The sequence below is a fragment of the Oncorhynchus kisutch genome, linkage group LG6 (genome assembly GCF_002021735.2).
Source record: "Oncorhynchus kisutch isolate 150728-3 linkage group LG6, Okis_V2, whole genome shotgun sequence".
Classification (NCBI taxonomy): domain Eukaryota; kingdom Metazoa; phylum Chordata; class Actinopteri; order Salmoniformes; family Salmonidae; genus Oncorhynchus; species Oncorhynchus kisutch.
In genome coordinates this window covers 33672576-34249291 of record NC_034179.2, presented here as the reverse complement: position 1 = coordinate 34249291, position 576716 = coordinate 33672576, and the positions used below count along the sequence as shown (strand labels likewise).

Sequence of the window (576716 nt, the reverse complement as noted above, 5' to 3'; positions counted from 1 at the left end):
CACCTCCATATATTATATATATGCAAAAGATATATATATATATTCTACTGCCATTGACTTTATATTTGTCTTTTTATATTTTATTATTTCTTACTGTTGTTTGCATTGTAGAGAAGGAACCTGCAAAGTAAGCATTTTGTTGGACTATGTATTCCATGTGTATCCCGTACATACGACTAATAACAAAACGTTCAACTTGAAACACAGTCCCTTTGATCTAGGACCACAGGTTTCACAGAGATAGGGCACTGAGTAGAAGTAAGGTGGGGTTTTGTGTGTGTGTGTGTTGAATAAATGCTCCCAGTCATGAGTCATCATCACAGGAATGGTGATGCTATATGTGAAACATCACATCATATAATTCTCACACCACCTCAACCCAAGGTGACTGTGAACATTTATGTGGGTTATTCCACATATTTGGTAACACCCTATGGGCGTCCCCTGTTGGCACTTACGATCACTGCAAGACTCAGAGGTCCAAATGGGGTGAAACACTAAGAAGGATTGCTTTGTTTTCACTGCCATCTACTGCCAGTAACGGGTATTTGCACACAAACAGTTAGTCTGGTTACAGGTTAGATCACAAAAGACACTAAGATCACAATTAACCAAGTGAGAATACACAAAAGCCTGTGAACGTTTTTTCATAGTGTAATCATACCTGTTGTGGCCAAAAAATATACCAGGCAGTCCATGGGCCAGATTTTTATATATTTATTAATTCCATTATTTTAGATTTGTGTGTAATGTTGTGAATTGTTAGATACTACTGCACTGTTGTTGCAAGGAACACAAGCATTTCTCTACACCCGCAAAAACATATGCTACATATGTGTATGTGACCAATAACATTTGATCGGATTTTGACTGACTACAATATCATCATCATAGCTCATTTCTGAGCCATATTACACAAACATCACTTTGAAACTACTAAAGGATAACATACGATCAAATATGACATGTTTAAACGAGCGAAATGATTTAAGGAAAAAGTATGGGGCATCATGGACATTGGGCTACTATTAAAGCTACTCAGCTACTATCTCATTTCAGCAGTGCGCGTGCTCAACACTGGGCTTTGTTTTTTAAATTGCGTGTGGCCGGTAGCTAGCGGTACTGCTTCTCGCATGGGTTCTATTTACTGTAGCCGGTTATGTCGGTGAGGTGTATTTCCACGAGGCAGTGGAGAAGTTGATACTTTATTTCGGACTGAGTGAGAGAGAGGGACCAAGCAAACGCAATGGCGGGGGTATTCGACATTGATTTGGATCAGGCGGACGAAAATGTGTCTGATGATGAACTCGGGGATGGGGTAAGTAGCCAGCTACTGTACAATAATTAGCTAGCCACCCAGCAAAACATTACTAGCTAGCTAGTTTCCTTAGGCTTCCGACCTTGGCACGAACCAGTTAGCTACTATCGTTAGCTACTAGTGAAGAAGGGAGGCGCAAACTAACTTGTCTGCAGTAAAGAATCTGATGTTAGTCAAGCTTAAGACTGTCTTTGTCAATAACTTCAACATATCAGCTGGTTAGCTAGTTGTGCGTGGCAAGTCCAAAATAACCCACGCTTACATCCGCTAATATATAACTAGTTAACTTAGCGATTAACGTTAGTAAGTAAGTAAGAAAGAAGGTAGCTAGCTAATTAATATTATAGTAACTAACTATTATTAGGTAGCTGAACCAAGGGCGGACTTAACGTTGGTGGCAAGCTAAACTAACCAGCTCTATAGGCCTAGCCATCTGTCTTCTCAATAAACGATCCATTCTTAGTTGGATTGTCAAAACATAGCTAACGATAACGGATATAACGTTACGCATTGACAGATTACTATAGCTATGAAACCACTTGACCTCTGATGATCAGATTTCGGCATCGTTGGATGTGGACAAGTGAAACAAGTTGTTCTAGCTACTCTTTCGTACATCTTTAATTTTAGAATCGTTTGCTTTTTTTCAGCAGTCTCACAAGACTGTGTGTGAAACAGTCAAAAAAAGTCCCGTCTGAATAATCACTGGAACAGGTATATTTTTGAAGTTGTTTACTGATGGAGAAGGATCAATCCTGTTGTTAAATTGTTCTCTCTTTTTTTCTTTTTTTATGCCAGACCCAAATGAGCGAATGCACGGAGCAATGCAGCGGTTTCGAATTGTGGGTATTTACAACATAGGTTCAGCCTGTATATTTTAGCACTAGCTAATGTGGCACACTCACCACAACATCTTTGACAACAGGGTGCTTCTTTGACATGCAATTCTATGTGTTTTATTGTTTGGGCACAGGTGTCAATCTAACTGCCCCAAAGGGATTAATAGTTTGTGTAATACATTTTTTGTTAACTACAGAAAGACCTTTGACCACTTTTATGATGTTGTATGCTTGATGAACAGATAAAGGACCATGAGTGATTTTAGTCGATAGATTGCTTGTGCAGGCAGGACTGTTTTCCCCTACTGCAGATTCCAGCTTTAATCTAACCTTCCGGTTTTGTCATTTGGGTAGATTCAACTGGCTGAAATTTGACATAAAATGAATTATGTTTCAATGGTTGTCTTTTAAATGTATTTTAAAGTAACATGGACGACTGTGAAAAGTTTGAAATCTCTGAAGACAGCGTCAACAAAGGAACGGAGCAGATTCGTCCGGAATGCTTTGAGTTACTCCGGGTTTTAGGAAAAGGAGGCTATGGAAAGGTGAGCTATCCCTCTTCACCCTATGACTTGTTCAAGTATTCATTCACGTCTTCTCCTTAGAATAGAGAGCATAAATTCATGGTTTGACTTTCCCCCTATCACATTCAGGTTTTTCAAGTTCGTAAGGTGTCGGGTGCCACTTCGGGAAAGATTTTCGCCATGAAGGTCTTGAAGAAGGTGGGCTGTTTGGATTCTCATGACGTTGAGATACTTATCTTCTGTTCTCTCGTTTGCCCCTAAGGAACTGCACACTTAAGGTCTGTGTTGTTTATTCTTTTAAGATTTATTCTCTTAAGGATTGACATGACGATGAGCCCAGATTGGACACTGACCCAAGTTGTTACAGTAGTGTACTGAATACACAGGTGAATTAATTTAGCCATGCAGTCGGAAAAGAGGCCGCCTAACCTAACCCATAACAAAAAAACTAAAATGACTTTCCATTAAACCTCAGGTCTGTTTGTTCTCCACAGTTTCTTTCCATCTGCTCTGCATCCTTTCTGAAATTGATGACTGCCCGTCTGGTTTGCATCTTGGCCCCAGAATCCACCAATTTTTCCCAGAAGCCTTAGAGGTTTCGGTAATAATGGTTCTGTTTATAGTTTTTTTATAAGCCAGTATTTACTGTTGCTACCATGCAGGAGCTAAGAGCTCTTAACCAGCCAACCAGCAGCTATCATCACTGCCAAATAAAACACCAGGGTCCCCTCTTTCCCTCACATCTTGGAAGCTCATATGGCTTTTACATACATGATTTACCCCAGTGTTTGAACGAAAAGACTCAGACTTTTCTGTTTCCATGGGCCATGGCTCTGGCGGACCTGCTCTCACTTGTGGTCAAAGTAAAGCCCCTGGTACTTTTCAGCCTGCATTTACATAACAATTGGCTAACTGAACTTTAACACCTTCTCACAAAGCAACTGTTTTGATTATGCATAGTTTGTTGATTCTGCTTTTCACAAGTCCTCAGTGTCAGCCCTAGCTATGGAAACACAATTTCCCTAGTATAACATAAGGGTGTATATATGCTAGTGTAACACTGTTTAAAAGCAGCAGACTTGCCCCAGCACTGGTGTTTAGCATGGTGAACTTAACCGGCCATGTCAGAACCCAGCACTGTGTGCATGTTGTAAGTGGCTCTGTAGCACGGCAGGCAGCAGAGCCTCACGCTCATGACCGACTGCTCTGCTCTCATACTGTGGCTTCTGGCTTTGCCACTGGGCTCAGGCTTTATCCAACTGAAACAGATCTAGTATTGTTCGCGACAGCTGAAATAGTTTGAATGTTTTGGATTTCTTTGAGCAAAAGATTTGCACGTGTTCTGGACCTGAGGGCAACAATAACGGCATTATGACATGGCTCAGAGCAGAGGCGTTCCTTTACTTTCTTTCACTGGGCTGGGGAAAAGGGGAGCGCAGAGAAATAATCATCGAAACCAGATGGCAAATTAACATTTCCTTTAGGTTTTTGTTATGTTGTCAGACCGTCGCAAACCTGTTGTCCGTTACCTACCATAGTGTGTCCTGCTTGACAAAGAATGTACTCTATTTTTCTATAATTTTTAATTTGGAGTGAATAACTTGTTACCATACTATTACCAGGTTATTTCCCCTTTATTATCTGCTGTAAATGTAAAGTGCTACCATTGTTATAATGCTGACAGTGCTTGACAATCCACGACCTTGTTTGATGCCTCCAGGCGATGATAGTGCGTAACGCTAAGGACACGGCACACACCAAGGCAGAGAGGAACATCCTGGAGGAGGTGAAGCACCCATTCATAGTGGACCTCATCTATGCCTTCCAGACAGGGGGCAAGCTGTACCTCATCCTGGAGTACCTTTCTGGTGAGTGGCTGGGGCACGGTCACACACCTTTTTATTTATTTATATATATATCTATACACACACACGCCCACACACACGCATGCATACATACACCCTTGCAACTACACCTTCCAGACAGGTGGCAAGCTGTACTCTACCTCATTCTGGAATACCACTCGGGTGAGTGGCTGGGGCACTGTGTGGGCGCACACACATCATACAGACACACAAACCACACAACACAGCGTAACATACACACTATGGCCTAAGTTAAAAATAAAGCTGCAATATGTAACTTTTTGGGTGACCTGACCAAATTCACATAGAAATGTCAGTTATAGAGCTGTCATTTGCATCGAAAGCAAATCTAAGAAGCTGTAGATATGTTCTATGTGCACTATATCTATACTTCCTGTTCTTAAGTTTAGTTTTTTGTCTTTTACTTTCAGTTTTGTACACCAGCTTCAAACAGCTGAAAATGGTTATGGAAAATATCACAACAGTTTAGATGGTACAATGATTTTCTACAATATACTTGCTTGTTTTTCACATTAACTGAAATTAAGCGAACTACTAGAATTTTAGCAACCATGAGCAATTTCTGCATAGTGCATATTTAAATGCTGTATTTGTGATTTGCAGGTGGGGAGCTGTTTATGCAATTGGAGAGAGAGGGGATCCTTGTGGAAGACAAAGCATGGTAAGTGATCTGTCATGCTGGAGATATCTATCTATCTGTCTGAAATGTGTAGAATAGATATGAGTGTCTGGAACCTGTAGTCCTCACTCAAATGTTGTGTCAACAGATGTGAGATTTGATTACATAGCATAAGGTCAGTAGGGGTGTGTTTTGGATCTATTTTTAGAAGCAGACAAATGTTAGGATGTTGGAAGCACAACACTTAGGTTTAGAATGTAGAGGGCAATGAAAGGCGAATCTGAAAGGATACATTTTTCCAAAATGCTATTGATGCTTTACGGATAGATTTCTTTCGTCATACTTCCTGTAACTGTATAGATGTCTGTTTTCTGTTCTGCAGCTTCTATCTGGCAGAGATTTCAATGGCTCTGGGACACCTGCATCAGAAAGGCATCATCTACAGAGACCTGAAGCCAGAAAACATAATGCTAAACGACAACGGTCACATCAAGCTCACAGACTTTGGACTGTGTAAAGAATCAATCCACGACGGCACGGTTACTCACACTTTCTGTGGCACCATAGAATACATGTAAGTCACGGTCCTAATCATTAAAACAATGAAAAGTTCATATCAGCCTCCTAGTCTGTTGTAAACTTCTTTATCCACTACTGTACATACTCTTGGTAGGAGAAATTAGTGAGTTTGGTTGCACATTGTATTAGAGGTCGACCGATTAATCGGAATGGCCGATTTCAAGTTTTCATAACAATCGGTAATCGGCATTTTTGGACACTGATGGCCGATTACATTGCACTCAACGAGGAGACTGCGTGGCAGGCTGACTACCTGTTATGCGAGTGCAACAAGGAGCCAAGGTAAGGTGCTAGCTAGCATTAAACTTATCTTATAAAAAAAAAAACTTAATATAATCACTAGTTAACTACACATGGTTGATGATATTACTAGTTTATCTAGCTTGTCCTGCGTTGCATATAATCGATGCGGTGCCTGTTAATTTTGAATTGAATCACAGCCTACTTCGCCAAATGGGTGATTTAACAAACACATTTGCGAAAAAAGCAATGTCGTTGCACCAATGTGTACCTAACCATAAACATCAACGCCTTTCTTAAAATCAATACACAAGTATATATTTTTAAACCTGCATATTTAGTTAATATTGCCTGCTAACATGAATTTCTTTTAACTAGGGAAATTGTGTCACTTCTCTTGCGTTCTGTGCAACAGAGTTAGGGTTTATGCAGCAGTTTGGGCCGCCTGGCAGTTGTGAACTGTGAAGACCATTTCTTCCTAACAAAGACAGCCAACTTTGCCAAACGGGGGTTGATTTAACAAAAGCGCATTTGCGGGGGGAAAAAGCACAATCTTTGCACGAATGTACCTAACCATAAACATCAATGCCTTTCTTAAAATCAATACACAGAAGTATATATTTTTAAACCTGTATATTTAGTTAAAAGAAATTCATGTTAGCAGGCAATATTAAACTAGGGAAATTGTGTCACTTCTCTTGCGTTCATTGCATGCAGTCAGGGTATATTCAACAGTTTGGGCCGCCTGGCTTGTTGCAAACTAATTTGTCAGAATTTTACATAATTATGACATACCATTTGAAGGTTGTGCAATGTAACAGCAATATTTAGACTTATGGATGCCACCCGTTAGATAAAATACGGAACGGTTCTGTATTTCACTGAAAAAATAAACGTTTTGTTTTCGAAATGATAGTTTCCGTATTTGACCATATTAATGACCTAAGGCTCGTATTTCTGTGTGTTATTATAATTAAGTCTATGATTTGATAGCGCAGTCTGACTTAGCGGTGGTAGGCAGCAGCAGGCTCGTAAGCATTCATTCAAACAGCACTTTCCTGCGTTTGCCAGCAGCTCTTCACAATGCTTCAAGCGTTGTGCTGTTTATGACTTCAAGCCTATCAACTCCTGAGATTAGGCTGGCAATACTAAAGTACCTATTAGAACATCCAATAGTCAAAGGTATATGAAATACAAATGGTATAGAGAGAAATACTCCTGTAATAACTACATCCTAAAACTTCTTACCTGGGAATATTGGAGACTCATGTTAAAAGGAACCACCAGCTTTCATATGTTCTGAGCAAGGAACTTAAACGTTAGCTTTTTACATGGCACATATTGCACTTTTACTTTCTTCTCCAACACTTTGTTTTTGCATTATTTAAACCAAATTGAACATGTTTCATTATTCATTTGAGACTAAATTGATTTTATTGATGTATTATATTAAGTTAAAATAAGTGTTCATTGTTCATTCAGTATTGTTGTAATTGTCATTATTACAAATAGAAATAGAAATCGGCCAATTTTAATCGGTATCCGATATTTTTTTTTGGTCCTCCAATAATTTGTATCGGTGTTGAAAAATCATAATCGGTCGACCTCTACATTGTATAGGGTTTGGTTGCACAATGGATAGGCCTACCCATTCCTCTCCCCTCTGTCACTCCAGGGCCCCAGAGATCCTGATGAGGAGTGGACACAACCGGGCTGTAGACTGGTGGAGCCTGGGAGCTCTCATGTATGACATGCTGACAGGAGCAGTGAGTACAACTCCTCCAAGAAATACACATAATATAGCCTGCATACAAGACTGCATCATCTTTTTACATTTTGATATTTAACCGCGCGGACATTATGGCTATTGTTGTGGAACATACTTTTTTTGTTACTCAACAGCCACCATTCACTGGTGAAAACAGGAAGAAGACCATTGACAAAATCTTAAAGTGTAAATTGAACTTGCCACCTTACCTCACACAAGAAGCCAGGGACCTTCTCAAAAAGGTAAGCGTTTCACTGTGTTAGATGTTAAACTCTTCCAGTTTTAATAAATTCATTTTTGGGTGGCATTTCATCTTCTGATTGTCAAATGTAACACAAGTCGGGTCAAATGAAAACAAAGGAGCAGACTAACATAACTCTCTGTTCCAGCTGCTAAAACGCAACGCCTCGTTACGGCTGGGGGCGGGCCCAGGAGACGCCTCAGAAATTCAGGTGATACAGTCAAAACATGGCACCTGTTGCAGGATTATTACAATGTTGGTGAAGAGGGACACCCTCTAATGTAGCTTTTTTCTCGTCTCCAGTCCCACCCATTCTTCAGGCATATTAAATGGGACGAACTTCTCGCTCGCAAAGTGGAGCCTCCATTCAAGCCTGTTCTGGTGAGCCATCATTCCTTATTCATAGAATTTTCATTGTGAAGAAGAACACCTGTGCTTCCCAAGTCCTCCATGACCCACAGAGACTGGAGGTCAACAGGTTTCCTCCTTTCCTTCCATTGTAGCAATCAGCTGATGACGTGAGCCAGTTTGACTCCAAGTTCACCAGCCAGACTCCTGTTGACAGCCCTGATGACTCCACGCTCAGTGAAAGTGCCAATCAAGTCTTCCTGGTAGGCTGCTTACTGTGCTCAGTCCATTTGGTTTCGTGTTTGTGGGCATGTGTGTTTTACTGTGTGCATGGCTGCACGCACACGTCTAGGCATAAGCTAGAGTGGTTATTTTTTTATTTTTTGGCAAAAAAATATTGTTCTTACGAGAAATGGGTAATGCATCTGTTTTTTATTTTGTACTGGAAACCGTTGACTGTCTGGCCACATTGCATGATGTAGTTTAATGAGTGTCATTGCTCATCTCCTCTGTTCTGTGTTGTAATGGACCTTGATGAGCCTGAAAATAATCTTCCATGTGACCTCCTTCCCACAGGGCTTTACGTATGTAGCCCCTTCTGTGCTTGAAAACGTCAAGGAGAAATTCCCCTTTGAGCAAAAAGTCCGCTCACCAAGAAGGTTTCTGGGAAGCCCAAGAACACCAGTGAGGTAAGTGCTTTTTGTTTTGTCTCATGTTCCTTTAGGTTTGTGTAGAACTTGCATTTTTACATGAAGTTGTCCTGCCCAGCAGTTGTTGAATCCAGTATCATTCTGGTACTCACTTCTACTGGGATTTATCCTCTCTGTTAAAATGTCACTATTCTAATGGTCTACCTTGCCCCTGTCGGTACTCAAATGTCCTGTTCCCTCAGCCCAGTGAAGTTTGCTGGGGGGGACTGCTGGCCCCGGGCCCCCACCCAAGCTAGAGTCTCATCCCTGCTGTCCCCTGGGGGCTCTGGGTCTGGAGACCAGCCCATGGAGGTTGGTGTGGAGCAGATGGATGTGAGCTCTAAAGCTACTGAGGTGTCTGCCCCCCTGCCCATCAAAAAGCCCTCTGGCAACACCACCACAGGCGGCCCCTTCAAGAAGCAGGCCTACCCCCTGATGTCCAAACATCCCGAGCACCTCCGGATGAATCTATGACGCTCGGCTCCATCTAGAACTCCTCTTTTCTAATTCCTCCTCCCCCTTTTTTTCTTTTCTTTTTTCTTTTAAAAGCCTTAAAGAAATGACTGACGGAGCGCCGACCATCGGCACCAATCACCAGCTCCTCCAGATGCACCTTCCATCTCTGCCTCCCTCTCCTATCTTTCCCTTTTTGAGCAGCTTGGGAGCCACATGGGGCTTTCTACCCTAGCAGATATAAACAAACTATAGCAGTCTCCTGTTAGGGAGACGAGGGAGAGAACTCCCTCCCACCAATTAGAACTTTAGTCAGACAACGAAAGGTCTTGACTACTTCCTAATGCCCAGTAGGGTGTAGCTGCAGCAAGAGACGAGAGAAGTGCTGCTGCCTGATACTTGTGTGCTCCACTGGGATAGCTTCTCATATGATATACTGGTGCTTTGTACTTTGGGTGAGTGGGGACAGACAGTGTTACTCATGCAGCAATGATTTTCCTCACCAGGAGTGAGACGTTATTGATTTCTGAAGCCGTGTAATAGACTTTAAGGCTGAAAGGGTGGAGAGGATTTCCCCTTTAAATGCCTCTGCTTCCTTTTTACAGGATACGGTATAGATGGAGAAAATTACAATGAACACATGAACTCATGCTATAGTATATTAGGCTACATTGTTCCATAAAAAAAAAAGATGGAATCCACAAAGACTTTTTTTTCTGCTTTGTCACATCCTGTCAGGATAAATCCTGTGTTCAGTAGGTAGAACCAGTATTGAAACTGAATTAAACAGGAAGGTGCAATCTGAACTCGTCCAATGAGAACAGATTTCCGTGAGCCTTACTGAACATGACCCTAGTGTGGTGTCATTGATGGAGGAGGTGCAGCTAGAAGCAGACAGAAAAACACGGTGTATGCTATTTCAGCTGAATGCAACACCTCCTGCACCATCTGTCTTCTGACTGGATCTCTCGTTTGAGACAAAACCTTTCTGTCTGTCTCTGCATGTAGTACATCGGATGTAAACTGACTCAAAATGCCTTTTCGAGTGTCACTTACTCAGATGACCCATATGAGTTCACGGTTAAGATGCATGCAGGTTTATTATAATATTATGGACCTATTATTTTTGTGAATCCAGGAAATGTGTTATTGTCAGATATAAACCGAGGGCTCGTCTTTTGAATTGAAAGAAGGAAAGCACCAAGGCCAAATTCTCATCACTGCCTTTTGTGTTTAGCTTATCGCCAGGTTACGTTTGTCTAATGCACCTGCCTAGGTGCTTCACAGATTCTTCCCTCAGTCTTTTGAACCCTTGGTGATATCAGTAGGGCTGTACCGCTATGCTGGTTCCATTTGAACTAGTGATTGTTTGAAATGTGTGGTGACTTGAAGGTGTTGTATGTATGTGGTCTTTAACTGCGCCTCTGGAGAAAAGCCATTTGATCCTCTTCCCCAAACATGAAACTTAGTAAAATGAATAATAATCCCAACTATAAGGTTCCATCTAGCTGAAGGCAGTGTTCACACAACCAGGAGAATGGTCATACTTAACCAAATGGATCTGTTATTTGAAAAATGAAAATGTTAACATTTTACTTTTTTAAAGTCACTCAATAAGCAAACAGTTGTACTATTCTGTTCAATTTTGAACCAGGCAGTTTATTTGGGTTGATCTCTAGAAGTGCGCCACTCAGTGCTTGAGTGCTGCATCTCAGTGCTTGAGGCGTCACTACAGACACCCTGGTTCGAATCCAGGCTGTATCACAACCGGCCATGATTGGGAGTCCCACAGGGCGTCCCACAATTGGCCCAGCATCATCCGGGTTTGGCTGGTGTAGTCCGTCATTGTAAATAACAATTTGTTCTTACCTGACTTGCCTAGTTAAAGGTAAAAAAAAAAAAATGTTGGGACCTACTCTATGACTGAGTGGCGTGTCCCCCTCTACAAACCTACATCCTGTTCAAAACAATTGGATGGGTAAAAAAAAAAAACTTCTGGGTGAATGTGTATCCTGACAGAGGATTTCCTATTCCAAGACTGCTGAGGTTTATTAAAATAGACATTATTATCATCAACCCTTTATCTTCAGGTTCCATTGGAGAGGATGTCTGGTCTGCTTCAGAGCAACTTCCATATTGACCATGGCTTAGCTTTGAATACATTTTTAACAATCAACAACTTCTATGGTGAATTATTTTTTTCCCTTACTGCATCAGTTCCACTATGCAAAAAATGTATTTATTGCATAGTCAATTGTATGTTTGGCGCGCATGGATCTTTTGTAAATGATGACTTTATTTTGTTCCTTTTATTTATTTGTAGATATGTGCATATGGTTATCATATGAATATCTCTCTTGAGAAACCTCAAATGCAGCAGTTAATTCTTTATTCCAAACTACAATGTCCTAAATGTTTTAGTATATTTATTGTACTACAATAGAGTTATATTGTGCTATGGACATGTTCAGAAAGTAACTTTTTGATAACTTTTACCTGGTTCTTTTCATTCTGATTTTGAACTTTAAGATGCCTGTCGAGTGTTGGAAATATGGGCTGTGTGTGTGTGTGTGTGTGTGAGAGAGAGATTTTAAAATAATTGCAATTCTGTATATATTTGCAGATGTGTATGGAATGCTATTGAGACAGGAAGATAATTGGACCATGTGTTTCTTTCTAGTAGTGTAGTCTCTAAATGATGCTCCTCTAACCTGGTAAATACTAAAATGATCATAATGATCTGAGTGGGATTCATCTCAAGTGGTTTGTAGCTTGAGGGCCTTTGAAAAGTATACAAATGGGAACATACCTTGATTAATCAACTCATTAGAAGACTGCTGCAAACATTTAATCTGAGTCAATATTTCATCCCTGTATTTATTCCATTTGTAATATCATGTAAAGTGGATGGATGAGAACAAAATAAAAGGTGTTGCTGATTTGAAGCCTGTGAGAGTGATTAGTGCAACCTGGAATGATTATGCAAAGTTACTGGTCAACTCTCATAACGGTTGCCAGGAATGTCCAGAAGACAATGACTTGAGGTAACAGTAACCACGTTTCCATCCAGTTTTTATGCAGGTAAAAGAAAGTCATGCCACATAAAAAAAACAGGACAGCTGTGAATCAAACACGTAGTTTGTTACAGTTGGACAAAATGCCACAAAAAACGAAAATTCTAAATATTTTTGTGTCTGTAAAATTAATTATGCGCAACTGATATAATAACCATACGGTGTATGGTCCTCCCACGATGACTCGGGAAACCATGCAGTTTATTAGGCAATTAAACAAATGATTAATTTCACAGGATGGTGAAAGTGATCGGCGATCTTGATGATCTTTTTCCATAAATATCGAGGGTAGTATTCTGGTGACATGATCGATTATTTAATGTGTTATTCCTGCTGTGGTGGCTGGCTAAAATATAAAATATATTTGTACTCCTTTTTCATGTTATCCAATTGGTAGTTAGTCTTGTCTCATCGCTGCAACTCCCGTACGGACTCCGGAGAGGTGAAGGTCGAGAGCCTTGCGTCATCCGAAACACAACCCAACCAAGCTGCACTGCATCTTGACACAATGCCCACTTAACCCGGATGCCAGCCGCACCGATGTGTCGGAGGAAACACCATGCACTTGGCGACCGTGCTACCGTGCAATGCGCCCGGCCCGCCACAGGTGCCGCTAGTGCGCCATGGGACATGCCGGCCAAACCCTCCACTAACCCGGACGACGCTGGGCCAATTGTGCGCCGCCCCATGGGTCTCCTGGTTGTGGCCGGCTGCGACAGAGGCTGAACCCAGAATCTCAAATGGCACAGCCTTAGACCACTGCGCCACTCGGGAGGCGGCTAAAATAATATTTGATTGTTTACTTTGTACTGACTAGGGGCTCAATTCAATCTGTATTTCTGAAGCGTTACAGATTGCTCGCTAGAAATGTAAACGGTAATTTCCGATTTAGCGGATATGCAGCATTTACAATCTCCATTAATGCGCTGCAGAGGTCTATATCGTCCAGTAAAAATATTTGGTGCTGCAGCCCCTTCAGCACCGCTACTCCCCACGGCTATGGCTTAGAGACATGTACTTGTCAGTATGTCCATAACCTTTGATAGAGCCCTTGGTTGCCCTGACCCAAGTTACTGGGCGCGTTCGACATTGCAGCCAACTTTAGAGGTGAGTTGAGACTGACTGCAAATCACTGACTACGAATCATCTTGCATCCTAAATAACTAGTCAATATTATTTGTAGAACAGTCTGTCACAATTTACCCATCATACATCACAGTATTGATGCTCTCAAACAGCCATTGACTGCAGTGCCTCTGAGAGCTTAGAAAACATGATTGTGTTTGAGAACATCCAAACTTAGCTGACACTCACTGGTCTCCTTCACCTGTATAGATATGGACTCGCCCAACTATATGCCTCCAGTCCACTTATATGACAGTCCAAATGGGACAATAGTTAATACTAAGAACAGCCAATGGATGGTAGGAAGAGGATAGATTTATGCTTTTCTGTGTGTCCCTAAGACCTCTGCACTCTTCATTCTAAAGACAAATAGGATTGTAAATAACTGAAAAACAAAGTTGGTTCATAACAAGCTTAAACAGGTTAATGTATTATTATATAATTCGTGTAAATGCTCAGGGCCAATTATTAGTAGGCTATAATAAAAATAATAAAAAAGCATTTTATATTTTATTTAATTTGTTGATGGAAAGACTTTATGGATGAAAAACATGAAATGGTTTCACTACATAATGAAATATGGTAGTAAAATAGATACATCCTTTTAAAAACCAGAGTGGAAGAATGCAACTGCATCATCACTTTAGAAAAATAATTTATGGATCAAACCAATCTCACAACAATCAGTTGTGTTGCATATTTGTCATCTGGAAAACAAATCTTAAAAAGCAGAGATATCAGACTTAATCTGAAAATAAGAAGCCCCCCAAATGAATAACTTTTAAATATCATCAACCTTTGTGTTTGTAATTGCTTCCCAAGGAGGAGAGTACATTTAGTTCTTTAACCACCTCGGTCTATCCGGACTGCCTCTCAGACACAGAATGGAATCCCTTTGCAACATGTTGGAACCTTTGCAACTCAAAGAGAGAAGTGTTTGAAAGACTGGGTATCTACCAAACACAAAACATAACACGTGTGATCCACATTTGTTCTAACTTTGAAGGGAGTGACATAATACATCTGATTAAAATACTACTATAATTTAAATATCCCTCACCCCACCCCTATTTACCGGTAGAAGGAACCTCCAGGTATTCCCTGACTAGCCTGGTGCCAGATCTGTTTGTGTTGTCTTGCCGCCCTCTATGGTCATTGGCGTGACATTGACAAAGGAAGGAGCTGGCAAAAAAGCACAAACTGATTTGGGATCAGGCTATTCCCTGACAACTCTGTCTAATAAAGACAGAGGCTGTCTGTTCTGTTCTTCTAGGCTGGCCGTCAAAACAAAACATGATTAAATCAGATCATGATAACAAAAGATACATGTTTGAAAATAAAATCAACTAAAAACAGCAAAAGGGGCCATGCAGAGAGAGAACCAACTTCAGTCAGTCAGTTATTTGTGTAGAAAAGTGATGGTCGGAGAGGGAGTTGCAGTAACATGCCACGGTGCTGAATGCATCCCAATCACAAATTTTATGTGACCTTACTGACGTTGGCAAGTAGTGGGCACAGCCCTTAATGAATGGAGGAACAATATGGTCATCAGCTTAACAAGCCAATGAGGAGTGGAGTATTGCGGTCAATGCAACTGTCATTCACACATCGCAAACAGTGTCCGTAAGTCATAGGCTCTCCACTTTCCTTCATCATCTCTTTCGGTCAGTAGATCTGGAGGTAAGGTGTGGTGGCCCCGTCCCTCCACTTGTGGACCTTGTCTGTGATGGCCGTGCGACAGAGTGGACACGTCTTCTCCCGGTTAAACCACAGAGCAATGCACTCGTCACAGAAAATATGCTGTTATTGAGAGAGAGAAAATAAACAAGCATCCTCAATCAAACCATGCTACAATAAAGCACATACAGGCAGTTCTGTATGTGTGTGTAGCCTCAGATACCAGGTTCCTAGTGCCTGGTAACTGGTTAAAGAGTAAAAAGGTACAAGTTCAAAAAAGTCTGCAATGTTTATTCTGCAGTAATGTGGTGGTGTATCTTACCTGACACAGGAGGGCTCGAGGGTTCCTGTATTCTGCCTGACAGATAGGACAGATGTCCCCAGCCTCACTGCACTGGCTCCTGGTGGCTGCTGCCCCCGTGTGCTGAGGAGGAACAACAACACATGTTACCATCCCACACAGTCAACAAACAACACAGATCCAAACTACTTACAAGGGTCCACATTATACTGACCTGATCTATACATGAACAAGCTTTGTTCAAGACAAGTAGTCACTTGTCAGGCAACCCACATACCACCACTAAGAACATTTTTGACATGTTGATCTATTTAAAGTACTGTACCTCGCCACTGAGAAATAGCCTCACAGTTTTCTGGAAAGACCCCCACTGTCCATACAATCCTAAAAGCTGAATTGAAAAAGTAAGAGTTTAGTACATTTAAACAAAAGGTGTAAATAACAAATAATTTCCTCTACTAAATGAGCCATTTTGAAGCATCCATATTTGATCCATGATATGTGGTACAGTTGTAGGTCAGCCACCTTGAGTATGAAGTAGACCAGAGCCAGCAGGACTCCCAGGGTGAGGCCAGTGTTGCCATCCACCTCCTGGTAGGTGATCAGGTAGCGTAACCAGAGGGGGATGGGGGCCACAGACTGGTACACCTGGCCCACCTCTTCAATCAGCATGTACCACCGCCCCTGGGGACAGCGAGTCATGAGTGAATCAATGCTTTCCCGCTGTTGATCCCCTCCAAAATGGTGAAAGATCACACCAAAAATCAGGCTTTTTGTATTTGAACAATACGATTGGCTGTTCATTCAACCACGCTCCTCACGAGTCACAACTTCTCGAGCACTGGAGCAGTACATAAATTGGCGCGTTCACACAGCACACGCAAGCTGTCCAGAGTAAAAAGAAGCGCTCATCAATCCACTCACTGAGCTTATTCATTTAAGGAAAATTGATTCACAAAAGTGAACATACTAACAATAGACTGGCTAGTGGCTACTGTTGATAGTCTGCAAAAGGACAATTTAAAAAATAAAAACCTAGCATTCTTGATTTATATATACACTAGATGAGGCTCTGTTTTGATGCCACCTCACCTCCATCGTAGCACTCCCCCACCATTTAAAAAAATATTATGGATGCTTAGCAGGGTATAGCTGGGTTTCGGTTATGAGAAATGTACAGGACCCATAGGCCTATGCATTGGGTGGGCAACATGATTAGGGCGTCCACCCACGGTGCTCAGAATGACAGAAACCACATTTACATTATGGTAATTCATCTTAACAGAACATGCAAGTCCAGGATGCAATGACGTGTCTTTAACACGAAATTTGAAGAAGTTCAAATAACTGTCCACATTACTTTTCTTCAGCCAACAATAAAGAAGAGTAAAGAACAGCAAAGTCACTAGTAGATTACTGTCTGAAAAACAAACTTTTAAGTGGCATTGACCCAACAATGATAAAGAGTGAATATGCACAGTGTGCACTCACTAGAGATATGACCGATGCTCTCCTCTGGTGCCAATAAGATAGACTATAGGCCGACTGTTGTTCGCTCAATTGCCAATTTTGATAACTAAAAGACAGATTAGTCTTTTCATTGTTTTCTCTTTACAGCAATAGCAATTTACTTTCCAAACTATGTTTTTCCACAATTGAATTTTGAAATATTGCGATATGCCTGGCTGGGCCTCTTTTCACAGACAGTCGCAACTCTATGTGGTATTTGCAGTGTGTGCAGCCTTTCCCTCCGACTGTAGGCAATGTGATTTAAAATAATCATTTTGTTTTTTTAAGGCTAGGGGAAGCTTATGATCCTCTCTGGCCAAATAATGATTTGGTAGCCTTTTTTGAATGATTTGTATTTATTTCTGTATTGACAGGAGTAAGCTAATTAGGCTATATAATTTTGGCAATTTAATTAAATTTACTGATGGAAAGCATAGCTTCCCCTAGCTTTTATGGGCACGCCGCCTATGAGCCTATGTCAATCTACTATCCCCCATAGTAGAAAAGTTGACCTATTCTATTAGTCAGCTTGTCAAAAAATAAATAGCCCAAACAGACTCTTGTACAGTTGTGCGACGATAGATCCAAAATTCATACAACCAGTAGGCCTAGGCTATATACATTTTTTTTAAAGCAATGAGTCTGATGTAACAGATCAGAACCTTTAGCTTAAAATGTTGATATGTTGATAAACAATTGTGCACCGCCCTATGGGACTACCCAATCACAGCCGGATGTGATTCAGCCTGGATTCGAACCAGGGACAGTAGTGACAGCCCTTGCACTGAGATGCCGTGCCTTAGACCGCTGCGCCACTCAGGAGCCCAAACCATGATGGGTCAAATGTATTTACATCAACTGGTATTTCCGTCAATGAATAGGCTAAAAAACTTTATGGGATTAGGATTTTTGTTGCAATTGACTAGTGCCAATTATATTTTGACATGTATTTCGTTTTTAAATTGTCCAAATGCTGACTATTACCAGTTTACGGAAATCCTGAGCTATATACAGTCGTATGAAAAAGATTGGGCACCCCTGACAATTTCCATTATTTCCATTTATAAATAATTGGGTGTTTGGATCAGCAATTTCATTTTGATACATCAAATAACTGATGGACACAGTAATATTTTAGTAGTGAAATTAGGTTTATTGGATTAACAGAAAATGTGCAATATGCATCAAAACAAAATTAGACAGGTGCATACATTTGGGCACCCCAATAGAAAAATCACATCAATATTTAGTAGAGCCTCCTTTTGCTAAAAAAGAAAAACAGCCTCTAGATGCTTCCCATAGCCTCTAATGAGTGTCTGGATTCTGGATGAAGGTATTTTGGACCATTCCTCCTTACAAAACTTCTCCAGTTCAGTTAGGTTTGATGGTTGCCGAGCATGGACAGCCCGCTTCAAATCATCCCACAGATTCTCAATGATATTCAGGTCTGGGGACTGGGATGGCCATTCCAGAACATTGTACTTGTTCCTCTGCATAAATGTCCGGGTAAATTTTGAGCAGTGTTTTGGGTCGTTGTCTTGTTGAAATGTCCAGCCCCGGCGTAACTTCAACTTTGTGACTGATTCGTCAACATTATTCCCAAGAATCTGCTGATATTGAGAGGAATCCATGCGACTCTCAACTTTAACAAGATTCCCAGTACCGGCACTGGCCACACAGCCCCACAGCATGATGGAACCCCCACCAAATTTTACTGTGGGTAGCAAGTGTTTTTCTTGGAACGCTGTGTTCTTTTGCCACCATGCATAACGTCCCTTGTTATGACCAGATAACTCAATCTTTGTTTCATCAGTCCACAGCACCTTATTCCAAAATTAAGCTGGCTTGTCCAAATGTGCGCTTGCATACCTCAAGCGACTCGGTTTGTGGCGTGTGTGCAGAAAAGGCTTCTTCCGCATCACTCTCCCATACAGCTTCTCCTTGTGCAAAGTGCGCTGAACTGTTAAACGATGCACAGTGACACCATCTGCAGCAAGATGATGTTGTAGGTCTTTGGAGGTGGTCTGTGGACTGTTTTTGACCGTTCTCACCAACCTTCGCCTTTTGCCTCTCCGATATTTTACTTGGCCTGCCACTTCTGGCCTTAACAAGAACTGTGCCTGTGGTCTTCCATTTCCTCACTATGTTCCTCACAGTGGACACTGACAGCTTAAATCTCTGCGATAGCTTTTTGTAGCCTTCCTCTAAACCATAATGTTGAACAATCTTTGTTTTCAGGTCATTTGAGAGTTGTTTTGAGGCCCCCATGTTGCCACTCTTCAGAGGAGAGTCAAAGAGAACAACTTGCAATTGGCCACCTTAAATACATTTTCTCATGATTGGATGCACTTGTCTATGAAGTTCAAGGCTTAATGAGCTCATCAAACCAATTGTGTGTTCCAATTAATCAGTGCTAAGTAGTTACAGGTATTCAAATCAACAGAATGACAAGGGTGCCCATATTTTTGCATAGCCTTTTTTTCACATCTCATTTAATTTTATACAACTTAATATTGCTACACTAAAAATCTTTGTCTGGACAATACCCCAGTACTCAGCTTTTATTAGAAAATGAATGGCATGCCACTGTGATCATTTTCTGTGACGACAGAGTAAATTATTATGCAGCCTCAGAGGGGTGCCCAAACTTTTTCATACGACTGTAAATTCATGTATTATTTTCTACATTCATTTTTGCCACATTTATTTTATTACAGATACCTTAATGCATACTTTTTTATGTGATTATATTGAATAGTTTTCCTTAAAGCATAATTTTTTTGAGATGGCTAATGTTACTATCCCCACTACAACAACAACAAATACAAATAAGGAATTTTCTACTTGAAATATTTAATTGAAATAATGTAGAATTTGTGAATGAAGAATTTGTCTTGTACACTGCTCAAAAAAATAAAGGGAACACTTAAACAACACAATGTAACTCAAAGTCAATCACACTTCTGTGAAATCAAACTGTCCACTTAGGAAGCAACACTGATTGACAATACATTTCACATGCTGTTGTGCAAATGGAATAGACAACAGGTGGAAATTATAGGCAATTAGCAAGACACCCCCAATAAAGGAGTGGTTCTGCAGGTGGTGACCACAGACCACTTCTCAGTTCCTATGCTTCCTGGCTGATGTTTTGGTAACTTTTCAATGCTGGCGGTGCTTTCACTCTAGTGGTAGCATGACACGGAGTCTACAACCCACACAAGTGGCTCAGGTAGTGCAGCTCATCCAGGATGGCACATCAATGCGAGCTGTGGCAAGAAGGTTTGCTGTGTCTGTCAGCGTAGTGTCCAGAGCATGGAGGCGCTACCAGGAGACAGGCCAGTACATCATGAGACGTGGAGGAGGCCGTAGGAGGGCAACAACCCAGCAGCAGGACCGCTACCTCCGCCTTTGTGCAAGGAGGAGTAGGAGGAGCACTGCCAGAGCCCTGCAAAATGACCTCCAGCAGGCCACAAATGTGCATGTGCCTGCTCAAACGGTCAGAAACAGACTCCATGAGGGTGGTATGAGGGCCCGACGTCGACAGGTGGGGGTTGTGCTTACAGCCCAACATCGTGCAGGACGTTTGGCATTTGCCAGCGAACACCAAGATTGGCAAATTCGCCACTGGTGCCCTGTGCTCTTCACAGATGAAAGCAGGTTCACACTGAGCACATGTGACAGACGTGGCGTCTGGAGACGCCGTGGAGAACGTTCTGCTGCCTGCAACATCCTCCAGCATGACCGGTTTGGCAGTGGGTCAGTCATGGTGTGGGGTGGCATTTCTTTGGGGGGCCGCACAGCCCTCCATGTGCCCGCCAGAGGTAGCCTGACTGCCATTAGGTACCGAGATGAGATCCTCAGACCCCTTGTGAGACCATATGCTGGTGCGGTTGGCCCTGGGTTCCTCCTAATGCAAGACAATGCTAGACCTCATGTGGCTGGAGTGTGTCATCAGTTCCTGCAAGAGGAAGGCATTGATGCTATGGACTGGCCCGCCCGTTCCCCAGACCTGAATCCAATTGAGCATATCTGGGACATCATGTCTCGCTCCATCCACCAACGCCACGTTGCACCACAGACTGTCCAGGAGTTGGCGGATGAACAGGTGAATCGCAAACTGAGTGGAAATCATCCTCAATTACAGGGACACAATTCTGAATGTGGCAAATGTAACTTTCACAACCATCTTCCTGAAATTGAGAGCTGTAAAGGTTTACATAAAAGGAATTGACAAATGATGATATTGTAATGGGACCTTTGCATAAAACATCGTTAATTTTGAGTGCAGTTATAGATTTTCTCCTGTAGTTTCTCTTTTCAAGTGCAAAAAAGTAACTAGTGTTTTTTCCCCCCTCTTCAATCCATTTTGCTCTTGACCTTACAAAGGTGCCCTTTGCCAGATCCGTGTAAGTCTGTTCTAATTCTAGTTGTAAAGACCTGAACACAGACTCCTCTTCTTCAGATAGATTATCTTTCTTTAGAAAACGGTCAAGAACCTCCATCAGGAGCTAGCCAGCTAACTAGTCTTTGTTAGCCACGGCTACCAGTCTTCACCTTTAGCTCGGACACCAGCCAGCTTTAGCTCGGACAATACCTGCCAGTCTGCACAGCGCGATATCAAGCCAGAGCATATCGGACTGCTTCTCTCTACCACATCACCAGATTCCTGCCGCTCTGGATCATTACACCGGATCATCGCAGCTAGCTAGCTACAACCGAGTGGCTACTGTTAGCTAACACCTCTGGCCCAAAGCAAGCACCAGTTAGCCTTGAGCTAGCCTCGAACTAGGCCTATATACCAGCTAATTCTAGGGCTACAATACCTCTTTGCCAACTGTTTTGTGTATGTCCATTACATGAAATCCAAATAAAAATCGATTTAAATTACAGGTTGTAATGCAACAAAATAGGAAAAACGCCAAGGGGGATGAATACTTTTGCAAGGCACTGTAGATGAGTTGGGTGACAACGTCACGAAAATGATGTGCGCACTTCCATTGGGCATAAATCAGTCTGTTGTGATTCTGTATGGCCAGATTGCTAGCAAGAATGACACTGCCACATGGGGAATCATACCCAGCTAGCGCAGTGGATCTGGGCCGATTCCTTCTGAGAGTCAGGGCACTCGGCTGAGAGTCAGACTTGGCCGACGTCATGTGGGCCGAGTCTAGGCCGCCTTAGGCCGTATTACTTATGGCTAGGATGCGGGGATTGAGCTCAGGACTATTCCGGTGAGAGTAATCTGGCCCAAATGTATTACTTGGGGCTCGGGCCAATTGGGGCTACTCTCTGGCAGATAATTATATAAAAGGAGCCCGTGTAATCAACATTAAATTATTTATTTTTCCATTGTTTCTGTGATCAAAAATTACAATTTAAATTGAAATTAAATAGTAATTTAGTATTTTGATACTCTGTGCAAGGCAACTGATAAGCATTAAAAACTTTGAGGATGGAGCCTCCCGAGTGGCGCAGCAGTCTAAGACACTGCATCGCAGTGCAAACTGCTTCAGATGTTGGTTCAACACACGTGTCGGCCGTGACCGGGAGACCCATGAGGCGATGCTCAATTGGCCCAGCGTCGGCCGAGTTAGTGGAGGATTTGGTCCTTGACCCATCGCGCTGTATTTATAAAAATTTGCATCAAGCCAATTCTGGGGGGGATCGGCTAAATTCCGGTAGACGGAAACGACCCGATGTACTTGGGCCAATTCTGGGCAGTCATTCATTTTGATTCCGGACAGAGTCCGACACCGGGCCGATTCAATCAGTTCTGGCCCCCGGAAGAGGGCCGCTTCTGGGCCGATTCCTCATTGCTAGCTGGGTAAGTGGCTTATTTCAGCATGATTTCCTGTCAATGCAAATATGTCTAAAAATGTTGCTAACTAGCTAACCAACAACTGTAATGATGTATTTGAAACAACAAGTGGTCATTGTGCAAATGTATTTGTTTTCAATAAACATTGGCGATGAAATATAGCTTACATGTTAACAATCTAAACTGTTTTGCCACATGGTTGCACACATTTCGATTTTGTTTCCAAAGCGAGAGAACACAGGTATTGTGGTTAGTGAAGGGTAAGACAGTTGAATGTTAATCATGTTTAAGATTGAGTGAACTGCTAATATCATTAAGGAACAGAAATGATCCCCTCAATTCAGGTAAACATTATTTGCCTGTTGTTCATATTGTGTGTCCGCGTACAGTATATTGCTTCTGTGTGTGTGTTCAGAATACTCCATATTGCTACGGCACTGATACTATGCCATCTCTGTAATAACATAGCAGATCTAGGAAAGCAGTACTTTAGACAGCAAGGAAGAGAGGGGAGTAGACAGGACAGAGCAAGAACACATGAGAACATAGAGAGACGGGAGGCCCACACAAGACAAACAAGGCACATTCCTCTCAAGTAAGAGGAAGTAGTCCTTGCTAAACATTACCTCTCAAAAGAAGAAAGATGTCACTTCTGACATGTCCTGTGTGTATAAATTGTTAGACCTTGATATGTTCCCATCACTGAAGGCAATCATACAGGCCGCGCTGACAATCCCAGTTAACAGCTATGAGAGATCTTTCAGTGCATGAAGACGTCTACATACCTGGTTTAGGAGGCCAGTGACCCAAAATAGAATGCATCATGACAATTGACAAAGATATACAGTGGGGCAAAAAAAGTATTTAGTAAGCCACCAATTGTGCAAGTTCTCCCACTTAAAAAGATGAGAGAGGCCTGTAATTTTCATCATAGGTACACTTTTGAAAAATCCTGAAGAAAAAAAATCCTGAAAAATCACATTGTAGGATTTTTTATGAATTTATTTACTCCCTCCAAAGATTTTCTATGGGGTTGAGATCTGGAGACTGGCTAGGCCACTCCAGGACCTTGAAATGCTTCTTACAAAGCCACTCCTTCGTTGCCCGGACGGTGTGTTTGGGATCATTGTCATGCTGAAAGACCCAGCCACGTTTCATCTTCAATGCCCTTGCTGATGGAAGGAGGTTTTCACTCAAAATCTCGCGATACATGGCCCCATTAATTCTTTCCTTTAGACAGATCAGTCGTCCTGGTCCCTTTGCATAAAAACAGCCCCAAAGCATGATGTTTACACCACCATGCTTCACAGTAGGTATGGTGTTCTTTGGATGCAACTCAGCATTCTTTGTCCTCCAAACACGACGAGTTGAGTTTTTACCAAAAAGTTATATTTTGGTTTCATCTGACCATATGACATTCTCCCAATCTTCTTCTGCATCATCCAAATGCTCTCTAGCAAACTTCAGACGGGCCTGGACATGTACTGGCTTAAGCAGGGGGACACGTCTGGCACTGCAGGATTTGAGTCCCTGGCGGCGTAGTGTGTTATTGATGGTAGGCTTTGTTACTTTGGTCCCAGCTCTCTGCAGGTCATTCACTAGGTCCCCCCGTGTGGTTCTGGGATTTATGCTCACCGTTCTTGTGATCATTTTGAGGGTGAGATCTTGCGTGGAGCCCCAGATCGAGGGAGATTATCAGTGGTCTTGTATGTCTTCCATTTCCTAATAATTGCTCCCACAGTTGATTTCTTCAAACCAAGCTGCTTACCCATTGCAGATTCAGTCTTCCCAGCCTGGTGCAGGTCTACAATTTTGTTTCTGGTGTCCTTTGACAGATCTTTGGTCTTGGCCATAGTGGAGTTTGGAGTGTGACTGTTTGAGGTTGTGGACAGGTGTCTTTTATACTGATAACAAGTTCAAACAGGTGCCATTAATACAGGTAATGAGTGGAGGACAGGGGAGCCTCTTAAAGAAGAAGTTACAGGTCTGTGAGAGCCAGAAAACTTGCTTGTTTGTAGGTGACCAAATACATATTTTCCACCATAATTTGCAAATCAATTCATAAAAAATCCTACAATGTGATTTTCTGGATTTTTTTTCTCATTTTGTCTGTCATAGTTGAAGTGTACCTATGACGAAAATTACAGGCCTCTCTCATATTTTTAAGTGGGAGAACTTGCACAATTGGTGGCTGACTAAATACTTTTTTGCCCCACTGTACATACTAACACGCTTGGGAAATGTCTAATCTTTATGGATGGACTAACATCCTAGTACAGTGTAATATAACTTCAAACATTGTGAATATTTAGTTGGAGAAAGGATTGCATTCTGGTATGTAAATGTGTGTAAAATTATTACTACAGGGGTGTTGCAGGGGGTCTATTTGTTTTTTGTAGGTATAAATATTGTCCTGTAGCTAATTGACCTTGAATCTGTGATTTATTACCACAAATATGATAAAATCATGATTTAAGTGTATTTGGTGCCTGCGTTATTATTTTGGAACTGCACAGTGCGCACAGCATGACTAGCTCACATTAGTTAGCAGTAATGTGACCAACATCAACATGAGGCTTTTTTGTTATTGCCAATCAAATATTGGACATGGTTTAACTATTTTTCTTCATGGAAAATTACGATATAGTCATGCACTTGTATTTTGTACTTGCTAATAGATTTAAAAAATATATTATTGACACCATATTCCATTGAATTAATATTAAGAAGTGTTAATTATTTGCATCACAAAGAGCATGGAAGAAAGCAGCGAGATATGCAACATAGCGTTATGTTTCTGCAAAATGTTCACTGCTAGCGTGCGGGGCACTTCATTTCGGTCACACAGGATTCAGCCCCAGGTCTTCAGGACTGAGCCCCGGATGTTCTGAATGTCTAGTGACGTCACTGATATGGTCTAATTTCCTTGAAAGTCTACTAAAGTGAGACTTTGTCCTTGTGTGTTTCTTGGCCATTTACACTAACTAGGTTGTTTTTCAATGTTTGAGTTTGCCTCAACTGCTAGCGAAGACACATCGATCTGCACACTGTCACTGATGGTTTGCTTGAATTCCCTCATAGCCACAGTAACCTCCCGCCCTTAAAGGGAGAGCACAGGACATTTTTATCTGTGATATTTTGGTCAAACAATTTTTTTTGCAATTTACTACATCACTACAAAGCATGTCCATCTGTTTTTTTTCTTGTTTTTTTGTAATTTATTGCAGAAATTTTTTTGGGCAAGTAAAAAAATAAATACTGTATGAGTGGCTAGATTGGCCAAACCCTCCACTAACTCGGACGACGCTAGATTTTTTAAAATCTACCTGCCACAGTGGCTGGTGGACTAAACGTTGGTTTTAGGCCCTGATTTTAACTGCACCATGTCCAGGACACTAGAAATTCTGTTCAGGCCAGTACCTTTTTAGCCAACGAGCCCGACTGGGCCTTATCAAACACCTGGAGAGGGAGAGAGAGCATCCTTCCTTGCTTACCTGGGCTCTGAATGTCACCAGGTTAGATGGTAGCAGTAGGATAAGGCACTTGAACCCCATGAAGAAGAACTTGAGCATAAAGTTGGTGACACCCACCGCCCATAGGACCTCCCAGAAACCCAGGGGTTCAACAGCTGGGCTCAGGAAAATTAGGCTGAGAAAGAGACAGGGAAAGATGAATGAGAGGATGTGGATTATGTATTATGCTCCCAGTCCTGATGTTTTTAATGTTTGTCAGTTTTGTGTATTAATCATACCACGCTGTGAAGCCAAAGGCAAATTTCCACATATTGTGTATAATTATTTTGATTCTATTCTGGTCTGCTGTGAGCATGTGAAGTAAGGGGAAACTTACCAATAGTAAAGTGACTCAGCGAGAAATGTGTAGTAAAGCAGAAGTGTGGAGGACGCCAGGAAGAGGAGCAGCCATACGCACTCTATTTTTGACCGACGATCCTGAGGAGAAATACACTGAAGACGATCAGATTCAGACTGAGGAATGAGTATAAATTAAAGCAATGGATGTATAAATTGAGAATATACAGAACCAGTCAAAAGTTTGGACACACCTACTCATTCAAGGGTTTTTCTTTATTTGTACTATTTTCTACATTGTAGAATAATAGTGAAGACATCAAAACAATTTAATAACATATATGGAATCACATTGTAACCAAAGCAAGTGTTAAACAAATCAAAATATATTTTATATTTGAGCTTCTTCAAAGTAGCCACCCTTTACCTTGATGACAGCTTTGCACACTCTTGGCATTCTCTCAACCAGCTTCATGAGGTAGTCACCTGGAATGAATTTCAATTAACAGGTGTGCCTTGTTAAAAGTTAATTTGTGGAATTTCTTTCCTTCTGAATGTGTTGATGCCAAACAGTTGTGTTGTGCCAAGGTAGGGTTGGTATACAGAAGATATTGTTTCTTTAAGACATGAAAGTCAGTCAATCAGAAACATTTCAAGAACTTTGAAAGTTTCTTCAAGTACAGTCGCAAAAACCATCAAGCGCTATGATGAAACTGGCTCTCATGAGGACCGCCACAGGAAAGGAAGACCCAGAGTTACCTCTGCTGCAGAGGATAAGTTCACTTAACAGCCTCAGAAATTGCAGCCCAAATAAATGCTTCACAGAGTTCAAGTAACAGACACATCTCAACATCAACTGTTCAGAGGAGACTGTGTGAATCAGGCCTTCATGGTCGTATTGCTGCAAAGAAACCACTACTAAAGCACACAAATAAGAAGAAGAGACTTGTTTGGCCAAGAAACACGAGCAATGGACATTAGACCAGTGGAAATCTGTCCTTTGGTCTGATGAATCAAAATGTTAGATTTTTTGGTTCCAACCGCCGTGTCTTTGTGAGGCGCAGAGTAGGTGAACGGATGATCTCCGCATGTGTGGTTCCCACCATGAAGCATGGAGGAGGTGGTGTGATGGTGCTTTGCTGGTGACACTGTCGTGATTTATTTAGAATTCAAGACACACTTAACCAGCATGGCTACCACAGCATTATGCAGCGATACGTCATCCCATCTGGTTTGAGCTTAGTGGGACTATTATTTGTTTTTCAACAAACACCTCCAGGTTGTCTAAGGGCTATTTGACCAAGAAGGAGTGATGGAGTGCTGCATCAGATGACCTGTCCTCCACAATCAACTCAATTGAAATAGTTCAGGATGAGTTGGACCGCAGAGTGAAGGAAAATCAGCAAACAAGCACTCAGCATATGTGGGAACTTCCTTATTTTTAACCTTTATTTATCTAGGCAAGTCAGTTAAGAACAAATTCTTCTTTTCAATGGTGGCCTAGGAACAGGGAAAGAACGACTGATTTTTACCTTGTCAGCTCGGGGATTTGATCTTGTTACTAGTCCAACCCTCTAACCACTAGGCTACCTGCCGTCCTTCAAGACTGTTGGAAAAGCATTCCTCATGAAGCTGGTTGAGAGAATGCCAAGACTAGGCAAAGGGTGGCTACTTTGAAGAACCTCAAATATAAAATATATTTTGATTTGTTTAACACTTTTTGGGTTACTACATTATTCCAAATGTGTTATTTCATAGTTTTGACGTCTTAACTATTATTCTACAACGTAGAAAATAGTAAAAACAAAGAAAAACCCTTGAATGTGTAGGTGTGTCCAAACCTTTGACTGGTACTATATATTTTCTTCCATTAGTGACTTACCTGAAGAAAGACTTGGGTTTGAATGTTCTTATTCGCATAAAGAAAAGTTGTAAACAAGCCAACTCCAACAGCTAGACCTGCAACAAAGTCATGGAAGAGATGTCAGATAACCTTACTAGATAAATAGAAAATTGTTCCTGACTGTAAATGTTATAATTACCTGAAACTTACCTAGGGCATGCTGGATGACTAGTTTAGCACCGAGGATGATTATGAAAGGAAGACTCTTCTGAACCCAGCGGAAGAGGTAGCGCAGTTCTGAGAACGAGGTGCTGGGCTCCCCTGACTCCAGATCAGCATCAGCTGGGTCTGTCTCACTGGGCTCACTGTGAGAGTGCTGGTGTCCCCCACCATGTGAATGGGAGTGGGAACTGGTTCTGGAACTGGCTCTGGACCTACGGGATGATGCCCCTCCTCCTCCTCCACTGGGCTCCCCGGGCCCACTGGAGAGAATAGGTACCCGGACTTCATCACTGGCCTCTGGGATGACAGAGCCCCCGGTAGCCCCTGCTGGTGTCCTGGTCAGTAGCTCTGGCTGTATAGTCAGGGACAAGCCATTTCCTGCCTGATGGGCACCTACCTCGCTGGAGTTAGGTTGCATCACAGTTGGTGATTCCCTCGATTTCAACGTTCTTCTGGAATCACTCCTTCAACAAATAAATTGTTTGAGGTAAAGAGGAGAGACAGAGGATATAGCCTAGTTATAACGTGCAGGTGCTAGCTAACAATCTTGCTAAGTTAGCTAGGCCTAGGAGAGAGTGGGGTAAGTTGAGACAACATTGTTTTTAGGAAACAATAGACTAAATTAATAATTTAACCAAATATTTAGGAAGATATCATCATTTCATGGAGTCTGAAGGAAGTAACCACATGGAAAAAGTGGTAAGCAAGTGAGGTCCAAAAAACGGATTTTCACCAAGGCAAATTAACATATTGTGTTAGTAGTTTCATGATGCTTGTATCTAAACCAAAGTACAGAATTGTAAGATTGTTCTATAAACCTTTTTGAGTCTCTATAAGCTTCCATATGAGGTCATAAACCTAGCACGAAAGTGCATCATTGTAGCTGTGTGGGCTAAGATAGTCAAATGTTTGTCTTGGGGTATTCTTGTCTTGGTGTTTTCTTCCCGGGTGTAATGCAAGACATTATTGCTGGGATATCAGGTAACAACAAGGCCTGACCTATGTTAAAAGTGTTTAAAAAGGTACAAAGTGTTTGTTAGGTGTTAAGCCTGTGTTAAAAGGTGCTTAGAATTATTAAAAGACAAATAAGCGATTCTGATGAATTGTGTTTGGGGTACGTTTTTTGGACAAGATATGTTCTCAAAACTGTAATGTTTACATTAATTCTGATTATTTCCAGGGATACACAACATCCTGAAATATATGTAGGTATCGTTGTTAGAAATAATACTACAGTATATTCCCCGTGATGGAGTGATGCTGAATGTAAAAACAAAAATCGCTAAACATAACCCACTCTCCCCTACTAGCTAGACAGCTGCTTGTGGCAGATAGATCTGCACTATCATCTCGAATTTATGTGCTTTCCCGGTAATACACTGGTGTCCCCAGTGCACCAGGTCGTACATAAAGCATCCTCCATTCAGGCTACAAAGCATACTTAATTAACTAGATTGAACTAGATTAACTAGATCTTAATTAACTAGATTTAATGGCAAGCCGATCCCAAAAAATGCAAAAATATCTGTCTAAAAACACAATTTTCCACCAGCACTTTCGGATGTTCGGACAATGTAGGTTGCACACCGCGTTCAACCGACTATTGCGCAGATCTACCGGCCACATACTACTAGGTTACTCCCCTACTAGCTAGCTACAGGTTGTTATTGACAGCTTAATAACGTTAAACCATTGTAACGCAGTCTAGCTAATGTTACTTGGGCTGGCTAAATTACAGTCAAAGATTCAGGGCTGTGTTATCACCAGTAACGTTATATCAATACCCACTTTTCTACCAGTCTAACAACTGTTTTCTCTTTTGTTTACATAAGTAGTGACAATTAGCTAACGTTTGGTAGCATTTAGCTAGCGAAACATAACTTTGTGACAAGCTGTCTGATCAACATTACAATTGACACTGACAGCTCTTTGGCAAATAGAGGCTGTTGACACTGATGAGATTAATGGCAGTTACTATAGCTAACTGTATATTGTTCGTTAGACTTCAAGTGACAAATATTCTCTATCAGCTAGCTAGGCTAACGGTATGTCATTTCATTAGCAATGCAAGCAAAAAGGCTTTAAGTACCTGTCATACTGAGTCCGGAGTTTCATGATAAGCCACCGTTCTCCATCTAATACGCAAAATTAACCAAAAATGTAAATAAAATAAACGATCTAAAAACAAGCTAAGCCATAAGCCTATCGTTTGGAAGACATCTTGAATACGACAGGCGGCAGCATCAGCGTCGCGAACTGACGTAAAATTGGTCAAAGACGAAAGAGAACACCAGAGAACCAACTCAGCGAAGCAGTCAGTGAATGGGAAATACACAAATATATCGTTTTTATATTTACTTCTAATGTGATGTAGGCTAAGCAACACACATTTATCCCATAAATCAATCCCCTTCAATTAATTTTTGTTTCGTGAAGCTCTACGCCAGAAGAACAGGTAGGCTATAGTCACAGGCTCAGTGGCAGATATGTTTTCTTCCCCTTTGGTTAAGTTTAGGGCTGAGGTGAAGTAATCTGATCCTAGATAAGCAACCAACTTGAGCGTCCCCAGCTGCAGTAGGCTAGTCGACAACAGACATCACATTAGCTTAGTGTATTTCTGAGTGACATGTTGTATTGCGGGCATATTTCCCCCGTGGCAATGTCTGTCAACTGGTGATGTTACAATGAATATGATAAGTGCTTAGTTGAGTCATATTCAGAGCCCCCTATGTAGTTATTGTTCTGTTGATGCTTGTTTAATTGGTTGGTGGTTGGCTTTCTAATGGAAGTTTTACAGTATTATAATCTGTCCTATGATCTTGACTAAAGCTCTCAAATGTACAGGAAGGAAAGAATTTTAAAAAATACATTGAGGTGCTGTGTGACTTGAATTATACATATTTAGCGGTGTTTTGAAGTGCTATGATAGCATGTTAGGATTTGCAATAGCTGTGCAGGGTTCAACATTTCACCCTGGGCTGGGATGCTATGAACATTGATGTCCTTCCATGTTAAGTTAACATGCAAGAAACAAAGAGCATTGATGTCTCTGTATGCAGTGTATTGTTATTTCCTGATCATGCATGTATGTTTTCTCTATGCTTCTGCAGTGGGCAGTAGATCAAACCCCTTCAACAGTGTTCATTTAAAAGAGGAAACAAGCCCATCTCATCTGAACCTGAACAGGCTGTTAATATTCCTCTATTACCTGGGTCTATAGCCTCGGTCCCCAGGTGCTGCTGGGCCCCATGCCAGCCATCTGTTCCAGCAGGCACGGGGCCCGGCTGTGCGGGGCTCATCTGCAGCTAAGGCCAGTGGCAGGTGATCTCCCATTGTGTAATGGATGAGGCCTTCCCGCTGGAAGAAAGGGCAGCTGCCAGAGTGATACTCAGATTTATTTAGAGATGTTCATTCCCACACATTCTCCAGAGACTTGAATGATTTAACACACACCAAACAATGTGAGCTCATGTAGAAAACCAAAAGATTTAAAGGATTTTATCACATCATTAATGTATGATCATACATATGATCTGCATATTCTATTCTGTACCTAGGCTAGCCATACACATACTGTATAGATACTGTATGACACCTCTATAAGTGGAAAAAATTGTCCTGACATGTTGTCCATCTATAAAGTCCTAAAGTATACCTCTTTCTCAATAAGCATCCTCCACAGAAGAATCTCTACAAATACTGTCTGTGATTGATGATATCTTCCTCTGTAATCCCTCTCTGACTTATTTCTCTGAGAGGTTGTATTCTTTATTCTAGGTCTCCGGGGATGCCTCTACAGTGAAGCACAGGCTAATATGAGCTGCAGCGCAAGCCTAGCTAGCTGTACCCAGTCATCATCCTGAAAGGAGGTTAATGTGGTGTGGCTGTGAGCTACTTCCAGTTCCCCTGCCTCTCATCCGCCTGCCTGCCTACTCACTGCCATGTAATTGTGTTATTACGTCGTAGGATTGTCAGAGGACTCCTGGGCCCCAGTGAAGATGTCTGAGCACGGAGCAGCAGTGCCTGTGGAAGTTAACTTGACATATAAATTGCTATCTGACTACCGGGAGATAGATAAATGCATCTCGCCAGAGAACAGATGCAGGGAGCAGTGACCTGACATCGCTTTTGACAGACTCTATGTCGTCTCTTTCGCTTCTCCCCTCATTTTTTTTCTCTCACTCACTTGCTGTCTCTCTGTTCACTTTGTCAGCTGCTGTTTCTTCCTTTGATATCTTTACTACAAGAGTTTCCACTGACGGAAGAGTCTGAACCATGTTTGCCATGGGCTTACTGGGCTTTGTAGGAGTAGAGACAGGTTGGGGACAGTTGGTTATGCATTGTGGTGAATTGACTCATGTTGTTGAAGTAACAAGTCAGGTCACAAACGTCATCATGAATATTTAGGTCAAATGCATATTGAATTAGCCTGGTCTCTTTGTGCTGTTTTGCCAACACATATGATGGGACTAAGCTAATGATGTATAACTTTCCCAGATGCTTAGCAATGACCTCGCAGTAAGAAAAGGAACCATCAGCTTACAGTTACATTGCATTCAGAAAGTATTCAGACCCCTTGACTTTTTCCACATTTTGTTACATTACAGCCTTAATTCTAAAATGTATTAAATATTTTTTCCCCTCACCAATCTACACACAATACCCCATAATGTCAAAGCAAAAACAGGTTTTTAGACATTTATGCAAATGTATATAAAAAAACGGAAATATCACATTTACATAAGTATTCAGACCTTCTACTCAATACTTTGATGAAGCACCTTTGTCAGTGATTACAGCCTCGAGCTGATCGTGGACTACAGGAAAAGGCGGGCCGAACAGGCCTCCATTAACATCAATGGGGCTGTAGTATAGCGGGTCGAGAGTTTCAAGTTCCTTGGTGTCCACATCACCAACAAACTATCATGGTCCAAACACACCAATACAGTTGTGAAGAGGGCACAACAAACCTTTTCCCCCTCAGAAGAGTGAAAATATTTGGCATGGGTCCCCAGATCGTCAAAGATTTCTACAGCTGCACCATCGAGAGCATCCTGACCGGCTGTATCACCGCCTGGTATGGCAACTGCTCGGCATCTGACCGTAAGACACTACAGAGGGTAGTGCGTAAGGCCCAGTACATCACTGGCCAAGCTTCCTGCAATCCAAGACCTATAAAATAGGTGGTGTCAGAGGAAAGCCCATAAAATTGTCAGAGACTCCAGTCAACCAAGTCATAGACTGTTTTCTCTGCTACCTACCGGAGCACCAAGTCTAGGACCAAAAGGCTCCTCAACAGCTTCTAACCCCAAGCCATAAGACAATTAATTAATTAAATGGCCACCGGACTATTAAATTGACCCACCCCCTCCTTTTGTTTTGTACACTGCTGCTACTCACTGTTTACCATCTATGCATAGTCACGTCACCCCAACCTACATGTACAAATTACCTCAACTAACCTGTACCCCCGCACACTGACTCGGTATTGGTACCCCCTGTATATAGCCTCGTTATTGTTATGTTATTGTGTTACTTTTTATTATTTTAAATTCTTTACTTTAGTTTATTTGGTAAATATTTTCTTAACTCTTCTTGAACTGCACTGTTGGTTAAGGGCTTGTAAGTAAGCATTTCACGGTAAGGTCTACACTTGTTGTATTCTGCGCATGTGACAAATAAAGTTTGATTTGATTTGAGTCTTCTTGGGTATGACTACAAGCTTGGCACACCTGTGTTTGGTGAGTTTCTCCCATTCTTCCCTGCAGATCCTCTCAAGCTCTGTCAGGTTGGATGGGGGAGTGTTGCTGCACAGCTATTTTCAGGTCTCTCCAGAGATGTTCGATCGGGTTCAACTCTGGGCCCTGGCATCTCAAGGATGATAAATGAAAACAGGATGCGCCTGAGCTTAATTTTGAGTCTCATAGCAAAGGCTCTGAAAACTTATGTAAATAAGTTTTAGTTTTTTTCTTTAAAAAAAACAAATATGTTTTCGCCTTGTCATTATGGGATATTGTGTGTAGATTGCTGAGGATTTTTATTCTTTAATACTTTTTAGAATAAGGCTGTGACATAACAAAATGTGGAAAAAGTCAAGGGGTCTGAATACTTTCCGAAGGCACTATGTTTTTCAAGATGATGTAGTTCAACCTCTGTATGTTGTTATTAAGGAAACGTGGTGATGATGTTATTGATTCTATCTTCATACAGTAATTCAGCTGATCACACGCCACAGTACATGTCTAGTCATTGTGCTCTGTTTATTGCAGCAAAACAGAGCAGATTCTGCGCCTCCATGCTCCAGCTCTTACAGTGACAATTAAAATCCAGCTATGTTTGTGCAGCTGAGGTGTCACGACTTCCGGGGTAAAAAAACATATGGTTTTCTCAAACACCTAAAGAGATTGTCAGCAGTTGTGTACTTAAAAAAAAGAAGGATACATTTAAGGAGGAGCTGGGTTGGAGAGGCCTACGCTGCCACCCATTGTAGTAACAGCAGAGGTATAGATATAATAGATAGGGGGGTAGATATAATTTAGGCTATATTCAATCATATCCAGACAGGAACTGTTATTTTAGCAGGTGACCTAAATCATACATTTGATAAGATTAACAGGCACATTTGGGGGGCCTCCAAAGAAGCTGAAGAATGTAATCTCTATAAATAATTTACAGGACACCTGGATATTACTATTCCCAAATATAAAATACTATTCATTTTTTTCTAAAAGTAAGAAAAATGTGGAAAAAGAATTGACATATGTGCTTTTCAAGAATTGACATTTTTATTTTAAAAAATGCACACAACAATTTACCGGATTCAAAAATGAATGATATAGTGATATCGGATTTAGTCTCCAGTATCATGCTTAATTACACCAATAGAAAATACATTTAGCGACACAATTTGGAGAATGGTCAGAGCGCAACTTCTGGATCTGAATTTTAAAAAAATATATATATCAACTTTACCATTACAAATGTAGACATAGAGGACAGAGAAAAGCCAAACCCCTATATAATTTGGGATGCCTTTAAGGCGTACATTAGGGGGAAAAGCCCATAAAAACCCCCTATATAATTTGGGATGCCTTTAAGGCGTACATTAGGGGGAAAAGCCCATAAAAAAATATTTAAAAGGTAAAGAATAAAATAAAATAAGCAGGAAGAGAGCCAACAACTGCAGGTTGAACTCAAGTAAAGCATACTATTTATGTCAAGGGTGTGCGTACTGGTAACGGAGTCAGGTGCAGGAGAAAAGAGTCGTGAACAGGCGCACACTTTATTGAGGCGGAATATACGAACACCAGTCTGGCGCGTCAAACATGACACCTAACACAAAGACATGAGGGGGAACAGAGGAATAAATACATGCATTGTGATTGGGAAATGCAAACCAAGTGTGCAAAACAAACGGATCAATGAAAAATGGAGCGGAGATGGCTCGAAAGCCGGTGACGTCGACCCCCGAACGCCGCCCGAACAAGGAGAGGAACCGACTTATGCGGAAGTTGTGACAACTTAATGTCAAATAAACCTGGTAAATATCCAGCAGCTCTCACAAAACAAATACATGCTAAACCAGTTATAATTTTAAAATATAAAGAAAATAAGCGGTAATTAGAAACAATGCAATTAATGACAATTGTAAACATTTCCATGCCAGTATATATACATCAGAATTAACAAAAGTGGGACGGATCCTAAAGTCTTCTTAGACTCAACAACTTTGAAGCAACTGTCAGCAGACAAAAAAAGAATATTTAAAAACAGAGATCACCCATGAAGAAATATTAGATACTGTTAAAACATTTGCACAGAGAAAGGCACCAGGAATGGATGGCTTTCCCATAGAATTCTATTAAACATTTTGGGACAAAGTCACCCCCTATTGACACAAATGACAACACAGGTCACTTAATTCAGTACTTCCTAATTCCATGTATCAAACAGTTATATCAATTACTTTAAAAACCTGTAGAGTCCCCTGCTGATTATAGACCCATACGTTTAACAAATTGTGACAATAATAAAGCTCATAAGGAATATAATGGCAAAAGTCTTACCAGACTTGATCCATATCTAGCAAACAGGGTTAATTAAAAATAGACAATTGCAAACAAATACAAGAACATGTTTCATTTTAATACAATATGCAAAACAAGATATAGATTTAGCAATAATGGCTGGTGATGCCGAAAATTACTTTCTTATAAAAATATTTGGAAGCTTTCAACTTTCCAGCTGAAATAATACATTTAATAAAAATATTGTATAAATGTCCGAAAGCAAAACATATACACAAATAATACATGATCTGATGACATTTCTTTAGAAAGGGGCACAAGACAGGGATGTGACTTCTCCCCCCTCCTGTTTGCACTGGCAATTGAACCACTTGCAGAAAGAATTAGACAGGACCCAAACGTAACAGGTATCAGTATTAGTAAACATGAATATGAACTACATTTATTTGCAGATGATCTCCTGATCTACCTGACCAATGTCACTTTTATACAACAGGTTACCAATATATTCAAATACTGATTTACATATTTTCATTAAAACCATTATTTTTATGAATGTATTCATACTATAGACACTCGATGGGTAGAACAATACTCTTCTCATCAATTATCTTTAAAAAACAGTCCATCCTCCAGTAACAAGTGTGCTGAGAGTCAGGAAGCAAGTTCAGGGAGTGAGTGTTTTAATAAATAAACGGAACATAACACGAACAACACACAGACTTGACACAGAAACAGAAACAATAATGCCTGGGGAAGGATCTAAAGGGAGTGACAAACTGAGCAAAAAAAGAAACGTCCCTTTTTCAGGACCCCGTCTTTCAAAGATGATTCATAAAAATCCAAATAACTTCACAGATCTTCACTGTAAAGGGTTTAAACACTGGTTCCCATGCTTGAACCATAAACAATTAATGAACATGCACCTGTTGAATGGTCATTAAGACAAACAGCTTACAGACGGTAGGTCATTTAAGGTCACGGTTATCAAATCAAATTTATTTATATAGCCCTTCGTACATCAGCTGATATCTCAAAGTGCTGTACAGAAACCCAGCCTAAAACCCCAAACAGCAAGCAATGCAGGTGTAGAAGCACGGTGGCTAGGAAAAACTCCCTAGAAAGGCCAAAACCTAGGAAGAAACCTAGAGAGGAACCAGGCTATGTGGGGTGGCCAGTCCTCTTCTGGCTGTGCCGGGTGGAGATTATAACAGAACATGGCCAAGATGTTCAAATGTTCATAAATGACCAGCATGGTCGTATAATAATAAGGCAGAACAGTTGAAACTGGAGCAGCAGCACAGTCAGATGGACTGGGGACAGCAAGGAGTCATCATGTCAGGTAGTCCTGGGGCATGGTCCTAGGGCTCAGGTCCTCCGAGAGAGAGAAAAAAAAAGAAGAGAGAATTAGAGAGAGCATATGTGGGGTGGCCAGTCCTCTTCTGGCTGTGCCGGGTGGAGATTAAAACAGAACATGGCCAAGATGTTCAAATGTTCATAAATGATCAGCATGTTCGAATAATAAGAAGGCAGAACAGTTGAAACTGGAGCAGCAGCACAGCCAGCTGGACTGGGGACAGCAAGGAGTCATCATGTCAGGTAATCCTGGGGCATGGTCCTAGGGCTCAGGTCCTCCGAGAGAGAGAAGGAGAGAATTAGAGAACGCACACTTAGATTCACATAGGACACCGAATAGGACAGGAGAAGTACTCCAGATATAACAAACTGACCCTAGCCCCCCGACACATAAACTACTGCAGCATAAATACTGGAGGCTGAGACAGGAGGGGTCAGGAGACACTGTGGACCCATCCGAGGACACCCCCGGACAGGGCCAAACAGGAAGGATATAACCCCACCCACTTTGCCAAAGCACAGCCCCCACACCACTAGAGGGATATCTTCAACCACCAACTTACCATCCTGAGACAGGGCCGAGTATAGCCCACAAAGATCTCCGCCATGGCACAACCCAAGGGGGGGCGCCAACCCAGACAGGATGACCACATCAGTGAATCAACCCACTCAGGTGACGCACCCCTTCCAGGGACGGCATGGGAGGGCCCCAGTAAGCCAGTGACTCAGCCCCTGTAATAGGGTTAGAGGCAGAGAATCCCAGTGGAAAGAGGGGAACCGGCCAGGCAGAGACAGCAAGGGCGGTTCGTTGCTCCAGAGCCTTTCCGTTCACCTTCCCACTCCTGGGCCAGACTACACTCAATCATATGACCCACTGAAGAGATGAGTCTTCAGTAAAGACTTAAAGGTTGAGACCGAGTTTGCGTCTCTGACATGGGTAGGCAGACCGTTCCATAAAAATGGAGCTCTATAGGAGAAAGCCCTGCCTCCAGCTGTTTGCTTAGAAATTCTAGGGACAATTAGGAGGCCTGCGTCTTGTGACCGTAGCGTACGTGTAGGTATGTACGGCAGGACCAAATCAGAGAGATAGGTAGGAGCAAGCCCATGTAATGCTTTGTAGGTTAGCAGTAAAACCTTGAAATCAGCCCTTGCTTTGACAGGAAGCCAGTGTAGAGAGGCTAGCACTGGAGTAATATGATAATTTTTTGGGGTTCTAGTCAGGATTCTAGCAGCCGTATTTAGCACCAACTGAAGTTTATTTAGTGCTTTATCCGGGTAGCCGGAAAGTAGAGCATTGCAGTAGTCTAACCTAGAAGTGACAAAAGCATGGATACATTTTTCTGCATCATTTTTGGACAGAAAGTTTCAGATTTTTGCAATGTTACGTAGATGGAAAAAAGCTGTCCTTGAAATGGTCTTGATATGTTCTTCAAAAGAGAGATCAGGGTCCAGAGTAATGCCGAGGTCCTTCACAGTTTTATTTGAGACGACTGTACAACCATTAAGATTAATTGTCAGATTCAACAGAAGATCTCTTTGTTTCTTGGGACCTAGAACAAGCATCTCTGTTTTGTCCGAGTTTAAAAGTAGAAAGTTTGCAGCCATCCACTTCCTTATGTCTGAAACACATGCTTCTAGCAAGGGCAATTTTGGGGCTTCACCATGTTTCATTGAAATGTACAGCTGTGTGTCATCCGCATAGCAGTGAAAGTTAACATTATGTTTTCGAATGACATCCCCAAGAGGTAAAATATATAGTGAAAACAATAGTGGTCCTAAAACGGAACCTTGAGGAACACCGAAATTTACAGTTGATTTGTCAGAGGACAAACCATTCACAGAGACAAACTGATATCTTTCCGACAGATAAGATCTAAACCAGGCCAGAACCTGTCCGTGTAGACCAATTTGGGTTTCCAATCTCTCCAAAAGAATGTGGTGATCGATGGTATCAAAAGCAGCACTTAGTTATGAAAACTTAGGCCACTAAAGAGGCCTTTCTGCTGACTCTGTAAAACACCAAAAGAAAGATGCCCAGGGTCCCTGCTCATCTGCGTGAACGTGCCTTAGGCATGCTGCAAGGAGGCATGAGGACTGCAGATGTGGCCAGGGCAATCATTTTGGTTGGTGTCCTGCGGCTGGAGCCATGCGTCGGGGAGGGGGTACTGTCACAACTGAGACAAACAGAACAAGTTCCACAGACATGTGACTAAAAGAAATGGAATAATGTGTCCCTGAAAAAAAGGGGGGGGGGTCAAAATCAAAAGTAACAGTCAGTATCTGGTGGGGCCACCAGCTGCATCAAGTACTGCAGTGCATCTCCTCCTTGTGTACTGCACCAGATTTGCCAGTTCTTGCTGTGAGATGTTACCCACTCGTCCACCAAGACACCCTCAGCAGGAAACCTGTCAATCTGGCTGATACGTGGGAGCATGGTGACCTAGAGCATCGGAGAGAGAGCACACGTGACGGTACCCCCTCCCCGGCGCGTTCGGCTCCTGCCGCAGGACGCCAACCAAAGGGACAATCCCGGGGATCAGGTGCGGACCGGTCACCCCTGCTGATGCGCAGGAACCTGACAGACTGGCTGAGGCAGGGGAGCCTGGCGATCCGGCTGAAGCATGAGCCTGGCGAGCCGGTGGAAGAAGGGGAGCCTGGCGATCCGGCGAAGGCGTGAAAGCCCGACTAGCCGGCTGAGGCAGGGGAGCCTGGCGATCTGGCTGAGGCATGAGAGCCTGACGAGTCGGCGGAGGTAGGGAAGCCTGACAATCTGGCTGAGGCATGAGAGCCTGTAGCGACTCCCAGACACAACATCATTCTCACTGACACACACACAAAAAAAACTCCCTGATGCTTCCCTTAGGTGAGGCGTCATTCTGTAACGATGTGCGCTGAGAGTCAGGAAGCAAGTTCAGGGACTGAGTGTTTTAATAAATAAACGTAACATAATCAAACCACGAACAATGCACGGACTTGAAACAGATACAATGACGCCTGGGGAAGGAACCAAAAGGAGTGACATATATAGGGAAGGTAATCAGGGAAGTGATGGAGTCCTGGTGAGTCTGACGACAAGCAGGTGAGAGTAATGATGGTGACAGCTGTGCGCCATAACGAGCTGCCTGGTGACCTAGAGGCCGGAGAGGGAGCACACGTGACACCTCCGTTGTTTACACAATGGAAAGGTCAAATTCTTTATTATCAAAACATTTAAAGAGCGTGGGCGACGGAGAGAAACAAAATCATGCAGTTTGAGGCATGTGGCAGAAAGTGATAAGGACGCTGGAGATCGGGGTGGGGGCTAGTGGTTAAAAAAAAGAAAAATCCTGGGAGGTTTTATTAGAATGGAAATTATAGGTTATTTCAAGGTTTTTGAATAACTTCCTTAAAACTTTCACTGTCTGTTTCACGCCTCTAGGCATTCTTTGGACACACAATAACATTAGTTATTGACTAGTTGAAGTCCAGGGGTAAATAAAGGAGAGGGGTCAGGGGTTGGAGCTTAGCACAAGGACAGAAAAATTATCAAATCATGTATTTTACGGCGCACACACACACACTCTCACTCTCTTTCTCTCTTATAGATGTGTAGGTCTTGATTTACTTCAGTGGCCTTTGTTTTTGTAGCAACTGGATCCCCTTGCCTGTTATGGCTTGATCCATGTACTGTTTCTGCTGTAGATGACCTCCTCTACTAATTCAGTGCCTCTCTCTCTCTCTCTCTCTCTCTATCTCTCTATCTCTCACTCCTCTCCTAACCTGATTCATGGCCTTGTGTCCCCAAAGGAGTCTGTTGGGGTGTGTGTGTGCCGGGCCAGGTCTGTGCTGAAGTCCCCCTCCATCCTACAACACATGGCTTTGCTTGGCCTGCTCTCCACGCACTTAAAAAAGGTGCTATCTATACTGAACAAAAATATGAACATGTAAAGTGTTGGTCCCATGTTCATGAGCTGAAATAAAAGATCCCAGAAATGTTCCATATGCACAAAAAGCTTATTTGTCTCCAATGTTGTTCACAATTTTGCTAACATCCCTGTTAGTGAGCATTTCTCCTTTGCCAAGATAATCCATCCACCTGACAGGTGTGGCATATGACAAAGCTGATTAAACAGCATGATCATTACACAGGTTCACACTTTACTTGGGACAATAAAAGGCCACACAACACAATGCCACAGATGTCTCAAGTTTTGAGGGAGCGTGCAATTGTAATGTTGACTGCAGGAATGTCCACCAGCCACCTCCATCGTCATTTTAGATAATTTGGTAGTACGTCCAACCAGCCTCCACATCTGGCATCTTCACCTGCGGGAACGTCTGAGACCAGCCACCTGGACAGCTGCTGAAACTGAGGAGTATATCTATCTGTAATAAAGCCCTTTTGTGGGGTAAAACTAATTCTGATTGGCTGGGCCTGGGCCTGGCTCCCAGGTCCACCCATGGCTGCTCCCCTGCCCAGTCATGTGAAATCCATAGAATTTATTTAAATTGTCTGATTTCTTTATGTGAACTGTGATCAGTAAAATCGTTGAAATTGTTGCATGTTGCGTTTATAATTTTGTTCAGTATAGAACCTAAAATGGTTCTTCGGCTGTCCCCTTTGTGGACAGCTTAAGTTTCTAGCACCGAACAGTGCAGTAATTCCTAACAAAACAATACACGCAAATCCCAAAAATATTAAGAAAATTGAAATATTAGAATGAGCAATTTAAATATTAGAATGAACTGACTTTCCCACAGCAATAACTCCCAGTTTATAAGCTATTTCACAGTTGGTTCTTGATTTACACTACCATCATTACCTAGACTAAAGAACATGAAACCAGTGGAATCAGAACGTTTTAATTGATTAATTAGGTGTAGAGTAGACACCACGTCCAAGAGAGGGCGCCATATGTAAAGAGATTGGAGCATGGAAACGAATTAACAGAGGCATATGAAGGAAGTAGGTCTTCCCCTCAGTAACATATTGTACACACCTTTATTCAACTGTCAAGGAATATTGAATTGTCACCTGGCTCTCAGACACCCATTTGGTTTGTGTGACTAGCGAGGGGCACAGTGTCTAAATGGGTACAGTTCGTGTGGCAGTCAGTCCAGAAGCCATGCACTGTTGCAGTTGAGTGATGTACATTTGGATGGTGTGCTACAGTTGTAGTGGTAGATCCTTGTGGTAGTGTGGCCACCAAGGTGAACAGAACCGTTCCACTGTGATCTCTGCCTACACACGGCTTCTTACTCAACTCAAAGCCTAGCTTTCCTCTTCTCCTGGTTGACTCGCCACCCACTCTCTCAACAGTCACCTTCCTCTCTAATCTCCCCTATACTCTTAGAAAAAAAGGTGCTATCTAGATCCTAAAAGGGTTCTTTGGCTGTCCCCGTATGAGAACTCTTTGAATAACCCTTTTTGGGTTATATGTAGAACCCTTTCCACAGAAGGTTGTACATGAAACCCAAAAGGGTTCTACCTGGAACCAAAAATTCTTCTTCTATGGGGACAGCTGAATAACCCTTTTTTCTGAAAGTGTAATGGATAAGCTGCTGCTACCTCCCAGCCGCTGTGGAGTGAGTGTGTATGTGTGTGTGTGTATGTCTGTGTTTGTGTGTGTAAGTGCTTTCAGGTGTAGGTCTGTGTGTCAGTGTGTGTACGTGTGCGTGTGTGTTTATGAGCTTACCAGCCACGGTCCATGCTCTCTTATTGTCACTGTGATCAATGTGTGTGCAATGGTATCTGGGACATCACATTTAGTGGGCTGGGTGGCAGTAAGGACATAGGTAGCTTCCACTCCTCCCCATCACTTCTTACTGTTGTGATGTGATGACGGTGTTGTTGCTCTACACACAGTAGTGGAGACTGGGGACAATTGTAACACAACTGACCCGTGTTTTATTTGGCCCTGATGTCCCCTACAAATACTAAGCAGTATCCTCTTGAATATTCAATGTCCATTATTAATTAACTTTGATTTGCATTCTTTGTTATTTTTCTCTTCAGTGGTGCAATGTCAATGTGTGTATTGGAACAGCGTAGTCAAAGTGCCTCCCATCCCTCTGCAGTCATTAAGCATGAAAGACACTGTAAACAACGAGGCTTTCGAAAAAACCTTAAGATGTGTTCCAATATCCACACTAGAATGCATTGGATATTGGAACACACCCTAAGGTGGTATTGCTCTCCAGTTGATATTGCTATTCAGTTTGCCACTCACTAAATTATGTACTGTTAATGGTGTATATCCCAGCAGAGGTTCTCCTAACTCACCTGCTTTCTTGTGCTCCTCCTCTCCCAGAAGCTCCTCTTTCCAACAGCCTGGGCCTATATTCAAAAACCATCTCAGTGTGCTGATCAAAGATCAGGTCCCTACTGTCTATATAATTCTTATTACTTATGATTTAACACGCCTATTCTGAGAGTCTTTGTGAATACAGGACCTGGGCTCTGTGATAACACACATGCAAACCGCATGCACACCTCAGCCCCACATTCCGGAACAACCAGCACTTCCCTTAATCTGCCTCAGATTCAGAGATGGAGCAACAATTGGCTTGGCGGACGGGAGGTGGGCGAGAGCTGTTGGGGCAAGACCAGAGGAAAGGAGAGCTCCCACTGACAACAGTGTGATGTATTTGTAAAACGCAGGGCATGTTGGTATTGGATTGATTCTCTACTCCAAGCTCTCCTACCAGCACTGTAAGGAAACACTGACAGAGAAGCTGATTTCTGACTGAGAATCTGAGATGTTGGATTTCCCCAATGTCTTGTGTAGACGTTCCCGCCACAGTTGTTTTTCCCATTATGTCTTGTGTGTGTGACATAATTCACCTTGTAAGAGCGTTTGATGGGTTGTGTTCCCTCTGTGTACAGATCTGTCCGAGCTAGCACATTTGGTTCCAAGTAAATGTTCTGAGAACGGAGGTTAACATTTTACCTCTTCTGAGAACGTTTATTTTTAGGTTGCAAGGAGAGTCTGAGAACATTTTACTATGGTTCCCTGTAAGTTTTCCTGGAATGTATTATTAGGGGAATTTCACCGTACGGGAATCTGGGCTTGTTTTCATAATGTCCGAGGCATTTCTAGGTCAGTGAGATGTGTTTCACACATAATTACCCAGGAGAAAGGCAGGTCTGGGCTTCACGCTAAATGATACACCCTATGACGGCTTCCGGTGTATTGATCGTGCTCTGGGCATGTCCATCCCCCAAGTCAGGCTTTTTTGAAAGGGAGGAGGACATTAACAACACAATCCTTTGGGCAAACCTGAAAGAACTGACCAGACCACACTATGTTCAAGTGATTCCTCTCATCAATACAAATTCAACGATGGAGCATTTTTTGTTTACAATGTGTTCAACCGGAATATAGTGAAGACGATTCTAAACAAACAGGGATTTAGCTAGAAGCTCAGCTACAGCTAATGCCAGGACCAAGAGGGCAAATGACAAATATGGTGGGGCAGATGACAAATATGGTGGCTAGCTAAGTAAATTGTTTTTCCTGCAAGCCACCTATCTAGCTAACTTTCGTTTGTCTACAGAAACCCATATTGTGTATTGCTGGCTAACACACTGTGTTACAGTGGCGGGAAATCTAGTTATTTTCTAGGTAGGTAGCCAGCTAGCTAAATTAGCTAAACAACTACCTACGACTAAAAATAGAAGAGGTTTTACAATCAGAGCTCTATTGTATCTTGATTATAGAACATCTTCTCTTTTTAGTTGTAAATATGACTACTAAACAGCAAGCTATAATGTTACAACCAGCCACCTAAAGCTATGTTTACCTGCAAATGTTAGCACATGACTGGAACTGGAGTTGGCTAGCTAGTTAGCTTGGGACCTGCTAACTTGTTACTATGCGCCAGGCCTCCCGTTTATAACTTTCTAGAAAACGTGTAACATCAGCAACTGTAAATAATTTTACTAGCTATGTAACATAATTGACAAGTGTTGAATGCATGTTCAACTAGTCTACCCTAATGTGGTGGCACAGTTCAACTGTCATTCAAACTGTGCGATGGAGTATAGTTTATTATCTTTTTTTGTCTTACAGAAACTTCCCGATTCTACCAGTGAAATGAAAATGCACTCATTCTAGCTTGTGGTTTGGATAATGTTGATGTTAATGACAAACACTTAATGTTGTATACTGTAGTAATGACTATATGCTGTGGCAGAGACAAGGTGAAATTCCCCTTTAAAGTTTTGAAAACAGAAATTATAGGTTATTTTTAGGTAATTAAACATATTTCAGTAAGACCTTTAATAAACAATGATAGCGATGCATGGAATTAGTCCACCAGGATGGAGCCAGCATGCAAAGCTAGCTCTATTCATTTGTCTATTTAAACAGACCCCATTTCAAAGGAAACAAGCTCTCACTAAGATCAGGTGTGGCAAATTATTGGGAGCGGCCAACATACCTGAACATACTTAACAAAATAAAGGATAGAGAGAGTTTTGTTGATCCTGAAAACGGAATGTATATGTTTTTTATGGAATGTTTCTTAACGTTCTGATAATGGAATGTATGTTTTTAAATAACATTCTTAGAACGTTCTCCGAATGTTACTAACGTTTACTTGTGTTTTTTTAAGGAACATTTACTTAAAGTTCTAAGAGCAATTTGAGAGCATTACTTTAAATAGAACCATGAAAAAATGTGTAGGAAACATTATGATGAGAACAGAGGTTACTTTGAGGTTTTTGAATAACCTACTGAACTTTTTTCCCCCGCTCCAAGCACACATGGAAATTAACTTACTTTAGACATGAATTATGTAAACACAATTCTTTATTGTGACATGGCATCAGTGAGATTTGAACCTATAATCTGCTGTTTTTCAGTAATGGAATTAGTCCACTGCGCCACCAGGAGGTGGCTAGCATGCCATGTTTTTTACAAAGCTGTCTATCCAAACAGACCCCATTTCAAAAGGAACCAAGCACTCAGTAAGATCAGGTGTGGCCAATGAATGGGAGCGGCCAACACATCTGAACATACTTAACAAGATAAAGGATAGAGAGAGTTTTGTTCATCCTGAAAACAGAATGTATATGTTTTTAAATAACATTCGTAGAACGTTGTCTGAACATTATTAAAGTTTCCTTAACGTTCTTGGAACAATCTCAGAACATGACTTTAAATAGAACCATGAGGAAACCTGCAGGAAACGTTATGCTGAAGTACTGAAATTCCCAAAGAACAATGACGTTCTCGGACGTTCTCGGAACAATGTCAGAACATTACTTTGAATAGAACCACGAGGAAACCTGTAGGAAACGTTATGCTGAAGTACTGTAATTCCCACAATAGAACGTTGTTTCTTAACATTCTCAGAACCATTTGAGAACATGACTTTAAATAGAACCGTGAGGAAACATTATGCTGAAGTACTGAACTATACTGAACAAAAATATAAACACAACATGTAAAGTGTTGGTCCCATGTTTCATGAGCTGAAGTAAAAGTAGCAGATTTCTCAAAAATGTTTTGCACAAATTTGTTTACATCCCTGTTAGTGAGCATACAGTATATCCTTTGCAAAGATGATTCATCCACCTGACAGGTGTGGCATATCAAGAAGCTGATTAAACAGCATGGTCATTACACAGGTGCACCTTGTGCTGGGGACAATAAAAGACCACACAACACAATGCCACAGATGTCTCAAGTTGAGGGAGCGTGCAATTGGCATGCTGACTGCAGAAATATACACCAGAGCTGTTGCTAGAGAATTGAATGTGAATTTCTCGACCATAAGCCGCCTCCGACGTCATTTTAGAGATTTTGGCAGTACGTCCAACTGACCTTACAACCACGTGTAACCACGCCGGCCCAGGACCTCCACATCCGGTTTCTTCATCTGCGGGATCCTCTGAGACCAGCCACCTGGACAACTGATGAAAGGGTCTGTAATGAAGCCCTCTTGTGGGGAAGAACTCATTCTGATTGGCTGGGCCTGGCTCCCCAGTGAGGGAGCCTGGCTCCCAAGTGGGTGGGCCTGTGTCCTCCCAGACTCACCCATGGCTGCACCCTTGTCCAGTCATGTGAAATCCATGAATTTGGGCCTAATTTATTTATTTACATTGGCTGATTTCCTTCCATGGACTGTAACTCAGTAAAATCTTCAAAATTGTTGATATTTTTCTTCAGTAATATATATATATTTCAGAACATTCCCAATGTCAAACCAGTTGGAGAACTTTCCTAGAACATTACCAAAATGTTAATTAAATGTAACCATATTTGAACTTTTAGGAAACATTCTGTTGAAGAAATGAAATACAAAGAAATGGCGCCGACAGAGAGGGATGCCTCGCTTCTCGCTCTTCGGAAACTTTGCAGTATTTAAAAAAAATGTATTATTTCTTACATTGTTAGCCCAGAATTATTTTGTGTTATTACATACGGCCGGGAAGAACTATTGCATATCAGAGCGGCGGTAACTCACCAGCACTACCAGCATTACGACCAGAAATACAACTTTCCCAAAGCGCATACTTTGTTCACACCCACCAGGGCAATTTATCTAATTTGAGAAGCTGACCCAAAACAATGTTGGCGAAGAAGAGGTACTCGGAGTGGTCTTCTAGTCCGACTTAGGAGGCACGCACACTACCCACCGTTTCCAAGTATATTACTAATACATGTTCAGTCTCTGGATAATAAAGTTGACAAGCTCAGGGTGAGGGCTTCTTTCCAGTGAGACATCATGGATTGTAACATACTCTGTTTCACGGAAACATGGCTCGGTCGGGATATACTGTCTGAGTCGGTCCAGCCAATTGGGTTCTCAGTTCATCGAACTGACAGGATTAAATATTTGTCAGGGAAGAAGCAGGGCGGGGGTGTATGTTTCATGATTAATGACTCATGGTGTAGTTGTGATAACAGAAATTCAAGTCCTTTTGTTCACCCGACCTAGAATACCTCACAGTCAAATGCTGACCATATCTCCCAAGATAATTTTCTTTGGTTATAGTCACAACCGTGTATATCCCCCCTTAAGGTGACCGTTCCTCAGGTGCATGTTCATTGTTTATGGTGCATGGGAAACAAGCATGGGAAACGGCGGCCATCAAAGAAATTTACTGGACTTTATACAAACTGGAAATCACATATCCTGAGACTGCGTTTATTGTAGCTGGGGATTTTTAAAAAGCACATTTGAGGAAAGGCTGCCATAGTTCTATCAACATATCGACTGTAGTACTCGCGCTACTAAAAACACTCGACCCCTGTTACTCCAATTTCCGGGATGCATACAAGGCACTCCCCCACCCGCCTTTTGGCAAATCTGACCATAACTCCATTTTGCTCCCCCCTTCCCATAAGCAGAAACTCAAACAGGAAGTACCCGTGCTAAAGACTATCCAACGCTTGTCTGACCAATCGGAATCAACGCTTCAAGATTGTTTTGATCTGTTCCGGGTAGCTTCAGAGAATAACATTGACGTATATACTGACACAGTGACTGAGTTTATCAAGATGTGTATAGGAGATATTGTACCCATTTTGACTATTAAATCCTACCCTAACCAGAAACCGTGGATAGATGGTAGCAAAACTGAAAGCACAAAACTGAAAGCGCGAACCCTCCCATTTAACCATGGCAAGGTGACTGGGAATATGGCAGAATACAAGCAGTGTAGTTATTCACTCCGCAAGGCAACCAAACAGGCAAAACATCAATATAGAGACAAAGTGGAGTCGCAATTCAACGGCTCAGGCACGAGACGTATGTGGCAGGGTCTACAGACAATCACGGACTACAAAAGGAAAACCAGCCACGTTGTGGACACTGACATCTTTCTTCCGGATAAGCTAAACACCTTCTTCACCCGCTTTGAGGATAACACAGTGTGCCCAACACGGCCCTCTACCAAGGACTGTAGGCTCGCCTTCTTCGTGTCTGATGTGAGTAAGACATTTAAGCGTGTTAACCCTCGCAAGGCTGCCAGCCCAGACGGCATCCCTAGCCGCGTCCTCAGAGCATGCGCAGATCAGCTGGCTGGAGTGTATACGGACATATTCAATCTCTCCCTATCCCAGTCTGCTGTCCCCACATGCTGTCTCCATATAAAGATGACCACCACTGTTCCTGTACCCAAGAAAGCAAAGTTAATTGGACTAAATGACAATTGCCGTAGCACTCACTTCTGTCATCATGAAATACTTTGAGAGAGTAGTCAAGGATCACATCACCTCTACCTTACCTGACACCCTAGACCCACTTCAATTTGCTTACCGCCCCAATAGATCCACAGACGATGCAATCGCCGTCACACTGCACACTGCCCTATCCCATCTGGACAAGAGGAATACCAATGTAAGAATGCTGTTCATTGACTATAGCTCAGCATTGAACATCATAGTAGCCTCCAAGCTCCTCATCAAGCTCGAGGCCCTGGGTGTCACGTTCGTTATAAGGATCAGACCAAGCAACAGCGTGGTATGCATACATTCTTATTATTTACTGTGGACCGTCGTTGAAGGTTCCGGACTTGAAACTGTCGCCGGAAGCTCTGGACTGGAAACTGTCGCCGGAAGCTCTGGACTGTGGAGGCGCACTGGAGGCCTGATGTGTGGGACCGGTACTGGTGGTACCGGGCTGAAGTCATGCACCTCAGGGTGAGTGCGGGGAGGAGGCACAGGACGCAGTGGACTGTGGAGGCGCACTGGAGGTCTGATGCGTGGTGCCGGCACAGGTGGCACCGGGCTGATGACACGCACCTCAGGGCTAGTGCGGAGAGGAGGCACAGGACGCACTGGGCTGTGCAGACGCACCGGAGACACAGTGTGCAGTGCCGGCGCAGGATATCCTGGTCCAAGGAGGTGTACTGGAGACCAGGAGCGCTGAGCCGGCACCATCCTACCTGGCTGGATGCCCATTCTAGCCTGGCCAATGCGAGGAGCTGGAATAGAGTGGACCAGGCTATGAATGCGAACTGGGGACACCGTGCGCATCACTGAGTAACACGGTGTCTGACCTGTCACACGCTCCCCACGGTAAGCACGAGGGTTGGCTCAGGTCTCCAACCTGACTCAGCCAATCTCCCCATGTGCCCCCCCCCCCCCAAGCCTCTCGTGCTTGCCTCGTTTGTATAACTCCTCGTAATGTCGCCGTTCCGCTTTCGCTGCCTCGATTTCTTCCTTCGGACTGTAAATATGCCCTATCCCATCTGGACAAGAGGAATACCTATGTACCTACAAAACCCTAGACATACAAAAACCATAGACAATACAAAAACTAGTGTACCCACCCTAGTCACACCCTGACCTAACCCAAATATAAAGAAAACAGAGATATCTCAGTTCAGGGCGTGACACTGGGTCTGAAACCCGCCCTGTGAAACTGGGTCCTTGACTTCCTGATGGGCCATCCCCAGGTTGTGAAGGTAGGAAACAACACCTCCACTTCGCTGATCCTCAACACTGGTAGTACTCTTAATTACCAACAATTAAGAGACAGCCTACAGGGAGGAGGTGAGGGCTCTGTGAGTGTGGTGCCAGGTGCTTTCTCAATGTCAACAAAATATTATTGTGGACTTCAGGAAACAGCAGAGGGAGCACCCCCCTATCCACATTGATGGGACCACAGTGGAGAAGGTGAATCTCTTCAAGTTTCTGGGTGTACACATCACTGACAAACTGAAATAGTCCACCCACACTGACAGTGGGGTGAAGAAGGCGCAACAGCGCCTCTTCAACCTCAGGAGGCTGAAGAAAGTTGGCTTGGCACCAAAAACCCTCACAAACTTTTACAGATGCACAATTGACAGCCTCCTATCGGGCTGTATCACCACTTGTATCACCATGGCAACTGCATTTCCCACAACCGCAGGGCTCTCCAGAGGGTGGTGCGGTCTGCCCAACGCATCACCGGGTGCAAATTACCTGCCCTCCAGGACACCTACAGCACCCGATGTCACAGGAAGGTCAAAAAGATCATCAAGGACTATTACCACCCTATCATCCAGAAGCCGAAGTCAGTATAGGTGCATCAACCCTGGGGCCGAGAGACTGAAAAACAGCTTCTATCTCAAGGCCATCAGACTGTTAAATATCCATCACTGTTACACACGTCTCTATGAAGAGGGAACGCAACACCCTGCTGCAACTCAACTCCCCGTGAAGAGAAAGAGGTATGGACCGTAGGTGTGAGAGAGGACGACAAAAGGCAGATTTTACCGTTACTAGGATTTTTATTCCATAACACGGTAATATGGGGAAAAAGGGGCTGGACGGAACCAAAGCAAAGAAAGTAAATATCAAAGCCCCACCACCTATCTAACTTAGCACCAATTGGTGCGCTAACCAAAATACAGGCGGTCGTCCGCCCAGGTCTTACCTAGTGTGCCTAGACAGTGAATATACTATGGGTATATGTATGCCCGCGTGCCTCTTGCCTAAGCACTCCCTAGGTGCCTTCCCCTTCCCCCTGGGAACAAATGAAACAGGAGAACAAACCATTTCTCAAACAACCTAAGAAACAAAGGACATCAAATAAGCTATATCTGAGCAACAAACTCACACAGAACAATACCAACTGCTACCAACAACTAACATAGTAAATTACCCACAGCCATCAGCCTCCTCTCTCAGAAAATGCATTCTGCAATGATCACAATCAATCTCTCTCCAATGACCTCCCAGCAAAATGATCTCTCTTCTGAACAGAACACTGGCTTTTATATAGCTTCAGAAGGAATGGGAATTGGACACAGCTGCTTCTTGATGAGGGGGCGGGGTCAGCTCTCCAATTAATCGTGGAGTCGACCAATCAGCTGCTGGGAGATTTCAGGAAGCCATCTCCTGAAACACACTCAATTACACAAACTACAACACAGAAACTGGGGAACGTAACAATCACTAGCACCTAGAGTCTGCTGCCTATATACATAGACTTGAAATCACTGGCCGCTTTAATAAACGGAGCACTAGTCACTTTAATAATGTTTACATATCTTGTATTACTTGTCTCATATGTATATACTGTATTCCATACTATTCTTCTGTATCTTAGTCTATGCCGCTTTGACATTGCTAGTCCATATATTTATATATTCTTAATTACGTTCCTTTACTTAGATTTGTGTGTATTGGGTATATGTTGTGAAATTGTTAGATATTACTTGTTAGATATTACTGCACTGTCGGAGCTAGAAACACAAGCATTTCACTACACCCACAATAACATCTGCTAAACACGTGTATGTGACCAATACATTTTTGGGGGATTTGATTTGAAAAGTGATGAGAATGTTCCAAAGCCAATCAACTATCCTGCACCATTCCCAGAAAGTTATGGGAAAGTTGTATTGCAAAATAAGCATCACCATATCTCAACATATGGTTCTCAGAACGTTATGTGCTAGCTGGGGTGTTAGTTGTGGGGCAGATTCTGTGAATGCAGATTATGTCTCTCATGGTGAGTTATTGACTGCTTGATTGATAGAGTCTTGTCAATAGTAATGGCTCTAGTGTGGTTTTTGCACTGACGTGGCCCACACACAGATAGCAGACTGAAGTAGTCTGGACTGGACTGTAGGAAGTTGCCTGCGGTCTTCTCTTTTCTCTCTTGCTACTGGTCCCTCACCTCAATTGATTACTTTAATTTGGCCTGTAATGGGCGGGTATCCTCCTATCTGTGATTAGTGTGTGTGTGTGTGTGTGTGAGAGGGAGAAATTGTGTGTTTGTGTGTGTGTGTTTGCGTGATGCGCTGTGTTTAATTACTGCAGCAGATGAGTGCTGTGTGGCCCAGCGAGGCCCAGAGGAGTGGGAGGACCACAGCTCAAACAGGCTGAGCAGCGATGCCTGCTGCCGTACAGATACACACTACACCCCTATCCGGTGACTGTGTTGCTGCACCGCCAGGGGAGAAGAGAGACAGGTCAAGACAGGGAGGTGTGATGACAGACTGCTTATCCATATACCTCTCCCTCTGATTATCCACGTCTCATAATTACGCTTTTAAAGCTGATGAAAGGAAGTGAGGTGTGGTATGTAGGAGTGTATTTGCCTCTGTTATTCTGAAACCCATGTACAGTATATGTTATGTTAAAGTAACATCCACTGCTAACTATGATGTAATCTCTCTGTTGGTATGGATTTACAGCGGTGTGAAGGGAGTATATGATGCCTGTTAGTGCTACACCCGTAGAAAAGAAGACCAAAAGAGGAGACTGTTCATGTCCTAATACAAACACTAGCGAGTGTAAATCACCTAAACAGATCTTCACCCCTCTCTCACCCCTTCTCTCTCTCCCTCTGTCTCTCTCACTCCCTTTTCCTCTCTCTCTCTTTCTCTCTCTCTGTTTTTGTTTAATGAAAACATGTTTACTCAACAGACTTTGGCGTCTTCCCTCTCTGGGCAGGAGTACCAATTCCCCAGGGCCCTGGAGTGCACAGACACGACGCACATCGAAACACACACACACTGTGATGGATTAGACTGGATGCAGATGATATAAACAGGCTTTTCAGCTTCTCTCCCCAAGCCCCCAGGGGATATATCCTCCTCCGCCTGGATTTGAATCAGCTCTGATAACATTATCATAGTACATACTGATGTGCCAAAATACAGTGCCAATATACTTGTTTTATTACATATGAACTGAAAGTATGCAATTTGTTGTGTTTGATTAATGCCTTGCTGAATTAAAAAGATACTTGTGGAGATGGATTGTGGAAATTTTGATAAGCTGTTTTGAAGACAACTTCAACTCAAGTCCCATGTGAGTACCAAACATTTTCCCAACTGAGTTGCATACTAATACCCAAGAGAGTCCCATGATGCTCATGTGCAATAGCTGTGCCAAACAGATTGCGCACCGGATACCATGACAACCGCATTCACAGTATCATTTGTTTACAAAGCAGTAACTCTTATCTGAAGTAACCACAACAACTGTTTTAATTATCAAACACTATTTTATGAATGTTAATTTGAAGTTTAGTACACACTTCCTAATGATGTTTCTTTGACCACACGGTCGTGTGTGTGTGCGTGTGTGTGTGTGTGTGTGTGTGTGTGTGTGTGTGTGTGTGTGCCACCAGTCGAATGAATACCAGTTGTTTTCCTCTCTCACTAAGTAGATAATCTCACATTGATTAACAAAGCTCATTACAATTTCCAATGCAGCACAAGCTGCTGAGCTGTGCTCTATAGCGCTATAGGATCTAGCAACCTGCCATGTTGAGGAAAAAACGTTATTTTAACTGCCTCAGTTTTTTTCTGTTCCTCTATTTAGACAGTCACTCTCCATAATCCTTTACTTATGAACATCTGCTATGTTCTTCATAGTGGAAGCACACGCGCGTTACGAACAGAGTTATGTTACATCCTACAGATATCTTATGTCGAATAATTGGAGTGAAATGTATGATGGCAAAAGGATGATGTAGACTTTGCCATGTCCAATAGCTGTATCAAACAGACTGCGCACCAGGTACCACGACAACCTCATTCACAGTATAATGTGTTTACAAAGCAGAAACTCTTATCTGAAGTAACCACTATTTTCATGAAATAACAACCTTTTATGAATGTAAATTTTAATTTGTACAGGAGGCTTATGAGCCTCACTAATAACAATAAAATCACTATTGAACAGTCTGCTCTGTCACCTGCACTGTCGTTGCAACAGACATGGAGAAACTAGCAAACACACTGTAAATATAAATCAGCCACTATATCCCACCAATATATCCCATCAATTATTATGTTATAATATTGTTATAAGATTACTGTATGAAATGTATAACATATTCTATATTTATTCTCCTGAGCTGTAGACTGAGCGAGATGTCCCTACAAGATAACAGACGTTTGTTATTTCTCCAGCCCCCTTCTGCTCCCGCTCCTAGACACACACAGAGAATGCTCTCCCCTGGAAAACATTTACTAGTTGTAAGGTTCTGCTTTTCTTTTCTTAGTCAACCTTGTGTTCTTTTTCTTTGTGACTTTGAACGTAGCCATGTTTCTTTGTGTTCTGGAACGTAGCCCTGTCTTTCATTTTTGTTCATTGATTTCACCTGTGTTTGTTTCTCACCTGGTCTCATCAGCTCCCTATTTAGTTCAGTTCTTTCTGTTTGTATGGTTGTGAAGTATTGTTTGTTTTTGACTGACTACCTGTGTTTGACCATTGCCTGCCTGTGACCGCGATTCCTGCCTTCTGCGAAGGCTTAATAAACATCTGCCGTGCTCTGGGCGTGAATCTACACCTTTTTCTCCCTGAGTATTCATTACACTAGTAGCAAGACTGTGAACCTACACTACATTCCTGTAGGAATTAAATTGCCTACCCTCTCAATCTTCAGTGATGGAACTTATTACTCTGTAATAAATTAATTACTTTATCATACTTTGAATGTTTAATTTCTGGGAAACTACCTATGGTTATGTGGCCACACGGCATTGGAGTTTTGCTATGGTATAGTACAATTTTGTATTCCTTTTATGTCTACAAGAAACCAGTACCATACAAAATGGCGCTGGAGAGAATGGCTGACGTTTTGCCTGCTCCTAACAAACTGCGTTTTAACTTTTACTTATTTTGTACATCTCTTATGATCGAAAATAACTTCTGGACATCAAAACAGAGATTACTCACCATGAACTGGTAGAAGCTTTTTCCTTTAACTAGTCCGACATGAAGGATATACTGCTTTCCCGGGAACAGGCCCAAATCCCCGTCATTTGCGTGAAGAGAAGACGGAGAAAATGCGGGCAAGGGTCATGCTGCCTTCTGAGAATTAATTGGCGAGCAATTAAACTCCCACTGTCATTCATTTTATTGGCCAACGTGCAATCATTGGAAAATAAAATCGATGACCTACAAGAAAGATTAAACTACCAACGGGACATTAAAAACTGTAATATCTTATATTTCACCGAGTCGGGGCTTAACGATGACATGCACAACATACAGCAGGTGGGTTTTACACTGTATCGGCAGGATAGAACAGCAGCCTCTGGTAAGACAAGAAGTGGCGATCTATGTATATTTGTAAACAACAGCTGGTGCATGATATCAAAGGAAGTCTCAAGGTTTTGCTCGCCTGACTTAGAGTATCTCATGATAAGCTGTAGAGCACACTATCTACCTGGAGAGTTTTCATCTGAATTTTCGTAGCTGTCTACATACCACCACAGACTGATGCTGGCACTAAAACCACACTCAATGAGCTGTATTCCGCCATAAGCAAACAGGAAAATGCTCATCCAGAGGCGGCGCTCCCAGTGGCCGGGGACTTTGATGCAGGGAAACAAATCTGTTTTACAAAATTTCCACCAGAATGTTAAATGTGCAACCAGAGGGAAAAATACCTCTAGAGCACCTTTACTCCACACACAGAGAATAGCTCTGTCCGTGGAGTAAGACAAAGCTCTCCCTCGTCCTCCATTTGGCAAATCGGACTATCATTCTATCCTCCTGATTCCTGCTTACGAGCAAAAATGAAAGCAGGAAGCACCAGATGCTAAGCTACAGGACTGTTTTGCTAGCACAGACTGGAATATGTTCCGGGATTCAACCAATGGCATTGAGGAGTACACCACATCAGTGACTGGCTTCATCAATAAGTGCATCGATGACGTCGTCCCAACAGTGACTGTACATACATACCCCAACCAGAAGCCATGTATTACAGGCAACATCCGCACTGAGCTAAAGGCTAGAGCTGCCGCTTTCAAGGAGTGGGACTCTAACCTGGAAGCTTATAAGAAATCCTGCTATGTCCTTCGACGAACCATCAAACAGGAAAAGTGTCAATACAGGACTAAGAAAAATCATACTACACCGGCTATGGTGCTCGTCGGATGTGGCAGGGCTGGAAAACTATTACAGACTACAAAGGAAAGCACAGCCGAGAGCTGCCCAGTGACGCAAGCCTACCAGATGAGATAAATTACTTCTATGCTCGCTTCGAGGCAAGTAACACTGAAACATGCATGAGAGCATCAGCTGTTCCAGATGACTGTGTGATCACGCTCTCCGCAGCCAATGTGAGTAAGACCTTTAAACACATCAACATTCACAAGGCCGCAGAGCCAGACTGATTATCAGGACGTGTACCCCGAGGATGCGCTGACCAACTAGCAAGTGTCTTTACTGACATTTTCAACCTCTCCCTGTCTGAGTCTGTAATACCAACATGTTTCAAGCAGACCACCATAGTCCCTGTGCCCATGAATACTAAGGTAACCTGTCTAAATGACTACCGACCCAGAGCACTCACGTCTGTGGCCATGAGGTGATTTGAAAGGCTGGTCATTGCTCACATCAACACCATTATCCCAGAAACCCTAGACCCACTCCAATTCACATACCGCCATAACAGATCCACAGATGATTCAATCTCTATTGCACTCCACACTGCACTTTCCCACCTGGACAAAAGGAACACCTATGTGGGAATGCTATTCATTGTCTACAGCTCAGCTTTCAACACCATAGTGCCCTCAAAGCTCATCACTAAGCGAAGGACCCTGGGACTTAACATCTCCCACTGCAACTGGATCCTGGACTTCCTGACCTGCCACACCCAGGTGGTAAGGGTAGGTAACAACACATCCGCCAAGCTGATCCTAAACACAGGGGCCCCTCAGTGGTGCGTGCTCAGTCTCCTCCTGTACTCCCTGTTCACTCATGACTGCATGGACAGTCACGACTCCAACACCATCATTAAGTTTGCCAATGACACAACGGTGGTAGGCCTGATCACCGACAACGACGAGACAGCCAATAGGGAGGAGGTCAGAGACATGACCATGTGGTGCCAGGACAACAACCTCTCCCTCAACATGATCAAGAAAAAGGAGATGATTGTGGACTACAGGAAAAGGAGGACCGAGCATGCCCCCATTCTCATCGTTGGGGCTGTAGTGAAGCAGGTTGAGAGCTTCAAGTTCCTTGGCGTCCACATCACCAACAAACTAACATGGTCCAAACACACCAAGACAGTCGTGAAGAGGGCACGGCAAAACCTATTCCCCCTCAGGAGACTGAAAAGATTTTGCATGTGTCCTCAGATCCTCAAAAGGTTCTACAGCTGCACCATCGAGAGCATCCTAACTGGTTGCATCACTGCCTGGTATGGCAACTGATCGGCCTCCGACCGCAAGGCACTGCTGAGGGTACTGCGTACGGCCCAGTACTTCACTGGGGCCAAGTTTACTGCCATCCAGGACCTCTATACCAGGCAGTGTCAGAGGGAGGCCTTAAAAATTGTCAAAGACTCCAGCCACCCTAGTCATAGACTGTTCTGTCTGCTAACGCATAGCAAGTGGTACCGTAGCGCCAAGTCTAGGTCCAAGAGGCTTCTAAATAGCTTCTTCCCCAAGCAATAAGACTACTGAACATCTAATCAAATGGCTACCCAGACTATTTGCATTGCCCCCTTCTTTTACACTGCTGCTACTCTCTGTTATTATCTATGCATTGTCACTTTAATAACTCTACCTTCATGTGCACATTGACTCTGTACCGGTACCCCTGTATATAGCCTCGCTATTGTTATTTTGCTGCTGCTCTTTAATCATTTATTACTTTTATTTCTTATTCTTATTTTTTTCTGTATTTTTAAAAAACTGCATTGTTGGTTAGGACTTTTAAGTAAGTATTTCACTGTGAGGTGAACCCGTTATTCCAACGTAATGCAGTCTGCTGCTGCTGAGATGCATTTGTCAGTAGGAAATCAATAGCCAGTGAGTGTGTGTGTATGTGTGTTTCAGATTGCATGGGCTATGTAGATGCTGCACAGTGTGTATGTGTGATTGACTGCCTCCACTGAGCTGTGAGTGCGATCTGGCAGACTGAGCTCCCAAGGCCTGCCCCTCCAGCTGTGGGCTTTAACCTTTTACTCCTCTATCTGGGCTGGACAGGGTGGTCCGCACACATCCACACACTTGTACACTCCCACACGCGCACACACATACACACACACCAACAGTGGGCTCAAAACACAGCATGTACACATCTTAAGCCCCTAATTAAGGCATTCACTTGGATACAATGTCGTTTGCTAACGCCCTCTCAATCTTCAGTGATGGAATGTGTTGTGGTAGCTAGCTACAGTAAAGGGATTCTGGTCTCACACGTCTGACAACCCCCTGGGCTGGAGGAGACTAGCAAAGGAGACTGTGATGGAGCCTTAGACTACAGACTGGAGCACTTTTATAAACCCCAGCACATTCACATTGACGTGAACACTGAAATCTTGATTGATGTAATATGCAAATAAATAGATGTGTGACATTAGGTTAAAGATTATTTTGATTCTGTATGAGTGGTTTTGACAATTCTAGTCAGGGACTTTTCCACTCTCTCCCTCCTACCACCCTCCTTTCTCTCTGCTACCTGCTCATGCTGCTCAAATGGGCGTGTGAAATGTGAAATATGTAGGCATATATTATAGGCATATATGTTATTAGCTTATATATTACAGAATAATAACACAGTAGCACAAAGAACATGTCTTCCTTTGTTAGCGTAAAGACTCCTAATGCTAAACAATGAGGCTCTCTGTCTGGTTCTGAAGTGAATGTGAAGGGATGTAATAGCTGTGTGAGAGCAGGGCTAAGTGAGAGGAAGGAGAGAGAGAGAGAGAGAGAGAGAGAGAGAGAGAGAGAGAGAGAGAGAGAGAGAGCGAGAGCGAGAGACGCACTGAAAGAGTGGAGGTGCGGGGTCCATCTACAGCAGCCACAGTACATGGATCAAGCCATAACAGGCAAGGGGATCCAATTGCTGCAAAATCACAGGCCACTGAAGTAAGTCAAGACCTACACATCTCTAAGAGAGAAAGAGAGTGTGTGTGTGTGTGTGGGCTGCAATGGTATAGCGCCTCCCTCCCTCTCTCTCTAGATATTTTGTATTTCATTAGCAGGCCTGCTGTGAGCTCTGCTCTTTTGGCTTGTCTCCTCAAATATCAGCGTGACTCCACCAGGGACCATTTCTAATGATTTTCATGGATGGCAGCATATCCAAATATACTTCACGTCCAGTCCCATTGAAATGTATGGAAGCTGCACCACAATAGTGCTCTCTCTGGTGGTTTTTAATATAATCAATGATTGTGTGTGTCAGTGTGTGTGTGTGTGTGTGTGTGTGTGTGTGTGTGTGTGTGTGTGTGTGTGTGTGTGTGTGCATGCAAGCGTGTGTGCGTGCGTGCGTGTGCGTGTGTGTGTGTGTGTGCGTGTGTGTGTGTGTGTGTGTGTGTGTGTGTGTGTGTGTGTGCGTGTGTCCGCGTTTGTGTGTGAATCAGAAGCCCTTAAGTCTGGAAATGGATTGGTCCAGGAGCTGATACTTGAGACTGGGCTGGTGAGGCAGGCAGGCAGGTGCGGAGGATAATCTTATTTAAAGCATGTCAAGGATTGTGCATCATTTCCTCATTACCCCCATCCTCCTGTCATTTTAAAGGCATATTTCACTTTACAAGGGGAGGGAGTGTGTGTTCGTGCGTGTGTGTGTCTGTCTCTGTGTAGTAAGTAAAAATAAAAGTAAAAATGATTGCACACTCTCTCCTCTCTTTCTTTCTTTCTCTCACTCCTCGGTCTCTCTCCCCTCCCCTTCCTCTCTTTCTCTCTGGACAGGTACAGCTGTCACAGTGTCACTTTTCCCATCTATAATTGAGGAGTGCACAAAGCCCTGAAACTGTGTCATCCACTTCCAGTGGCTCCTGTTGAATAATAAGGCAGAACCAATGGGGAGTGTAGGATAGGGGGGGGATCTGCACATGCAGCTGCCTGTCCCGTGTCACTGGGTTGAGTAATCAGTCCCAGGTCCCCACCCCCACCCCAGGACTCATATTCCCCTGGTCCTGTTGCTCCAGATATGTTATGTATGGTCAGACCTGGCCTCAGTGGTCAGCTGTGTTGTGACTCGTGTGTCTGTCTGGGGGTCATATGGTTGGAGTGTCTGGATGGAACATAAAAGAAGTCAGGCAGTTGGGAAAGTAACCAAAAGGTCCCTGGTTTGAATCCCCGAGCCAACTACTGTAGGTGTAACAGTTCTCTTGTGGTGAAGGAGAGTCGGACCAAAATGCGGCGTGTAGATTGCGATCCATGTTTAATAAACAAACGTAAAACACGAATCAATACAAACACTACAAAACAAAGAACGCAATGAACGTGACGAAAACCGAAACAGCCTATACTTGTGTAAACTAACACAGAGACAGGAACAAGGACACTAAGGACAATCACCCACAAAACACTCAAAGAATATGGCTGCCTAAATATGGTTCCCAATCAGAGACAACGATAAACACCTGCCTCTGATTGAGAACCCCTTCAGACAGCCATAGACTTAACTAGAACACCCCACTAAGCTACAATCCCAATACATACACACCACATACAAAAACCCATGCCACACCCTGGCCTGACCAAATAAATGAAGATAAACACAAAATACTTTGACCAGGGTGTGACAGAACCCCCCCCTAAGGTGCGGACTCCCGAACGCACCTCAAAACAATAGGGAGGGTCCAGGTGGGCGTCTGTCCATGTTGGCGGCTCCGGTGCGGGACGTGGACCCTACTCAATCAATGTCTTAGTCCCCTCTCCTCGCGTCCTTGGATAGTCCACCCTCGCCGCCGACCATGGCCTAGTAGTCCTCACCCAGAACCCCACTGGACTGAGGAGCAGATCGGGACTGAGGGGCAGCTCGGGACTGAGGCAGCTCGGGACTGAGGGGAAGCTCGGGACTGAGGGGAAGCTCGGGACTGAGAGGAAGCTCAGGACTGAGAGGAAGCTCAGGAGTGAGAGGAAGCTCAGGAGTGAGAGGAAGCTCAGGAGTGAGAGGAAACTCAGGAGTGAGAGGAAACTCAGGAGTGAGAGGAAACTCAGGAGTGAGAGGAAGCTCAGGCAGGTTGATGGATCTACCAGATCCTGGCTGGCTGGTGGTTTCGGCAGATCCTGGCTGACTGGCAGATCCTGGCTGACTGGCGGATCCTGGCTGACTGGTGGATCCTGGCTGACTGGCGGATCTGGCAGATCCTGGCGGATCCTGGCCGACTGGCAGATCTTGGCCGACTGGCAGTTCTGGCAGATCCCAGCTGACTGGCGGATCTGGAAGAGTCTGGCTGACTGGCGGATCTGGAAGAGTCTGGCTGACTGGCAGATCTGGAAGAGTCTGGCTGACTGGCAGATCTGGAAGAGTCTGGCTGACTGGCAGATCTGGAAGAGTCTGGCTGACTGGCGGATCCTGGCAGACTGACGGATCTGGCTGCTCCATGCTGACTGGCGGCTCTGGCTGCTCCACGCTGACTGGCGGCTCTGGCTGCTCCATATAGACTGACAGCTCTGGCGGCTTCTTACAGACTGCCAGCTCTGGCAGCTCTGTACAGACTGGCAGCTCCTTGCAGACTGGCAGCTCCTTACAGACTGGCAGCTCCTTACAGACTGACAGCTCCTTGCAGACTGGCAGCTCCTTGCAGACTGGCAGCTCCTTGCAGACTGGCAGCTCCTTGCAGACTGGCAGCTCCTTGCAGACTGACAGCTCTGGCTTCTTCATGCAGACTGACAGCTCTGGCTGCTCCATGCAGGCTGGCAGCTCTGGCTGCTTCATGCAGACTGACAGCTCTGGCTGCTCCATGCAGGCTGGCAGCTCTGGCTGCTCCATGCAGGCTGGCAGCTCTGGCTGCGCTGAACAGGCAGGAGACTCCAGCAGCGCTGTAGAGGAGGAAGGCTCTGGCCGCGCTGAACAGGCAGGAGACTCCGGCAGCGCAGGAGAGGAGAAAGGCTCCGGCAGCGCTGAACAGGCGGGAGACTCCGGTTGCGCTGGAGATGAGGAAAGCTCTGACAGCGCTAGATAGGCGGGAGACTCCGGCAGCGCTGGAGAGGCGAGGCGCACTGTAGGCCTGATGCGTGGTGCTGGCACTGGTGGTACTGGACCGAGAACACGCACAGGAAGCCTGGTGCGGGGAGCTGCTACCGGAGGGCTGGGGTGTAGAGGTGGTACTGGATAGACCGGACCGTGCAGGCGCACTGGAGCACTGAGCCTGCCCAACCTTACCTGGTTGAATGCTCTCGGTCGCGGAGCTGGAATATACCGCACGGGGCTATGCACCCGCACTGGGGACACCGTGCGCACCACTGCATAACACGGTGCCTGCCCGGTCTCTCTAGCCCCCCGGTAAGCACAGGGAGTTTGCACAGGTCTCCTACCTGGCGTAGCCATACTCCCTGTGAGCCCCCCTCCAATAATTTTTTGGGGCTGACTCTCAGGCTTCCATCCGCGTCGCCGTGCTGCCTCCTCATACCTGCGTCTCTCAGCTTTCTCCGCCTCCAGTTCTTCTTTGGGGCGGCGATATTCTCCCGGCTGAGCCCAGGGTCCTTCACCATCCAGTTCGTCCTCCCATGTCCATTCCTTCTCTTGCTGCACCTTGGGGCGGCTACACTCCCCTGGTTTAGCCCAGGGTCCTCTCCCGTCGAGGATTTCCTCCCAAGTCCAGAAATTCTTGTCACGCTGCACCTGCTGCTGCTGTTGCCTGTTACCACGCCACTTGGTCCTGTTGTGGTGGGTGATTCTGTAACGGTTCTCTTGTGGTGAAGGAGAGTCGGACCAAAATGCGGCGTGTAGATTGCAATCCATGTTTAATAAACAAACGTAAAACACGAATCAATACAAACACTACAAAACAAAGAACGTAATGAACGTAACGAAAACCGAAACAGCCTATACTTGTGTAAACTAACACAGAGACAGGAACAAGGACACTAAGGACAATCACCCACAAAACACTCAAAGAATATGGCTGCCTAAATATGGTTCCCAATCAGAGACAACGATAAACACCTGCCTCTGATTGAGAACCACTTCAGACAGCCATAGACTTAACTAGAACACCCCACTAAGCTACAATCCCAATACATACACACCACATACAAAAACCCATGCCACACCCTGGCCTGACCAAATAAATGAAGATAAACACAAAATACTTCGACCAGGGCGTGACAGTAGGTGAAAAATCTGGTGATATTCCCTTGAGCGAGGCACTTAACCTTAATTTCTCCTGTAAGTCGCTCTTGATAAGAGCGTCTGCTAAATGACTCAAATGTAAAAATGTAAATTGAACAGCAGAACTCATCTGGGCCTACTGTTACACTGCGGTTATGGGGTGGTGCTTGATGGTGAAGTTGAATTGGGTCAAGTTGATATTGAAATGAACAAAGCTTTGACTCAACCATTCTTAATACCACTGGCAAAATTGTTATTATAATATCTGACATTTACTTTAATTATATTATATGGTTATATTACCTACTGCTATTAACTCTTTGGTGCTCTCATTTGCTAAAAGTACATTGTTTGATTATTAAAATCTACTTGCCTTTATTCAAACCAACTGTTAATTTGTGAACTAGGCCTCCTGAGTTGCGCAGTGGTGTAAGGAACTGCATCGCAGTGCTAGTTGTGCCACTAGAGATCCTGATTCAAGTCCAGGCTCTGTCTCAGTGCTAGTTGTGCCACTAGAGATCCTGATTCAAGTCCAGGCTCTGTCTCAGTGCTAGTTGTGCCACTAGAGATCCTGATTCAAGTCCAGGCTCTGTCTCAGTGCTAGTTGTGCCACTAGAGATCCTGATTCAAGTCCAGGCTCTGTCTCAGTGCTAGTTGTGCCACTAGAGATCCTGATTCAAGTCCAGGCTCTGTCTCAGTGCTAGTTGTGCCACTAGAGATCCTGATTCAAGTCCAGGCTCTGTCTCAGTGCTAGTTGTGCCACTAGAGATCCTGATTCAAGTCCAGGCTCTGTCTCAGTGCTAGTTGTGCCACTACAGATCCTGATTCAAGTCCAGGCTCTGTCTCAGTGCTAGTTGTGCCACTACAGATCCTGATTCAAGTCCAGGCTCTGTCTCAGTGCTAGTTGTGCCACTAGAGATCCTGATTCAAGTCCAGGCTCTGTCTCAGTGCTAGTTGTGCCACTAGAGATCCTGATTCAAGTCCAGGCTCTGTCTCAGTGCTAGTTGTGCCACTACAGATCCTGATTCAAGTCCAGGCTCTGTCTCAGTGCTAGTTGTGCCACTACAGATCCTGATTCAACTCCAGGCTCTGTCGAATCCGGCCGCGACCGGGAGACCCATTGGCCCAGCGTCGTCTGGGTTAGGAGAGGGTTTGGCCGGCAGGGATGTTCTTGTCCCATCTCGCACTAGCGACTCCTGTGGCGGGCCGGGTGCAATGCACGCTGACACGGTCGCCAGGTGTATAGTGTTTCCTCCGACACATTAGTGTGGCTGGCTTCCGGGTTAAGCGGGCGCTGTGTCAAGAAGCAGTGCAGCTTGGCTGGGTTGTGTTTCGGAGGACGTATGGTTCTTGACTCTCGCTTCTCCCAAGTCCGTACAGTAATTGCAGCGATGGGACAAGACTGTAACTACCAATTGGATTGGGGAGAAAAATATAGCGAACTAACGCTACTAGCTCTAAGATTAATTAACCACTGTGAGGTACATTATCAGGTGGATATATTCTCACCCTCTTACCCTTACCCACTCTCTCTATCTCTGTCTTTCTCTCTGTCTCTAATCCCCCTTTCTCTCTCTTTCCCTCCCTCGCTCTCTCTCTCACTTTCTCTCCTCTTTTCCCCCATTCTCTCCTTTCCCCCTCTCTCCCCTCTCTTTATCTCTCCCCTCTTTCTCACTCTCGACCTTTCTCTGCCTTATGTTTTCTATTCCCCTCCCTCTCTCCTCCTCTCTTTTCTGATGGCAGGCACTTGGCTCCACCTCAGTGTCAGGAATCAAAGCAGGCGGAGAAGTCCCAGGGAGCTGTGTGGTGGCATGTGTGTGACTGTGTGTGTGTCTGCATGTGGTGTGCGGGGAGACTGAGCCATCCATCCCCCTCCCCTGTCTTTGCATAATTAACCAACACCCTAGATAGAGGAGCCCTGATAATAATACCAGTCAACCCAGGTAATTATCACACATTAATTTGTGCCTTTAGAAAGTCTTTAAAAGACAAGTCACAGTGCAAAGACAGGAAAGACTAAGCAGACTAAAGTGCCTTTACTTGAAATACAATATTGAACCACATCAGTAGAGTAGAAAATGCTTATGAAAAACCTTTGGGTGTTACCGACAATTTTCTATATGATAAAAAAAACACAGAATGTTCAGTCCTTACACATGAAGGTATGGTGTTTTCAAAGCACAGTAATCGGAGAGATGTAATTACTATGTAGTAGCTCAGCCAGGTCGTTCAAGATTGACTTCGAAATTGGACTTCGATCAATGTCCTGAGGCCAGAAGTAGGCTTGGGTTTTGCCAGGGCATTATGTCCGGGGGTGGTGGATGGACTTAATCCCATGTTCAGAAGGTTGCTTGTTTGATCCCAGTCATGAACACTAGTTTTATTATTTTGGGTTTTAGCCCTATCCCAAACTTCAAAATGTTATGTGTGAAGGAAAGTTTTATGTTTGTTTGATGGTTTAAGCAATAACCAAAATAACCATAAAATGTAACAATAATTATCGCACAGAAAAATGGTATGTTTGTTCTTTTCTAATAATCAATTTGACTGGGTTCATGCAAGTGACTGATTGATCGGGCCTTGGAGGAATCCTCACTATCAGTGTAAGCAATTTGGCAGTACGCCCAGAACATTGGTGTCTCAGTTTCAAGGTCTCAGCTTGGAGATAAGAAGCCTTGTGAGGTATTGGCCGGTCACATGCATGAACCAAACGTTAATGATGAATACATTATGAATAATGAATAAGCTAAATCATGCAAATATAACTTGTCTGTGTAGCAGTATATAAGAGAACTAACGGGACTGCCCCGGCGGAGCTCCTCGACCGACCTGTACTTTGGTCCATTAAGTTTGTTGGAACCTCTCCAGGTTGCTGATAATAAAGAATGATTCATTTAATATTGACTTCAGGTGTCTCTGGTGGTAATTTCCAGGACAGATGTTTGGAGAATGTGGATGAACGTATAATTCTGCAGTGAGATTGTAAAAGCTTGTTGAGTACTTTGTGAGAAATCTCCACTTCACATGCGTTTGGCCAGGACATCCAAGCTCTTGGCTGGGAGTGGATTTCCTCCATAACATGTGATGTCATGGTACCCTGAACAGGGGTCCTGGTGGAAATATAATACATCCAATGCAAGAAGGACCCAGTGGTGGAGAGTTATCAGTGTGAAATGGGGGAAGGAGAGGAGGAGAGGAGGAAGGGAGGAGAGGGATCTCATGTTAAGATATATCTAGCTCTCCTCTCTGTCATAACTCATGGAACCATAAAGCGGTGTCACACACCAGGATTCAAAGGAGAGCGTGGCATAGGGTGTTTTACGACCATGACTAGAACTCACCGGAAGACAGCCCACTGTTCCTCAATGTCACTTTAATGGCGTGTTGGACACTGTTTTTTGAAGTACTTTTTGTTGTTGTTGGTGTGTGTTTTGAATGTGTTTTTCTTATCTCAACCTAGCAAAACTGCCATAATCTGGTTTGTGTTGAGGTCCTTCCAATCTGTTTTTCTTCATTCACGGTGACATGGGAAGTTGAGATACTGTCTGTAGGTGAAAAAAGGTCAATATGGTTTCTTCGACAGCAGAGATGACTGAATGTCTGTATCCATAACATCCACATTACAAGTGTTGGGGAAGAAGTTAAGCTACACTAAAAAAATCATATATTTTACTTTAAAATATATAGTTAACTTAACTACAGTTACATTGAAAAAGCAGTTTACTACATCCACTAGGCCTACAAATGCTCCCCAGCACTGCACATTACTGACATAACTGAGGTTATCCAACCATGTGACTGCTTTTAGAGTCAGTAGTTATTCATTGTGTCCCTGTGTTTTTAATTTTATGCGTTGTAAGTAGTCTTTTTTTGAAGGTTCTGCTTTGAGTGTCACTTGTCACTTAATCAAGTTGGTATTTTATAAGATAATACGTTCCCAATGACTTTAAATAAAGATACAAATAAAATTATACATGTCAATGTATGCTTTACAGTACCTTCTATATGTGAATCCGTATTTCTTATTGTGTAAACCTGAATGTGGAATAATAACAATAAGGCAGGCTCTATGTTAATGTATTCAGTATCTGTTTGCCTGGCGGTGGGGAAGAAAGAATTGTTTCCCTGTGTGTGTGTGTGTGTGTGTGTGTGTGTGTGTGTGTGTGTGTGTGTGTGTGTGTGTGTGTGTGTGTGTGTGTGTGTGTGTGTGTGTGTGTGTGTGTGTGTATGTGTGTGTGTGTGTGTGTGTGTGTGTGTACGCATGCATGTGTGTTTCCCTGCCACTCAGTTGGCACACCACACCGCTCCATATGAAAGCAGACAGCTTCTCTCTACCAACCAACACTATTCATAGCTGTGACTGGGAGTGCCCCAAGCAGAGCTTTCTTTGTGAGTGTGTGTGTGTGTGTCTGTGTGTGTCTGTGTGTGTGTGTGTGTGTCTGTCTCTGTGTGTGTGTGTGTGTGTGTGTGTGTGTGTGTGTGTGTGTGTGTGTGTGTGTGTGTGTGTGTGTGTGTGTGTGTGTGTGTGTGTGTGTGTGTGTGTGTGTGTGTGTGTGTGTGTGTGTGTGTGTGTGTGTGTGTGTGTGTGTGTGTGTGTGTGTGTGTGGTGATTTGGTAGAAGAATCTTAAAGGCCCATCAAAGCCAACCATATCGGATAACATGAGTGAGTCTGTTCTCAGTGAAGCCTGGGTTTTTATTATTATAGTGTGATTCCAAGAAACAGATTGTGTGGTGTGTTCCATGCTGACGAGAGAACAATTATTACTCATTACATAAGTAAATGTTTTTCACCCTTACTGTGTTTTGCTTAGGGTAAAACGTATTTCACATTCCTTATGCTGGCAGGATATTTCAAATTGCATTTAGAGGATAGTGATTCTATGCCATAGGTAATAGATGTAACCCCTCTCATTGGATGGCAGCACCTTCTCTCCATTGGGGTGTGTGACCGTGATGTGGAGGGATGTGTGTGTGTGTGTGTGTGTGTGTGTGTGTGTGTGTGTGTGTGTGTGTGTGTGTGTGTGTGTGTGTGTGTGTGTGTGTGTGTGTGTGTGTGTGTGTGTGTGTGTGTGTGTGTGTGCGCATGTGAGCTTGTTTGTGAGACGTGATTGACGTCAGCAGAGTTCCAGGGGCATATGAGTCTCTCTGACTGCACAGGATGGGGGGCACTTTTTGCATCACGGCATGTGCAGTAGAAACCGAATCATATATAGTAATAGTGTTTCTCTTATTATTTTTCTATATCTTATTAAAATGACATCTGTAAAATGACTGTACTGTGTTATGAGAGCATCGGTGGTTGTGTGATAATTCATAATTCACAATGTATGAAAGAAACGGCTGTAGAACGCTCCCAAAAACATCACACCATTACCTGTAACCCATATTACAGGCACAGTTTGTCCCATGAGCTCAGATAGGGCTGTTTTTCCAGCATCTCTGTCAGGCTAATTCTGAATTATTTCCCTCTCTCTGTATTCCTGAGTTGCCTGACAGGCATCTGTGTGTCTTTGGCCGCATCTCACTGAGCTGTCTAGGGAACCAGGGAGAATGCGATCTTTGCTGTGTGTACAGTATGTGTGTATGTGTGTGCGTCTGCATGCACGCCCGTGCGTCCCCGTGTGTGGTCATGTATGTCCGCCCATGCGGGTGCGAGTGTGTGTGTCTGTCTGTGGGCGTGCGTGCCTCAGTGTGTGTGTGTGTGTACAGTGAAAACCACCAGTCCTGGCTTCCTCCCCAGCCCAGTGCTCTGAGCGGCACTCATCAGACATCCTGTGTGTTTCTGGTGAGTAATCAGGTAATTGATCATAGAGACAGGTAATTATTTCTGTGCCAAACTCCCTGGCAAACCAACACCCCAGCTTAGAAGTATCCATCTGACTCCATTCTCCAACACAGTGGAGTAGGAAACCGTGAGTAACAGAGGCCAGGGAGAAGTAAAGATGGGATCTGAAGGGAATGGGATGTATGGCCAAAATAAAGCACTAAAGCCCTTAATTCTATAAGCTAAAGATTTGAGGCATTCAGCATCTGTGTATATAAGGTGTGTGTGTGTGTGTGTGTGTGTGTGTGTGTGTGTGTGTGTGTGTGTGTGTGTGTGTGTGTGTGTGTGTGTGTGTGTGTGTGTGTGTGTGTGTGTGTGTGTGTGTGTGTGTGACCACATCACCAGATTTACAATGGACAAAACTAAATGGGAAAACAATACAATTGACAAGCATTCAAAATCTTCAGGTCATTTGTGAGCTTTGCATTTCCTGTTTCAGTCATAATCAACCCCTGTCAGTGCAGGTGTCAATAAAGGTGAGTTACTCACATTCTAGTCTGAATATACAACTGCAATTGTATGGTATAGTGAAATATGCAATTGCTTTCAATAGTTTCCTGCTTAATACAATTGATGACTGAGTCTTTGAAATCTGTGTCCTCTACATATTTCCTCCAAGCTATACTGTATGTTCCTGGTCCACATGGTATGAAAGGTGAGCTGATTGCAGGCTATAGCTGTGACAGAGAGCTTGCAGGAGGGCTTTTTCTTCCCCCTGGCCCAGTCTGACTACATCACAAGCCTTGCCTCTCAGCCTCTCAGTCTCCCAGTTTCATTGGTGTCATTTGGGTTTGTTCTGGGTTAGTGAGTAAACCAATCTTCTTATATATACCCCCCTGTCTGTACTCTGCCTTGATTTATGAACAACCAATAACCAGAGCAGAGCTTTGGGGCCATTTGTAACCTGTCATTAAGATGTACTGGTACTGGTGGTGCAGCCTGGTCTCAATGCATTTTGTAGTATTCTGTAGGTAAATCAGAGATACTCAATTTAGTATGATATGTTATGTTTGGTATGGTTACTTGAGGCAAACACAAAAGTAGGGTGGTTGGTCTGGGTGAATGGGTGGGCATATAACATATAACTCTGTAAAATGTACGCTGAGAATCGGAAGCAAGTACAGGGAGTGAATTTAATAAATTACATGGAACTAAACAAGAAACACAAGTAGCGTACAGACATGAAACATAGAAACAGAGTCAATAATGCCTGGGGAAAGAACCAAAGGGAGAGACAGATATAGGGGAGGTAATCAGGAAGGTGAGGGAGTCCAGGTGAGTCTCATGAGGCACAGGTGAGCGTAACGATGGTGGCAGGAGAGTGTAATAATGAATAAACTGGCAACGTTGAGTGCTGGAGAGGAGGAGTGGGGGTAGACGTGACAAATGCGAAAGTCTAGCAACCCAAAGGTTTCGAATTTGAATCTCATCACGGACAACTTTAGTATTTTAGCTAATTAGCAACTTTTCAACTATTTACTACTTTTTAGCTACTTTGGAACTACTTAGCAGGTTAGCTAACCCTAACCCTAACCCTAACCTTAACCCTTTGACCTAACTCCTAAACTTAACCCTAACCCTTAACCCCTAGCCTAGCTAACGTTAGCCACCTAGCTAGACTTTGTAACATATCATACGTTTTGCAAATTCATAACATATCATACCATTTACAAATTCGTAACATATTGTACGTTTTACAAATTCGTAACATATAATACGAAATTAGTGATGGACATCCACAAATGAATACGTAACATACAAAACGTAACAAATTGAGTGTCTCGCATTTACATAAAGAATAATACGAAATGCTCTGAGACCAGGTTGGGTGGTGAGGGGTTTTATTTTTGCAGACACATTGTTTATAACAGTCCAAAGTAAATTCAGTCAGTGTTCCCTCCAAGTGTATTGTGGAGGAGAGGAGACATCTATCCTCTTATGCTGTGAATAGATCAGACAAGGGGAAAGGGTTATGATATTGTTTGTTGTACAGTTTGTCTGTATTAATAGCGCCGTACGGCCATCTGCACTAGAAGATCTTGTTCCCCTCACCACTATCATTCTTTGTCATTTTTCATCTTCAAGACTGAGAATTTGCTTCCCTCCTCTTTTCCTTACGCTTCCCTATCCCTCAGAATACCCTCTATCCCTCCTTCCCCCTCCATGCAGTGAAGTGGCTGCGCTGCAGTCCTGTGGGCAGATATTATTCCTACTAGAGACAGCCACTTAACTTGACTACCGGATAGAGCATAGAGATAGCAGTGTGCTAAATGGAAATGTTAACTCTAGCGTGAAACCGATGCCATGGGAGAGTAATCAGTTGTTGAAAAGTAAATAAATAAACAAAAGCTGCAGTGCAAATCTAATTTAGCCTGGACCTGGATGGACGTATGCTTCTTCTGCATTTCAAAGGGAGGGAAAATAATCCTGAACGTTGCTAGGGCCTGAACTGTAAAACACAAAAGAACACAGAAAGTGTTTCCTTTGTCTCTGTAGAGAGGGAGGGAGGGAGGGAGGGAGGGAGGGAGGGAGGGAGGGAGGGAGGGAGGGAGGGAGGGAGGGAGGGAGGGAGGGAGGGGGGGAGAGTGAGTGGGTGGTTGAGAGGTATCATCCCAGCAGAGGTGAGAGGGGGAGATAGGAAGTGAAGGGTTGGGGGGTGGAAAGTTAAAAGCAATGAGTCTGTACGACCAAGAAATTGTAGACATCACCATTAATTATGAATTTCTTCAATAGAAATCCCTCTAAATACACTCCCGGAACTGGCACTAAATTGGTTTCCTTTGAGCTATGGGGAGAGAGAGAGAGAGAGAGAGAGAGAGAGAGAGAGAGAGAGAGAGAGAGAGAGAGAGAATATAGATGACAAGAAGTAAGAGGAAAGCGAGAGGAGAAGAGGGAAGTCAGAGAGAAAAAGCTAAGCAGACAAACCTGGAAACATAGCCCTAATCACGAGAGGATGTTAAATATTCAGTGACAGACTAGAGGAATGTCTGAAAAATAACTGCAGGCATTGTTAACATATGCTATTTCAGTTCCGTTATTCATGTCAGGAGAGTGCATATAATAGTAGAGAATTAATTTGACACCATAAATCAAATAATTGGTCTAGATTTGACAGCTGTAATGAAATAATAGCATATCTAAAGCTGGCTAATGTTTCAGTATAATTATATAGCAACTTATACGCACTGTGCTATTTATGACCTTGTACGTTTGAGTTGTAATACATGTAAGTATAAGTATAGGTTATTTTAAGATTGAATACTGTCACTTTAGGTTCATTATGATCTCTGGATATATCATGCTAGAAGCTAATGACATATGGTTAAGAACCATGTTTGTAGGACCAGAATGAAAACATGCCTTTTAGAAATACGAGGAGTACCTTTCTCATACCTGAGAAACCCTCTGGGCCATCTCTGAATCTTAGTGTCAAAATACCCTTGACTTGATGCATTTAGGAAATTGCTTCTACCAATTACTGATAAGCATGCACCCATTAAGAAACAGACTGTAAAAACTACTAAATCCCTGTGGATTGATGAGGAATTTAATAATTGTATGGTTGAGAGGGACGAAGCAAAAGGAATAGCAAATAAGTCTGGCTGCACAGCCGATTGGCAAACATACTGTAAATTGAGAAATCATGTGACTAAACTTAACAAAAAGAAGAAACTGTTCTACCAATATAAGGATATAGTAAAGGATATAAAGGATGATAGTAAAAGGCTTTGGAACACATTAAATGACATTTTGGGCAAAAAGGCAAACTCAGTGACATACTTCATTGAATCAGATGGCTCATTCATCACAAAACCCTCTGATATTACCAACTACTTCAATCACTTTTTAATTGGCAAGATCAGCTAACTTAGGCATGACATGCCTTCAACATACTCTTCATATCCAGGCATAACTCTATCAAATGTAATTATAAATCCCTTTTTACATCAGCAAATGTCACAAACTGCGATACAGAAATCCAGCCTAAAACCCCAACAGCAAGCAATGCAGATGTAGAAGCACGGTGGCTAGGAAAAACTCCATAGAGAGGCAGGAACCTGGGAGGAAACCTAGAGAGGAACCAGGGTCTAAGGGGTGGCCAGTCCTCTTCTGGCTGTGGTGGGTGGAGATTATAACAGTACATGGCCAAGATGTTCAAACATTCATAGATGACCACCAGTTTCAAATAATAATAATCACAGTGGTTGTAGAGGGTGCAACAGTTGGCTAGCCGAGCATTCAGAGTTAGAGACAGCAGGTGCGGTAGAGAAAGAGAGTCAAAAACAGCAGGTCCGGGACAAGGTAGCACGCCCGGTGAACAGGTCAGGGTTCCATAGCCGAAGGCAGAACAGTTGAAACTGGAGCAGCAGCACGACCCGGTGGACTGGGACAGCAAGAAGTCATCAGGCCAGGTAGTCCTGAGGCATGGTCTCAGGGCTCAAGTTCTCCGGGAGGGGAGGGAGAGATAGAGAATTAGGGGGAGCATACTTAAATTCACACAGGACACTGGATAAGACAGGAGAAATACTCCAGATATAACAGACTGATCCTAGCCCCCGACACATAAACTATTGCATCTTAAATACTGGAGGCTGAGAAAGGAGGGGTCAGGAGACACTATGGCCCCGTCCGACGATACCCCCGAACAAGGCCGACCAGGCAGGATATAATCCCACCCCCTGCCAAAGCACACCCCCTCACCACCATCTTCAAACCACCAATTTACTACCCAGAGACAAGGCTGAGTATAGCCCATTAAGATCTCTCCCACGGCACGAACCCTGACCAAATTATGAAAGAAAAGCATTGTAACTTTGAATGTAGAAGAGGTGAAAAAAGTATTGTTGTCTATCAATAATAACAAACCAGCTGGTACTGACAACTTGGATAGAAAACGACTGAGGATGATAGCGGACTATATTTATTTATTTATTTTTTATTTTACCTTTATTTAACCAGGTAGGCAAGTTGAGAACAAGTTCTCATTTACAATTGCGACCTGGCCAAGATAAAGCAAAGCAGTACGACAGATAAAACGACACAGAGTTACACATGGAGTAAAAACAAACATACAGTCAATAATGCAGTATAAACAAGTCTATATACAATGTGAGGTGAGAAGGGAGGTAAAGGCAAAAAAGGCCATGATGGCAAAGTAAATACAATATAGCAAGTAAAATACTGGAATGGTAGTTTTGCAATGGAAGAATGTGCAAAGTAGAAATAAAAAATAATGGGGTGCAAAGGAGCAAAATAAATAAATAAATTAAAATTAAATACAGTTGGGAAAGAGGTAGTTGTTTGGGCTAAATTATAGGTGGGCTATGTACAGGTGCAGTAATCTGTGAGCTGCTCTGACAGTTGGTGCTTAAAGCTAGTGAGGGAGATAAGTGTTTCCAGTTTCAGAGATTTTTGTAGTTCGTTCCAGTCATTGGCAGCAGAGAACTGGAAGGAGAGGCGGCCAAAGAAAGAATTGGTTTTGGGGGTGACTAGAGAGATATACCTGCTGGAGCGTGTGCTACAGGTGGGAGATGCTATGGTGACCAGCGAGCTGAGATAAGGGGGGACTTTACCTAGCAGGGTCTTGTAGATGACATGGAGCCAGTGGGTTTGGCGACGAGTATGAAGCGAGGGCCAGCCAACGAGAGCGTACAGGTCGCAATGGTGGGTAGTATATGGGGCTTTGGTGATAAAACGGATTGCACTGTGATAGACTGCATCCAATTTGTTGAGTAGGGTATTGGAGGCTATTTTGTAAATGACATCGCCAAAGTCGAGGATTGGTAGGATGGTCAGTTTTACAAGGGTATGTTTGGCAGCATGAGTGAAGGATGCTTTGTTGCGAAATAGGAAGCCAATTCTAGATTTAACTTTGGATTGGAGATGTTTGATATGGGTCTGGAAGGAGAGTTTACAGTCTAACCAGACACCTAAGTATTTGTAGTTGTCCACGTATTCTAAGTCAGAGCCGTCCAGAGTAGTGATGTTGGACAGGCGGGTAGGTGCAGGTAGCGATCGGTTGAAGAGCATGCATTTAGTTTTACTTGTATTTAAGAGCAATTGGAGGCCACGGAAGGAGAGTTGTATGGCATTGAAGCTTGCCTGGAGGGTTGTTAACACAGTGTCCAAAGAAGGGCCGGAAGTATACAGAATGGTGTCGTCTGCGTAGAGGTGGATCAGGGACTCACCAGCAGCAAGAGCGACCTCATTGATGTATACAGAGAAGAGAGTCGGTCCAAGAATTGAACCCTGTGGCACCCCCATAGAGACTGCCAGAGGTCCGGACAGCAGACCCTCCGATTTGACACACTGAACTCTATCAGAGAAGTAGTTGGTGAACCAGGCGAGGCAATCATTTGAGAAACCAAGGCTGTCGAGTCTGCCGATGAGGATATGGTGATTGACAGAGTCGAAAGCCTTGGCCAGATCAATGAATACGGCTGCACAGTAATGTTTCTTATCGATGGCGGTTAAGATATCGTTTAAGACCTTGAGCGTGGCTGAGGTGCACCCATGACCAGCTCTGAAACCGGATTGCATAGCAGAGAAGGTATGGTGAGATTCGAAATGGTCGGTAATCTGTTTGTTGACTTGGCTTTCGAAGACCTTAGAAAGGCACGGTAGGATAGATATAGGTCTGTAGCAGTTTGGGTCAAGAGTGTCCCCCCCTTTGAAGAGGGGGATGACCGCAGCTGCTTTCCAATCTTTGGGAATCTCAGACGACACGAAAGAGAGGTTGAACAGGCTAGTAATAGGGGTGGCAACAATTTCGGCAGATAATTTTAGGAAGAAAGGGTCCAGATTGTCTAGCCCGGCTGATTTGTAGGGGTCCAGATTTTGCAGCTCTTTCAGAACATCAGCTGAATAGATTTGGGAGAAGGAGAAATGGGGAAGGCTTGGGCGAGTTGCTGTTGGGGGTGCAGTGCTGTTGTCCGGGGTAGGAGTAGCCAGGTGGAAAGCATGGCCAGCCGTACAAAAATGCTTATTGAAATTCTCAATTATGGTGGATTTATCAGTGGTGACAGTGTTTCCTATCTTCAGTGCAGTGGGCAGCTGGGAGGAGGTGTTCTTATTCTCCATGGACTTTACAGTGTCCCAGAACTTTTTTGAGTTAGTGTTGCAGGAAGCAAATTTCTGCTTGAAAAAGCTAGCCTTGGCTTTTCTAACTGCCTGTGTATAATGATTTCTAGCTTCCCTGAACAGCTGCATATCACGGGGGCTGTTCGATGCTAATGCAGAACGCCATAGGATGTTTTTGTGTTGGTTAAGGGCAGTCAGGTCTGGGGAGAACCAAGGGCTATATCTGTTCCTGGTTCTAAATTTCTTAAATGGGGCATGTTTATTTAAGATGGTTAGGAAGGCATTTTTAAAAAATATCCAGGCATCCTCTACTGACGGGATGAGATCAATATCCTTCCAGGATACCCCGGCCAGGTCGATTAGAAAGGCCTGCTCGCAGAAGTGTTTCAGGGAGCGTTTTACAGTGATGAGTGGAGGTCGTTTGACCGCTGACCCATTACGGATGCAGGCAATGAGGCAGTGATCGCTGAGATCTTGGTTGAAGACAGCAGAGGTGTATTTAGAGGGGAAGTTGGTTAGGATGATATCTATGAGGGTGCCCGTGTTTAAGGTTTTGGGGAGGTACCTGGTAGGTTCATTGATTATTTGTGTGAGATTGAGGGCATCAAGTTTAGATTGTAGGATGGCTGGGGTGTTAAGCATGTTCCAGTTTAGGTCGCCTAGCAGCACGAACTCTGAAGATAGATGGGGGGCAATCAGTTCACATATGGTGTCCAGAGCACAGCTGGGGGCAGAGGGTGGTCTATAGCAGGCGGCAACGGTGAGAGACTTGTTTTTAGAGAGGTGGATTTTTAAAAGTAGAAGTTCGAATTGTTTGGGTACAGACCTGGATAGTAGGACAGAACTCTGCAGGCTATCTTTGCAGTAGATTGCAACACCGCCCCCTTTGGCAGTTCTATCTTGTCTGAAAATGTTGTAGTTTGGAATTAAAATGTCTGAGTTTTTGGTGGTCTTCCTAAGCCAGGATTCAGACACAGCTAGAACATCCGGGTTGGCAGAGTGTGCTAAAGCAGTGAATAGAACAAACTTAGGGAGGAGGCTTCTAATGTTAACATGCATGAAACCAAGGCTATTACGGTTACAGAAGTCGTCAAAAGAGAGCGCCTGGGGAATAGGAGTGGAGCTAGGCACTGCAGGGCCTGGATTCACCTCTACATCGCCAGAGGAACATAGGAGGAGTAGAATAAGGGTACGGCTAAAAGCTATGAGAATTGGTCGTCTAGAACGTCTGGAACATAGAGTAAAAGGAGGTTTCTGGGGGCGATAAAATAGCATCAAGGTATAATGTACAGACAAATGTATGGTAGGATGTGAATACAGTGGAGGTAAACCTAGGTATTGAGTGATGAAGAGAGAGATATTGTCTCTAGAAACATCGTTGAAACCAGGAGATGTCATTGCATGTGTGGGTGGTGGAACTAATAGGTTGGATAAGGTATAGTGAGCAGGACTATAGGCTCTACAGTGAAATAAGCCAATAAACACTAACCAGAACAGAAATGGACAAGACATATTGACATTAAGGAGAGGCATGCTTAGTCGAGTGATCAAAAGGGTCCGGTGAGTGGAGAGGTTGGTTGGTGATTTAGACAGCTAGCCAGGGCATCGGTAGCAAGCTAGCATAGGATGGAGGTCTGTTGTTAGCCACCTCCTGCGCTCCGTCAGTAGATTAGTGGGGTTCCGTGTGGTAGAGGGGATCAATCCAAATCACACAACAACAACAAAAATAAAAACAATAGATATAGTTATAGAGGCCCAAGAAAAAAACATAATAATAATAATAAAAAATAAAAAAAATTGTCCGATTGTCTATTCAGATAGCAGCCGGTAAGACAGCTAACGGTTAGCAGGCCGCAGATGGGCGTTCAGGTAACGTCGCGACGGAGGAGCCAGCCGAATAACCCCTTCGGGTAGATAACGTCGGCAGTCCAGTTGTGAAGGCCCGGTGGGGCTCCGCGAAGGCAGCAAAACGGGTCCGGATAGGCGACTGCAGCCCAGGTGCGATTGATGGAACTCAGGAGTGATTGACGGAGCTTGCTAGCTCCGGAACAATTGATGTTTGCTCCGGAATCGACGAAGGCCGATAGTCACACGGATAGCAGCTAGCTAGCTGTGATATTGCCACTCCTATGTGCCATCTCTTCAATCTAAGCCTACAAGTGTGTGCCCTCAGGCCTGGAGAGAAGCAAAGTCATTCTGCTACCCAAAAATAGTAAAGCACCCTTTACTGGTTCCAACAGCTGGTCAATCAGCCTGCAACCGATACTTAGTAAACTTTTAGAAAAAAAATGGTGTTTGGCCCCCAAAAAATTCAGATTCAGATTCAGAAAAATGTAATGTCCTCAAAAAGACAATTGATCTTGCAGCAGTCATAAAACATGTAACATCAAAAAATGTAAAATAAATAGCAAAGGATATTTACAAACAAATAGGCAGGGTAAGTGTAATTTCATAAATGAAATTAGTCCAACATGTGTTAAGTTGCAGAATGAATTTAGGGGGGAGTGGATGGGAAGAGTCAACCTCTATTTTATTCGCCTTATGAAGGGCTCTACTCAGGTAGAGAGATGACAGTTCTCGCTGTTGCTGCCCCCATGATTTTTCCACAAGTCCTGACTATCTTGCCTAACCTATTTTTCTGTGCAACATTGATATTTTGTAATTATGTACACTGAGAGTCAGGAAGCAAGTTCAGGGGAGTGAATACATTTCATTAATAAATTAACAAAACAAGAAACACAACAGCGCACCGACATGAAACAGGAACAATGACGACTGGGGAAGAAACCAAAAGGAGTGACATAGGTGTGCTCCTTAAAGAGCAGCCTGGTGACCTAGAGCCCGGAGAGGGAGCACACGTGACAATATTCCCAAACCAGCAGGTCAAGCAGTTTGACAGAATGCTCTCAATGAATGCTTTATTAAAGAGAACCATGAGGGTTAGATCAACATTTAAAAAGTACAGTTTCCATAGGAAATACAGTCTCTGTTGGCCTTTCTTAAAATAGCATCAGTACACTGATCCCAGGACAGCTTGTTGCCAATTTTAATTTGATTTATTTAACCTTTATTTAACTATGCATATCAGTTAAGAACAAATTCTTATTTACAATGACGGCCTACCAAAAGGCAAAAGGCCTCCTGATAGGACGGGGGCCTGGGATAAAAAATCTAAAATAAATACAATATAAATATAGGACAAAACACAATGACTAGCCTAAGGTATTTGTACTACTCCACTATTTCAATGGGCTCACCTTTTATCAGTGATGGTGTGTGCAGGGTAGTGTTCCTTTGAAAGTCAATCATCATGTCCTTTGTTTTTTATGTATTTAATATTAGATGGGATGACTCACACTAGACAGTAAAATCATTCAGAGCTGGTCCATGCGCCATCTCATCCCCTTCGAGAAGACTGACCAAATAAAATATAATAAAATAAAATGAAATTGTATTTGTGACATGCGCCCGAATACAACAGGTGTAGACCTTACAGTGAAATGCTTACTTACAAGCCCTTAACCAACAATGCAATTTTAAGAAAATACCTAAAAAAACATATGAAACAAGAATAACAAATGATTAAAGAGCAGCGGTAAATAACAATAGCGGGGCTATATACAGGGAGTACCGGCACACAGTCAATGTGCGGGAGCATCGGTGTCGAGGTAATTAAGGTAATATGTACTTGTAGGTAGAGTTATTAAAGTGACTATGCATATGTCAGCGTCGTGTGTATAGGTGGCAGGGAAGTCAGGCGCAGGAGAGTCAAAAATGGAGTGTAAATGGAGTCTTTTAATAAATGTCCACGGTACATGCTCCATAACACTAAAAGTACAGACATGAACAAACATGGGTACGAGGACCCGTCACGCACCAACACAACAATAAACAACACTGATAATAAAACAATCTCTGACAAAGACATGAGGGGAAACAGAGGGTTAAATACACAACAGGTAATGAATGGGATTGAAAACAGGTGTGTGGGAAGACAAGACAAAACCAATGGAAAATGAAAAATGGATCAACGATGGCTAGAAGACCGGTGACTTCGAACGCCGAGCACCGCCTGAACAAGGAGGGTCAACGACTTCGTTAGAAGTCGTGACAGTATAGATAATAACAGAGAGTAGCAATAACAGAGAGTAGCAGCAGCGTTCCGGGGGGGGGGGGGGGCAATGCAAATAATCTGGGTAGCCATTTGATTAGCTGTTCAGGAGTCTTATGACTTGGGGGTAGAAGCTATTTAGGAGCCTCTTGGACCAAGACTTGGCGCTCCGGTACCGCTTGCCATTCAGTAACAGAGAGAACAGTCTATGACTAGTCTATGAGAACAGTCTATGACTTTCTCTGACACTGCCTGGTATAGAGGTCTTGGATGGCAGGAAGCTTGGCCGAGCAGTTAACATACCAGGCAGCGATGCAACCCGTCAGGATGTTATCGATGGTGCAGCTGTAAAACCTTTTGAGGATCTGAGGACCCATGCCAAATCTTTTCAGTCTCCTGAGGGGGAATAGGTTTTGTCGTGCCCGCTTCACGACTGTCTTGGTGTGCTTGGCCCATGTTAATTTGTTGGTGATGTGAACGCTAAGGAACTTGAAGCTCCTGACTTGCTCCACTACACCCCTGTCGATGAGAATGGGGGAGTGCTCGGTCCTCCTTTTCCTGTAGTCCACGATCAGCTCCTTTGTCTTGCTCACATTGACGGAGAGGTTGTTGTGACCTCTTCGCTATAGGCTGTCTCATCGTTGTCGGGGATCAGGCCTACCATTGTTGTGTCATAAGCAAACTTAATGATGGTGTTGGAGTCGTGTTTGGCCACGCAATCGTGAGTGAACGGGGAGTACAGGAGGTGACTAAGTACACACCCCTGAGGGGCGCCAGTGTTGAGGATCAGCGTGGCAGACATTTTGTTGCCTACCCTAACCACCTGAGGAAGGTGTTTAGTCCCAGGGTACTTAGCTTAGTGATGAGCTTTGTGGGCACTATGGTGTTAAACGCTATGCTGTTGTCAATGAACAGCATTCTCACATAGGTGTTCCTTTTGTCCAGTGATTGAGATTGGGTCATCTGTGGATCTGTTGGGGTGGTATGCGAATTGGAGTGGGTCTAGGGTATCCATGAGGATGCTGTTGATGTGAGCCATGACCAGCCTTTCAAAGCACTTCTTGGCTACCCACATGAGTGCTACGGGGCAGTAATAATTTAGGCAGGTTACCTTCGCTTTCTTGGGCACAGGGATGGTGGCCTGTTTGAAACATGTAGGTGTTACAGACTCGGTCAGGGAGAGGTTGAAAATGTCAGTGAAGACGCTTGCCAGTTGGTCCGTGCATGCTTTGAGTACACATCCTGGTAATCCATCTGGCCCTGCGGGTTTGTGAATGTTGACCTGTTTAAAGGTCTTGCTCACATCGGCTACCGAGAGCGTTATCACACTGTTGTCCAGAACAGCTGGTGCTCTTGTGCGTGCATCAGTGTTGCTTGCCTTGAAGCGAGCATAAAAGGCATTTAGCTCATCTGGTAGGCTCGCACCCCTGGGCAGCTCACATCTGTTTCCCTTTGTAGTCTGTAATAGTTTTCAAGCCCTGCCATGTCCGATGAGCGTCATAGCCAGTGTAGTAGGATTCAATCTTAATCCTGTGTTGACGCTTTGCTTGTTTGAGTGTTCGTCTCAGGGCATAGCGGGATTTCTTATAAGCGTCCAGATTTCTTGTAAGCTTCCGGGTTAGAGTCCCACCTTGAAAGTGGCAGCTCTACCCTTTAGCTCAGTGCGAATATTGCCTGTAATCCATGGCTTCTGGTTGGGGTATGTACGTACAGTCACTGTGGGGACGACGTCTTCAATGCACTTATTGATAAAGCCAGTGACTGATGTGGTGTATTCCTCAATGTCATCGGAAGAATCACGGAACATGTTCCAGTCTGTGATAGCAAAACAGACCAGTAGTTTAGCATCCGCGTCATCTGAACACTATCGTATTGAGCGAGTCACTGGTAATTCCTGCTTTAGTTTTTGCTTGTAAGCTTGAATCAGGAGGATAGAATTATGGTCAGATTTGTCAAATGGAGTGCGGGGGAGAGCTGTGTATGCATCTCTGTGTGGGGAGTAAAGGTGGTCTAGAGTTTTATTTCCTCTGGTTGCACATGTGACATGCTGGTAGAAATTAGTTAGGTAAAACGTATTTAAGTTTGCCTGCATTAAAGTCCCTGGCCACTAAGAGCTCCACTTCTGGATGAGCATTTTATTGTTTGCTTATGGACTTATAGAGTTGGTTGTGTCACACCCTGACCATAGTTTGCTTTGTATGTTTCTATGTTTTGTTTGGTCAGGGTGTGATCTGAGTGGGCATTCTATGTTGGATGTCTAGTTTGTCTGTTACTGTGTTTGGGCCTGATATGGTTCTCAATTAGAGGCAGGTGTTAGTTTTTTTTTTTTTTCACCTTTATTTAACCAGGTAGGCTAGTTGAGAACAAGTTCTCATTTGCAACTGCGACCTGGCCAAGATAAAGCATAGCAGTGTGAGCAGACAACAAAGAGTTACACATGGAGTAAACAATTAACAAGTCAATAACACAGTAGAAACCAAAGGGGGAGTCTATATACAATGTGTGCAAAAGGCATGAGGAGGTAGGCAAATAATTACAATTTTGCAGATTAACACTGGAGTGATGAATGATCAGATGGTCATGTACAGGTAGAGATATTGGTGTGCAAAAGAGCAGAAAAGTAAATAAATAAAAACAGTATGGGGATGAGGTAGGTGAGAAAGGGTGGGCTATTTACCAATAGACTATGTACAGCTGCAGCGATCGGTTAGCCGCTCAGATAGCTGATGTTTGAAGTTGGTGAGGGAGATAAAAGTCTCCAACTTCAGCGATTTTTGCAATTCGTTCCAGTCACAGGCAGCAGAGTACTGGAACGAAAGGCGGCCAAATGAGGTGTTGGCTTTAGGGATGATCAGTGAGATACACCTGCTGGAGCGCGTGCTACGGATGGGTGTTGCCATCGTGACCAGTGAGCTGAGATAAGGCGGAGCTTTACCTAGCATGGACTTGTAGATGACCTGGAGCCAGTGGGTCTGGCGACGAATATGTAGCGGGGGCCAGCCGACTAGAGCATACAAGTCGCAGTGGTGGGTGGTATAAGGTGCTTTAGTGACGAAACGGATGGCACTGTGATAGACTGCATCCAGTTTGCTGAGTAGAGTGTTGGAAGCCATTTTGTAGATGACATCGCCGAAGTCGAGGATCGGTAGGATAGTCAGTTTTACTAGGGTAAGCTTGGCGGCGTGAGTGAAGGAGGCTTTGTTGCGGAATAGAAAGCCGACTCTTGATTTGATTTTCGATTGGAGATGTTTGATATGAGTCTGGAAGGAGAGTTTGCAGTCTAGCCAGACACCTAGGTACTTATAGACGTCCACATATTCTAGGTCGGAACCATCCAGGGTGGTGATGCTAGTCGGGCATGCGGGTGCAGGCAGCGACCGGTTGAAAAGCATGCATTTGGTTTTACTAGCGTTTAAGAGCAGTTGGAGGCCACGGAAGGAGTGTTGTATGGCATTGAAGCTTGTTTGGAGGTTAGATAGCACAGTGTCCAAAGACGGGCCGAAGGTATATAGAATGGTGTCGTCTGCGTAGAGGTGGATCAGGGAATCGCCCGCAGCAAGAGCAACATCATTGATATACACAGAGAAAAGAGTCGGCCCGAGAATTGAACCCTGTGGCACCCCCATAGAGACTGCCAGAGGACCAGACAGCATGCCCTCCGATTTGACGCACTGAACTCTGTCTGCAAAGTAATTGGTGAACCAGGCAAGGCAGTCATCCGAAAAACCGAGGCTCCTGAGTCTGCCGATAAGAATATGGTGATTGACAGAGTCGAAAGCCTTGGCAAGGTCGATGAAGACGGCTGCACAGTACTGTCTTTTATCGATGGCGGTTATGATATCGTTGAGTACCTTGAGTGTGGCTGAGGTGCACCCATGACCGGCTCGGAAACCAGATTGCACAGCGGAGAAGGTGCGGTGGGATTCGAGATGGTCAGTGACCTGTTTGTTGACTTGGTCATTGGGAACCATATTTAGGTAGCCTGTTTTGTGTTGGGTTTTGTGGGTGATTATCTATGTTGATTGCTTGTGTCAGCACAGTTCTCATTAGCTTCACGGTCGTTATTTCGTTTATTGTTTTTTTTATAGTGTGTTTCAGTGTTCAGTGTTTTCTTTATTAAATTTCATCATGAACACATACCACGCCGCATTTTGGTCCTCCGATCCTTCTCGCCTCTCCTCTTCAGATGAAGAGGAGGACGCCCGTGACAGGTTGAGTGCGGTCTTAGTGCCAGCATCAGTCTGTGGTGGTAAATAGACAGCTATGAATAATATAGATGAGAACTCTCTTGGTAGATAGTGTGGTCTACAGCTTATCATAAGGTACTCTACCTCAGGTGAGCAAAACTTCGAGACTTCTTTAATATTAGACATTGCGCACCAGCTGTTATTGACAAATAGATACACACCCCCACCCCTCATCTTACCAGACGTATCTTCTCTGTTCTGCCGGTGCATGAAAAATCCTGCCAGCTCTATATTATCTGTGTCATTTTTCAGCCACGACTCGATGAAACAGTTGTTTTATGAATTCTCCAAGCAAGAAACAAGACACTCAATGACAGTGACACATTTGGTTCAACAGTAATGTGAGCTCCATAGTGTGACAGGCCAGGCTGGGCTGTGAAGGGTTAACTCTGGGCCACAGACTTCTCTTTACTGTGCAGATAGAGTTTCCTGGGTCTCGGCAGGAATCCACCCTGAGTGAATACAGTCAGTGGACCTCACATACAAGCTTCCCGACTGGGAGAGAGATGGTAGAAAAACATGGAAATCGCATTCACAAGCTCTCTGGGACCTGTTCTCTTGTTCCTCTCTCCCTTTACTTCCCTTAGTAGACTCTGGATGGAGGCCCCTGTGTCAAGGAATGGTAGTCAGGCCTGGGCTGGTGCCTGGTGGGTACTGTTCTGTGTGTGTGTGTGTGTGTGTGTGTGTGTGTGTGTGTGTGTGTGTGTGTGTGTGTGTGTGTGTGTGTGTGTGTGTGTGTGTGTGTGTGTGTGTGTGTGTGTGTGTGTGTGTGTGTGTGTGTGTGTGTGTGTGTGTGGGTACTGTTGTGTGTGTGTGTGCGTGTGGTATAGTGTGTGTTGTCGTGAGTGGCAAATAGTAGTGGGCAGTTGTAAAGGCCATAGTATGACAGAGGGGCAGGATTCCAGCCAGCCTCCCTGTGGGCTATTCCTCTGAGGCCATTGGCTGTCTGGACAGAGTGACTCATCATCAGCACCACAGAGAGATGAATCAGATGGAAAGAGAAAGAGCAGAGTGAACTGAGAGAGAGGAGAAGAGAGGAGAGGACAGAAGATGATAGGAGAGGTAGCCTACCTCATAATACTGTACCTCCCAATGTTGCTCAGATTGGAGTGTAGCATTTGGATGGGGGAGGGAGAAGTGTCTTCAACCATAAACCATTCAACCATAAACCATTCAACCATAACGTAATCCAGAGCAGCACACTCCACCACTCCATACTGTAAACACAAGCGCAGATGCAAACCATACATAATTCATAAGCTTTGAGCAAGTGTGTAAATTGCTTTGCAAGAGTGCATGCTGAGACCGTTTATGGCGTATTATACAATCGTTGGGTCTAATCCTGGATGCTGATTGGTTTAAACCACATTCCAGCCAGTGTCTATGCCACAAGTTACCACCGGCTAAAACAATGATGTTGAAATGCCTATTGGCTCTGTTTCATCTCACTGCACAATCCGCTGTCTTATCAGCCCAGCCAGGCAATTTATAAACTTGATCTCCACAAAAAGAAAATCTAGACATTATCTCCCATTTCTTTTAGACTAACATTTGAATTTCAACAGCGGACATTTGAATAAACCTTGCTGTCTGTCTCTCCAACATTTGCAACAGTGTTTCAATATTGAAATTTGATCCCCAGCTGTCCCATAGTAATGAACGTGTCGGGTGTCGGGATGAGACAGACAGGCAGCGTTTCTCAGCCAGTCGAAATCATGAATCAGCTGGCATCATTTTTATGGATATATACAAATAGAAACAGGTAAAACGAAAAGAAGTGCAGCTAGTTTGCTGTCTTTCCAGCTTCAGTTTGAAGTGATTGTGTTTGCTGTGTTGTTGGCTAGCTCCTCTGAACAACAGTGTCCTGACGAGAGAGCACATTTTCTATGCCAGGGGAAATCAGGCATCATTTTCTCATTGTTATGGATGTATCCAAATAAATGTCTCTAGAAAACAGCTTCAACAAATGCAAATGCAGCTACTTTGCTGCTATTCTGGCTGCACTGTTTGCCGTGACTGTAAATTAGCCGTAGTTGGCTAGCTAGCATGCAAGGGATAAGATCGTTGCCTGCCAGTATGGAAATGGAACATTTAGAACGAACAACTTGGTTGCGTCCATAGATACAGAACAAAAAGACTGAACGACTGGGTCGCGTCTCTGGCAACCCGAACCATTAGAAGGAACGACTAGGCGGTTTGGGTAGCAACCCTAGATTTGTGTCGGTACTGTATCTTGTGGAAGGATGAAATAGTATGAACAAATTCATCAAAATAAAAAACATTGGTGAAAATATATCAATAATTATTTGAATATGTTGGTAACCTGTTGTATAGAATTGATAATGCTCTTGAAGCCGGTGTTTGAAGGATATATTGGCTAGACTTGATCTCGGGCCTAACAACGCCTGTACCAATATATCCTCCAAACACAGGCTTCGAGGGCATAATCACTTCATTGCACCATGTCTAATGCCCTCATACAGATGTTCACACATTCTCACGTTTATCCTCTCCTGGATGCTGATGGAGAAGACTGCTACCTCAGCAGATCAGGGCCTGTATCAGCCATACATGCTCTCCTGATGAAAGTATGGCATATGGAATGCACATATTGTTGATGTCCCCATTTAATAGCAGATGTCTTAGTAATCAGTATAATTTCATATAAGTCTACTTTAACCATCTGATATTAAAACAATTGACTCTTCTGCCAAGGATGCAATAAAAGCTATTTTCAATTCAGTGTCTGTATATCTGTAAATAATTAAAGGAACCATCATGAGATTCAGCTATATACACACACCTCTGCCAAAAGCCTTTGTAAACATTTTGATCAATAACTAATATGGTCACGTTCACCTAGCCTTTTCCCCAGAAATATTGAGCTTGATATTATAACAAGTTGATGGATATATCATTGATAGTGTGTTTTCTGTCTGTTTCTCTACAGCTGTATTGAGGCCCTTAGAGGCTGAAGTTAGTAACTATGTTCTGTGTTGGTGTTCCAGGAACTTCCAGGGCCTCCCAGTACCGGGCCAGGTGTGTGCCCCATGGGGATGTCTCTGTCTGGGGGGCTGGGTGAGTCATGTTGCCTGCTTGGCTGACTTCTGGGTCTTATTCATTAGGCACCAAATGGAAGAGAGACTGGAAGAGGGATGGACTTTCTTGAACTTGTCCAATAAAAAAATACAATGTTTTCGTATTCCGTTGCAAAACCTTTTGCTACTTTGTGCCCTAATGAATACCATCCTGGACTCACCTTCTCTTAACATTCATACTGGTTCACTTTCTATTAAACATCCATCCATCAAACCAATATTTAATCTTGACTATAATCTTCTGTTTGTCTGAAATATGGAATTGGATACAGATCAATCATACCATACCACACCAAGTTTAAGCCATTTCTGCAAGTGTTGCATTTCTTCTACCTTGTGTATGATCTTCTAATGTAATGAGCTTCCATGCAGGAACCTCAAGGGTATAGAATGCAATTCACACCCAGCCTGGAGGTCTAAAGGAATTGTATGAGCCCTGCTGCCTGGGGAAATGACTGCCTATTAATCAGCTAAGAAGACACATCTGGAACACATTGGTGCTCTGGTGACTTGGTGCTTACCCTCCCAGAGAGAGGACAGCTTCCAATTAAGCAATTAAGAGATTTGGTATTTGGTATTTTACTAGGATCCCCATTACTCTTTTTGGGGTCCACACAAAACATGAAACATAATACAGAATGACATAATATAGAACATCAATAGAGAAGAACAGCTCAAGGACAGAACTACATACATGTTTTACATGAAGCCTGTGAAGGGAAACATGGCTGTTGAATGAGGGTCCTTTAGGTCTAATGCATGGAGTGCTAGTGGAGCAGCCCTCCAGGCATCATCATGAGACATGGTAATGATAATAATAATAGAGTTCATTTGCATAGCTCTTTTCATTACAGCAAGAATTTCATAGAGGCGCTAGGCCGGGGATGGGCAACTTTGATGGGGGTGGGGGCCACAAAAAATCTGAACTCATCATGAGTAGTCCCCCCACAGAGAGAACATTTTTCAATGTTAAAGTTAATTTTGTGCAAAGTTACACCTTTTTTAAAGCTAGTTGGCTGAAATTCTACACATGCAAATGTTTAATTTTTGGTGTTCATTTTGTGCAATTCTACACATTTTGCCATAGTTTGGAGAGAAATATTTGCAGTTTTTAATATGATATCTGAGTGAGACTGACTAACAAAAAAAGTGGGGGGCCCCCAGGCTCTAATGCAATCTTGATTACTACAAGTTTAGATAACTGGTCGCTAGACTTACTTACCAATAACAAAAATATTTGCTGACATGAGCTAATTGAGTGACTATCAGTGACTGACATAACAAGAGAAAAACACTTGATGCACAACCACATTTCTAAAGTGCACCTTGTGTATTTACTATTCTACCTCGCAAAAGTAAGTTGAGACTCCGACTGAGTTCCCCTTCGAGGGCCTTCAAAGGGGCTAGTTTCCCATCCCTGCTCTAGGATATACACCACCACCCTGTCTTTCCTACCTAACCTTGGATTTAATCCTGGCTGGGGCAGGGCTCTCTCCCACCCCCCTGGCTCTGGTCTAATTGCTGCCTAAATCAGATGCAGGGGAAACTGTAGTGTGTGCAAACCTGACTGTTTCTCAGTGGTGGTTGTCCTTTGTTGTTGCATTGGCCACATTGGCTAATGCTCCAGATGTCAGGATTTAGAACCCTTCTGGTTGTAGATCTGTGGTTGGGGGTTATTACATTCTCTCTACTAGCTGTTGCATGTTCCCCTTGTATGATCGCCAGCTCACAAATAAATGATAATAGTTACAAATAATTAAAACATTTGTGTAAATGTAGAGGAATTTCACACTGAAAAAAACAAGCTGTTGATTGTTGATTTCATGTGGGTTTTTTTTGTGTTTCGTGATTTATTCAAATAAAATGCAGTGTGGGAGGTCATCTAGTATAAACTATTCCAAAGTTTCACCATTGAGAAAATGACAAAGCACTGTCACAGAGAAACGTCAGACATGTTGTAGCTCACTCCTTCACACAGCTCAGGTTCTTCTGACTGTCTGACAGTGGTCTAGTTAATGTTTTTCGCTGACTTCTGTGTTTGACGGCCTAATTTAAACAATGATCTCATTCTTGCCTGGTAGGTTTCAGGAAAAGAGTGTGCTCCCTTTCCAGTTGCAGCAGCAGACAGGGAGCCAGGGAGGTGGGGGAGCTCATTTCATTAGCTTACAATTCATATTGAATTTATTAATCCCATGCTGTTTTCTGAAGGCTGGAGGCTGATTAAAGAGAGAGAAAAAAAATCCTTGATATAGACACCTTTCCTCCATCTGCTCACAACGTGTGTGTGAGAGAGAGGGAGAAAGAGAAAGAGAGAAGGAAGAGTGGGGGGGGGGAGGTGGAGAGGGAGCAAGGGTGCCTTACAACGAGGGTCTCTGAAGACTGCAGCAGATATAAGTGTGTCAGATCATTTACCAGTGGGGATACGTGACATCTTTTCTCTGGGCGGCAGCCCTGCAGAAAGGCTCTTGTATAGTCAGCAGCACAACAAAGGGATGGCCACAGATTTATTTGTGTCTCTAGAATGTTCCTGCACAGGCACTGTGTGAACCACCGCCCATACAAGTGGCCCCATTGCTTCAACTGCATTGGGAGTAGGGTGTAGGGTGCTGCCGTAACACAGAGCTGACTAGAGGTACACATGCACGCACACACAGAGGCTTCAGAGTTGTAAAACAAGTGATGCCGCCAAACCACTTTATTCTCTCAAACTACAAAGACCCTGGCAGCCGTGGTTTTGACTCAGATGAAAGAGCAGAGCACTGCTCTCTCTGCCCAACTGCCTAAGTGACACAATCTGACACAGTTCAAAACAGGCCCTTTAGCCAATAGCTGGTGTCTGTGCCACACAGGCCCTTTACAAAGCAGCATTGTTGTGTTGGGCATGAAGGGGTGGAATAGTGAGTCTGGCCCTGTACAGCTCCACAATGTGTCTATCACATGTCCCCCTGCAAGGAAGACAGCCAGACCTGCAATTACTCCCAGAAAGGCTAGCCATATTAGGTCTCTCTCCAGAATGATGGTTTTCTTTGGGTTCCCTTGTTGACCTGAGCAGTGGAGGCTCCTCAGAGGAGGAAGGGGAGAACCATCGTCCTCAGTGAATTTAATACAAATAAAAAATTAAAAAACATAAAAAAAGTTATCTCTTTTAGATAAAACTATACTAAATATAATCACGTCACCAAATAATTGATTAAACGACACTGATCACCACAAAACCTGAGCCACTATCAGGACATTAGGCTGATTGGGTGGAAAGGCTGTGTTTGACCCCTCAATCAGCAACGTGCCTTTGAAACAGCAGGGGATCTGCTTTCCCACCACTCTACAGCACTCTCAGAACACAGTTGTATACAGGACACAAATCCTATTTTGGATTATTGTCTTTTTATTATCTTAATTCAGCTACTGACATAATGTGAATTGGTTCAAGAAGAGCCCCATATAGTGTTGACTTAATTCACCACATTACCACAGGTATATTTGCTGGCTACATTAGAGGCTATAAAATGTGCATATGGTTTTAGTATGCGTATAATTATGGCGGGTCTATTCATCTGTGAATTAACAAACCATGTGCATACCAGGCCATTGAAGAATATAATAAACCTACATTCTCTGAAAATGGATCCCTCAAGGGCTGACTTGAAAACCATTCAAGAAGGGAAAAAACAAATTAATACTTGAGTCCTGTGAGCTTTCATTTTTCAGATCAGCCCTCTGTGCCGTTTCAAACAGTATTTCTTAAATACAAGCAGCAAAGGCTTGACAGTCACCAGGGCTTTTACATTTTTAATAACTTTGCAGTCAGGTCCAAGTATCATTGTGGGCAAATAGATGGGATAATTGTTTGTTCTTATTGATATCACAAGCTCTTCACAATCCATCATACTATATTGGGTTTGTGAGCTATGTGTGCTTAGGCAAATGCTGAATGAGGTGCGTGTGTGTGCTAGGTGTGTGTGTGTGTGTGTGTGTGTGTGTGTGTGTGTGTGTGTGTGTGTGTGTGTGTGTGTGTGTGTGTGTGTGTGTGTGTGTGTGTGTGTGTGTGTGTGTGTGTGTGTGTGTGTGTGTGTGTGTGTGTGTGTGTGAGTGGGGGTTGGGACTAGAGGTGTGCTAATTTATTTGAACATGGTGTTGACCCTCTTGATTACTAAAGCCATTCGTCCAGTGCAGAACTTAAGACAGGGCTATTACCACTTAGCCTCTGTAAACAAGAGCTGTGCTGTTGAACTATAGACCTTCCATTCCTTCCCTGCCTGGCCTTCAATTCTAACTATGTGCCCACACACGCATTCACACAACACAGCAAAACACACACATACACACACACGCACACATGCTGATGCCTTGGCTCTCAGAACAGCTGTGTACGTCTGAGGAGAGAGTGAACACTTTCCTGGGTGGCCAATTTGATTGATTTACAGAAATATTTGTACATTTGTCACTTGACTCTTCATTAACGGCAATGTTCATCCTGTCTTGGGTTAAGATCACTCTGTTGACTAAAGAGTCTGGATTGTTTTTCTGCTGGTTGCACACACATGTTCAGAAAACAACCTGGTCAACAAACAAAAATCTGGAATCTGGCTCCAATTCCAAATCAGTTCCAATGACATAGAATTTCCCTGTAATTCACATTCCATGACTTATCCTTGCCTATAAATCCAGATTTGAATACATGTAGTTTTCAAATCAATATCAATTTGATAATAATTCACAATTGATTTCCAGCTGTTTTGATCACAATGAACGTCGAATAATCCCATTATTATAACACTCTCAAGCTATTCAGGCTATTTACAGACCTCCAGATATCTGGCATTCCATTCACTCTACACTGTTTAGCTCACACACAGTCACTCATTTGGTGATCATTGCTACAATATCCTGTTCCTCTTGTTGCTGTTCTCCTGTCTTGTTTAACCACATGCTTTCATTAAATGCAGATCATGGCCTCATGACAGGCAAAACCTCATATGTATTTTTCACTTTCTTTCCACAGGATTTAGTCGAAGTACAGCAAGACCTGCTAACACATGCTGCACACAGTTTATTTTGGTGCACAGACAGGCAGGGACTGTAGACCTTGTCAGTCAGATGTCCGTAGAGATTTAACAAGATAAGAACAATACAAAATATCAGCAGATATAATAACAATCTGGTTAGTTTCCCATTAGTTACAATGTTATGTCAAATGTTTTACTCTTAACAATCCCACAGAAACTTTATCATTACCCAATTGTTTTTCATATCTCGTGGGAGTGATGATAAAGAGAGAGGAACAGGGAGAGAGAGATTATCAGTCCTGTCTGGTGGGAGATAGACATAAAAATGGGCAGGGGCATCATGTACCGAATATTGTAGAGGGTGCAGGAAGTATGTGAAATAGCTTCTTCCTGCAATCTAGAGCCATAATCATTATGTCTAATTCTATGTAAAAAATTGTTTTATATTTTTCTGCATAGATTATCTAAGCATACCTCTTTACCTGTTCAATTGTCATTTAAATGAATGATGAACATTGATTCTTTCATAACTTTTATGGCTAAGGAGTGTAGTACAACTGTCACACTGGCCCAACAATGTATGGAAGCCTGCAGATGTGTCCCTTTCATAGCACACAGTAAATTGGCCAGTGTTGACTAGTGTTAACCATGTCATAATATATCATAACACCTGACATAACCTGTTATAATATGGTCATAATACTGTCATGACACATATATTTTGACCTGTTGTGACACATATCACATTATGTTATGGCTGGTTATGACACCTACATAAGAGTGTCAACACAAGGCAAAACATTCAATTACACCATAGTCTACTTGTCAACAGTATGTTTTTGGAAATGTACCATCATTGTAATTGTGCACAAATTGATGTCAGACATGCACCTACCCCAATGCTCTGTTTCAATGACTGGGATGAATGCAGGAGCAGATTTCAGGAGAAGGACAAGACACCCTCTTTTTGACTGATGACTGACATAAAGGGCATGTATGTGATAGACCTATCTGGCTTATATAATTATGATGGTCATAATGTTTCCTGCCAGTGTCATAAAGTGTATTTTCTTAGTCCAAGTAAAGTGACACAGGATGGTCATAATGCTTCTTGAAAGTGTGCCATGAAGTGTATTTTCTAGAAATTATGTAAAGGATTCATTACATGTAAAGGATTCACTACAACAACAACAAAGTAAATAGAAAAACGTCAATAGCACACCCAAAGTAAGTTACAAAGTAAATAGCACACCCAACTACCTCATCCCCATATTGTTATTTATCTTCTTGCTTTTTTGCACCCCAGTGTCTCTACTTGCACATCATCATCTGCACATCTATCATTCCAGTGTTAAAGCTAAATTGTAATTATTTCGCCTCTATGGCCTATTTATTGCCTTACCTCCTTAATCTTCTACATTTGCACACACTGTACATAGATTTTTCTGTTGTGTTATTGACTGTACGTTTGTTTATGTGTTTTTGTCGCACTGCTTTGCTTTATCTTGGCCAGGTCGCAGTTGTAAATGAGAACTTGTTCTCATCTGGCCTACCTGGTTAAATAAAGGTGTTCTCATCTGGCCTACCTGGTTAAATAAAGGTGTTCTCATCTGGCCTACCTGGTTAAATAAAGGTGTTCTCATCTGGCCTACCTGGTTAAATAAAGGTGTTCTCATCTGGCCTACCTGGTTAAATAAAGGTGTTCTCATCTGGCCTACCTGGTTAAATAAAGGTGAAATAAAGGACTTAAGAAACAACATTTCAAATGAAAGAAAACTTCTTGGTAGGGGGGGCAGGGATGTGTATGTGTCATAACCTGCCATAAAATAATGCAATATGTGTCACAGCAGGTGTAAATTGGGCTAAATACTTTGCATAGATTTGGCTTCTTGGAATTCCATGCATTAATCACAATCAATCATCTGAAAAGTATTAACCGAACACATTTTCATACAAATAAAAGAGAAATGCTCAGTATCAATTGTATAAACATTTTTTTTCTAAAATAACAAGTGCAGTCACCTTTTGGGTTTAAATTATTGAGTCAAACAGCTACTTAATCATGACCGAATATATTCAATAATCTTGAACGCTTGACAGCACATTTGTTAATATAATTTGTTCTCAGAGTGGCGCAACAATAATTTGTCACAGTTCATGGCACTTGTGGCCTGGGCAACTCGTGAATTGTATTAGCGTCGCGCGTGCTTTATGTTACTACAGCATGACAATGGTGTTATAATAGTGTTACATTGTATCCCCGCCTACACTGACACATTCGATTAGGTGAAAGTTTTTAGGGCTTTGCTGTGATTGCAAGGCCACACACCGTATGATGTAAATGTTGATGCAAGGAATGGATACATTTCTTTGTGTATGCACTAGGTGGTGCACTGTGAAAGTCGGTCAATTTAAAGGTTTGATCATTAGTAACAGAATCTGGTTGCTCAGTAGCGCCTCTTGCTCTCGCCTAGCGGCAATACCCATCTGTTACAGTGTTATTACAGCCCTCATGACCACAATGAGCCAATAGGCTTTTGGAGGCAGAGTTCTCCCTGTGGCCGCCATTAAAGAAAGGAATCCATGAATTCAAATGGAACCAGAAGGATCAGAGACCGAAATAATGGTTAAAATTACCGTAGAGATAGGCATATGCCAATTTCCGATTGGATTTTAAGGATGTTATTCGTTTTTAGATTGATTTTGATGGTGATGGAGGAGTAGAGTAACGTTTTTAGCTAAAACCGTTTTAAGCTAAGGGGGAGGGGGATAGTTGCTTCTTTGCTCTCCTTTTCTTTTTGTTTTAAGAGCATTTTCGCTCCATTTAAATGTTTTATTTCATTTGTATTCGAGAGGTCGATAGAGAGGTTGTGAAGGCGATATTTTGACAGCTTTTATTTTAGGGCGGACAATAGCATTCGAAGGGTTGTTGAATAACATTCTCCAGCCAATTGTTTTAAAAAATAATTATCGTTTATTACCTTATTATACATCTTGCAAAATACATTTGAAAATCTTGTCTTTATTTTCCCGGGAACTGAAATGATGGAATGTTCGATCTCGCTGTGAAAGGATGAGTTCTTGTTTTGTACCAAACGGGGCCAGCTTGGAGGATTGCCACTCCAATCTATTCTGTCTGGTAAGAGATTTAAAACTAAAGGAAAAGCAGCCATTTTTAACTAGCTGAAGAGAGCGAGCTAACGTTAGTAGCCACAGCAATGGAAAAGCAGGCAGGGCCTGTCGAGCACTGCAATTCAAACATCATTCACTAAGGCAATGTTTATTTGCATACTTTGAAGTTGTGCAAGATTAAAGAATAATAGTGTTATCTGTCACTTGCAGCTGCATGCATGCTGTTTGCCATCACACATTTTCAGTTTGATCATATTCAATGCATTCCACCCCTGAGAGTTTTAGGCAAAAAAAAAGTGCAACTAATGTAACGTGTGGTGATGATAAACATCCTAGCTAACTAGCTATCTAACGGAACGTTGAATACCATGCATGATTACATTTTTGTCTAGTTGTTTACTTGGTTAAATTAACGTTCTATATCGTTATGCTTTTTATCACATGCGTTGTGTAGCTTATTTATGTGACCTTAAAATAAACCCAAGCAGTTGGCTAGCCTGCTAACTACCTTACAATGTTGTTCATTTGCACAAATAGCAAACTAGCTAAACGGCAGAAACATTTGGCGTTCGACCATGGAAAGTATATGCTCGTGAACGTTGGCTTCTAATTTCAACTTCCATGTTCTACCGTGTTGTTGTCAGTGGGCCAGTGTAGTTGTGAAGATACATTGATTGCTACATTGTTTCTTTTAAGTAGCCAATGAAGAGTTTAGCTACTGATAAATTGTAGCATATTTGCGGGCTTATACTTTTCCTTTAAAATTGTCACGTTTGCTTTCCAATCATTTGTTGTTTACATTCTTGGCTCGTGCTCACCTTAAAGAGCTGAAATATTAAGAAACAACAATGTACTCTTGGATATTGTTAGTGCATCTCTTTAGAATGTAGTACTTACTTCCCGTCTGGCAAGTTTTCAAGTTGAAAACATTTTTCATGACAAATGAATGCCATTCACTGTTTTGTTTTATATCTGTGTATTTATTTGTATGTCTTAGTTCTCATAGTGCTGATTGATACTGTTGCTAGTCAGTCGTAAAACAATTGAATTATATAGCTATCATAAATACACAACCAAAAGTACATAATAGACTCAAGGAAAAAGCTCAGACGTTCCCTCTTGTCCCTTGCACCCCTACTACTTGCTAGACCAATCTAAGAACTTCTCAGTAGTGCACCAACTATATGTTTCCAGCAATGCATTGCATTCTTTCTGTACAGTATGTACTGTATGACAGATGTGAACAATTCCCCTTCATGAAGGTTCAATAGATAAATATTGATGTACTTGAATCGTCCTTTTCCGAAGCATTTGACAGTAAAGCTGAATGAACAGGACAGGCTAGTAGTGAATGACTGGTTGCTGTATTGCAATAGTAGGGAGACATTTTACTGCAGACTGAGATGAGCATGACACCTGTGTTGCTGTTCACGGTCCTGTATGACTCACACTCTGAACAGGCATTGTGGTTTTAGGCTGAAAGAATGCAGTGAACACAGCTTGGCACTTTTCCCATAACTAATAGTTCTCAGGAGTCTTATTGCAATGTTTATTTAAAATGTATTATTCTCGTTAGTTTTTTTAAGTTGAGCAGCTTTCTGGGTGTTGAAGTTTGTTTGTAGATTAATTGGTATGTGTTATAACACATTATTTTCATAAATCAATAGTCAGGTCACAATGGCCCTGCTAGACTATGTCTCTTGTCAGGATAAGTTAACAAACACTGCGGCAGTGACAAATGCCGTGCTGATGAAAAGGCTGGACGAGAGGAGAGAGTAGACCGAGTGGATTTGCATTTCTCCAGAGTTTTCCAAGATGCAAACAGACTAGTTTCATGTTTTGCAGTGGGAGGGTGAGACCGTGACAGAGAGAGATGCTAGTAGTGGTGGTGGGGTGTCTATCTGTCTGCTCTGGGATGGTTTGAGCAACTTCACCTGTTGCTTGTCTCTGATTCAGAAAATTCAGAAACTTTAATGTCCTCGAGGACATACATTTAGCAGCAGTCAAAGTACGTACAGACAAGATCACATTAAAATGTAAAACACAACAACAGAAAAAAGCAACAGATGTGTACTTGCTAGGATATGTATTGTGATTATCATGATTCTATATATATTGTGATTTGATGCTCCAAACATCTTCCTCACTATATGTCTGCTGCAGAGAGACGAGAGAGCATGAGAAACACCTTTTGATCAGTCAGGGATATATATACAAAAGTTCTGAAAACATGTTGGCTCACTTTACAAAGAAGATGGAGAACAAGCTTTATGATGAAAAATAGTATTTTGGAGTCAAATATTGATATAATATTGTCCAAAAATAAAATTGTGATACGTAACTATCGATTTCTTCCCCCATCACTAATATATATAGAATATTTACAAAAAGTTGGCAGGGTAGTGCAAAGGTTTGCATCTCAAAATCTTTAGTGCTTAAAGTGCATGTAAGTTAAAAATCTTCTTCATTTGAACTATTGAAAATCGAATAATGAAGTAAGCTTTATGCAGTATCTTTTTGAGTGCAAACTCATTACACCTTTTTGCTCATTTGAGCTAATGCACTTGGAAGGGGGAATCTGAAGTCGCTGGGAGGGAGAATGGCAGGAAGGGAAAGCAAGGGAAGGGAAGGCAGCTGTTGGCACTTAGTGTGTTCCACAATGGGACCTGGAGCTCTAAGCTGTGAGAGGGAAGGTGAGCGAAGCTGAGCATCTGACAAAAGGAGGGGTCGTAACCCGCAAATCCCAGACAGATTTTACATCAACTTTCTGAGTCCGTCAAATGGCTTTGCCCTCAGATTCCCTTATAGCCGCTATGGGAGTTTGGCCTGAAGGCCTCGGCATCTGAAAAAGGAACCTTAACTCGACCCCGGTTCTTGCACTTTTGGTGGGAGGACATTTTGCATACACAGTTGCCTACATACCTGAGCATTATACTAACAGCTAGTCGTGTCAGTTTGAAGGAAGCACACAGGTTTCTCTGACACATTCAGACTGTAACTCAGATGTAGATTTTAAAAAGATAGATAGATTGATTGACCGCAGAAGGCACACAGACTTTTGCTGGCGCAATCTGCCTCTGGAAGATTGCCAGATACTGTTAGCAGAGAATAGCCTAGTTTATGGATTGAAAGCTTGGACTTGATCTTTGACAGAGAGAGCGGTCATTCCACGGCTTTGAAAAGCCTAACATTGACAGAAAAATACATGAAAACAATTCAGAGCTATCATCAAAAGAATGGATTGTGCGATGAAAATGCATTTCTGAAGAAGAATAAGTAAGATGGGCATATATGCAGGCTTACAGTCCCAGCGCCACCCATTTCAGAAACAGTCCGTTTCTATAATTGCAGACGATCTGGTTTCACACAGTTTTTCCCCTCCCTTTTCTTTCCTTGCAGCACAGATGTTTCTCTGCAAGACGCAGGTGTCAGGTAGTTCCTCACACCACTATGTCTGCCACCATGAGAGAGAGAGGGTTTGGTGGATGAAGTTTCTGAAACAGAAACTGCAGCAACAGTAGTAGTATACTGGTGAAAGGAATAAGCTAGTAGTACAGTAGTGCATACTTGATGAACCGGTAGTCTATAGGCCTATATGATAAATGAATATGGGCTTGTGAATGGTGTCTTGACTGGAACAGCGTTTGAATGCCCTTGAGCAAAATTCCTGATTTGAGACATTTCCTATGATGTTGCTTGATGAATTGGTAATGAGTGAAGAAGCTGATAGTTGGTGTGCCTGCCAATCACAATAAATCCTAGCAATGAAAAACATGTAGGGACACGTGGGAAAGGGTAGTGTTGAGGAAAGTCTTTTTTTTGTAGTCATATCTTGTAAATTTGATAGATTGTGTCACTAAACTCAACAGCCTATGAGCTTTCAATATTTGGAATAAAATCTATATTTTTGTAGTTACAGTTGCTCATCATATTCTAGTCAGATCATTGTAGCATTTTGATATCTGTAGCATTCTGACTGGCCATTGTGGCCAGCGTATAGCCTTCCTGGCTGCCATGTTATAATGGATAACTAACTTGTTGTTGTGATCCAGCTTGGATCCAGTTGACACCACAGAGCGCTCTGTTTTGACAACACCACCCCCCACCACTAATCTCCCAGTTTATACCCGGCTAGGCAGGCTAGGCTTAATCATTCGCTCACGTTCGTAGTGTTTAATTTGATTTAAATTTACCCGCCAATTTAATTGTAATTGTTTATTTCTAACAAAGTCAAAGTGACAGTTTGTCAACTTGTATATCACCTGGCAGCAGAAAATGGCCCGCCTCAAGAATCTGTACTAGGCCCAGTTCACGCAAATCAGTTGTCTGCCATGCTGCAAGGATAGATAGGCGCTCCATCAAGAGAAGGACTGTAAGGCAATATTGCAACATAGTTTGTGATGGTAGTGTTGGTCTTTGCGGCGTTTCAGTGTATGACATGGGCACTGAGTGTAAGCCTAAAACACTGGAAGGCATGATGTATTCGGGGGTGGGTGGTGTGTGTGGGAGACAGTGTAGGACATGGACACAGGAAGCGCTGCCTGGTTGTACGTCAAATAAATACTCAAATAAAATAACATTTTATTGGTCACATACACATGGTTAGCAGATGTTAATGTGAGTATAGTAAAATGCTTGTGCTTCTAGTTCCGACAATGCAGTAATATCTAACAAGTAATCTAACAAATTCACAACGACTACCTTATACACACAAATGTAAAGGGATGAATAAGAATATGTACATATAAATATATGGATGAGTAATGGCCGAACGGCATAGGCAAGATGCAGTAGATGGTATAGAATACAGTATATACATATGAGGTGAGTAATGTAGGATATGTAAACATTATTAAAGTGGGATTATTTAAAGTGACTAGTGATACCATTATTAAGTCAATTTATTAAAGTGGCCAGAGGTTTGAGTCTGTATGTTGGCAGCAGCCTCTATGCTAGTGATTTTATTTTATTTTTTATTTCACCTTTATTTAACCAGGTAGGCTAGTTGAGAACAAGTTCTCATTTACAACTGCGACCTGGCCAAGATAAAGCATAGCAGTGTGAACAGACAACACAGAGTTACACATGGAGTAAACAATTAACAAGTCAGTAACACAGTAGAAAAAAAAGAGTCTATATACATTGTGTGCAAAAGGCATGAGGAGGAGGTAGGCGAATAATTACAATTTTGCAGATTAACACTGGAGTGATAAATGATCAGATGGTCATGTACAGATAGAGATATTGGTGTGCAGAAAAGTAAATAAATATAAACAGTATGGGGATGAGGTAGGTAAATTTGGGTGGGCTATTTACCGATAGACTATGTACAGCTGCAGCGATCGGTTAGCTGCTCAGATAGCAGATGTTTGAAGTTGGTGAGGGAGATAAAAGTCTCCAACTTCAGCGATTTTTGCAATTTGTTCCAGTCACAGGCAGCAGAGAACTGGAACGAAAGGCGGCCAAATGAGGTGTTGGCTTTAGGGATGATCAGTGAGATACACCTGCTGGAGCACGTGCTACGGCTGGGTGTTGCCATCGTGACCAGTGAACTGAGATAAGGCGGAGCTTTACCTAGCATGGACTTGTAGATGACCTGGATGACCTGGAGCCAGTGGGTCTGGCGACGAATATGTAGCGAGGGCCAGCCGACTAGAGCATACAGGTCGCAGTGGTGGGTGGTATAAAGTGCTTTAGTAACAAAACGGATGGCACTGTGATAAACTGCATCCAGTTTGCTGAGTAGAGTGTTGGAAGCTATTTTGTAGATGACTGTTTAACATTCTGATGGCCTTGAGATAGAAGCTGTTTTTCAGTCTCTTGGTCCCAGCTTTGATGCACCTGTACTAGAGGTCGTCCGATTAATCGGAAGGGCCAATTAATTAGGGCCGATTTCAAGTTTCCATAACAATCAGAAATCGGTATTTTTGGGCGCCGATTTGCCAATTTTTAAAATATATATTTTTTATACCTTTATTTAACTAGGTAAGTAAGTTAAGAACACATTCTTATTTTTAATGACGGCCAAGGAACGGTGGGTTAACTGCCTCGTTCAGGGGCAGAACGACAGATTTTCACCTTGTCAGCTCGGGGGATCCAATCTTTTAAACATTACAGTTAATTTAGTCCATCGCAATAACGACCTGCCTCTCTCTCGTTGCACTCCACAAGGAGACTGCCTGTTACGCGAATGCAGTAAGCCAAGGTAAGTTGCTAGCTAGCATTAAACTTATCTTATAAAAAACAATCAATCATAATCACTAGTTAACTACATATGGTTGATGATATTACTAGATATTATCTACCGTGTCCTGCGTTGCACATAATCTGACTGAGCATACAAGCATACAAGTATCTAAGTATCTGACTGAGCGGTGGTAGGCAGTAGGCGCGTAAACATTCATTCAAACAGCACTTTCGTGCTTTTTGCCAGCAGCTCTTCGTTGTGCATCAAGCATTGCGCTGTTTATGACTTCAAGCCTATCAACTCCCGAGATGAGGCTGGTGTAACCGAAGTGAAATGGCTAGCTAGTTAGCGCGCGCTAATAGCGTTTCAAACGTCACTCGCTCTGAGCCATCTAGTAGTTGTTCCCCTTGCTCTGCATGGGTAACGCTTTTTCCATGGTGGCTGTTGTCGTTGTGTTGCTGGTTCGAGCCCAGGGAGGAGCGAGGAGAGGGACGGAAGCTATACTGTTACACAGGCAATACTAAAGAACAATACTAAGAACATCCAATAGTCAAAGGTTAATGAAATACAAATGGTATAGAGAGAAATAGTCCTATAATTCCTATAATAACTACAACCTAAAACTTCTTACCTGGGACTATTGAAGACTCATGTTAAAAGGAACTTTCATATGTTCTCATGTTCTGAACAAGGAACTGAAACGTTAGCTTTCTTACATAGCACATATTGCACTTTTACTTTCTTCTCCAACACTTTGTTTTTGCATTATTATATATATTTTTTAAATGTACCCCTTTTTCTCCCCAATTTCATGGTATCAAATTGTTTTTAGTAGCTACTATCTTGTCTCATCGCTACAACTCCCGTACGGGCTCGGGAGAGACGAAAGTTGAAAGTCATATGTCCTCCGATACACAACCCAACCAAGCCGCACTGCTTCTTAACACAGCGCGCATCCAACCCGGAAGCCAGCCGCACCAATGTGTTGGAGGAAACACCGTGCACCTGGCAACCTGGGTTAGTGTGCACTGCGCCCGGCCCGCCACAGGAGTCGCTGGTGCGCGATGAGACAAGGACATCCCTACCGGCCAAGCCCTCCCTAACCCGGACGACACTAGGCCAATTGTGCGTCGCCCCACGGACCTCCCGGTCGCGGCCGGTTACGACAGAGCCTGGGCGCACAGCTGGCGCTGCAGTACAGCGCCCTTAACCACTGCGCCACCCGGGAGGCCTGTTTTTGTATTATTTAAACCAAATTGAACATGTTTCATTATTTACTTGAGGCTAAATTGATTTGATTGATCTATTATATTAAGTTAAAATAAGTGTTCGTTCAGTATTGTTGTAATTGTCATTATTATCAGTATCGGTATCGGCGTTGAAAAATTATAATCGGTCGACCTCTAACCTGTAATGACCTTGCATTCTGGATGATAGCGGGGTGAACAGGCAGTGGCTCGGGTGGTTGTTGTCTTTCTTTTTGGCCTTCCTGTGACATCAGGTGCTGTAGGTGTCCTAGAGGGCAGGTAGTTTGCCCTGTACGTTGTGCAGACCGCACTACCCTTGCAGTTGTGGACGGAACAGTTACCGTACCACGCGGTGATACAGCCCGACAGGACGCTCTCGGTTGTGCATCTGTAAAAGTTTGTGAGTGTTTTAGGTGACAAGACACATTTTTTCAGCCTCCTGAGGTTTAAGAGGTGCTGTTGCGCCTTCTTCACTAGGCTGTCTGTTTGTCCGTGATGTGTATCCCGAGAAACTTCAAATGTTCCTTTCCACTACTGTCCCGTCGATGTGGATGGGGTGCTCCCTCTGCTGTTTCCTTAAGTCCACGATTATCTCCTTTGTTTTGTTGACGTTGAGTGAGAGGTTATTTTCCTGACACCACACTCCGGGGGCCCTCACCTCCTCCCTGTAAGCCGTCGCATCGTTGTTGGTAATAAAGCCTACCACTGTAGTGTCGTCTGCAAACTTGATGATTGAGTTGGAGGCGTGCATGGCCACTCAGTCATGGGTGAACATGGAGTACAGGATAGGGCTGAGAACGCACCATTGTGGGGCCCCAGTGTTGAGGATCAGCTGGGTGGTGATGTTGTTTCCTACCTTCACCACCTTGGGGCGACCCGTCAGAAAGTCCAGGACCCAGTTTCAGAGGGTGGGGTCGAGACCTAGGATCTCGAGCTTAATGACGAGTTTGGAGGGTACTATGGTGTTAAATGCTGTACGTAGGGCCTGCTTTCTGGTGAGCCTCAGCCACCCGCCAAGGGTAGGTAGGCAGCTGTAGCAGTGGAGCGTAATGTTCCTGGTTAAACACTTCATAACCCTGTAGTACTCTGTGCTGCTGCTAGTGATTTACAACCAATGAATTTCTCTGAGTTGTGTTCCCTCTCTCTATAAAAGCCGGACAATGTTGGCTTATATAGAGCACACTCCCCAAAGCACTCATCATTAAAAAGGATTAAGGTGGTCAGAGCCCATTTACAAGCATTAGGGAGGTTTTGTTCTGAGAGCATTGAACATGTTGTTCATGTTGTTCATGTTGAGAATGAAAAGCACCTGAAGCTAAAGTGCACACAATTGGAACAAAAACAAGCCAAGGCTTTTTTTGCTGCTTCTCTTTTTAGCCACGATTCTTTCTGTTTATATTGAAGCCTTTCTTCTTGTTACATCTATCTATCTATCTATCTATCTATCTATCTATCTATCTATCTATCTATCTATCTATCTATCTATCTATCTATCTATCTATCTATCTATCTATCTATCTATCTATCTATCTATCTATCTATCTATCTATCTATCTATCTATCTATCTATCTATCTATCTATCTATCTGTCTGTCTGTCTGTCTGTCTGTCTGTCTGTCTGTCTGTCTGTCTGTCTGTCTGTCTGTCTGTCTGTCTGTCTGTCTGTCTGTCTGTCTGTCTATCTATCTCAATCCAACACTACATCTTCCTTTATCTCTCGCCTTCCGCTATCTCTCCTCTCTCTCCTCCCTCCATATTGTTATCTTCTTCCTCGATCTCTCTCCTCCCTCTGCCTCTATCTCTGTCTCTTTCTCCTCACTCTCTCTCTGTTTTCCCATCTCCCTTTCCTGTATCTCTCTTTGTTTTTCTAATTCTGTGGCTGCCTGCCTATGTGTCTCCTTGTTGTAAGTGTTCCTCCTGATGAGGCGGAGGCTCCATAAAGGAGAATGAATGCTTCTGCTTGTTTAACGTTGACTGTAACACTAGAGATCCGGGCCTCTTTGGACCTGCCTTCAGGCCAATAACATTCTAACAGTCTAATAAATACACTGAGTATACCAAACATTAGGAACACCTTCCTAATATTGCATTACATCCCCCTCTTTTGCCCTTAGAACAGCCTCAATGGACCATTCTTGATACATAAGGAAACTGTTGAGCTTGAAAAAGTCGGCAGTGTTGCAGTTCTGGACACAAGCCGGTGTGCCTGGCACCTACTACCATACCCCATTCAAAGGCACTTAAATCTTTTGTCTTGCCCATTCAACCTCTGAATGGCACAAATCCATGTTTCAATTGTCTCAATCTACACTGATTGAAGTGTATTTAACAAGTGACATCAATAAGGGATCATAGCTCTCTGTTGCCGATTGTTCACTGGTGGAGCGCATTGAATAGTGGTTGTTCTTGGAAAAAGGGATATTTTGAAATAGAGCTCATCTCTTCAATTTTGATATTGATATTTGGCAATGTTAAGTATTTTGGAAACCTCCGAATCTTCACTTTCTGATACTATACAGAAGCATCTTACCTGCATGTAACAATGTAGGAGGATTTTTTAAAAAGTCACTTTTTGTCACCCCACTGAAAAAATGACATTTCCTCTAAAAACTGCTTATAACACATTCTGTTCGTGATCTCGAAATTCTAACAATATACAGTACGTGTGTTAAATATATGGAGAGGGCCATTTCAAAATGATCCCTATGGCCTTTCTAGTGTTAAAATGTTTACCCACGGGTACCTGGCTCCTGTGGCAGTGGCTGACTCTCTCCCTCCCCCTCCCAGGCTGATCTGACTGGGATCAAATGGAAGCGGTACGTGTGGCAGGGCCCCACCTCTGCGCCCATCCTCTTCCCCGTGACCGAGGAGGACCCCATCCTGTGCAGCTTCAGCCGCTGCCTCAAGGCGGACATACTGAGCGTGTGGCGGCGGAGCCAGAGGCCTGGACGTAGAGAGATCTGGCTGTTCTGGTGGGGGGACGACCCTAACTTCGCAGAGCTGATCCATCACGAACTTACAGGTGAGACAGAATAGAGAGAGTGGGCGCATGTATACACACAGACACACACTCACGCTAACCTGGATAGAATACCTGCCATGGTCCAATAACTTGAAACAGCAGTACTAAGCCTGTGTGATGGCTTTGGTTTATAATTTAAAACAATGTAATTAGATGTATTTCTTCTTCTTAGTCACAGATGTAATTGCAGGATATAGTGATATTCTTATGCTCTGAGCTCCAACAGTGCAGGTCAAAAAGAGAAGTGAATGAAACAATAATACAAATAATAATAATAATATATGTTTACAACTGTAACAATTATAAATGTCCATTGGGGGGGGGGGAAGGATAAAATATTCCGTGGGGGGAGTCGCAGGGGGGAAGTGACAGGTGAATAAACAATAATACAAATAAGACTGAAGAATACAGTCCAAGCAACGGCCCAATCAGACCATGTTTAAGATTGCCGTTGCAGCTCACAAGAGATAAATGAGGGACTCATGTTTCTTTCAATGAACCTTTTTATGCATTCATCGAAGGTTACAGAGCTGGTTAAATGGGTGATTATTATAAAAGATCATGAAAAGGAGCTTCTTGAGTGCTGCAGACCTCAGAGCAATACCTAAGCCAGTGGTGATAATGATGATAGTTAAAGTGCTGGTTGTATAATGTCAAATATTACAAGGTTCAGGGCAGGGGTTGATTGTCAGGCTGACTGACGCTGTGAACTCTGGGGAGATCAATTCACTGTGAGAGCTTAGAAGGTGATAGTGTTAACCAGATAGCTCCCTTAGTTTCTCCCTCATCCCCTAAATGACAAGCAGCCAGTCTGGCAGAGAACAGCCTTCACCTGCAGGTCAACTCCCACTGTTTGGAGCAAACACTCGCTACAACCACCGTAGTTATTTTTTTCTGTGTGTGTGTGTGCACGCACTGTAAGCCTTATCATGGCATCTAAGCGCCTTCCGCCCTCCAGCACACGATAAAGCAGCGCCCTGCACTTTGTGTCGCCGAGGCAATATCAGAAAGCTTATCGCATCTTCCCATTTAAAAAGGAGGATAGAAAAGGGGGTGGGTGGGTGAATCCCTCTTCTCATGACTTCTGTGAAATGTTTTATATGCAGGAGCAACGATGCAGAAACGAGCCTAACACATCATGGAGGTCTGGCCCAGTGCTCTCTCTCTTTTCCCTCCTCCCTCCATCCTCTCACATTTCTTTCTTTCTACAGCAACAGTGGTTGATGGACAGAGACCATCTTTATTCATGCTCTTTGGCTGGGAGATTGAACTCCTAAGTCTGAGCCATGACACACACACCTGCACACAGACACACAGCCGGCCCGTGGCCCTCCTTCATTATGACAGGTTGTGCTTGAAGTGGGCTGGAAGTGGAAGCTAAATGGCGTGATGGCAGCCAATCCAGCCCTGGTGGGCTTCGGTAATAACCTGCAGGGCTGGAGCATTAAATGGACTGTGTGTGTGGACGGCAGTGGGATGGAGCCTCTCCTTGGTGTGCTGGCAGTGAAAGTGTGAAGCAACACAGAAGATGGTCACAACGTGTGTGTTTTAGTGGCGGTGATCAGCTGCTTAACACCATGCCCTTTTTCCTCCGTGCAAGTGGCTGATGGGTTTGCCCTTTTCCTCAGTCAAACCGTCCAAGTCAAATTGGGGTAATCCCTGGAAATGTGAAGCACTTTTTTGTTTGTCATTTTTTAACCCCCCTTATTGCATTGTTGGTGGTAAACATGAAAATCAGTTATATTCTTTCATGTCGGCAGCAGAAATGGTGGCGGCTCATTTTCTCCTTCCGCGCTCATTAGATTAACGGCCTGAGAAAGTCTTTTAATTTTGAGCAAGTGCCATTTCTGTGTAAACAAAACAGTGGGCCAGTAATCCCTTTGAGAGAGGGGGGGGCAGACTGTTAGCTAGGCCCTGCACTATTCTCCCCATGTTGGAGGGGGACAAGTTACTCTGTCAGCCTGTTCTTTATCAGGACATTTGAGAAAAACAATTCTAATCTTCCTGTGGCCATGCACAAAACATTATTCCAAGCAAGCGAACGGACGCGATTGCAAAATTAAACTGCTTGCATAGGGTTTTATCCTTATGCAAATAACCTCCTCCCCCTGGCTGCCCTGGAAGCCGGTGGTGGAGTCGCTCTCCTATCCAGGGGCATCCTCCACAGATAAATGCCAGCAAGGTTTTTCCCGCCCTCAAAGAACGACTGATCCTTTTTTGCATAGAAATTAGGACCAGAGGTCTGTCTGTCTGAGAGGGTAATTGTTTGGTGGTGAATTTCTCCCTGGTTCCTGGGCCTGCTACTCATGTGCCTCCTTTCCCCCCCTCCATCTCGCCCTTCATCCCTCCTGCTCTGCCAGGCCCCAGTGGGCCTGCCTCCTATGGCAGTCACTCCCTCTCTCTGTCACTTTGTCTTTTTCTCCCCTGGGCATTACCAGCCCTCCCTACCTGTTCCCTCCCTCTGCTCCAGCCTCCACTCAGCTGCAGGTGACTCCAAGGCTACAGGCTGCAGGCTCCACTTTGCAATCATGGCTCCCAGCCAGTCAGTTCCCCGTCTTTCTGATGAAATTGAAAAAGTTTCTCAAGCAGATGAAGCCCGGAAACAAAAGTAAAAATTTTTTTAAAAAAACGTCTGGTTTAGTATCAGTATGATTCAAACTTTTTAAGTGTTTACTCTTGTGGCTATTATGAAACCATACACACTATCAGCCCCTCTATATTGCAGTTGGACTGCGGGCCTCTTTACGCTACACTAGTTTGATGACGTATACTAGTTCCAGGACACACATTTTTTGCATTGTATAAAGACCTAGATTTAAATCTCTCTTTCGCAAACCACCTCTGTAGGTAGTGTGTGAGACACATCTTATGGTACAGTGTAAAGACAATGGCTCTCTGACACCCCACGTCCCTGCAAGTACCTTCATTACCTTAATACCAGAAAACAGCATGTTGTTCTGTTAGCCAAATTGAAAACTAAAGGCTTTTAAAATGTCCACACAATTGTGAACCGTTGCAATAATCAAGTGTACAATGTGGTTTAGATGAGAAGCTCCTGTATAGTTTGAATCGCTATCCTCCTTTTGTTTGTCTGTAATATGGTATTTACGGAATGCTAGTAGCTGTACACACACAAAGCAGGAATGTGGCTTTGGTCACACCACATCCAAGGCTAATGTAAGGATATTGTAAACAGAAAAGATGCCAATCCAATGTTGAAGAGAGATAGATCTTACAACACATTTTACTCATGTAAAATAGCCTAATAAGAGATTGCTGTGTGGAGGTTTAAAGGGAAAGAAAGAGAGTTGTCTGTTGTGCAGAGAAGGATCTCTTATCAGCCCAGTCATCTCCATTGTGCTCCCTGGGGCGCCAAAACTGAGCAGCACACGCATTCATTTATTACTGCATGTTGGGTCAGTTCTCTAGAGAGGAGGGAGGGAAGAGGAGTACACTTGTCTTTCAATGATCCCTCTGCTGTTTAACGGATGGACAACTATGTTGTTTTGGATGTTTGTACTGAGGGGAAGGAGATGTGCTTAATTTAGCCTCTCTGAAGGGTTTTATTTTAGTATGGATGTGTGTGGCGCTAACAATCAGCTGGCATAGCTCTGCTCTTGTTAGTTTTTGTTGGCTCTGCCAAATACTTTGGACATTTCCAGGCCTGCCCATTCTTTACTATTCAGAACAGCTCTGATGTGCACCTCTCAGGGCAGCTCCAAAGGGCATATTTCAGTACACTGGAGGAGCAGTGTCTGCAGGTCAGGTCTTTGTTTCTCTTCCTTGCCCTGACACCTGTGAAGATGGCTGCCCCTCAGATTGAATGAGGCATCTGGTGAAAATCCATTCATCTCCCAGATCTGTGGGAAAGAGAAAAATATTGAATGCAAATATTGTTGTTTCTGTAACCCCCTTTGTTCCAATGTGGATGTCGATTAAGGCAGCCCTACGCACTTCTCTGATTCAGAGGGGTTGGGTTAAATGCGGAAGACACATTTCAGTTGAATACATTCAGTTCTAAAACTGACTAGGTATCCCTTTTCCTTTCCTACCGACTCCAAAAATATCTCAAGGAGCAGATCTTGATTGTGCCAGTTGTTCAAGGACGTGTGATTAAAACACAATTTATATGCCGCGGACCTAGTTTACTGTGTGTTCTTTTTACTGTCTTTTTCTGATGATGAAAAATGGCAATATTCACCGGTGAAGTGTTTTGATTTGAGTTTGGGGTCACTTAGAAATGTCCTTGTTTTTGAAAGAAAAACCTTTTTCTTGGTCCATTAAAATAAAATAAAATTGATACAGAAATACGTTCTTTGTTTGTTGAAAGAGAGTCGGACCGAAATGCAGCGTGGTGGTTACTCATGTCTTTAATGAAGAAAAAAGTGACGATACATGAAATAACTAATAAATACAAAAACAACAAACGGAACATGAAACCTATACAGCCTATCTGGTGAACACTACACAGAGACAGGAACAATCACCCACGAAATACAAAGCGAAACTCAGGCTACCTAAATACGGTTCCCAATCAGAGGCAACAAGAATCACCTGACTCCAGATTGAGAACCGCCTCAGGCAGCCAAGCCTAACTAGACACACCCCTAATCATAGCAATCCCAAATCCTATAAAACCCCAATACGAAACACAACACATAAACCCATGTCACACCCTGGCCTGACCAAATATATAACGAAAACACAAAATACTGTGACCAAGGCGTGACAGAACCCCCCCCAAGGTGCGGACTCCCGGACGCACCTCAAAACCATAGGGAGGGTCCGGGTGGGCGTCTGTCCATGGTGGCGGCTCCGGCTCGGGACGTGGACCCCACTCCATAAATGTCATAGTTCCTCCCCTTCGCGTCCTGGGATAATCCACCCTCGCCGCAGACCATGGCCTAATAGTCCTCACCCAGAACCCCACAGAACTGAGGAGCAGCTCGTGACTGAGGGGAATCTCGGGACTGAGGGACAGCTCGGGACTGAGGGGCAGCTCGGGACTGAGGGGCAGCTCGGGACTGAGGGGCAGCTCGGGACTGAGGCAGCTCGGGACTGAGGGGCAGCCCGGAACTGAGGGGAAGCCCAGTACTGAGAGGAAGCCCAGTACTGAGAGGAAGCCCAGTACTGAGAGGAAGCTCAGGTAGGTAGTAGGCTCCGGTAGATCCTGGCTGGCTGGCTGATCTGGAAGATTCAGGTTGACTAGCAGATCTGGAAGATTCTGGTTGACTAGCAGATCTGGAAGATTCTGGTTGACTAGCAGATCTGGAAGATTCTGGTTGACTAGCAGATCTGGAAGAATCTGGTTGACTGGCAGATCTAGAAGATCATGGCTGACTGGCGGATCTAGCTGCTCTATGCAGACTGACAGCTCTGACTGCTCCATGCAGGCTGACAGCTCCTTGCAGACTGGCAGCTCTTTGCAGACTGGCAGCTCTGACTGCTCCATGCAGGCTGACAGCTCCTTGCAGACTGGCAGCTCTTTGCAGACTGGCAGCTCTGGCTGCTTCATGCAGACTGACAGCTCTGACTGCTCCATGCAGGCTGACAGCACCCTGCAGACTGGCAGCTCCTTGCAGACTGACAGCTCCTTGCAGACTGACAGCTCCCTGCAGACTGGCAGCTCCTTGCAGACTGACAGCTCTGACTGCTCCATGCAGGCTGACAGCTCCTTGCAGACTGACAGCTCTGGCTGCTTCATGCAGACTGACAGCTCTGACTGCTCCATGCAGGCTGACAGCACCCTGCAGACTGGCAGCTCCTTGCAGACTGACAGCTCCCTGCAGACTGACAGCTCTTTGCAGACTGACAGCTCTGGCTGCTTCATGCATACTGACAGCTCCCTGCAGACTGGCAGCTCCTTGCAGACTGACAGCTCTGACCGCTTCATGCAGACTGACAGCTCCTTGCAGGCTGACAGCTCTTTGCAGACTGACAGCTCTGGCTGCTTCATGCATACTGACAGCTCCCTGCAGACTGGCAACTCAGGCTGCTTCGAACAGGCAGGAGGGAAGGAAGGCTCTGATAGCGCTGAACAGACAGGAGACTCCGGTAGCGCAGGAGAGGAGAAAGGCACCGACAGCGCAGGAGAGGCGAGGCGCACTGTAGGCCTGATGCGTGGTGCGGGCACTGGTGATACTGGAGCGAGGACACGCACAGGAAGCCTGGTGTGGGGAGCTGCTACCGGAGGACTGGTGTGTGGAGGTGGCTCTGGATAGACCGGACCGTGCAGGCGCACTGGAGCTCTTGAGCACCGAGCCTGCCCAAGCTTACCTGGCTCGATGCCCACTCTAGCCCGGCCAATACGAAGGGCTGGTATGAACCGTACCGGGCTATGCACCCGCACTGGAGACACCGTGCGCTCACTAGCATAACACGGTGCCCGCCCGGTCTCTTTAGCCCCCCGGTAAGCACAGGGAGTTTGCGCAGGTCTCCTACCATGGCATAGCCATACTCCCTGTAAGCCCCCCCCCCCAATACATTTTTGGGGCCGACTCTCAGGCTTCCATCCGCGTCGCCGTGCTGCCTCTTCATACCAGCGCCTCCCCGCTTTAGCCGCCTCTAGTTCTTCCTTGGGACGGCGATATTCTCCAGGCTGAGCCCAGGGTCCTTTTCCGTCCAGTTCCTCCTCCCATGTCCAATTCTCCAAGTGATGCAGCCTCTCCCACTGCAACTGCTCTTCACGATTAGCAAGGAGAGTTGGCTCAGGTCTGACACCTGACTCATCCACTCTCCCTCTGAGCCCCCCCCCCCAATACATTTTTGGGGCTGCTTTTCGGGTTTCCTTGCCAACCGTGTTCCCTCGTATCGTCGGCTCTTTTCTCCGGCTGCCTCTGCTCTCCTCAGTGCCTCCACCTGTTCCCATGGGAGGCGATCTCTTCCAGCCGGTATCTCCTCCCAAGTGTAACAACCTTTGCCATCCAATACGTCTTCCCATGTCCATTCCTCCTTTCGCTTTTCCTGCCTGTTACCACGCCGCTCGGTCCGTGTGTGGTGGGTGATTCTGTAACGGCGTTCTTTGTTTGTTGAAAGAGAGTCGGACCGAAATGCAGCGTGGTGGTTACTCATGTCTTTAATGAAGAAAAAAGTGACGATACATGAAATAACTAATAAATACAAAAACAACAAACGGAACATGAAACCTATACAGCCTATCTGGTGAACACAACACAGGGACAGGAACAATCACCCACGAAATACAAAGCGAAACTCAGGCTACCTAAATACGGTTCCCAATCAGAGGCAACGAGAATCACCTGACTCCAGATTGAGAACCGCCTCAGGCAGCCAAGCCTAACTAGACACACCCCTAATCATAGCAATCCCAAATCCTATAAAACCCCAATACGAAACACAACACATAAACCCCTGTCACACCCTGGCCTGACCAAATATATAACGAAAACACAAAATACTATGACCAAGGCGTGACACCCGTTTGTTCATCACGCTTGGCTGAGAAATCGACCGGAAAATGCTGTCACTACAACGCCAAACTTTTTTCCAAATTAGCTCCATAATATCGATAGAAACATGGCAAACGTTGTTTAGAATCAATCCTCAAGGTGTTTTTAACATATCTATTCGATAATATATCCGTCGAGACAATTGGTTTCTCATAAGAAGCGATTGGATAAATGGCTACCTCAGTATTTTACGCAAGATTTTCTGCGGGAGACATCATGTGACCACTTGCTAAATGTGGTCCCTTACGGCTATTCTTCAACAGAAATGCATAAAAAGACGTCACAATGCTGTAGACACCTTGGGGAATATGTAGAAAACGTAAGCTCATTCGTAGCTCATTCACAGCCATATAAGGAGTCATTTGCATGAAGCGGTTTAAAACAATGCGGCACTTCCTGATTGGATTTTTATCTGGGTTTCGCCTGTAACATCAATTCTGTTGCACTCACAGACAATATCTTTGCCGTTTTGGAAACGTCAGAGTGTTTTCTATCCAAAGCTGTCAATTATATGCATAGTCGAGCATCTTTTCGTGACAAAATATCTTGTTTAAAACGGGAACGTTTTTTATCCAAAAATGAAAATACTGCCCCCTAGTCGTAAAGGTTAACCTTTCTAGCTCGACAACATTCCACTGAAAAGGCAGCGCACGAAATTCAAAATATATATTTTTTAAATATGTAACTTTCACACATTAAAAGGAACAACAAGCGTTCATATGTTCTCATGTTCTGAGCAAGGAACTTAAACGGTAGCTTTTTTTACATGGCACATATTGCACTTTTACTTTCTTCTCCAACACTTTGTTTTTGCATTATTTAAACCAAATTGAACATGTTTCATTATTTATTTGAGGCTAAATAGATTTTATCGATGTATTATATTAAGTTAAAATAAGTGTTCATTCAGTATTGTTGTAATTGTCATTATTACACATAAATTAAAAAAATCGGCAGATTAATCGGTATCGGCTTTTTTTGGTCCTACAATAATCAGTATTGTTATCGCCGTTGAAAAATCATAATCGGTCGACCTCTAAAACAGACGCCTCACAAGTCCTCAACTCCTCAAAGCGACTCTGGGATGCTGGCCTTCTAGGCAGAGTTCCTCTGTCCAGTGTCTGTGTTCTTTTGCCCATCTTAATCTTTTATTTTTATTGGCCAGTCTGAGATATGGCTTTTTTTCAACTCTTCCTAGAAGGCCAGCATCCCGGAGTCGCCTCTTCACTGTTGACGTTGAGGCTGGTGTTTTGCGGGTACTATATTTTAGCTTCAAGACAAAAACACAGAGGTACTGCTAGCTAAAGCTAACAACATGTCTTCATCAAGTAATGTTAGCCTATCAAAAATGAATGATTACCCCTCTAATATAAATATAAAATTACAGTAGGCCTACCTTACAAACAGTACAACAACCAATGCTTCATTTTTATCAATATCATGCAAATCATTAGGCTACCTGTGGTAAAAGCAAATTGAGACAGAAAACGTGGATATAATTCACCGTGGAGTTGAGATGTTGAGTTGTTTTATATAAAAGCCCATTCCCGCCATGCAAAAATAAAATGCATATAGATCATACATATAAGTTATGTTTCTTCATTTGTAGCATTGTGTGGCAATCCGCCCAGCAGGGCCGCCGACAAGCGTATGGCGAGCTGGCATTTGCCTAAGTACACAATTTAGAATGTAACGGGCTCTTACTGAAATTTCAGGTCAAACAATTTCATCTCTTTTAAAAAGATTGCTCTGCTTTTACCATTTATACTGTAGGAGTGTTGAGCTTGACGAGACAGTTCTGTTTACACCGACGTGCTCGGAGGGAGGCAACTGTCGGGCGGGTATCGTGCGCGACACAACAGCATTTCCCTTTGCTGTCATGAATGTGAAAACGGTCTAAGACTTCACTTGACAAGTGCAACTGCCTTAATAGTGTCAGTTTTCCTCCTTCTGGATATAACTGATAAACATGACATGATTAAGTGAGATGGCGCAGTTCAGGCTTATCTCAACACCTATCCAAAAGGCTTTGTATTATCTGGCTACACCTGAGGAAAAACATGAATGTTTGCCCACCCAGATGTCCTGCATACAATTTGAACACAACCAAGCTGTAACCCCTCTCAATTACGCTGAGCTTGCTTGAGGTTGTTTTGGAACAAGGTTTGTTGTGGTTGCAGCAGCACTGTAGCGGCAAGGCTGTTGATGTGGATCTAAGATAATTGGTGAGCAATATTCCCTATTAATCCAGGCTAAAGATTCTGAGTACTTCGGTTTGACCCTGTTCTCTGTGTCAGCCGCGAAAAGCTTCTGAGATAAGTAAATGGATAAATCTACTCGACTGGCTTGTAGTTGACTTTTTAGAGAGTCAGGGGGGTTGATGCCTTTTGTGCTTTGGGATCCATTTTCCAGGGCTAATCTTCTGAATGTGACCCCCTCCCCTTCCCTCCCTGTTCTCTGATGGCTGGCTGGGGGGCTGTGGGCCTGGTGCAGTGCATCACAGATGAGGCTGGGGACTGGGAGGAACGCGGCCACATGGCTCTACAGTACGACCATTTTATTTGCATATGCGCCAAAATAATTTGCTGTGCAACCTGGAATTTTAATTTAGGAGCACTAGTGCGCCTAGAAAAATGTAGGATTCTAGCTTTTAATATCTGAAATATAATTTATTGTGCACCTAAATGTCTTTGTTCTCCAACATTTTTCAACTTAAATAAAGCTCCGGCTCTGGATGCCTGGGTGCTAGGCGGGCGGGTGCGCTCTCTCCCCTTACTCTGCTCTTGAAATGTTCATTCATTAGTAATAGAGACTTTGTGGAGCAAGCATCACCACTACAGGTCCATCTCTCTTGGCTGCTTGTGGATGGATGGGAAGAGTGGGAAGGAGAGAAGGAGGGGGGGAAGAGAGACAGAGAAAGAGGGAGGAAAAGCTCCTCTACCTAGCCTGGATGGAAAAATCCCCTGGAGCCCTGTGGATCACAAGACATTAATCTTGGTGTTTAATGAGCTACCGACTGCAACTTTAATTACCAGAGCATAGACACCTGTGACTGGAGGGACTGACCACCTCCAAAACCATGCCCTCTTACATTCACCTCTTAGCACAAACAAACACGACTGGAATGGGCCCACAAACACCTGTGTGTTGTGTGTTTGCAGTTAGTGCATTCATCTTAAGATAGCTAAGTGGGACAAACATATCACAGGCATAGAAAGTAAATTTTTTCAGTAGAGTCTAAGCTAGAAGGGGGTGTTTGATGTTTCAGAGTTTCAGATGTTTTTGGAAGATGGGCAGGGACTCTGCTGTCTTAGCTTCAAGGGGAAGAGCTTGGACTGGGCTGAGCGGGAGCTGCCCTCCCGTAGGGGTGTCAGGACAGAGAAGAGCTTGGACTGGGCTGAGCGGGAGCTGCCCTCCCGTAGGGGTGTCAGGACAGAGAAGAGCTTGGACTGGGCTGAGCGGGAGCTGCCCTCCCGTAGGGGTGTCAGGACAGAGAAGAGCTTGGACTGGGCTGAGCGGGAGCTGCCCTCCCGTAGGGGTGTCAGGACAGAGAAGAGCTTGGACTGGGCTGAACGGGAGCTGCCCTCCCGTAGGGGTGTCAGGACAGAGAAGAGCTTGGACTGGGCTGAGCGGGAGCTGCCCTCCCGTAGGGGTGTCAGGACAGAGAAGAGCTTGGACTGGGCTGAGCGGGAGCTGCCCTCCCGTAGGGGTGTCAGGACAGAGAAGAGCTTGGACTGGGCTGAGCGGGAGCTGCCCTCCCGTAGGGGTGTCAGGACAGAGAAGAGCTTGGACTGGGCTGAGCAGGAGCTGCCCTCCCATAGGGGTGTCAGGACAGAGAAGAGCTTGGACTGGGCCAAGAGACCTGAGGTGGCAGATGGCGTGCTCGGGTGGGGGTGTAGGGTTAGCCTGAAGGTAGGGAGGGGCAGTTCCTCTTGCTGTTCTGTAGGTAAGCACCATGGTCTTGTAGTGGATGAGAACTTTGACTGGAAGCCAGTGGAGTGTGCAGAGGAGCGGGGCATCATGAGAGAACATGGGAAGGTTGAAAACCAGGCGGGCTTCAGCGTTCTGGATAAGTTGCAGGGGTTTGATGGCACAAGCGGGGGGCCCAGCCAACAGCAAGTTGCAGTAGTCCAGACGGGAGAAGACAAGGGCCTGGATTAAGATCTTGCCTCTTCCTGGTTGAGGTAGGGTCGTACTCTACGGATGTTGTAGAGCATGAACCTGCAGGAGCGGGTCACTGCTTTGATGTTTGGAGAGAATGATAGGGTGTTGTCCAGGGTCACTCTAAGGTTCTTTGCACTCTGGGAGGGCGACACTCTGGAGTTGTTAACCGTGATGGAGAGGTCTTTGAGCGGGCAGGCCTTCCCTGGGAGAAAGAGCAGTTCCGTTGAAGTTAAGCTTGAGGTGGTGGGTCGACATCCAAGTTGAGATATCTGCCAGGCACGCAGAGATGCGTGTCGCCACCTGTGTGTCAGAAGGGGGGAAGGAGAAAAGTAGTTGAGTGTCATCCGCATAGCAATTATAGGAGAGACCATGTGAGGATATGACGGAGCTGAGTGACTTGGTGTATAGAGAGAAGAGGAGAGGACACCTGGTAGGAGTGGCCTGCCAGGTAGGATGCAATCCAAGAGTGTGCAGAGCCTGAGACACCCAGACCTGAGAGGGTGGAGAGGAGAATCGGATGGTTCACAGCGTCAAAGGCAGCGGATAGATCTAGGAGGATGAGAACAGAGGAGAGAAAGAGTCAGCTTTGGCAATGTGGAGAGCCTCCATGACATAGAGAAGAGCAGTTTCAGTTGAGTGACCCATCTTGAAGCCTGACTGGTTGTCGTCAAGAAGATCATCTGAGAGAGCTAATGAGAGAGTTGATCAGAGACAGCACACAAAACAAGTGTTTTGGAAAGAGAAGAAAAAAGGGATACAGGTCTATAGTTTTTGACATCAGATGAGTTGAGTGTTGATTTCTTGAGGAGGGGAGCAACTTGGGTCAGAGGGGACACAGCCAGTGGTCAAGGATGAGGTGATGAGGAATGGGAGAAGGTCTCCAGAGAGGTCTGGAGAAGGGAGGAGGGGCTGGGGTCGAGCGGGTAGGTTGTCAGGGCAGCCAGACCTCACTAGTCACATGATGTCATCTGGAGAGCGAGGAGAGAATGAGGTCAAGGCATAGGGTAGTTCTATTTAACTAGGCAAGTCAGTTAATAAATTCTTATTTACAATGATACAGCCTGGATTCGAACCAGGGTATCTGTTGTGACGCCTCTAGGAGGAAGGAGCAGGTGGAAAATAGTTTCCTTGGGTTAGAGGCAGAAGCTTGAAATGTAGAGTGGTAGAAAGGGGCTTTAGCAGCGGACACAGATGAAGAGAATGTAAAGAGGGGTCAGTGAAAGGATGATAGGTCCTCCGGAATGTTTGTTTTCCTACATTTTTGCTCAGCTGCCCGTATCCCTGTTCAGTATATTTGTATCTTGTGTCACCAGGCTCTTGGCGAGATCTCATACACTGGTGTCAGGGGAGGTGTGTGCTGGTTATCGGTAGGGCTGTGACACTACCAGTAACTCTTTGGTCCTTTAAACATCTGCTGTATGTAAAATATTGTGTGCTATAGCTTGGAAAATAAATACTTGCGACTCTGGATGACAACATAATGATGTTTGTTTCCAACATTAAGGCTGTTTTCCTAAAGAAGTTAAAGCCGCTTCGTGTTTTGTTTCCTTGCAACGATACTAACGAGTATGATGATACTGGTATCGTTCTGGCCCTAGTGGTCGGTGCAGTGTGAGTGGAGTGTGTGATTTGGGAGCTTCTTCTGAGAAGTCTCTGCTGTGTAGTGTGGTCCTGTCTATGCCTGTGAAAGATTACTTCCTGCTAGGTCAGCTCATCTGGGCCCCCTATGCCAAACGGGGGAGAGGGAGGGAGACATAAACCTGAACCTGAGCCAGGCTACTGTGTGTCTTTCTCTCTCTCTCTCTCTCTCTCTCTTTCTCTCTCTGGTCTCTCTCTCCCTCTCTTTCTCTCTCTTTGGAGAGAAATTTCACACATTGAAAGCAATGTTGTTTTGTTTGGCTGAAAATGCTTATTTTAATTTGACAGTCTGTTTTTCAAATGGGAAGATAAGTGGAAGAGGCACTTTCCACATTGAGTGGAATGTTATAAGGGATGGTTATAAGGGATGGTTATAAGGGATGTTATAAGGGAAGGTTATAAGGGATGGTTATAAGGGATGTTATAAGGGATGGTTATAAGGGATGTTATAAGGCATGGTTATAAGGGATGGTTATAAGGGATGGTTATACGGGATGTTATAAGGGATGGTTATAAGGGATGTTATAAGAGATGTTATAAGGGATGTTATAAGGGATGGTTATAAGGGATGTTATAAGGGATGTTATAAGGGATGGTTATACGGGATGGTTATAAGGGATGGTTATAAGGGATGGTTATAAGGGATGTTATAAGGGATGGTTATAAGGGATGTTATAAGGGATGGCCATTCAACATGTAAGTTACTTGTTGCAGAGAAAAAGGAGACAGGCCATCTTTTGTCCCTCTTTTGTCAGGGAAGAATGCTTTCTAATCTGTTGCTGTAAGGACTGTGGGAACTGTGTGTAAAAGTACCACTCTCCTTCCACATCAGTCAGTGGAAACAGGTTGCCCCCTCCCTGGCTCTTATTGTGTCGGCTACTTGCCTGCCTGCCGGGTATAGTCTTGAGACAATTCAAACGTTTCCTCTCTGTGATAGCTTACTAGCTGCAGCTCTCTCTTTCTGCCCTACGCCACTGCTACACCCTTCAGTCACTCCTTCTCCCCCCCCCCCCCCCCCCCGCTGAAGATGGACTGGCTGTCATTCACTCTCCTCTCATGGCCACACCCACTTCCCACGTTGTTGTTAAAGTTAAAGTTTTAGTGTTGTTTCTATGTGTTTTTGTTGGTTACATTTTTTGACTTATATTAATAGTAGGTTTGATCTGTGCACCTCTTTGTTTGTGTGTGTGTGTGTCTCTGACTGTCCCCAGAAAGAGTATTGCTCCTGTTCTCTTGGCTGTGGTGGACTATGAGAGACATAAGGTCGTTAGGAACGCTTGATGCAAACCAGATGCCTGTTTGCTTCTCTTCAGCGCTAGAGGAAAATACTAGAGGGGGGGGGGGATGAGGCAGATGTGATCCTGACAGAGTAAAGCAGATGTGATATCTGTTTATGTAAATTAAGGTTTAGACGTTTCCCGTCATTTACGCAGGGGCTGTTTTCTCTTCTGTAAAAAAAACTGGATGGAGAAAAGGAATGCAAATTGGCCACAGAAGAAATGGCAACTTAGCTTTCGGTTCTTCATCAGCCTCTTGCTGTTTTATTGATATATATTTCCCCCTCTCTTTACCTACTCCTACACACTCTAACCCCATATGTGTTATTAGTAACAGTGAGTGGGGATCTGTCTATATTCAGTCAGGCCAGCATGGCTTTGCAATGGGATGATTCCCATGTTTTCTTCTATAATCTGCTGGTGTTGTTGTCAAGAACCAGCTGGCCAGGTTGGCTAGCTGTTAAATTGTTGTCATGACATTGTGACCTTTGGACTGCCATGTCAGAGGAGGGTCGGTCGGCCGAGGCCTCAATGTTAAATCCTTCTTAACAAACAGACATAAAGAACAAGGGTTCCTGTCAGCCTACTGCACAGAATACCAGGGCAGAGTTCAGCATGGAACAACGTTGTGGAACCTACATATAAGAATATATCTCTCTGACATGTAGAATCAGGAATCACGTCCGCTTTATTCTTGCAACGTTTGTCTTGTGAACGTAGCCCTGTCAGCACAGCCCTGGCTGTGTACAACGTTGGCTTATTTCACAGCCATCTCCTCATTTGAGCTTGAAATAGTATATGGAGGGATGCCTGAGTTCCTCCTCCTACTGTTTCTGTTGTTTCCTCTACAGTGTTTCAACGATAAGACATGTCAGTGTCTAAACACACACTTTTTTTCTGGAAACCCACTCTTCTCAGCGCACAGCTTAGGTTTTTTCTGGAAACCCACTCTTCTCAGCGCACAGCTTAGTTTTTTTCTGGAAACCCACTCTTCTCAGCGCACAGCTTAGGTTTTTTCTGGAAACCCACTCTTCTCAGCGCACAGCTTAGGTTTTTTCTGGAAACCCACTCTTCTCAGCGCACAGCTTAGGTTTTTTCTGGAAACCCACTCTTCTCAGCGCACAGCTTAGGTTTTTTCTGGAAACCCACTCTTCTCAGCGCACAGCTTAGGTTTTTTCTGGAAACCCACTCTTCTCAGCGCACAGCTTAGGTTTTTTCTGGAAACCCACTCTTCTCAGCGCACAGCTTAGGTTTTTTCTGGAAACCCACTCTTCTCAGCGCACAGCTTAGGTTTTTTCTGGAAACCCACTCTTCTCAGCGCACAGCTTAGGTTTTTTCTGGAAACCCACTCTTCTCAGCGCACAGCTTAGGTTTTTTCTGGAAACCCACTCTTCTCAGCGCACAGCTTAGGTTTTTTCTGGAAACCCACTCTTCTCAGCGCACAGCTTAGGTTTTTTCTGGAAACCCACTCTTCTCAGCGCACAGCTTAGGTTTTTTCTGGAAACCCACTCTTCTCAGCGCACAGCTTAGGTTTTTTCTGGAAACCCACTCTTCTCAGCGCACAGCTTAGGTTTTTTCTGGAAACCCACTCTTCTCAGCGCACAGCTTAGGTTTTTTCTGGAAACCCACTCTTCTCAGCGCACAGCTTAGGTTTTTTCTGGAAACCCACTCTTCTCAGCGCACAGCTTAGGTTTTTTCTGGCTGAATCTGAGATAGGTTTAGAAGCTGGCTCACAGTGTCCAGAGGGGCTAAGGAAAGGCATCTGAAAGAGGGGTAAAGGGGAGGTGAGGAATGGGGGAAGCTTTGTAGTAGATGGGAGGAGGGATACTAGTGATATGAAGAACAAGGTCAAGCTCTCTCCAGGGTGGACGGACAGCTTTTGTCTTTTAGCATTGGGCAACCAAGTTAAAATGGCAGGCCTTTTTAGGGTTTTCTGGCGGCTGTTTACAAGTGCACCTGTGAAATGTAGCTGGCCCTCTACTTAAAGCCCTGAAAAATATATGAGCTCAGATCCTCTTAAACAAGCTGTTCAGCACTCACTGCTCTGCTTTGCCAAGGGCAAAAGGGTTTATTATACTGTTGCTATGGGGGGGGGCAAAGAAATCACAGTTTAAATTCCTCTTTCAGAGGCAGAGAGACGCAATCATCAATGTATATTTATGTCTGTGTAGACTTTCTCCTCACCTAACTAAACTAATCTGTCTCCACAATGTAGGCATAACACATTTTCATTTACCTGAAGTTTATAGCTGCACAGTTGGTAGCTAGCTCAGAACTGAGTCTCGTCACAATAAGGAACAACATCTTGTCAAATAACATACAGGGGATCATGTCTCGTGGTCATGTGTGGTGTTTATTTCTCTGTGCTGCACGGTGCTGCACACAGGGACAGAGGTTTGCTGGAGACATGTTTGAAAGGAGCTTAAGTGCTCTAAGATGTCTAAGATGTCTCACAGTGGCTGTTAGTGAGATTAGCAGAGCATCCAGGCCACAGCCGCTCATGATCCAGAAACAAACCCCACTATCAAAGTCGGGTAGTAAAGACACCGCTAGCCTGCTCTGTTTGTGTGATGTTGCCAAATCCTATGGTCACTGTCAAGACAACACAAACATGTCCGGGACCAGGATAGGGAAACTGTGCTATCTTGTGTGGTATTCTATGCAGCATCAAGCAGGTGCCCTTGTTCTCTAAGTCATCACGTGTCAATGATCATAGGAGTTGAACAGACAGAGGAAACCAATCAGAGACTAGGCTAAGACAGTGCACCTGGAGCTTCTATCTATCTATCTATCTATCTATCTATCTATCTATCTATCTATCTATCTATCTATCTATCTATCTATCTATCTATCTATCTATCTATCTATCTATCTATCTATCTATCTATCTATCTATCTATCTATCTATCTATCTATCTATCTATCTATCTATCTATCTATCTATCTATCTATCTATCTATCTATCTACCTACCTACCTACCTACCTACCTACCTACCTACCTACCTACCTACCTACCTACCTACCTACCTACCTACCTATCTATCTATCTATCTATCTATCTATCTATCTATCTATCTATCTATCTATCTATCTATCTATCTATCTATCTATCTATCTATCTATCTATCTATCTATCTATCTGTCTGTCTGTCTGTCTGTCTGTCTGTCTGTCTGTCTGTCTGTCTGTCTGTCTGTCTGTCTGTCTGTCTGTCTGTCTGTCTGTCTGTCTGTCTGTCTGTCTGTCTGTCTGTCTGTCTGTCTGTCTGTCTGTCTGTCTGTCTGTCTGTCTGTCTGTCTGTCTGTCTGTCTGTCTGTCTGTCTGTCTGTCTGTCTGTCTGTCTGTCTGTCTGTCTGTCTGTCTGTCTGTCTGTCTGTCTGTCTGTCTGTCTGTCTGTCTGTCTGTCTGTCTGTCTGTCTGTCTAATCTATCTATCTATAGACACACCTACTCATTCCAGGGTTTTTCTTTATTTGTAATATTTTCTACATTGTAGAGTAATAGTGAAGACATCAAAACTATGAAATGACACATGGAATCATGTAGTAACCAAAAAGTGTTAAACTAATCAAAATATATTTTATATTTGAGATTCTTCAAAGTAGCCACCCTTTGCTTTGATGAAATCTTTGCACACGCTTGACATTCTCTCAACCAGCTTCATGAGGTAGTCACCTGGAATGCATTTCAATTAACAGGTGTGCCTTGTTAAAAGTTAATTTGTAGAATTTCTTTCCTTCTTAATGCGTTTGAGCCAATCAGTTGTGTTGTGACAAGGTAGGGTTGGTATACAGAAGATATCCCTATTTGGTAAAAGACCAAGTCCATATTATGGGAAGAACAGCTCAAATAAGCAATGAGAAATGACAGTCCATCATTACTTTAAGACATGAAGGTCAGCCAATCTGGAACATTTCAAGGACTTTGAAAGTTTCTTCAAGTGCAGTGGCAAAAACCATCAAGCGCTATGATGAAACTGGCTCTCATGAGGACCGCCACAGGAAAGGAAGACCCAGAGTTACCTCTGCTGCAGAGGAAAAGTTCATTAGAGTTAACTGCACCTCAGATTGCAGCCCAAATATATGATTCACAGAGTTCAAGTAACTGACTCATCTCAACATCAACTGTTCAGAGGAGACTGCGTGAATCATGATCGAATTGCTGCGAAGACACCAATAAGAAGAAGAGACTTGCTTGGGCCAAGAAACACGAGCAACAGACATTACACTTATGGAAATCTGTCCTTTGGTCTGATGAGTCCAAATCTCCAGGCTGTGTAAGGGCTATTTAACCAAGAAGGATAGTGATGGAGTGCTGCATCAGATGACCTTGCCTCCACAATCACCCGACCTCAACCCAATTGAGATGGTTTGGGAGGAGTTAGACCGCAGAGTGAAGAAAAAGGAGCCAACAAGTGCTCAGCATATGCATTCCTCGTGAAGCTGGTTGAGAGAATGCCAAGAGTGTGCAAAGCTGACATCAAGGCAAAGAGTGGCTACTTTGAAGAATCTCCAATATAACATAGATTTTGATTTGTTTAATGCTTTTTTGGTTATTACATGATTCCATATGTGTTATTTCATAGTTTTGATGTTTTCACTATTATTCAACATTGTAGAAAATAGTAAAAATAAAGAAAAACCCTTGAATGAGTAGCTGTGTCCAAACTTTTGACTGGTACTGTATCTAGCCAGCCTGCAGCAGCGCTTTCACTGGACCCGTCTAACTGGGTACAGACACACTTCAGGCATGAATGGAAACTTGTGGTGAAATGTAGCTGCTCTGTCGGTTTTCTGTGTGCTGCAGAGAATGACTTGCTTTGTGTAAAAAAACATTGTCATGAAGAAAAACAAAAAATCACACCGAATACAAACATACACATACAGTTGAAGTCGGAGGTTTGCGTACACCTTAGCCAAATACATTTAAACTCAGATTTTCACAATTCCTGACATTTAATCCAAGTAAAAAGTCTTAGGTCAGTTAGGATCACCATTTTATTTTAAGAATGTGAAATGTCAGAATTATAGTAGAGATAATAATTTATTTCAGCTTTTATTTCTTTCATCACATTCCCAGTGGGTCAGCAGTTTACGTACACTCAATTAGTATTTGGTAGCATTGCCTTTAAATTGTTTAACTTGGGTCAAACGTTTCGGGTAGCCTTCCACAAGCTTCCCACAATAAATTGGGTGAATTTTGGCCCATTCCTCCTGACAGAGCTGGTGTAACTGAGTCAGGTTTGTAGGCCTCCTTGCTCGCACACCCCTTTTCAGTTCTGCCCACAAATAGTATAGTATAGAGGTAAGGGCTTTGTGATGGCCACTCCAATATATTGACTTTGTTGTCCTTAAGCCATTTTGCCACAACTTTGGAAGTATGCTTGAGGTCATTGTCCATTAAGAAGACCCATTTGAACCAAGCTTTAAGTGTCTTGAGATGTTGCTTCAATATATCCACATAATTTTCCTACCTCATGATGCCATCTATTTTGTGAAGTTCCCCAGTCCCTCCTGCAGCAAAGCAACCCCACAACATGATGCTGCCACCCCCGCTCTTCACTGTTGGGATGGTGTTCTTCGGCTTGCAAGCCTCACCCTTTTTCCTTCAAACATAACGATGGTCATTATGGCCAAACAGTTCTGTTTTTGTTTCATCAGACCAAAAAGTACGATCTTTGTCCCCATGTTCAGTTGCAAACCGTAGTCTGGCTTTTTTATGGTGGTTTTGGAGCAGTGGCATCTTCCTTGCTGAGCGGCCTTTCAGGTTATGTCGATATAGGACTCGTCTTACTGTGGATATAGATACTTTTGTACCTGTTTCCTCCAGCATCTTCACAAGGTCCTTTGCTGTTGTTCTGAGATTGATTTGCACTTTTTGCACCAAAGTACGTTCATCTCTAGGAGACAGAACACGTCTCCTTCCTGAACGGTATGATAGCTGCGTGGTCCCATGGTGTTTATACTTGTATACTATTGTTTGTACAGTTGAAAGTGGTACCTTGGCATTTGGAAATTGCTCCCAAGGATGAACCAGACTTGTAGAGGTCTACAATTTTTTTCCTAGGTCTTGGCTGATTTCTTTTCATTTTCACATGATGTCAAGCAAAGATGCACAGAGTTTGAAGGTTGGCCTTGAAATACATCCACAGGTACACCTCCAATTGACTCAAATGATGTCATTCAGCCAATCAGAAGCTTCTAATGCCATGACGTCATTTTCTGGCATTTTCCAAGCTGTTTAAAGCCACAGTCAACTTAATGTATGGGGCGGCAGCGTAGCCTAGTGGTTAGAGCGTTGGACTAGTAACCGGAAGGTTGTGAGTTCAAACCCCCGAGCTGACAAGGTACAAATCTGTCGTTCTGCCACTGAACAGGCAGTTAACCCACTGTTCCCAGGCCGTCATTGACAATAAGAATGTGTTCTTAACTGACTTGCCTGGTTAAATAAAGGTTAAAAAAAAGTTTACTTCTGACCCACTGGAATTGTGATACAGTGAATTGTATTTGAAATAATCTGTCTGTAAACAATTGTTGGAAAAATGTATTGTGTCATGCAGTGGTTAGAGTGTTGGACTAGTAACCAGAAGGTTGCAAGTTCAAACCCCTGAGCTGACAAGGTACAAATCTGTCGTTCTTCCCCTGAACAGGCAGTTAACCCACTGTTCCTAGGCTGTCATTGAAAATAAGAACTTGCCAAAACTGTAGTTTTTAACAGGAAATTTGTGGAGAGGTTCAAAAGTGAGTTTGTAAACTTCTGACTTCAACTGTATGTGCAAAAACAGCATTATTGTTTGCCACATGGGCTGAAACTGCACCATTTTGTTTCTCTCCGTAGCTCACACACTTTCAATATTTAAAGTGAAATCATTCGATTTTCCATTGGGTTGATGATGGGGCTTGATAATTGATTGTTTTTTTCAAGATGAGTGATGAGAAGAGAATCGTCAAATCCCTCGGGTATCTCACTCCACCCCCATCTGCCATGTGTTGAAATATGCAGACAGGTGGATTCAAAGTACATTTACATTGTAATACTTCTGACAGCCATCTTTCTAGCTCTGCCCACAACTTCCGGACTTGATAGCATTCCCAGAATACATGGATTATTGAGTCTTTTTTGTTTTACACTAAAGACATGACTCTGCCGTTGTGCTGTTGAATTTGTGCATTTTGTCTCTTGTTTCATACTTTAGTTTGTACTGGATTAAGTGTACATTTTCGTTAATTGTAATTTCGTTAGTTATTCCCCAACTATCCCTACATCTTGTGTCTCTAACCCTGTCTCTCTCTCTCTCTCTCTCTCTCTCTCTCTCTCTCTCTCTCTCTCTCTCCGTCTATCTAACTGAGGATATACAGAATTGCATTGTGTTTTCTTTGCGTGAAAATACTTTCCCGGTTATAGTTTGTCTTTTCTCCCTGCATGCTTACGGTCAATATATGATTTTCAGATGTCAGTAAAATATATGACTGACTAGTTTGTTTCAAATCTATATTTTGAGATGCCAGGTACAATATGCTGCCCACTTGAAATAGTAGGCTTGTGATTTAGTATTATATAATATAATTATATAATAATTGTATTTTCAGTGCAGTGTACATAGTGTAACTGCAAGACATAGCTCACATCAACTTCCCTCCCTTTGCCTGTCTGGTCTTTTGATCCCCTTCACCTCTGCTAGGCATCTACTTTACACTTCTGTCTGCTGTTTTGGCACAGTCAGGATTCAGGAACTGTCTCATGTGTTGTTAGTGTAACATTAGCATTTCTTGTAAACCACTAAGTCTTGCCCGACTGAGTAAAACTGAGAAGATGGAGAGAAACGTTTGTGTGCATTAGGCCAATAAGTGAATTAATCATACATTAAAGCCAATACAGGCGGGTTAAATTATTCAAATTCTTGGTAGTTTGTTCAACAGAAAAGTGAAACAGAGGAAATTGTAGCCAGCGTAGCTATATAAATTGTTTTATGCAGCTGAGCTGATTCGCAAATTTGTTTAAAAAAAATTACTAACCCTGTCTTTCTCCATCTGTCTATCTAGCTGAGGAGGACGGTGTGTGGGAGAGCGGCCTGTCCTATGAGTGCAGGACGCTCCTGTTCAAAGCCATCCACAACCTGCTGGAGCGCTGTCTCATGAACCGCAGCTTCGTGCGCATCGGCAAGTGGTTCGTCAAGCCCTACGAGAAGGATGAGAAGCCCATTAATAAGAGGTAAGATGCTCCTACTCACTCCTCCAGTTCTCTCCTTCTTCCTTCCCCTCTCCCCAGTGTCGACAGTCCTCCAGTTCTCTCCTTCTTCCTTCCCCTCTCCCAGTGTCGACAGTCCTTCAGTTCTCTCCTTCTTCCTTCCCCTCTCCCCAGTGTCGACAGTCCTCCAGTTCTCTCCTTCTTCCTTCCCCTCTCCCCAGTGTCGACAGTCCTCCAGTTCTCTCCTTCTTCCTTCCCCTCTCCCAGTGTCGACAGTCCTTCAGTTCTCTCCTTCTTCCTTCCCCTCTCCCCAGTGTCGACAGTCCTCCAGTTCTCTCCTTCTTCCTTCCCCTCTCCCCAGTGTCGACAGTCCTTCAGTTCTCTCCTTCTTCCTTCCCCTCTCCCAGTGTCGACAGTCCTCCAGTTCTCTCCTTCTTCCTTCCCCTCTCCCAGTGTCGACAGTCCTCCAGTTCTCTCCTTCTTCCTTCCCCTCTCCCAGTGTCGACAGTCCTCCAGTTCTCTCCTTCTTCCTTCCCCTCTACCACTGAAGGATAGAATAAAGATCGATTGAATACATCTATTAATAGTTCAAGAACGTCTGATTTGTGCTTCATTTACACTTGGGTGCTGTGCTCTTTTAATCAATCAGATAAGTACCCCTCTCTTATTACTCCCTTTCCAGGTAGATTTAGTCCTGAGCCCAATGCCCACTCTGTCCCCATAGAGAAGTGTGTTTTCTGCATTGGTTAAATAAAGTTGTGAAGGTTTTGAATTGGAGAGCAGGGCTACAGACCCGTTCTTTCTATCCTGTTGGCTGTACTTCCTGGAAGTGTGTTGCCGAGCCGCAGCAGTGACTGAGCCGTCCCCTCTATCTGGTGGGGAGGATTTGTCTCTGTCAGTGTCTGGCCTCTGATAAGCGAAGGAGGCACACAGCTGCTGAGGAGTAAACAACCGAGGTGGTGACACTTGGTGCTCCTCGCTACCCTAGTCAAAATATCTTGTAGGATTAGTGATTTTTTCAATAGAATCCTATAGGATTCTCACAATCCTATAGGATTTTGTAACACCTCTATCAGAATCCTATTGGACTACTTTTTTCCTATTGGAAATAAAAAGTGATCCTATAGGATTCTTGTAGTCCTATAGGATATTGTGTCACCTGTATCACCTATTGGAATCCTATTAGACTACTTGGATAAATAATGCCACTTGAATAATGTTTACATATCTTACATTACCCATATCATATGTATATACTATATTTTATACCATCTATTGCACCTTGCCTATGCTGCTCGGCCATCGCTCATCCATATAGTTACATGTGAATATTCTCATTCACCCCTTTAGATTTGTGTGTATTAGGTAGTTGTTGTGTAATTGTTAGATTACTTGTTATATTACTGCATTGTCAGAACTAGAAGCACAAGCATTTAGCTATAATCGCATTAACATCTGCTAACCATGTGTATGTGACATTTTTTTTAAAATTTAATTTGACTACTCTAGCTAAGAAACTACTGCCACATTTTGCCTGTCAGCTGACTAGCTAGCTAATTTGTAGCCATTTTGTATCTCATTTTTTAGTCAATGTATTGTTATAGGAGATGAGAAATGTTTATCTTGTTTGTTTTTGCTAAATATACTGTATGTGCCTTATTGTAGGCAAGTCAAAACATTTTATTTTCTTTTCTGGTTGATCATCAAAATAAATCAAGCACATCATGTTTTTGGACTCATTCAGCAGGTCTTACCCAATTAAGTAGAATACGAATGGAAATGAATGTGGAAAATTCAATTTATATCTAAAACATAAGTAGAAAATGATGCTGTTACTGCTTCCCGTTGACAATACATTTTGATAAACACCCCAATGTCAAAACACAGTTTTGAAGTTTCCAAATCAATAAACAGTTTGTGATATATTGAAAACATAAACATAAAATGTACTACCTACACATACATGTGCTAAACTAGTAATCATATTACTTGTATTTGTTTTAAACAAGCACCTTATGAACTGCATATGCACCAAAAACCCTGTTGTTTTGACAAATAGCAATTAATCACTCATATTGGGCTCCCGAGTGGCGCAGCGGTCTAATGCACTGCATATCACTGCTAGAGGCGTCACTACAGACCCTGGTTAAATTCCAGGCTGTATCACAACTGGCCGTGATTGGGAGCCCCATAGGGCGGTGCACAATTGGCCCAGCGTCGTCTGGGTTAGGGTTTGACCAGGGGTAGGCCGTCATTGTAAATAAGAATTTGTTCTCAACTGGACTAGCCTAGTTAAATAAATAATTCAATAAATAAATATTGGTAAGGGGGGAAGTCAGGTTGTAGGCACAGCTGAAACTAACACAACTCAAAACCACATGGAAACTGGAAATATCTGCTGAAGACAAGCTACATTTTGGAATGATTCATTTTGATTTGGAGGTCGCCGAAATAGAAACCCTTTTTTGTCAATCACTCATATTGATATCACGTTGAAATCTATAGAATGAGAGGGGGAGCCGGGTTACAAGTCCTGTTCAAACTGACCTTACTGAAAAAAAACACATAATCTTGGAATAATATGTACAGTACCAGTCAAAAGTTTGCAAACACCTACTAAGGGTTTTTCTTTATTTTTTTTACTATTTTCAACATTGTAGAATAATAGTGAAGACATCGACACAATGAAATAACACACATGGAATCATGTAGTTATCAAAAAAGTGTTAAACAAATGTAAATATTTAATATTTGAGATTCTTCAAAGTAGCCACCCTTTGCCTTGATGACAGCTTTGCACACTCTTGGCGTTCTCTCAACCAGCTTCCCCTGGAATGATTTTCCAACACTCTTGAAGGAGTTCACACAACACATATGCTCAGCACTTGTTGGCTGCTTTTTCCTTCACTCTGCGGTCCATCTCATCGCAAACCATCTCAATTGGATTGAAGTCGGGTGATTGTGGAAGCCAGGTCATCTGATGCAGCACTCCATCACTCTGCTTCTTGGTCAAATAGCCCTTACACAGCCTGGAGGTGTGGTGGGTCATTGTCCTGTTGGAAAAACAAATGATAGTCCCACAAATCAAAACAAAATCTCTAATTTGGACTCATCAGACCAAAGGACAGATTTCCACCAGTCTAAAGTTCATTGCTCGTGTTTCTTGGCCCCAGCAAGTCTCTTCTTCTTATTGGTGTGTCCTTTAGTAGTGGTATCTTTGCAGGAATTTGACCATGAAGGCCTAATTCACGCAGTCTCCTCTGGACAGTTGATGTTGAGATGTGTCTGTTACTTGAACTCTGTGAAGCATTTATTTGGGCTGCAGTCTGAGATTCAGTTAACTCTAATTAACTTATCCTCTGCAGCAGAGGTAACTCTGGGTCTTCCTTTCCTGTGGCGGTCCTCATGAGAGCCAGTTTCATCATAGCGCTTGATGGTTATTGCCACTGCACTTGAAGAAACTTTCAAAGTCCTTAAAATTTTCCAGATTGACTGACCTTTGTATCTCAAAGTAATGATGGACTGTTGTTTCTCTTTGCTTATTTGAGCTGTTCTTCCCATAATATGGACTTGGTCTTTTACCAAATAGGGATATCTTCTGTATACCAACCCTACCTTGTCACAACACAACTGATTGGCTCAAACGCATTAAGAAGGAAAGAAGGAAAGAAATTCCACAAATTAACTTTTAACAAGGCACACCTGTTAATTGAAAGTGGTTGAGAGAATGTCAAGCGTGTGCAAAGATTTCATCAAGGCAAAGGGTGGCTACTTTGAAGAATCTCAAATATTGAATATATTGTCATTTGTTTTTAACATTTGTTTTGGTTACTACATGATTCCATGTGTAATTTCATAGTTTTGATGTCTTCACTATTATTCTACAGTGTTGAAAATAGTAAAATGAAGAAAAATCCTTGAATAAGTTGGTGTGTCCAAACTTTTGACTGGTACTCTATATCACTGGTTAGAGGACAACTTGTAGAATAATGTTGGATTGTTGCATTTTGTTTCAAGTGGGTTGCCGACGCAGAAAGTTAAACACAACACTACTTTGTTAATCACTCATGTCGGTCTCAATTTGAAATCAATAGAGCGGTGGCCAATGTTTGTGTAGCTCTGTTTTAACTAACACTATTCAAAGGCCACAGTGAAATTGAAAATAATTCATGCATCACTGAGAATTTGCTGAAGACAGTCATCTGAATTCTACAATGTTGGATGGAGGTTTTTTGAGGCTGTTGAAACAGGGAGGAAAACAAATCAGTTGCTTTGTTGTTTAATTTCAACAAATCAAGACCAGCTATAGGATATCAACATTGACAAGTGTTGGCTGTTATTTGAGCGAATTTTATACAGAAAGGACTCCGAATTTTCCCTGCCATTTGAGTTTGAAAATGATAGAGTTCTGAAGTCCTAAAACCGCCGATGCGTATGACAAATCCATTAATATTGATCGGTTTAAAGCATTCGATTGTGTCTACAGACCCCAAACCAATCCAGATATAGCATGCATCGGTCAGAAAATGGACTAAAAATACCTGATAGTTTATGACAACTGATGCTTCCTCTCCGTCTGTCCCGAACTGCATGTAACTGTGTTGACAGTCAATGATCTGCAAGTCATTTTGCATGCGGAGCCAACCCCAGGCAATATCAGTAGCCTAGTGAAACTGCGCACTGTACCCAGCATCGATATTCAGGTAGGCGGCCTGAATATCGCTTATGTATTTCTGAGTTGAAGCGTGTGCAGCCTAATGAGAGAAATGGCAGTCAGTGTGTTGTGGTGAGCAGCCCAGAGCAGGGATTGAAAGGCAAATGAGGAATGATTGATAAGAGACCCTAACTAACTAGCTAGGGGAGACAGGAGCTCTGTTCCGGCTCAACGTGGTGTCACAGTGCAGTCATCCCATGGCATTGTGTGTTTTTGTTTTTGTACTAGCTAAATGTCTCACATGTTGTTGCCAGAAACCCCAGGACAGCAGTCGGGTGACAGGCAGGCAGCATTGTGAAAGCTGAGAGCTACTGGCTAGCTGGCTGGTTAGGGCCACAGGATGGTGGTGGTTGGTTCTATGGTTAGTTGTTTCACCCATTCAGTGCTACTGTGGTAACATCCATAGTTTATTATCTGGTGGTTGGTTCTATGGTTAGTTGTTTCACCCATTCAGTGCTACTGTGGTAACATCCATAGTTTATTATTTGGTGGTTGGTTCTATGGTTAGTTGTTTCACCCATTCAGTGCTACTGTGGTAACATCCATAGTTTATTATCTGGTGGTTGGTTCTATGGTTAGTTGTTTCACCCATTCAGTGCTACTGTGGTAACATCCATAGTTTATTATCTGGTGGTTGGTTCTATGGTTAGTTGTTTCACCCATTCAGTGCTGCTGTGGTAACATCCATAGTTTATTATCTGGTGGTTGGTTCTATGGTTAGTTGTTTCACCCATTCAGTGCTGCTGTGGTAACATCCATAGTTTATTATCTGGTGGTTGGTTCTATGGTTAGTTGTTTCACCCATTCAGTGCTGCTGTGGTAACATCCATAGTTTATTATCTGGTGGTTGGTTCTATGGTTAGTTGTTTCACCCATTCAGTGCTGCTGTGGTAACATCCATAGTTTATTATCTGGTGGTTGGTTCTATGGTTAGTTGTTTCACCCATTCAGTGCTACTGTGGTAACATCCATAGTTTATTATCTGGTGGTTGGTTCTATGGTTAGTTGTTTCACCCATTCAGTGCTGCTGTGGTAACATCCATAGTTTATTATCTGGTGGTTGGTTCTATGGTTAGTTGTTTCACCCATTCAGTGCTGCTGTGGTAACATCCATAGTTTATTATCTGGTGGTTGGTTCTATGGTTAGTTGTTTCACCCATTCAGTGCTGCTGTGGTAACATCCATAGTTTATTATCTGATGGTTGTTTTGCTTTTCATTTGATGGCTGTTGATGATCACATCAGAGGTTCCATCCCAGACAGTCTTTTTAAAGCCCCTGAAATATCCCCTCTTTCTTACCAAAAAGCACAAAGTTTTAATTGCTTGTACACAATGGCTTAATTTCATATAACTAATAATCATACTAATACCCTTAGTCTAGTGTGGTGGCCACACGGCAGCCCTGCTCTCTCTCTATTTCTGCAGGCTGAGAAGACCCAGGCCCCAGTCGAGGAAAAGGAACAATGAGGTTTCCTCAGTCAGCCCTGGAATTCACAGCCAGCCAAGCCAAGCCCTCTCTCTCTCCAGTCTCCACTCCCTGTGCTACACAGAGACAGAGACAGGGACAGGGTATAAATAGATCTACAGCTACCAAGAAAGAAACCAGCCATGTTCTCCTTAGGATGTTGTTGTTGTTCTTCACTCAGGACTTTGTTCCTCTTCCGGCCAGGCCGCCGCGGAGGCCGGGGTTGTATTCATTAGACACCAAACGGAATAAACAGAACTGGAACAGGGAGGGACTACCTTGACTTGTCCAATAAGAATCGCTTGTTTTCGCTTTCCGTTTGAAAATGATTCAATAGCAGGTTAGTGTTTTTTTGTCATGAATCTTGTTCTGGAGGCAGCTCTGCAGAGAGGTCACTAGCTGCCACAGCCACAGTCATGAAATCAGATTTGAACCTTAACCTTAACCACACTGCTAACCATAATGCCATCGCTGCAACTCCCCAACAGGCTTGGGTGAGGCGAAGGTCGAGTCATGCATCCTCCGAAACATCACCCACCAAACCACCCTTCTTAACACCCGCCCGCTTAATCCAGAAGCCAGCTGCACCAATGTGTCGGAGGAAACACCGCTCAACTGACGACTGCTGTCAGCCTGCAGGTGCCCGGCCCGCCACAAGGAGTCGCTAGAGCACAATGAGTCAAGTAAAGCCCCCCCCCCCGACCAAACCATCCCCTATCCCGGACGACACTGGGCCAATTGTGTGCCGCCCTATGGGACTCCCGGTCATGGCCGGTTATGACACAGCCTGGGATCGAACCCCTGCGATGCAGTGCCTTAGACCGCTGAGCCACTCGGGAGGCCCAGCGCATGGTGTTTTAATGATGTGCCCGGTCAGAACAGCTCGTCTATCTGGGGGATAATGTTCTTAAAGAGGTGGTCTTGTACAGTTTTTAACTACACTTCAAGTCGCTTATTATCTTTTCTATTTAAGAGAAAAGACTGTTGTTTGAGATGTTAGTCTGTTAGGTACACACAGTGCTTAGCTGCTGCTCAGGTTAGTGTTAAGACAGAGAGAAGGAGCTCTTTGCTTTACCTCCCCAGTGGCCAGCTCCACGTCTCCCAGCTCTGTGGGTTTTTCACCATGGAGCCATTTAGGTTTGTCCCAGAGGAGCCACCGTAGAGGGCTGTTTTTCCCCCAGGGAACCTCCATCCACCAGGGTGGCGATACCTTTCATCTTGTCACACACTTTGCATCATTTCCAATCATAATATCCCACTGCCCCAGTGGGTCATAGAAGTGAGATTACTTTTCTGTTCTCCTAACAACTGGTCCAGGAATGGCTGAGTTTGTTCACTCCTAATTGAATGTAGCCTGACTGTCATAGGTGTCAACTTATCCTAGATCAGTGCAAAAATGGTAGACAAGGCAGTCCGAGTGTTGTTTACCATCTCCTGTGCTCTGTGATAGTTAGGTAAGAGTGTTTATTCAGTCTTCCACTTGTGTTGAATACAAAAACTATTTTCCCAGATGACCTGGGTAAACCTGTTAGAGTACTAGGCCATGCCATGCTGTCGTCACGCTGACCGTGCTGCAATTTAAAGTCACACTCTCCCAGTCACTATAATTATCTAACATCTTACGCAAAGCAGGCTGCCTCTGACTGCAAAGTCACGCTTTCACTCTATGGGGACTTCCTCTTTTTCGTCTCACTGTCAGACAAGATGCTACAGCTGCAAACGTGTGGCACAGCATTTAGCCTATTGCTCGCACACACTTTCAAATGTGGTTGTGCTGTGGTCCTGTAAGTAGAGAAAAGTCAACATGTCGGCCACTGCTGTCACTAAGTTGCCGCAGCCAGGTCAGTCAGACCAATAGTAAACCCTTAGAGGAAGTGTGTGTTGCAGTGTGTTGCGTAGTGCAATTCTCAGGTCATTGATACCCACTAATCATCAGACAACTCTCAGCTCTAGAAGTCCTCCCAACTGCTGTTGCTATGTTCTCTATTTAGCCGGTCACTCCTCAGCTCCCCCCCTGTTATGCCTGAGTGGCGTCACCTAGGACTCTCATTGGACGCCTGTGTTGCCATTCGTCTGTGTTCGTAACCCAAAACCCAAACCTCAGCTCGTTTGAAATGCTTCCATCACCTCTCTCCAGCTCTTTCACACGCTAATGCACAGTGCACCCCCCCCCCCCCTCTCTCATTCTATCTCGGCTTTGCTTCTCTCACTCTCCCACACCCTCTTTTTCTGTCTGTGTTAGTGGTTGATTTTATGTGACCTCCCTCTTGAAGAATGTATACAGTAGATTCCAGCAGCTCTGGGTTGCTTTGTGTTGTCTGTCAGTTCCAGACATGAGACAGGGAGAGAGTGTGTTCCAGGACCTGTTTTGGTCTGTAAACCTGGTCTGGATTACCCACAGGCACCTCTACTCTGCTCCTGGAATGTGTTTGAGAGAGGGAAAGCAATGCTGCACTGTCTGTTGAGGCAGGGCAGGGGGAAGCAACGGAAGCCATTTGAAAGGGAGGGAGAGTGAGAGAGTGAGGGAAGGAGAGGAAGGGAGAGAACCTCCTCGTTGTCATGGCAGCAGGGAGATGCACCCCGGGATGGGTAACGCGTGTTTCCAAGGGGAAGGAGGATGCCTGTCCTCTATTGGTCAGCTTCAAAGAGACTTGTTTATGTTTTGTTGATCCAGGACCTAATTGGTCGCATTTTCAAAGAGCTCAGAAACTCCCTTTTAAGACACGTCAACTCCTAGCCCATGTTCAATAATATTTATACAAATTGCTTGATATGTTGCTAGATTTTGCTTGATAATTCCGCTTGATCTCAGCATATCCTTTTGAACATAGTGTTCAATAAATTGACTAAATGACACATGAAGGCGTTGACATTCAGTTTATTCTGGCTTCTGTTATATTTATAGCAGATTGATGTAACAGCTCGTCTGACTGGCAATGAGTTAATGCAATGCAGTGTGTTATGCATTGTGGCATATGCCTGTGTCCCTTTCTGCGTAGCGTGTGTTAGAAGCTAGGCGACATGGACAGATATCCATATTGCGATAAATTGACCCAGCGATACATTATGTTGCCGGGAGTTGCTAGAGCTGGGTGATTTGCTAGAGCTGGGTGAGTTGCTGGAGCTGGGTGAGCTGCTAGAGCTGGGTGAGTTGCTGGAGCTGGGTGAGCTGCTAGAGCTGGGTGAGCTGCTAGAGCTGGGTGAGTTTCTGGAGCTGGGTGAGCTGGGTGAGTTGCTAGAGCTGGGTGAGTTGCTAGAGCTGGGTGAGTTGCTGGAGCTGGGTGAGTTGCTAGAGCTGGGTGAGTTTCTGGAGCTGGGTGAGTTTCTGAGCTGGGTGAGTTGCTGGAGCTGGGTGAGTTGCTGGAGCTGGGTGAGCTGCTAGAGCTGGGTGAGTTGCTGGAGCTGGGTGAGTTGCTGGAGCTGGGTGAGTTTCTGGAGCAGGGTGAGTTTCTGGAGCTGGGTGAGCTGCTAGAGCTGGGTGAGTTGCTGGAGCTGGGTGAGTTTCTGGAGCTGGGTGAGTTTCTGGAGCTGGGTGAGTTGCTAGAGCTGGGTGAGTTTCTGGAGCTGGGTGAGTTTCTGGAGCTGGGTGAGTTTCTGGAGCTGGGTGAGCTGCTAGAGCTGGGTGAGTTGCTAGAGCTGGGTGAGTTTCTGGAGCTGGGTGAGTTGCTAGAGCTGGGTGAGCTGCTAGAGCTGGGTGAGTTTCTGGAGCTGGGTGAGTTTCTGGAGCTAGGTGAGTTTCTGGAGCTGGGTGAGCTGCTAGAGCTGGGTGAGTTGCTAGAGCTGGGTGAGCTGCTAGAGCTGCGTGAGTTGCTAGAGCTGGGTGAGTTTCTAGAGCTGGGTGAGTTGCTAGAGCTGGGTGAGTTGCTAGAGCTGGGTGAGCTGCTAGAGCTGGGTGAGTCGCTAGAGCTGGGTGAGCTGCTAGAGCTGGGTGAGTTGCTAGAGCTGGGTGAGTTGCTAGAGCTGGGTGAGTTGCTAGAGCTGGGTGAGCTGCTAGAGCTGGGTGAGTTGCTAGAGCTGGGTGAGTTGCTAGAGCTGGGTGAGTTTCTGGAGCTGGGTGAGCTGCTAGAGCTGGGTGAGTTGCTAGAGCTGGGTGAGCTGCTAGAGCTGCGTGAGTTGCTAGAGCTGGGTGAATTTCTAGAGCTGGGTGAGTTGCTAGAGCTGGGTGAGTTGCTAGAGCTGGGTGAGCTGCTAGAGCTGGGTGAGTCTCTAGAGCTGGGTGAGCTGCTAGAGCTGGGTGAGTTGCTAGAGCTGGGTGAGTCGCTAGAGCTGGGTGATATGGGAAAAAAAGACATATCGTGATAAATGTTGGTATTTTGCTCAATAACAATAAATAGGCCTACACCGATAGATATATATATATATATATATATACTTTTTGAATGGACAATTACTTTACATTAGTCATATGAACAAAAATATCTAGTGGCAAGACAACTGAGATGATAGTTTGTGATTTAAACATGAAGCTATTTCATCTAACATATCCAGGGGATGTATGATTGATATTTTGATCACATATATTTTTGTGCTTGTTGGACTATAGGCTACATTACTCACCACCCGAGGAAGTGGGTATTCACAACACTTAGCTAGATTGCTAACTCTAAATATGATATTGTTGCTAGATAGATTAATAAATTAGCCTACATTGCCATCAGTAAATGTAGGCTAATGTCCCAGAAAAACATTCCATTGCTAGGCTAGGTGATGTAGGCTAATGTCCTAGAAAAACGTTCCATTGCTAGGCTAGGTGATGTAGGCTAATGTCCTAGAAAAACGTTCCATTGCTAGGCTAGGTGATGTAGGCTAATTTCCCAGAAAAACTTTCCATTACTAGGCTAGGTGATGTAGGCTCATTCACTGCAGATGGAGAACCATACTGCAGCCTAGTCCAGTTGTAAAGTGGTACCATGAAGTCAATGTTAAGAGGTGAGAAATAAATGATATACTCACAGAAAGCTGTGACTCTCTTCTCTGTAACGAGAACAACAGTAGTTGCTTTGAAAACTGCCTTTTTCCTCGCATTGCATTTTGAACAACGGTCACATGCTTGTTCTTCTCAGAATGCATCCCTCTTCTGGCTGCACAGTGGGGTACGGGAGTGAGAGTGACTCGCTCACACATCAGCAAACAGCGAAACAGGGACATGCAGATACTTTCATAGCATGAATCAACATAATGCATAGACTTACTGTTGACCAAATAATGGTTTTAGAATCATCTACAGGAACGTTGTGTAGCGAAATTAAAGAAAGTTCTTCAGTAAAAGGAAGGCAATATCAGTGTTGGTAATTTTCGTTTTATTGTCCCAGTTTTAGCACGTGTGTTATGCCTGGGTCGTACAGTCCTCTTTGCTTGCTCTCCCCCCTCTCTTTCTCTTGCTCTTACTCTCTCCCTCTCAGATGGAGGTAGGGAGGTGAGGGAGACTCCTTCTGTCCTGTGCTGTGGAGGGCGGAAGCAGGGAGCAGCACTGCGTTAATTAGGACAGTGCAGGATAAAGACACACACACACTGCCTCCAGTTTGGGGCTAAAGCGCTACATTTATACCCTCATCCCAACACGCATGTGCAGATACAGACACACACATATACACACACTCACAGGCAGATAAACACACGTTTACATAGACAAAACAATACCAAACACACATGTTTACATAGACAACACAATACCAAACACACATGTTTACATAGACAACACAATGCCAAACACACATGTTTACATAGACAACACAATACCAAACACACATGTTTACATAGACAACACAATACCAAACACACATGTTTACATAGACAACACAATACCAAACACTCATGTTTACATAGACAACACAATACCAAACACTCATGTTTACACAGACAACACAATGCCAAACACACATGTTTACACAGACAACACAATACCAAACACTCATGTTTACATAGACAACACAATACCAAACACTCATGTTTACATAGACAACACAATGCCAAACACACATATTTACATAGACAACACAATACCAAACACATGTTTACACAGACAACACAATGCCAAACACACATGTTTACACAGACAACACAATGCAAAACACACATATTTACATAGACAACACAATACCAAACACTCATGTTTACACAGACAACACAATGCCAAACACACATGTTTACATAGACAACACAATGCCAAACACACATGTTTACATTGATAACACAATACCAAACACTCATGTTTACACAGACAACACAATGCCAAACACACATCTTTACATAGACAACACAATGCCAAACACACATGTTTACATTGATAACACAATACCAAACACACATGTTTACATAGACAACATAATACCAAACACACATGTTTACATAGACAACACAATACCAAACACTCATGTTTACATAGACAACACAATACCAAACACTCATGTTTACACAGACAACACAATGCAAAACACACATGTTTACATAGACAACACAATACCAAACACATGTTTACACAGACAACACAATGCCAAACACACATGTTTACACAGACAACACAATGCCAAACACACGTCTTTACATAGACAACACAATGCCAAACACACATGTTTACATTGATAACACAATACCAAACACACATCTTTACACAGACAACACAATACCAAACACACATCTTTACACAGACAACACAATACCAAACACACATGTTCACAGCACGTTAGGATTTAGATTAATATAACTTTGGTCAATTAGGTCCAACCAAAATTTGACTTCCGCCTTTAACCCAACCCCTCTGAAAGACACACAATCATACACATACATATGCCATTTTTTATTAACACACACACTCACACTCAACACTCACACTCATCAACGCATCCCGTGCTTGCACCCAAGTAGTCTCTATAGCTACAGGAATTCCTGTGAGACCAGCAGTGTTGGACCATGTAACCAGGTGACAGGTAGGGAGATAGATCTGTGGATGGATCATGTCGCCTCCCATCAGAACAGAGAGAGGCTACACCATTCACGTATCTTCTACCTCCTATTCTCTCCATCTCCTTCCCTCCTCTCCTCTGCCTGCTCCTAGCCCCACCAGGCTCCCCTCCCATTCCATCCCTCTCTCCTCTTCTCACTCTGAGGAAGTCGTCAAAGTTCATCTGTCAGGCCCCCCACCCTCCCTTTGTTCTTAGTGTGTGTGTGTGTATATGTGTGTGTGTGTGTGTGTTTCCTCTGAATTAGCTTTAGTCCAGGCAGTGGTCAGTAAATTTATGTTGCTTCTTCCAAGCAAATCCCCCCCCCCCGGCTATGGAACACAAGGAACTGGTGACAAAAATGAACTGATGATTTGCGGAAGCTCTGATGTACAGTTCCTTTTCCTTTGCCCTGGGAGTGCTGTGTGTGTGTGTGTGTGTGTGTGTGTGTGTGTGTGCGCGCGCGTGTGCGAAATGAGGCAGAAAGTGTGTGTGTATGTGTTTGTTTTGGGGTGTGTATGTTTTGTGGTGCTTGTGAGCCAATGACAAGGTGTCTGAGAAGTGGCAGACGTGACCTGGCCATTCATTAAACAGCGCCGTCTGTCTGGGGACAATTCTAGTATAGACCATCCTCTATAAGACACAGACAACCACAACCCTTCTCTCCTCCATAGGGATACATACACACAACCTCATCCAGGCAGAGACCATAGAAAGACACAAGGACACCCCTGTATTTTTACATTTGTATTTTTTATTAATTCACAAAAATTCAGAAGAGTGATTGATAAATGATTTTAGTCCGGAAGTATCATCTTTTTCCATGTATGCTCCAACACAAAGCAGTAGACCTGTCCCAGTCTTGTAATACTAGGGCAAATACAGCCGCTGTCTCCCTCATACTTCTAGCACCATTATTCAGTGCCGTTTGGGACTGTTTCTCTCTCCCTGATACATCTGGGGTGAATTGGATCCGGTTTCTAATTCTTCTGTAGTGTCTTTCTCTCGCTCTCTCTCGCTCCCTCCCTCTCTCCAGCTCTCTCCCTCCCTCTCTCTCCAGCTCTCTCCCTCCCTCTCTCTCTTCAGCTCTCTCCCTATCTCGCTCTCTGTAGCTCTCTCCCTCCCTCTCTTTCTGTAGCCCTCTCCCTCTCTCTTTCTCCAGCTCTTTCCCTCTCTCTCTTTCTCCAACTCTCTCCCTCTCTCTCTCTCCCTCCCTCTCTCCAGCTCTCTCTCTCCCTCTCTCTCTGTAGCTCTCCCTCTCTCTCTTTCTCCAGCTCTCTCCCTATCTCTCTCTCTGTAGCTCTCTCCCTATCTCTCTCTTTGTAGCTCTTTCCCTCTCTCTCTTTCTCCAACTCTCTCTCTTTCTCCAGCTCTCTCCCTCCCTATCTCTCTCTCTGTAGCTCTCTCCCTCTCTCTCTCTCTCTCTGTAGCTCTCTCCCTCCCTCTCTTTCTCCAGCTCTCTCCCTATCTCTCTCTCTGTAGCTCTCTCCCTATCTCTCTCTTTGTAGCTCTTTCCCTCTCTCTCTTTCTCCAACTCTCTCTCTCTTTCTCCAGCTCTCTCCCTCCCTCTCTCTCTCTCTGTAGCTCTCTCCCTCTCTCTGTAGCTCTCTCCCTCCCTCTCTTTCTCCAGCCCTCTCCCTCCCCCTCTCCCTCTTTATTTAGCTCTCTCATTGACAGCTCTAATCTGACATATCTTTATTTGTGGCAGAAAGTAATATGGCTCGGCTGTGTGTGAATGTGTGGGTCTGTAGAGATGGTTTAGTGTGCTGCTTATGGTTATGTTCATGACTGAGGTGCATGTGTCTATTCTGTAGATGCCAATTGCTATGTCTGTGTGTACTGTGCATGTGAGGGTATTGTGCCAGTCATGCACACGTCTGTTTGTGTGCGCGTGTGTGCCAGTATGGGACGGCTGGTAGCCTAGTGGTTAGAGCATTGGACCAGTAACTGAAAGGTTGCTGGATCGAATCCCTGAGCTGACAAGGTAAATATTTGTTGTTCTGCCCCTGAACAAGGCAGTTAACCCACTGTTCCCTTGTAGGCTGTCATTGTAAATAAGAACTTGTTCTTAACTGACTTGCCTAGTAAATTAAAAATCTTCCCTGGCTGGCAGTGGTCAGGTGGTCTGACAGTAGTTGGAGATGACATCACTCTGGAAGCATCTCCTTAGCTCTGCCCCACCCCCCTACAAACACACACACACACTCTGTGTTTCCTCTTGACTGAGCTCGTGGATCCTGCCCTCCCCTCCTCCCCATATCTCTCTCCATCCTTCTCTCTCCCTCTCTCTGGTAATGTTAGCAACTCTCGTCATCAGAGCTTGTGCATTAGGCAGCACTGTGCCAGGCAGAATCTCCCAGAGCGAGCTAGTGCGTGTGTGTCAGACTGTGTGTGTGACTGTCTTCCCCTGTGGGATTATACAGTTAATCGTATCTTTGATTATGAGTTGTGTGTCGGACAAGATGATTAGAGGTGTGTGTTGGGCCCCAGCCCATGCTAGAGCCACTTGTTGTCAGGAAGTGTGCAGCAGCTAAACGGAAGCCCCTTTTTATTGAACTGCTGACCAAACATCTGAGGAATGTGGCATCCCTCTCTCTCTCTCTCTCTCTCTCTCTCTCTCTCTCTCTCTCTCTCTCTCTCTCTCTCTCTCTGTGTCCTCTGTCCTCTGTCCTCTGACTTCCATTTCATTTTCTGTTTAACCTCAAGTTTGATTGTGTGTGAGAAATCTATATGTACAGTGCTTTAGGAAAGTATTTGTCAAAGTGGAATGAGGTTTTTTGAAATGTTTACAAATGAATTAAAAATGAAAAGCTGAAATGTCTTTAGTGAATAAGTATTCAACCCCTTTGTTAATGCAAGTCTAAATAAGTTCAGGAGTAAAAATGTGCTTAACAAGTCACATAATAAGTTGCATGGACTCATTCTGTGTGCAATAATTGTGTTTAACATGATTTTTGAAGACTACCTCATCTCTGTACCTCCTCACATCTGTAAGATCCCTTAGTCGAGCAGTGAATTTCAAATGCAGATTCAACCACAAAGACCAGGGAGGTTTTCCAATGCCTCGCAAAAAGGGGCATCTATTGGTAGATGGGTAACACAATTCAAATGCAGACTATGAATGTCCCTTTGAGCATGGTGAAGTTATTAATTACACTTTGGATGGTGTATCAACCCAGTCACTACAAAGATCCAAGCGCCCTTCCTAACTCAGTTGCCTGAGAGGAAGGAAACCGCTCCTGGATTTCACCATGAGGCCAATGGTGACTTTAAAACAGTTACAGAGTTTAATGGCTGTGATAGGAGAAAACTGAGGATGGATCAACAACATTGTAGTTACTCCACAATACTACTAATAGACAGAGTGAAAATGAAGCCTGTACAGAATAAAAACATCCCAAAACATTCATCCTGTTTGCAACAAGGCACTAAAGTAATACTGCCAAAGGCCTGTGGTGATCCTCTGGGCTGGTATATTTATGTGGTGATGATGATGATATGATGCATATTCTTCCACAAAGTGGAAGCAGTGGTAATGGTCAGCCTGATAATACCAATACCACCAGGTCTTTCCCCTCCTCCCCTGGCTCTGCCTCCAGGCTGCCCTTTGCCACCTAATTTTGATGGCATGCCTGTGCCAAACAACACAAGGTAAATTCACCACCTGGTCTTTAAAGTGCACCATGGCTGGTGTCCAAAACCACAAAGGATTATCTTATTGTATCCTGTCTTCCTGAGCTAAAGGCCAATCAGGATTTGCATCAAAGAGAGAGGAAGAGTAGCAGGAAGAGAGCAACGCTGTTTGGGTGTGTTTACTGAAAGGGGGCTTATGTAAATGTTTTAATGAGATGACATTATACGTGCATGCTCTCTCAGTACAGGGCAGTGTTCCAACAGCAGCCTAGTAGAGTATCTTCTCCATGTTTCCTTGCCTTTACGATACGTGTTCAGATCAGTGAAAGGATACAAGGAAGTAAAGCCGTCCAAGAATATTGGAACATTATTCAAACCTGTACTTCAATGGCTGCCCACTCTACCCCCCCTACATACCTTCACACAGCCCAATCCCACCCTGCCTGTCGCAGTTCAGACACACCTGATATGTTTATCAGTCAGTGTGTGTAGTGCTATGGGGCTGTGGTGTGTGTAGTGCTATGGGGCTGTGGTGTGTGTAATGCTATGGGGCTGTGGTGTGTGTAATGCTATGGGGCTGTGGTGTGTGTAATGCTATGGGGCTGTGGTGTGTGTAATGCTATGGGGCTGTGGTGTGGGTAGTGCTATTGGGCTGTGGTGTGTGTAATGCTATGGGGCTGTGGTGTGTGTAATGCTATGGGGCTGTGGTGTGTGTAGTGCTATGGGGCTGTGGTGTGTGTAATGCTATGTGGCTGTGGTGTGTGCAATGCTATGGGGCTGTGGTGTGTGTAATGCTATGGGGCTATGGTGTGTGTAATGCTATGGGGCTGTGGTGTGTGTAGTGCTATGGGGCTGTGGTGTGTGTAATGCTATGGGGCTGTGGTGTGTGTAATGCTATGGGGCTGTGGTGTGTGTAATGCTATGGGGCTGTGGTGTGTGTAATGCTATGGGGCTGTGGTGTGTGTAGTGCTATGGGGCTGTGGTGTGTGTAATGCTATGGGGCTGTGGTGTGTGTAGTGCTATGGGGCTGTGGTGTGTGTAATGCTATGGGGCTGTGGTGTGTGTAATGCTATGGGGCTGTGGTGTGTGTTTACGTGCATGGAGGACACGGGGATGTTTGCAGAAGAATGGAGAGCTTACAGTTTGTTTGGAGCTGACAGCGTGTGTGCGCTGGCCGTGACAGTCACAATGGGCCCATGGTGGCACGCCACACGGCCGAGGCAACAGCAGTCACGTCAGCCCAATGTGATTGTGCTGCACTTTTCAGCCAACTCGTGTCACTGGGGCTCACGACAAATCCCCTGCCCCTTTGTGTGTGTGTGTGTGTGTGTGTGTGTGTGTGTGCACGCATCGGTTGGTCATGTGTCTCTGTTGTATTTGTTGTTTTTATAATTCCGGGCAAGGTGGCTACTAAGGGTTAAAAGCAAAAACCAGTTTTTTACCTGTGACATTTATTCTTTGCACAATGGAGAAAAACATCAGCTGGTAAGAAACTCCTCGATAAGCACTTAAGAATTGGATCAATACTCACTGTTTAATGTACTCTCCATGTGATGATATTTAAGACAGGAAACATTGATTACATATCCATCTGGGAACCTTCTCATCCTACACTTCACATTTTTGTATTTAAAAAAAATCAAAATCCATATTACCCTCTTTCAATGGTAGTTCACTGAATTGACCAGTAAGTTTTTCTGATAGAGGGTGAAAAGGATCATTGCCCAGACAGTCTGTGTTGATGTGATGTGGCTGCTGTTCTGCCTACTGGGCCACAGCTGGCAGCCCTCCATCCCTTTAGCTCCCTCAGCCGGGCAACACATAACACACACACATATAAAAACACACACACACCACTAAAATGTTTTAAAACGTAAATAAGCGTTCCTTATTGGATTTCACTCTGTGTCAAAATGTTCTCTCCTACCAGCTTTATAGATCACAGTCTGAGGCTGGCTCTGAGTGTGTGTGTGTAGAAGTCCACTGGTGTGGGTGATGAGAAGTGTGTGTTTTTGTGTCCTTAAAGGGGGGTGTGAGTAAATGAGGATTTTGTGCTTTCTCTATTTACTCCTATGATGCTGCTCTCTGCAGACAGCCTGTGTGTTTAGTCTGCACAGCTCACACAGGCAAACAGTAGTACTGGTATTGTTTTGCATACTGAGAGGGATGACACCGACCCAAAGCACAGCAACTATGCTCTATCTCTCTCTCTCTCTCTCTCTCTCTCTCTCTCTCTCTCTCTCTCTCTCTCTCTCTGTCCCTCCTCTTAGACACCTCACCTGGTAGTCTAGACCTGCTCTCTCCCTCTTGTGGCTGCAGCGCCATGGTAACAGAAGGGGTGGAGCACATGCCTGATTTAGTCTCCAGCCCCTCCCCCCCACTCTCTATGTCACACCCTCACAGGTGGTTGCCTGAGCTGTCACAGCCCTGAAGGCTTGCCCTGCATGTGTGTAGTGGTGCCTGGAGAAACGGTTATACTCTAATTTTGCCCAACATTTCCCAAAACGCCCCACCCAGTGAAGAGAAGGCGCCCTGTGTGAAAAATTCTATTAGAAACAGTGACATACAGCCGTAATGACCTAAAATCATAAATCTCATATTGGTCTTTCACAGTCAGACCAACCCAAGCTGCACTGTGCAAGAAGGTTAATAGTAGTCCTACTATTGAAATAGATAAATTAGTAAATAATTCACAGGTTTCTGCTCTATCACACCTTTTTCATTAAAAAAACAAGAACATTAGATGTTCTAAGTCCACAACAATGTTTAAACCACATCACTTTTGAGGTCTTGGAGAATATCTTTTTTGTGTAGTTACCCTTTAATTCAAGTGCACACTGTTGTTCGGGTTAGCAGTGTTTCTGTAGCACTGATGGAGTTTGCAAAACACATGGCCACTGGATTGATGCAAATAATCATGATATCATTCTATCAGGCAGGCATAGGCTACATTTGTAGCTATAGATATTTCCATCTCTGTCCATGAAACCGCTCACAGGTGCAGTGCAGATTTTAGAACAGTGTTTTCCTGCTAATTTCATTAGGTCTATTGTGTGCACATTGCTACCCTAAAAATTTAAAGAAATAATAGTTTATCTGCATTTTAAGCTAAACATTCTGATCTGATCCATCAGCTTCATTAACCATTTAGAACTATCTGTCAATATTGCAAAATTAACTTGCTAACAAAGTGTTATCGGACTCGCGTGAGTTTGTCATCAACCAGAAACCAGAAACAGGGTATGCTGTCATCTGACTTTTCAAAGTTTTTCATAACATCATTACTCAAAATGACAGCGCCTAAGTGGACACAACTTTTCACTGTGAAAGAGGCTGTATCTATGTTGGTTGGGGATGCGGATTTGGACACATCCTTGCACTTTGAAAATCGATGATGTCGAGGTGAGTGAAATAAGTAAACAGTAGATATATGTTTGGTGTTGTCGATGTTTGATGCTGTGAAACTTGGGGAATAGCTCTCAGAATAGCAAGTCATGTCATGGTTGGTACAGGCGAGCACATCAGCGGTGGAGCTCGAATGATTGCTCTCTGTCTCATGGAAATAGTTGCAGTGTTTATCTATATAGTCAGCTAACTACTTGGTTGTTTTGTCTTGTTTCTACCTATGTCATTCATATAGAAACAGCCCAAGCTGCTTGCTAGTCTGTCAGGCAAGAAATGTTGTGTGTAGCAGTAAATTAAGGCGGTGCTCACAAAGCGTCAACCTCAACTGTCACTTTCACTAGCTATCTATACAGACAACCAGCTAACTAGCTCCCGAAATGAAGGCTAGAGTCATTTGTTTTATGTGTTGGGTTTAGGTTATGGTTTGCCATGTTTGCTATAGGGAGAGTATGGTGCAGATAGTCATAGGCTATACATTGCCTCGTTTTCCTATTATTTGACAGCTTAGCTGCCGTGTTCAGGTGGTAGATGCCCGCACAGTGGAGGTCATATGAGGAGTTGGATATCTGTTTACATAGCTAGCTAACACGTTGCTTGTTTTGTTCTGTTTCTACCGATGCATTTAATTTGGACACTGTCCCAGCTTTGTAACTAATCAGCTAACATTGGCGAACTCTGCATTTAGTCTGTCAGGAGAGAGAGAGAGATATGTAACTGTATCACACAATTTATCATGGAATCCCCTTATTAGGAAGAGAGAGACAGTGTGAGAGAGAGATTATGTTCCTGACCACAATTGTATCCTATTTGTTGTTCCTCTGTTCCTCTAGGTCCGTGAAAGTGAGGGAAGTGATGTGGAGAGTCAGGGCTCAGCGGCAAAAGGCAGGGAGGAAGAGGAGTATGAAGCTGAGTTAGAGATGATTGGAGGGATCGAGAGGAGGAGTGGAGTGAGAGGAGAGTGGAGGGAGAGAGGAAAAGGAGAGTGAAGAAGAGGGAGAGTGGAGGGAGAGTAGAGGAGGGAGAGTATGAAGCAGAGAGAGAGGAGGAAGAGGGAGAGTAGAGGAGGAGTGAGAGTATGAAGCAGAGAGAGAGGAGGAAGAGGGAGAGTAGAGGAGGAGGGAGAGTATGAAGCAGAGAGAGAGGAGGAAGAGAGAGAGGAGGAAGAGGGAGAGTATGAAGCAGAGAGAGAGGAGGAAGAGGGAGAGTAGAGGAGGGAGAGTATGAAGCAGAGAGAGAGGAGGAAGAGGGAGAGTAGAGGAGGAGGGAGAGTATGAAGCAGAGAGAGAGGAGGAAGAGGGAGAGTATGAAGCAGAGAGAGAGGAGGAAGAGGGAGAGTGGAGGAGGGAGAGTATGAAGCAGAGAGAGAGGAGGAAGAGGGAGAGTAGAGGAGGAGGGAGAGTATGAAGCAGAGAGAGAGGAGGAAGAGGGAGAGTAGAGGAGGAGGGAGAGTATGAAGCAGAGAGAGAGGAGGAAGAGGGAGAGTAGAGGAGGGAGAGTATGAAGCAGAGAGAGAGGAGGGAGAGGGAGAGTAGAGGAGGAGGGAGAGTATGAAGCAGAGAGAGAGGAGGAAGAGGGAGAGTATGAAGCAGAGAGAGAGGAGGAAGAGGGAGAGTAGAGGAGGGAGAGTATGAAGCAGAGAGAGATGAGGAAGAGGGAGAGTAGAGGAGGGAGAGTATGAAGCAGAGAGAGAGGAGGGAGAGTGGAGGGAGTAGAGGAGGAGGGAGAGTATGAAGCAGAGAGAGAGTAGGGAGAGGGAGAGTAGAGGAGGAGGGAGAGTATGAAGCAGAGAGAGAGGAGGAAGAGGGAGAGTAGAGGAGGAGGGAGAGTATGAAGCAGAGAGAGAGGAGGAAGAGGGAGAGTATGAAGCAGAGAGAGAGGAGGAGGAGGGAGAGTATGAAGCAGAGAGAGAGGAGGGAGAGTGGAGGGAGTAGAGGAGGAGGGAGAGTATGAAGCAGAGAGAGAGGAGGAAGAGGGAGAGTATGAAGCAGAGAGAGAGGAGGAGGAGGGAGAGTATGAAGCAGAGAGAGGAGGAAGAGGGAGAGTATGAAGCAGAGAGAGAGGAGGAAGAGGGAGAGTATGAAGCAGAGAGAGAGGAGGAAGAGGGAGAGTATGAAGCAGAGAGAGAGGAGGAAGAGGGAGAGTATGAAGCAGAGAGAGAGGAGGAAGAGGGAGAACACACCTGAGTGTGTCTGCCCCAAGTTCCACCATTCACCCTTGTACCACACAGCCTGGGCCTAAAGTGACAGTGGCAGGGTGTTGGAGTTGTTTTAAAAGTGTACAGTTTACAGCATATCTGTTCCAGAGCTTGTAATGGATTACAACAAGAAAATGGGCGGGGTTGATTAACTGAGGCGCTATTACAATGTTGCACGCAGCGGCAAAAAAATGTGGAAGTATGGGTTTTAGGGGATGCTCAACATTGCCATCATAAATTCTACATTGTCTGGGGGACTCTGCAAATGTCCATTCTCAGAAGCCACGGGTGCTGTTCCCAGAAGGCATTCAAAATGCAGCATGTGCATTCACTTTGTGATATGGCTACAGTGGCAGGAAGAAGGGAGACAAGAGTGTGGCACCAGGGTGTGTGGACCAAGTTGTAACTCAGGTGAAGTTTGAAGGGCGCAAGAGAGCGTGTGTGGTGTGCATTCGGAGTGGACGCAGGGCAAAGTGTGGGAGATGTGTAGAAACCTCCTTTGGGTGTTCTACATGTTCTGTGCCACTTGCAGGATGGGGCCGTGCCTCCAGAAGTTGTAGGCTAAATGCAAACACTTAAGCGACAGTGTGAAATACAGTATGAATTCGTCCTACAAATATTTTATTGTCTCTGAACAGTTGTTGTTTTGTATCTTCTTCATCTGTGTCTTTATCTGTTGCATTCAATGAATTGTTGTCGAAGTAGGTTACTATTTCCACATTTTGTGTCAGGCCTGGTCTGTACCAAATCTTATTAGAGAGGTTACTGTAATAGGTCTGGGTGTAGCTGGTGCAGAGGAGTCAGGCGCAGGACAACAGAGATGACTAATACACGTACATTTACTCAAGACTTTCAAATACAAGTCGATAATACCGAGCCCACAATACGGACCGTAAATACAACAAACAAACACACACAAAAACCATGGGGAAAACAGAGGGTTAAATAATGAACATGTAATTGGGGAATTGAAACCAGGTGTGTAAAACAAAGACAAAACAAATGGAAATGAAAACTGGATCGGCGATGGCTAGAAGGCCGGTGACGTCGAACGCCGCCCGATCAAGGAGAGGGACCGACTTCGGCGGAAGTCGTGACAGTTACCTACATTTTGAAACAGTCTCTGAATAGTTGTTTGTATTTTTACATTGTTACAGAAGTAAGATTCGTTGTCAAACAAATAGCCTACTTTGTGTGGGTTTTGAAATACTTTCTGAATATTGTCCTCATGTTACATTTTGGATAATTATAAATATGTAAAATAAAATAAATAAATATATTATACTTGGTACATTTTGAGTGGGTAATTTAGTCAAATTTACTACAATTTAAATACTATCGTTTTTTTGTTCTGTTAATTGTTTTTTTGATAGTGTGTATTTACACAATTGAAGACAATATGAGTGTTATTCCTATTGACATGAATGTGGTGTCATATTAAAGAAGAGGTTGTGCTCTTTAAAACTAAGCTAACTTGTGATTGTCATTTGTTCTGTTTATTTGAAATATGTGACAAAATTAGCTTTATCTTGAAATGTTTCAGTAATTTACAGCATCATTCTATAATTCAATTAGGGTCTAAAGTGTTAATTGATACGGCGTATACCTTCACTACACTACTTTGGTACGCACAGTGGGGAATAAGAAGCGAGTATATGTAATTCCCACTAAAAAACAAGTGACTATACAGTAGTGCAGAGTGATTGGTGCTTTTTGAGGTCAATTACATTTCAGGTTTAGATTTTCTTTTTGTACATTAAATGCACAATGCATTATGTGGGTTAAATGCTGTAACAACACAGAATAAAACAATGAATACAAGCCCAATGATAGTAGTGACTGCCATTACTTCAAAACACTTATTAACCATCACTTATTCACATTTTGACTTTATTAAAATATTTCAGTTATTGTGTATATTACATTTGATGACTTATTTCATTCCATGTCATCATTTCATCTCTATAGAGATGCTGCCTATGTTGTCTGACAAAATCACTATTTTAGTATGAAACAACTGTTCTATCCCTCTTAATCGCGCTGTCAGGCGTAAAATAAACACATACCGGACAAGTCGGCATTCAATGGATTATGGTCATTGTAGTTAATTACCATGTTTTCTGCTATAAACTATGTGGAAAATTGTCCTGTTGGAAACTACAACTCCCTATTACGTCGCACAGTAACTTGATCGCACTTGATCTGATTTATCACTACAGAAACTGTAGGGAAAAAAAACAGACCATCAATTAGTTGTTAATTAGTTGTTAAAAAAATTAACAATAACCAACTTGTCGGTTAATGCGCCACACTAATATACAGCGTATACCCTCCACTACACCACTGTGAGTGAGTGTGTGTATGTGTGCGTGTGATATCTTCTCTCCTAGATAATAAAGGAGAGGTGTGAGGCCTCCTCGCTCGCTGAATATTTATTACTCTTGTATTACCTAGCAGTCACTCTCCTGGCTGTCAGGGCTCTTTTATATTAGCTGACTCTGATCTGGCAGTCACTCTCCTGGCTGTCAGGGCTCTTTTATATTAGCTGACTCTGATTTGGCAGTCACTCTCCTGGCTGTCAGGGCTCTTTTATATTAGCTGACTCTGATTTGGCAGTCACTCTCCTGGCTGTCAGGGCTCTTTTATATTAGCTGACTCTCATCTAACAGTCACTCTCCTGGCTGTCAGGGCTCTTTTATATTAGCTGACTCTGATTTGGCAGTCACTCTCCTGGCTGTCAGGGCTCTTTTATATTAGCTGACTCTGATTTGGCAGTCACTCTCCTGGCTGTCAGGGCTCTTTTATATTAGCTGACTCTGATCTGGCAGTCACTCTCCTAGCTGTCAGGGCTCTTTTATATTAGCTGACTCTGATCTGGCAGTCACTCTCCTGGCTGTCAGGGCTCTTTTATATTAGCTGATTCTCATCTAACAGTCACTCTCCTGGCTGTCAGGGCTCTTTTATATTAGCTGATTCTCATCTAACAGTCACTCTCCTGGCTGTCAGGGCTCTTTTATATTAGCTGACTCTCATCTAACAGTCACTCTCCTGGCTGTCAGGGCTCTTTTATATTAGCTGATTCTCATCTAACAGTCACTCTCCTGGCTGTCAGGGCTCTTTTATATTAGCTGATTCTCATCTAACAGTCACTCTCCTGGCTGTCAGGGCTCTTTTATATTAGCTGATTCTCATCTAACAGTCACTCTCCTGGCTGTCAGGGCTCTTTTATATTAGCTGACTCTGATTTGGCAGTCACTCTCCTGGCTGTCAGGGCTCTTTTATATTAGCTGACTCTGATCTGGCAGTCACTCTCCTAGCTGTCAGGGCTCTTTTATATTAGCTGACTCTGATCTGGCAGTCACTCTCCTGGCTGTCAGGGCTCTTTTATATTAGCTGATTCTCATCTAACAGTCACTCTCCTGGCTGTCAGGGCTCTTTTATATTAGCTGATTCTCATCTAACAGTCACTCTCCTGGCTGTCAGGGCTCTTTTATATTAGCTGACTCTCATCTAACAGTCACTCTCCTGGCTGTCAGGGCTCTTTTATATTAGCTGATTCTCATCTAACAGTCACTCTCCTGGCTGTCAGGGCTCTTTTATATTAGCTGATTCTCATCTAACAGTCACTCTCTTAGCTGTCAGGGCTCTTTTATATTAGCTGATTCTCATCTAACAGTCACTCTCCTGGCTGTCAGGGCTCTTTTATATTAGCTGATTCTCATCTAACAGTCACTCTCTTAGCTGTCAGGGCTCTTTTATATTAGCTGATTCTCATCTAACAGTCACTCTCCTAGCTGTCAGGGCTCTTTTATATTAGCTGATTCTCATCTAACAGTCACTCTCCTAGCTGTCAGGGCTCTTTTATATTAGCTGATTCTCATCTAACAGTCACTCTCCTAGCTGTCAGGGCTCTTTTATATTAGCTGATTCTCATCTAACAGTCACTCTCCTGGCTGTCAGGGCTCTTTTATATTAGCTGATTCTCATCTAACAGTCACTCTCCTGGCTGTCAGGGCTCTTTTATATTAGCTGATTCTCATCTAACAGTCACTCTCTTAGCTGTCAGGGCTCTTTTATATTAGCTGATTCTCATCTAACAGTCACTCTCTTAGCTGTCAGGGCTCTTTTATATTAGCTGATTCTCATCTAACAGTCACTCTCCTGGCTGTCAGGGCTCTTTTATATTAGCTGACTCTCATCTAACAGTCACTCTCTTAGCTGTCAGGGCTCTTTTATATTAGCTGATTCTCATCTAACAGTCACTCTCCTAGCTGTCAGGGCTCTTTTATATTAGCTGATTCTCATCTAACAGTCACTCTCTTAGCTGTCAGGGCTCTTTTATATTAGCTGATTCTCATCTAACAGTCACTCTCCTGGCTGTCAGGGCTCTTTTATATTAGCTGATTCTCATCTAACAGTCACTCTCCTGGCTGTCAGGGCTCTTTTATATTAGCTGATTCTGATCTTGCGGTGTTCTTCATTTTGCTCTTTCTCTATGGCACCCAGTCTTCTCTCTATGGCATCCAGTCTTCTCTCTATGGCGTACAGTCTCTCTCTATGGCACACAGTCTCTCTCTATGGCACCCAGTCTCTCTCGATGGCACCCAGTTTCTCTATGGCACACAGTCTCTCTCTATGGCACCCAATCTCTCTCTAGGGCACACAGTCACTCTCTATGGCACCCAGTCACTCTCTATGGCACCCAGTCTCTCTCTGTGGCACCCACTCTCTCTGTGGCACCCATTCTCTCTCTATGGCACCCAGTCTCTCTATGGCACTCAATCTCTCTATATGTCACACAGTCCCTCTCTATGGCACACAGTCTCTCTCTATGGAACGCAGTCTTCTCTTTGGCACACAGTCTCTCTCTATGGCACCCAGTCTCTCTCTGGCACACATTCTCTCTCTATGGCACCCAGTCTTCTCTCTATGGCATCCAGTCTTCTCTGTATGTCATTCAGTCTTCTCTCTGTGGCCCCCCAGTCTCTCTGTATGGCACCCAGTCTTATCTATATGGCATCCAGTCTCTCTCTATGGCATCCAGTCTCTCTCTATGGCACCCAGTATTCTCTCTATGGCATCCAGTCTTCTCTGTATATCATTCAGTCTTCTTTCTGTGGCCCCCAGTCTCTCTATGGCATCCAGTCTTCTCTCTATGGCACCCAGTCTTCTCTTTGGCACCCAGTCTCTCTATGGCACCCAGTCTTCTCTCTATGGCATCCAGTCTTCTCTCTATGGCACACAGTCTCTCTCTATGGCACCCAGTCTTCTCTTTGGCAAACAGTCTCTCTCTATGGAACCCAGTCTCTCTCTATGGTACCCAGTCTTTCCTATGACACCCAGTCTCTCTCTATGGCACCCAGTCTATCTCTATGGCTCACAGTCTCTCTCTATCACTCATAGTCTCTCTCTATGGCACACAGTCTCTCTCTGGCACACATTCTCTCTATGGCACACAGTCTCTCACTATGGGGCAGTCTTTTGAAGATAGATCTCACAAGACATATTTTACTCATGTAAATCCACCCCTAGTCAGTCTGCTCTGGGGGCATGGAGAGACCCTCCCTCTATGACCTTCTAGTCAGTCTGCCCTGGGGGCAGGGAGAGACCCTCACACAGTGACCTTCTAGTCAGTCTGCCCTGGGGGCAGGTAGAGACCTTCCCGCCGTGACCTTCTAGTCAATCAGGCCCCAGGGCAGGAAGAGACAGGCTGCTCTGTGGGAACCTAACAGCAGCTTAAATGTCTGAGCAGAGAGAAAAAGAGGAGTGATTCTGCTTCATAGACAGACAGCAGTGAGGAAATGTGTTTGTCTGTGCTGATGCTTTTACTACTGTGTCTGTCGTGATGGGTTTACTACTTTTACTACGTCTGAGCCTGGAGCTGTTCCTACAGACATTAAAGAGCAGCTCTGTCAACATGCCCTAAACATAGTGAAAGACTTCTCTGATGCTACAGCCATCTAGCCTGGCGACTCAGACAAAATACTTTCACTGCTCTGTCGTTCACCACATGTTTTAGTCTGACACTGCCATCATTGAAGTCGTTTGTGGTGACAAGGGGCACGAAGGGTGTTGCACAAAACAATCGTCTCCAATCAATCAGAGTGTCAAAGCCAATGATGAATTTACTCACGTGTGTTCTGGTTCTGGCTCAACCCATTGGTTTCTGGTCCAATCAGATGGCCACGAATGTGTTCGCATTCAGTGAAGGGCCAGGTACTCAGATCCAGACTCATTGCGGAAAAGAAACTTAACGTCCTTGGGCGTAGCCTAGTCATCAGCCATCAGGAATATGTTCAGCTCCTTTTGTTGCTATCCCACTCTTTTATTGATCTTATGAACAAAACAGTTCATACAAGGGGATAAGTTATGGTGACTGTTTTCATTGGTCAATTTCTTTCAATAAGTATCACAGCTGATATGATATGGCAACACCTCTCTTGGTATTGATTGATTTCATTGATTTGACCATTTAAAAAAAAGTACATTCAGTAGTTACATACATTTAGAAAACGATCAAGGATAATACAATCAAGTCACTGACTTATTTCTGTTGTGTAGTCTATCCTTGTTAGTGCATGTCAGGTACACAAATACTCTCTGTAGTGTAAATGTTTATATACAGCCGAGGTATTATCCTCTCGTAGGAGACATGCTGTCTCCTCTCTCCTCCAGCCTCGTGCCACTTAGCTCCTCAGACCCTCTCATGATCATAATATATTATTAGTCTGATCCCCTCACTTCTTTCTCTCCTTTTTTCTTTCTCCTTCTTTGTTTTAATCCTCTGCAGCAGCAACTCTGCCAGGGATAGAGAGAGTGAGAGAGGGATAGAGAGAGTGAGAGAGGGAGTGAGAGAGGGAGTGAGAGAGAGTGAGAGAGGGAGTGAGAGAGAGAGGGATAGAGGGAGTGAGAGAGAGAGTGAGAGAGAGAGGGAGTGAGAGAGGGAGTGAGAGAGGGAGTGAGAGAGAGAGGGATAGAGGGAGTGAGAGAGAGAGTGAGAGTGAGAGGGAGTGAGAGAGGGAGTGAGAGAGAGAGTGAGAGAGGGAGTGAGAGAGGGAGTGAGAGAGAGAGTGAGAGAGAGAGTGAGAGAGGGAGTGAGAGAGAGAGGGATAGAGGGAGTGAGAGAGAGAGTGAGAGAGAGAGGGAGTGAGAGCGGGAGTGAGAGAGAGAGTGAGAGAGGGGAGTGAGAGAGGGAGTGAGAGAGAGAGTGAGAGAGGGAGGGATAGAGGGAGTGAGAGAGAGAGTGAGAGAGAGAGGGAGTGAGAGAGAGAGTGAGAGAGGGAGTGAGAGAGAGAGTGAGAGAGAGAGTGAGAGAGGGAGTGAGAGAGAGAGGGATAGAGGGAGTGAGAGAGAGAGTGAGAGAGAGAGGGAGTGAGAGAGGGAGTGAGAGAGAGAGGGAGTGAGAGAGGGAGTGAGAGAGAGAGTGAGAGAGGGAGTGAGAGAGAGAGTGAGAGAGGGAGTGAGAGAGAGAGTGAGAGAGGGAGTGAGAGAGGGAGTGAGAGAGAGAGTGAGAGAGAGAGGGAGTGAGAGAGGGAGTGAGAGAGAGTGAGAGAGGGAGTGAGAGAGGGAGTGAGAGAGAGAGAGAGAGTGAGGAGAGGGAGTGAGAGAGAGAGGGATAGAGGGAGTGAGAGAGTGAGAGAGAGAGGGAGTGAGAGAGGGAGTGAGAGAGAGAGTGAGAGAGGGAGTGAGAGAGGGAGTGAGAGAGAGTGAGAGAGGGAGTGAGAGAGAGAGGGATAGAGGGAGTGAGAGAGGGAGTGAGAGAGAGAGTGAGAGAGGGAGTGAGAGAGGGAGTGAGAGAGAGAGTGCGAGCGGTAGAGAGAGAGGGAGTGAGAGAGGGAGTGAGAGAGAGAGTGCGAGCGGTAGAGAGAGAGGGAGAGATGCACACAGGCGCACGCATGCAGGCATGCAGACACACACACACGTTTTCTTTTAAAACTTTCCGTGTGGGGACCAAACAGTTGATTCCCATTCAAAATCCTATTTTCCATAACCCCTAACCTTAACACCAAATCCTCTAAAAAGGCACCCCCTTCTTTGATCCTCTCCCAAATTTACTGCGTCCGCTTTCATTTGGTCATCTGTCAGATGGCTGTGCTGCGTAGAATGAGAGGAAGCAGACACAGAGAAACAGAGACAATAGTCCATGTCTTACTCCTCTCTCTCTCTCGCGTGCTATTTTTCCCTGTCACTTTTCCATCTGTCTTACTCCCTCTCGTTTCTTTCCCTTACTCCCTCTATCTCTCTCACGTCCTCTCATCCCAGTTGAAGTCATGCTGGCACTGGCAGGTGTCTCTTTCAACGTCAGAGATTTGGACGTCTGTAACTCTGTATGTGTAGGTTAGTGTTCTCAAGAGCTCACGTCTTTGATGGCATGCCAGTGTGAGCCAGGGTTCGCCCTCTTTGTTGGTCACTTGGAGTGCCAACAACAAATCAACACACTACGGTACAGACAGCATTCTTCTGTAGTATGAGAATAATACTGTAAAGTGGTTCAGTTCTATGTTCCACCAGTGAAACAACTTGATTTGTTTTGTGATGATGTCATGTTATGTCTCCATTATATCAGTGATGTCATTTCCCTAACCCCTCCTCCTATTGTATTCCAGCCAGGAGAAGGGTCATGTTAGAGCTTTCCATGGCTCAAAGATGTCATTGTAATCTCCCACAAAAGAGAGAGCTCCTTTTTAATCTTCCTCCTCTTCATTCTCTCTCTCCGCTCCTCTACCCCTCCATTAGCAGGGAAATTGAGTGTTTTGCCATTTCTCGCTCTCTCTCTCTTCTCGTCCTCCCTCCTCCTGCTCTGTTGTGTCATCCATTCAACAGTTCACACACATTCGCTCCTAGAATGGTCCATCCGAGTTAAAATGACACACTCTGTTCTCTCTCTGTCTTTCTCTCCCTCCACAGTGAACACCTGTCGTGCTCGTTCCCCTTCTTCCTCCACGGGGAGAGTAACGTGTGCACCAGCGTGGAGATCAACCAGCACCAGCCTGTCTACCACCTGAGTGACGAGCACCTCACCCTGGCCCAGCAGGCCTCCAGCCCCTTCCAAGGTGGGTGGAGTGGAGTGTACACACATGTGGACACACACACACATGCAGATGCACACAGGCGCACGCATGCAGGCATGCAGACACACACACACGTTTTCTTTTAAAACTTTCCGTGTGGGGACCAAACAGTTGATTCCCATTCAAAATCCTATTTTCCATAACCCCTAACCTTAACACCAAACCCCTAATCCTAACTCCTAAATGTAACCCCTAACCCTAATAGTGTTGCATGGTATACCAAAACATTGATACTTTTTTGAAAGTAGAACATGAAAAACGGTTCGGTACTAGAATTTGGGTTACTTTCGGGACTTCTGTCAAATGTGTCTCACAGAACAACCCTGTCTATCAGCACAGCCAACCCCTCGTTGCTAGCCTGTACTGGGAGTCTGGGCTGCATCATGTTAGCTCCCCAATCATGATGCACAGACGTTAACACACTTGAATAATGTGACACGGCATGTAGAAAGGTTGAAACTGTTCATTACTGTTCGCAAAACAATGTCCATACAGGCTAGAACACTTGTAACGTAACGTCCAGCTTTGTAGGCTAACTTTCCTTGCTAGCTGACAGCTAAAGCTAACATTGTTTGTGAAAATATGCAAACCACAACGCAAAACATGCTAATTTCAAAGCTGATTGCCACCAAAAACTTTAATAATTAACTTATTCGGTCATCGTATCCTATTGAATATCCTATTGAATATGCTATTGTGGATAGGCCTAGGCTACATCTTGATTTGCCCAGTTTACTACTGAAATAAATGATTGCCAGTATGTAGTTAGATTGGTAAAAACAAAGTCAAATTGATTGTATGATTGTATAATTGATTCGTTAATCTGTAGATGGCTGTCTCAAAACAATTGCAAATGTAATGATATTGAACTCAAAAGATGCCCAATGATTGAACAGAGCAGTAGCTGAGTTTATCTCTCTGGATAAAGTGGCATTCAGTGACTTTGGCTAATATGCCTTCTTTATTTGCCGCGGTAGCGTTTTGGTATCGAGTATCGTGATGGTATCGAGTATCGTGATGGTATCGAGTATCGTGATGGTATCGAGTATCGTGATGGTATCGAGTATCGTGATGGTATCTAGTAATGTGGTGCTAAACTGTGTATCGGTTTCTGGTATCATGAAAACACTAAACCCTAATTGTAACCCTTCTGGCAAAATGTCTCCAATTATTACTATCCTTGTGAGGACTTCTGGTCTCCACAAGGATAATAAAACCAAAACACACACACACACACACACACTGCTCTGTTCTCTCTGCTCTGTGTCGTGTATCTAATAGAAGACAAGGGTAATCCTCAGGTATTAAGAACAGGCCCCTCTCCTCCGCTCCTCTCCTCCGCTCCGCCTCGCTTCATCAAACAGCCTGACAGTAATGATGTGCCACCAGCAGCCCTTACACACCTCTCTCTGTCCCTCCCCCCTCTTTCCCCTTCTTCTGGCTTTTCCCTGTCCTTTTCCTACTCCTCCTCACGTACCCTTCCCAAATACCTCCACCTCTCCCCTGCCACCACCACCTCCCATTCTACTTCTCTTCTTGTTCTCCCTCTCCCTCCACCTTCCTCAACCTCTTCTCCCTCCCTCCTTCTAGCCCTCAGAGGGCTGTCCCCACTAGCTGAGCTCTGCTGCTATAGACATCTGTACAATTAGCGGGGCCCAACGGCAGCAGCAAAGACAGCGCCAGGCAGCGTGTAGAACACAGACACACAGAGAAGTGGGAGAGACTACAGCGCAACAAAAGAGATCCCAACAAAAGAAAGAGAGTGAGAGAGGCTCCCTCACTACAGAGGAGAAGGAGGGGGAGGGAAGCTTGAAGAAGCGATCATTACACCAGGCACCAGGGCTTTGCCTTAGGTTAGGGAACAAAATGCCACCTCCGCTCTTCTCTTCCTCTCAACTCCTCTCTCAGTTAGACTCTGAGTAATTCCTCAGCCCCCCTGCATCCCCTCTCCACCCACCTAATAATGGTGATCACTTTGTCCATTCTCTGATCTGACTGGAGCGCAGCGGCATTGCGGCACAGGGAAAACTAGTTGTGCAGAGCCTGTGGTTTAGCGGTAGGCCTAACGCTCCCAGCCAGTCACATATACTCAACTCCCCGCCGCAGACCAGGCTTAATCCCCGTATCCACCCTTCCAACTGTTTTCCCACTTGCCTGTCTCCCCTTCTGTTTCCAGCTGTCTGAATAAAGTGTATAAATGAAATATTCTAATTTTCTTATATTAAAGCCTGCTGGTCTATATAATCAATAGCAGGTTATTGAACGTAATTCCAGTAATGGTAGAGAGGGATTGTTTTTTTGCATGGCAGGTCTATAGATAGATAGATCTACACAGCACAGCATAGCACTACACTGTGTGACTCTCTCACTCTCTCTTTAGTCACTAGTGGGGTTGCAAAGGGTCAGAAAACTTTTCCGGTAAATTTCAATGGAAAGTTAAGCCCGGGAATTTTGCTTAAATTCATAAAAAAAGTTAGCTTATAACATTGAACATTTTTTGTGGGATAAACATAAGGCAATTCTAGGTCTTGTGGCATATTTTGGTTAAACTATCCCCAATTCAATGGAATTGCAACCCTCTGCATGCACAGTGCATTCTTTCATCACATGCACAGTGCACTCTTCCATCACATGTACAGCTTATTCTCAAGATCTTGCACACTAATGAGATGCTATTGAGCCCACACTACTACACTGTCTGAGCCTAGGACTACATGCTTTCTGGTAAGTTTTGATTACAATACTTGGTGGGGTGAATATATTTTATATGACATACATTATTTTTTGTTAACTAGTAAATAGTAGCCTACAGCAAAGTGTTTAAATAATTTCAAACTTTTACATTTCTGCTAGTTAGTTTTTCCTACCATGTGGGTTTTTAGCTTGCTTGAGCCTGCTAACTGAGGAGTGTTAATTCACCTCTTTCCGTACATATTTCCTTTTAAAACATGTATCTTACAAAGCAGTTGTTTAATCTAACTGCTTAACTATTTGTCTGTACATGGAATTGTATTTTTATTTATTTTTCAATTTTGTTTCGAATCTTTACAGGAAAATGCCACGGGCACTATCTGATGTGTGTAGACATTTCAATGTAGAAGGAAAAGCTGTGTACATTTGCAAATACTGTTCCAAATCATATGTGAAGAATGCAACAGAGATGTAGGAATCATCTGGCCAAGTGCATAAAGTTGCCTCAGCGCTCACAACAAGCAACCTCTCCTTCTATTTGAGGTGAAAATGATGAATCAGACACCTTATCGATAGCAACAGCTCATGGTCCTCCTGGAATCAGAAGGTTTTTTGACTCAATGGAGGAACGTAGTCAGAGAAATACTGATGAATGTCTTGCTCGAGTTGTGTATGCAACTGGTTCACCTCTGATGCTCACAGGCCATGTGTATTGGAAGAGATTTGTGAATGTTCTTTGCCCAGCTGACACCCCTCCAACCAGACATACTTTATCTACTATTTTGCTGGATGCAGAGTTCAACAGAGTTCAAGTGAAGATCAAGCAAATCATAGAGAAAGCAGACTGTATTGCAATCAACTCTGATGGTTGGTCGAATGTTCGTGGGAAAGGAATAATTAACTACATCATCGCCACCCCTCAACCAGTATTCTACAAGAGCACAGACACAAGGGACAACAGACACACCGGTCTCTACATTGCAGATGAGCTGAATGCAGTCATCAATGACCTTGGACAACAGAAGTTATTTTCACTGGTGACAGACAATGCTGCAAACATGAAGGATGCTTGGTCTAAAGTGGAGTCCTACCCTTACATCACACCCATTGGCTGTGCTGCTCATGCATTGAATCTGCTCCTCAAGGACATCATGGCACTGAAAACAATGGAGACACTCTACAAGAGAGCCAAGGAAATGGTTAGGTATGTGAAGGTTCATCAAGTAACAGCAGCAATCTACCTCACCAAGCAAGGTCAGAAGAAATAGAGCACCACATTGAAGCTGCCCAACAACACCCGTCATCATGTGACAGTCTCCTGGAGGGGAAGGAGTCCCTTCAAGAAATGGCCATATCACAGTCTGCCGAATGGACAGCCCCATCAAGAGGATCCTCCTGGATGGTGTATATTGGGAGAGAGTGGTAAGCAGCCTGAAACTCCTGAAACCTATAGCAGTAGCCATTGCACGGATTGAGGGAGACAATGCCATCCTGTCTGATGTTCAGACTCTGCTTGCAGATGTAAGAGAAGAAATCCGCACTGCCCTGCCCACTTCACTGTTGCTCCAAGCAGATGAAACTGCAGTTCTGAAATACATCAAAAAGCGTGAAGACTTCTGCCTGAGGCCCATACAAGCCACAGCATACATGTTGGACACCAAGTATGCTGTTAAGAGCATCCTGTCTGGTGCAGAGATCAACAAGGCCTATGGTGTCATCACTACCTTGTCTCGCCACCTTGGCCTGGATGAGGGCAAGGTTCTTGGCAGTCTGGCGAAGTACACTTCCAAGCATGTGCTTTGGGATGGAGATGCAATATGGCAGTCGTGCCAACATATCTCATCAGCCACCTGGTGGAAGGGACTTTGTGGATCTGAGGCTCTTTCCCCCGTTGCCTCCATCATCCTCTAAATCCCACCAACATCAGCCGCCTCAGAGCGCAACTGGTCTGTGTTTGGGAACACACACACCAAAGCACGCAACAGGCTGACCAATACAAGGGTTGACAAATTGTTGGCCATCCTGGCAAATTTGAGGCTTTTTGAGCTTGACAATGAGCCATCCTCAACAAGGTTGGAAAGTGACACTGAAAATGAGGCCTCAGAGTCTGATGTTCAAGAGGTGGACATTGAGGAGGTCCAGGGAGAAGACATGGAAGCCTGAGAGGAAGACAACCAAAGCGTTCGTTTCTAGACTATAATTTTACAGATATATATTGAAAATGTTTTTGGGAGATGCGATGTATCACTGGGGATCATTCAATATTCCCTTTCTTTTGTTGTTCAGTGAAATCATCTCATGTGAAGAGTCAACTCATTTAATTAAAGTTAAATTCGTAACAAATGTAAAAAAATATATATATATATTGGAAGGATTAAATCATTTGCGTTTTATCTCCAAAGCCCCATATACTACCTACCGCTGCGACCTCTATGCTCTCGTTGTCTTTACTAGGTAAAGCCCCGCCTTATCTCAGCTCACTGGTCTCCATAGCAACACCCACCCGTTGCACTCGCTCTAGCAGGTATATTGCACTGGTCATCCCCAAAGCCAACACTTCCTTTTGCCGCCTTTCCTGCCAGTGCTCTGCTGCCAATGACTGGAACAAATTGCAAAAATCTCTGAAGCTCTAGTCTTATATATCCCTCTCTAACTTCAAGCATCAGCTGTCAGAGCAGCTTACCGATCACTGTACCTGTACACAACCAATCTGTAAATAGCACACCCGACTACTTCATCCCCATATTATTACTTACCCTCTTGCTCTTTTGCACCCCAGTATCTCTACTTGCACATCATCATCTGCACATATATCACCTTTGTATTAAAGTTGTAATTATGTTTTGCCTCTATGGCCTATTTATTGCCTTACCTCCCTACTCTTCTACATTTGCACACACTGTACATAGATCTTTCTGTTTTTCTTTTCATCCACAAGGTGTATTTTTCTCCGTTTTTTTATCTGATTCTACTGCTTGCATCAGTTACCTGATGTGGAATTTAGTTCCATGTAGTCATGACTCTATGTAGTACTGTGCACTCCCATAGTCTGTTCTTGACTTGGGGATTGTGAAGAGACCTTTAGTGGCATGTCTTCTGGGGTTTGCATGGCTGTGTGCTAGTAGTTAAAACAGACATCTCGGTACATTCAGCATGTCAACACTTATTATAAAAACAAGTAGTGATGAAGTCAATCTTTCCTCCACTTTGAGCCATGAGAGATTTGCATGCATATTATTAATGTTAGCTCTCTTTGTACATTTAAGGGCCAACCATGCTGCCCTGATATGAGCCAATTGCAATTCTCAGAGGTCTCTCTTTGTGGCACCTGACCACATGACTGAACAGTAGTACAGGTGCGACAAAACTAGATCATGTAGGACCTGCCTTGTTGATAGTGTTGTTAAAAAAAGCAGAGCAGCGCTTTATTATGGACAGAATTCTCCCCATTTTAGCTATTGTTGTATCAACATGTTTTGACCATGACAGTTTACAATCCAGGGTTAGTCCAAGCAGTTTAGTCACCTCAACTTGCTCAATTTCCAAATTATTTATTACAAGATTTAGTTGAGGTTTAGGGTTTAGTAAATTATTTGTCCCAAATACAAATGCTTTTAGTTTGATAAATTTAGATCTAACTTATTCCTTGCCATCCATTCTGAAGCCAACTGGAGCTCTTTGTTAAGTGTTGCAGTGATTTCACTCACTGTAGTAGCTGACATGTATAGTGTTAAGTCACCCTCATGCATAGACACACTTGCTTTACTTATGTCATTAGTAAATATTGAAAAAAGTAAGGTGCTTAGACAGCTGCCTTGGGGAATTCCTGATTCTACCTGAATTATGTTGGAGAGGCTTCCATTAAAGAACACCCTCTGTGTTCTGTTAGACAACTTTTTATCCACAATATAGCAGGGGGTGTAAAGCCATAACACATAAGTTGTTCCATCAGCAGACTACGATCGATAATGTGAAAAGCCACACTGAGGTCTAACAAAACAGCTCCCACAATCTTTTTATAATCAATTTCTCTCAGCCGATCATCAGTCATTTGTGTAAGTGCTGTGCTTGTTGAATGTCCTTCCCTTTAAGCGTGCTGAAAGTCTGTTGTCAATATGTTTCCAGTAAAATAGCCTTGTATCTGGTAAAAAAAAAAAAAAAAAAGGTTTACTTAGGGTTGGTATCAGGCTGATTGGTTGGCTATTTGAGCCAGTAAAGGCGGCTTTACTATTCTTGGGTAGCGGAATTACTTTGGCTTCTCTCCACGCCTGTGGGCACACACTTTACAGTAGGCTTAGATTGAAGATATGGCAAATAGGAGTGGCGATATAATCCGCTATTATACTTAGTGATTTTCCATCCAAGTTGTCAGACCCCTGTGGCTTGTCAGACAACAATAATTGTTTTACTTCTTCCGCGCTCACTTTACGGAATTCAAAATTACAGTGCTTGTCTTTCATAATTGGATCAGTTATACTTGGATGTGTATGCTAGCTCAGGGTTAGGTCAAGTCTATCAGATAGTGGCCCAGACCCTCAGCTACTGTACTGTACTGCCTCTGCTCTTTTACCAATATAGCAACCTGTCCATAGCATGTATGGGGACTTGAGGTGGCAGACTGAAAGACATGCTGCTCTATGTGTTTGATTCCATATTGCACAGGCAAATGGATCAATGGTTTAATGTGGAGTCAATTGTCCTCTGGTCATCAAAGATGTTTATCTTCAATTAAATACAGTGTTTAATGCACTTTGGTGGGACCACTGATGTGACCAGTACTGTATTTCAGAGCACTCCCCATCTTCCAATGGATAATGTTGTGTGTTTGACATCAGTACAAACCAAAGGCTGAATTCCTAGGGTGTGTGCAAGTGTGTGTTCTAGCCACGAGTTGTGTCTGTTTTAGCAGATTGAGCGTAGCGGCAGATATGGGCTGATGTGTGCTAGTCTCCCTCCCTCTCTCCCCCACCACTCACCTCTGACAGGCTTGGTTTAGTGTGCGGTAGAGCGCTCCAGCCTCTTCAGGATATGACCTCATAAAACAGCGCAGAGTGAATGTAATGAACTCTCAGCCCATTTAACTGATCTGAGCATATTTGACATGTCTTCAGGGAGATGGAGACAGAGAGAGAAGGGGAGATGGAAGGAGGTAGGGAGGGAGGGCGGGATAAAGGAAACATTTCCATAATTGTGTTGGATTTGATCTTTTTCCCCTGCGTTGCTAGATATTTTTTATTTAGTTCCAAATAGAAATGTGCACACAAAGAGAAAGGGTATGTAGTAATCATATCAACAGGAATTAAATTCAAACTCTCTCTGTGATGTGTAGTGCTTGTGTTTCTGCAATGCAAATGACCTTAGATTCTCCTCAATAGTCAATCTATTTCTGCTGAAGCAGTTGTTGGATGTTAGAATGAATGAAGTCCTGGAGTCCTGGCTGTATTGTGTGATCTGGAGTGGACCCCATAGAACATCAGAGGTGTGTATGAGTCAGTTAGTCAGTCAGTCTGTCTGTTTCCTGTTGTATTCTCTGAGGAAACTGTATGTTCACTCAATTGTCTGGTGAGGTCACCATCCACTTGCTACTTACTATGTCCCCTCCACCCAATCTCAGTGTGGTGGGAAATTAATATAGATTGACCAGCCTTCTTATAAGGTCCTGACCTTGAGTGGCTTGTGTTTAGCTGGCCAGCACCCTGTGTTCTAGATGTTCTCTTCCTCTAATACGCTGTGTTCCCTGTGAGATTGCCTTCTCTTCCCCTCCTCCCTCACGCCTACCAGCCAGCCCCTGTTATGTGGTGAAGGAGGAGAGATGATGACTGTCTGTCTGTCTGTCTGTCTGTCTGTCTGTCTGTCTGTCTGTCTGTCTGTCTGTCTGTCTGTCTGTCTGTCTGTCTGTCTGTCTGTCTGTCTGTCTGTCTGTCTGTCTGTCTTACCCTTTCTCTTTCTCTCTCCATTTCTCTTTCTCCCCTTCTCCCTCTCTTCTGGAAACTCCATACTATCCAGCCAGTGAGCCACTAGGCCAGATCAATACTCACAGGGACAGGGCCAAACATTACAACAGCGATTCTCAAGTGGTGGGTTGCGGGTGTCTGAGTAAAAAAATGATAATACTCCAGTCTGAACTTAAACTTCTAAACAACCAAGTAGAAAGTATTAAAAATGATGAAATAATTTAATCTCTGAACTCTTTTTCTTCAATCCCCGTAATTTCAATATAGAGCTTTTAGCCAGTGCTTTTAGAGCTTATTAACATTCTTCATCAAGAATATGGTCGAAATTGAATTATTTGAAATTATTTCCATAGTTGCTTCAGTTAATATCAATATAGCATTCAAATTTGTTTTTAAAATGGCATTTTGGCTTCTTTTTTTCTCCACAATGCGAATATTGGGTGGCGACTGAAAACGTGCTTTAATTTGGGACAAAACTAGTTGACAACCACTGCACTACATTAATGAGCACAACTGGAAGTAATGGTCCCCAAACATTCTCCGTTTATGCTTCCTTCTCTGTTAATTATTATCCTAAGCTGTGAGGGGGTTGTCCACTCTTTGGTGTCTAGCCCGGATTACTGAAAAAGTACTTTGTGACAACTGCTACTGCAAAAAGGCTTTATTTACATGTGATTGATTGATACCTGTGGCGGCAGGTAGCCTAGTGGTTAGAGCATTGGATTAGTAACCGGAAGGTTGTAAGATCAAATCCCCGAGCTGACAAGGTATAAATTCTGTCATCCTGCCCCTGAACAAGGCAGTTAACCCACTGTTCCTAGGCTGTCATTGAAAATAAGAATTTGTTCTTAACTGACTTGCCTAGTTAAATAAAATACAGTGTAGGTGTCTGCTTGGTCAGAATGCTGTCAGCTCTATCACTCCCTACTCCTGTTCATTCTCTACCTCATTGTCTGTGTGTGTTGTGCATCAGTACTTTATACAGACCTGTTTATAGGCTCTGAGAGGCCTGGGCTGCTGTATGTCTCTGGAAGTGCTTGGCCAGTTGTGCGCTGGTGGGAGAGAGAGAATTGTGTTGGGGAAAGGTCACATTATTAACACTGGGATGGGATGTAGGGGTGGAAGGAAAATGGATGAAAGGATGTGGGGGGGGTAATAAATCAGAGAGTGGTTGTAATGGTGGGGGATGTATGCAGTAGGATGGGGGGGATTTATTCTGATGTAACACAGCATCTGAAGTGAGACTGACTGTGTGTGTGTCTCTCTCTTTCTCTCCCTCCCTCCAGTCATCCTGAGTCCGTTTGGTCTGAACGGGACTCTGACGGGTCAGTCGTTCAAGCTGTCAGACCCTCCCACCCAGAAACTGATTGAGGAGTGGAACCAGTTCTATCCCATCAGCCCCAGCTCTAAAGACAAGGACAAGCAGGGCTCGCCATCGGAGGACAAGATGGAGGACATGGACTGGGAGGACGACTCCCTGGCCGCTGTGGAGGTCCTTGTCGGTAAGACACACTGAACAGTCTCCCCTAAAAGTCTGCTATAAGGCAGGGAAGAAAGGATGGGGCTTCAATTCCCTCAGGGATCACATACAAAAAATTTATTCAGATGTGATGACCCGGGTAGCTAACCGGGAGTGTATGTCTGTCTCTCGGTCCAGGTGGTGTGAGGATGGTGTACCCAGCCTGCCTGGTGCTGGTGCCCCAGTCTGACATCCCAGCTGTTGCCCCCCAGGGTTCCTCCCACTGCACCACCATCTACACGGGTGGACTCCAAGTGCCTGCATCCCAACGAGACCCTGCCATCTCGTCGGTCACCCTCACGCCCCCCACATCACCCGAGGAGGCCCAGACAGGTACAATAAGCAAGCATTTACAAACCTATGGATGTTTATTTAAACAACAGTCTGTATAGTATTAATTATGTAAATAAGATTTACCATATCAATTAGACAATATTAAAATGTGTCTGGAGAGTTGGTGTGACACTTATATAGTGTGTAGTGGACAAGAGGGGTCTCAAAGCTGGTTATTGTAGGACAATATATATTGTCACTTGTGTGCGGTGAGACGATTCAGAACCTCTCCCTTCCCACCTCCTCAAGTGGACTCCCAGTCGGCTCAGAAGTGGGTGAAGCTGTCGTCGGCTGTGGACGCCTTCAGTGTGGACAGCACCAGTCATCACGAGGGGAAGATCCCTCGCAGGCTAGCCAGCCAGGTGGTGGAGAGGGTCTGGCAGGAGTGCAATATCAACAGAGCTCAGAACAAGTACGTCTGTCTCATACACACTCTCTCAACAAAATCCTAGAACAAGTACAAATGCTACCGAATCAGGGCACACGCAAACACGTGCTCACACACACTGTCAATGAGCACAGGCTCACACACAGCTGACAGGAAAGCTATATCTACACCTCATGCACATGCATTCACACACATACACGTTTACCCTATCATAGACACACTCAACAGAGCCTAGAGCAGTGATCATCAACTAGATTCAGCCGCGGGCCGATTTTTTTCTTGAGCGGATGATCAGGTGGCCGAAACATAATTACAAATCATTTGTAGACTGCAAATTGATCTCAAGAAGTCCAAACATATATAATATTTGACTAAAACATAATACTTTCAAACCTTGCTTACAATTGTATACGATCAAATATATCTCCCTATTATGCCGGGGGAATATGTTGGAACATATTTATAAAATGAAAATCACTTGGAGCTGATTTGCTGGGGTTTTTACAGTATTCTATGTCCAAAATAAAAAATATTAAATATAATGATTCTTTTTTTGCTCAGAAAACTGTGGGGTAAATTGGACCTGTGGGCCATCAGTTAAGGAATCCTGTGTGAAGGAAAATGTTATGTTTGTGCTTTTCTAATAACCAATTTGACTGAGTTCGTGCAAGTGACTGATTGATCGTGCCTGGGATGAAACCTCACTATCAGTATAAGGAATTTGGCAGTACGCCCAGAACATTGTTTTGAGAACCGAAAGGGGTGTCTCAATTTCAAGGTCTCAGCTTAGAGAGAAGAAGCCTTGTGAGGTGTTGGTCACATGCATGAACCAAACGTTAACGATGAATTAATTATGAATAATGAATAAGCTAAATCATCCAAGTATAACTTGTCTGTGTAAGCAGTATATAAGAACTAACGGGGCTGCCCCGGCAGAGCTCCCGATCGACGTGTAACCATTAAGTTTGTTGGATCCTCTCCAGCTTCCTGATAATAGAGAATGATTAATTTAATATTGACTTCAGGTGTCCCTGGTGGTAATTTCCAGGACACCTGACCTAGAGAATATATACAGTATCTACCTCAACGCGTATACACTCAACATTTACCAAATAGGTCTGTCAAATAACAGGCACACACCACTGACATGAAATAGTTAATAAACCCTTAATGTTGACACTTGTGTGTTGTGTGTGTTTCTCCAGGCGTAAGTTCTCAGCGACAGCCAATGGGACCTGTGAGGAGGAGTTGATGGAGAAAGTAGGAACCTGGGACTTTGTAGAGTCAGCACAGAGGTCACACTGTAACTGCTCCAGGTGAACAATGCAGTTTGTTTGTTTGCATCTCTGGTTTGGGACCTGCGCCCTAAGCCTTCTGTAATAGGATATACTTTTAGTTTACAAGTTTGCCTTTTAAGAGAAGTTGACTCATTTTCATTGGAATCTTACTCAACAAAACAGTGTTCAACACTTTAGTCTAAAATGTGAGATGCATTTTAATGTCAATACGTACAGTACCAGTCTAAAATTTGGACACACCTACTCATTCCAGGGTTTTTCTTTATTTTTACTATTTTATACATTGTAGAATAATAGTGAAGACATCGAACTATGAAATAACACATATGGAATCATGTAGAGAATGCCAAAATATGTGTAACACTTTTTTGGTTACTACATGATTCCACATGTGTTAGTTCATAGTTGTGATGTCTTCACTATTATTCTACAATGTATAAAATAGTAAAAATAAAGAAAAACCCTTGAGTGAGTAGCTATGTCCAAACATTTGAATAGTACTATGTGACATTCATCTCTATTCCTCTGTTAAGTAACAACCCTGCCAGGGTTCAAGTGGCTGCTTGTATTTTATTTTGGTGGCTCAGACAGTGCATTCTCTTGGTGGGGCTAAAGCAGTTGTTCTTCACCAGAGACAGTGCCCTCCCCTCCAAATGGCATTCTATTCCCTACATGGTGCACTACTTTGAACAGAGCCATGGTCCCTAGTCAAAAGTAGTGCACTATGTAGGGAATAGGGTGTCATTTGGGACACAGTTGCAGACACCCAGGGGCCAGTCTGACCTCTAGAAGGCCTGTTTAGGGAGATGTCTGCTCTAAAAAGGGAGAGAGTGTCTGTAGAGCCTAATGTTGACAAATTATCTGCTGCGTCTAGTTAATGTGTGGATGCGAGGTTGACTGTGGCCAGGCTGTTTCTGTTGGGGTTGGGGTTGGAACTCAGACAGTCCGACATTATCACAGCCCTGTGCCTGTGTGTGTGCGGGCATGTGTTCTCTCTGAAGGGAAAGGCTGCAGTCAGCATGTTCCACTGCTGTCTCCTGGCACAGACGTGCACATACACAGCCGCAAAAGCACACGTCACGCTGCAGCTCGCACAGAAATAGATGCTTGACACTCTGCACTTTTATGCTGTCTCTCTGGGCGTTTGCTTTGTGTGTTTCTGCTTTAGGAGCACTTTCACAATAGATCGGGGGAGCGCCTTGCTCTGCACTGGTGGTGTTAGGGCAGGCAGGCTGTGTGCAGGAGGTGAGGACAGAGCTGGGGGAAGTCTGTTATTACTGGTGGTGTTAGTGCAGGCAGACTGTGTGCAGGAGGTGAGGACAGAGCTGGGGGAAGTCTGTTATTACTGGTGGTGTTAGGGCAGGCAGACTGTGTACAGGAGGTTAGGGCAGGCTGTGTACAGGAGGTGAGGACAGAGCTGGGGGAAGTCTGTTATTACTGGAGGTGTTAGGGCAGGCAGACTGTGTACAGGAGGTGAGGACAGAGCTGGTGGATGTCTGTTATTACTGGTGGTGTTAGGGCAGGCTGTGTACAGGAGGTGAGGACAGAGCTGGGGGAAGTCTGTTATCACTGGTGGTGTTAGGGCAGGCAGACTGTGTGCAGGAGGTGAGGACAGAGCTGGGGGATGTCTGTTATTACTGGTGGTGTTAGGGCAGGCAGACTGTGTACAGGAGGTGAGGACAGAGCTGGGGGAAGTCTGTTATTACTGGTGGTGTTAGGGCAGGCAGACTGTGTACAGGAGGTGAGGACAGAGCTGGGGGAAGTCTGTTATTACTGGTGGTGTTAGGGCAGGCAGGCTGTGTACAGGAGGTGAGGACAGAGCTGGGGGATGTCTGTTATTACTGGTGGTGTTAGGGCAGGCAGACTGTGTACAGGAGGTGAGGACAGAGCTGGGGGAAGTCTGTTATTTGGTTGGAGGGAACCCATCATATGGGGGGTAACATTGAAAAGGGAGTCCCCGTGTGTGCGGCACAATGGTGTGTGTTTGTGTATAGCACTATTGAGGACTCAACTGGGTGGGACTTCCTATGGGTTAAGGAAAAATCACAAAATCCAGGTCATCAGGAGGGATCAGACAATTAATTATACTCATGAGCAAACATTCCATAACTGCAGATGGCAGGGAATTGCCAACCTTAGCTTCACACCTGTTCAAACAACACACTCCTGGTGGCAGTATGCACCCCTTCAGTTTGTTTACCAACTCATAGAAGTAGTAGAAGAAGAACATTGACTACTTCAAAATGGAGGTAGCCTCAATGGCGCTGCCCATGCTCGCAAAGACGCCATAATGAGACAGATACAAAGATGAGTCATCTATGTAAGTCTATGGTGTTTACCCACTCCATGTGTTGTTTTTGCTGCGACTTGCCTACTCTTTGCCTGCCGACAGTTAAGCAGTTCCATTCTTATCCTTCCAGGTTGTGGGAAGGACAATAGATCTCTCACTCCCACCATAAAAGAGGGAGAGCTTAGCTTAGCCGTCAACATGCTGGCTGCTTCACGACAACAAGAGCTGCCTGCAGTTACCATGCTGACATACCAACGGCCAAAGAACAACACCCATCCCCAGCTGACCTGACCCTGAGTAGACCCCAAGCACCCCTCCCCCACATCCACTTGTCAGTATCAGAGTCTGGCTTTGGACTTGTTGCTCCTCGGTCCCCTCACAGTGAAATGAGAGGTGAACAACACTGGTTCTAACTTAGTGGCTGGCTCTCCCCTGGCCTAGCCTGGGGAAAGTGTGTGTGTGTGTGTGTGTGTCGTAGGGGCCGTGAGGGCCAGGGACCACCACAACACGTTCCAGTCCATTTAAACCCAACAAGAAGCAGGCCTCCCTACCACCTGGGTCATGTTCAGAAGGGTTTCACTTTGTTTTCTCCCCAATGAACTCAGCGATGGGGGAATGCTCTATTCTAGATGGTTTTGGTTAGGGAATAATAGAGTGCAGAATAATAACATCAGTTTAAGATGTTTGTAAGAGTAGCATCAGCATGACATGAGAAGTTTATTAGATTTGAGAGGGACTCATTTGTTCACTTAATTGATTCCGTGCTTTTCAATTGCTACTCGGCTCCCACAGATTCAGCTTTATTCAATTTGTTGTTGGTTATTGATTGCGCTAGATTAGTGTTGCTGCTCAACGCTAGTTATTGAGCTAATGAATGTTCACGAATACTAACAAATTATATTATTGTTAGTTTATTTATGTCTTGCATGCTTCCTCTTCCTCTGTGTCCTCCCAGGCATAAGTCTCTGAAGCAGCGAGGTGGCAGCATCCCCGGCCAGCCCCAGTCAGCAGGCCAGCCCACCCACACCCAGCCACCCACAAAGCACAAGGCTGGGGGTGACAAGCCCGAGAAGGGCGACAAGCAGACCAAGAGGCCGCAGACGCCCTTCCACCACCGCAGCACCGCCTGCGACGATGTTACCAAGGAGACTGAGGTGGCGGCGGGCCAGCGGCTAGCCATGAGGTCCCAGCAAGCGGGGGGTGGTTTCTCCGGCCTCCGCCCCTCTGACAGTGTCACCAAGCCCCCCCAGCTGCATGGCGGAGGGGTGGGTAGCGGCGGCTCTTCCTCAGAGATGACTGGTTCCCCCCAGCCCCCTCCCCTCAGCCCCCACCCCTGTGAGCGCAACCGAGGAGAGGAGACAGGAAACGGCTCTATGAAGAACCCCTCAACACCCCACAGTCAACACTTCTACCAGCTGCCCCCAGAGCCCTGCCTGGTGGGGCAGAAGGGTAGCGAGGGGGAACCCCGGAGGCTAGATGGCCTGTCCCTGCACTTCCACCACCCCCACACGTCCTACCCCTCAGAGCCCCTGGAGCCCACCATGTATGTAGGCTCTGCTGTAAACCTGGAGGAGGACAGCTCCCCTGCGCCATGGAGGTTCTTCAACCTACCCAGGAGGAAAGAGGCCGAGATACCCACGCCAACGCTGCCTGGGGACAAGCTGAGGGACAGGGAGAGAGACGAGGCCTCGGGAGGACAAGAGGTGGTTTCTGTCACAGAGTGAGTGTATCCCCCCATTCATTCATTCATTCACCATTCATCCTTATCTCCCCATTAAACAGCTACTATTGCCCATAGAGGGTGCTAGATGCCCCTGACTGGTCTGGCATCCAACCCCGACTCCCACTACCCATCCACTACCCAATCATCCCTTCTGGTACACAGACAGACAGGCCCCTTTTTAAGGACTTCCAAAATTCTACAAAAAAAGTATTTTGAAAGAGCACAACCAGGCCTCTCCCCCCTCCCTTCCCCCTTGCCACCCGTGCCTCAGAAATGTCTGGTGGCGCTGAGCCCATACGGCACGTTACTCTTTCGCTATGTGCCCTTTTGACATCATACATCACTAATGTGCATGGCCAGCACTGCAGCACAGACTGGAGAGAGCTTATTGAACCCCCTCAACACACACACAGGGCCCCTCTATTACAACTCCCCCTTCATCCTTCCTCGCCACCCTGAACATGTGAAGGACATCCTTGAAGCCTTGATGTCAGAGCAGAGGTGTCGCTTCAGAGAGAGAGAGAGAGGTGGACTCGAGGGAGCAGAGCGAGAGAGAAAGAAGTGGACTCGAGGGAGCAGAGCGAGAGGGATGGAAGGGAGAGGGATGGAAGAGAGAGGGATGGAGAGAGAGGGATGGAGAGAGAGAGATGGAGAGAGAGGGATGGAGAGAGAGAGATGGAGAGAGAGGGATGGAGAGAGGGATGGAGAGAGAGGGTGAGCTGGACTAAGGGATAGAGGGAGGATGGGCCGGAGAGCAGGCAGGTAGGGTCGAGCAGTGGTGGTCTTGGGAAGTGTCTGAGGGGTTATGCATTTCAGGGATGGCTGCTGGACAGTGCTGTGAACAGGGCTAAGGACAGCAGGGCTAATCTGGTGAGGAGAAAGGGAGGGAAGGGATGAAGGGAGAGAGAGAGAGAGGGAGTAATCCTGGCGGCAGGGACATAGCTTTGAATGGATGCTAATCTCTGGCTTGGGCCACTGCGCACTGTCACCTCACATCACAGCCGAGCCGGAGAGAGGGAGGAGGGAGCGAGAGAGAGGACCTACATGAGCTGGCTCACTCCCCATTGGTCACCCCCCCCCCCCCCGGCAGGGCTCACTGTCTGGTAACATCTGAACAACCACAACATCAACAACTAGAACACAGACACATGAAACACAATGATTCACAGATAATATTGAAGACGAGACATGCATTGCTTTACCTCCCCACATGAATGTTGATGGATTACTATTGATAGACTGCACTCTGTGGCCTTGCCTGACCTAATAAATCTCCCCCTGTCCCCATCCACACCCAGACTGATGGCCACTTCCAAGCAGCCTCTGAAGGTGTCCGAGGAGCGCGTGCAGATGTACCTCCAGCGGAGGAACCAGTACCTGGCCGCCGCCATTACAGACGACAATGACCACGAGCCTGAGGTGGATCCGTACGCCTTCGAGGACGGGGACGTCAAGTTTTCCTTCTCCGACAAGAAGGACAAGATGGGCGGCGAGCGCCAGCCCGGGAAGAAACACAAGGTAGGGCTAAAGTTACAACTTCATCAACTGGGGCGGCTGAGTCAAATCCTTTTCTCCTTTCCTCCCATCGCTGTTGCTGCTGCTGCCAACATGCCACTGTTTGTGACCGCCTTTAGTCTCAGGCAGCAGGAAGGGTTCGGTTAAGGGTCACAAGATAAGCGATCCTGCACTGTAAATGTCTCGCTAGCTGGACTCCGCTTTTTCCCACCCAAATCTACTGCGCAGGAAGCCAGCTCCAACTCACATTATCCCAGCAGAGGGATGCCAAAATAGTTTGATGCCTCTCTAATTTCCTCTCTCGTTTAGTTTAGTTTGTGTCTTCTCTATCTGCCCCCTCTCTCACTCTGATTCTCCTATCCTGCCATGTGGACTCAGGATGTTTTCTTATTATTGTCTCTCTCTGTTTTCAAACCTAGACCACCTGTTAGCTGTGGAAACGCCCCCAGCACTAGAGGGAGAGCAGGGGGGGAGTGTGTGGGTGTGGGAATGGGAGAGGGCTGCCTGGCAGTGGCAGCCTCCCTTTCCTGCCTGTCACCCTGTCTGCTAGTCTGTGAGGCATAGAGGAGGGGGAGGGAGGCACTGTGCTGGCCTGGGCTTAAACAGGCCAAATCAACCGTGCACGTTTAAAATAGATTTTTTTGTATTTTGTTTTATTTCACAAGGGCTGCTAAGCTTTTTTTTCTCCCTCAAGTTAGTGTGTGTGTGTGTGTGTGTGTGTGTGTGTGTGTGTGTGTGTGTGTGTGTGTGTGTGTGTGTGTGGTACTGTACTGTGTGTGTGTGTGTGTGTGGTACTGTACTGTGTGTGTGTGTGTGTGTGGTACTGTACTGTGTGTGTGGTACTGTACTGTGTGTGTGTGTGTGTGTGGTACTGTACTGTGTGTGTGGTACTGTACTGTGTGTGTGTGTGGTACTGTACTGTGTGTGTGTGTACTTTGTGTGTGTGGTACTGTACTGTGTGTGTGGTACTGTACTGTGTGTGTGTGTACTTTGTGTGTGTGGTACTGTACTGTGTGTGTGGTACTGTACTGTGTGTGTGTGTAGTACTGTACTGTGTGTGTGTGTGTGGTACTGTACTGTGTGTGTGGTACTGTACTGTACTGTGTGTGTGTGTGTGGTACTGTACTGTACTGTGTGTGTGTGGTACTGTACTGTGTGTGTGGTACTGTACTGTGTGTGTGTGTGGTACTGTACTGTGTGTGTGTGTGTGGTACTGTACTGTGTGTGTGGTACTGCACTGTGTGTGTGGTACTGTACTGTGTGTGTGTGTGGTACTGTACTGTGTGTGTGTGTGTGTGGTACTGTACTGTGTGTGTGGTACTGTACTGTGTGTGTGGTACTGTACTGTGTGTGTGGTACTGTACTGTGTGTGTGGTACTGTACTGTGTGTGTGTGTGGTACTGTACTGTGTGTGTGGTACTGTACTGTGTGTGTGGTACTGTACTGTGTGTGTGTGTGTGGTACTGTACTGTGTGTGTGGTATTGTACTGTGTGTGTGGTACTGTACTGTGTGTGTGGTACTGTACTGTGTGTGTGGTATTGTACTGTGTGTGTGGTACTGTACTGTGTGTGTGGTACTGTACTGTGTGTGTGGTACTGTACTGTGTGTGTGGTACTGTACTGTGTGTGTGGTATTGTACTGTGTGTGTGGTACTGTACTGTGTGTGTGGTACTGTACTGTGTGTGTGGTATTGTACTGTGTGTGTGGTACTGTACTGTGTTGTGTGGTACTGTACTGTGTTGTGTGGTACTGTACTGTGTGTGTGGTACTGTACTGTGTGTGTGGTATTGTACTGTGTCTGTGGTATTGTACTGTGTGTGTGTGTGTGGTACTGTACTGTGTGTGTGGTACTGTACTGTGTGTGTGGTATTGTACTGTGTGTGTGTGTGTGTGTGGTACTGTACTGTGTGTGTGGTATTGTACTGTGTGTGTGGTATTGTACTGTGTGTGTGTGTGTGTGTGTGTGTGTGTGGTACTGTACTGTGTGTGTGGTATTGTACTGTGTGTACTGTTACTGCTGCGCTGCTTCTGATACAGGAGGTCCCCCAGTGGCCACTATGTGCTGTGGAGCCCTTCCACAATCTGCTGAGCACTTGGACTGTGTGTGTGTGTGGTACTGTACTGTGTGTGTGGTACTGTACTGTGTGTGTGGTACTGTACTGTGTGTGTGTTAGCTCAGCTACATCTTTCCCTCTTAGTCCTGCTTTACTCTGCATTGATGACGCTGCAAAGCAACGACCTATGTTTTGGGCACTTTTATGTGTGTGTTCATGAGTGGGTGTGTGCCTTAGACTCTCTTGGCATTGCCAAATTGGCTTATGTCCCATCCAGCTGAGTTGTGTGTGTGCAGGAGGTTGGCATGCTGTCAAAGTTCCAAACGTGTTCCAGTTGAACCACTAGAAACAATGTTCCCTCAATTTTTTTCCTGCTGAACGCAATTTCCGGCATGTGTTTACTGGGAACACTGAGGCTGTACCTGCTTTAAGTTACAGTTTTAACAGGGGCCAAGTAGGCTAGAGTGGCTATTTGGTCATAATGTTGGCCTACCACAGTTGTCTACCATAAATAAACAATTGAGAAAATGCATCACATAACATTTTATATGAAAATGGTGGTTCTTTCATTCAGCCTACAGTAGCAGCCAAGTACATTCCATGAGCATTTTGAAATGACATGCAGGGCTTGACATTAATCTGTTTATCCACTTATCCTTCAGACAAGGAGATGACTGAACATGTTGTGTTGTTTGATGCAAGAAACCACTTTACAAAATAAAATGTATTATTAATCAGACAAATTATGCTACCCTTTGCCTATTGGCTACTTAGCTCATTCAAGCCTGTTTCAAAATATAACACTGCCCCTTTAAGACATAAAAAAGCTATTTACCTGACTTGCTTTTCAAAGATGGCTAGAAAAGCACAAGTTTTGTGCTCTTGTAGGAAGCAACCACTCCTACATTGCTGACTACAAATGATCTATAACTGGGCTAATAACTCACTAACTAGCAAAGGATATGAACAACATGTGCACGCACACGTGGCTACATGCAGCTCTCGCATTGATTTCAAAACAAGCACATAATAATCACGACCGCTCATGCTGTAAAACAGTCCAGTTCAGAGTGAATGGTGCAAATCCATATATGGCAATGGTCTATTTGCATATAGGCCTACTGCAGCTCTGATTGGTTATGGCGCACCGATCTGTGTAGAGTATGGGCCTGAGTCGTGCCTGTCAGTGCAATAGAATCCTATTCCGATGTGCTTTGCCTACAACACAATCTCTTACATAGTTAGTTCTACATACTTAAGTCTTGCATAGTTCGTTTTGTTTCGCTATGTTGCATTGAAAGTGGTTAATATTGCGTTGATTCGATCACAATTCCCAGAGTAAAGGGAAGCCTTGATAGTGTTCACTCTAGAACTGGGGGCGGCAGTTAGCCTAGTGGTTAGAGCGTTGGACTGAAAGGTTGCTACATCGAATCCCAGAGCTGACTAGGTAAAAATCTGTTGTCCTGCCCCTGAACAAGGCAGTTAACCCACTGTTCCTAGGCAGTCAACCCACTGTTCCTAGGCAGTCAACCCACTGTTCCTAGGCCGTCATTGTAAATAAGAATGTGTTCTTAACTGACTTGCCTAGTTAAATAAAGGTTAAAAAAATAAAAAAGTAAAACTCTAGAAAGTTGAGTGAAATTAAATCTTGTGCTTCTCTGTGCGGGGTGATATTTCTTCTTCTGTGAGGCAGCCCCTGGGGAGCTGCGCGCCAGCGCACACGTGTAGCTTAGAGGGAACATTGACTAGAACCCCCTGCCTATGAAACCAAACAGCACACTCACTTAGCAGTGGAGCTGGGCATATAGTAGCAGCAGAGAAAACAGGAAAGGGAGTCTCTGGTAGAGCTGTACTGTGGGGCACCATATGAACATCACACTGACTGGCTGGTCTAAGGTCTAAACCAGTGGTTCTCAATTGGTTTTGCCTCGGGACCCAAATTCAACCAGGTTTTCTCAGGGCGACCCAATATTCACATTGCGAAAACAAGAATCACCAAAATGCAATCTGGAAAACTATTTTTAATGCTATACTGATTGTAAATGTATCAATTATATGACAAGGGAACAACATTCCCACCTTTCATTGTCACTTCTTACATTTTGCCCATATTCGTAATGATAAAAAAAAAAAAAACTAAATTATCACTGCTAATAGCTCTATATTGAAAACACTGTGATTGAAGAGAAATTGTTCAGAGATTAAATTATTTAAAATTGTAAGTTTATTATTACTTCTATACACTTTCTAACTGGTTTAAGTCGTTTAAGTTCAGACTGGAGCAAAGAATCGCTGGTCTAAACTGCGTGTTGTTCAGTGGCAGCAGGCTCCTCTACGCTGCTTTACAATGAGGTCGCCATGTCACTACAGCATCCACATTCTTTGGATTTACAGACTGAATTGGCTGTGTTTGAGAGGGCAGGATCTTGTGAATAAGTGCCTGACCCCTCAGATGAAATGGCCAGAGATGTGGAGAAAGAGAGAGAGAGGATTCTTTCATGCAAACCGTTTGGGAATAATAAGGGCAGTGTGACGCCAGGCTGGAACGCATCCATACAAACACATGCCCCGGCGTTCCAGCCAAGCGCCAGTTATTGATAAGGGGCTAGCTGGCGTCATACGTTTTCTGTTTGCTGCTTGTGCCACCCCCCCCCCCCGTATTGCAGCAGGCCTTCAAAGGAAACAGATTAAAGGTCCTTTACACAGAGAGAGAGAGAGAGACCCTGGAGCGTAATGAAATCAATGGCTACTGGAACATTCCATTCCTTCAGCCCCAACCCCTTGTGTGTATGTGACTCTGTATGCCTGCCATGTATACGGAGTCCCCATCATAATATATGACATTTAGCTGACGCTTTTATCCAAAGTGACATACAGTCAGACATGCATACATTCTCAGAATTGGTGGCCCCAATGGGAATCAAACCCACAATCCTGGCTTTGCATGTGCCATGCTCTACCAACTGAGCCACAGAGAACCACAAGAACAGCCCTATCCCTGAGAGGTATTGACGTAGTGTGGTGGCGTTAGGGCTCCCTCCCTCCCTGGCCTAGGAGGCCATGGCATTTCTCACATACACTGGTAGCCTTGTCTGGAAATCTCATTAGTACAGTCTGTACAGAGACGTTTGTTCGTTCCCCTCTTCGCTCTATTTTTGTTAAGTCTGCCAAAAATAACCTTTTCTCAACTGAGACTGAGAGAGCAGCAACAGCTCTCATGAGCTGGAGGCACCTGTGTACTTTCTACATTTAGGCAAGAGATTCCCCTCTTGTTATGTGGTTTAGACTGTGTTTATTGTAAACATGTATTTAAAACAGTTTCATATAGACTGTATCTGCTATAGTCGTTTATCCATTATCAATATATTTTGATTGTGTTTGATCAGCTATATCCTATTGGTTTTGTTTCTTTGCATTTGTTTTGTGCACAATATTGATCTCTCTCGTCTGTCTCTCACTCACCCTTTCTCTCTCTCTCTCTCTCTCTCTCTCTCTCTCTCTCTCTCTCTCTCTCTCTCTCTCTCTCTCTCTCTCTTGGTCTGCCTCTCTCTCACTCTCTTTATCTCTCTCTCTCTTGGTCTGCCTCTCTCTCTCTCTCTTGGTCTGCCTCTCTCTCACTCTCTCTCTCTCTCTCTCTCTTGGTCTGCCTCTCTCTCACTCTCTTTCTCTCTCTCTCTTGGTCTGCCTCTCTCTCTCTCTCTCTCTCTCTCTCTCACTCTCTCTCTCTCTCTCTCTCTCTCTCTCTCTCTCTCTCTCTCTCTCTCTCTTGGTCTGCCTCTCTCTCACTCTCTTTCTCTCTCTCTCTCTTGGTCTGTCTCTCTCTCTCTCTCTCTCTCTCTCTCTCTCTTGGTCTGCCTCTCTCTCTCTCTCTCTTGGTCTGCCTCTCTCTCTCTCTCTCTCTCTCTTGGTCTGCCTCTCTCTCACTCTCTCTCTCTCTCTTGGTCTGCCTCTCTCTCACTCTCTCTCTCTCTCTCTTGGTCTGCATCTCTCTCTCTCTCTCTCTCTTGGTCTGCCACTCTCTCTCTCTTTCTCTCTCTCTCTCTCTCTCTCTTGGTCTGCCTCTCACTCTCTCTCTCTTGGTCTCTGTGTTTCTCGCTCTCCTTCTGTCTTTCTCTCTCCCTGTCTCTCAGGGGGAGGATGGAGCAGCAGGTCTGTCAGATGGTAAGGATCCTCTGTCTGTCTCTGCTGTACTGTGTAGTTCTGTGCTCTGTTAGATGACAGGGATATTACCTGGGTCCACAGCCTACCCGAGTGACAGCAGTAGCAGCCTAAGCCAGCCTTTGATGATGGTGTGAAACCATACTGTAGCTTACCACCTGTCTGTCATTGGGCTTCTCTCAGCAACAGTAAATGCAATCAATCAGTCTGAGCCATCATACTGTGGTGTGTCTGTAGCTCCACCACATATGATTTGTAATGGTAAAGTCTTATCTAGATTCCTCAGGCATGTAGATGCATTAGTAGACTTAGTTCAGGTGTGTTTTACTGGGGGGTTATATCACGTATATATGTGTACTAGCTATTGAATGCAGTCTCAGGAATAAGCCCACATGTAATACTGACAGCCTCTGACGTCAAGGTATATTTGGGAGCTACAGGTGGGTTATCAACCTAATCCCCGTGTGTGTTCCTTCTCCTTCCTCCGCCAGACGCAGCGCGGGCAGCCGCACACGCACGCACTGCCTCCACCAGTCTGATCCATGAGACAGATTTGGCTGTGTCCATCAACGACCTGGACAACCTCTTCAACTCAGACGAGGATGAACTCACGGTCAGTGTGTGTGTGTGTGTGTGTGTGTGTGTGTGTGTGTGTGTGTGTGTGTGTGTGTGTGTGTGTGTGTGTGTGTGTGTGTGTGTGTGTGAAGAGGATGAACTTGCGGTGTGTGTGTGTGTGTGTGTGTGTGTGTGTGTGTGTGTGTGTGTGTGTGTGTGAAGAGGATGAACTTGCGGTCATTGGGGCCTGCCAGCACTATAGCCTGCCCGCTGCACTAAACCACAATAAATATCCCATTAGCTAGAGTACCGCCTGGCAAGTGTGTGTGTTGGTGAGCCAGAATGTTGCGTGCATGCAGTACATCAGCGTCTATGGCTGACATGTCATCCTACAACACATTACAGTGTTATCGGGCTACGTTTACACAGACCCTGATTCTGATCTTTTGCCCAATTATTGGCTATATATCTGCTCTGATTTGTCAAAAACTTGTTTAAACGCGGAATAGATTCAAAAAGGCTTTCCCCAGCCCGAAAGGTGGATATGGATGGCTTCCAAAGGACTCTGTTTTGACTTTGGCCCCCACAGAACAGAACAGTCACAGTCCAGCCCCCTCTGAGACTGTCTGGCACCAACAACACTGCAAAAGCACACTGAGGGCTGCAATGCCACCACTGGGTTAAGGCCTGCCAACCGGGTTCCCCGACCCCTCACTGCAGGGGCTTTGTTGTTGTCACATCGATTTGTTGACTGTCACTGTTCTCGGGTTTCAGAAAATGTGTAATATTGATTTATGTTTTGTTATACAGTTTAGTCTCATTGAGATAAAATATATATAGAGACGTGTCATTTAATTTTGTGTGTTGTTTTTGTGAATAAACGTTTGAATGTTTTGAATCTTATTTTTGCCATGTCTTTGTTTATATGTTCAACAGCCTGGTTCCAGACGAGCAGTGAATGGAACAGGTGATAAATTTGGCAACAAGGAACCAAAGCCAGCCATTCTGGACCCAGTCTCTTGCATCAGTAAGCCTGCTTCTCCCTGCTCTCAGATCAGCCTGTTCAATCAGCTCCTAGGTCAATGCTTATGGGATAGGATACCACTAAGCACTGACCCAAGATCAGCTTTCCCCACTCCTCAGCCTAAGGATAATGCACTGAAAATGTGCTTGAGGCAACTCAAACCCATGCAGAAACTCATAATATAACACTTGGAAAGCACAGCCTGTTCATACTCATTAATTCACTAATGAAGCATGAAGCTTCTTCAGTCACTAGTCTTAGCACATGTTTGCATTCCAAGATCCATATGTATCAGGCATCTCAGTAGGAGTGCTGATCTAATATCAGGTCTCTATGTTCATAAGGCAAAAGGCAAAACTGATCACAGATCAGCACTCCTACTCAGCCCAGAGATGTTGTTTACCTATGCTGCGCCCCCTTGTGGTGATAAGAGTTCTACAGAAGTCACTGGCTGTCTGAGCGACCCTGCTCCACTCCAAACAGACAGCTCTGAGCCATGGGGCAGGAACAAGTGTCTCATTATCTACCTCTCTATGTGACTAGTGTATAGCTTTGTGTGTGAAACAAGGTGTTTGTTGCCTCAGCAGTTAGACTGTCAAACTGTTGATCGTACCTGTTGAGCCATGGCTGCCTTTGAGACTTCAGATCTTCACTTGTTGTTGTCACTGAATGAGAACCTTGATTCCTCTCTAGTCTCTAACGCCCCCCCCCCCCCCCCCCCTTCTTAATTTATCCCTATCTTTCCCCTCTCATCCCTCTATCTCCTCTAGGCTCGGCAGATTTGCACCAGATGTTCCCCACTCCCCCCAGCCTGGAGCAGCACATCATGGGCTACTCTCCCATGAACATGGGCAGTAAGGAGTATGGCGGCCTGGAGGTCGGACAGGGCATGACCAACCTGGACGGTACCTCGTCCCTTGGGGGACACTTCAAGATCGAGGTGGAGGAAGGCTACTGCAGCCCCAAGCCGCAGGAAATCAAGGTGGGTTTGGCCCCTAATTTTCAACTTGACCCCCTCTCTGACCCTGATTAGAAGTCATGGATAACTCCTCTGCATCACCTAACTGTTGCTGAACTTAGGACTGCTGGTGTTTTCTAGCCTAACCATGCCCAGGAGTTACAATAAGGATGAATGAAAAAGTCAATTGAAGTCATAGTACTGTAGCATCAGTGTACATACAGCACATGGTCTAACCCCAGTGTCATACGCCACCGCTCCCTGTCTCTCCCCCTCAGGACTTCTCGTTTGTGTACAAGCCGGAGCTGTGCCAGGCATTTGTGGGCTGCTCCATGTTTGCCCCCCTCAAGACCCTGCCCAGCCAGTGTCTGCCCCCTATCAAGATGCCAGACGAGTGCATCTACAGGCCCAGCTGGACCACCGTGGGCAAACAAGAGATGCTCAACCACCCCCATGTGCCTTCCATGGCCTACCTCAACAAAGACAGGTAAACATATTTCCTTCAAGTACATAGTCCAGAAACCACTTTTCTCCTCACCTGCCATTGTATTGGTGTGTGGTTGTGCATTTGAATTGTCTGATAGAGTAAATCAATCAATCAGTCAATCTCTATATGAACCACTCATAACTAATGTGTTTTGTCTGAATGCCTAACTGCTAGGGGCCCATCTGCTATGGGATGGCTGTCTGTCTGCGTGGCTAACTGACTGTCTCAGGACCCTCTCCTCTGCTTCTAAAGCCTGTGGAACCAATGGAGACTTTCCCAGCTGCTCCAAGGATTTTTTTTTTTACAATTCGTAATGCTCATCTGTGCAGAGGGATACTGAAGCTGCAGTGTAATTTAGACTTAGACGATACAGACACACACACACACACACACACACACTTGGGTTTATCCCCCTACCCCCTGAGGAGCCTGTTCTATTCCTCAGGCATGGCTGATTGAGAGGAGGGGAGATGAGTGTAGAAAGCATGGTGGTGATTGAAGGTGAGGATTATTATCCCTCGGTACTGAGCCTGGTCTATCAAATCAAATCAAATTGTATTGGTCACATACACATATGTAGCAGATGTAATTGCGGGTGTAGCGAAATGCTTGTCTTCCTAGCTCCAACAGTGCCGTAGTATCTAACAGTGCAGTTGTATCGAAAAACGATTCACAACGATACACACAAATCCATAAGTAAATAAATATTAGATTGAGCAATGTCGGAGTGGCTTTGACTAAAATACAGTAGAATAGAATCCAGAAAATACATATGAGATGAGTAAAGCAGTATGTAAACATTATTAAAGTGACTAGTGTTCCATTATTAAAGTGGCCTGTGATTTCATGTCTATGTATATAGGGCAGCAGCCTCTAAGGTGGAGGGTTGAGCAACCGGGTGGTACCCGGCTAGTGATGGCTGTTTAAACAGGCATGCCCCAAATTATGCAGAGAGGTACAGCTATGATCATACAGCCATATATTAGGGAAACAAACCTGGTTTTGCCATTACTTATAAAAAACTTCAAATCACTCAATTGCCACCATATGGTAATTACACTACTAGGAAAAAGGTCCGCAATAACAGTACTACTCATTGGGAGTTTTTGTTTCGGAGGTCTGTAAAATGAAAATGATAAACTCCCTTGGAAAGTGGTGCCAGGAAAATAACCTCTCACTCAACGTCAACAAAGCGAGCTGATAGTGGACTTCAGGAAACAGCATAGGGAGCACGCCCCTTTCCACATCGACGGGACCGCAGTGGTTGCCGTACCAGGCAGTGATACAGCGCAACAGGATGCTCTCAATTGTGCATCTGTAAAAGTTTGTGAGGGTTTTAGGGGCCAAGTCAAATTTCTAGTGGTTAAGAGCGTTGGGCCAGTATTCACATGTTTTATGTAACCTTTATTTAACTAGGCAAGTTACTTAAGAACAAAGTCTTATTTACAATGACGGCCGACCCCGGCCAAAGCCTCCCCTAAACCCAGACGACGCTGGGCCAATGGGACCCCTTGTGATACAGCCCAGCATCGAACCAGGGTCTGTAGTGACACCTCTAGCACTGAGACGCAGTGCCTTAGACCACTGCGCCACTCAGCAGTCCAGTAACTGAAAGGTTGCTGGTTTGAATCCCCAGGCTGACTAGGTGGAGAGAAACAATCTGCCGTTGTGTCTTTGAGCAAGGCACTTAACCCTAATTGCTCCTGTAAGTCGCTCTGGAAAAGAACGTCTGTCAATTGATGTAAAACATTAGGACCTTGCTGTTCCTCTGTCTGGGTAGAGGGGGATATAGATGGGGCCTCTGTTCCTTGCAGAGTGCTAAGAATGGCAGTCAAGTCCCAGAATGTCATGGGAAAGCCCTATAAGGTGGTCATGCTGTTTTTACGACCCTCACTACTTAACCTGCCCTACTGCTGTGTAAGGGTTGCATCCCAAATAGCACTCTATTTCCTTTATAGTGCACTATGGGCCCTGATCAAAGGTAGTTCACTGTATAGGGGTGGAGAGAGAGGGAGGAGGCAGGGGCCTACTGCTTTAGGTTCAGCCACAATGTGTTTCTGTCCCACACATATGTAAGTAGCCTAGGTATGGACAGGGACAGGCTGTGCTGTGCTCTCCTGCCTCTTTAGCTCTCATCACAGCTGCTCTCCTCCTCTCGCCAGGCCCAAAAATAGACTCATCTCCCTAATTGAGTGGCTGCTTCAAATGGCAGCGCCTTCCTCAGTGGCATTGGGATACCCCAATAGATACCCCAATAGATACCCCAATAGACAGGCAGACACTTTTCTCTGCTTTTTTGTGAACCATTCCCCCTCTTGACGGTTGTGGTGTTGTTTTACCTCTGCTGTATAATGGAGGTTTAGTTGATACTGAAATGAACTGTTGAGGGAGTTTTTCCTAGCCACCGTGCTTCTACACCTGCATTGCTTGCTGTTTGGGGTTTTAGGCTGGGTTTCTGTACAGCACTTTGAGATATCAGCTGATGTACGAAGGGCTATATAAATAAATTTGATTTGATTTGATTTGATTTGATTGTTGTGTTACTGTATCCCAAGCTCTGGTTTGTTGTGTTGTTTTGAATCAAGCTATAGCACAGGGTTCCCCAATTGACGACCTGCGCGACTCATTTTGTCCTGCGGGTGGTTTTATTTGGCCCACCAATGTTTTGTTGTTCTTCAATTTTCATTGTTGGACATAAAAAAAACTGTAAAAACACCAGGAAATCAGCTCCAAGCTATTTTAATTTGGGAAATGTGTTCCTAGGTATTTCCACGCATAGTAGAGAGACGTGATCATAATTATACAAATGTAAGCAGTCTACAAATGATTTGTAATTATGTTGCGTCCCCCGACCATTCATTCAAGTTGATGATCCCTGCTCTAGCATATTATCCCCACAGGCTGGTTTGTGTGACTGATTCCTCTCTTCACTTCTCTCTGTCACAGTAACATCCCCAGTGTGGGCAGTGCCATGGACCAGGACTACAGCCAGAGTTACACACCCCAGACCCATACTCCCTTCATGTCCAACAGTGCCCCCCCCAGCAACAGTGGCACGGGCATCCTGCCCTCACCGGCCACCCCGCGCTTCTCCGCCCCGACACCACGCACTCCCCGTACCCCACGCACCCCCAGAGGGCCCGCCAGTGTCCAGGGTTCGCTCAAGTACGAGAACTCGGACCTCTACTCGCCTGCCTCTACCCCCTCCACCTGTCGACCCCTCAACTCAGTGGAACCTGCCACCGTGCCCTCCATCCCCGAGGCCCACAGCCTCTACGTCACCCTCATCCTCTCTGAGTCCGTCATGAACCTCTTCAAGGACTGCAACTTCGACAGCTGCTGCATCTGCGTGTGCAACATGAACATCAAGGGGGCCGACGTGGGGGTGTACCTGAGCGACCCCACGGGAGAGGCCCAGTACCCCTGCACCTGCGGCTTCAGCGCAGTCGTCAACCGCCGTTACGGCAACAGCTCGGGCCTCTTCCTGGAGGACGAGCTGGACATCATCGGACGCGACTCGGACGTCAGCCGCGAGGCGGAGAAGCGATTCGAGGCACTGCGGCAACACTCGCTGGAGAGGACAGGGGGAGGAGGGAGGGGGGAGAGGGTACCAGACGAACTGATCTTACTGCTACAGGACCAGTGCACCAACCCCTTCTCTCCCATGGCTGGGATGGAGCCTGACAGCCTGGCAGCGCGGGGGCCCGGGGGTTGTCCAGTGCCGGCCTGTGTGAGGGTGGAGGAGAGGGACTTCCACAGTGACTGCTACATGGCCCTGGAGCACGGCCGCCAGTTCATGGACAACATGTCAGGAGGCAAGGTGGACGAGGCCCTGGTCAAGAGCACCTGTCTCCACCGCTGGTCTAAACAAAATGGTAAGAAAAACACAATTTTGTTGTTCTAACCATCATTAAAGTCCATGTCTGATACATTGATACCTTGTTCTTTGCATTTGGCCCTTCAGAGCTTCAGATGGCTAGCATAACTAACCAACAGAAACCAGTCTGTTCATTTGTCCTGCCAGTTAGCGGTATGTTGATATTTCTAGTTATATTTCTCTCCTCCTTCTCCTCTCCCCAGCGGTGGACATCAGTGCTCTGTGCTCTCAGGACGTGTTGCGGGTGCTGCTCTCCCTCCAGCCTGTACTCCAGGATGCCATCCAGAAGAAGAGGACGGTGCGCTCCTGGGGTGTTCAGGGACCCCTCACCTGGCAGCAGTTCCACAAGATGGCTGGACGGGGCTCCTACGGTAAGCCACCAGGGACTAAATTCTCCAAGAGCTAAAAACTCACGTAGGCAGATACGGTACAGATCAGTAGTCATCTCAGTCACACTGCTCTAGTCCAGATGTCAGCTCAGTGGGGAAGCTACCACTGCTGCTGTGATGGGTTCACTTTGGGCTTTCAATCCTTCTCTGAGAGGTGACGGGTGGCACGCTGGCTTGTTTAAGTAATTACTCACTCCCTCTGTTCCTCGCCTCCTCTTCACCTTCTCTTACACCTCTCCACTCCTCACTCCTGCTCCTCTCCTCCTCTTCAACTTCTCTTATACCTCTCCACTCCTCACTCCTGTTCCTCTCCTCCTCTTCACCTTCTCTTATACCTCTCCACTCCTCACTCCTGTTCCTCTCCTCCTCTTCACCTTCTCTTATACCTCTCCACTCCTCACTCCTGCTCCCTACTCATCTCTTCACCTTCTCTTATACCTCTCCACTCCTGCTCCTCTCCTCCTCTTCACCTTCTCTTATACCTCTCCACTCCTCACTCCTGTTCCTCTCCTCCTCTTCACCTTCTCTTATACCTCTCCACTCCTGTTCCTCTCCTCCTCTTCACCTTCTCTTATACCTCTCCACTCCTCACTCCTGTTCCTCTCCTCCTCTTCACCTTCTCTTATACCTCTCCACTCCTCACTCCTGTTCCTCTCCTCCTCTTCACCTTCTCTTATACCTCTCCACTCCTCACTCCTGCTCCCTACTCATCTCTTCACCTTCTCTTCTCTCTCCTGCCTCTCTCTTCCCGCATCCTTCCTTCTCCTCCCTCCTCCCTCCTTCTTCCTTTCATCAGGCACAGATGAGTCTCCTGAGCCCCTGCCCATCCCTACCTTCCTGGTGGGTTATGAGTATGACTTTGTGGTGCTGTCGCCCTTCGGCCTGCCCTACTGGGAGAAGCTGCTGCTGGACCCCTTCGGCTCCCACAGGGACGTGGGCTATCTGGTGGTCTGTCCCGACAACGAGGCCCTGCTCCAGGGGGCCAAGAACTTCTTCAGGGACCTCACCGCCGTCTACGAAGTAAGGCTGGAGAACGTTACAACGTTAACGTCAATTTACCATGCAAGAGATGGGGCATCTTTGGAGAGCTGAAGCAAGACGTTTTTCTTTAGGAAAAATACAAAAAATCATGAAAATGACCATAGGAGTTGAGAGTTAAGAGGCTATGACCATAGGAGTTGAGAGTTAAGAGGCTATGACCACAGGAGTTAGGAGTTAAGAGGCTATGACCATAGGAGTTGAGAGTTAAGAGGATATGACCTTGGGAGTTAAGAGGATATGACCTTGGGAGTTGGGAGTTAAGAGGATATGACCACAGGAGTTAGGAGTTAAGAGGCTATGACCATAGCAGTTGGGAGTTAAGAGGATATGACCTTGGGAGTTAAGAGGATATGACCTTGGGAGTTGGGAGTTAAGAGGATATGACCATAGGAGTTGGGAGTTAAGAGGATATGACCTTGGGAGTTAAGAGGATATGACCATAGGAGTTGGGAGTTAAGAGGATATGACCATAGGAGTTGGGAGTTAAGAGGATATGACCTTGGGAGTTAAGAGGATATGACCATAGGAGTTGGGAGTTAAGAGGATATGACCTTGGGAGTTAAGAGGATATGACCTTGGGAGTTGGGAGTTAAGAGGATATGACCATAGGAGTTGGGAGTTAAGAGGATATGACCATAGGAGTTGGGAGTTAAGAGGATATGACATTTTGGGAAGTGAATTGAAATGTCAGTGTGATAAATAGAAAAACACCTAATTGAAAACAAAGGGCACTTTTCAATTATTGAATGAAATGGAACCATACCTTGCTATCCCAGCCTACTGTACGTATTGATCACAGAAACAATAGCCTGTCTCCTTCAGTTCTGTACCATTCCTTATTGGACTGTCTACCTCGACATACATTCACTCAAGTTGTTCGTTCCTGTGCTGTTGTCTAACCATTCCGCCATCCCTCCTCTCTTTCCCTCCCTCCCTCCTTCTTCTCCTTCCATCCCTACCCCCACTCTCCATGTGCCCTGCAGTCATGTCGTCTGGGCCAACACCGCCCCATCTCAAAAGACCACCCGGACGGCATCGTGAGAGTGGGTGGAGCGGCCGCCAAGAAGCTGGCAGAGCAGCCTGTCAGCGATTGGTTCCTTAAGGCTGCCAGTGGTAACAGTGACGCCTTCGCCAAGCTCAAGCTTTACGCTCAAGTCTGCCGCTACGACCTTGGTAGGTTCCGGTGACGACACGGTCGGACCTCCCATGCCCATATTGCCAAGAAAATGGTTTTACAACATTTTACAACAACATTTCTATTTTTCTATATATATATTGGTTTGTAAAGTCTAATGCGAGGTCGTTCACATAGCTTATGAATGAGATTGTGTTAAAGGTTGTTTGACTACTGTTAACCTGTGCTTTCTGCTCCTGTCTCTCTCCTCAGCTCCATACCTCGCTGCGCAGCCTTTACACAGCTCCCTCCTCGCACAGCCCACACCCCCTCCTGCCTCCAGCCAATCCTCATCCATGCAATCCTCCGGCTCCTCCTCCAACACCTCGACCGGCCCCCAAAATTCAGTGACCCCCGGAGGCCCCTCCCTCCCCAACAGCAGCGGCAGCGCGCCTAGCAACAGCACGGGTGTAGCCAACAGTGCCAACAGCGCGGCATCATCAGGGAGCGCGCCCAGCAGCGGGATGCAGTCTGCCAAGCCCAGCTCTTTCCCTCCCTTTGGGACCATGGGCTTGCAGAACCAGGGCCTGGATGGTGGCACCCAGGGAGGGCAGCTGGGCCAGCAGAACACAGGACTCCCTGGGGGGGACTCAGCCAGCCAGGCACCCACTGAACCCCTAGAGAGGTAGCTACAACACCAGGGTCCGCATTCACTCATATGTACACACACACACACACACACACACACACACACACAGTGCCTGGAGGGAATCCCCATTCCTCGTCCTAACTCCCTTCTCGCTCTTGTCCCCCTCTCCAGCACCATGGAGCGAGAGAAGGTGGGTGTGCCGACGGACGGAGAGTCTCACGCCATCACATACCCCCCGGCCATCGTGGTGTACATTGTGGACCCGTTCACCTATGAGGAGCCTGAGGCGGGGTCCAGTGTGTGGACCCTGGGCCTGCTGCGCTGCTACCTGGAGATGCTCCAGTTCCTCCCACCACACATCCGCAACGCTGTCTCTGTACAGGTAACCTCAACACAACTCTGTCTCTGTACAGGTAACCTCAACACAACTCTGTCTCTGTACAGGTAACCTCAACACAACTGTCTCTGTACAGGTAACCTCAACACAAGTCTGTCTCTGTACAGGTAACCTCAACACAACTCTGTCTCTGTACAGGTAACCTCAACACAACTCTGTCTCTGTACAGGTAACCTCAACACAACTATGTCTCTGTACAGGTAACCTCAACACAACTCTGTCTCTGTACAGGTATTCTCAACACAACTCTGTCTCTGTACAGGTAACCTCAACACAACTCTGTCTCTGTACAGGTAACCTCAACACAACTCTGTCTCTGTACAGGTAACCTCAGCACAACTCTGTCTCTGTACAGGTAACCTCAACACAACTCTGTCTCTGTACAGGTAACCTCAACCCAACTCTGTCTCTGTACAGGTAACCTCAACACAACTCTGTCTCTGTACAGGTAACCTCAACACAACTCTGTCTCTGTACAGGTAACCTCAACACAACTCTGTCTCTGTACAGGTAACCTCAACACAACTCTGTCTCTGTACAGGTAACCTCAACACAACTCTGTCTCTGTACAGGTAACTTCAACACAACTCTGTCTCTGTACAGGTAACCTCAACACAAGTCTGTCTCTGTACAGGTAACCTCAACACAACTCTGTCTCTGTACAGGTAACCTCAACACAACTCTGTCTCTGTACAGGTAACCTCAACACAACTCTGTCTCTGTACAGGTAACCTCAACACAAGTCTGTCTCTGTACAGGTAACCTCAACACAACTCTGTCTCTGTACAGGTAACCTCAACACAACTCTGTCTCTGTACAGGTAACCTCAACACAACTCTGTCTCTGTACAGGTAACCTCAACACAACTCTGTCTCTGTACAGGTAACCTCAACACAACTCTGACTCTGTACAGGAAACCTCAACACAACTCTGACTCTGTACAGGAAACCTCAACACAAGTCTGTGTGTGTTGATGAAATATTGTGTCTGGCATTGTCAAGAAGTGTCTGTTTATTTAGAATAAACTATCACTAACATTTGCTAAGACTTTGCTTTACTGCTAAAGATGTCAGACGGGACAATCTGTATGAAAGAAGACAGAACAGGGCACTGTATGTAATGTACAGTAGTTTTATTAGCGTTGTATGCTGACCTGCTGGTATGCACCTCTCAGATCATCCCGTGCCAGTACCTGCTCCAGCCGGTGAGGAGCGAGGAGCGTCATATCTATGCTCAACACCTCAAGTCCCTGGCCTTCTCAGTGTTCTCCCAGTGCAGGCGGCCCCTCCCCGGATCCACCAACGTCAAGTCACTAACCGGCTTTGGCCCTGGCCTGGCCATCGACACTGCACTGAAGAGCCCAGAGGTACACAACTCATCCTGACATGATCCTAACTAATATGCAGCTTTATCACCAGAGATTGGCATGTCTGGACCACAGGGACAGCTGTGTCTGAATCAGTGATTTGATTTAGAGTGGGGAAACCAGTTGTAGGAAAGCATTGACTTGAATGGATGAATGAAGTGGAGGGAGAGCAGTAAACCAGCAGACCGGCTCCACAGCCCTCTGCTCCTCAGCCCTCTGCTCCTCAGCCCTCTGCTCTCCAGCCCTCTGCTCCTCAGCCCTCTGCTCCTCAGCCCTCTGCTCCTCAGCCCTCTGCTCTCCAGCCCTCTGCTCCTCAGCCCTCTGCTCTCCAGCCCTCTGCTCCTCAGCCCTCTGCTCCTCAGCCCTCTGCTCCTCAGCCCTCTGCTCTCCAGCCCTCTGCTCCTCAGCCCTCTGCTCTCCAGCCCTCTGCTCCTCAGCCCTCTGCTCTCCAGCCCTCTGCTCCTTAGCCCTCTGCTCCACAGCCCTCTTCTCCTCAGCCCTCTGCTCCTCAGCCCTCTTCTCCTTAGCCCTCTGCTCCTCAGCCCTCTGCTCTCCAGCCCTCTGCTCTCCAGCCCTCAGCTCCTCAGCCCTCTTCTCCTCAGCCCTCTGCTCCTCAGCCCTCTTCTCCTTAGCCCTCTGATCCTCAGCCCTCTGCTCTCCAGCCCTCTGCTCTCCAGCCCTCAGCTCCTCAGCCCTCTGCTCCACAGAGAGGGAGCACTGAGCTGGAGAGAGGGTTATACTAACCCCCTTAGTCCTGGAACAAGACCAGTCGAACTTATAACCCTCTTCCTTCTCTACAGTTTTCTTTCCATTATCTGCTTGGCTAGCTCTCTGAGACCTCCCTAATGGATTCCAGGCTGCAGGTTTAGACAGGGAGAGGCCCTAGACTGGCACCCAATCCTATTTAACTCTCTCAGGCCAGCCAGCCACTACATTGCATTTCCCCCTGTACACAGTGGAGTGGAGTGGGTACTAGAGCTACTTAGCAAGCTGGATAAATGTCATCTCTTCAGGGATTTGGGTGGGGAGAGGGGACAACAGTAGTGATACTTTTGGAGTGTTGGCTCAGCCGACTAGCAACTCAGTGATTCTCATGTGTCTTTCTAGTCCTGGAGTAGATAGATGTAAGTCCTGAATTGTGTTCAGGAGGGCACAATGTACCCAAACATGTTGCAATGGAAGACAAAAAGATATCAGAGTTATTTAAAATTTAAGTAGTACCTCCCAGTTTCAAAACATGTTCTACCTAATAAACATGACCCTTGTATAACCCCTAACCTTTGACTCCTCTCTCGTCGCCCAACAGAGACCAGAGTGTTTGCGGCTATACACGCCTCCGTTCATCCTGGCGCCGACCAAGGACAAGCAGACAGAGCTGGGGGAGACGTTCGGGGAGGCCTCTCAAAAGTACAACGTGCTGTTTGTGGGCTACTGCCTGTCCCACGACCAGCGCTGGCTCCTGGCCACCTGCACCGACCTGTACGGAGAGCTGCTGGAGACCTGCATCATCAGCATCGACGTGCCCAACAGGTGGGACCACATCATCCTCACCACCATCTAGAGTCAGCAAACCTCGAGCAGAGCAGAGCATTACAAATGGCAGGCTATTGCAGCTAGCAGTTTTTTTTTTAAAGCAAAACGATGTTTGTTTTGCATTGAGTTTTTCGTTTTTTTAACGAAATACCAGGTAATGATGAAAACTGTCTAATAATGAAGTGTAGTAATGAATATTAGGTCAACAATCTACAACTTCCCTTCCAACCTGGCAACTCTAGTGATTTGTAGTAACAAGTGTTGTGTTAAATGTTCAGCTGTCGTTTCAGTGTGTGACAGAATGTGTGTGTGTGTGTGTTTTTGTTTCGACATAGAGCGCGGAGGAAAAAAGGCTCTGCCCGGAGGTCGGGCCTGCAGAAGCTGTGGGATTGGTGCTTGGGGCTGGTGCAGATGACATCAGTGCCATGGAGGGTGGTGATTGGTCGACTGGGCAGAATGGGACATGGCGAGTTGAAAGGTGAGGTGGAGCCTTCTATTTTACTGTTAAACGTAAATTTTCTTGAGTTTATTTTGTCTTACTCGTTCACTCACTCACTCATCTCTCTCTCTCTTCCCCTCTCCCTCTTTCCTTTCTGCCTCGGTCCCAGACTGGAGTATTCTGTTGAGCAGGAGGAACCTGCAGTCTCTGAGTCGCCGTCTCAAGGAGGTGTGTCGTATGTGTGGCATCTCTGCCTCCGACACTCCCAGCATCCTTAGCGCTTGCCTAGTCGCCATGGAGCCTCAGGGCTCCTTTGTCATCATGCCAGGTACTACGTTCTCCAGCCCTTTGTGTGTGTGTGTCTGATGGATGATGGCAGCCTATCATAATGCATGTCGCTCCCTGTTGTTATCAGATTGATGGGTCTGAGGACAGTGCTTCTCTCAGCCATAAACCACTGGTTCTCTCAGTCATAAACCACTGGTTCTCAAACTCCATTGATTTCTGTGTGATGTGATGGAGACTGGCATGGACCATTGATACTGTGGGTGTATAATATGGGTTTACTGCTGTATATGAGGAGGGGCTGGACGGGTCCCTCCGGACCAGTGGTTTTGGTTAAAGGAGATGGATGTCTCCTCTCCCAGGACTTGGCTTTGACCCAGACATTGTGGGTTATACTCCACAGATCCAATGATAATTATAGAATACAATAGAGCACTGGACTGAATAATAATGGCCAGTTGAAAGATCGAGGTTGCTTTTATTGGCACCACTTACATTTTTGCTGCATTAATGAAGTGTTGTTACTAATTAATTGACTGATTAATGCATGAAAGCTATAGCAGATGTCACCTGTTTCCATTTGTGTGTATACTGTCTGTGTTCAATGTAGATTCAATGAAGATGAACACATTGTGAACCTGACTTCCTCTCTCTCTCCAGACTCTGTGTCGACAGGCTCAGTGTTCGGCCGCAGCACCACTCTGAACATGCAGACGTCCCAGCTGAGTACTCCTCAGGACACATCCTGTACCCACATCCTGGTGTTCCCCACCTCAGCCTTTGTCCAGGTGGCTAGCTCCAACTACACTACTGACACCAACATAGATATCGCCTTCAACCCCATCCCCGGTGAGTCTACTGTACCTCTGCTCCCCCATCTGGCCTCAACTCTCAACTTTGACCTGACCTTTTTCTTAACCTTTTAACCTTATTGAAAATAATTGATTTAGTCCATTGGAAAGAAGTCGTTTTTTTGAGTTTCTCTCCTCTTCTCCTCTGTCCAGATGGGTCGGACGCCATTGGGATCTTTGACCTGCTGGACCAGGAGAACGACCTGGTGGACCCCGACATCATCAATATCCTGCCCGCCTCGCCCACCACCTCGCCCGTACACTCCCCCGGCGGCCACTACCACCAGGGGGGAGACGGCAGCAAGGTAGGCCCACCACACCACAACATGTCTCACCTGTGTAGACTATAAGAGGTACTCCAGCACAGACTATATTGAGGAAAAATCTTGAACTGAAAGGGGCAATCTGTCACATGGATGAAGCTGGAGAGACGAAGCAGGTATAGGAAGTAAAACATTTCATACAGAACGGACATGGAACGAGACGGTAACAGCGTCAGTAAACGGATAATACAGACAAAAAAACATCAGTGCAGCAGCAGGGAACAGAGCAAGGAAATACACAGATGCTTGAGTGAGTCCAGGTGAGTCCAATGTTGCTGATGCGCGTGACGAGGGAAGGCAGGTGTGCGTAATAGATGATAAGAGTGAGTGATGCACGGCAGACGCCAGGGGGGTAAGAGCGGAACAGAAGAGACACAATCTGCAGTTGCTACATCCATTTTCATACTTTTAAATGAATTAAATATACCCATTGATTATTGAAGCATATAACTTATAAATGCCTCATGAGCTTAGTTTAAATGTCATCAAGGACAACAACCACCCGAGCCACTGCCTGTTCACCCCGCTATCATCCAGAAGGCGAGGTCAGTACAGGTGCATCAAAGCTGGGACCGAGAGACTGAAAAACAGCTTCTATCTCAAGGCCATCAGACTGTTAAACAGCCATCACTAACATTGAGTGGCTGCTGCCAACATACTGACTCAACTCCAGCCACTTTAATAATGGAAATTGATGTAAAAATGTATCACTAGCCACTTTAAACAATGCCACTTAATATAATATAATGTTTACATACCCTACATTACTCATCTCATATGTATATGTAGATACTGTACTCTATATCATCTACTGCATCTTTATGTAATACATGTATCACTAGCCACTTTAAACAATGCCACTTAATATAATATAATGTTTACATACTCTACATTACTCATCTCATATGTATATGTATATGCTGTACTCGATACCATCCACTGCATCTTGCCTATGCCGTTCTGTACCATCTCTCATTCATATATCTTTATGTACATATTCTTTATCCCCTTGTATATAAGGTAGTAGTTGTGGAATTGTTAGGTTAGATTACTCGTTGGTTATTACTGCTTTGTCGGAACTAGAAGTACAAGCATTTCGCTACACTCACATTAACATCTGCTAACCATGTGTATCTGACCAATACAATTTGATTTGATTTGATACCCCCCATCAGAATAATAAATAAGCTGGTTTCTCTTCTTTGTAAACAGAGTAATTCAAACTATTTTTTACATTGTATCAACAGAAAACATGGTTAAAAGTATAATTAGCTCATATGTCTATGAATCTGAGAGTTACATTACTCCAGCCCTCAGCTTTAAACCAAAACAGTGATAGGCTATCGCTTTGTTATCGTTTCAATGGCAGATTGCCCCTTTAAGATGAACACAAAGATGACATTTAAGTTAAGTAACTTAATAAAGTAGATTTGGCTTGGATTGATAATGCTAGTGCTACTTAGTTTTCTTGAACAGTTCTGTAATGTATGAAAAACCAAAAAGACTTTTACAGTGTACATTATTACACGCCAGAGATGAACTCATCTCCCTCCTCTTCCCTTTCAGGGCCAGAGTACAGACCGGATGGAGTCCCACGATGAAGCTCCTAACATCCTGCAGCAGCCCCTGGCCCTGGGCTACTTTGTGTCCACAGCCAAAGCCGGCCCACTGCCTGACTGGTTCTGGTCAGCCTGCCCTCAAGCTCAGAACCAGTGTCCCCTTTTCCTCAAGGTAAATCTGTCAGGCATCTGCACTCATACTCCTTGGCCCATATTCATATTGTCTCAGAGTACGAGTGCTGATCTAGGATCAACATTCTTGTAGTCTGAGACGCTTTGTGAATACAGGCTCTGGATTATAATATGTCTTCTGATCTAATGCCACTTTGACGTCATTGTTAATATTCATTTTTCAAATAATTGTTTTTGACTTGACAAGATTCTGTATCAAGCGATCATAGTTAATTAACACATCATTTTATTTGAACCTAGATTGTATTCACTTGCTCCAGATATCAGTGATTGACGGACTTTTGTTTGCTCTGGTATTACTGTGTGAATGGTTTAGCTAGGCCTGTCACTGACTTCCTTTGTGTCTTGTCTTTCCCCAGGCCTCTCTGCATCTCCACGTGTCTTCAGTGCAATCAGATGAACTGCTGCACAGCAAACACTCCCACCCACTCGACTCCAATCAGACCTCAGACGTACTCAGGTAAACATTGGGGATGGGCATGAGTAATCAAGTAATTCAAATCAAATCAAATGTTATTTGTCACATTCACCAAATACAACAGTGAAATACTTACTTACAAGCCCTAACCAACAGTGCAGTTTAAGCAAAATAGTAAATAAATACCCACCAAAAATATGAATAAGAAATAAGAATAACTAATAATTAAAGAGCAGCAGTAAAATAACAATAGCGAGGCTATATACAGGGGGTACCGGTACAGAGTCAATGTGCGGGGGCACCGGTTAGTCGAGGTAATTGAGGTAATATGTACATGTAGGTAGAGTTATTAAAGTGACTATGCATAGATAATAACAGAGGGTAGCAGCAGTGTAAAGGGGGGGGGAATGCAAATAGTCTGGGTAGCCATTTGACTAGATGTTCAGGAGTCTTATGGCTTGGGGGCAGAAGCTGTTTAGAAGCCTGATGGACCTAGTCTTGGCTCTCCGGTACCGCTTGTCATGCGGTAGCGGAGAGAAAAGTCTATAACTAGGGAGGCTGGAGTCTTTAACAATGTTTAAGGCCTTCCTCTGACACCGCCTGGTATAGAGGTCCTGGATGGCAGGAAGCTTGGCCCCAGTGATGTACTGGGCCCTCTGTAGTGCCTTGCGGTCGAGGCTGAGCAGTTGCCATACCAGGCAGTGATGCAACCAGTCAGGTTGAGGACCTTTTGAGGATCTGAGGACCCATGCCAAATCTTTTCAGTCTCCTGAGGGAGAATAAGTTTTGTCGTGCCCTCTTCACGACTGTCTTGGTGTGTTTTGACCATGATAGTTTGTTGGTGATGTGGACACCGAGGAACTTGAAGCTCTCAACCTGCTCCTCTACAGCCCCATCGCTGAGAATGGGGGCATGCTCAGTCCTCCTTTTCCTGTAGTCCACAATCATCTCCTTTGTCTTGAGCACGTTGAGGGAGAGATTGTTGACCTGGCACCACACTCTGACCTCCTATAGGCTGTCTCGTCGTTCTCGGTGATCAGGCCTACCACTGTTGTCATCGGCAAACCTAGTGATGGTGTTGGAGTCGTGCCTGGCTGTGCAGTCATGAGTGAACAGGGAGTACAGGAGGGGACTGTACTCCCTGAGGGGCCCCCATGTTGAGGATCAGCTTGGCGGATGTGTTGTTGCCTACCCTTACCACTTGGGGGGCGGCCCGTCAGGAAGTCCAGGATCCAGTTGCAGTGGGAGATGTTAAGTCCCAGGGTCCTTCACTTAGTGATGAGCTTTGAGGGCACTATGGTGTTGAACACTGAGCTGTAGACAATGAATAGCATTCCCACATAGGTGTTCCTTTTGTCCAGGTGGGAAAGGGCAGTGGGGAGTGTAATAGAGATTGAATCATCTGTGGATCTGTTAGTGCGGAATATTTGAGTACTCGAACGGATGTCAAATACTGTAAAACTATTTGGTGGAATGTGCTTTGTGGCTGCCCGAACAGGCAAGTGAAATTAACAACATTAGTTTGTTTTGACTAGTGTCCATTTGTACATGTGCATTTGCGAGGCACAACAAAAAAGAAACCAATCCAAGCATCGCACTGTTCTTCTCCCTAAATGTCCTTTCCCCTCCATATCTCATTCACTCAGTTGCGTTCCGACCGCTCCCTCTACACACACATACTGAGTAATGTACGTAATGGTTATGATGAATTAATCATTGTTGCTATCTGATGGCATATAGATAAATGTGCACCTACTGTATGTTTTTCCAGCACGGACCTTGTGTTCTAAAAATGTGTTTTTCCATTTGATAAAAAAAAAAACATGTGAGTACTCGAACAGTCAAAAAATGTCAAATTCCCATCCCTAGTAAACACACACATACACAGAAATGTATTTCCATTCAAAGTCCTATTTTCCCTAACCCCTAACCCTAATTATAACCGTAACACTAAACCTAACACCTAAGCTTAAAATAATAAGGGATAATATATATATTTTTCCATCCTTGTGGGGACTTTTGTGGATTTCAGGTCCCCACAAGGATATAAAAATGAGACCACACACGCACACATTATGCGGTCACAAATACACTCCGCAGTCAAAGGGTCAATCTCATCCACGGCTCAGCCATTAAAGATCTTAGGACATGCTTTCAATCAATTTCTGGTCTATCTAAAGTGCTTATCAAAGAGAGAGTAATGTATTCCACTTGATCTCAAGGTTTTTTTGCTCACTTTGAGAGGTGTGTTCGTTGTGAATAACTCCTCCTCTCTCCTTCCCTCTGTAGATTTGTGCTGGAGCAGTACAATGCCCTTTCCTGGTTGACGTGTGACCCCGCGACGCAGGATCGGCGCTCCTGTCTGCCCATCCACTTTGTGGTGCTCAACCAGATGTACAACTTCATCATGAAGATGTTGTAACAAATAGCCTAAAGGGTGGAGGGGAAGGGGAGACAATTACGGGACATGCCAAAGGAAATGCCAACCTGGCAGGGTGATGCTGGACTTGAATAGGAGTAGATTAGAGAAGGCTGCTGGATGGAAGGAATGCCTTGGCCGTAGCGACGCCAATAGATACGGGTCATAGAAACATCTCAGTCCGCTCCTACCACTGTGGTGGAAGAAGAAGAAGGGAGATTTCTGGAACGGGTGATGCTAATAACAGGAACAAGAGAAAAAGAGAGAGATCTCGGTTGCCATTGTATTTGCTGTGGTAATGCCATGGTAACACTGTGGCAAAACCGTTTGGGAAACATGTAAAGTATTGGAAATCAAGTCTCATTTCAGTGATCGAAACACTTGAATGGATCCTTGGTTTTAAGACCCGAAAAATTCCCTTTTTTCCTTTGGATGACATTTTATCCAAATGAAATGCCTGCATCTATCTTATTTATTGTAAGTTTTTAAATGTATGATTTATCTTAATCGCTTTTATATATAATAAATATCTTGAAGGTTTATATCGCCTTCCTGCTTTAAGGCAATTGGTCTAAGATATATGTAATCTTCTTAATTAAAAAACAGACAAAACCCCCCAGAAAAATGAAATAAAGTCGCAGTAGTTTGCTTTTAGAGTATTATTTTTTGTATTGGGGACAGAATATTTGTATTGTCACGATGTACAGAAGAAGTAGATTGGAGAATTATGTCCATGCCTTTGTGCGTGGAGGATTTACAGCTAAGCTGTAGCAGCAGAGGACTTGTACAGCAATGAAGTTCACTGTGTTCAAATAAAGAGGTACATTGTCATATATAGTATTTTATACCACACATTTAGACAAAAAATAATAAACGGCAATATATATAAATAATTATATATGAATGCCGTGCCAGCGATGGGTGGTGCGGCTTCTGTTTTAGGAATAAAGTGCGTCAACTCAATTTTACCTGTGCATTTGTTGTGGTTCTTGCTTACTGGGAGAGGGATTGTGAGGTGCAATTATTTGGAAGAAAACCATTGGCTTCTTTTGGATGTAGCTGACCTCAGGTTTGACCCCTGTCTGGTGACAGATCTTGACAGAGGAATAAAAAAGAATAGAGCAAAAAGAGCTCCTATCCTTTCAGATATGCAGTGTCCTTTTTAGCACATCCCTCTATACCGCTAGCCTGGCGAGCCAGCCTGAACTTGCGAATTTACATGAATGGTCGCTACACAGATAGCGCAGCTGTAATCAGTCTGATATATACGAGGATACTATGCCTCTTCTTATCCATACAAATCCCAATTGGCTTTTGAGGTTTATTTTTTTGACACCATTTCTGAGTGGTTACGGATGCATTTAGACCAACTCTATTTTACTTCTATGTGATAGTAAATGTGTGGTGTAAATGAACTTTAACCGGATATGGAGGGAAGCCCATGGATATGCAGTGTTTATTTGTGCACAGAGGAAGATTGATCTCTTGTATCTTCGCCTGTTCGGAATAAAACTGTACTTTCACTAAAATCCAATGTCATGTATCTTCTCTTGCATACTTCTGACACCTCAACATATTCATGCATAAGACTGCAAGACCTTTTCTATTGTTAAAATCTAGGCCTTTGGACTATGGTCTGCTTTTGTGTGTAGACAGGCCTGTATACAGATGTATCTATATATTATTTGAACTCAGAAACATTTTATACCAATGTATACAAATAGTGCCCGTTTTTTAAGACAAGGTCCAAATCGGGATTGTTACAGGATCTGCATTTAAACATAAAAATAGCCTGTCAACAAGAAAAAAATACTTGTGATTCAGGCACATAGTAGTCCGCAAGGATGATGAAAGCACTGACAGTCCCGGTCCTGGAGACCCGATTGTGCAGGGTTTTATTCTAGCCCAGTTCTAACCTGATTCAACATCAGTGTGCGCTGGCACTAGACAATGTTGCACTGGAACAAAATCATTCAACCCTGTAGAATAATCAGAGGGAAAAAAGCATTATAGACTTTTGTAAAACAGTTGCTAAAAGATAACGTATTGTTCCTTTATTCAACCATGATTTTGTTTGGCTGTCATCCAGGGGGGTAGAGCAGCAGTCTGACAAAAAAAGTGCACGCGGAGCGCCCCAATGCATGCTAGTAATGCTAGTGCTAGCTACTCCCAGGCACTCTGCTAGCTAGCCGTGGTGGCTGAACCTTTTGCCCACATCTGCCCATATAGCCTTTAATGTTCAAGTAGTCACTTATGTACATTAATTTATTGTGGTCATATTGTAAATATTTATTTATCTGAACATAGGTTGAATTACTTTATACAGACAGATTCGTAAGAATGAGACTGTCAGAGTTCGCGAGCTAGCTACGTTAGCTAACTGTTAGGAGCAGAAATACGGATACAGCGAATGCATACGAGTGGCTGTTGTGCTACGTGAGTGAGAGGTTTGACGTCCTAAAGGCTACATTCCTTCGTTGACACATCCCTAGAGAAGGTAATGTTACATTTATACCGGTTGACACGTGTTTTATTATCGATTAATGATAACATGTAACGTTATATTTAAAGAACTCCACCTTCAGACATACTAGGCTAGCTTATCTAGCTGTTGCTGACTGAGCTAACTAGCAAGATAGCTAGCTAGCTTCTAGTTATGTTACCATTAGCCCATTATTGCCATTTCTTTAGATCTAGAAATCATGTTAATGTAAACTAGTTTAACTAACTAGGTAAGCTCCCTGCTCTTAAAATCATCAGGAAGTGTTTCATGATCATGTTGTAACGTTAGCTAGCTAAGAAGTCAGCACAAAGCGAGTTTAGCTTAGCTAGTAGGCTTGTTGGCAATGCCTTTTATTCACAGCCTGTTCCTGAATAAGTCACCAGCTTTCTGGCTAACTTGCTGATAAACTAAGGATGCAAAATTATTTTTGACTGCATGGAAAACACTATCATTGAAGCATCAAATCCAAAAGCAACATGAAATTCTGAAGCAAGTCAATTGAATGCCAAGCTACAAATAGTTCCACTTTTAAGCTGGAGCATCAGGACAGCATCAACTAGAAACCTCCCTCTGTCCAGTCTCTCAGGTGTGGACCCAGTACCAGACTACCAGCAGAGAGGTGTGGACCCAGTCCCAGACTACCAGCAGAGATGTCAGAAAGTGCAGGGCTGCAGTTTGTCAGCCCATATGCCTTTGAGGCCATGCAGAAGGTGGATGTGGTGCGTCTGGCTGCCCTGAGTGACCCAGAGCTGAGGCTGCTGCTGCCCTGCCTGGTTCGGATGGCTCTGTGTGCCCCAGCCGACCAGAGCCAGTCCTGGGCCCAGGACAAGAAGCTCATCCTGCGCCTGCTCTCCGGGGTGGAGGCTGTCAACTCCATTGTGGCCCTCCTGTCTGTCGATTTCCATGCTTTGGAGCAGGATGCCAGGAAGGAGCAGCAACTCAGGTATGACCTTTGAATGATCTCGGAGACAGAGACACTAGTTAACTGTATTATTACACTCAAGGACACTCTACTCAAGTAAACAACTTATACAGGTCGAGTAGATGTGTTTGGTTAGTAATATGACTAACCTCATATTCAGCCTTTTGTAAATAAACTTGGAAAATCAAAATCAAATACATATTTTTTGAATCTCCCTTTTGTTTAGCAGAGTAAAGAGTTTGTTTAGCATGTTGTGTGGATGGTAGGGTCAGGACCAGTATTGCAATATTTTTTCCATTGCAAAAAATTGAAAACATGAAGTAGACTCTTTTGTCCTTTACAAATCTGCTGTATGTAAAATATTGTGTGCTATAGCTTGGGAAATAAATACATGTGACTGGATGACAACATAATGATTTGTTGTCAACATTAGGGCTATTTTCCTAAAGAAGATAAATCCGCTTTGTGTTTTCTTTCCTTGCCACGATACCAACAAGTATCGCAATATTAGCATTGCGATACTGGTGTTGTCCCAGCCTTAGTGGATCGGAGATACTGATTGTTCTGGTGTGGTGGTGTCCCCTCTGACAGGCACAAGGCGGGTGGCTCTAATGGAGAGAGCATCCTGGTGTCTCAGCTGCAGCATGGCCTCACCCTGGAGTTTGAACACAGTGACCCTCTCAGGAGACTCAGGCTGGCACTCAGTGAACTACTGGCCATCATGAACAAGGTAACAGTCATCTCACTGCTTCCCATGGGGTTAGTTTAACATGTGTATGGCGCTTTTACAGGCCCTCAAAGCACTTTACCAGGCAAGGGGGAAGCTCACCACCTCCACCACCAATGGGTAGCGCCCAACTGAATCACGTGGCCCTGCCTTTAGCAAGCGTCCAGTTTATCATACTCAATTTTGTATTTGTGTGTTAATTTGGCTGTTTTGTCTTACAGGTGGCTGATTCCAATGGGGAATGGTTCCTGAAGTCCTCTGAGCTATTTGAGAGCCCTGTTTACCTGGAAGAGGTTGCAGATGTTCTCTGTATACTTCAAGCAGGTACTTGCGTCAATAGAAAATACCTCATTATGTGGAAATGACAGTTTTCTAAAACATATTTGAGAATCAGCAATTTCTCAGATTTTGATTTGGAAGCTTTTCTCAGATCAAATAACTGGTTTTGCACGGAACCCCCAAGTTTGATGTCTGCAGCCCCCTCCTCCTCCTCTTGTCCTCAGAGTTGCCCTCTCTGCTGCCCATCATAGACGTGGCAGAGGCTTTGCTGCATGTGAGAAACGGTGACTGGTTTCTGTGCCTGCTGGTTGCCAACGTCCCTGACAGCTTTAATGAAGGTAGGGTGAACGATGCAAAATAATGTCTATGAAAATTAACAATAAATATATATTCTACGTTTGGACTGTTACAGTATGTTGCACAAATTGTTTAGCTTTACCATGCCCGTACTACTAATTATAAGACTGCATTAGTTGATTAGCTGGTTTTATTGAGCCTGTGGCCCACATGTTTGGCAAGCTGATCCTAGTCTATAGGTGGAGTATATTTAATCTAATAGAATAGTCAGTGTCTGTATAGATCCGATTGTAATTCTAGGCAGATAATTATTGACATTGGCTGCCTATTCTACATTTCTTCACCCAGTTAGGTATTTCCCCTTGTAATTGGACAATGTTTCAGCCCCAGAGGTAGGACTAGATTAATGTGTACTCCTTATAATATAGATGAGTATGATTGTCTTGCTACTGGCCCAGAGTGTGTGTGTTCTCTGCTTTGAGAGACACATTATGAAGATCTAGCTCTGCTAGCAGCCTCTGGTGCCTTCTTATCAACCAGGGGTCAGGCCTGAGTCAATAGCCTATTTGCATTAGCGAGACCAGCGAGAAGGAAGCAGTCAGTCGGCAGACATCACATAGCGCTGAACATTAGTGAATTCTCATGGCTTGCTATTGGAATTGGCCTCTTGGGCGGGAAATGGGCCCTGTCTTGAGGCATCAAGTGTGAGGCATAACTTTGCCCAGCACATTTACTTATACCATTCCTTTACCTAGATTTGTGTGTATTAGATATATGTTGTGAAGTTGTTAGATATTGTTGGAGCTAGAAACACAAGCATTTCGCTACACCCGCTAAACATGTGTATGTGACCAATACAATTTGATTTGAACATGAAGCGGTAACTAACTTGGTCTTCTTGAGTCTTTTATGGCATATGCAATTCTTCGTAAGTAGGCAAGATGGAAGATAAAATAGTTTCAGTTAGTCCTGAGCGATTAACTGAAGTCGTTATTTTTTGGTATTATAAAACAACTAATTGACCGACGTTGGTTCAATTACTTGAATAACATTTACGTATACTTTTTTGTGACCTCAATGCGCCATTTCTCAAGAGAAATCAAATAATTCATGAGAGAAATAACTATGTGGGACACTTGGAAGATGTCGTCTTCATTAGGCAAATATAAAACTTAGTTCAGCGCAGAAACCTGGTAATTGACTACAATGAGCATAATCCGTTGCGCATGTTCATTACTGCCATGGACAGAGGCAGATATAGACCGCATGAGAGAGGAATGACACAACACCACGATGAAAGAAAGAGTTTGTGAGGTAGCTCTACCAGATTGATCATTAAAGTAGTTGGTAATAAGCAGTCTTGAAAGTATGCCTTATCTACTTTGAAGAACTAGTACAATTATTTTGTCAGGCAACTAGCGACTACTAGCCTAGCTAAATAGTATGACTCATTCAATAGGGAGCACAGAGATAAAGGGCCCCAAAGCGCACACATTCCTGGAACGCGCCGCTTTTCAGTTTGCTTCAGCTAGCGACTAACGAGCTGCAACAAAACACTCAAACTGGACCATTTTATCTCCATCTCTTCATTCAAAAACTCAATCATGGACACTCTTACTGACAGTTGTGGCTGCTTCACGTGATGTATTGTTGTCTTTACCTTGCCATTTGTGCTGTTGTCTGTGCCTAATAATGTTTGTACTATGTTTTGTGTTGCTACCATGCTGTTTTCATGTGTTACTGCCATGCTATGTTGTCTAACGTCTCTCTTTATGTAGTAGTGTGGTGTCTCTTGTCGTGATGTGTGTTTTGTCCATTATATCTATACACACACACACACACTCTGTCGGAGCTAGAAACACAAGCATTTCGCTACACCCGCAATAACATCTGCTAAACAAGTGTATGTGACAAATACAATTTGAACATGAAGTGGTAACTAACTTGGTCTTCTTGAGTCTTTTATGGCATATGCAATTCTTTGTAAGTAGGGGAGATGGAAGATAAAATAGTTTGTTAGCTAATGACAGCCTACAATGACGGCCTACCAAAAGGCAAAATCCCTGCAGGAGGCTGTTATTGTAAATAAGAATTTGTTCTTAACTGACTTGCCTAGTTAAATGTATTAAATAAAAGATGGTTGCCTGGCAGTGGGAGCTGGTGGGAGGAGCTATAGGAGGATGGGTTCATTGTAATGGCTAGAATGGAATCAATGGAACTGTATCAAACATATGGAAACAACATGTTTGACTCGGTTCCAATTATTCCAGTCCAGCAATTACAATGAGCCTGTCCTCCTATAGCTCCTCCCACCAGCCTCCACTGTTGACTGGCTCGCTGGCTGCTACTGCCTGAGTACAACTGAACACGCAGATTGGCACGTGTTTTTCTGTTCGTCATTAGAAAAACAAGATTTCAGTCTTGGTGTGTTTCCTGACTGATTCCGTGTTTGGTTAATGTTTGTCCCCCATGGGACACTGTAGTCACGGAAGCCTATGTCACTTCCTCAAAATCCCCAGAATGAATATAAGATGACAAATGTAGATGTTTTTGCCAAGGACGTTTTAGTTGCGCAATTGTTCATCTTAGGTGTTTGGTGCAGTATTTCTCAAGTAAAAGAATGTTCAACGTGTTGTAGTCAATATTGACACTAGAATAACTGTTTCTGACTCCTATTGATGCCACATAGGTCATTAAAAGGGATTTGTTGCTTTTTAAGGATAGAAAAATAATAGTCATCAAATAAGTAATATACACAACTGAAATGTTTGATTTAAAGTCGGTAATGTGAACATGTTATGGTTAATAAGTGATAAGCCGTAATGGGCATTAAGTACCATAATGGGGCTCTAATTATTCTGCCTTACAGCATTCCACTCACTCTGTCAGAAAAAAGGCAGGTGATGGCTGAGGGAAGCTCTAAAATAATGTTAAATATGTTTTATTGAAATTGAAAACCGTTATTATTTTTTAAACAATCGAGCCAAAACCGAACCAACCTCAAACAGCACTAATCATGTACTAGTTTTAGTGCATGTCTCAGTTGGCCATAAACATTTTAGTCTTTTAAACTGTCAGCTACAGTGAATAACCGGTCAAAAAGAGAAGCCCTGTTAAAGTGCATGTGCTTTTGAGAGCTATTAGATCTTATTTACAAATAAATGAGTAATGATTCCATGCCTCATTGGATTTCTGTAAACAGTCTGTCTACTCTGGCATAATGCACTGCTACAGACATTGAAGGTGAAGCAAACAGACAGAGAAAATGCTCTGGCGGGACAAAGAACAATTGTTACAGATTAAAAAAATAAAAAAAATAAAAAAAAATAAAAATAAAAATAAAAATTACTAGGCAAGTCAGTTAAGAACAAATTCTTATTTTCAATGACGGCCTAGGAACAGTGGGTTAACTGCCTGTTCAGGGGCAGAACGACAGATTTTGTACCTTGTCAGCTCGGGGATTTGAACTTGCAACCTTTCGATTACTAGTCCAATGCTCTAACCACTAGGCTACCCTAATGGCTTGTTTTCATGCATCGTTCATATCCTCTGTTATTATTAATAACAACATGATTTGAATAACCCAAACATGAAAATGTAACACATCCTCTGAAAAGAACAACCATTCTCCGCATAGCATGTAACTGATATCTGTGGTGTGTTCAGTGTGCAGGGGCCTGATAAAGAACGGGGAGCGTCAGGATGAGGAGAGCATGGGAGGGAGACGCAGGACAGAGGCCCTGAGACAGCTGTGTCAGATGAACCCCTCCCAGGCACTCAACATCAGAGCCATGGTGGTGAGTCCATCTCTCTTATGCCTTTTTCACACTGTCGTACATGAACCATTTGTCCTTTCCAGAAACTAGGGTGGATTTGTAACCGGGCCAGCACAGTACAACTCGGCTCTTAAACCGTAGAGCTGTGCAAATGCCACTGCTGTTTGCTGCCCTGATGGAAACTGTCATGCTGTCCTGTCCACTGTGTGTTTGTCCTCCCCAGGTGGAGGAGTGTCACCTGCCAGGTCTGGGTGTGGCCCTGACCCTGGACTATAAGCCTGACACGGCCGATGATGCAGTCAGCCCTCTGGTGTCCTACGTCAGTGGGCTGCTGCTGGGCACCAATGGGAAAGTACGCACCTGGTTCAGCATGTTCATACGCAACGGACAACAGGTGAAGAACACTGCCTACAATGAGATTTGAACTATACAAATGTACATTCTGCTCCTCAAACACACACACAGGTCTCACCGATACCTTCTACTCTCTTACAAAACTCCCCTCCCTCAGAGGAAGCGTGAGAGCAGTTCTGTGCTGTGGCAGATGCGTAGGCAGCTATTGTTGGAGCTGGTGGCCATCTTGCCCCGGTCGCGCAGCACCCATGAGCCCAACGACAGTGTGGAGGACGCAGAGAGCAGCTCTGGGTACTCTGGTCTCCGGGAGGAGCACGTGGTGAAGGCCTCCGCCCTGCTCAGACTCTACTGTGCCCTCATGGGCATCGCAGGACTCCGGTAGGTGACACAGAGGAGGAGGAGAGGGAGGGGAGATCAGTTGTGATAGCACTGATGGTCTCTGATAGTTCCACTGTTTGAAATGTTCATGAATTATTTTCATGATGGGGGAGTTTTTAAAGGATGTAATTAACCTTTGGAAGATTTCTGTGTCTTTGTAATTGTGTGTGTTTGTGACATGTTGAAGTGATGTGTGTCTTTCCCCCGTTGACAGGCCCACTGATGAGGAGGCAGAGCAGCTCCTCCAGCTCATGACCAGTCGACCCCCGGCCACTCCAGCTGGGGTGCGATTTGTCTCTCTGTCCTTCTGTAAACTACTGGCATTCCCCACACTCGTCAGGTAGGACCACGAGCAACATCTTTATATGAATTTGACATGTAAAAACACACGTCAAGAAAGAATGACACTGACGCGTTCAACACATTAAATGGTTGGGTGGAGAGGGCAGGGCTTGACATGAACTTTTTTAGCCACTTGTCCTTCGGACAAGAAGGACAGATATAAAAAATATATTTAAAAAAAAAAGTTATACTTTTCAAAATGTTAAATGGTCTGTAACACAATTTTAAAATGCATTGCTATCTTTTTTTTAACCATCGAGACAGAAATGAAGGCTACACTCTGCCTATTGGCTTCTTTGTATATTCAAGCCAGTCTCAAAATACAACACTCCCCTTTAAAGACTCTCCTGGAGGATAGTTGGCCACCCTTGTTAGCCTATAAAATATTACAACATTAGGCTACAATTACAACCAAATACTTTTTCATCTCTTTATAAAATAATTCCCTCTATGGATCCCAAATTAATACAACCACTGCACGTAATTGTATTTTTTTTTAGCAATGAGGCTGATGCAACCGATCAGGCTGTTTAACTTTAAATGTATTTCTTCATATTATAAGCTGAACAATGTGCACATGGCTGTAGGGTATGTGCGAATGTTCCAAAACTTGCAATTAGCGGGAAAACACCGTTCTCAAAAGTGCATGGCACGTGCAAGTGGTTTCATGTGACAGAGATGAAAATATCCATTACAAATGGAGATTGAGGGGAGCTCTAAAGATGTATCAACTAGCATGGGTTACTAAAATGGCTGAAATTGTCTTTGGCTGCTGGACAATAAAATTATGTTGATTTTGAAAACCAATAGAACATGAGAAAAATGCTGGTTTCTAAAATAATTCCCTCAACATTTCTGCGGTTGTATTTTGGCTAGGCTACTTTAAAACAAGGTAAGACGCTTCATAAAATGACGTAAAACGTCTATATTTTAAACAATTATGTTTATGGTTAAATCGTTTTAAAATGCTCACCGCCTCCACTCAGATTCAAGGTGGGTGATGTGCGGTGCTCAACAGGCACAACCCTTAACTCTTCAGTCTTGTGACCACTTGATCTGAAGTAACGTGCCTCCTTTGTTGACCCGAATCAGGCCTTTAGGTGTTAATGTTAATTATCCTTCGTTATATTTGTCAAACATGACTGGCGTTCAGCCTACATTTATATAATTAAAAGTAATTAAAGTTTGGCTACATTTTCTGGAGCATTTCTCATGTCAACATCGGTTTGGACATGAGAGGCTGTAGCTAATATGCACGTAGGCATTTTTATTTATGTACATTAAAAGTCTATTTTAATATTATTCCAATGTTGGCCTTTTGATCCAATTCTGATCAGAGTAATTGTTTGATATTGTGATTTAACAACTTAAATCTATTTATTCTTGTTTGACTTTTAAAACTTGTCCTGGACAAGAGGACAAGCGATAATGTCGAGCCCTGCTAGTATAAAAATCACACAAACGAACACAGTACAAAGTATTCACAGCTCTGATCTAATGTGTCAATGTGACAGTGAAAGGCTAACAGTAGTCTTTGTATCTAGTACCAAGCAGATGGCAGAAAGATTCTCGCTAGGTTAACAGAGCCAGATTAAACAGGTGGCTTCTCTGCAGCGTTATACTGAGTGGTATCTGTGGCTACGTGACGGTGTTGTGTGATATTGTCTCTCCTGCAGCACCCCGGAGCAGGAGCAGCTGATGGTGATGTGGCTCAGCTGGATGATCAAAGAAGAGGAGTACTTTGAGAGGTGAGGATGGTGGCCTGGTCCTTATGTGATGATAGACATTATCAGACCTGGGTTCAAACGGTATGTGTTTTCTTTCATATACTTTAGTTTTCCTTGATTGCACATCAATCGGTGCAATCATTTCACACAATATGGGCATTTCATTAGCAAACCTCCAAAATGGTCATGATGACATGAGTCATATGTGTCTCTCGACATTCAGTAATTGTCTTCCAGTTAAACAGGCTCAGAATTTAACAATGTCTGACAAAAAAAGTGCCCTGAGTGTTCGTTTTCATTCCCCCAGTTCCAGTCACAGTTCCCTGTTTTTCTCTGGTAGGAGAAAGGCTGAGGCCAGACAGAGCTCGTCTCAAAACAAACAGTGCAGGGATGCGAGGCAGGGTGGGTGGTGATGGATGAGGGGGGGAGTTGGGCTGGAAGGGGGAACAAACCCGGGAGGCCCCGACAGGCTTTTAAAAATGTAATAAGCCCTTCATTGAACCATGAGTTATCACTGCAGCAGCCCAACTCCCCCTCTGGGATGGTAAATGAGTGTTGCCCGGTGCCGTGGAGGGGACACTAGGCTGGAGGAGGGGGGTGTCTAATATAGCTGGGCATAATCATTTTATTAAAGCGCTGTCCTCTAAGATGCATTGTAAGCCGTCGGTTTAAATCTCTCTCTCTCCTGACCCCCTTTTTTCTCCCTCTCCCTCCCTCACACACTCTTGTGTGTACAGTGCTGCAGGGGTCGCCGCTTCCTTCGGAGAGATGCTATTACTGGTTGCCATGTATTTCCATAGCAACCAGCTCAGCGCCATCATCGAGCTGGTCTGCTCCACTTTGGGGATGAAGGTAAGGTGGAGGGATCGATAGTCCAGTCAGAGGGAGAGTGGCTAACTGTTGTACTTCCTCCACTTCAGCTATGCAGGGAGCCTACAAACAGAGGGCTGCCTGCCAATACACTGACTGTTGTGTTCAGTTATTTTTGCTGTCACTTCATTTCTCAGAGAAAGAGGGTGCAATGTAATTTGGTTGTATTGAATTTTATTCTCACCCTAGGCTGTCGGCACTGAATCCATTCTGCTTTTGTCATGTAGAATTTCTGTTATCCAATATGAATAGAGTGGAATTATTAACTGCCAGGTTCATTCATTGCCCTCAGGATGTTTTCACTAGGTACTGGCTGCAATAAAAGCAACTCCCTTGGTTGATACCAGTCTAACTGATCCTTCTGTAAATGATACCAGTCTAAACTGATCTCTTGGTAAATGCCACCCTTTCTTCCCTGCAGATTGCAATTAAGCCCAGCTCTCTGAGCAAAATGAAGACCATCTTTACCCAAGAGATTTTCACTGAGCAGGTACTTCAGCCACATATACCATTTGTCCACAGTTAGCCTAATCTTTTTAGATAGCATATTTCTTTATGATTTACATGTTGTTTATTTGCTATACAGTGCCATATTATTTCAACATTTCAGTAATTATAATGATTTACCTATTTCAACTTTTCAACTTGTTTCATTATTCATGTTTTTGTATTTGAACTGATTTGATCCTCCATCCGTAGTTTTGGCCAGGTGTATTGAAACTGTATTGATTTTTGTCGAGGTGGTCACTGCCCACGCTGTGAGGGTGGCGGTTACCAACAACCTGAGTGCCAACATCACAGGCTTCCTGCCCATCCACTGTATCTACCAGCTGCTCCGCAGCAGAGCCTTCACCAAGCACAAGGTCTCCATCAAGGTAGGCCGTTCTCCAGTCTGTGGTTCTGTTATTGGCCTCGTGCTTTTTCTGTTCATTCATGGCTCCATCGACTGGTTACTTCCAATGAATGAGGGTTTTGGCTTTGGTGAGCAGCATGGTGAATTCCACTTGCTATAAAAGCAGATATGGGAAAGAGCACTTACACCTGATAAATAGTTTAACTGTTTACCTAGTACTAGCCTTTTTGGTACAATAGTCTATACAACAAATACATATTAATATACACATTAATACTGTTGAATTCCATGTCTCCAATAGGACTGGATCTACAGGCAGCTGTGTGAGACATCCACCCCGCTCCACACCCAGCTGCTGCCCCTCATCGATGTGTACATCAACTCCATCCTGACCCCAGCTTCCAAGGCCAACCCTGAGGCCACCAACCAGCCAATCACTGAGCAGGAGATCCTCACCGTCTACCAAGGCTCCACTGCAGGGGTGAATGAGTTTTTAAACACGCATGTAACACACACACACAGGGGGTAAGGTTTTCTAAAGACTGGGGTGGGTTTTCCTCTTGCTTTTTACCTAGCCTTTGCTCCTTCCATATTTATTTTGATGCTGACAAACTCCCCAGTCCCTGCCAGTGACAAGAATACCCATAACATGATGCTGCCACCACAATACTTGAACATACATAGGGTTTTCACCCAAACCTGTAGTTTTTAATTTAGGCCAAAAAGTTAATTCCTTTGTCGTGCAGTATTACTTAACGGCCTTGTTGCCTACAGAATAGATTTGGAGTGGATTTTTCTTTTACACAGGCTTCACTCTTTTAATTTAGTCATACAGGCCAATAATGTGGAGTGAATGCATTGTTGTTGACCCTCTTAATTTTCAAGTATTGTGGTGGCAGCATCATGTTATGGGTATGCTCGTCACTAGCAGGGACTGGGGAGTTTGTCAGCATCAAAATAAATATGAAAGTAGCAAAGCCCAGGTAAAACCCACGGTCCTTTCCTGTAAACTTAACCTAGTTAGATAAAGGTTAAGGAAACATTTTGAATATCATCTTGGGATAGTTTTATTTTTCAGCGGGACAATTACATTTCCTTGGTAAAGACATTGGTAAAGACACAAGAATGGCTTGCCAAGAGGTGCTGAATGGTCCAGTCGCAGTCCTTACGTAAATCTTGAAAATCAGAGGCAATGTTTGAATGTTGCTTTCCATCAATGATTCCCAACCAAATGTACTGAGCTTGAGCAATTTCTACAAAAACAATAGATTTGTTGCCCTCCAAGTAGTGCAAGGTTGCTAGAATCTTATTTAATATGATCCACAGCTGTAATAGTCCCTGTCGATATTCGATAGAACATGACCTTTTGTTGTCTGCTTGTTTTAGTCAATTACAAAACTACATTTAAGAAAAGTACATGTCTAAAAATGACTTCCTGACCATTCTCACTACTTAGAAAAATGTAATATTGTAGGCCTGCGTGAGTACTAGCTAGCTACTGACCGGAACAGCTCGCCAATACCAACAACACAAACAAACGGACTATATAGCTACAAGTAGTGAGTGGAGTTAAACAGACTATACTGAACAAGTTCAAAGTCTTACCTGTGATTAAATGTTTTCCACACACATAGCTACGTGTAGCCTACTTGAACACAGTGTCCCCACATTTCCCAGTCCCACACCGAATAGCCTGAAGCCACAGGGATCCTCTTGCAGGCTCCATTTCCCTACATGGGAGCATTTCGACCTGTAGGTTGGGACTTTTAACCTGGTTACGTGTACATTGAAGAATACAGCAGCTTTTCGGCGTGTTTTGTTATTTCTCTATAATTGATGACGAAGTTGGCTCTTATTTTACAATGATGGTCACTAGGAAAGAGTGTTTGGGGGAAAACAATCTATGGGCGTGGTCAAGGGAATTTCTGATTATTATGTGAATATAAATGCTTCCACTAAGTGTTAACCCAGGGGTCTTTTATTTTATTCATTTGGAAAATGTTCTATAAAATAAATGTCACTTTGAAAATGTGGAGTAGGTTGTGTAGATCGGTTGGAGAAAAAAATCGAATTGAATCCATTTTTAGATTGAATTTTAAGGAAGTTAAATGTGGAGACAGTGCAAGGGGTCAAAACCTCTTCCATCAACGGCTAATTAATGAGAAAAACATGTCAGACAGATCAAACTAGCTCTTAACAGCCCAAATATATGAATGTAAAATATAGATTGCTCAAACAGGTTGTACATGCTTTGGAGATAAAACAAGGTTTGACACAATCACTGGATGGTGCAGATTTAAAAGCAAGCAGTGATACAAAGCCACCATGTAAAATATTCACGTTAAATGGTAGTTGGTCCGTTTCAATTAATCTGACCATTCGTTATGTTTAGAGGCCATTGGGAGTAAATTGCCTTTAATATCATTATAGTCTCCCTGGTCTATTGGGCTGTCTGCAGCCACTGACATGATATTTAACGATGTCATACATCAGCAACGCCGTATTCATGTCCTGCCATCCACTTTGTTCTTTTATTCCGCCTTGGTTGCCTGAGAAGGTCAGAGAGAGGGCCATTTGTCGCTAGTAGCCCATTGGCCCTGCAGTGTAGAACACTCTGTGGCGACCTGCCCCTGACCTCGTCTCTGTCTCTCCCTGCTCTCTCTTCCCTCTCTTTCTCTCCTCCTCTCTCACTCTCTGTCTCCCCCCGATCTCTCTCTTTCTCCATCTCTCTCTCTGGCAGGGAGAGGGTGGTCGAGCGGTGCGTTCCAGATACAGCATCACCACACAGCTCCTCATCCTCTACTATATTCTGTCCTATGAGGAGGCTCTCCTGTCCAACACTAAACAACTGGGTATGTATCCTACACGATCTCCTCCTGGGTATGTACCATGGGGATCCCCTGATAAATATAAGTACCATAGTGTATGTTACTCCTGAACTTCATTCATTCAGCCACCCTTGGCTTCTCTCCTAGCCACCCTGTTGCTGCTTTTTCTTCTCCTCCACTCAGGCACTTTCATTGTCTTCTCCATTGAAGAAGCTATGCTGTGTTTGGAATGGACAGAGAGAGAGAGTGTCAGGGAACCAAGAGAAAAGGCAGGCTTTGTCCTCTGTTGTTAAGCTACTAGGAAACTGTGTGTTGCTATGGGGAATTCCTTTCTCCCCTCCTGGCTTGGCTGGCTTGGCTTTCTTTCAAGCTTCCATTTATTCTCAATAACCAGCCAAGTATAATGTCCAGGGGAGGTGTTACCTACTGGACTGAATGACTTGGCAGAGTCAGTATTTCTTGGATGGTAAGGTCTTCCCTCCCTTCATTAGTCCTCATTTACGTCTGTGTTAGTTTATACATATGCTCCCCTCTTAATTGTTGTGCTGCTGCACCCTTCAGGCAGGAATAATGATGCCCATCAGCATTGTTATTGAAGGCATTTCAGTGAAGAATCACCCCACTCTGGTAGTACTCACACAGGGTGTTTTTAAATAGACAGCAGGGCCAAATCAACCTCTCCTCTCTCCTCAGCTCTGATGCAGAGGAAGCCCAAGTCGTACTCTGCCATACTCATGGACCAGATCCCCATCAAATACCTCATCACCCAGGCCCAGGGCCTGCAACAGGAGTTGGGGGGTAAGTACATCTAATGTACAGGGTATCCCTAAGTACTTATTACAGTAAGTAGGGGTTGGAGTGTCTTTTGAATTTACATTGTTTTTAATCGGTAATCATATTGTGTAGTAGGTTAATCATATTTAAAGCCCCATCAACATAGATTCTATGTATATGCAAAGTGTACCCAGATCATTTAGGGAGTCAAAAGTGTATAATTTGTAACTTAAAATGTAATTTATTATATTTTTTACCAGTTAATGTTATGAAAGCAACTAATTAGCCTACTGATTAACCTACTACACTTTCTCTTTTGGTACTCCAGCAAGTTTAGTTAGGCACCTATTTGCCTGGTAGCCAGTGTTTAGTGTAGGCTACCATTAACCTAATGCAAGCCATTCTTACCTGCTAATTTGTAACACTGTGTGTATAACTTATTTCAGTGTATTAGCCTTCTTTAGGGTCAGTGTTCTTTTCCTTTGCTTGTTTTAGTGTCATGTCTTTTGACTCCTCTCCTTTCCTCCCCCCTCCCCAGGCCTCCACTCGGCCTTGCTGCGGCTGCTGGCCACTAACTACCCCCACCTGTGTATGGTTGAGGACTGGGTGTGTGAGGAGGAGGTGACAGGAACCCTGCCTCTGCTCCGGAGGATGCTGCTCACCTCTAACACCTCCAGATACTCCCAGACACAACTCCACGACGGTGAGACTGGGGAGGTTGAGGGAGTGGGATGGGGAGGTTGAGGCAGTGGGGAGGTTGTGGGGAATGGGGGTTAGGGTGGAGAGAACAGTTTTGGGAATGGTGAGTTTACATCAGATTTTATGGGGCTAGTTGTTGAAGAAGCCCTATAAGAGGCCAATAAAGAGTAATGTGCAGTGTTGGGCTTTGGGAAGGTAGTTGGGACTCAACAGAGAAGAGTAGTTCTAGACTCTGTTAATAGTGAGTGGGATAAACACAGGGTCATGTGATGAAAAGTGTGTTGTTATCCTGCAGTAAGGGCTTCAGTGTCAGATTATCATGCCGCTATTGGCCTCTAATAGAGAGATGGAGCCCCCTGGTAGATCATCATGGCCGCATCCCAAATGGCACCCTTTTCCCTAAATATGCACTACTTTTGTAGGGCATAGGGTGCAATTAGAGACGCAAATACTTTCACTGTCAGGGAATCAGACCTACTACTGCTGCATAGCTCCAAGGCACTTCTAACCTAATCTCATCTGTAAAACTACATCTGATTAGGAGGGAAATAATCTATCTACACGCAAATGTAATCCAATATTCTCCCCATCAAAAACAAAATACATTTTCTTTATAAGAAAATCTTTAAATTTGAATCGTAACCTGGAGCTTGTTTCTTGGTTATGTAAGTAATTTCACTAGTGTGCCATGGAGAAAAGTAGCCGTTTTTAGAAAGGAAGAGAAAGAGGAGGCCCAGAGGCGACCGTCTCCTGGATTACAGTGGACACAAAGAGGGAAGGAGAGGAGGGATCCTATACTGCAGCAAAACAGAGGCTTGGTGGTGTTCAGTAGAGCCTGGGATGCAAGCAGTGCTTTTATGTCATAGTGATATTAACAGCCTCTGTTGTTGGGGAGGTTGACCTTTTAAGTGAATCAGCTGCAGAACAGAGCAGAAGAGAGAGGAGTTGAGACTGGAGAGATGTGTATACTCTCCCTCTCTCTTTCTCTTGCTTTTTTCCCTTTCTACCCATGCCATCTGCTCCCTCCATCCACATTGATGTGAAGTAAGTGGACAGGTGAAAGCAAGCCTCACGATTGACCTCTGCTATATCACCTTCAGGCTGTCCTGTGGTTTCAGATCAGTGGAGTGGAAGGAAAGGAGACTAGATTGTATCAAGCCAATCTATTAACACTCTGGGCCAGTTTCCTAAACCCAGAGTCATTTTAGGCCTGGACTACAAATCTGCATTGAAAGTGCTTTTTAGTCCAGGACTAGGTTTGATCTGTGTCTGGGAAACCAACCCTAAATAAACTGTATTAACAGGGCAGTCTAGGATTTGTACATTTTTATTTTTGGACTTCTATATTAAATATAAGAGGTTTAATTTCTCCAGCCCCATCCCTCAGCTGTAGGGCTGCATGATATGGGCAAAACATCTAATCACAAATTATTTTATTTATTTTGCACTAAATATTGCAATTTGACTTCTAATATTTAAAAAATACTTGGATGAACCGTTGAAATCATATATAATAATTATTCTAATTATATGGTTGGAATACAGTGTTTGGCATGACAATGAATGAAAAAGACAGGTAGGCGTAGTGACGGGGCTGGAACCTAAATATTGGTCATTCTTTCCCAGGGGACCCTAGTTAGATTTGAATAGCTGTTACATTCAGACAACGATTTTAGAATATGCTTCGCTATTCCTCTCTGATTCAGAACATGTTGTAGCACAAACGTTTTGATGTACACCACCACTGTATTAGAGCTACAGTTTGTTAGCCAGATTTGCCCAATCTCAGTCAGTGCATTTAGCTTGATAGTTAGTGTTAGCAATTAGCATTAGCAGCTAACGGCCCCAAAAATTGGGCACATGCAGCTTGCTAAGTCTAACTAACTAGCATTTGCTGATGGCAAGATCTAAACTTTTTTTCTCAATATTTCTTTTTTGTTGATGCGCACTGTGTTAAGAAGCAGTGTGGCTTGGTTGGGTTGTGTATCGGAGGACGCATGACTTTCAACCTTCGTCTCTCCCGAGCCCGTACGGGAGTTGTAGCGAGGAGACAAGATAGTAGCTACTAAACAATTGGATACCACGAAATTGGGGAGAAAACGGGGTAGAAGAAAAAAATACACAAACTAATAGTCAAATAAATACAAAATGGATTTATTTTTAAGAAGCAAAGTATGCAGCGTCGTTCTTGTTTGGATTCTGTTGAGTGAATCTACAGAGAGGAGAACTGCTGCCTGCTTGAGTGAGTGACAGGGGGCGGGACTTGGTTTGTGTGGAAAAGCATCCTAGAGGGAGAAAATACAATCGGAGTAAACTATGAAAACCGATGTTACAGGCGGCTGATTGGTGTTTCAAAATATTGCCAAAAATATGGATCTCTTGCGATATGGATATGCAATTTTTATGCAGATTTGATAAATTGTTCAGCCATACTCAGCAGTTTACCAAAACAAGTTCCGTGGGTGTCCCCGCTTTTTTTGTTTTTTTCCAATCCAGGATCGGCCCTTTTAAGACTCCACTCTCTCCCTAAAAGCTTTTTCTTCTCCTCCCTCTCTCCCAGCCTTCCAGAAGGTTCCCTCCAGTGGTCCCAGACTTATGAGGATGCTGGACCACCTGACCCTGCTGTCAGCTGGAGACCTGATCCCCTACGCCGAGGCTCTGACGGGTAGCATGGGGCTGCTACTGGGCCCCAGTGTCCCCCGACGCATCCCCCAGACCCTCAACAAACTCTGGATGGTCCTCAACACTGTCATGCCCCGCAGGTCAGCAATATTATAGAGAGGAAGGGCTTGTTTGCTGGATGTCGCGACCAGAGATGGAGTTCATGTTCAATTCCATTTCTGTGTCTTCACTGGTGGTGATAAGGGGGTGGACCCTCAGTGCCCCAGTGTTTCCAGGGGCACTGAGCTACAGTCATCAGGAGCAGGCAGGCGGACCAATCAATCCCCGCATGCACGGATAGCTGCTCTGTAACGAGGACACGACAGCTCAGGGCAGGAAAAGGGGAGGGGACTCTCCAGGGTTTGGGGCATAATAGATAGTTTTTCCCCCCCTCCTCATCCCCTCTTCAACTGTCTATGGTGGTATTGAATGGTGCTGTGCAGAGGGAGGCCTGTGGGGAGGAAGGAGTGATGAAGCTGGAAGGGGGCGCTGGTGTTGGAGTGTCGACCTCTCACGGGAACCATTTGATTAATGTCATACAGTCTGCAGGAGGGAACACAGACAACAGTGTGAAGAGAACTGGTGGTAGCTGCTTCTCTGTCTGAAAGGAAAGCTTGTCCTTGCTTGAATGCACCATTAGAGATTTCAATGGGAAACTGAAAGGTGTTAGCAATTGAATAGATTTGATCATCACAAAATAGATCTGCTGCAACAGGCTACTGTATAGCTAGTAGTAACATAATCCCTATAAAGAAACCTTATGACTGTGTTTAGAAGTCCACAGCGTAGCAAAACGTTCTGCAACAGAAAATGAAAATGTTTTGGACAAGTTCTGGTAATATATCTCTGGGGCACTTTGTCTGAAAACATTTTCTCCCCACTGACCATGGCCCTGCTCTCTTTCCTCCATGTTTTCCTCCAGGCTGTGGGTGATGACGGTGAATGCCCTGCAGCCCTCAGTGAAGATGTTGAGGCAGCAGAGGTATATTCAGAATGACCTGATGGTTGACCCCCTCATCGTGCTGCGCTGTGACCAAAGGGTCTACAGGTAGGCTACAGCACATGGTTATCTTTACTGTTGCACCTTTTTCTTTGTGTACGGTCTGAAACGAGTTTCAAGGGTCAGGAAAACCGATTGCCAACTGTCTATAGCTGGAATGTGCAGAGAGACACACACACAAGCGTACTGTGGGAGACATTTTGATCAAATTTGGGCTGGAGAAGGGCTCAATATATTTGAATCCCAATGTATTGTTTTGCAATTGTAGACTTGGAATTTGTCAAATGTATTTCCTGTTTAAACACAATGAAGCCTACGTCATTATGTGAGTAAATAACATCTTTGTGTCCCTTCCTCAGGTGTCCCCCTCTGATGGACATTGTTCTCCACATGCTGAATGGCTACCTCCTGGCCTCCAAGGCCTACCTCAACTCCCACCTGAAGGAAACAGCGGACTTTGACCGGCAGAGCCAGACCATCTCTAACCTAGGCCTGGGACAGGCTGGACAGCCAGACACCCCAGAGGTCACCAGAGAGGAGCTGAAGAACGCACTGCTGGCCGCTCAGGTAACACAGTGGGAGAGACCCACTCATACATACTCTTTCACACAGCTCTACAATACTTGTGAGGACTTTTTGGGGACCAACAATGGATTCTCATTCAAAATCCTATTTTCCCTAAACCTAAATCTAATCCTAACTCTAAAAATAGCCTTTTTGCAAGTGAGGACTGGCTAAATGTCCTCACTTATCAGAATTTGAGTGTTCTAACTGTTACTTACTCTTACTGTTCTTCTGAGGACTTCTGGTACCTACAAGTATAGTAAAACGTGTCCACTCACACAGACACACAGAGTGTATAGTACATCAGTCATTTCAGTTGTAGGTAGAATCTCACATTACGTCACTGTCTTGTTCTTCTCTCTGACTCCAGGACAGTGCTGCAGTCCAGATCCTGCTGGAGGTGTGTCTGCCCACCTCAGAGGTGCAGACTGGGCCCCTAGGGGCTGGGGGTGACGCTGAGAGCTTGCTCCAGAGCATGAGGGCTGCACCCGGGCCCATCAAACAGGAAGAGGGGGCCAGGAGAGCGGAAGGAGAAGGCGAGCCGGATGGGGGGTTACTCAGTGACCTGAGGGAGGTACAGTGTCTCATCTGCTGTCTGTTGCACCAGATGTTCATCGCTGACCCTAACATCGCCAAACTGGTGCACTTCCAGGTAAACACTGTTCTACTACGTACAAGTGATGTTTTTTTCGGAATTCCAAACGGACCCCTAGCCCCTTTGTCGATAAGGCTTCAAGGTCTGAAAGTGTCTTTACATATATATGATCCCGTTATGGCAGCATTTAGTCATAACAAACAGCATAACAATATGGCGTCTACAGGCTGAGATTATGTACGTGTCCTCCCGTGTGCCACAGAAGAGCTGTTGTCAGTGTGTGAGTCGTGAGAGGGGAAGGAATGTCCTGCAGCCTGAATGACTGCAGCAGTCCCAGTAGTAGGAAGCTGCCATATGTTTCACTTCATCAACACAATCCTGCCCCTCTGTCGCAGTAATCCTGCCTGCTTGGATCCGTGCTGCGCACACAAGCTGCCGCTGCGGCTACCCTGTGTGTTTACATCGCAAGACAGAAGCTCAGTCAAAGCTACTACTTACCCTCTGCTTTTCACTCCTCTTTTTACTTTCATTCTATTCTGTCTCCTTTCTTCTCTCACCTTCTGTCTCAGGGTTACCCTCAAGCTCTGCTACCCTTGACCGTAGCTGGCATCCCCTCCATCCATATCTGCCTGGACTTCATCCCAGAGCTGCTGGCCCAGCCCCAGCTGGAGAAACAGGTGAGCCCCCCTGTGTCCTCGTCTGGCATCCAAGCCCACAAAGCTGAGCAAGATTAGCCCTGTGCCTTTGTCAGTGTTTTACATCAATTTGTTTCCAGGCCTGTTTAAGCAACATTTCTACTGAAACCTGTCTCTCTGGACAGAAAGTACTGGCAATAACTATGGTTATTGTCTCCCTCTACAGATCTTTGCCATCCAGCTGCTGTCCCACCTGTGTACCCAGTACGCCCTGCCCAAGTCCCTTAGCGTGGCCCGCCTGGCCGTCAGTGTCATGGCCACGCTGCTCACAGGTCAGCTCTCTCTCGCTTTATCCATCTATCACTCTCCACCTCCCCCATCTCTACCCTGTCATTGTTGGCCCTCTTTTTCCTCCCCTTACTGCATCATGTCCTACCGGCAGTGTCTCCCTGTCTGTACTCTGGTATGTTAGTGCCATCTCCTGGTGGGTCTCTGTTAGTGCAGCATTGTCATCACTCATAACAGCCTTTTCCCCTGTTAGGTCTAGGTACAGCTTGTTCTAGCCTCCTTGCTGTTCATGATGTTCATATGTTTCTCTCTATCGCTCTCCCTCAGTGCTGACCCGTGCCAAGCGTTTCTCCTTCTTCATGCCTACCCTGCCGTGCCTGGTGGCATTCTGCCAGGCCTTCCCTCCACTCTATGATGACGTGGCGACCCTGCTGGTGCAGGTGGGACAGGTCTGTGCCTCTGACGTGTCCACCAAGACCAGGGACATCGACCCGCTCATCACCAGTAAGTGTGTGTGTGTTGAAAGGGAACACTGCCTCTACCTCGCTCTCCAACCAAGGGGCATGAATTGAGGAGGAAACTGAAGAGGAAGGTATTGGAGGGCAGTGGAAGTTGATAAAAAATGATGATTTATTGATAAAAACCAATGTCTCGGCCATCAGCCTTTATCACGGTTAGTGTAATGAAATGTTCTTTATGATTTGGAATATAATAGAGAACTCAAAAAGAAAGGAGGACCAAGGCACTCTTCATATAATTAATTAAAATGCCTTTATTAGTATGGCATGTTCAACAGAAACAAAGGCCTCCCTGACGAAGGCCATGCAGCCGAAACGCGTCAGTTTTAAAAACTTTGATGACCAATTTACCCCTTTTACCAAAGAGCACCTTCTGTCTACCAAAATGTACTATTGTGTACCTTAGTAGCGCTTCCCTTCCTCCTCTTTCTACATAATAGAGAACTCATTCTAGGTGCAATGCTCCCATAGTCTTTTTTTCAGTAGTGTTGGATCTAATTTTATAGGAAAAGACCATGAACACGTGTACAGATTTACTCATTAGTGTAACTGCATTGGAGATGTGGTCGATTCCGCATAGATTTCAGTCCGTTCAGGCACCACTGTATGTCCAATTCAACTGCCAGGAATTTAATCGAAGTTGACCCGAACACTGAACAAGAGATGAGCATTTATAGTCTAACATCCCTCTTCTCTCTCCCTCCCTCAGGGCTGCAGTACCTGAAGGTGAAGCCTCAGGAGGTGGTTCCAGGAGGGGACAAGTCCAAGCTGAGCCTTCCCCAGAGGGCAGCAGAGGAGCTGGGTGGTGCTGACCCGGATGTCCAGCTCTGCTACCGGATAGAAGCCACCTTCATGGACATCATCAGCACCAGCCAACATGGACTATAGACAGAGACTTGCAGGTGGAGAGAGCACTGGGGCTGGTGCAGGGTTGTACGTTTAGATATGAGTGTTATTTTCAATGTGTATGTTGTAGTGTGCGATGTCTGTATTTTGTAGGTAATGAAAGATACAATATGCTGTAGGTCTGTTTTCTTGACCATTGTATAAATATTTTTCTAAGCTGACTTATCTCTCAGCAAAAAAAAAAAGTTTTTTTTGAAATGATCAGGTAACCTTGAATTATGTAGTGTTTTTGTATTGTACATCTTGTTTGTATTAAAAAAAACTTAAACTGAGACTCGTTATCACATTGCCACAAGCAGCAGGATCAACCGCATATATTGCAAATGAGCGCGATGCAAGACTACACACTACAGTATCTGCGCAGTTGCGCTCCACTCTGCAGCAACGTTGGCTGCTGTTAGAAACACTATGTGAATGCTTCCATACTAGGTTATTGCTTGGTTAATGGAAAACGCCACCAACTAACCTGGTATTGGTGATACTCTCTTCGTTCTCGGTTCTGGAGAACAGTTATCTTATGAATGTCCAGTTACAGATGGTTCTACAAACACTAAAGAACTCCGAAATATAGTACATCTTTATTTTGTATCGATTGCGAAATGCCTCTTGCTTGTGTGTAGATCTTTGTTTTGATCGCATTGTGTGATGTCATCTACTTCTACGCGTGGCGGAATCGCATAGAAACCACTAGTTCTGGGAATGTTCATGTGTGTAAGCTATAACGGCAAGGAACCTCCTTGCGCAGTACAAAATCATGGATTTACAATTTTTCTGCGTTCTCGTGTTTGTGCACTGAACAAAAATATAAACGCAACATGCAACAATTTCAAAGATTTGACTGATTTACAGTTTATATATGGGGAGAACTGTCAATTGAAAAATGAATTAGGCCTTAATCTATGGCTTTCACATTACTGGGAATACAAATATGTACCAGTTGGTCAGAGTGAGCCTCAGAGATAGAGTTTATTCCTTCCCATACCATAACCCCACCACCACCATGGGGCACCTGTTCACAACTTTGACATCAGCAAACCACATGATGTCATACGCGCTGCCATCTGCCTGGTACAGTTAACCAGGATTAATCTGTGAAGAGTACACTTCTCCAGTGTGCCAGTGGCCATCAATGGTGAGGATTTGACCACTGAAGTTGGTACGATGCCGAACTGCAGTCAGGTCAAGACCCTGGTGAGGACGACGAGCAAGCATATGAGCATCCCTGAGACGGTTTTGACAGTTTGTGCAGAAATTCTTCAATTGCACAAACCCACTGTTTTATCAACTGTCCAGGCGGCTGGTCTTAGACGATCTCGCAGTTGAAGATGCCGGAAATGGAGGTCCTGGGCTGGCGTGGTTACATGTGGTCTATTGTGAGGCCGGTTGGATGTCCTGCCAAATTCTCTAAAACGATGTTGGCTTATGGTAGAGAAATTAACATTAAATTCTCTGGCAACCGTTCTGGTGGACATTCTTGCATGCAAATTGCACACTCCCTGAACTCTGACATTGTGTTGTCTGACAACTTCACATTTTAGTGGCCTTCTATTGTCCCTTAAATAAGCCTTTTCTGCATATGGAAAATGTCTGGTATCTTTTATTTCAGCTCATATTTTGGTTCAGTGTAGAAGCACCTGGACACTGACATTTATAAGAACTGTTTCCCCTGAATCGAGAACCAAGAAAGTATCTCCAAATGTAGGTTAGTTGAAAAATCTTTTGTGATTTTTATAGGTACACCTGTAGTGTCCATATAATGGACAGCAAAAGTCTGGTTCTATCACATTTTCTGGCTTACAAACTAGCAACTGTAATGTGATCGCTGTAGGACCGAAACAGCGGAGAGGTTTAGCTTCACAGATATCCCAATACTGCAGTTTAATTCTAACTTGACCTTTTTTTAAAACATTTGATTGTTGCTTATTTTTCTTATATTTTGCCTACTGTACAGTTAATGGTATTTCAATGGACACATGCTTCGCTGGGACATTAGAATCACAGTCCTTTTCCAGCCTGGTAGTTAATTTCTCTCACCTGGTGAACCAGGTCTAAACCTAATTTATCTGAAATTATTGTGATTTCAATTAATATATCAGAGAGCACATAATGTTTAAATTTGTACCCTGTCTACCCTGTCTAGCCTGCCAGAAGTTTGAGAGGGTGACTGTGGCGCCGGAATTGAGTCCATCAAAGTTTTTTCCCCGTGGCACATGATCAGTAAGTGTCCCAATTCAAATTTTGCCCTGATAAGTTGTTTTGTAATGGTTGCTTTATTTGACCAAAGCAGAGTTCAATATTATAGTGTGTGTGTGTGTGTCAGTCAGTCAGTATCCTTACAAATATGAAAACCTGCATACTGTATTACATAGATACGGGTAAGAATAAAGTAATCTTCTCTCTAACACTTTAAATGTTAGGGGTGGACCTCATTGGACCACTTTAAATGTTAGGGTGCTTGGAACCAATAATAGATTTTAGTTTTGTATGATTCCTCTCAAGGACGAGACTGGCGAGGTCACCTCCAGGCGATGATGGACATCTTCAACGCCCACGGTTATCTTGTGTGACCGAGTTCATGAACACTGGAACAAGGTACGGATGTTAGAAGTTATATTCTGTCAGCAATGTTTTTTAAAATTCATTTTTTACAATTTGATTTTGTTTATCTATGGTACATAATCAGACATATTTCAATGTCTTACATTGTCAATAGATATCACTTTCCTACACCCTTCTCCAGGTTTGGTGATTGGACCAACCAGACCCTCAAGACTGCCATGAGCAAGTCCATTGATTGGTACCAAGAAGGTAATTCTCTTTGCACACAACAACAGCATCCAGGCCTCTACCGAGTACGGATGGGAGCCGCAGCTGTTGACTGAGGTGAACAATGCAATTGTATATATACAATTATTGCATTTACTGTAGTCTTTCAAATGTGTGATTGACTTAGTGTTGTTTGTCTGTTGGTATTTTTGTATAACTTACTTTCAGATCACTGAAACCCCACCTGATGTGGTGGAAGTTGTCGAACCAGATCAGAAGTCCTTTCTTGGACCACCTTCAGGCACGGACTGAGAAGGATGCAGAGGTTATTGACAAGGTAAAAATTATTTGGTTGACATTTGAGAATGCAAGAAATGGTAGTCCTCTTCAATTAACCTCTCCAAATGACTGTAGGACCATCGACTGTCCAAGCCCCCAGGAGGTATCCCGTCCACCAGAACCAGCGAGTTCGGATCAGTCTGATTTTATGAGTTGGAGGCGGACCAGCTTGAGGTAGGCTATACCTTCTAAAAGTGTTGAAAAGTACATATCTCCCATTTATAACACTGCACTAATGACACTGCATGCTTGTGGTTGAATATATATATATATATATATATATATATATATATACATACATATACAGTGGGGAGAACAAGTATTTGATACACTGCCGATTTTGCAGGTTTTCCTACTTACAAAGCATGTAGAGGTCTGTAATTTTTTTTATCATAGGTACACTTCAACTGTGAGAGACGGAATCTAAAAAAGAAATCCAGAAAAATCAGCAGTGTATCAAATACTTGTTCTCCCCACTGTATATGTATTTATTGTAGGTCCTTGCATACAACAATGAATATTCCATCACATTTTCTCATTGTAAAGTGTAACCTGTGTGTTTGCTTGTTTACTTCTTCTACCCTGTTCCCTTTTAACTCTGCTCCTGTTCTCCAGGACCTAGGGGTTCTGCCAAACACCCAGATGTAGATCCAACCTGCTGTCCATTACCAACCACCCTCCAACATTTCATTACATCATCTACAGCTACTGTTATTGTCATGTTGTTATTATCTGCTAAGAAAATGTTGTTGTTCTATCATACTGGCACATAATATGTGAGATACACAGGTTAACTAAATACACTAGCACTGCAGACACTCAGATAAAGAGCCGCAGTGCCTGGACTTTGCCATGTGAGTGTACAAAAACATTTGAAAATAATGACACATCTGTACCAAAAAATATCAAAGTTTATGTATTACAATCTTAAATATTGCCAGGTTGGTTTTCACAGTTGTTTCACAAGGTGTTCATTATTGTCAGTTGTATCCTTTGATGGCATTTATTTGTTCCACATGATTCATTGTGTCCTAGGACCTACAATAGATAAATTCAACCACAAGGGTGTACTAATGAGCTATGATAATTGCTTTTATCATAAGAGGACCACTGAAATTCTATTATTGCAGTGTAGGGAAGGGCATGTTAAAATGAAAACATGACAGCCAGACAAGCCTGTGTATGAATCAAACGGATTTGCATATGAATGGAGTGGAAATTAGTTGACTTCGTGATCTGTAAGGTAAGTAACTTTAATGTGTCAAGCAGATTGCAGTGTTTAAGACATGGATTTCTAGTTGTAATGTTAACAAGGTACCCAGAAGTATTTTGAAGTAATGTTTTCATTTTGTTAGCTAAACAAAGCTTGTTAAAACAGCGAAATTGTCGCGGAAATCAGCCTTGTTTGCATAGCGATGATGAAAAGAATGTTGTTTAGGCTGTAATGATATCCAAAATTCTAAACATTAGGCCATCACACCGTTGATATAGCAACAGACGCTAATAGTTTATCGAATCCAATTGTGATGCAGAGGGGGACACTTTTGGCCAGGACATTATTTGGCATAACAGGCCCCAGGTTTATCTTCCCTCTGAGGCCATACTACAGCTCACAGCACAGAGCTGGGAATACAGCATTTGCTGCCTGCTAGATCAGTAAAGGCATCCGTCTCCATTATAATCAGCAAGGAAAAGTGTTTGTTTAGACACACCTACCACTTACCTAGTAAATTCAGCAAAAAAAAACATTTAACTGTCAACGGTGTTTATTTTCAGCAAACTTAACATGTGTAAATATCTGTGAACATAACAAGATTCAACAACTGAGACATAAACTGAACAGGTTCCACAGACATATGACTAACAGAAATGGAATGATGTGTCCCTGAACAAAGGGGGGGTCAAAATCAAAAGTAACAGTCAGTATCTTGTGTGGCCACACCAGATACATTAAGTACTGCAGTGCATCTCCTCCTCATGTACTGCACCAGATTTGCCAGTTCTTGCTGTGAGATGTTACCCCACTCTTCCACCAAGGCACCTGCAAGTTCCCAGACATTTCTGGGGGGAATGGTCCTAGCCCTCACCCTCTGATTCAACAGGTCCCAGATGTGCTCAATGGGATTGAGATCCGGACTCTTCGCTGGCCATGGCAGAACACTGACATTCCTGTCTTGCAGGAAATCACGCACAGAATGAGCGGTATGGCTGGTGGCATTGTCATGCTGGAGGGTCATGTCAGGATGAGCCTGCAGGAAGGGTACCACATGAGGGAGGAGGAAGTCTTCCCTGTAACGCACAGCATTGAGGTTGCCTGCAAGGACAACAAGCTCAGTCCGATGATGCTGTGACACATTGTCCCAGACCATGACGGACCCTCCACCTCCAAATCAATCCCGCTCCAGAGTACAGGCCTCGGTGTAACGCTCATTCCTTCGACGATAAACGCGAATCCGTCTATCACCCCTGGTGAGACAAAACCGTGAATTGTCAATGAAGAGCATTTTTTGCCAGTCCTGTCTGGTCCAGCAGACCTGTCTTACAACAGACCTACAAGCCCTCAGTCCAGCCTCTCTCAGCCTATTGCGGACAGTCTGATCACTGATGGGATTGTGCGTTCCTAGTGTAACTCGGGCAGTTGTTGTTGCCATCCTGTACCTGTCCGGCAGGTGTGATGTTCGGATGTACCGATCCTGTGCAGGTGTTGTTACACGTGGTTTGCCACTGTGAGGACGATCAGCTGTCCGTCCTGTCTCCCTGTAGCGCTGTCTTAGGCGTCTCACAGTACGGACATTGCAATTTATTGACCTGGCCACATCTGCAGTCCTCATGCCTCCTTGCAGCATGACTAAGGCACATTAACGCAGATGAGCAGGGCCTCTGGGCATCTTTTGGTGTTTTTCTGAGTCAGTATAAAGGCCTCTTTAGTTTCCTAAGTTGTCATAACTCTGACCTTAATTGCCTACCGCATGTTAGCTGTTAGTTTCTTAACGACCGTTCTACAGGTGCATGTTCATTAATTGTTTATGGTTCATTGAACAAGCATGGGAAACTGTTTTAACCCTTTACAATGAAGATCTGTGAAGTTATTTGGATTTTTATGACTTATCTTTGAAAGAAAGGGTCCTGAAAAAGGGACATTTCTTTTTTTTCCTGAGTTTATTATTACACCTCATGATTGACAGGTTCTTTACAGAGCTGTTAGAAAACCTAGTCTGCGATATTTGTTCATTTCAAGAGTGTTTTATTAACGTTAAACTGCTTGTCTACTGCTGATTGTTTCCTGGAGAGAGAGGGTGCAACCTTTGGTGTGTCTTTGAACTGTCTTCGTTAGGGCTGTCTTTGATGTAGCTGCTGTCAGAGTGCCGGTGGATGGATGCTGGGTGTATATTAGCATTAATTACGACAACTCTAACCTGGAGTCTCTTCTCCCTCTCTCTGGCTGTCTGTCGTTTCCTTCTGTGGACTCCCACCTGCTCCCAGGTCTCAACAGTTAAGTGGTTTACAGAGCGGGGGGATGCCTGTCACATCCAGAGCTATGATCTTATAAGAACCCCCCCCCCCCCCCCCTTCCTCACCGGTGTTGCTGGATCAGATCTGCATAATGGGGGTGAAGTGAACGAGCTCAGTTAGTGACATACCTGTTTAACCTGAATTATCTGCCAAACAGCCAGGGATCAGGTCGCTGAACTTTGAGCTCTCTGAAAGGGAGCATGTCTGCTAGCGCTTACTAAACAGTCAAACTAAAGCAAGTCGCTACTCGACAGTAACACACTGTACATGCTTATGAGAAGACGGGCTCTGCACATCCCTTATTTATGGAGCGCTATGTCAAGATGCAACCACAGTTGTCCAGGGCTTCTGTAATGGTTCTTGTGCTGCTGCTAAAGGGCTTCTACAGTCTTAGTGGTGAGTGTTTAAAGAGAGACTCGAGATCCCTTCTATAGACACTTACTAGATTTAAAGTGATTGCCTTGACTGTGAATGAATGACAGACACTCTGTGCTTCTCCATCTCCTGTAGGGTTTAACAGCCTCATCTTAAGCAATGAATGAGTGCTCCTGCTTCTTGATTAAGCTTTGCGTGGCACATTTGAATAATAAAACTTGAGCTGATAAAAAAATAATACTTAGAATTGTCTATTGTTAAAAGATCCACTGCAACTTCATGTGAATAGATTTTTTCACTAATCTAAATGTATTATTCCAAAATCACAATTCTAAGTCTACTAGTCAGTAAGTGTAGTTTATGTGAAGTTGTCAGAAAATGCTAACATACAGGTTTCAGGGATACAGTATTTTATACCTAACTTCGGTTTCCCCTAAAAAACGAAAGTGGGAACTCCGGGCAAGCGGCTTTCTACGACTACTACTTTATGTTGGTAGCTGTCAGATGCATCACCTTCAGAAAATTCTGACTTGCCTACTGTTTCAGGGATTCACCAGAGGGCAGTCTTGCCATGCGATAGACAGGGGATCCCAGGCAGGACTCCTTGTCAGTGTTGGAGAAGCTACTTTGATAATATAATGACCAATTACTTCACACTGGAAGAAGTTAAGGGTATAGCTTAAGAAAAATATAGTTTACTTAAAGTTACTTTAAAAAGGTAGTGCACTACATCCAAACTGCTTTGTAAAACAAAAATGCATATCTAAAGCTGGAATGTCATCGACAACAAATTACACTGTGGAGTCAGATGTTAACAGAATGTGTCATTTGACCTATTAAACACAAAAACGATGTTTCAAGTGAGAATTAGGCATGTGTTATGCATAGTAGGAAAATAAGTAAGAAAGGTATTGCATACTTCACCCATATTTTATATTATTACCCCAAGAAAGTAGTGTGCAGTTACAGTGGGTATAGAAAGTCCCCTTTCAAAATGTTGCTTCTACAGCCTGAAATAAAAACACAAAACTAGACTTTTTCCAGCTTTATTTACACATAGTATCCCACAAAATTCTGGCTCCCGCCTGCGATCAATTGTCGAGACTTCGATTAGTTCAGAATAAAAGCAGTTGTTCACAGAAGACTCCACTGCTTAGTAGTGCAATTCAAAGCAAATAATCCACTATGGCTGAAAGGTAGTTTCAAAAGATCTACGAGATAAAGTTGTGGAAAGGCACAAGTCAGAGGATGGATATAAAAAGATTTCAAAGGCTTTGTCCCTCGGAGCACAGTTAAGACCATTATTACGAAGTGGAAGGCGTATTGCACCACCTACACCCTGCATAGATCAGACTGTCCCTCCAAACTGGATGACCGGGCAAGGAGGAGACTGATCAGAGAGGCTTACAAGAAGCCAATGGTCACTTTGAAGGAGCTCCAGGCTTTTATGGCAAAGACTGGTCAATGTGTGCTTATGACCATAATATCACAAGCTCCACAAATCTGGCCTCTATGGGAGGGTGGCAAGAAAAAAACCACTCCTCCAGAAAAAGCCACATCAAGTCTCATTTGAGCTTCGCCAATAAACACATTGTAGATTCCGAGGCAAAGTGGCAAAAGGTGCTGTGGTCAGATGAGACCAACATTTGACTTCATATGTCTAGCAAAAACCCAGTTATCTTTCCACCCAAAGAACTTCATGCCTACAGTAAAGCACGGCAGTGGCAGCATCCTGTTGTGGGGGTGTTTCTCCTCAGCAGGGACTGGAGCGCTTGTCAGGATAGAAGGGGAAATGGACAGTGCAAAATACTGACAGATTCTTGAGAACCTGCAGCCCTCTGGCAAGAAGTTGAAAATGGGGGAGATGGTTCACGTTTCAACTTGACAATGACCCAAAGCACACAGCCAAAGCAACCATACAGTGGCTGAAGGACAAGAAGGTGAATGTCCTTGAGTGGCCAAGTCAGAGCCCCGACCTAAATCCCATCGAGAATCTGGGGAATGAGCGGTCACCATGGAGTTTGCTTGAGCTTGAACAATTCTGCAAGGAAGAATGGGGCAAATATTGCACAGTCTAGGTGTACAAAGTTAGTAGAATCAAATTTAAAGAGGCTCACGGTGGTAATTCAAGCAAAAGGTGGTTTCACCAAGTATTGACTCAGAAGGGTGTTCACTTATCCAAATAGGGTATTTTACTGTTTTAATTGTAATTCATTTTTAGAGTTTTAGAGAAAAAAAAATCACTCTGATATTGTGGGTTACTGTCTGTAAATAAAGCCGGGAAAAGTCCAATTTGATGTGTTTTCATTTCAGGCTGTAAGGCAACAAAAAGTGAACAATTTGAAAGGGAGTGGTGACTTTCTTACCCACTGTAACTACACCACTACATGGCAAAGAGTAATGAACTACTGAAAACACTATCAAGATTAGAATTTTAGTTAAACTACCACCAAGCTACTGCAAAATGTAATTAAATGACTAGTTGAACTAAACTCAGCGAAAAAAGAAACATCCCTTTTTCAGGACCCTGTCTTTCAAAGATAATTCGTAAAAATCCAAATAACTTCACAGATCTTCATTGTAAAGGGTTTAAACACTGTTTCCCATGCTTGTTCAATGAACCATAAACAATTAATGAACATAAACCTGTGGAACGGTCGTTAAGACACTAACAGCAATTAAGGTCACAGTTATGAAAACGTAGGACACTAAAGAGGCCTTTCTACTGACTCAGAAAAATACCAAAAGAAAGATGCCCAGAGTCCCTGCTCATCTGCGTTAACGTGCCTTAGGCATGCTGCAAAGAGGCATGAGGACTGCAGATGTGGCCAGGGCAATAAATTGCAATGTCCCTACTGTGAGACGCCTAAGACAGCACTACAGGGAGACAGGACGGACAGCTGACTGCTGACAGAGGCTGGAATGAGGGCTTGTCCAGCGACGGTGGGCACAAACCCACCGGCGCTGGACACAAACCCACCGTCGCTGGACCAGACAGGATTGGCAAAAAGTGCTCTTTACTGACGAGTCGCGGTTTTGTCTCACCGGGGGTGATGGTCAGATTCGCAGTTATCGTCGAAGGAATGAGTGTTACACCGAGGCCTGTACTCTGAAGCGGGATCAATTTGGAGGTGGAGGGTCCGTCATGGTCTGGGGCGTGTGTCACAGCATCATCGGACTGAGCTTGTTGTCATTGCAGGCAATCCCAACGCTGTGCGTTACAGGGAAGACATCCTCCTCATGTGGTACCCTTCCTGCAGGCTCGTCCTGACATGACCCTCCAGCATGACAATGCCACCAGCCATACTGCTCATTTTGTGCGTGATTTCCTGCAAGACAAGAATGTCAGTGTTCTGCCATGGCCAGGGAAGAGCCCAGATCTCAATCCCATTGAGCATGTCTGGGACCTGTTGGATCGGAGGGTGAGGGCTAGGGCCATTCCCCTCAGAAATGTCTGGGAACTTGCAGGTGCCTTGGTGGAAGAGTGGGGTAACATCTCACAGCAAGAACTGGCAAATTTGGTGCAGTCCATGAAGAGGAGATGCACTGCAGTACTTAATGTATCTGGTGTGGCCACCAGCTGCATTGACTGTTACTTTTGATTTTGACACCCCCCTTTTTTCAGGGACACATTATTCCATTTATTTTAGTCACATGTCTGTAGAACATGTTCAGTTTATGTTTATATTTACACGTTAAGTTTGCTGAAAATAAACGCAGTTGACAGTGTGAGGATGTTTACGTGTTGTTTACTACTCCCCAACACTGATTGTCATCCACCATAGCCCCTCAGAGAGGCAGAGGATCTGTCCCAAATGGCACCCTACATATACTGAAGAAAAATATAACACAACATGTAAAGTATTGATCCCATTTTTAATGAGTTGAAATTAAAGGGGCTGAGGAGTATTTATTTCTGTAATTAAGCCCTTTTGTGGGGAAAAACTCATTCTGATTGGGTGGACCTGACTCCCAAGTAGGTGGGCATATGTCCTCCCAGGCTCACCCACAGCTGCGCCCCTGCCCTGTCATGTAAAATCCATAGATTAGTTTAATGAATTTATTTCAATTGACTGATTTCCTTGACTGTAATTCAGTAAAATCTTAGAAAATGTTGTTTGTTGCATCTACAGTGCCTTGCGAAAGTATTCGGCCCCCTTGGAACTTTGCGACCTTTTGCCACATTTCAGGCTTCAAACATAAAGATATAAAACTGTATTTTTTTGTGAAGAATCAACAACAAGTGGGACACAATCATGAAGTGGAACGACATTTATTGGATATTTCAAACTTTTTTAACAAATCAAAAACTGAAAAATTGGGCGTGCAAAATTATTCAGCCCCTTTACTTTCAGTGCAGCAAACTCTCTCCAGAAGTTCAGTGATGATCTCTGAATGATCCAATGTTGACCTAAATGACTAATGATGATAAATACAATCCACCTGTGTGTAATCAAGTCTCCGTATAAATGCACCTGCACTGTGATAGTCTCAGAGGTCCATTAAAAGCGCAGAGAGCATCATGAAGAACAAGGAACACACCAGGCAGGTCCGAGATACTGTTGTGAAGAAGTTTAAAGCCGGATTTGGATACAAAAAGATTTCCCAAGCTTTAAACATCCCAAGGAGCCCTGTGCAAGCGATAATATTGAAATGGAAGGGGTATCAGACCACTGCAAATCTACCAAGACCTGGCCGTCCCTCTAAACTTTCAGCTCATACAAGGAGAAGACTGATCAGAGATGCAGCCAAGAGGCCCATGATCACTCTGGATGAACTGCAGAGATCTACAGCTGAGGTGGGAGACTCTGTCCATAGGACAACAATCAGTCGTATATTGCACAAATCTGGCCTTTTTGGAAGAGTGGCAAGAAGAAAGCCATTTCTTAAAGATATCCATAAAAAGTGTCGTTTAAAGTTTGCCACAAGCCACCTGGGCGACACACCAAACATGTGGAAGAAGGTGCTCTGGTCAGATGAAACCAAAATTGAACTTTTTGGCAACAATGCAAAACGTTATGTTTGGCGTAAAAGCAGCACAGCTCATCACCGTGACCACACCATCCCCACCGTCAAACATGGTGGTGGCAGCATCATGGTTTGGGCCTGCTTTTCTTCAGCAGGGACAGGGAAGATGGTTAAAATTGATGGGAAGATGGATGGAGCCAAATACAGGACCATTCTGGAAGAAAACCTGATGGAGTCTGCAAAAGACCTGAGACTGGGACGGAGATTTGTCTTCCAACAAGACAATGATCCAAAACATAAAGCAAAATCTACAATGGAATGGTTCAAAAATAAACATATCCAGGTGTTAGAATGGCCAAGTCAAAGTCCAGACCTGAATCCAATCGAGAATCTGTGGAAAGAACTGAAAACTGCTGTTCACAAATGCTCTCCATCCAAACAACTCCAAACAGCTCGAGCTGTTTTGCAAGGAGGAATGGGAAAAAAATTCAGTCTCTCGATGTGCAAAACTGATAGAGACATACCCCAAGCGACTTACAGCTGTAATCGCAGCAAAAGGTGGCGCTACAAAGTATTAACTTAAGGGTGCTGAATAATTTTGCATGCCCAATTTTTCAGTTTTTGATTTGTTAAAAAAGTTTGAAATATCCAATAAATGTCGTTCCACTTCATGATTATGTCCCACTTGTTGTTGATTCTTCACCCAAAAAATACAGTTTTATATCTTTATGTTTGAAGCCTGAAATGTGGCAAAAGGTCGCAAAGTTCAAGGGGGCCGAATACTTTCGCAAGGCACTGTATTTTTGTTCAGTATAGTACATTATTTTTGACCAGGGAATACAGTGCCATTTGGGACGCTAACAGTATATAAACTGATCTGGAGTCAGATTCTCAAACAGCTGCCTCAGACTTCAGTGCATGATGTACCTCTAGATGCTAATGAGTGGAATACAACAATGTTCTTTCAGAACAAAATGTCCCAAGCTGTGAGTGCTGTGCCATGTAGGCAAAGATATCAATTACTCTGCGTCTGGCTTTTACAAAGTACTGTACTGACCCCTAGAATATGTCAGCTCAGATGGTTTATCCCTAAGAGGCTGTGAGGTTGACATCTCTTTTTAAAACCTGGGGCATTAGTGAGGGGTCATGTTAGTAGTTTGCCCTGGGGTCAACCCTCTCATAAAATAAATTCTACAGATCATAGATTCACTTACTGGTGTCTCATAATAAATATACAGTACATCCTTTTATAGCAAAGTCTGAGATGCCGGCATATGTTATTGTAGGGCGAATAGGACAAGTAAAGCATTCGGTGGAGGGATTATTTCTTCATTTGGATCTGAAATCTTAGTGCAATCTTTACTCCCTTGTGTGCTGTAGATGCCTAGTCTAGTGGATGCTGTTGTAAGGCGCTGTACCTGCTTATTGTTGCTGTAACAGACACCTCAGGCAAAGCGGAGGTGAAATCACAGAGTGGTTTTGTTTTCACAGAGGGCTGCTGGTTTGTTTCTCTTCAATAAGCAAAAGAGGATTTCAGCACCTACCATTCAGATTGTTCTGAAATCGATTATGTTGTTAGAAACAGATAAGATTAGCATTCCTGCAACATTATTTTCTTGAAATATAATTTGATGTAACCTTTTTGATGAACTTTTTTCACCTAATAGCAGGAACAACACTATCTAAATCAAATCAAACTTTGTCACATGCGCCGAAAAGTGTAGACCTTACAGTACAAGCCCTTAACCAACAGTGCAGTTCAAGATAAGTTGAGAAAATATTTACCAAATAAACTGAAGTAAAAAATAATAAAAAGTAACAATAACGAGGCTATATACAGGGGGTACCGGTACCGAGTCAATGTGCAGGGGTACAGGTTAGTCCAGGTAATTTGTACATGTAGGTAGGGGTGAAGTGACTATGCATAGATAATAAACAGTGAGTAGCAGCAGTGTACAAAACAAAAGGAGGGGGTCAATGTAAATAGTCCATTTGATTAATTGTTCAGCAGTCTTATGGCTTGGGGGTAGAAGCTGTTAAGGAGCCTTTTGGTCCTAGACTTGGTGCTCCGGTAGGTTTTGTCGTGCCCTCTTCACGACTGTCTTGGTGTGTTTGGACCATGATAGTTTGTTGGTGATGTGGACACCAAGGAACTTGAAACTTTCGACCCGCTCCACTACAGCCCCATCGATGTTAATGGGGACCTGTTCGGCCCGGCCTTTTCCTGTTGTCCACGATCAGCTCCTTTGTCTTGCTCAAATTAAGGGAGAGTTTGCTGTCCTGGCACCACACTGCCAGTTCTCTGAAGTCCTCCCTATAGGCTGTCTCATTGTTGTCGGTGATCGGGCCTACCACTGTTGTGGGGCGGCCCGTCAGGAAGTCCAGGATCCAGTTGCAGAGGGAGGTGTTTAGTCCCAGGGTCCTTAGCCTAGCGATGAGCTTCGTGAGCACTTTGGTGTTGAACGCTGAGCTGTAGTCAATGAACAGCATTCTCACATACAGTAGGTGTTCCCTTCGTCCAGGTGGGAAAGGGCCGTGTGGAGTACGATTGAGATTGCGTCCTCTGTGGATCTGTTCGGGCGGTATGCGAGTTGGAGTGGGTCTAGGGTATCCGCGTGGATGCTGTTGATGTGAGCCATGACCAGCCTTTCAAAGCAATTAATGGCTACCAATGTGAGTGCTATGGGGAGGTAATCATTTATGCAGGTTACCTTCACTTCCTTGGGCACAGGGACTATGGTGGTCTGCTTGAAACATGTAGGTATTACAGACCCGGCCAGGGAGAGGTTGAAAATGTCAGTGAAGACACTTGCCAGTTGGTCTGTGCACACTTTGAGTACACGTCCTGGGATCCGTCTGGCCCCGCAGGTTTGTGAATGCGCACATTGGCTACCAAGAGCGTTATCACACAGTCATCCAGAACAGCAGGTGCTCTTGTGCATGCTTCAGTGTTGCTTGCCTCGAAGTCAGCATAAAAGGCATTTAGCTCATCTGGTAGGCTTGTGTCACTGGGCAGCTCACGGCTGGGTTTCCCTTTGTAGTCTGAAATAGTTTTCAAGCCCTACCACATCCGACGAGCGTCTTGGCCACTGTAGTAGGATTCAATCTTAATCTTGTATTGATGCTTTGCTTGTTTGATGGTTCTTCTGAGGGCATAGAATGATTTCTTGTAAGCCTCCAGATTAGTCTCCCGCTCCTTGAAAGTGGCAGCTCTAACCTTTAGCTCACTGCGAATGTTGCTTGTAACCCATGGCTTCTGGTTGGGATATGTACGTATGGTCACTGTGGGTTCAATGTCGTCGATGCACTCATTAATGAAGCCAATGACTGAGGCGGTATACTCCTCAATGCCATTGGATGAATCCGGGAACATTTTCCAGTCTGTGCTAGCAAAACAGTCCTGTAGCGTTGCATCCGCGTCATCTGATCACTTCTGTATTGAGCGAGTCACTGGTACTTCCTGCTTTAGTTTTTGCTTTTAAGCAGGAATCAGAAGGATAGAATTATGGTCAGTTTTGCCAAATGGAGGGTGGGGGAGAGCTTTGTATGCATCTCTGTATGTGGAGTGAAGGTGGTCTAGAGTTTTCTTCCTCTGGTTGCACATGTGACATGCTGGTAAAAATGTGGTAAAACTGATTTAAGTTTGCCTGCATTAAAGTCCCCGGCCACTAGGAGCACCACTTCTGGATGAGCATTTTCTTCTTTGCTTATGGCCTTATAGAGTTGGTTGAGTGCGGTCTTAGTGCCAGCATCGGTCTGTGGTGATAAATAGACGGCTACGAATAATATAGATGAGAACTCTCTTGGTAGTTATCCTTGTCGTCGTTCAGCCACAACTCAGTGAAACATAAGATATTACAGTTTTTGAATGTCCCGTTTTTAGGATATTCTTAAACGTAGGTCATCAATTTTATTTTCCAATGATTGCACGTTAGCCAATAGAACGGATGGCTGTGGGAGTTTACCCTTCTCACCTATGGATTCACAGAAGGCAGCCTGTTCCCGGGAAAGCAGTATATTATTCTCGTTGGACTCATTAAAGGAAAAAGCTTCTTCCAGTCCGAGGTGAGTAATCGTTGTTCTGATGTCCAGAAGTTATTTTCGGTCATAAGAGACAGTAGCAGCAACATTATGTAAAAAATAAGTTAAAAAAATAAGTTACAAACAACGCAAAAAAACTAACAAAATAGCACAGTTGGTTAGGAGCCTGTAAAACGTCAGCCATCCTCTTCGGTGACATCTCAGAACCTGGTAATATCAGGAAATAGGATTCGACATAAACCTAACAACTTGAATTACTTTTTTAAATCTCCCGCTTTGTGCTGGATGTGTCAATGTGTAGTATGCTTAATCATATGCTTAATCTTTGAGCAGAACTACTGTCTTACCTCAATTAGCTACAAAATCCCTAGTTTGAAAGCGACAGTTTTTCTGTAAGCTGCTCTGAGTCATTTTTGCTAAATTTTCCCCCATTAGGCCAGCCCCCTGGCAATTAGAGTTCTAGCCAATGGGCTTCAGTCCATCGCCATTTTAGTGGCAGCTATCAAGATACGCACACAGCAGAGTGAGAGAAAGGGCAATGACATGGTGCAGATATCTGCACATACTGTATTTTCCACCATAATTTGCAAATAAATTAATACAAATCCTACAATGTGATTTTCTGGATTTTTTTTCTCATTTTGTCTGTTATAGTTGAAGTGTACCTATGATGAAAATTACAGGCCTCTCTCATTTTTTAAGTGGGAGGACTTGCACAAGTGGCTGACTAAATACTTTTTTGCCCCACTGTATGTGATGTAGTACGCAATTTTTTGAGACCACTTCTAGCTTGTGAGAGCTACTTTCAGAACTACTGCCTATTTTCAACAAAATAATGTTGCAGGAATGCTCGTCTTCTGTTTCTCACTACAACAACGATTTCAGAAAAATCTTAGATGGTGGGTGTCATGGCTTTCTGAAATGCCATGGAACAACCATGTCGTTGTTTTAACACCTTTCACTCAAACCACACATCTCTCATACTTTTCTTTCCACCCCACAAACATCCATTTTCACTGCAATGTAAAGAAAGCAGGGAGAGAGAGAACATAAAACATCTACGAGCTGAGTCATTAGCTACCTCGCAATTAGATCTGTCAGTGTCGTACAGTTTGTGGGTTAGTAATTATTTGCTCATTTGGTGCAGTCAGACATTGAATTAGTCAGTTATATGTGTGGTAAATGACTGCCCGGCCACAGTGTGTGAGGAGTGAGTGGGAAGGGAGTCTTCAATAACACTGCATGTCAATGAAATTCAAGCTGTATGATCTTTTACTGCAGGAATGTGCTGCCTCCTCTTCTCTGTTCTCCACAGCAATCAGCAGGTTAACCAGGAAACAGCCTCTTAATGACATCCAAATACACACATAATCACATTCAGGCTTTGATCTGTACTATTGACATCTGTTGTTGCATTTTCCATGTAGATCTTATCATATGTCCAACTGATGCCAACTTTTCACATGATACATTGACTATATAAGTGTGATCAGTGTGAATAGAGAGAGATAGTGATCTTTCCTAACAACATCACTGAGAATTCCTTAGACCATCCATCCTGGCCATGTAACAATCAGTTGATCTTGGGCACAATGCTAAGTAAGCATTTCACTGTTAGTTTACCTTTATCTTGCACCATATCCCTGGATCACATTGAATGTTTTTGCTGTTTGGGAACTTCAAATGTGGACTGTATATATCCGAAACAAGCCTGCTTCAGGCATGGGCATGTTGACAAAACCCCCCACAAGGCTTTAAAACAAGCAGGTTGTAATTTAGAGGCTCACAGTTTAAGATCATGCTTTGTGGTTCCTGTTTGCTATATTAAAAACAAGCTGTAGTCTAAATCATGCTGTCATTGCACTGGCTGGCACTACTCCTCTTACCACGGCTATTTACAGCAGTTTCACATCAATTAGCATAATGTCTCCTGTCATAAAGACTTAGTTTAGATGTCATTTATTTCTGAGTGAATATAAAGAAACAGTCTCACTGCATGACATGTCTCTAGGCAGGTTAGTGAAATTGAAGCTTTATTCAGGTTTTGGCTGAGGGAAAATGGAACCATATGTTGTTCCAAGCAACATTGTGGAAACTGATGTTGATTAGCTTTTTTATCACCTTTTATGGCAATAATGGAAAAGTGAATACTTTGGCATTCAGTTTACAGCATAGCATGGCCGTGTATTACAGTAAAGTAAACAGTATCTGTAGGTGTTGGTCTAATGTAGACTTTTTCACCACGCACCAGCTTTCACAAGTTAGAAACCCAGGTACTAGAACGTCCAGGTTTTATAATGCTATTGCAGTATTCACTGGGGAGGTATTTTCAGTGGTTTGCTTGATACACTAATTCAGGTACACAGTACCTCAAGCATCTACAATGTACTCTTCCCACAGGGAGGTTATTTGTTTCAATTTACTTGATGGCAACATAAGCGAGGCCCTTAAGAGCCAGCAGAAATAGCACTTCCGCTTGTTCTAAGAGTCAATGTGGTCACCAAAGCATCCTTTCACCAAACGGCTCTCACAGCTTGCAGAAGAAAGCTGTACAATGGGATTCAATGCCTACTTGGTGGCACAGTACATGTACTGTGCACTGCTGAATCAACTACAAGGCCAACCATCTGAAATGTTTAGGATATTTTACATTTCTTATTTGGTACTAAAAATGTAATTTCTTGCATTAATTTCAAAGCATTTCTTGCTTTTATTGACCAGTCAAAATGCCTTCTGCACTGTGGAAATATTTTACCAGTCAAAATGCCTTCTGCACTGTGGAAATATTTGACCAGTCAAAATGCCTTCTGCACTGTGGAAATATTTGACCAGTCAAAATGCCTTCTGCACTGTGGAAATATTTTACCAGTCAAAATGCCTTCTGCACTGTGGAAATATTTTACCAGTCAAAATGCCTTCTGCACTGTGGAAATATTTGACCAGTCAAAATGCCTTCTGCACTGTGGAAATATTTGACCAGTCTAGAATTTTTTGTTTTAAAGGGGTGACAGAGTGGTGACATTGACATGACGCCAATTTGACCAATTATGAGGCTTGGCTTAATCCTGACGTCCCTGCAGTTGGAAGACTGGCATGGTGACATGAGCTGGTAAACCAGACAGTAGCATGCAATTATAGCAGTCACCTCAATGTCAAGGGTCTTTTCAATTAAACTCAGGCAAATGTCAGAGTAGCATCTCCATTGTCAGTTACAGAGATTCATTGTGCTAGTTGCTGCTGTATGTCTGTATGTGCAGAATGGCAAGTATTTAGACAGTCGAGGCAGAGCCTAAGTCTGGTGTGGCAGGTGGGCCATTTGGTTTGGCAACAGCCAAATCTGTGTGTTTCCAGTAGGTGGTTTGGTACACCATTGTTCCTCATCATCTCCCTGAGACCAGTAGAGGTCTGTGCCCACATTGGATTGTCACAGTCTGTCACCTAGGAACATGGGCGATGCTCGCTGCTGTGGGGAATATCCTTTTATCATTTCACTGGTACTACCGAGCTAACCCTGAGACGTGGCTGTAAACTCCTATGGCGATACCAGGGTTAATGCTGAGCATGATGGAATGCATCTCTCTGAAGGGTGTGGATACTGGATAGGGCAGTTATGCTGGACTTCTCTTCTCCACTCAAATTCTCTCAAGGCTAACATGTATCAGAAAGCACGGTTCTGCTTGATCAGAGAACAAGACTAGACAGACTGAGACTGTCACTCTCCACAGATCTTCTCTCCCCCCACCAGTCTTTTTAACCTTGACTGCTAGAAGCTGAGGGAATTGATTACATGCAGCATAAGTACTTTGTAAGGTTTGAATGTATTTTTCACGGTGTTGCCAGGAACAAAGGGACACCATCAAAGAGCTTTTATATCATCCTCCAAAACTTTTAATTGAAACCCTCTGAGGAGAGAGACGAGTGTTGGAAATGAACGGATCGGGAAGTAATTGGCAGCGTGTCAGCAGCGTATTTACATTTTGTTATTTTAAAGACGCAATTAATTACAACAGATGAAGAAATCTGTGGAGAGATGAAACATGTTGCACTTGTTCACTTATATCCCCCCCATCCTCGTCTCCCTCCTTCCTCTCCTTTCAACACTCCTTCGGCGTTGTGAGGGGGTGTATTCAGGCTTGCCAATTAGCATTCAGCCTAAAAAAAGATCCAGTGCTCCACTGTTTCAGCAGGTAAAGGCCTGAGATTTAAATTGGCTGGGAAGAAATGTGAGAAGTGCCATAACAGGCAGACGGCTAGGTCCTACTAGTTCACATGCTCTTTTCCATGTGGTGCTCTAAGCTTCAAATAAATGAAAGCATTATTTTTTAAGGGTTTAAAACTCAGAGAGAACACAGTGTAAATCGAATCAAATTAGTTGCCTTTATCTCCCAAATAAGTATTTTTTTTCTCTGAAACTTTTGCACTGCACAAACTTTTGAATGTTACTGGTCAAATAATGTATAGATAATTGGATTGTGGGTAATGTGATGTCGGTGTACAGTTGTATTTGTATTATGTGGAGGTGAGGATCCCCCTGAAGCCATAGAATGATGAGGGGACTTTTTAAACATTGCCACCCTCTTCCCCCTCCAGCAACCAAAAACAGAGTGGCAGATTCTAGAGTTGCTGTGGAGAAACGTTGAAAAGAAACGGTAACATATGCTTTTGTACTGGAAATGCATTAGTCATAAGAGAAGGCAAAAGGAAGAAGGGCCCTGATTGAAGTTTAGGAATAACAACTTTAATGCCCCATATTTTCACCCCAGTGACTATGGAAAAGTTGGGAGAATAAAGAGAAAGTTTGATGGCGGAACATAAAAAAGAATCATGTAAAATACCTAGGGAGCTCTTCTTTCTCTGCTTGTGTTTTTGTGTAGAGGACCAAAGAGGGTATTTTAAAAACCTTGTATAATTGATGTTACCAGAGGTAACCGAAGGCATTTACAATCAACTTGGTAACCCAAATTCATGGAAAGGGGTTGCGCATTTATTTATGATAAGGACTTTTTGTACCTTTTGAATGATTTTGAATAGCTACATGTGTTATGACGGTTGTTATGAATACCTTATGTATACCCCCTTCAAGTAAGGTGTTATTCTGTCGTCCTTTAACCCCTTCTCCAGTCCTTGCCATCACCTGGAGAAATAATCATTTGAACAATTAAATGACAGAGAGAGAAGCAAAGCTGGATAAACACTGTCCCAGATCATCCACATTGTTGGTGGTGGCATTCACATTGATTATGTTCACCATGGACAGCGTCCAAAACAGTCTCTGAAATGAACACGGCGTTTGTAGCGTTTCCCATTAGTTTCCCCATCCTAGCCCAACAGACAGATGGCTCCCAATGCTGGAGAGCTCCATATTAGTAGCATGATTACAATGCATTACATTAAGGTCTCGTCATTAACGCAGTGATTTTAAAAAGCTATTATGGTTTTTGATTATCATCAGCCAGTGGGGCTTTAGAAAATCATAATGGCAGATTGATTTCCTATTTCCTCAGTGAAGATGCTGCTCGGTGTTTTGAATAGCTCTCCTCAACTGACTTACACTTAATGAGCTGAAATAGCATTAGCATAATGTTTTGAGGATTGAAGAGGGGAAAATGGCTCCAAGGAGAAGACTAAAAAGTAAATATGGTTAGGCTCATGAACGCATTTCCATGTTACAGATGGAGCTGGAGTCCTACATGGAGGTGATGTGAGGGCTTCCAGCCCCAGGTCGGCACAAACTGTCCCATTGGCAGCCTGCATCCATCTGCCTGGTGGGGTTAGATCCAGACCCGCCTCTACCTTTGGAGCTATCTGCACTGTATGGAGCATGGCCAAGCATTGGATTCACAGGTACATACATTTGAAAAATGACATTGCTGATAAGGGGTACTAACATTACATATTACATTATTGCTAAAGTAGTTGTATTAGGATTTAAAACTCCTTGTCCTACTAGATTATAGCGCTCTTCCAAAATCTCTAACACTAGCAACAACAGAGTGACCCACAAACAGAGCATGAGGATTTGAATTCAGCCTTCACCAAAATTCAAAAGGCACTCACACATCTGAGCCATCTGTTGCAGGTCCATGGTAACAGTAGAATAAGATAAGAACAAGAAGAAACCCGCACACTGCTCTTGATAGTATCACTGCTCTTTAATAAGCTGTATGTATCGGCCTCAAGGCCTTCGTCAGAGCTTTTGAGGCTTCACCCCAATGTAATTCCATAAGTAGGAGGATAAAAGGATAAGAGATGAATAAGGAGAAAGTAAATGTAAGATATTTTATTGCTGTGTTAGACCTGGTGTTGGTTTAAACCCCAGCTGAGGGGCATAGTCCACTTCCTAATGAAGAGAATCAGCTTCTCTGTGTTTGAGAATCTGATCCCAGCTTTGATGTGGTTGGTTATTATCTCAGATGTGAAATCCTCTCTTCCAAACACTGTCGAACCGGGTGGGCGTGCTCAGCTGTGAAATTGTATCTTTTCTATACCCACTCCCTCCCTCCCTCCGTCCCCCTCTACCTCTCTACCCCTCTCCTCTGACAGTGAGGTGAACTGCTCTCCCCTCGTAAAAAAAAGAAGACATATACCGCTGCGAGGTGAAGCTATTGCATTCCCTCCCTTCCACCACTCCTATCACAAACTATGAAACACCCGGGGTGCGTCAAAACCACAACCGCTTAAACTGCAGGACACAGTGTCAATGAGTGATGTTTTCACCTTTACAAGTGCATGGGTTGATTTGCATGTGCTCATGGGAAATGAAGTCTTGAGCATTGATAGATATTGTTTATATGGAGTCCCTCCATCAGGGAGGATGTATTCTGGCCATATCAACAGAATGAGGTGTGACGCCTATACTCTGTTCATTCTGGAGGCCATTTGGTGGTTTCCTATCTTGACGGCAACAATGTCCTACTTTCTATGTGTAATCCACCAAGAGGCCTAGCAGATTGCCCACACACCCTCACAATGCTGCCAGCAGGGCAGAGAGGCAGTATGTCTGGCCTGCAGCAATCTGGCTCTGTGGCTCAGAGACTGTTATGTGCTGGTGAACAATGACATACCAGCCTAGTGCAGCTTCAGCTATGGCTGAACAACCATGGGCATTGGCTTTACAATGCTTGTGTTCTAGCTAGTAATTCAATATCTATAACAAGCATACATAGTTATATTCCTTGGTGAAGAGACACAGGTTACCAATGTCTATATGGCCAATAGCTACTGCTTCTAAAATGATAGTGAAAGTCTTTTTCTGCAGAGGATTTCATTTTCTGTTGTGCGTGCTGTAATTTTGTGAAATAAAATGAAACACTCGTCAAATTAGAGATGGAATTCAATGAGAAAATTAAAAATAATGCATTTATTGAAAGCAGGTGTTTATTTTCTGAAACCCAATTAAACACTTATGAAGAGAAAGGGTGGAGAAGATATTCTGCACGTGCTGTTTGTGTACTGTAATACCAGTGTTTGTGTACTGTAATACCAGTGTTTGTGTACTGTAATACCAGTGTTTGTGTACTGTAATACCAGTGTTTGTGTACTGTAATACCAGTGTTTGTGTACTGTAATACCAGTGGGCTATATTTCATAGTCTACTCACATAACCATAACAGATTAATTATGGTCAGTCCATGAAGTCACCTACTATCAATATTTAAGACTCATTCATTGATTTTCTTTTTCCAGACACGCTCTCTCTCAAGCTATACCATTTCATTTTGGAGAGAGTCAGGTTACGAGAGCCACCCCACTGGGCACAAACGTGTTCAATCAACGTTGATTCAACATCATGTACATTTGTCAATGTATTGCGATATTGAATCTACGTTTGAAAACACATTTGGATTTGAAACACATTTGGATCTGCAAAAAGTCATCAACCAGATTTCATATAATTTCAACCACTGTTACAAACATTGAAATTAGGGTAAAACTTTAACTTAAATACAATGGCTAAATCTGACTAACAGGTTGTTACATCAATCTAATTTCAACGTAATCATCAAAACTATGTATACGTAGAAACCTGCCTCCCCTTCATCTACACGGTTTGAAGTGGATTCAACAATAAAGGATTCTAGCTTTCACCTGGATTCACCTGGTCAGTCTGTGTCATGGAAAGAGCAGGTGTTCATAATGTTCTGTATGCTCAGTGTATTTTGAATATTGGATGAAAAACTGATGTTGATTAAACAGTGAAAATATGTGAAAATGTCAACATCTAAAATATGACAAATGTGACATGGATCTGATGTTGCATGTTCACGTGTTTACAACACCACATGACATGAATTGTGTTGCAATTTCCACTTAGTATCACGCCTTGGTCTTAGTGTTTTGTGTTTTCGTTATATATTTGGTCACAGGGTGTGACAGGGGTTTACGTGTTGTATTTCGTATTGGGGTTTGTAGTATTTGGGATCGCGGCTGATTAGGGGTGTTGTATAGGCTTGGCTGCCTGAGGCGGTTCTCAATCAGCTGTCAGGTGATTCTCGTTGCCTCTGATTGGGAACCGTATTTAGGTAGCTTGAGTTTCGCTTTGTCTTTCGTGGGTGATTGTTCCTGTCTCTGTGTAGTGTTCACCAGATAGGCTGTATTAGGTTTCACGTTCCGTTTGTTGTTTTTGTATTTATTTAGTTATTTCATGTATCGACGTTTTCTTTATTAAAGATCATGATTAACCACCACGCTGCATTTCGGTCCGACTCTCTCTCAACAAACGAAGAATGCCGTTACAGAATCACCCACCACACACGGACCGAGCAGCGTGGAAACAGGCAGCGACCGCAGGAAAAGCGAAAGGAGGAATGGACATGGGAAGACGTATTGGATGGCAAAGGTTGTTACACTTGGGAGGAGATACTGGCTGGAAGAGATCGCCTCCCATGGGAACAGGTGGAAGCACTGAGGAGAGCAGAGGCAGCCGGAGATAAGAGTCGACGATACGAGGGAACACGGTTGGCAAGGAAACCCGAAAAGCACCCCCAAAAATGTATTGGGGGGGGGGCTCAGAGGGAGAGTGGCTGAGTCGGGTGTCAGACCTGAGCCAACTCTCCCTGCTAATCGTGAAGAGCAGTTGCAGTGGGAGAGGCTGCATCACTTGGAGTATTGGACATGGGAGGAGGAACTGGACGGAAAAGGACCCTGGGCTCAGCCTGGAGAATATCGCCGTCCCAAGGAAGAACTAGAGGCGGCTAAAGCAGAGAGGCGCTGGTATGAGGAGGCAGCACGGCGACTCGGATGGAAGCCTGAGAGTCGGGGGTGGGGGGTAGCCAAGTGGTTAGAGCATTGGACCGGTAACCGAAAGGTTGCAAGTTCAAATCCCCGAGGTGACAAGGTACAAAATCTGTCGTTCTGCCCCTGAACAGGCAGTTAACCCACTGTTCCAGCATAAAAATATGCATGTGAACGCAAGGAGGGCAGTGGAAGGGCCAAAGTGGGAGGACAAAAGAGTTCTTAAGAAGTTAAAAGCATCAAAGCCTGTCCTGACAATGCCTTTTTTTGTTGGTTTATTGTATATCTGATTTGTGTTTCCAGAAGCCTGTGCCAGAAAGAGTATTTCTTTTTTGGGTTTGTATCTATTTTGTGGTGCAAAACATCTGCTTGAAGCATGTAGGTTTTACAGACTCGGTCAGGGAGAGGTTGAAAATGTCAGTGAAGAACTTGCCAGTTGGTCTGTGCATGCTTTGAGTACACGTCCTGATAATCCGTCTGGCCCAGCAGCTTTGTAAATGTTGACCTGTTTAAAGGTTTTGTTCACATCGGCTACTGAGAGCATTATCACACAGTCATCCAGATCAACTGGTGGTCTCGTGCATGCTTCAGTGTTGCTTGCCTTGAAGCAAACATAAAAAGGCATTTAGCTCGTCTGGTAGGCTCACGTCACTGGGCAACGTCTGGGTTTCCCTTTACAGTCCGTAATAGTTTTCAAGCCCTGACACATCTGATGAGCGTCAGAGCTGGTGTAGTAGGATTCAATCTTAATCCTGTATTGACACTTTGCTTGCTTGATGGATCACCTGAGGGCATAGCAGGATTTCTTATAAGCATCCGGAAATAGTCTCCCTCTCCTTGAAAGCAGCAGCTCTAGCCTTTTAGCTCGATGCAGATGTTGCCTGTAATCCATGGCTTCTGTTTGGGATATGTACATACGGTCACTGTGGGGACGACGTCATCTGTGCACTTATTGATGAAGCCGATGACTGAGGTGGTGTATTCCTCAATGCCATTGGATAAATCCCAGAACATATTGCAGTCTGTGCTTACAAAACAGTCCTGTAGTGTAGTGTAGTATCCGCGTCCTCTGACCACTTCCGTATTGATCGAGTCACTGGTACTTCCTGTTTTAGTTTTTGCTTGTAAGCAGGAATCAGGAGGATAGAATTATGGTCAGATTTGCCAAATGGAGGACGAGGGAGAGCTTTGTATGCAACTCTGTGTGTGGAGTGAAGGTGGTCTAGGATTTGTTTTTCCCTGGTTACACGTGACATGCTGGTAAAAATAGTTTGCCTAAGAACGCCGCTTCTGGGTGAGCATTTTCTTCTTTGCTTATGGCCTTTATGAGTTGTTTGAGTGCAGTCTTAGTGCCAGCTTCACTCTGTGGTGATAAATAGACAGCTACGAATAATACAGATGAAAACGGTCTTGGTAGATAGTGTGGTCTACAGCTTATTATAAGGTACTCTACCTCAGGCGAGCAATACCTCGAGACTTCTTTAATATTAGACATCGCGCACCAGCTGTTATTGACAAAAAGACACACCCCCACCCCTCGTCTTACCAAAGGTAGCTTCTCTGTTCTGCCGGTGCATGGAAAATCCCGCTAGCTCTACAATGTCCGTATCTTCGTTCAGTCACGTCACGGTGAAACATAAGATGTTACAGTTTTTAATGTCCTGTTGGTAGGATAATCTTAATCGTAGCTCATCAATTTTTTTTCCTATGATTGCACGTTAGCAAGAAGAATGGAAGACAATGGGAGTTTACTCGCTAACCTCCAGATTCTCAGAAGGGTGCCCGATCTGCGGCCTCTTTTCCTGCGTCTTTTCTTCACGCAAAAGGCGTGGATCTGGGCCTGTTCCAGTGAAAGCAGGATATCCTTCTCGTCGGACTCGTTAAAGGAAAAATGTTCTTCCAGTTCGTGGTGAGTAATCGCAGTTCTAATGTCCAGAAGTTATTTTTGGTCATAAGAGACGGTAGCAGCAACATTATGCACACAACAAGTAAAAAATAAGTTACACAAAAAGCACAAAAATAAATAAATAGCACAATTGGTTGGGAGAATGTAAAACATCGGCCATGTTCTTCAGCTCCATCAGGGTGCTTTTCAAGTGTAAAACATCAGAAAGGACCTGGGTGATTTCCTGATCTTAGCTCAGGCTCTTATTCTTGTTTAATGTAAAGAAGCCTACATCACAAAATGGCAGCTACTTCTATATATCTAGTCAAAAAACTTGAATTGGTGATAATCCCTGATGAATTCATGGTGTGTTTTGGTCAAATTAGATCACAATTAGTTCTCAACCTTCCTCCAATATTTAAATGTAGTTGATTATTAGTCAAGTATATAGTTTTCAAACTAGATAGTACTGAAATAAAATAACAGTTGGCTCTCTCTTTGAATGGGTGAATTAAGGTGGAAATCTCATTGATCAACGTCTCAACCAAATATTACCCACATTTCCACGTTGAAATGAAGTGATGTGCTCAGCGGGAGAGTTGATTAATAGTGTGTTTGATCCCCTCCTACTGTCTGTTGAGCTGTGTGGGGTGAGAGAGAGGGGATGCTTCTAGAATAACTCAACAGAGCCAGGGAGAGAGAGGCTATAGCGAAAAGAAAAGAAAGAGTCCTCCACTAGAATCCTGGAGGGCCCTGTAACTCTCCACTGTTCTCCTTCCGACACCACCCTTACTGACAATAGATTACGGGCCTCTGAGTGGTTATACAATTCAGCTCTACCCATCAAACCGAGGTGCAGTCACTCAAGCGCTCTCTTTTTTTGTAATAAATGATAGACTGTCTGGGAAATAAACAAGCACACGAGAATGGTCTTAGAGAGAAACAGGAAGAGGGGGAGGAGTGCAGAGAGAGCTAAATAAATGCGTCACAGCTACCTTTTCATATGCTCTGAAAGGTTTACATTGTCCTCATATTAAAGCGCTGGGCGTGGTGTCAGCTTTTGATGCGGCAGGGCACGGAGGAGACATGAATAAGCCATAATGGAGTACCACAGTATCATAACACCCATAAAACCTAGCAGTCAAACAAGGAAATGGTTCCAATCATTTTTCTACCATTCATTTTTCCTATAAGGGATTTTAGAAACACTTAAATTAAGTGCTGTGTTTCATGTAGTCTTACCCTGGCATGATGTTTTGATAACCATGTAAATCTCTCTAGGACAAGGTGACTTTTATCAATATATTTGCCTGTATTTACCCCCCAATAATGAAATGCTAATTTGTTGCTAATGTGGCTATCATAAAGAACTACAAATACCATAACGATCTGGACGAGACTGCCAAATTGAGGCAAAGGTAAGAATCTCTGGATTAAGTATCTAATGTTAGGTAAATTTAGTCATTAATAAATTGGCAATATTTCTTTCAATTGACAATTCTGTGAACTGTCTTGTGCAAGTTTTAAATGGACTCAATACCTGTTAGAAAATGTGTCAGCTGGAGATGACGTGCAGGAGCTTGCAGGGATTGGTAGTCTTGCATGATGTCTACTTTTATGCTAATTAGATTTTCGAATCTGAAAGTAAATAGAGATTAATATATTGATAAAAGTCACCTTGTCCTAGAGAGATATACACAGTTATCAAAACGTCACTCCAGGGTAAGACTACACAAAACACAGCCCTTATTTTAAGTGTTTCTAAAATCCACTATGGGAAAAATGAATGGTGGCAAAACGATTGGAACCATTTCCCTGTTTGACCGCTAGGTTTTATGGGTATTATGACTCCTCCACTGTGGGGCTCTATTGCCTCGTAGGTCGCTTGAATTTCTAACTAGGCAGCCTGACATTTTCTAACAGCCTTGATTCTGAAGCGATCTGGACACCCAGGCAGGTGAACCAAAGGCTTTTTATTCTAAGCAGCATTTAAGTAAGAAAGCTTCAACCTTTGGGTGGAATAGGAAAACAATATTTTTATTATCATCTCATGGAATTTCTGTATGAATAGAAATCTGATGTATTCATCTGTCCCTTGTAGACATGCAAGTGCACACACACACACCAGGTGGCCCTCTTGATTTAATTAGCACTGCTTCCAATTAGCTGCGATGCTAAATCAGATGGAGAGGTTTCATCACAGCATGGTGCATTAGATAGGAGAGATAGATCTGTATCTCTTCTCTTTTGTCTGCACCAGGGTGGGTAGATGATTAGAGGTAATGGATGGATAAAGGTTGTGTAGATGGCCTCGATGAGGCCTAAGTATCTCCAGATCCACCATGCATCTGTGCAGTAAAGATACACCTCCATCTTTTTTTGTGTTTTTTTTGTTTGTGATATTTTTCTCCCAAATTTCGGGGCATCCAATTGGTAGTAGTTACAGTCTTGTCTCATCGCTGCAACTCCCGTATGGACTCAGGAGAGGTGAAGGTAGAGAGCCATGCGTCCCCCGAAACACAACCTAACCAAGCCGCACTGCTTCTTGACACCGCCCATCCAACCCGGAAGCCAGCCGCACCAATGTGTCTGGAGGAAACACCATACACCTGGCGACTGTGTCAGCATGCACTGTGCCCGGCCCACCATAGGAGTCGCTAGTGCGCGATGAGACAAGGATATCCCTGCCGGCCAAACCCTCCCTAACCCGGACGACACTGGGCCAATTGTGCGCCGCCCCATGTGCCTCCCGGTCGTGGCCGGCTGCGACAGAGCCTGGACTCAAACCCAGAATCTCTAGTGGCACAGCTAGCACTGCAGTGCCTTAGACTACTGCACCACTCGGGAGGCCCAGACACACCTCCATCTTGACTCCAGTTTGACTCTGGTAAAGCATTTAGACATTTTCCAGGACAGAAATAGTCTGAAAGACTATCCAGAACCAACATGACTGCTTCAGTCCTGGATCATCTTGTGCATGTTGCTTGGAATAAGGAGGGTTCAAGGAAGAGGAGGTTTGTTGTGTTGTAAAGGTTCAGGAAAGCAGACTAGCTAATTCAATTATTGTTGTTGGTGTAATCAAACTCTGTTAATCAGCTTCCTAACCACGCTTGGCATTTGTCTTCATGAATCCGTCCAGCGTGTAATTGCTATTTTCACACAGACCTCGCTGCAGTGAGCTTTAATTCTCTGCTCCCTCCCTGACTGCACCTAAAGTATACCGAACAAAAATATAAATGCAACATGCAACAATTTCAATGAGTTTTACTGAGTTACAGTTCATATAAGGAAATCAGTCAATTTAAATAAATTCATAAGGCCCTAATCTATCGTTTTCACATGACTGGGTAGGGGAGCAGCCATGGGTGGGCCTGGAGTCCAAGTGGGTGGGTCTATGCCCTCCCAGGCCTACCCATGGCTGCACCCCTACCCAATCGTATTAAATATTCCCACTGGGGAGCCAGGCTCCAGCCAATCAGAATGAATTTTTCCACACAAAAGGGCTTTATTGCAGACAGAAATACTCCTCAGTTTCATCAGCTGTCTGGGTGGCTGGTCTCAGATGATCCTGCAGGTGAAGATAACTGATGTGGAGGTTCTGGGCTGGCGTGGTTACACGTGGTCTGCGGTTGTGAGGCAGGTTGGACATACTGCCAAATTCTCCAAAACGACATTGGAGGCAGCTTATGATAGAGAAATGAACATTACATTGTCTGACAGCAGCTCTGGTGGACCTTCCTGCCATTCATGCCATTTGCACGCTCCCTCAAAATTTGAGATATCTGTGGCATTGTGTTGTGTGACAAAACTGCACATTTTGTGGCTTTTTATTGTCTTCAGCACAAGGTGCACCTGTGTAATGACTATGCTGTTTAAACAGCTTCTTGATATTCCACACCTGTCAAGTGGATGGATTGTCTTGGCAAAGGAGAAATGCTCACAAACTGCACGACATTTGAGAGAAATAAGAATTGTGTGCGTATGGAACATTGCTAGGATCTTTTATTTCAGGTCATGAAACATGGGACAAACACTTTACATGTTGCGTTTAAATATTTGTTCAGTAGATTTTTTTTTACAGCTTCTCATATCCCCAAACCCTGCGGTTGGGAATGGGAATGACAAAAAGAGGGAAAGACTAATTATCATAATCTTAACAAATTATATCGGTAAACAACAATCTATTTACATTGTCGTTGGCCTTTTCTTTCAAATGTGTTGAGAGAAAATGTCTGAAATGCTATTACGGATTATATAATTGTCTAATTATTGGAAGTAACACTGTTGTGCTAAGGAGTTATCCTGAAAACCACTGGAAACACATGATGTTCCAGGAGGTAGCAAAGGACACACACACACACACACACACACACACACACACACACACACACACACACACACACACACACACACACACACACACACACACACACACACTGAAAGCATAGGGGAGAGGTAGTTATATACTTGTCAGTGGTGCTTTAGTGTACTGGCTCTATGTGCCCTCTGGGGTGTGATGAATATATCAGGATATGTCAAAACCCACCTCCCCACAGTATCCAGGTAACCCCCACTTGGCCCCACGGCGGCCTATCAAAGTAGGCCAGATGAAAGCCTGACCCGGGGAGGCGTGCTCACTTAACCAAACAGTGGCATATGCTGCTGAGTCTCCTCACCGTACAGAGGAGATGGATAACTAGCAGATGGAGGCCAGGCTGGCTGGGTAGTAGAGGCTATGGCAGGGGTGGTAGAGAGGGCTGGGTAGTAGAGGCTATGGCAGGGGGGGGGTAGAGAGGGCTGGGTAGTAGAGGCTATGGCAGGGGGGGTAGAGAGGGCTGGGTAGTAGAGGCTATGGCAGGGGGGGTAGAGAGGGCTGGGTAGTAGAGGCTTTGGCAGGGGGGGTAGAGAGGACTGGGTAGTAGAGGCTATGGCAGGGGGGGTAGAGAGGGCTGGGTAGTAGAGGCTATGGCAGGGGGGGTAGAGAGGGCTGGTAGTAGGGGCTATGGCAGGGGGGTAGAGAGGGCTGGGGAGTAGGGGATATGGCAGGGGATAGAGAGGGCTGGGTAGTAGGGGATATGGCAGGGGGGTAGAGAGGGCTGGGTAGTAGAGGCTATGGCAGGGGGTAGAGGGCTGGGTAGCAGGGGATAGAGAGGGCTGGGTAGTAGAGGATATGGCAGTGGGGTAGAGAGGGCTGGGTAGCAGGGCTGTGGCAGGGGGGTAGAGAGGGCTGGGTAGTAGAGGCTATGGCAGGGGGGGTAGAGAGGGCTGGGTAGTAGAGGCTGTGGCAGGGGGGGTAGAGAGGACTGGGTAGTAGAGGCTATGGCAGGGGGGGTAGAGAGGGCTGGGTAGTAGAGGCTATGGCAGGGGGGGTAGAGAGGGCTGGTAGTAGGGGCTATGGCAGGGGGGTAGAGAGGGCTGGGGAGTAGGGGATATGGCAGGGGATAGAGAGGGCTGGGTAGTAGGGGATATGGCAGGGGAGTAGAGAGGGCTGGGTAGTAGAGGCTATGGCAGGGGGTAGAGGGCTGGGTAGCAGGGGATAGAGAGGGCTGGGTAGTAGAGGATATGGCAGTGGGGTAGAGAGGGCTGGGTAGCAGGGCTGTGGCAGGGGGGTAGAGAGGGCTGGGTAGTAGGGCTGTGGCAGGGGGGTAGAGAGGGCTGGGTAGTAGGGCTGTGGCAGGGGGGTAGAGAGGGCTGGGAAGTAGGGCTGTGGCTGGGGGGTAGAGAGGGCTGGGTAGTAAGGGCTATGGCAGGGGGGTAGATAGGGCTGGGTAGTAGGGGATAGAGAGGGCTGGGTAGTAGGGGATAGAGAGGGCTGGGTAGTAGGGGATATGGCAGGGGGGGGTTGAGAGGGCTGGGAAATAGGGCTGTGGCAGGGGGGTAGAGAGGGCTGGGAAGTAGGGGATAGAGAGGGCTGGGTAGTAGGGGATATGGCAGGGGGGGTTGAGAGGGCTGGGAAGTAGGGCTGTGGCAGGGGGGTAGAGAGGGCTGGGAAGTAGGGGATAGAGAGGGCTGGGTAGTAGGGGATATGGCAGGGGGGGGGTTGAGAGGGCTGGGAAGTAGGGGATAGAGAGGGCTGGGTAGTAGGGGATATGGCAGGGGGGGGGGGTTGAGAGGGCTGGGAAGTAGGGCTGTGGCAGGGGGGTAGAGAGGGCTGGGAAGTAGGGGATAGAGAGGGCTGGGTAGTAGGGGATATGGCAGGGGGGGGGGGTAGAGAGGGCTGGGTAGTTGTTGTTTTGGGTGTATTGCGGGGTGCCATTCAATGGCTACCCGTGAGCTTCTCTCTCGCCCCATACAAAAGGGAAAGTACAAAATGGAAAAGGGAAAGTACAAAATGGAAAAGGGAAAGTACAAAATGGAAAAGGGAAAGTACAAAATGGAAAAGGGAAAGTACAAAAGGGAAAAGGGAAAGTACAAAAGGGAAAAGGGAAAGTACAAAATGGAAAAGGGAAAGTACAAAATGGAAAAGGGAAAGTACAAAAGGGAAAGGGGAAAGTACAAAATGGAAAAGGGAAAATAAATAAACAGTTTCCACCTCATTTTGTGGGCAGTGTGCATATAGTCTGTCTTCTCTTGAGAGCCAGCTCTGACTACGGATGCCTCTCTCAATAACAAGGCTATGCTCACTGAATCTGTACATAGTCAAAGCTTTCCTTCATTTTGGGTCAGTCACAGTAGTCAGGTATTCTGCCACTGTGTACTTTCTGTTAATTCCAGTTTGCTCTGATTTTTGGCTCATTCTTTCCAATGTGTCAAGTAATTATCTTTTTGTTTTCTCATGATTTGGTTGGGTCTAATTGTGCTGCTGCCCTGGGGCTCTGTGGGCACCAGGACCAGCTTGCTTAGGGGGCTCTTCTTCAGGTTAATGTTTCTGTAGGTGATAGCTTTGTTATGGAAAGCTTGGGAATCGCTTCCTTTAAGGTCTCTTTTCTGGATTTTGATAATTAGTGGTTATCGTCCTAATATGTATATATATATTTTTTTAAATATATTTTTCTCTCTCTCTCTCTCTCTCTCTCTCTCTCTCTCTCTCTCTCTCTCTCTCTCTCTCTCTGCCAAATAAGGGCCTGTGGTTTGCCAGATGTACTACTTACTGTAGCATAACTGTAACGTTCTAATGAGGTCTGCTCTTCTCTCTCCAGGCCTGTTGGCATGCTGAGCTGAACTAACTGGTCATTGATATTCATATCTGGTTTCTGCTGGACCAAGGTGATGATGTCCTGCTTAACGACCCCAACATTATAATCAGGTCCTACTCACTGTATGGTTCCAGACCGAACGGTTGCCGTGGTAACAACCAGTCTACCCACACAACGTTGTATCACTGTGGAACATTTATGACTGGATGAACTGTAGATCAAGTGTCTATCCATGATATTCCTTGTGGGGAAAAATAGGAGGATAGTGACCCTTTGTTACGTGAACACTTACAAAAATAGACTTCAAATTTGCATTTTCATGTCAATCAATGGAAAGAAATGACCTTTCATCAGATAAGGTCAAGGGTTCGTTGATCTTTCTGTCTGAACAGTGAGGATGAATAGTGTCTGAGTTCAACAGTGGGCGGAATGAGAGGAGAAGGAATGGAGAAAGTGAACAGGAATGGAGGAAGGGAGAGGGAAATGGAAGAATACACTGAATATTACCGTGAGTTAGCTGAATGTTGACATAGATGGAGTCCTTGTCTATAATTCTACTGCTGATGAATATACTGCCAGAGGCAGAAGGATGGTTGTTTAGAAGGATGGCCTTGATACATTTGTCCATGACACAAACACAAGGTACATTTTATTGTGACACAGCCATAGGGCCAATCCAGAGAACAGGATGTAATGTAAATATAAAGGTCCATATCTACAGTGTCTTCAGAAAGTGTTCACACCACTTAGTTTTCTCCACGTTTTGTTGAGTTACTGCCTGATTTTAAAATGCATTAAATTGAGAATTTGTGTCACTTATATTCACCCAGTTCCCCATAATGTCAAAGTGGAATTTTGTTTGTTGAAAAGGATTGATATAATACAAATTAAAAGCTGAAATATCGATAAGAGTCGATAAGCATTTAACCCTTTTTAAGCCTAAATAAGTTCAAGAGTAAAAAAAATGTATGTGCTTAACAAGTCATAATAAGTTGCATGGACTCATTCTGTGTTCAATAATAGTGGTTAATATGATTTTTGAATGACTACCCCATCCCTGTACCCCACACATACAATTATCTGTAAGGTCCCGCAATCGAGTAGTGAATTTTAAGCACAGATTCAACCACAAAGAGCTGGAAGGTTTTTCAGTGCCTCACAAAGAACGGCACCAAATGGAAGATGTGAAAAAAGACTGACGCTGAATATCCCTTTGAGCAAGTTATTAATTAGGCTTTGTAGGGTGTATCAATACACCCAGTCACTACAAAGATACAGGCGTCCTTCTTGCTATTCTTGCTATGTAACTACTGTGAAGAAAAGAAAGAGAAATGCCTTGTATGTCAAGTGTGAGTTTAATGGTTGTGATGTAAGAAAAGTGAAGATGCATCAACAACATTGGAGTTACTCCACAATACTAACCTAAATGACAGAGTAAAAAGAAGGAAGCCTGTACAGAATACAAATATCCCAAAACATCCATCCTGTTTGCAACAAGGCACTAAAGTAATACTGCAAAAACAATTAACTTGAACGTGTCTTGAATACAAAGCGTTATGTTGGAGGCAAATCCAACAAAGTACATCACTGAGTGCCACTCTCCATATTTCCAAGCAGGGTGGAGTCTGCTTCCTAGAGGGAAACCTGGTTCAGTCTGCTTTTCAGCAGACACTGGGAGACAAATTCACCTTTCAGCAGGACAATAATCTAAAACACAAGGCCAAATCTACCAGATCAAATCTTGCTTATCAAGACAACATTGAATGTACCTGAGTGGCCTAGTTACAGTTTTGAGTTAAATCGACTTGAAAATCTATGTCAAGACTTGAAAATGGCTTTCTAGAAATGATCAACAACCACCAGGGCTTGAATATATTTAAGCAAATAATAATTGGCATATATTTTACAATCCAGATGTGCAATGCTCTTAGAGACTTACCTCAAAAGACTGACACCTGTAATCACAGCCAATGGGGATTCTAAGGTGTATTTTCTCAGGGGGGTGAATACTTATCTAATCAAGATATACTGTATTACTATTTCATTTTCCATTCATTTTTTATAAATGTTAGAATTTTTCATCTACTTTGACAGAGTATGTTGTGTAGATTTGTTTACCAAAAATGACAATAAAATCCATTTTAATCCCACTTTGTAACACAGCAAAGTGTTGGAAAAGTAAAGAGGTGTGAATACTTCCAGAAGGCAATGTATTTCTATTTCATATTCTATTATTTGTGTTGGTCTGTTGGGTCAAATAGTATTTGAGGAATCTGCAAGAAATGTGGACAAATCATTTCTAGCATTTGGATAAAATAACCAATATGGCAAGAATAGACTTTACCTGATGTTTCACAATATTTTCCTGTCCTGTGGTATTCTGGGCACGAGTTTATTTAGAGAGAAGGGGTTACGGAAGTGGAAATTATGTCATGCTCGATTTCTCTCAGCCAGTGAAAAAAGCAATTTAAGTGGGGACACATTTCTTAAAATAATTTTGAATGTTTTTCCAGCTCCTTCGACTTGTTTTCTCAGTTTGATGAGGCTGTGTCTCAGTTTGATGAGGCTGTGTCTCAGTTTGATGAGGCTGTGTCTCAGTTTGATGAGGCTGTGTCTCAGTTTGATGAGGCTGTGTCTCAGTTTGATGAGACTGTGTCTCAGTTTGATGAGGCTGTGTCTCAGTTTGATGAGGCTGTGTCTCAGTTTGATGAGGCTGTGTCTCAGTTTGATGAGGCTGTGTCTCAGTTTGATGAGGCTGTGTCGGCTCTCATTCAGAAGAAAAAACGTTACTCCTTCTATTTTGTCTCTGTGTAAATTAAACACTATCACAATGACAGGGTGGATTATTTTCCCTCAAAATAAGTTTTGTGACCCAAGCATATCCTATCTGTTTTCACCTTGTTTAAACCTCCATGTTCTTCTTGCAGGCTCCAGTGAGCTGGCAAAAGAGAGGGGGGATTGTATTTGTGTGATTTGCCTTTTCAAAGCTGCCTGTTTCTTTTGGCACAGCCACAGAGTGCTTTTCTCTCTACTTATTAACTGCCTCCTGGGTCTCTTAACTTTTTCTTGGAGCCCTGTTTCGCCAACTTTAACGGTCTGGTTTTTCATCAACATGATTTAGTTTCCAGAGGTTACAGTGTGCTGGGGGACCTCAGGGCCTCCTCTCTGTATCACCAGGGTTCCTTCCTGCTGGTGGATTTTCAACGCTCTGTCAATACATTGGGTATTTAACAATGCTATTTCAACACTTTTCACTGTTGAAAAAGGAGGCAGGAGTTTCCATTCAAGTCTGGTTTCAGTAATGTTATTACGCTATTATAAACAGTTAGGAGTTGTTACTACAGGATGGTTGGAACTCAGCCAACCAGTAGAATGGAGTTTGTAGTTACAAGCTGATGAAACTTGCTGTTCCATAACCACGTGTACAATGTAATGCATAGAGGACATACCAGTATACAGGCATGAACTCTCCCTACAGATGTTCCTCTGCACAGTCACAGTCACAAAGCCAGAGAGACATGCACCGTGTATATGTACAACATGTCAGCTATTCCGATTAGAACCAGATGCAAAGTACAAGCTGTTTCCACAAAGAACCTTCTGTTCACTGGAGACATCCAGATGAAGGATATCAGATAACAAGACTAGAACAAACCAACTCCCAACTTCAGAAAACAAACCGACTACAATAATCCTTACATCTGTGGCGGGTTACATTTACATAGCCATCCGTCTTTGATATGAGGCATTGAGGCACAAAGCAGTTTGATTTGACCAGAAGGAGCGGAAAACATTTCTATCAGTCTCAGTCTCAACTCTGCTTTCTAAACAGGGCCAATTAGGATGACGAATGACTTGCACCTTGGCAAGAATCCCACGAGAGGGTGAATCTACAACTGGGATAAGAACACAAACAAACAAAAACACAGACAGACTGGCAAAGAACTGGAATGATTCAGCTCTGGAATCCCCCTTCAGTTTATCATCTCCGACACAATGTTCTATTTGAGGAGATTTCTAGCAGGGGGTTTAATGTATAATGGATGACGGCTGAATGGAAGCAGTGTGTTATGGGATGATTGAGGGGAGAAGGAGAGAAGCAATGCTTCTGCTGATTGCCTCTTATTGAGCACAGCTGCCTCTGGGACAGTAGTCACGAGGTGCTCTGCTGTGCTCCAACCAAAAGTACCCCCTCGGGGTCCTACCGCCCTTTGCCCATACAACCAAGTCCCTCCCCATGTGGCAGCATCACCCAATCCCCATACACACCCACCAGGCCTGTGCCATCACTCCATACCCAGTTCCCAAAACATCCAGGGTATAACCCATGGGACCAGGAACCCATCCCCATACACCCTCACCCAGTCCCATAGTATTCCCTCTGAATTCCCAAGGTTCATGTATGGAACCTGAAGTGAATCAAAATGGAACAATGTCTTCTCTCACATTCACAATCTACTCCATTGGCTATATATGGAGTGTGAAAATGAATTCATTTATCTTGCCACATTGTTCCAATATGCTCAATTATGCTATGACCCTCATTTGTGCACCGGTATAATGTTCTCACATATACCATTAATTCATTACATCTAAACAGACAGAAGATCCAATATAGCATAATGTAGCTGAGAGTGCTTTATAAATCTGTTAAGAAAACTCATTAATAAGCACATACCCTGAGGACAGAATTAAGATATCATTATCTTTTTTTGTGAGTCTATATTTATAAATTAATTTCCCCTAGGTCAAACGCAGCCTTGGGGCTCTCTAATTTGTTTCCTCTGTTGTAAATCAGGATGATAATTATGTTGAATGGCAGCAAAATTCATCCTCATTTTTTAGGACTTGTATATTATGTGTATGTGATAGACATCATTAATATTTGTTCAGAATTGTAATTAAAAAATCCTCCCTTTGTCTCTCTCTTGCTCTATCACTACCTTGCCCTCTCCCTCCCTTCTTTCCTCCCTCCGCTCCCTCTCAATGCCTCTCCCTGTCTCTCCCTCCATCGTTCTCGGTCTCTCTCATTCTCTTTTTATTATGGTATGGTATGTGGTTATCAGTGGTTGAGTGGCCCGTAGCCTACGCAAGGTCTACTGAACCCAGGCTCTGATAAAAAAAAAGAGTTATGGTCAGTGATGAAAATAATTGATTTTCAATTTCCTCCACAATGACTGCATCATTGCCAACGACTCAGGCAATTTGGCCTACATTACTGTGCCAGAACGGGGCCGTAGATCAGGGTGACAGCCGTCTTAACCTGGAGGGGTGCTTACATTGAGGAGAAATTAAGAGAGATATTCAGTGGGAGATATCCTTTTACTGCTGGTGTGGATCTTGGAAATAGGCCCTGTTCTGTGGAGGATTGCTTGGTTATCACAAAATAAAAAATGTGTGTGCTGCTACTCTTGTGTTTAGATTTTTCAAGGAGCTTGTATTTCTTTGTGCTGACTGCCCTGTGATGTGGGGGACAGAAGTGTTTTGTAGCTCTGACCGTGCTTTACTACCTTGGAACGCATCTGTTTTTATTCCTCATGAAATCAATAGAAATCCATGGAGCTACAGTATTTTCTGCTTTTAAAACATGAAGAATAGCATTTCTTCCCAGTCTAATGGAGTCTCTCTCTGTCCCTCGCCTTAGTCTGCTACAGTGAGCTTATGCTCTCATTATCAGTGATACCTGGGTCACATTAATTAGGACACATCGTAGCAAAACTTTTTGCAACGGGAAAGGCTTTGTTCAGGTAGACCCTCCCCATTTCGTGTCTCTAGCTGGAGGTTCCTGATGGCACAGGGGCCTGTCGTGTGTGTGTGTGTGTGTGTGTGGGGGCGGGGAGAGTTGCGTCGCGAGAGACAGTGGAGCAGGTCAGACAGACTGACAGGACCCAGGTTGGTGGTGGGGAGAGAGCCTTTCATCATCATGCCTCCTTACTTCACCCGTCAGCCCAGTCTGTGTGTGCCCGCCAGCTCCTGCCACCGCTGTCATCACTATAAATGTCACCCTGGCCACAACGCTGTGAGGACGAGGGCTGTTTGTTTTTACCCAGACAGACCTTACACACACTTGGTTTGTTTTTACTGGCTGTCTTCCTGGTAATCGACACCAGGGATGGAGGCTTGTTTATCTGCTGCTGCAAAAGCTGCTTCTCATCTCACTGTTGGATGGTGTTGGGTTGCTCCCAAGTTTTCGGGGTTGTGTGTGTGTGTGTGTGTGTGTGTGTGTGTGTGTGTGTGTGTGTGTGTGTGTGTGTGTGTGTGTGTGTGTGTGTGTGTGTGTGTGTGTGTGTGTGTATTTGTGAGTGTGTGTGTTTTTAAGAGGTTGGGGTTGCCTACGAGCTGCTTTGAAAGCGATAGCATTTTACAAAGTCACAGTTCTCCTGCAGGTCACAGTATACAGTGATTCCAATGAGAGACCATCGACACGCTGATCAGATCGTGACGGTGGGAGTAGACGTGGTCTTATACTTAGCTTTCAAACAGGCAATACCGATCATCGTTCAATTCCTACCGCACATCATGCACTTATCCCCAAAATCTATTTCTCTCTCTAGTCATTATCTGTAAAATGGAGTCTATTAGCTGACAGGTTGCTATTACACTGAACAACAATAAACACGACATGCAACAATTTCAAACATTTGACATATAAGGAAATCAGTCAATTGAAATAAATTCATTAGGCCCTAATGTATAAATTTGACATGACTGTGAATACAGATATGCAGCTGTTGGTCACAGATACCTTAAAGAAAGGTAGGGGCACGGATCAGAAAACCAGTCTGTATCTGGTGTGACCGTGATTTACCTCATGTAGCACAACACATCTCCACCACATAGAGTTGATCAGGCTGTTGATTGTGGCCCGTGGGATGTTGTCCCGTTCCTCTTCAATAGTTGCTGGATATTGGTGGGAACTGTAACACACTGTCGTACACGTCGATCCAGAGCATCCTAAACTAGCTCATTGGGTAACATGTTTGAGTATGCAGGCCATGGAAGACATGAGGTGATGGAGGCGGATGAATGGCACGACAATCGGCCTCAGGATCTCGTCACGGTATCGTTGTGCATTGTTGTCCATAGCTTATGCCATCGTACCATTACCCTGCTGCCGCACTCTGTTCACAACATTGGCATCAGCAAACCACACAAAGCCATACGCTCTTTCTGCCATCTGCCCGGCACAGTTGAAACCGGGATTCATCTGTGAAGAGCACACTTCTCCAGTGTGCCAGTGGCCATCGATGGTGAGAGTTTTCCCACTGAAGTCGGTTACGACACTGAACTGTAGTCAGGTGAGGACGACGAGCAAGCAGATGAGCTTCCTGTTCATGCAGATTATGCAGTTTTATATTGGGGAGTTTTTGTTGAGTAGGCTGCTAGCATTGTGATTACTAATCTAATGAAGCCAGAGAGTTGATGTGTCTGTTTTATGCATGTGCATATTTTGTATTTTTGCATTATTGCGGCATCGAAATGGTATATTAGCCTATAGATTGTTTGGGTGACAACGTCACGAAAACAATGTGCGTGCTTCCATGGGGTAGAAGTCAGCCTGTTGTTGTGATTCTGGATGGCCAGATTGCTAGCCAGAGTGACAAACTGCCATGTGGAGCTTGTTTCAGCATGTTTCATCATGTTATTGATACCACGTCTTGTTTTGAGGTGTTTGACTGACTGTTTTGACTGTAACAATATTTTTGAGAGACAACAAGTCGTTATTGTGCAAATGTAAATGTTTTCAATAAACAAAATATAGAAATCTCGGGATCCCTGTTATCGCCGTTAAACTCTAGATAGGAAGGTACTGCCTCAACATCTGGAGATGGACCTGAAATGAAATAAAAACCCAAATTCCAAAATTAAGACCTGGCAGGGGATCCATATTAGGACATCCTCAGCCCTCGCCGTGAACCTAGTCTCAACTGTGCACTAGTGAAGCAGAACTGAGGACAGATGATATCCTAATAGGGATGCCGTACACCAGTGGAAATGAGTTTTGGTTCACACATCACCTAGTCCATGGAGGGAGGTGTGATTAAACCAGTCCCAAGGTAGCCATCGCCTTTTATAGGCAAACACATTACTTCCATCGAACTGGCAATAGCTTTACACATTATTTAAATTAGGCCAAAGTGGTAGTTAACCGCTCCATGAAATGCTACCTTTTTAAACCCCGTCATAAAAAAGCTGTTCCCTAATTCTAAAAATATATATTTTTTGCAAAATGTTGCTTTGTTACATCTACTGATATAAACCATACACACGCTAGACAATCTGAACCCACCCTTACTATAATCTTTTCACCATAAATATTCCAGAATGCAAATGTTTATCCCCACATCCGCTCCACATCAAAATTCACATTGTTGAGATTCTCGATTCCTAATTGCCTAGTGATTTAGCTCATCTCAAGCACATGGCAGATCGATGTAGAATAGAGTCTGTGACTGTTTGTGGATAAATGAGACTCTGCGCTCCTCGCTGTTCAAAGCTTCTTTGGCTGCTGGCTGAGAAGAGATCTGCCAGCCATTAGAGCCCTGTGATTAAACTGTAGAACAAATCAATGGTTGAATCCCTCAGATCCCTAAGCGCGATGTATTAGTGTTGTTAAGCACATTCCACTCAAGGTGGCAGATGAACGCTCTCTCAGACGCATAAAATGACTCATCTTTTAAATCCTCTTTAATGGTGTGTCTCCAATAGCCATTAAACGCTGCCTGCCAGATCGTCATTAGGCCACATCTCATTTCTTGTCAAATGGGCTTGTCAATGGCATTGATTCATACCCATAGACTTCAAGTGGGAGCTTTTTTTTCCCATCCGGGACCGAACAAGGCAAGGCTAGATTCACATAAAAGGCACTACAGGGGCTTCAACATCCATTCAAAGTTTCAAAGCCCCTTTTTCTCCCTCTTTGTTCCGGCAAAATGTATTTTATAGTTTAATGAAAGCGCATAACTCACACTGCGAGCAACAGAGTGCCTCTATCACTAAACAAGATGATGCAGTCAAACTGAGGAAATGATCTCATGTCTTATTCAGAGGCCTGCTCCATGAAGGACTGTTAGGATTCATTGAATAGATTTGTCTTATTTTTCGTAAAATAATGTTGGACACATCTGCTTTTATGCAGCAGGCCAGTGAGAGCTTTTAAAGCCAAGATCTACATTAACTGGCTTAAACCATGAAAGCCAGTGTAGTCTAGATGTAGTGCACAATACTTAGCAACTACTGAGTAAGTATGTACAGTATGATGTCTTTGGTGTTTTCATGAGAGAGTATTGCTGTATATTGCTCTAGCGTTAATCTTGAAACTCACTAGTTCATATCCTCAATTCCACTAGTTTATATTCTCGTCGTTTTTGTGTGGTCTAACTTTCCATTACAACCATCCAGAAAAGCCTTTGACACCTCAACCCCAGCTGGCAGTTAAGCGACCGTTAAAATGTGTATCATTCCAGTTGTGAAGGTTAATTCATTTCACAAGTAATTGCACTTCAAGGTCCTTAATTTTAACGAGATCATTTAATCATTCAATTCCACGGCCATATCAATAAGGCCTGTCAGGGTTTTTCTTTATTAACCTTAGAACTGTCAAACGTCATTACAGTCAATGGGCTCTAATGACAAGTTGAACACAGGTAATGATGGGCAGGACATAATGAAGGGATAGAGCGTTTAATTCCTCCTTTTGTGCTCGTCACAAAGTCAATTATAGGCCTCAGGTGGAGCGAGAGCTCTGCCACGGAGACAGGCTGCAGTAAATCCTTCTTCTCAAAGTCGGACTGAAAAGCAGCAAACCTTTGAATGAGTCACAGTGTGCTAAGAACATTCTCCTCCCTGCAGCCTGCTGTTTCTCTCTCTGGAATGGTTGGTTAGTCTATGGGCTTTCGATGCACTGCTATATTATTTTCTCAGAGCTAAAATGTTGATTCATATTATTTTGGTTGATTTAATCTCACCTCATACATTTAATGGGCATTTGGCATTCGTCATAGGCAATTATGTGGAATGTCCTACTCGTCACATTCGAGGAAGCGCAATACAGGCCATGCTGCGGTAAAAGGTCAGCTGGGTCGAAACCACTGTCCGTGATGCCATTTTACATTACGTGAGGAGAAACAAAGTCTTGGTTCTGTTAGAAAGACTGTGTATTACTGAGCCCTATAGCTATTCACATGCACACACATACACACACATACACGCACACACACATACACACTGAAGTTTAGGCCTATCCCTGACAGATATCTTGTTTACCGCTTATGACAGTAGAGAAAAAACAGCTTGTGACAGTTTCTGATCAGCGCTGCTTCTGTGTTGTGAATATTTTAGTATTTAGATTACCTTCCGCAGGCCTGACTGAAGATTTGTCGGAATAGCTCAGACATGAGTCTAACGCTAAAACAGAGCAGGTGGGTTTTAAATAAAAGATGAGCAGTGAGGCTTTAGATAAGGACTTCAGCATGCATTTTTGATCTGAATGCTGTAGTTGAGCTGACACTGTGGGAGTGCTAGTAGTGTGCCTGTGGAATAACCAAGCTCGAGCACCGGGTGGCGCTGTTTGCCAATAAATGTGCTCCAATGGCCTGTACACACCAACCTCAGCCCTGCCTGCCTGCTTGGGTATTCCTGTTATGTTCTTAATGAAGTAACTAGCTACTGAGCCATATGGGGCTTTTTGTGCATTGCAAAGATAGAATCTGTCAGCGAGATTATGATCACCAGTATATCTGTCACTCCTGTCTTGAACTAATATCCTCCATGGAATGGATCTATTATGGTGTTGTGTGTGATGAAGAGTCTGAGGAGTATAAAAAGGTAACAGAAGGTGTCCTTCAACCTTTATGCAACTCAAATAACACTCCTGTTTAATTATTAGAGTTGATGTCGTCAATCAAGGAAGGACTGATGTGTCCTTAAGAGAAAACGTCATCAAACTTCTCTGCTTTGTCTGTAGACTAAAGCCACAACCACCACACTCCTCTTTCCTCCACAGTCTTTTTTAGGGGTTTATTGGGACTTTATATGGACTCCGCTCATGTCTGTTGGCAGAACAGACTGCAGTGTAGTAGGTAAGGGGTCATCCAGTGGAGAAGCAGGGGCCTGGGGAAAGGATGGATGGTTGCAGGGCTGTTGAGCTGCTTGTCTTGGCAATGCCTGGGAAGTTTGTGTTGGACAGAAAAGTGGTATATCAGACACTCTATTAACCAGTTGTGTGTGTGTGCTGTACCATCTCATGTTAGTTCAGGGAGTTTTTCAAACAGGACACAGACAGTTGAGCATGCACTGCACCTGCCATTCCTGTCCCATTCGTATGGCTCAGTTTCACTGATTCCCTCTTTTCTACCTAACACGCACACGTGCACAAGCACATGCCCACACAAACACATGCCCATACACACACACGGTCTCCTCCATCTTTCAATTGCACTCGCTCATTAAATCCCGCTCAGCCTGAAAGCTGAATGTAAACAGACACGGTTGGATAAGCCTCTTTAAATCCACATTAAATCCAGCCGTGTGAAGGAGCTTCAGTCACACTGTATGGGTTGTTCTTCTCCTCCACTCTCGGTGCACTAACCTCCATCACAGTGGCTTCAGGGAGATTCTCATCAACTCCGTTCTAAGTTAAATGCATTGATCAACAATCGGGGGATAAATGATTATTTATATTATTATTATATATATTATTACTGATTATTAGTTTATAGATAGTTTATAAATCGGAAGCATCCACCTCTCTGTGCTGTGTGCATATGTGATGGAGCCAGCAGCAGTCCCAGGGCTCTGCCCCACCAGGAGAGCTCAGACGCAGGACTCCCTTCTCCCAGCTTTGTGATTAACTGACTCCAGTGTGTGTCTGGGAGCACTCCCTAAAAGCAGCCCCTCTCCCAGGCTGCTCTACAACATGCCAAACCACGCTCTAGCTCTCTCAACACAGCGTGACAACAACCCTTGGTTTAGGTGCTCGGCTGCCTTTTCTGGGCACATTTTGTCTTTGGCGCGGCAGCTCTTTTTGTGTTGTGTGTGTTTTGTGAAGTCCCCCTCTGCTCGTAGGTTTTAAGGCATAGCATTAGCATTTGTACATTTGCTCATGCAAGAGAGTCTGTTGGAACGTATTCCCCAGCAGTGAACTAACGCTGTGGATCTTTCCCATGGTGCAGTTCAAAGAGAAAGAGAGAAGTGGCCAGATGGACTGGGGAGAAGTTCAGGCCTGCCAAAGCTCTCTCTCAACCACCTGCCACCACCTCTGCCAACACAGTACATCTCCATATGCATCCAGCCATTTTAATTTGCATCATCAAGCAACAGAGATGGCTGCTTCACTGTGGCACAGGGTTGACCCAGTATGGTGTCTTTTCTGGGTTGCACTTTATTTTGCTGTACAGAAATGATCAAGTATGTACAAATAAATTTCATGGTAAAATTGTAGCTAATTAAACTGTAATTTAAAAAATTGTTGGGGGGGGGGGTTCTTGTAAGCATCTTCCCAATCATGAAAATCTTCCTGTAGTGCCTTATCAGTGCATGACAATGTGGTTTGAGAGATGTTAAAGAGAGAGTGAGAGAACGAAAGAAACTAATTTATTTATCACAGTGCCGACAGATTTGATGTTCAAACAGACTACTTTATTTTAGAGATGGGCTCACTCTGCCTGCCAAGCCAGGTCTTTACAAACTCCGCTCTAATCGAGAAGTGCTTTTCAAGCCAGATGAATCAATACACACTGTGAAAATTTGGCACCAACAAGGATTCAACGTTTACTGGGGATCACACAGCAGATTTTTGTCCACAGTTAAATTTAATAAATATTTCTTACTCTGGTCCTTATTTTAAAATCTGAAACCGTATTTGGTATTTCAAATATATGTTTTATGTAATGATTTGTGCAACAAGAAAATTTGTCTTGTTAGCTTCAGAAAAGAGACATGATAGGGAGCCACTCAGGAGGGCTCTGTTATCCTCAATGCCAAACTTGTCAATTCAAATCTATGTTATTGAGTGAATGTTTAGTTTGCAAACACATCAGGCTTGGTACACTAAGGTCATCAATCAGACACTATTACCTAGCAGTTCCTGGAGAACATGGAAATCTCTCTCTCTCTCTCTCTCTCTCTCTCTCTCTCTCTCTTTCTCTCTCTTTCTCTTTCTCTTTCTCTTTCCCCCCCAGCCAGTTCAGTTCCATGGACAACTAATTGATATTGAATGAGTGGCGATGTACTGGCTGGTACTAAGCAGCAGAACAGGTCCAGTGGAGGCTACTGTTCTGTACCACCACCAGGCCAGCCCTGTGGTTCTGGCGCTGGCTCCACTACAGACAGAAGGCTCATCAGCTTTATCCAAAGGCAATTCTTCAGGCGTATAGAAAGGGAAAAAGAGAGGGAGAGAGAGAGGAAAGGAGGTGAGGAGGGCTTTAGGACTGGATCCAGCCACCACCTAAACATAATTAATTGTTGGTCCTCTCTGCTTATGAATGCAGTTCCCTTCCAGGATAAATGTTATTTCCACCCCCGGGCTGTGTGAGGCAGTGAGTGAGTAGAAAGCAGCAGCCGGGAGGAGGCCAAAGCTGTTGACAGACTGAGCTAACAAAGCAGAGCCACAACTGGGATCTGCAGAGCCAAATACTATGTCGTTACACTGCAAGGATTGTTATGGAGTATTTCAAGAAATAGCCAGTCAATGGTTGTTAGCTTGTAACTCTAATGTCATGGCACATGCAAACTACTCACTTTCGAAATACACCCATTGAGAATATCCTCTGCAAGCTCCTTTTAGCTAGCTACCGGAAATGTTCATGGCAAAGCTCTGGATGGATTTTCCGGCACCCAACTCCACCCTTTCCTCTCTGCCAAACTGAAGTTGGTTTTAGTACAGGCGTGTATGCTGCAGCTGGAACATTGGTGCTTTGTGGGAGGCAACCAATTATTTAAATATACACACTAGATAACAGACATGGGGTGGTGTTTTGAAGACACAGTGCCTCCATCTTGGCACTCCCCCATCATTGAACAAAATATTTTGGAAGCTATAGAAATGTATTTATTCATGTCTATATTTGTTTTTGCCACATTTATTATATTACAGACACCTTAATTAATTTTTATTTTACCACTTTTTATTTTATGCAGAACAAAAATATAAGCAGAACATGTAAAGTGTTGGTCCCATGTTTCATGAGCTGAAATAAAAGATCCCAGAAATGTTCCATACGCACAAAAAACGTATTTCTCTAGAATTGTGTAAAATAAATGTGTACATTCCTGTTAGTGAGCATTTCTACTATCCACCTGACAGGTGTGGCATATCAAGTAGCTGATTAAACAGCAGGATCATTACACAGGTGCACTTTAAAATGTGCAGTTTTGTCACACAACACAATGCCATAGATTTCTCAAGTTGAGGGAGAGTGTATTGGCATGCTGACTGCAAGAATGTCCACCAGAGCTGTTGCAAGAGAACGGAATGTTAATTGCTATACCATAAACTGCCTCCAAAGTCGTTTTATAGAATTTGGCAGTACGTTCAACTGGCCTCAAAAGTGCAGACCACTTGTAACTACGCCAGCCCAGAACCTCCACATCCGGCTTCTTCACCTGCAGGATCGTCTGAGACCAGCCACCCGGGCAGCTGATGAAACTGAGGAGTATTTCTGTCTGTAAGGTCCTTTTGTGGGGAAAAACTCATTCTGATTGGCTTGGCTTTGCTCCCCGGTGGGTGGGCCCTCCTAGGCCCACCCATTGCTGTGCCCCTACCCAGTCCATAAATTAGGGCCTAATGAATTTATTTCAATTGACTGATTTCCTTATATGAACTATCAGTAAAATCGTTGAAATTGCTGCATTTTGCCTTTATATTTTTGTTCAGTATATTATGTGAGCTAAACATAAAACCTTTAAAATAAAATAAATGTATTAAAACAAATCCTTGAAGTATATATTTATTTAAGTACTAATGTTACTTTCCCCACTACAACAAAATAATACTTAAATACATGCAATTTTGTCCTTGAATTTAACTGAAGTAATGTAGAAATCAATGTATTCCTATTGAGGACTGCTTCTTCAGAGGAGTGCCAATATGGCCGACTGGTGGTTTCAAAGCCTCTCATTGGCCAATTCATAGCATCAGCAATTCAAGGTTTCTATACATCATTGGAGGCAACCCATCTGTCTAGAGAGACTAATATGACACAGAGACCGAGACAGACCAAGACTGATAGTGGTGTTTGGATTCTGCTCAGTACTTTTCAATATCATATCATCTCACTAATCATCTGCCTTTGGTAGCTGATGTGCTGTTGTTACGTGTGCTGCGCTAATAATGCATGAGAGAGGCTGAGTGATCTGAGCATCCCCTTTATAACACACAGTAGTCCTGTTGACGGCTGACAGCTGCTTTCGTCTCCCGGAACATTCCGCCACGTTGTGTTACTGTCAGAGGAAGCTGAGAAAAGCCTGTTTGATTTCTCATTTACTACAGAGAGGGTATCTGGAACCCAGAATGGAAGTCATTAATTCCAGAGATTTGCCAGTCAACGTTTTCTCTCTCCAAACCAGATGGAACATAAACAAACACAATCACTCGCAAATGAGTCCAAATGAGATGTGACAGTTGTATTGAGCTTCATTTATTAGCAGTGATTATGTGGGCCCTGCTTTTCCCTGGCAGCACGCGGGCACAGCAGAGCAGAGATGACTGAGCCTAAATAAAAAAGGAAATCAGTGGGTTTATGAGAAGTGGATATTATTAATAGTGATGGTAGAGCTGGTGGCATGATGAGATTCATGTAAGTGCTTTATGCAAGACATTATTTTGTGTTACACTGAGCACTAAATTCAAGCTTCTTGGGCCCTATATTTTCCAAGCACTGCTGCTCCCATACACTCCATAGACTATTGTGACAGCATGGCATTAATGCACACTATGAATTTGAATGTGCCATTTTGGGGGTTTGGTAATAACCATAATGAGAAAATATGAGGACAGTCGCTGGCATGTTTTGATCCAAAAAATGTTTATCTATTTGGAGTGGGTGTAGAAAGATCATTGGAAAATATACTTTATCCAAATCCCTTGTAAAAAATGCATGAAATTACTTCCTTTAATCAGTACAGTAATAGACACAGGGGACATTGTATGGAAAGGAAAATGTAATGTCATGGCTTAAATCAACCCTTGCCAATACATGAAGGGAAAACGCAGTAGCCCAGTGAGCACATCCTCAGGCACATACTGCAGTCTGCAGAAGCTTTTGAGCCGTTTCCACACTCCACTTGAGCTGAGTCCTATTTACCACCTCAGCTAAGCTAGTCACCCTCTACACACACGTCTACACAGTTCCTCGGGAAGGAAGACACTGATTGACTGGCTGACTGGTGGTAGAGCAGTCAGACATGATGCCAGTTCGCTTTGCCTCAGTCTCAGCATGGACTTAAGCATTAGGCTAGTTGTTCCCTCTGTTAAGCAGCTAAATTTAGAACTGAATATAAATAGTCAATCTAATAGATTATTTTGGTTATTTGCAGGCACCACAGTGTTGACTCATAGTTGAATTAACCACATTTATAATAAGGCCAACAGTGTGATGATCTGATAATGGAAAGGTTATTTAGTGAACATGAGCAGCATGATTAGCCTACTTCTTATCAACAGTGCAGTACAAACCATGGTACTTGATTATCAAAGTAGCTTGACAGGCTCTCCCCGTTTCTCATCTCCTGAGGTGCATATGTTTGATGACTGCGATCATATACCAATAATCTGCATTTTATGCATTTGCATGTATGACAAGTCCAGAGGGAGCGAGGGAAAGACGAAGAAGGGAGAGAGACTGAGGAAGGGAGGGAGAGAGAATGGCATTGATGTTGATCTCTGTTTACACCTGGCTGACAGATTGTCATTAATCTTGGGAGGCAGCGTGGAGAACATTGAGGAACCAGATTTCATAGCACATTAGCATGGAGGGATTCACCTGTCACCTGAGTGAGGCAGAGCTGTATAATCATGGAATTCGTTTAAATGCCTGGATCAATATTGAAAGCCTGGAATCGCTGATGGCTGGGGGTGAATGGGCTGCTCCTAGTGATTAAATTAGTTGCTTGGTTGGTTCCTTCGTCCTGGGTTTGTCAGTGATTCCCTAGGAGTACTGTGAAGTTGCCCCTATAGATGCTGATCTATAGGAGCAACTTTACACACTAATGGTTAAGGTTAGGATTGGGGAAGGGAAAGCTTATCCTAGATCTGTTCCTAGAGGAAACTAGAGATACAGTACACAGAGGTCAGAGGAGAAAGGGATGGAAACTGGGCGGAATTGCTGATATCAATAATTAAACTTGTTATCCCATGTGTTCCAGTCTATGACCTGTGTGGCATTTTTTATGCAGGTTGGCATTTATTGAGAGGCAGCACTGCAGAGTGGTCATTAGCTGGCACAGCTTCAAACAGGGTTGGGTAGGTTTCTAAATGTAATCTGTTACAGTTAATAGTTACCTGTCCAAAACTGGATAACCCAAACTAAGTAATGTAATCTGATTACTTTCAGTTACTTTTGGATTACCTTACCCTTAAGAACCATTAGAAGAAGACAAAAATTAAGGTTAGGGCTAGGCATTTTTGTCTTCATGAATTTTTTACGATATAGCATATTTTGGCAGCTGGCCCATTTAGCGGAAACCTCTCAGTTCTGCCTTTTTTTTTTATTATTATTATTTTTTTCACCTTTATTTAACCAGGTAGGCCAGTTGAGAACACCTTTATTTAACCAGGTAGGCTAGTTGAGAACACCTTTATTTAACCAGGTAGGCTAGTTGAGAACAAGTTCTCATTTGCAACTGCGACCTGGCCAAGATAAAGCATCGCAGTGTGAGCATACAACAAAGAGTTACACATGGAGTAAACAATTAACAAGTCAATAACACAGTAGAAAACAAAGGGGGGGTCTATATACAATGTGTGCAAAAGGCATGAGGAGGTAGGCAAATAATTACAATTTTGCAGATTAACACTGGAGTGATAAAAGATCAGATGGTCATGTACAGGTAGAGATATTGGTGTGCAGAAGAGCAGAAAAGTAAATAAATAAAAACAGTATGGGGATGAGGTAGGTGAAAAGGGTGGGCTATTTACCAATAGACTATGTACAGCTGCAGCGATCGGTTAGCTGCTCAGATAGCTGATGTTTGAAGTTGGTGAGGGAGATAAAAGTCTCCAACTTCAGCGATTTTTGCAATTCGTGCCTCCAGGACAAGACTCATGACTTGAACGTCAACCTGCATTCTTTTGGTATTGCTGATGCCATTATATTTAGCGGAGTGCTGAAAAAATATTATTGATAAGCGTTTCTCTATTAGATCATTCAGCGCCATGGATAAACGATTGGAGGGTTGAAGCTTATTGACTAAGCTTCATTAATCAGTGAAATCACTTCCGTTTTCAACAATCTTGGTCTTTTTCCAACTTTTACTACTCCACATGTTCCATCCTTTGCACAGGTTTGTTTTGCAAGCTGTGTAATGGCCTCAATTAACATAATTTGCATATTCAAATTGAAAACAATAGACAAGAACAACAGATGAATAGTGTTAATTAGGCTGTTTGAAGAAGCTCTGTAATTGTGTTAGCTGTAGCGTTAAGCAGAGTAGCGTGTTCAGGGTTGTGTGAGGCAAGCTGTCAGCCTGCCAGGCTGGTGCTCAGGGCCCAGTTTTTCTGAACTTTTAATCAGGATCCGAATGATCCGGATTCTCTAATCCTCTTTTTTTTTCTGTCCAGGATCAGATCCATGTGGCTGGTTTTTGAGCAGTTTTTTTTTTCTCCAAAAAAGAATCGGATAGGATCCCTCTGATTCAGATACCACTGTCTTAAGATCACAGCATCCGGATGTTCAGTCCTTTGAACAGGCATACACCGAGCCATCTACTGAAAAGGTTATGGTACTACTTCTACACTTTCATAGTGAAACAGATAGGAGATAATCTACATTAATAAAAGTACTTAGATTAAAAAGAGTCTGCATATCACTTATAAGTAAGTATATACATTTATTTGACACTTCTCAATATAACAATTGATCACATCTGGTCAATGTAACATATTGAACCTTTGGTTTTTTAAACCTTGTCACCTTAGTTACATTGAAATGTATTGGTTGTAGTGCCTGTCCCCGTTCTAAATCCACCCTGAATCCACCCTTCCAGTGGGATCAACATAATCCTGATTTTCAGCATCAAAACTATCCTAATCACCTTTGAAAAACGCAAAAATACAATTGTATCCTGATTAAAGGTCAGATCGGATTACCAAATCTGATCCCCCCCATCCGGAGGATCAGAATCAAATAGTTCAGTTTTGAAAAACCCAATTCTAACGTTTAATCCAATCTGATTGCCAAAATCCGATCAGATTACTTTTGAAAAAAGGCCCTGGGGTGGAGATATCAGGTGGAGATTAGGATCAAGATCCAGGATCAGGATACATGATCAACACAGCTAAATAACAAGTCAGGATCAACACAGCTAAATGACAATCCAGTATCAACACAGCTCAGTGACGATCCAGTATCAACACAGCTCAATGACGATCCACTTGTATTACCTACCCGGTAGGTGTAGTTCATTGTTTTCAAGTCATTTGCTCTCAAGTCACTGACGAGTGGGTCACTACAGCCTTGAAATCCGTGACACGATCTGATTGTGTCAATCTAATACGCTAATTGAAAGCAACCCGTAGCCACTTTTCATCAGTGAAGGGAGACTGCACCCGTGAACTGATTCTGGTATAATTAGAATGCAGAGGCGGCTTCAATCACAAGAGGCAAATATTTTCACTCTCATTAAAGTACGCATTAAAGATAGACACTGTGGCATTGAACGAGACAATCTCTAAGGTTTATTAGAAGTAGTACACAGCACAATTCCCCTCCTGTGATCCAGGGAGACCTCTCTCCTCCTCCGCAGTAAAGTGAGTCTAAAGAGACCTCTTTGATTTCAGATCATTTCTTCCATCCTCCAGCCTGAATTTAAATTGAAAGGCCTGACTATTTTTAAGAACAAAGCTTGGTTCTTGCTGAACAAGGAAAAATAATACTTTGTTTTTCTTTCTCTACTATTACTCAGTGTGAATAAGGTTGGTTGCACCGAAGGAAGGTGCCTGTTGGGATGTGTGTGCTGTGTGGATAAAATGGGGTTTATTAAGGGCTGAATGATGTTTTCCATAGCTGATTCATCTGGATATACTGCGTTTAGTGTGTGGAGAAACTCTCACATACTTGGCATTGGTTATAAATATATACAGTTATACATATATACAGTGTATCTTCTTAGCTAGACGAGTAGTACAACTTGCATGCAGTTCATTTCTTTATCAGCAGTGAACTCGAGTTACAAAGTGGCGCCGGAGGAGATGGCCGCCGTTTTACTGTCTCCTAACCAATTGTGCTATTATGTGGGTTTTTTCGCGATATTTTATACATTATTTTGTAGATAATGTTTCTGCAACCGTGTCTTACGGCAGAAAAGAGCTTCTAGATATCAGGACAGCGATCACTCACCTCGAATTAGACAAAGATTTTTTCAACAACAACAACAACAGCAAGCAGGGCTCACATGATATTCTCCAAACACCCCACAGGGCAGACATCCCAATTATTCGCAAAAGGAAGCGACACAGAGGACAAAGAGCCGGATGCCTCGTCCGGACCCGCAGAAGACAACTAGGAAAGCTTCCGTTACCGTCAATATTACTCGCCAACGTGCAGTTATTGGACAATAAATTAGATGAGGTACGATCACAAATATCCTACCAACGGGACTTCAAAAACTGTAATATCCTATGTTTCACGTAATCGTGGCTGACTGATGGCATTGATATTCAGCTAGCGGGATACACGCTGCACCCGGCAGGATAGAACAGACGAGGGGGGGGCGGTCTGTGCAAATTTGTAAACAACAGCTGGTGCACGAAATCTAAGGAAGTCTCTAGATTTTGCTCGCCTGAAGTAGAGTATATTGTGAAAAATTGCAGGCCACACTACTTGCCTAGAGAGTTCTCAGCTATACTTTTCGTGGCTGTTTATTTACCACCACAGACAGATGCCGGCACTAAGACCGCACTCAGCCAGCTGTATAAGGAAATAAGCAAACAGGAAACCAATCACACAGAGGCGGCGCTCCTAGTGGCCGGAAACTTTAATGCAGGGAAACTTAAATCAGTTCTACCAAACATGTTAAATGTGCAACCAGAGGGAAAGAAATTCTAGATCACCTGTACTCCACACACAGAGATGTGTACAAAGCTCACCCTCGCCCTCCATTTGGTAAATCCGACCACAACTCTATCCTCCTGATTCCTGCTTACAAGCAAAAATTAAAGCAGGAAGCACCAGTGACTCAGTCTATAAAAAAGTGGTCAGATGAAGCAGATGCTAAACTACTGGACTGTTTTGCTATCACAGACTGGAACATGTTCCGGGATTCTTCCGATGACATTGAGGAATACACCACATCAGTCACTGGCTTTATCAATAAGTGCATTGAAGACGTCGTCCCCACAGTGACTGTACGTACATACCCCAACCAGAAGCCATGGATTACAGGCAACATTCACACTAAGCTTTCAAGGTGTGGGACTCTAACCCGGAAGCTTACAAGAAATCCCGCTATGCCCTGCGACGAACCATCAAACAGGCAAAGCGTCAATACAGGGATTGAATCATACTACACCGGCTCTGACGCTCGTCGGATGTGGCAGGGCTTGCAAACTATTACAGACTACAAAGGGAAGCACAGCCGCGAGCTGCCCAGTGACACAAGCCTACCAGACGAGCTAAATCACTTCTATGCTCGCTTCGAGGCAAGCAACACTGAGGCATGCATGAGAGCATCAGCTGTTCCGGACGACTGTGTGATCACGCTCTCCGTAGCCGACGCGAGTAAGACCTTTAAACAGGTCAGCATTCACAAGGCTGCGGGGCCAGATGGATTACCAGGACGTGTGCTCCGGGCATGTGCTGACCAACTGGCAGGTTTCTTCACTGACATTTTCAACATGTCCCTGATTGAGTCTGTAATACCAACATGCTTCAAGCAGACCACCATAGTCCCTTTGCCCAAGAACACAAAGGCAACCTGCCTAAATGACTACAGACCCGTAGCACTCACGTCCGTAGCCATGAAGTGCTTTGAAAGGCTGGTCATGACTCACATCAACACCATTATCCCAGAAACCCTAGACCCACTCCAATTTGCATACCGCTCAAACAGATCCACAGATGATGCAATCTCTATTGCACTCCACACTGCCCTTTCCCACCTGGACAAAAGGAACACCTATGTGAGAATGCTATTCATTGACTACAGCTCAGCTTTCAACACCATAGTACCCTCAAAGCTCATCACTAAGCTAAGTAAACTGAGACTAATCACCTCCCTCTGCAACTGAATCCTGGACTTCCTGACGGGCCGCCCCCAGGTGGTGAGGGTAGGTAGCAACACATTTGCCATGCTGATCCTCAACACTGGAGCTCCCCAGGGGTGCATGCTCAGTACCCTCCAGTACTCCCTGTTCACCATCGACTGCATGGCCAGGCACGACTCCAACACCATCATTAAGTTTGCTGACGACACAACAGTGGTAGGCCTGATCACCGACAACGACGAGACAGCCTATAGGGAGGAGGTCAGAGACCTGGCCGGGTGGTGCCAGAATAACAACCTATCCCTCAACATAACCAAGACTAACCAGGAAAAGGAGCACCGAGCACATCCCTATTCTCATCGACGGGGCTGCAGGGGAGCAGGTTGAGAGCTTCAAATTCCTTGGTGTCCACATCACCAACAAACTAGAATGGTCCAAACACACCAAGACAGTCGTGAAGAGGGCACGACAAAGCCTATTCCCCCTCAGGAAACTAAAAAGATTTGGCATGGGTCCTGAGATCCTCAAATGGTTCAACAGATGCAACATCGATAGCATCCTGACCGGTACGGCAACTGCTCAGCCTCCGACCGCATGGCACTCCAGAGGGTAGTGCGTACTGCCCAGTACATCACTGGGGCAAAGCTGCCTGCCATCCAGGACCTCTACAGAGGAAGACCCTGAAAATTGTCAAAGACCCCAGCCACCCCAGTCATAGACTGTTCTCTCTACTACCGCATGGCAAGCGGTAACGGAGTGCCAAGTCTAGGACAAAAAGGTTTGTCAACAGTTTTTACCCCCAAGCCATAAGACTCCTGAACAGGTAACCAAATGGCTACCTGGACTTTTTGCATTGTGTGCCTCCCCCCAACCCCTCTTTTACGCTGCTGCTACTCTCTGTTTATCTTATATGCATAGTCACTTTAACTATACGTTCATGTACATACTACCTCAATTGGCCCGACCAACCAGTGCTCCCGCACATGTGCTAACCGGGCTATCTGCATTGTGTCCCACCACCCACCACCTGCCAACCCCTCTTTTACGCTACTGCTAATCTCTGTTCATCATATATGCACAGTCACTTTAACCATACCCACATGTACATACTACCTCAATAAGCCTGACTAACCGATGTCTGTTTATAGCCTTGCTACTGTTATTTTCAAATGTCTCTTTACTGTTGTTTTATTTCTTTACTTATCTACACACACACACACACACACACACACACACCTTTTTCTTTCACACTATTGGTTAGAGCCTGTAAATACACTTTGATTTGATTTGGAGCTGGACAGTTGACAGTTTTAGCCTTGGGATTGTTCAGTTGGACAATGTAGAAAGATGCTTGGTGTTTCGTGTCTTTTAGCCTTCCAGGCCAGATCTAACATTTGATGAGGCAGACAAACACCTACTCATCTCTGCATATCTATCTTGACACACAGTGGCAGTTACAACACTGAAGTAAAACTGACTGGGAATGGGTCACACCCCGTACACACCTACTAACCTTTGGGAAATAGGCACACACATGATAATAACTTGTGAGTGCATTTCCCCAATCCCCATCTCTCAGAGAGGAGAAGCGATGGAAAGGGACAGTGAGCGTCAGAGCTATTTCCACTGGGGGTGTGAGCCATGCAGCCATAATAACATGGAGATGTCACTTAGGCACTGAGGAGGGCTGTGTGGCTGAGGGAATGCTTACTGGGCGCCTGGGTGGTCTGGAATACAGTATAACAGTCACCATCATGCTCCTAGTGAAGCTCTCCCCCCATTTACAGTGTAGTATAGTATTAATGATACAGACCGGTTAGCTGATGAGTTACAAAAATGATGTGCGCGCTTCAATGGGGGCAGAAGTCCATGTTATTGTGATTCTGGATGGCCAGATTGTGAGCATCAATGACAAGATGTAGAGAATCATAGGTAGCTCATTTCAGCTTTTATCTTGTTCTTGATACCATGTCTTGTTTTGAGGTGTTTTGACTGGTCAGTTCTTTGCTAATATGGTTAGAATTCACTTGCTAGCTAACCAACAATAATGTATTTGAGAGACAACAAGTGCTCATTTTGCAAATGTATTAACTTTTTTAATAAACATTGGAGACGACACACAGTATATAGTGAACAAAAATATAAATGCAACGTGCAATAATTTTAGTGGGTTACAGTTCATATTAGGAAATCAGTCAATTGAAATAAAATCATTAGGCTAATGCATGGATTTCACATGACTGGGAATAGATATGCATCTGTTGGTCACAGATACCTTTTTAAAAAAGTAAGAGCGTGGATCAGAAAACCAGTCAGTATCTGGTGACCACCATTTTCCTCATGCAGCATGACACATCTCCATCGCATAAATTGATCAGGCTGTTGATTGTGGCCTGTGGAATTTTGTCCCACTCCTCTTCAATGGCTGTGCGAAGTTGCTGGATACTGGCGGGAACTGGAACACGCTGATCCAGAGCATCCCAAACATGCTCAATGGGTGACATGTCTGGTGAATATGCAGGCCATGGAAAAATTGGGACTTTTTCAGCTTCCAGAAATTGTGTACAGTTCCTTGCGACATGGGACCGTGCATTATCATGCTGAAACATGAGGTGATGGCAGTGGATGAATGGCACTACAATGGGCCTCAGGATCTCGTCATGATATTTCTGTATATTCAAATTGCCCTCGATAAAATGCAATTGTGGTTGTTGTTAGTAGCTTATGTTTGCCCATACCATAATTCCACCGCCACCATGGGGCACTATGTTCACAATGTTGACATCAGCAAACCACTCGCCCATACGACACCATACACGTGGTCTGCGGTTGTGAGGCTGGTTTGACATACTGCCAAATTCTCTAAAACAACATTGGAGGTGGCTTATGGTAGAGAAATTAACATTAAATTCTCTGGCATCAGCTCTGGTGGACATTCCTGTAGTCATCATGCCAATTGCACACTTCCTAAAAACTTGAGACATCTGTGGCATTGTGTTGTGTGACAAAACTGCAGATTTTAGAGTGGCCTTTTATTGTCCCAAGCACAATATGCACCTGTGTAAAGATCATGTTTAATCAGCTTCTTGATATGCCACACCTGTCAGGTGGATGGATTATCTTGGCAAAGGAGAGATGATGGCCTGCATATTCACCAGACATGTCACCCATTGAGCATGTTTGGGATGCTCTGGATCAGTTCCCGCCAATATCCAGCAACTTCACATCACTAACAGGGATGTAAACACATTTGAGGGAAATAAGCTTACTGTGTATTGAAATTTTCTGGGATCTTTTATTTCAGCTCATGATTTTCATTTTTTATTTGTTTTCACCTTTATTTAACCAGGTAGGCTAGTTGAGAACAAGTTCTCATTTGCAACTGCGACCGGGCCAAGATAAAGCGTAGCAATTCGACACATACAACAACACAGAGTTACACAAAACATACAGTCAATAAAACAGTAAAACAAAAGAAAACAAAAAGTCTATATACAGTGAGTGCAAATGAGGTAAGTTAAGGAAATAAATAGGCCATGGTGGCGAAGTAATTACATAATAGCAATTAAACACTGGAATGGTAGATCGGCAGAAGATGAATGTGCAGGTAGAGATACTGGGGTGCTAAGGAGCAAAATAAATAAATAAATACCAGTATGGGGATGAGGTTGGTAGATAGATGGGCTGTTTACAGATGGGCTATGTACAGGTGCAGTGATCTGTAAGCTGCTATGAGAGCTGGTGCTTAAAGCTAGTGAGGGAGATGTGAGTCTCCAGCTTCAGAGATTTTTGCAATTCGTTACAGTCATGGGCATCAGAGAACTGGAAGGATAGACGACCAAAGGAGGAATTGGCTTTGGGGGTGACCAGTGATATATACCTGCTGGAGCGCGTGCTACGAGTGGATGCTGCTATGGTGACCAGTGAGCTGAGATAAGGTGGGGCTTTACCTAGCAGAGACTTGTAGATAACATGTAGCCAGTGGGTTTGGCGACGAGTATGAAGCGAGGGCCATCCAACGAGAGCGTACAGGTCGCAATGGTGGGTAGTGTATGGGACTTTGGTGACAAAACAGATGGCACTGTGATAGACTGCACCCAGTTTGTTGAGTAGAGTGTTGGAGGCTATTTTTTTATATCACCGAAGTCGAGGATCGGTAGGATGGTCAGTTTTACAGGGTATGTTTGGCAGCATGAGTGAAGGATGCTTTGTTGCGATATAGGAAGCCGATTATAGATTTAATTTTGGATTGGAGATGATTAATGTGAGTCTGGAAGGAGAGTTTACAGTCTAACCAGACACCCAGGTATTTGTAGTTGTCCACATATTCTAAGTCAGAGCTGTCTAGAGTAGTGATGCTGGACGGGCGAGCAGGTGCGGGCAGTGATCGATTGAATAGCATGCATTTAGTTTTTCTTACGTTTAAGAGCAGTTGGAGGCCACGGAAGGAGAGTTGTATGGCATTGAAGCTCGTCTGGAGGTTAGTTAACACAGTGTCCAAGGAGGGGCCAGAAGTATACAGAATGGTGTCGTCTGCGTAGAGGTGTATCAGAGTATCACCAGCAGCAAGAGCAACATCATTGATGTATACAGAAAAGAGAGTCGGCCCGAGAATTGAACCCTGTGGCACACCCATAGAGACTGCCAGAGGTCCGGACAACAGGCCCTCCGATTTGACATACTGAACTCTATCAGAGAAGTAGTTGGTAAACCAGGCGAGGCAATCATTTGAGAAACCAAGACTGTTGAGTCTGCCAATAAGAATGTTGTGATTGACAGAGTCGAAAGCCTTGGCCAGGTCGATGAATACGACTGCACAGTAATGTCTCTTATCGATAGCGGTTATGATGTCGTTTAGAACCTTGAGCGTGGCTGAGGTGCACCCATGACCAGCTCTGAAACCAGATTGCATAGCATAGAAGGTATGGTGGGATTCAAAATGGTCAGTAATCTGTTTGTTAACTTGGCTTTCGAAGACCTTAGAAAGACAGGGTAGGATAGAAATAGGTCTGTAGCAGTTTGGGTCTAGAGTGTCACCCCCTTTGAAGAGGGGGATGACTGCGGCAGCTTTGCAATTTTTGGGAATCTCAGACGATACGAAATGAGGTTGAACAGGCCTCTGTAACATGTAACATGGGACCAACACTTTAGATGTTGCGTTGATATTTTGTTCAGTGTAGTTTACATGTTGTCAACAATCTAAACCATCTCAATCTGTTTGGTCCCATGGTCGCGTACACTTCGGTTTTGTTGCTAAACAACCAACCGGTTGGTCTATAGTCATCAATTCATTGAAATAAGACAAACAGGTTTGAATCTGAAATCCATTTAATGGACTATATTTTCATGGCATAAACTGAGCATTAGTTGGAATTTCCCTCTACTCCTCAGCTGCATACTGTACACATAAAGCATAGTCTCTTTTGTTCTCTAATTACTGTAATAGTGTGCTATTGTACAGATGTTTCTGGAGAGTAATCCCCCAGGAGGATGTAGAATTAAACAAACACCACATGAGATATATTCACATCAAGCATACAGTATAGTCTTCCACTGTCACAGTCAGAGATATTAAATGCCTGGGTTGTCCCCCTACAGCAATAGCTTTCATATATAGCTGGACGATTAGCCTTCCAGTTACACCCCCTCTGCTGTGTGCTTGAGTGCATGTGTGACCGACCTTGGATGGTCACGTTTATTTGGGACTATGATTGGAGAAAAACTGAAAGAACAGAGTAGCTTTCAGACTCCGCATTGTTTTCTCTGCTCTGACTGGGTCATGGCTTGCTTCCAGCAGCTTGTCAACATGAGTAATCTCCTGAACGCTCCACTCTGAGGACATCAGGAGGAGGATGTGGTGTTTTGTTGATGTTACTGCTAAGAGGTTTTCAAGTGCTCCCAGGACATGCATGAACTTGCGTCCACGTCTCTTCCCATGGCTGCTCCTGTCTGCCTGTCTTGCATTTGTCGATCTATCCTCCTGCTTTCTCTCGGTCTCTCTTTACTTCCTCATGTTCAGCTCTATTACCTCCTTTACTGATGATTTTTCAATGTCAAATTGCATTAAAAGTTTTGAGTAGGCTGTTACTTCACTTTTTGTGGATTACCATGGTTATTATCATTTCGACGCCAAACTCACCACGGTGTGTGGGTGGCCAAAGCGCTCTATTTTCATGTCATTTGACCAAAGCACCAGTTCCAATCCAAGTTCCAATGCCATGTAGTAAACTCCAGGAGTTGAAAATAAATATCTTTGGGCACGCACACCATTGGTGGGTTTTGGCGTCAAAATGAGAATGTATGAGCAGATAATAACCCCAAACCTATTATAAAATGTGGTGGTAGATCTTTGATGTTATCGGGCTATTTTGCTTCCACTAGTCCTGGGGCCCTAGTTAAGGTCAACGGCATCATGGACTTTACCCAGTACAAGGATATTTTACCCAAAAACCTGTTTGCCTTTGCCAGGATGCTGAAATTTTACTGCAAGTGGATCTTCCAGCAAGAAAATAACCCTGTTATCTCGCAAGGTGAGGTATTGAAAATAAAGGTGTCAAAATCTATTTCTATGAACGATTACATTAGTGTAAAATTGTTTAATAAAAAAAACTAAAATATTGACGCTGACCCTCAACTCCGGGGCCCCTCAGGGGTGCGTGCTTAGTCCCCACCTGCACTTCCTGTTCACCCACGAGTGTGTGGCCAGGCATGATTCCAACACCATCATTAAGTTTGCAGGCGACACGACGGTGCTTGGCGTGATCACCGATAAAGATGGGACAGACAACTTATAGAGAAGAGGTCAGAGACCTGGCAGTGTGGTGCCAGAACACCGACCTCTTTGTTGGTAAGACAAATTAATTGATCGTGGACTATTCTCCCATTCTTCTCTGCAGATCCTCTCAAGCTCTGTCAGGTTGGATTGGGAGCATCGTTTCACAGCGATTTTCAGGTCTCTCCAGAGATGTTCGATAGGGACATTCAGAGACTTGTCCCGAAGCCACTCCTGCGTTGTCTTGGCTGTGTGCTTAGGGTCGTTGTCCTGTTGGAAGGTGAACCAAGTCTGAGGTCCTGAGTGCTCGGGAGCAGGTTTTCATCAAGGATCTCTATATACTTTGCTCTGTTCATCTGTCCCTTGATCCTGACTAGGCTCCCAGTCCCTGCTGCTGAAAAACATCCCCACAGCATGATGCTGCCACCACCATACTTCCCCGTAGGGATGGTGCCAGGTTTCCTCCAGACGTGGCGCTTGGCATTCAGGCCAGTTCAATCTTGGTTACATCAAACCAGAGAATCTTGTTTCTCATTGTCTAAGAGTCCTTTAGATTGCCTTTGGCAAACTCCAAGCGGGCTGTCATGTGTATTTTACTGAGGAGTGGCTACAGTCTGGCCACTCTACAATAAAGGCCTGCTTGATGGAGTGCTGCAGAGATGGTTGTCCTTCTGGAAGGTTCTCCCATCTCCTCAGAGGAACTCTGGAGCTCTGTCAGAGTGACTATCCGGTTCTCGGTTACCTCACTGACCAAGGCCCTTCTCCCCCGATTGCTCATTTTGGCCAGGCAGCCAGCTCAAGGAAGAGTCTTGGTGGTTCCAAACTGCTTCTATTTAAGAATGATGAAGGCCACTGTGTTCTTGGGGACCTTTAATGCTACATATTTGTTTTTGTACCCTTCCCCATACCTGTGCCTCCACATAATCCTGTCTCTGAGCTCTACGGGCAATTTCTTCGACCTCATGCCTTGGTTTTTGCTCTGACATGGACTGTCTGTTACACCCTGATCAGTTTCACCTGTCCTCGTTATTGTCATCACCTCCTCCAGGTGTCGCTTGTTTTCCCCAGTGTATTTATCCCTGTGTTTCCTGTCTCTCTGTGCCAGTTCATCTTATATGTTCCAAGTCAACCAGCGTTCCCATTTCCCATTATCCTGCCTTTGCTATTCTCTTGTTCTAGTCCTTCCCTGTTCTGGACTCTGTACCCACCTGACTTGACCATTCTGCCTGACCATTCTGACCATTCTGCTTGCCTTGACCACGAGCCTTTCTGCCACTCTGTACCTCCTGGACTCTGATCTGGTTTTGACCTTTTGCCTGTCCACAACTATTCTCTTGCCTACTCCTTTTGGATCATTAAACATGGTAAGACTCTGCTTCCTGTGTCTGCATCTGGGTCTCGCATTGTGTCATGATACTGTCAACTGTGGGACCTTATATAGACATGTCCAATCAATTGAATTTACCACAGGTGGAGTCCAGTCAAATTGTAGAAACAATGGAAACAGGATTCACCTGAGCTCAATTTCGAGTCTCATTGCAAAGGGTCTAAATACTTATGTAAATAAGGTATTTCTGTTTTATTTTTAATAAATGTGTCAACATTTCTAAAAAAAACTGTTTTATTATGAGGTATTGTGTGTAGATTGATGAGGGGGACAAAATTATGTAATCAATTTTAGAATAAGGCTGTAACATAACAAAATGTGGGAAAATGGGTCTGAATACTTTCCAAATGCTTAAGAATACTTCTGTAGATTATTTTAGTAGGTCTACTAATTCAGTTATAGGCCTATTCATTTACAGCGGAGAGCTCCTTGGCGGTCAACATTATTTATTCAAGTCTTTACATGGAAAAAACAATTTTAGCATTATAAAGGCTTATTCCTGCCTGGGTTGTAGCCTGTATGGAAAAGCCTGCTCTTTTTTTTTCATTGTTGCCCTTTTCAAAAAGACATCACACGTCAGAGGAAAGGTCATTTAGCTCTAAATAACATTAGAGATCCTAACAGCCTCTCCCCTCCTCTCCCCTCCCCTTCCTCTTCTCTCCTCTTCTCTAGTTTTGTATGAAAGGCGACCCCCAGCTCTTGTTATCCAAACAATACATATTTCAACAGATGTCGATAACCTTCCCCATCCACTATATCACAAACTGCAATGAACACAGAGGGAGAGAGAATGAGAAAGAAAACCTTGTCTCCTCCTCACACGGGGGCAGTGTTACTCTGCCTGACGCTGCACACCCACCACCACATCCCTCTCTCCATCGACCGTCTCCTCCTCTGGCATGCTTTTCATTTACTATTACTGTAGAGCAGAGCAGAGGCTAGCAGCAGGCCGCAGCGCACCCCCACCCCACCATTCCCCACACGCTGCCTCCTATAACACTCAACCACAGTGGTTATGACAGGAACCCCAGAGTGTCATATAGCACACAGCCCCAGGAGTGTAATAAGTGTCTGTGCAGTAATGTCCCACTCTTCCCTAATCACCTACATGTACATCGACTCCCCCCTCTCCCTCTCTCATTTTAAGAGGGGTAGGGTTTGTCTAACTTCCTCTTCTCATATTGATACATCTACCCCCCACATCGATCCCCCTGTTATGTAACTTAATAGCACAACATGTGGGAGCATTGGGCTCTCCTGCTGTTTTGTTCAGTGTGTGTATCTGTGTAAAGCAATGGGCTACCTGACTAGATCTCACAGTGGTTCATGACACCAATTGATTTGTGAGGGCATTGATGCCCTGCCGTGGTGTGGGGATATTTCTCAGGCAGCCCAGCCTGCACCACAGACAGCTGGAGTTAAGTGTCTGCAGCATCTTGTCGCTGGTGGGCAGTGTGTTTGATGAAACGTGACTTCACAATAACCCCTCTTAGTGAGGATTGTGGAACATGGATTTACACGGAGGGTACAAAACATTAAGGACACCTGCTCTTTCCATGACATAGATTGACCAGGTAAATTCAGGCTAAACCATGAACAGATACCGATGCACAAAGGCATTCCTTACGGACAAAATCATTACAATGGGGATATTGAAACAGGCTAGGCCTTCGTTTACAGCCTCACAAAGGCACAAAATCTCATCCAGATTTAATTTATTTTAATTTAGACAGGCAGAGCTCTAAAAAGCTCAATTTCCACCAGTCTGTAGGAAATGTTCTGTTCCCTTTCTCCTTCTTCAGCCTTACTATCTACAGCAGTTGGAAGTTAACTCTCGTAAATCTATTGGGCATTAAAAAGAGGGGACTGATTCAAGGACGGGATGGGAGTAAGACCTTTAAACAGGTTCATATTCACAAGGCCGCAGGGCCAGATAGATTACCAGGACGCATGTGCTGATCAGCCGGCAAGTGTCTTTACTGACATTTTCAACTTCTCCCTGACCCTGTCTGTAATACAGCCTATAAGGAGCAGGTCAGTGACCTGGCAGCAAGACAAAGGAACTGATCGTGGACTACAGGAAATGGAGGGGCAAGCACACCCCCATCCACATCGACGGGGCTGTAGTGGAGCTGGTCAAGAGCTTCAAGTTACTTGGTGTCCACGGTGGCAGGTAACCTAGCGGTTAAGAGATTTGGGCCAGTAACTGAAAGGTCACTTTCGACTAGGTGAAAATCTGCCAATGTACTGTTATGCAAGGCACTTGAACCTAATTGCTCATGTAAATCGCTATGGATAAGAATGTCTGCTAATGACAAAAAATGTAAATGTAAAATCACTAAGGAATTAACATGGTCTACACACATCAACACAGTTGTGAAGAAGGCACAACAATGTCTCTTCCCCTTTAGGAGGCTGAAAAGATTTGTCACGGGCCTTCAGATCCTCAAAAAGTTCTACAACTGCATTGAGAGCAAATTGACTGGCTGTTTCACCACTTGGTATGGCAACTGCTTGGCATCCGACCACAAGGCGCTACAGAGGGTAGTGTGTACCCTCTGTAGCACTACCCTCATCATTGGGGTCATACTCCCTGCCATCGAAGACCTCTATACCAGGCGGTGTCAGAGAAAGGCTCTAAAAATTGTAAAAGACTTCAGCCCCCCAATTCAAAGACTGTTCTCTCTCCTACTGCACAACAAGCGGTACCGATGCACCGAGTCTGGAACCAACAGGACCCTGAACAAGCTTCTACCCCCAAGACTTTTAACCAAATAGCTACTCGGACTACCTACATGGATCCCCTTTGCACTAATTTGACTCATCACATATGCTAATGCAGCTAATGCTTATTATCTACCCTGTTGCCTAGTCACTTTACACCACCTATATGTACATCTACCTCAATTACTTCGTACCCCTGCACATCAACTCGGTACTGGTACCCCATGTATATAGCCAAGTTGTCGTTACTCATTGTGTATTTATTCCTTGTCTTATTATCTTTTTTAAAAAACAAGTTAATAAGGACACGCATGATGGACACGCAAAGCCAAAGATTATGCAACTTAATGAAATATGTTTTATTTTAATGAATGCCTGTTTAAATACTATTAGACTGTCAGAAGTGTTATGGTTGAAATGTAGTACTGGTAACCACTTTAAGAAAGAAGTGAGTTTTCTTTCAAGGAATGAATCTTTAACTAAGCTCTAGGAGACATGTCAGAAGTGTTGCAGTTGAGAATGAGTAATGGGTGACCATTTGTTTACCCCCGTCTTGGTCCCCCTCTCCTCTCTACTCCTGGTCCACCAGACCTTAATTCATCTCCTTGGGGACCCCTACATTCCTGTGGTAAAAAGTCACTTCTGGGTCCCATTTCCTGCAGCCTCTGAGAACACATGCAGACAAACACACATGGAGATTGTTATTCGGTCAAAAGGCCATGTAATCCATCCGACGTCCCTTTGAACCGTTTTTTTCCTCTCTTTAAACTCCGACAATGAAACATACTTGGTTCAATAAAGGTTAATTTCCTTTGCCCTGTAGATACTGGGTTTTCTCTGAGTTTCCTCCATGGTAATCTTCTTGGAGCACAATTAGTAGGTGTAGTTTATCAATTCAAACAGATTAGTGAGCTTGACCCTTTACCTCCTCAAAGCATACCGACGTATGGGTTGAGTTCATAGGCTGTTGGGGTGCTGACTGGAAAATATCACATGGGACGAACACATATACTCCATACATAGGCAGACTGACCTCTCCGTCAAGGGGAACACATGCAGTTCATTCAATATATTTATATATATATTTTTTTTTTCTTTGTTGGGGGGTGGCAAAATAATTACCATTGTTCTATTTCCTTTCCAAGACCACAAAAAAACCCAACAGTGTTTTCCATACTAGCTCTAGACGAGACAGTTCTGCTTAAGTCAGAGCTCCTGTCCAGGCCAATTAGCTGCCTCTTCACAACTTGATCACCTGCTCAGGTCACTTTACTTTCTGCCTGCCTGCCCACTAAATCCCCTTCAATGAAACCATTAGGAGGTGGAGTGAAACCCAGCCGACCCTGCAGTCCTTCAGGACACGACTGGACCATCTGCATCATTAAAGAGACAATAACCATTTAAGCTGTTCAACAATGCTGCAGTCCAATGCCTATTATTATCCACAATATCCTGCCTAATTAAAAACATCTGTTGTTATGAAAACTAGAATTGTGTAGGCGGTTTGTGTAAACAATTAAATAATGTGATAGTATTGCAATTTATATGGATCCAGATAATCATCAGCAATCCAATGGTTCACGCAAGCATAGACGTGCACACGGGCACATACACATACAGTGGGGCAAAAAAAGTATTTAGTCAGCCACCAATTGTGCAAGTTCTCCCACTTAAAAAGATGAGAGAGGCCTGTAATTTTCATCATAGGTACACTTCAACTATGATAGACAAAATGAGAAAAAAATCCAGAAAATCACATTGTAGGATTTTTAATGAATTTATTTGCAAATTATGGTGGAAAATAAGTATAATAAGTTTATCTCAATACTTTGTTATATACCCTTTGTTGGCAATGACAGAGGTCAAACATTTTCTGTAAGTCTTCGCAAGGTTTTCACACACTGTTGCTAGCATTTTGGCCCATTCCTCCATGCAGATCTCCTCTAGAGCAGTGATGTTTTGGGGCTGTTGCTGGGCAACACAGACTTTCAACTCCCTCCAAAGATTTTCTGCGGTTGAGATCTGGAGACTGGCTAGGCCTCTCCAGGACCTTGAAATGCTTCTTACGAAGCCACTCCTTCGTTGCCCGGGCGGTGTGTTTGGGATCATTGTCATGCTGAAAGACCCAGCCAAGTTTCATCTTCAATGCCCTTGCTGATGGAAGGAGGTTTTCACTCAAAATCTCACGATACATGGCCCCATTCATTCTTTCCTTTACACGGATCAGTCGTCCTGGTCCCTTTGCAGAAAAACAGCCCCAAAGCATGATGTTTCCACCCCCATGCTTCACAGTAGGTATGGTGTTCTTTGGATGCAACTCAGCATTCTTTGTCCTCCAAACACGACGAGTTTAGTTTTTACCAAAAAGTTATATTTTGGTTTCATCTGACCATATGACATTCTCCCAATCTTCTTCTGGATCATCCAAATGCTCTCTAGCAAACTTCAGACAGGCCTGGACATGTACTGGCTTAAGCAGGGGGACACGTCTGGCACTGCAGGATTTGAGACCCTGGCGGCGTAGTGTGTTACTGATGGTAGGCTTTGTTACTTTGGTCCCAGCTCTCTGCAGGTCATTCACTAGGTCCCCCCGTGTGGTTCTGGGATTTTTGCTCACCGTTCTTGTGATCAATTTGACCCCACGGGGTGAGATCTTGCGTGGAGCCCCAGATCGAGGGAGATTATCAGTGGTCTTGTATGTCTTCCATTTCCTAATAATTGCTCCCACAGTTGATTTCTTCAAACCAAGCTGCTTACCTATTGCAGATTCAGTCTTCCCAGCCTGGTGCAGGTCTACAATGTTGTTTCTGGTGTCCTTTGACAGCTCTTTGGTATTGGGCATAGTGGAGTTTGGAGTGTGACTGTTTGAGGTTGTGGACAGGTGTCTTTTATACTGATAACAAGTTCAAACAGGTGCCATTAATACAGGTAACGAGTGGAGGACAGGGGAGCCTCTTAAAGAAGAAGTTACAGGTCTGTGAGAGCCAGAAATCTTGCTTGTTTGTAGGTGACCAAATACTTATTTTCCACCATAATTTGCAAATAAATTCATAAAAAATCCTACAATGTGATTTTCTGGATTTTTTTTCTCATTTTGTCTGTCATAGTTGAAGTGTACCTATGATGAAAATTACAGGCCTCTCTCATCTTTTTAAGTGGAAGAACTTGCACAATTGGTGGCTGACTAAATACTTTTTTGCCCCACTGTACACATACACACACATACATACACATCAACATGTGTACATTAGTTGTAAATCAGCTCTCCTCCAGGGCTTTCCTCTCATTGAGCCAATGCAAATGAGTCCATGACAGTATCGGATTACGATCACAATCGCTTCAACATCATTCGTGTGTGTACGACTGAAACACAACATTAACAAGCAGTAAAATGTGATTTACGAATTCTATTTTTCTCAGGCTGAGTATTGCCCTGGCATATCTATTCATATGCAGTCTCTTCGCTCTCTTTCTCTCTGAGCCCATTCTTCCGAGGCTACGGTGTGTTCAGGCATCTCCAGCCTAATCCCTCACACCTCAAGGGGCGAAGAGGAGGCTTTTCCACCTTGAACCCTCCCAATCAGATAACCCCAAAGCTTAGGATCCCTTCGTACTCCTCACACCCCTCCCCCCGCCCCAGCAGGACATACTCATGGAATGTTCAGCTCACGCCGTCTCCCCATCACATCAACCCTCCCTCCTGTTCCAGTGACTTAGTCCCCCTCCAGGGACTGAAGAGGAGAGGATTACAGTTTATTCTCCTGGAGAGAGCCTAAGGCTCTTGTTCTAGCTTGTTTACCATTAGGATCTATTTCCTTCCATTGGAGCCAAGCACTTTCTTTCCTTCTTTCTTTGGCAGCAGATCTTGTTACTGCATGGCTTTTCATGAGAGGAAAGGAAGAAAGAACGAAAGGAAAGATGGGAGTAGGTTTGGTGCTGAGGAGGAGTTGATCGACTCGCCGTCCTATTCATCACCTCTCTGTATTCACCACTTCTGTCTGAATGAATAGCAGCTTGTAGATGCAGTGGTGAAAAGGAGCACTGTATGAGGACACTCTTTGTCTGTCTTAACTGTTCCCATGGACTTTGTGGTTGTCTCCACTTACAGTTGTAAAATAGGTCAAATCAATGTCGTAGTTTTACTCTCTTTTTCATTTGTCGATCATCTAACTAGCAGGAAAAATACTGGTCAGAAAAGAGCAGCCTTCCTTTTACAGATCATAGATTAAATTAATATTGTGTGAATTAGCATTCAGCTTAACTGAAAGTCTGTAAGAAGCTGTAAGATTGCAGATTCAGCCTTCCGTCGACTGTTGGTGTGTGTGTGTGTGTGTGTGTGTGTGTGTGTGTGTGTGTGTGTGTGTGTGTGTGTGTGTGTGTGTGTGTGTGTGTGTGTGTGTGTGTGTGTGTTTTTGTGTACGGACTTGTTGTTGGGATCTATAGAGATGTGTGGATGTGTGTTGTTTTGGTGAATAAGAAAAAACTCCAAGATATAAAGTATTTAGAGGGTGGGGCAGCATTGACGCTTTCAGTCTTCCCTCAACTCTCTGTGTGTGTATGTGTGCGTGCGTGTATTATGTTCCAGACAGTGTATGCAGACAGCCTCGCCCGACCCCCCCCCCCCCCCCCCCCCACAGCAGACTGTCAACCTACCATCTCCTGCATTTCTATGCTCCCTACAACAGATTAACTTGCAAACAACATCCCACCATGTCACAATTTGGACTGCTGTTCACAGAGTAATGAGCTCTCTCTCTCACTCTCGTTCTCTCTCTCTCCCTCACTGTGTCGGGGTGTTTTTTGTGTCCTTGATGTCCTTGATATCCTCTTTTTGTCATTTCTTACTTCACCCCTGTCTGCAGTTGATGTGATACAGAAGAAAACCTAGAGCTCAACAAGCTCCTCTAACAAGTGCATTTCCCTCTGGAAGTTATTCAGTCAGATAATAAAATGTCAGGAGTACAACTGTACCCAGACTTTTGTGATACAGACTGAAATGCGGAAATATCACATTGTCTCGGTACTGGTACTCCATGTACAGTGCATTCGGAAAGTATCCAAACCCCTTGACTTTTTCCACATTTTAATACATTACAGCCTTATTCTTTCCCTCGATCCTGACTAGTCTCCCAGTCCCTGCCGCTGAAAAACATCTCCACAGCATGATGCTGTCACCACCATGCTTCACCATAGAGGTGGTGCCATTCAGGCCAAAGAGTTCAATCTTGGTTTCATCAGACCAGAGAATCTTGTTTCTCATGTTCTGAGTCCTTTAGGTGCCTTTTGGAAAACTCCAAACGGACTGTCATGTGCCTTTTACTGAGAAGTGGCTTCCGTCTGGCCACTCGACCATCAAGGCTTGATTGGTGGAGTGCTGCAGAGATGGTTGTCCTTCTGGAAGTTTCTCCCAACTCCACAGAGGAACTCTGGAACTCTGTCAGTGACCATCGGGTTCTTGGTCACTTCCCTGACCAAGGCCCTTCTCCCCTGATTGCTCATTTTGGCCAGCTGCCATCTCTAGGAAGAGTCTTGGAGGTTCCAAACTTCTTCCATTTAAGAATGATGGAGGCCACTGTGTTCTTGGGGACCTTCAATGTTGCAGAAATGTTTTGGTACCCTTCCCCAGATCTGTGCCTCAAAACAATCCTTTCTCTGAGCTCTACAGACAATTCTTTCGACCTCATGTTATGGTTTTTGCTCAGACATGCACTGCCGACTGTGGGACCTTACATAGACAGGTGTGTGCCTTTCCAAATCATGTCCAATCAATTGAATTTGCCACAGGTGGACTCCAGTCAAGTTGTAGAAACATCTCAAGGATGATCAATGGAAACAAGATGCACCTGAGCTAAATTTTTATACATTTGCTAAAATTTCTAAACACCTGTTTTCACCAAGTCATTATGGGATATTGTGCACAGATTGATAAAAATATATATATAATTCAATTAATTTTAGAATAAGGCTGTAACGTAACAGAATGTTGAATAAGGGAAGGGGTCTGAATACTTTCTGAATGCACTGTATATAGCCAAGCTATCATTGCTTATTGTGTATTCCTCGTGTTACTGGTTTTTTGTTCTATTATTATTTATTATTCTATTCTGCATTGTTGGGAAGTAAGCATTTCACTGTTAGTCTACACCTTTTGTTTACTAAGCTTGTGACAATGAACATTTGATTTGATTTGACTGTAACGTGCAGATGAATGTTTTTTATTAACATATCTTCTGTATTGGTACTTCTTACTATTGTATGACTCCTTTCTTTGCATAAGTTATTTTGTTGAGTTTCCCCTTGAGTGACTGTTAGAGGGCTCCTAAGATATTTTCAAAGGCCCTGTGCAGTCATAAACATGATTTTCCTGTGTTTTGTAGGTATTTCCACACTATAATACTGTAAAATTGTGAAAATTCTGATAACACTCTGTTAGTGTAAGAGCTGTTTGAAAAGACCGCCTGAAATTTTAGCCTGTTTTGGTGCGATAGAGTTAATAGACCAATAAGAAAGAGAGTTCCAAACCCCTCCAATAACCGCTAGTTTTCAGTTTTTTCCTCCCCACTCAGACCACTCCCAGATAGTCCTAGTAAAATTGAGTAAGAAATTGCTCTTTGCTAAACATAAAAATAAAATAAAAATTGCAATTTTAATTGAAAACACAGTAAGGTACTTAATTGTTACCCAGAAGTTATTTGATACTGAGATAGAAATGGCTGCATTGGACCGTTAAAGACATAAGTACCTTTTTTAGATTTAGAAATGAATGCTTTCCCAAATTATTAAATGGCAGGCAGGCACCAAGCACAGTGACAGATTTTCTCTCTCTTTCTTTCCAGATGAAAAAAATGATCACAGTTTTAAGCTCTCAGGACTTGTGGTTGGGGTCTGTAAAGATGCGTGGATGTGTGTTATTTTGGTGAAGAAGAAAATACAGCAAGATATACAGTATTTAGAGGGTGGGGCAGCACACACACATACAGTCTTCCCTCGACTGTGGGTATGTGTGTGTGTGTGTGTGTGTGTGTGTGTGTGTATTATGTTCCAGACAGTGTATGCAGACAGCCTCGCTTGACCACCCTCAGCAGACTGTCAACCTACCATCTCCTTCTTTTTTATGCTCCCTACAACAGATTAACTTGCAAACAACGTCCCACCATGTCACAACTTGGACTGCTATTCGCAGAGTAATGAGCAATCTCTTTCTCTCTCTCTTTATTGTTATCTCCCTCTCTCTCACTCTGTCGGGATGTTTTTTGTGTCCATGATGTCCTTCTATGTCTTTTGAAAAAAATACATGTTTTCTTTACCTCACCCCTGTCTTCTGTAAATGTGATACAGAAGAATGCCTAGTGCTCAACAAGCTGCTATAACAAGTGCATTTCCCGTTGGCATTTATTTAGTCACAGAATAAAATGTCAGAAATACAACTGTGCCCAGACTTCAGTTTTCCCCTCCCCACTCATTTTTTTGCTTAAGAAATTGGTCTTTGCTGAAAATGAAAACAAACGCAGTAAAGTAGTTCATTGTTACCCAGAAATGAGTTGATATTGAGATAAAAATGGCTGCATTGGACCTTTATTGAGCTGACAGCCGTTTTCCACTGTTTCACTGTGGTTCTAGTCATCAATCTAGCAAGAGGGCAATATTTCAATAATATAGTAGTGTGTGTGTGTGTGTGTGTGTGTGTGTGTGTGTGTGTGTGTGTGTGTGTGTGTGTGTGTGTGTGTCAGAAAGCTATGACCTTTCACCTGGAATTGTTTATTTATGTCTGAGAAAAACTTTTCAACCGGTATGATCTAGTACACTGTAAAAGTTTGATAAAATATATACAAAATATCATGGTATTATAAAACAGTTATAAAAATGTTAATGAATACGCCTTTATAATATGTCCATATATATACTGAACCAAAATATAAAACACAAAATGCAGCAATTTCTTAGATTTTACTGAGTTACAGTTAATATAAGGATGGAACTAATTGAACTATATTCATTAGGCCCTAATCTATGTATTTCACATGACTGGGCCTTGGAGGGCATAGGCCCACCCAATGTGGAGCCAGGCCCAGCCAATCAGAATGAGTTTTTCCCCACAAAATGTCTTTCTTACAGAAATAAATACTTGTCAGCTCCCCCCTCAAATGATCCCGCAGGTGAAGAAACCAGATGTGGAGATCCTGGGCTGGCGTGGTTACACATGGTCTGCGGTTGTGAGGCAGGTTGGACGTACTGCCAAATTCTCTAAAACGAGGAGGCAGTTTATTGGAGGCAGTTTATGGTAGAGAAATTATCATTAAATTATCTGGCAACAGTTCTGGTGGATATTCCTGCAGTCAGCATACCAATTGCATGCTCCCTCAAAACTTGAGACATCTGTGGCCTTTTATTGTCCCCAGCACAAGATGCACCTGTGTAATGATCATGCTGTTTAATCAGCTTCTTGATATGCCACCTGTCAGGTAGATGGATTATCTTGGCGAAGGAGAAATGCTCACTAACAGGGAGGAAAACTATTTGTGAACAACATTTGACAGAAATAAGCTTTTTGTTACGTATGGAACATTTCTGGGATCTTTTATTTCAGCTCATGAAACATGGGACCAACACTTTCCATGTTGCGTTTATATTTGTTCAGTGTAATTATAATCTGTTTTAGGAACATCTACCCAAAATATTTCCCCTTTTTTATTACTTTATCAAACATTAGTGATAGTCAAAATCTGTTACATTTGTGAACGTCTAAATCAACATTTGGGCCATTTAAACAGTTCTGGAAAGGGGTCAATTTTGTTGTTCTTAGCATATGCAATGTGATTCTGATTCTGACATAAAACAAATGTTTGACTTTCACACAAAATTAATGATTTACTTATTTTATGTTTAAGGAAGTGTGTAGGTCGCATCTTTATCATAAAGCTATGGAAGTTATGTATACAAATTACGCGATCGATTTTCCATGACTCTGCCGTGAAGCAGTCGAGCTGGTTTAAAGTTTTTCTGAGGACCGCCACTTTGATGTAACGTTGCAGTGAAATGATATAAATGGATCTAATGATGCAGCCGACCACCAGAGGGAGGCAAATACACGTTTATTTGACAGAGGACATTGACATGGTCTACGGAAGGTCTGGATGTCTGTTTTCTGACTTATAAAACAGTGGGAAATCAATCAAATTAGTACCAGCTTCAGGGACTGTCATCTTAAGAGATTTCAAGATATAAATACTTTTATAGGTTGGGAAATGAATGCGTTCCCAAAGGAATAAATGTCAGGCATGGGTCAAGCATGCGCCAGGCACAGTGAGATATTTTTCTCTCTTTCCTCCCAGATGATACTATGCTTAAAACTATCGCAGTTTTAAGCACTCAGGGCTTGTTGTTGCGCTCTGGAGAGATGCGTGGAAGTGTGTTGTTTGGTGGAGAGAAAAAAACAGCAAGGGACAACAAGATATATTTTGAGGGTGGGGAAGCATTGATGCTTTCTACTGTGTGCATGCATGCGTGCATATGTATGTGCGTGCCTACGTGGGCGTGCATCCCTGTGTGGGAACTGTGTGTGTTTTCTCGCTTGTTGCTCACAGTCATAGCCAGGTGCAATCTGGTAGCACTTTGTAGAACGGCAGCATGGAGAGAAGAGATAACAGGAGGTTGAGTGGAGGAGGAATAAACACACATTTTCAATGGCACCTCTTACCGCAGCGGCACTGCCACAGACAGACAGACAGCTCCCTGTCTGTTGTTCTCTGGGCCTCATTGTGTCTGTTGGCAACTGTGTCTTTGCCCAAAAATGTATTGGCACCTCAAAAACAAAACAAATGGCTTCTCAAAGAGACAGTTTCCCCTTGTAGTGTTCCCTTTCCTTTGTATCTCAGACCCTTTTTCTTAACCAAGTGCGAGGTGGGAATGTACCAGTTGTGAAATTGTACCAGTTGGATGCATTCACGTGCTTTGAACTTGTTGAAAAACGATGATTGGCTAATGGCCAACAAGCTGTGTAAATCATGAACTAAAATTACCACTACCATGCATGTAAACAAATTATAGTGTTCAAAAACAATACTAATAAATAGCTTTTTAAAAATAATGATTGTTGTTGCATTTAATGGCCCGAAAATTTCCTTTCTAGGTGATGTCAGAGGTCAGCATGTGGGAGAAGTGGGAGCACAGGTTGATAGATGAGTTTCCCACTTGTAATTACCAGTTTGAAGGTTGTTTGTTTGTATATATTATTATATTTATGTACAGTATCAGTGGAGGGGTCCTCAGAGGAGGAAGGGAGAACCATCCCTCAGTGAATTTCATAAAAATAATGTAGCCTTTTTAGATAAAACTATACCACGTCACCAAATAATTGATTAAAATAAACTGTTTTCCAATAAAGGTCTACAGTAGCCTCAACAGCACTCTGTAGGGTAGCACCATGGTGTAGTAGGAGGACAGCTAGCTACCGTTCTTCTCTGTGTACATTGACTTCAATACAAAACCTAGGAGGCTCATGGTTCTCACCACATTCCATAGACTTACACAGTAATTCTGACAATTTCCGGAGGACGTCCTCCAACCTATCAGAGCTCTTGCAGCATAAACTGACATTTTGTCCACCCAATCAAAGGATTAGAGGATGGATCTAGTACTGAAAGCATAAGCTACAGCTAGCTAGCGCTGCAGTGCATAAAATGTGATGAATAGTTGACTCAAAGAGAGAAAGACAATAGTTTAACAGTTTTGAACAAATACATGTTTTCAAAAATGAAGGAGAAGCAAGAGAGAGAGAGACAGAGACTGATTTTTTTCACTTTCACTTACTTAGCTAGCAAATGCAGCTAGCTAGTTTAACCTACTCAAACACCCGGCTCAAACAGAGGAATGCTATGTTAGCTAGCTGGCTATGACTATCCAACAAAACACTGGAACTCTTTCAAGTCAATGTAAGTTTTTGTTTGACTAATTTATTGCCATCGGGCCTGCCGGTGTAACTTCTTACTGACTGTACACTGTACTGCATGATTGTAGCGGGTTTACTAATGTGTTAGTTCTAGTAGCTACAGCATGTTGACTATGACCTTACTTTAGCTAATATAGTGACAACGATGTAGTCTGTGCGTAGCGGTTATGATATTGTTTGGAAAGTTTTTTTTCATGGTCATATACAGCCTATGTGCATCTAAGTGCATTTAAGTCCACAAGTGAAGGGAAAAGGTGAGAGGAGGAGAGGGCGTAGATGCGAGAAGGAATACAATGTGGCTGCTAGCATAGTGAACTGTGCACACGTGTGATCAGGGGTGTATTCATTCCACCGATTCTGTTGAAAAACATTTCTTAAACAGAAGCAAACGGGGATAAACACACCTGAACTTGTCCAATAAGATGGTGCCGAAGAGGATGGCTGACGTTTTACATGCCTGTAACCAATTGTGCAATTTTGTTAGGTTTTTTTGTGTTGTTTGTAACTTATTTTTTAACTTATTTTGTACATCATGTTGCTGCTATGACCGAAAATAACTTCTGAACATCAGAACTGGGATTACTCACCACGTACTGGAAAAACATTTTTCCTTTAATGAGCGACAAGAAAGATATACTGCTCCCAGGAACAGGCCCAGATCCCCGTCATTTGCGTGAAGAAAATACGGAGGAAAAGAGGACACAGATCGGGATGCCTTTTGAGAATCCGTAGGCGAGTGAGTAAACCCACTGCCATCAATTCTACTTGCGAATATGCAATCATTGGAAAATAAAATGTATGACCTACGACTACGATTATCCTACCAACGGGACATTAAGAACTGTAATATCTTACGTTTCACAGAGTTGTGGCTGAACGACGACACAGCTAATATAGAGCTGGAGGGATTTTCCATGCACTGGCAGAACAGAGAAGCTACGTCTGGTAAGACGAGGGGTGGGGTGTGTGTCTTTTTGTCAATAACAGCTGGTGCGCGATGTCTAATATTCAAGAAGTCTTGAGGTATTGCTTGCCTGAGGTAGAGTACCTTATGATAAGCTGTAGACCACACTATCTACCAAGAGTGTTCTCATCTATATTATTTGTACCTGCCTATTTACCACCACAGACCGATGCTGGCACTAAGACCGCACTCAAACAACTCTATAAGGCCATAAGCAAACAAGAAAATGCTCACCCAGATATGGCGCTCCTAGTGGCCGGGGACTTTAATGCAGGCAAACTTAAATCAGTTTTATCCCATTTTTACCAGCATGTCACATGTGCAACCAGAGGAAAATAAACTCTAGACCACCTTTACTCCACACACAGAGATGTATACAAAGCTCTCCCCGCCCTCCATTTGGCAAATCTGACCATAATTCATCCTCCTGATTCCTGCTTACAAGCAAAAACAAATACAAGTTTTTTCGACAGATGACGTTGACATGGTCCTAGGAAGATCTGGATGTCTTCTGACTTGTAAAATGGTGGGAAATCAATCAAATAAGTCATTTAAACATGTACATATTTTTAAAAGTAATTCTAGTGCTGGTTTCAGGGACTGTCGGCGAAGGTAACCTGCCTAAATGATTACAGCCCCGTAGCACTCACGTCAGTAGCCATGAAGTGCTTTGAAAGGCTGGTCATGGCTCACATCAACAGCATATTCCCAGATACCTTAGACCCACTCCAATTCGCGTACAGCGCCAACAGATCCACAGATAACGCAATCTCAATCGTACTCCACACTGCCATTTCCCACCTGGACAAAAGGAACACCCATGTGAGAATGCTGTTCATTGACTACAGCTCAGCACCATAGTGTCCACGGAGCTCATCACTAAGCTAAGGACCCTGGGACTAAACACCCCCCTCTGCAACTGGATCCTGGACTTCCTGACAGGCCACCCCCAGGTGGTAAGGGTAGGCAACAACACGTCTGTCACGCTGATCTTCAACACTGGGGGCCCTCAGGGGTGTATACTTAGTCCCCTCCTGTACTCCCTGTTCACCCATGACTGTGTGGCCAAACACGACTCCAACACCATCATTAAGTTTGCTGATGACACAACAGTGGTAGGCCTGATCACCGACAATGATGAGACAGCCTATAGGGAGGAGGTCAGAGAACTGACAGTGTGGTGCCAGGACAACAACCTCTCCCTCAATGTGAGCAAGACAAATGAGCTGATCATGGACTACAGAAAAGGTGGGCCAAACAGGCCCCGTTAACATCAATGGGGCTGTAGTCGTGGACACCAAGGAACTTGAAACTTTCATCACCAACAATCTATCATGGTCCAAACACACCAAGACAGTCGTGAAGAGGGCACAACAAAACCTTTTCCCCCTCACGAGACTGAAAAGATTTGGCATGGGTCCCCAGATCCTCAAAATGTTATACAGCTGCACCATCGTGACCATCTTGACCGGTTGTATTACCGCCTGGTATGGCAACTGCTCTGCATCTGACCGTAAGACACTACAGAGGGTAATGTGTATGGCCCAGTACATCACTGGAGCCAAGCTTCCTGCAATCCAGGACCTATATAATAGGCGGTGTCATAGGAAAGTCCATAAAATCGTCAGAGACTCCAGTCACCCAAGACTGTTAGACTGTATAGACTGTTTTCTCTGCTGCCGCACAGCAAGCGGTAATAGAGCGCCAAGTCTAGGACCAAAAGGCTCCTTTAACAGCTTCTTCCCCCAAGCCATAAGACTGCTGAACAATTACACAAAATGGCCACTGAGCTATTATATTGACTCCCTCCGTTTGTTTTGTACACTGCTGCTACTCTCTGTTAATTATCTATGCAGTCACTTCACCCCTACCTACATGTACAAATTACCTCTAACCTGTACTCCCGCACACTGACTCGGTACCGGTACCCCCTGTATATAGCCTCATTATTGTTATATTATTGTGTTACCTTTTATAATTTTTTCAACTTTAGTTTATTTGGTGAATATTTTCTCAACTCTTCTTTAACTGCACTGTTGGTTAAGGGCTTGTAAGTAAGCATTTCACGGTAAGGTCTACACTTGTATTCCGCGCATGTGACAAATGAGGTTTGATTTGATTTTAGAAACTCTTGTTTGCATCTGTTGGACTCATGATTGCACCCTAGATCAGCCAGATGCAGGCAAGGGTGTTCAAGGAGGTATTGAATGTGTCACTGTCTGTCTCAACATTTTCTCCCGACCTGTGTTCAACTGTGTTGTAAACTGTCATTCATAGGCTAGGTTGTAGCAACCTCATGATGGGTAAAGGGACAATTTTGAGTATTTTTCATGTGGTAGCCTAAACCTATCGATGTTACATTGAGCTGGGTGAATGGAATATGAATGACAGTCATCCAATATGCTGTAATAGAAATAAGGCCATGGTCATGATTATTTTTTTTTGTCCTCCCTCATCTTAAATGACACCGAACGCTGCTGGTATGTATGTGTGTGGGCACGTGAGTATATTCCACCCATCACTCTCCAACACTGTCGGGAGGAAGTAACCTGGGAGCATTTAATTAGCTGTTTATTTCTAACCTGCTGTGACTGGTCATAGGTAAAAACCAGTTACCGGTGGAGTGACACCAACCCCCAGGGTGTTAGTGGTGTGTCTGGGTGATGTCACACAGCCCAAATCACATCACCCTATTCATTACTACTGACCTTTCTTCTCAGAGGTTAAAGAGGTCCAGGTGCACTGAGGGAGGAGAGGAGAGGAAAGGAGTATTCACAGGTTGAGGTGTGGGCTTATTGGATGATGAGCTATGGTCAGTTAAGGCTGAATACATATTTTTACATCCCACATTTTCTTCTGTCTTTTTATTGTAGACTCAATTACACACCAATCACAGGCATTAAAAGCTGCTGAAGGGAATGGAAAATGCAGCTGATTTGACATGTGATGGTTCCTCCTTGGCACAGTGCTGGCTGGTGGACTGGGCACATGCCTGGGCCCACTACAGAGACAGGCCAGCTGTGGCAGTGGAGGAGAGCGAGGCTAGGGCAGCCTGACCACAGCTGTTGCTGCTATCACAAAAGAGGGAGAGGGGGAAGGGAGGAAGAGAAGGAGGACTTGGCCCTGCTTAATGGCCTTGACCCAACCACCTGGCCTGCGTTTGCAACACTGAGTCAGGAGAAGAGAGAGATCAGAAGAGGGAGCTGGAGGGAGAGAGAGAGAGAGAGAGAGAGAGTACAGGCCAGGCAAGGCCAGGTAGGGTGTGAAGGAAGGACGGGGTGCTAATTGAGGGTAATGAGTGAGAGATCTCCCCTGTCTCAGGCTGGGCTAATGGGAGTCAGGTCAGGGAGCTCAGGCTCTCCTTGTGCTGTTCATCTGGCGTGATTTATGGGGCCTGGCTCTCTCTCTAGACTAGATCACTTTCATCAGCAGATAGAGGTGCCCCGCCTGCCTGCATGCCTGGACAGCACTGGGCTTGAGTTACAAGCTGCTCACATCACACACAGAACAGATGGAGAGAACAGTGGGCATTTCATGCAATGGGTATAGTAAGTGATGAATCTACTGAATCAAATGTTTATTTATTGCTGTTATACAGTATCACATTAGCACAACTACTGTGTGTGTGGGAAACCTGTTAACTAACACTTTTAACAATTGTGAATCATTGACTGTAACAAAACCCCAACAGGAGTTCAAAGTGTTGATGTCCCCAGTGAGTAAAGTAAGCTGAACAGGGAACGGAGTTAGTTTGTGGTTACACAGTCAGCCCAACCAGAACATCAGTACTCACTCTGACTGTACATTTCTCTCACCTCAGAGGCGACTGCACTTTTGCATTTTTTATCAGCGAGTGTGTTGAGCATTCCACTCCTGTCGCATGCTATTAAGAGAACTTCTCATTTGCTCCGCAAACCTAATCTGGGCTCTGAGGCTGCGGGTGAAGGCGCCATATGCCATCACTGAGTACTATATATCACCACAACACTGACACAACGTCTGTCGTGGGCCCAAAGCCCGCGTCCACACATTCTGCATTCTCCCCAATTCAGCAATTTTCTTGGGGAGAATGGGACACTTTATTCAGTTATACTTTACTTTACATATCACCAGGGGCTCCAAACAAGATAATTCTGGCACTACTGTTCCTATAATAAGTACTTGAGTCCTCAATATCTTGTGTTTGTTTAGCCCTGTGGGAATGTTCTTTGTCCTGTAATATGTTGGGCTAAGATATGGTTAGCATTTTTTTATCAAGCCCTAAGCATTTAAGTCAAGCCCTACAGCATCTTTGTCAGGGCATAGCATCTTAACTACTCTCTGGAGCTGGTACACACGGTTGGGGAGGATGGGAGACAGCACATCCCAGGGCCTCCCTCCCTCCCTGGGCCCTTTGGTGGGGGACTCAGAGGAGCAGCCTTAGGGATCCAATGACAACCCTGTGGAGGATTCCAGCTGTGCTCAGCAGCCAGGGAGCCAACCAATGTCCCATGTGGCCGTCAGTGTAATAGCCAGCCGTTAGCGCTCTTTCCCAGCTACATCACTCAGTCCCACTGGGTTGGCTTGGACTGAATGGAGAGAGAGAGAGCACAAAGGAGAAGGAGGGAGATAGAGAGAGAAATAGAAGAGAGAGGGTGAGTGGGAGAGAGTGAGTGAGGGGAGGGAGGGAGAGCGAGAGAGTGTAAAAAGAGTGTAAAAAGTGAGAGATTGGAAGGCCACAGTGGAAGCAGACCTCTCCTCTCTGGGCCTGGTTTGGGGGAACGGGGACTCAGTACTCTCTCTAAGTTAACTGTGTCATCTGTACGCAGGAGAGCTGTTCTTTCCCACTTGGCCTGTTGATCCAGAGCCTACAGTTCAGCACTGGGTCTAGAAAGGAATCCCCTGTGTTAATGGGTAGTGACCATGCTGGCCATGTTGCCCCTGGTGCTATTCATTTCCCTCGTACAAAGCAGCTTTTTATTGCCGTGTATCTGGTGTTAAATATGATTTGATATTTCTTAACTATGTTTAAGAAGAGACCTTTTAAGCATTCAGGCATGATATTTGTCTTTGTGTATTTGATTAATTTGGATAAATCGAAAGTTCTGTTACCCTCAACATTTTATAGTGCTCTACTAGCCTTACTAGCCTGTAATGAACTCTGAGGTAACAGGAAATCTGCCTCCTCACTGGATCATCAGATAAGATGTGGGTCAAAGCAGCAGGCACCAGCAGGCTCCAGGCAGCAGGCTCCAGCAGACAGCAGGCAGCAGGCTCCAGGCAGCATGCTCCAGGAACCAAGCAGCAGGCTCTAGGCAGCAGGCTCCAGGAACCAAGCAGCAGGCTCCAGTCAGCAGGCTCCAGGCAGCAGGCTCCAGGAACCAAGCAGCAGGCTCCAGGCAGCAGGCTCCAGGAACCAAGCAGCAGGCTCCAGGCAGCAGGATCCAGGAACCAAGCAGCAGGCTCCAAGCAGCAGGCTCCAGACAGCAGGCTCCAGGAACCAAGCAGCAGGCTCTAGGCAGCAGGCTCCAGGAACCAAGCAGCAGACTCCAGGCAGCAGGCTCCAGGCAGCAGGCTCCAGGAACCAAGCAGCAGGCTCCAGGCAGCAGGCTCGAGGAACCAGGCAAAAGGCTACATGCAGCAGGCTCCAGGCAAAAGGCTCCAGGCAGCAGGCTCCAGGCAGCAGGCTCCAGGCAAAAGGCTCCAGGCAGCAGGCTCCAGGCAGCAGGCTCCAGGCTCTGGGCAGCAGGCAGTAGGGAGGGTCACTCTATAGGAGAGGAATATTTCTCCAGCTGGCTGAGGCAGAATCCCCGGAGCCTACTGCTGGGTCTGCTGGGTAGCTAACGTCTTAATGATAGATCCCTTTCAAACTGAAGTCTTCTGTGCTGAACATTAAGACATTTGTATTTGGGGAAAAATACTGTAGGTTGTATTCTATTCTTAAGAGTATTGTTCTGTCTGGGTCTTTCAGTTATTTCATGATCAGCATGTGTTCTGTTCCCGTCTGCTCAAACTATGAACCTGGTGCCATGTACCCCGGCCCAAGGAGACGCACTGGAGACCAGATGCACTGAGCCGGCTTCATGGCACCTGGCTCAATGCCCACTCTAGCCCGGCCGATACGAGGCGCTGCGATGTAAAGCACCGGGCTATGCCTGCGCACCGGGAATACCGTGCGCCTCACGGCATAACACGGTGCCTGCCTGGTCCACCTCTCTCCACGGTAAGCACGGGGACTTGGTTCAGGTCTCCTACCTGACATAGCCACACTCCCCGTGTGCCCCAACCCAATACATTTTTGGGGTTGCCTCTCGTCCCAGCCGCGCTGCCGTGTTGCCTACTCATACCACCGCCGCTCAGCTTTCGCTGCCTCCAGCTCTGCCTTGGGGCGGCGAAATTCCCCAGCCTGTGCCCAGGGTCCTTCTCCGTACAGAATCTCCTCCCATGTCCATGAGTCCAGAGATTTCTGCTGTTGCCTGATACCACGCTGCTTGGTCCTTGGTTGGTGGGTGATTCTGCTCGTTGTGGGTGGAAGAGGAGGACCAATGCGCAGCATGGTAACTGTTCATATTCTTTAATGAAACAACTGAACACTGGAAAAACAACAATACGACAAACAAACAGTCCTGTATGGTGAAGAAAAACACAGAACAGAAAATAATCACACCACACAGGTGGGAAAAGGCTACCTAAGTATGATTCTCAATCAGAGACAATGAACGACACCTGCCTCTGATTGAGAAGCATACCAGGCCAAACACAAAACCACAACATAGAAAAAAGAACATAGACTACCCACCCAACTCACGCCCTGACCATACTAAAACAAAGACATAACAAAAGAACTAAGGTCAGAACGTGACAATGCCCCTGTGTGAAAAAGTAATCCTCCCCTTACACTCAATAACTGGTTGTGCCACCTTTAGCTGCCATGACTCCAACCAAACACTTTTTAAATTTTTTATTTAACTAGGCAAGTCAGTTAAGAACAAATGACTATTTTACATTGACGCCCTACCCCGGCCAAACCCTCCTCTAACCCGGACGACGCTGTGCCGATTGTGTGCCGCCCTACACTTCCCGTAGTTGTTGATCAGTCTCTCAAATGTTTTGCCTAAAATGACATTCCCAAATCTAACTGCCTGTAGCTCAGGCCCTGAAGCAAGGATATGCAAATTCTTGGTACCATTTGAAAGGAAACACTTTGAAGTTTGTGAAAATGTGAAATGAATGTAGGAGAATATAACACAATAGATCTGGTAGAAAAAAAACACACAAAACAAACCAACAGTTAAAACAAAAAATGATATCACCATCTTTGAAATGCAACAGAAAGGTCCAGAATCTAGCCATCACTCTGGTTGTAATTCCGAGGGTGTCCACAAGCGGGCAGCAGTGTATGTGCAAAGTTTCAGACTGACAACTCAAAGCATGTGCAAGCTATATGACATTTAGTGTGAAGTCACCCAGGTACATTTGAGCAAATCGTGAAGGACACATTTACATAACATTTTTCTGCAAGAAAATCGTCAAATCTGTATTCGATTCGTACTTGATTTAGCTTTTCCATTATTAGGAGGCATGTTGTAACCCAGTTTCCACATTTTATAACTCTCCATATTCTTGCAATTTTTGTCCAAAAGGAAAAGGTTTGCTGTTGCACAAGGTTAGCAGCAAAAATGTGTGACATATATGCATTCCAGAGGAAGAACCTTATACCAACAGTCAAGCATAGTGGTGGTAGTGTGATAGTTTCGGGATGCTTTGCTGCCTCAGGGCCTGGACGACTTGTCTTACTAGAAGGAACCATGAAGACTGCTCTGTATCAGAGAATTCTACAGGAGAATGTCAGGCCGTCCGTCTGTGAGCTGAAGCTGAAGTGCAGCTAGGTCATGCAGCAAGACAATCAAGTCTACATGGTTAAAAAAAATCAACAAATTTGACATTTTGGAATAGCCTAATCAAAGTCCAGACCTAATCCCAATTGAGATGTTGTGGCAAGTCTTGAAACGAGCAGTTTATGCTTGAAAACCCACAAATGTCGCTGAGTTAAACAGTTCAGCGCCCAGCGCCCTGCTACTCATGCCAGGAATATAGTATATGCATATGATTAGTATGTGTGTATAGAAAACACTCTGACGTTTCTAAAACTGGTTAAATCACCGCTGTGACTTGAACAGAGCGTGTGTTTCAGCGAAAAGCGCAAGAAAATCTGGTCACTGAAAACTGAAAAAAGTATCAATCCGCCACTTCCATTGTTTGTTAAATGGAAACCATATTAGTTATGGCTTAGGTTGCAATTCCTACAGCTTCCACACGATGTCGCCAGTCTCGTCATTTCCTGGCTGTTTATTTCTTGGGCAAACCAACCTGGGAGATCACTTTCCATCCGGTCTCCGACTGGAAGGTTTGGAAGAGAGATTTTTGGAAGATGATTTGAAATCGTGGAGCTATTGTATACACATCGCCCCGTGATCATTTTGATAGATTATTAACGTTTACTGATACCTAAAGTTGGATTCGAAAAGTATTTCGAAGTGTTTTGTGAAAGTTTATCGTCGACCTTTTTAATAAAAAAAAATGACGTAGCGTTTTCAAACGGTGTTTTTTTCTGAATCACACAGTTTCCATAGATGGCTAATTTAGGTATATATGGACCGATTTAATCGAAAAAAAAGACCCAATAGTGATGTTTATGGGGCATATAGGAGTGCCAACAAAGAAGATCTTCAAAGGTAATGAAAGTTTTATATTTTATTTATGCTATTTGGGTAGCGCCGGCTACGCGAAATCTTTTGTTTACGTAGCATTCAGGTATTTCGTGGTGTTGCATGCTCTCTTATAATAGCTTCTCATGCTTTCGCCGAAAAGCATTTTAATAATCTAACTCGTTGGCTAGATTCACAACGAGTGTAGCTTTAATTCAATACCCTGCATGTGTATTTTAATGAACGTTTGAGTTTTAACGAGTGCTATTAGCATGTAGCGTAGCGCATTTGCATTTCCAGATGTCTAGTTGGGACGCAAATGTCTCAAGTAGGATGAAGAGGTTTTAAAGGTGGCACAACCAGCTTTGAGTGTAATGGGGCAATTACTTTTTCACACAGGGGAATTGGGTGTTGCAGACCTTTGTTAATTAAATATATATATATTTTTGTTATTTGTGAACTCAGATTCCCTTTATCTAATATTAGGTTTTGGTTGAAGATCTGATAACATTCAGTATCAAGAATATGCAAAAATAGTGAAAATCAGAAAGGGGTCAAGTACTTTTTCACGGCACTGTAGCTGTTAATGGTAGTAGTTAATGTCATGGGAACTACCTCTGCTGTTTTTGAGTTGCTGTGTGTTTGTGTGTTCTTCTGTTTGTGTCTGTGCGATTAGTGAGACAATTACTACTGTAATGCAACTTTAAGAGCCATTTTATCATTTAAACGGCAACCGTTTAATGTTCCCAGCATGCTGCCCATCGCACAATGGCAAGCTAGAATTCCGATTCACACTGCTGGAAATAGAATGTTAAGTGCAATGATCTTTTCATATTTTTTTCACAAAACAGCTTCATAGGGAAATGAACTATAGCTACTGTAACTGTGTGTGTGTGTGTGCGCGCCCAGCAGCCAGACTTTAAACTGTTCTCACCCTGCTCCCATCCTTGGCCTGGGATGACACATTTGTCATCCCAGGCCAAGCTAGCTACAGCTAAATCAAGGAAGTCACTGGGCTACAGTGTTGAACCATCTGAGAAAAATCCAATTGGCATTCTGGATTGAGACTAAACACGGTTAGAGAAATGACTAAATAAATGAAGTGAAGACTGGGAGACTTCACACTAACCTGGGAGACTCTCCGCACACACACACACAGCGCCAGCATTCGTCTTGTACACTACAACACGCTCTCTCATACAGTACAGGGTAAGATGATGATTACATGAAGCCTAACCTTGTGGAAAATGAAATTAGCAGAATGCAAAGGGGTGGTAATGTTGCTTTGCTCCATGGTTGACTGGCCACAACTTAACCATGAGCTAACAGAAACCATGAGCTAACGTGTTGGTACTTTAGCTAATGCAGCAGTGCTCAGTCTGGCTTTATTCAGCCGCATTGACTTGTTTAGGTACACTGTCAGAATGAAATTATGATTCATGATATTGTCAGTGTTGCAGCACGTGTGTGTGTGTTAGGCTGATTGAGTGTACTTAAGTGTAGTACTTAAGAGCAGTGGAAAGAATGTGAGCGTGAGGAAAGGGAGCTCAGTGCTCAGGGTTCTTCAACTGACAGCCCACAGGCAGAATTTGGCCCGCTGGGTGTTTTAATATAAAAAAATATATATATTTATTTTTTCATTGTTCGACAGAAAAGACTATAAAAACAGCTCAAAGTGATTTTAAATGAAGAAATGTTAAATGAAGAAACCCAAATATTTCCATGCATAATAGAGAGACGTGATCATATACAAATGTAAGCCAGGTTTAAAATGATTATGTTTTAGTCAAATATTATATCTGTTTGGGATCCTTGAAGTCAATTTGCAGTCAAATGATTTGTAATTATGTTCCCGGCCCCCGACCATCCGTTCAAGACAACATCGGCCCGTGGCTGAATCTAGTTGATGATCCCTGCTCTACAGGGCAGCCAGAAGAGCTAATCGTGCTGCTTGAAAGGCCTGCCTGGCTCGAGGGCTAGGAGCTCTCAGCACACTTACTGTACACCTTGGGCCCTGCCAGGTTTTTTACTCTGTGTAACGCAGCAGGGCAACAAGGTGAATGCTCTTGGAGACTCAGTGGGCATGGCATGGCCAAGGTTTTTGTATTACGAAATACCCAACAGATGATCCACTCCCCTGGGTTTCTCCACAGGGCTACTTTAACCAATCACACAAAATGTGTGAGATTTTTTGCATCCCGTCTATTTTCCACTTAGGCTACTTTGCAAACTGCATTTAGAAATGGTTAGCCTATAGGGCTAGGCTATTTTATTTATATAGGCAAGTCAGTTATGAACAAATTCTTATTTTCAATGATGGCCTAGGAAGAGTGGGTTAACTGCCTTGTTCATGGGCAGAACAACAATTTTTTTTACCTTGTCAGCTTGGGCATTTGATCTTGCAACCTTATGGTTACAAGTGCAACATCCTAACCACTAGGCTACCTGCCATCCAGCAGATGAACTGTTCTTGACTTTTGTTTATGACATTTGATATCTGCCACTCGTTCATGCCATGCTTTAGCGCCTGTGCCTTCAGACCTACACTTTATTTTTAGTGAAGTGGCAGGCAGACTAGAGGAAGCGTAGAAGTGCCTTTGATGGCTGCTTGTACTGTAGCTGTAGAGACAAGCTCCACCCCTGCAGGCTCCAATGGCAGGTTTCAGCAGCAGCGTGTCTCTACCCCCTCCTCCCCTCTCCCTTACCTGCCACTGACGATGTCTCTTCACCCCGAGCTCAGAGCTGCACAATCAACGTTTAATTAGTGAAGGGAAGCTTTGCACTTCCCTCTCAACGATCGGCGGAGCCAAAGCCAGAGCGGGTAAATTGTCAGGCCTGCCTGCGGAGCCTGTAATGGGGAACGTTAAGGGGGCTTAGGGTGAGGTTGATACTGCCAATGCACCAGCGTATGTTATGTTACAGGCCCTGAAAGGCAACACTGCTGTGCCGTGAATTCTCACTCAGAAAAACAATTACAGAATGCTCTGCGGGGATGTTCTCATTCTCACCATCTATACCCATAAAATCAGAATGTGGAATTGAACCCTATGTGGTTCGCGTAGCTGTTATTTCAATTGCCTCAGTGGTAGACTGTTTTTATGGATACCCAATCTCTTCCATCATTGGTGTGCTTGTGTGTGTGTTCCTTTGTTTGTGTGTGTGTGTGTGTGGGCGCGCGTGTGTGTGTGGGGGGGGAGCGCGTGTGTGTGTGTGGGCGCGCGTGTGTGTGTGTGTGGGGGGGGAGGTGCGTGTGTGTGGGCGCGTGTGTGTGCATGTGGGCGCGTGTGTGTGTGTGGGGGGGGGCACGTGTGTGTGTGTGGGGGCGTGTGCGAGGATGGTTGAGTGAGAAGGAGGCTGCTGTACTGTAGTCTTTCTTTTGTTGAACACCCAGATGAAATAATGTGACAGATACGGTTGCTCCGTCGCCGAAGCTAATGCCCGCTGAATGCCACTGCACTTTGGTTAATGCAAAGTAGCCTGACATTTTAAGGAGCTTGGACTGCATGTAATTGGAGCTGTGGCCTTTCTGAGGCTCCTCTCCTCCCCCTCTGTCAGGACAAAGCAATGGAACACGCTTCCTCCTCTTCTTCTCCCTCTCCCTGACATGAAAAACGGCTTGCACACAGCTCGCCGTCTAGTGTCTACGCAAATTGGTCACAGTTTTAAAAAGAGGGGAGGAAGAAAAGTATTTGGAACTTTGAGTGGAAAAAACATTATAGTCTATTGCCTGCCTAGAAGCTATCCTACCTGGGTGTACAAGGTGTTTTATGTAAACACCTCTCCTGCTCTCTGTAAACATTATTGAGATCAACTGGGAAGTCAGAGGACATAGAGTATGCTCTACTAGTCTGTGTACAGTCTCTGTGTTTTAAGTTGAAATACAGTACAGGGCATTTTTTCAACTAAACCCTGTTGCTCTTTAAGGAGTATAAGTCATCCACAAACTTCCTCCAGCAGACTCGGTGTTGTGTGGTTTTCTCCACTTCTTTCTTGGATGTTCTTGCCTTTTTTTCAGCTCTGAAAAAAGAAAGCGAGTGTATTTTAAGTCTGTAGTACTGTAGTTATGCAGGTTTCACTAGACTAAGAAAGAGAGAGAGGGATAGCAGGGGAGGTGTGGATAGGGAGAGAGAGGATGAAGGAGGGATACTAAAGAAAGAGGGAGATAGGGGTGTCCAAGCTTTAATGACCTTTTTGCCATGCCAGTCTCTGGGTGCATTTTCTCTGTGCTTTCATAAAGCATTTACACAGTTGAGTGAGCAAGAGGCCGCTGCGCCACTGCACCGCACGTAAAAGCAGAGCAATTATTACTGTCTTCTGATAAGGTCAAGTAAGTGAGGGAAACCTTCTACATCGCTTGAGTGTAGGGATGCCACTTGAGCAGAGAAGGAATCTGGTTACAAGCACCATTGATAGTGATACAGAAGCTGCTGCACACATGGATGGATACAGTAGGACGTATTACAACTATGTGTATGAATACATGACCTGTACAATAAAAAAAAAAACATACAATAAAAAAACTGTATTTAGCCTCTCCTTCTTAGCTAAATTATTTTCATAACAGGTACTCTGAAAATAATTCATTTCAACTTCTGTGCTGAAGTGTGGATGAAATAAAGTGCTCCAAGGTGAAATAGTTGCTGTTGATATCATCATCCTTGTCCTTGATTTGTTAACTTGACACTTCCTACATCTTCACTGCAGCCTGCTGATGGCCCGCGGACAGGGGGAAGAGAACAGTGTTATGTCACCTCACTAAAGCACTATATCCTCCTGTCCTCTGCTGGCTTGTGTCCTTTCTCCCTGCCGTGCCGCAAAGGATCCAATATCTATGCCCGTTTTACAAGAAATATCAGATCCAATGCCGTTTGGAGAGTACTTTTTTTTTACCCTTTGGAGGGCACATTGAGAGGGGTTGAAAGGAGGTAACTGTTAAGTGGCCTCAGGGTGTCATACTGTACCCAGTCTTATAGGGACTGAATACTATTTTCCCTTCGTGTTGGACAGGTCACCCTGTTGATTCCTAGAGGACTTGCAGTACTTTGACAAGCAAAAACTGGTAGCATGAAAGAGTTAGCCTCTACAAGATCAGTGGGTCTCCCGTGGGACGGTTGAGCTAACGTAGGCTAATGTGATTAGCATGAGGTTGTAAGTAACAGGAACATTTCCCAGATCATAGACACATCTGATATTGGCAGAAAGCTTAAATTCTTGTTAATCTAACTGCACTGTCTAATTTACAGTAGCTATTACAGTGAAAAAAATACCATGCTATTGTTTTAGGGGAGTGTTCAGTTATGAAGTTGAACATTTATTAATAAACCAATTAGGCACATTTGGGTAGTCTTTCTTTTGTTACCCCCCCCCCCCCCCCCTTTCTCCCCAATTGTGTGGTATCCAAGTGGTAGTTACAGTCTTGTCTCATCGCTGCAACTCCCGTACAGACTCGGGGGAGGCGAAGGTCGAGAGCTGTGCGTCCTCTGAAACACAACCCAGCCAAGCCGCACTGCTTCTTGACAATGCCCACTTAACCCGGAAGCCAATGTGTCAGAGGAAACACTGTACACCTGGCGACCGTGTCAGCGTGCACTGTGCCCGGCCCACCACAGGACATCCCTGCCGGCCAAACCCTCCCCTAACCCGGACGACGCTGGGCCAATTGTGTACCACCCGATGGGTCTCCTGGACTCAAACCCAGAATCTCTAGTGGCACAGCTAGCACTGTGATGCGGTGCCTTAGACCACTGCACCACTCGTGAGCCCTTTGATCCAACATGCTGAACAGAAATAAAGTAAGTCACTGTCTTTCTCCGGTGTGTCAAAGAGCTGAAACCACGTGGTCTCTGGCAATCAAAAGCAAATAGGCCTACGCAAAGCATATCAAATTACTGTTGCAGGACAGAGTTTATATGTTGCCTGTCAACAAAGCATTAATTCTGTCGCTTCAGGACTGTCACTTGCGTAAATTAGTCTAAGGGGACTCTTAACAGTGTCAGGATAGATGAACTGTGTAAACCAAGTAATGAGATGCTCTCTAAATGAAGCTCAGTGCTTTCACTCTCTAGGATTCTTCACCCCATAGCTAGGCTACACATCTTCACCATCAAATCAAATACACTCCCTAATAAATTAAAACACCCTCCGTGACCAAATTGATGGAACTTCCAATCCAAAAGCAATATTAATAAAGTAATGGGCTGCCATGTGAGGCAGGGTAATGATTCTGCTAGACACAGATGTCAATAAGAAATCCAATAGAGGCAGTTGTAGGAATGTCCGAGCCTCTGTAGGTATATTGTCTGAATAAGTTTCTCTGGCATACCTGGATACAACTGACCTGACTGTGTAGACTCGATCTGGTCATTGTGCTATGGAAGCAGAGGGTGCTTTTTCACTCTGTTGCCTTTGGAAACCAATGACTGGTTGTTGGAAACTCTAAAATCTAATCTGGTTTTATTGTCTCCAAATTAGGCCAGTTAAGTGATTTATTAAAGGTGCTACGCATATCATTTCTCCCCCATGTAGAAGCTAGGAGAATTGCAAGAACACTAGATTGCATTCAAAACAAATCTCCCCCTCATCCAATTTCACCTTAACATGGAGACTCCCGCTTCAGTTTTTACTTTTGGTTTCGTCCACCACTTTTAAACAGCTATAAAAACAATTTTAGCAACCAGGAAATGACAACGATTTATACATTGTCCGCTTGCTCCGGTTTCCACTAGATAACACAACCACAAAGTCAAAACAGCTTTCCCTTTTTGACAACATCAGCCAGGCCGGCCGGAGGAACTCAATAGGCGAATAGCACAGCCAATCACAACACTGTAAGTAATATCGTTTACATTAGTTACAGCCACAGCGACAAAGTGGCTATATTGTAGCGACCTGCACAGACAGCTGTGTGTTATTTGTTTGTTGTTTGTGTTGTACTTACTGTACCAGTACCCAGTGTTTGAGGGGTCCGACATACCAGTCAACATACTATCTGCCAACCACGGGAATGCCTGGAATGTTCTGGTGCCGGGCATCCTGGGGGGTGGGAGTTTGGCAGTTAAGACCATGTTTAGCCATTGCTCTCTCGTACGTCTGGTCTTAACAAGAGATGGCCAAGGTTGTTGTATAAGGGTATCCTTGATTTATTTGGCGTGTTCCACGGTCAAAGAGTAGTCTGTGTTGACTTGAGTCAATAAACCGGGAATTAGTAAACTCAACACTCTGGACAATTGCTAATTTATGATCTAACCAGGTCATTAAAATATTTTTAAAATTAATCAAAACAAAAATGTGCTTTTTGGTCATGATTTAAGGTTAGGCATAATATTAGCCATGTGGTTAAGGTTGGAGCTAGGTTTAACATCTTTTTGGAAGAGAAATTGTAGAAATAGGCAGGGCTTATGACTTTGTGGCTGTGGTAACTAGTTACGACAAATGAGGGGGTTCGATTCATCTCGCACGGGCACACGTGTAGGCGTGTATTGCACCGGCTGTATATGATTTGACTCCGGAGTGACAGCCAGGATCCCCACTGTCCGATGGATGACTGTTTGATTTGAGAAGGACGCTCCTCCCTCCTCGCCTTCGCCCAATGACGTGACGGGCCATTTCCCGGTTCAACCTGACCAGCGTAAAAAAAACTCCTGTGAAACCGTGGGCGAGTTTGTTTTGCATATTTGAACCATTCCATTGGTCCTTAAGTTAATTTTTTTTATATTTGTATTTTTAAATTGAACCTTTATTAACTAGGCAAGTCAGTTAAGAACAAATTCTTATTTAAGTGAAGTGAAGCCCCCGGGGCATCAGGCCATGCAAAACAAACTTACCGACTATCATTCCACTATTACTGCAGATATATTATTGTCATTTTATGACAATACAAAAAATGTAGCTAATTCTATGTGTAGCACCTTTAAATGACTGCTTATTTCTATAATTGTAAAGCAAGTTTGAGTCCTTGAAAAGCACTATTTAAGTCCCATGTATTATTATTATTTAAATTATTATTATTATTTAGGATTTTGTTGCCCTTGAATGAATTTCAACTTAAGGTGCCTTTGTTCATATGCATGCTATCTATGTTGCCTGTAGAAAAACAACCTGGGCTGACCTGAAAGTAACAGAACGCTTGACCTGAGAATTGACCTGAAAAATTCCTGAATAATATTGAATTAGCTAACATTTAGACTCAATGACATGGATCACAATGAGCCTAAAAGAAAATCTCTCTACTCTGTTGTGTTTATCTATTCTCTGTACCTCAGGGACATTAAAGCAAGGTGCGATGGATTAAGGCGCCACATCATTAATAATACGATTGGCCCTCCTCAGAGTTGGCCAGGCAGATAAAAGCAAAGCGGAGGAGGGTTTAGCAGGCGATAAAAGATGTTTACTCATCCTCCCTGCTGCCCCATGCCAAACCTGTGTTTGTTTTTGTTGCGTCTGCTTTTATTATAGCCTCTCTGCATTGTTCCGCTCCAATTAATTGCATGCTAATTCTATAAATACAACAACCTCTTCAATTAGACCTGTCTGTAATCTGCCATGAAACTGATTGTCACAGGTAGAGAACACACTCCAGCATGATGATACCGTATCCTGTCGAGGGGGAGAGAGTCAGAGAGAAAGTAAGAAAGGGAATGAAGGAGGCAGAGAGAGAGAGGGGGGGGGGGGTTGATGGTAGGAAATGAAGCGGATCTCTCCAATTGAAATATGATCCCTTTGGAAATTAGTATGTTAGTGTGCTTGGAAATGTTTATGATCTTCAGAGACGCAAACAGCGTGCACACACACACCGCATCCCCTCATGGAAATCGATCATTTCTAGTTGAATGCTGCTAATGCAACCAGTCTCTCAAGATTGCCATCTGATTCCCCATTAAGAGGAGGCACTTAACAATTCAGTAATAGTGCAAGTCTGTTTAATTCTGATATTAACATGCATTATGACATGACGAGCCTGGTACATACACTATTGTTAATAACATGTCATCTTATTGTAATTTAATGCAGCAGTAGTAATAACCACATATACAGTAAATGCGTTTTAAAGGAGAGTTTATATTGGCGCATACCCTGTGTGGTAGAGGTTGTCATTGCCGTTTCCTTGAGTGAAAATCCTGCTGTAGTGTAGCTGTATGGTAAACAGAGTATGTGGTCAGTGACTTGGAACATATTTCACAAGGTGAATTAGGCCTTGTGGCGGCATGGGGCTTGCAGGCCTGGAATCAACGGTGTTACCTGGCACTCTATGCACCTCATTCCTGTGTATATTTTGTGTTTGGATGTCTTGTGTTGTATCTGTGCGTGCGTGCGTGCGTGCGTTTTCCTAGTATAACTGCATTTCCCCTGCTACTGACTCCAGACTTACCCAGGGACCGTTGATATGTTTAGATACACATGGCATGATAATATTCTCCTCTCTAATTGCCCTCTGCTTTCTCCGTGATTATTCTTCAAGGTCAGATTGGTCAGGAACATGTGCTATTTTGATCCTATTCCTTCAGACAAACAGAAAGGTGTAATGGGTTCGTACTCAAAACAATGTCGCACGAAACTTGAATATAGTTTATATATATATATTTCGTTTTTAAATTTTTGTATAAAAAAAAATCCCACTGCATCAGGGATAGTGTACACATACATTTGGGCTTTAAAGCCTTCTTCAGTGTGTAGGTACAATTTTACTTTCATTCAAAACAGCTTTTGTAAAGAACAACTGATGAACAGCAGGTGCTTCTAATTAGGGTTGCCACTCATCTGCCAATCAGGGATGTGGCTTTTCTGGTCTACCTGTATACAAATTAGTCACAAAGAAATATAGAATTATAGGGTATGGGAGTGGGCATGAAGAGCAACTCACGAGTCAACCACCCCAGGTGTCCGCTCACCTGAATACATCATATCAATTACTGAGATAGCCTACCACAAAGGACATCAGGCACAGCCGTACATAAATATGTAGGTCCATCTCATAAACAATATGCAAAATCTGATCCTATTCTTCTAACGGGAGGGAGGGAGAGTGTGAGACAGAAAGAGAGAGAGACAGAGAGAGAGAAAGAGAGAGTGTGAGCTTGTAAGAGAAAGAGAGTGACCATCCCCATACTTATTAAGGTGTCCGCATGCTTCAGTTCAGCTGGCGGCTAGCCAAAATTGGCTAGGCGAACTGAACTAGTATGCTCGCATACTCTCATACTCTCTTAAAACTAGAAAAAAGTGTCAGAAGTACTGTTTGTCCTTATAGAGACGCTGTAGGTAGTATACGCTTCCTCAAAATAGTCAGATTTAATCTAAGATAACTCGTTTTTGAAGGGGAGATCTTAGTTGCACAATTTTTAATCGAACTAACATGTTTGGTGCAGTATTTATAAATGAAAAATGTGCATGAAAGTGAGTTGTCTCTCGTTGAATAACAACCAAGACTTCACTGAAGAATTCCTACTGTTGACTGTTGACCATATCGAACCTCTTTAGACTTCGCCTACCGAATTCGGCTTGCCTCAAGAAAAAAACATTTGTGCCCGAACAACCCGGAAAACCCTAAAACAACAAAAACATAGTCATAATATATGCACACACTCTTCCAAACGGTTTTGACTGGGAAGCATTTTGACACCTTTAGGCTCCTGCAACCATTTTTTTATTAATATTAATGAGCTGGAGAAGCCAGAGCACCAGCCCGTCAGCAAGGCGCTGGACTACATGCCTAGCAGCTATCCTACCTGGGTCTACAAGGTGTTTTATGTAAACACCTCTCCTGCTCTCTGTAAACATTATTGAGATCAACTGGGAAGTCAGAGTCAAAGTCATGGGAGTACTGCTTAAGGTCTCTGCCGTCACATTAGTTTTGCCTGTGTGTACTGTAATAACCATATCACGTCCTTAGCTGTAGTATATGTCTTAAAACTAGTGAAGGGGTATATCTAGCTAATATCTCCCTTATGTCAACTCACTACTCACTGATCCATGAAGCTAGTGCTCATTATACTGTGTGTGTGCACACGACAGGCCATTAAGATGATTTTTTTACATGCAGAATCTATCTTAATTGCACTAAATGCTTCACTCCATCTCTTGATAAGATATTGATATCCAAACTGCATAATGTGAATGGCTTAGGGCCCTCATCAGAAAATGAAGAATATGTCTTCATTTATATTGAATAATGTAGCTCTCCTCAATTTTAAATTGAACCTTTATTTAACTAGGCAAGTCAGTTAAGAACAAAATTTGATTTCAAATGATGGTCTACCGGGGAACAATGGGTTAACTCCCTTGTTCAGGGGCAGAACAACAGATTCTCTACCTCGTCAGCTTGTAGATTCAATCCAGCAACCTTCCGGTTACTGGCCCAACGCTCTAACCACTAGGAAACCTGCCGCCCCAAATGATCCAAGGTTCTTCTCCTGTGAACGTAATCTGAGTTTAATGGCAGTTTATTTAAATGCAGCTTTCAGTGATGGTTTTAACATTTTAACCCTAACCTTAACCCTAACCCTTTTTTCTCTATCTTCCTTAAACCGCTGAGTGATAGGAATGTGCCACGTCATTGATTTTCCATATGAACCCATTACAAGTGCACATCGTATTTCATAATCAGCTCCACTACCTTTTTCTCCCTGGCTTCACTCTGTGCTGACATGGCTGAATGGGGCTTTCTTCTCAACTGGTGTTGTTTTTGTAATTGTTGTTTTTGTCATCTGTGCTGCAGTGGAAGTTAATGTGAAGCCGGGGATGTCGTGTCTGTTTGTCTCTCTCACCCCTGACATCTCTCTTTTTCTGCTCTGTGGAGTCACCTTCCATTAATCACGGAAGACCACGGACATCTTTCTCTCTTTCCTCTCTCCTCTCTCTCGCGCACTCTCTGCTCCTTGCTCTCTGCTCTTTATCTCAACCTACCTCCCTCTCCCCTATCTCTGTCCCTCCCTCCTTCCCTAAGTGCCTCTGTCTTTTACACAGGAGAAGATATTTCTTATGTTTAGTGCATTGTTCGTTGAGAAATCTTTGTGAACATACACTACATGACCAAAGGTATGTGGACACCTACTTGTAGAACATCTCTGTCACGTAGAGTAGGCCAGATGGCTAAACTGGATATCCTAACCTCTATAAAAATAAAAAGATGGCGGAACCGCAAAAGTTCTTCTGTGCAAAGGTGTTTATTTACAAGTGATTCCGGAACAGAAAACAACAGTACTGCCATCAACGTCTACCTTATGGGACAGCTTAACAACAATGCTGCCCCATCCACAGCTCAATCCAAAAAATCCCCTCTAGAGACTGGAGAGAGGCTCCTTTTGTAGGGCTAGCCCCTCCCCTCAGAACAATTAACCCTAATTAATTAATCAATTAACAATACAAACCTACATTTTCCATGAACTAAACATACTAAAGGATATACATTGCAACACGGTTTTAAACAATATCACAACATAACATTTACAACATTACATCACTACTGACAATATCTTTCAATATGCCCATATGCATTAATGAGCCATTTGGGACAGGCACTATAAAGCCAACCCAATTCCCTTAGCTTGGGTCCTTTTCCAGCATACCCAGAAGCTACAGAGATGGAGAGAGAGGAACAGAACAAACAAACAATGCGCTCATCCACAACATTGATAAGTATAATAATTATTGTATCTCTCAAATATAAACATTGACAAATGTGAAATGCATGCACCAAGACAGAAGTTAAATTGTGTGTCGACCCACATTGTTAACTTATGGTATAATGGCGCAGGGAGGAGTGATGAATATGTGTGTGCGTTAAAGAACCAAATGCTGCCCGCGGCCAGTGACGGACTTCTACGTCACAATCTCTTTCCAAATTTATGGGCATTAGTATGGGGTTGGTTCTCCCTTTGCTTCTATAACAGCCTCCACTCTTCTTCAAAGGCTTTCCACTAGATGTTGGAATTTTGCTGCGGGGACTTGCTTCCATCAGCCACAAGAGCATTAGTGAGGTCGGGCACTGATGTGGGGCGATTAGGCCTGACTCGCAGCCAGCGTTCCAATTCATCCCAAAGGAGTTCGATGGGGTTGAGGTCAGGGCTCTGTGCAGGCCAGTCAAGTTCTTCCACACAAATCTCAACAAACCATTTCTGTGTGGACAGGCAAGGGTATCGTCATGCTGAAACAGGAAAGGGCCTTCCCTAAGCTGTTGCCACAAGTTGGAAGCACAGAATCATCTAGAATAAAATTGTATGCTGAAGCGTTAAGATTTTCCTTCACTGAAGCTAAGAGGCCCAGCCCAAACCATGAAAAACAGCCCCAGACCATTATTCCTCCTCCACTAAATTTTACAGTTGGCACTATGCACTGGGGCAGGTACATTAGCATTCTACTGGCATCCACCAAACCCAGATTCGTCTGTTGGACGAGTCCAACGGCGGTGAGCTTTACGCGACTCCAGACGACACTTGGCATTGCGCATGGTGATCTTAGGCTTGTGTGCGGCTGCTCGTCCATGGAAACCCATGTCATGAAGCTCCCTACAAACAGTTATTGTGCAGATGTTGCTTCCAGAGGCAGTTTGGAACTCGGTAGTGAGTGTTGCAACTGAGGACTGACAATTTTTACGTGGTATGCGCTTCAGCACTCAGCGTTCCAGTTCTGTGAACTAGTGTGGCATACCACTTTGCGGTTCAGCCGTTGATGCTCCTAGATGTTTCCACCTCACAATAGCAGCACTTACAGTTGACCCGGGTAGATGTAGCAGGGCAGAAACTTGATGAACTGACGTTTCGGAAAGGTGGCATCCTATGACGGTGCCACGTTGAAAGTCACTGAGCTCTTCAGTAAGGCCATTCTATGGCAAATATTTGTCTATGGAGATTGCATGGCTGTGTGCTCGATTTTATACACCTGTCAGCAACGGGTGTGGCTGAAATAGCCACGTCCAATATTTGAAGAGGTGTCCACATACTTTTGTAAATATAGTCATTTTATGCTTGCTGCATGCTTATGTGAGTATTTATGCCCTGGGCAATGGATTATTGGTTTTTGAATTTACAACTAAACTCTCTTATTTGTGGAGAGAGAATCACTTTTGCATGATACTATCTAGAGAGTGAGGCTGTATACTATAATGCAGTGGTGATACTTTCAGTGATGGATATAATCTGATTGACCCTCTATGTGAGCTGGGAAACTATTCATTAACCATATCTAATCAGGTCACAGTGTCACCTGCAGGGAAAACATCAGCACTGTTCATTAGAGCACACAGTAGCAAAGCATTTTGCAGTGGAAAAAAAAAGAGTTTTTGGACAATTTTCTTACTTTTCGTGCCTACTGAACACGAATCAGCAGTATTCATTCTAATCTCTCTACAATGCCCCTCATGTACACTAGACTAACAAAGACTATCACATTTCCTTTGCTCCTGTTATGTAATAACACAGAGTTGATTAGTTATATCCATTATGATACGAGGCAGACAGATGCAGCCTGTCAGAGATGAACGATGAGGCTGACATGTTTGACGACGTCAGAATTCTCTATTTCCCGACAGCGTCCCTCTCCCCGTCTGTGTGCATCCGTGGTGCCAATGACACAGGTCCTTAGTCAGATGTGTGTGTGTGTGTTTCTCTGTCTGCCTGCCTGCCTGCCTGCCTGCCTATGGGTACAGAGCCAGGTTCTCTCTCTCTGATTCTGTACACCTGCATCCAAATCCACCCATAAATCCATTGTTAATCATTTCATCATCTATATGCCTTCTATTTCATTATTATTTTTTGCAATCGGCTGACGTTACAGTTATCTGAAGAGCTCTGAACCATTTCTCTTGAAGGTAACTTGTACCAAACGTATTGAAGAGGGTATCTGAATTTTTCTATTAAAGAGAAATCCCACCTCTGTGGGAACATGGTTCTAAAAATGCACAATTAGTAACCCTGTAACTACAAAGCCTTGTGTTTTTCTTGTTGTTTTTCTAAAGCAACCAACGGTGATACCAGTCTGTGTCTAATTAAGCCTTTCTAGAACGTATTTGGCTCTGGTGCCATTTGAACATTTCACCTCCCTTCCGTTTCTATTAGCAAGTCTATTAATGTCGTGCTCAGGGTTAAATGATAATCATCACACTCTCACATTTATGCCATCACTGGCAGAATTAAAAATACCCAGTCAGGAAGTGCCGCACTTCGCTTAATTAACCTTTGTCTACTACGCCATTAAAAAGTATCAACCTCGCTGCTAAGCTGTCAGATTATTTTTTGCCTCCCTCGACACATGTTCAGTTGGAGCAGCAAGCTAAATTATGGTTCATTTCAGCTATACGCTAAAGGAGGATTTTATTGCCTCATGATTTACTTGATAATAATGTTGACCATGCAGAGCTTGGTTACTGATGCTCAACATAACCGCGTCTACTGCTATATAATAGCATATATAAACACTTGTAAACATTTATCGTAGTAATTACTAAGGGGGGAAAGCTTTCAGGAGGGATAATGTGTTTTTATGGTGTATCCCTTGACATTAGTGTCCATGGTGATGGGTGGAGGTGTACTAAATGCAGACTGAGGACTGGGGTGGCAGGTGGCAGGAGGTAGGAGACAGCTGGCACAGTGCCAGGCCCAGGGGGGCCACCTCAAACTGTCATCATCTCTGTGGGGGTGGGGTTCCACCTCTGTTGTGTTCTGGGGGACATTTGCCTCTCCTTCTCCCCTTCTCTCCATCCTTCCCTCTCTCTGTCTCTCACTATCTCCCTTAATCTGTTATCTCTGCTCACCTGTCTTGCCTGCCATCAAGAAATGTTGCCAGGTGTTGTCACTGTCAGCTGATTGTATGATGAGATCACTATGAACTGTCTATGATCTCAGATGTAGAGGTTTTGGGAGGTTTTAGATGCCAATATTATCATATCATAAAACCCTCAAGCTAAATGCACTGTAATCATCACTTGTTATCCCTACATAGCTGAATCACCCACAGACTACCAGCCCTCTCAGCTCTACTCTGATTGACAGCTCTGTCACAGACTGAGTGACACACTGGTACTCACCTTATCATATCACTCTGATGATATCTGACAGATGTTAGCTAGCGGAATGACTCACGCACACTACGTGCGGCAGGTAGCCTAGTAGTTAGAGCATTGGGCCAGTAAACGAAAGGTCGCTGGTTCAAATCCCTGACCTGGCAAGGTGTAAAATCTGTCAATATGCCCTTGAGCAAGGCACGTAACCCTAAATGCTCCTGTATGTTGCTCTGGATAGAAACCTTTGCTAATTGTACAACATGTAAGGATAACACAGTAGAGTGTCATGGTTACAGTGCATTCAGGGGTCTTTGATATTGATATATCAAAACATTAGCATGGATGCACAAAATAGTGTTTGCAGACCTCTGTGCAAGTCTGTCATACTTTGCAGAAGATCTTTTAGAGGAGCATTTGAACTGCACCTGTAGCAGACTATATAGTCAGGGGCTTTAGTCTACTGCACTCATGTTCCTTTCTCTCCTAAACAGCTACAGCAATTTCTATAGATTGTTTCCCAAGGGTTCATTGCCTGGCATATATACATGCATAGCCCAACGTACCACATCCCTCCGAGGTTCCACCTCCAACCGATAGCCGTGGCAGAATCGAGAAGGGGACGTCCAAAATTGGTCCCAATTCTCATTTTATATAGTGGCTTTTCTTTTCCATTGTATTCCATTATGGGAAGCTTGCTTTCGAGGCTCAATGGCCACTGATTTCCTGCCAGAGCCCATCAGATTCAATAGGTTACCCCCTCCTCTCTCCTCCAGATAACAGCCGAGCCCCTGCACTGGGCTTTTAAACACTATCTACCACCAGCATGGCCTGTCCACAGTAATCCATTTCAACCCCACTCCTCTCTCTCACCCTTCAACCCTGTTATTGATAAAGTGCTGCTGTTTTACACGAGACGCGAGGCCAGAAAAACAGGTCTGAAGGGGAAAATATTGTTTTTTTGAAGATGTTATAAGGTAGGGGAACATTTTATTTTATACGGAGGGCCAAGATAATTTACTCTAATTTACTTTCACAACTTTTCCACAACATATGCCAATGCATTACACCCCCGTACACAGATTAAATGTGTTTTTATAGGTTCTTTTCAATGTGGGTTCTCTCTAATGTGCTACAGAGAGCATAAGGCCGGGGTCTCTAGCTTTTCATCAAATACGGCAGACCTTTATTAACATTTTGCACTGGCAGTCTAATTGGGCTGCTGTGGAGACTGGAGAGAGAGAGAGGCTGTCATCTAAGGTGTGTCAGTTCAGTGCCATATGAAATCCACCTGACCCTTTGATGAAGAAGAGCCTGGAGGTTGACATCTAATATAAACTACTGTTCTGATCTGGGAAAGACCTGCAGGGGCAAGATTGTTTCAAATCGGTTGGAGCTAGAAACTCCACCTGGGTTGACATCTGGAGATCTGTGTACTAATAAACTGTTTATCTGTGTACTAATAAACTGTTTATCTGTGTACTAATAAACTGTTTATCTGTGTACTAATAAACTGTTTATCTGTGTACTAATAAACTGTTTATCTGTGTACTAATAAACTGTTTATCTGTGTACTAATAAACTGTTTATCTGTGTACTAATAAACTGTTTATCTGTGTACTAATAAACTGTTTATCTGTGTACTAATAAACTGTTTATCTGTGTACTAATAAACTGTTTATCTGTGTACTAATAAACTGTTTATCTGTGTACTAATAAACTGTTTATCTGTGTACTAATAAACTTGTATTCCATTTTTTATTTGACTTTACCCAGGGCTCCACGGTGAGGGAGAGGGGGTAACGGGATAGTTGTGGGAAAGTGTAAGGTATAAGAACTATCCTCAGCACCACTTTAAACTGTAGTCAAGTTCTTACAAATAATAACATTCAGCACAAGCTTGTCATCCATGCTTGTCATCCGTGACAGGCAAATCTCATGCACACTCTGTTACACAAAATGGGTCCTGTGGAGAGAGAATGAGACAGGGAGAGACAGAGGCAGGCAGGGGTGTAGAGGTTGTAGGGGGTGGAGGCTTGTTGAGGTGAGGTTGTCCAGTACCAGCAGGGCTGTGTCTTGGAGCAGATAATGTTGTTCTGGTAGAGATGGAATAGATGTACCTGCCGCTAATCTGATTGTGGCCCTTTTATTCCCTGCAGCAGATTGATGTTGAATAATGGATGGTGAACCAGCCTACACAAAGCTACACAAAGCCGATGCCATGGTATACTGGCTCTCCCTCAGATGACATTGATTTGGCTTTAATACCCACAAATAATGATGGACTGGGCTCTGCATGGGGAGTGGTGGTGGGGACTAAATGGAAGGGGAGGCTGTAGAGCCTCTTAGGTCCTCCATCTTCTCTCCTATTGGTGTTTCTCTTGTTCTTGAACCAAAGAATACCACAGAAAGAATCCAATAAGAGTATGGCCAATTGCCACTCAGACATCCATGGCAAAGGAACACCACATCTAATGCCGTCTGCCTGCTTGATGGTGGGTGGCCATTGCCTGCAGTCAGAGGAGTTGGGGCTGTGCCATGTTTGCACCCTGGCAGTGGAGCGGGTACGCAGGGGTAAAGATCTTTGATGATCAGTGAAAGCCCCCCCAGAGGAATGCCTTTCAACCTCTCACTCTTGCCGTAATGAGAGACGGTGGCAACACAGCGCATGCGGAAGCATTTGGGCTCAATGGCACGCTGTACAAAAGAGGTTTTGTATTCACCGCGTAGGAGCAAGCTGCACATCAATGGCATTCATTCAAAATAGCTCATACGAGCTTTCCGCCCGCAGGCCATGCCTTTGTGCTTTTGTGCATGTGTTACCTGTGTGTGTGTGCTCGAGTGCGTGTGTCTGTGTGTGTTTGCGGGGGGGGGGGGGGTGTACCTTTGTTTCCCCCTCTGTTGTGGAGGCGGACCGCCAGGCTGCCTGGGGAAACCAGTGAGGCATCAAAGGACCGGGGCAATATAGGTCATTCTCAGGGAAGATCTGATGCTTCATAGAGACAGGCCGTTCTGTTTATCCTCCTCCCTTACTACCCCATCCACCTGCTCCCTGGATTCACTTTAGCCCAGTCAGTCAAGCCACAACACCTCCAGGCAACCTCAACATGGTTGTGCCCCAGGCGAGGCAGTGTTTAACCTGGGAGGAAATGAATCATTACTGTAGATTTGCTTCTCGTTTCCTCCAAGCATGCCTAATGTTATTACTGCATGTTCCAGTTCCTCCCTCCCTCCCTCCCTCCCTCCCTCCCTCCCTCCCTCCCTCCCTCCCTCCCTCCCTCCCTCCCTCCCTCCCTCACCACAACCCGCTACGAAGCTGCGCTTTTATTTCCAGGGAGGGAGGGAGGGAGGGAGGGGGAGAGAGAGAGCTAGGGAGTGAGAGAATACACTAGTCTACTCTCATGTCCCAGGGTGTCAGCTTTTAATTCTAATGATGACTTGATTTAATTCAGGATCTGATGACTAATGTCTGTCAAGCTGCCTGTGAATTTGATTGATGGAAAGCAGCTGTCGAGTCAGTGTGGGATGAATTTAAAGAGCACTTTTAACGCTCAACCTGGGAAACAAGGGCCCACTGTAATCGAAATTGATTGCCAAGGAATATATCACTTTCTTTTCATGTGTGCACAGCAGTTGGTTGCACTAAAATGTAAAAAAAAGAAATGGCTATATTTTTCCGTTGCATTTTTATCTCCTCTGGCAGCTGGCGGAGACGGAAGAGAGAGAGAGTAGAGATGGAAAGGTTTTTCCTCAGTTCCATAAACTGTGTATTAGCATGCAGATTATTCACTCCTCCCGTTCCTGATGAGACGAGGCACACCAGTAAATTACATTGCTTTTGTTTCCCCGTTGTTGTTTTTATCCTCTTCCTCCAGACTCCATTTAACATGGAAAGTCTAAATCCAAAGAAAAGCTAAATGAGCCTTAACAACAGCTGATAGATCTATGCCTTATCTTTATCACGTTTAGGTAAGACCCAGATGCAGACTGTATTGAAGTAACAACAGCTGATAGATCTATGCCTTATCTTTATCACGTTTAGGTAAGACCCAGATGCAGACTGTATTGAAGTAACAACAGCTGATAGATCTATGCCTTATCTTTATCACGTTTAGGTAAGACCCAGATACAGACTGTATTGAAGTAACAACAGCTGATAGATCTATGCCTTATCTTTATCATGTTTAGGTAAGACCCAGATGCAGACTGTATTGAAGTAACAACAGCTGATAGATCTATGCCTTATCTTTATCACGTTTAGGTAAGACCCAGATGCAGACTGTATTGAAGTAACAACAGCTGATAGATCTATGCGTTATCTTTATCATGTTTAGGTAAGACCCAGATGCCGACTGTATTGAAGTAACAACAGTTTATTACAACAGGGGAAGGCAAACGGCAGGTCAAGGCAGGCAGGGGTCAATTATCCAGAAAGGGGGTAAAGGGTCAAGAACGGTAGGCAGTCTCAGGGTCAGGGCAGACAGAACGTTCAAAACCGAGAAGGACTAGAAACAGGCAGGAGCAGGGAAACAAACGCTGGTAGGTTTTACGAACAAAACGAACTGTCAACAGACAAACAGAGAAAACAAGGACATTTCTAAGTGACCCCAAACTTTTTAACGGTAGTGTAGATCTCCATAGCCTTGGTCTCCGGACCCGACAGAGAGTACAGTCGTCCCCGGGGCAGAGTGGTGCCTGGGAGCAGATCAATCCATCAGTCATAGGGTGGGTGCGGCAGCAGCGAAGTGGCCCGGGCCTTACTGAACACCTCCCGGAGGTCCTGGTACTGTGCGGGAATGGAGGAGAGGTCCGGGGCAACCTCCGAGGCCCCAGGAAGACATCCCGGAACAGGCTGCATTGACTTCAGGCAGTGGGCGTGGCAGAATGGGCTCCAGCCCATGATGGCACCGGCGGACCAGTCAATGAGGGGATTGTGTCACTGGAGCCAGGAGAATCTCAACACCACGGGAACCTGAGGAGACTCATCTCACTGTTATTCCCTGACACACGTAGGTTGATGGGGTAGTATTGTGGGTGACCCGGCTAATAGAGCGCCCGTCCAGTGCTCTATTCTTGTTCTGAGAAATAAGGGGCTGAGTGGGGATATCCAGCTCGGAGGCCAGGGTAACGTCCATTAAGCTCTCATCAGCCCCAGAGTCGATGAGTACCCAGAGAGATTTTGACTGGTTCGCCCAAAGCAACATTACATGAAAAGGAATGTGAGTAAGGGGAGAGGAAAAGTTCTCCGTATGGCCCACCAGAGTACTCGCTCCTACCGGTGAGCCTGGTCTTTTAGTGGACAGGTGGAGACGAAATGACCAATAGTCCCGCAATACAGGCAACTCTTAGTATAGCCTTTCAGCCTGTATTACAGTTCAGCTGGAGACAGCCTCACTCTGCCTAGTTGCATGGGCTCGGGAAGAGGTGAGTCATCAGTCTTCAGAGGCTCTCGTGGGAACTTGGGTAGCCTCGGGTTCTCTCGGCAACGGAGCCGTTGGGGACTTCCAGGATACCTCTTGAGGTGAGGTGGAATCAACACTCCTCTTCTTCCTTCGTTCCCGTAGTCGTCCATCAATCCAAATGGTCAAGGCGATGAGCGAGTCAAGATCCATTGGTAGTTCCCGGGCTGCAAGCTTGTCCTTATCTTCCTCCGATAATCCGTGTAGTAACGTGTCAAACAGCGCTTCCGGGTTCCATGCACTCTCAGCTGCCAACGTGCGGAAATCCACCGCGTAGTCTGCCACACTACGGGAGTCTTGGCGTAGCTGGAGCTTCTTGCGAGCTCAGTAGGTTCCGGTATCTCCATCGTAGTACTCCGGAGGAGGTAAGCGGGGTACTTGGGACACTGGGATGACCGGGGAGGCGGCACAGCTAATAGTTGAGTTACTGAGGGGCTGGGATGTTAACGTTGTGGTAGGCTGCCTGACAGACAAGCCGCGGAATTGCTCCAGCAAAGTGTTCAATGCATGGTCATGGTGTTCGGCCAAGGTCTGGAACCCTTCCATAAGACCACAAAGCAACTCCCCGTGCCTTCAATGGCGGCTCCTTGGGAGGAGATGGCTTTGCGGAGCTGGTCCTGGTCTGCTGGGTCAGTCATGGCCAGTTCGTACTATCACGTTTAGGTAAGACCCAGATGCAGATGATCATATGCCATGAACTTCCACTATAAATAGATGCCGTACTTGCCACCAATCCCTTTATACTATGCAATATCCATACTCCTTGCTTCCTCAACACATACTTCTAACTATGAAGTATACCTTGCAATGATTCATTAAATGTCGTTTTTTCCTCTTTCTCACCTTGTTATTCATATTTCAACTCTTGGAACTCACTACCAGGTTTTGTCACTTCACTGACTCTCTCTTGACACTGGATACAGGTACCTATCTGCTACCTGAGAAGATCCTTTGTATCCTGTGTTCACCCAACCTACTCTGCGGACCTGAGTTCAAATACTATTTAGGGTATTTCAATTACTTCCAAAGACATTTCAAAGTAAGTATTTAGATATGTTTTGTTTGAAAAGTAGTTGAATATTGGAATGTATTTGGAAATACACTTGGAAAGTATTTGAAAATAATCCCATGCATTAGGTATTTGAAAATAGTATTTGAAAAAGTATTTGAAAATACTTTCCAGTGGTAGGCTATTTATAGGAAAGTATTTGAAAATACTTCTAATAGAAGTAGTTCATTCGGGACACATTATTTGAATATACTCAAATAAACAGAAAATGATTAAGTATTTAAATAACAAATAATCAATACAGGTGTATTTGAAACCAGGTCTGCTACTCGGGCATCCAATAGTCTTCCCTTAATTTGCCTAATATTAGGTAAGACTTGCATACTTTGGACAAACATAAGGCCTTGAGTTAGGTATAGATGTTCCATATGCTGAACGCAAACATAAACATGACACTTCAGTACAACTTATTGAATCATTAGTGCACTGGGCCGCTTGTCATCCCAGTAGTGTGTGCCTCTTCTCTTTTCTCTCATGCTGGTGAGTGCCATTAAATGAAAGCTTTAGCTGCATCAATGACAACTCCTTGTCAGATTACTGTACCATTGATAGTGAAAGTGTTTGAAGATAACATTTCTCCCACAGGAGAACATATTTATTTTTCATTTCTGCACAAACCCATTTTTTTCCATTGACTTTGACTTTGCACAATTAAATATATTTCTCTCTCTCAAGTCAATTCAATTCAATGTGCTTTATTGGCCTGGGAAACATATGTCAACATTGCCAAAACAAGTAAAGTAAGATAACATATAAAAGTGAAATAAACAATAAAAATGAACAGTAAAAATTCCACTCACCGAAGTTCCAAAAGAGTAAAGACATTTCAAATGTCATATTATGTATACATACAGGGTTGTAACGATGCGCAAATGGTTAAAGTACAAAAAGAAAATAATCAAATTCTTTGTGGATGTGTGTAATCTGAGGGAAGTATGTCTCTCTAATATGGTCATACATTTGGCAGGAGGTTAGGAAGTGCAGCTCAGTTTCCACCTCATTTTGTGGGCAGTGTGCAGATAGCCTGTCTTCTCTTGAGAGCCATGTCTGCCTACGACAGCGGCCTCGTGCTTTCTCTCACTCTCACACGCTCGCTCACTCACTCACATACATACATACATACAGACAGACAGACAGACAGACACACACATACATACACACACACATACATACATACATACATACATACATACATACATACATACATATGGTTCCACCTGTCACCAGAGGGCATCAGACACTGTCCTAGAGACATTAACGACACTCAGGTGTGTCCTTTTACTCATTATGATTTCCCTGTTAAAAGAGAGGTGTTTTCTGTTGTCCTTTGTAGAAGCTTGAATTCTTTACTATGTGTGCACACTCATGTTAGTTTCCTGAGTGAGTTTTCGAGACTTCGGCTGTGGTTCAAACTCATAAAAGACACACCCTCATCCACTTACCCTCACCTTATGCCCTTTGGGGAATCTCCGTTGCCATCTGGAAGGGCGGTCCAAATGATTAGCCAAGCAAGGGAAGTTTGCAATATAAGCCCTCATTATTATTTGAGTTTGCGAGTGTACAATTATGTTCACTCCGGGGCCTGAAACTCACCATGATTCAATTTGTGATGATTGTACATCCGCTAGGAAAAGTCTGCAAAAACTTTAAAACAACATCAATGGAGAAGTCAACATAAAAGTGCCAGTAAAAACGAATGCAAACAAGTTAGAAATTGTGCTACTAATGCACATGATGGCACAAACACGTCTCGTAAAAAGTAATTATGTTTTTGTTTGGTTATCTTTTGGAAATTGTAAAAATGAAACATTTTCCTTCTTCAGAAGTTCCAGCTTGGCAGGCAAACGTTAGTTAGCTAATTAATTAGCTAGCTATCATACAGTGGACATATATTAATAATTATATATTTAATATAAGTAGACATGCACTCATAATTGACTGTAGCGCATATAGAGCACCCACAAGCTACCGGTGGCTGAAAACACAATCATCGCGGGATGAACGATTTATGAATTTCCGGCCAAGGGTGGTCCATTTAAAAAAAAAAAAATCCTTCCTCCCTCGCCCTGCAAGTGTATACTTGTCAGACGTCATGATATGTCATCAGAAGTGTCCACTTAATTTGAGGGCTGAAGGGATAGGGTGTGTCTTTTAAGTGTTTGGACTGCAGACTTAGTGTTTGTTGATTTTCAAGTGTACTGTGATCCTGCGGCTACAGTTTCTCAGTAAAGTGTTTATCCTTAACCACTGATTCCCTGTCTCGTCTCTTCTCTGCATCTTCTCTCTGTTCCATAGCGCACATGTACAGTTGAAGTCGGAAGTTTACATACACTTAGGTTGGAGTCATTAAAACTCGTTTTTTAACCACTCCGCAAATTTCTTGTTAACCGACTTGCCAAAACTATACTTGTTAGGACATCTACTTTGTGCATGACACAAGTAATTTTTCTAACAATTGTTTACTGACAGATTATTTCACTTATAATTCACTGTATCACAATTCCAGTGGGTCAGAAGTTTACATACACTAAGTTGACTGTGCCTTTAAACAGCTTTGAAAATGCCAGAAAAGGATGTCATGGCTTTAGAAAATTCTGATAGGCTAATTGACATCATTTGAGTCAATTGGAGGTGTACCTGTGGATGTATTTCAAGGCCAACCTTCAAACTCTGTGCATCTTTGCTTGACATCATGGGAAAATCAAAAGAAAGCAGCCAACAGTCTGGTTCATCCGTGGGGGCAATTTCCAAACGCCTGAAGGTACCAAGTTCACAATAGTACGCAAGTATAAACACCATGGGACCACACAGCCATCATACCACTCAGGAAGGAGACGCGTTCTGTCTCCTAGAGATTAGCGTACTTTGGTGCAAAAAGTGCAAATCAATCCCAGAACAACAGCAAAGGACCTTGTGAAGATGCTGGAGGAAACAAGTACAAACGTATCTATATCCACAGTAAAGCGAGTCCTATATCGACATAACAATGTTGTGTAACCTTGTAAACTCATGTTGTGGGGTTGCTTTGCTGCAGGAGGGACTGGTGCACTTTACAAAATAGATGGCATCATGAGGACCACGAATTATGTGGATATATTGAAGCAACATCTCTAGACATCAGTCAGGAAGTTAAAGCTTGATTGCAAACGGGTCTTCCAAATGGACAATGACCCCAACAATACTTCCAAAATGGCCTAAGGACAACAAAGTCAAGGTATTGGAGTGGCCATATCTAAGTCCTTACCTCAATCCTATAGAACATTTGTGCGCAGAACTGAAAAAGCGTGTGTGAGCAAGGAGGCCTACAAACCTGACTCAGTTACACCAGCTCTGTCAGGAGGAAGGAGCCAAAATTCACTCAACTTATTGTGGGAAGCTTGTGGAAGGCTACCAGAAACCTTTGACCCAAGTTAAACAATTTAAAGGCAACGCTACCAAATACTAATTGAGTGTATGTAAACTTCTGACCCACTAGGAATGTGATGAAAGAAAAAGAAGCTGAAATAAATCATTCTCTCTACTATTAGTCTGACATTTCACATTATTAAAATAAAGTGGTGATCCTAACTGACCTAAGACAGGGAATTTTTACTAGGATTAAATGTCAGGAATTGTGAAAAACTGAGTTTAAATGTATTTGGCTGTGTGTGTAAATTTCCGACCTCAACTGTATATATTCCAGAATGTAATTCCTCTTCTGCAATACAAAATCTTTGCTATTCTGATTGTGGTATTAATATTGATATCAGAGTATTGATTGACCTCATAGAAAACTGTTTAAAGCCAGTATGTGGTGCGTATCTTGGAGGGGAGGATAGGGGTGATGGATGGGAATTAACTTAACAAGATTCAGATAATAACAAGAGGTCCATTTAAACAATAAGTCATCTTCAATGAGATCATTATCAGCCTACCACTGTGAAGAGTGCTCTATTTCCCCCTCTTTCCTCCCTTCCTCCCTCTCTTTCCTTCCTCTCTCCTCCCCTCTCTCCCTTCCTTCCTCTTTTCTCCCTCACTCCTAAATCCTGACAGACTTTGTTTTGTGGCAGGGAGCCATCACTTTATCAGACTACAAAAACCATCTGTCCCACCAGTCATCATTAAACCCTATTGGCTGTATCCCCTGTGGGCCCCTGAGCTACAGTAGCTCCACCAAATAGACATATGATGCCGATAGCTAGCAGACCTGGGTTAGAATACAATTTGAAATCTATAAAACACTTTAAACACTAGCCTGCCTGGAGTGCAAGATGGGCACAGGTTTACAGTGTTGGTACGATTATATTGGTCCATTAATTCAGACAAGCTCAATCAAGCACAGATAATATCAGTATAGTATTTGAACTCCGGTACGATAGCTAGGGCCACTCTGCTCTTGTCTCTGGTGAAAAGCCTTGACACATCCCATAACATAGCGGTTGTGGCTGGCCTGAAACTGACTGACAGTTTCATCATGATGACTACATTGTGTTGGAAGGTGCAGCACACTTCTTGACAGTTTCTGTCTAGGGTTCTGTAGTGAAGCTGTCAGCTGAAATGTCTCACCGTGGGAGAGTTTCTGCCAGAAGAGAATGATCTCTCCCACCACATCTAGCCTGGTAGTCATTCTGTATATAAAAGCTGTTGTTTTTACCATCAATGTCAAATCAATCTATTTTAATAATTATAACCTCATATTGTTTATACTGATGTTCCAGATATCATTACTGACAATCTTGATTGTGAGTAGATTGTTAGAAAAAGTATCACATGGTGCAACAAAGTTGTAAAGCATCAACAGCAAAGAAAATGTTCCTCATTAGGTCGTTTTTTCCCCCAGACAGTAGAAACACTGATTTTCTTGAAAGACTAGAGCAAAGAATACGCTTTCTGAGATTTAATCAACAACAATCACGTTGTTGCCCCTTAAAATCATGTTGCGTATAATTTACAGCGACTAATCACTAGCTAAGGGTCATAGGGAGTCCTTATTCTCCTGATTCTGCTAAATCTGTATGTGTGGGGTGTTAGACCGTTTCTGACTAATTACTGTAGTTGTTATGAGCGACCCACCTAATTCATCACTCCTCTGAACATTTAATTAGCTGGTATGCCCAGTACAATTAAGAGCTAAATTAGGACAAATTTAACTGCAAGCCTAGCAGCTTGAAGGACACACCACATCACACCATGTCCAAATGTGATTTCAGCTCGGAAAACATTCAGACCATGTCATAGCTTGACTCAAAGTCATTTGAGCCAAATGGACTGTCTCCATCTCTTAACTAAAGACAGTCGATTTATTTATCTGCTAATCTTTACATACAACTTTATTTGAAAATGATCTCTGAAAAAGTTAGAACATTATCAGTTCAACAGTTATCCTGCGATTTATTACATTATCTGGATGTATTACATTACAATAAGTTCTTACATTATCTTGTGTTATTACCTCGTCCATTGTTACAGTTCCCAATGAGATCAAATCTCTGACAAGAAAGACCTGGGCCAAGGTAGCAGCAGCATCTTTTGAATTACATGATCATTTCTTTAATGAATTAAACCTCTTAATGAATAAAACCTAATAATACTGAAGAGATTCATCTGCAGCCTAAGTGAGTTGTTATGTGATTAACATTAATCCAAAGCGAGATTGTTCCAGTCTCATTCAGAGGCAGGGCACAGACCAAGATCTTAATTATTGAACCAGTCATTGATGTCTGCACAGCTGAGATAACAGAACAAAATAGCCCATTTAGATTTCATGGTGCAAATAGAAAAGGTATGTGGAAAAAGGGTAATTTCACAAGATTTACAGTCATTTCTGATCCTTTCGTTGGAAATGAAGCATATTTTGTGCCATCACAGAGGTTGTCAGAGTTATCTGAAGCCTGGAGCAATGTTTGGAGAAACGAGGAGGCCAAATGACCGACTGACTCCTGATGATGGAGTCATATAGGAGGGAGAAATCAATATTGGTCATCCCCACATGGGAAAGAGAAGTGGCTCCTCTACTGTACATATTTATAAAGCCAAAAATAACAACTCAGACAGCCAATTGCATTGAACCCAGAGGGTTGAGGAATACAAAGTAAGAGGCCCGGTTAGAAACGGTTCAATGAGCTAGGATACTGTATTATAACTGGATTAGTGTTGAACACTCAACCATGTCAGTAAGTGCTGGGCTGTGGCAGAGTAACCACACCCTAAATCAGAATAAGTTGAGCTATCCACCACAAAACAACACCTCACTTCAGCACTCATTCATAAAGTACCACAGGTTTGGTTTTGCTTCAGCACTCGCTCCTATCCCCATTGTGTCTTCGTGCACACAGAGCACAACCTGACAGTGGAGACCAAATACAAAGCCTAATACAAAGCATGGCAAAGTAGATGAGAATTTTCCACACTCTGCTTAAAGAAACTATAACACCTTGCTTGCCATTCATTCAACAATACTTATTTAAATGGATAAAACATGCCCTTGATTTCCTGCAAAGCTAATTCTACTCTCAGTATAAACAAAGTGCCCGTGCTTAAAAGTTCAGCAAACAAACTGCGTTGGACTAGAGATTATTGCATTTCTTTACCCCACTTTGCCATATATTTTAATCAGATGCTGCCTTATTGCCTGTCTTACAACATTCCCAACAATTCTACAACAATGAAATAGAGGGCAAGTTTGGCATCGTGCCCTGTTTGGCATTAAGATAAAGGAGTTCCAGAGGCCTCCCGGAGGCGGAAGCTATCCCAGTTAATTCCCAGGGTTCCGCTGTGCTTTGAACAGGGATGGACTAATGAGGGCTGTGTGGAAATTAGTGTGGCCTAGCTGCTCTGTGGCCAACCACCAGGCCTGCTCAGGCTTTCAGGGTTCTGTGTGCTCCATGTTAGGCCCTCTGTTTGGCCCTGTGTGACTGTAGCCAGCACAGATTCCACAGCAGTTAGGTGCAAATCCACCAGGCCATCCACCAGGGCTCCATGTTAGGTCCTCTGATGGGTGCTATTAGGAGCCTCTGATAGGCCCCAGCCCTCCCAGCAGCCACAGCCACAGTTACGTGATCAGGCCAGGGTAACAGGCCTGGTGAGAGGAGGGCAGGGATCAATAGCACTAGCACGGCCCTGGGTGTTGATTATGTGGATGCACTGCACTGGCTGTGAGGCTTGAGTCTTGTAAAGTAGAGGACTACTGGGATTGCTCAGTTTCCCCTAACCTGCTCTTTTCACAGAGGTACTAAAGGAGCACTGTATCACTGTCGTGTCTTCAACATGCAGTCAGTATACTTCTGTGATGATTTAGGGAAGTTAACGGTGGGGATTCAGGTGGGGGGTAGCACGGTCTGATGGGTTGACGAGGTGTTGAGGTTAGGGTGGAGGGATGAGGAGTGGTAAAGGCTAGATAGTTAATAAACTGTTAGCCTGTGGTGTCACGTATGTTAGTTCAAAGAGTTGTCATTCCACACTTCATTCCACACTTAAAAGGATGCAGTCCAGTATTTGGGTCCATCTCAGCATAGTCCTCAACCCCAGTAGGACCTGAACTATCAGGCTGTGGTGGATACCAGTACCTACAGGGTTAACAACACAGAGACCCAGACAGTTGGTAAAAAACCTGGTCCAAAAGTATAACTGGGTCATTCCACAAGAGTGACTTTTGTGTCCCTTTTGATATTTTAGAAAGTGTGCACAAATATTACATTTTAAAATCCTGTTATATGAAGTTAAGTGCCTTTGTAATATGGATACAGTGCATTCGGAAAGTATTCAGACCCCTTGACTTTTTCCAAATCTTGTTATGTTGAAAGCCTCATTCTAAAAGTGATTAAATAATTTATTTTCTCATCAATCTTCACACAATACCCTATGATGACAAAACAAAAACAGGTTTTTAGAAATGTTTGCAAATGTATACAAAAAAAGTATCTCATTTACATAAGTATTCAGACACTTTACTCAGTACTTTGTTGAAGCACCTTTGGCAGTGATTACAGACTCGATTCTTCTTGGGTATGATGCTACAAACTTTGGACTCATGTATTTGGGGAGTTTCTCCCATTCTTCTCTGCAGATCCCCTCAAGCTCTGTAAGGTTGGATTGGGAGCATCTCACTGCACAGCTATTTTCAGGTCTCTCTAGAGGTGTTAGATTAGGTTCAACCCTCTTACCAATAACAACAAATATTAAGCTTGCATTCTTGCCACTTACTTTAGTATTTTTTTAATTGAACCTCTATAGATGGGAAAACTTGTTTTTTATGAAGTTGTTTTTATGACAGAATGTTACACTTCTCAAAAGGCACAGAATTTGTGGAACGACCCAACTATTAGATTGCGGTCTTGATTGGTTACAACCTTATTGTCAGAGTGTTTATCTCTTACACTGTGATCAGTGGTGTTCAATTCATCAATTGCCAGGTCCCCTCTTCATCTATGTCAGACAAAAACATGAATTTCCTTCACCTTATTACACTGTACACTTAATGAAACAATACAGGCACAATCAAGCATGTGTCATTATTAATGACAATTTATTGCTTTGGGTTTACTCAAATTGGTTAACCTCTTGCTAAGGGCATCACTCTTAGTCTGTAGCTGGTCTCTGTTATCTGAAAAGGCTTGATACATATAGCTACTAGTTAAAATGGTCATTCTTACTACTACTGTAAGTGGCAGGCGTTTATAAAAAGCAATCTGCAATTGGTACATCCATTTTTGGACTTTTAAATCAATGATACTGTATATACGAATTGATTCTTATAGACCTTGTAAATGCCTTGTAAGATTAGTTCAACTGCCGTACCAAATCCGAACCCAAAATATAAGCTTTCTTTATTCCATTATTTGTAAACAAACACTGTATAGTCTCAACATGGTTAAAACAATCATTTTGGGCCTCCCACTGCATTGCAGTGTTGCGGCGTCACTACAGGTGGGGTTCGATCCCAGGGTGTGTCACAACCGGCTGCTACCGGGGGTCCCATAGGGTGGCGCACAATTGGCCCAGCATCGTCCGGGTTAGGGGAGGGTTTGGCCCGGCGTGGGGGTTTACTTGGCTCATTGCTCTCTAGCGACTCCTTGTGGCGGGCCTTGCGCCTGCAGGCTGACTTTGATCGTCAGTTGAACGGTGTATCCCCTTACACATTGGTGCAGCTGGCTTCCTGGTTAAGCGAGCGGGTGTTAAGAAGCACAGTTTGGGGGGGTCATGTTTCAGAGGACACATTTCCCAAACCCTTTGAGAAGAAAAAAATAAATAGAATGCTATCAGTTTGATCTCATGGATGGTCAGTCCTTGCATCCATAGCTCTCTCTCTCTATGAATTTGAGAGTGGTTATATTTCCCATCTGTCAGCAGGGTTGGCAGGGTGCCAACTTTGTTGTTGGAGATAAATAAAACAGACCTCTGGACAGTCTGCTAAAAAAGGACAGAATATCTTGGTTGTGGTTTGCAAGTTTCTTAATTTCCTGCTGTCTCATGTCAGTGTGTATGTGTATTCTGTGTTATTATTTAGTTAGTTAGTAAATAAATGATTAAATCAATTTGTGTAGTACTGAATAATCAGAAAGGCTGGGGTTCTTGCTGATCCAACGATTATGCAACGTTTAGAATGAGACTGATATGAGGTAATGATTAATAAGTGACTGTTGTCGATATATAACCTATATTTATATATGTTTAGAATTTTATTCGAGAGTTGGTAAGTCGTTAAACAACTTCTTCTGTGGTGCCCCAAATACATAAGGAGTTGTTACATGATTACTTTAATCGAGTAACAATTAAACAGAGTTAGTTGATTCGATAAATAGCAGACATTAATGATAGTCACGTCACGACATATTACATTTACATTTTAGTCATTTAACAGATGCTCTTATCCAGAGTGACTTACAGTTACTGCATTAATCTTAAGATAGCTAGGCGGGACAACCACATCACAGGCACAGTAAGTACATTTCTCTTCAAAATAGCTATCAGCAAAGTCAGAGCTAGTAAGAAAAAAAGTATATTAAAAAGTTACGTGTGAGTGTTAGTTCACAAAGTGCATTCTTTTTTTTCAGGTGAGAGAGGGAGGGAGAAAAGAGACTACTTAGGAGAAATGAGTAGCCCTGTGGCACCAGCGCGACGGCCAGATGCTCTTGGAATATGAAAGAAAACGTAATCAGATGAAGAGAGAGCAGCTGGAGTTGCTGTGTTCTTGTTCTCTGGGGCCAAAAAAAATCAAGGGAATGAAGGGCAGCATAGGCTGAGATTAATTCAGCGTTCTTGACCGCAGATCAGCAGTTCCAAATGCTGCCAGAGAACCGGAATTCTCACAACACTAAATTAGAATGGTTGCAGCCAAGTGGTGGGGAGCGTCTGTAAAGCCTACAGGGAAACAACAACAGTCACAAATTGCCCAATCACTTAATCCTGCTTTATGTGTCAATAACCATTTGCAAGTTAATAGCAGTTCACATACGAAGTAGGCTACTGAGAAGACAGATAGTACTTAAAGTAGATGGCCCTAGCTAGCAAAAAGACAGTACAAGACAACAACAGATGAAGACAAAAATTATACTTATCACTCCTGGAGATATCAGGTGTCCTCTAGCTGTAGAATGAAGCACTGTATGTCTGGGAAAAAGGTGTGAATGTCTGGGAATGTCTAAGGAGAGATACATTTACAATGGAGCTTTTCAAATAGAGACAAAAACAAGCTAACAGATGTCTGATATGAAACACATTTTCCCAATGAAGCATTCAACTATTCTGAGAAGCAATTTGAAGGAATGTGCGAGAAGCATCTGGGGAGGTAGCCTACAAGTTTTTATCTCGGTGGGAGAATAATGCCAATCTCTTATCTCTATCTGTCTACTCTTCCCTCTGTCTATTATGTTCTCTTGGGACGCTATATCAGATAATTTCTCTCCAGTTGAATGATAGGGCAAAATGTAGATTCCCGCCTAAATAGACATACCTAAACATAATTATTGTGCCATCAACAATAACTGGTAACTAACTGACGCTAGCGTCCCACATATCCCAGAGAGTTAAACAAATTGCTGAGATGTAGTCACTTTTGAGGACACAAGCTCAAGTACATAGTACAAATATTAGGGAAATATGAAATATCATACGTAAAAATGTTTTACAATTCAACAATAGCGCTACGTAACAGCACGTGGGGGCTACAACAGACTTCTTCTGTCGCGACATCCCTCTAAGGCCCTTCTGCTAGCTTGATAGCCCTGGTACGCTAGTTGTATGAATCGCCGTGTCTCCAACCCACCGAGCTACTCACTGGACCCCTATGATCACTCGGCTACGCATGCCTCTCCCTAATGTCAATATGCCTTGTCCATTGCTGTTTTGGTTAGTGATTATTGCCTTATTTCACTGTAGACCCTCTAGCCCTGCTCGATACGCCTTAGCTAACTATTTAGTTCCACCTCCCACACATGCGGTGACCTCACCTGGGTTAAATGATGTTTCTAGAGACAATATCTCTCTCATCGTCACTCAATGCAGAGTTTTACCTCCACTGTATTCACATTCTACCATACCTTTGCCTGTACATTATGCATTGAATCTATTTTATCGTGCCCAGATACCTGCTTTTACTCTCTGTTCCGAACGTACTAGACAACCAGTTCTTATAGCCTTTAGCTGTACCCTATCCTACTCCTCCTCTGTTCCTCTGGTGATGTAGAGGTTAATCCAGGCCCTGCAGTGCCAAGCTCCACTCACATTCCCCAGGCGCTCTCATTTGCATGTTAACATTAGAAGTCATTAGAAGTTTGTTTTATTCACTGCTTTAGCACACTCTGCCAACCCGGATGTCCTAGTCGTGTCTGAATCCTGGCTTAGGAAGACCACCAAAAACCCTGAAATTTCCATCCCTAACTATAACATTTTCCGTCAAGATAGAACTGCCAAAGGGGGCAGAGTTGCAATCTACTGCAGAGAGAGCCTGCAGAGTTCTGTTTTACTATGTCGGTCTGTGCCCAAACAATACAAGCTTCTATTTTTAAAAATCCACCTTGCCGCTTGCTATAGACCACCTTCTGCCCCCAGTTGTGTCCTGGACACCATATGTGAATTGATTGCCCCCCATCTATCTTCAGAGCTCGTGCTGTTAGGTGATCTAAACTGGGACATGCTTAACACCCCAGCCATCCTACAATCTAAGCTTGATGCCCTCAATCTCACACAAATGATCAATGAACCTACCAGGAACAACCCCAAATCTGTAAACATGGGCACCCTCATAGATATCATCCTAACCAACCTGCCCTCCAAATACACCTCTGCTGTCTTCAACCAGGATCTCAGCGATCATTGCCTCATTGCCTGCGTCCATAATGGGTCTGCGGTCAAATGACTTCCCCTCATCACTGTCAAATGCTCCCTAAAACACTTCAGCAAGCAGGCCTTTCTAATCGACCTGGCCCGGGTATCCTGGAAGGATATGGACCTCATTCCGTCAGTAGAGGATGCCTGGTTATTCTTTAAAAGTGCTTTCCTCACCATCTTAAATAAGCATGCCCCATTCCAGAAAATGTAGAACCAGGAACAGATATAGCCCTTGGTTCACTCCAGACCTGACTACCCTTTACCAGCACAAAAACATCCTGTGGCGTACTGCATTAGCATCGAATAGCCCCAGCGATATGCAACTTTTCAGGGAAGTTAGGAACCAATATACACAGGAAGTTAGGAAAGCAGAAATGTGCATCCTGTAGCACAAACTCCAAAAAGTTCTGGGACACTGTAAAGTCCATGGAGAATAAGAGCACCTCATCCCAGCTGCCCACTGCACTGAGGCTAGGAAACACTCCCAATTCCCTTTAAAGTTAACTAAGTTATTGGCCCGCCCCATGAGCACAGACTGTCACGCCCTGACCATAGAGAGCCTTTTATTCTCTATGTTGGTTAGGTCGGAGTGTGACTAGGGTGGGTTATCTAGGTTGTTGTATGTCTATGTTGGCCTGGTATGGTTCCCAATCAGAGGCAGCTGTTTATCGTTGTCTCTGATTGGGGATTATATTTAGGCAGCCATTTACCCACTGTGTTTTGTGGGATCTTGTTTTGAGTTAGTGCATGTAGCACCTCTTATGTTATGGTTTGTTGTTTGTTTCCTTTTGTTTTTTTGTAAGTTTCACATAAATAAAGATGTGGAACTCAGAGCACGCTGCGCCTTGGTCCGTCTCTACACACAGCCGTGACACGGACATTGATCTGGCGTCATGGGACAGCCTTGTAACCCCCACCTTGGGAATTTATCTTCAGACCAAAGGGAGATTGCTGAATCTTTTATCCATACCACGTGGTTAAACTCTGAGACTATCGATCCGACAGAATAAGATCTACTCTTCGATACTAATTACTAGTCTGCAGCATAGAAATTATGTACCTTTGAATGCGAGGACCGACAACCGCCGAAACAGCTATTCTATAACAACACTGCTGAATGTTACTCTGAACTATCCATTCTAACCACGGCAGAGAGAGAGAGGGCGGACAAACTCTCCAACAGAAACAAACTATCCAACAGAGATCCTGACGACACACTGAGCGTATATATATATATATTGATTGCAATTATTCCCGAATGAGTGCGCGTTCATGTGCGAAGGATTAGCATTTCAATTGTTATAATTATCAACTTTGTAGTGTATTTTATCTTTCACGCCCTTCTCAGTCCCTTTGTCTACCAAGCCGCCATGCCGGTTTAGCCCACTAGGGCACATCCGCTATCATTTCCTTGTAACTATATCTACCGTTTGTTTATGCATTTCTGTGATTATTTAGTTAGTAAATAAATGATTTAAAACAATTGATGTATGGATGACTCATAGTGAAGACTGGGTTCGTGCAGATAACCAACAATTTACGACGTTTGGAATGAGACTAACGTGAGGTAAAGAATAATTAATTAATTAGAAGACTAATTGATCAGATATTAAAATATCTGAAAGTTAAATTAGGAAAATTATAACTTTGTCATTTGAATATTTTCCTTTGTGCCCCGACTTCCAAGTTAATTACATTTACATGATTAATTTAGTTTAATCACGTAATAATAATTACAGATAATTTATTTGATCAAAATAAGTCTTCAGTTTAATGATGGCAAAGACACGACAAGAGACAATACTGCGAGGCAGTATTCATCGACCTGGTCAAGGATTTCAACTCTTGTCAATCACCACATTCTTATCGGCAGACTCAATAGCCTTGGCTTCTCAAATGACTGCCTCACCTGGTTCACCAACTACTTCTCAGACAGAGTTCAGTGTGTCAAATCGGAGGGCCTGTTGTCCGGACCTCTGACAGTCTCTATGGCGGTACCACAGGGTTCAATTCTTGGGCCGACTCTTTTCTCTGTATCTATCAATGATGTCGCTCTTGCTGCTGGTGATTCTCTGATCCACCTCTACGCAGACGACACCATTCTGTATACCTTTGGCCCTTCTTTGGACACGGTGTTAGCTAACCTCCAGAAGAGCTTCAATGCCATACAACTCTCCTTCAGTGGCCTCCAACTGCTCTTAAACGCAAGTAAAACTAAATGCATGCCCTTCAACCGATCGCTGCCCACATCTGCCCGCCCGTCCAGCATCACTACTCTGGACGGTTCTGACTTAGAATATGTGGACACCTACAAATACCTAGGTGTCTGATTAGACTGTAAACTCTCCTTCCAGACTCACATTAAGCATCTCCAATCCAAAATTAAATCTAGAATCGGCTTCCTATTTTGCAACAAAGCATCCTTCGCTCAAGCTGCCAAACATACCCTTGTAAAACTGACTATATTACCGATCCTTGACTTCAGTCGATAACATTTACAAAATAGCCTCCAACACTCTACTCAGCAAATTAGATGCAGTCTATCATAGTGCCAGCCGTTTTGTCACCAAAACCCCATATACTACCCACCATTGCGACCTGTATGCCCTAGTTGGCTGGCCCTCGCTTCATATTCGTCACCAAGCCCACTGGCTCCAGGTCATCTATAAGTCCTTGCTAGGTTCAGGCCAGCCTTATCTCAGCTCACTGGTCACCATAGCAGCACCCACCCAAAGCTCGCGCTCAGAGCTGGGAAATTTCATAGCACATCCAACTACCTCATCCCCATACTGTTATTTATTTATTTTATTTTGCTCCTTTGCACCCCAGTATCTCTACTTGCACACTCATCTTCTGCACATCTATCCCTCCAGTGTTTAATTGCTATATTGTAATTACTTCGCCACCATGGCCCATTTGTTGCCTTTTACCTCCCTTATCCTACCTCATTTGCACACACTGTGTATAGACTTTTTCTAATATATTATTGACTGTATGTTTGTTTATTCCATGTGTAACTCTGTGTTGTTTGTGTCACACTGCTTTGCTTTATCTTGGCCAGGTGGCAGTTGTAAATGAGAACTTGTTCTCAACTAGCCTACCTGGTTAAATAAAGGTGAAATAAATAAATAAAAACAATAGTGCTGCAATATGGTTTGAAATGACTGAAATGCTTTCTAAGTATCGTAACAATCAAATTATAAATGGCTTACTATAAGATTTCAGTTGTCTTATAACTAAAAATAAATATGATCATACTTAGTGACAGTACAAAATTGGCATTATTTCATATAACTGCCGACAGATCATTTTCTCCAAAATGTCCACTGAGCGGCACACAGATACCATTCAAATGTGAGCAGACTCGTTACAACTTCAGCTTAAAGCTGTGACCAAGAGAAAATGAGTTCAATTCTATTAAATTATTTTGTATTTTTTCTTGTTGAGAGCTCTAAATCCGGCTGAGAATATCACAGCGAGATTAAACTATTATTATTGCATTCGCTAGATTATCCCATTCAAGCACATCTGTAAGTTTCACTGAAATCGTTCCTTTGTCTGGATAGTCCAGAAAATGTGACACGTCACTTCCTTTGCAAATGTAGGGTCTGAAACTTGACACTTAAAGTCAGCTCTGCTGGGAGAGTGGGAGCAGAGAGCAGAGACACACAAGCAAACACACACACACACACACACACACTACATACGCTCACACAAACAAAACACACATGCATATTGACGCCACACACACTACATACGCTCACACAAACAAAACACACATGCATATTGACGCCACACACACACACACACTACATACGCTCACACAAACAAAACACACATGCATATTGACGCCACACACACACACACACACTACATACGCTCACACAAACAAAACACACATGCATATTGACGCCACACACACACACACACACACACACACACACACACACACTTTTACACTCTTTCAGTCTTTTTTTTATTTAGCTAATTGTTCTTACTTTTTAACTCTGCATTGTTGGTTAAGGGCTTGTAAGTTAAGTCTACACCTGTTGTATTCGGTGCATGTGACATATACAATTTGATTTAAGAAATTAGGCTTTCTGGCACTATAAGACACAGGAACCTAAAATGTTCACAGAGTGCTTTGAACACCAAAATAGGGGAATTAACATCTAAGAAGTTTTAACGCATGGTGCTTATGTTACTAAGTGTTATTTATTTATATATATTTTTATTTTATTTTACCTTTATTTAACCAGGTAGGCAAGTTGAGAACAAGTTCTCATTTACAATTGCGACCTGGCCAAGATAAAGCAAAGCAGTTCGACAGATAAAACGACACAGAGTTACACATGGAGTAAAAACAAACATACAGTCAATAATGCAGTATAAACAAGTCTATATACAATGTGAGCAAATGAGGTGAGAAGGGAGGTAAAGGCAAAAAAGGCCATGATGGCAAAGTAAATACAATATAGCAAGTAAAATACTGGAATGGTAGTTTTGCAATGGAAGAATGTGCAAAGTAGAAATAAAAAATAATGGGGTGCAAAGGAGCAAAATAAATAAATAAATAAAAATTAAATACAGTTGGGAAAGAGGTAGTTGTTTGGGCTAAATTATAGGTGGGCTATGTACAGGTGCAGTAATCTGTGAGCTGCTCTGACAGTTGGTGCTTAAAGCTAGTGAGGGAGATAAGTGTTTCCAGTTTCAGAGATTTTTGTAGTTCATTCCAGTCATTGGCAGCAGAGAACTGGAAGGAGAGGCGGCCAAAGAAAGAATTGGTTTTGGGGGTGACTAGAGAGATATACCTGCTGGAGCGTGTGCTACAGGTGGGAGATGCTATGGTGACCAGCGAGCTGAGATAAGGGGGGACTTTACCTAGCAGGGTCTTGTAGATGACATGGAGCCAGTGGGTTTGGCGACGAGTATGAAGCGAGGGCCAGCCAACGAGAGCGTACAGGTCGCAATGGTGGGTAGTATATGGGGCTTTGGTGATAAAACGGATTGCACTGTGATAGACTGCATCCAATTTGTTGAGTAGGGTATTGGAGGCTATTTTGTAAATGACATCGCCAAAGTCGAGGATTGGTAGGATGGTCAGTTTTACAAGGGTATGTTTGGCAGCATGAGTGAAGGATGCTTTGTTGCGAAATAGGAAGCCAATTCTAGATTTAACTTTGGATTGGAGATGTTTGATATGGGTCTGGAAGGAGAGTTTACAGTCTAACCAGACACCTAAGTATTTGTAGTTGTCCACGTATTCTAAGTCAGAGCCGTCCAGAGTAGTGATGTTGGACAGGCGGGTAGGTGCAGGTAGCGATCGGTTGAAGAGCATGCATTTAGTTTTACTTAAGAGCAATTGGAGGCCACGGAAGGAGAGTTGTATGGCATTGAAGCTTGCCTGGAGGGTTGTTAACACAGTGTCCAAAGAAGGGCCGGAAGTATACAGAATGGTGTCGTCTGCGTAGAGGTGGATCAGGGACTCACCAGCAGCAAGAGCGACCTCATTGATGTATACAGAGAAGAGAGTCGGTCCAAGAATTGAACCCTGTGGCACCCCCATAGAGACTGCCAGAGGTCCGGACAGCAGACCCTCCGATTTGACACACTGAACTCTATCAGAGAAGTAGTTGGTGAACCAGGCGAGGCAATCATTTGAGAAACCAAGGCTGTCGAGTCTGCCGATGAGGATATGGTGATTGACAGAGTCGAAAGCCTTGGCCAGATCAATGAATACGGCTGCACAGTAATGTTTCTTATCGATGGCGGTTAAGATATCGTTTAGGACCTTGAGCGTGGCTGAGGTGCACCCATGACCAGCTCTGAAACCGGATTGCATAGCAGAGAAGGTATGGTGAGATTCGAAATGGTCGGTAATCTGTTTGTTGACTTGGCTTTCGAAGACCTTTGAAAGGCACGGTAGGATAGATATAGGTCTGTAGCAGTTTGGGTCAAGAGTGTCCCCCCCTTTGAAGAGGGGGATGACCGCAGCTGCTTTCCAATCTTTGAGAATCTCAGACGACACGAAAGAGAGGTTGAACAGGCTAGTAATAGGGGTGGCAACAATTTCGGCAGATAATTTTAGAAAGAAAGGGTCCAGATTGTCTAGCCCGGCTGATTTGTAGGGGTCCAGATTTTGCAGCTCTTTCAGAACATCGGCTGAATGGATTTGGGAGAAGGAGAAATGGGGAAGGCTTGGGCGAGTTGCTGTTGGGGGTGCAGTGCTGTTGTCCGGGGTAGGAGTAGCCAGGTGGAAAGCATGGCCAGCCGTAGAAAAATGCTTATTGAAATTCTCAATTATGGTGGATTTATCAGTGGTGACAGTGTTTCCTATCTTCAGTGCAGTGGGCAGCTGGGAGGAGGTGTTCTTATTCTCCATGGACTTTACAGTGTCCCAGAACTTTTTTGAGTTAGTGTTGCAGGAAGCAAATTTCTGCTTGAAAAAGCTAGCCTTGGCTTTTCTAACTGCCTGTGTATAATGATTTCTAGCTTCCCTGAACAGCTGCATATCACGGGGGCTGTTCGATGCTAATGCAGAACGCCATAGGATGTTTTTGTGTTGGTTAAGGGCAGTCAGGTCTGGGGAGAACCAAGGGCTATATCTGTTCCTGGTTCTAAATTTCTTGAATGGGGCATGTTTATTTAAGATGGTTAGGAAGGCATTTAAAAAAAATATCCAGGCATCCTCTACTGACGGGATGAGATCAATATCCTTCCAGGATACCCCGGACAGGTCGATTAGAAAGGCCTGCTCGCAGAAGTGTTTCAGGGAGCGTTTTACAGTGATGAGTGGAGGTCGTTTGACCGCTGACCCATTACGGATGCAGGCAATGAGGCAGTGATCGCTGAGATCTTGGTTGAAGACAGCAGAGGTGTATTTAGAGGGGAAGTTGGTTAGGATGATATCTATGAGGGTGCCCGTGTTTAAGGTTTTGGGGAGGTACCTGGTAGGTTCATTGATAATTTGTGTGAGATTGAGGGCATCAAGTTTAGATTGTAGGATGGCTGGGGTGTTAAGCATGTTCCAGTTTAGGTCGCCTAGCAGCACGAACTCTGAAGATAGATGGGGGGCAATCAGTTCACATATGGTGTCCAGAGCACAGCTGGGGGCAGAGGGTGGTCTATAGCAGGCGGCAACGGTGAGAGACTTGTTTTTAGAGAGGTGGATTTTTAAAAGTAGAAGTTCAAATTGTTTGGGTACAGACCTGGATAGTAGGACAGAACTCTGCAGGCTATCTTTGCAGTAGATTGCAACACTGCCCCCTTTGGCAGTTCTATCTTGTCTGAAAATGTTGTAGTTTGGAATTAAAATGTCTGAGTTTTTGGTGGTCTTCCTAAGCCAGGATTCAGACACAGCTAGAACATCCGGGTTGGCAGAGTGTGCTAAAGCAGTGAATAGAACAAACTTAGGGAGGAGGCTTCTAATGTTAACATGCATGAAACCAAGGCTATTACGGTTACAGAAGTCGTCAAAAGAGAGCGCCTGGGGAATAGGAGTGGAGCTAGGCACTGCAGGGCCTGGATTCACCTCTACATCGCCAGAGGAACATAGGAGTAGTAGAATAAGGGTACGGCTAAAAGCTATGAGAATTGGTCGTCTAGAACGTCTGGAACATAGAGTAAAAGGAGGTTTCTGGGGGCGATAAAATAGCATCAAGGTATAATGTACAGACAAATGTATGGTAGGATGTGAATACAGTGGAGGTAAACCTAGGTATTGAGTGATGAAGAGAGAGATATTGTCTCTAGAAACATCGTTGAAACCAGGAGATTTCATTGCATGTGTGGGTGGTGGAACTAATAGGTTGGATAAGGTATAGTGAGCAGGACTAGAGGCTCTACAGTGAAATAAGCCAATAAACACTAACCAGAACAGAAATGGACAAGACATATTGACATTAAGGAGAGGCATGCTTAGTCGAGTGATCAAAAGGGTCCGGTGAGTGGAGAGGTTGGTTGGTGATTTAGACAGCTAGCCAGGGCATCGGTAGCAAGCTAGCATAGGATGGAGGTCTGTTGTTAGCCACCTCTTGCGTTCCGTCAGTAGATTAGTGGGGTTCCGTGTGGTAGAGGGGATTAATCCAAATCACACAACAACAACAAAAATAAAAACAATAGATATAGTTATAGAGGCCCAAGAAGAAAACATAATAATAATAATAAAAAATAAAAATAATTAAAAAATTGTCCGATTTGTCTATTCAGATAGCAGCCGGTAAGACAGCTAACGGTTAGCAGGCCGCAGATGGGCGTTCAGGTAACGTCGCGACGGAGGGGCCAGCCGAATAACTCCTTCGGGTAGATAACGTCGGCAGTCCAGTTGTGAAGGCCCGGTGGGGCTCCGCGAAGGCAGTAAAACGGGTCCGGATAGGTGACTGCAGCCCAGGTGTGATTGATGGAACTCAGGAATGATTGACGGAGCTTGCTAGCTCCGGAATAATTGATGTTTGCTCCGGAATCGACGAAGGCCGATAGTCACACGGATAGCAGCTAGCTAGCTGTGAGATCCGGGTATGAATGTCCAGAGAGCAGTCGAAATCCAGGGACATGTAGAGAAAAATTGGTCCGGTATGTTCCGTTCCGAGCCGCGCTGCGCCGTACAGAACTGGCGATAGATTTTCGAGCTAAAGGATAGCTGATGACCACAAACCGTGGTTAGCTGAATACTAACGATTTGCCAGTAAAGGAGCTAACTAGCTTCTGAACTAGCTTCTGGATTAGCTTCTGGCTAGTTTCAGGCTAGCTTCTTGGAGTTTCTGGCTAGCTTCTTGGAGGATTACAGATCTGAGGTAAATAATACTTTTTTATAAATATACATTGGTGAGGCGGGTTGCAGGAGAGTGTTTTGAAGATGAGTTGATGGAAAATTAAAATAAAATGTATGTGAAAAAGTTGTAAATATATATACAGGACACGACAAGACGAGGACAGAAGACGTCTGAACTGCTATGCCACCTTGGTGTGACTACTAGTAAAACTTTGGTATAGAAGATTAAACAAAGATGTGTTCTAAGACCAGCTTTGATATTAGTGGGTTTATTAAAGGTCATAGTTCATAATTACCCAAATGAATACAGATCATTGTTAGTATATAATCATGGCATGTACAGCTCTCTCCCGCTCAGCCCAGTCAAAACTCTTCTCTGTCCTGGCATTACAATGGTGTAACCACTGCAGGGACTGTATCAAGACAGCTGTCCCTGCCAATTTTCAGAAAATGTCTAAAAACCCTACTTCTTCAGAGTGTATAAAAAATCCTACAAGCACTGACTTTGCTGATAACTACTTTATTGAGGGAAAATGTACTTTCTATGACTTTGATATGTTTTTGTCTCACCCAGCTATCTTAAGATGTTGTAAGTCGCTCTGGATAAGAGCGTCTGCTAAATAACTAAAATGTTAAAATATGCCAGTTCGCAGAAGCTTTATCCAAAGAGACTTACAACAGTGAGTGCGTGCATTGTTGTATTGGTGGCCCCAGCTGGAATCCAACCTACAGCCCTGGAGTTGCTAGCGTCATGCTCTTATCAACTAAGCCACACAGAAACGGCATCCTACTTCACCCTGACAAGGATGTGGCCACTGTCACAGGCCCGGGGCTCCCTCCCTGGGGAGCTAATTTATGATGTAAATGAAATGTAGGCCTGCTGATAGGCCATCAGAAACACTGTGATGGATATGCTAGGCTCAGAGACTCATCCATCATCCATGTATCCTAGTTCAACATGCTGAGGAAAGCTGTCCCGCCACCACCACAGCTCATACACGCACACATGCACACACACACGGATCACACACGGATCAGCTTTACTCTGCTCTGTCCCCCCTATGATTGATGTTTGAGCTGATGCTCCACGATGATTATCTATTTTGATTATGTCATCCCATTGTTACAGTATGTGCACTGCAGATCTATTTCAGATTAGATCATTGACTCAGGGCTTCCATTTTAATATAAAGTCATCAAGGAAAACATTTGACGCTGCCTAAAGAGGAATTCATTCAAAGAGAGAAGAGCTCAGCACATGTGAGCCTGTGGCCTTGAGCACTATGAAAAGCAGAAGTTATTAGATTTAAGTAGTCTTTAACTCTGCTCCATATTCCCCCTCACGTATTTTCATTTAGAAAAATGCTTAGTTATTTCGCTATTAGCATAGATAAGTACCATTGTTTAAATGCAGATTGAAGTTATTCATTTTCCACAAAGCTAGCATATTTAAACAGACTGAACGGAAGGCTTTCTGCAATTACATTTATCTAGGAAAGGTCAGGTGCTTTGTACACTGAAGTCATTTTCACTCAGAAGATTCAGTGCGGCTGCAGCTGTATTTGAACGCAGTCTTTTAGGTTTGTTTATAATCGCTTAAGTGGAGTTTTTTCTCTCTCAAGCTACTACTGAGAACCATGAGTCATTTTCACCGGCTTTTATAGTGAGCCTTAAATAGGTGATTCAGAAATATGCAAATACGCACTTCTCTTGCTCTCTGCAATACCTTTCAAATGCAAATCACACTCTGACCACTGAAATCAAGGGAAGGCACATGTGTCAGATTGAGTTTATGCAGAATAAAGTCCTTTAAATATAGCAGCATTCATGATTACTGGGTTTGTGGAAGTGGTATACTTTGCTGCCATTGACTTTCTGTCACTATTATCCGCACACAATGTCCTTGATTCGTTGGGACAAATTGTTGCTGGATTCAAACAACCAACTTATGCCATGGTAACAAACAGAGAAGAATAACAATGCCAAAATGATCCTTTTGTTATGTCTTAGATTAGCACACATTTTGGGTTGTAGAGACATGTTTTCCCAAAAGAAAATGTGCCAACCTGTAGAGAAAAGGAAACAATCCCTTGTGTCTGGTATTACAGACTTCGAGAGAGAATGTGAGACCAGTCACATACAATATAGGTCACTGTTTAGGAGCCTACATGTTGTTTTCTATAAGAGGTATCTATCTGTACTTGCTCAGGCATGTGGCCTTCTTATCCTCTGTCTTTGTTCTTGTTATTCTGTCTCTCTAATCATCAACAGTCCTCTGTTATCTTGAAAGCACTCATATTTTTGTTCTTTCTTAGATATGCTAATAATAATTCAGAAAATGGAATGAACGACCTTGAGGCTAGCGTTAGTACAGAAGGGAAAAGAGGAATCAAAACAACATTGTTTCTCTTGTTAACTCATTTTAATGAATTCCTATGAAAATGAGACTTTGAGAAAATATCTAGTCATTAATTATTCTAATTTCCCATTGGCTTTAAAGCTGGGACCCGTAGTGGTGAAACTGACATATCCGTTAGCAATATTACAACAACAAAGACATTACTTCAAACAATGAACACAGTTTTTTTCCTCTGACATCTTTGCTGATCATTGCACGTGCGATAGAACTGCAGAGTATGTACTATAATCTTTTTTTTAATCATAATGCTGGATGCTCCTCTCCTACTTTCATAAACAAAACTAAAACAATAACAAATGCGCCTGGGCCGATCAGTTGCACTGTTTTACCTAATGCAGATTCCAGGTTTAAGAGTGTTGTACATCAATAATGTAGCAGACAAGGCGTAATCTACTTGAACAGTCATGATGGAGAGGTATAGAAGTTCACTATGTTATTTTGTAAGGTGGAATCAGGTCAGAGGTGTTTCCCATATACTGTACACATCATACACAGCATCTCAGGACCAGGGCAGTTGTCCAGCCTCTAGCAGCAGCCCAGTATTCATGACATGTACAGTAGATTTCTTGACAGTGCTTAAATGGTGATTTTCCCCACACCGATTTGTGGCATAACTCTATTTTCCAGCAGTCAATTACGGTCTGTCACCTTCCACGGAACAGCTCTGCTGTGTATGTGAAAATTACCCCCCCCCCCACACACACACACACACACACATCCACTCTAGATTTAAATTGATGCTACAATACACTTTATTTAACATTTACTATGCAGCTTACCAATTTCCTCCCTCAGCTCCCCTCCCTACCACACTTTTCACAGCGCTGCTTCGCTCAGCCAATTATTCCTGACTGAGCTTCCAGCCAGGCGTCTGGGAGTGGGTCAGGAAAGTGTTTAACACATGTAAAGCAGGCTCGTCGCCCAGTTTGTGTGTGTGTGTGTGTGTGTGTGTGTGTGTGTGCATGCGCATAGGTTGATGTGATGAGGGCTGTCTTTACTCTCAGAGCCTACATTTAGCATTTCACATTTCAATCATTTAGCAGGCACTTTTATCCAGAGCAGCTTACAGTAGTGAGTCCGCCGTGGGAATCAAACCCACCACCCCTAACATATGGAATTGTTTTAGATCACTTAGCTATTTTATTTTGAAATTTAGGACCCCTGTAGGTATCCCAAAAATATAGAAAAAAGATGTTTGATAAAATATTGAATGTGGACTACTATAGCCCATTCTTAGATGGCAAAACTTACAGTAAAAAGATAATTCAGAAGGAATAAGGTTTTGAAGTGTCTTTCCTATATCTAGGAGATATATGAACGCTCAGGAAATATATATTTTTGGACACATATTTACTCCCTTTTTCCATACTTCCAATAATTTTTTAAAACCGATACAGGGATACCTTTTAGTTTGTCGGCCAAACCTTCGGATGTCCTCGTGCTCCTAGACCTTAGTGCTGCTTTTGATACCATCACATTCTTGATACCATCACATTCTTTTGGAGAGATTGGAAACCCAAATTGGTCTACACGGACATGTTCTGGCCTGGTTTAGATCTTATCTGTCGGAAAGATATCAGTTTGTCTCTGTGAATGGTATGTCCTCTGACAAATCAACTGTAAATTTCGGTGTTCCTCAAGGTTCCGTTTTAGGACCACTATTGTTTTCACTATATATTTTACCTCTTGGGGATGTTATTCGAAAACATAATGTAAACTTTCACTGCTATGCGGATGACACACAGCTGTACATTTCAATGAAACATGGTGAAGCCCCAAAATTGCCCTCGCAAGAAGCATGTGTTTCAGACATAAGGAAGTGGATGGCTGCAAACTTTCTACTATTAAACTCGGACAAAACAGAGATGCTTGTTCTAGGTCCCTTGAAACAAAGAGATCTTCTGTTGAATCTGACAATTAATCTTAATGGTTGTACAGTCGTCTCAAATAAAACTGTGAAGGACCTCGGCGTTACTCTGGACCCTGATCTCTCTTTTGAAGAACATATCAAGACCATTTCGAGGACAGCTTTTGTCACTTCTAGGTTAGACTACTGCAATGCTCTATTTTCCGGCTACCCGGATAAAGCACTAAATAAACTTCAGTTAGTGCTAAATACGGCTGCTAGAATCCTGACTAGAACCAAAAAAATTGATCATATTACTCCAGTGCTAGCCTCTCTACACTGGCTTCCTGTCAAAGCAAGGGCTGATTTCAAGGTTTTACTGCTAACCTACAAAGCATTACATGGGCTTGCTCCTACCTATCTCTCTGATTTGGTCCTGCCGTACATACCTACACGTACGCTACGGTCACAAGACGCAGGCCTCCTAATTGTCCCTAGAATTTCTAAGCAAACAGCTGGAGGCAGGGCTTTCTCCTATAGAGCTCCATTTTTATGGAACGGTCTGCCTACCCATGTCAGAGACGCAAACTCGGTCTCAACCTTTAAGTCTTTACTGAAGACTCATCTCTTCTGTGGGTCATATGATTGAGTGTAGTCTGGCCCAGGAGTGGGAAGGTGAACGGAAAGGCTCTGGAGCAACGAACCGCCCTTGCTGTCTCTGCCTGGCCGGTTCCCCTCTTTCCACTGGGATTCTCTGCCTCTAACCCTATTACAGGGGCTGAGTCACTGGCTTGCTGGGGCTCTCTCATGCCGTCCCTGGAGGGGGTGCGTCACCTGAGTGGGTTGATTCACTGTTGTGGTCATCCTGTCTGGGTTGGCGCCCCCCCCTTGGGTTGTGCCGTGGCGGAGATCTTTGTGGGCTATACTCAGCCTTGTCTCAGGATGGTAAATTGGTGGTTGAAGATATCCCTCTAGTGGTGTGGGGGCTGTGCTTTGGCAAAGTGGGTGGGGTTATATCCTTCCTGTTTGGCCCTGTCCGCGGGTGTCCTTCGACCATGCTGGTAATTTATGAACATTTGAACATGTTGGCCATGTTCTGTTATAATCTCCACCCGGCACAGCCAGAAGAGGACTGGCCACCCCACATAGCCTGGTTCCTCTCTAGGTTTCTTCCTAGGTTTTGGCCTTTCTAGGGAGTTTTTCCTAGCCACCGTGCTTCTACACCTGCATTGCTTGCTGTTTGGGGTTTTAGGCTGGGTTTCTGTACAGCACTTTGAGATATCAGCTGATGTACGAAGGGCTATATAAATACATTTGATTTGATTTTATGTTACAGGTGTTTTGACATACGACAGATTTTCTTGATGTCTCCTGGTCTGACAAACAGCGCTATAGCTCTGCCACTTTCCACTGCAGATGCGAAAGGCAGTCATAGGTGGATGCGGTGGATTAAGACAGCCCATACAAAAAAACAGATGTCTCTAGCATCAACAGAAGGATTTTGATGCACATTTTTGTATTATTTTTTATTATTTGTATTATGTTAATTCGATAGGTGCATCAATCGTCTCTTAAGGATAGGATAGCACAGTGTTTCCCATGATGGTGGCACAGTGGGGACATGGAGCAGCACAGTGTGAAACACAGTGTGTGTGTGTGTACAGAAGTGCAGTGTCAAACAGAGAGAACAGAAAACAGCTGCTGCACCATACGGCCTCACGGACCTCACATCTTTGGCCTGGCAACCACTTCTCTCCAACACTTTGTTACAGGTTTATAACATAACACATTTCATTGTCTTGTTGTTATTTTTCGTTAAAGTGTCTCGCTGACTGATTTTGTTGGTTCAGTGATGCTTAATTGCTTAGGTTAGGGTGATACACTTATAATTGTACCCCCTATTTGAACCCAAACCTTCCTTTCCATGCCACCTCGGTCTGTATAGTAAGTTATAGAGAAGGTTATTAGTATAGACCATAGTTTAACCCAAACCTTGCTCTCTATGTTATCCCACCTCTGTCTACTAGCCAGGCCTTGCCAGAGAGAGGCTTACAAAGTGCAATACTGAGTCGTAGAGCCTCTATTCCAGGCAGCAATCCACTCAAAGCTATGCAGCCCTCGTGTGGCACTTTCTGTATTTTGAACGTTTTATATATCTTGTATTTTGAAAGTTATATAACTTGAAAACTTGATTGCTGACATGATTTTTTTTTTTAGGACTGTATCAACAGTGAAACAAATACCAAAAGATTTTGAGTGGTATTTTCCTTTAAGTTAATACGATTACCCTCCGCTTTTTATCTTCCCTGGCAGGATTAGTGTGTTGGACAGCTGAGTAGAGGGAAACATATTTCAGCCCTGCTGATTGAGGAGATTAGCAGATCTAATCTGATCAAAATGACTCCCACCCCGTCCCTCACCCCTGTGGCTAGGACGTTGACACGCAAGCAGGGTGTAAGGAGTGCGTACTGGCGGCAGAGAAATCAGACGCAGGAGAGAAACAATGTGTTTCCAACGGCGCAGTTTAATAATAAAAACCCACCGGAAAACAGAACAATCAATAAATGGGTACAAAACCCGATGTACACCAGACATAATGTGCACAAGCACTTACAATAAACAATACCGGACAAGGACAAGGGGGGAAGAGAGGGTTAAATACATGATATATGATGGAATTGAAACCAGGTGTGTGGGAAGACAAGACAAAACAAATGGAAAATGAAAAGTGGATCTGCGATGGCTAGAAGACCGGTGACGTCGACCGCTGAACGTCGCCCGAACAAGGAGAGGGACCGACTTCTGAGGAAGTCGTGACACAGGGAGCATGGGGGTCAAGGCCCTGATACTAGGGACATAACATCTTGTCAAATCTGTTGGAGTTGTATTTCACAGTATTGGAAGGCTCTTGTGGTAATGGCAAAATGTAAAAATAAAAACAAAACCTTATCACGCACACACGACCGCACGCAAGCACACACACACAGTTTTGTATTGCAATCCTTATGGGGACCAAAGAATTGATTCCCATCCAAAATCCTATTTTCCCTAACCCCTAACCCTAACCTTAACCCTGAGCCTAACCTTAAACCCCAAATCCCTAACCTTAACCCTAAAACTATACCTAACCTAACTGTAACCTTAATTGTATCCCTAACCCTAAACCCGCTGTAACCCCTTAGCCTAAAATAGCATTTTTTCCCACTCCGAATGTTTTACTATCCTTGTGAGGACTTCTGGTACCCACAAGGATAGTTACACACACACACACACACACACACACACACACACACACTGGCCCTGTCCTTGCTCCCACTCCTGTATATTGGCAGTGAGTTTGGTCCCTGGTCCCCTCCTCTCCTCTCTCCCCTTGCCCTCCTATGCAGTGAGGCATGGCCATGCTCGTTACTCACTTGGCTTGTGGCTGAGACTAGAGCAGAGCAGAAGTGGAGTTATAGACAAAGCTTTACACACACGCTTGCATCTGCAGTCCACTGGGTCCGGCCATAACATTTACCGTTTAATAATCAACATCCCACAGGGAGCCCCGGCTTATTCAAACTCCAAACGGCTTTCTGCTGATTGCACACATTTTGGCCTGGCAAGAAAGAGGAGAGAGGAGCGAGAGCCAGCTTGAGTTAGTTTAGTCAGCTGTGGCACCTCTAGCCCCAGTTTGAGGGTATATGGACACAGTGTGTGTGTGTGTGTGTGCGTGCACGCATGCTTTGGGACAGGGGATTGGCTTCCTGGATTGGCTGTGGTTGTTATGCTTTTGTGCCAGAGTCTCAGATGTACCAATGATGTCACCATTTGGCATTATACTCTGAAAGAGAGGAGTTGGTGCTCTGTACTTTATGTTGTTGTATCCAATCATTAGCCCTGGGGGTTGAATTTTAGAAACTACCTCACCCACACACAATATCCACTTCAGTGTCAGTGAAGAATACAACCCATTATGCAGAAGTCATGTAATTGTGGTGAGGCTCTGAGAATAAGAGAGGAGTGTGGAGAGTGGAAATGATTGTGTTCTTAACTTGAAAGCTGTGAGATATTTTTCTCAAACATACAAAGCTTGATTGAAGTTCCACTTAGACACTGAATTACTTCCTACAACATGACAGGTGTAATTTATGAGTTCAGGAAGATATACCTGAATGTTCCTAATGAAGCCTACATGTATATTTAATAATGAGAGTGAGATAGATCAATGAGACCAATAAATAAACATAAACAGTCATTACATTTGATGGCCAACACCTCTCATTGAGAAATAGATATCAACTTGTCTCTACATTTCAGTGCATCCTAAATGGCACCTGGTTCTATACTGTATATAGTGCACTTCTTTTGTCCTGGTCAAAAGTAGTGCACTATATAGGAAATAGGGTGCCATTTGAGTCACAGATTCACAGTAATAATGCTGTAAAGATTTATCCTCAGAGCTAATCTCTCATCCTGGTATCTGGCATCAGCCATCCCAGGGTGCAGGGAGGGATGTCTGTTTAGCCAATACCATTGACTGATCAGGTTCATTTGCCTTATTCAATTATTCATTTTGGAAAGCCACAGTATTGTGTGACCCAGGGAGCTTGAATGTCTCTTTTTCCCACAGTTACCGCTCTGTTTCTTTCACTCTCTCATTGATCTCTTCTCCTTTCCACTCTTTTTTTCAGAGTGTTGCTCTAGGCAACCCATTCCTCGCAGGACAAGGATATGATGGAGAAGAGAACGGTTGAGAGGCGATGGAGGGGAAGACGAGAATGACAGATCTTTTGCTAAACAGAACATAATAATGGAGAATGAAGCGCCTGTCAGAGAGGATGGTCTTTCTCCTTCTTTACAGATGAGGATATGTTATCACAGGGCTTCTGTCTTCATATCACAGGCAGGAAAGATGGTTGAGTCAGACAGAAAGTTAAGGGATGCCATGCTCTCATTCTTCACCAGGGGGCGTTGTGCTGAATGCTCACAGTGGATAGTGGAAAAGTACCGTTATCACCTCTCCATTTCTCTCTCTCTCTTCATTTCATTCTGTTTCTCTTTGCGTTCTCTTTCTCTCTATCTCTCCACCTTCCTCTGTTAAAATAACTTCTCTTAATAGCTGGTCTCTACTTTACTCTGCTCTGGCTTGGGTTAGCTTGTCAGCGGAGAGATGATCAATTTGCACGCTAGAACAGGTAATTAGGCCCTTTCACTTCTGGGGCATGAGACAAGCTGTTATCTCCCAGCACCTGAGCACCCTCCACACACCCCCATCACCCTTCACCCTCCCCTAGCTCCCCTCATCTCCCCCTGGTAATACCCAGGGCCGTCAAGCTGCATGTCACCAAATTAGGCTCATTCCTCCCACCGAGACACTTTATAAAGGTCTATGCCTTCAGTTATAGCTACAGTTATATTCACCACTACCGTTACAGTACATCCTCTTACAAGCTTTCAACCTCTCATGTTCCCCATTATAGCACTATATACACTATATACATGAGAAGATAGGCCTAGGCCGTTCTCTCTTAGACCCCTTCAAATACAATTAGTTATGTGAATTACTTAAGAGGAAAGAAATGACAGAGTAAATTTTTTCTGTATCTGATGTTTGTAAGTGTTATTTACCATACCAGCCTTTGGAATTAGCACTGCATTATGTCAGAGGTCTGAACAGCAAATTCCCCAAGACAACCACACTCTCTACAGCATCAAGCTATTAATTGTATTTATTTATTTGCTTGCATTCCTCGGCCCATTTTCTCATTATGATGGAGAGAGGCTCTATAACTTGTGTTTTAAGGAGCATTATGTATTGCCAGCATCACATACACACCTTCATTAGTATTCTAGTGTTAATTCTGTTAACAGAGCACAATGATTAAAGGATATGTTTTTGTTTTTCACAACCAAATCTCTGTTTTTTTATGTAAATAGCATGTTATTGAAGGGTACAATTTGTGAATTCACTTGTTTTTTTAAACTCACTTCCTGATTCTGTTTTGTAGCATGGGGCATGTCATGCCAAATAGTGTCCCGCTCTGCGTCACAATGGGATTCGATGACGGCTGTTGCCTTAGGGCTGTTGCTAGAACTTGCAACATTCAGATTACATAATGAACCAAAGTGTCCGTTGCTATATTGGTTGCTTGGCTCTATTTTACCTCGTAATGGTCACGAAGCAAGGAGGATGCAGGCAGTTCTAGTTCTGTTTCACCGCATACACGCTCGCTCAGTCCACGCAAAATTATTACAGAAGAATTGCTCTCCAAGGATGGTGTTTTTGACGGTGACCACCTGTTGACTACCTGATGCTTCTGATATCCAAACGACTAGAAGAGAACACTTTCTTTACCAAGTATTTGTCTTTATATAAGTAAATATTGTTAAATAGGAATAAATCATTTAAGCTGTTTTTAGATTGAAGTTGCTAGCTACTGTACTTTAAAAAAATATATATATTTTTTACCTTTATTTATCCAGGAAGGGCTCATTGAGATTTAAAATATCTTTTTCAAGAGTGTCCTGGTCAAGATAGGCAGCACCAAGTCATTACAAAGATTACAGACAAACAACATGAAAAACTACAAGTAATCTAGTAAAAACCATAGAATTCACAAGGGTACAACAAAATCAAAAACAGCATTGACAGGTCAGGGAATCAGTCTCAAGATCAGTCATCAGTGATTTTAAAATACCAATCGGGACAAGTTCTTCCAGTTTAAAAGTATTTTGTAAGGTGTTCCAAAACGATGGCGCAGAGTACATAAAAGCCCTTTTACCAAATTCAGTTCGGACATTTGGAACAGTTAGCAGGATAAAGTCCAGCGAACGAAGAGAGTACCCACCACATTTCTGAACAATAAAAATGCCCAAATAAAAAGGTAGTAAACCCAAATGGCTTTGTAACTAGAGTTTGTGACTAGAGAAGTCCAGCCAACCTTGGTATACAAAGTGCAGTGGTGCGTAAGGATTTTGCAGTTTAAAATAAATCTCAAAGTGCCATGGTAAAGGGTGTCAGTTGATCTCAAACACCGAGCGGAAGCATTCATATATAAAATATCCCCATAGTCTAGTAAAGGCATAAATGTAGCTGATACTAGCCTCCTTCTGGCTTCAAAAGAAAAACAGGCCTTATTCCTAAAATAAAATCCCAATTTCAGCTTCAATTTTTTTGTAAGTTGTTGAATATGCAATTTAAAAGAGAGGCCGTCATCAATTAAAATTACAAGATATTTATATGAGGTTACAACCTCAATCTCCTTGCCCTGACACGTAGTAATAGGTGAAAGGTTCAGAGGTCTATTTATTGCTTTAGAAAACACCATTAGTTTAGTTTTGTCAGTATTGAGGATAAGCTTCAATTGACACAAGGTACAAGCAGTTTGCAAGTTCTGGAAAGCTTTTGTAAGAGACGAGGCACAACAGTAAATAACAGTATCATCAGCATAAAAATGAAGTTGCGCATTTTGGATTTTTTGTTTGTCTAAATCGTTTATATAAATAGTGAATAAGAGAGGACCAAGTACAGAGCCTTGGGGCACACCATTAAATAGAGACAATTTAACAGATATAAGCCCATCAAATTGAGTGCACTGAGTTCTATCAGACAGATAGTTAGCAAACCATGCAACTGGATGCTCTGAAAGACCTACACTCGACAATCTCTGCCTTAGTATAGCATGATCAACTGTATCAAAAGCCTTAGAGAGATCAATAAAAAGTGAGACAATGCTGTTTTTTGTCAAGGGCTTCAGTGATATAATTTAAAACCTTCATGGCTGCTGTAATTATGCTATGCTTCTTCCTGAAGCCCGATTGGAACATTGATCACTTTTTTAGCTGTTCACTCACAAGGGTTTCAAGTATTTTCACCAGGGGTGACAGCTTTGAGATTGGCCTATAATTATTTAAAATAGTTGGATCTCCCCCTTTTAAAAGTGGTAGGACAAATGCTGATTTCCAGATTTTCTGAATTTTATTACATTCCAGGGTTAGATTGAACAAAGATGTAAGTGGTTCAGCTATGAAATCAGCTGCCCGATTTAAAAAGCAGGGATCCAAAAGATCAGGACCTGCAGGCTTTCTCTGATCTAAGGATTTCAGGGCTTCATGTACCACCTGCACTGAGAATGGCAAAAAGCAAAAAGTTTGACCAGCTCTCACTGGTTCATCCACACAGGGTTGTGCAGAGACAGAGGACACTGAATCAAACAGCCCACCAGATGATACAAAGTGCTCATTGAAACAATTCACCATTTCAGTTTTGTCATATACAGCAACAGAGTCCTTCAAAACACATGATGGTAATTCATTGACATTACTGTTACCAGACATAGACTTAATAACCTTCCAAAACTTTCTAGGGTCATTCAGGTTATCAGTGGTAACAGACTTGGCCTTCCTGAGAAGAAAAGAACACTTGTTTCGTAACTGCCTAAAATAAGTCACTCAGCATCAGAACATGATTTTATTCCTTTAGCCCAGGCTAGATTACGGTTGTGAATAATACAAGAAAGCTCAGAAGAAAACCATGGATTATCCCGCCCTTCAACCCTGAACCTGCGGAATGGGGCATGTTTGTTTACTATTTGGAAAAAACCATCATGAAAGAATTCCAGGCAGTTTCCACATCACGGATAACCTCAATCTTACTCCAGTCAAAATAAAACAAATCATGAAAGGAAGCCTGCTCATTAAAACACTTCACATTTCTCTTACGAATAAAACGTCGGTTTGTCTTAGGAACCTTAGTATTTCTAACAGCACAATGGTCACTTAAATCATTACAAAAAACACCAACCGCAGAATATTTATGTGGAACATTTGTCAATATCAAATCAATCAGGGTAGATTTATCTGGGCATTTAAGATTTGGGCGAGTGGATGAGTTAATCAACTGGGTAAGATTCATAGAGATACAAAACATTTTTACATTTTCAGATACCGGCTTTAACCAACACCAGTTGAGATCACCAATCAAGATCATTTCACTGTAAAGAAGTTTAGACATAAGGTGTGTCAAAGAAGAAAATGCAGAACAGCCAATCACAGTTATAGAGAGACCCTTTGAAACCTCAATATTAAATATTCAGAGCAAGAAATTCCCACTGTTTACAAATAGTTTCAGACTTTGTCACACTTACAGGGAATTTAGTTTTGAAATATATAGCCACTGTCACATTCTGACCTTAGTTCTGTTATTATATCTTTGTTTTAGTATGGTCAGGGCGTGAGTTGGGTGGGTTTTCTATGTTCATTTTTCTATAATTTGGGATTTCTGTGTTCGGCCTAGTATGGTTCTCAATCAGAGGCAGCTGTCAATCATTGTCCCTGATTGAGAATCATACTTAGGTGGCCTTTTTTCCACCTGGGTTTTGTGGGTGTTTATTTTCTGTCTAGTGTGTGTTGTCACCTTACAGAACTGGTTCGGTTTCGTTGATTCACGTTTATTATTTTGTTCCAGTGTTCAGTTGTGTTTTTGAATAAATCAATATGGACACTTACCACGCTGCGTTTTGGTCCGCTCCTTACTCCTCCTCAGACGAAGAGGAGGAAATCCGTTACAGCCACACACCCTTATTTACCTCAGACTGCCTAGCTAGCTAGCTACTGTACCTGTTATTGCAGTTGTCTGTTTGTATGTAGCTTGCACTACAATGGCATCCCTTGAGGATAATTTATTTTATTTTTCCAACCAGGCGACGTACTATGAGGACACCGCGGATCTCAACAAGAGGCACAACATTCACCCTGAAAAAACATGAACAAATACGTCCTTCTAGAAACGACAAAGATCTCAGTGTAGTAATGCAGGTCTTTAGATGTTGTACACATGAAATTGTGTCATTATGAACTTTATCCACAACGTTAAATTCCCTTTGGTGCGACTCAAGCCGTTTCCACTATCCAGCTGTTCCATTCTTCATGTAGCCTGCTGCTACAGGTAACTGCCAAAATGAAGGAAACGCCAACATAGTGTCTTAATAGGGCATTGGGACACCACAAGCCGCCAGAACAGCTTCAATACACCTTGGCATATTCTAGAAGTGTCTGGAACTTCCTATGTGGACCTTTGCCGTTTCTAAAAGGACGTACAGATGTAGGATCTTAATTTGAGGTTAATTTGAAAATAATTCTGCAGCAACAGATAATGTGAATTATTATTTGGATTCTAATTAATGGAAATATTGGTAGGGATTAATACATTTTTCATTAGGACACATTTAAAAGTGAAAATTACAAACTTTAGAAGCCTTTTTAAAACTCAAATACACTACAAGTTTGCATTTCCTGCTTTTCAGGAAAATTCTCAGCAACAAAAGATTGATCAAATTAATATCCTACATCTGTATTTGTTTTTTCTGGGAGCCTTTGTTTTTCAGGGCCTACTACACAACGAGGATGAGGAAGTGATTTTCTTATTTGCTTGGTAAGTTTCTTAAAAACAATTGAAATCACAAAAAAAGGTGTCTGGGCCCTTCTATAACATAGCATTTACATAACATGTTGATTTGGTAAAAAAAAAAAAAAAAGAGAAACTATCTTTTAAAACTGCCCTCATCAGTGAGACCCATTGACATACACAAGATGCTGGAGTCATTAAATGCTCTACAAGTATATAATTTCCTCGAGATAATCAAATTGAATAATGGAGACAGTGGTAAAAGCTTGTGGCTGAGGTCATATTAATCAGGCTCTGAGGACTCTGTCCCTACGCCTCCTACTGACCTCAGGCCTGTTGAATGACCTGGGGCCATACTGTATGTATCAAGCATCTCAGAGTAGGAGTGCTGATTTAGGATTAGTTCTGCCTTTGGGATTATAATGAATAACATTACATGGATCAGCACTCCTACTGTCTCTGATATGCTTCATACATATGGTGACCTAAACATATACAGAGGAGTGTTAAGTATCGTAATACAGTAGGGAGGGGGGGAGAATCTACTAGAATTGTTTGGAGAATCTACTTTATACATTCAAAATGTGTATCTTTTACAGAAATGAGAAAATGCATCTAGACTAGATATAACACTGTGGGAGAGCATCCAACCACGTCCTACCCACTCCCACCACCTCAATGCACCATTTCTAATATGGACATGGTAAATCTCTGTGTCTCTCTCTCGCTGAGCCTGTAGAGCAGTGTGTAGCAGTTAGGGAGGAGCCCAGGGATGACCTGATTGGCACATGGCTTATTTGACATGTATTTGTTGGCTCTAACAAAGCTTTGCTCTGATGGGATTTGAGGGAGCTCTCTCTCTCTCGGCTCACGCTCTCGCTCTCTTTGATGGTTGGTTGGCCACAGCACTGGAGTGATACAGCTGGAATGTAACCCTGCTCTGCTGATTCTCCAAAAGATAAATAAATGGCTGGAAACGCGTCAGTGCCCGTTGGGTTCATGACGAGTCCATGCAGACAAATAAGAGTGCTTAAACAACTGGCTGAAAAGCTCATGTTTGGCTGTTACCCTCTCATGCCATTGAAAGTCAGCCGAGAGATGTCATCAAGCGGGCCTGAGAAAGCATTGTTGAGATTGGATAATCCCCAAAGCGTCTTCATTATGTCATCCAGGCTCACTCTGACAGAATCCAGTTTGTAGACTTTACTGTTTATATAAATAAAATTGGTCTATCTGTTAACTTGTAATGTTCATGTGTATGCAGACGACACTGTTATTTACATTTGAGTAAATATCTGTTAACTGGTAATATTCATCTGTATGCAGACAACACTGTTATTTACATTTGAGTAATTTAGCAGACGCTCTTATCCATAGCGAGTTAGTGCATTCATTTTAAGATAATGTAGCAAGGTGGGACAACCACATGTCACAGGCATAGTAAGTACACTTTTCAGCAAAGGGGTGGGGGATTATGATTCAAGAAAGTTTTGTTGTATTTCTTTGGGGGGAGGGTCGAGGTGAGGAGGGGGATTATTTATTAAGATACTCTTTGGTGCTTTCAGAAGATGGGCAGGGACTCCTCTGTCCTAGCTTCAGGGGGAAGCTGGTTCCACCATTTGGGTGCCAGGACAAAGAAGAGCTTGGACTGGGCTTAGCGGGAGCTGACTCCGCCATAGGGGTGGCAGAATGGAGTGCTCGGGTTGGGATGTAGGGTTTGAGCATAGCCTGAAGGTAGGGAGGGCTGTTCCTCTTGCTGCTCCATAGGCAAGCACCATGGAAGCCAGTGGATGTGTGGAGGAGTGGGGTGAAGTGGGAGGACTTGGGAAGGTTGAACACCAGGTGGGCTGCAGCGTTCTGGATAAGTTGTAGGGGTCTGATGGCACAAGCGGGGAGCCCAGCTGACAGCGAGTTGCAGTAGTCCAGATGGGAGAGGACAAGTGACTGGATTAGGACCTGCGCCACTTCATGTGTGAGGTAAAGTCATACTCTATGGATGTTTTAGAGCATGAACCTGCAGGAGCGAGTCATTGCTTTGATGTTTGCAGAGAACGACAAGGTTCTTTGCACTCTGGGAAGGTGACACTGTGGTGTTGTCAACTGTGATGGAAAGGTCTTTGAGCAGGCAGGGAGGAAGAGCAGCTCTGTCTTTTCAAGGTTGAGTGTGAGGTGGAGGGCCGACATCCAAGCTGAGATATCTGCCAGGCACGCAGAGATGCATTTCGGCACCTGGGTGTCAGAACGGGGGAAGGAGAAAAGTAGTTGAGTGTCATCCGCATAGCAATGATAGGAGAGACCATGTGAGGATATGACAGAACCGAGCCCTGGGGATCGAGCCCTGGGGATACCAGTAGTGAGAGCGTGTGGTGTAGACACAGATCCTCTCCACGACACCTGGTAGGAGCGGCCTGCAAGGTAAGATGCAACCCAAGAGTGGGCAGAGCCTGAGACACCCAACCCTGAGAGGGTGGAGAGGAGAATCTGATGGTTCACAGCGTCAAAGGCAGCAGATAGGAGGATGAGAACAGAGGAAAGAGAGAGTCAGCTTTGGCAATGTGGAGAGCCACCATGACACAGACAAGAGCAGTCTTGGTTGAGTGACCCGTCTTAAAGCCTGAGTGGTTGTCATCAAGAAGATCATTCTGAGAGAGCTAATGAGAGAGTTGGTCAGAGACAGCAAGCTCAAGTGTTTTGGAAAGAAAACATTTTTGACGTCAGATGAGTCGAGTGTTGGTTTCTTGAGAAGGGGAGCAACTCTGGCCATTTTAACGTCAGAGGGGACGGAGCCAGTGGTCAGGGATGAGTTGATGAGGGAAGTGAGGAATGGGAGAAGGTCTCCAGAGATGGTCTGGAGAAGGGAGGAGGGGATGGGGTCGAGCGGGCATATTGTCGACCGGCTAGACCTCACTAGTTACAGGATTTAATGTGGAGAGAGATGGGAGAAAAAGGTCAAGGCGTAGGGTAGTTCTGTGTGAGTGAGACCAGTGGACTCAATAGGCTGAGTGAATGAGAAGTGGATGTAGTCAACCTTCTTGACAAATTCGTCCACAGAGAGGGAGGAGGGATGGGGAGTGGGTGGAGGATTAAGGAGGGAGGAGAAGGTGGAAAAGAGTTTCCTAGGGTTAGAGGCAGAAGCTTGACATTTAGAGTGATAGAGAGTGGCTTTAGCAGTGGATACGGGGGATGAGAAGGTAGAGAGGGGTGATTGAAAGGATGATGGTCCTCCGGAAGTTTAGTTTTCCTCCATTTTCCGCTCAGCTGCCTGCAGCCCTGTTCTGTAATCTAGTGATGAGTCACTCAGCCACGGACAGAAGGGTAGGCCCTAGCTAGCCTGGAAGAAAGGGGACAGTGCGAGTCATAGGATGCGGAAAGGGAGGAGAGTAGGGTCGAAAAGGAAGAATCAGGAGACAGGAGGAACAAGGATTTAGCAGAAGGGAGAGATGATAGGATAGAAGAGGAGAGTAGTGGGAGACGGAGAGCAAAGATGTCTATGGTGCATGACCATCTGGGTAAGTGGCTAGGGTTTGAGGAAAGGGAGACAGAACAGGACACAAGGTAGTGATCAGAGACCTGGAGTGGAGTTGCAGTGAGATTAGTAGACAAACAACCTCTAGTAAAGATGAGGTCAAGCGTACTGCCTGCCTTGTGAGTTTGAGGGGATTGAGAAAGGGTGAGGTCAAAAGGGGCAAGGGGGGAAGAGAGAGTTTGAAAGAAATGAATCGAAGGCAGACGTCGGAAGTCGCCAAGTATGAAGAGTGGTGAGGCATCGTCAGGAAATTAGTTTATCAAGGTGTCAAGTTCTTTGAGGAACAATGTTAAGCTTGAGTGGACAAATCATTGCCCCAGCTGTTGGCCCCAACTGTTGGCCAGGCTATGTTAGAGCTATGTTAGAGCTATGTTAGAGCTATGTTAGAGCTATGTTAGAGCTGTAATATGGCATTGCTGCCATACAGAAAGCACTGGTTGGTTTAAAACTTGTACTTAATACCGGCAAGACCTACATTTTTTTGATGAACTCCATATTTATTCATTGGATGGTTCTCCCATCAATTGTCTTCCCGCCTATAAATATCTGGGCATTGAGATTTTCTAAAGATGTAATGTAAAGAAAAAAAAAGATACAGATGAGTTAGTTAAAGATTCTCTTGTACTTTTTGGCCAGTAGTTTGAAAGTGGCACTCATGAGCCAAATGTCGTCGTCCTCTCTCTCACTCACTCACTCACTCACACACTCACACACACACTCACACACACACACACACACACACACACACACACACACACACACACACACACACACACACACACACACACATACATACACATACACACACACACACACAAAAGGTTGGTTAACTTTTGAGCTTCCTCGGGTCTCCACCGAACTAGTTACATCTGCTTTTAGTTTTAAAGCACCACATTGCTTGAACTACATTACACTTGGATGTTCTGGTGCCGCTCAGGCAATTTTACAAATTGATTTTGGACCTTCTATTTGAGGAATGTCCTGTGTTTTGCTTGTTTTATATTGTATTTGATTTTATATTTTTGTCCATTGTGAAAGAGACCCTGGTCTCAATGGTGACTCCCTGCTTAAATAAAGGTCAAATAAAAAAAGTGTTCTTCTGCTGGATGAATGAAGTGGTCGTCTACTGTATTGTAATGGAGAACAGAGAAGTCTATGACAAAGTGTGGAAATCAGATGCTGCTGTTTCAGGTATCGCACAAGCAAACAGACTCTTCCAGAACAAGGCAATAAATCACTAGTCACAAAGCGAATGGCTGCATTGCTCAACCACTTTCTGGACATAGCAGTACCTTCCCATGAAACTGGGATAGAAAGCTATATCAAACAGCTTTTTTCTACAAACAAACTTGATGTCAAGTTACCTTTCAAGGCACTACTCTATTCCCTTTCATTCACATTTTGTGAGTTGGCAGTCCCAACTCATGAGAGGTTCACCATTACAGAAAACTAGTCTGTCTATTTAGCCTTGCTCTCTGTGCCTTTGAACGTCTCATTAGGAATGTTACCCGACAGTTATCTCTTCCCCCAGACAATACCAGCGCTTTATGCTCTCTTCTCTGTTCTTTTTCTTGTCAGACTCAGATTTTGAAGTGACTCAACGACACCAATAAAGCTTTTAAAGCAGAGAATCTCCTTGATCCTGGAATTTGAAGACATTTCAATGAGAGTCCAATTAGTCTGCTCTTCAGTGACCGCTGACCTCTACCAATAGACCTGGCCAAACCAGCCTCTGAGGTACTCTTAGAAAGAATTGCATAGCCCTCGTGTCCTCTCTCCCTGCCTCCTTCTCTAACCCCATTGGAGGAGAAGGTCCTCTGGCTTTCTCATTCAATGGAGCCTCTTTACCTGATCTCTGAGATCACCCACAGGAGGAGGTGAAACACTTTGGGGAGAGAGGCTTCATCTGATTTCATTCCCACAGTGACAGGACACTGTGTGAAGAGAGAGGATGAAAGGAGTTGAGAGTAGAATGTGTATTGAATAAATGCAGAGAGCAGTTGAACCATTTTAGTTATATCCATTGTGATGTAGACGGATTGAGACCTGTGATTGTGTGGTTGGGATACCTGGTCAATGTAAAAGTGGAGGATTATGATCTGTAAAGTCAAAAGACATGGAGGATTTATCCCAGAAGTTCTTTATCCTGGCTAATAACCAGAGAGATAGAGAGAGAATTTAAGTGGCACAGAATTTAAGAGTGGCACACCCTTTCCAGTCCCAGCGTCTGTCTGATTGTCTGGCTCTGAACAAAGATTTCATCACCCGCTAGCTAGCGCTGATCTCTGATAATACAATATTACAGTGGAGTGATATCATCAATTCAAAGGTGATTTTAAGGTGAAAAGAGGATGATCTCGATACCAGGAATGTGCCATTCTCATGCTGTGAAAAGTCATTTACAGAGCAGAGTGATACGAGGACACAACGTAGTGTAATGGAAGTGGAACCACGTGTTAATCCAGCCTGGCTCACCAGGACAGCAGGGCTTGAATTAATGTGACACATAAATGACAGACTGTGATTTCCTAAAAAGGGGTGAAAATCAATTTGAGACAGGCAGCGTAGGAAACGCTGTGTTGACCCACATTCCCATTATCCCCCAGCGGTGGCGTTAAATCCAGTCCAACCGCAGGGCTGGAATAAATCTGCATTCAATTAAAGGATTAACCACTGTTTAAACATGTCTTCCTCTTTTCACTGCTAATCTTCCAAGTGGGTGTCCCTGTCCGTGGCGCCAACAGACCAATGTGTGTCGTTTGCTCAATAATAATACATTTGGTGATGTCAGGACCCATGCTCACACTACTCACACTGCAATCAGGAGAAAAGGGAAATGTTTATTTCGGCGATCTGACAAGCCCAAATGTGTACACGCTTAAAACGACAGTCGATAAATCATTTTCAGACAACTTTTCTGCCATGGAGTAGAGAAAAGAGCCGGCAGAATTGAATGTCAGAAAGCAGACTTGCTCTTTGCTATTCTGTCTGATTAATATGCTTTTTTTCTAGTTTTGTCCCTGCACAAACACACAATCACACACACACACACACACACACACACACACACACACACACACACACACACACACACACACACACACACACACCTGACCTCCCTCACAAACTCATCCCACACATGCACCAAGTGCTATTTCTTAGAGCTTAAGTGAGCGTACAGGGCATAATGTAACGCAATGTAATGTTATTCTTGTTTACCATGTTGGTGTAGAATAGAGACATGGACCATCTGTTATCAGCAGGCGTATGATATGGCCTCTTATCTGCTGAAGAGCGCTCCACACACAGAGCTGTCTGTACGTAACACGGCCTGTCTGTGAAAGCCACTTATCTCTGTAATTCACGGGGGTGCGGGGGTGTGAAATGGTCCACTGACTGTATGTGGCAGACTGACGAATTCACTCCATGCTCTGCCATTCATATTTCACTACACAGACTAGCACATTCTGTCTGTCTAACCACTGGCACTCTGACATCGCTGTGACATCTCCAAGAACACGACGTCAGACTGCTTCTCCAGAGATTTGTGTGTTTACTGTAAGATGTTGAATGGATGAACTGATACAGGGAAGTGTTTTTGTACTTGTTTGAGTGTGTTTGTGTGTATGTGAGTGTTTAGGTGTGCATGTCTGCCTTTAAATCAAATCAAATCAAATCAAATGTATTTATATCGTACATCAGCTGACATATCAAAGTGCTGTACAGAAGCCCAGCCCAAAACCCCTAAACAGCAAGCAATGCAGGAGTAGAAGCACGGTGGCTAGGAAAGACTCCCTAGAAAGGCCAAAACCTAGGAAGAAACCAAGAGAGGAACCAGGCTATGTGGGGTGGCCAGTCCTCTTCTGGCTGTGCCGGGTGGAGATTATAACAGAACATGGCCAAGATGTTCAAATGTTCATAAATTACCAGCATGGTCAAATAATAATAATCACAGTAGTTGTCGATGGTGCAACAAGTCAGCACCTCAGGAGTAAATGTCAGTTGGCTTTTCATAGCCAATCATTAAGAGTATCTCTACCGCTCCTTCTGTCTCTAGAGAGTTGAAAACAGCAGGTCTGGGACAGGTAGCACGTCCGGTGAACAGATCAGGGTTCCTTAGCCGCAGGCAGAACAGTTGAAACTGGAGCAGCAGTATGCATGTGTGGGCTGCATGTGAGGAAAGATAGGTCGGCACCTGATTTTGTGTGTGTGTTTTTGGTTTACTATCCTTCTGGGGACCAGAAGTCCTCACAAGTATAGTAAAACAAGGAACATTTTGACAAATGAGGATTTTCTGTAGGTCCCCACAAGGAAAAGGTCTATTTTAGGCTTAGGGGTTAGGTTTAGGGTTAGGGTTACAATTAGGGTTAGGTTTAGGGTTAGGTGTTTGGGGTTTAGGTTAGGTTTAGGGTTAGGGTTATTTTAAGGGTTAGGGGTTAGGGAAAATAGGATTTTGAGTGTGAATCAATTGTTTTGTCCCGACAAGGATAGTAAAACAAACGTGTGTGTGTGTGCGTGCGTGCGTGCGTATGTGTGTTTGTGTGTGTGTGTGCTATTGTATATGTGTGTGCGCGAGTGTGTAAACAAACACCCCCCCGGATCCTTTAATCACCATGCCGATGAGAATCCGTGGTGCTGTCCTGTCCTTCAAGTGGAACATCACGGCAGCACTTCATCAACAGCTAATTAATAGGGCCCCTGGTAAGCATGTCTACATTCCAGGTTGGAGGGAAAACTGTCACATTCTATTTAGTTTTTCAATAAGACACCCGTGGTGCGAGAAATGGAGGTCACACACACTAACACACAACACACACACATACAGGGACACACATACAGTGCGCATGCACACAGACACAAAGACACACCAACGATACAGTCTTCCCCACAACAAAACTTTTTGATCTGTCTGTGTATATACAGTTACTGTATTTCCTCTGTAAGGAAAGTGTTTGAATAAATCCATGTTAGATTGGCTGGCTTGATGAGTTGAAAGAGCTCTGATTCTGCTCAGCGAGAATGTGATGAAAGCTACAGTAGGTCTACAGGATTAACAGAGGTCCATCTGGACTCTGAAATAACTCCACTCGACAGTGGCTAACAAAACACAACTCTGATGGACGTCTTATTCTGGGGCATTTAAAAAAAACTAATTTCGTTAGCCCTTTCACAATATTCCCCCTGAAGAGAGGGATCTGTGGCTCAGCAGCTCACTGTAATGTCCAATCAATAGGAGGCAGTGGAAACAGAGTGATGGATGAGCCTGTGTTATAGTGGTTGGGCTCTAGCAGGCAGGGACAATCCTAGACAGACCCTTCCTGGGTTCAAATAGTTTCTGTTTTCTTGAAAATACTTTTACATTTTTTAAATTGGCCCTAACTGGAGTGCCAAATGGGTGGGGTTTGTACTTTTGGAACTAATCCATTGGTTCCATTGCGCCAAGAAAGCTGTATCAGGTGCAGCTTTGATACGTTTAAAGTACTTGAAAGTAAACAAATACTATTTCAACCCAGGTTTGAAGCCTAGGCTTGTCCTCACCCGTCACACATACGTGAGAGAAGATGAAGGTTGTTGGATGAGGGGTGGTTGAAAGGGGACCGAAGGGGACCCTCGTCGTAACAGGTGTAGCAGAGTTGGTCATTTGTCAATCAGAAACTGTAGCAGAGGGAGGAGGTCCAGTATTAGAGCACTGTAGCAGAGGGAGGAGGTCCAGTATTAGAGCACTGTAGCAGAGGGAGGAGGTCTAGTATTAGTGCACTGTAGCAGAGGGAGGAGGCCCAGTATTAGTGCACTGTAGCAGAGGGAGGAGGTCCAGTATTAGAGCACTGTAGCAGAGGGAGGAGGTCCAGTATTAGAGCACTGTAGCAGAGGGAGGAGGTCTAGTATTAGTGCACTGTAGCAGAGGGAGGAGGCCCAGTATTAGTGCACTGTAGCAGAGGGAGGAGGCCCAGTATTAGTACACTGTAGCAGAGGGAGGAGGCCCAGTATTAGTGCACTGTAGCAGAGGTAGGAGGCCCAGTATTAGTGCACTGTAGCAGAGGGAGGAGGCCCAGTATTAGTGCACTGTAGCAGAGGTAGGAGGCCCAGTATTAGTGCACTGTAGCAGAGGGAGGAGGCCCAGTATTAGTGCACTGTAGCAGAGGGAGGAGGCCCAGTATTAGTGCACTGTAGCAGAGGGAGGAGGCCCAGTATTAGTGCACTGTAGCAGAGGGAGGAGGTCCAGTATTAGTGTACTGTAGCAGAGGGAGGAGGTCCAGTATTAGCGTACTGTAGCAGAGGGAGGAGGCCCAGTATTAGTGCACTGTAGCAGAGGGAGGAGGCCCAGTATTAGTGCACTGTAGCAGAGGTAGGAGGCCCAGTATTAGTGCACTGTAGCAGAGGGAGGAGGCCCAGTATTAGTGCACTGTAGCAGAGGGAGGAGGTCCAGGATTAGTGTACTGTAGCAGAGGGAGGAGGTCCAGTATTAGCGTACTGTAGCAGAGGGAGGAGGCCCAGTATTAGCGCACTGTAGCAGAGGGAGGAGGCCCAGTTTTAGTGCACTGTAGCAGAGGTAGGAGGCCCAGTATTAGTGCACTGTAGCAGAGGGAGGAGGCCCAGTATTAGTGCACTGTAGCAGAGGGAGGAGGCCCAGTATTAGTGCACTGTAGCAGAGGGAGGAGGCCCAGTATTAGTGCACTGTAGCAGAGGGAGGAGGCCCAGTATTAGTGCACTGTAGCAGAGGGAGGAGGTCCAGTATTAGTGCACTGTAGCAGAGGGAGGAGGCCCATTAGTAGTGCACTGTAGCAGAGGGAGGAGGCCCAGTAGTAGTGCACTGTAGCAGAGGGAGGAGGCCCAGTATTAGTGCACTGTAGCAGAGGGAGGAGGCCCAGTATTAGTGCACTGTAGCAGAGGGAGGAGGCCCAGTATTAGTGCACTGTAGCAGAGGGAGGAGGTCCAGTATTAGTGTACTGTAGCAGAGGGAGGAGGTCCAGTATTAGCGTACTGTAGCAGAGGGAGGAGGCCCAGTATTAGTGCACTGTAGCAGACGGAGGAGGCCCAGTATTAGTGCACTGTAGCAGAGGTAGGAGGCCCAGTATTAGTGCACTGTAGCAGAGGGAGGAGGCCCAGTATTAGTGCACTGTAGCAGAGGGAGGAGGCCCAGTATTAGTGCACTGTAGCAGAGGGAGGAGGCCCAGTATTAGTGCACTGTAGCAGAGGGAGGAGGCCCAGTATTAGTGCACTGTAGCAGAGGGAGGAGGTCCAGTATTAGTGTACTGTAGCAGAGGGAGGAGGTCCAGTATTAGCGTACTGTAGCAGAGGGAGGAGGCCCAGTATTAGTGCACTGTAGCAGAGGGAGGAGGCCCAGTATTAGTGCACTGTAGCAGAGGTAGGAGGCCCAGTATTAGTGCACTGTAGCAGAGGGAGGAGGCCCAGTATTAGTGCACTGTAGGAGAGGGAGGAGGTCCAGTATTAGTGTACTGTAGCAGAGGGAGGAGGTCCAGTATTAGCGTACTGTAGCAGAGGGAGGAGGCCCAGTATTAGTGCACTGTAGCAGAGGGAGGAGGCCCAGTTTTAGTGCACTGTAGCAGAGGTAGGAGGCCCAGTATTAGTGCACTGTAGCAGAGGGAGGAGGCCCAGTATTAGTGCACTGTAGCAGAGGGAGGAGGCCCAGTATTAGTGCACTGTAGCAGAGGGAGGAGGCCCAGTATTAGTGCACTGTAGCAGAGGGAGGAGGCCCAGTATTAGTGCACTGTAGCAGAGGGAGGAGGCCCAGTATTAGTGCACTGTAGCAGAGGGAGGAGGTCCAGTATTAGTGTACTGTAGCAGAGGGAGGAGGTCCAGTATTAGCGTACTGTAGCAGAGGGAGGAGGCCCAGTATTAGTGCACTGTAGCAGAGGGAGGAGGCCCAGTTTTAGTGCACTGTAGCAGAGGTAGGAGGCCCAGTATTAGTGCACTGTAGCAGAGGGAGGAGGCCCAGTATTAGTGCACTGTAGCAGAGGGAGGAGGCCCAGTATTAGTGCACTGTAGCAGAGGGAGGAGGCCCAGTATTAGTGCACTGTAGCAGAGGGAGGAGGTCCAGTATTAGTGCACTGTAGCAGAGGGAGGAGGCCCATTAGTAGTGCACTGTAGCAGAGGGAGGAGGCCCAGTAGTAGTGCACTGTAGCAGAGGGAGGAGGCCCAGTATTAGTGCACTGTAGCAGAGGGAGGAGGCCCAGTATTAGTGCACTGTAGCAGAGGGAGGAGGCCCAGTATTAGTGCACTGTAGCAGAGGGAGGAGGACCAGTATTAGTGTACTGTAGCAGAGGGAGGAGGTCCAGTATTAGCGTACTGTAGCAGAGGGAGGAGGCCCGGTATTAGTGCACTGTAGCAGAGGGAGGAGGCCCAGTATTAGTGCACTGTAGCAGAGGTAGGAGGCCCAGTATTAGTGCACTGTAGCAGAGGGAGGAGGCCCAGTATTAGTGCACTGTAGCAGAGGGAGGAGGCCCAGTATTAGTGCACTGTAGCAGAGGGAGGAGGCCCAGTATTAGTGCGCTGTAGCAGAGGGAGGAGGTCCAGTATTAGTGCACTGTAGCAGAGGGAGGAGGCCCAGTATTAGTGCGCTGTAGCAGAGGGAGGAGGCCCAGTATTAGTGCGCTGTAGCAGAGGGAGGAGGCCCAGTATTAGTGCGCTGTAGCAGAGGGAGGAGGCCCAGTATTAGTGCACTGTAGCAGAGGGAGGAGGCCCAGTATTAGTGCACTGTAGCAGAGGGAGGAGGCCCAGTATTAGTGCACTGTAGCAGAGGGAGGAGGCCCAGTATTAGTGCACTGTAGCAGAGGGAGGAGGCCCAGTATTAGTGCACTGTAGCAGAGGGAGGAGGTCCAGTATTAGTGCACTGTAGCAGAGGGAGGAGGCCCAGTAGTAGTGCACTGTAGCAGAGGGAGGAGGCCCAGTAGTAGTGCACTGTAGCAGAGGGAGGAGGCCCAGTATTAGTGCACTGTAGCAGAGGGAGGAGGCCCAGTATTAGTGCACTGTAGCAGAGGGAGGAGGTCCAGTATTAGTGTACTGTAGCAGAGGGAGGAGGTCCAGTATTAGCGTACTGTAGCAGAGGGAGGAGGCCCAGTATTAGCGCACTGTAGCAGAGGGAGGAGGCCCAGTATTAGTGCACTGTAGCAGAGGGAGGAGGCCCAGTATTAGTGCACTGTAGCAGAGGGAGGAGGTCTAGTATTAGTACACTGTAGCAGAGGGAGGAGGCCCAGTATTAGTGCACTGTAGCAGAGGGAGGAGCCCCAGTATTAGTGTACTGTAGCAGAGGGAGGAGGTCTAGTATTAGTACACTGTAGCAGAGGGAGGAGGCCCAGTATTAGTGCACTGTAGCAGAGGGAGGAGCCCCAGTATTAGTGTACTGTAGCAGAGGGAGGAGGTCCAGTATTAGAGCACTGTAGCAGAGGGAGGAGGTCTAGTATTAATGCACTGTAGCAGAGGGAGGAGGCCCAGTATTAGTGCACTGTAGCAGAGGGAGGGGGCCCAGTATTAGTGCACTGTAGCAGAGGGAGGAGGTCTAGTATTAGTGCACTGTAGCAGAGGGAGGAGGCCCAGTATTAGTGTACTGTAGCAGAGGGAGGAGGCCCAGTATTAGTGCACTGTAGCAGAGGGAGGAGGCCCAGTATTAGTGCAATATAGCAGAGGGAGGGGGTCCAGTATTAGTGCACCTCTAGCAGAGGGAGGAGGCCCAGTATTAGTGCAATATAGCAGAGGGAGAGGGTCCAGTATTAGTGCACCACAGCAGAGGGAGGGGGTCCAGTGGTAGAGCACAATAGCAGAGGGAGGGGGTCCAGTCTTAGTGAATTATAGCAGAAGGAGGAGGCCGAGTATTAGTGCACCACAGCAGAGGGAGGAGGTCCAGAATTAGTGCACCTCCAGCAGAGGGAGGAGGCCCAGTATTAGTGCAATATAGCAGAGGGAGGGGGTCCAGTATTAGTGCACCTCTAGCAGAGGGAGGAGGCCCAGTATTAGTGCAATATAGCAGAGGGAGGGGGTCCAGTATTAGTGCATTATAGCAGAAGGAGGAGGCCCAGTATTAGTGCACCACAGCAGAGGGAGTGGGTCCAGTGGTAGAGCACTATAGCAGAGGGAGGGGGTCCAGTATTAGTGCACTATAGCAGAGGTAGGGGGTCCAGTATTAGTCCAATATAGCAGAGGGAGGAGGTCCAGTAGTAGTACACTATAGCAGAGGGAGGGGGTCCAGTATTAGTCCAATATAGCAGAGGGAGGAGGTCCAGTATTAGTACACTATAGCAGAGGGAGGGGGTCCAGTATTAGTGTACGACAGCAGAGGGAGGGGGTCCAGTATTAGTCTACGAGAGCAGAGGGACGGGGTCCAGTATTAGTGTACGACAGCAGAGGGAGGGGGTCCAGTATTAGTCCAATATAGCAGAGGGAGGAGGTCCAGTATTAGTACACTATAGCAGAGGGAGGGGTTCCAGTATTAGTGCACTATAGCAGAGGGAGGAGGTCCAGTATTAGTCTACGACAGCAGAGGGGGGGGGGTCTAGTATTAGTCTACGAGAGCAGAGGGACGGGGTCCAGTATTAGTGTACGACAGCAGAGGGAGGGGGTCCAGTATTAGTCCAATATAGCAGAGGGAGGAGGTCCAGTATTAGTACACTATAGCAGAGGGAGGGGGTCCAGTATTAGTCCACTATAGCAGAGGGAGGTGGTCCAGTATTAGTCCACTATAGCAGAGGAAGGGGGTCCAGTATTAGTGCACTGTAGCAGAGGGAGGGGGTCCAGTATTAGTCCACTATAGCAGAGGGAGGGGGTCCAGTATTAGTCCACTAGCAGAGGGAGGGGGTCCAGTATTAGTCTATGACAGCAGAGGGAGGGGGTCCAGTATTAGTCCACTATAGCAGAGGGAGGAGGTCCAGTTTTAGTCTACGGCCGCAGAGGGAGGGGGTCCAGTATTAGTCCACTATAGCAGAGGGAGGGGGTCCAGTATTAGTGCACTATAGCAGAGGGAGGGGGTCCAGTATTAGTAAACTATAGCAGAGGGAGGGGGACCAGTATTAGTACACTATAGCAGAGGGAGGGGGTCAAGTATTAGTGCACTATAGCATAGGGAGGGGGTCCAGTATTCGTACATTATAGCAGAGGGAGGGGGTCCAGTATTAGTCTACGACAGCAGAGGGGGTCCAGTATTCGTACACTATAGCAGAGGGAGTGGGTCCAGTATTAGTCCACTATAGCAGAGGGAGGGGGTCCAGTATTAGTGCACTATAGCAGAGGGAGGGGGTCCAGTATTAGTGCACTATATCAGAGGGAGGGGGTCCAGTATTTGTGCACAATAGCAGAGGGAGCGGTCCAGTATTTGTGCACTGTAGCAGAGGGAGGGGGTCCAGTATTAGTGCACTGTAGCAGAGGGAGGGGGTCCATTGTTAGTGCACTATAGCAGAGGGAGGCGGTCCAGTATTAGTGCACTATAGCAGAGGGAGGTGTCCAGTATTAGTGCACTATAGCAGAGGGAGGTGGTCCAGTGTTAGGACACTATAGCAGAGGGAGGGGGTCCAGTATTAGTCCACTATAGCAGAGGGAGGGGGTCCAGTATTAGTGCACTGTAGCAGAGGGAGGGGGTCCAGTATTCGTACCCTATAGCAGAGGGAGGGGGTCCAGTGTTTTTGCACTATAACAGAGGGAGGGGTTCCAGTGTTATTGCACTGTAGCAGAGGGAGGGGGTCCAGTGTTTAGTGCACTGTAGCAGAGGGAGGGGGTCCAGTATTAGTCCACTATAGCAGAGGGAGGGGTTCCAGTATTAGTCCACTATAGCAGAGGGAGGGGGTCCAGTATTAGTGCACTATAGCAGAGAGAGGGGGTCCAGTATTAGTCCACTGTAGCAGAGGGAGGGGGTCCAGTATTAGTCCACTATAGCAGAGGGAGGGGTTCCAGTATTAGTCCACTATAGCAGAGGGAGGGGGTCCAGTATTAGTCCACTATAGCAGAGGGAGGGGGTCCAGTATTAGTGCACTATAGCAGAGGGAGGGGGGTCCAGGATTAGTCTATGACAGCAGAGGTAGGGGGTCCAGTATTAGTCCAATATAGCAGAGGGAGGAGGTCCAGTATTAGTCCACTATAGCAGAGGGAGGGGGTCCAGTATTAGTCCACTATAGCAGAGGGAGGGGGTCCAGTATTAGTAAACTATAGCAGAGGGAGGGGGACCAGTATTAGTACACTATAGCAGAGGGAGGGGGTCAAGTATTAGTGCACTATAGCATAGGGAGGGGGTCCAGTATTCGTACATTATAGCAGAGGGCGGGGGTCAAGTATTAGTCTACGACAGCAGAGGGGGTCCAGTATTAGTACACTATTGCAGAGGGAAGGGGTCCAGTATTTGTGCACTATAGCAGAGGGAGGGGGTCCAGTATTAGTGCACTATAGCAGAGGGAGGGGGTCCAGTATTAGTGCACTATAGCAGAGGGGGGGGGGGGGGGGGGTCCAGTATTAGTACACTATAGCAGAGGGAGGGGGTCCAGTATTAGTACACTATAGCAGAGGGAGGGGGTCCAGTAATAGTCCACTATAGCAGAAGGAGGGGGTCCAGTATTAGTACACTATGGCAGAGGGAGGGGGTCCAGTATTAGTACACTATAGCAGAGGGAGGGGGTCCAGTATTAGTGCACTATAGCAGAGGGAGGGGGTCCAGTATTAGTACACTATAGCAGAGGGAGGGGGTCCAGTATTAGTACACTATAGCAGAGGGAGGGGGTCCAGTATTAGTACACTATAGCAGAGGGAGGGGATCCAGTATTAGTACACTATAGCAGAGGGAGTGGGTCCAGTATTAGTCCACTATAGCAGAGGGAGGGGGTCCAGTATTAGTCCACTATAGCAGAGGGAGGGGGTCCAGTATTAGTGCACTATAGCAGAGGGAGGGGGTCCAGTATTAGTACACTATAGCAGAGGGAGAGGTCCAGTATTAGTGCACTATAGCAGAGGGAGGATGTCCATTATTAGTTCACTATAGCAGAGGGAGGGGGTCCAGTATTAGTGCACTATAGCAGAGGGAGGGGGTCCAGTATTCCTCCACTATAGCAGAGGGAGGGGGTCCAGTATTAGTGCACTATAGCAGAGGGAGGGGGTCCAGTATTAGTGCACTATAGCAGAGGGAGGGGGTCTAGTATTAGTGCACTATAGCAGAGGGAAGGGGACCAATAGTAAAGGTTTGAGGGTGATGTTTATAGAAACAAATTTGCTCTCAAGAGTGGTTGTTCAGTCTTCTTTTTATTTGTTGACCTCACACAGAAGAGGACTATACAGCGATGCCTTGCAGCCATAATGCAGAGGAACTTATTATTGTGTTTGTACAGTAGGTCAGAAAGATACAGAGAGAAAATAGAGATTGTGGGAGAAACTTGGTGACCTGTAACATTTGACATCCACACTGCAGAAGAAACTATGAACTTTGAAACAATTGCCCAAATTCAAACCTCCTATATGCCTTGTTTGATTTGCTATAGTCCTATATGCCTTGTTTGATCTGGTATAGTCCTATATGCCTTGTTTGATCTGGTATAGTCCTATATGCCTTGTTTGATCTGGTATAGTCCTATATGCCTTGTTTGATTTGCTATAGTCCTATATGCCTTGTTTGATTTGCTATAGTCCTATATGCCTTGTTTGATTTGCTATAGTCCTATATGCCTTGTTTGATTTGCTATAGTCCTATATGCCTTGTTTGATTTGCTATAGTCCTATATGCCTTGTTTGATCTGGTATAGTCCTGCATGCCGTGTTTGATATACTATAGTCCAAAATGCCATGCTTGATCTGGTATAGTCCTGCATGCCTTGTTTGATCTACTATAGTCCTATATGTCATGTTTGATCTGCTATAGTCCTGTATGCCTTGTTTGATCTACTATAGTCCTATATGTCATGTTTGATCTGCTATAGTCCTGTATGCCTTGTTTGTTCTGATATAGTCTTGTATGTCATGTTTGATCTGATATAGTCCTGTATGTCATGTTTGATCTGCTATAGTCCTGTATGCCTTGTTTGATCTACTATAGTCCTATATGTCATGTTTGATCTGCTATAGTCCTGTATGTCATGTTTGATCTGCCATAGTCCTGTATGCCTTGTTTGTTCTGATATAGTCTTGTATGTCATGTTTGATCTGATATAGTCCTGTATGCCTTGTTTGTTCTGATATAGTCCTGTATGCCTTGTTTGTTCTGATATAGTCCTGTATGCCTTGTTTGTTCTGATATAGTCCTGTATGCCTTGTTTGTTCTGATATAGTCCTGTATGCCTTGTTTGTTCTGATATAGTCTTGTATGTCATGTTTGATCTGCTATAGTCCTGTATGCCTTGTTTGTTCTGATATCAAATCAAATCAAATCAAATTTATTTATATAGCCCTTCGTACATCAGCTGATATCTCAAAGTGCTGTACAGAAACCCAGCCTAAAACCCCAAACAGCAAGCAATGCAGGTGTAGAAGCACGGTGGCTAGGAAAAACTCCCTAGAAAGGCCAATACCTTGTTTGATCTGATATAGTCCTGTATGCCTTGTTTGTTCTGATATAGTCTTGTATGTCATGTTTGATCTGCTATAGTCCTGTATGCCTTGTTTGTTCTGATATAGTCCTGTATGTCATGTTTGATCTGATATAGTCTTGTATGCCATGTTTGTTCTGATATAGTCTTGTATGCCATGCTTGATCTGATATAGTCTTGTATGCCATGTTTGATCTGATATAGTCCTGTATGTCATGTTTGATCTGATATAGTCTTGTATGCCATGCTTGATCTGCTATAGTGCTGTTGCCTCAGGTTCTAAGCAATAAAGCTGTGTGGATGCATATTTACCTTCAAACAGGCTGACCTGACAACATGTCCCGGTTCCCACATACAGCCCCTTCCCCCCACAGCCCCTTCCCCCCACAGCCCCTTCCCCCCCACAGCCCCTTCCCCCCACAGCCCCTTCCCACATACAGCCCCTTCCCCCCACAGCCCCTTCCCCCCACAGGGAGACAAGGGGAAAGACTTTAATTACACACTGAGGGTAAGTTCAACAGCAATTAGTCTGCAGTGAAAATAACTGACCCATACACTCAGCTAGCCAGACTTGAGTTGAAATAGGCCTACTATTTTGTTTTTCTTTCTAATCATTTGAGTGTTAGTTTGATTTAGTCTGCCTGGAGTGCCAGATGCATGTGGTTCACACATTTTGGACTGTTTCATTGGTTCTATATTGTGCCAGGCAAGTGCAGTTGACAGAAAACAAATAGTATTTGTCTCAGTCTACATCTCTCGGGCACACTCTCTCTGGTCTCTACTGGTTTATCTAGGAAATAGCTATGAAACTTGACTATGTGAACTGCTTGGAAAAACACTGAAAGCAAAAAGAGTTGAAATACAAGACTGCAAGAGAGGAAAAAGACAGAGACATACAGCAGACAAGAGATATATACGAGACACAGACAGATTCCCCAAAGGAAAGATTATACCCATTTACTTCTCCTTGGCATGCAGAATGAGAGGGGAAATGATAACCCAGAGAGGTTGTTTTAACATTAAACACCACACCGTCACAGAGAGAGAAATATGTGGCATGCCTAATTAGATTACATTGTTGTTGTTTTTGCTGTGGGTTATGAAATCCATCCTGTCTTTCTAGGAGAGATTATGGAGTGCCTCTGTCACAGCTCCTGGAGAGAGAGAGAGAGAGAGAGAGAGAGAGAGAGAGAGAGAGAGAGAGAGAGAGGAGAGAGAGAGAGAGAGAGAGAGAGAGAGAGAGAGAGAGAGAGAGAGAGAGAGAGAGAGAGAGAGAGAGAGAGAGAGAGAGAGAGAGAGAGAGAGAGAGAGAGAGAGAGAGAGAGAGAGAGAGAGAGAGAGAGAGAGAGAGAGAGAGAGAGAGAGAGAGAGAGAGAGAGAGAGAGAGAGAGAGAGAGAGAGAGAGAGAGAGAGAGAGAGAGAGAGAGAGAGAGAGAGAGAGAGAGAGAGAGAGAGAGAGAGAGAGAGAGAGAGAGAGAGAGAGAGAGAGAGAGAGAGAGAGAGAGAGAGAGAGAGAGAGAGAGAGAGAGAGAGAGACGTTTCATATTTCTTGTAATGAGACACAGCAGAACCCAAAGAAAGAAAACTCCCGTTAGAGCGGATCTGGGTCGGATCAGGCCGGGGTTTTGGACGGGACAAAGACTAGGTTCCCTTCCCACTGTGGGGGGGGGGGGGGGGGGGGGGGGGGGGGGGGGGTGATGCATATTTACATTCAAACGGGCTGACCTGACAACAAGCCCCGGTTCCCACACACAGCCCCTTCCCCCCACAGGGAGACAAGGGGAAATACTTTAATTATACACTGAGGGTAAGTTCAACAGCAATTAGTCTGCTGTTAGACCAGACAGAACCAATGCAGCTGAACCAAATTCCTTTTATTGTCAAATGTCCAGACACTAGGGTGTTATTAAATAAGTCTATAGGTTCTTTCTGGGGGTTAAAGTATGTGATTTTGTATTGGGAAAGAGATTCTGAAAAGTTGATTTAATAGACCCAAATTGCCAGCGCTTTGCTTGTGCTCCCTCCCATCCTGCTCAGAGTGTGTGTCTGCATGTGCATCCTTCTATGTGCATCTGTGTGTGTCCCCGAGTGGGCATGGTTGCGTGGGAATCCAGCTGAATGAGTCTGTGTGTTTGGTCAGTGGAGTCAGCGCAGTCTCTTATTAGCTGGTTGAGTCAGCCCATGGAGAGGCCTGGTTTCATGTATAGTCCCTGAAGTGTTTGAATAGGAGAGGTAAGGTGTAGAAGTGTCTGAAGTTGCCTCTCCTCAGCAGGCTGCCTATGCAATGTGTGTGTTTGTGCATTTCAGCTTGTAAATCTTGGTGGGGGCAAAAATGCAGGCAAAGCCACTACAATACAAAACACAACACTAAACAATACATTAATACATCAATACATTAATTGCACTATAACAGTGACAAACAGTGCCACAAACTGTTAAGGCCTACATGAAGCTGATCCAACAGCAGTCCCAACATTTTACCACTGCTACACCTGGCTATCAGCGGAGCCTTGTCTGGCAGCGAAACAGTTCACTCAGTCTCATTTACTGCCTTTAAAAAAAACATAGCTGATATGGTTGACTTGCTTAAACAAATGTGGTTTCTAATGACAGTTGAAATGTACAGACTATGGCATAAGGGGATGACAAGTGGATAAGAGGCAATCTGTAATTTTGGGGTGGCAGGTAGCCTAGTGGTTAGAGCATTGGGCCAGTAACTGAAAGGTTGCTGGATCTAATTCCCGAGATGACAAGGTAAAAATCTGTTGTTCTGCCTCTGAACAAGGCAGTTAACCCACTGTTCCCTGTAGGCCGTCATTGAAAATAAGAATTTGTTCTTAGCTGACTTGCCTAGTTAAAAAAAGTAAAATATTAAGACAATGAGCAAGCTAGGACAGATGTAAGGTATGTCAATAGAACTATTTAAAATGTACAGTGACAGATTTCAGAACATGGGCGGTTCTTACAGTGCTCTCCCTGGTACACCATGTTAGAACTTTAGGATAAATAAAGGGGGCATATAAGCAGACAATGAAAATGTCACACCCTGATCTGTTTCACCTGTACTTGTGATAGTCTCCACCCCCTCCAGGTGTTGCTTTATCCCTGTGTTTCCTGTTTCCTGTCTCTATGCATGCCAGTTCGTCTTGTATGTTTGTAAGTCAACCCGTGTTTTTTTCCAGTACTACTTTTTCTCTTCTCTTTGCTAGTCCTCCCGGTTTAACCCTTGCCTGTTTTCTGGACTCCATTCCCGCCTGCCTGACCATTCTGGCTGCCCTGACCTCGAGCATGCCTGCCCTTCGGTACCTACTGGCCTCTGAACTGATTTGGACCTTTTGCCTGTATACGACCATTATCTTGCCTACCCCTTTTTGGATTAATAAACATCTAAGACTCCAACCATCTGCATCTGGGTCTTGCCTTGTGCCCTTATAGAAAGCTCTATATTCAATGATTACATTTCTCTAAAACAGGTTATAGGCTACAGTAGAACAGTCAGAACAGTAGGCTAAATTAAGAGGGGTAAACAGACAATTGTTAGGGTGAGGCACATGGGCTACTAACATCTTACTACACAACATACACATAGTATTACTTTCTTAGCTACAGTATACATGTCTCCCTGGCATATTACATCATTTATGAAGCAGCATACAATACATTTTTGGACTCACAATGTTGTGCTGTGCTCACTTGAACAGGAAGGTGGCGCGGCGGCTCCAAATCGTGCTTCATTGACAGCATGGCCAATGTTGAATGTTTATCATTTTAAACTTGGAAAATAGCCCCTTAATCCCAGATTTGGGACCACACAACCACTGTCACTGATTCCTTCCAAACCACTCGTTGAATTTGTGATTTCACACTGGTTGTGTAATGTTTATGTCCAATGGCTGATGAGCATCGATATGTTTTCTCTATAATTTCTCTTCATTATTTCTCTTCATATGACAAGGATTTAAAAGGATTTGCCAGTAGATTGTCGACTTGATTCATGATGATGACTACTAACTAAGATTCTGAAAGTATGACGTTGACATGATCAGTCCAATCAAAGCTACCGTAGATATAATATGATTTGACGTCATTTTATCTGTGGCCAATGACCTTGAGCCTTCTTGGATGGGCACTTCTATGGCAGCAGCCAAAGGGCTAGAATCTTCAATGTCTGCTCTTACACTTGGCAGTGACAAAGTCCCCATGAGTGAGAGAACACTGAGCCCATCTCAGCGCAATGCTCCGTATTTTCTGCTGGCTTGCCTCACCACCACAGAAGAGCTAGGCTGAAACACCTGTATTTTGGACCTGCCTGACTCAAGACAACAAAAACGAGACCACGTTTGTATGCGGCTTTATTAACTCAATGAGATATATATATTTTTTTACATTGTTTGAAAACTGATATGTGATACGTATTAATGCCAAAATAACATGAAAAACTGGCAAGCCTCAGCCCTCATATAAAAAACAGGTGGGGCTCACCTAAATGACGGGTCGCCACTGATTTCCCTAGACAGAGTGATGCTGAATGTAGAAAATGGCTCAACTTACCTCACTCTCCACTATAAAATCTTAACTAGCTTAGTTTTTCCACTACCCTATTGCGAGTGCATCATTAATATTCCGTATTCAAATTATTTTATTGTTCATCTTATGGCTCACTCAGTATTATGAGCCAAATTATCATCAGAAAGGTGTTTGCTTGCCTTCCCCAAGGCTGCCCAGGGGCACCATGGTTTCTGGATATCATAAAGTGTCTCATTAACATAGGGTAAACAGCTCTAAAATCAATAGCCACATTCCCCTACACTGAGACATTAACTCAGGAGAGGAGGGGGAAATAAAATGGAGAAAATCAATGCACCCCTTTTTTTATGGAGCCAACATTCACAGTGATGAGGAGAGATAGAAATATGGCCAGGGATATGCTGGAAATCGCTCAATATTTGCACAAGATTCATGTCTAATTAAATGTGGTCTATTAAATCGAGACTTAATTTACTCAAACAAAACATTTTAATAAAGGCGGGGGGGGAGGGATCGGAGGGAGGGAGGGGGGGGAGGGAGGGAGGGAGGGAGGGAGGGAGGGAGGGAGGGAGGGAGGGAGGGAGGGAGGGGGGGGAGGGAGGGGAGGGAGGTCGATTGCCTGTATATTAGCTCAACTTCATCAGAGGTATTTCAAATGGTATTACTTTGGCTTGCCCCAAAAAGCGTGGTTTTGAGATCTATAATAATTAGATATTAAAATGACCATTGACCTATTATTACTATTTTGATAGCCCTCTCCCTGTGTGTGTGTATGTGTGTGTGTGTGTGTGTTTCTGTAAATAAATATAATAAAGTGTGTGCTGTGCAGTGTGATCTAATATCATTCTATTATGATGCGTCCCAGGCAGCTGTCTCTGTCTCCATGGCTGACAGGGGTGTTTTCTAATCTGACAGTTAATCTGTCACCAAGACAGTGTGACAAACGACAGCTAGTGACACTGTGACACCCCTTCCACCACCTCCCAGCCTTTGCTTTAATCACTCACTATATAATACACAATTTAATAAAGCCTGTGTTATTACACAGAGGTACAGTTTAAGCATGATGTGTTTTTCATTCTGATAATTACAGTACTCAGCACTTTGTTTTGTTAGTTGAAATCAAATTAATTTAGTATTAAATGTGATTACCAGGATCTCAGGTCATATAGCAATAGAGTATTCTCCAGGGAGAGAAAGGGGGAGAGAGGGAGGGAGGGAGGGAGCAAGCGAGCGAGAGAGAGAGAGAGGGGGGGGGGTATATCAGCTCAATCACAGGGTCTTTTATGAGAGAGTGAAATGTTTACTGTAAATTTTTATTGTTTATTTCACTTTTGTTTATTATCTACTTCACTTGCTTTAACAATGTTAACGTATGTTTCCCATGCCAATAAAGCCCTTGCATTGAATTGAGAGAGAGAGAGAGAGAGAGAGAGAGAGAGAGAGACATAGAGAGAGAGAGAGAGAGAGAGAGAGAGAGAGAGAGAGAGAGACATAGAGACATAGAGACATAGAGAGAGAGAGAGAGAGAGAGAGAGAGAGAGAGAGAGAGAGAGAGAGAGAGAGAGAGAGAGAGAGAGAGAGAGAGAGAGAGAGAGAGAGAGAGCTCTCAACATGCCCTTAATTGTGTTAACTGAGGTGCTTTACAAAATAACTCAACAATTGTAGACATTTTCCACTTGGCAGTTGAACCTGATGCATTATTAAACCAGACATATTAAGGTCTATTTTCATGTCACCCCTCAACCTGTCATGCTTAGCTTATAGAGTATGTGGAAAACCAAGTATCTCTCCATTGCCTTACAAGTGATGACTCCGACTCCACAGATCAAACAATCGTAATGACACGGCACTCAAGTGGCCACTTGTAAACAGGCCATATAGACGTCCTCTGGGAGAGGAGGGCAATACAATATCGGACACCATACGTTTAAAGTCTAAAGTGTCTCCATAGTGTTGTTTCCACCTTCCCGCTCTACTTTAGGTTTTATTGCCAGTCAGCCGAGCCGCAGAGAAAATGAGGCAAGTTAAATCCATCAGTTCATTTATCAAGAGGCCACAACGTGGGCTTGGTGCACTGGGTTCTCTCTCTCTCTCTCTTTTCTCTTCCTCTTTTCTGCTCCCTCTCTCCATTTCTCTGTTGAAAGTGCTACTCATATCTGCTTGTAAGGGTATATTATTCTCCACATAAACAGCGATGTTACTGTATTGAGACAAAGCCTGAATAAAGGCTATCAGAGGGAGAATAGTTACAGCAATGCTGTCGGACAAGCAGTTTATACTGTTTCACAGTGTTTATACAGTGTTTCACAGTGTTTTTATACTGTTTCACAGTGTTTTTATAGTGTTTCACAGTGTTTATACTGTTTCACAGTGTTTTTAAACTGTTTCACAGTGTTTTTAAACTGTTTCACAGTGTTTATATACTGTATCACAGTGTGTATATACTGTTTCACAGTGTTTATACTATTTCATCGTGTTTTTACACTGTTTCACAGTGTTTATACTGTTTCACAGTGTTTTTATACTGTTTCACAGTGTTTATATTGTTTCACAGTGTTTATACTGTTTCACAGTGTTTATATTGTTTCACAGTGTTTATACTGTTTCACAGTGTTTTTATACTGCTTCACAGTGTTTATACTGTTTCAGAGTGTTTATACTGTCACAGTGTTTTTATACTGTTGCACAGTGTTTATACTGTTTCACAGTGTTTTATACTGTTTCACAGTGTTTATACTGTTTCACAGTGTTTATAGACAGTGTTTGTACTGTTTGCCAATGTTTATATTGTTTCACAGTGTTTATACTGTTTCACAGTGTTTATATTGTTTCACAGTGTTTATACTGTTTCACAGTGTTTATTCTGTTTCAGAGTGTTTATACTGTCACAGTGTTTTTATACTGTTTCACAGTGTTTATACTGTTTCACAGTGTTTTATACTGTTTCACAGTGTTTATACTGTTTCAGTATTTATACTGTTTCACAGTGTTTATATACTGTTTCACAGTTCTTCTACTGTTTCACAGTGTTTCTACTGTTGTTTCTACTGTTTCACAGTGTTTATACTGTTTGACAGTGTTTATACTGTTTGACAGTGTTTATACTGTTTCACAGTGTTTATACTGTTTCACAGTGTTTACACTGTTTCACAGTGTTTATACTGTTTCCGTGTTTATACTGTTTCACAGTGTGTATACTGTTTCACAGTATTTTTATACTGTTTCACAGTTTTTTGATACTGTTTCACAGTTTTTATATTGTTTCACAGTGTTTATACTGTTTCACAGTGTTTATACTGTTTCAGTATTTATACTGTTTCACAGTGTTTATACTGCTTCAGTGTTTATACTGTTTCACAGTGTTTATACTGTTTCACAGTGTTTATACTGTTTCACAGTGTTTATACTGTTTCAGTATTTATACTGTTTCACAGTGTTTATACTGTTTCACATTATTTATACTGTTTCAGTATTTATACTGTTTCACAGTGTTTATACTGTTTCACAGTATTTATACTGTTTCACAGTGTTTATACTGTTTCAGTATCTATACTGTTTCACAGTGTTTATACTGTTTCACAGTGTTTTTATACTGTTTCTGTCACGCCTTGGTCTTAGTATTTTGTGTTTTCTTTAATTATTTGTTCAGGCCAGGGTGTGACATTATAGGGTGTGACATTACATTATTGTGTTGTCGTATTGGGTTTTTTGTAGGCATTGGGATTGTGGCTGATTAGGGGTGTGTCTAGCATAGGCTTGGCTGCCTGAGGCGGTTCTCAATCAGAGTCAGGTGATTCTCATTGTCTCTGATTGGGAACCATATTTAGGTAGCCTGGGTTTCACTGTGTATTTTGTGGGTGATTGTTCCTGTCTCTGTGTAGTGTTCACCAGATAGGCTGTAATAGGTTTTCGCGTTCCGTTTGTTGTTTTTGTTTATATATAGTTATTTCATGTATCGCTATTCTTCATTAAAGAACATGAGTAACCACCACGCTGCATTTCGGTCCGACTCTCCTTCAACAGACGAACGCCGTTACAGTTTCACAGTGTTTTTATACTGTTTCACAGTGTTTATACTGTTTCACAGTGTTTATACTGTTTATACTGTTTATACTGTTTCACAGTGTTTTACACTGTTTCACAGTGTTTATATACTGTTTCACAGTGTTTATATACTGTTTCACAGTTCTTCTACTGTTTCACAGTGTTTCTACTGTTGTTTCTACTGTTTCACAGTGTTTATACTGTTTGACAGTGTTTATACTGTTTCACAGTGTTTATACTGTTTGACAGTGTTTATACTGTTTGACAGTGTTTATACTGTTTCACAGTGTTTATACTGTTTCACAGTGTTTATACTGTTTCTGTGTTTATACTGTTTCACAGTGTGTATACTGTTTCACAGTATTTTTATACTGTTTCACAGTTTTTATATTGTTTCACAGTGTTTATACTGTTTCACAGTGTTTATACTGTTTCAGTATTTATACTGTTTCACAGTGTTTATACTGTTTCACAGTGTTTATACTGCTTCACAGTGTTTATACTGCTTCACAGTGTTTATACTGTTTGACAGTGTTTATACTGTTTCACAGTGTTTATACTGTTTCACAGTGTTTATACTGCTTCACAGTGTTTATCCTGTTTCACAGTGTTTATCCTGTTTCACAGTGTTTATACTGTTTCAGTATTTATACTGTTTCACAGTTTTTATACTGTTTCACAGTGTTTTATACTGTTTCACAGTGTTTTATACTGTTTCACATTATTTATACTGTTTCACAGTGTTTATACTGTTTCAGTATTTATACTGTTTCACAGTGTTTATACTGCTTCAGTGTTTATACTGTTTCACAGTGTTTATACTGTCAGTATTTATACTGTTTCACAGTGTTTATATTGTTTCACAGTGTTTATATTGTTTCACAGTGTTTATATTGTTTCACAGTGTTTATACTGTTTCAGTATTTATACTGTTTCACAGTGTTTATACTGTTTCACAGTGTTTATACTGTATTGACAGTGTTTATACTGTTTCACAGTATTTATACTGTTTCACAGTGTTTATATTGCGGGTATATATTGAAGATACATTCCAGCATTGAATGCATGTCTTATTTACATGGTTTTCATGTAAGACATTGAACAACACAGATTATGTTCAGAAAAGACGCCAAGAGTGTTTCCTGGGTGTGCTGTGAGTTTTACAGACCAGCAGCATAATCAAATGTCTTATACAACCATAAAAGATTCATGGCTAGTTCTACAGAAAATGGGATGATGAGAGTTTGCTCCTTGCTTGTACTGTACTACAGAGATACACAATGGTATGTGTCTAGGTGACACAGAGTTGCAGGCAATGAGCCAATCAGAACAGATCATCAGTACCATTTTTAGAAATGATGCAACCTAAGTTTAATTAACAAGCAGTGAAAAGAGGTCATAGGTAAGCACTTTTGAACTGTTTCAAGAGGTTAAATAAGAATGCTTTTGTAGCATCAGATTCTTCTTTTATCAGAGTGTGTTCTCCATCTCTCTCTCTGTCTTGGTGCAGCTCTGGGGTCGTCCATATCGGGTATCTTCGTAATTCAGTTGTCAAACTCATTTAGGCAGATGGACGTGAGGCTCCAAGTTCCTGTCTGCACTGCAAGGGAGGCTATGGGACGAGTGGAGGAGATGGGTTTAGTAGACATCCAGTCATCTTCACAGGGAAAGCAAGGGCATCGCTGTCCAATTGTCTGGAGAAGTAGTATAGAATAAAGCACAGTGTTACCCTGCACTGGCCTTGGCCACTTTAGAGAACAGAGAGAAAGGGACAAGCTAGCCATGAATAAGACCCATACATTTCATACACAGAGATAAATACTTACCATTTATTCATATGAGTTGAAAAAAAAATGTTGCTAGGGGCAATTTTACTGCCTAGCTTGTCCTTTGTTGTTAACAGGCTATTTAGACGTTTTCCCCTTTCCTTCTACTGATCAGATACAGAAAAGGCCTCCTGTAGTGAATAGCTAGTAACTAAACCCCCCACTGACTGAACCCACCATTAAGATAAATTGACTATCTAGCGTCCATGACTTATGAACTATTTTTGATGGCTAATTAACTGGTGTAGGTCTAATAGGCATGGCTCTGTGTTTATCATTCCACCACCAGCAGACTGATTAACATATTAATCAACTGCCTAATTTGCATCTCAGTGTAGTGTCATCCCCCCAGCTTTTTGTCAAACAGTGGCTGTTTCTGTTATTGATTTGTGATCCTACCACACAAAGCTCTGAAAAGGAAACCGTTGGGAGAGATTGTAAAACACGATTTTCCTTTATCTGGAATCAAAACAAATGTGGAAGGACTATGCAGTAGACTATTTCAGATAAAAGCCCTCTCCAGATATTTTTACAAAGCACCAATAAAACTTGAAACCAGACACATTTCAATAGATCTGAAATGACCAACAGATAATAAAAGGACCAGAAAATGACACTCCTTAAATTGTGGAACTTTTATGTTTCAGTCTAGATGTATATCAGCCTAGATGTATAGCCTTTGTCTTCTGAGGCCCAGAGTTAGACAGCTGCCTCCACGTCTCTTCTCCCCTCCTCTCAAACTGCAAATCAACACAGCTGGAGATTACCCCTCCACCTACCAGAGCTCTGAAAGCTGCCCTGAGAGCTGGGAGTGAGGACACTAACACTGGGCCTGAGCCAGCTGACCTACAGGAGGCTGAGAGGCTGGGGAGGGGAGGCTGCTCTCTGGATCAGAGACGCAGGACTGTGTACGTGACCCCAGGGTTAACTCAAGGTTAAGAGACAACACTCCACAATGTTGTCGGGACTTCCTGGTTTTGCCAATATGCTACTTTCCCCTTGACCATCTGCGATCCCCATCTCGAAGACGATTGACCCAGCTGACCTCTAGAACGTGACTAGGGTGCAGCGATAGATACTGGCGATACAGTACAGTACAGAATGCTCTCAGTGCTGAGAGAGGTAGAGAGGATTATTACAACCCTATAGTGAGAGTACTGTAGATATTTTTACACTTTATTTGATTTCAGTGACATTATTCTCCAAAGAGGATTTGATCCATCACACATTTGTTTGGTAATATAACATGTGAAGTGTTCTTCTTCTGCCCACTATGTAGGAGTACATTCATCCACATGGAGAGCTTGGAATGGCCATGACTCTGAAGGATGGCCTTATGTGATTCAAAAGGTTGATAAAATGTGAAGTGTAAGGAGCATCAGTATGGATGACTAATCACTCATTTGTCATGTATTTTTCATAACCAGTCTATGCAACTGTTGGATGCCCAGTCAGTCAATACTATGGTCACTAGTCTACATGGAAAATAGTACCATAAGCATTTAGCATATAAAAGGCATACAAAGATATTGGTTCCGCACACAGAGATTGGCGTATTATGGGTCATTTAAATATTTATACTATATATGTCATCCTTCTATCAAAGAAAGAGGTATGAGTATGAGGCAGTACTGAGAGTTCATATATTAGATCATAAACAGTATAATAAGTTATTACTCTGTAGAGGGTTATACAAGAGTAACCTATGCCCTAGTTATACAGGATGATGTAACATTTTATAGTCTAATGGAACAAACAGTAATGTTGATGTGGGGGCGTGTGTTGATAATGTGTTTCATGAACAAATGCACAAGGCACTGGCAAACGGCTGCGGAGAGTTTACACAGCAATATATGCTGGAAGAAAAGAGTAAGAGTGAGCAATTTAAGTGGGATTGACAGGGTCATGATGGGCGGAAGGACAATCGAGCATTAATCCACATTACAGCAATAACTAATCCAACTCATCCTTCAGTTTCAAAATGCTGTACAGTTTTGATCTGAAATCCATGGTTGGTAATCCTAAACCCGCTGCTGATTCCAAAACATAATAGATTCATGAGAATAAGAGAAGGTATCAATTTAGGAAGAGCGGAAAGAAAGAGATAGGGTGGAGCCGACCAACTCACCTCAATGCATCATAGGCTGCAGACTCAGCCTGAAAGGGCACCATATTCAACCTATCATATTTTTAGTTCATTTTTGGGCGATTTCTGGAAACATGATTCTATTTCCATTTTGGATTCGGGCTGTAGGACAGCGGAACGTGGAGGGGTCAAGGGGTGTGAATGCTTTCTGAAGGCACTGTAGCTTTGTTTGTTGTCTGTGTTTTATGTTCTGTGTTTATTGTTTTGCATTGGTATGAGAAAAGTGCCTCACAAATTAGATGTATTTTTATTATTATTATTAATTCAATTCAAATGATATTTGTCACATGCACCGAATACAACAAGTGAAATTCTACTTACAAGCTTTATCCCAACGATGCAGATTTCAAATAAGAAAATAAAAACACAAGATAAATAAAACACACAAGACTGAAGGTTTATACCAATGCAATATCAATGTGCAGGTGTACGGAGTAGTCGAAGAACCGATAGGTATGTACATGTAGGTGGGAGTTACTTCCTGACTGATGTCTTGAGCTGTTGCATCAATACATCCACATAATTTGTGTTCCTCATGATGCCATCTATTTTGTGAAGTGCACTAGTCCCTCCTGCAGCAAAGCACCCCCAGAAAATAATGCTGTGACCCCCGTGCTTCACGGTTGGGATGGTGTTCTTCGGCTTGCAAGCCGCCCCCTTTTAACTCAAAACATAACAATGATCTCTATGGCCAAACAGTTCTATTTTTGTTTCATTATACCAGAGGACATTTCTCCAAAAAGTACGATCTCTGTCCCTATGTGCAATTGCAAACTGTAGTCAGGCTTTTTTATGGCGGTTTTGGAGCAGTGCTTCTTCCGTGCTGAGCGGCCTTTCAGATTATGCCGATATTGGACTTGTTTTCCTGTGGATATTGATACTTTTGTACCTGTTTCCTTCAGCATCTTCACAGGGTCTTTTGCTGTTGTTCTGGGATTGATTTGTGTTTTTTGCACCAAAGTACGTTAATCTCTAGGAGACAGAACGCGTCTCCTTCCTGAGCGGTATGAAGGCTGCGTGGTCCCATGGTGTTTATACATGGTGTTTATACTTGCATACTATTGTTTGTACAGACAAACGTGTAACCTTCAGGCGTGGTACCTTCAGGTGTGGTACCTTCAGGCGTTTGGAAATTTCCAAGTCTGAACCAGACTTGCGGAGGTCTACAAGGTCTATAGTTTTTTTCTGAGGTCTTCGCTGATTTCTTTTGATTTTCCCATGACGTCAAGCAAAGATGCACGGAGTTTGAAGGTAGGCCTTGAAATACATCCACAGGTACACCTCCAATTGACACAAATTATGTCAATTAGAAGCTTCTAAAGCCACAACATAATATTCTGGAATTTTCCAAGCTGTTTAAAGGCACAGTCAACTTAGTGTATGTAAACTTCTGAACACTGGAATTGTGATACAGTGAATTATAAGTGAAATAATCTGTCTGTAAACAATTGTTGGAAAAATTACTTGTGTCATGCACAAAGTAGATGTCCTAACCAACTTGCCAAAACTATACTTTGTTAACAAGAAATTTGTGGAGTGGTTGAAAAACGAGTTTTAATGACTCCAACCTAAGTGTATGTAAACTTCCAACTTCAACTGTAAGTAAAAACCACAAGTCCAAATCCCCATCTTCACCCATGGCTTAGGAAAGGGCCGATTTAGCAAGCTAGCTACTGCAGGACATCAACAAAAGCAGACCAGAAATTAAAATTACGTTTTGCTTAGGATGTGATTGGTGTGAAGCCAAAATCCAAACTGGCCTCCCTTGGGGGGCATATTGCTGCACCAGAACAACCCAGAGTTGAGCTCAGTTCAACTCTGATTGGCTAATTATTTTATCATTTTCTGTCAAGGGAGGCCAAATGCTTGCTGGCATCAATCAATCAAAAGCTACATCCGCAACATGTCGTACTCTTTTGGTCCAGACAGCATCAGATATATGGGCTACATATATTGAGACAGAGGGGCGCTGTTTCCCTCGCTCGGATGATTTCCCCATGAGATTCAGCCACTTGCGAATTGACGGAAAATTATGAAAACGCAGAGAGACGAAATATACATTATTTGATGTATTTATTTATTTCATTAGTCAAATATTTTGGGAAGCCTGGCTTCCCTTGGCATCCATGAATACACGCCACTGAATACTAAACCATCATTTGATTTCTGAATGTATCGGCACCAGGGACTTGGGATGTGGCTGAGTTATTGATGTCATTTTAACCAGGCCTTTTGATTTAAACATATGGAATGTCTAAGTTTTGTAGGCGTGGCTACCTATTTAATTATTTAATGTATGGATCAAGCCTTAGCAGTCACTCTGATCTTGATCACAATGATCAGTGCTTTCGTGTATTATGTTGCTGTCCAATGGTTCTGAATTTGCAATGCACCCAACTGTCCACGTTTTTCTGTGCAATAGCCTTTTGATTTGAACATTTGACGTTTTGGTGTGTCTACTAGACTATTTGATTGAATTGATATACAGTACCAGTCAAAGGTTTAAACACACCTACTCATTCAAGGGTTTTTCTTTATTTTTACTATTTTCTACATTGTAGAATAATAGTGAAGACATCAAAACTATAAAATAATACATATGGAATCATATAGTAACCAAAGAAGTGTTTGCACACTCTTAGCAGTCTCTCAACCAGCTCCACCTGGAATGCTTTTTCAACAGTCTTGAAGGAGTTCCCACATATGTTGAGCACTTGTTGGCTGCTTTTCCTTCACTCTGGGTCAAACTCATCTGTAACCATCTCAATTGGGTTGAGATTGGGTGATTGTGGAGGCCAGGTCATCTGATGCAGCACTCCATCACTCCTTCTTGGTCAAATAGCCCTAACACAGCCTGGAGATATGTTGGGTCATTGTCCTGTTAAAAAACAAATGATAGTCCCACTAAGTGCAAACCAGATGGGATGACGTATCGCTGCAGAATGTTGTGGTAGCCATGCTGGTTAAGTGTGCCTTGAATAAATCACTGACAGTGTCACCAGCAAAGCACCATCACACCTCCTCCTCCATGCTTCATGGTGGGAACCACACATGCGGAGATCATCTGTTCACATATTCTGCATCTCACAAACGTCTCAAATTTGGACTCATCCAAAGGACAGATTTCCACCGGTGTAATGTCCATTGTCCGTGTTTCTTGACCCAAGCAAGTCTCTTCTTATTATCGGTGTCCTTTAGTAGTGGTTTCTTTTCAGCAATTTGACCGTGAAGGCCTGATTCACTCAGTCTCCTCTGAACAGTTGTGTCTGATGTGATGATGAGATGTGTCTGTTACTTGAACTCTGTGAAGCATTTATTTCGGCTGCAATCTGAAGTGCAGTTAACTGTAATTAAATTATCCTCTGCAGCAGAGGTAACTCTGGGTCTTCCTTTCCTGGAATGAGTAGGTGTGTCCAAACGTTTGACTGGTACTGTATGTTAAAGCACTTTGGTTTCAATAATAAATATGTTGAAATGGAACCAAATTATCTGTTTCTGTCTTCAGTCCTTTTTAAATAGTATAGATGGGCTTTATGGGCTGCAGTATAGTTTGAATGTGATCATCTGCCTATCACCAGCCTAAGTAGGCCCATAACTCCATTCATATTCTATTCAGGAAGTAATCAAATTGGAAATTAGCTATTATTAGGCTGGTTAATGTGATGCATGTCTGTTGAATTTGGAAAAATCCACACACACTCGGCCCAGCCCCACCTGCTCAGCCAGTCAGAAGCCGCTACTGTGTTGCGGCAGTGGCATACTGCATACTGTACTTGCTAAATAGTGTGCAATGAGGAGTACATCATATGCAGTTTAAGTATGTTGTACGCTAGTATGGGTATTTGGACACGGCCGCTGTCTCAGAGCCTGTTGGTCTGAGATTCGATGCTCTGGTATCTGCTTGCCGGACAGTTCAGGGAGAACAGTCCATAGCTTGGGTGGCTGAAGTCCATACATACACTTGCACACGCTATTTAAAAGAAGTGCACCATAGTTCCTTTTTACTATTCAGTGCACTAGAGGAACTAGGGTGCTATTTAGGATACAGTCAATGGAACTCCACTCAGAACCACTTTTGCCTTCAGCAAAAATCTCATCCACTGTTCTCACCATTCTGAGTACTTTTATTCAAAGGACTGTTGTACAGGAGATCCGTTGAAGTGAAGAAGAAAAAAACACGCTATGAAGATAATCAATTAGGAAAGATGTCTTCAGCAGTATTGTACAGTGACAATACAGTGAATACATTATCCACCATCAATTACCTATCACCACGACAGCATGACATGTTGAATTGTGACGGGAAATTCGACTCAGTTGATTCCACCTTTAGACACAACATAACAGTGAGGGAAAACCAAGCCGCCGGTCACCTAATAAGAGATCAGTATGAACATATTGATCCTGACTCATAGAGGAGAAACTAAAATGTTTGAAAATGCTGACGGGGTCATTTTCCCTTCAGTCATATAACAAAGCGATACATTAACTATATGGATCTCCTCTCCCTATAACCTCATGTATCCAGTTCCACAAGGTGTGTTCATTGAAACTCTCGTAGAACTGATCTCAAGAGCAGTCGTCAAAGTGTCTCAGATCTAGGATCAGTTTTGTCTTTAAAATCACAATGAATAAAAGGGGGGGACCATATCCTAAATCAGCACTCCTAATCTGTGATACTTTATGAACATGGGCTCAGATCTTATTTCCTGCAGTTGTTTGTATAGCTTTAATTCTGATGGAGGATTCTGAGATTCTAGACACACACTTTTTTCATGTTTTAGGAGGGCACAGGGTAGGGCTTGATTCCCAGTGTGGGCTAAATGCACAACAAAGGCAGCTGTCACTCGATAGCACACCTATTGTGCCATCTCCACTCTCTCTTTTCAGCCATGTTGGAAACAGCCATGTTGGAACCCGAGAGAGGGAAAGAGATAGATATGGGTTTAGAGAAAGCGAGAAAGATTGGCTTTTATCTTTGCTCTTTGCAGTGCTGCCCTCACAGTGGGCAGGGGGATAATTGGGCATGTAAGTGAGCATGCCACCAGATATCCATGCCTAGTGGTAAGCCTGACTTTGTTATATCTTTATATGACTTTGTACAAAGTGATTTTCAATGTGGTTATTCACGGTAAGAGGCATAGTAACAGAGAATACTTGAACACCCTTTTGGCTTGACATAGAAATCTTTTGACCTCCACCCTCATGTCTGTGACCATTACCATGTTCTACTTTTAACACACACCTTTCCTATTAAGACATTATCCTGCACCTACTGTGACATTGCTTAAGGTGCCAATGGACCCAGATGGCTCTTCCTTGAAATATGAAACAGACCAGACCATGGAGCTTTGAAACTAATAGCTGGAGATTTCTCTCTCTCTCTCTCTCTAGTTTTAACACTCTCATAAAAGACCCTGTGATTGAGCTGATATACCCCTCTCTCTCTCTCTCTCTCTCTCTCTCTCTCTCTCTCTCTCTCTCTCTCTCTGTGGTTCTCCCTCTCTGACATTGATAAGGAAGAGAAGCACTAGGACTGGGGGGCTGTTAAATTCCCTAACGAGTGTCCTTGTTCGTTTTATGGGCATAGCATTAAAAATCGAACAAGTCTGTAATTGTTTTGAAACTGAGGAGAGAGAATCCTGTGGTGGGTTAGTTTGTACATAATTATAGAGTCAGTAACGTATACTGTAACCCAACAGCACATAATTGTAATTTGTAACGTACATTGTAAGCCAACTGTACATAATGCTCAAGTCTGTAACATACACAATGTTAACTTATGTTACAGAAGTTAATGGAAACATTAATGAGTGATGTGTTGCGCTTGGTGACATGAATAAATGTATCATTTTTATCTTGTTTCTAACTTCAACCCAGATTGGTTTTACTAAATCATATGTTAGAGCTGTTAAGTTGGGTTTTGACAGTACCATTGGTTCAATAGTTTGTCTCTCTGCTCTGTGAGCACTAATAATCATTGTATGAGACGATATGTGAAGTACGCCCTTGCTTAGTGGAGGCATAAAGCATTATTTCCCTCCCCTACAATGTTAACAAGTACAAAAGCAGTGTCTGGGAACATTAGGGGATTATGACACATGTTGTTTGATATGGGGTTTTAACTTTGGTATACGTGTGTGTCTATAATGTCAATTTTCATGTATGAGTCAGCTAACGGGTTGGCATTACAGTGTTCACTGTAAGCAGGCAGAATGAGTACTACACACATGGCTCCCATCTCATCTCCCTCTCTGTGCTCTGACACACCTATTCATGTGGGCACTGTTCTCCCTCTACTCTGTCAGCCTGCTGGTTCACTGGGGAAGGAAGCCTGGCGGGGTCCTCTCTGTGATGCTCCCAGCCTGTTCTGATGCTCTGCATGCGTCAACAGGGAGCACTCAGTGATCTCCTGGAAGAGGAGTTAAACTTTGAGCTCTTTAATGTGTTTCCTGGGAGGCAGGGAGGCAGACGGGGAGGCAGGGAGGCACAGGGGCTTCTCTCCTCTCCCCCAAGATTTGGGAGTAAGTATGATGCCTGAGATATGAATAAATTAAGGAACTGCTGGTTCTGTTTTTCTGAGCTGTTGATGCTCGGGGAGATAACCTGTAAAAGCGCCGCAGATTCCTCTGGAAATAGTTACCCAAGGGGTGAGGAATTTGAGTAATAGCAAACTATTCATCTTGGTGTGTTTAAGCAGGGCTGCATGGTTACAGTCAGTCAGGGCCTGCAGCCGTTCAGTAGCATTTCCCTTTCCTGCTCTAGGTAACGTATATGACTGTAATGGAATCCAAAATTCAGCAGCATCTGCACAGTAATGTAGCTACAGCAGGCAAGATCTGAATGAAATGTTGGCTAAACGTAGGCTAATAAATCAGCTATCTAATATAGGTTTGTACCCACACAATTTTAAAGGATCAAACAAGAGGACATTTGGAAAGCTATTCACCCTAGCATGTACAAGATGGTTCAGTGAACTCACCGAATTTGGTTTTAGATCTGCACCTCGTGTGGATATACGGGCTATTGACAATTAGTCTTATTACAGTCATGACGATCCAGGAGCGACAGAACACTGAGCCTGTTGGAACCATATGCTCCAGTGACATCGATGTGTTTTATGCTGATGTGAAGCTCTACAGGGCCAGGTATTGCATCAGGAGACTGATAACTTGTCTGTCTCATATCTTCGGCTTTTACTGCACCTCTCTCCATTTGTCATGCAATAATCTTTAACGACTCAGGATCTTACATCTAAATAAAAGAGAGAGAGGTTGAATATGTTATTAAACAAGCAGGAGTGATTTTTATCCAGGGTCACTGAAAAGCATTACCAAAATTGGATAAATTTTTAGGTTAATTACCTCAATTTGAATTGGGTAGCCTTGTGTAACACTTCACTCTAAAGAGCCATATAGTTTCAGCAGTGCAACATGGTCATGGCTAGAAGGAATAGTTTTGTCAAATTAACCCTAACTCTTTTCCTAAACTTAACCTAATTCTCCTAGACTACGACATGAATTATCCTAATCTGCTGCAGAAATACTCCTAACCTACTATGAAAATTCTAATCTGACAAAAACTGTATCCTATCTAGTCAAAACCATGCAACATAGGGCATTTTACACTGCTCTTTGAGCACATTTTATCTTTACATATTTCACATTTTAACAACGCTTTTAATCTCTTTAGTTATATAAATGCCACTATTACTCCAGGGATTGTAGATCTTCAGAAGAATAGCTGAAACCCAATGAGTCTTTAAAGAGAGTATACAATCAATGCCATGGAGTCAATAAAGGTAAGAGAAAACTGTTCATGGTTTTCTACATGACACAAAAAAAGATTCTGTTTCAGCATTTGAAGATATGCAGATGTATCATTGAGGTCTTGGCAACATCAGAGCATATAAACTGAAGCGTAATATGACTATGGTATGTTCATGGCCATCACATGCAACAAACTGTACGTTATCTACTGACTCCATGGTATTGATGCATCTGTATACTCTCATTATAGAGGACACACGTTATTTATAATAACGTACAGTACATGGAGAGAATCGCTTGAAAAAAAAACTAGTGACCATCCATTTACCCAAAGTAATAAATAAAGTGGATATCTGATAACACGCCTGCTGTTTACCCTCACTCCTAGGGCAGACGAGAGCCTTAGCTATGCAGTTTGAGAAACAGTTGTTAGTCTCGAAAGCATTACATGGCAACATGACCACTACGGACAAGCTCACACTCATTATCCGTGACAGCAATACTATAGACTCTCAATGGCAACGGAGTACTTGGTACCATAATGATGCCCATGAAAATTATTATTTAAAACAGGGTTTGTGAAACTCTGTATATCTATGGCAGTTCTGCAGAATATAACATTTGTCCACCTACCCCCTGAATGAATAGGATAAATTACCAGAGACTCTCACATGGTCCATTACATTAGGCTGTCTACAGTACATCCCTCCACAAGCCAAAACCACTCTGGCACTCAGCGAACTGTATGGGACCATAAACAAACAAGAAACCGCTCACGCGGGGAGACTTAAAACCACCCTACCTCACTTCTACCAACATGTCTCAGGCGCCACTAGAGGCACTAAAACTCTAGACCACTTTTATTCTAACCACAGAAACGCATACAAGGCCCTCCCTTGTCCTCCCTTTGGCAAATCTGACCATGACTCCATTCTCCAGCTTCATGTTTACAAACCAAAGCTCAAAAAGGAAGTATCATTGATGAGCTCAATACGGAAGTGGTCGGATGAAGCAGACGTGATGCTGCAAGACCGTTTTGATAGGACAGACTGGGATATGTTCCGGGATTCATCCAATAGCATTGAGGAGTTTACCACAACAGTCACAACAGTTTTGGATTACTGTGTGATTGTTGCATGCCGGTTAAAGGAGGCAGGTTCTTTTTAGTTATTGCAAAGAGAAACTCGACAGTATAAAGCATTAACTTCTTCAAGCTAGGGTCCTTTTATCTCAATATCCGCTTGATTGACGTGCCCAAAGTAAACTGACTAGAATTAACATCACGAAGACGGTTTATTTCCATCATGACAGAGGATACAACATAACCGGTTCCAATCTGAGTTCATTTGCACCCGCTCAAAGGTAGCACACTTGAATACCCTGGCCAACACCCAATGAGGGCCTGTCAATTAAGCTATATGCATCAGATACATATTTCCAATATCAAGCACTGAACACGTGCATACAATTTTAACCAGATGTGCATAATAACATGATGTTTATCTCTCAAATACTACATCTCCTCTCCTGTAACTTCGGGCGGCAGGGTAGCCTAGTCGGGCGGCAGGGTAGCCTAGTCGGGCGGCAGGGTAGCCTAGTGGGGCGGCAGGGTAGCCTAGTGGTTAGAGCATTGGACTAGTAACCGAAAGGTTGCAAGTTCAAATCCCCGAGCTGACAAGGTACAAAATCTGTTGTTCTGCCCCTGAACAGACAGTTAACCCACTGTTCCTAGGCCATCATTGAAAATAAGAATTTGTTCTTAACTGACTTGCCTAGTAAAAAAAAAAACTAGTTTTGAGAACCTTACTTCTTTATTTTACCAATAACAATGTTTTTTAAATCAAATTTAAAAAATGCCATTCCTGAGTACATAACCCATTTACAGCGTTTTGATATTTCCTTTTACAGGTAACAGGATTCTTCAAAACAAGTTGTTACTAGGGATGTTGCGGTTACCGTATTACCACCACACTGGCGACCGTATTACCGCCACACCGGTGACCGTATTACCACCACACCGGTGACCGTATTACTGCCACACCGGCAGTCATGAAGGCAGTCAAATTCCACGTGACCGTTTAGTCATGTTGCGCAACATTTCTATCGGCTATGCAATTGAGAGAGAAAACAGTGTGATGGCCTCTATTAAAAAGAGGAGGTTCCCATCAGCTTTCTATAAGCTAGGCCTACTATATTTATTTCTCAACTTTCCTCATACTAAGCACATTGCTTATCTTTACAACAGGAGTATAGCCTGCCCGGCTGGCATGAAAATGAACCATGCGAAAGCATCTTCCATTCGCTATTTAAGTGCATAGATGACATAGTGCATAGATTTTTTCTCGCTGCCCCTGTTTCGATACAGGTGCATGATAATTGTCCACTCTAAATCAAAACAAATTTCAGAAATATATTATTTAGTACATGTAAAGACAGGATTAAATCAAGAATAGTCTGATGGGTGACAATATTAGCCTATCACTTGAATTATTTATTATCACTTGAGAATGATGCTCAGCTTCAGGCAAAAAACAACTTATTTTTTTAATCATAGTCACACACATCACGTAACCTAGCCCATAGGCCTATATGTTTAGATAAGGTTTTAATCACAACAAAAGTGGCCAAATAACATCTTAAAATTAAGCAGATTCATCCACTTTACAAGGAGTGTAGAGGCTAACTGATTCATCCACCGCTATGCTTGAAAATATGGAGAGTGGTACACGGTAATGTGTTGTATTGAACACATTGTATTCACCAGAAAAAGTTAATTGCTTTGCCACTTTTTTCAGTGTTACTTTAGTGCATTGTTGCAAACAGGATGCATGTTTTGGAATATTTGTATTCTGTACAGGCCTCCTTCTTTTATCTCTGTCAGTTAGTATTGTGGAGTAACTATCATGTTGTTGATCCATCCTCAGTTTTCTCCTATCACAGCCATTAAACTCTGTAACCACTGGCCTCATGGGGAAATCCCTAAACTCTGTAACTGTTTTAAAGTCACCACCAGCCTCATGGGGAAATCCCTAAACTCTGTAACTGTTTTAAAGTCACCACCGGCCTCATGGGGAAATCCCTAAACTCTGTAACTGTTTTAAAGTCACCACCGGCCTCATGGGGAAATCCCTAAACTCTGTAACTGTTTTAAAGTCACCACCAGCCTCATGGGGAAATCCCTAAACTCTGTAACTGTTTTAAAGTCACCACCGGCCTCATGGGGAAATCCCTAAACTCTGTAACTGTTTTAAAGTCACCACCGGCCTCATGGGGAAATCCCTAAACTCTGTAACTGTTTTAAAGTCACCACCAGCCTCATGGGGAAATCCCTAAACTCTGTAACTGTTTTAAAGTCACCACCGGCCTCATGGGGAAATCCCTAAACTCTGTAACTGTTTTAAAGTCTCCACAGGCCTCATGGGGAAATCCTTAAAATCTGTAACTGGTTTAAAGTCTCCACCGGCCTCATGGGGAAATCCTTAAAATCTGTAACTGTTTTAAAGTCACCACCGGCCTCATGGGGAAATCCCTAAACTCTGTAACTGTTTTAAAGTCTCCACAGGCCTCATGGGGAAATCCTTAAAATCTGTAACTGTTTTAAAGTCTCCACAGGCCTCATGGGGAAATCCCTAAACTCTGTAACTGTTTTAAAGTCTCCACCGGCCTCATGGGGAAATCCTTAAAATCTGTAACTGTTTTAAAGTCACCACCGGCCTCATGGGGAAATCCCTGAATGGTTTTCTTCCTCCACGGCAACTGAGTTTGGAAGGACGCCTGTATTTTTGAAGTGACTGGATGTATTGATAAATCATCCAAAGTGTAATTAATAGCTTCACGAGCTCAAAGGGATATTCAATGTCTGCTTTATTTTGACCCATCTACCAATAGGTGCCCTTCTTTGCGTGTCATAGAAAAACCTCCCTGGTGTTTGTGGTTGAATTTGTGTTTGAAATTTCCTGCTCGCATGAAGGACCTTACAGATAATTGTATGTGTAGGGTACAGAGATGATGTAGTCATAAAAAATCATTTTAAACACTATTATTGCACACAGAGTAAGTCCATGCAACTTATTATATGACTTGTTAAGCACATTTTTACTCCTGAACTTATTTAGGCTTGCCATAACAACGGCGTTGAATTCTTATTGACTGAAGATATTTCAGCCTTTTATTTTTAATACCTTTGTAAGAATAAAAATTTTTTTATCCACTTTGACATAATGGGGTATTGTGTGTAGGCCAGTGACAAAAACATCTACATTTAATTCATTTTATTTTCAGGCTGTAACACAACAAAATGTGGAAAAAGTAAAGGGGTGTGAATACTTTCATAAGGCACTGTATAAGCCTGGGTGTCATGTCTACTCCCGCTCCCCCTCTCCAGCGCTCGACTCCAACGGTTTACTAAACACTGGCTCTGGCAATCATTACTACGCACACCTGGCACCATCGTTACACACACCTTTGCCTCATCATGAGACACACCTGGACTCCATCACTTCACTGATTACCTCCCCTATATCTGACACTCCCTTGGTTCCATTCCCCAGGCACTATTGGTTATGTGTTTCATGTCCCGACGCTACTCTTGTTCTGTATCGTTCCATGTTTCTTATATTATTAAACTCACCCCATGCTTCTCGACTCCCAGGGTCTCTGTTACGGAATACTACCTTGACAAATGGAAGCAGCATGAAATCAGGACATCTCCCAGACGGTCAACAAACAGGGATACGTACTTTGTCAGCACCATGACCAGCTGGCACAACTGGGGATGGCTATGGAGGAGGTCCTTTGCATTCTTCAATGTCTCGAACATACCCGATTAGCGTTGCCTTCAACTAGTGGAGGATACTCTACCACAGGTCGAGCCAGCACACCAGTCCATTCAGCAGTCTGCCCAGGTCAGCGATGCCCGTTTGTCTCTCCCGGACAAATATGATGGAACCCCATCTATATGCTGTAGTTTCCTACTCCAGTGCTCCCTCTATTTTGTGCATCAGATGGGAGCTCCCACCACCAAGAGGTCCAAGGTTTCCACGGTTATTTCTCTGCTAACTGGGTGGGTGTTGGAGTGGGCTACGGCCGTCTGGGAGAGAGGAGAGGAGGAGCTGGCTTCGTAAGAGGGGTCCATGGCTCTGTTCTGTCTTTGATCATCCACCGGAGGGCAGAGGGGGGAGGGGGTGAGAGCCTACTCCAACTACGGTAGGATGATCAGACCACTGCCGAGTATGCGCTCATATTCCGGACAGTAGCCACATCAAGCGGCTGGAATGAGCCGGTGCTCCATATGCTATTCAGAAGAGGACTACGCGAGAAGGTCCAGACAGAACTAGCATTTGGAGATGACAACCTCTCTTTGGACGCACTCATCGCAATGGCCATCCATCTGGATAACCTACTTCAGGAGCGTCGGTACCCTTAACGCTTCTATCCTTCCCTCAGTGACCACTCTGTATCTGAGCCTGAACCCATGGAGGAAGGTGTCACACACCTCCCTGCGACTGAGCGATGCAGATGGTAACAGCTGGGGCTCTGTCCCTATTGTGGTCAAGGTTGGCACCAGCTTCAGCAGTGTCCAGTATGTCCCAACTTGGTATCCACAAGAGCAGAGGAACGGCCACGTGATCGTCCACCTTCTGGGGCCGGTGTGAGTATCTCATAATTTTCTGACAAACCCTTTTTAGTGTCGCTCACACTAGCTGGCAATCCTTCATGTACTGTTTCTACAGCGCTAGTGGATTCCAGGGCCGTGGAGAACTTTATTGACCATACCCTTGCCTCCTCTCTGAACATCACCTCATACCCGCTCTTCTCTCTGTTTCCGGTTCAAGCCCTTGGGAACCGGCCACTAGGATCCGGAACCATCACACACATCACCACACCACTCACCTTCACCGTGGAGTCTTTTCATCAGGAAAACATTATTTTGTTCATCATTAGTGCACCAGCACACAAGATCATCCTTGGCCTCCCATGGCTCCAATGCCATAACCCCACCATCTCATGGTTGAGGATGAGAATCATGGACTGGGCACCCGAATGCTGGAGGACCTGCTTTCCCGTCCCCTTTCAAGTCGTAGCCCCTGTGGTCTGGGACATAGATGTGGACATTTGTCAGGCTCTGGAGAGGGAATCCGGACCCACTACCTGTCCTCCTGAGCACATCTACGTTCCCACGGGATAAGGGATCGGCTGCTGATCTGGGTGCACACAGCTGTCGTCGCGGAACATCCAGGGATCCAGGGAAAGGTGACCGGAAACATGACCGAATACAAACAGTGTAGCTATTCCCTCCGTAAGGCAATCAAACAAGCTAAGCGTCAGTATAGAGACAAAGTAGAGTCGCAATTCAACGGCTCAGTAACGAGAGGTATGTGGCAGGGTCTACAGTCAATCACGGACTACAAAAAGAAAACCAGCCCGGATGTCTTGCTCCCAGACAAACTAAACAACTTCTTTGCTCGCTTTGAGGACAATACAGTGCCACCGACACAGCCCGCTACCAAAACCTGCGGCCTCTTCTTCACCACAGCCAACGTGAGTAAAACATTTAAACATGTTAACCCTCGCAAGGCTGCCGGCCCGGACGGCATCCCTAGCCGCGTTCTCAGAGCATGAACAGACCAGCTGGCTGGTGTGTTTACGGACATATTCAATCAATCCCTATCCCAGTCTGCTGTTTCCACATGCTTCAAGGGGGCCACCATTGTTCCTGTTCCCAAGAAAGCTAAGGTAACTGAGCTAAACGACTATCGCCCCGTAGCATTCACTTCCGTCATCATGAAGTGCTTTGAGAGACTAGTCAAGGATCATATCACCTCCACCCTACCTGATACCCTAGACCCACTCCAATTTGCTTACTGGCCCAATAGGTCCACAGACGACGCAATCGCAATCACAGTGCACACTGCCCTAACCCATCTGGACAAGAGGAATACCTATGTAAGAATGATGTAAGAATGATGCGTGGCCATCCAACTCAATCATCAACAGTGGTAGCCTACAGTGGTAGGCTTGATTACCAACAATGACAAGACGGCCTACAGGGAGGAGATGAGGGCCCTCAGAGTGTGGTGTCAGGAAAATAACCTCACACTCAACATCAACAAATCAAAGGAGATGATCGTGGACTTCAGGAAACAGCAGAGGGAGCACCCCCCTATCCACATCGACGGGACAGTAGTGGAGAAGGTGGAAAGTTTTAAGTTCCTTGGTGTAATCATCACGGACAAACTGAAATGGTCCACCCACACAGGCAGCATGGTGAAGAAGGCGCAACATCGCCTCTTCAACCTCAGGAGGCTGAAGAAATTTGGCTTGTCACCAAAAGCACTCACAAACTTTTACAGATGCACAATCGAGAGCATCCCGTTGGGCTTTATCACCTGCCTGGTACGGCATCTGCTCCACCCACAACCGCAAGGCTCTCCAGAGGGTAGTGAGGTCTGCACAACGCATAACCGGGGGCAAACTACCTGCCCTCCAGGACACCTACACCACCCGATGTCACAGGAAGGCCATAAAGATAATCAAGGACAACAACCACCCGAGCCACTGCCTGTTCACCCCGCTATCATCCAGAAGGAGAGGACAGTACAGGTGCATCAAAGCTGGGACTGAGAGACTGACAAACAGCTTCTATCTCAAGGCCATCAGACTGTTAAACAGCCATCACTAACATTGAGTGGCTGCTGCCAACATACTGACTCATCTCTAGCCACTTTAATAATAAAAAATTGGATGTAATAAATGTATCACTAGTCACTTTATATAGTGTTTACATACCCTACATTACTCCATCTCATATGTATATACTGTACTCGATACCATCTACTGCATCTTGCCTCTGTCAGTTGTTGTGAAATGGTTAGATTACTTGTTAGATATTACTGCATGGTCAGAACTAGAAGCACAAGCATTTCGCTACACTCGCATTAACATCTGCTAACCATGTGTATGTGACCAATAAAATTTGATTTGGAACATCCAGGGATCACCCATACTATTCAATCTCGCTCCGAAAAGTATTGGTGAACCACTTTGGCACAGGACATTATTCGCTATGTCAACTCCGGTTCTGTGTGTGCCCCAACTAAATCCCCTGGCACACTCCAGCAGGGAAACTCCTTCCGCTTCCCGTGCCTCAGAGTTCCTGGTCTCATCTATCCATTGATTTTGGCACTGATCTCCCCTCTGACAATTTTCACCACCATTCATTTTATCACTCGCTGGTCTCCCTATTGCTCTCCATGTCACTGAGGCACTGTTCCAGCAGGTCTTCCGGCATTATGGCCTTCCAGAGGACATCGTCTCCGACCGTGTCCCCCACTTCACATCATGGGATGGGGAACCTTCATGGAGAAGCTCGGCGTCACGGTCTAACGGGGAGGTGGAGGGGATGAACCAGGAGCTGGGCAGGTTCCTGAAGAGCCACCCGATTCCTTCCCACCTCCACTGGGCTGATTTTCTTCCAGTGTGTTATGCGTTATCAGCCGGCCCTTGTTCTGTGGACGCAGGGCCAGACCGAAAATCCTGCAGTGGATGAGTTGTTCAGGCATGCAGAAGTGTGGAGCGACGCCCAGGTGAGACTCCAGCACGTCATGCACCGTCAGAAGGAGCAGGCGGATCGCCACCACAGGGAGGCTCCCGTGTTCCATCGTGTTGATCACGTCTTTCACTCCACCTCAAACAGGAACCTCTCACTCCACCTGCCCTGCAAGAAGCTGAGCCCGCAGTTTGTGGGGCCTTTCAAGGTTCTCCGAAGGGTCAACATGGTGATGTATAGATTACAGCTCCACAGTGACTACTGTATCATACCTTCCTTTCATGTCTCCCTTCTCAGGCTGGTTGTTCCTGGTCCCCTGCTTAATGTCTTATGGGCAGGTGGGACGGTAGCGTCCCACTTGGCCAACATCCGGTGAAATTGCAGAGTGCGAAACTCAAACTACAGAAATATCAATATTCAACTTTCATAAAATCCCAAGTGTAATACATCGAAACAAAGCTTAACTTCTTGTTAATACAGCCACTGTCAGATTTCAAAAAGGCTTTACGGCGAAACACACCATGCGATTATCTGAGGACAGCGCCCCGCATACAAACACATGAAAATCATTTTTCAACCAGGCAGGTGCGACACAAAAGTCAGAAATAACGATATAATAAATGCCTTACCTTTGAAGATCTTCTTCTTTTTGCAATCCCAAATGTCTCAATGACACAGTGAATGGTAATTTTGTTTGATAAATTCCTTCTTTATATCCCCAAAATGTAAATTTATTTGGCGCGTTTGATTTAGAAATACACCGGTTCCAACTCGCCCAACCTGACTACATAGTATCTAATAAGTTACTTGGTCCAAACATTTCAAACAATGTTCCTAATCCATCAAATTTAAGACGGGATAATCTGTTTCCAATACCGAAGAAAAATAACATGGAGCGCGCTCCTGTTCACGCGCACCAAAATACTAGAGTCCGTCAGAGTGACACGTACAAAGAACAGCACTACTACTTCATTTCTCAAAAGAAGAACATTGACCAATTTCTAAAGACTGTTGACATCTAGTGGAAGACATAGGAACTGCAGTCTGGGCTCTAATAAATCAGGGTTCCCATAGAAAAGAATTGGAAAACACAATGACCTCCAAAAAACAATTCCCTGGATGGATTGTGCTCGGGGTTTCGCCCGCCAAATCAGTTCTGTTATACGCACAGACATTATTCTAACAGTTTTAGAAACTTCAGAGGGTTTCTATCCAAATTCACTAGTTATATGCATATCCTAGCTTCTGGGCCTGAGTAACAGGCAGTTTACTTTGGGCACGCTTTTCATCCGGACGTGAAAATACTGCCCCCTACCCAAGAGAGTTTATGGTTGTCCCCCACGACCCCCCTCTGCCTCCCCTGGACGTCATATCCCTACTGGACTTCCGACGTCATGGGTGTCGGCTCCAGTACCTGGAATACTCGGAGGGGTATGGTCTAGAGGAGCGGTGTTGGGTTCCAGGGGAGGACATTCTGGATCCCAACATCATCTGTGATTTCCACCTTCACCGTCCGGACCGGCCCTCATCTCCCTCGAGGCCGTTCCCCCTGGTCGGCATCGTCCTGCGGCTGGAGCCGCGTGTCAGGAGGGGGCACTGTCATGTCCACGCCCGCTCCCCCTCTCCAGCTCTCGACGTCGCTGGTTTACTAATCACTGGCTCTGACAAACGTTATTACGCACATCTGGCATCATCGTTACGCACACCTGTGCCTCATCATGAGACACACCTGGACTCCATTACTTCACTGATTACCTCCCCTATATCTGTCACTCCCTTGGTTCCATTCCCCAGGCAGTATTGGTTATGTCTTTAATGTCCCAACGCTACTCTTTTGTATCGTTCCATGTTTCTTGTATTATTAAACTCACCCCATGCTCCTGCGTCTCAACTCCCAGCGTTACACTAGGATATCAGCCATTCAAAATTGGCCTTAGTGGGAGTGACCATGAGTAAAGTTTTTGTCATCAGGCTATGTCTTTTGCTAACCTTTGTTAACCTCTAAACAGGGACTAAAATTGGCCTCTTTCAACCAGATTATCTCACAAATGGTTTGTGATACAAATGTAAAAAGAATTTCAAACATCCTTCCACCCAATGAAGTTTCTATCTGAGAATTGCCCAAATCTGAGGTACCAAAAATATTTTCAGCTCCCACTGGCGTGGAATCGGCCCTATAGGCTATGGATCATTTGATTGAGACCACACCCAGCGGAGAATCAATGAGTGGTGGCATCGGTAATATTTTGAGAAATAATAAGCAACTTATTCTAAAACACTGAGAAATATTGATATTGTATTGATTTCAAATTAAATTAAAGACATAGCAGCCCCCCCCCCCCCCCCACCCCCCAGAGACTGAAATTGAAAAAGCATGACCCGGTTCTGTAAATTCTGAAAGGTCCCCTAGTAGTGATTTCATACATAGCCATGAATCATAACCCAGAGGGTTAATTGTAATTCCTTAAATATGTATTGTAGTCAATGTTCTTTCGTGTCTATATCACAGCATCCGCACAGCATTACAATTTTAGTGTTGGCTTCGCTGAGAAAAATGTATGCAAAACTATTCATGTGCTGCTGCGGTGAGCACTGCTGCTGAGATACACAGAGAGTGAGAGAGGCCCAGGCACTCACTCACAGATGCATCAGTCTGTGATACTAGATCAAGGTGCTTACACGCAAAGTCAATTGATCGCACTTAAAAGTGCATGAGACGATATCTGGAGATAAAGTGTTCACGTGTTAATAGCGACTGACAGGCTGTCAGGGGAAATCTGCACGCACACCATTTACTTTGTGTAGTTAGAATGTCACCAGTGTGCGACGAGCAGTACCTTGAATTTGTGCTTTAAACGGAAATATGATGTATGATGATCTGGATGTGTAATGCCCAGGGAAAGTCTGCTGGATTTCAATTTCAGATCAAATCAGATGCAGTGAACAGATTTCACGCTGAGATTGGAAGTATTTTATCTGTTTAGGTCAGCATGGCTGGGAGAAATAGGTCTATTCCTGCATCAATAGACTCCTGCTGTCCATGTCTATCCAGAGGCTGTATTCTTCTGTCAGTCTTTACTAGCTTTGCTTCTGTGACACTGCTCTCCTGCTGTGAGCCTGGGAGCCTTGCTGTACTGTAGATAAAGATTTGTGACCGCCTCTGATTCTCCGTCTAGGCATTGTGTTTACTTACATATCTCTCATTCACTCTCTCAATTCAAATCAATTTAAGGGCTTTATTGGCATGGGGAACATATGTTAACATTGCCAAAGCAAGGGAAGTAGATAATAAACAAAAGTGAAGTAAACAATAAAAATGTAAAGTAAATGTTACACTCACAGAAGTTCCAAAATAATTAAGACATTTCAAATGTCATATTATGTCTATATACAGTATGTAACAATGTGCAAATAGTTAAAGTACAAAAGGGAAAATAAATCAACATAAAAATGGGTTGTATTTACAATGGTGTTTGTTCTTCACTGGTTGCCCTTTTCTTGTGGCAACAGGTCAAAAATCTCGCTGCTGTGATGGCACACTGTGGTATTTCACCCAGTAGATATGGGAGTTTATCAATATTGGGTTTGTTTTCAAATTCTGTGTCTCTCCAATGGGGCCTAATTTGCTGTTGAGAACTCTGTTGAAAGGGACATTCTCCCCCGCCTCAGTGCTCCACAGGACACCAGATGGAGGGATCACGATGCACTGTGTGTGTGTGTGTGTGTGTGTGTGTGTGTGTGTGTGTGTGTGTGTGTGTGTGTGTGTGTGTGTGTGTGTGTGTGTGTGTGCGTGTGTGTGTGCATGTTAGAGAGAGAGGAAGACAGAGAGGGACAGTTGTTTGATCATTTCTATTTTCACAGATTCTGTATAATGTGAGATCTTTTTGAGGCTTGCTTAATACTTGGTTATAACTCATCCATTCTCCATCAGTTCTATAGCAATGCAAGCGAGAAGCAATGCCATATCCTTTCCCTGTCAATAGCAGAGCTGCACTACAGCTCTGAACTTATCAAGGTTAGGGTCCGAATATGAAAGAGACCAGGGCAACAGGCATGCAGCATGCTTTCAATCACGTCCCAGGAGACACTTGACATGAATCAGTGAACATACAGTCAACAAAAAATTAAACATGTTCTTTGACACATGGTCACCTTGGTGTAGAGATAGAGAGATTTAGAATAGCAGGCCTTTTTGACATCACACACATGCACAGAGAGCGAGAGACACACACGTTAGAGCTTTAACACAGCATGCCTTGTCAAGCTGGCCTTCAGGATCTGAGTGCCAAAATTACATGCTGCTATGCTACAGTGGATTGTCAACTAAAAAGTTTCCTTTGATATGTATAAAAAACAACCTGTTTCTACTGATATTGGATTTGGCATATTGCGCAACACAAATTTGAGTTACACATTGTACAGGCCTTCAGCTTTTACACAAAGCATTGGCCTTCTGTTTGACAGATCTAAAGGTACTATTCACTGTGTTCCTGGGTGATGCAACATGTGCCAACGATATGTATGAGCTTAGTTATACCCACAAAACTCTGCTCTCATCCGCTCCATATTCCCTGCTCTCTCTCTCTCTCTCTCTCTCTCTCTCTCTCTCTCCTCTCTCTCTCTCTCTCTGTCTCTCTCTGTCTCTCTCTCTCTCTCTCTGTCTCTCTGTCTCTCTCTCTCCTCTCTCTCTACTCTCTCTCTCTCTCTCTCTCTCTCTCTGATCTCTTTCTCTGTCTCTCTCTGTCTCTTTCTCTGTCTCCTCGCTGTCTCTTTCCTCTCTCTCTCTCTCTCTCTCTCTTCTCCCTGTCTCATCTCCCTCCCTCTCCAATCTCTCACCCTCTCTCTCTCTCTCCCCTCTCTCTGGCTCTCTCACTCTCCATCTCTCTCTCCCCCCCCCCCCCCCACCCCCTCTCTCTCTCTCCTCCTCTCTCTCTCGTCTCTCTCTCTCTCGCATGCCTTGGTGGTAATGGCAGCAAGAAGTTGACAGCAGACAGGCAGGCTTGCTGCTTAACAGACAGGCTCTGAAACCCATGGCAATGTAATTGCGGTGAAGGGATAATTTGACACCCACTTGGCTATGATAACCTACAATTCTCTGGCTCTTCCTGAACCCCACACACACAGGATGTGGAAGCTGTGCGCTCTCTCTGCAGAGCTGTTTACATACACAGCTCCAGGAAAAAGCAACAATGCAAGGCTACTGTCTGGTCTACCCACTTTTGTACTTTTCTTTTATGAAATCCATATCCAGTATGGATTATATTTCCGTATCAAAACAATTCATTGTGGGAAGACCTTGCCCCCTCATTTGTGGATATTGTTTTTAGAGAAAGGTTTCATTACTGTCTACTCAATTCATGGAGACTGACAGCGCAATTTGTCACTCACAGGTTTGTGAGGATCCCATTTAAAAAAAATGCGAGAGCATCATCGCTCAAGGACAAAAAGCCTGAGGGGCAGATACCACTGACACATGGTGAAATGTTATATCGTTTTTGTCTTACTCTACTGATTTATTTGAAGAAATGAATCTACTGTCTTGGTTCTATATTTCCCTCTCTTTTCATATTGGCCTCTTCAAAATTTCATTCACGGCCTGAATAAAACATGTCGGACATCTTGTCGTCACAGAAATGACATGCTGCAAAATGGAAAGGAAATCGAAAATCTGTCCTCCATGCATTTGTTTTAGGACTATGGTGTATGTCAGTAGGCCTGGTTGGACCATGACATCGTAAATAACCCAATACAACACACTAACTCACTCCAGATGTCATCTATTTGCCTGGATTGGAATCTCTGTTCTCAAATTCTGACAATGAGCTCAAACACTCCAGTCTTAGACACCTTTCAACTACCTATCTGTCTTACTAACCCATTTCTTTAATCTTAGATACTGTAGATTTAGACAGATGTATTGATTTCCTCAAATGATTGCATTGCAGTTACTAACCCCTATAAATGAGCTAAAATAATAAAATAAGTAATCTTGACTAGTCTGCCTAATCTCAGTCCTACTGTTTTACTATCCCCTTGATACTCAAATTTAAAGTTTCAAGTTTTATTAGTTCAATGTATGGAATACACATAGTATTAACCCGTCCAACGGAATGCTTACTTGCAGGTTCCATCTCGACAATGTAACAAAATAACATGTCATAAAAGGGGGGGGGGGTGCATGTGTGCTAAGGTGCGGAGAATCAGTGCAGGTGGTCAGTCCAGTTCGAGTGTTCAGCAATCTGATGGCTTGTAGATACCAACAGGCTGAGAGACAGTTTCTATCAGACCTCCCCATCTGACTGACAGTAAGGGACTGAATGGCTCGAGGCTGGGGTGTGTGGGGTTCTTGAGGATGCCCCAGGCCTTCCTCAGACACTGTTTTGAGTAGATGTCCTGTTGCTCCCTCTTGACAAGAGTGGTGATGTTGCTTTTCTGTGTCAAGTCCTCTGTGATGTGCATGTAGAGAAACTTAACTGCTGACTCTGCGGTCCCATTGATGTGGATTGGGCATGTTCTGCTTCCTGAAGTCAACAATCAATTCCTTTATTTTGCTGACGTTGAGGGAGATGTTGTTGTCCTGGAACCATAATTCCAGTTCACTTACCTCCCTATAGTCTGACTTGTCATTGTTGGTTATCAGGCCTACAACCGTGGTGTCACCAGCAAACTTGATGATGGAGTTGGTGTCGTGCAAAGCTAATTGGAGTGGGTCCAGTGAGCCTGAAATACTGGCCTTGATGTGGGCCATGACCAGCCTCTCGAAGCACTTCATGATGACCGGGGTGAGTGCGATGGGGCGATAGAAATTTGGGCATGTTTTTTGGGGCACTGGGACGATGGTGGTCTCCTTGAAGCGGGTGAAGAATACAGCCTGGGACAGGTCAGGGACAGGTCAGGGACAGGTCAGAGAATATGCCCGACAGCTGATCAGCACACACTCTGAGGACGCGGCTAGGGATGCCATCTGAGCCGACGGTTTTGTGAGTATTATTTCCTCACGTCAGCCTCGGAGGGCAAAAGCACCTGGTCATCGGGAACAGCGAGAGTTTTCTGGATTGCTTGGTATTGTCTGCCTCGAAGCGAGCATAGAATGTGTTAAGCTCGTCTGGGATGGAGGCTTCGGTGGGCACCACACAGCTGGATTTGCCTTTGTAGTCCATGATAGTCTGTAGTCCTTGCCACATGCGTTGCGAGACTGAATTGTCGAACATTAATTCAAGTTTGAGTCAGTATTGTCTTTTTGCATCCCTAATGGATTTGCGGAGTTCATACCTGCTTGCCTTGTACACGTCACAAGCCACAGAGTCATCGAGGTTCTTTCTGCTGACATTGAATGCTGCATTACGGGCTTTCAGCATGGGACGGATATCTCCAGAGTTTATGGTTAGGATATGTCCAGATTGTTATTGTGGGTAGAACATCATCATTACATTTCCTAATGAAGCCTGTGACTGACAATGTACAGTATATTCCTCAATGTTGATCGATGAGTCCTGGGTGGATGAATCTTTGAACATATTCCAATCAGTATTCTCAAAACAGTCCTGCAGCATTGAGTCTGCCCCCTCTGTCCTGCGCCTCACTATTCTCTGTGTTGGTGGCTCCCTCTTGAGTTGCTGCTTGTAGGCTGGGAGTAGGAACAGAGAGATGGAAAAACATGTTTTAAACATACCTTGTTAAAATCACCCGTGACAATAAAGACTGCTTCCGGGTGAGAGGATTCTTTCTGGCTAATGATGTTGTATAGTTCGCTGAGTGCCGCCTCGGTGTTTGCTTGTGGCGGTATGTACACAGCTGTGATAATAGCACACGTGAATTCTCTTGGCATATAGTGGGGTCGACATTTCAGCATCAGAAACTCCAGGTCAGGCGAACAGGAGCTCAAGATGTTTTCAGCTTCGGTACACCAGGAATTGTTGATATGGAAACATACCCCCCCCTGCTCTTACCAGAAGCCGCCATTTGATCCATACAGAAATTGGAAAAACGTCTGCTTGAATAACAGAGTTGAATGTATCGTCTGTAAGCCATGTCTCTGTAAAAACAAAGACACAGCATTCCGTGATGTCCCTCTGCAATTGAAGCCTTGCTCTGAGTTCACAAGTTCACATTAGCCATCGGGATACCAGGACGAGGAGGCCGTAGGCTGTTCTTTTCAGCCTACCTTGGAAATGACCTTAGGCTGTTCTTTTCAGCCTACAGTACCTTGGAGTCCTCCTTTTCTTCCTCTTCTTTGTCGCTGGCGTTGCCTTCGGTCGTCTTAGTCAGCAGCAACAGATGAGCCCACTGTGTGGGGAACAAAGGAGTAGTATTCCAGATCATGGAGGCTGAGAGATAAGTGTGTAGCTTCCAATTCATGATCCAGAAGTGTTTGTCGCTCGTATTGTTGCACGAACATACTGAGCAAATCAAGTAACAATTTACCTCAAAAATAGCCATGAAAAAAGCTAAGTTGAGCAGTAACCAGCAACCTCAACCTCAGTAACCTCAGCGCCGCCATCTTAACATTTCATTCCCACCTTCCCTCTCTCCCTCTCCAGTTCTCGTTCTTCTCTGTCACGCTCTTTTTTTCTGTGATTGTGCCAGATGCATCACAGAATAGTTTCCCCCCTCCCCCTCTTCCCCTCTCCTCCTCTCGTCCTCCTCTCATCCTCCTCTCATCCTCCTCTCCTGCTATCCTCTTCCACTCCTCCTCTCCTCTCTTCCCCCTCTACTCATTTCCTCCTCTCCTCCTCTCCTCCTACTCTCCCCCTTCCTGCTCCAGACTCAGTGAGTGGTTTCAGTTGCTGTGGCATGATGTATTACTTCATCATGGCCCTGGACTAGCCTTGCAGCCCTACAACCTCATGCTGCAATTATTGGGGAGGTAATGTCATAACCCAGGTGGGCCTGGCTTGCATCTACTGTAGCACATAGAGAGGCCTGGTAGACAGGGCCTAAATGAACACAATTTGTTTCTTTATAGGGCAGGCAGGTGTTCCCGGAAAATCTTTGTGCTTATATATACTGTCTCACATCCAGCACTACAGTACCTGTACCTGACTGCAGGGTCAATAACTGAAGGCTTCTTGACTAAACTCCATGTCTCCTACAATCCATATCTGATTTTAAAAATGGCAACCTGCTGTGTGCGGTTTGGGTTGTCGGTGATGTTTTAACCACCAGTCATTTGTGTCAGAACTCTTATAGAACAGTAATAGAACCATTCTAGAGCATTTCTAGAACTGCAATAGAACAGTTCTAGAATAGTTCCAGAAGCTTAATAGAACTACCATAAGCCACCTCCAATGTCGTTCTAAAACAGTAATAGAACAGTAATAGGCTAGCTGTTCCAACCGTTCAGAGATTGGTTGGATGATTCATTATGTGTGTGAGTAATGGGATTTTCTAAGTATTTAACCATGGATTTCATTAATATGCTAAGCAACCTGGGCTGACTGGCTTTATCTTCACAGCTCCTCAAATCCGTTGTTCAACACCACCCAGTTCAACTGACATGCCCTGTTAGCCAATCCTATTGTACATAGTGACAACCACTCCATGGACTGTAAGGTGTCAGAACACATCAAACAAGGTATTTCCGGAGAAAATTACTGGTTTGTACATGATTGTTAAACAGGTGGATGTCTTGTACATTATCTGGAGGAGCTCACAAAAATAGTATGTGTTTTTAGGGTATGATAGGATAGCAATGCTCTGCCTTCTTTATTATGTCAAACTATTTCCTGGTCATGACCTTGCTTTTAAATCACACTCAACACAAAGTGACAAAACATACCCATGTCATTTTATGTGTGTTACTGGTGATGTCGTCAGTGTGAGCAGTAATGTACAGGGTTCTGGGCCTCCACTCAGCCCCCGCCCTGCACCGAGGTTGGTCTGCCAGCCTGCCAGGAGCATGTCAACCTGGAGGGTTTTATTAACATAACTCCAAGTCAGTCTATGAGCCAGATCTGTCACCATCCATCTGTCACCATCAATTTGTCTTCCAGACTGCCGTTCCGTTCGAGGCTGTAGTTAATTCTTTTCCCGCCAGGCTTAGTGGGCCCACAATCAATGTCTTCCTTCCCAAGTTATTCATTATGCCCATACAGTCAGTGCTATCAAAGAGACGAAGAGAGGTATCCCATTAGGACAAAGCTTCTCTAAGAAGCTTGCATGTAATTAGGCCCTCAGTGTGATCACTACCTACAAGGTCTAGCTACACTGAACAAAATATAAATGCAACATGTAAAGTGTTGGTCCGATGTTTCATGAGCTGAAATAAAAGATCCCAGAAATGTTCCAAATGCACAAAAAGCTTATTTCTCTCAAATATTGTGTACAAATTTGTTTACATCCCTGTTAGCGAGCATGTCTCCTTTGCAAAGATAATCCATCCATCTGACAAGTGTGGAATATCAAGAAGCTGATTAAACAGCATGATCATTACACAGGTGCACCTTGTGCTGGGGACAATAAAAGGTCACTCTAAAATGCGCCGTTTTCTCACACAACACAATGCCACAGATATCTCAAGTTTTGAGGGAGTGTGCAATTGGCATGCTGACTGCAGGAATGTCCACCCGAGCTGTTGCCAGAGAATTGAATGTTAATTTGACTGCCATAAGCCGCCTCCAACGTTGTTTTAGAGAATTTGGCAGTACGTCCACAACCGCAGACCACGCGTATGGCGTTTTATTCCTTCCAGTTCTCTGCTGCCAATGACTGGAACGAATTGCAAAAATCGCTGAAGTTGGAGACTTATATCTCCCTAACTAACTTTAAGCATCAGCTATCTGAGCAGCTTACCAATCGTTGCAGCTGTACACAGCCCATCTGTAAATAGCCCATCCAATGTACCTACCTCATCCCCATATTGTTTTTATGAACTTTTTTTTGCACTTTTGCACACCAGTATTTCTACTTGCACATCATCATCTGCACATCTATCACGCCAGTGTTAATTTTCTAAATTGCTTTACCTCCTCACGCCATTTGCACACACTGTATATAGACTTTTTCTATTGTGTTATTGACTGTACGTTTGTTTATTCCATGTGTTACTCTGTGTTGTTGTTTGTGTCGCACTGCTTTGCTTTATCTTGGCCAGGTCACAGTTGTAAATGAGAACTTGTTCTCAACTGGCCTACCTGGTTAAATAAAGGTGAAATAAATCAAAAATATATTTAAAAAATGGATGAGTGTCATGTTTGCTGATGTCAACATTGTGAACAGAGTGCCCCGTCCCATGGTGATGGTGGAGTTATGGTATGGGTAGGCATAAGCTACGGAAAATGAACCCAATTGCATTTTATCGAAATCCATTTATTAAGGCCTAATTTATTCATTTTTATGAGCCCAAATGGAGATTAAAAAATCATTTAAAAAATGAAAACTTGTCTTAAACCAATAACACTTCAATGTAAACACCAAGGCAGACTTCATGTCAAATGTTAATTGTTTTGAGATAATTCACCCATTTGGAAAGTAGTTTTAAATATTAAATATGCTGCCATTGGAGCTAAGACTTTAGATGCCCCAGTATCTGTGTCAGAGATTTATATTTTTATTTATTTTATTTAACCTTTATTTAACCAGGCAAGTCAGTTGAGAACAAATTCTTATTTACAATGACGGCCTACCAAAAGGCAAAAGGTCTCCTGTGGGGACGGGGGCTGGGATTAAAAACACAAATATAGGGCAAAACACACATCACGACAAGCGAGACACCACAACACTACATTAGGAGAGACCTAAGACAACAACATAGCATGGCAGCAACACATGACAGCAGAGCATGGTAGCAACACCACATGATAACATCATGGTAGTAACACAACATGGCAGCAGCGTAACATGGTACAAACAGACAACAGCACAAAGGGCAAGAAGGTAGAGACAACAGTACATCACTCGAAGCAGCCACAACTGTCAGTAAGAGTGTCCCTGATTGAGTCTTTGAATGACGAGATGGAGATAAAACTGTCCAGTTTGAGTGTTTTTTGCAGCTCATTCCAGTCGCTAGCTACAGCAAATTGAAAAGAGGAGCGACCCAGGGATGTGTTTGCTTTGGGGACCTTTAACAGAATGTGACTGGCAGAATGGGTGTTGTATGTGGAGGATGAGGGCTGCAGTAGGTATCTCAGATAGGGGGGAGTGAAGCCTAAGAGGGTTTTATGAATAAGCATCAACCAGTTGGTCTTACGACAGGTATACAGAGATAACCACTTTACAGAGGAGTATAGAGTGCAGTGATGTGTCCTATAAGGAGCATTGGTGGCAAATCTGATGGCCGAATGGCAAAGAACATCCAGCCACCCGAGAGCACCCTTACCTGCCGATCTATAAATTATGTCTCTGTAATCTAGCATGGGTAGGATGGTCATCTAAATCAGGGTTAGTTTGGCAGCTGGGGTGAAAGAGGAGTGATTATGATAGAGGAAACCAAGTCTAGATTTAACTTTAGCCTGCAGCTTTGGTATGTTCTGAGAGAAGGACAGTGTACCGTCTAGCCATACTCCCAAGTACTTGTATGAGGTGACTACCTCAAGCTCGAAACCCACAGAGGTAGTAATTAAAGAAGTGGAGAGAGGGGCATTCTTCTTACCAAACCACCTGACCTTTGTTTTGGAGGTGTTCAGAACAAGGTTAAGGGTAGAGAAAGCTTGTTGGACATTAAGAAAGCTTTGCTGTAGAGCATTTAACACAACATCTGGGGAGGGGCCAGCTGAGTATAAGACTGTATTATCTTTATATAAATGGATGAGACAGCTTCCTACTGCCTGAGCTATGGTGAAGAGCATGGGGCCTAGGATCGAGCCTTGGGGTACTCCTTTGTTGACAGGCAGTGTCTGAGACAGCAGATGTTCTGACTTTATACACTGCAATCTTTGAGAGAGGTAGCTAACAAACCAGGCCAAAGACCCCTCAGAGACACTGATACTCCATAGCCAATACTCCCACAAATCAAATCAAATCAAATGTATTTATATAGCCCTTCGTACATCAGCTGATATCTCAAAGTGCTGTACAGAAACCCAGCCTAAAACCCCAAACAGCAAGCAATGCAGGTGTAGAAGCACAGTGGCTAGGAAAAACTCCCTAGAAAGGCCAAAACCTAGGAAGAAACCTAGAGAGGAACCAGGCTATGTGGGGTGGCCAGTCCACTTCTGGCTGTGCCGGGTGGAGATTATAACAGAACATGGCCAAGATGTTCAAATGTTCATAAATGACCAGCATGGTCGAATAATAATAAGGCAGAACAGTTGAAATTGGAGCAGCAGCACGGCCAGGTGGACTGGGGACAGCAAGGAGTCATCATGTCAGGTAGTCCTGGGGCATGGTCCTAGGGCTCAGGTCCTCCGAGAGAGAGAAAGAAAGAGAGAAGGAGAGAATTAGAGAACGCACACTTAGATTCACACAGGACACCGAATAGGACAGGAGAAGTACTCCAGATATAACAAACTGACCCTAGCCGCCCGACACATAAACTATTGCAGCATAAATACTGGAGGCTGAGACAGGAGGGGTCAGGAGACACTGTGGCCCCATCCGAGGACACCCCGGACAGGGCCAAACAGGAAGGATATAACCCCACCCACTTTGCCAAAGCACAGCCCCCACACCACTAGAGGGATATCTTCAACCACCAACTTACCATCCTGAGACAAGGCTAAGTATAGCCCACAAAGATCTCCGCCATGGCACAACCCAAGGGGGGTGCCAACCCAGACAGGATGACCACATCAGTGAATCAACCCACTCAGGTGACGCACCCCTTCCAGGGACGGCATGAGAGAGCCCCAGTAAGCCAGTGACCCAGCCCCTGTAATAGGGTTAGAGGCAGAGAATCCCAGTGGAAAGAGGGGAACAGGCCAGGCAGAGACAGCAAGGGCGGTTCGTTGCTCCAGAGCCTTTCCGTTCACCTTCCCACTCCTGAGCCAGACTACACTCAATAATATGACCCACTGAAGAGATGAGTCTTCAGTAAAGACTTAAAGGTTGAGACCGAGTTTGCGTCTCTGACATGGGTAGGCAGACCGTTCCATAAAAATGGAGCTCTATAGGAGAAAGCCCTGCCTCCAGCTGTTTGCTTAGAAATTCTAGGGACAATTAGGAGGCCTGCGTCTTGTGACCATAGCGTACATGTAGGTATGTACGGCAGGACCAAATCAGAGAGATAGGTAGGAGCAAGCCCATGTAATGCTTTGTAGGTTAGCAGTAAAACCTTGAAATCAGCCCTTGCTTTGACAGGAAGCCAGTGTAGAGAGGCTAGCACTGGAGTAATATGATAAAATGTTTTGGTTCTAGTCAGGATTCTAGCAGCCGTATTTAGCACTAACTGAAGTTTATTTAGTGCTTTATCCAGGTAGCCGGAAAGTAGAGCATTGCAGTAGTCTAACCTAGAAGTGACAAAAGCATGGATACATTTTTCTGCATCATTTTTGGACAGAAAGTTTCTGATTTTTGCAATGTTACGTAGATGGAAAAAAGCTGTCCTTGAAATGGTCTTGATATGTTCTTCAAAAGAGAGATCAGGGTCCAGAGTAACGCCAAGGTCCTTCACAGTTTTTTTTGAGACGACTGTACAACCATTAAGATTAATTGTCAGATTCAACAGAAGATCTCTTTGTTTCTTGGGACCTAGAACAAGCATCTCTGTTTTGTCCGAGTTTAAATGTAGAAAGTTTGCAGGCATCCACTTCCTTATGTCTGAAACACATGCTTCTAGCAAGGGCAATTTTGGGGCGTCACCATGTTTCATTGAAATGTACAGCTGTGTGTCATCCGCATAGCAGTGAAAGTTAACATTATGTTTTTGAATAACATCCCGTAAGAGGTAAAATATTTAGTGAAAACAATAGTGGTCCTAAAACGGAACCTTGAGGAACACCGAAATTTCCAGTTGAGGACAAACCATTCACAGAGACAAACTGATATCTTTCAGACAGATAAGATCTAAACCAGGCCAGAACTTGTCCGTGTCGACCAATTTGGGTTTCCAATCTCTCCAAAAGAATGTGGTGATAGATGGTATCAAAAGCAGCACTAAGGTCTAGGAGCACGAGGACAGATGCAGAGCCTCGGTCCGATGCCATTAAAATGTCATTTACCACCTTCACAAGTGCCGTCTCAGTGCTATGATGGGGTCTAAAACCAGACTGAAGCATTTCGTATACATTGTTTGTCTTCAGGAAGGCAGTGAGTTGCTGCGCAACAGCCTTTTCTAAAATGTTTAAGAGGAATGGAAGATTCGATATTGGCCGATAGTTTTTTATATTTTCTGGGTCAAGGTTTGGCTTTTTCAAGAGAGGCTTTATTACTGCCACTTTTAGTGAGTCTGGTACACATCCGGTGGATAGAGAGCCGTTTATTATGTTCAACATAGGAGGGCCAAGCACAGGAAGCAGCTCTTTCAGTAGTTTAGTTGGAATAGGGTCCAGTATGCAGCTTGAAGGTTTAGAGGCCATGATTATTTTCATCATTGTGTCAAGAGATATAGTACTAAAACACTTGAGCGTCTCTCTTGATCCTAGGTCCTGGCAGAGTTGTGCAGACTCAGGACAACTGAGCTTTGAAGGAATACACAGATTTAAAGAGGAGTCTGTAATTTGCTTTCTAATAATCATAATCTTTTCCTCAAAGAAGTTCATGAATTTATCACTGCTAAAGTGAAAGTCATCCTCTCTTGGGGAATGCTGCTTTTTAGTTAGCTTTGCAACAGTATCAAAAAGGAATTTCGGATTGTTCTTATTTTCCTCAATTAAGTTAGAAAAATAGGATGATCGAGCAGCAGTAAGGGCTCTTCGGTACTGCACGGTACTGTCTTTCCAAGCTAGTCGGAAGACTTCCAGTTTGGTGTGGCGCCATTTCCGTTCCAATTTTCTGGAAGCTTGCTTCAGAGCTCGGGTATTTTCTGTGTACCAGGGAGCTAGTTTCTTATGAGAAATGTTTTTAGTTTTTAGGGGTGCAACTGCATCTAGGGTATTGCGCAAGGTTAAAATGAGTTCCTCAGTTAGGTGGTTAACTGATTTTTGTCCTCTGGCGTCCTTGGGTAGACAGAGGGAATCTGGAAGGACATCAAGGAATCTTTGTGTTGTCTGTGAATTTATAGCATGACTTTTGATGTTCCTTGGTTGGGGTCTGAGCAGATTATTTGTTGCAATTGCAAACGTAATAAAATGGTGGTCCGATAGTCCAGGATTATGAGGAAAAACATTAAGATCCACAACATTTATTCCATGGGACAAAACTAGGTCCAGCGTATGACTGTGACAGTGAGTGGGTCCAGAGACATGTTGGACAAAACCCACTGAGTCGATGATGGCTCCGAAAGCCTTTTGGAGTGGGTCTGTGGACTTTTCCATGTGAATATTAAAGTCACCAAAGATTAGAATATTATCTGCTATGACTACAAGGTCCGATAGGAATTCAGGGAACTCAGTGAGGAACGCTGTATATGGCCCAGGGGGCCTGTAAACAGTAGCTATAAAAAGTGATTGAGTATGCTGAATAGATTTCATGACTAGATACTCAAAAGACGAAAACGTCATTTTTTGCGGGTAAATTGAAATTTGCTATCGTAAATGTTAGCAACACCTCCGCCTTTGCGGGATGCACGGGGGATATGGTCACTAGTGTAGCCAGGAGGTGAGGCCTCATTTAACACAGTCAATTCATCAGGCTTAAGCACAAGAATGGAATGGTCTACTGTGTCAAAAACTTGTCAAAAAGTCAATAAAAATAGCAGCACAGCATTGCTTAGAATCAAATGAAATGGTGACATCATTTAGGACCTTTAAGGTTGCAGTGTCACATCAAAAAAGCCAGTCAGTTGATTATTGACAAGTTTGTCCAACATTTTTGATAAACAGGGAAAAATAGAAATGAACTTATAAAAGTTAGGATCAGCTTGATCTCCCCATTTAAATAAAAGGCCCTGGCTGCCTTCCAAGCAAAGGGAACCTCCCCAGAGAGGAGAGACAGGTTAAAAAGGTCAGAGAGAGGCGATGATAGGGGCTGCAACCTTAAAGAAGAAAGGATCTAAACCATCTGACCCATCTGACCCAACTTGGAAAAGGGTAACGCTGTTGAGAGTTGGCCAAGACTTGAAAAGTAGCATTAGTTTCCTCTCGTCCTCTATTGAAAACAGATAGACCCGTCTTCAATTTTAAAATACCTAAAGTTGTATTACAAAAGTATTTTGAAATGTTTTGGTAAAGTTTACAGGTAACTTTTGAGATATTTTGTTGTGACTTTGTGCAAATTGGAAGCTGTTTTTTTCTGGATCTGTTACGGTTTTCTTCCGTCGAAAGAGAGCCGGACCAAAATGCAGCGTGGTTAGTTCGATACATGTTTAATGAAGACAAAACACAAACTATACAAAAACAATAAACATAACGTGAAAACCGAAACAGCCTATTTTTTTTTTTAATAAAAAATAATTTATTACCTTCAATACCATTCATTCTTTACAACTCATAATTTTCATACATACTCCAACAATGGTATTTTAATTTAACTAAACAAAACAAAAAACCCAAACAAAACCTCAGGGGAGCATCTTCCCTCCCCGTCACCCTACAAACTACCTTTCCCTATCTCCCCGTCGCTAATCTATCCCCTTACAAATCTAAATGACACCCAGCCCTAAACCCCCCTTCCACCTCTCCCGAGCAGCATGCTGCCCCCACTTCCTCTCCTCCCTCTTCATCCTCCCCCTCAAATCTCCTTCCACCCTCCTCACTATCCCTTCCACCCCCCAATCTCTCCCTGTCTTCACCATGTTCTGCCTGGCTTCCCACAGCCCCCGTTTAAAGAGACTCATGAGAAGCCAGAGCAGAAACCTGTCCCTATCCATCCCTCTCGCTCTCCCTACACCTCTCTCTAACCTGGCCCACGTCAATACAAAATCCCCCCTTACCAAACCTAACAACACCCGTGCCCTAGCCCATACTACTCCGGCAAAGGCACAGTCCCAAAAGACATGGCGCACAGTCTCCTCCCTGCCACAAGAGGATCTTGGACAGGTGGGGGATTGCACCAAACTATACCGGTACATGATGGAACGTACCAGCAAGCACTTATGGAGGCTCAACCAATTCAGGTCCTTGAGCCTGTTGTCCAGACCCCACGCCTGCACTCCCTCCCAGACCACTTCCGAGATGCCCACTACAGGCGCCGGACTCCCTGCCTTTCTGACCTCCTCGTACAGGTGCCTGTGATCTAAACCTACTCGGGCAACTTCAACCTCAGAGTGTGCACGCAGCCACTTGGCCGCATGACCAAAGTGCCACGGCAGCTGTTCCGCCCGAGGACCCGTGTTAGACCACACCATTACGCTTCTCGCCTGATACGAGAAGAACACCCGCAGGAGGTAACCGGACGGGTGTATCACTGGATGAGCAAGCTCCGTTAACAAGAAAGAAACAAAAAACACAAGCCTCACTAGAGGCCTCCTCAGACAAGCCGGCAATGGGTAGATGTACGCCAAATACAAAAGAGACGGCAACACATCCACCTTAAGGACCAGGACTTTGCCCATAAAAGACAAATACCTACCCTTCCACATTGCTAGCTTCCTCTGTACCACTGCGATACGCATGTTCCAGTTTAGCGTCGCTGAGCCGGAGGTCTCAAAATGGACCCCGAGAATCCTCAGGGCCCCCTCACAGAGAGATAACCCCCCGGGCACATCCGTTCTACCGCGCCATCTACCGAAAAACTTGACGGAAGACTTTGCATGGTTCAGAACCGCTCCCGACGCTCGGGTGAAATCCCCAAAGATGGCAAGGGACCTTGTCAGGCACGAGTCCTTGCACAGCAGCAAGGAAGTGTCGTCGGCGTACTGCGTCATCTTAACACGCAGCCCACCACTTCCAGGGATCAACAAGCCTTCCACCCCTGTGTCTGCCCTAATGGCAGCCCCCAGAGGCTCCATGTACAGAACGAAGAGGAGAGCCGAGAGTGGGCACCCCTGCCTGACCCCAGACGAGAGGTCAAAAACGTCACCCAAGTGACTATTTACACTAACTCGGCAGACCGCTCCGACATATAATATACGAATCCATCCTATGAACTTCTCCCCAAATTCTAATCGACCTAACACTCTGAGTAAAAAGGATCTATTCACGCGATCAAAGGCTTTCGCCTGATCTAGCGCTGCTACCATTAAAGGCAGTCCTCTATCTTCAACCCAAGTGATGGAGTCCCTGATTAACTGTAGGTTCCATCTAATAGAGCGGCCCTCTACCCCGCACGTCTGATCCTCATGAACGACGTAGGGAAGGGCTGTGCGCAACCGGTCTGCTAAAACCTTTGCAAGTAGCTTGTAATCTACGCACAGCATGGTCAATGGCCGCCAGTTGCCAAGGTCTGTTACTTCCCCCTTCTTATATAAAAGTGACAGCACACCAACAGCCATTGATCCCCCCGGGACCCCCGTCTCAAGGATGGCCTTCAAGACTTCGAGGACCACTGGTCCAAGTATACCCCAAAACTTGAGATAAAACTCAGCCGGCAGCCCATCCATCCCAGGCACCTTCCCTTTTCCCATCCTCCTAAGAGCGCTCTCAACCTCTTCTAGTGAAATCTGGGCCTCCATCACTTCTCTAATGTCCTCCGGCAACCGCCTGGACAAGTGTTCTAAAAACACATTTCCCTGCTCTACATCTATTTCCCTTTCCTTAAATAAACCTTGGAAATTATCAGTTGTCACCCTGACCATATCCTCTGGTTCTCTAACTATACTACCATTTTCTTCCCTAACGCCATGCATTACCTTCCTACTCTGTCTGGCCCTAACCGACTTAAAGAACATAGCGGAACAAGTCTCATTGTGTTCTAGAAAGCCACTATGCACACGCTCCAGGAAAGCTCGAGCCAACCGCTCCTGCAACTCCCTGAGCTGCGCCTTTAGGGTAGCGGATCTCTCCCAGTCAAACGACCCGCCGAGGTTGCCTGCCTCATACTCGAGTTCAATTAACCTTTGGATACGATCCACCTCCCTCCTCTCCTCCCTTTTTTTCCTCTTGCAATACCCTATTATAAAAGCCCTAATCCTCACCTTAACTAATTCCCACCACTCTAACACCCCCTCGCACATGGACCGGAGGCCTTCAAGCCTCCAAAAGAAATCATAAAACCCGTCAACAAAAGCCTGCTCCTCCAGCACATCCCGATCTAACTTCCAGTACCCCCTACCAAAGAGGCAGTGTGGCGACCCCACCTGCAGGAGCACCCCGTCGTGATCCGAAAAGAAAACAGGCAACAGCCGCCCAGACAACTTACCCAAAGACCTGGGTACAAAAATATAGTCGAGCCTCCGCTCAACCCCCCTGGAGTTGCGCCATGTAGGACCGGCCATTTTCGGAGTAGTGTGCAGACCACCATCAACCAGACCATGGCAAGCCATTAGCCTGGTAATGGCGCCTGCACTGCTATCCCCCCTATTCCTAAATCTGTATTAAAATCCCCCCCTATCACTAATTTCCTATTTGTGACACACAGGGGCGTCAGACAGTCCACCATCTCCCTCCTGTCTGCCACCACCTGTGGCCCATACACCACCACTAATCTAAATTTACAATCCCTTATCGTGACATGCACCCCTATAACCCTCCCCTGCATTACCACAAAAGAATCCTCCACTTTTACCTCCCTGTGCCCACACAAAATCCCTACCCCCGATGAGTGCACCCCCCCAATACCCCAAACCGACTCCCCCTTGTCCCACTCCCTCTTAAACCTACTAACATCCCCTCCATCCCTCAGGTGAACCTCCTGTAAAAAACAAAAATCAAACCCCACACCCTCCAAATAACTAAAAACCGCCCTCCTCTTAACAAAATCCCTTAAACCCCTTACATTTAAAGTAACAAAAGTAAAATTAGACCCCATGAAAGAATCAAATAAAAACATGTAATACACTCAAATTCTAAACCCAGACAGAAAAAAAATCAAAAACAGGAGACTCACCCGATGCTCCCCTGCTCCATATCTACCGGTGAAAACACCATCCGTACTCCCAACATCCCCCCCTCTTCCTCCATCTCACCAACCCAGGATGCAGGAATAGTGTTTGGCTCCGGGGTGCCCTGCACCCTGGGTCTACCCCCACAATCCTCCCCCTCCCCAGTGCTGCAGCTGGATTGGAAAAAAAATCGGGGAGGCTGAGTCCCCAAACAAAAAACTCCCCACCTCCTCCTGTACCCAGTCCTGAGTCTTGTTAGGTGTGTCCCCACCCAACAGAAGTTGAGGGCCTGGGGAAACCAGCAGCAACCCAGAGGTTTCTCCCACCCCCATCACTCTCTTGGCCATCCCCTCCCTCTCACTGTCGGCCAATCGCACCCTCCTCTTCATTCTCTTCTTTGGTGATGGCGGCAGTGGAGAGATACCACCCTCCCCCCCGCCAGCTCCTCCACCATACCCCTCATCTCTTCCACCAGGGCACTTTCCCCCCAGTCCACTTGCTCTTCCACCGTCTCCTTCTCCAACACTCCTCCCTCGCTTTCTTCTCTCTCATGCTCCTCCACTCGGTTGCCTTCTTCCGCCGCTTTTCCTGGTTCTCCTACTCCCGTGCCTTCCGTTTCCTTCTCTCTTCCATCCGCCGTTTCTTGCTCCTCCTCCTTCCTTGCGGCCTTCCCCTCTGGACCTGTACTCTGGTCATGAGGCTTGCTTCCTTCCCCTCCTCTTCTTCCCCCATCCCCCGCTCCTGCTCCCCCCCCAGCCGCAGACGCATATGACCTCTGACGAACCGGGCACCCCCGCCACAGGTGTGCTGACGAGCCACACCCGTGGCACGCCTTAGGCTTGTTACAATCCTTCGCCTCGTGTTCCTCAGATCCACAAAATCGGCATTTTCTTGTGCTGCACGAGGCGAATATGTGGCCGTAGGCCATACAGCGCCTGCAAAATGGGGGCTGACGTGCATAAAACAACGTCCCCCTGTCAGCCCCTAGGGAGAACATAGCAGGAGGATGGAGGTAGCCACCATGTCCCTTTGGGTCCTCTCTGAGGAGGGCCTGGAAGCCTCTCCTCCCATTCCAAAACCCAAGGGAGTCTTTGAGGTGCCTTGCTGAGGAGACGTTATCCATGTATCTCCCCAGAAAGGCCCTCACCTCTTCATCCTTAACGTATGGGTTGTAAATGTTGACAGTTACAACCCTAAAGTTATTCTTCGCCAGGCTTGTTATTTCATAGTGGCTCATCGGCCTCTCGCCTCCCACTGCTCTTGCCCTTCTCAGGATATCATCGTGTTTCTCCTCTGTATATAGTGCCACGTCGTATGCTCCCTCCAACGAGTTGCCTTGGAAACAAAACACGTCCTTCACCGTCAGCTTTAGAATCCCCATCAATATTATCCTTCCAAAAGTTTCCCGTCCTAAAGGCTCCAACTCCTTTTCCTTCCAAGCAAACCGACTCGTGTTGGCCAGCCCAATCCCAGGGACCGACCGTGTTGATGGATTTAGCACCATCTCCGCAAGGAGAATGGCGCTCGTTCTCTTCTCTTCCAAAACAATGAAAAAAGAAAAACCAAAGTGACTGAGGCTATCTTTTTTTTATTTTTTATAAAAAATAATTTATTATCTTCAATACCATTCATTCTTTACAACTCATAATTTTCATACATACTCAAATAATGGTATTTTAATTTAACTAATTTAACTAAACATAAACCCCAAACAAAACCTCAGGGGAGCATCTTCCCTCCCGTCACCCTACAAAATACCTTTCCCTATCTCCCCATCCCTAATCTATCCCCTTACAAATCTAAATGACACCCAGCCCTAAACCCCCCTTCCACCTCTCCCGAGCAGCATGCTGCCCCCACTTCCTCTCCTCCCTCTTCATCCTCCCCCTCAAATCTCCTTCCACCCTCCTCACTATCCCTTCCACCCCCCAATCTCTCCCTGTCTTCACCATGTTCTGCCTGGCTTCCCACAGCCCCCGTTTAAAGAGACTCATGAGAAGCCAGAGCAGAAACCTGTCCCTATCCGTCCCTCTCGCTCTCCCTACACCTCTCTCTAACCTGGCCCACGTCAATACAAAATCCCCCCTTACCAAACCTAACAACACCCGTGCCCTAGACCATACTACTCCGGCAAAGGCACAGTCCCAAAAGACATGGCGCACAGTCTCCTCCCTGCCACAAGAGGATCTTGGACAGGTGGGGGATTGCACCAAACTATACCGGTACATGATGGAACGTACCGGCAAGCACCTATGGAGGCTCAACCAATTCAGGTCCTTGAGCCTGTTGTCCAGACCCCGCGCCTGCACTCCCTCCCAGACCACTTCCGAGATGCCCACTACAGGCACCGGACTCCCTGCCTTTCTGGCCTCCTCGTACAGGTGCCTGTGATCTAAACCTACTCGGGCAACTTCAACCTCAGGGTGCGCACGCAGCCACTTGGCCGCATGACCAAAGTGCCACGGCAGCTGTTCTGCCCGAGGACCCGTGTTAGACCACACCATTATGCTTCTCGCCTGATATGAGAAGAACACCCGCAGGAGGTAACCGGATGGGTGTATCACTGGATGAGCAAGCTCCGTTAACAAGAAAGAAACAAAAATTGTGTCCAGCTTGAGGGGGAAATGTGGTACCCCCCTACCTCCCTCCCCGATGGGACAGATCATGCGCGCCCTGGCGACCCACTCGCACCTGCCACTCCACATGAACTGAAACACAAGCCTCACTAGAGGCCTCCTCAGACAAGCCGGCAATGGGTAGATGTACGCCAAATACAAAAGAGACGGCAACACATCCACCTTTAGGACCAGGACTTTGCCCATAAAAGACAAATACCTAGCCTTCCACATTGCTAGCTTCCTCTGTACCACTGCGATACGCATGTTCCAGTTCAGCGTCGCTGAGCCGGAGGTCTCAAAATGGACCCCGAGAATCCTCAGGGCCCCCTCACAGAGAGATAACCCCCCGGGCACATCCGTTCTACCGCGCCATCTACCGAAAAACTTGACGGAAGACTTTGCATGGTTCAGAACCGCTCCCGACGCTCGGGTGAAATCCCCAAAGATGGCAAGGGACCTTGTCAGGCACGAGTCCTTGCACAGCAGCAAGGAAGTGTCGTCGGCGTACTGCGTCATCTTAACACGCAGCCCACCACTTCCAGGGATCAACAAGCCTTCCACCCCTGTGTCTGCCCTAATGGCAGCCCCCAGAGGCTCCATGTACAGAACGAAGAGGAGAGCCGAGAGTGGGCACCCCTGCCTGACCCCAGACGAGAGGTCAAAAACGTCACCCAAGTGACTATTTACACTAACTCGGCACCCCGCTCCGACATATAATGTACGAATCCATCCTATGAACTTCTCCCCAAATCCTAATCGACCTAACACTCTGAATAAAAAGGATCTATTCACGCGATCAAAGGCTTTCGCCTGATCTAGCGCTGCTACCATTAAAGGCAGTCCTCTATCTTCAACCCAAGTGATGGAGTCCCTGATTAACTGTAGGTTCCATCTAATAGAGCGGCCCTCTACCCCGCACGTCTGATCCTCATGAACGACGTAGGGAAGGGCTGTGCGCAACCGGTCTGCTAAAACCTTTGCAAGTAGCTTGTAATCTACGCACAGCATGGTCAATGGCCGCCAGTTGCCAAGGTCTGTTACTTCCCCCTTCTTATATAAAAGTGACAGCACACCAACAGCCATTGATCCCCCCGGGACCCCCGTCTCAAGGATGGCCTTCAAGACTTCGAGGACCACTGGTCCAAGTATACCCCAAAACTTGAGATAAAACTCAGCCGGCAGCCCATCCATCCCAGGCACCTTCCCTTTTCCCATCCTCCTAAGAGCGCTCTCAACCTCTTCTAGTGAAATCTGGGCCTCCATCACTTCTCTAATGTCCTCCGGCAACCGCCTGGACAAGTGTTCTAAAAACACATTTCCCTGCTCTACATCTATTTCCCTTTCCTTAAATAAACCTTGGAAATGATCAGTTGTCACCCTGACCATATCCTCTGGTTCTCTAACTATACTACCATTTTCTTCCCTAATGCCATGCATTACCTTCCTACTCTGTCTGGCCCTAACCGACTTAAAGAACATAGCGGAACAAGTCTCATTGTGTTCTAGAAAGCCACTATGCGCACGCTCCAGGAAAGCTCGAGCCTTCCGCTCCTGCAACTCCCTGAGCTGCGCCTTTAGGGTAGCGGATCTCTCCCAGTCAAACGACCCGCCGAGGTTGCCTGCCTCATACTCGAGTTCAATTAACCTTTGGATACGATCCACCTCCCTCCTCTCCTCCCTTTTTTTCCTCTTGCAATACCCTATTATAAAAGCCCTAATCCTCACCTTAACTAATTCCCACCACTCTAACACCCCCTCGCACATGGACCGGAGGCCTTCAAGCCTCCAAAAGAAATCATAAAACCTGTCAACAAAAGCCTGCTCCTCCAGCACATCCCGATCTAACTTCCAGTACCCCCTACCAAAGAGGCAGACTGGAGACCCCACCTGCAGGAGCACCCCGTCGTGATCCGAAAAGAAAACAGGCAACAGCCGCCCAGACAACTTACCCAAAGACCTGGGTACAAAAATATAGTCGAGCCTCCGCTCAACCCCCCTGGAGTTGCGCCATGTAGGACCGGCCATTTTCGGAGTAGTGTGCAGACCACCATCAACCAGACCATGGCAAGCCATTAGCCTGGTAATGGCGCCTGCACTGCTATCCCCCCCTATTCCTAAATCTGTATTAAAATCCCCCCCTATCACTAATTTCCTATTTGTGACACACAGGGGCGTCAGACAGTCCACCATCTCCCTCCTGTCTGCCACCACCTGTGGCCCATACACCACCACTAATCTAAATTTACAATCCCTTATCGTGACATCCACCCCTATAACCCTCCCCTGCATTACCACAAAAGAATCCTCCACTTTTACCTCCCTGTGCCCACACAAAATCCCTACCCCCGATGAGTGCACCCCCCCAATACCCCAAACCGACTCCCCCTTGTCCCACTCCCTCTTAAACCTACTAACATCCCCTCCATCCCTCAGGTGAACCTCCTGTAAAAAAACAAAAATCAAACCCCACACCCTCCAAATAACTAAAAACCGCCCTCCTCTTAACAAAATCCCTTAAACCCCTTACATTTAAAGTAACAAAAGTAAAATTAGACCCCATGAAAAAATCAAATAAAAACATGTAATACACTCAAATTCTAAACCCAGACAGAAAAAAACAAAAACAGGAGACTCACCCGATGCTCCCCTGCTCCATATCTACCGGTGAAAACACCATCCGTACTCCCGACATCCCCCCCACTTCCTCCATCTCACCAACCCAGGATGCAGGAATAGTGTTTGGCTCCGGGGTGCCCTGCACCCTGGGTCTACCCCCACAATCCTCCCCCTCCCCAGTGCTGCAGCTGGATTGGAAAAAAATCGGGGAGGCTGAGTCCCCAAACAAAAAACTCCCCACCTCCTCCTGTACCCAGTCCTGAGTCTTGTTAGGTGTGTCCCCACCCAACAGAAGTTGAGGGCCTGGGGAAACCAGCAGCAACCCAGAGGTTTCTCCCACCCCCATCACTCTCTTGGCCATCCCCTCCCTCTCACTGTCGGCCAATCGCACCCTCCTCTTCATTCTCTTCTTTGGTGATGGCGGTAGTGGAGAGATACCACCCTCCCCCCCCACCAGCTCCTCCACCATACCCCTCATCTCTTCCACCAGGGCACTTTCCCCCCAGTCCACTTGCTCTTCCACCGTCTCCTTCTCCAACACTCCTCCCTCGCTTTCTTCTCTCTCATGCTCCTCCACTCGGTTGCCTTCTTCCGCCGCTTTTCCTGGTTCTCCTACTCCCGTGCCTTCCGTTTCCTTCTCTCTTCCATCCGCCGCTTCTTGCTCCTCCTCCTTCCTTGCGGCCTTCCCCTCTGGACCTGTACTCTGGTCATGAGGCTTGCTTCCTTCCCCCCCTCTTCTTCCCCCATCCCCCGCTCCTGCTCCCCCCCCAGCCGCAGACGCATATGACCTCTGACGAGCCGGGCACCCCCGCCACAGGTGTGCTGACGAGCCACACCCGTGGCACGCCTTAGGCTTGTCACAATCCTTCGCCTCGTGTTCCTCAGATCCACAAAATCTGCATTTTCTTGTGCTGCACGAGGCGAATATGTGGCCGTAGGCCATACAGCGCCTGCAAAATGGGGGCTGACGTGCATAAAACAACGTCCCCCTGTCAGCCCCTAGGGAGAACATAGCAGGAGGATGGAGGTAGCCACCATGTCCCTTTGGGTCCTCTCTGAGGAGGGCCTGGAAGCCTCTCCTCCCATTCCAAAACCCAAGGGAGTCTTTGAGGTGCCTTGCTGAGGAGAAGTTATCCATATATCTCCCCAGAAAGGCCCTCACCTCTTCATCCTTAACGTATGGGTTGTAAATGTTGACAGTTACAACCCTAAAGTTATTCTTCGCCAGGCTTGTTATTTCATAGTGGCTCATCGGCCTCTCGCCTCCCACTGCTCTTGCCCTTCTCAGGATATCATCGTGTTTCTCCTCTGTATATAGTGCCACGTCGTATGCTCCCTCCAACGAGTTGCCTTGGAAACAAAACACGTCCTTCACCGTCAGCTTTAGAATCCCCATCAATATTATCCTTCCAAAAGTTTCCCGTCCTAAAGGCTCCAACTCCTTTTCCTTCCAAGCAAACCGACTCGTGTTGGCCAGCCCAATCCCAGGGACCGACCGTGTTGATGGATTTAGCACCATCTCCGCAAGGAGAATGGCGCTCGTTCTCTTCTCTTCCAAAACAATGAAAAAAGAAAAACCAAAGTGACTGAGGCTATCTGGTGCAAACAAACACAGAGACAGGAACAATCACCCACGAAATACTCAAAGAATATGGCTGCCTAAATATGGTTCCCAATCAGAGACAACGATAATCACCTGACTCTGATTGAGAACCGCCTCAGGCAGCCATAGACTATGCTAGACACCCCACAAAACCCCAAGACAAAAACGCACCACAATAACCCATGTCACACCCTGGCCTGACCAAATAAATGAAGACAAACATAATATACTTCGACCAGGGCGTGACAGGATCAAACGCGCCAAATAAATGGACATTTTGTATATATATGGACGGAATTAATCGAACAAAAGGACCATTTGTGATGTTTATGGGACATATTGGAGTGCCAACAAAAGAAGCTCGGCAAAGGTAAGGCATGATATATATTTTCTTTCTGCGTTTTGTGTAGCGCCTGCAGTGTTGAAATATGCTACTCTCTTTGTTTACTGTTGTGCTATCATCAGATAATAGCTTCTTATGCTTTCGCCAAAAAGTCTTTTTTAAATCTGACATGTTGGCTGGATTCACAACGAGTGTATCTTTAATTTAGTATCTTACATGTGTGATTTCATGAAAGTTTGATTTTAATATAATTTTATTTGAATCTGGCGCTCTACATTTTCCCTGGCTTTTGGCCAAGTGAGAAACGACTGTCCCCCTATCCTAGAGCTCAGTCATGTGCTCCTTGTCAGTAACAACCACATCATCAACATTAAGGGACATGGGCAGCTGTGAGGAGGAGGGTGGACGATAACATCCAGTAACAGTCAACAAAGAGCTATTTAAAAGTTGAATGCTTAAAACCAGCGAATCAAATTGTTTGGGGACAGACTTGGTGGAGACAACCACGCACTGAAGGTGTTCCTTGGTAAAGATTGCAACTCCACCACCTTTGGAAAATCTGTCTTGCCAAAAAATATTATAACCAGTGTTCAAAACACTCTTTCTTAACCACGTCTCAGTAATGACCAACACATCTGGATTGGAGCTGTGGACCCACACTTTCAATTGATACATTTTAGGTAATAAGCTTGTAGTGTTAATGTGCAGAAAACTCAGGCTTCTTCTACAAGAGCAGAAATCAGTAAAACAGATATCATTGCACAAGTCAGAATTGGGGAGCAACAGTAGATGGGCCAGAGATGTATCTAACACACAGGTACCTCTGAAAGTGTTTTAATGTCAAAATATGTTCGTTAATCACTAAATATGGAGTTTTGCTGAGTAAATATCCTCAATTACTCCCGTTACGGCCGGTATGATTATCCACAAAATAATTGCTTGTTTTGTCACATAAACTGAAGTTAGGTGAACTATTTGAATTTTAGCAACCAGGAAATGGCAGGGAAATTTATGCATAGTGCACCTTTAATAATAGTATATTTTTCTTTTTTGACTGAAACCCCCAGAAATGTACAATCAATTCATATTGTGGAAAGCTCTTGACATTTGGCAACAAATAACCTGGGCATGGGCTTTAGCTGTCTTGTCAGCCATTTTATCTTGCATGAAGTGTTTGGACAGATGAAACGATGGCTATGAGAGATTTTTCATTGGATTCCATGCTTGGCTCAACCCAAAGAGCAGCCCTGCGGAGTGTTAACATGTCTACCTTCCCTTTCCGGCAGAAACCTGTGAACCATGCTGCTATTGTAGTTCACTTACTGTGCAACTTTACTTATTTATCTAAAAACCGAAGTTCGGGAGAACTTTGCTCTGGAATGTGTCTAAATCTAACAGACCATTACCATTCCCTGAAAACAGGTTCACACCTTATAAGAGGGTCTATTTACCCTTGTTGTTTTAAACATTTGCAAACGCTCTTTTTGTCTGGTGTTGTTGTTGAGGTAACATCCTGTCAGTTCATTACGGGCCATTTGATTGAGGGCCTGGGGCATTATGGGAAAAGCCAGTTGATGTCCATGGACTCCTAATGATCTGTATGTGACACTACTTATTGAGGCCTTTCCACATCTCATGAAAAATTCATAAGTACTTTTGTCTCTCTCAGGTTGAAAGCTGCCGCATAATTGAATGTTATAGTCCTTTTTCTTATTCAATATGCTACACCACTTTAGTAAACGCTTTAATGAGATTGGCATAACATGATGGTTCCTGTAATAATTCACAATGCCTCCTACAATTAACTCTGCCTGTTTGAACATATGTTGCCTGTTTACGTGGTACAGAATGTTTGTTTGTGTAATGAAGGGTATAATGTTTTTGCCTGTGTTTGTATGTCTGCTTTCTGCATATTTTTGAATATTTCTATTTATTTTGAATGTGTTTTATTCTAAATGAATTCAAGAGGACCTCCTAGCTGTGTGTGGCTCGTGTGGGGCCATTCATTTAGAAACCTCAACTAATAAACACTGACATGAACCATTCTTAGAACTGCTTGTTGCAGATACACCAATCCCTCATCGGTCAGCTCACTATTAGAGTAATGGTAACCTCTCTCTTGAATCCTGTGACACCCCCTTCAAGGAATATCTGACCCCGGTTTAATGCTGTTTTGAAGTCGGTCAAATCCTCCAAATTAACCAAATTACATTGACAAATTTTTCCTCCTTTTCTCTTTTCTTCTCATCTCCTACCCTGCTTCCTGTGAAAACACTTCCCCTCCTTGCCTTTCCTCCTGACACACAGTGGCATGCTGGCATTCTGCAGTGTCTGACTCAGAATGGGACTGAAGTGGATAATTGTAAGCGCATGCTTTTGCCACGGAGCGCTCGTTTATCTCGACAAAGAAGAAAGCGTCATCTTGAGACTACTTGTGTAAATTACCGGCACAGCAAACCAAACAGCTCTATTGAAAAACAGATATTTACAGAAGGAGCATGTCTGTGTAGTATTGTCTGGCCCTGCAGACACACTGAGACACAATAGAGACACACTGAGATGCACTGACTGAGCCTCTACAAATGGAGATGGATCTGCAGGCTTCTCACCACCATCAACATGAGCATGTAGCATACAAGTCTCATGGGGCACCTGACTGGGAAACCACCTGACATTTGTTTAGCGTTTTATGTTATTCTGAGTTGTGTAATGCTGCAACCAATGATACAGTAGTTGAATAAAATAAAATAAAATGTATTTGTCACATTGTCACACCCTGACCATAGTTTGCTTTGTATGTTTCTATGTTTTGTTTGGTCAGGGTGTGATCTGAGTGGGCATTCTATGTTGTGTGTCTGGTTTGTCTGTTTCTGTGTTTGGCCTGATATGGTTCTCAATCAGAGGCAGGTGTTAGTCATTGTCTCTGATTGGGAACCATATTTAGGTAGCCTGTTTGGTGTTGGGGTTTGTGGGTGAGTGTTCCTGTCTCTGTGTTTGCATCAGATAGGGCAGTTATTTTTAATTTTTTTAGGCATTTCTTGGTTTTGTTAGTCTATTCATGTATAGTTTCTTTATTAAAGAACCATGAATAATAACCACGCTGCATTTTGGTCCACATCTCCTTCGACACAAGAAAACGGTTACACACATGCTTCGTAGACAACAGGTGTAGACTAACAGTTAAATGCTTACTTACGGGTCATTCTACAACAATCAGATGAAAGATCAAATAAAATAATGGTACAGTGAATAACGAATAAAAATAAAGAGTAAAAATACCGTAACTATATATAGGGTGTAGAAAATAACATGGCTATAAACAGGGAGTACCAGTACTGAGTCGATGTGCAGGGTTTTGAGGTAATGTGTGAGTGTGTAGGTAGAGTCCAGTGTGTGTTGGTAGAGTGAGAGCTACTAGGTGACCTAAACTGGGACATGCTTAACACCCCGGCCATCCTCCAATCTAAGCTTGATGCCCTCAATTTCACACAAATGATCAATTAACCTACCAGGTACAACTCCAAATCTGTAAACACGGGCACCCTCATAGATGTCATCCTAACTAACTTGCCCTCCAAATACACCTCTGCTGTTTTCAATCAAGATCTCAGCGATCACTGCCTCATTGCCTGCATCAGTAATGGGTCTGCGACTAAACGACCACCCCTCATCACTGTCAAACGCTCCCTAAAACACTTCTGCGAGCAGGCCTTTCTAATCGACCTGGCCGGGGTATCCTGGAATGACATTGACCTCATCCCGTCAGTAGATGATGCCTGGCTATTCTTTATAAGTGCCTTCCTCACCATCTTAAATAAGCATGCCCCATTCAAAAAATGTAGAACTAGGAATAGATATAGTCCTTGGTTCACTCCAGACCTGTCTGCCCTTGACCAGCACAAAAGCATTAGCATCGAATAGCCCCCGTGATACGCAACTTTTCAGGGAAGTTAGGAACAAATTTACACAGGCAGTTAGGAAAGCTAAGGCTAGCTTTTTCAAACATAAATTTGCATCCTGTAGTACTAACTCAAAAAAGTTCTGGGACACTGTAAAGTCCATGGAGAATAAGAGCACCTCCTCCCAGCTGCCCACTGCTCTGAGGCTAGGAAACACTGTCACCACCGATAAATCCACTATAATTGAGAATTTCAAGAAGCATTTCTCTACGGCTGGCCATGCTTCCCACCTGGCTACCCCTACCCCGGTCAACTGCCAGCACCCTCCACAGCAATTCGCCAAAGCCCCCACAATTTCTCCTTCAACCAAATCCAGATAGCTGATGTTCTGAAAGAGCTGCAAAATCTGGACCCCTACAAATCAGCCGGGCTAGACAATCTGGACCCTCTCTTTCTAAAATTATCTGCCGCAATTGTTGCAACCCCTATTACTAGCCTGTTCGACCTCTCTTTCGTATCGTCTGAGATTCCCAAAGATTGGAAAGCTGCCGCTGTCATCCCCCTCTTCAAAGTGGGTGACACTCTGCCCAGCCGTATTCCTCGACCTGGCCAAGGCTTTCGACTGTCAATCACCACATTCTTATTGGCAGACTCTACAGCCTTGGTTTCGCAAATGATTGCCTCGCCTGGTTTACCAACTACTTCTCTGATAGAGTTCAGTGTGTCAAATCAGAGGGCCTGTTGTCCAGACCTCTGGCAGTCTCTATGGGAGTGACACATGGTTCAATCCTTGGGCCGACTCTCTTCTCTGTATACATCAATGATGTTGCTCTTGCTGCTGGTGATTCTCTGATACACCTCTACGCAGATGACACCATTCTGTATACTTCTGGCCCCTCTTTGGACACTGTGTTAACTAACCTCCAGACGAGCTTCAATGCCAAACAACTCTCCTTCCGTGGCCTCCAACTGCTCTTAAACGCAAGAAAAACTAAATGCATGCTATTCAACCGATCACTGCCCGCACCTGCTTGCCCGTCCAGCATCACTACTCTGGACGGCTCTGACTTAGAATACGTGGACAACTACAAATACCTAGGTGTCTGGTTAGACTGTAAACTCTCCTTCCAGACTCACATTAAGCATCTCCAATCCAAAATTAAATCTAGAATCGGCTTCCTATATCGCAACAAAGCATCCTTCACTCATGCTGCCAAACATACCCTCGTAAAACTGACCATCTTACCGATCCTCATCTATAAAATAGCCTCCAACACTCTACTCAACAAACTGGATGCAGTCTATCACAGTGCCATCCGTTTTTGTCACCAAAGCCCCATACACTACCCACCATTGCGACCTGTACGCTCTCGTTGGTTGGCCCTCGCTTCATACTCGTCGCCAAACCCACTGGCTACAGGTTATCTACAAGTCTCTGCTAGGTAAAGCCCCGCCTTATCTCAGCTCACTGGTCACCATAGCAGCACCCACTCGCAGCACGTGCTCCAGCAGGTATATCTCACTGGTCACCCCCAAAGCCAATTCCTCCTTTGGTCGTCTTTCCTTCCAGTTCTCTGCTGCCAATGACTGGAACAAACTGCAAAAATCTCTGAAACTGGAATCACTTTTCTCCCTCACTAGCTTTATGCACCAGCTGTCAGAGCAGCTCACAGATTACTGCACCTGTACATAGCCCATCTATAATTTAGCCCAAACAACCACCTCTTACCCTACTGTATTTATTTATTTTGCTCCTTTGCACCCCATTATTTCTATTTCTACTTTGCACATTCTTCCACTGCAAATCTACCATTCCAGTGTTTTACTTGCTATATAGTATTTACTTCGCCACCATGGCCTTTTTTTTGCCATTACCTCCTTTATCTCACCTCATTTGCACACATTGTATATAGACTTATTTTTCTACTGTATTATTGACTGTATGTTTTGTTTATTCCATCTGTAACTCTGTGTTGTTGTATGTGTCGAATTGCTATGCTTTATCTTGGCCAGGTCGCAGTTGCAAATGAGAACTTGTTCTCAACTAGCCTACCTGGTTAAATAAAGGTGAAATATATATATTTTTTTAAAAGAGTCAGAACAAGAGAGCTAGTGCAAAAAAGGGTCAATGCAGGTAGCCATTTGATTAACTATTTAGCAGTCTTGTTCAGCAGTCTTATGGCTTGGGGGTAGAAGCTATTCAGGGTCCTGTTGGTCCCAGACTTTGCAGTGTGGTAGCAGACAGAACAGTCTGTAGCTTGGGTATCTGGAGTCTTTCACAATTTTTGGGCCCTTCCTCTGGCACCGCCTGATATAGAGGTCCTGGGATGCAGGGAGCTCGGCCCCAGTGATATACTGGGCCGTATGCATTACCCTCTGTAGCGCCTTGCGGTCGGATGTCAAGCAGTTGCCATACCAAGCGTTAATGCAGCCAGTCAAGATGCTCTCGATGGTGCAGCTAATGAACTTTTTGAGGATCTGAGGGCCCATGCCAAATCTTTTCAGCCTCTTGAGGGGGAAGAGGAATTGATGTGCCCTCTTCACGACTATGTTGGTGTGTTTGGCCCATGATAGATCCTTAGTGATGTGGACACAGAGGACCTTGAAGCTCTCAACCCGTTCCACTACAGCCAAGTCGATGTGAATGGGGGAGTGCTCGGGCCTCTGTTTCCTGTAGTCCACGATCAGCTCCTTTGTCTTATTGACGTTGAGGGAGATGTTGTTGTCCTGGCACCACACTGCCAGGTCCACACTGTCAGGTCTCTGACCCCCTCCCTATTGGCTGCCTCATCGTTGTCAGTGATCATGCCTACCACCGTTGTGTCATCGGCAAACTGAGATGTGCTTGTCTGCGGGATACATACAAAATGCGTACTGTTTGTTGGTAGTGAGGGTACTGTTGGAGTTATTCAGGGACCAGAGCGATCTGTATCATCCATACATTATCAAAGTTGCATTTCTAATATTTCCAAGTGGCTGGTTGATAAGACTTGTTTGGTTCCCCCTGGCGGTATCAATTAGGGTTTAGGGTTTAAGTATTCACTCTGCCATTTGGTGACCTTTAGATGACAGACCTCATGTAACGTCAGTGCTAAATCATTGGAGGAGGCTTCCACCAAAGAGAACACCAGATCATCCTTTTGATCCTTATAATCTTTCCAAATCCTGGGGATCAACGCTTGTCCATTATGGAAATGGAAAAATGTAGGCATTCAATTCTTATCTTCCCAGTCTCTCGTGACAGTCTGTTTGGCTCTGGGGTGCCAATATTATTATCTTCCTGGAACCCTTCTATTAAGTGAGTGATTTGTGAGGTTAGTGTTTGAAGTCATGCTGTGGTTTTATCATCACTAACAATTTGGGTTTATAAGCAACTTAAGAAACACTCCCTTCTAAATGCACTGTCACCCTGAAGGTTAATTTCTGATGAATGCAGGCACCTTCCATTATGGAGAGCCTGCAAATAAATGTTTGTTGAACCTTTTCCTCTCCAATAATGCAAGTGGAAGATCCAGTGCAGGCAAGTAGCATAAAATGAGATGAAATTAAGTCATAGTATTCATTCAGTTCAGCTCTCTCTCTGGCTGTACCATACACACTCACCCACCCAATTCTACCCAGGAAACCTTGTCCCCCCAGCCCTCATCCCACAGGTCCCTATCCCCTGCAAACATATTTCATGTAATTTTGTCTTGAAGGCTTACAAATTCTATTATAGTGATCCTGTGTGCATGGTGCAGCGCTGTAAGGAGCGAGAGGGGGAGAGCAGAGCGGCCTCCAGGGGGAACGAAACCCTAATACTAATAAACGAGCGCGACTTTGCCTTTGCCTCTCTCGCCCTGTGGGATGCGAGGGAGAAAGGGCTGAGTAATTGGAAAATATCCCTGCCTCGTATTCCAAAGAGAGCCCCCCCCACCACCACTAACCTCCCTCCTCCGTTTCCCCCCTCCTCCCCTCGACTGCACAATGAGATATACTGTTCTCATTTTGCTTCATAAAAGGCACAATTAGCGGAGTGTGTGTATCTGTGTGTGTCTGTGTTTGTCTGTGGTGTGTGTCTGTGTGTGTTTGGTGTCAAGGGTGAACAAAAAATGTCTGTGTGCCGCTCTTTTATGTCATGTGATCCATGAATGGGAGTAGGAGTGATGGGGGGTGGGGTCTACATGTGCCACGGAGTGCCGTCACTCTGTCTCTGTCTCTGCCTCTGCCTATAATGTGTTTGTACCTGCACTGGCAGTGGTGGAAAAAGTACCCAATTGTCATACTTGAGTGAAAGTATAGATACCTTAATGGAAAGTTACTCAAGTAAAAGTGAAAGTCAGTCAGTAAAATGCTACTTGAGTAAAAGTATTTGGTTTTAAATATACTTAAGTATCAAAAGTAAAATGTAATTGCTCAAATATACTTAAGTATCAAAGGTAAAAGCATAACTCATTTAAAATTCCTTATATTAAGCAAAGCAGACGCCACCATTTTCTTGTTTAAAAAATGTACGGATACACAAAAGATGAATTTGTGTTTAGTGAGTCCGCCAGGCCAGAGACAGTAGGGATGCCCACTTTTTTCTCTTGATAAGTGAGTGAATTTGACAATTTTCCTGTCCTGCTAGGCATTCAAAATGTAATGAGAACTTTTGGTTGTCAGGGAAAATGTATGGAGTAAAATGTACAGTATTTTCTTTAGGAATGTAGTGAAGTAAAAGTTGTCAAAAATATGAATAGTAAAGTACAGATACTTAAGTAGTACTTTTGTTAGGAGTGTGTATTGGAGGCAAAGTCAGGTGCAGGAGACCAGGTTGCAGTGAACAGGCACACTTTTTATTCCGGTAAAAATGACAGCACAAACTACATCAAATGTGCTCAAACAAGGAACATAGACAAAAAGTAATGCGGGTAACAATATCCACAATATCAAAATACACGTAACACAAACAATCCTACACAAAGATGGGGAACAGAGGAATAAATACATATGAATTGATTGGGGAATGTAAACCAGGTGTGCAGGGAACAAGACTGTAAACAGTTTTAGGGCCGTAGGGAGACCGGGCAGAGGGAGGAGATGACAGGACTTGGAGAAACGATTCACAACGACCAAGATCGTGGTGGTCTCCTGTGAGGGAGGAAGATCCGTTAGAAAATCGACAGGTGTGACCAAGGTCGTTGTGGAACGGGTAAGGGATGTAGCTTACCTCTGGGCAGGTGTTTAGGAGCCTTACATTGGGCGCACACCGAGCAGGAGGAAACATAACCCCTCACGTCCCACCAGTACTTCCCAGACAGACAGTGCACCGTCCGACCGATCCCCGGATGACCAGAGGTGGGTGATGTGTGGGCCCAATAGATTAACTGGTCACGGACAGCAGACGGAACATAGTGAAGTCCGACGGGACACTGGAGTGGAGTGGGTTCAGTACGCAACGCCCGCTCAAAGTCCACGTCCAGCTCCCACATGACCGGCGCTACCAGGCAGGAGGCCGGGAGAATGGGAGTCTGATCCATGGGCCGCTCCTCTGTGTCATACAGCCGGGACAGTGCGTCTGCCTTAACATTCTGGGAACCAGACGTACAGGACCCCCTCGTCGGCAGTGAGGTAATGGGAGTATATCAGAATGTCATCGATATACACCACTACACCCTGCCCATGCAGGTCCCTGAAAATCTTGTCTTCGAAGGATTGGAAGAGTGATGGAGCATTCATCAACCCATACGGCATGACGAGGTACTCATAATGCCCTGAGGTGGTACTAAACGCAGTCTCCCTCTCGGATACGCACCAGATTGTACGCACTCCTGAGATCCAGTTTAGTGAAGAAGCGCGCCCCGTGCATTGACTCAATCGCCGTGGCGATAAGAGGTAGCAGGTAACTGTACCTCACCGTGATTTGATTGAGACCTCTATAATCAATGCACGGGCTCAGACCTCCATCCTTCTTCTTCACAAAAAAGAAACAAAAAAAACTCAATCCCTGACGCAGGGATTCGGAGAGTCTCCATAGCCACCGTCTCCGCCTGTGAGAGGGGATACACGTGATTCCTGGAGATTTATCGCACAATCCCCCCATAGATGGGGTGGTAATTGAGTCGCCTTCTTCTTACAGAAGGCGAGAGCCAAATCGACATATTCTGGGGGAATGAGACCTGGTCTGGACTTTCCACCGTGGTAGCACCAATGGAAACCCCTACACACCTCCCGAGCACTCTCGCGACCACCCCGTGAGAGCCCTCTGTTGCCAGGAAATGATGGGGTTATGACGAGCCAACCAGGGAAGGCCTAGTACCACGGGAAATGCAGGAGAGCCTGGACCCTAACGGTCGACTATCCAGAGCGTAAACCGGAAAAGGTCTATTCACAGGAATAATGGGGATCCCTAAACTAAGTGCTAACGCTCTGTCAATAAAATTCCCAGCTGTGCCTGAATCGACGAGTGCCTTATGCTGGGAATGCGGGGAGAACTCAGGGAAACAAACCGGTACAAACAGGTGGACAACAGAGGACTCTGGATGAGAGTGGTGCATACTCACCTGGGGTGACGTCAGAGTGCCCTTCCTGCTGCCTCGACTACCAGAGAGACCAACCCGACACCGACCGGCAGTGTGCCCTCTGCGGCCACAGATGGTGCACGTGAAGGCCCCTCCTCCAGTCTCCCTACGTGTAACCCCTCCCAACTCCATGGGCACCGGAGCGGGAGTGCTGGGAGATGGAACCGACAGAGCCCCCTCAGGACGTCCACGGATGACTAGCAGGTTATCCAACCGGATGGACATATTCACCAGTTGGTCAAAGGTGGTGGTGGCATCCCTGCAGGCCAACTCCCGTCGGACGTCCTCACGTAAGCTGCATCGATAGTGGTCGATGAGGGCCCTGTCGTTCCATCCTGCTCCAGCGGCCAAGGTCCGGAACTACAGCGCGAAATCCTGTGCGCTCTTCGTCCCCTGCCTCAAATGGAAGAGTCGTTCACCCGCCGCTCTACCTTCGGGCGGATGGTCAGAGACGGCCCAGGAAACGGAGGGTAAACTCCTCAAAGTGGTCTTCCTCTCCCCACAAGGCGTTTGCCCACTCCAGAGCTCTCCCCGAGAGGCATGAGACGAGGGCGGATACTCTCTCCCTTCCTGAGGGAGCTGGGTGAACAGTGGCCAGATATTGGTCCAGTTGTAAAAGGAATCCCTGGCACTGTGCGGCCGTCCCATCATACTCCCTGGGAAGGGAGAGACGTATTCCACTGGAGCTGGATCCAGACTGGACGGTAGAGATAACCCCGGTTGAGCTGGTCGCGGAACTGGAGAGACCTCCTGTCTCTCCCAGCGGTCCACGGCCTGGACAACTCGATCCATCATGGCACCGAGATGATGTAGCATAGCTGCGTGTTCCTGGACTCATTCCTGGACTCCTCTGACCGGTGTACCTGCTCCTGCTGACTCCATGGTTGGTGTAGGATTCTGTTAGGAGTGTGTATTGGAGGTGAAGTCGGGTGCAGGAAAGCAGAGTGTAGTGAAGAGGCACACTTTTTATTCCGGTAAAAATGACAGCACAAACTTCATAAAATGTGCTCAAACAAGGAACATAGACAAAAAGTAATGCGCATAACAATATCCACAATATCAAAATAACGTAACACAAACAATCCTACACAAAGACATGATGGGGAACAGAGGAATAAATACATATGAATTGATTGGGGAATGAAAACCAGATGTGCAGGGAACAAGACAAAACAAAACCTTATTTCCCCCTGTCTTCAGACTCTGAGCACCAAGCAAACCCACTCCAAACAAATCATCTTAGAACATGCTAACAATCATAGGGGTGGCAGGTAGCCTAGTGGTTAGAGCGTTGGACTAGTAACTGAAAGGTTGCAAGACAGAATCCCAGAGCTGACAAGGAAAAAATATGTCTTTCTGCCCCTGAACAAGGCAGTTAACCCAGGCCGTCATTGAAAATAAGAATTTGTTCTTAACTGACTTGCCTAGTTAAATAAAGGTACAAAAAAACAACAACAAAAAACAGTGACAATTCTACACCTGATTTCTTTCCCCGGTATCATCTGGATGTATGCAGTACTCACCGGCTGCATGGTTTCTGTTCATGTGTTATGGATTCTCTGAAATGAAATTGACTCTACACCTGCATTGCTTGCTGTTTGGGGTTTTAGGCTGGGTTTCTGTACAGCACTTTGAGATATCAGCTGATGTACGAAGGGCTATATAAATACATTTGATTTGATTTGACTCACATGTTGACAGTTTTAGTATATTCAGTACTTCAGCTTCAGTAATTCAGTATTTTATCTTTGTTGATTGAACTTGGGGGCTGATTGGTAATATAGTGAATAAAGAGAACAATTGCAATATGCTGAATGTGCTGCATTCTACAGTGGAGAATGGTGGGAGGAAGAAAGAGATTAAAACATAATGTGTTCAGTTTTTAGGTCAACCGTCATCCTCAATATCCATGATGCAATCTACAGTTACTTGAAAGTCATGTTGTATTTTGGTATCACACTGTTGAAGGTACACACAAGAGGAGGAGGAGAGGTTTTTGTCAGTGTGTTTTCTTCTCCTTGTTACATTTTATCTCTGGCTATATTTGGAAGCTGTCTTGGTGTATTTGCACTGATGACAGATATGGAAAATGCTTCACTGTGCCGGGAACTAAGATGAAGTTGAAAAGCACATAACATAAGTGTATCAACTTATTTATGGAATTGAAAGAAAAATGGCACACACATTTGATCAAATTATCTCTTAGAGCTGGAGTTGTCTAGTGAAAAGCCATTCTCATCCTACAGTTCTTAGGAAGGGCTTCAGACAGACTCAAATCTATTCTTAACCCTGAGTTACAGTGCTTGGCAATTATACAGTATATCGACCATCTTTAGTGTTCTCCTCCTTCTGCTCCCATTCATTCTAATACCGACTTAACATTTATATTTTACATTGTAGTCATTTAGCAGCTGCTCTTGTCCACAACAACTTACAGGAACAATTAGGATTAAGTGCCTCGCTCATGGGCACATCTGCAGAGTTTTCACCTATTCCACTCCAGGAATCAAACCAGCAACCTTTCGGTTACTGACCCACGCTCTTAACTGCTAGGCTACCTGCCGCCCAAGTTCATCGTAAGAGAATGAGCCGATAGACTTGTGATTGATGTGATTGATTGTGTGAACCAGGGGAAGTAACACGAGCAAAGAGGATTTTGACAGGCCCCATACATCAAGATTTTTCTCACTATGCCTGTTAATGTCACTGCTACAAGCTTCAGGGTGTTCAATCATATTGATTCATATGGGTGACAATTAGGTCTTCATAGAGCAGACTTGTGGGATACATTGCATTGCATTGCAGAAGTGCAAGACTGTGTAATCTGATCTGATTTTAGATGTAGCCAGGCTAGCTAATGTACTAATCCAATGATTTAATATAACATCAACCTTGACGGTTGATATTCACTCTAAGGTCAAAGGTATTGAGGATCATCATGTACAGTACAATTCTTCTCCCCTTGAGGCATACATAGAAACACCATTCATAATTCATCACCACTTTGGAACAATAGATCATATTATATGGCTCTTATTAGTTGTTAATAATTAGCCATCAATTAATGTATTAACATGCAGTTTAAGGTCATTAGGCACTTGTTAGTCCTTTAGGGACTGATAGTTAGTCATAAATGATGAATATTAGGCTTTCCCACTGTGATTTAACCACTCAAATCCCTACCATACATTAATAGTAGCGACAGCATATACTGGGGCCAGAGTGTGTACACTCAAAGCCATGTTGTTCTGCATGGTAACAGAGCAGAGCGAGAGGCATTTATAAAGACTAGGGTGTACACAGTGGAAATAATAGTGGCTATTACCAGGCTTAGAAACAGAGGGCTTGGGGGTAGAGAGATGAGCCCATTCCATCCAGCATTCAGCCAGCTCTTTGTTGCTGTATAAGTGCCATACATACGAATTAAATAGCTGTTTAAATTGTATTGTACTCAACTCATCTCAATCTCAAGTGAGATTCCTGCAGATCAAGAGAGAATAGGGATAGTTTAATGAGAGACGTGAGACAAAGAGATAAATCCAAACATCTATTTGTAAATCTCATTTAATTACTACCATCTGCTGTGTCGTTGCGTCACCAAGGAGAAAGAGAGAGACGGTTTTGCTTTCATTATAGCTTGGCAAAACACATAATGCTATATTGTACATGTACATGCATACATGTTAGTTTGCATATGCAGTTTTCTGCTAAGTGATTACATAATGTTGGTATTTTTGGCGACCAGTTGAGTTAATCTTTTTCATTAAACATACTGTAAGCTATAAGTCTGAGGGTTAATACTGTTACACCTCATCAGCGAGTATTGTATGTGTTTCACATCGCTGGGAGCACTTGAAAGAAGAGGTGAGAGCTTTGAATTCCTCACACATCACACAGTGATAGTATGGGGTATTTGGTTCAGTCTGTTTGCTGTTGCTGCCTAGAGCAAGAAACCTCCCCAGGTAAATGCATTTCAAAGCACTTCTTCACTTTTCTTTATTTCTCTTCTCCTCCTCACAGTTTTTTAAATCTGCCTGTTGCTTTCTTTTCCAGAATAGAATGTATGCCGTGTGTGTATCTGACCTTGGTCATGTCTAGATAGTATTTAGTATTGGCATGATTAAATATACTGAACAAAAATATAAATGCAACATGAAAGAATTTCTAAGATTTTACTGATTTACAGTTCGTAGAAGGAAATCAGTCAATTGAAATAAATAAATGAGGCCCTAATCTATGGATTTCATGACTGTGCAGGGGTGCAGCCATGGGTGGGCCTAGGAGGGCAGCCAATCGGAATGAGTTTTTCTCCACAAAAGGGCTATATTACAGACAGAAATACCTCTCAGCAACCCCTCTCAGACGATCCCGCAGGTGAAAAAGCCAGATGTGGAGGTCCTGGTCTGGCCTGGTTACACGTGGTCAGTGGATGTACTGCCAAATTCTCTAAAACGACATTGGAGGCGGCTTATGGTAGAGACATTAACAATAAATTCTCTGGCAACAGCTCTGTTGGACATTCCTGCAGTCAGTATCCCAATTGCATGCTCCCTCAAAACTTGAGACATCTGTGGAATTGTGTTGTGTGACAAAACTACACATTTTAGAGTGGCCTTTTTATTTTACCCCCGTGCTGAGCCACACTCTGGCTGCATCATTATGCCTGTAGGCTAAAAATACAGTGGCTCTCCTGATCCCTAATTCACACAGGACCAGCCCACAGTGCTGCCACCACCACACACGAGCACCATCACCACTACCATGGCTCTGTGTGCTAGCTATCAACATGTAGGCATGTCATGTTGGTGAGATAATCACACTGCTGGTGTTTTGGGCTTTAATCTGATTGATGTTATAATAAGATAATGATAGGCTATCATCATGAAATGAATAATACCTTAACACCAATAATATTAGATTGAATGTGATTACTCTTTATAATTAAGATTTGGATTGAGTCTGATGAGAGTTTTATTTGATGTTTAATTCTATTCATTTATTTCTTAACACATGGCTTTTTTCAGTGCAGGTTCCATTTGAGCATTCAGAACCCATGACTGACTGGAACAGGAAATCAATAATGTTCAACTGGCATCATGGTGACAACGGCTCCACTGATCCACTGATTGAATATGGAGGATGGGGCTTTGAGCCTTGAACAGAACATCAATACAGAAACCATAGGAACACATGGAGGGATTCATTAATACACTATTCATATATGTAAGTGGAACCACTGAGGAATCTTTAAGAGCTATTACAAGTGGCAAATGAGATGTTTGGGTAATCAAGACTGTGAACGATATTGGTATGATTGACTAACAAGTAATGGAAGTAAATGCTCTTAATTAATTATGGTTTTGAGAATCCATTTCTGCACTTCAGGGAGATTAAAGCAACACTTAGCTTTTCACAGCTCTCTCTTACAAGGTTAGGACAAAAGCTGCTACTCTCAAAACAATGTTTGAATATATATTTGTTGTACCCAAATGATACATTGCATAGACCTGGAATAACTACAACCTTGCATAATCATGTTTGGTACTCTAGGCAGTAGCATATCAACTGAATACCTTACTGTGGCCATAATGAAGAAGTTGCTTGGGAGATTCTCAGTATCCTTAGGTTGTGGTTACCGGTAAGCCCAAGTGAGCATGAAACATTGGAGGATTCATCATTGTATATCCTGGGGATATAGAATATATGACTTGTATTTAATGTATTTGAGAGGGACTTGTTTAGACCTAAATAAAATAAATGACATGGTTGTTATTTACCTTTGAATAATATAATTGCAATATTCACCATGATAAGTAATTATTTCATTGTTTTCAATATTCATCATCATTTATCTAATTGGGAAATGTGATCTTTGATTTTTTTTTACTCAACTAAATTAGATTTACATGAACTCTGTTTCCACCACCACCCTTGCTGACTTACCTGACCCACCAATGAACAAACACTTCAGATACGTTTTTAAAATATTTTTTAATTTCACCTTCATTCACTGCGACCTGGCCAAGATAAAGCAAAGAAGTTCGACACATACAGCAACACCGAGTAACACATGGAGTAAACAAACATACAGTCAATAATACAGTAGAAAAAGTCTATATACAGTGTGTGCAAATGAGGTAGGATAAGGGAGATAAGGCAATAAATAGGCCATGGTGGTGAAGTAATTACAATATAGCAATTAAACACTGGAATGGTAGATGTGCAGTAAAAGTAAAATGTTATGTGACACAGTGTCATGAAACCCGGCCAGTGTTATTTTTCAGTGGGGTTCGACAGGGGAGCAGAGTACAGTGAGATTGTCCCTCTGTCTCTCCCTGGAGAGAACCTAGCCCTGTTACATAACCTGTGTGATAATCTGACACTTAGGTCCATGGTCTGTATGCCAACGATGGATCTGTCAATAGCACTGAATGGGTGTCAGGGTGATAGCAGCATAATGCTCAACACTGACTGACTGTTTCCCCCTCTGCCTTTACTCCAGATCCATATAGTCAAGACACAAGAGCTATAGAGATACATGCTGGTGTGAGGGTTTGTCAAATCAAATCAAAGTTTATTTGTCACGTGTGCTGAATACAACAGGTGTAGGTAGACCTTACAATGAAATGCTTACTTACAGGCTCTAACCAATAGTGCAAAAAAGGTATTAGGTGAACAATAGGTAAGTAAATAAATAAATACAACAGTAAAAAGACAGTGAAAAATAACAGTAGCGAGGCTATATATAGTAGCGGGGCTATAAAAGTAGTGAGGCTACATACAGACAACAGTTAGTCAGGCTGATTGAGGTAGTATGTACATGTAGATATGGGTAAAGTGACTATGCATATATGATAAAAAAGGGTAAAAGAGGGGTTGGCAGGTGGTGGGACACAATGCAGATAGCCCGGTTAGCCAATTTGCGGGAGCACTGGTTGGTCGGATCAATTGAGGTAGTATGTACATGAATGTATAGTTAAAGTGACTATGCATATATGATAAACAGAGAGTAGCAGCAGCGTAAAAGAGGGGTTGGGGACACACACAATGCAAAACCTCCGGGTAGCAATTTGATTACCTGTTCAGGAGTCTTATGGTTTGGGGGGTAAAAACTGTTGAGAAGCCTTTTTGTCCTAGACTTGGCACTCCAGGTACCGCTTGCCATGCAGAGGTAGAGAGAACAGTCTATGACTGGGGTGGCTGGGGTCTTTGACAATTTTTAGGGCCTTCCTCTAATGATTAATTAATTGTACATGTTGTTTGGGATAAGCTACAGGATTTATAATGAGTTTTTAAAATAGTGGTGGCTCTTTATGGGGTTACGAAGGGCTGGAATTGTCACATAGGGTCACATAACAAGTGTAAACTCAATAAGATGCATTTGTATGTATTTAAATATACAAAGGATTGTTTTGGCAGCTAGGCTGAGAATGTACTGTCCAAATTTTGAGTAGACACTGTAACACATCTTTTGTGGTATAGTAGGCTAGACATAGAACATTCATAAGTAGGCTATAACTTTATCTGGCTTATTACAGTTTCAACCGACAACATTACATGAGCGTATAGTTTTGACCGTTCTCCTTAGTACAACGAAACATACCAGATTCCATTGACAGCACTATTTGCGCCGAGGAAGCGCATACCCTGTAAAGCGGCACTGCGGCATCGCCATATCAATGCGCCCGGTCCTCAAGCACTGACTGGGAGAGAATAGCGCCTTTGCTTCCTTACCGGATTTATTTGTTAGTTACATTTTTCCTTTTGTTTAATCTTTTATTGACCATTCGTATCCGAATACCAGCGACTTGCCCGGACGGTCCCCACTTGCAAGGGTTTGCATTTCTTGGTTTTGCATGACGTGTCTTGGAGAAAAAGAGGCTTGCTTTGTGTGTTAGTGAAAATAAGCGGAGAGCTGGAGCAGGAGGGGAAGCAGTGCCAGTCTCTGTTGTAGGCTGGACTGGCCACGGAGCGTGAGATATACTGACAGAGAGACAGACAAAAAAGGACTGAAGGAAGACAGCAAGATAATGTGATAACAGCACGGGACGAGAAAAGGGAAGGCGAAAGAGCCAAAACAGCTTTTAAACGATTTACTAGAGCTATGTTGTTTGCATGTCATTAGGGGAGTGTTGGCACGGGGCATCAGGTTAAAGGGATAGGGACTGGGAAATGGCTTAGGACCGTTATAAGAAAGGCTGAATTTAGCTTCTAGGGCTAAAACAAGGAAAAAACTGCAGCATAAACAAGGCTGGGATTTTTGATGGTTTAGATGCGCCCTTATTACGCACCATCGGTCCAAATAAGCCACATTTGCGAGCCATTGTAATGTGCTGATGTGCAACATTTGCCACTTGCAGTCTAGCTGGCTATTGGTATATTACAGGTTTTACTCATGCTACTTTCCATTGCAATCCTTGGACAATTATATAATTCAAAGTTGAAGATGGTGGTTGTCTATGACACATGATTATTATGGTGTGTCTGGTTATGATGGAGCTAGGCAAGGTGTGTTCCTACTGTCTGTCTGTGGAACGGTTCATCCAGCAGCATTGGGGGGGGGGGGGGGGGGGGGGATTTGGAGTGGCTTGGATGAGGCTAGACTAGAACATGCCTGTGATGTTTGGTGTATTCAATGATGGATAGACTACCGTTTTGGTGATGTCATGTACACTTAGTATCTAAATGTGTTTTGGTATTGTAGATAGTATTCATAGAGTACATGTTATCTGTATCTTTGCCATACAGAGCAGATTAGAAGACTGAGAATGAATGTTTGTGTTAAGGAATGATTGAGATGACACACTGTTGAATGTGTTGTCATCTGTATGCTGTCTGAAACGCGTAGCATGACTAGAATGTCAATAGGTTAATCTCATAGAGTAGCCTATTATGACTGAACACATTCACTTTTGACTTAGGGGGGTCCAAATGTAAGTGCTTTAAGATCAATTGTCAGTTAAGGTCTTTGTCATCATACTAGATCTAGGAGAGAGCATTGTTTGGCAGAATCCTCATCTCAAACCCTCAAGGACAGACATCATTCAATATCTCGTGTTGGATGTTATGACCAATGTGTTTATATGGTTTACATGAGGTTATCTATTTGAAGAAATTCATTTGGAATGTAAAATTGTGACGAAACTAGTATATTCTAAGAATCAATTACCTTGTAGAAATATTGCATAATGGATAGGCCATTCAATAAATAAATAGATTGAAATATGCATAATGACGAATACACACAACGGTGAAAAACAATACATGGTATACTATTTTCACAGAAATGTAGACTGAATCAGGGTTTTATGCACCTATATGGAGAGAGTGTAAATTATAGGTGGGATTGGAAGTATTCAAAAAGGCAGGTGTCGTGTTGACTATGACGCTTATATACATTGTCTCATCTCTGGTGAAAGCACAGTGAGTTTAGAAATTGAGACATAATCGTGTGATGATCAGGCAAGCTGGTGTTCTATATGCAGTGAACAGAACCCGAGATGATAACCACAGCAGGCCTATTTTTAAAAGGTCCACATATATAGGAATAGGCTTAACCAAATAGAGAACATTCCCCTACATTTCTACATGTAAGAATGCTTATTTCATTAAAAGTACAGGATAGAGTAAAACCACAGGGGAGAACTATAGAGACAGTATTAGAGAAGGAGCACTTTGAAACACATAATGATCTCAGCCACATAATGATTTCAGCCTAATGATTATGCATTGTAAAATAGAAAATGACAGTATAGTGAGAAGTCTGAAGCTATATCGTAATGAAACATTCATTTATGTTGCATTATGTAGACTGTTAACAACCCCCTGTACTGTATTATAATCTTCCTACCTTGAGAGGATGGCTCATTGACTTAATGCATTCGACATTAAGGACTGCTGCTGACTGAACATGTTGCAAATGTATGCTCTCTATCTCTTTGACTTTCAGGAGAGAGAGCTGGCTGACTGCAGCATGTGAAGAGGGAGGATTCCTTGAGGAGGATCAGGATGTGGCTTTTTACAATTGGTTCGCCATGGCAAGACATGTCCAGTGATCAGACCTTCTTTTCCAGTTAAAGAGTTTTTTTTTTTTTTCTCATTTTGAGTTGACAGTCTGGTTTCCACGTCTAAACGACAATTTTACCCTTTGTCTATTAGTGGATTTCATGGACGACCGTTTGGGATCTTTGCTTTGGAACCTGCTGCTGGGCTTTCAATGACTCAATGCATTCTCTACTCCAGCCTATGCCCTTTGGATATTATCTGATCGCTTACTCGTCATTGGATTTCATGCACTGAGTAACTATACGTACTACTTGTTGGATATTGTTAGGAAATATCTGTTGGTATTTCTTTCTGCTGGGAGTTCAACTGTGCCAGTGAGTGCCCTTGACAGGGTTGATTATCTTCTCTACTAGAGGAGTCTCTAGGTGGGCTTTTCCTCTGAGGAAATGGATGGCCCTCGGTCCAGTGTGCTCCGCAAAAAGAGGAAGTCTAAGTCCGAGAGGGATCGGGGACGAAGATCAAATGGGACAAGGAACAATAACCATGTGGGGGGGGGCTGTGTGGGGCTCCGCTTCTCCTCAGATTCGGAGAGGGAGGAAAGAGTCAGGAACCCCTTTTCTTCCCGTCCGAAGCCCCCCAGAAGAAAGAGAAAGGAGTCTACGTCTGCTGAGGAGGACATCATAGATGGCTTTTCTATCTCTGGTTTCATGACGCTGGAGGAGCTGGATGTGAGTAACTCCAGGCTGATGTTACTACTTCTTCTATTCTGACCTGTGTGTGTGTGTGTGTGTGGGGGGGGGGGGGGGGGGGGGGGGGTTGCCATCTCTGTGTTTTGCCATCTCCTCTAGATATGGCTGTAAGGGTGTTTTAAGTGTTCCACTTTAAAATAACCGATCTCAGTCCTCTTTAAAAAAGCAAAAAACTCAGTTCTCTTTGCATTCACGCTGTTGCCACTTCACCTTTTTTGAGGTCTGAATTCTCTTTGCATTCACATTACTATGTTTAGAAAAGAACCAAGATATTTCTACAACATTCACTCAATGCACTCTGGGTAAAACAGGACAAAGCCATTCCATCAGAACACGTTATCGGACAGCTAGATATACCTACTTACATTTTGGAAGATAATAGATTGCATTTAGTTAAAAGATTACACATAATTATTGTATTCATAAGATAATATTAACGTGTAAATTATAATTGGTAACAGATTAAATACCAGTAGAGTAAATGCAGATTAAATAATGCTGTAGTCTTCATAAAAAATGGTATTCCCTTTAAGATCTAGAATGGAGTTTGTACCCTATGTTGTGATTCTCGCCAAACCCTCCCTAACCCGGACGACGCTATGCCAATTGTGCGTCGCCCCACGGACCTCCCGGTTGAGGCCGGTTACGACAGAGCCTGGGCGCGAACCCAGAGTCTCTGGTGGCACAGCTGGCACTGCAGTACAGCGACCTTAACCACTGCGCCACCCGGGAGGCCATAAGTGTGTGAATTTGCCTATTTTTCTGTCCTGCTAAGCATTCAAAATGTAACGAGTACTTTTGGGTGTCTAGGAAAATGTATGGAAGTAAAAAGTACAATAATTTCTTTAGGGATGTAGTGAAGTAAAAGTAGTCAAAAATATAAATAGTAAAATAAAGTACCAATACCCCAAAAAACGACTTAAGCAGTACTTTACAGTATTTTTACTTCAGTACTTTACACCACTGCCAATGTGAAGGTGTTATGGCAGGGGAAATGGTGTTGCAGTAGTCTAGTGTGTGGTGCTGGAATAATGACAAGTGAACCTGGAGAGCTTTGTGTTCACATTGCCCTTAAAAAGGGAACCAGACCACGGAATTCAAGTGAACCGAACTCAGATCAGTTCAGTTCCCTTAAGGGGGCTTTTTTAAGGAGTCTGAGTTCCTTTGGAGTGTTCACATTCAACAACAAATTAAGTGAACTGCACTGAGTTCACAAAAATTGGCTGAAATGGACCAAGTGTGAAATCACCCTTAATCTCTTGACACTATGTGAAGAGAGGGTTGTTATTGTCTCCAGCCCCAATCGCTCTATCTGTATTGCTGGACTGGCCTTGCACTTGGCTGAGCTCTAGCCTGCATATTTCTGTTGTGAGCTGGATTCCAACAGATGTGACGATTCAGCCAAAACGAGACAATTCAGCCAAAGATCTATATCTCTGTCACAGAGCTTGTGTTGTTGAGCAGTATTGTGGATTTGTTTTTATAAGAACGTGCCAGACAAAGGCTTACAGTACGAGGAATGGCTTCCAAAGGTTCTAGAAGGTTTCAGAATCCAGAACAGGCCTGTAGTGGATCTCATGATTATATATTTGCCTTATTGTCTGTGGAATAAGCTCCTCACATGTACAACAGTATATATAGCCTAATTAGGAATATATGAATCATTCATTTCATTCCACTTGTTTGAACTTGTATTCCAAGTCAAACTTTATTTGTCTCACACGCCGAATTCAACAAGTGTAGACCTTACTGGGAAATGCTTACTTAAAACCCCTTAACCAACAGTGCAGTTCAAATTAACTAAAGTAAAAAATTATAAAAAGTAGCACAATAGCGTAACAATAATGAGGCTATATACATGGGGAACCGGTACCGAGTCAGTGTGTGAGGGTACATGTTATTTTGTCATTTGTACATGTAGGTAGGGGTGAAGTGACTGCATATATAATAAACAGTGAGTAGCAGCAGTGTACAAAACAAATGGGGGGGGGGTCAATGTAAATAGTCCGTTGGCCATTTGATTAATTGTCAGCAGTCTTATGGCTTGGGGGTAGAAGCTGTTAAGGTGCCTTTTGGTCCGAGACTTGGTGCTCCGGTACCGCTTGCCATGCGGTAGCAGGGAAAACGGTCTATGACTTGGTTGACCAATTTTATGGGCTTTCCGCCTATTATATAGGTCCTGTATTGCAGGAAGCTTGGCCTCAGTGATGTACTGGGCCGCACGCACTACCCTCTGTAGTGACTTGTGGTCAGATGCAGCCGACGTGAGGAAAACATTTAAACGTGTCAACCCTCGCAAGGCTGCAGGCCCAGACGGCATCCCCAGCCGCGCCCTCAGAGCATGCGCAGACCAGCTGGCTGGTGTGTTTACGGACATATTCAATCAATCCCTATCCCAGTTTGTTGTTCCCACATGCTTCAAGAGGGCCACCATTGTTCCTGTTCCCAAGAAAGCTAAGGTAACTGAGCTAAACGACTCCCGCCCTGTAGCACTCACTTCCGTCATCATGAAGTGCTTTGAGAGACTAGTCAAGGACCATATCACCTCCACCCTACCTGACACCCTAGACCCACTCCAATTTGCTTACCGCCCAAATAGGTCCACAGACGATGCAATCTCAACCACACTGCACACTGCCCTAACCCATCTGGACAAGAGGAATACCTATGTGAGAATGCTGTTCATCGACTACAGCTCGGCATTTAACACCATAGTGCCCTGGGTCTCGACCCCGCCCTGTGCAACTGGGTACTGGACTTCCTCAAAGGCCGCCCCCCAGGTGGTGAGGGTAGGCTACAACATTTCCACCCCGCTGATCCTCAACACTGGAGCCCCACAAGGGTGTGTTCTGAGCCCTCTCCTGTACTCCCTGTTCACCCACGACTGCGTGGCCACGCACGCCTCCAACTCAATCATCAAGTTTGCGGACGACACAACAGTGGTAGGCTTGATTACCAACAACGACGAGACGGCCTACAGGGAGGAGGTGAGGGCCCTCGGAGTGTGGTGTCATGAAAATAACCTCACACTCAACGTCAACAAAACTAAGGAGATGATTGTGGACTTCAGGAAACAGCAGAGGGAACACCCCCCTATCCACATTGATGGAACAGTAGTGGAGAGGGTAGTAAGTTTTAAGTTCCTCGGCGTACACATCACAGGCAAACTGAATTGGTCCACCTACACAGACAGCATCGTGAAGAAGGCGCAGCAGCGCCTCTTCAACCTCAGGAGGCTGAAGAAATTAGGCTTGTCACCAAAAGCACTCACAAACTTCTACAGATGCACAATCGAGAGCATCCTGTCGGGCTGTATCACCGCCTGGTACGGCAGCTGCTCCGCCCACAACCGTAAGGCTCTCCAGAGGGTAGTGAGGTCTGCACAACGCATCACCGGGGGCAAACTACCTGTCCTCCAGGACACCTACACCACCCGATGTCACAGGAAGGCCATAAAGATCATCAAGGACAACAACCACCCGAGCCACTGCCTGTTCACCCCGCTATCATCCAGAAGGCGAGGTCAGTACAGGTGCATCAAAGCTGGGTCCGAGAGACTGAAAAACAGCTTCTATCTCAAGGCCATCAGACTGTTAAACAGCCACCACTAACATTGAGTGGCTGCTGCCAACACACTGACTCAACTCCAGCCACTTTAATAATGGGAATTAATGGGAAATTATGTAAAATATATCACTAGCCACTTTAAACAATGCTACCTAATATAATGTTTACATACCCTACATTATTCATCTCATATGTATATGTAAATACTGTACTCTGTACACTACAGCCCTGTTGATGTTAATGGGAGCCTGTTCAGCCCGCCTTTTCCTGTAGTACACGATCAGCTCCTTTGTCTTGCTCAAATTGAGTGAAAGGTTGTTGTCCTGGCACCACACTGCCAGTTCCCTGACTTCCACCCAAAAGGCTGTCTCATTGTTGTCGGTGATCAGGCCTACCAATGTGTCATCAGCAAACTTAATAATGGTGTTGGAGTCGTGCAAAGCCACACATTCGTGGGTGAACAGGGAGTACAGCAGAGGTCTGAGGAGGAGTCAGTGTGGAGGAGGGGACTAAGTACACACCCCTGAGGGGCCCCAGTGTTGAGGTTTAGCGTGGCAGACGTGTTGTTGCTTACCCTTACCACCTGGAGGTGGCTCGTCAGGAAGTCCAAGATCCAGTTGCAGAGGGAGGTATTTAGTCCCAGGGTTCTTAACTTAGTGATGAGCTCTGTGGGCACTATAGGATTGAACGCTGAGCTGTAGTCAATGAACAGCATTCTCACATAGGTGTTCCATTTGTCCAGGTGGGAAAGGGCAGTGTGGAGTGCGAATGAGATTGCATCATCTGTGGATCTGTTGGGGCAGTATGCAAATTAGAGTGTTTCTAGGGTATCCGGGAGGATGCTGTTTATGTGAGCCATGACCAGCCTTTCAAATCATTTCATGGCTACCGGGCGGTATTCATTTAGGTATGTTACCTTCGCTTTCTTGGGCACAGGGACTAGGGTCATCTGCTTGAAACATATAGGTATTACAGACTCATTCAGGGAGAGGTTGAAAATGTCAGTGAAGACACTTGCCAGTTGGTCCGTGCATGCTTTGAGTACACGTCCTGGTAATCCATCTGTCCCCACGGCTTTGTGAACGTTGACCTGTTTAACCTTTCTAGCGCAGGGGTAACCTCGAAAACATTCCGCTGAAAAGGCAGCGCGCGAAATTCAAAAATATTTTTTTGAAATATCTAACTTTCACACATTAACAAGTCAAATACAGCAAATGAAAGATAAACATCTTGTTAATTTACCCATCGTGTCCGATTTCAAAAATGCTTTACAGCTAAAGCACAACATATGATTATGTTAGATCACCGCCAAGTCGAAAAAACACACAGACATTTTCCCTGCCAAAGATAGGAGTCACAAAAGCAGAAATATAGATCAAATTAATCACTAACCTTTGATGATCTTCATCAGATGATACTCATAGGACATCATGTTACACAATACATGTATGTTTTGTTTGATAATGTGCATATTTATATCCAAAAATCTCAGTTTGCATTGGCTCCTTACGTGCAGTAATGTTTTGATTCTAAAACATCCGGTGATTTTGCAGAAATACTCATAATAAACATTGATAAAAGATACAAGTGTTATTCACATAATTAAAGATAGACTTCTCCTTAATGCAACCGTTGTGTCAGATTTTTAAAAAACTTTACGGAAAAAGCATAATCTAAGAACGGCGCCCAAAATACCCAGAGGAATATCCGCCATTTTGGAATCAACAAAGTTAGAAACAACACCATAAATATTCACTTACCTTTGATGATCTTCATCAGAAGGCACTCCCAGGAATCCCAGTTCGACAATAAATTACTGATTTGTTCCATCATGTATGTCCAAATAGCCACTTGTTGTTAGCGTGTTCAGCCCAGTAATCCATCTTCATGAGGCGTGAGCATTTCATCCAGACAAAAACTCGAAAAGTTACAGTCCTTTATAAACATGTCAAACAATGTATGGAATCAATCGTTAGGAGGTTTTTAACATAAAACCTCAATAATGTTCCAACCGGAGAATTCCTTTGTCTTCAGAAAAAGCACTGGAAAGCGAGGTAACTCTGTCAGGAGCGCGCGTCATGAGACCAAGGCTCTCTGCCAGACCACTGACTCAAAGAGGTCTGATGGGCCCCTCCTTTATAGTAGAATCCTCATTCAAGTTTCAAAATACATTTGACATCTAGTGGAAGCCCTAGGAAGCGCAACCTCATCCATATCTCAATGTGTACTCGGTAGGCCAAGCTTTGAAAAACTGCAAACCTCAGATGTCCCACTTCCTGGTTGGATTTTTCTCAGGTTTTCGCCTGCCATATGAGTTCTGTTATACTCATAGACATCATTCAAACAGTTTTAGAAACTTCAGAGTGTTTCCTATCCAATACTACTAATAATATGCATATATTAGCATCTGGGACAGAGTAGGAGGCAGTTCACTATTCATCCAAAGTGAAAATGCTGCCCCCTATCCCAAAAAGGTTAAAGGTCTTGCTCACGTTGGCTACCAAGAGCATTAACACACAGTCATCCAGAACAGCTGGTGCTCTCGTGCATGCTTCAGTGTTGCTTGCCTCGAAGCGAACATAAAAGCCATTTAGCTCATCTGGTAGGCTCGTGTCATTGGGCAGCTCGCGTCTGGGTTTCCCTTTTGTAGTCCGTAATAGTTTTCAAGCCCTGCCACATCCGACAAGTGTCAGAGCCGGTGTAGTAGGATTCAATCTTAATCCTGTATTGATTCTTTGCTTGTTTGATAGTTCGTCTGGGCGCATTGTGGGATTTATTATAAGCGTTTATGATTTGTGTCCCACTCCTTGAAAGCGGCAGCTCTAGCCTTTAGCTCGATGCGGCTGTTGCCTGTAATCCATGGCTTCTGGATGGGATATGTACGTATGGTCACTGGGGATGATGTCGTTGATGCAGTTATTGATGAAGCCGATGACTGAGGTGGTATACTTCTTAATGCCATTGGATGAATCCCGTAACATATTCCAGTCTGTGCTAGCAAAACAGTCCTGTAGTGTAGCATCCGTGTCATCTGACCTTCCATATTGAGTGAGTCACTGGTACCTCCTGCTTTAGGTTTAGCTTGTAAGCAGGAATCAGGAGGATAGAATTATGGTCAGATATTCCAAATTGAGGGCGGGGGAGAGCTTTCTATGCATCGCTGTGTGTGACGTAAAAGTGGTCTAGAGTTTTTTTTTTCTCTGGTTGAACATTGGTAAAATTTGGTAAAACGGATTTGAGTTTGCCTACATTAAAGTCCCCGCCCACTAGGATTGCCACTTCTGGATGAGCATTTTCTTGTTTGCTTATGGCCTTATAGAGTTGATTGAGTGTGGTGTTAGTGCCAGCATTGGTCTGTGGTGGTAAATAGGCGGCTGCGAATAATATAGATGACAACTCTCTTGGTAGCTAATGTGGTCTACAGCTTATCATAAGGTACTCTACCTCAGGCAAGCAATACCTCAAGACTTCTTTAATATTAGACATCGCGCACCAGCTGTTACTGACAAAAAGACACACACCCCCACCCCTCGTCTTACCAGACGTAGCATCTCTGTTCTGCCGGTGCATGGAAAATCCTGCCAGCTCTATATTTTCTGTGTCCTTGTTCAGCCACGACTCGGTGAAACATAAGATATTACAGTTCTTAATGTCCCGTTGGTAGGGTAATCGTAGGTCATCCAATTATTGCATGTTAGCAAGAAGAACGGAAGGCAGTGGGAGTTTACTCGCTCTTCCACGGATTCTCAGTTGGCAGCCCGATCTGCTTCCTCTTTTCCTCCGTCTTTTCTACGCGCAAATGACGGGGATTTGGGCCTGTTCCCGGGAGAGCAGTAATGTCTTTCTCGTCGGACTTGCTAAAGGAAAACGTTTTTTCCAGTTCGTGGTGAGTAATCACTGTTCTGATGTCCAGAAGTTATATTCGTTCATAAGAGACGGTAACAACAACATTATGTACAAAATAAGTAAAATAATAAGTTACAAACAACGCAAAAAAAATAACAAAATAGCTAAATTGGTCAGGTGCGTGTCAAACTTTAGCAATCCTCTTCACCACCATCTTATTACAATGTTAACTACAGTTGAAGTCAGAAGTTTACATAAACTTAGGTTGGAGTCATTAAAACTCATTTTTCAATCACTCCACAAATTTCTTGTTAACAAACTATAGTTTTAGCAAGTCGGTTAGGACATTTACTTGGTGTATGACACAAGTAATTTTTCCAACAATTGTTTACAGACAGATATTTCACTTATAATTCACTGTATCACAATTCCAGTTGGTCAGAAGTCTACATACACTAAGTTGACTGTGCCTTTAAACAGCTTGGAAAATGCCAGAAAATTATGTCATGGCTTTAGAAGCCTCTGATTGGTTAATTGACATAATTTGAGTCAATTGGAGGTGTACCTGTGAATGTATTTCAAAGCCTACCTTCAAACTCAGTGCCTCTTTGCTTGACATCATTGGAAAATCAAAATAAATCAGCCAAGACCTCCCCCAAAAATTGTAGACCTCCACAAGTCTGGTTCATCCTTGGAAGAAATTTCCAAACGCCTGAAGGTACCACGTTCATCTGTACAAACAATAGTACGCAAGTATAAACACAATGGGACCACGCAGCTGTCATACCGCTCAGGAAGGAGACACATTCTGTCTCCTAGAGATGAACGTTCTTTGGTGCGAAAGTGCAAATCAATCCCAGAACCACAGCAAAGGACCTTGTGAAGATGCATGAGGAAACGGGTACAAAATAATCTATATCCACAGTAAAACAAGTCCTATATCGACATAACCAGAAAGGCCGCTCAGCAAGGAAGAAGCCACTGCTCCAAAACCGCCATAAAAAAGCCAGACTACGGTTTGCAACTGCACATATGGACAAAGATCATAGTTTTAGAAGAAATGTCCTCTGGTCTGATGAAACAAAAATTGAACTGTTTGGCCATAATGACCATCATTATGTTTGGAGGAAAAGGGGGAGGCTTGCAAGCCGTAGAACACCATCCCAACTTAATATATATTGAAGGAACATCTCAAGATATCAGTCAGGAAGTTAAAGCTTGGATGCAAATGGGTTTTCCAAATTGACAATGACCCCAAGCATACTTCCAAAGTTGTGGCAAAATGGCTTAAGGACAACAAAGTCAAGGTATTGGAATGGCCATCACAAAGCCCTGACCTCAATCCTATAGAAAATGTGTGGGCAGAACTGAAAAAGTGTGTGCGGGCAACGAGACCTACAATCCTGACTCAGTTACACCAGCTCTGTCAGGAGGAATGGGCCAAAATTCACCCAACTTATTGTGGGAAGCTTGTGGAAGACTACCAGAAATGTTTGACCCAAGTTAAACAATTTAAAGGCAACGCTTCCAAATACTAATTGAGTGTATGTAAACTTCTGACCCACTGGGAATGTGATGAAAGAAATATAAGCTGAAATAAATCATTGTCTCTACTATTATCCTGACATTTCACATTCTTAAAATAAAGTGGTGATCCTAACTGACCTAAGACAGGGCATTTTTACTATGATTAAATGTCAGGAATTGTGAAACTGAGTTTAAATGTATTTGGTTAAGGTGTATGTAAACTTCCGACTTCAACTGTATGTCACCAAATATATATTACATTATATCATTACTGTAGGCCTATACTTGTGTTGTCACTTGTGAGCCTTAATTCATGGATTCCTTTCCTACTACTCCTCTGCAGTATGTGTTTCCAACACAATCTTTGTGCTTTGTCTGTAAATCAAAACCTATACATACATTACAACAACATTAGCTTTCCTAACAGGTTAGATACTTGTATGAAGTAGGCTGTAAGAACCAAGTGGGCAAAACCTGGTATTTTTATGATGTCTTATTCTGGTTGGAAAATTACTTTTTTATTTGACTTATTATTACTGACCAGAATATGCCGTCTTTTTCTGACCACCATAATAATTGTGACCTCTATCTGACCTGCTGGTCATAATTCTGACCACTATATGATGTGCTACATTATGTAGCCTACTAGTCATAGTTAAGACCTCATCATAACCTGTTATTGACCACCTGACTACAGCTTATTACTTGCACTTTTAGAAAAAAGGGTTCCAAAAGGTTTCTTCTGCTGTCTCCATAGAATAACCATTTTTGGTTCCAAGGAAAAGCCGTTTTGGTTCCACGTAGAAAGGGTCCTGTGGAAAGGGTCCTACATAAAACCCAAAAGGGTTCTACCTCAAACCAAACAGGGTTCTCCTATGGGGACAGCCGAATAACCCTTTTAGGTTCTAGATAGCACCTTTTTTTCTAAGAGTCTACTGTATAAAGTATTGCAGAGGATGAAGTTGGATATTGAAAATTGCATTTCTGTTTCCATAGTCACCAAATTCAGTTAATCTGCAACATATTATTTCTTACCTTTTAAAATAGATCAAGCAATTGCAAAACAAATCTACATAACAATTTTTTTCACATCCTCATATATTTGTTTCGTAATTCACCTACAGACATTACATGCCTAGAAAGACTAGGACAATCTCTACTTTTTAAAATGATTTGTCTCAATATTAACAACATTTGATGTATATTTTGATAGACCAAAGCATGAGCTATCAGACCATTTGAAGAGTGATTAGAGAAGACTGAAGGAAGACTGAAGGAAGGTATTTTCACAGATTTTGTGAATCGTCGGAGAGGATACCATTTTCTTGTGTCCTTAAGCGCCACAGGGTAGTATGCTGACAACTGACACCTCTCCTTTACACCTTCTCAGTTCTGCCTCACACTTTCTCCGCATCTGGATAGAACTGTCAGCATCATCCTCCATATAAGGGCTATCTTGAAGAGTTCTGTGATGGGTCAGATCTGCAGTGAAGAGAATCAGCGCATACGATTTTATCAATTTGAGATTGAAATAAAAAACTAGAAAATGAGGACATTCCTGAATACATTTTGTGGGCTAAGCTGGCTAAAAGTATTTCCATGGTACTAGTTGAAGAGTTTTGTGGCAGTTCTAGAGATGTCTTGAAATAAGAGCAACTTGCTCATATACATACTTTGCGTCGTCCTCCACCACGGCGGTCAGGGGCATATTTGAGGACTTTCCTCAAGGCCCAAACACATCAACCTCCTGAGTTTTGTGGCTTTTCATGACACTTACTGTAAGCACAAAAAGAGAATAAAATACATTTACGATTGGAATATTGTGGGCATGCAGGACAAAACGGAACAGTAACGCACAATAAAATATCCTTAACAGTCAGAATCTACAAGAAAATTCTCATTGTGTATGTCAAATGCTGCTCACTTACTTTCCAATTACAATGGAGCACACACCACACAAGGGGTAGCAAAGGCATGTTTGCTCCTCCGTCCCTTCATATTAAAGTGGGAAAATAATTAATTGGTCATTAATCTGCAAAATTTTAAGAAAGAGGATATAAAAATTAGACACTAGTTGGATAATGAAAATGTTCAACCCCTCTCTAAATGACCGATCTCCAAAATCCTAAAGACGTTGTCTCGGACAGAGGTTCCCCCAATTGAGGACAGCTTGGCATTCTTAAAAAAATACTGTGTAAAACTGTGCAAAAATTAAAGTATGTGTAAAGAGCCAGTCTATTTTTTTTATCTTTCTCTTTTTCAAAAGTTGTGTGTCTTTCATCTCATTCCCGCAACAAACATGAAGACAATGTGCATACCAATTGCTTCCTTTTGTCCTCATTGGTGAGGCTATCCTCCATGACCTCAAACTCACTAAGCCCGGCAGCTGGATCTAAAGCTATACTGAACGAAAATATAAATGCAACATGTATTTTGGTACCATGTTTCATGAGCTTAAATAAAAAATCCCAGAAATGTTCCATACGTGCAAAAAGCTTATTTCTCTCAAATGTTGTTCACAAATTTGTTTACATCCCAGTTAGTGAGCATGTCTCCTTTGCCAAGATAATCCATCCTTCTGACAGGTGTGGAATATCAAGAATCTGATTAAATGGCATGATCATTACACAGGTGCATCTTGTGCTGGGGATAATAAAAGGCCACTCTAAAATGTCACACAACACAATGCCACAGATATCTCAAGTTATGAGGGAGCGTGCAATTGGCATGCTTACTGCAGGAATGTCCACCAGAGCTGTTGCCAAAGAATTGAATGTTAATTTCTTTACCATAATACCCCTCCAATGTCATTTAAAATAACTTGGCAGTACGTCCAACTGGCCTCACAACCGCAGACCACGTGTAACTACGCCAGCCCAGTACCTCCACATCCGGCTTCATCACCTGCGGGATTGTCTGGAACCAACCACCTGGAGAGCTGATGAAACTATGGGTTTGCACAACTGAAGAATTTCTGCACAATCTGTCAGAACCCGTCTCCAGGAAGCTAATCTACGTGCTTGTCATCCTCACCAGGGTCTTGACCTGACAGCAGTTTGGCGTTGTAACCAACTTCTTCAGTGGGCAAATGCTTACCTTCGATGGCAACTGGCATGCTGGAGAAGTGTGCTCTTCATAAATTAATCCCGGTTTCAATCCCGGTTTCTTTACTGGGCAGATGGCAGACATTGTGGGCGAGCGGTTTGCTGATGTCAACGTTGTAAACAGAGCCCGTGGTGGTGGGGTTATGGTATGGGCAGGCATAAGCTATGGATAAAGAACACAATTGCATTTTATCGATGGCAATATGAATGCACAGAGAAACCGTGATGAGATCCTGAAGCCCATTGTTGTGCCATTCATCCGCCACCATCACCTCACGTTTCAGCATGATAATGCAGGCGCCATTTTGCAAGGATCTATACACAATTCCTGGAAGCTGAAAATGTCCCTGTTCTTCCATGGCCTGCATACTCACCAGACATCACCCATTGAGCATGTTTGGGGTGCTCTGGATTGATGCGTACGACAGTGTGTTCCAGTTCCCGCCAATATCCAGCAACTTTACACAGCCATTGAAGAGTGGGACAACATTCCACAGGTCACAATCAACAGTCTGATCAACTTTCTGCGAAAGAGATGTCGCGCTGCATGAGACAAATGGTGGTCACACCAGATACTGACTGGTTTTCTGATCCACGCCCCTAACTTTTTAAAAAGGTATTTGTGACCAATAGATGCATATCTGTATTCCCAGTCATGTGTAATCCATAGATTAGGGCCGAATGAATATATTTAAATTGACTGATTTCCTTTATATGAACTGTAACTCAGTAAAATCTTAGAAACTTGCGTTTTATATTTTTGTTCAGTGTAAATCTGTGTCACCTGTAGTTGTTTCTCTGTACTCTAACTGTTAAATTCTGTTCCTTAAGTCGGTCAATAAATACAGGACCCTTTTCTGAAACCCTTACAACCACAAAAAAATACATTATTTGCTGATTTGTTGTGCCATTTACATTTCTGGAGAAGACTTAAATATGATATGCAGTTCTTACTTAGACAATAGAATGTTGTCTCTGAGCGGAGAAGACGACCTGCAACAATTATTCGCCCATCAGAAAATGTGTTTTTGTTTTGATAGACTTATGATCCCAGCGTCTCATACACGTGATTAATTCTGAAGTTGAAACGTTTGTGGTGCAGGAATAATTGCACTGGGGAACATACAGTATACCGTGTGGAGGCCTATTTCCATTCATTATGTGTATTATATTTGCTAAGCACCTCTTCTTCCATTATTTTGGATATCTTTCTATGCTCATGCGTGTCCCCAAAGGCAAGACCTGAATTATTGCATTTTGACAGGAAATGTATTTTGACTGAACCGAAATTGATAGCCTAAATGTATGTGGACCTAAACGTGAGTTTTTCTTTTTTCTTTTGCCACATTTAAAATGTACTTGTGAAGAGGCAACTCTGGGATGCTGGTCTTCTAGGCAGAGTTCCTCTGTCCAGTGTCTGTGTTCTTTTGCCCATTTTAATCTTTTATTTTTATTGGCCAGTCTGAGATATGTCTTTGTCTTTGCAACTCTGACTAGAAGGCCAGCATCCCGGAGTCGCCTTTTCACTGTTGACGTTGAGACTGATGTTTTGCGGGTACTATTTAATGAAGCTGCCAGTTGAGGACTTGTGAGGTGTCTGTTTCTCAAACTAGACACACTAATATACTTGTCCTCTTACTCAGTTGTGCACCAGGGCCTCCCACTCCTCTTTCTAGTCTGGTTAGAGACAGTTTGCGCTGTCCTGTGAAGGGAGTAGTACACAGCGTTGTACGAGATCTTCTGTTTCTTGGCAATTTCTCGCATGGAATAGCCTTCATTTCTCAGAACAAGAATATACTGACAATTTTCAGAAGAAAGCTCTTTGTTTCTGTCCATTTTGAGCCTGTAATCGAACCCGCAAATGCAGACGCTCCAGATACTCAACTAATCTAAAGAAGGCCAGTTTTATTGCTTATTTAATCAGGACAACAGTTTTCAGCTGTGCTAACATGCTTGCAAAAGGGTTTTCAATTATCAATTAGCCTTTTAAAATGGTAACCTTTGATTTGCTAACACAACGTGCCATTGGAAAACAGGAGGGATGGTTGCTGATAATGGGCCTATTTAGATATTCCATAACAAATCTGCCATTTCCAGCTACAGTAATCATTTACAACATTAACAATGTCTACACTGTATTTCTGATCAATTTGATGTTATTTTAATGGACAAAAAATGTGTTTCTCTTTCAAAAACAAGGACATTTCTAAGTCAAATTAAATCAAATGTATTTATATAGCCCTTCGTACATCAGCTGATATCTCAAAGTGCTGTACAGAAACCCAGCCTAAAACCCCAAACAGCAAGCAATGCAGGTGTAGAAGCACGGTGGCTAGGAAAAACTCCCTAGAAAGGCCAAAACCTAGGAAGAAACCTAGAGAGGAACCAGGCTATGTGGGGTGGCCAGTCCTCTTCTGGCTATACCGGGTGGAGATTATAACAGAACATGGCCAAGATGTTCAAATGTTCATAAATGACCAGCATGGTCCAATAATAATAAGGCAGAACAGTTGAAACTGGAGCAGCAGCACGGCCAGGTGGACTGGGGACAGCAAGGAGTCATCATGTCAGGTAGTCCTGAGGCATGGTCCTAGGGCTCAGGTCCTCCGAGAGAGAGAAAGAAAGAGAGAAAGAGAGAATTAGAGAGAGCACACTTAAATTCACACAGGACACCGAATAGGACAGGAGAAGTACTGCAGATATAACAAACTGACCCTAGCCCCCGACACATAAACTACTGCAGCATAAATACTGGAGGCTGAGACAGGAGGGGTCAGGAGACACTGTGGCCCCATCCGAGGACACCCCCGGACAGGGCCAAACAGGAAGGATATAACCCCACCCACTTTGCCAAAGCACAGCCCCCACACCACTAGAGGGACCCCAAACTTTTGAATGGTAGTGTATGTTGTAGCTTAGAGCCTATTTCACATCATCTGAGGGGTTAGTGTTGTGCCCGCCATCGGTTGAGACACTGCATACTCTTAAATACAGGGTGGGTGTCATGTTTTGGCTGATAAATGTACAAAAATGGGAATAAAATTGAAATATCAACTTTCAAATGGTACCACAAAGATGGATGGAAGTCCACATATCAGAGAATGTTGACTTGAATGGGTATGTCTATTGTTTTAAATTATGCTGTCAATCTTTCATAGGAAACCTATTGAAGTAATTGAGATATATAGATAATAGACTACACATTCCTATATGTCGTTCGATGGTGTGTGTACCGGCGGCCATTTTTGTGGTAGTATTTTGTAGTAAAAAGTTCAACTAAATTTCAATGGTGTTCCAGCTAAATTGCGGTGGTTTGAAGGGATAGGTAAATTCTACGATTGAAATGACACCCACCCTGTATTCAAGAGTATGCTGTGTCTCAACTGATGGTGGCACAACATAAACACCTCAAATTATGTAAATTAGGGTCTAATATGCAAAAATGTTTTTGGGGGGGAGTTTACATGTTTTAAGATTATTAACGTTAAAGGCAAAAAAAAATAACCATTTAGTCTGACAACCCTTTGTGAAAGCTTTTAATTTATATCAAACTCAACCGTTAATCTTTCCAATGATGAAGACATGGATGTCTCATGGTAGGGTGAGGTATGCAGAATGGGTCAACTTTGAGCACCTCTATCACCTGAATGTTTTGGCATTTTGGTCTAAAAAGCTACTTTCTGAACACTTATACCATGGGAAAAGGCGCAACGCTCCCTCACCATTAAAAATGCATTGTTTTATTTAAGCATGGTTAAAAGATTAAAGTTTCAGCTTTCGATGGGGCTTCAACAGAATCTTTTCCTTTTTCAATGATTACATTTTTTGGGTGCACCTCGACTCACGTTGGTTGAGCACCCTCCACTTCTTTCCACTTCTAGCATGGGCAAATATGTATGGTGTTTTATGTTCAAATCAAAAGGGGTGCGGTCAAAAAGTGATTGAAATCAAATGGAACGACCCGATAGCGTTGCACTCTTTCTCCAGTGGGCTTTGTATAAGTGCAGGGTAAATAATTTGTCTACACAAGAGAGACATTACTGATAGTATTCTATCTTAATACTTTACTGGAGAAGTTACTTCTCAGTACCACTCAGTCACTATGTATCCCCACAGTTCCCACAGTTCATAGCCTACATTCCCTACAGAGTAATGTTTTTCTCCCCACGCCAAACCCTTTTTGGTTTCAATTTGAGAGGGAATTGCACAGCATCAATATGCAAAGGCAGCTCTCTAGTCTCAAATGCATTCAGAAAGGTGTTCTGTTCTCATTCATTGAACCAGACCATTGAAATCAAGATGTTCCACCTGCACATACAGCTGCAGCAGCTGTCCTTTACAAGTGAATTATCTGAGGCAGGCGTAAGGCGTTCTATAAAGCCTGCTGCCTAGTGCCTATTGATAGAGGAAAAGGGAGGAGGCTTGAGCTAGCAGTTGTGTATAACAACGAACACTCTGAGAAATTACAAAATGATTAAGCTCTATCTCTCAAACCCTGATCCCACTGCACTAAACTGCAGTGTAATCGTTCCCTTCTCTTCTTTCCCCACCCCGATTCAATATTACTCAATGACTGACACTGTAAAACTAAATGACTTGTTCATTGTGTTGTAGGCTTTTCATCCGAACACACACGCTAAGCTTCATTTGGTCAAGACCAATAGGCCCTGTACAATCAAAGGAAATCGATTGCGAGGTGAAATTCACATCCCTTTCTCTCAATGAAGACTTTGGGCTAATGTCCTTCTCTAGCGCCTCATTTGAGTTTTCCCATTTAGCATAGAGTATTATTGTAAGGGGTAAAAATAATCAGTGTAACCTATAGTACTGAATAATTGAAGGAGAATATATACTGAACAAAAAATATAAACAACATCCCAATGCTGGATAATCAACAATTTATAAGCAACAATTTCAACTATTTTACTGAGTTACAGTTCATGTAAGGAAATCAGTCAATTGAAATAAATACATTTGGCCCTAATCTATGGATTTCACATGACTGGGAATACAGATATGCATCTGTTGGACACAGATACCGTAAAAAAAAAGGTAGGGGGCGTGGATCATATAACCAGTCAGTATCTGGTGCGACCACCATTTGCCTCATGCAGCGTGACACATCTCCTTGGCATAGAGTTGATCACACATAGAGTGTGACCTGTGGAATGTTGTCCTGCTCCTCTTCAGTGGCTCTGCGGAGTTGCTGGATATTGGCGGGAACTGGAACATGCTCTGGATTGACGTGTACGTCAGCATCTCAAACATGCTTAATGGATGACATGCCTGGTGAGTGTGCAGGCCACTAGGAACTGAGACATTTTCACCTTCCAGTTATTGTGACATGGGGTTGTGCATCATCATGCTGAAATATGAGGTGATGGTGGCGGATAAATGGCATGACAATGGGCCTCAGAATTTCGTCACGGTATCTCTGTGAATTCAAATTGCCATCGATTAAAATGGAATTGTGTTAGTTTGTTGTCCATAGCTTATGTTTGCCCATACCATAACCCCACTGCCACAATGGGGCACTCTGTTCACAACGTTGACATCAGTAAACCGCTCACCCACACGACACCATACACGTGATCTGCGGTTGTGAGCCAAATTCTCTAAAACAACGTTGGAGAAGGCTTTGAGGAATGAACAATAAATTATATGGCAACATCTCTGGTGGACATTCCTGCTGTCAGCATGCCAATTGCATGCTCCCTCAACTTGAGACATCTGTGGCATTGTGTTGTGTGACAAAATGGCACATTTTAGAGTGGCCTTTTATTGTTCCCAGCACAAGGTGCACCTGTGTAATGATCATGCTGTTTAATCAGCTTCTTGATATGCCACATCTGTCAGGTGGATGGATTATCTTGGCAAAGGAGAACTGACAGGGATATAAACACATTTGTGTACACAATTTGTGCGAAATGGACAATTTCTAGGATCTTTTATTTCAACTCATGAAACATGGGGCCAACACTTTATACATGTTGCGTTTATATTTTTGGTCAGTGTATATGCTCATGCTCTTTTTCAGTTATGTGTCATTGAAATCAGAACATGTGGCTATAGGTCTAGCATGGGATTTATTTTATACATCTTGCTTGATTGAGTAGAAAACAATGTCAATGGAATCAGCATTTAGTTTAGCAAGAGACCTATCGCTTTCCCATTGGGGCTTTACACGTTCAATTATCTTCAAAGCCATCACTCACTCTGCTGTTGCAACAAATACTGCCATGTCCCTGTGAGCTGATTCCTACTTTATAACTCTTTTGGGTTTTTTACACACACAAATTGCCAAACATTTCTCCTGAAAGACTTGAGGGTCAGAATAACTCCAGTAACTTGGTACTGCTTGAGCATTTACAGGTGGTAAATGTGGGGATCAGGGTGCTCATGTTCATGCAGTGGACTCAAGTCAGTAGACTGTGATACTATTGTCACTACTGGTGAGTGAGCTCTCTTTATCAGATTGGCGTGTGTTGTGAAGGGCATAGTTTATTGACATGTTGTATACAGTACTTGTAACTTACTCAATATTACAGAACTGTTTTAAGGTCAACAACAAAGTGTGAAAGGCTCAAATGGAAAATACGATATTATGATGAACATATTATTAACTGCTACGGGATCGGTGTCCCTATACCGGGATGGTTGAGCTAATGTGCGCTAATGTGATTAGCATAACGTTGTAAGTAACGGCTAACTTTCCAGGACATAGACATGCCTTTATATGGGCAGAAAGCTTACATTCTTGTTAATCCAACTGCACTGATCAATTTACAGCTCTAATTTTACTGCTCTAATTTGTCATCTTGAGAGTCCCAGAGATAAAATGTAGCATAGTTTTGTTTGATAAAATTCAATTTTATATTCTAATGTAGGAACTGTGTTCTACAGTTTTAACCCTTGCTCCTTCTGCCCCCCCCCCCCCGGCCATCTAGATGTGTGAAAGTTAGTGTATAAGCTAATGATCCATCATTTTACATTCCTGGGAGTGTAAATGTTGTATTACCATATCATTTCTGTTTGTTCTCTGTGGTTATGTACTAGAAAATGTATCAATTGACCAATTCGGCACATTTGGGCAGATTTACAAAATATTGTCCAGTATTGCAATGATTCGGCGGCAGGGTAGCCTAGTGGTTAGAGTGTTGGACTAGTAATCGGAAGGTTGCAAGTTCAAATCCCTGAGCTGACAAGGTACAAATCTGTCGTTCTGCCCCTGAACAGGCAGTTAACCCACTGTTCCTAGGCCGTCATTGAAAATAAGAATTTGTTCTTAACTGATTTGCCTAGTTAAATAAAGGTAAAATAAAAATTAAAAATTAAAAAAATTCACTGGATCAATCTGAAACTTTACACACACACTGCTGCCATCTAGTGGCCAAAATCTAAATTGTGCCCAAACTGCAATATTATATTATGGCCTTTCTCTTGCATTTCAAAGATGATAGAAAAAGAAAACGCATGTTTTTTGATTTGTATTATCTTTTACCAGATCTAATGTGTTATATTCTCCTACATTAATTTCACATTTACACACACTTCAAATGGTTTCCTTTCAAATGGTATCAAGCATATGCATATCCTTAATTCAGGTCCTGAGCTACAGGCAGTTAGATTTGGGTATGTCATTATAGGCGTAAATTGATAAAGGGTCCGATCCTTAAGAGGTTTTAATGGCTATTTACATTTACGGAAAGCTTAGAATAGATGGATCTCAACCTACTGTTGAGAGGAATGGATTGAAATACTCATGGCAACAAACAGGTATCTCCACTTATCTAAAATGTAACCTATAAGATGAATGGTGTATTTAAGTATTGCTATATAAGTCAGTGACAGTAAGAAGATATTTTTTCCTTCAAGTGATTGAAACACTACCGCCGATAATAGTGTCTGTCTGGCTTCCAGAATTCAAACAATGGATTTTCCTAGAAACTGTTGTCTCAGAGCTGGTGTCTGATAGAGGGTCTGAGAGAGAGCAGGTATGGGGGAAATTGATTAGCACTTCATTGTGGAGAAGAACGTGAAAATGAATGTATCGACATACGGTTGGTTGGTCTGCTGTGTTTCTACAGAAACGTCAATTCCAAGAATGAAGACACACAAGTATCAAGCGAGCTTACAGTGTATATTGTGTTTGAGTGGATGGATGCAGCTGCTAGTTTCAAAGAGAAAATATCTTGAGAGACGCTATCAACACGCCCGGATCTTCTTGTACTTGACGATGGCACGCATCCAGATATTTCCCTCTTGTGACAAATACCACTTTTTCAAGCCTTCAATTAATTTGCCATCTTCCTAAGCTGCATTCTTTTCTCCTGGCAGTTACGGCAGATATTCATTTAGCTGCATTTGTAACCTGTCACAGAATGATGTATGATATATATTAACCCTTTACACTTGTGGGAATTTGCCTCTATGGATAGGGTTAAATGTTTCTTACAGTAGAAATATGAAATGCATATGCATAACCAGGGTAGCAATTATTAGACCAAAGGTGAGGACACAACAGTTCACCTGACACGACTGAATCCAAATATTACACAATTTACTTTTGATGATAACGAAATCTGAAAATACTCTGGATACATGATATTCCAGAGTATATCCTGGAAAATGTATGCTAACTTGAAATTTATTATTATTTTTTTTTTACAAGGGCTTGAGTGAGTGGACTAACCTCTGCAAAGTGTGCATAGTTCCTAAGTAATTTCAATGCACTTTTATGACTCAAAGAAGAGTCTTCAACTATATAAGGTGATTACATTTTATTTTTTGCTCTCCTAGATGTGGCGTTGAGGAAATAGAGCAAGTGTAACCAATGTGAAATGGCTAGCTAGTTAGCGGGGTGCACGCTAATAGTGTTTCAATCGGTGACGTCACTCGCTCTGAGACCTTGAGGTAGTTGTTCCCCTTGCTCTGCAAGGGCCGCGGCTTTTGTGGAGAGATGTGTAACAATGCTTCGAGGGTGGCTGTTGTCTATGTGTGCAGAGAGTCCCTGGTTCGAGCCCAGGTAGGGGCGAGGAAAGGGACGGAAGCTATACTGTTACATTGCAATGTAGGTAGCAGAGAGAACAGTCCATGACTAGGGTGGCTGGAGTCATTGACAATTGTTAGGGCCTTCCTCTGACACCACCTCGTCTAGAGCTCCTGGATGGCAGGAAGCTTGGCACCAGTGATGTACTGGGCCGTACGCACCACCCTCTGTAGTGTCTTGTGGTCGGAGGCCGAGCAGTTGCCATACCAGGGAGGGATGCAACCCATCAAGATGCTCTCAATGGTGTGGCTGTAGAACCTTTTGAGGATATGAGGACCCATGCCAAATCTTTTCAGGTCTCCTGAGGGGAAATAGGTTTTGTCGTGCCCTCATCACGACGGTCTTGGTATGCTTGGGCCATGTTAGTTTGGTGATGTGAACGCCAAGGAACTTGAAGCTCTCAACCTGCTCCACTACAGCTCCGTTGATGAGAATGGGGGTGTGCTCGGTCCTCCGTTTCCTGTAGTCCACAATCATCTCCTTTGTCTTGATCATGTTGAGGGAGAGGTTGTTGTCCTTGCACCACATGGTCAGGTCTCCTCCCTATAGGCTGTATCGTCATTGTCGTGATCAGGCCTACCACTGTTGTCATCGCCAAACTTAATGATGGTGTTGGAGTCGTGCCTGGCCGTGCAGTCATGAGTAAACAGGGAGTACAGTAGGGAACTGAGAACGCGCCCCTGAGGGGCCCCCGTGTTGAGGATCAGCGTGGCGGATGTGTTGTTACCTACCCTTACCACCTGGGGGCAGGATGTCCAGGATCCAGTTGCAGAGGGAGGTGTTAAGTCCCAGGGTCCTTAGCTTAGTGATGAGCTTTGAGGGCACTATGGTGTTGAACGCTGAGCTGTAGTCAATGAATAGCATTCTCACATAGGTGTTGCTTTTGTCCAGGTGTGAAAGGGCATAGTGGAGTGCAATATAGATTGCATCATCTGTGGATTTGTTGGGGCAGTATGCAAATTGGAGTGGGTCTAGGGTTTCTGGGATAATGGTGTTGATGTGAGCTATGACCAGCCTTTCAAAGCACTTCGTGGCTACAGACGTGAGTGCTACGGACCAGTAGTCATTTAGGCAGGTTACCTTAGTGTTCTCGGGCACAGGGACTATGGTGGTCTGCTTGAAACAGGTTGGTATTACAGACTCGGACAGGGAGAGGTTGAAAATGTCAGTGAAGACACTTGCCAGTTGGTCAGCGCATTCTCTGAGTACATGTCCTGGTAATCCGTCTGGCCTTGAGGCCTTGTGAATGGTGACCTGTTTAAAGGTCTTACACACATCACCAATTACATTGCAGACAGAGTTCAGTGCGTCAAATCGGAGGGCATGCTGTCTGGTCCTCTGGCAGTCTCTATGGGGGTGCCACAGGGTTCAATTCTCGGGCCGACTCTTTTCTCTGTGTATATCAATTATGATGCTCTTGCTGCGGGCGATTCCCTGATCCACCTCTACGCAGACGACACCATTCTATATACTTTCGGCCCGTCTTTGGACACTGTGCTATCTAACCTCCAAACAAGCTTCAATGCCATACAACACTCCTTCCGTGGCCTCCAACTGCTCTTAAACGCTAGTAAAACCAAATGCATGCTTTTCAACCGGTCGCTGCCTGCACCCGCATGCCCGACTAGCATCACCACCCTGGATGGTTCCGACCTAGAATATGTGGACGTCTATAAGTACCTAGGTGTCTGGCTAGACTGCAAACTCTCCTTCCAGACTCATATCAAACATCTCCAATCGAAAATCAAATCAAGAGTCGGCTTTCTATTCCGCAACAAAGCCTCCTTCACTCACGCCGCCAAGCTTACCCTAGTAAAACTGACTATCCTACCGATCCTCGACTTCGGCGATGTCATCTACAAAATGGCTTCCAACACTCTACTCAGCAAACTGGATGCAGTTTATCACAGTGCCATGTGTAATGTCAATTTTCTAGGTTACTTCCATACTTGAGTCATCTCTCTCCGCTCTTTCTCTCTGTGCCACTTTCCACACAGACCTAGCCACGCCCCCTTTCACTCAAGGAGCGCATTTGATGTTCCTCAACTACGAGTCACTTGCGTTCAGTCTACATGGTCAATGGAGCACATGTAACAATATTGATGACAATAATTCTGTTTTCACTTTGCTTTTTAATATAAATCCACTAGCGTTCTATAATGACAATATTAGTTTGTGTTTCTTACATCAGCAAACAGCTAGTTTGTCTTTTCTTACATGCTGACCAGACCGGACATGTCGCATGTGCGAGCGTTGCTAAATTAATTTGGAAATTCACGTTATTCAATTATTGTACCCACACTGCTCACGAGTGCCAACAAGCAACTGCATTGCCAAGGGCTGAAATAGAAGTTATTCCTTTTTCTGACGCAGATCGCGCTGCAAGTCCTGCCTCTCCCATCTCCTCATTTGTTTATAGAAGGGGGTACCCATCTCCTCATTGGTTATACCCACGTGGGTGATTGAAAGACAAGCTCTTTTGCCGGTCGTGGTGGTAATACTATGAGTTTAGATGCCAATCACCATATAAATTCAAAGATGAAAAAGCCTGGGAGGAGGAGAGATGACTGGAAACGATTCGGTTGACCGTTTTATGTGTGGATTAATTGTCGGAGTAGAGGACCTTGTTCATTTCAGGTAAAATAACAACTCACTGTTTATCCCAGGACAAGTTAGCTAGCAACAGCAAGCTAGCTAAATAGGACAAATTAGCTAGCATGTGCAAGCTAGCTAGCTAAATTGACATACATGTTTAATGTTTATCGACCTGTCCCCAAATGAATGTAATTGGTTGGTGATGGTGTAGACCTAAATCAGCATGTTGCTTGTGCAACAGTATCTTCTAAATAATAGAGGAATATGCAAAGCAAGCATATGTTAGCTACATGAAGTAGCTAAGAGAGAACATGCAATGTAGCCAAAGCTTATAGTGTCCCCTAGGAAACACGTATCAACACTTTAGTTCCTACACTGTCACAATAACTCCTCCCTGGCATTTTAATTTGTTGTCATCTCAAACAACACTGTATTCAAAGGGCCCACTATCATATTCTAACTATAGAATTAGTTCCAACAGTTTTGCTCTAATTCGCAGGTCAAATCGCAATTGCAACATTTGTTTAAAAATAAGTCCTAGATTATTTGCCCGTATCGTGCAGCCCTACGTGGCCGTGTGGAAATTCTCAATTGAGCAGTGGTGTAAAGTACTTAAGTAGAAATACGTTCAAGTACTACTTAAGTCGTTTTTTTTGCTACCTGTACTTTACTATTTTTATTTTTTGACAACTTTTACTTTTACGTCACTACATTCCTAAAGAAAATACTGTACTTTTTACTCCATACATTTTCCCTGACACCTAAAAGTATTCATTACATTTTGAATTCTTAGCAGGACAGGAAAATGGCCCAATCACGCACTTGTCAAGAAAACTTCCTTGGTCATCTACTGCCTCAAATCTGGAGGACTCACTAAACACAAATGTTTTGTTTGTAAATTGTATTGGAGTGTGCCCCTGGCTTTCCGTAAGTAAACGTAAGAAACGTCCTCTCACTGTCAACTGCGTTTATTTTCAGAAAACTTAACATGTGTAAATATTTGTATGAACATAATAAGATTCAACAACTGAGACATAAACTGAACAAGTTACATAGACGTAACTAACAGAAATTGAATAATGTGTCCCTGAACAGTCAGTATCTGGTGTGGCCACCAGCTGCATTAAGTACTGAGGTGCATCTCCTCCTCATGGACTGCAGCAGATTTCCCAGTTCTTGCTGTGAGATGTTACCCCACTCTTCCACCAAGGCACCTGCAAGTTCCCGGATATTTCTGGGGGGAATGGCCCTCGCCCTCACCCTCCGATCCAACAGGTCCCAGACCTGCTCAATAGGATTGAGATTCGGGCTCTTCGCTGGCCATGGCAGAACATCGACATTCCTGTCTTGCAGGAAATCCCGCACAGAACAAGCAGAATGGCTGGTGGCATTGTCATGCTGGATGGTCATGTCAGGATGAGCCTGCAGGAAGGGTACCACATGAGGGAGGAGGATGTCTTCCCTGTAACGCACAGCGTTGAGATTGCCTGCAATTACAACAAGCTCAGTCCGATGATGCTGTGACACACCGCCTCAGACCATGACGGACCCTCCACCTCCAAATCGATCCTGCTCCAGAGTACAGGCCTCGGTGTAATGCTCATTCTTTCGACGATAAACGCGAATCCGACCATCACCCCTGGTGAGACAAAACCGCGACTCGTCAGTGAAGAGCACTTTTTGCTAGTCCTATCTGGTCCAGCGACGGTGGGTCTGTGCCCATAGGTGACGTTGTTGCCGGTGATGTCTGGTTAGGACCTGCCTTACAACAGTGCTACAAGCTCTCAGTCAAACCTCTCTCAGCCTATATGTGGACAGTCTGAGCACTAATGGAGGGATTGTGCATTCCTGGTGTAACTCGGGCAGTTATTGTTGCGATCATGTACCTGTACCGGTGGTGTGATGTTCGGTTGTACCGATCCTGTGCAGGTGTTGTTACATGTGGTCTGCCACTGTGAGGATGATCAGCTGTCCATCCTGTCTCCCTGTAGTGCTGTCGTAGGTGTCTCACAGTAGGGACATTGCAATTTATTGCCCTGGCCACATCTGCAGTCCTCATACCTCTTTGCAGCATGCCTAAGGCACGTTAACACAGATGAGCAGGGACCCTGGGCATCTTTCTTTTGGTGTTTTTCTGAGTCAGTAGAAAAGCCTTTTTAGTGTCCTAAGTTTTCATAACTGTGATCTTAATTGCTGTTACTGTCTTAATGAACGTTCCACAGGTGCATGTTCATTAATTGTTTATGGTTCATTGAACAAGCATGGGAAGCAGTGTTTAAACCCTTTACAATGAAGATCTGTGAAGTTATTTGTATTTTATCTTTGAAAGACAGGGTCCCGAAAAAAGGATGTTTCTTTTTTAGCGGAGTTTAGTATTTTACTGGCTGACTTTTGCATTTACTTGAGTAATTTTCTGTTAACTTATCTTTACTTTTACTCAAGTATTACAATTGGGTACTTTTTCCACCACTGCAATTGAGTGCAGGAAATGCAGAAATGATAAAAGTGCTGCAACTTGTTTTGGTTGAAGTTGAATTAAACAGTATAAAACAATCAGAATGAAGAAAGACTCATTTGAAATCACTTAGAATGTATGTGTTGCCACGCTAGGATCACTCACTACTCATAAAGCAAATGTAGAACTTTTATTATTAAAAAACTAAAAATACCGTCAAATACCGTCATACCGTCCAATATAAAAAAAAGACTTGTGACATTATAGTTTGGTCAGAATTGTCTAGTCCTACTCTCATGCATGTTTTGGTGTTACTTGCCTCGAAGCGAGCAAGTTCGTCCAATTTATTTTCCAGTGATTGTACGTGGCAAACGCAGATTAGTGACTCGTCAGCGGATCCTCACAAGGCACCCCCGTTCTCCTTCCGCGAAACCTCCGTCTCTTTCTCCTGCAAATGACGGGGATGAGGGCCTGTTCAGGTGTCTGGAGTAAATCTCCCTCGTCTGACTCATTAAAGATAAATTCTTCATCCAATTCAAGGTGAGTAATTGCTGTTCTGATGTCCAGAAGCTCTTTTCAGTCATATGAGACGGTAGCAGCAACGTTGTGTACAAAATAAGTTACAATGTGAAGAAAAAGAAATTGCTCTGTTGGTTAAGAGCCAATATAACGGTAGCCATCCTCTCCAGCGCCATTACAATTGTAGTTAACCACAGTCAATGTTTGCACTCATGTTTTAATGCACTGGGAAGGAACAGCTCATGACTGGATGGTTGTGGGGGAGGCTAAGACCCCGGCTGGTGATCAGATAGAGCTGCAATCTCCGTTATAGTGCCCAGGGACGGACTGGGATCAGAAATCGGCCTTGTCATTTCTAACACAGCGGCTAATTATTTTGAACGGCCCACTGGGTTAAAGTTGGAGCAGCCCACCTGGCATTTTCCAGAACTGCACTATGGCCAGTCCGTTTCTGTAGTGCAGATACCCCCTCCACTACTCTTCCAGCAGCTGTTGGCAGACACCTTGATGCTTTTAGTTGTTTTTCATTGAAAACGCTAAGATGTTAGAGTTGAATCCACACTAGATATTTTGCTAGGCCCATTGAAATGAACCCTAAAGAGCTCAGTGGCTATAGAGATAGTCTGGGTCTTTGGAGCAGTGTCTAGCTTTAAAAAGCCTTTTAGTTATATTTTGAAGGCCATTCGAAATGTTTCAAGAATGGATGTGTCATTCACTTAGCATCTAGCCTACACAGAGCTGAGGTCTTTTGGATCTATGCAGATGGAATAGGTACAGTATGTTTCTTACAATAACCTTCAAGTAAAGTCAGTTCAGTTCATGTACAAGATGAAGACGAGACAGAAACCATTCTATGCCTTTGCTTTCAAGTCATCCCAAGTATTTTCAGTAGAATACTCCACCTAATAGAAAAGTGCTTCTTTCAATTCATGAGGTCGCTTATCTTTGCTGAGCGTGTGTCAACTAAATGTCAAGGTTGCCATTTAGTTTTTTTCTTGCACAAAAACATAGTAAACCAACAGAATGCAACCTTTCCTCTCCCAGCTGCATATAAGGCTCAGGCTACCTGGCAACCTGGCAAACAGTCACAATACAAGCAGAGAGTATGTCAGGACCCAGACCAGCAAGGCCGCACTGCTGAATGTATTAGTTTTCAGACAGACAATGTATTCCAAAAGACTGGATACTACTGGAGATGAAACGGACTATATGAAAGGCAGCTACAGAACTCCAATGTCCTCCAGCAGCTTATGTCGCTAGCAAGGCAAATTGTCTGAGTAAATGTAAAACAACAAACTATTTTCCTCAAGCAGATTTTGCAGCCATCTTATGCCACAACCAGAACTGGTAAAGAACACTGGAGTAATGGGTGTTGCATCAGCTTCTAAAATGTATATCTCTCAGACACTCGTTAATTTACTCCTCAGCTGGGAGAAAATATATAATGCTGCCACATCTTAACTGGCTGCATTAGCACAGACTGTAAATATAATTGGCCTGCCTAAGTTGATTTATAATAATACATTTCATAGGTCTGAATGTCACCATCTCCTGAAGACCAGGCCATTTTTCATTATCAATTGTCTGATGGGCCTTGGAGAAAGGGATGGAGAGGAATGCAAATGTTTGCCGAGGCTGATTGTCAAATGGCATCCCTGAAGTAGGGCCTTGTCTAGACTCAGGGTGAACCACTCCTTCTTTTGTGTGTAATTGCCCCCATGATGATGCATTTCAGCAGATTGTTTTCTGCACTTCTAGAACAAGACCCTTTTTCCTGGCCTGCTTGTTTGAACAGTGCATACAAATTGTATGTCTGGCTTGGCTTGCCTGAGGGTGTGTGTGTGTGTGTGTGTGTGTGTGTGTACGTCTCACGGCTCATGGACAAGCCCCTGTTGAGTTTCCCACCTGGAGCTTTGAGCTTCCCCCCTTTGATGCCCCATCGCTCTCCTTTTTATTCCAAGCTCAACCCTGCACTGAGGTTATTTTCATTGCTTTTGAGTTACATGTAGTTATCTAGTTACTCTTTTTGATAGATTGCTGAAAATGACATAGCACATACCATAGCCATCCGGTCCCATAATCCTTAGGATAAACGGTTGGATTGGATTCTGATTGTAATTTTGACATGACAGTAGGACCTTAAAAAAATTATTAGAACAAAATGCAGTTTTTAATAAAACAATTTAATTAACCTTTATTTAACTAGGCAAGTCAGTTAAGAACAAATTCTTATTTACAATGGCTGCCTACCAAAAGGCAAAAGGCCTCCTGCGCGGATGGAGGCTGGAATTATAAAAATATAAAAAATAGGACCAAACACACATCAAGACAAGAGAGACACCACAACACTACATAAAGAGAGACCTAAGACGTGTACCAAAACATGGTACATACATTATTGGGCACAGACAACAGCACAAAGGGCAAGAAGGTAGAGACAACAATACATCACACGAAGCAGCCTCAGTATAGTATTAGACAGTATACAATGTTATTTAGGAAGCTACAGTGCATTCTAAACCATGATATATTGCATGAACCCCCTACTCTCTGTGTTGGCTCATGTAAAACATGTTTACTCAAATACACCATCTCTGATTCAATTTCTCCCAGACGGGCAGACTGGGACCTGATATGGGCCCTGGCAACACACCGGTCCATTTTCTTTCCTTGATGCCCCCCCACACCAGCTAATGTTTTTTCTCGAGGCCTCCACACTGGCCCATTTTTTTCCCTTAAGGCCCCCGTTATTAGCCAGATAATTATAATTTTGTGCAAAAAAGCCAAGTTAAACAGGTCTACTTGGCTAAAAATGGACCAGCCCATCTGACATCTCCCCGAAATGCCAGATAGATAGTCCGTCTCTACACCCACAATATCAAAGATGAAAGCAGGAGGTGAGAAGGGGACAGTAAATAAGACGGTGCTGCCACTTTATTTGAAAAGCAGGAATTCAGTGTCTGCTGCCGGTGAATTCTTTAACAAGGTTAGCTGAAATGGTGAGGCAGAAGATGTGTATGTGTGTCTGTGTTTGTGTGTGTGCGTGTGTCTCTGATCTAGGTCTGTCATTTATCACATTGCCTTTGTTTTCGTGTGTGTGCGTGTGTCTCTGATGATCTAGGTCTGTCATTCATCACATTGTTTTTAAGGTTTAGTGCATCTTGGATGGTTGCTGTTTATTTCATCACATAAATGCTATGTTCATGGGGCTTGGATACATTATGCATTAGGTACATTTAGGGAGTGTAGTGAGTCCCTATATTAGGGCTTTGTAATGAGACTTTGTTTGTATTGGGATGAGATTTGCTGGAGACATGTTTTGTGCTGTAATTGAATTGAGGCTCAGAGATGTTTTGTGGGTTTGCAGGACTAAATGGGGAGACTTGTGATGGGTCACGTTTGAGGAGATGTGTGTGTTTTGGGAGTGTGTGTGCGGGTGTCCTCCAAAATGCCTACTGTTTTCAATATGTGCTTTTTGGCTCATACTCTTTTTGGTACCTTCTGCTGGGAAAAATAGAAACTCAGGATAACTACAGCTGGATGAGCACATCTCACTCACTCGCCTCAAGTTTTTTTAGACACAATTACAACAGTCACACAAGCTTGTTTTGTGATGTCATTTTTTTTACACTAACATAAACACACAGTGATATGAATTACATTTTTTGTTCCCTCTAAAAAACACATTATGACCGAGCTTGCAACAATAGAAGTTTAGCATTCTGTTGTTTCCCTCACGTGTTTCGGTGGTTATTCCATTCTCTAGTGCATTATTGCTGTGTGTGTGTGTGACTTGTGTGCGTGCATGCGTGCGTGTGTGCGTGTTTCTGTGTGAATGGTTTGTGCTGCCTTATTACAACACAGTCAGGCTACCTCTGTCAGCAGCACTCTGCGCTACAGCTTCCTCACTGCGATCCTTGGGGCAAACACACACACACACACACACATGAGTTGTTCCACCTCAAAAAGCACAAGAAAGAGGATTTTGACACCCACCACCTCAGATTGTTCTGAAATTGAATCTGTAGTTAGAAACAGATGAGTATTTCTGCAACATTATTTTGTTGAAAGATCATTTGAAATTAAGCTAATGGATTGCACCCAAGTTGGCCATTAATGTTCAATTCTCTGGCAACAGCTGTGGTGGACATTCCTGCAGTCTGCATGCCAATTTCACGCTCCCTCAAAACTTGAGACATCTGTAGCATTGTGTTGTATGACAAAACTGCACATTTTAGTGGCCTTTTATTGTCCCCAGCACATGGTGCACCTGTGTAATGATCATGATGTTTAATCAGCTTCTTGATATGTCACACATATCAGGTGAATGTATTTTGTGGCCAAAATTTGAGAGTTTTTTGTGTGTATGGACAATTTCTTGAATATTTAATTTCAGCTCATGAAACATGCGACCAACACGCCTGTTGCATTTATATTTTTGTTCAGTATATTTCATCAACACAATACACCAGCAAAAATTATAAATGTGTGTGGCAGAAGCAGGAACAGCGGCATCTAGTGGATATAACCTGGTACATTCACGTTAATTTATGTGTGAAAATGCAAGTGACTTCAATGGCTAATTTCTCTGAACAGTGGAAGAAGAACATCTGAGAATACATTACATAGCATGAATATATATTACTCCAAGCCGCAGCCGTTATGGTCGGCAAGCTAGAGCCCTATTACTGGAGACCAGCTAGAACACAGCTAACACAACACAGCTAAAACATAACCACAGATCAAAGCAAAGAGACAACAGAGACTTACAGATTGATGGCTGGGGCCCTTCCGACAGTAAAAAAAAAAAAGTAAAGCGTGCAGACTGAGTTAGCTATCAAAGATAGGGCGAGCCAGGCGCTTCACCGGCAGATGGAGAGTCAAGGAAATCCAATAGATAGATTCCAGATGTCCGTCAATTGGTGCGCTAGCACTAAGTCAAGGTGGGAAAAGTTACACTACTCCCATAGCCGACTTGACAGATAACATGCCAAAAGGTTGACAGAACAAAAAGAACAGATGAGGTACTACACAATAAGAGCAAGCAGGTATGATTTTCTCTTTCATTTTGAGAAGGCACTAGAGCCTGCTGTGTTAGGGTTCTAATTAAATAACATAGCCACAAAATCTGTGAAGAGCATGCTGGATGGCCGAATGTGCTCCTTATTTATAGTACACTTCCTGTGATTGGTGGACTGAGCTAACATAACGTGTCATTGGAACACAGGAGTGATGGTTGTTGATAATGGTCTCTGTACGCCTATGTAGATATTCCATAAACTCTGTCGTTTCCAGCTACGATAGTAATTTACAATGTTAACAATGTCTACACTGTATTTCTGATCAATTTGATGTTATTGTAATGGACAAAAAATGTGCTTTTCTTTCATAAACAAGGACACTTCTAAGTGAATCATCGCTCATGAAACGTTCCCTAAATGCTTCTCCTCTGATCCTCTATGAAATAAAAAGGCTGTGTGTGAACGCTCATGAAGCTGTCTCCCATGTCATTATAATCTGCTTCATTTGGAGGTGTGAGGTGTATTTAACTGGCTTTTTAGGAGAAGTTTATTGAATTTCACATCGGCTAGGTCAGCTTTACTCACCAATAATCAACTCCCTCTCCCCTCCCTCACTCACTCCCTCCCTCCCTCACTACCTCCTAAAGCAACAACCCACTACTACACCCACATTGCCCTCTACTAACCACACTCCTTCCCTCCCTCCTAAAGCAACAAACCACTACTACACCCACATTACCCTCTACTAACCACACTCCCTCCCTCCCTCCCTCCCTCACTACCTCCTAAAGCAACAACCCACTACTACACCCACATTACCCTCTACTAACCACACTCCCTCCCTCCCTCACTACCTCCTAAAGCAACAACCCACTACTACACCCACATTACCCTCTACTAACCACGCTCCCTCCCTCCACCTTCCCTCCTTCCTTCGACCCCAGGATCATGTCTTATGGTACCTCATCTAGTCAAGAGGCTTGGACATGAATGGCTAGGTGTAATCTAATGAAAGACTATGGATACACACTTTAATCTCTCCTCACTCTCTCTTTCTCTCTCTCTCTCTCTCCCTCCTCCCTCTCTCACTCTCACTTTCTATGCACACACACCACTAACTTAATATTTGTTAGCATTTCTACCGCTAAAGAACATGTTGATAAGATCTTGACGACTGAAACAAGATTTGTACCATTTTTATTTTAGTGAGTCCGTCATAACCGTAGGTAATTCAGAAGGTCAACGAAGTGAAGTGTTTTTTTCAGTTTTAATCTCAACTTGCGTTTTAAGTAGAACATGAGCTTGTGTTCAGCTGATACAGTTCCATCAAATCAAATGTTTGATGCACCTGTGCGGAAGTTAGAATAACAATGATCCAGGGTTTTACCAGCCCTGGTTGCACAATCGATATGCTGATAGAATTTAGGGAGTCTTGTTTTCAGATTGGCCTTGTTAAAATCCCCAGCTACAATGAATGCAGCCTCAGGATATGTGGTTTCCAGTTTACATAAAGTCAAATGAAGTTCGTTCAGGGCCATCGATGTGTCTGCTTGGGGGAGAATATATGCGGCTATGATTATAATCGAAGAGAGTTCTCTTGGTAGATAATGCGGTCGACATTTGATTGTGAGGAATTCTAAGTCAGGTGAAAAGAAGGACTTGAGTTCCTGTATGTTATTATGATCACACCACGTCTCGTTAATCATAAGGCATACCTCCCCGCCCTTCTTCTTACCAGAAAGATGCTTGTTTCTGTCGACGCGATGCGTGAATAAACCAGCTGGCTGTACCGATTCCGAGTCTCGAGTGAGCCATCTAAACGTGTGTGTGTGTGTGTGTGTGCGCGTGCGTGCGTGGCTGGTTACTACAGTAGAGTTCCATCAGGATGCAAAGCTAGCACAGCTCAGAGATGAAACGATAGCTATCTGTAAGGTTTACAGTGTCACGAGCTGCCTGCCTGCCATGGTAGATTAGCAAGCATAAACGTATTGACTGCCTGCCACTGGAGCTGTATCTGTACTGGAGCTGTAGTGTTAGATGTACAGAGACAACAAACACTGTGTACAGCAGTGTGACATACAGGTCAACCGTCAAAGTAGAATGTTGTTATGGGTGGACTTAAAATATACTGTATACACTACATGACCAAAAGTATGTGGACACCTGCTCGTTGAACATCTCATTCCAAAATCATGGGCATTAATAGGTCAACAGTGAAGAGGTGACTCTGGGATGCTGGCCTTCTAGGCAGAGTTGCAAAGAAAAAGCCATATATCAGACTGGCCAATTAAAATAAAAGATTAAGATGAGCTAAAGAACACAGACACTGGACAGAGGAACTCTGCCTAGAAGACCAGCATCCCAGAGTCGCCTCTTCACTGTTGACATTGAGACTGGATTTTTAGGGAGTCCTCTCTAGGTTTCTTCCTAGGTTCTGGCCTTTCTAGGGAGTTTTTCCGAGCCACCGTGCTTCTACACATGCATTTCTTGCTGTTTGGGGTTTTAAGCTGGGTTTCTGGGCAGCACTTTGTGACATCAACTGATGTAAGAAGGGCTTTATAAATATATTTGATTGATTGATTGATTGATTGATTGTTTTGCGGGTACTATTTAATGGAGCTGCCAACTGAGGACTTGTGAGGCATCTGTTTCTCAAGCTAGACACTCTAATGTACAGTACTTGTCCTCTTGCTCCGTTGTGCACTGGGGCCTCCCACTCTTCTTTCTATTCTGGTTAGAGACAGTTTATAGAGTAGTACACTGAGTTGTACGAGATCTTAAGTTTCTTGGCAATTTCTCGCATGGAATATCCTTAATTTCTCAGAACAAGAATAGACTGACGAGTTTCAGAAGAAAATCCTTTGTTTCTGTCCATTTTGAGCTTGCAATCGAACCCACAAATGCTAATGCTTCAGATACTCAACTAGTCTAAAGAAGGCCAGTTGTATTGCTTCTTTAAACAGTTTTCAGCTGTGCTAACATAATTGCAAAGGGGTTTTCTTATGATCGATTAGCTTTTAAAATGATCATCTTGGATTAGCTAACACAACATGCCATTGGAACACAGGAGTGATGTTTGCTGATAATGGGCCTCTGTACACCTATGTAGATATTCCATAAAAAATCTGCCGTTTCCAGCTACAATAGTCATTTACAACATTAATCATGTCTACACTGTGTTTCTGATCAATTTGATGTTATTTTAATGGACACAAAATGTGCTTTTCTTTCAAAAACAAAAACCACAAATGTGGTTGTTATGAAAGTGTATGGATGAGAGAGAGATTGGTTTTACTGGTATAATAACTGATGTCACCAGACAGGCTGAAACTCAATCCCACCAAAACAGGCTGAATTTCAGGTGGTCTTTTCAAACGGCTCTTACGCTAAATTGGCATCATCATGTTAACTATTTCACAGTATTATTCCAACCTCATAGTGTGGACATATTAATAAAACACAGCAAAATTACGTTTTTGACTGCGCTGGTCCTTTAATCACTGAATGGGCATTCCTTTTTTTAATGTTCAAACTTAGTATATCTTTGTCATTTAATGCAGTTTCATATTCTATAAAGCTGTGCAGTAAATGTAAAACAAGCCTGGGCAATCTTGTGCCATTAGCGAACAGATTGGAAGGTGTTTCGTTCCATACCCTCAAGGCAATTGACATTCTTCCAGGCATTTGGCATGAGTCCATGGGCAGTGAAAGTGATATCACCGTCTACACAGTCTATAAAGTTAATATTATAGATGTGCATGTAGCGTAGTCAGTCAAGTTTATTACGTGTGGTCTATGGTCTGAAGGCCTACATTAAAATACCCATTGATTCCGAGCTGCGCAGCGGTCTAAGGCACTGCATTTCAGTGCAAGAGGCTTCACTACAGTCCCTGGTTCGATTCCAGGCTGTAACACATCCGACCATGATTAGGAGTCCCATAGGGCAGCTCACAATTGGCCCAGCGTCGTCTGGGTTTGGCCGGGGTAGGCCGTTATTGTAAATAAGAATTTGTTCTTAACTGACTTGCCTAGTTACATTTCAAAAATTACAATACAAAAATACCTCACCCCCTCACTCTACCTGCCTGCCTGACTCTCTACCTGCCTGTCTGTTGCCTGCCTGTTGTGGTGCACAGTCGCCTGCCCAGCCAGCCATACTGCTCCTCTCCTCCCTTCTTTCTCTTCTCTCTCTCCCCCGAAAGGACTCCTGTAAAATGGAGCATTGATTGCATCAGGGTGTTCAGAGCGTAATGCATAATATTATTGCTCTCCCCTAATCCTCCCCCTCCAGAGTGGGGGGGGGGGGGCAGGGCCAGTAGCTCGCTGGAGGGGGAAGGTGGAAAGAGGTTGGGGGGGGGGGGGGGGGGGGAATTGACAGCAGTGGCTCACACAAGCCATAGAGCTTTGCCTGCTCTGCTGCACTCTGCCTTGTTCAGCTCTGCTGCACTCTGCATTGTTCAGCTCTGCTGCACTCTGCATTGTTCAGCTCTGCTGCACTCTGCATTGTTCAGCTCTGCTGCACTCTGCCTTGTTCAGCTCTGCTTCACTCTGCCTTGTTCTGCTGCTCTCTGCATTGTTCAGCTCTGCTGCACTCTGCCTTGTTCAGCTCTGCTGTACTCTGCATGTTCAGCTCTGCTGTACTCTGCATGTTCAGCTCTGCTGTACTCTGCATGTTCAGCTCTGCTGTACTCTGCCTTGTTCAGCTCTGCTTCACTCTGCCTTGTTCAGCTCTGCTGCACTCTGCCTTGTTCAGCTCTGCTGTACTCTGCCTTGTTCAGCTCTGCTGTACTCAGCCACAGTCCTGATTAGAAAGCTGCTCCTGCTGCTAATGAATAATTAATCGCCTCTGCTTCCAGTTGTAATTTTGACTTCAACGAACCAAACAATGGGCTCAATCAGACATTTTGGTACCTATTGTATAGGACTATTTGTTTGAGATATGGAAATTGTAGAGATGAGTGTCTTTCCCCCCCTACTGAATAGCTGTTTTTTGTCTTGTTTAAAATTCAGTGACTTTCTTGATTTAATGTAGAAGGTAGAGATACTGTAGAACTGTCTGCTTTTAAATCAAATTGAATTGGTCACATGCACTGAATATAACAGATTTTGACTTTACTGTGAAATGCTTGCTTATGAGCTCTTTCCCAACAATTAAATAAGATTAATAACACGAGGAATAAAAAATACACAAGAATGATGAATTATTATTCTTGTTATATGGGGCAGACTACTAGGTGTTATACCTGCTAAAGTATTGTCAACGTTGTTGGAACCCATCCGTCACCTCTCTCTCCCGCTCGCTTTCACCGACCAGAAGGGTCTCGAGGTCATGTCTAGAAATCTGTTAATTATATGCTCTGTCCAAAGAAACATTCACCCACAGTCTCTGCTCTCTGTACATGGCAAGTAAACATGTTCCATAGCAAACCGTGGTTAGTGTGTTCACAAACATGTTTTAACAAGTGTGCCTGTCAGTCTGTATAAAATGAAGAGAGTAGAGTCCTACCAAAACAAATCTATAAACTTGATTGAGGTACTTTTCAGGGGGGAAAAGCAGCCCTATTAATTACAAATGATGTGGACCAGTGAGGGGTTGTTTCGCTGTCAGAAAGTCATTTGGAGGTTACAGCGTTTTAATGTTCAAATAACCAAACCGTCAATCTCGGGTCTCGACTCCAATTAGGTAAAAGACTCCTTCCAGACTCTGAACAGAGATAATTGATTTCTAAGTGAATAAACACATCCCAGTAATGTTTCAGCTTGGCTCTCAGAACAACTTTAAAACTGCATGGATGTGGTCCAATATTATGGTCATTACTCTCTAGCCCAGAATCTATTTGATGTGTAATGAACATCCATCAGAATCTATCAGAAGGAACACTTGACTTATGACTGGAACTGGCTTCAAGGCTTAACTACTCGGCATACAGTATGTTTCTCCTCATTGATGAGGGGGAGGCACAGCCAAGAATGTTGTCAACTATTTGCAGTTGAGGAGATTAAAGGTGTTAATAGCTTTGACTGGGAGTCTTGAGACCGTGCTGCCACGTTAACTGCATCAATGTTGACATAACTTATCTGCGTTCACTCATCATGATCATAATTTCTCTTCCTCTCTTTCTCTTCCCCTATTCTTCATCTCTCTCTCCAGTGAAATCTCATCTTCTCTGCCTGCTGTCTGTCAGTCGAGGCATGTTCCCTGGCAGCCAAGGCATGTCCCCTGGCAGCCAAGGCATGTCCCCTGGCAGGTTGATGATGAGGCCAGAGTGACAGTGGTGTGACTCTCATAGATATGTATACAGGTCTCATAGAGATGCATATGATAAACATGGGCTTTTGGTCACTGGCTGTTAGATACAGACAGGCTTGCTGAGAGCTGGTCTTAGGCTGTATCCTGTAGGTATCTGAGGATCAGCTTAGGGAGTATTTACTGGATCAAGATTGTGAACGAGAGGATGGGGTTGGTTGGAGGATGACTACACACACACACACACACACACACACACACACACACAAGGAAGCACACACAAAATAAAGTGGCATATGTCGCTGAAATGTAATTTTACACATCAGACTTTTTCAGTGCCTCCTGTTGCTTGATCATTCCCCCATACACTCACATCACACACACAACCACACATGAGGCCTCCCACAGTAAGATCTGATATAGACGACCTGCTCTGCTTCTGTTCAGCAAATCAGATTAAAGGTTAGAATCACATTCTAAATACATCATATAGGTGATACTATGGAGGAATTTAAAATGGAATAAAAGTTTATTGATCGCTTACACAGATTTGCAGATGTTATCGCAGGTGCAGTGGAATGCTTGTGTCTCTAGCTCCAACAGTGCAGTAATGCCTATTAATCCAAAACAATACACACATAATACAAAAAGTAAAAAGAAAGAAATTGAGAAATATCAGAACGAGCAATGACAGAGTCCGGAATATAAATGCTCGCCCATGTTGACTCCAATGTTTTCCATAGTTGTGTCAAGTGGGTTGGATGTCCTTTGGGTGGTGGACCATTCTTGATACACATAGGAAACTGTTGAGCGTGAAAAAACCATCAGTGTTGCTGTTTTTGAGACACACCGGTGCGCCTGACACCTACTACCATACCTTGTTCAAAGGCACTTAAATATTTTGTCTTTCCCATTCAACCTCTGAATGGCACACATACACAACCCATGTCTCAATTGTCTCTAGGCTTAAAAAGTATTATTTAACCTGTCTCCTCCCCTTCATCTACACTGATTTGAAGTCGATTTAACAAGTGTCATCAATAAGGGATCATAACTTTCACCTGGATTCACCTGTTCAGTCTATGTCATGGAAAGAGCAGGCGTTTTGAATGTTTTGTACACTTAGTGTATATAGCCATGACTAGGGCTGTTGCGGTGACTGTATTACCACCACACCGGCGGTCACTGTTGCGCAACATTTCTATAGGCTATGCAATTGCGTAAGAAAACAAAGTGATGGCCTCTATTAAAAAGAGGAGGATCCCATCAGCTTTCTATAGGCTATATTGGGTGTCAATATTAGCCTATCACTTATAAATGATATATTGTCACTTGTGAATGATAGTCACACACCTCATGTAGCCTAGCCCATAGGCCTATATGTTTTGATAAGGTTTGTCTCACAACTAAAATGGTCAAATAACTTCTTAAAATTAATTAATTGGCTTTACAAGGGGTGTAGAGCCTAACTGGCATAAATAAGCAGCATGAGTTTCAGGTTTGGGGAAGTCAATCTTAACCTAAAAAAAAATGCGTCGTTATAAAAAAAGCATTACATGCATAATCACATTTGCTGCTAATGGGACATTTGCGCTTATAGCCTACTTCTGTGTGCACATTGCTGTACTTATAATGTTCAGAAATAGCTTAATAGTTGATCACATTTTAAGCTAAATGTTCCTATCTGTTGCGTCAGCCTCATTGGGTAAAAACATTTTTTTTATGCTAGTGGTTGTATTCATTTGGGATCTATCGCATCCCACAATTGTCCCAGACAATGTTTGAATTTGAATAGGTCAACTTTTGTACTATGGGGGGTTGACATAGGCTAATGCTTTGCTGTTTGTTAGGCCTACTCATCTTTTTGGCCGGTCGAAAAGTAAATGTGGACAGTTCTTCCAATATCTTCAATATGCGCCTCAGAATTGGATAAGGACGTGCGCAGTTGCATCCCCGAAGTGTCTGTCTTCACTTGTAGCCTGTGAGAAAGACCCGATCACGTGATGGAGAGCCAACTGAGTGAGAGGTGCTTCAGAGCAGGCAGCACTCAGGGAGAAGGGACCAACGGCCACTGGCCGCAAAAGGCATGGGTATTTTTAGGGGGCATTACGACCACACAAAGGGAATGCCGCCAGGGAATTCGAGGCATTATCAAGTGCTTGTCAAATTGTGAATGAGAGACTGATGAAGTGTGTGTAGCCTGCACAAAAAAAACTAAGCAGAGCTCATACATTTCAAGCAACTTTTTGAAAATCATCATGCAGCCTAACAATGTTTTAAAAATCTAAACATATAGCCCAACGTTTGTAGAACAACTACATATACATGAATAACTCTAAATTAAGCATATAGGAGTACCTATTTCTTTGTTAACCGCTCAACACAGAATAGCTGCATATGCGCAGTCCCTCAAATTGTTTGGAGAAAATATTGTTTCTATTTTATTCCGCTTTGTTCATACTCTAAAATAATGCCACAGAATTCTAACCAAATATTGTCTGCTAAATTAACTAGTGTAGCCCACAGCCATATGGCATAGCCAGATAAGTACAACTCCAAGTATGCTATTCTGTTCTTCTGAAATAGACTACATTTTTTTCATATCATGTTTCTTTAAACTTGTCTAAAATAAATAATTGATTTATTGTGAAGGTGTAGGCTAAATTACATGGATTTATTAGACTTTTTAAAATGTAGATGTTCCAAGGGTCTGCAGCAGTGACTTGTACGCTATGTGTGGAAGCCAGGAGAGGCTAAATGTGTTTATGTTAATTAACGGTCAATTAATGTGAGACCAATAGATATTTGCTTGACATTCACCGGCTGATTCAATTTCATGACCGTCCTAGCCATGACTAGAATACATTATATACCTATAAAGTGGGAAAAACAGGATGCAAACATGATTAAAGTGACCAGTGTTCAATGACTCAATGTACATAGGGTGGCAGACTCTAAGGTTCAGGGCAGGGTGCTGGGCGGACGCCGGCTAGTGATGACTGTTTAAAAGTCTGATGGTCTGGAGATAGAAGCTGTTTATCGGTCTCTCAGGCCCAGCTTTGATGCACCTGTACTGTCTCCGCCATCTACATGGTAGTGGGTTAAATAGGCTGTGCCTCACTTGGCTGAGGTCCTTGATGATCTTGGCCTTCCTGTGACACCGGGTGCTGTAGATGTCTTGGAGGGTAAGCATTGTGTCCCCGGTGAGGCGTTGGGCTGACCGCACAACCCTCTGGAGAGCCCTGCGGTTGCAGGCGATGCAGTTGCCGTATCAGGTGGAGATATAGCTTGACAGAATGCTCTCGATATACATGAGGGTCTTAGGGGCCAAGACAAATTTCATCAGCCTCTTGAGGTTGAAGAGGCGCTGTTGCGCCCTCTTCATCACGCTGTCGGTATGGAAGGGCAATTTCAGGTCCTCTGTGATGTGCCTGCTGAGGAACTTGAAGCTTTTGACCCTCTCCACTGCAGCGTGTCAATGTGGATGCTGGCGTGCTCTCTCTGCTGTCTCCAGTAGTCCACAATCATCTCCTTTGATTTGTTGACATTGAGGGAGTGGTTATTTCCCTGGCACAACTCCATCAGGGCTCTCACTTCCTCCCTTTAGGCGATCTCGTTGTTGTTGGTAATCAGGCCTAGCGCTGCTGTGTCGTCAGCAAACTTGATGATTGAGTTGGAGATGTTCACGACCATGCAGTCAGGGGTGAACAGGGAGTACAGGAGGGGGCTGAGCATGCACCCACATTAGGAAGTCTAGGATCCAGTTGCACAGGGTGGGGTTCAGACCGTGGTCCCTGAGCTTAGTGATGAGCTTGGAGGGCACTATGGTGTTGAAGGCTGAGCTGTAGTCGATGAACAGCATTCTTACATTGGCATTTCTCTTGTCCAGGTGGGATAGGGCAGTGTGCAGTGCAATGGCGATGGCGTCATCTGTATCACATCCGGCCGTGATTAGGAGTCCCATAAGTTGGCGCACAATTGGCCCAGCATCTTACAGGTTTGGCCGGGGTAGGCCGTCATTGTAAATAAGAATTTGTTCTTGACTGCCTTGACATGGTTAAATAAAGGTTAAAATAAAAAAATTGAATGTTTTGAAATTCTGATGGGGAGGTATGCATATTGTAGTTGGTCTAGGGTGTCGGGTAACCTTGTCGTGGTTAAATGGGGGGCCCCACTTCTTCCTCTACTCCGGTGTGCGCGTTTTGAGGCAGCCCATGGAATGAATGGAGCTGCCTCGGGAAGTTCTAACAAAGGTCAGGGAAATCTCATTTCTGGTTTAATTTCTGCTGAGTGACTGCCGATCTAATATCTAAAAGTAATTTTTGCCTGTAGGTAATAATACAAGAAACGTTCTGAGCAAATAATGTACAGAATATCAACATAAAATACTGCAATGTTGTCTAGGAGCTGGAAACAGGGTCGACCGTGTATGTCGACGCCATCTACACACTAATGAACCATTTGGAAGAAGATTGGCAGTTAAAAGGCAAAGCGGTGGCTGGGTTCTAATAGCTGTAGTTACATGGCAATTAAAAGCAGTTTGAAATTCAAACCCTTGCTGTTTGGCCTTGGGATACTAGCTGTTTGTTTCCTTAAAGCTGTGTGTTTCTTTTTTGGCGGATCTTTTTTGTGCTCTCTTTTTCTCAACCAATTTTGATCTTGTCTCATCGCTGCAACTCCCCCAATGGGCTCGGGAGGCAAAGGTCGAGTCATGCGTCCTCCGAAACATGACCCGCCAAACTACGCTTAATCTTAACACCTGACCGCTTAACCCGGAAGCCAGCCGCACCAATGTGTCGGAGGAAGCACTGTTCAACTGACGACCGAGCTCAGCCTGCAGGCGCTCGGCCTGCCACAAGGAGTCGCTAGAGCGCGATGAGCCCGGACGACGCTGGGAAAATTGTGCGCTGCCCTTTGGGACTCCCGATCACGGCCGGTTGTGATACAGCCCGGGATTGAACCCGGATCTGTAGTGACACCTCTTGCACTGCGATGCAGTGCCATAGACCGCTAAAGCTGTGTACTTCTATCCCAAGTAAGTGCCAACACCTCTTTCCTTTTTCCATATGTTAGTGTTCTTTCTTAAGGCTTGAAAAATTACCGAGGCCATGATGCTGAAACCTCATTGGTACAAAATAAAACACAAAAGAGACTACATTTTTTACATTTTCTTTGAAAACTATCGATTTTGAAATAGCATCTATGTGCAGTACAAACTGTAGCATTAGACATAGAGAAGGGCCTCTCTATAAATGCATGTGCTCCTATGAGTGACATTTGAAGAGGGTTTGATATTTGAAGAGTCCTTTGAGTGAATGGCTATTGAATGATTATGCTCTGTAGTGTCTGACACGAGAGGGCCAGTTGTAAAGATTGGTGTCACTCACTCCAGAACCAAACTGACAGAATATTTAGCTGTTCTTCAGTACGATTCTGAATCATACAGAAAAGAGCCATCTAAAGTGAATTTACAAGACAATAATTTTTTGGTTGGCATTTCTTGAAGATAATGATGTTGCTTGGAGCTGTATGTTTGTGTGTGTCTGGTTGTGTGTGAGTTTGAGTGTGTACTGTTTGTTGTGTATGTATGTGTCTACAGTTGTGCATGGGTGTGTGTGTACGCACACTTTTAGTTGACATTGAAATTGTCAAATCCACCAAAGCGAGAGCCTGAAAGCGAGAGATGTTGAATGTGTTTCTTGTCATGCCCCAGTCTTTCATCTGGGGTGTTATGTGGAGAGCTGCTTTGCAAGGGAAATGCATCTGGGCTTGGCAGCAAGATCTGTAAAATATAATCAGAGGGGCTGGAGTTGGAACTAGTTAGTTTGCCTGCAGGACTGCCAGCCCACATTCTGGCTGCTGTCAGATATATCATAAATATTTTCTCTGCCTCTCCCAACATTTCCTATAGACTAGGTTACAGCGCAAAATAGACTCACTGGTCCATTGTAGTCTGTGGGGGTAGAGTCGTAGTGTCTTAAGTGGTATAGCATTAGAGACTCCATGCGGTTGTGTTAACATGCTATGGCTAAATGGAGATTACAGGCTCTTGTTCAGTGGTTCATTGGAACGCTTATTTGACAAGCAGAATGGTTTCATATGAAATATAATTCAACATTGCTCTGCACTGAAGCATGGAATGGGATACTTTCCAGGAGTCTCTTCCTAAAAATGTATTTCTAGCTTCATTACATTTGGCTTGAAGCAGCTTTCTACTCTGTTTCCTGCTTCATATATATAGGCGAATGCCATAGACTCCTTCATACAGCATATAGGCTAATGCCGCCATAAACCATAACCCAGGAGACTCTTCCAGTATGTGTGTGAGCATTGGAAAGCTTCTATTAAATTAGCCTTGGAGTGCAGTGGAAATGTGAAGAATCCTGCCATGGCTGACTTGCCTTAGATTAGTGCACTGCACAGCACAGAGAAGGCTTATGTGTGTTGATGGAATATCGGTATGTATCTCACACATAGTTTGGCTTGTTCATCAGCTGTCTGTATTATTCTAATGCTATGCATATAGGGGATACAGCTTAGTGCATACATTCAGACAGAAAGATTGTACCAATTGATAATTTACTTGAGAAATCATACAGACCTGAAGATAATTGTTTGGTTTGTCTGTGAGGACAGTACATTAGATAAAACCCTTCCTCAGTCATATTTGTTTAAAGCTGACAGCGTACGTTTGCGGAAATCAGATAATGTGCTTATCACCGGTGAAACTGAGCATTAGTGCTTGGCTATTCGAAAAAGGTCTGGCAAAGTGGCGATGACGCTTTTCCCCTAGGATATAAGCAACACACAAGACATTCAACAAACAAAATAACCGTGTAGCTCAAGTTATATTTGTCATGTAGAAAAATATCCACCCCCTCTGCACGACCACATTGTTATTTCAGTGTTGAGCTTGTTTTGCTCCCAGAAGTCCATTAAGTCTACTTAAAGAGACGAATAATTACAATCTAATATTCCCCTAAAGACAGGGGACTCAAACAAGCAGATGTAGAATCCTGCTGCATGTGGTCAGGGGTTTAGAAACACTGCTTCAAGCTCTTCCTCACTCAGCACAACATAAGATAAATATATTTATATATTTACTTGGCTGGTGCTTGTATATTCAATCCGCCATGTGTGATGATCGTTTAGGGACAAGCACTGGAAATTAGCGCAAGCTAAGGTGTGATCGTGCAATTCATCTGTAAATTCAATATGTCAATGTTTTGGTATCAGTTCCTATACGTAAATAAATGGTTAAAATGAAATATGACACGATAGGGACCATGTTTAAAGGACGGTCTGCTCTGCGACACCCGTCTGCAGTCAGGAAAGTGGCATGGTGCCTCATGATCCTTGGCAACTCGCTGCATCACCATCCATCTTCATTAAGCCAGCCAGGAGACCAGTGATACGTCTTCTTGCTCTGGGTTAAGAAACAATTCATCCTTTACTGATCCAGTCACATTAGCTGCCATGTCACCACTCACCAGGCTTAGCGTATACCTGATGCACATTTTCACATAGGGTGAAGTGAGAGAGGGTGAGGCACTCAAGACTTCTAGCTAAATGAGATTGCAGTCAGACCTCAGGCTGTAAACTAAGTAAATGTGTGGCAGCACATCAGATATTTTCCTCCTCCTTTCCTAAATACACCTTTTAGCAACAGTAATTGATATTGATGCCTGTCGTTTGAAGCTGGTCTTAAATCACAGCCTGTGATAGGAGGAAATAGTTTTGGATTGAGTGGCCGGGGCTCCAGCAGTAAGAGCTGAGTTAAGAGCGAACAAGTACCTGTCACCTTTTAATGATGTGTTGTTTCCATGTGTCGCTTGCTCCTGGTAGGTAGGGAGGGAGGGGTGTGTGACAGGGCTGATTGATGAACTAGCACTGACCTGTACTTCTGGGCTCAGGCCTCCTACAATGCATTTTAGTTGTGCTTTAACAATCGATGCCTAATTAGAAGCAGTGACCGCTCTCTAGCGCTGGACGGACTTTGTACGGCTTTGTTTTTTTTCTGTGCACTGCGTCATGCATGCAGAACAATTTAGATTGTGAGAAAAACTTTGTTACTCTTACCCAAAGGAATAAGCTATTTTGAGAATGTGGTTCATTCAACTTAACATAGTTAAGTGAATACGTTTTGTTCTAGATTCTTTTATGTGAAAAAGAGGTTTCGACCCCACACAGTTGTCTCTGCACATTCACCATATGTGACAGTCAGTCAGCTTGTTTTAGCCCTAAAGTTCAGGACGTCTCTCCAAATGTATTAATTCTGAAACGTGCCCTTGTCGTAGCACCATTTTTCACACACTGCTTACAAGTGCAGAGCAATCAGTCTGCTCGCAAACTGTGTTCGACAACACCCCCTCCCTTCTCCTCCAGTCCCAGATTCGCCCTCGAAAATGAATGGAAAGGCAAATTAATTTGTGCGCTTCGTTGCTTTTTGTATCGACTCGTTTCCAGTTGGGCTGTGGTCATTAGCAGGAGATAATTTGAGCGGGGGACGCGGCTCAGGGCCCATCAGTCAGACAACGCCAACAAACACATCTCATCTGTTTCCCTGATGAAGTGGAGGATCACTGCAATGGTTTAGCGGGCGTAATCAGGCAAGGGCTGACGAACAACGTTCACACGTGGTCTGGTATCCTAGCGCTTAGCTCCCCAGTCTGTATTTATGTGGTCGTCATGCCAGTATATCTAATTCCTGAGAGCAAGAGATAGAGAGATATTGAGATGGGAAGCCAGAAAGAGCCAGAGAGATGGGGTTATAATATTATGAAGGATATTTGTTGAACAAAGATTTTGTATGATTTTGCTAACAGCTTGTAGATGAATTATTAGCTATATCATTATGCACATCATTGATGCTTTTATGTACCTTACCTAAAACAGCATGTAGTGCTTGTAACTCAGGAATGACTGTGAAACAATAGACATGTGTAAGAGAATGTAATAGTGCAGGGTTAATCAAATCACCTCTCTGTCTGCCCTCAGGTGCTAATCTGCCCTTAATTGAAATAATTGTCATGAATCAGAAGGCAAGCTGCCCCTTGAGGTCTGAATTATCCCATCCTTCCTAATAGTGATTGGATTTAGGAAAGTAATTTAACTCCTTACCGCCTGAGGCATCAAGGTATGGGAAGAAAACCCTTGCTTTATAAATAGTACATTGGTTTAACATGTTTTGTGTGGTAGAAGTTCATATTTTCACACTTGAAAAAGAAAGTAAGAAACACTTTGCCTTCTCAAGGAGAGAATTGTAGTAATCAAAGAGATTTGTTGGTTTCTCATTCTGTTTTATGTGTGTGGTTGTTTGTCTGGTGTGTCTTGATGTGAGTGTGTGTTGTGGTGAGAAGAGATGGGCTCTCATGTCTGGTAGACATTATACAGAGAGAGAGAGAGAGAGAGAGAGAGGAAGGGAGAGAGGAAGAGGGGGGCCAGATAGTTCACTCTGGTGGCACATTACATTATTTGCCTTGTGGAACAAGCCCTGAGGGACTCCCAGAGAAGAAAAGACTGCTGTTTGGAACACTGTCTCTGTGTGTGGCGGCATAGAACCGCTTTCCGAGCCGAGGAGAGAGACAGACACAAAGATATTGCCTAGCCTCAGACTCTGAAGATGGACAGCTCATTCCAAGCACTGTCAGCAATGTGACAAAACAATTCCACTAAAATGAAGTGGAATGGGAAATATTTCCTCTTGCTCTTTCTTCTCATCTGCCGATGGAATGGATAAATAAAAACCAGCACACAGAAAATGCTCTCCTTCTATGACCCTGAAAACCAACTCTGTCTTTGAAAAGTAAACAGCACTGTTTTTAGTACTGCTAGCCTAGGGCTGCAGTCTAGTAATCCTTTGTAGATTGGCATTGGAATAACATTAATTGTTAATCAAATTTAAAACTGAAATATTCCTTAAATATACAGGAAATTCCCACGGTATTGTTATGGCAGTGAACACGACACCACCCAGTGTATTAGGCAGCCAGAGGTGTCACAGAGGGAGTTCAGCAGGACAGTACTCCCAGTACTCCTATGTATGCCAGGTCATTTCAGTATCACGTTCAGCTGACAATAGGTATTACTGTATTTTTCCCATTCAGGCAGGCCGGAGATGTGTATTGTTATGAGTACTAGTAGTTGTGTAGAATCCTGCTGCATGTGGTCAGGGGTTTAGAAACACTGCTTCAAGCTCTTCCTCACTCAGCACAACATAAGATAAATATATTTATATATTTACTTGGCTGGTGCTTGTATATTCAATCCGCCATGTGTGATGATCGTTTAGGGACAAGCACTGGAAATTAGCGCAAGCTAAGGTGTGATCGTGCAATTCATCTGTAAATTCAATATGTCAATGTTTTGGTATCAGTTCCTATACGTAAATAAATGGTTAAAATGAAATATGACACGATAGGGACCATGTTTAAAGGACGGTCTGCTCTGCGACACCCGTCTGCAGTCAGGAAAGTGGCATGGTGCCTCATGATCCTTGGCAACTCGCTGCATCACCATCCATCTTCATTAAGCCAGCCAGGAGACCAGTGATACGTCTTCTTGCTCTGGGTTAAGAAACAATTCATCCTTTACTGATCCAGTCACATTAGCTGTCATGTCACCACTCACCAGGCTTAGCGTATACCTGATGCACATTTTCACACAGGGTGAAGTGAGAGAGGGTGAGGCACTCAAGACTTCTAGCTAAATGAGATTGCAGTCAGACCTCAGGCTGTAAACTAAGTAAATGTGTGGCAGCACATCAGATATTTTCCTCCTCCTTTCCTAAATACACCTTTTAGCAACAATCATTGATATTGATGCCTGTCGTTTGAAGCTGATCTTAAATCACAGCCTGTGATAGGAGGAAATAGTTATGGGTTGAGAGGCCGGGCTCCAACAGTATGCAGTATCACGTTCAGCTGACAGCAGGTATTACTGTATTTTTCCCATTCGGGCAGCCTGGAGATGTGTATTGTTATGAGTAGTAGTAATTGTGGGATTCTGCTGGCGGGGTTGATCCCAGGCTCATGTGAATAATGCATTGTTGTAAAGAGTATTTATTTTTTTACCCAGATTTTAGCAGGTAAGTTGTCTGAGAACACATTCTCATTTACAGTAATGACCTGGGGAATAGTTACAGGAGAGAGGAGGGGCATCAATGAGCCAATTGTAAACTGGGGATGATTAGGTGACCATGATGGTATGAGAGCCAGATTGGGAATTTAGCCAGGACACCGGGGTTAACACCCCTACTCTTACAGTAAGTGCCATGGGATCTTTAGTGATCACAGAGAGTCAGGATACCCGTTTCGTCCCATCCAAAAAGACAGCACCCTAAACAGGGCAATGTCCCCAATCACTGACCTGGGGCATTGAGATATTTTCTGTAGACCAGAGGAAAGAGTGCCTCCTACTGGCCCTACAAAACCTCTTCCAGCAGCATCTGGTCTCCCATCCAGGACCTACCCTGCTTAGCTTCAGAGGCAAGCTAGCAGTGGGATAGAGGTGTGTGTGTGTGTGTGTGTGTGTGTGTGTGTGTGTGTGTGTGTGTGTGTGTGTGTGTGTGTGTGTGTGTGTGTGTGTGTGTGTGTGTGTGTGTGTGTGTGTGTGTGTGTGTGTGTGTGTGATGAACCCATCGTAAGCAGCACAGCAGGGTATTCTGATCCATCCTGCATAGGGCTCTAAATAGAATTTCAGATGTGTGACACAACGATGTTGTCGTCTTGCCTGTCCTTCTGTCAGAGCAGGCTCCCCTCTCTTATCCCCTGTCCCCCCTCTTTCTCACCCCCTGTCCCCCTGAGACAGCCTGGGTAAGCAGCGCTTCTCCCTCATACTCTCTATAATCGCACTGAAATGGAGAATGAGGCTGGGGGAGACACTGTGAGAGGAAACACAATTGCATGTTACACATTTCTAGTAGTATAACAGGCTTGTAGAAGCAGGCTATGACGTGGTGTACTGTATTCTTAAGCATGAATTAACCTGCAGTGTAGCCTTGCCTGTTAGATTCCTTTGTGCTTCCTTTCATGATTAATTGGTCAGTGAAATGAGACTCTAGAGACAAGTTCCCCCTCTCAGTCTCATAGTATCATCTGTGTATGTTCGTGTGTGTGTGTGCATGCGTGCACGTATGTGTGTGTGTCAGAGTGGTTATGTCAGTACGTGTTCAGAGCACAGGGGAGCCCACCGCTGTGATGCCATGGTTGTGTGTGTGGAGGAGTTGAGAAATCAGCCTGTGTATGTGTGTTTGTGCTGGGAAGGCCTGCTAAAATGTCTGCTTAACATTCTACAGGTTTTCTGAGCAAGTTGCCCCCCTGGAGCACATGTACACACACCACCATCACCATCACCATCGTCACTGCCGCTTCCAACCTTAATGACATTATTATTTGTGCCGTTATTGTTTTCTCAAACTGGAAATTCTATGGCAACAAAAGAAAAATGGCTCTTGGTGGGTGGTCATAGATAAATGATACCCTGACAAACATAAAAGACTTGCCCTTTACTTTAGCTAAGTCCTATGACATTGGCATAACAAGCAGAGCGAGATAAGTCTGGAGCGGGGGTGTTTTTATTTGCATACATCTGGGAGTTGTTGGAACAAGCCGCTGTTTAGCATCCGTCGGTGAGAAATGGCTCCAGTGTCTCCACACTGATGAATACAAGTGGCTGTGAATGAGGAAACAGCTCAGCCCTTGGCTGCATATCTTTATCTCATGAGGGGTTGGATGAAATTAAACAATTTAGTAGAATCAAGCCTGAATGTTGTTATTACCATAATGTTATATAGTTTTATATTCCTGAAGGTACACCTGGGACAAAGCACAGTCACAGTATCTAAAATGTTATCTTAGCACTTGTTCAGATTGAGTGCAGTGCACAGCTGTAAAGGGAGTGGGACAATGTAAATAATAGGGAATAAAAGGGATGATGTCTGTCAAACCCTTATTCCCAGTGAAGCTGAGTTCACAGGGGTGAAGCTGAGTTCACAGGGGTGAAGCTGAGTTCACAGGGGTGAAGCTGAGTTCACAGGGGTGAAGCTGAGTTCACAGGGGTGAAGCTGAGTTCACAGGGGTGAGAGCAAACCCTGATTCCATTTTTTTTGTCTTTTTGCTCCAGACTAAGGACTGGGATAAAGACTAGTTTTCTCCCTCATGATGTAAAGTGAGGCTTTCCCTTGGCGTCGTCCTCAGGTGCTCAGCTGATGGAAAGTGTAATCTTACCCTCCCGGGAAAGCTACAGTAGCACTTCCGGAATAATGTTGCTTAAATTATAGTGGGACCTGGGGAGAAAAGGGGAGTGGATTGAAAGTGAGGCATGATTCTGGATCGTCATTTAGCGGTGTTGATCTTGGATCATCATTTACATTGAAGTGACGTGATGACGCTGCAGTTGATAGCAGTCGTTTTACAGGCTCCTGTTTTGTGTTGTTGTTTTTTTACACTGATCTGGACTTTTTTGTACATAATGTCTCCGCCATCATTTCCTATTATTGAAAACATCTTCTGTAGATCATAACAGCAATCAATAACCTTGATTTGGACCAACATTTCTACTTCAATGAGTCGGCAGCTCTGGAATTTTTTTACTCCGGAACAGGCCCTAATCTCCGAGACTCGAAACAACTCAATATTAGGAAGGTGGTCTTAATGTTTGATATATTCAGTGTACACTTGCTGGTTTTTCTATGCATCGTCAAGACTGGACGGCAGACTCGGGTAAGACGAATGGAGGAGGGGAATGTCTCTTTATTACCAACAGCTGGTGCGCGATCTCTAATGTTAAGGAAGTCTCAAGTTTAAATCTCATGATAAGCTATAGACCATACTATTTACCAATATTATTCATAGCTGTCTATTTACCACCACAAACAGATGCTGGTACTAAGACTACACTCAACGAGTTGTATAGGGCCATAAGCAAACAAGAAAATGCTTGTTCAGAGGCTGCGTTTCTTATGGCCGGGGATTTGAATGTAGGGATATTGTCACCTGTGCAACTAAAGGTGACAACTCTAGATCACCTTTACTCCACATGCAGAAACTCAGACAAGGCCCTCCCTTGACCTCCTTTTGGCAAATCAGACCATAACTCTATCTTCCTGCTTACAAGCAAAAACTCAAACGGGAAGTACCAGCGACAATGGCACAGAATGGAATATGTTTCGGGATTCATCCGATAACATTGAGGAGTTAACCACCAGTCACTGGCTTCATTAATAAATGCATCGACAACATCATCCCCACAGTGACCTTACGTACAAACCCCAACCAGAAGCCATGGATTACAGACATCTGCATTGAGCTAAAGGCTAAAGCTGCCGCTTTCAAGGAGCGGGACACGAATCTGGACGCTTATAAGACCTCCGACAAGCCATCAAACAGGCAAAGTGTCAGTACAGGACTAAGATCGAATCCTACTACGTCGGCTCTGACACTCAATGGATGTTGGCAGGGCTTGCAAACTATCACGGATTACAAAGGGAAACTCAGCCACGAGCTGCCCAGCAACACAAGTCCAACAAATGAGCTAAATGCCTTCTATGCTCGCTTTGAGGTAAGCAACACTGAACCATGCATGAGAGCACCAGCTGTTGGGATGACTTTGTTATCTCACTTTCCGTAGACGATGTAAGACCTTTAAACAGGTTAACATTCGTGAAGGCGCAGGGCCGGATGGAATACCAGGAAGCATATTCAGAGCATGCGCTGAGCAGCTGCCAAGTGTTTTCACTGACATTTTCAACATATCCCAGACCTTAGACCTTCATAGCCCCCCTGCCCAAGAACGCCAAAGTACCCTGCCTAAATGATTATCGCCCTGTAGCACTCACATCTATAGTCATGAAATGCTTTGAAATTGCTGGTCATGGCTCACATCAACACAATCATCCCAGAAACCCTGGACCCACTCCATTTCGCAAACCGCCCCAACAGATCCACAGATGAGGCAATCTTTATTGCACTCCACACTCCCCTCACCCACCTGGACAAATTAATACCTATGTAAGAACGTTGTTCATTGATTACAGCTCAGCATTCAACACCATAGTTCCTTCCAAGCTCATCACAAAGCTCACTCCCTGAACTTGCTTCCCCAATGACAGTCCCGTGCTGTACTCCCTTCAGCCATAACTGCGTCGCCACGCACGACTCCAACACTATCGTGTAATTTGCTGATGACACGACAGTGGTAGGACTGATCACATATGATGATGAAGCCACCTATACGGAGGAGGTCAGAGAACTGTCAGTGACAGGACAACAACCTCTCCCTCAAGAACAGCAAGACAAAGAAACTCATCATGGTCTACAGGAAACAGAGGGCTGTGTACACGGGTGTCCACATCACTAAGGAATTAACATGGTCACGACAGCGCCTCTTCCCCCTCAGGAGGCTGTAAAGATTTGGCATCCTCAAAAAGTTCTATACCAGTACCATTGTGATCATTTTGACTGGCTGCATCACCGCTTGGTATGGCAACTGCCAGGCACCCGACCGCGAGGCGCTTACAGAGGATGGTGAGTTCGGCCCTGTACATCACTGAGGCTGAGCTCCCTGCCATCCAGGACCTCTATACATGGCAGTGTCAGAGACAGGCCCATCATTTTTTTGAAAACTCCAGCCACCCAAGCCAACTTCTCTGTGCTACTGCATGGTAAGCGGTACCAGTGAACCAAGTTTGGAACCTACAGGACCCTGAACAGCTTCTACCCCCAAGCCATCAGACTGCTAAACAAGACTGCTGAATAGCTAATCAAATGGCTACCAGGAATACCTGCATTTACCCTTTTTTGCACTGACTCTATACGCGCACACTGGATTCTACCCACACATTCACACACACTTACACTGACACCCCAACACAAAAACACATACACACAACATGTGTGCACATGCGTACTGACTCCACTTTCGCACACATACTCACTCACTCACTCACTCACTCCCACACACACACACACACCCACCCACCCACACACACTTTCACACTGAGCACATATGTTGCTACTACTGCTCCACATACGCTGCTGCTACAGCTCAGTCTATTATCTATGCTGTTGCCTAGTCACTCTACCCCTATCTACAGTGTATGTACATGGCTACCTCAATTACCTCAGACACTGCACGTCGAATCGGTACTGGTATCAAACACCTACTGAGGGTTTGTTATTTTTACCTTTATTTTTACTATTTTCTACAACTATGAAATAACACATATGGAATCATGTAGTAACCAAAAAAGTTTTAAACAAATCAAAATATATGTTATATTTGAGATTCTTCAAAGTAGCCACCCTTTGCCTTGATGACAGCTTTGCACACTCTTGGCATTCTCTCAACCAGCTTCATGAGGTAGTCACCTGAAATGCGTTTCAATTAACAGGTGTGCCTTGTTAAAAGTTCATTTGTGGAATTTCTTTCCTTTTTAATGCGCTTGAGCCAATCAGTTGTGTTGTGACAAGGGAGGGGTGGTATACAGAAGATAAACCTATTTGGTAAAAGACCAGTCTATATTATGGCAAGAACAGTTCAAATAAGCAAAAAGAAATGACAGTCCATCATTACTTAAGACATGAAGGTCAGTCAATGCGGAACGTTTCAAGAACTTTGAAAGTTTCTTCAAGTGTAGTTGCAAAAACCATCAAGCGCTATGATGAAACTGGCTCTCATGAGGACCGCCACAGGAAAGGAAGACCCAGAGTTATCTCTGCTGAAGAGGATAAGTTCACTTACCAGCCTCAGAAATTGCAGCCCAAATAAATGCTTCACAGAGTTCAAGTAACAGAAACATCTCAACATCAACTGTTTAGAGGAGACTGTGGGAATCAGGACTTCGTGGTCGAATTTCTGCAAAGAAACCGCCACTAAAGAAGAAGAAGAGATTTGCTTGGGCCAAGAAACACAAGCAATGGACATAAGACTGGTGGAAATCTGTCCTTTGGTCTGATGAGTCCAAATTTGAAATATTTGGTTCCAACCGCCGTGTCTTTGTGAGATGCAGAGTAGGTGAATGGATGATCTCCGCATGTGTGGTTCCCACAGTGAGGCATGAAGGGGGAGGTGTGGTGATGCTTTGCTGGTGAGTCCCACTATCATTGTTCAACAATACAATGACCCAACACACCTCCAGGCTGTGTAAGGGCTATTTGACCAAGAAGGAGAGTGATGAAGTGCTGCATCAGATGAGCTGGCCTCCACAATCACCCGACCTCAACCCAATTGAGATAGTTTGGGATGAGATGGTTTAGGATGAGATGGTTTGGGATGAGTTGGACCGCAAAGTGAAGGAAAAGCAGCCAACAAGTGCTCAGCATATGTGAGAACTCCTTCAAGACTGTTGGAAAAGCATTCCAGGTGGAGCTGGTTGAGAGAATGCCAAGAGTGTGCAAACACTTCTTTGGTTACTATATGATTCCATATGTGTTATTTCATAGTTTTGTATACATTGTAGACAATAGTGAAAATAGATAAAAACCCTTGAATGAGTAGTTGTGTCTAAACTTTTGACTGGTACTGTATATATTTAAAAAAATATATCTCTGCATTGTTGGAAAAGGACCTGTAAGTAAGCATTTCACTGTTAGTTCACCTGTCGTTTACAAAGCATGTGACAAATTACATTTACTTTGATTTAGCTGTATTGATCCTGGGTCATCGTTTACTTTTACCTGTGTTGATCCTGGCCTGTCGTTTAGCTGTATTGATCCTGGGTCATCATTTACTTTTACCTGTGTTGATCCTGGCCTGTCGTTTACCTGTATTGATCCTGGGTCATCGTTTACTTTTACCTGTGTTGATCCTGGCCTGTCGTTTAGCTGTATTGATCCTGGGTCATCATTTACATTTACCTGTATTGATCCTGGCCTGTCGTTTACCTGTATTGATCCTGGGTCATCGTTTACTTTTACCTGTGTTGATCCTGGCCTGTCGTTTAGCTGTATTGATCCTGGGTCATCGTTTACTTTTACCTGGGTTGATCCTGGCCTGTCGTTTACCTGTATTGATCCTGGGTCATCATTTACATTTACCTGTATTGATCCTGGCTTGTCGTTTAGCTGTATTGATCCTGGGTCATCATTTACATTTACCTGTGTTGATCCTGGATCATCCTTTACATTTACCTGTGTTGATCCTGGCCTGTCGTTTAGCTGTATTGATCCTGGGTCATCCTTTACATTTACCTGTGTTGATCCTGGATCATCCTTTACATTTACCTGTGTTGATCCTGGCCTGTCGTTTAGCTGTATTGATCCTGGGTCATCATTTACATTTACCTGTATTGATCCTGGCTTGTCGTTTAGCTGTATTGATCCTGGGTCATCATTTACATTTACCTGTGTTGATCCTGGGTCATCCTTTACATTTACCTGTGTTGATCCTGGCCTGTCGTTTAGCTGTATTGATCCTGGGTCATCATTTACATTTACCTGTGTTGATCCTGGCCTGTCGTTTACCTGTATTGATCCTGGGTCATCGTTTACTTTTACCTGTGTTGATCCTGGCCTGTCGTTTACCTGTATTGATCCTGGGTCATCGTTTACTTTTACCTGTGTTGATCCTGGCCTGTCGTTTAGCTGTATTGATCCTGGGTCATCATTTACATGTACCTGTATTGATCCTGGCCTGTCGTTTACCTGTATTGATCCTGGGTCATTGTTTACGTTTACCTTTGTTGATCCTGGCCTGTCGTTTAGCTGTATTGATCCTGGGTCATCGTTTACTTTTACCTGGGTTGATCCTGGCCTGTCGTTTACCTGTATTGATCCTGGGTCATCATTTACATTTACCTGTATTGATCCTGGCTTGTCGTTTAGCTGTATTGATCCTGGGTCATCATTTACATTTACCTGTGTTGATCCTGGGTCATCCTTTACATTTACCTGTGTTGATCCTGGGTCATCCTTTACATTTACCTGTGTTGATCCTGGCCTGTCGTTTCGCTGTATTGATCCTGGGTCATCATTTACATTTACCTGTGTTGATCCTGGATCATCCTTTACATTTACCTGTGTTGATCCTGGATTGTCGTTTAGCTGTATTGATCCTGGGTCATCATTTACGTTTACCTGTATTGATCCTGGGTCATCATTTACATTTACCTGTGTTGATCCTGGATCATCCTTTACATTTACCTGTGTTGATCCTGGGTCATCATTTACTTTTACCTGTATTGATCCTGGGTCATCATTTACGTTTACCTGTATTGATCCTGGCTTGTCGTTTATTTGTATTGATCCTGGGTCATCATTTACTTTTACATTTACCTGTGTTGATCCTGGCTTGTCGTTTAGCTGTATTGATCCTGGGTCATCCTTTACATTTACCTGTGTTGATCCTGGATCATCCTTTACATTTACCTGTGTTGATCCTGGATTGTCGTTTAGCTGTATTGATCCTGGGTCATCATTTACATTTACCTGTGTTGATCCTGGATCATCCTTTACATTTACCTGTGTTGATCCTGGCTTGTCGTTTAGCTGTATTGATCCTGGGTCATCCTTTACATTTACCTGTGTTGATCCTGGATCATCCTTTACATTTACCTGTGTTGATCCTGGATTGTCGTTTAGCTGTATTGATCCTGGGTCATCATTTACATTTACCTGTGTTGATCCTGGATCATCCTTTACATTTACCTGTGTTGATCCTGGATTGTCGTTTAGCTGTATTGATCCTGGGTCATCCTTTACATTTACCTGTGTTGATCCTGGATTGTCGTTTAGCTGTATTGATCCTGGGTCATCATTTACATTTACCTGTGTTGATCCTGGATTGTCGTTTAGCTGTATTGATCCTGGATCATCCTTTACATTTACCTGTGTTGATCCTGGATTGTCATTTAGCTGTATTGATCCTGGGTCATCCTTTACATTTACCTGTGTTGATCCTGGCAATTGCCTGTGTTGATCCTAGCAATTGCTCATTTTATGATGGATCAATTTTGGTTAAGTTAGCGCAGTTGGCAGATTACAACAGCTAACATTATATGCCTCCTAAACCCTAATTATCTAAGTGATTCTCCTCCCTTCTCCCTCTCATCACTGTGTCCAAAACATGCTGCCTCATATGTCAAGTAGATGTTGCGGACATACAACTGCTGTGTACAGTTAAAGCCACCGAGGCGATAGCTCATTTTTAATTGCTTTATAATTATGACTACACAAATTCACGCCTCATGATCATGCTAGGAACCAGACATGTTTGAATCACCCCATGGCATTATTTATAGTAGATTGTGAGATACAAGAGCCCCCCCCCCTCCACACACACACACACACACACACACACACACACACACACACACACACACACACACACACACACACACACACACACACACACACACACACACACACACTAGCCTTTCTATGCTACAGTATAAATTGGCAGTGGTAGCTCTGTGTTAAAGCCAGATAGGCTGTACTTTCCCCCCTGGTTTCTGGTGCACACAGGCAGGGAGAGAGGAAGGGAAGGAAGAAGGGAGGGAGGGAATGAAGGAATGTGAGCCTGCCAGCCACCCACCAGACTGCCCTTCTGCAGTCAGTTCACCCACTCTCAAGGACAGTACTGTCTAGCCGCATGCCCTCTCTCCCTCTCTCTCTTTTTGTCTTTCTACCTCTGCCAGGCTGCATGACAATGAACCAGAGTAAATATATAACATTAATTGGCAGTGTGATCATTTAGAGCTCATAATCCCTGAGCAACTATTGCTTTTATGATAAACGCTTGGCAGGCTACATTATGCTGCTACCTCTGCTGTGAGATAGATAGGGAGAGGGGGTGGGGAAGGGAAATGGAGAGGGGGGGGTTGCGAGAGAGATAGGGGGCTGAGAGAGATGGAGTGATAGAGAGGGGGGGTTGAGGGAGAGATCAGTGTATGTTGGGGGATTAGTTTCATTGCACCACTGAGGAGGAATGGAGTGTTTTACAAGGCCAGCGCGACTCTCCCTCTTACCACCACTCAATTACATTGACATATTGAAGGTAAAGAGGTAGGACTCATCTTTGTATCACCTCTCTGAAATGTAGCCTAGTGATGGAAAAAGTGACATGGATGAAACATAATGTTCTAAAATATGTAATAAAGAGATTTTAGCTTAATGGTTTAATCCCTAATTCCCTCCATCAGACTCTCTGTCAACTACAGCATGCCAAATGTGAAGCTATCAGTCAGTTGCCATTTTGTTTCTCTGACTACTTTTCTATAAAAGAGTCTTCACTATTTCTACTTTACTAATGCATTAGATACCTTACTATCTAGTGTGATATATCATGAGGACAAAGGACATCTGAGTGAACACACCACTATAATCTGTGTCTCCAATTCCTTTTTACAGTGGGCTCTAGTCTGTAGCCTATAACCCTACTAAAGACAAAGCACCTGGCCTCATGGGGACATTTTATTGGCTGTGAACCAAGCATCCATCTCCATCACCATGTCACCTTCAAACAGGTGGGGAGATAGGGAGGGGAGGGTGGCGAGGGAGGGGAAGATGGGGAAAGAGGTGTAGAGGGTGGGGACAGGGCAGTCTTGCTAGATTTGTCATCCCTGAGCCTCTTCAGCCCCGCTGTGACAGCAGAGCATTTCATCTTCCTCCCCATTCATCCTGGATACAGACAGACAGAACCACGAGAAGAGAAAAAGCATAAATAATACACTTTCTCTCTCTGCCGCCTGCCGTCTCACACACAGCCCCACTACATGGTGGTGTAACAAAGAAGCACATACTGTATACAGTGCCTTCAGAAAGTATTCCAACCCCTCGTCTTATTCCACATTATGTTGTGTTACAGCCTGAATTCAAAATGGATTAAATGTTTTTTTCTCTCTCATCCATCTACATACAATACACCATAATGACAAAAACATGTTTTTAGAAACTTCAGCAAATGTATTGAAAATGAAGTACAGAAATATCTCATTTACGTAAGTATTCACACCCCTGGGTCAATACTTTGTAGACGCACCTTTAGCAGAGATTACAGATGTGAGTCTTTCTGGGAAAGTGTCTAAGAGCTTTCCACATCTGGATTGTGTAACATTTGCCCATTTATTATTTTCATTAATTATTTTAAGCTCTGTCAAATTGGTTGTTGATCTTTGCTAGACAACCACTTTAAGGTCTTGCCATAGAGTTTCAAGTAGATTTAGGTCAAAACTGTAATTTGGCCACTAAGGAACATTTATTATCTTCTTGGTAAGCATGTGTTGTATTGGATTTGCCCCAAACATAACATAACAATTTGAATTCAGGACAAAAAGTGAATTGCTTTGCCACATTTTTTGCAATATTACGTTAGTGCCTTGTTGCAAACAGGATGCATGTTTTTGAATATGTTTTATTCTGTATAGGCTTCCTTCTTTTCACTCTGTCAATTAGGTTAGTATTGTTGTTGGGCTACAATGTTGTTGATCCACCCTCAGTTTTCTCCTATCCCAGCCATTAAACTCTCTAACTGTTTTAAAGTCACCATTGGCCTCATGGTGAAATCCCTGAGTGGTTTCCTTCCTCACCGGCAACTTAGTTAGGAAGGGCAGCTGTATCTTTGTAGTGACTGGGTGTATTGATACAGAATCCAGGCTGTATGACATCTGGCCATGATTGGGAGTCCCATAGGGTGGTGCACAATTGGCCCACCGTCATCTGGGTTTGTAAATAAATTAAGGTTAAATAAAAATGTAAAATACATTTCAAAAATACATCATCCAAAGTGTAATTATTAACTTCACTATGCTCAAAGGGATATTCAATTCCCTTTTTTTCTGTTTTTACCCATCTATCAATAGGTGTCCTTCTTTGCGAGGCATTGGAAAACCTCTCTGGGCTTTGTGTTTGAATCATTTGTGTTTGAAATTTAAAAATCATGTTAAACACTGTTATTGCACACAGATTCCATGCAACTTATTATGTGTTAACACCATTTCTAATTCTGAACTTATTTAGGTTTGCCATAACAAAGGTGCTGGATACGTATTGACTCAAGACATTTCCGCTTTTAATTAAATTCCACTTTGACATTATGAGGTATTGTGTGTAGGCCAGTGACAAAAATAATCTAAATGTAATCCATTTTAAATTCAGGCTGTAACACAACAACGTGGAAAAAGTCCAAGGGTGTGAATACTTTCTGAAGGCTCTGTATGAGGATGTACGGGCCCTGTTTATATGTGGATGTTTTATGTAGCGACAGGGATGGCCAGGGTGTTTGTTTGTGCATGATGATGACTCCTCCAAGGGGTACAGTGATGTCCACTGTGGAGAGAGAGGGGAGTCCAAGATAGCCCTGTGGTCATCCAATAAACTGTAGTGTAATAAAAAAGAGGAGTAAGATATTTAACTATAGATAATTTGTATTATCTTTGGTAACCCTAGCTTTATTCTGATCTAATTTCATGCTAGCCCTATAGCCCATTATGATACAGTTCTGTCTTTGTATGTAATGTAATTCCATGCAGCATCCATTGATCTCCTTATTTTACGCTCCTCTTCTGACTTTGACTCCAAATACAGCTTTTAGGACCTGAATAATGCGGAGCAGCAATTTCCAGATGACAGGTTTTACAGAGTGGAAATAAAGAAATCAATCCATCTGTCAACAACATCAGAGACAGCTTTATTGTATTGGGAGAAAGGAGGAGGGTCTGTGTTCAGATGGGGCTGTAGTGTGGAAGGGAGCAGGGTCTGTGTTCAGATGGGGCTGTAGTGTGGAAGGGAGCAGGGTCTGTGTTCAGATGGGGCTGTAGTGTGGAAACTGTGATCTAGTGCAGATGACAATGATAGGGCTAGGCTGGAGAAATCACAGCGGTGCTGGTGGATGATTGTGTATGTCCTGATGGTTGGTGGAGCATGGCAGGAAACAGTGTTTCCCCTTCTCCTAGTTGTCATTGTGCTACTGATCGAGTTACTCTGTACGATTGATTGATTTGATTGCTTGATGAGAACATCTATGCTATATGATAGGGGTACACTCAGGTACTATTTGAGAATGTCCGGTCACACAAATGTCCTAGGTGGCAAAGGTCCAGATGGATAATCTCATTGATCGGCATAGTAACAAACCCCTACCTCGCAACTCATGCAACCCCAAACTGTTCACACCCTTCTTGTTGGCGAAGAGAAAATGTTGCAGTTTTAAAGCTAATTTCTTGTAATTCTACACATTCTTCCATGTTTTATGTGTGTTTATATGATACCAGAGGTCGAAGCCCGACCAAGTAATTGACCCCATTCTGGGTCCAGGTCCGCGTTCCGCCAGTTGAGTATGGGGACTATATGACACTGATCTGCCATTGGATCTCCCACACTATATGATCAAACATTGAATTTGGATCCAAATATGCATTCAGAATGAATATTTCTTCAGGTACAGAATCTCTTATTGTACGTTTATATCTGTCACCGTGATTCCGGTAGATATTCATGGCAGTTAAACACTTCGGACTACATTGAATCCCCCTTAAAGATGCACTATGCAGAAATATCTTTATTTCCTGGTTTCTAAAATTCTAATAGTTTGTCTAATTTCAGTTTGTGACAAAACAAGCAAGTATAGTGTAGAGAATCATTGTTCCATCTAAACCGCTGTGAAAATATATTTTCCATAACCTAAAAAAAATGTAATTTCAAATGTTTGAAGCTGGTGTACAAAACCAAAGGTAAGAGATGCAAAAACGAAATGCAAGGACAGGGAGCATAGAAATGGCACACACAGAACACATCTACCGCTTTATAGACTTGTTTTCAATGAGAATGACAGCTCTATAACTCACATTTATATGTGCATTTGATTGGGTCGCCCAAAAAGTTACATATTGCAGAATTAATCATTTATATAAAGCTATCTATATAAACCCACCACCGGCCCAGGTGATAGGCCCAGGACAATAGTGGTCAAGTTCCTGAGGTTCAAGGACAAGGTAGCTGTTCTTGAAAGAGCCAAGAACTTGAGAGGAACGTATATCTTCCTCAACGAGGACTATCCTTAAGCTGTGCGCCAGAAGAGGAAAGAACTGATCCCAGCCATGAAAACTGCCAGAGCGCGTGGGGACATTGCTTACATCCGTAATGACAGGCTCATTGTTCACCCTCCCTCTCAGAAGCCTGGAAGGTATAAGAGAGCCAAGCCTATGGGTTCGTAGCTTCCACCCCCGCAGCGTGCGCTGCGCACACACACACACACACACACACCAATTGATTAATGGACTACTGAATGTATGTTTTTTTCTTCTGCTTTCTTTGCTCTTTTCAGTATTATGTCTATCTCTGATAAGGTACCCAGGAAAGGGCTGAAAATAGCCCATATTAATATATGAAATCAATAACTTGCTAGCATCAGATAACATTCATATATGAGCCATTTCTGAGACTCCCTTAGATAAATAATTTTATGATACAGCAGTAGCAATACAAGGATATACATCTATAGAAGAGACAGAAATGCTGTATATATTCAGAGCCATATCCCTGTAATTCTTAGAGAAGATCTTATGTCAAGTGTTATTGAAGTGTTGTGGTTGCAGGTTCACCTGGTACATCTAAAGCCTTTTCTTTAGGGGTGTTGCAATAGGCCACCAAGTGATAACAGTCAGTATCTAAATAATGTGTGTGAAATGCTTGATAGTGTATGTGATGTAAACAGAGGTCTACTTTCTTGGCGACTTGAATATTGACTGGTTTTCATCAAGCTGTCCCCTCTAGAGGAAGCTTCACACTGTAACCTGTAATCTGGTTCAGGTTATTAATCAACCTACCAGGGTGTTTACAAACACTACAGGAACAAGATCATCCACATGTATCAATCACATTTTTACTAATACTGTAGAACTTTGTTCTAAAGTTGTATCCGTACTCATTGGATGCAGTGATCACAATATAGTGGCTATATCCAGGAAAGCCAAAGTTACAACAGCTGGGCCTAAAATAGTGTATAAGAGATCACACAAAAGATGTTGCTGTGTATGATGTTAGAAATATGTGTTGGTCTGATGTGATTAATGAGGAGCATCCAGACACTGCACTTGATGGATTTATGAAATTGCTTCCAATTATGGATAAACATGCACCTGTTAAGAAACTGACTGTTAGAACTGTTAAGGCTCCATGGATTGATGAGGAATTGAAGAACAGTATGGTTGAAAGAGATGGGGCTAAAGGAGTGGCTAATAAGTCTGGCTGCACATCTGACTGGTTGACTTACTGCAAATTAAGAAATGATGTGACTAAACTCAACAAAAAGAAGAATAAACTGTATTATGAAGCCAAGATCAATGATATAAAGAATGATGGAAAAAAAACTTTGGAATACTTTAAATTTAATTATTAGCAGAAAGACAAATTCATCAAATCATCACGAAACCATTTAATGTTGCAAATTATTTTAATGATTCATTCATTTGCAAAGTGGGCAAACTTAGGCAGGAAATGCAACAACAAACAGTGAGCAATTGTATTCATGTGTAAAAAACTAATAATGAAAGAAAAGCATTGCAAGTTAGAATTTTGTAAAGTTAGTGTGGGAGAGGTGGAAAAATGATTGTTATTGATCGATAATGACAACCCTCCTGGAATTGACAACTTAGATGGAAAGCTACTGAGGATGGTAGCTGACTCTATAACCACTCCTATCTGTCAAATGTTTAATCTGAGCCTAGAGGAAAGTCTTTGTCCTCAGGCCTGGAGGGAAGCCAAAGTAATCCCGCTACCTAAGAGTGGTAAAGCGGCTATCTATCTAATAAAACTCAAAGGGTTTTCTTTAATGGAAGCTTCTCTAATGTCAAACAAATGAAGTGTGACATGCCGCAGGGCAGCTCTCTAGGCCCTCTACTCTTTTCTATTTTTACCAATGACCTGCCACTGACAATCAACAAAGCATATGTGTCCATGTATGCTGATGATTCAACCATATACGCATCAGCAACCATAGCTAATGAAGTCACTGAAACCCTAAACAAAGAGTTAGTCTGTTTTGGAATGGGTGGCTAGTAATAAACTAGTCCTGAACATCTCTAAAACTAAGAGCATTGTATTTGGTACAAATCATTCCTTAAGTTCTAGACCTCAGCTGAACATTGTGAAAAGAACATTGTGTTGAAAATCCCAAATTGTTTGCATTGTCAACTTACATGCAGCTCTGACACACACACTTATCCTACCAGACATGCCACCAGGGGTGTTTTCACAGTCCCCAAATCCCCCCCAAATTCAAGAAAGCGTACGGTATTATATAGAGCCGTAATTGCATGGAACTTCCTTCCATCTCATATTTCTCAAATAAACAGCAAACCTGGTTTTAAAAAACAACACCTCGCGGCACAACGCGTCTCCCCTATTTGACCTAGATAGTTTGTGTGTATGCAGTGATATGTAGGCTACATGTGCCTTTACATTTTTTTGATATGTAGTTCTGTCCTTGAGCTGTTCTTGTCTATTGATGTTCTGTATTATGTCATTCTGTGTTATGTTACATGTTTCGTGTGAACCCCAGGAAGAGTAGCTGCTGCTTTTGCAACAGCTAATGGGGATCCTAATAAAATACCAAATCTACTAACCTATAGCCTGTTGTTGACGACTAGAGCCTGGGCTCTCCAGACATTGGTGGGATAGTATCTGTTTGTTTCCTTCCATATAAAGGGTGTTAGTGTTTCTTCCCTGTGGTTGGCAGCAGGCTGTGGTTTAGAATTAGTGTTTACTTTGGCTGACCGACAGACAGACAGATCCCCACTGCAGGCAGGCCAACAGAACAGGGCCTGAGTGCCTGTCTATATTTACTGCTGCAATGGGTTTGCCTACATTCATCTTGTTCTGTGTCTCTCTGTGTCTGGGCTGAGGAGAGGAGGAGGTAACGAGAGGGGAGGAGGAGTGCTGGGGAAGTGATTAGTGTAATTAACTGTGAAGAACAGAGAGAGAGTCTGCTTTTCCGTCTAAACACACGAGACGTGTCCTCCTAGTCCTACCACTAGCTGTATTTACTGGTGATGGGTGGTGACTCTGAGGCCTGTAGTAAAAGTTGTGGCCTAGTGATGAGCTGTGGAACCTGGTGGGATAGAGCTTGCCTTTCGCAGATTGTAATGCATGGTGATGTCACCAGACAGGTCAAAACTCAATCCCACTTAAACAGGCTGTCTTTTCAAACAACTCTTACACTATAGGGTATTGTCATAATTTTCACAATTTCACAGTATTATTCCAACCTTTATGGTGTGGAAATATATATAAAATACATGTTTTTGACTGCACTGGGCCTTTAACACATTTTAAATGTTGACGAGATTGTCAACATGGTCCATAGTAGAGAGATCCTCCTGTTTTCTAGTATGTATTTAACAGGTCAGGGCCTGTGTATAACCATGGCACACTTAATGTTACATTCCATACACTGTGCACGGCATAATGACAAACAATTGGCTGATGAACATGTGCGCATGTGTGTTGGGTCTGCTTCTTCTAACCGCGTGTAACATCCTTTGTGTTGAAAACCTCCACTTTGTATATTGGTTTGTGTCTAGCTCTTGAACTCTCTGTTCAGGTTTTACAGCCAGCCAAAGCCAGTGTTGGATGTAATGCATTCACTTCCAAGACAAACACAGGTAATGAGCTGTGCCCGGCACAGCAGAGTGGAGGTGTTCAGAGCTGTCTCTTAACTCTCAACTCCCACCCACTCTCTCTCTGCTTCTCTCAGTCTCTGCTATATATTTACTCATAGAGTACCGCATGGGACTCTCTTGTAAAATAGATTTAATGTCTATGAGAATAACCTGTATGAATAAAGGTTAAATGAAAAAACTGCAGTCTATGAGTGGGAGAGGGGGATAATGCCTTATGTAGTCAAACCTTCCAGACAATCCATACTCAAGAGGCATGGGTTAAAAGATGTCAGATTTGATGTCAATTCTGTATTTATTTTTCTCTATCTCTATCCCTGTTTCTCTATATCTATCCCTGTTTCTCTATCTCTGTCCGTGTCCCTATCTATATCCCTGTTTCTCTATCTCTGTCCGTGTCCCTATCTCTGTCCGTGTCCCTATCTCTATCCCTGTTTCTCTATCTCTGTCCTTGTCACTATCTCTGTCCGTGTCCCTATCTCTATCCCTGTTTCTCTATCTCTGTCCTTGTCCCTATCTCTGTCCGTGTCCCTATCTCTATCCCTGTTTCTCTATCTCTGTCCTTGTCCCTATCTCTGTCCGTGTCCCTATCTCTGACCGTGTCCCTATCTCTATCCCTGTTTCTCTATCTCTATCATTGTTTCTTCGTGTTCCTATCTCTATCCCTGTTTCTCTATCTCTGTCCGTGTCCCTATCTCTATCCCTGTTTCTCTATCTCTGTCTGTGTCCCTATCTATATCCCTGTTTCTCTATCTCTGTCCTTGTCCCTCTCTGTCCGTGTCCCTATCTCTATCCCTGTTTCTCTATCTCTGTCCGTGTCCCTATCTATATCCCTGTTTCTCTCTCTGTCCGTGTCCCTATCTCTATCCCTGTTTCTCTATCTCTGACCGTGTCCCTATCTCTATCCCTATTTCTCTATCTCTGACCGTGTCCCTATCTCTATCCCTATTTCTCTATCTCTGACCGTGTCCCTATCTCTATCCCTGTTGCTCTCTCTGTCCGTGTCCCTATCTCTATCCCTGTTTCTCTATCTCTGTCCGTGTCCCTATCTCTATCCCTGTTTCTCTATCTCTGACCGTGTCCCTATCTCTATCCCTGTTGCTCTATCTCTGTCCGTGTCCCTATCTCTATCCCTGCTGCTCGATCTCTGTCCGTGTCCCTATCTCTATCCCTGTTTCTCTATCTCTGTCCGTGTCCCTATCTCTGTCCGTGTCCCTATCTCTGTCCGTGTCCCTATCTCTGTCCATGTCCCTATCTCTGTCCATGTCCCTATCTCTATCCCTGTTTCTCTATCTCTGTCCGTGTCCCTATCTCTGTCCGTGTCCCTATCTCTGTCCGTGTCCCTATCTCTGTCCATGTCCCTATCTCTATCCGTGTCCCTATCTCTATCTCTATACCTGTTTCTCAGTGTCCCTATCTATATCCCTGTTTCTCTTTTAATTATGCGAGAAATGGTGACGGGAATCGCTTTTATCCGCAAATATTGATATATTAGCCATCATATCGAAGTCAACTTGGAGTCACGCGATGTGTTGTGTGGTCCTCTAACTATGACTTAGGAAACATGCAGTTTATTAGGTTACAGATATAGTAAGTGATGGTGGTGAAAGTGCACAGTGATGAGCTTGATGCTCCTTTCCAATATATATATATATATATATATATAGAGAGAGAGAGGGTCTTATTTTGGTGACTGGATGATTGATGCTCGTTTAACAAGTAAAAATGATCTCCCTCTTTTCTCCATAATAATCTCATCAGGTAGGCCTAGGCTATACCCCACATAGCCACCCCACATAGCCTGGTTCCTCTCTAGGTTTCTTCCTAGGTTTTGGCCTTTCTAGGGAGTTTTTCCTAGCCACCGTGCTTCTACACCTGCATTGCTCGCTGTTTGGGGTTTTAGGCTGGGTTTCTGTACAGCACTTTGAGATATCAGCTGATGTACGAAGGGCTATATAAATACATTTGATTTGATTTGATATACCCACACTATGTCTGCAAGCTGTTGGCTAGAGTGCACGTGCAAGACCGCTATTTAACACCATTTTTTTGGTGCCAAAACCAACAGTAGAGTTAAAAATGCGACGGAAACCAATTGAACTCGTTTTGTTTTATTCGGTACATTGGATGTGTACCACATCACGCACAGCCTTTTATCTGCAACAAGTGGAAACACCTCTTGGTGGGAAAATGCGCATGTTGTTTTTATGCAGATTTTAGAACATTTTCATGAAAATATGTCACCAATTGGATGGAAACCTAGCTTCTGATTTATTTGGCTTCTGTCTGCGCTGAGAGAAATCATTAATATATTGTTTGCCTGCCGACGCCAGTGATTGATTTCTCTCTCTATTAAGTTTTCTATTTGCCTGTCAGCTAAGCTTTACGTTTCGGTCCTCAATCCATACTCCTGTTAAATTCCTGCTCTATTTTTGCTGATTAAGCCACTTTGCCTTTGTGCAGGAAGAGGGCTTTTTGGAGACGCAGAGGATAAAACATCTCACTCAAGGAGTTGAGAAATGTTTGTGTCCATCTCCTTTTGTTAGGTTATATAGAAATTGGATGTGCTTGTGTGAGTTTTAATTTTGGGTGAATGAGGATCGCAACAACAAACTGATTGATTGTCAAACAAATAAAATAAAATCCGTAGACAGAATAATTTCCCCCTCAACTGTAGATCACATTGAGAATTATGTAACACTATATCAGTCTCTCCTGCTTTCTGAGCCTTTGCCGTTTTCTCTGCTCTCTCTTTCTCTCCCTCATCATCACCTCTCTCTCCCTTCTCTCTTGTGGCCTAAGCCCTAGTCTCCAGGAGGTTTCTCAGGCCACTTGCTTTAGGTCTTCAGGTTTGGCCCTTAAGCCGGAGCTCTTGAAGTGGTAATGGGACCTTGGAGAATGATTCTCTTTGAGCTCGGGCTGTCTGTGGACTGGGGAGGCACAGTACTACACAGCCCAGGGCCTGTTAGTGGAGGCTACTGGGGAATGGCATGGGCCACAGGGAGAGGAGGAGGGAGGGAGGGAGGAGAGAGAGAAAGGAGGGAGGGAGAGAGGAAAGGGGTGTGCCTTCTCAGTCCCCAGCTCTTACCCCATCATTTGATTTGTTTTTCTTTACGGCTGGTTAAGTGCGTGGATCACACAGAAGAGCACTCAGTGCTGCACACCACAGCCATCGCTCTCCCTTTTTCTTTTTCTCTCTCCTTCTCTTCTTCTCTCCCTCTCTTCTGCTGCAGCCCTGAGCCCATGGGCTGCTCCCAGGCCTTCATTGGTCTTTGGAGCAATTCACAGAGCTGTGTGTTAAAAAAAATCTTGGTTCGGACACTCCCTATGTTTTAATAAAATCAACTATATATAGGCTATGTCTGATGCTTTAAGCACTGCAATTAAAAATGAAGAGACAAATTACTAAAGATGGAGCAAGAGATCAATACAGCCTAACCAGAAGAAAGAAAACTGTTCCCGACCTGACACTCCTCCTCCCAATGCCCGCTGCTGCTGGCCTTCTGCTGCTAGCAACTTCAGGATTGTAATGGCAGAGTCTGTTCTGCCATTATGCTCCTGAAGTTGCAGGTAATAGACTACACCAGCGGTCAGTAACCTTCAAGATTTGGAGTGCTAAGTTATCGTATCATTTCTACTGATCTTTGTGCCAGTTATGATTTTGTAATGCACATTTTCATGGAACAGTTTCATTTAATTTATAATAAAATCCAAAAATCAATGTCATGTGGTTAATCAAAAGTATATTTAAATGAAAATTATACAAATCTAAAAGTAAATTCTATTGCCATTGCCAATGTAATAGCCTACATAAAGCCAACAAATAAAAACATTGTAGCCCGCAGGTAGAAAATATCCTGATAAAAATAAATATCCTATAGATCACATTGGCTATGCATGGCCTGTCTGCAAGGAACTTGAAACATTGTATCAACTATTAACTTGGATCAGGCCTGAAGCTATTGTTTGCAACATTGTATTAAATATTCTGGGCCCTCAGAGTTTCCATGCCCAGTGAGTTCCATACAGACAGTCACAGCTGTAGGCAATTTGCGCAAGGGATAAGAAGTAATCAGAAAGGCCTTTTTATGACATTTCCACCAAATCAGAGCATGAATGTTTTCCTTTCATGCGGAGTGGTTATTGAAAGGGAGAGAGCTGGATTTTTTTTTTACAATAGGCTATGTTGAGGGGACAAAATGGTGCCGTAGAGAGAACACTGTGTTTCAGCGAGCTCCCGTGGCATTTGTAAATTTATATTTTTACATTAATCTCCTAGCTTGAAAAAGTGGTAGAATTGGCTAAATAAGTTATCCTACAATGAGTCTTGACGGCTATTTCTCAAAAATCTCCGACAACATGCCCAACAGAATTACTAAGAACTCGAACAAAACCACCATCCCTGTAGATGTGCAGGAGGAGCTAGCTAACGTTAGCGAAGCTAACACCATTGCGGATCCAGGCACAATGGACCTGGTGATTCAAAAGATGACTGATAACATTACTAAAGTGATCGAAGTTAAGATAAGAACGGTCTTGGAAGCAATAGCAGGCTTGGGTTGTCAAACGTGTTGATGAGGCGGAAGGAAGAATTGCTACAGTGGAAACTTCAACTACATCTATGGACACTAAGATAAAAGTACTTGAGAAACAAGTGCGTGAAATGGCAGAGCACATTGACGACTTGGATAATCGAGGACGCAGATGCAATATTCATGTTGTGGGACTCCCGGAAAATTCTGAAGGGACACATTCAGTAAAAAGTTTTGAGGAATGGATCCCTGGCTACCTACAAATGGACACTAAGGCTGGTCGTGTGAAGCTGGACAGAGCCCATTGCTCTCAAGCACCGATACCCGGTCCCAATCAGCGCCCTCGGCCAGTGGTTATAAAGTTCCACAACTTCACCGACAAGCAGCGCGTCATGGATGCGGCTAGAAACATCGGCTCTGACGGTCGTCAACGTAAAGGTCCCAAGGTCTCATTCTTCAATGATTATTCCACAGCGGTTGTACGAAGACGCAAAGCGTTTGATGAGGCGAAGGCTCGACTCAAAAGAATGAAGATGGACTACGCACTGCTGAACCCGGCCACATTGAAGATTATGGTCAACGGATCGCCTAAAAAACTCTACACACCTGAAGAGGCTGCTGCGTTTATTGACTCTCTCGGGTAAATAACTTTAAGCTGCACCTCCGCAGCATTGGATAACCTTTTTGAAATTGAATCTTATGAAACAGTGGTGTGAGTTCTCACGTGCTCCGGTTCAGTAATATTCGTATCTTGATTATTTTTCTTGCTAAAGTAACTGCCGCTATAGCTCAGGCTGAGATATGTGTGAATCTATATTGGTGCCCAGGCTTGGTTTTAGGTGGAAGAGCCTCAATATTCTTCTATTGATTTTCATTTCCATATATATAAAGGATGAGGATATTGAGTGGCAATGCGGACTTAAGAGTCTACATTGGAAAGTTGAAATCCCCTGCATGTTAGCTAGCTGGAAAACCCCCTTTTGGATCTTTACAGGTTTAATTTTTGGGTTTAGTATAGTTAGAGTTCAGGGTTCATATCGTTTGTTTATGCTCGGTGAGATAGAAGAGAGTTCAACACATGGAAAAAGGTACCACCCCACTTTTACAGTAGGATTCAGTCTGGATATTGAATGGTCAAAGTGCAATGGCAGGTAACAGACTGCGTGTATGTACATGGAACATTAGAGGGAGCCATAACCCCATTAAAAGGAAGAAGGTACTGTCTTTTTGAAAAAAGAAAATATTGATATGGCCCTGTTGCAAGAAACTCATTTGTATGATAAGGAGCATCTGAAATTACAACAACGGGGGTTTGGTCAAGTCTTTTTCTCATCATTTACATCCAGAAGTAGAGGTGAAGCAATTCTTGTGAAAAAGAACTTACCACTTATAAGGTCTTGAATTATGTGAAAGATATATTTGGTCGCTTTGTTATAATTAATGGTACTTTACAAGGGCAGAACATTTCCATAATGAATATTTACTTCCCCCCTGCCCCACCCCCCTGATTTCCTCGCTAAGGAATTTCTAGACTTTTCAGAATTAAACTCAGACGCTGCAGTGGTTGGAGGAGATTTTAATTGCTTGTTGAACCCCCTTATTGATAAGTTTCCCAGCGGTATAGCTTCACTCTCTCCTCAAGCTAAGTCACTTAAAGCTATTTGTGATGATCTGGGGTATGCTGATGTTTGGAGAACTTTTCATCCCTCCAACAGAGTGTTGGAATGTTTTTTCTCTGCACCTCATGGATCTCAGACTAGAATAGATTACTTTTTTATGCCCAGGACGTCTTTTCAGTCTGTTTTATCCGCTATGATAGGAAGCATAGTCATATCTGATCATGCGGAGGTGATCCTGGACATAAAACTCAACGGGGCATTCAATCGGTCAAGACATTGGAGGTTGAATACAACCATTCTTAAAGACCATACATTCACATCATATTTTATTACAGAGTTTAAAGCATTTTTCTCTATTAACTCTCAATCAACCAATAACCCCTCGCTCCTTTGGGAAACCTGTAAAGCGTATGACAGGGGGCTGATTATGTCATACACAGCCACTAAGAGACGTGAATAGCAAAAAACGTTAGAGGGTGAATTAGGAACTAAAGAGAAGGACTACATTAAAACTCCCACTCCTGCCCTATTAAAGGAAATATCAGTCCTTAGATCAACGATGGACTCTCTCCTAACACAGGACGCTGAAAAGAAAATGAGATTTGTCAGGCAAAAGCTATATGAACATGGTGATAAGCCAGAAAGTACTTGGCATACCAAGCTAAAAAGAAAGCTGACTCTCAGTCAATTGCCACTATTACTGATTCTGATGGCAATCAATTATATGAAAATAAATTGATAAATGACTAAATAAAGAAATCTTATGCAAACCTTTATGCCTCAGAACTGCCAAATGATGCACCCAAATTAATGGAGAACTTATTTTCTAAGATTGAGCTCCCTACTATCTCCGAAGAACAGAGGTTTCTCCTTAATACCCCTATAACCGAGGAAGAGATAATGTTCGCAATTAAGAATTTGCAAAATGGTAAGGCCCCAGGACCAGACGGGTTTTGTAGTTCTATAAAGAGATCCATGGCCTGATCCTTGAGCCATTGCGTGATATGTTTAACCACTCATTTTCAAATGACCAGCTCCCTCAAACGCTGAGAGAAGCCAATATATCACTTATTCTCAAAAAGGGAAAATGTCCAGAGTCTTGTTCCTCATACAGACCAATTTCCCTTCTGAATGTGGATAGAAAATTGCTTTCTAAAATTCTTGCCACAAGATTAGAGGACTTACTGCCACTAATTGTGAAAGGAGACCAAACTGGCTTCATTAAGGGCCGTAAGTCATGCAACAATGTCAGGCGGCTTCTTAATGTAATTCAAGCCTACCAACAAAGTGCTATGGATGGTATTTTGCTCTCCCTAGATGCTGAGAAAGCATTTGATCGTGTGGAGTGGTCTTACCTATTCTTTGCTCTAAATAAATTTGGTCTAGGGGACAACTTTATAAAATGGGTGAAAGTTTTATATGATGATCCTCATGCTGCTGCCCTTACTAATGGGCTACGGTCAAATACCTTTTCTATATACAGAGGTACCAGGCAAGGCTGTCCTTTGTCCCCTCTCTTCTTTGCACTCGTTATGGAACCACTGGCCGAGGCCATCAGGGTAACGCCTGCTATACAGGGGCTGCTCGCTGGTGATGTTCACCATAAAATAAGCTTGTATCTGATGATGTCCTTATATTCATCTCTAGTCCCGAGACTTCAATTACATCTCTTATTAATATTATTGAATTATTCAGCGAATTCTCAGGCTACAAGATTAACTTAACTAAATCAGAGGTTATGCCACTTGGTAACCTTCACTCTGTACCTAATACCTCTCCCCCCCTTCCCTTTTAAATGGTCTCCCTCAGGTTTTATGTATCTGGGTATATTTGTAACTCCTACTTTCCAGCAAATGTACAAAGCCAATTTTGTTCCCTTGTTTGATACAATAAGACAGGATCTGGAGTGCTGGAACTCTCTCCCGATTTCTTGGTAGGGTAGAATATCCCTCTTGAAAAGGAATATTTTACCTAGACTACTTTACCCAATCCAAATGATCCCAGTATTACTCTCCAATAAGGTAATAAAGGATGTAAATAGATGGCTAAGTTCCTTTATATTAAGTAAACGCAAGCCAAGACTTAAGATGGCAATATTGCAGCTGCCAAGTTCTATGGGTGGCTTGGATCTGCCCAATATCAGGTTCTATCAGTGGTGTGCCCACCTATGTTATATTTCTGACTGGATCACAAACGATGACTCCTCTATTTGGTTAGACATTGAGACTCTTTCAAAATACCCCTTACAGGATATTTTATTTTTCAGAAGTTTCAAGTCTGTAGAAGATAACTGCAATAATCCCATTACACTTAACACACTCAAAGTATGGAGGTCAGTTCAACGCTTCCTGGGAAAGTCCAAACTAACCTCTGCTCTTACCAAAATTCTTATCAACCCAGATTTTGGTCCAGGATTGCTGGATGCTGGCTTTCACTTTTGGCTTAATAAGGGCATATGCAGACTAAATGACTTATTTGCTGATAAGATTTTATTGTCATTTGAGCAGATGGTCGAGAAATATCGACTCCCAAAGCAGGACTTTTTCCGCTTCCTTCAAGTAAGAAATTTTATTCTGAAGAGCACCACCTTAATTGGTAACCCTGATATGTCTGTCATTGAAATAATGCTTTTTTTCCCACAAAGGAAAATATCTGTAAGTCGGTTTTATGATGCTGTAAGGTCCTTTTCTGCTCTCAACACAGAGGGTGAAACAAGTGTGGGAGAAAGAATTGTCTGTTACTATTGACGAAGAGATGTGGGAGGACATTTTGAGATATGCAAAAACAATATCTATATGTAATCGTACTAGAGCAATCCAATTAAGAATAATACACAGATTGCATATATCCGCAAATCGCAGACATGCTTTTAGCCCCACTTCCTCTTCTCCTCAGTGTCTTAAATGCAAAACTGATACATGCACCCTAACACATTGAAGTTGGTCTTCACACAGTTCACAATGAGCCAGGTGGCCCAAACTGCTGCATATACCCTGACTCTGTTGCACAGAATGCAAGAGAAGTGACACAATTTCCCTAGTTAAAAGAAATTCATGTTAGCAGGCGATATTAACTAAATATGCAGGTTTAAAAAATATATACTTGTGTATTGATTTTAAGAAAGGCATTGATGTTTATGGTTAGGTACACATTGGTGCAACGACAGTCCTTTTTCGCAAATGCGCTTGTTAAATAACCATTTGGTGAAGTAGGCTGTGATTCAATGATAAATTAACAGGCACCGCATCGATTATATGCAACGCAGGACAAGCTAGATAAACTAGTAATATCATCAACCATGTGTAGTTAACTAGTGATTATGTTAAGATTGATTGTTTTTTTTATAAGATAAGTTTAATGCTAGCTAGCACCTTACCTTGGCTCCTTGTTGCACTCGCATAACAGGTAGTCAGCCTGCCACGCAGTCTCCTCGTGGAGTGCAATGTAATAGGACATGATCGGTGTCCACAAATGCCGATTACCGATTGTTATGAAAACTTGAAATCGGCCCTAATCAATCGTCCATTACGATTAATTATTGTCGATTTAGAAATTGTCGATTTAGAAATTGTACTACTGGTAATACTAGTGTGCCATCCCCCGCAGCCTCTGCAATGGATTAGTAAACTGAGACAGGTGTCTCATTTACAATTACGTTATATGTCTTATCCAGAGCGACTTACAGTAGTGCTTGAATACATTTTCATACTGGTCCCCCGTGGGAATCAAACCTACAACCTTGGCATTGCAAGCGCCATATTCGACCAACTGCCATAGCACATTTTAAAAATATATTTACAACAGCTTGACTAAAAAATCTCGGTCTACCAGCAGCCTATCGACCAAACAATTGACCAATCGACTAAATGGGGTCAGCCCTAGTGTGTGTGTGTGAGCCTGCCTCTTGTCAGCGGTCAGGCCCAGTGCAGCTCATCTCGATTGTGCAGGGTAAGGCCAGCCAGCAGGGCTAAAGTCTGTGCTCACACACACAGACATTCAATGTGCCCGGCCCAGGAAAACCGCTGTGCTGGGACTAAGAGACCGTGTGTCTGTGTGTGTGTGTCTACAGTTGGTGTCTCAGAGGAATATAATCATTAAATGCGATGAAAACCCTACCACTGAGGCTCCCGCTTTCTAAGATAGCTAGGGACAAGATTTTACCATACTTTTCCTTTTTTGAAGCCGTTCAATTCTCTCGTGTTTTAGCCATTTTCTGGCAACTGCTTGTCTGCTGGCAGTTTTGTCTATACCTCTAATCTAATGCTATCTCTATTTTCACATGGTTCACTCTGCGTTCAATGTGGTAGAATTCCTCTCTCACTGTGATCCATACACAAACAGCCTTATCAGAGTGATTACTCTCTCTGTAGAAAGCTCTTCTGAAGCTCGTCAAGCTCTCCCACTTGTCCCTCCCTCCCTCCCTCCCTCCCTCCCTCCCTCCCTCCCTCCCTCCCTCCCTCCCTCCCTCCCTCCCTCCCTCCCTCCCTCCCTCCCTCCCTCCCTCCCTCCCTCCCTCCCTCCCTCCCTCAATACCACCTGGGTGGGGTGGAATGTACTAATGTTCTACACATGGGAATGGTCACAGTTATTTGACATTTTGTTTTGGAGCTAACTACATAACTATGTTGTGTTCCCCACAGTGTTGATGATTGCAGTGCTTTTGTGTGTGAGTGTTCGTTGGAAGTTTTTGAAAATGGGATTGGATGAGTCAAGAGATGACAGACTCAGATCCTAGATCAGTCTGGATGGGCCCACTCCAGCTGACAGCCCAGTATTTATTCAGTACAAAAGAAGCCCTGGAGAACTGTGCACTCTTACTTAACCACAGGATGCGCTTCAAGCTGTGCTGCCATCACTGCCTGGGCTCTGGGTTCTCCTCCAGTCACTCTCTGGGTTGGGTTCCGACTGAGTCTCAGCCTGTCTGCCCTCCCTTATATGTCATGCTCTCGCTCTCTCACTCTATCTGTGACAGGTTGCGTGTAACAGACAAGGACAGGTGGCCCACATTTCTCCCTGACATCAGTCTGCCATAAAGCTTTGTCAATGTCAGTCCTGATGTGATGTATGGGGGAATCCGCTGCTCTGACACATCATTCGCTATGCTGCTCAAGTCAATGGTTCAACTCAGTCAGTTGTGTGAAATCATTTTCACAGCCTAACAAAAATGTAGAGGTTTTACTTATATCAAGAAATATAATGATATTTGAGTGTACCCGTGCATGTACTGTCAAATTTGCCATGGTGTGAGGGGCTATGCCCATTCTAGCCATTCTATTTCTATGGGTATACTCTTGGTATTGCAAAGCCTTTATGACAGCTCTCTGGATAGGGCACTCCTGAGAGGTTAAAAGCTGCCAGGGAGAGTTAGCAGTGGCTCTGGGGGGCAAAGTTTGACATGTCTGACAGGTAGACAGGCAGGTGATACAACATGCTGTCATTGGGGCCACACAGACTCTACATTCCGGTGACATACTGTATTCCCCCATGACAATACCGTGACTCACAGGGCATCCCAAGACCTGCCCAAGTGACTGACAGGGCTTTATAACATATCAGATTACAATAGTTACTCTCTAGCTCTACATATAAATTCCCTATTAGATATCATTTAGAATTTAGTATTATATTCTATGCCTATGAACTACCCTCTTACCAGCCATACAGAGCTTATATTTGTACAGTACAGAGTAATCAATATCTCTTACTACACATTATATAATTTGTTTTAGTGCATTTTTTCAGGACCACAATAGATAAACCAGACCATTTCATATTTCCTAAGCATCACTCAATTCCCCCTTATCCCAGGAGCCTGGTCCCTATAAACATTTAGAACACTAGATCCAGCAGTCGGGCATGCATCAAGAGCCTGCGTTCAGCCTGAGGGAGAGGCACACACAGTGCACAGCACTCAGGCTGTAGGGCATGTTACTTAGCCATAGACCTCTCTGTGTCCCAAAGCAATCAGAACCTCCGAGAGGGTACTGCTGGAGTAAATAGGGGTCATTGAGGGCGACATTAAATACACTTCACAGTGTGGATTGACTTGATATGGATATTTGAAAAAGAGAAAAGATGAAGCAATGAAGGGTGTTATCGTTATGTGTATTGCAGGGCTATACCTCTCCCTTTCTTCTTAGTTATTTCCTGTCTTCTCTATCTGTGTCTCTATGTGTGTCTGTGGAGTGTGTGTGCGCGTGTGTGTATCCTCTGTCTGCAAAGTAGAATCTGTCAGAATAATTGATTTGGCTGATTAACAGCAGGCACAGAGAGTGGAAACTATGCCATGTAATAAATAATGGTATTAGCCTAGTGGGTTTAATGATATTTTCCTCATCTGTAATATTTCATTAGCGTGGCTAATTGAAAAGGAACTGGTCTTCCTTGAATCAAAAGTACTGTACTTATTGTCTAAGATCATTCATTCCCAGACTTAACACAGATGGTTCATTCTGCGGCGATTCATCACAGCCAATTTCTTAAAGAGATTTATTTAAAGAGCCGGTGTCGGATTGGCCAGCCTCTCCAGGCCTATTAGGGAAGTGTGTGAGTGTTTCTTTCTACTGTCTGATAGCCTATATTGTTGAGATGCGTCAGATATGATACTCAGTATATACAATTGCAAATATTTGCTGATATTTACAAGACTAATGAGATATTACATGTCCATCTCTTTTTTATTTGGTTTTGTGTGGTATTGGACGCACACACACTAGATCTCTCACCTCTTGTAATCTCTCCCTCCACCTCTACCACTGTCTATATGTTGATATGCTTCAGAGCTAAAGAGGGGCCTGGATCTTTTGTTGTCCTGTGAATGAATGCAGGGTTACATTTACCCCATATAGACACTAATAACAGAGGGGTAGGGGTGTTTTTAGCAACATTCATATCCTCGCCTCTGATAATTACACTTCTGAAGTCCCCTCCTAAAAACACCTTGTGCCACCTCTGGAAATCTGGTTACTTGCAGGACAATTTCAGCTTATTAGTGGCAGGAGGGGAAGGGGGGCTGGATGAGGGGGGAAGGGGGTATGGAGAAGGGGGCTGCACGGGTGAGGAGCTGTTGGGTGGATCATCATGGTAGTAATTTGCTGGTGTAGCGTGAACCCACCTCTAACTCATTTGGAGTATCCCAATTTGCATATTCCCATCAAATTGAGTCGTCGGTGGACAGCTGGTGCGCGGAGACGTTTTGTTTGACTATTTTGAGATAACTGATTAAGTCAATTAAAGTTTAATGCATTGCTAAAACGCTGGTAATTATGTAATTAAATGTTCAGGCTGCAGTTTCAAATCCAGTTTCAGTTCCAAGACCTCTATTTGTTCTGTTGACATCCTCCGCTGATGGGATTCATTTATAGAATCATTATCTCCTCGCAACAGTTTAGCAAATCGTATGTTGGATCTGTTCCTCTCTTAATTATTGTGTTACATGCAGTTCAGAGGAGGCTGGTGGAAGGAATTATAGGAGGATGGGTTGATTGTAATGGCTGGAATGGCATCAATGGAATGGGGTCAAACATGGTTTCCATAGATTTCATGTGTTTTGATACCTTTCCATTCATTCCATTCCAGCCATTACAATGAGCCTGTCCTCCTATAGCTCCTCCCACCAGCCTCCACTGATGCAGATAAACCCACCTTTCCACAATTCATCCACGCATTTTGTTGGCGGTTGTGTGAAGGTAAAAGGAACTCCCCTCCTGTCTTTTGGGACGATGTGAGTTGATGCCAGACAAGCACCTGTTGGGTCACAGAGTAGACTGAGAGGAGCAGCTGTACAGGCTGTTGGGTCACAGAGTAGACTGAGAGGAGCGTACTGGCTGTTGGGTCACAGAGTAGACAGAGGAGCAGCTGTACTGGCTGTTGGGTCACAGAGTAGACTGAGAGGAGCGTACTGGCTGTTGGGTCACAGAGTAGACAGAGGAGCAGCTGTACTGGCTGTTGGGTCACAGAGTAGACTGAGAGGAGCGTACTGGCTGTTGGGTCACAGAGTAGACAGAGGAGCAGCTGTACTGGCTGTTGGGTCACAGAGTAGACTGAGAGGAGCGTACTGGCTGTTGGGTCACAGAGTAGACTGAGAGGAGCAGCTGTACTGGCTGTTGGTTCACAGAGTAGACAGAGGAGCAGCTGTACAGGCTGTTGGGTCACAGAGTAGACTGAGAGGAGCGTACTGGCTGTTGGGTCACAGAGTAGACAGAGGAGCAGCTGTACAGGCTGTTGGGTCACAGGGTAGACTGAGAGGAGCGTACTGGCTGTTGGGTCACAGAGTAGACAGAGGAGCAGCTGTACTGGCTGTTGGGTCACAGAGTAGACTGAGAGGAGCGTACTGGCTGTTGGGTCACAGAGTAGACTGAGAGGAGCAGCTGTACTGGCTGTTGGTTCACAGAGTAGACAGAGGAGCAGCTGTACAGGCTGTTGGGTCACAGAGTAGACTGAGAGGAGCGTACTGGCTGTTGGGTCACAGAGTAGACAGAGGAGCAGCTGTACAGGCTGTTGGGTCACAGGGTAGACTGAGAGGAGCGTACTGGCTGTTGGGTCACAGAGTAGACAGAGGAGCAGCTGTACTGGCTGTTGGGTCACAGAGTAGACTGAGAGGAGCGTACTGGCTGTTGGGTCACAGAGTAGACTGAGAGGAGCAGCTGTACTGGCTGTTGGTTCACAGAGTAGACAGAGGAGCAGCTGTACAGGCTGTTGGGTCACAGAGTAGACTGAGAGCGTACTGGCTGTTGGGTCACAGAGTAGACAGAGGAGCAGCTGTACAGGCTGTTGGGTCACAGGGTAGACTGAGAGGAGCGTACTGGCTGTTGGGTCACAGAGTAGACTGAGAGGAGCAGCTGTACAGGCTGTTGGGTCACAGAGTAGACAGAGGAGCGTACTGGCTGTTGGGTCACAGAGTAGACTGAGAGGAGCAGCTGTACAGGCTGTTGGGTCACAGAGTAGACTGAGAGGAGCGTACTGGCTGTTGGGTCACAGAGTAGACTGAGAGGAGCAGCTGTACAGGCTGTTGGGTCACAGAGTAGACTGAGAGGAGCAGATGTACTGGCTGTTGGGTCACAGAGTAGACTGAGAGGAGCAGCTGTACTGGCTGTTGGGTCACAGAGTAGACTGAGAGGAGCGTACTGGCTGTTGGGTCACAGAGTAGACTGAGAGGAGCAGCTGTACAGGCTGTTGGGTCACAGAGTAGACTGAGAGGAGCAGCTGTACTGGCTGTTGGGTCACAGAGTAGACTGAGAGGAGCAGCTGTACTGGCTGTTGGGTCACAGAGTAGACTGAGAGGAGCAGCTGTACTGGCTGTTGGGTCACAGAGTAGACTGAGAGGAGCAGCTGTACTGGCTGTTGGGTCACAGAGTAGACTGAGAGGAGCAGCTGTACTGGCTGTAGCAGTCAGGTAGACATGAACATTTAAAGCAGGGTTTTGATCATGTGCTAAACGCAGACATAATGTTACACTGACTCCATCTACTTCTTCTAGGGCTGTGGTGGAGTGTGTGAGGCAGTGATGAGGGGGGGGGGGGTCAACAGGTAGTTCAGCTGACTGTAGGCCTAGATGGCATGTTGTACCAGGCCTCGGCACTGAGCAGTAGATCTCACTCATTCTCTTCTCGTCCACTGCTCTTCCGTTTACATGCTGCGGTGTATAAGGTGAAGCTCCCTATGGTGCTTAGCAAGTGCAGTCTGGCCTGCATTTCCTGGGAACAAACACTGTAAACACACCCACTGTTTGAAGAGGCTGCTGATTGCTCTCTCAGTCCCTCCTGTGTGTGTTATTGCTGGGGAAATAACAATAAAAGACCAAACAGTGAAAGACCACACTTGACCAGAGGGGTACCAGTTGGGTACATGTGGATCACTCCTCTACAGTGAGCTGGTGTTTAGTCGCTGTGACAGGCTATAATAGGCCCAGACTCCAGGCAGAAGGTTAGGCCACAGAGTCGTAAGGGAGACATGTGAAGGTACTAATGATGGGATTTGCAACAATAGCACTTGTGATAGTGCTGTTGAGTAGGACTTTATGTGATAGTGCTGTTGAGCAGGACTTGATGTTCTAATGCTGTTGAGCAGGACTTGATGTTGTAGTGCTGTTGAGCAGGACTTGATGTTGTAGTGCTGTTGATCAGGACTTGATGTTGTAGTGCTGTTGAGCAGGACTTGATGTTCTAGTGCCTTTGAGCAGGACTTGATGTTGTAGTGCTGTTGAGCAGGACTTGATGTTCTAGTGCCTTTGAGCAGGACTTGATGTTCTAGTGCTGTTGAGCAGGACTTGATGTTGTAGTGCTGTTGAGCAGGACTTGATCTTCTAGTGCCTTTGAGCAGGACTTGATGTTCTAGTGCTGTTGAGCAGGACTTGATGTTGTAGTGCTGTTGAGCAGGACTTGATGTTGTAGTGCTGTTGAGCAGGACTTGATGTTCTAGTGCTGTTGAGCAGGACTTGATGTTCTAGAGCTGTTGAGCAGGACTTGATGTTCTAGTGCTGTTGAGCAGGACTTGATGTTCTAGAGCTGTTGAGCAGGACTTGATGTTCAATCAACAATCTGAGTACCTTTTGCAGACCCTCAGAAAGGGGGTTGTGTTGATTGTGGACTATTTTGTTTCTTTGCCTAGATGCAAATGGAGGGTGATTTGTTTATTGGATAGCTAATGGAGGTGGTAATGCCATTGTATTATGTCCATTAAGAGGTTTCTGTTAACTTCATGAATGGGAGGAGCAGGGTTTGAAAACAAACACCTGCATCCCTTTTTTCTGTGGATTTAAGCTACATGTAGCAGCCAAGCATATAATGGCTGCCGTCCGAGAGGGAGAGGGATTGAGAGGGAGAAGGGAGAGCGAGAACAGAGAAAGAGAGTGGCGAAAGGGGAGGGAGAGAGAGTAAAAGGCCATCATTGTATCAGGAGGTCAATGAGATCAGACAAGCTTAAAAAGGCTCTTAACTTAGGAGAGAGACCACCTTGGACCTTAATCAGATTAATGTTGTTTTCTTGTTTTCTCGAACGTTGAAATGTTGTTTTTTTCAAACATATGAAATGCTCCCCCCCGCCCGCAAAATGAAACAAACAAATGATGTAAAACCATGTTAACAACAGGGCTGAGATGCCAAATGGTTAGCTTGGGAAAGCGAAGCACAGCTCAGATAGTAAGGACAGGGCCTGTGACCCCAGGTGAACTTATGATTTATAAAAACAAACTGGTTTAGCTACACCGTCAGTGCCTCATCTGTGTCCTTCCCTACATCGGAGTTCTGTCTAAATCCCTATTGCCAGGGACTAGGAAGTAACGCAGTGTTTCTCTAGTCTAGAGTGCCTGTTGAATGATTCCTTTCCATAGAGTGTAAAGCATCCCGTCAGTAGCCATAAGCTGTGCTCTGTCTGTGACACTGTTGGACAAACACTTGTCACTGCTGCTCATAAATCACATGATCTGGTCTGTTAGTGGGGAAAGCAAACACTTCACCAGAGACATAAAACAACAATCTATGTTCCCCACTCACACTTCCTTCTAATGAATCATTGGAAAATAGAAAGTTAATATGCATGTCATTATGTGTCATTATGTGTCATTCCTAAAAGGGATGAGTCAAAGAGTCAAATTAACAGTTATACATTTCATCTGGTAATTTGCTCAACCAAGTATTTTTTTAATGTTCTACTCAACAGATTTTAATCAGTTCTATTTTATATGTAAATATCATAATTCATTTGCAAAGCAAACATGTTTGGTGGCTAAATGAGCCTCTAACGTTTATTTCAGAGAACCCTAATGCAACAGAAACATATTTAGGATTCTTCATTGGACATCCAACTCATGTGGCCGGTTGCCTTCTTCATGAGGTGAAATACACACATCATCTCTTTGTGCTTTTTATCCATCACGTCTTGTACACACACACACACACACACACACACACACACACACACACACACACACACACACACACACACACACACACACACACACACACACACACACACACACAGGGTTTGGGAGTTACTGATTATTCTCTCTCTCTACTGTATCTAGCTAAGGAATGCTATTTTATCACGTTTCCAGTATGGCTCACCGTGTCTTTTTCCCTCTAGCCGCAGCACTGCCCTGGAGCTCGCTTTCACTCTGTTTCTAATTAGCATGGCTGAGGCCTATGGGTTCACGCTCCATTGCTAGCTTTAATGTCTACACTACAACCTATAAATAGTGCAGGTGGCAGGTCTCTGGAGAGCAGGAGGAGAGCCTCAGTTTATAGAGTTTTATATTAGGAGGAGGAAATAGTCCTCACCTCACGTAGAACCGCATGCACTAACCTGTTGTTTTAACTCTACATGAATTGCAGTGTTAGCCGCAAGCACATATATGTACAATGGTATTTAGTCATTATTGGACATGGCTGGAATAGATCTCTTAATATTTAGTTAATACACTAACCTGAAAGGCTGTTGAATAGTTGCTGGTTTGTATTGTGCAGAGTGTTGTGCAGGAATGTTGAAGATGGATGTGGTACTGCATGTTCTTAATTTGTATGACAACCTTTATTTGCACTGAGTGTTTTGTTTGTCCTCAACCATTTTCAATTTCAGTGTTTTGTCATTACTTGGGAGAATGCACAATGCAGCAGCACGTTTCCCAACCATTTCAGTGTTTTGTCATTACTTGGGAGAATGCACAATGCAGCGGCACGTTTCCCAACAATTCCTATTTTGCCGTTGTAATCAAAGAGATTTGACTTAGACTTCCAAAATGTGATTCCTTTGTATTAGGAAAGCTGTATTAGGAAAGCTCAGTTTAGTTTCCAGATAAAATGTTCAGGTTTGTTATGTATTGATGGATCGAGGTAGCAACAAGTACTCAGACAGGTTATAGAGGATTGAGTTATACACCTTATAGAGGTTGGATTGAGACACATTATGGAGGCTTGAGTGAGACAGGTTATAGAGTGTTGAGTGAGTCAGATTATGGAGGATGGAGTGAGACAGGTTATAGAGTGTTGAGTGAGTCAGATTATGGAGGCTTAAGTGAGAGGTTATAGAGTGTTGAGTGAGTCAGATTATGGAGGATGGAGTGAGACAGGTTATAGAGTGTTGAGTGAGTCAGATTATGGAGGATGGAGTGAGACAGGTTATAGAGTGTTGAGTGAGTCAGATTATGGAGGATGGAGTGAGACAGGTTATAGAGGTTTGAGTGAGTCAGATTATGGAGGATGGAGTGAGACAGGTTATAGAGTGTTGAGTGAGTCAGATTATGGAGGATGGAGTGAGACAGGTTATAGAGTGTTGAGTGAGTCAGATTATGGAGGATGGAGTGAGACAGGTTATAGAGTGTTGAGTGAGTCAGATTATGGAGGATGGAGTGAGACAGGTTATAGAGGTTTGAGTGAGTCAGATTATGGAGGATGGAGTGAGACAGGTTATAGAGTGTTGAGTGAATCAGATTATGGAGGATGAGTGAGACAGGTTATAGAGGTTTGAGTGAGTCAGATTATGGAGGATGGAGTGAGACAGGTTATAGAGGTTTGAGTGAGTCAGATTATGGAGGATGGAGTGAGACAGGTTATGTAGGATGGAGTGAGACAGGTTATAGAGGTTTGAGGGAGTCAGATTATGGAGGATGGAGTGAGACAGGTTATAGAGGTTTGAGTGAGCATCAGTGCAGTCTAATTATGTGCTTGCTGTACCCAGTTGCTAAGCAACCTTGCCTGCTTCGCTGAAGCCATGCTGTCCCATAAGAAACATCACTGGAGGGAAGGACAGAGGAGAGGGTAATATGTAGGACACACTAAATTCAGCCATGTACTTAGTTATTTCCGGGCCTACATCTCACACTGAAAGGTTTCCTACATTTTCTCCCACATACACTTCCAGGAAATTGCAGACAAAGTAGCTAGCCTGCTTCCCCTGGCTACTCAGTTTAACTCAAGACAAGTAAGCTTGATTCTAGTGAGCGTGTTATTTCTCCCCCCTGCTAATGTATCATGGTTAAATGTGTCTGCATACTAGGTTCGCTTTGCTCCTAGCAGAAATGGGCAGAAAAGAGCACTAGTGCTGTTTGTCCCTCTTGAGACACGGTAGCCATTATGCACTTCCTCAAAATAGTCTGAATTAATCTAAGATAACTCAAGATATCTGGAATGAATGGACGTTTTTGCCGAGGTCTTAGTCGTGCTATTGTATGTCTTCATTAAAGAATCCTTACTGTTGACCAATCACAGACGAAGGGGCATAGACTTCGACGACCGACCTTCGGCTTGCGCCAGGAAAATTGTCGTGTGCACGAACAGCCCAAAAAAACCTTGCCGAAGATCAAAACGATGCAAAAAATGCCACAAAATGTTTTCAGAATATATAATATAACTGTTTAGGATAGGAAGCATGCGGATGCCTTAAGTGTCTGTTGGTTAAATCAGTGAGGCTAAAGACCATAGTGTGATCCTGCTGGGCTAATTTGTGTGCTAACTTGGCTAAACCACTCCTGTCAGTTGGAGAGCCCATGGAGATAGATGTGGGGGGTGGGGGTGAGACAGAGAATGGCCTTGTGTTCAGACAAAAACCATGAACCTTTTACTGTAGTGGGCTAAATCAGGGTCACTCAGAATTATTATTGGTAGTCTTAAACAAATCTACTTTGAAACACAAGTATACACCTCACACACATGATTATGGTATTTTTTTAAAAGAAGACACTTGTCATATGTTGAAATGTATTCAATTTTGAGTTTGCATCTCAATATTACACTTTATATACATCACAAAAGACTGAAATATAACCAAACCGTTTGACATAGAAACACCGCATTTTCAGCGTTTAAAACTTTATTAGTTATGAAATTATGAAAAATATTAATCATTCCACCCATGAGACCAAAGAGGGTGCTTTTGGTAATTGACTGCAGAAGAGTGCTACCCACACACTAACAGGTGCAGAGAGCGAGAGATGTAGAATGACACTGCTGCTATAATAAAATAATAATAATTTGGGTGGTGCTTTAATTTGTCCTGTTACAAGTGTGTAATGGAAATGGTTTTTGTTGTTGCATGTCCCAACTCCCCCTGAGACACCCACAGGGAGTGGGGTCACGGCCAGGGTCACCATTATACAGTACATCGCCCTGGAGCAATTAGGGTTAAGTGCCTTGCTATGAGTCTGCTGCCTCCCTAGCCTGACAAACAGCAGTTTGGTTTTGCAGTAGAGGGAAAGGGGATATCTAGTCAGTTGCACAACTGAATGCATTCAACCAAAATTTGTCTTCCTCATTTTACCCAACCCTGGGTAAAGGTGCGGGGGGCTGCCTTAATCCACATCATCGGCACCCGGGGAGCAGTTGTTTTTGGGGGTTAGGAGAGGAGAGAGAAACTCAACTGTCATCAGCGCTAGAAACTCAGCCTTCAACATCGCCCACTGCTATTCACTATTCCTCCCTCGCCTCCCAGGGTCCATTTTCTTCTGTGAATCACATAAAAAGGTCTTGTTAAATCAAGCATTACATTTCAAGATGTATTGGAAAGAGCTGTTTTTCTACTACCATTGTTGTCCCGGCATCACCACCGTGAGCAAACAACTTTTTTTTAACAGCACTTACCTCCACAAATAAGGGATTACTCCCTTCTCCCTATAGTGGTCTGAATTATGGAAGAGATGATTGAGCAAGAAGGGCGAGGGTAACAATTATTAATGGTACTGCACAGGAACAGACATGTAACAATGAATGAACAACATGCTATTGGGTGGTGAATATTGCAGTGCTACACTCCAGTGGGTGTGACAACCTAGTGTGTGGTGGAGAAGTTGTGAGGCAAACTAACTGGGCCTCAAACTGTCAGCTTTACTCTGAATCCTCACCTCTCTCACTCCCCCTCTCTCCCTCTAACCCCCCTCCCCTTTTCCTCCTCTTTCCCCATTATTCATTCTCTGTATTGACGTCATCCCAATAAGCATTCTCCTCCTCTTCTCTTTCTTTGTGGATTTGGGATGGTTTGAGATACAGCAGTGTGTTCATGGTCCGCTCGGCTAAATGAATATCATATTAGTAAGTGAATGTCTAAAATCGAAGAGTGTCTAATTAAATTGTGTATTCAATTGTACAATTACTGATTGCTGCTGCCAGTCGATATAGCCCACATCTTATTAGTTATTTCCTAGGGGTTGTTTGTTTTGCGTAGTTTCTACCCCTAAATGATCCTCCAATAATAGTAAATGTGTAGGTCCAAAGTGGTAACGACTGCATTGACTAAAAATCCTAGATTTGTATTTATTTATTTATTTATTTATTTATTTCACTAGGCAAGTCAGTTAAGAACAAATTCGTATTTTCAATGACGGCCTAGGAACAGTGGGTTAACTGCCTTGTTCAGGGGCAGAACGACAGATTTGTACCTTCTCAGCTCTGGGATTTGAACTTGCAACCTTTCGGTTACTAGTCCAACACTCTAACCACTAGGCTACGTTGCCGACCAAAAATGTGCAGATGTGCATGAATGTAGAATAACAACGCTGACCCAGTGCAGTCACAGTGAGTGATCTCTTTCTCTCTGCCTGTTCAAGCAAATACTTTGTTTGCTTTTGCATCTGTCATCAATTAGGAGGAATGAGTTCATCTGAAGAGGCTTAGGGCTTCAAAGGGAACATCCAATCTACTATGTCTGCCACGATTTGATTGATTTTAGTTCAAGATGATTGTCTTTCCATCCATTTACTACTTATGATCCAACATGAGGTTGGATCAATCAAGCTCCCGCATCATATCTTATTCAAGGCTTATTTAAGGCTAACAAGACCAAATAGACAGGTGGCAACTCAGGGCTGTTGGATCGGAAGGATTCCAAGTGGATGGTTTAGTGGAGTCTTTCATTGAGCTAATGCTTTTGATTGGTATCCGTAAGGCTGTGAGTGAATACCCCCCACACTGCCCTTTAGAAGGCACCTACACACCCTGGTTACATAATCATTACCACTTGGTGCCCCCCTTATGTTTATTTAATGAGGGAAAAGTTGTGTGTGCTCGACCGACACTGAATATGTTTGCCTCTCATTAGGGTGCTGTGGTGTCTGGGCTTGGTAATGTCTCTACCCTGTCTCTCTGCTCTGTGTGTGGTTACTGCGCTATACTGCTGGCCTACTGCCTAACCTAATACATTACACACATGCATAGGGATCGGTTGGTTTGGGATCTGCTAACACTTTTTTATAGCCTAGTCAATGTGACCATCAGTGCATTGAGCTAGAAAGGTAGTATTATACAGTAGCTTAATGGGAATGGTTCCAGTCAGACCTGATCCGTGTCTGTTACATTACGACGCCAGACTGCGTCGTCATATTGCTAGGCTGTGCATGTTAGGATTCTCCTAAGCCTGTGGCTTGTCTCTGATGCAGCAAGCAGCAGGCGTCGTGATTGTTGTCTTGATCTGTTGAGCACAGCCCCACATGACAAAGCGCTGCGCTGCAGTAGTTTTAGTGAAGGGGGCTGGTTGTGCTGCTCTTGGGAGCAAGCAGAGATAAGGAATAATGAAAGAGGAGAGATACAAATGGAATCTCTTCTTCTTCTGTTCTTCCTTCAGATCTGGGCTCCCCATCTCCAGTCCCCAGCCTGTAAGGCTCCTGTGTGTGAAATGAACTCACCATGGGTCTGCTGTTGTTGAACATCCAACACAATCAGGATATCAGATCACCTCACAGGATGTTTTCCTTTTCTTTTTTTCTGAACAGAGAGAGAGATGTAGAGAGAGTGAAACAAGTGTTCGTCTCTGTAAGGCACGTGCCAGCAGTGCGTGTGTACCTGTGCGTGTGTACCTGTGCGTGTGTATATCTGAGTGTGTGTTTGCTGACTCGGGATCTGTTGAAGTCTGCTGCTAGGCACCAATGTTGGTCTGGATGTGCTATCATAAACACAGGAGACTGACAACAAGGCAGGAGTAATTTACTGCTCCCCTCGCCTGTAGAGGCTTCAGACACCCTTGCCACTTTATACACTCGAGACGTTGTCTTATTCTGCAAGCATTCACTAGCAGAGAAGAAGAGGGGGTTTGCTCTGAGTCACCGCAAATACCAGAGACCTTTAGAATGTGAGATAGTGGAATTGAACTCTGGGGGGTTCCTCTGTTCCATTCCAGACTGGCCCTCCAGTGGTTTTACCATAGAGCTCTGAGCAACGGAATGGTTCTAAGCTATTAGGACTAGGGTTGTGACAGTCATGGATTTTTGGATGGCGGTAATTGGCCAGCCAAATGACCGCTGTCTCCATAATAACCGTTCGAATAGCAAAATAAAATATAAAGGATACAGTATATAAAATAAATGTGACACACATTTTCTCCTCTCCTTCACTCCTGACTGCATGTGCTGCCATAGAAATAGAATTCATAGAACAGACGTCAAGTCAATGATGGCATAATGGGTGGACTGGCGGCCAATTGTGAGTGTACCCATAGGATCAAATCAGGAAGGAAAAGCAGGAAGTTGTTGACTCAATTCACCTGACATAAAAAAAAAAATATTCGATTGAATGAGCCACATCAGTTAACATAATTTGAATGAACATTCTACAGTACCATGAAAAATATTGCATCACAATACCAGGCAGCCATTGCAAGTGTACCCATGAGTTTACCAGTCAAATTGCAGGGTTAGAGGTTCCAAGCTTGTTCTATTCATTCTATGTCTATGCTACTGCTGCATTGGGGGGCATTGCCTAGGCAACGATAGACTTGAGTTTCTTCTTTCAGCAAGGAGAAACAAAGTTTAATCACGTTGTAAAGAGTCCATGTTACCGCAGAAACGGACTCAACTGCACAAATGGCTGGCCGTCCCATCTTCATTCAGCTGTTGGTAAAAAATTATATACATTTATTAAGCTTGTACTTTTTTTAATGGTTATGACGGTTCTTTTATTTTCAATACGGTCTTCATCCATAACCATAGTGGACCGGTCTTCATCCATAACCGTAGTGGACCGGTCTTCATCCATAACCGTAGTGGACCGGTCTTCATCCATAACCATGGTGGACCGGTCTTCATCCATAACCATAGTGGACCGGTCTTCATCCATAACCGTAGTGGACCGGTCTTCATCCATAACCATAGTGGACCGGTCTTCATCCATAACCATAGTGGACCGGTCTTCATCCATAACCATAGTGGACCGGTCTTCATCCATAACCGTAGTGGACCGGTCTTCATCCATAACCGTAGTGGACCGGTCTTCATCCATAACCATAGTGGACCAGTCTTCATCCATAACCATAGTGGACCAGTCTTCATCCATAACCATAGTGGACCAGTCTTCATCCATAACCATAGTGGACCAGTCTTCATCCATAACCATAGTGGACCGGTCTTCATCCATAACCATAGTGGACCAGTCTTCATCCATAACCATAGTGGACCAGTCTTCATCCATAACCATAGTGGACCAGTCTTCATCCGTCCACTACAGTTATGGATGAAGATACTTAGTGGCGAACTGTGGTTGATCTTATCAAGTATGTTTCTCTTTCTTTATTTATGAAGGTAAAGGAGAGCTTAGGGTACGCTCTCTCTTTTTCTCCCCCACTCGCTCTTTCTCTCGATCTCTCACTCTCTTTCTATTTCTCTCGCTCCACCCCCTCTTTTTTTCCTCTCTTTTTTCCCCTCTCTCTTTTCCACTATCGTTCTCTCGCTCTCAGCTTTGTGGCAGTCTGTCTCGTGTCTCTGGGTATGAATGAGTCATGGTTATTCAGCATTCTCCTACTCAACCTTTTCAAACTGCTAATGATGTGCTCTTTGTAGAAATATCACCGCTTTTATGTCTGCCTTTGTGACGGCCTCGCCGCTATTCCACTCATACATTTAACATGCTGTGTAGTACATGACTGAGCAGAGCTGCTAGTTTATTTTCCTCCAGACACATTGTGGAAAAGCAGTTGTAGTATTGCTTACATTAGGCCTTTGAATTCCTGACGTAACATAGGCCATAGAGGAGCAGCTTCCAACGTCTTCCAGCAGCCTTAACTGGTGAATATACACTGAGAGTACAAAACATTAAGGACACCTTCCTAATATTGAGTTGCACGCCCGCTCCTTTTTCCCTCAGAACAGCTTCAATTTGTCGGGGTGTGGACTCTACAAGGTGTCGAAAGTGTTCCACAGGGATGATGACCCATGTTGACTCCAAAGCTTCCCACATTTGTGTCAAGTTGGATGGATGTCTTTTGGGTGGTGGACCATTGTTGCTACACAAAGGAAACTGTAGAGCGTGAAAAACCCAGCCGCAATCAATGTCTCAATTTTCTCAAAGCTTAAAAATCCTTCTTCATCCTCTCTCTTGCTCTTCATCTACATTGATTGAAGTGGCTTTAACAAGTTACATCAATAAGGGATCATAGCTTTCACCTGGATTCTCTAGGCAACAGAGAGATGGATACATGGTGAATGAGCTGGTGTATTTTGTTGACTTTTATTTATAGTACTCTAATTGTAGGTATGTCTGCTGATTTGATCAATTCCTTTCCAAGATAGGTTAATAACAATATGCTGAACGATCTAAATGAATTGAACTCAAAAGAACAATGCATTGCAAGTAGCATTGCTCATAAGTAATTATACTTATTAAGCCCCGTTAGCATGAATTATTTTACAGTAGGCAACTTCTGCTTTTTTCATGTGCTACATCATTTTCCAATATCTGTTCACAGTTGCAGATGTGTGGGCTTAGTGTGTTGTATGGTGCAGTGAAATCTGGCCCTGCTCCAAGGTCAGAGCAGAGTGGAGCCTGATCCATTAAGCAGGCTTCCACTGTGTCTGGGTGGTCACACACACACAAACTCATGATGTCATTTGGTTTTAACTCACCATTAATAACACTGTAAGTCAGCCTTATAAAAAAAGTGCTTAAACACACAGAGCACTTACGCTATTGAACTGCCTAGATGAACTGCCTAGATGAATTTCCTAGATGAATTGCCTAGATGAATTGCCTAGATGAACTGCCTAGATGAACTGCCTAGATGAACTGCCTAGATGAACTGCCTAGATGAACTGCCTAAATGAACTGCCTAGCTGCCTAGCGGATTTAACTAGTTCATTGTGTTCTGTCAAGTTGAGTCTTGCCATTTGCATCTCGCTATCCCCTTCACAGGCCTGTTTGAATAAGCTGATGAATGCTGTCTGAGAGAGAGAAAAATTGTCTTTTGATCACGCTCTCGCACAACCTCATCATTTAATTTTTTTAACTAGGCAAGTCAGTTAAGAAAAAATTCTTATTTATGATGCCTGCCTACCAAAAGGCAAAAAGCCTCCTGTGGGACTGGGGCAAAAAAATGATGAACGTACTTTGGTGCGAAATGTGCAAATCAATCCCAGAACCACACCAAAGGACCTTGTGAAGATGCTGGAGGAAACGGGTACAAAAGTATCTATATCCACAGTAAAACGAGTCCTATACCTGAATGGCCGCTCAGCAAGGAAGAAGCCACTGCTCCAAAACCGCCATAAAAAAAGCCAGACTACGGTTTGCAACTGAACACGGGGACAAAGATCGTACTTTTTGGAGAAATGTCCTCTAGTCTGATGAAATAAAAATAGAACTGTTTGGCCATAATGACCATCGTTATGTTTGGAGGAAAAAGGGGGAGGCTTGCAAGCCGAAGAACACCATCTCAACCGTGAAGAACGGGGGTGGCAGCATCATGTTGTGGGGGTGCTTTGCTACAGGAGGGACTGGTGCACTTCACAAAATAGATGGCATCATGAGGATGGAAAATTATGTGGACATATTGAAGCAACATCTCAAGTCATCAGGAAGTTAAAGCTTGGTCGCAAATGGGTCTTCCAAATGAACAATGACCCAAAGCATATTTCCAAAGTTGTGGCAAAATGGCTTAAGGACAACAAAGTCAAGGTATTGGATTGGCCATCACAAAGCCCTGACCTCAATCCCATATAAAATGTGTGGGCAGAATTTAAAAAGTGTGTGCGAGCAAGGAGACCTACAAACCTAATTCAGGCTCTGTCGGGAGGAATGGGCCAAAATTCACCCAACTTATTGTGGGAAGCTTGTGGAAGGCTACTCGAAACGTTTGACCCAAGTTAAACAATTGAAAGGCAATGCTACCATATACTAATTTAGTGTATGTAAACTTCTGACCCACTGGGACTGTGATGAAATAAATAAAAGCTGAAATAAATAATTCGCTCTACTATTATTCTGACATTTCACATTCTTAAAATAAAATGGTGATCCTAATTGACCTAAGACAGGGAATTTTTACTAGGACTAAATGTCAAGCATTGTGAAAAACTGAGTTTAAATGTATTTGACTAAGGTGTATGTAACCTTCCAAACTCAACTGTGTACGTATATACAGTATATATATATGACAAAACACACATCACGACAATAGAGACACCACAACACCACAACCCAATTGAGATGGATGAGTTGGACCACAGAGTGAAGGAACCTGGAATATGATCTGGAACCTGGAATTCATACAGCCATTGTTTTAAAGACAAGCATAGCAGATAGTGTTTTTCTTACTTTTTTGGTAGCACTTTTCTTGACACCCAGTGTCATAACCTAGGACATAACTTGTCATTTCCATTATGTGTTATGACCTGTCATAATATGGTCATAACACTGCCATGACCAATATATTTACACCTCTTGTGACAATGTGATGTTTTATGGCTGGTTATGACACCTACATTAGTGTCAAAGCTGACATTTACTCAAACAAAAATGTTTCCCTGCTAAGAAGTTTTGTTTCGTTTTAAAGTTTGTTTCTTAAATCCTTTGTTGTTGTTTTTGTTGTTATGTATTCTTCACAGTTGTTTTTTCATCATATTTTAAATAACTTGTAGAAAATACCCTTTATGACACTGTCATGAAGCATTATGACCATCCTGTGTCACTTTACTTGGACTAAGAAAATACACTTTATGACACTCAAGAAGCATTATGACCATCCTGTGTCACTTTACTTGGACTTAGAAAAGACACTTTATGACACTGTCAAGAAGCATTATGACCATCATCATATACGCAAGGCATGCCTATCACGTACATGGCCTTATATCAGTCAAAAAGAGGGTGTCTTTTCCTTCTCCTGAAATCTTCTCCTGCATTCATCCCAGTCATCAGCAACAGAGCATTGGGGTAGTTGCATGTCTGACATCAATGTGTGCGCAATTACAATTATAATTTAATATGGTGAATTAAAAAAAAAAAGTATATAACATTAACATACTGAAGGAAAGTAGGCTATGGTGTAATGGAATGGTTTGCCTTGTGTGGTTTTGTGGGTTTTGACACTCTTATGTAGATGTCATAACCAGCCATAAAATACCAAAATATATGTCACACCAGGTCAAAATGTCATGACAGTGTTATGACAAGTTATGTCAGCTGGTATGATATATTATGACATGGTTATGACCTTGCCATAATGTTATGATGCTGGGTGTCAAATAAAGTGTTACCATTTTTAGTTTTTAACAACAGAATCAACAGATTTTTTTAGGGGCTTAGAACTCCACACCACGCTAACACAATGGGTCCTTCTCAAACCCCTCAGAACTTTGTAATTTTGTCACTCCTTTCATCCCTGACAATGCATGTCATGTTGCATTATTTGTGTTGGATGAGAGTGGAAAACAAAGGAGAACACGATTAGTCGATGCATGCGGCATTTGTTTGTTTGCCTGTGACGAAAATGAAGCTTTGTTATATTGGCTCAGTGAATCAGAGCCAACCACCAAACTCATTATCCTCATCATCCTGCAGCTCGGTCATTGGAATTGACACAGTTAGGCCTATATTTCAAATACCATAAATATGGATACCCCCGCTGTTTTCAAATCACAGAGGGCTAGGGCTGTTAGATATCAATGTTGGAAGGTTGATGTCAAAGATGGATCTTCTTGATATCTGGGTGCATGACATGAGCCCGGATATTTTGGTTCCCAGAGACTTGGCTAAATGGCTCGATCCCGGATAAGGACATTGCTGAATAGAACATCTTCAGGTGTGACAGGCAGAAAAAGGGGAGGGGTGACTATATATGTGAAATCATCTTGGATTGATGGAAGAAATCGAGCAAACTCCTCACTGTTTGACCTAATTCTGAAAAATAACCCCCACAAGTACTTGTCCAGCGGTGTCTTTGCCAATGATCTCAGTGATCACTGTCCTATTGCATGTATGAGAGATACCAAACAGATGAGCACTGATCCTCGTATAATTATGAAGAAAATGTTTAACCAAAATTCCCCACAACCTTTTTTTCATATGTACAGTGCCTTCAGAAGGTATTCATACCCCTTGACTTAATGCACTTTTTGTTGTGTTACCGCCTGAATTCAAAAGGGAAATAAATATTTTTTTCACACTTCTACACACAATACCCCAAAATTAAACATGTTTTTAGAAATGTTTGCAAATGTATTTAAAATTAAATATAGAAATATCTAATTGACATAAGTATTCTCACCCCTGAGTCAATACTTTGTAGAAACACCTTTGGCAGTAATTACAGAGTATTTCTGGGTAAGTCTCTAAGAACTTCCGACACCTGAATTGTACAACATTTGCCCAATATTATTTTCAAAATTGGTTGTTGATCATTGCTAGACAACCATTTTCATGTCTTGCCATAGATTTTCAGTTAGATTTATGTCAAAACTGTAACTCGGCTGCTCAGGAACATTCACTGTCTTCTTGGTAAACAACTCAAGTGTAGATTTGGGCTTTAGGTAATTGTCCTGGTGAAAGGTGAATTCATCTCCCAGTGTCTGGTGGAAAGCAGACTGAACCATGTTTGTGCTTAGCTCCATTCCATTCTTTTTTTTATCCTGAAAAACTCCCCAGTCCTTAATGATTATAAGCAACCCATAACATTATGCAGCCACCACTATGCTTGAAAATATGGAGAGTGGTACTCCATAATATGTTGTATTGGATTTGCTCCAAACATAAGTTTGTATTACAAAATTGCAGTATTGTGCAGTATTACTTTAGTGCCTTGTTGCAAACAGGATGCGTGTTTTGGGATTTGTATTCTGTACAGGCTTCTTTCTTTTCACTCTGTCAATTAGGTTAGTATTGTGGAGTAACTCCAATGTTGTTGATCCATCCTCAGTTTTCTCCTATCACATCCATAAAGACACCATTGGCCTCATGGTGAAATCCCTGAGCGGTTTCCTTCCTCTCTGGCAATTGAGTTAGGAAGGACGACTGTATCTTTTTAGTGACTGGGTGTAATGATACACCATCCAAAGTGTAATTAATAACTTCACCATGCTCAAAGGCCTACTAAATGTCGGCCTTTTATTTTTTACCCATCTACCAATAGGTGCGCTTCTTTGCGAGGCGTTGGAAAATCTCCCTGATATGTGTGGATGAATCTGTGTTTGAAGTTCACTGCTCGACTGAGGGACCATACAGATAATTGTATGTGTGGGGTACAGACATGAAATAGTCATTCAAAAAATCATGTTAAACACTATTATTGTACACAGAGTCCATGCAACTTATTATGTGACTCGCTGTTAGATGACTTGCTACACCTGAACTTATTTAGGCTTGCCATAACAAAGGGATTGAATACTTATTGACTCAATTTCAGCTTTTCTTTTTAAATTAATTTAGAAAAAAATTCTAAAAACATAATTCCACTTTCACATTATGAAGTATTGTGTGTAGGCCAGTGACTAACAGTCTCAATTTAATCAATGTAAAATTCAGGCTGTAACACAACAACATTTGGAAAAAGTCAAGGGGTGTGAATACTTTCTGAAGGCACTGTACTCTGACTTTTCCTCTCAGCTGCATGCCTGACCATTAATTTGTTCTAGAATTGTTCTCATCTATTTTCTCTCTCTGTCAGACAAATACACTCCCTTAAACAACACATAGAACAAATACTTGGTTCTCTATAGAACTTTCAGATCTTGTTATGATGAGAAATCATGCCTGGGCCAAGGCTCGAGAGACTGTAGCTGATTGCCACTTTTGCAATTGAGAAATAGATGCCCTTCCTCTATCGGGAAAGAACTATATCTAACTAGAAAGTAGTTATCTTAGACTCTGCTGGTAATCCATCTACATTTTGCAAAACAGTTAATGCACTGAAGCGTGGAAATTCCTCTTCTTCCCTGCCTTAGCAAGTTGTGTCAGACTCTGGCATCATTACTGAGAAATATGAGATAAGTGATGCTTTTAAATCAGCATTTTATCTCAACAGGCTTTTATTTGAAATAAATGGTGGTTTAATTGACCCTTGTCAGCCAGTCGGATGCCTGCCTCTCTCCCAGCCTCTAGATGGCTTGATGGAAGTTCCGTCAACTTCTAGTGAATCTTGGTTTTCATTTCAACAACTTTCTTCTTGTGATTTGCAAGACGCCTTGCAGAAGATTGATATAAAAAAAATCGCTGGGGCAGATTTGTCTGATGCTTTCTTGCTGCAGCTTTCTGATCCTCTGATTGCAGAATCTTTAACCCTTTGACGCGTACGATGACGTCTTTGTGATCATTGTTGAGTGGTCCCTGCAGCGTACGATCTCAAATAAGTGATTGGAACAGTAGCAACAGAACGTATGTCCCAACAAACGCTTATAAACAGCATTGTTGTCTGAACAGCATCTACATATGTTTTTGCACTGATGGAAAATAAACGTCTTAAACATCATTCCTCAATTTGACCTTTAATTGTAAAGATAAATGCGAACTTCATCATCCAAGCATCACACGGAACACATCCACAGCCAAACTCATTCCATAAACCAGTCTAACAAAACTTAAGTTAGTGACCTAATTAAGATTGTGTGTCTCAGGGTCTACCGAACGTCACCCACTATGTCAATACTGTCACCCAATATGTCAAACAAGAAGGTGGACTGCGATGTACTGGAGCACAAATATCCTTATTCTTTATGGTTTTGGTCGTAATCTTGCTGTGTAACACGCATCCTACTGAACTCCCTCCAAACCCTGTAGTCTTCTGCAGCTCTAGACAGACAGAGGCACCCTGGGATGGTGACGGGCAAGGCTGTGCTCAGAAAAACAACCTAGGGATGGAATAGGAAAAGATGAAAAGAGAGCGAAAGGGGGTAGGTAGAGGGGGAGAGAGACTGCAAGGTTGTGGAAGAGGCAGTGGCAGAATGATCCAGAATTGGAGAGCGTCGCTCACTCCCCTCTTGACTTGAATAGGGACATACCTCCTAATTATCACTCCTCTCCCATTTAACCAATCCATATGTCCACACAAATACTCCTATCAGGTCTGTTAAGGGGTAATAATGTGGACTCCCACTCCTCCAAGCACGTTGTCAAAGATCTGCGTTTCACAGGGCATTGACACATCATTAGGGTAGCCATGGCAGTTTCCCACTTTCCCTTGGCAGTACACTATTGGCTCTGCGACTAAATCTCCACACTAAAGTGTCATCATGGCTGCCCCACTCAGTCTTTATTGGACTGTATTACACAAGTGGCTCTTTGGCCTGCTGCTACTACTACAGGCCTGGAACAAAATGAGTCCCCTTACAGATAAATTATTTGTTCCATAACTTTAGCCTTGATGGCTCCAGTACAGTACGCAGCCTCGCTGTGGCAGATGAGTTGTGTTATTAATCCCCCAGTCAAACTGTACAACCCCATCTGGTTGGAAAATAGCACACAATACAGGAGATGTGGGGGCTTGTGTAATGGTTTGTTTTTTCCATCTGTTACGGAGTGTAGTGTAGGTGCCCACAAAGTGCCCACTATTTTACCAGGGGATGTGGGAGTGTTGACAGAACTTCAATTTAAGTATTTCATTGCTATACTAGTTTGTTTATGTGTGTGTGTTTTTGTCGATGTGGGTGTGTGCTGGTGGCTCTGTTTCCAACGCTCAATGCCTTCATTGGCAGCCATGCTCTAATAGATGTGTGGTTAATCTCAGACAGATAGTGTGGTGCTATCATCTACTGTACCTAGAGATGGTCTGGTGACAATATGTCTAAACGTAACGCGTTGTTAGTGCTGAACTACCCACGGGGGCCTCAGTAGGGGAGAAGAACAGTCTCTCTCGGTACTGCTCATTGGAGTAGCTAGTAAGCGTACTTCTCAAATGGCATTTGTCAATGTTATCCATCTTTAAGCCTAGCTTTGATTTTCATCATAATGAGCTCTCTTTCTCAGGTGTAGGGGCTTATTTAGTCAGGATTATGAATATATTTGAATTAATGTAATTGCTTTTAGTACGCTCCAGCGACAAGCTAATCAGACGTACTTCATTTGTTTCAGTGTAACAGAGTTTTCACCTCTCCCCTGCAGTGCAGATCAAAAAAGTAGATATTTCCATTCTCCATTCCCATTCTCCAGAAGGACATGACCCTGAATTACTTTTACACTGTCAGAGTTTTCAGCTCCTCTCTTTTCTTCTCTCTCTTCTCCCTTTACAGAAGATACTTTGCTTAAGTGAAGCACTTTGTCTTATTGTCACAGAGTTGTCACATGAGAAGTTGTCTACTTTGTTTCAGTGTAACTGAATTGTCATCTCACCTCTCCCTCTCCAGAAGGACCTGTCCCTGAAGTCCCAGGAGCGCATGGAGAACCAGGAGAACCATGAGGAGAATCAGGCGGGGCCCCCCCTGTGCAAGAAGAAGCCCCCTAAAGTCCCTAATGGATTCAGCCTGGATACCCACAAGGCCCTCAACAACCACCTTAACAACCACAACAACCATAGCAACCATCACCAGCACTCTGACCAGGAGAACAACATCCCACGCCTGGCTCTTCACACCTACGGCAAGAAGAAGAACAAGAACAGCTTGCAGAAGAAACACAGGCCGGTCTGTACACGGTTTATTACAGTTTATACACTGTCTCCTCCACTCAATTTATTTTCTCCTCAAGCAGCGTTTTGGGTAGCCTGGTCCCAGATCAGTTTGTACTGTCTTACGGAATTGGGACCAGGCTAGCGTGAGTGGTCTCAAGTTGGCATAGTGGGTTTTGTCTGCTCACTACAATGCTAGATGTGTAGTTTGATCCACTTGAATGTGGGAGAGGAAATGTTGATGTGTGTGTTCACAATTTGCTTTTGGTCATAAGATCAGGTTGAATTATCAGACAACGTGTTTGATAAGGTTGAAGAAGGGATTGAATTCATACAGATAAAATATAATAGGCTGCAAGGTGTAAAGATAGCAGCTTTGTAAAAAATAAATCAATAAAAATTCCATTCCAACTGAATTAGGAGAAACTCGAATCTAATTGTGACTGAACATTAGAGGGTCTCCTTGGCTTCATTTCTGATCCCAGAGTTGAGTTAATTAATGTTACATTAAGGTCTGTCCTTTGAAAACATCTGTAATTACGCAGTATTAAGGCTAGAGATTTGTGAGGAGCAAGATTGCCTTATCCATATAGAGATACACTGAACTGACTTTACCCCCTCCTCACAGCCAGACGACTGGTGTTCTATAGTACAGCTGCTCGGCTGTCTATTGATGAATGGTGTTATTATCTATAATGGGCTTTAAAACCTGCTGGACCAATAAGAGATTAGTCACTGGTGCTATTGTTAGCTGTGGTGTAGTGTGTGTGTGTGTGTCTGTGGGGAGGAGAATAGTGTCTGTGTATGTGTGTGCGCGCGCACAGGGCATTGTGTTGCACTAATGACTATTTATGGCACACTGACACTGGGGTGTCTTTCTGCCAGCAAGAGCTATCAGTTACAGCACCACCCACTGTCCATCTACACACACATGCTACGCAAAGCACCCACACACATGCTGCACAAAACACAAGCTGTGTGTGTGAAGGTAGGAGAGCAAAGGTTGTCATCAGTCTGTGTCATCCCAGCAGGAGAGAGGTCAGTCTTCAGGAGGCTGTTAATCATGTGAGCTATACTCCCCCTGGCTTTAATGAACCCAGAATGAAACACAGGGAAGTGATTACATACTGTACACACACAGATGGGTGTTATTGGCTCGGGTGTGTGTGTGTTAGTCAGGGGTGCTATGACAACAACCACTGTGACAAGTGAGAGCAGCACAAAGTGGTGTTTAGGGCCAGAGCTGAAGGACCCTCCCCACAGCTCTGGGAGCAGCCACTTATTAGGGGGACAAGAGATGCTGTTAGAGCATGGGGCTCAGGGGAGACATGGCACCACACACTAAAATAAAGTTATGTTTCTTAAATGGTTCTTCCTCAGCTCTTAAAGAGGAATGGAAACACTTTAATAAGTAAAGCTAAGCAAAGAGATGTTTTCAATCCACAAATAGTAAATGTGCATTGAACATAGAAACATCTCTATTTTTAGGATATTGATCTTGAACAACATTTATTAGAGGTATGGGTAGCGCCATCTTGAATTACCATAGAAATGACTGGTGCCTCATGCATCATTGGCAGTATTGAGCAAATTGTGAGTTTTAGCGCAGGGACTGAAAATGAACGTGGCCACCAGGAGGCGTCACACCTCCACTGGACCTGAAATGTTTCTCACAACCTTGATATTGACATCAGGAAAACAACAATAAGGTAAGAATCTGTATAGAGTTTGTTTATATGTTGGAGATTAGCTATAATATTTACATTTTAGAGTATATTTTCCGATTGATAAGATGAGTCTGTGAAAAAACAAGCCGAGTAGATAGTCTGCCAAAACGATGCAATGTACCTAGCTAGCTGGTTATCTAGCCTACTGGATTTAGCTCTTGTCTTGCCTTTTTTATGTTAATGTTAATGTCTTTGATAGCTGTAGAACATAAAATGCTAATATTGACAATTTGAAGAGCTTTTGTCATTAGGCAT

At 43.7% G+C, this 576716-nt stretch overlaps 5 protein-coding genes, 1 long non-coding RNA gene and 1 pseudogene across 14 annotated transcripts in view; 5 read left to right on the top strand and 2 right to left on the bottom strand.

Annotated features, from left to right (window-relative positions):
• The first annotated feature begins 1035 nt into the window (after positions 1-1035).
• On the top strand, positions 1036-12449 carry LOC109892738 (ribosomal protein S6 kinase beta-1). 2 transcript variants are annotated; one of them, XM_031826639.1, is made up of 15 exons: positions 1036-1318; positions 1969-2032; positions 2117-2160; positions 2582-2702; positions 2811-2879; positions 4402-4549; positions 5171-5228; positions 5569-5760; positions 7681-7771; positions 7908-8015; positions 8163-8225; positions 8318-8395; positions 8518-8625; positions 8939-9051; positions 9255-12449. In XM_031826639.1, the coding sequence occupies exons 3-15, from the start codon at positions 2123-2125 to the stop codon at positions 9523-9525; spliced, it is 1458 nt and encodes a 485-aa protein (XP_031682499.1). In that variant the 5' UTR covers positions 1036-1318; positions 1969-2032; positions 2117-2122; the 3' UTR covers positions 9526-12449. The 2 variants fall into 2 exon arrangements, with proteins under 2 accessions (XP_031682499.1, XP_020341073.1); XM_020485484.2 differs by lacking the exon at positions 1969-2032.
• On the bottom strand, positions 11492-31146 carry LOC109892737 (E3 ubiquitin-protein ligase RNFT1-like). The gene is made up of 9 exons (XM_020485482.2): positions 30975-31146; positions 28874-29349; positions 28703-28779; positions 26861-26961; positions 26506-26659; positions 16207-16365; positions 16007-16072; positions 15703-15804; positions 11492-15503 (listed from the first exon to the last, which is right to left on the bottom strand). The coding sequence occupies exons 1-9, from the start codon at positions 30998-31000 to the stop codon at positions 15369-15371; spliced, it is 1296 nt and encodes a 431-aa protein (XP_020341071.1). The 5' UTR covers positions 31001-31146; the 3' UTR covers positions 11492-15368.
• A 66003-nt stretch (positions 31147-97149) lies between these two features.
• On the top strand, positions 97150-207673 carry med13a (mediator complex subunit 13a). The gene is made up of 30 exons (XM_031826638.1): positions 97150-97743; positions 107958-108192; positions 130781-130949; positions 162182-162327; positions 172277-172492; positions 172648-172842; positions 173092-173254; positions 174436-174546; positions 177774-178538; positions 179840-180059; positions 186242-186272; positions 186761-186882; positions 187761-187851; positions 188619-188830; positions 189085-189293; positions 192240-193168; positions 193374-193541; positions 194356-194579; positions 195584-195773; positions 195988-196399; positions 196535-196745; positions 197935-198126; positions 199433-199656; positions 199995-200137; positions 200268-200426; positions 201044-201232; positions 201388-201539; positions 203124-203288; positions 203668-203768; positions 206016-207673. The coding sequence occupies exons 1-30, from the start codon at positions 97678-97680 to the stop codon at positions 206146-206148; spliced, it is 6543 nt and encodes a 2180-aa protein (XP_031682498.1). The 5' UTR covers positions 97150-97677; the 3' UTR covers positions 206149-207673.
• A 563-nt stretch (positions 207674-208236) lies between these two features.
• On the top strand, positions 208237-230915 carry ints2 (integrator complex subunit 2). Its single transcript, XM_020485481.2, has 25 exons — positions 208237-208642; positions 209227-209591; positions 210162-210300; positions 210519-210621; positions 210801-210914; positions 214540-214670; positions 214873-215043; positions 215161-215381; positions 215596-215721; positions 217400-217471; positions 218188-218302; positions 218742-218810; positions 219061-219195; positions 219475-219654; positions 221914-222025; positions 222695-222799; positions 223314-223478; positions 226035-226236; positions 227058-227183; positions 227495-227702; positions 228070-228351; positions 228864-228971; positions 229156-229261; positions 229545-229721; positions 230445-230915. The coding sequence occupies exons 2-25, from the start codon at positions 209299-209301 to the stop codon at positions 230621-230623; spliced, it is 3639 nt and encodes a 1212-aa protein (XP_020341070.1). The 5' UTR covers positions 208237-208642; positions 209227-209298; the 3' UTR covers positions 230624-230915.
• Positions 230916-234880: 3965 nt separating this feature from the next.
• LOC109892127 (uncharacterized) lies at positions 234881-373253 on the top strand. The gene is made up of 3 exons (XR_004210288.1): positions 234881-234989; positions 252316-252487; positions 371331-373253. It is a non-coding gene; the product is annotated as an uncharacterized LOC109892127 (long non-coding RNA).
• Positions 373254-376682: 3429 nt separating this feature from the next.
• Positions 376683-380443, bottom strand: LOC116374312 (uncharacterized; annotated as a pseudogene).
• Positions 380444-470163: 89720 nt separating this feature from the next.
• The window catches only part of auts2a (activator of transcription and developmental regulator AUTS2 a), a 489911-nt gene continuing 383358 nt past the window's right edge, over positions 470164-576716 (top strand). For 3 of the 8 annotated variants that reach the window (XM_031826635.1, XM_031826634.1, XM_031826629.1), the window contains exons 1-3: positions 470170-470349; positions 472464-473247; positions 574475-574750. In XM_031826635.1, coding sequence (XP_031682495.1) covers positions 472966-473247; positions 574475-574750 — 558 coding nt within the window. In that variant the 5' untranslated portion in view covers positions 470170-470349; positions 472464-472965. Of the gene's footprint in view, positions 470350-472463; positions 473248-574474; positions 574751-576716 lie in introns of those variants that run through there. The other 5 variants (XM_031826632.1, XM_031826636.1, XM_031826630.1 and 2 more) reach the window with 5 other exon arrangements.

Bases quoted from the DNA above. Each gene is read 5' to 3' on its own strand.
- med13a (XM_031826638.1), top strand. From the start codon at position 97,678: ATGAGTTCTTGTTTTGTACCAAACGGGGCCAGCTTGGAGGATTGCCAC. The intron at 174,547-177,773 runs GTGAACAATGCA...GTGTCCTCCCAG, and splicing joins TCACACTGTAACTGCTCCAG to GCATAAGTCTCTGAAGCAGC. The intron at 201,233-201,387 runs GTGAGTCTACTG...TCCTCTGTCCAG, and splicing joins CGCCTTCAACCCCATCCCCG to ATGGGTCGGACGCCATTGGG.
- ints2 (XM_020485481.2), top strand. From the start codon at position 209,299: ATGTCAGAAAGTGCAGGGCTGCAGTTTGTCAGCCCATATGCCTTTGAG. The intron at 215,382-215,595 runs GTAGGTGACACA...CCCCGTTGACAG, and splicing joins ATGGGCATCGCAGGACTCCG to GCCCACTGATGAGGAGGCAG. The intron at 226,237-227,057 runs GTCAGCAATATT...GTTTTCCTCCAG, and splicing joins AACACTGTCATGCCCCGCAG to GCTGTGGGTGATGACGGTGA.
- LOC109892737 (XM_020485482.2), bottom strand. From the start codon at position 31,000: ATGAAACTCCGGACTCAGTATGACAG. The intron at 26,660-26,860 runs GTAAGTTTCCCC...TCTCTTTCTCAG, and splicing joins GCTGAGTCACTTTACTATTG to CCTAATTTTCCTGAGCCCAG. The intron at 16,073-16,206 runs GTGGCTGACCTA...TTTTCAATTCAG, and splicing joins TGGTCTACTTCATACTCAAG to CTTTTAGGATTGTATGGACA.
- LOC109892738 (XM_020485484.2), top strand. From the start codon at position 1,247: ATGGCGGGGGTATTCGACATTGATTTGGATCAGGCGGACGAAAATGTG. The intron at 1,319-2,116 runs GTAAGTAGCCAG...TTTTTATGCCAG, and splicing joins ATGATGAACTCGGGGATGGG to ACCCAAATGAGCGAATGCAC. The intron at 7,772-7,907 runs GTGAGTACAACT...GTTACTCAACAG, and splicing joins ATGACATGCTGACAGGAGCA to CCACCATTCACTGGTGAAAA.